The following is a 530,928-nucleotide window of genomic DNA, read 5'->3' as shown; positions in this document are numbered from 1 at the left end:
TTAACTGTGCAGTTTATTAGTTGTGTACTGTAATTGCTTTGCATTGAATAAAATATGAAATATCCATAAAATATGTCACAGTTGGGGGCCGTCAGTTTACTCAATGATAGAAAGATGTAGACTTAATTAACAAAATGTTTGGAACCACTGTGCTAAGTCACAGCTTTTATGAAAACCAGGCAATCGGTGCCCCAAAAACATCTTGAGGAAAATATCTAATGTTTGCTCCAATTTAAAATATCTGTATCCGCTCCACAGCTCTGAAAGTTTAATGCAAGGAAAAATGCATGATGTAGATGCTGCTGGCTACAGATTTTGTTGATATCGTTACATAAGCTGCCAAAAGCTGAGAAGAGCTGGGCTGAACAAAATGTCACAGAAGCTAAACTTAAATTAACGATTATAGTTGTGTGTTTGGATTCTGTTTTATAGCAGAGAATAATGGCAAAGACATCTTAAAAATTAAACAGTACTTTAAAAAAAAGCCTTAAAAACACTCTCTTGGGTGACTGTCCACTGTGTATCCAATGGCTTTAAACCCTACATGACATGTTAGAACGAACTCACATAGGAATAGAAAGCCATAAGACACAGCTGTGGTTTGATATGAAGAGAATAATGAAAAAAATAAGTGACTGATTTAGTCTGAGGGGCTGAAAGTTTGAAAACAAAAATGGGGGAAAAAAATCAGGGGCAAGCTGGTGAGAGCATTCAGGATTTAAAACTCACATCGGCATGAATAATTAACTAAAGAAACTGTAAGTATTCATCTGAGGCCCGGGAGAGTAAAATGAAACTGTCTTGTTAGTCTTTAGACGTAGAGAATTGTATTTTTCACAGCAAAAACTCAAATAAATTGACCCCTACCCGGTTGCTTGAATCTCACAGCAATAACCTGCAAGCTACTTAATACCTCAGGGGGGTTCATAGAATAATCTTTGATTAAAAATGCCGTTTTAAATCAATGTCTACAGGGAAAAGGTGCAATGTTAATCAAAAGGGGTTCTGTTTCTGAATTCAAGACAGATTACGTAAAGTATTTCTATATTCTGTAGCAACCCTCTGCTTGACTTCCACGAGCACAAAGGAGATCATTACCTCAGCATTTTGATTCAGCCACTAGGCCCAGAAAAGCCAAGCAGTTTTATTAATGACCAAAACATTTTTTGCAGACATTAAGTTCACATTTCCATGCAGTAGCTCTTGTGCCTCCTTAATCAAAGCCATGATGAGTCAAGCATCACTAACACACAGAAAAACTATTAATATACTTGATTGACTTCATATTAAATTCACACACACTCCAACAACTCCTAAACCTTAAAGAAGTCAGACAAAAATTGCAAATTTTCTTCACATTGACTGAAACGCCAGACTGTTTACCACGATTTTAAAGTGTCGTAAGTGTTTTTGGACTATTTTCAACCTCCTCAGTGAGTAGAGACTCAGCACTCAAGCTATGCGGGCCAAATCTGCTCACCCAGATGTCTGCTCAGAAAACAGTAGCCTTTATAAAAACAAAAAAAACCTCGTGGACAGAGAGGAAACGGGCTACTATTGAGGACAGAGGAGGCATTTGTTGACATTGTATCAAGTGCAACTCAGAGATATTTGAGGCACAGAGGGGCCAGGTATTTGTCAGTCAGTATTTCTTGTGCTTTTGCTGTCTCCAACTCAAACAACAAAAGCCCCATTGAGACAGCCTTCTTTTTTTTCCTCTGAACAAGCACACAAAGCTTCCTGTACTCGGCTGCAACTGTCCAGTACTGAGAACCACTTCTAGTCGTCTTCTTACGCACCTGTTTCAAGCTGCCCTGACATTTTAATGGAGTAAAAACACTTTGTTAGATAATCGTTTCTCATACATTACATTTATTCAATGATGTTGTAAATGTCCTAACTGTATCATAAGACTTCTAGCTTGATTCTAAAAAGAAAAATGGTGGAATATAACTAAGAACATTTACTCAAGTACCGTATTTCAGTACAAATTTGAAGTAGTGGTACTTAAGTATTTTCTTTTCATGTCACTTTATACTTTTATTCCACTACATTTCAAAGGGAATTGTTGTACTTTTAACTTCACTAAGTTCATGTGAACACTTGAGTAACATTACAGAAAATTAATTGCCAACTATTTCCGCAAACATTTCAGATTTCACATTTAGAATTTTGAGTTTTTTTTATAATTTCCATGATATTTTGGGTGTCCTTTTAATAATTGAGATTTTTGAGTGTTTTTTTCTTATTTTTCAGATTTTTTTTAGTTTTTCAGATATTTTTTCCTATTTAAAAAAAATATTAAATAATAATAATATAGGGGTTTGGGGTGTGTTTTTTTCTTTTTTCTTACAATTTTTAGTGTGGGGACTGTTTTTTTAAGACTTATTTTGCATTTGGTACTTTTACTTTAAATACTTTAATACTTAAACTTAAGATGAATTTCCAATGCAGGACTTTAACGTGTAACAAAGTATTCTTTACAGTGTGGTATTTGTACTTTTACTTTACTGAATACTACTACCTGTGAAAAAGAAACGCAATGAAGCCAACCATGATTTCGAGGTTGTCAGCCCAACCATTGGCCTCACATTTGCTCGATATTCACATGACCTCTGACAGAGAATATTACCCACATATTGAAGGGAAAGTGTTTACTCAATCAGCCTTTTCCAGGTTCAAAAAAGAACCACTGCCACTGAGCTCCAGGGAGCCGGTTCTCATGCATGTCTCAGCATAAATTAGTAAAGCCCCTGTGTCAGACTCTGTCCAGACAAGAAGGTGAATCTCAGCCACAGGGAGGATTAGCTTTAATCCCTAAACATCGTACATGGTCCCTCTATGCTGGGAGCCAATTCAGGGGAATCGTCAGTATCCAGATGTTTTCATTGGCTTAAATTTAATATATTTTAATACATTCCTCTGTTCTTTTGACACAAGAGTTTGAGCTAAGATGCAAAGCTCTAACAATATCCAACAATCTGACATTTAGACACTGGTCTTGAATATAAAGATAAAGGGGTGGCACCTGCTTTCTTTTCCTATGCAGCACTCATTTTTCATACATTAAAAACACACTTCCACCTTCCTTCCACTGGCAGAAAACACACTGAAACACTGCATACAACACATGAAATCCCCAGAGCATCAGTAAAAGCAGCTTCTTATCCTCTCTGTCCTTCTTGATGACAACAAATATCTTTTTTCCCTGGTACATTTTACACTTCTGAGAGTTAACATTGATGTGCATTTAGTGCCAGATGCATTCTTATGCTATAAATCTGACTCTTACCTCCTTCTTGTGCGTCCCTTCGCTGGAACGAGTATGGCATCCCCTCAGCCTAATACTGTATGGAGAGACAATGGGTAGTGGGGGGGAGGAGTTACTATGTGAGCAGGAGCGAGAGTGGGGAGACAGAGGGAGTAAAAGCAGAATGAAAACTGGGAGAGAGAGAGAGCGTGAGAGGGGAAAGGGGGCTCAGAAGGGAGATCACTCGCTCACAATACTCTCAAACCACGAATCTGACGAAACGTTACATGAATGGCAATTCTTGAACCCCCCCACCACCACCACTCCTCATCCTCCCTCCTCAGATGCAATGTCAGAGAAAACAGCAACCAGAAATCCCTCTTCACGTGGGAAATGTAAGGAAAAACAAGAGACTGTGAGAGAATGGGTCCTGGTTTTAAACAAGTCCCTTTCTTTGGCTTTCTCTGAATGAGTTCTTAAGATTCCAAGTTGGCAGCATGCCCATGGGTCCTGGATGGAAAAGGATAAAAGAGGGGCTGAGGTAGGGGGGCTGACTATTGTGTTTGTTCCCTTCCTTTCAGCCCTGGCACTCTGGTTGATCTTTGCAGCCAGTTGCTGAATATTCCAGTCACTTATCCCTCGGTTGTATACAGGAGCTCACTTTTTTAAAAAATCATTTTCATCTGGATTCATGTTTTCGCCCAACAAACTTTGTTTCTGTCATCCTGCATACACTGTGTGGGTGTAAGGCTTCAAACAGAAACCCAGGAGGAGTATAAAAATTTTAAAATGAGCGGCTGCTTTAAGTCAGCACTGATCTGAACATCCTGCTGTCTTTCCAGTCTTTGTTTGGGCCCCTTTCCCTCGTCTTTGTCCTCCTAACAGTCCATCACTGGTGGAGGGAGAATGCTGTTTTGCCTGGTGAATCTGGGATGAAGACAGCAGGTGCCGTTGCCCCTCTCTGAGCCACATTCACTTGCAGCTTTCTCCCCCCTCCATCCGTTTCCTCTACTAATACAACCCCCCTCCTCCCTCCATCTATGTCAGGAGGGGGAATAGACTGAGAGAATGAGCTACTGTATAATGAAGCACACCCTGAGAAAAGATACAGTTTGTTGAAGGTTTGAACAAGTGATGTGTTAATCACATCGTGCTGATTAGAATGGCCGATGAGCTCATGTGTAAAGGATTAATGCAACTGCATCTCTTGTCAGTCACCACTGTGCTTCTCACCGCTGCTTGTGCTGCATCAGTGCCGCAAGAGAAGCCCTGTTTTCACTCCTCCTCCTCCTCCTCCTCCTTCCCCTCAACCCCTTCCCTACCCTCTCTGTGTCTTGCTTTCCTTCAAATAGACACACTGGCTCGGTTCATTACTATTCACCAGGTTTCACTAAGACACGCATCATTGCTCCGCTCTCTACAACTGTGTCGAGGAGAGGCGGGGTGGGGGGGGAGTACAGGGGAGAAGGAGAAGAAGGGGGAAAGCAAGAGACATCTTATGATAGAAAAGAATAAATCACCATTGTGTTTTCTGTGTCTGGATGTGTGTACAAACATATATTATCAGACAGCTGCATGCATGAGTTGTTTTCTCTTCCGCCTCTGACAGGAGAGAAAAATCTTCAGGGGGGGAACAAAGCTGGTTCAGTCTTCGATACAGAAATCAGTTTTCTCCCTTTGTGGGGTTTTGAATTCATCATTTGCCTTTCATTAAATCCACTGAGGTCGTACACTCTATCATGGCATTCAAGTTATTATCTGTGCTGATATACTGACAAAGCATTTCATCCATGAAAATGGCCACGATGGTGGATTTCTTTTCCTGTGTTGGCTCTGAAGCTTTTGTACTGTAAAACTCTCTGTCACATCCATTTCAGAAAAAAACGAACTTCACTATGAAACTCATCCTTTGCCATGCTACTCTTGATTTAACTCTTTAGTCAGCTGTTCTCAATAGATCACAATGATTCCCTGAATTACAGCAAAATCATAAAGAAAGTTGTGGTATCGTCCAAATACAATCATACAAATGTGATTGTCTGGATGAGGTTGGCTCTGACAGTGGATGATGTCATCTACAAAAGCTGTGTGTGTGTGTGTGTGTGTGTGTGTGTGTGTGTGTGTGTGTGTGTGTGTGCGTGTGTGTGTGTGTGTGTGTGTGTGTGTGTGTGTGTGTGTAAAGCGGGGTACACACTACAAGATAATTGGGCTGATTTTGGGCCCGATCCCCCCCTCCCCACCAAAGTCAGTAAAGGCCCAATAATCTGATGGTTGTAAAGATTATCTCATCAGATCTTCCTGTGGTGTGAGTTGTGTTAAGAGTGATTTTGCCGTCCTCCACTCCAATTTAAAATGTAAATATTAAACATGTTCAATATTTACAATCAGAAATCCTGTTTTGTAAGGGAAACACAGAGGACAGCCAAGCACACACTCTGTTGATTGTCACGTGGAACAGAACGATGCCAATCAGGAAGCGAGCTGACTAAAGACAGAAGCACAACAAACAAGAGACATGACTGTGATAAACGCAAAACACAAAGTGAGATGGACCTCAGAAATAGTGGACCAAATTTTTGATTTGTGGCAGCAGCATGAGTGTTGGTACAACGTATCCTGCAGGAGTTGGGCAGAAATTGCTGCCGCAATGGATGTACTTTGTAGTGAATGTAGTAATCCTCTGAATGTCATATAAAGAACATTTAATGTAATGTTTAAATGCTTGGAAAGAAGCTAAATAATGAATTCACAGTTCAAATAGTCAACCAACTAAAAATAGCTAAATAGCTAAACGTAATGGTCAAAATAGCTTAACGTCCAGCTTCTGCCACAAGTACACATGCAAACTTGACCAAACTAGCCTAAACATTGGCAGTTTCATTATATGAAAAAGTACTGTAACAACATTAAATATAACTGTGAAGATTGTATGAAAAATCTTGTGAATGTGTTAATATTCAGTTAATGAACCTTTTAAATGGACACATTTGAAACCTTACCGGTGTTGATAAAGGGGTACACCTTAAAGAAAAGCTTTACAACCACTGTTAGGGTACAAAAGTCTCTACTCGGTAGTGGAGTTTGTTGTTTGTTGAACAACTTCCTGCTACTTAAGGTTTAGAGCAACAAATAAATCATCTCCGTGAGGATTTGTGAACACAGAAGATGCATTTCCTCTTTTCTGTCTCATATCAGCAGAGAAAATAATTGGATACTGAATGGGACATTGAAGATGTTCCATTTGTGCTCTCACAAAGGAGACTGAAGGGTTAGTCGAGTGGCAAAAAACTTCTCAGCAGGCATTTCTATAATCAATCTGAGTCCATTTTATAAACCAAATTACAAAGATGCACTTGCTCCACCATCTCACAAAGAATAGTGAATAGTTTACTTTGTATCTTATGTTATAAAACAAATATCTGTAGTTTCTTTATCATTGTTCAGACAAAGGAGGCTATGTGTGTTGGATAACTTTTGGAAATTGTGACCGGCATTCTTTCATTAGAAAATAAGGGAGAAAATAGGCAAATGAATTGTTAATAAAAATCACTATCAGTTGGAGAGTTAAAATAAACAATGTGAGCTGGTCTGAGCGGCACAAGATGAGTAATATATTCCAGGATTTGTTGTAACTGTCGAGACCACCCGACACCCTTAAATCCCACTGAGAGGATTTAATGTCAGCTTTGCTGCATCAAATCAACAGATTAGAACAATTTTCAAACCCAAATCTGCAGATTAGTACAATTAAGTATGAAATGCTGAGCCTTTAGAAGTGGGGTATTGTAGATTATTATCAATTACCAGTGTTTTTGTATTTGTGGAAGTTTAAGTTGATGCAAACACTCAGAAAGACAAGGGTCATGATGCAAAACACACAACAACAATATTGCTATTGTTGTTGCTAATAAACAATTCATGATAACACCAATAATAACCATCATTAACGACACTGAGCAGTGGAGTATAATTATCCAATATAACAGGGATCAACAGATACAGCATGGCTCCTTTCATACGGAGCGCAGAGTGGGGATTGGCTGACAGAGTCTATTATCTTCAGAGGGCTCCAGATGTAAACGGCCGCTGCGCTTTTAGGAATCCTGGGTGGAAACTCCTGATTGAAGTCTTTGGATAAGCATCAATGCGCCGCTGAACTTAAACTTCTATTAACATAATATTAAAGCTGGGACTGTTGGAGCGTAAGGCTTTGCTCTACACTACAACACTGAAATGACATCCTGAAAGACCTAATGTGCATCAAAATACGAGCAGCATTATTTGAAGTTTCATGATAACTCGAGTCCAATAAAAGATCTATACTACAAGGTCCTAGAAATTATATTTATATGCTAATGTGCAACAGGAATTAAGTTTTGTTATAAAATAAAACCTTTTTTTTAATTAATATAATTGAGAAATTCAGTCAAAAATCAGCTAAATGTTCACTGACAAGGTGTTTTATTAATTTTCCTTATAATATTTGCTCTTAAAAGACAATATCTGCTTGTAGCAACAAAAACACAATTGCACATTTGTTATGGCTACATATAGGTGCACACAGCACTTGGTTCTAACATAATAAAATGGACTCTCCCCATATTCACAGTAAACACAACCCCATTTGATCCCAGTAATTCCTCATGTTGATATCGGCCTGTATACAAGATCCCTTTCGAAAGTGCTGTCAATGTAAATGATGGGAGAGAAAATCCACAGTCCATAATCTGTGCAAAATGATCTGAAGCTAATATGAGGCCTCAGCACTTCAGTGTAAGTATAAAATATAAGTAGTATAGTATAAAATTCTCTTTTGTGCTACTATCCTCCACGGCAGCGCAGCACAGAAAAACTGTCCAGGGACACAGAAAGAGGAAATTTTGTAGGATATCCACTTGATTTTAATAAATTAGACTGCAAAGAGGCCTTAAATTAGCTTCAGATAACTTCAGGAGCTGTCCACATTAAAGCTGGGGTAGGCAGAAATTGAGAAACGAAAAGAAAAACAGACTCTAAAATTAATGCTCCTCCTGCAGCTCTGTCCTCTCTGTCCTTAACCCCTCCCATTGAAGACCACGGGCGTGTGCGTGCACTTCAAACAGTTTACCATACATTGATTTATTTAATCTTACTTCCTTGTATAGTTGCACGCAGCACATCAGCCCCACTCAGCCCCTCCTTGCTCCTCTCTCTCTCTGTCTCTCTCTTTGTTTATCAGACCACAAATGAAACAAAGATTAGCCAGCTAGTCATCTCACGGTCCCTCTGCCTTCCTTCATGTAGCTTTGGACTGCTTCTCCAGGAGGCAAGTGAGTGTCAGTGGCTCAAATTCAGCCTGTGCAGACCTCCAGCGCCGGGTGTCAGAACCGGCCGCCAGTGGCAGTGCTGGGTCCAATCTGTGTAACGCCAGCATCAAAAAGCTTGTTGACCCATCAGGGAGTCAGGGCTATCTGGTTGCTCGGAGCTGGGGTTTGTGCTGGCTGGATTTTGGTGGGTAAGGCTGCTGACCTCATGTCCATCTCCAGAGCCGCTGCCCGCTGTTCTCCCACTGAAGTGGTCTGTAGTGGCAAAGAGTGAGGTGGAGGACGCACTGATTCAAGGCTCCAGCTAATGTTACATAAATGTGAACATGAAGCCGCAGTCATGAGCCTTTGGTCAGTCAGCAGAATGCTAAACTACTTGCAACATTTCTCTCTATTTCTCTCAATTCTTCGCAGATATTGGAACGTATCATATTTAGTTTATTGTCTCTTTTTGGTGAGTCCTGCCACCTTGTTTGGGTTGCTTTTCAGTGTCAGCAGTTGCTAATGCTGCAATAGCAACTTTATCTGCAGGACTCTCCGCCACTGAAGGCTTTCGTTGAAGAAACGTACACACACATCTACTTATACACAGCCAATAGGAGGGCCCTCTCTCTAAAATGACCTGTCATTGGACAGAGAGATTTGGCCAATTTCTGAAAACAGAGCCAGGGTAATATGTTTTCTTTTAGTCCTCCTAAACTACAAATTTAGGTTTATCATTGGAGATTTGCCCAATGACACCAAAATAAAACTGCCTAACCCAGCTTTACTATCGGATTAATGATGCTAACAGTAAAAATAGGATGAATGATTACAAGAAACTGTTGAATGTAAATCCTTTATGGGCAGATCATGGTCTTGACTTTAAAACAGGCTTGACATGTAGTCAAAACCACAGTTTCCCATCAAAACATGACCAGCAAAATGAATTAGTAGTGGTGCAGTTCTGCACAATTTCAGTATATAGAAAACAGTGTTTAAGATGTTAATTAGTGCCAACAATTGAATCACTTTCATTCCTGTTTTAGCATTTTTGTTTTGGTTTCTTTTTTCTTTTAATATGCAAAGATTTAGCCTAGAGAATGCTCCCTAATGAGTTTTATAGAAATTACTTTGCATTAAAGTGACACTTCATTTTCTCTCTCTCTCTCTCAAACTTCTCTGCATAATCACACTTAGAGGACTTTTTAATCTACTCATGTACTAACTTTCACAAGTGCTTTGTGTCTTGACTGCTCTTCTAGCAGCCAGTTTGAAATTACGGAGCCTCGAAGAATAGCACTGTTTTGCCCTGCAGACATGTCTGTTTGCATACCACATATCCCTGGCTCTATTTTGGGCCTGAGGAGATGTGTAGGGGGTGCACTGCAGGGCGATTCCATCCAGGGCTACGAGGACTGACTGGAGAAGTGTGGATATGTGATAGATACACTTCTTATTGCTCCAAAAGGGAGCCTGTATCATGTCAACCTCAGCTAATCCCCTCACTTGTGTTAATGCATCCTAAATCTTGCATACCCGTCTGACTTGACAAGTAATGATACACAAACATATTACGACTTCCTCCATCTCATAGGCATTGCAATATTTATTTTGCTCTCTCACGTATAATTAAATATACACATCCACAGGCTTATGAAGAAATATACCTAGCTTTGGAGGTATTAGCATGTAATCCATGGCATTTACTCTTCTTTTATCATATATAGCAGCATGTGCTTTTCTCTGCAGGCTCACCGGATCCTTAAGAGACTCAATATAGATAAAGCAAATAGTAGCGATGGGAGAGGAGGGAAAGAGCAGAGAGAAAATCAGATTATGATTCCTGTCACATTGTCCTGGCACTGTCTCGGGCCTCTGATTGAGAGTTGGCTAAATGTCAGCCTATGGAGATGAGACAGAGCGGAGCAAGGCGATGCTGTTTTTGTCCACTTTAAACCCTGCAACTGATGTCTCGTCTCTTTATGTGGCTGCCATCAGCAACCATGTGTCAGGCTGAAAAAGGGATGCCGTGTTCAGGATGTGTTTGGGAGATAAGTATTATCCTTCTATAGAGGCAAACCTGATTGATTTTGCCTTGAACTGCAGATGAATGCAATACTTTGACACCATCTTGTGTTGAAACTGTGTAGAAAATGCACATCTCTTCTCAGAAATGTGTTTAGTGATTTTATGTCATTTGTTTGAGCTGTGCAGAGTTTTATATGTGTAGATTTTGAGTCAGTTCAAGGCTGTTTTACCATTCATCTGCTAAATAGGGTTTCTCTGTGCCTATACTGGTGAAACTTGAAGCCTCTGGTGCACGCACAGACTATGTTCACATGCATGAAATAATCCAGTTTTTGCCCATATCCTGTAAAAGATAATATTCCTATTAAGCTGTTTACATGGCTAATGAAAATGAATATTCCACTAATATTCTTGTTTACATGCAGCCGTGCATACTCCAAATAACGTGGTGTTATATATAGTCATTTATCTCGTCAAAATATGGAGAGATGGAACAGCCTCCCTCTTTCATTTCCTTAACCGGTCTCTTGAAAAAGGTCAGCTTTGCAGTATTTACAATACAATATTTGCAATATTTAAATGTAGGCTTTTCTTTTGGGCATGTATTATTGCCATCATCACTGCTGTTATGGCTCAACTGAAACCATAACAGAAAAAGAAAGCATATGCAGGAGTTAAACAAAATGAACAGACATTTAAAAGGTGTATTGTGTAAATTTCTTGGCAAAATGACAGTCTACTGCTATGTCCATACAAGCACAATTTACAGTCATCAGTCATAAATAAAGGCAACTTATAACTGACAGCAGAGCAAGAATACAGCTGGTCAAAATAAGGCTGCAATCTTCACATGTGTCATTTGAGTTTAGTTTACTTTATAGCACACATAGGTCAGATTTAGCAATGCCACAGCAAGAAAAAAGTCACATTACACCATTTGAAAATTTCCAATCTGTGCTGTCATTATTTATACAAAAGATATGTTTAGCAAACATTAGATGTTACTTACCAGTCTACAAGAAATGTTGCGAGTTCAGCATCTTTTTACTCTTCAAGAGCTGTCTCCAGCATTGGAAAGCCACACAGATATTTACTCTGGTTTTGTTTCTTCTTACATCGCTTCTTTTCTTTGCTGTAGAGCGTTGCTTCTTTCAGGGAGCTGATTGTGATGGAGATAATGATCGTTTTCCTGGAGCTTCTGCCATCGCTGTGCTTCTAAGAAACTAATTCACTGAGACTGTGACTTCTACCCTGTAACCATTGACTCCATGCTCCAGCCGACTCAACTTCTTCTTCCTCTCCTGCACACACTATAGGCTGCAATGACTCACTGTCGCCTCTCAGAACAGGATGTATTATTACAGAGGGGACGGCCCATCCCTGGCTGCTTTGCAGTGGTTATCTCTACAATACAGTGCAGAGGCATCTTTGACATAATGTCAAAGGTGTTCATTCTTCACGCGCTGTTGATAGAGTTAGTTAATTTTTTTCAATGTTTTAAACTAAAATTATGCCCAGATCTGACAAAATGCACCTTTAAAGTTTAATATTACGACTTTAAAGCTAACAAAAGTTGTTCACTGAAAAGCATATTGCCAGATAAACTAGAATAATACAAAAAGGAACTAAAAAGCAAAACAAAAGAGCTGCAAAAGCAACATGACGAGGTGCTAGGGAGAAGAAGTCTATCAAGAGAGGTTCACTGTGAGGCAGGCTTTAAAGGAACCTGGAGATAGTCACCAGTTGCCTCTATTTCTCCTTATTGAACCACCAACTCCACCAGTCAGGCACCAGGAACACTGAAAGTGCAAACACCAAACACAGCAACAAGGTAACAAGAACCAACAGTAAACAGGCAAGAGTCCATGTGTCAAACACTGCAGTGAAAACCCCAATTTAGACTCATATACGTGTCTACAGAATGCTCATAAAACCTGTACAATAATGGCATCATCCACATGTCTTAATCACAAATTAACATGCGTAATTTGGAATATCTGAAGAGAATATGCTATTACATGACCCCCATCAAATTCAGAATATAGTCATATTCTGAATAAAAGTGGAATATTATGTAAACGTAGTCAGTGAGAATAGTGAAATAGGAGACATCTTGTATCCCAAAATTCAGAATTAATAGCATTTACATAGTCACACAAAGATAATTCAGTTTCATTTTTATTTATAAAGTGTAACGGGGTGTGGTAGGACCCAATTGCAGCACAAGAGAGCAGGTGAGTAGCTGGAAATGAACTTTATTTAATCTTTTGGCAGGTTGAATGGAGCAAAGGTGAGTATAATCAGGTTGCAGGTAAGCAGGGGCAGTTATCAGTTCTGGGATGGAGCAGAGTTCATAGAGAGACTGGGGTGAGCTCACGTTCACAAGTGATAGTTCAGAGTTCGAGTGGGGAAATTGTGAACGTGGAGCGGACTGGCATGACACAATGACACATGGCTGCACAAGAAGAGAAAAAGAGAAGACACACACAAGACAAATAACACACACAATAGCACATAATATAAAGTCATACAAAGAAGACACAAGACAGACAATAAAACATAAAACTACAACAAAAAGCACATCACTTACAAAACAGAATAAAAAACTACACACAATAGCACATCACAAGGGAATGCTGAGTAGGAGCACGAAGGAGTGGATGTAATTTTAAGAATGTCATACAACGTTATGTAACTTTTTTTTGTGAAACAACACAGATTCTTACTCCAAGAGTATTTTTACATTGTTCTCAACATGTCTGGAGGGGATCTTTAAATGTAGACTGCTGTTCAGTGCTGCTTTAGGTATAAAAGTGTTAAATTAGTGGGTGAAATTTGCTCAAAAGAAATATAACAAAGAAATTCAGGTTAGGTTTTCTTTTATAAAATATGCAGCAGCTATAATCTTATTCGCCTGTTCACTTCCTCAAGTACACAGATTTTCAAAGATTTTTTTGTTCCTTAATTAGCCGACACATACAGTCCTGAATCTAACCCGTGTAAATAAGGTTAAATCAAAAACAGATGTCCTATTTCCGCAACTAGAAGCTGCTGTTGATTTTTAACACCGCTTTGCACACGTCTAAGATCACGTTAGTTGACAATTACCTGAAGTAGTCATCTTGTGTTGCTGTATCTCCAGAAGAGGAAGCGGATGTTAATGAGTGCCTTTTGTATAAACACACATATTTCTCAGGGTTTAGTACCTGACCAGCATCTCCGCCTTTCAGGACATGTTGGCAAATCAGTTACACAGTTAGCCTGGTAGGCTGTGGGATTATGGCATATCCTCTGATGTGAGGATAGACACAGCAACAGGAAAATGTGTCATATTGAGGAATTTATATCAGACAGCTAAGATATGCATCAGAGACAAGTGAACTTGCAAAACAGCTAATTGGGTCACTGCAGCAGCAAGATAACAACCAAGAAAATAACTTGTATTTAAGATCATTCATTGATTACTGAGAGTGTTTAATCCGACGTCTATAAATAAATAAAACACAAAGATCTGTGTCATAATTATGCAAATAGAAACAATATCAACTCTGAGAGTGTGCTGGATCTTCTATAAAAGGTTTAAATATGACTAAATTTATAGTTTTAACAATAAGCCTGTCCTGTGAATTCTTTAGTTCCCCCTGTTTCGACCTCGCCGGAGGCCCATATTTGGTCACAACCAGTGGAGCTTTGCTTCTCCCATGCAATCATTAAAGGGATTAGGCATTAAGTCCTTTCTTTTATTCATACCACTGAGGGCCAAATACAACACATATAGAATACAAATTTCTTAATCCGTATAACATTTTATTGCAAGAATCCCAAACATCTAAATCATGCTGTAGCCTTGAGATAGCAGGCTGATATCTGTTCTCAAATGGGGCAAGATAAACATTAAACATTTTAGTAAAATATCGCACACATATTGTCCATCCTCACGCGCCTTCCTGAACTTTACAATACCCCACAGACATAACTAAAAAGAGAAGATATTCAAGACAAAGAGGAAAAAAAGATAAAATTAGATAATTATTGAAACTTCACTCATCATTATCTTATGCTGTGTCCATACCGAGCAACACAACAGGCCGCAAGTCATTTTCACTGGAAGCTATGAAGCGCCGCACTGACGCCTGACACTTGTTGCTGCAGATCGGTGTGATGTGCTACAAACCAAAGCTGGCTCCAACTTTTTCCAGCACTTCCATGATGCAGGGAAGCGTCACCCAGTTGTATCTTTTTGTGTCTAGCATGTTTTATTTAGCTTTGTTAGCTGACACTATGCAAGTTTTATGTGCATTGTGGCGCACATAGGGCTGTGAAATCTGATTTTAATTTCATTGTATGTATGTATGAAATGGCCCAAAATGATCACTATAAACGTGTTGCCATACCAATTTTTTTTTAAATAATGCACGATTATTAGGATTTGCGGTTTCGGTTTGGGCCACAGATCTTGTATCAGGGGTTTCTGAACTAACTGGCCAAAAGAGCGGCAGGGCGGGTGCAGTATTGCGCGTCACTGTTGCTGTTTAAAAGCAAGTCTTGAAAATCCGACTGAGGCTGATTGGAATATCATTAGTATTGCAGGTATTTGTCCATAAACCAAAACATTGGACAAATTTGGATTGTAATGTGATGGTGGCACTAGATTGTTGACAGAATTTATTCAAGATTCATCCTCTGGGTACCGTGGATATCTGTACCAAATTCCATAGCAACCCAATCAAAAGTTTAAACAACACATCACAAAAAACAGAAATGTCAACCTCATGGTGTCAAGGATCACTAAAAGCAGAAGGATTCATCATCTGGGGACCATGAATGTACAAAACTTCATGGCCATCAATAGTTATAGGAATTTAAGTCTGGGCCAAAGTGTACATTGACCAATAGACCAGCATTACCATCCACAGAGGCACATTACTGCAGTATCTATAAAGAAAGAAAAAGAATAAGAAATGAGAAATACATGGGTACATATAATATCGAGCTCACTATATACTGTATATTGAGGGGTAATATATTGTACAAAAGTCCATGAAAAAAAGATTACTCAATACTGCATGAGAGGAAAGATGGAGTGAAGATGTGTTAGATAGATTTCACAGCAATGAATTATTAAATGATGTTGCAGTCACAGCTGAATAATTTATTTTGAATTCTAAATAGATAACAAAATACATTTGTTTCTATATCTTAATGAGATTTTACTGCACATTATGTAATTTTTAGCATCCAAGCTTATTGTGTAACAAGTGCCGCATGAATGTCCAGATATGAAAGAAAAAAAGACAACTTGTTCATGAGAAGCACTGTTCAGGAAACAGTGTTTCACTGTTTCCTGAATAATACATTTTCCACTGATGGGGCTGAAAGTGCCATGACATAAAAATGCACACTTTCTGGTAGCATTTCAACACACACTCTCTTTCATTGCTAATCATTTACACAATTCAAATGGTCATATTATTGTTGGAAGAATCTCCACTTCACCCATTAACTCAAGAGGACATCCTTTTCAGTTAGGCAATCTAAAGAGGAGGGCGCTAAATGCTTTAAAAGACATCAAAAAACTCATTATACCACAAAAAGCCTCAACACAACTTCACACAGCTGCTGTCACGCATTGAGATCGTACTACACCTGTCTTTACCGAGGTCAAGATGTTTGTAGATGAGCGGATCTGGACTCTGTTCAAAAGGAATGCCCATCACACACTGACCTACTGGAGCGTTTTCTTCAGCTTTGGACTCTGCATTGCGTTCCTCGGACCTACAATTTTGGACTTGCAATGTCAAACAAACTCAACACTTAGTCAGATTACCTGGGTGTTCTTTGCTCAGCAGTTCTGCTTGTTGATCGGCAGCTCTATCGGTGGTGTTTTCAAGAGGACGTAAGTATCATTCCCCAGGTGTTCAGTGTGCATGAATAATTCTGAAAACAATTTGCCGTCATTATAATGTCCCTTTTTCTTTTCTCAAAGGTTGTTCAGTGCCCTAGCTGCCTTATTTGTCTCTGCTCTCCTCATCTCTATAATATTTGCCATCATCCCTCTGTGCAATAATGTTCTCCTGCTTGCCATCGCCATGGCTGTGTCTGGGTTTGCAATGGGAATTATCGACACCATCGCCAACATCCAACTGGTGACCATCTATCAGAGGGACTCGGCTGTTTTCTTACAGGTACAAATACAATACAATACAAAAGTATTGACATGATAGTATTCAGTGAATTAAGCAGATTTAGATGCAATATTAAGTACAATTTTATCCACAAATGTGGCAGTTTGTTCAGTAGGGTCTTTTTCTCATGTTATGTGCCAAGTATATTAAAAAAAACAGTAATTAATGTCTCTGGCCTTTGTTTTCTGGGTTTTTACAGGCTCTTCATTTCTTTATCGGTTTCGGAGCCCTGGTGAGCCCACTGATTGCAGATCCTTTCCTCTCAGAGACGGGCTGTGGAAACCACACAGAGAACGGGACTGAGATCATGCATCATTTCAGGAACATGCTGAGAAACAGTCCGATTGCAGAGCACAACATAACTCAGAGCCTCCCGGCCCACGAGGGAGGGGAAGAAGAGGAGTCCATCGTGCACTATGCTTTCTGGATCATGGCGCTTATAAATGTAAGACACAGATGGATGGTAGTTAATATCCAGAAAAGGTGTAGGTGTAGAGCAACCAGGTGAAAACATAGTTTTGCCATGCACTGGTCAATTTTGAGATTTTGGTCTATTTTGCTTCCATAATAAGTCTTCTTTTAGACTAGTGGAAAGAAAACATCTAAAATACACATTTAAATGTTTATTTTGGTTAAGATTTCTGTTCTGGAAATGTTTGCAAAACATGCAGATTTAATTAGATAATACTTTATTTGTATACTTAAACCTACAATTTAAGAACACCTGCAATGCAAAATATATTTGTCTTTCTGTAAGTAATTGACTGAGGAAGTTCAATGGTGATGCTTATTAGTTAAAAATATTACCCAATTAACCCCAGGTTATACCCCTTTATCTGATACTTTGGTTGAAAATGAAAAAAGAAAATATGATTTTGCACCCTCAGCTGCCCGTGCCCATCGCAGTCCTGTTCTTGATGTATCGAGAGCAGCTGATCCCATGTTGCCCCAGCAGCACTCCTCGTCTTCTGGACAAAGATGAACTGGCAATGGAGAACCAGCAGGGGGCCGAGGGCCCGGACGAGGAGCAGAAGAACCATGAAGCTGGAGGTAAAGTAGGGATTTTTACACAGAACTCCTATTTAAATATGAATTATGCATACTTTCCTCTGGATTTTCAGTCGGTTTTTGATGAAATCATGTCTGATGATACAATCTGTCATGTGTGACCTTCTCTCTGTTACAGGTCATGGGGATATCTTTAGCTGCTGTCAGAATGATAACCTGCGCGGGCTGCCAGTATCCTTCTTTATGATTCATATCCTCGGCGGGATGGTGCTCTTCATGACCGATGGTATTGTGGTGAGTGAGGGGAGCAGATTATAAATAACAGGACGTGTTTATTACTTAACATGAAATTTTATGAATGCATACAGAACCTGCCTCACATAAACCTCAGAAAATAGAGCACATGAAAGAATCTGCCTTTTCCTTTCAGGGTGCATATGCCGGTTTTGTGTACACCTATGCTGTGGCACCTCCTATGTCACTGCCTCATAAAACAGCAGGTTACCTGGCCAGTATCTTTTGGGCCGCGATCACTGCTGGACGTCTATTATCGATTCCTCTCTCGTACCGTTTCCAGCCTGTGAGACTGCTGATGTTCAACCTGGTGAGGCCAATAAAACATTTTTCTTCATATTATAGATGTGACATGCATACTGACACTTAAACGAGCAGGGTGTAAGATTTAGGGGGATTTAGTGCCATCTAGTGTTGAGGATTGCTGGCTGCAATCAGCTGAAATTTCTCCCAGTTAAAATTTCATTGTTCATTGTTCAGGAGGTTTTTACGGGAGCCAATCTGCAGGGGTCCTCTCTCAAAACCCAAAAATTACTAGGTGATTGAAACCAGTAAAAACACCAATTAAAGCAGTTACATGCCACAAATCAGTGTTTCTCCCACGCTGTTTGTCCATTCTGGGATAATGTAGAAACATGGTGATCTCAGTGGACAAAGATCTGCTCCCTATGTAGATATAAACGGCTCATTTTAAGGTAACAAGAACATGCTGATTCTTATTGACAGGTGATTATACACTAAAGAAAACATACTAATCATATTCCATTTCTGTCAATATGTCCCCGTGAATCTGACACACTGGACCTATAAAGGTCAAACACCTAATCAATATACTCTCCTCTTTGTTTTTACAGGCAGGTGCTATTGTTACAGTCTTGATGCTGCTTATTTTCTACACCAGCAGCACTTTCCTGTTTGCCGGGACCTGTTTATGTGGGCTTTTCCTCAGCAGCGTATTCCCCTGCATGCTCGCCTATACTGAAGACATCCTTGATTATCAGGGTAAAGCAAAGTTGTCAAAGCACAATTATTATAACACAGCAATGAAATCAAAGCAGGCAGAGGAAATAAACTTTCTTGTTTTGCAGGATGTGCAACGTCAGTCCTGGTGACGAGTGCAGGGATGGGGGAGATGGTGATGCAGGTTCTGGTTGGCTCAGTAAGTCTGATGAGTATCTTCACTATTACAGAAAATGTGCAGAAGTAGAGAAATAGACTTATAATTGCAAAAAACCAAGCCCGCTGGAGATTTAGATTAGTGTTCAGTAGTTTAATGTTTCTGTCTCATCCCCAGATTATCCAGACTGAAGGCAGCTACAGCTTCCTGCTGTGCGGAATGATAATCGCCTGCATCGGTTTTATCCTCTTCATTGGTCTCCTGCTGTTCCATCGAATGCACAGAAATTACCTCACAGGTACAGTATAAGCCGGTACCTTCCGTGCTGCCGCCTAAGGTTTGTTTTCAATCATTTCGCACTTATCATCAACCACTCACACCCCTGTGACTCCCAACAGGAACATCCAAAAAGTCAGCCATGGTGGAGGAACCAGCGACAGAGCAGAATGGATCCACCAGAACAGAGCAGACAGAGGAGGTGGCTGAGAACAGCTGAGAGGAGCAGCAGCTGGGTTTTGTCCTTCAGTGGCTACCATAGTATTACAACAATCTATCATCAGAGGTGATAGATCAAAGAAGTTTTACCAAAGCCTAACGAACATTGTGCCGATATACTTTTCTTGTGCTGGAAATGACGCTGTTCTTGCGAAATAGATAATGTGCGACATGACATTGTTAAAGGTTAACGTTAAACTTTTAGATTGTTTTTTTTTATTTAAAATGTGAATTCGTTTGTTTGTTTTTTTTCAATTTTGCATCAGGGTTTGAAATTTACAAAACATGGATTTTGATTACTTATGTGATACTTTTGAAGGTCTAATGTGTAAGATGTAGTGACATCTAGTGGTGATGTTGCAGATTGCAACCAAGTGAAATTCTTTTGTGTGCAAGTGTGTACGCAAAATAATGGCAGAGCTCTGATCAGGCCCAAAATATCAGTTCCAACTTTTTCACAATTTCTGTCCAAGTCCGACCTGAGCCTGAACCACAGCAGCAGTTTTGAGATCCTTACCTGATTAAAAACCCCAATTTTTAGTGTAAAAAATATATTATATATTATATATTTTTTACCTTCAAGCATTTATTACAAGCTAAGAGCTGACACGTTCTCCTTCTCCCCTTACTTATTTTAATGTTTGTGCACAAGTTCAGCAGAGTGGGCTGCGCCCCTCGGTGCATATAATGTGCATGGCGGTCCGTGCCGAGTGCAGATGATGACGATTGCTTTTTGCTGCATGTTGCTTACATCTGTCCCACTGCTGGGAAGGCAAAAGCAAACACTGCCAACCAAGTCCCCCTGCAGCCTCTCTCTCTCTCTCTCTCATTTTCTCTCTCACGCATGCTTTCTCTCTCCCGCAGTTCTTCACCACACTATATTGCTCAGTTGTTCAGTCACTTGCAAGAGAACTGCCAGTTTTATGGAAAAAAAACACTTCAGATGAATAGGTGAAAATCTGAAATTACAGCCCAAACCCAGCAGGTCAGGTTAGGCTCAATCGAGCTTTGGCAGAGAATCAGAATATTAAACAATGGAGGCTGACTCAAAGACAGAAATGGCCCTAACTAGAGCCGTGTTTGATTTGTCCATCCTGGACAACTGTAGAAACAGCATGGTGATAATTATGGTGTTAATTAGGTTTTTTGTTTTGTTTTGTTTAATTATAATCATTTATTTTCATATTGTTTGTGTTTCTGAATGTCTGTTGACACATGCACATGAAATACTGTATAATATGTCTATTAAAACAAACAATTATACCGGTGCAGTGAATTTTGTTTTGATTGATGCAGAGACATTTCTGACACTCCATTTTTAAAACCAACACAAAACAAAGTGGAAACATACAACAAGCCTGTGACAATTCAAATGTTTATTTTCTTTGCTTTTCCAATTTAACTAGTCAAGAGGACAGCCTCAGGTTTTACATTGTTAAACATCCATCGTGGGAGCAAAGGACTTTGTACTCGGAGAAGTTGGCCCCTCGGAGCTGAGAAAAAATGTAAAACTGGGTCATCCAGCCTTTAAGCAGTTAACAGTCAATCTATAACTTCAGCTTTATGCCCAGTTGCAACAAGAACAGGAGGTGTCAAAGACCAGACCAGCAGCACAGTGCCCGAAGAAGGTGTTGCCATTGGCACAGTTGTAGTATTGGTTCTTGTCTGTTGGGCTGGGGTACATGCCATTAGCCTTTCCACTGCAGAAATTGCTGTCCATACCGCTGGTGCCGGAGTCCCCACCAGAGGATTTGCCGCCACTGCTGGAGCCTCCTCCAGAGCTGCCGCCAGAGCTGGCGGTCGTGCTCATTCCGACAATTGGAGGAAGGCGGGTGGCAGGAGGGGTGCAGGCTGAAAAAGATTAATAAACCCTTTGAAACCTGAACAAGAAATTACCCCAAAAAGTGCTCAAACAAAAAAAGAAGTCAATTTGCGGGACATAGCTTGTTGATTCTCACTGCATTTTTCCCCTGTTTTCAAAATACATCAAACCCATTTTCTCAAGAAGTTTAAATGGTTGCAAAAGGCATTTGACCGCAGCACAAGAAAATGGATGTTGATGTAGCTGTTAAGGGGTTAAGTATTTAATTTTTTTTTCTGAGAACACTGTGGATTTCAGGTTTAACACCAATGATAAAGGCTGAGAGTCTTACATGCTTGTTCCAGATTAAGGCCCTTTTTAAGAACATTAATCAGTGGGTATTTCCCCTGGTTGCAGAAAGTGCCCATGTAGTCATCCATGTCAATCGTCCAAACCATGGCACCACCAAAGTTGCTCTTAGTCAGCCAGTCAACCTGCAGACAACCAGAAGGGGGCGTTTCAGGTCAAAACATAGCAACTTCATCAGAGGACCTTGACACAATGTTTGCTGTTAACTGCAGCATAACCCCACAAATAATAAAATATTCAAATACATTTGCCTCTGTCACTTGTGCTGTAGCAAAGGGAGAACTTTCACATTTTATAATACTAAATCTAAGTCCTGACAGTTTATGGAGATTGGGAAACATTTTTAGCTCAGAGGTAAATCACAACAGCCAACAGATGGGCCTGTCAAACGGTAAAACAAGTATTCTGTGCAGTTCTGCTACCTTGATCTGGAAGCTCTTCATGTTGTCATAGCCCACCCACTGGTTTCCCTTGTAGGCATATGGCACATCCTGGGCCTGGTTCCAAACCTCAGTGGCTCCGTCTTTCAAAAAGCCGCAGATCTGTGATTTCACAAAGCATTGCATTAATGACAACCCAGGAGCTCGTTCACGTCTTCATCTGGAGTCTGCACTGCTAAGATAAACCAACCTGCTCTGTTATCAAGTTTACAGAAGAATATTAACTCACGCTGAACCACCATCAACATTCAGGCTTATTCTCTGTTAGTTTTTTATAATAATAAGAAGGCATACCTCAAAGTAAGCGAGCTCTCCAGCCTCTTGTGTGTACTTTCCCGGAGTTCCAGCACCAGCGACAGGTGCTCCGACACCGTGGTCAGCAGGGTTACGGAGAGTGAATGTGTTGCCGTATGTGGGGAAACCAACAATCAACTTCTCAGCTGGAGCTCCCTGGCTCTTCCAGTAGTTCATGGCGTAATCCTAAAACAAAACAGGTGGAATTTTATGTGGTTCAGGGGCAGGACAACTGTTGCCGAGGATTTAATGTCGTTGCAGCATAGAATAAGGGATGGAGCCAACGTGACATCACATGATTTTGAAGCGCTGAGTTTGGCATTTTAACTGTCACCATCTTGGCTTTTTGGAGCTAAAAGTGGCAACATTTGGACAAGACGGGGAGACAACGCTAACACTGGCTGCTAGCCTGATAAGCATTCAATTCAATTCAATTCAATTCAAGCAACTTTATTTGTCCCAAAGGACAATTAAATTTCAACAGTCTAAAGACCATACAGACATCCACAAATCAGCAGCAGACAGGAGCAAGGAGCACGCCAGAGACAACAAACAAACAATTACATAAATAAATCAGTATGTTGGTGTGGCCATGAGGGCCCAGCAAGTACACAGTTCAAATTTTAAAGAACAACAAAAAAATAAAGGAATAAAAAATAAAGCATGGTGCCTTCACAGCTATGGTTAACTGTAATAATGCTAAGACTAATTTTTGATAGCTAAAAACAGGCTTAGAACCATTTAAACAAAATGCGTTTACCAGAAAAACTGAATATCAGATTTTTTAGGGCTCATTTATGCTCAACTTTAGATATGCAGATGCAGATGGAGCCTTCGGTCCATACTTAAAGTGAATTTTGTGAGTATTTGTGCACATATTCTGAAAGAATGGGGACAAAATATAGCACCACCGCAGATTTTGGGGTCAATGTGGCGCAGTTTGAGTGAGATACGACAGCAGACAAAAAAAGACTGTGAAAATGACAGAAGGTAACGCATTAGAAATAACTACAGAGAAAATAATTTCTTATCCACTGTCCAATATTGTTGCAATGGTATTGAATTGTCAAAAGACAGTGCCTACCTGCCACTTAAAGTGGCGCTGTTGGAGCTAGCCTCAAGTGGCCATTAGAGGAACTGCAGTTTTTGGTACCTCCATTTTAGCTTAATTTTTCGGCCTCGGAGGTTGCAGTTTGAGTTTCAGATAAAGCTTGTAGACTGCAAGTGTATTCTGCACGTAAGATGAGTTTTGGTAACTCTGTGAGGATGTTCAAGTACTCACGATATTGAAGTAGATAAAACCACCCTGGTCCTCAGGGCCTCTGAACAGGGGACTGCACTCGCCGGTCATGGGGTCCCAAGAGCCATGGAAGTCATATGTCATGACGTTGATCATGTCCAGGCTCCTGAGTGTGGAAAACAAAAATGAAGGGTTTACCACAACACATTTACACAAGCTTATATTGATCATTTAGACTGAAAGAGTGATTCAGAGTCATTCTGTTCAACTGTGATCCGCTATGTTGCTGTGGATAAGACTGGACACAGCATAAATACTGCACAAGTGCTTACTGGCCAAGCTTGGGAATCTGATAAGCAGAATCAATGGTGTCCTTTCCAGCCGACACAGCAGCAGACATCAGAAGACGAGCCTTGTTGCTCTGCTTGGCCTCCTTCTCAAAGGCAGCTCTCATCTCCTGTTGAATGTCAACAGATATGAAATATTTAGCGCTAAATGAACTCCAGAATTCATAATCCATGATTTGTAATATGGTCAGGTTGTAATTTTTTTTTTTTTTTTTTTTGCTTTTATGTATGCGCAGGGCACAGTGGAAACCCCATGGGGATTTATTGTGGCCCAAAACATTTACGGCAAGCTTGAACAGTTATATTTGCTATCAGGTATAAAATGATTTAAACCATACTGTGAAAAAAAAAACAGAAATAGAGCAGACAAACAAACCTCCAGGAAAATAGAGTAGTACTGCTTATCCTGATAAGAGCCTCCTCTGTTGGCAGGATACTCCCAGTCAATGTCAAGCCCGTCAAACTCATACTTCCTCAGGAATGTAATGACTGAGTCGATGAAGGTCTGACGGTTGGCAGCGCTCAACACCATTTGTGAAAATCTAATGTGGGAAGAGAAAATAAATGGATTTAAACAGAAGATATCCACTATTTAGAGTGCCAAGACTGCAGATATCTGTAGATGATCTCACCCTGTAGAGCCAAAGTTCCATCCGCCAACAGACAGAAGAGTCTTCAGGTTTCCGTTCCTGCCAAAGAATCAGAAATTTCACACTGCAGTGACGACTAAAAACACTCTTGTTTTACTAACTGAACCTAATTAGTGAAACTAATTAAAAAGAAATATTTACAGAGAATATTTCTTTTTATTCAATACAGAGGAGTCTCCACTTAACTTAATTAAGGCTTGTTTCTACAAAATGTTTTGTTTCTTACGATCACTGTACTCCTTTTCATCTTTTTAAGGAAAAGGACAACAAGGCTGTTTGAAGAAAAATAAATTGCCTAAAACATGTTTATGCAGATTACATTCAATAGGACTGTTTTGAATCACAAAATGTCAACTGTACCAGTATACACATCAGATAATTAGTAATATAAAACCATGAAACCTGAGCGAGTTTGTTTGATTTCTTTAAAAAGAATATGGGGAGAAGGCCATGAGCGACTGTAAATGACAATGAACGACAAAAAAATGGCTCAAACTTAGCGAGAAATTGGTAAAAATTTGTTTTTTAGGTCAGTTTCTTGTCACCCATTACTAATGTCTTGCAATTTTTGTGACATTTCTTGCAAAGTCGGATATTGTCTTTTTTCTTCATGTTTCAGAAAATAAGTTATAGAAATTTACTCACGTTTGAAAGGGTTAAATAGCTTGTGACAGATGTCAGAAATATGTCAATTTGCGATCCCTTAACTTTATGTATGTATTTAAAACTAATATATATTTCAACAGCAAACTCCCAAAATTCGGTTATGCTTTTTAGTTTTTGGTGTGCTACTCAAAGACTTTCAGTGGCTCCACCTATGAAAAATTTCTGGGCGCGCCACTGGATCCTTTCAGGAACTCACTTGTTCTTCAGGGCGTTGAATTGACCGTAAAGCTCCACATCGTTCCACTCATAGGTGGCCAGTTTGTTGTTCTTGATGGTGGCAAAAGCATACAGAAGATGGGTACACAGGCATGGGTCGATGTCATTGGGCATGTAAATGGTGGGAGGTGGTCTGTACTGCGCCCAGTTTGTGAAGTAGCATGACAGGATGAAGGATGAGCCTTTGATTCAAAAGAAATGTATTATTTACGGATCAAACGAAAAGCAATTTTGGACCATGAAATGAAAATTAAGCATGCACACTGTATCTCATATTCATAGATTGCTTACCAAGCTGCGCGTGCAGCAGCAAGGCCAGAGCTGTAAAATTAAAAGTCACTTGTTATCTTTGAGCAAAAAGACATTAACTGGAAAAAGTGCCAGAAATGATTCTCTAAAAATTGATGCAATATACTGTATATCCAAATCCTGGAAATAGCAATTACCATGTGCACACACAAGTGAACTATGTTTCAGAATACATCAGCACTGACTTACCCGTTACAAACAGTACTTTGCCCATGACTACCTTGTACAAGGAGGTCATCTAACAGGTGCACTCACTTTTATATACTCCAAGTTTGCAGACTTATGGGACATCTGCCAAAAAGGTGTTTATTCGCAAAAGATTGTTTCAGAGAAGGTTATCAAATGTGCTCACGTAAGGAGTAATATGTGATTTCTTATCACACTTACAGGCATGTTCGCCACAGGGCCACTTTCTCCTTGTGTGAAGGACTCGTTTATCCAAAGCAGACATAATCCAAAGCAAATACGATGCAGAAAACGTGCCTCAGGCTTGTTTTAAAAGAATTTGTAACAAATGGACTTTTTTGGGATATAATATATTTTATCCATTAGGCTTGACCTGCTAAATATGCATTAAATCATCTCATATCAGAAAGTAAAACATTTAAATGCTTAAAGTGAATTATCTATGCATGCATGGAAAACAGAAGGAAAGACAGATGTTTGTTGATTTGACTAAAGTGCATGAATCTGTGATATCTTATCAAATATGCCTTTCATGTCACGCAGTGAATTTACTGTCTCTGCTCAGCGGTGACATAAGACATTAGAAGTCAACTCACAGAAACAAGGAGCCAAATTGCCTTTGAAAAACTGCTTAGACTGCAGATATGTGATGATAAATATGTTTGACAACTCCAATCATGCCAAAAAGAGGATCATTATGTCACAGAGGAATTTGCATCAAAATCAAAAGCATTCACGTAGTAAACTGAGATCTTATCTAATCATTTTGCCTACATTATAATGCAGCCTTCTTTATCTTCAATAATTCAGATAATATTTAAAGAAAGATATGCTGGTGTTAGTGGAAAACACCTTGACTGAGCCGAAGCCAGACATTTTTTCAGCTCAAGCCAATGTGCTTTTCATGGCATGTCTCAAAAATGAACTAAGACGTCACACAAATTGACATTCATTTATCCACTGATTTTCTTACTTAAAAGAGAAAAACAGTCCAATTTAAGTTTTAATCAAGGTCATTTCATCATGTCGGGAAAGTTTAAAAAACATTTTTTTACCCGCCTGAGGTGCAAATCAAAGACTAATCTGTCATGTCATGTACTTAAATTATACATCTGCTTAGTGACCTCATTAAATTACAGCCTTAATATTCACTAACTTATGAGTTCCATAACAAGTAGTCAAGGCTATTTAATATATATCTTTCTGTGCTATAACTATCCTAAGCATGTGTTTGATCCTTTTAAACTTTAGCAAATCGGTTTGATTTCTTTCAAAAACACGGGGGAAAAGCAACTTAAAAGATATGGCTCAGAAATGACCAAAAAAACCTAATTAATACGTAGAAAATTACCTAAAATTAAACACACATGAAAAAGACAAAAAAGTCCTATATTTATTTTATTTATTTATTTATTTATTTTCTGTAAGATCACTTTAAATGGAAAAAAAGAAAAATGACAAATATAGTTTTCTGGACTTTTTTCTTTTTTTTTTTGATAATTTTCTAATAATCCTCCCCTCTTTTTTAAAACTAATTTTTAGGTAATTATTGTAATTTGTGGGACATTGTCTGCCAAGTTGGTCAATGCCTTTCCCCCCATGTTTTAGAAAAAAATAAAACCAATTTTCTCAGGTTTTAAAGGGGTAAACAGCTTGTGAAAGATGTCTGAGCGTTACACAAGAGGGTTAATTGGTTAATAATGGGTAAATTTAAAAAACAATTTTGTGCCTACCGGTGTTGTAACCTTCATGCCACTTACTCAGCACCAGTGCATGTGTCACAATCACAGTTCTGTTTTTTCCTGTGTGGGTTGACCTTAAAGGGCATTAGCGTCATTTCAACTTCCTTGTAAAGTCAGAGAGAGAAGTTCACGCACTGTAACATAAAGTAATGTTTCAAAATATGGTGCATGAAGCTCGGTGTGATGCTGCCTAGAAAAGACATGTAAGTCCACCTACATGAGAACTGTGTTATAATCTCACACCTCTGCTGTCTAACATAATCAGCTCAGATTACACAATGATAATGTGTCTCGCCTTGTGATATTTCTTGTATAAATATTTTTCTACTACAATTGCTACGTCTACATATATACATGAGCAGCGGTGGAGGTGGCATTCAGATCCTTTGCTCAAGTAAAGTCAAACTTTATTTATAGGGCACATTTAAAACAACCGCAGCTGACCACAGTGCTTAACCGTCCTAAAATACAAAACGGAAAGATACAGAAACAAACAACAAAAGAAATATAGCAGAGAATAAACGCACAACAGTTTTTTCTTCTCTTCCTTATTTTTAGGTAGGTTTCTTGTTACTTTTTTCTGTTTGGTTTTGGGATAATCTATTATTTTGTTGCTCTGCAGTCTTTCAGATTTTAAGACAAACTACACTGACAACAGGATGAGGTGCAGACGGTGAAAAAGGGCGAAGAAACTCAGGGGAATAACGTGATGAGGCAGAGGAGCAGGCAGAGAGCCGATTGGATGGAAAACACAAGACATGACACATGAGGAGAAAACTGACAAAATAAAACAGGAAACAGACTGACCACAATGAATACATGAAACATAGAAAAAACAAACATAAAACCCTAAAACAAAGCCCAAAAGACAACAGTAAATATACTAAGTAACATTCAAACACTGCATTTGACTATTTTGGGCAATGCCAATTCAATGTCGACTAAAAGCATTTGAAAGTATTTTCGAGTTGTTATTATAAATACTATAACAGCAATTTATTGACTGTAACTGAGAAAAAGCAATCCATCAAGATCAAGATTATATTTTAAAAAATACCACGAGCCAAGGCAATATTAATCATAGAAAGTCAAGTCATGTCTGCACTGAACAGCACCACAGAAAAACAGCAAAGTCGCTGTGAATGTGATATGCACGAGATATCAGAGCCAATGGCAATAAATCTGAAGCATAATCTTTTATGATAATACACAGCATCATTTACATCATTATTAAACCATTAAAAATGTACATTGATGCAAAATGGCAAAGAATCAAATTAGTTGGATGAAACCCTGAGGAAAAAATCAGACTAATGCAATGGATGAGAAGCAATGGGGCAAAAGATGATATTGCTTTCACACAGATAGATAGATAAAGTGGGATCTGCTTTCTGAAGCAAAGAACAGGAAGACTGCTATAATGCATGATTGTGGAAAAATTGAAACCACTACAATTTTATTCGATTTTCATGTAGTCTCAATTAACTTCTCTTGAGAAAAGGAGATCCTGCACACTGCTCTTGCTCAACATCACAGTCTCCAAGAGTCAAAACAGTCTTGACAAAGGTCCAGACACATGGGCAGATTATGAGACAATGGGCCCCTGGGCACAGACATGCAAAGGGCCCCAAAACCTCTCTTACATATGAGCAAGACACACAGACTTGTTGTTTTGAATCTCTTTGTAGTTGTCAGCATCTAATTTTGTTTCTCTTTGTGGTAATTTGTTGTGTCCTTGTGGGTATTTTGTGTATCTTTGAGGTCGTTTTGTGTCTCCTAGGGGTATATTTATGTTTTATTTGGTGGTTTTGTGTCTTTCTGTGGTCATTTTGATGTCTTTTTGATCTACTTCTGTGTTTGTATTGGTCATTTTGTGTCTTTTTGTAGTTGTCAGCATCTTCTGGCATCTCTTGGGGGTATATTTGTGCCTTTCTTTTGGTCCTTTGGCTTATCCTTGTAATTCTTTTTTATCTCTTTGTTGTTTCTTTGCACCTCTGTGAAGTAATTCTGTGTCTCCTTGAGATGTACATGTGCCTTTTGTGGTTGTTGTGTTCCTCTTTGCAGTAGTTTTATGTCCTTTTGTATTTCCTTTGCATGTCTTTATTGTCATTTTGTGTCTTTTTAAGTATATTTGTGTCTTTTTTGGGTAATTTCATGTCTCTTTTTGTGGCCATTTTGAGTCCCTTTCTGATCAATATTTGTTAATTTGAGTGACACTTTCCAAGTGAAGGCCAGGGGCCCTTCACACTTTCGGTCCCAGTAGGCCAGTTCAGTAATTCATCCATGTTCAGAGAGACTAAATGTTAGAGGGGAAGGAAAATTGTGCATTTTCATCACAGAGGAAAGACGCACACCCACTCAGGGAGACCTTGTGCTCTTTCAGTTCCCCATGGACTGCGTCTGCCATCATGAAGGGCTGGCATGACCGGGTGTCTTTAAGGACAAGAAGGCCGTGCTGTCCTTCACCACTGGGTCTCATGAGTCTGTGTTCATTGTAAATGGCGTTAATGGAGACATGAACGTCACACTGTGGCCACTGCAGAGTCAAAACACTTGACAAAAGCCCAGAGGGACTGAAACGTAGTATGATCAATAAATTTTGATGCTGAGCAAGAGCAGTGTGCGGGCTCTCCTTTTCTAAAAACTCAAGTGATATTTTCTACCTGCATTTGAGATATAAGATGTGCACATAGAAATTACCTTCATCTTGCTAAAAAAAAACACAAAAGAAAAGAATAGCTCTCAAGATGATAGCTACTGAACATATTATGTCCTCTGACAGTCTGGTCTTTAGTGCCACCTGCTGTTGCAGTATTTAAAAAACAGCCTTAAACTCTACACATTTCACAGTATCCCACACAGATGGAAAAGATTCTCAAGAGAAACATTGCTGTGCTGTAGGATAACACAATAATGCCTGCACAAACAAGCCTACGCAAATAAACACTGCCAAAAACTCTTGAACCACCAGATTGCATAACTTTACCACATGGGAGAAATAAGAGGAAGCCTTCAAATATTGCACACTTTGCTTCTGCTTCACATTGTTTGTTGCATTCCCACAATGAGGACCTCAGGGATTTCTCTTACCTTCTTCAGTGGTAAAAGTAGCTTTTTAAAAATATTGTGGTTGTGTAAATGGAACTTGAAAATTATGATGAACTTATGTTTTTGTATTTTTCAGCTCCTGTTTTCTGTCTTTTCTGGCTAACAAAGCATGCAGTGGACTCTGCCCAGCTGTCAGCTCCAGATGTGGTAACAGGAGTATACGGAGGATCTGTGACAATCCGTTGTCAGTACAACCAACAGTTCAGAGAATATGAAAAGTACTGGTGCAAAGGACAGATATATGAGTGGTGTAAAGTAGTGGTGAGAACACCCAGGATGAAATATAGTGACCGAAGTTCCATTGAAGATGATAAAGAGGCAGGAGTCTTCACTGTGACTATGACCTCGCTCACAGAAAGTGATAAGGATATGTACTGGTGTGTCATCTCAAGACAGGGAAGGAACGTCTACACTGGCGTCAGGCTCCGACTCTCACACGCAGGTATACTTCAGCTCAGACACTTCATCAAATGTACCGCAATGTTTTTAGTAACTCAGAAAGACAGGTGCTCCTATAATTGAGTCAAACTTGTAGGTTAAACTCAACTGAAGTTGACAAAAATCTTATATATATATATATAAATATGTTCCTAAATGTACAGCTGGTTACTTTTATAAAAAATAACTGTCTGTCATATTTGCTGAAACCGTCACTATATCCTGACAGTAATGCATGAGAGAGATCATCCAGGAAAAATTACATTACTTCGCCTCCTTGCAGTGCTTCTTGGAGCATTTGCTAGAATCACCCCGGCTGAACGAAAAAAAAACAATCAGAGACAAGGAGTCTCTTGCCACTTTTACACGCTGTAGGGCTGAAGCAGAGTCCCCCTTTTATACCGCCCCTGCATTTTTACACAGAACCAAACGACGACAGCATCACTCTACTCCAGTGTGTGATTATACACTGCATCGTGGCATTCTGCAATCAAAAGAGGCACAACAAGCGTCCGCCTTTAGCGAGACAAACAATATGTGCATCGGCAGCGCTTTCTTAACAATAACAAACGCATAACATGCCAATGACAATGTTTGCTTTCTCTGTTTCTCTTTCGGCTGATCTCGGAAGGTAAGTCGCTCCCAAATCTCAATGTTTTCCCAGTTTGCAGACATTTACTGCAGCTGTTCTTCTTTGAATTAGCTGCTTTTTAAATCTCCCGCAGTGGATCGCACATGTAAATGTCCCATGTTTACACCTTTCCAGCTTTTTCGTTACGGCACTGTAACTACCTCTGTTTCCGGCTCAGAGGTGAGACCACTCCGCCCCCCTTTTCCGCGATTGGATGTGATATTTCCGCCTAGAACAGTCTGTGTAAATGTGGCTTCTAACACAGCTGTCAATCATTACAATCACCGCTTCTGAACTGCAGTCAAACTGTCAAACTAGGCAGCGCTGATCAAATATGTATCAAGAATCTGTTAATGCATTGCATATTTCTCGCCTAAAACGTTTTCAGAAACATATTTCAGCTGTAAAATGAGAACGTTTGGTCCTGCAGGTGCTTGGCTTTGGCTCAGCTATTTTCAAACTATCTCATTTTACAGCTAAACAGTACACTAAAATATTTCTCTGGGAACATTTGAAAATAGAAATAGGCAATGCAGAAACAGAATCTTTATTCATATTTAATCAGTGCTGCCTATTTTTACCGTTTGACCTTTGTTCACGAGCATTGATTAACCTTACAGCTGCATTAGAGATTCCTCGGCTCTGATTGGTTGTTTTCATTCAGCCGTGGTGTATTCTTGCAAATGGCATTAGAGCCAGTTAGAGGGACATGATTTTGATTTGTTCACGCACCACTGTCTGTATATCAACAGTTTCAAACTTGACAAAATAGGTCCCTTTTTTTCCCTGTTGGGATGTTTTGCAGCAGACAGAAAGTAAACATGGACCCAAGCTGCTGCCTCGCACTGCAACACCCATAGTAACAGTTTCACCCATATGACAAAAACCTTTGGGTTTTTTTAAGTTACCAACTGTAGTTTTAGATTGATACAGAGTTGATACAAAGACACGAATAACCCGTTTGTGGTCCGGTTTTTGGAATATCCCACTGGTGCATTTTAGCGTGTAAACACCATATTCTGTTTATGAGAAACCTGAATATGCTTGGTAGAATAATCTGAAAGAAACTGGGGTGTATACTGGAAATATGAATAACCACAATATCTCTGTGCTATATGGACATCATATACCTAAAAATGATCATCACCAAACTAATCCTCATGAACAGGTTTTATTTATGTCTATATAATTGCACTCATTGTTAACAAGAAGGCTTTTTGTAAACTTAAAAAAATAATAATAATAACATATATGAATTATTTCACTCATTATATTTCTAGGCAGGGTGTAAAACCCTTTGAAACATTATTTAGGCCAGAATGCCAATATATTCTAATAAAGTCTCACACAAAAGAAAGTCTTATTACTGTAGGACTGAGGGTATAACATTTTACACAAAACACTAAACTATTTTATGACTAATTAATTAATTAATTAATTGATTAATTTCATGTTCTCGTGAGGTGAAGGTGAGATGGCAGGCCAACACATCATATTTAGTTAAGGAGTATTGGGGCAATATAATGGTTCGTTGTGTATAAATGTAATTTCTAGGAGACAGGGTTAATCGGTCAGTAAATGTCATTTGTTGACTTTAAATGCAAAGTATTTTTCCCCACAGTAATGACAACTACTGCCACCACAACAGCCAATATACTGGAACAAGATGGAATAAGGTAAGAAGATGCCACAGGGACAGTTTACAGCAATTTCCATATTATAATTCAGTGAAATATTAATAAAATATTAACAACAATTCATATAATTGAATGCATAAACATGCACAATTATTTGCCAAGAACAAAAGTAATTCTAATCCCCAATCCTTTTTGTTTTTTCTTCTAACTAGTTGGTGGGCGACTCTACGTTGGATCCTCTTTATTTTTATGTTGTTTTGTTTGGTATCAACACACGTCATTGTTTGGAGGATAAATGCTATGAGGAAAATACAGCTGCAACAAGAATTTCAACATCAGAACTCAAACATCTACAACTGAAAGTCACAGATGAATTATAAACTCATTCATGCGCTGCAGCGACAAAACTATTCTTCCAGTTGAAGTTCTATCAGTGTGTGAATTAAACAAAGAACTAAACCAAGTGGAAAAAGTGGCTTTCAGACTCTTTTTTTTCTCCAGTATCTAAATGATTAAAACCTAATTAATTTCAGTGCCAGGGCCTAAGATAACTTTGGGCCCAACTTTTGAATATCCAATCATCTTAAAATTAGCACCTCTGGAGAACTGAGGCTCTTGGCTTCCCTCTAATTTATTTGCAGATTTTTTAAGGACCGTCATAGACGTTGATATTCGTTTTACTTTTAACCACCAGTTTCAGATTTAAATGTAGGCCCAACTCTTGTGAAATTGAAGTGCATGAAAGACAGAACGTGGACAAATAATAAAGTGGTGCCGTCCTGCTCTGTTATTGGATAATAAAAGAAAGGATCACAGAAGTAGATCAGAAGTCAGAGTGTTTCTCTCTTTATACAAGCTGATGATTTTTGTTTCTTGAGCATTTTAACATGGTATTCATTTCAGGGCTTTTGTACCATATTGTGTTCTACATGTTTTCATCTGTTTTGTAATTAACTCAGCTCAGTTACTGTAAATAATAAATATAGACGTGTGAATACAAAGAACATGTTTAATACTCAAATCTGTCAGTGTCTCTTATCAGTCTGGCAAATCTGCACTGATCAATCATATTTTCAGATAAATGGCTTTCTACCTGTAGATGCAGTATGGAAGAGATACCTCTGATTCAGGTGGGTGTGAGGGATTTAGGAGGTGATGTCATCACTTCTGCTGCAGGAATCTCTGGCATGAACTCGCGTCAAGACAGCCACCATAACCAAGGAAAGTTGCCTTTCAAAATAAAAGCACAAGTAGGAGACAAGTGAATACTCAGAAAGTGGGTGAAGAATTATTCAGATCTTGAGGTAAATGTAGCAAAACCACAGTGTAAAAACACATAAAATGGAAATATTTAAAGTACAAGAACCTTAGAATTACTACTTTAAAGTTTTCATCTATCTCTGGGCTACATGTCATATTAATGAAAATCTTTTTGTACTTCATACTGTTGCATGTCCCGTTGATGATATTTTGCATGTCTGCAAATAATTTGCACAGCTCTTTCATTTATTTCATATATATTGCATATATTTTAATAGTTTTTTCTTTTTTGTGTTCAATATATTTTGTCTCTTGATTTTTTAAATAGCCTACTTACTTTTATTGTTCATTTCACTTTCATGTAAAATGTTTATGTTATGCACCAACACTAAGAGCAAATGTCATGCAAGGGACTGTTTGTTATTTGCACTTCATTTTTTTTAATTCTTTACATTCTGAGATGCTGCTAATGTGATGTTAACGCAAGCACATGGTGGGATTACACTACAGGTGGTTATGTTTAGGCAACAGCCGCACATGGCAACGGACGCTGGGACGTCAACATACTCATGCTGGCATGGATTGTAAGGGTTAGGGGACTCTTGCTTGAAGGTCCACCGTAGGCACCCTTGTGCTCCTTATATTACATCGTTATCAGCAGCATTTCTACCTGACACCGTCCTGTTGTATGTGTATGAAACGCAACAGGTTCCATCCAGCCCATAGCCTGTATATAAATAAAAATGACCCTCCCGCTATGCTTAAATGGAAATAAAATATCTCGGTTGATGCCATCTTGCACTGGTGAAGTCATTCAGAGCCAAAGTCTGCAAGGCAGCGATATCCGCAGTGGGGGAGTTCCCACCAAAACACCCATCCAACCAATCACGAGCAGCTCCATTGGATGCGAGTGCATGGATTGGCAGTCATAGCTGTCAATCATAGCAGAAACTCCCCTTTTTGTAAAATTGAATCAATCATTAAAACCAAACTTATCATAAAAACAATCATTTGAACAAACATCAGTGTGTTGTAAACTACTCAGCGTCAGAAACCATCTTTGGAAAAAAATATTTGACATGTACTTTTAGTTTTTAGTTTTGACCTATGTTTAGGGCCACTGACATGTTGTCCATCTTTATATACAGTCTATGGTCGAGCCAGGTTCTCAAGGGACGCCAGCTGTGCATGTATTTTGCAGAAGCAGTAGGTGCAGTCTGGCCGTCCAGCAACACATAATAACACAACAACCAGTTCTGTCCGGCTGTAGTCTCACCTGACTATCCCGCGGCGTTTCATGCAGACACAAAAGGTGACTTTTGGCTTCTCTATCTTACGCCAAAAGCACTATGAAAGTGGCTGCACTTTATGACTTAAGAGTCAGAACAGGGTTGCCTACTATGATTAATAAAGTACAGTCCCTAAGTGCAATAACAAATGTCTTTATGCTCCACCAATGTGAATAAATTACACAAAAACAAGGTTACATACAGAGAAAAATACCTAATTTTGACATTTATGTCATTTTTATAGCTACTTTGGTACCTGTCTTGTATAATATAGCGTCAGATTTCGCAATGTCTGCTGATTGTCTTACTTTGAAGGAGATATCCGGTGTTACTGGTGCACTTTGACGGTCACTGGTGAAGTCTGGACTCCGCTTCTCACCGACTGGAACAAGTTGCTGATCGCTGGTGCCAACGCCCGGCGAAACAGACGGCTAACGTTAGCTAGCGGAGACACGGAGGGACATTGGTACGTAACACAAACATTTCCTCGCCACTCTGCCTGTAGTTAGATCACAAATACAACTTCGGTTATTGTTTTCATGCTTCGTTTTGTCAGCTGGGACTCAGACAGAGCGAGAAACCTGCGTTAGTTTACAAGCTAACGTTAGCCGGCCGGTTGCTAAGCTAGCTTACCACCTAGCATTGTTTAGCGATTGTTATCTTAGCTGGCTGACCCGATACACAAAGTAGTTTCACTATCGTTACACGCTTTTTAAAGAACACAATATCATATCGTGTGACTGACCCATTATCTTATTTACAAGTTTAACAGCAAGATAATAAAGCGATTAAATAAACGAGTAGCCAGCGCTAGCCTCCGCACAGTGTTGATGATGGGGTGTGACACTAGTTAATGTTGGGAAACACAGCCTTTCCCCCTTAATTAATCAAAGCTGTCAGTAGCAGCTGATAAGGATAGACACTTAAATAGCCTGCAATTATGTTAGGACCAGTGTTTATTTACATTTACAACATAATAAATATCCAAATGTGTTATCTTTCAGTTGCTAACGTGCCAGCAGAAAGCACAGAGATGCAGACTATCAAATGTGTGGTGGTGGGTGATGGAGCAGTGGGTAAAACCTGCCTTTTGATTTCATACACCACCAACAAATTCCCCTCTGAATATGTACCAACGGTGAGTAAGTTTGGGGTGTTTCACAGTCAGATGCATACTGTTGGAGAGACACATTTTGGTTGAGAAAACCCCCTCAAGTTGACACTAACATGCCTGTAATTCTTTCAAAACAGGTTTTCGACAACTATGCAGTAACTGTAATGATCGGGGGTGAACCATACACCCTTGGATTATTTGATACAGCAGGTAAGATTATTTTTGACTGATCGATATTGGTTTTTCAATATCAGTAGTTATACTGATCATTAGCACTTGATGAGACCATAACCAATATTTGGAACACATAAGCATTTACAATAGCAATTACAATATTTTTTGTCAATATTTAGAATTTGGAATATAACAAACTCCAACACAAAACTTTAGCTAACTGCCTTTAGCAAATGTTTAATTAAAATTTAATCTTTAAACATTATATATAGCAAGATTCCAGCAACTTTTTAAATAAAGTTCAGTGAAACATTGAATAGCAACAGCCTGCTGAGGTTTTTCAAAGTAAAAGTTCCTCCCATGATGACACTTTCATTGCATATATTACAGACTGCCTTCCCTAGAATGTGAAACGCACACTTTTTTTATTAATAAGATATATCGGCGATCATTAAAATAAAATGTTGATACACATAATAGGCAGAATGCCAATTAATTGCTCCGATAATCGGCCAGGCCCATAATCTGTCGACCCCTGTTTTTGACTATTTCTTTTTAATTGCATTCCTACCTGTCTGTTATAAGGTAAACTCATTTGTGGTGTGGTCTTTTTACAGGTCAGGAGGATTACGACAGATTACGACCACTAAGCTACCCACAGACAGATGTCTTCTTAGTCTGTTTCTCAGTTGTTTCACCTTCCTCGTTTGAGAATGTTAAAGAAAAGGTGAGTACACAGCGTTTATCGGAAAGCAGTGGAGTTGCTCACCCGCAAATCTGACAGCATCCTTTCCTTCCAACTAACTGATAATGAACTGCCCAGCTCACCACCAACATCGTTAAGCCCAATTCAGATCAAAGATTTGCGACAAGACGAGTTGAAACTTGCAACTACTTGCAGAGTGCCGGTCTGCAGTGTTCTAAAAACCTGCCAGTTCTCACCAATGTAACCAAAAGAGATGATTCATCATTTCTGTAGCAACAATTTTTGTGCTTCCGTTCTGATTTCCAGCTTTTAAAATAAAATAAGATTGAGGATAATAGTGAGATACTTGTTACAGCTGCATATCTAGTGGGCTGGTGATGAAACAGAAACAATATAAATAAAACACCATGCAGCACATACACCGAGCAGCAGCAGTGATCCTCCGTCCGACATCGGCACACTGTGAGGACAGAGACTGACAGCCGTGCCCATGGCCGCAGGGGTATAAAATGTGGCAGACTCGGGTTCAGTGGGGATGGAGGATGTTTGTCAGAAATTGACAGCAGCGAGACGCTGACACGCAGATAACGGACATGACCAGTGGATTTTGTTACAAGCAGGTTGGCTGTAGAAATAAGTGATGTGCCGTACATTTTAAAATCATTCGCTAGCAGTTTGAAAAGCTTAGTTGCAGGTGAAACCATAAGTTGAGCTAAGACCGACCGGTTTACAGAGCTGCAACTTTTCTCTGCAACGTTCTAAAACATTTGTGTCTTGTTACGAATCATTGGTCTGATCTGGGCTTTAGACTTTGATGGTCAAATTGAGGTTGTGACGTCAGGTGATCAAAATTCAGTGTCAGGTAAATGTTAAATGCCAGCGTCACTTTGATGTGAAATACTGACAACAGATGGAAGTTGATATTATATTGGTTTTAAGTTGTGTTGTCCAGTAACCAAAAATTATCATCTTGCAAGCGTCTCATACCAACATCAACCTGACGTAGCAGAACCACATTTAGTTGGAAGATATGGAGAACAAAAACCATCATCTGCAAAACTTCATAATGTCAACATTCACTCAACATGAAATTCTAGTGTTAAACATTTAAAATATCGCTAACCCAATTTTGTGTTTGTCTAGCGTAAGTGTTTAACTTCTTTCCGACATCATATTGACTGATACTATCAGGAATAAGGAATAATACAATAAAAAAGGACAAACAACTTTAAAAACAGCATGATTTTAAATAACTATATATATATATACCCATAAACATGCAAACTACTGAAGTAGGCTTTAGTGATGGTGTTAACTCTAAATGCAACACATTGTGCTGTTGAGTGTTTTTCCTCATCGCTGCCTCCATCATAAATCACTGGATGGCTTTTATTTTTTTACTGGAAATCACCCAGGATCCAATGATCACAGACAATGGTCTAATTAAAGTGTAAAGTAGGGGATGTTTCAAAAAGCCAGAGAGGAACATTGGCCAGATAAACAGGAAAACCATCGACTGTGGCCTTGTGATACTGATACCGTTTTTCAGACTAAGTGAATGTGATTCAGTCGTGCATGCTGATATGCAAACATTTTTGGAATATGTTTCCTGAGGCGGAAATATCTGGTTAACTGATCCTGTTTTGTTAATGACCCTCTAACAATAGGAAGTCTCTAATCAAAGGAAGTTTTGGTCATTATGGTTAGAAATTGCCTCATGGCGTTACAGCACACTCTTATTTGACAAACGTCTTCCGGTCTTGCATATACAAAGCATGTGGACCAGGAAAGAAACAAACAAAAAACAAAAAAACAATAACCCACATGAAGTGTTGACATTTAGTATTAAATATCTCTTGATTATCTCCATAAAGAGCTTTTTTCCCCTATTATCCCAGCCTTTCCTCAGATAGCTGGCTAATTTGTATGTTTAATATGTGCACTGCCGTCTCTGTCTTTGTATATCATTCATATTTGCAAAGTCAATTTTTATTTTGATCTTGCCAAAGCATCATGCAGTTCACAACAAAAGGGACAGAAGAAAGCAAAATAGAACTTACTATCTATAGCGTTGAGACAACATATTAGACTGAGTGGTTTAGAAACATATTCTGACCTTCTTGCTACAGTTTGAATCATGGAGACCTCTCAGGTCTTCTGGGACAGGTCTGCTTCATCTCCCCAGAGTCGAGACTAGTTTTTATGCACCACATATCTGCAAAAAACTCCCCAAAAACCACAGGTCTGCTGCAGCACTGTTTTTTTAAATCAAGCCTGAGATGTTTCTCTTTACTGCTGCCTTAGATTAAATCACATATTTATTAATTTCTTACACTGCACTGTGACTTTTATTTTTGTGTTTATTTTACGTTTTTATTTTTATTCTCAAGCTCTTTTAAGTTTTTAACTGCATAGGAATGTCTTCTGTATTATGTCCCAGTGCTTTTTATGTTTTATGTTGAATTGCCTTGTTGCTGAAATGTGCTACATAAATAAACTTGCCTTGCCTCGACAGATCCACTTTTCTTTTAGATTAATATACAGTCCAAAACGCCAGCCTTTATATTTTACTTCACCAAAAAAACCTCTAACTGCCTCTTCTCCATGTAACCTTATCCACAGATATCCGCTCCCCTCAACTGACTGCCATCAAATTTCAGAGAACAATTTTGCCATCACAAGCGACTTCATAGCGTTTTCTTGTGTAACAACAGATGTATCTGCCTTTTGTTGATGAGCGCTCTGTCGCTGTGTTTTTATTCCCCAGTGGGTTCCTGAAATAACTCACCACTGTCCCAAGACCCCGTTCCTGTTGGTAGGCACTCAGATCGACCTGCGTGATGACCCCTCCACAGTGGAGAAGCTAGCCAAGAACAAACAGAAGCCAATCACCCCCGAGACAGCAGAAAAGCTGGCTCGAGACCTTAAGGCAGTCAAATACGTCGAGTGCTCAGCCCTAACGCAGGTAAGACCTCCCATCAAACAACTCATAAACCCGGTGTGGCTAGCATGTGCTTCTAACAAGGGTGGAAACACTTGTCTTTTGCTAACAGCATTTGGCTTAAAACTCCATCTAACTCTGTGTTGTGTGCCTGTCTTTTCTCCTTCTTTTCCTCTTTCTGTAGCGGGGACTGAAGAACGTATTTGACGAGGCTATCCTCGCCGCTTTAGAGCCCCCTGAAACTCAAAGAAAGAGAAAATGCTGTTTGTTCTGATGTCTTCTTGCATCTTGCTTTGCCTCTCGATCGTCTGCTGCTTTCTCATTGTAAAGAGATGTCCGTCACTAAAATAACCACAATGCTCTTTTAAACTTTGTGCCCAATAACCCCCCCCCCCTCTGTTCATGCGTGCTTTCTTTTCAACTCAGCCTAATCACAGTTACCCATGCTGCCTGATATAACAAGAGTGCCAATCTTAAGTTCTTCTTTCTTTTGTCCGCACCTCGTGTGCAAGTCTGTGAAACTGGACGGGACTTTGTTTTTGTTATTTAAATTTTGTTATGATCTCAATATTGAGCTCTTCTGCATCAGTTGTACCCTACAAAGCATTTATGCCACACTCTGTCTTAGACAGCGGTAACCTTTTTTTCTACTGCAGCATCAAAATTTTCCACGAGCTTTTGTCTCTACGCAGACAACTTGATCATGAAGGAGTCTTGTATAATGTTATTTGAATAAAGGAAAATTTTGATCGCCCTGCTCCATTTCTACTCAGCCTTCTTTTGCAATTAGTTCCCTGAAGATGTTAATTTGTATTTGGAACACAGCCCTGTTTTGAATATTAATATTTTATTTCCACAGAAAGGATTAAAGAATGTGTTTGATGAGGCAATACTGGCTGCCCTGGAGCCTCCTGAACCTAAGAAAAGACGTAAATGCGTTCTGCTCTAAGTTTCGTCGCAGCCTTCTCTCCACACCAGTTTCCAAATCTAGGTTAGCAGTACTGAAGAGGTTTGTTGCACAAGCACATTCCAGCGTGAGTTGAGATATTATGAAATATTTGCATTCTGACTGACTTAACCTAAATACATATTCAATGTGTTGAACATGATTTTCAGAGTAACATTTGATGATGTTTGTGATGATGCGATGCCACTGAAATGTTCTCACGTGATGTGAACACTGAATACTTACAATACCATAGGTGACCTGTCAGGTTGTTCACATTATGTTCATGTTAATTTTGAAGTGATATTCTCAAAGAACTTGCTATGAAATGGTCTTTTAATAGAATTTCTGTTTTTTATGACTGTCCTGTAAAACACAACACAAGCTGATAAGGTTGAGTTAGTGAGCTGCTCCAATTATGTCTTAGTATATCTCACATCTTTTTTTTTTTTTAAACTTTCAAGTAATTCCATCAAAGTTGATTTATACGTTCAAAAATATAGTTCATTCAAACAGTTTGTTTAATTCTGACAGCGTGTGGTTGAGACCGCATTGTCATAGAACGTAAACATTTCCCAATAATTTAAGAATAATGCAAAGGGTTAATAAAAGTTGCTGCATTTTACCCCTTTTTACATAATTTCATGTTCAATGTCGACATAGCCTCCAGGTGAATCTGAGAAATATTTGACGTCTGACATTTCTAGGCTATGCTCCATCGTACCACAAGTTTGCCAAAAAAATAAGCTGATAAATTGACACGTGTCAAAGTAGAAATCTGCAGAAGCTGACAAAGAAATAGGAAACGTATGAAGTTTTAAATATGTTAGCACGCAAGATTGGAAGTCAAAAATAGCAACTATTAATTAACATGCAAGCAGATGGAGCACAACAGTCTCCCAGTCATTTACTTTTTTTGACAGATGTGCGTTAACAAGAAGGTGATGTGTGTCCTGAATGCTCCTCAAAAGTTGCAGGAGCTGAACTTTTGAGGAGCATTTCAGCCTATAACCCCGGGCTAATGAACCGTTTTGTAAACCGAACATACTCGCTGCTGAAGTCAGACAGTAACACATTGTGACAGTTCTTACAAAAATGCTATACATAGTTTGAAACCCTGTGAAGAATTTTTGAGTGACTGAACTAGCACTATTTGCATTTGTCTTTTACTATAACAGCGCCTGGATGATGGGCTTGAATTTGATCTGTAAATATAGTGAGTTTAACTCATAACTTATTGACTGAATACAATGTGTGCATTACTGATCCAGAGATTTAGAGGAGCCGAGGTGACGCTGAAAACAAGGAAGATGTTGAGAGTTTCTTGGACTCTTTGGTTTTTATTCAATTTGACATTAAAGTTGTACTGTATCTTGCTTGTGATAAAGCATCACAATAAACCAGTATTATGAATAAACCTAACTTCAAATACTAAATGTTGTCGTCTGACTTGATGGTTACATAGATTAAGAGTTACAAACTTGTATACATGTCACACAGATGTTTTTCATTATAAACTGTCAGTATCACAACGTACACATTAAAAGAGTAGTGCAAAGAATAGTTAACATTAAGGCTGGTTTGTCAGATAATAGTGCTGCAGTGTGAAAACGGCACATATGAACACAATCCCTTGTAATCTGAGGGATCAACTTTTGAAAAACTTCTCTTGCCATGTGGCCATCATTCTGCACTCACTGATGCCTTCATATAGCTTTGAGTTATCACTCCACCTTGCAATGATTTAATCTGAGAAATAGGGCTGGATATCATTGAAAGAATTATGATACCAGTTCCCTTAGAGTGATACTGATAACAATTGAGTACTTCATTTGATAGCTTTGTTTTCTCCATTTGACATCTATCAGGTGAATGAAAGCATTCAGTTGTGTAAAATGCCACCAGCTGCCACAGGATGCAGTGTAGCCATACCTTTTGAATGTTTTGGTGGCATCTTAGCAAACAAATCTGCCAACTGCGTCAAATTCACTGCACTGGACTTCACCGAACTGCTGACTGTATGGTTTTTAGCTGCTGCATTAAATTGAAAACACCTGTCATAACTGAGTGTAAGCAAAACCATTTTTTTTCTTTTAAATGTTTTAGTCCCCTCTCTAAATTTAGTTTTTTTTACCGGTCTGTCAATGCAGCGCAGGCAGAGCTCTCCATGAGAAAACTTTTAGACCCACCACAATAAAAAGTGTCACTTTCACTGCGTGATGTTGTTCTGATCCGTCCGTGCTCAGAGTTGGGACAAATTTTAATTATATTTTCTTTAAACTGTTTAAAAAAAAAAAGACCAATAAATCTACTTTGTACCTGCGCCCTTAATGAACGTTCCAGCTCCAAAAATAGAAAATCTATTTGGGGTGGCAGATGTTTTAATCGTGGTGGGTCGCCACAATTAAATCAATGCAATGCATAGGTATCAGCTACAGATACCCGGCCCTACTGAGACGCAAACTTATATCAGAGCTGGATACTTCATTCTGTTCTGCAGAGTTGCCCTGATACTGTATATGGCATCTTGTCCTAACAAAAAATATCCATGAGCAGTTTGTATACAAAAACACACAAAAAAACAACTGCAATCACAGTTTAGTGCACATTTTCAATAAAATTTGGAATGTTGTAAATCTACTGTTTTCTGAAACTGATTGTGATATATAGCTTTTAAATGTGAAAAACTGTACTGTGTTCTTGGGGACCAAACTCATGGATATATAATAAAACACCAGATCCAAAGATGGCTCCTTTTCAATCCAATGGAACTGCTCACTGGGCACATATATTAATAAATATTTTAGCTTCTCCCACTTGGCTTATAAACTTCACATTGTGATGAAGATTTTTAAGTAGCTTTTCTCAGCTCAAGGAAATATATCTATAATATCTAGATGGATCATAATTTCAAAAAAAGTGTCATAGTTCACTTTGCAGTTCAAGGTATTCTATTAACAGTTTTACAGATGCCCTCCTTTACATTTGTGGTCTATTTGGGGGATGCTTTTTGGGACATGGGGGGGGGGGTTTCACTGCAGTACTGTGAGTAGCCACTGGAAAAAACTCAATGCTGAACTGCGTTCCTGACCATATTGACTATTTGGTACTAAAAACAATTCACCTCACTGCAAAGACATGAGGCTCAGTGAGAATAGTGGATAAATAACCCAGCAGAGTAGCTGTGAGTACATCCAACCCGTTTTGGGGCCAGTTGCTGAATTAACCTACATATAAACATAACAAAGAATAAATATCCGCACAATGGGGTACTTCAGTGTTTTTACTCTCTCTACTCTCTACCCATCCAATGATGGGTTGTAATAATAATTATATTTAAAAGCTTAGTGTGTAGGATTAAGTGGCATCTATTGATGTGTTGCTGAACTGAAACTCATCCCTTGTACCATGTGTGTCGGGGAACTACGGAATCAACGCAAAAATGCAAATGGCCTTATCTAGAGCCAAAAACTGATTCGTCTGTTCTGGGCAATAAATACCCTGAACTCCTCCACACACTATATTTTTGTTGATTAGTTCATATGGTCTTTCGGGGTGCTTTTAATTTAAACTAAACTTTCATTATTTAGAATAGCATTTCAGTTTCACTCATGTTAAGAAAAATATTATACTTTTCAGTTCTGCTGTGCTTTACATCTCGTGACCCTTGGACAGTTTGTCTTCTCACGGTGAACATTTGGGAGTTCATTTGCAGCATTTCGAATATACCGTTTCATAATGTAAACATACACTATTCATAGATTTTTACCTTAAGAAACTTTCTTTTATCAAGTAAAATGACCAGCGTATATGGAGGAAAATAAGACATGGAGCAATTTTTTAAAAAAGAAGGTGCAATTCTGCAATCTCAGGCAGGCAGCAGGTATTAAATGAATCCCTCAGAGCTATGTTACCATCGCTGGACAAATCTCGACACTGCTGTCGGTAACACGAATCCCATACCATCCTGCCCAGAACTTTGTGTCTTTACCTCCGTGGGTAAAGCGGATGTATCTCACTCCTGGTCCGTAGTTCTGGAACACGTGGGTTATCTGAAATACACAAACCGGTAAGTTAAGAGTCATCATTAAAGCTTTGTGCGTCCTCTGGACTTCCCCGTATTAATTAACTCTTAATCATACCTGATTCCATTTCTGATCGTTCCACTGCTCAAAGTAAATAGTCTCAGGGGCAAACTTCTGGACGGGCATCTTTTTTTGATTCAGCAACTCTACGCAGATCTCATATTCGCTGCCACAATCCCATCGTGGTGCGAACCTGACACAACACAGACGCAAAAGCATGTGCATATAGATCAGGGGTCAGCGATTAGGTTCAACCAGTAGTCGTCCAGCTTTTTCAGTGCTGTTATTGTTGGGCCAAAAATAAAGCCTCATCAGAAACACATTCCTTTTTGTCTCCAATATGTTTTGTTTGTCTTTTAGAATTAGCTTATAAGTTACAGTTACAAATATTAGACGCTAAGTCTGCTGTTTGCCTATCACTGCACTTGTTGCACATTTGGTTTGATTTTATTTAAGCAAAGTTTTAAAATATGGAACTGGTTAAAGGTTTTAGATGCAATTTTGACGAATCTTTTTAGGACCACCACCAGCAAAATAACTGACTAACTATATCGTCTGTTTTTTCAGACTTCCCTTAATCAATACTCATTGAAACACAGAAGACCACCAGAGGGTCTCTCTCTTTGATCATCTACTTCCATCACTGCCATCGTCATCTACATTATTGTTATTTAAAAAACATCTGAACAGGACTCTAATTTGCAAAGACTCATACACATCATTGATTAATTTGGAAACCACCTCACTTTGTAAATATAAACTTTTTGACATTTGTTCATTTTTATCAACTTTGTATTACTGCTTAGTCATGAAATTGATGATGAAACTTTTTTTTCCTGTCTTTTCTATACATGTGTATGTGCAGATAAACAAACAGATAATAATGGAAAACAACAATAATCTGGATTGTTATTGTGAATGACTCAATTTGCCATCAATTTAAGAATTTATTAGAGTTTTGAAAGTATTTAATGTGTCATTTTCTCACCAATCGGATATTTTGATGTCTGGCTGGAAGTCATCCATAAACGATGGGTTGTAACCTTCCTCCTCCAAGTTAATCAGCTGCGACTTCCTGCACAAGCTGTAAGAAGAAAAAAAACAGATAGGGCTTTTGCTTTTATACAACAGAAATGTACCATATCATATATGTGTTCGGTATGACTGCTGGTGAATACTCACAAGTACGAAGTCACAAAGTTCTTCTGCACTGTCACATTTGGGTGTGGCTCCATCAGGTCTTCTACTTTCCATTTATCACCACCATTCTCCAAAATCTGCCAGTTCTTCATTTTATCTATAGAAACACGAGGGGGAGGGTTATGAGACCACTATTTTTGTAAATCTAAATTGTTGTTCAAAATAATCATTTTTATACCAATTAGTCATCCTATGCTACACTGATTTTGTGAAAAATACTTTTTCATGCATGCCTCCATAGAGAACAATGAATCCAAAATTTGAGAAAAATCTTCATGAATTACAATCATAGACGACCAAGTTTAACAGCAAAACTATATCAAAACATCTCTTCGACTTGTATGCTCAGTACTTTAAAAAAATGCATTTTTGCATAAAATTTTCTATTCGAAACACTTCAACATACGATTTATTTCTGCTTGTGCGCTCCATTGAGCAGAGTTCAAGCATACTACTCATAAGTGGAAGTGTTTTAAATAGTGAGGTGTGTGTGTTTGGAAAGTACTGAGCATACAACTGGATATATCAGACTTGGATTATACTGCACAAGTTGTGTGAGAGTTTCTACACTGATGTTTTGATAAGGTTTTGCTGTTGTTCAACATGGACCCAATTTTTACTTCAATTTATCACAAATTTTCTCCTTTTTCATATTCCATGGAGGCATGCCACAAAAGCTAAAATTTCTTTACAAATTCAGCATAACACGAGGTGAGTTACTGACATACAAATGGTCATTTTGTGGTTGAAATATTTCTCTAATATAAAAAAATAAGCACAACTGTGGATTCTTACGTTCTCCTCTTGGATTCTTGAGAAGATTTCTTCTCTTTGTGCAAAAGAAGTAAAACAATCTCCAGTCTTTGGGTATTTTGGAAGCATCGCTGAGGCGATATCCTTCTCTTCTACATCTCTCTTTCCACAGAGACTCGCTGTCAGCCACTTCCTTCCACTGATGACACACTGACCGACAAACGCGCACCACCTGATAGGGAGGAAGATTCAGGAAGATCTCCTCTAAGATCTCCAGAGGAACAGAGAAAAACTGAAAAGAAAACAGAGAGGACACAGATTAGGTCAAACTCTGGATAATCTGTTCAGTTTTCAAACTTTGTACCAATGCCGATTACTGTTGACATTATCACAGCTTTTAAAGTTACCTTTATGACTATTTTTCATTCAAAAGATGTTAAAAAAACATAAAGCTGATAAAAAAACATCCCATTCTGACTTTTAATACTGCTCAGTTTTGGGCTTTGTTTCGTTTTCATTTTCGAATTATGAGGGGTTTTTTTTTTTTTTTTAGGGACTTGAGAGGGGAGGGGGTGTTGCAAAACACGAGAGGCACTTCGAATAATTTTTAAGTTATGTTTTTTGATTTGGCTTAGAGGAGGGACATTCAATGTTAAATGGTCATATTTTCTTTTTTTAGTTTAACCCTACAACGTGCAAGTGGGTTTCAGAGGGATGCTTTCTAGAAAAATATCCAATATATATATTATCTTACCCTTCTGCTAAATTAAACCAAAATTAAAAGTCTAGCTTCATAAAGACACACGGCCACATCCAGCTAATGAAGTTGATCATTTTATAAGTTTATAAGCAAACAAACAAACAGTTGATGCCAGATTTTACAAACCGTTAAATTTTACTTTAGTGGTCAAAAAGTATAATGGTGGGGAAAGTATTTAGATCCTTTCCCTGAGTGAAAGTACTACTAACACTATGTGAAAATACTTTGTTACTATTAAAACAGCACTGAAAATGTTACTTTAAAAACAAGTGAGTAGCTATATATGGGAAAACGTACTTGGAAAGTAAAAGTAGCCGAAATATCTAAATAATAATAATAATAATAATAATAATAATAATAATAATAATAATAATAAGTAGAAGAAAAATAAGAAGAAGAAAGAAAAAGTCAACCACCACTGCAACTGCAAATTAGTCTAAACAAATGAGAAAATGACTCAAACATTTATTTAAGAAAATAGTTGCCAATTAATTCACAGTCAGTCTGCAAAGTAATAGACTAATGCTTTCAGCTGTACTATAAACTGCTGGATAGTTAAATGTATAAAAAAACACAACACTTTTAACTTGTGTTTTTTATGCAAAACAATTAATTTGTAAAGTACCTAGTTATGCTGTTAGATATATGGCATGAGGTAAAAAAAAATGTATTTTCCTGTGAAATGTATAAGCAGCATAAAAAACCTAGACTTAAGTAAAGTACAAAAACATCAAATTCATACTCAAGTAAAGCACGTAAGCAAATGCACTTATTTCCATTACATACCACTGGAAAAGCATAAAACAGAGCACCTAATGTGTGTGTGTAAAACGTTTAGCCTGCATGGTCTAAATTCAAAGTCTTACTTGTTCAAATTCCAGTTTGCAACAAGTAACAGTTTGTTGCAATCAAAGGTCACTCAAAATAGGCCACTTGTTGTGGCTGCAAGCTCTCTCAGCAGTCACATGGTGTTGAGAATAATGCAAAACTCTTACATTTTCCTGGGAAATCGATGATTCCTGTTTTGCAGCTTTAGACGAGCTTGAGGCTGAAGCAGAGCTGTGAGTTGCACCCATGGCTGCTCTCCTCTTCATGCCTGGGAAAGACCCACGACTTTACGACTTTACAGCCAAATAAACTCTGTCTCTAAACACCTGTCGACGGAGACACTCCTGTGTTTGAAGGTTTATATAGCCGCAATGTGACGTATGTGGACACAGTTATTTATATCCGACAACACCCAACACGAAAGTGCAGTTCGGGGTACACACTCTTGATAAACTATCAAATGAAAGTAGCTTCGATGTTTGTCATAGCCCTAAGTTTAGCAAATGACCCCAGAAAGGGTCTAAAATGACATGTACTTTCGGTTATACTTGTGTCACAGAAATCCCCAAGAAGACATGACTGATGGTATCCTATTCGCTGATAAAGGAGGCGCTCGGTTTTGGTTTCCGGGATACTCCAGCTGGAGGATAGATGAACAGTAGGAGGTAGCCGCTAAAAATAAAGCAGTAAAAAGCAGCTGGACTCAGTAGCTTTTAATATTAGAGAACGACAATTCACGTACTTTTTTCATGTACGCCAAACACAGAAAAACGGGAAGCGTCGGTTTTGTTGCTAACTCCGCCCGTCCCGGTATGTTTTGGTGTACGCCAGGTACAGTAAACAGTGAACTGTCTTGAGTCACTCCTGCCATGGATCATGTCCATGGATTCTGAGGAAGTCCTGCACGAAAACTTCCGGTGTGTGTCACCCATGTGGGCGGGCCAAGTGCACGGGCCCTGGGTAAACCCTTGAAAAATTTGGAGCGACATCAGTTTTCTTTGGCTGCTTTATGCAGTGATGCAATTTCTTTAAAATCATCGAAAAAGGCGATGAGCAACTTATATCCCACAAATTGCAAGAAATTAATAGATTCAGCACTTTTTTTTAAAAAGCTAGGGGAAATATATTTATAAATATCACAATTACATACCTAGAATTATTTACATAATTATTATGTTTGTTTCCTAAGTCTGATTTGCCCTGTTTATTTGTTTTTTATGATTTATTTTATTTTATTTGCTGTTGTTGTTTTGTTTGGGGGAAATTTCTTAGAAAAAATGAGCATATATTTTATAAAAATCATAATTACATATTTAAAATTATGTTACATAATTATTATGGGGGTCAAGTCTTGTTTGTCCTGTTTGTTGTTGCTGATTTTGTTGTGTTGTTGTTGATTTTTTAAACTAATTTTCAGGCAATTTTCTGGTACTTTTTATTTTTAATTTCTTGCCATTTTTGGAGGGTAACTTCTTCTTTTGTGGCTCATCACCTTCTTTAATTGTTTTTGAAAGAAATCATGCCAATATGCCTGGGTTTCCAATAGTTAAACCTGAACATCAACTAAAGCACAATAATAATAATAATAATAATAATAATAATAATAATAATAATAATAATATTAGTAACAACAACAACAATAATGTGGGGTTTCTATTAAACATGCATTTTTGAATGAATGGAAAATATTTTTGGGGTAGGGGATCTAACTGCTGGAATAAAAAACTATTACTTTACATTTGCATTACAATCTGTTATTTGTAAGTTACAGATTTAACTTCTAAGCTGAGCCAAATGTTTTCACCATAATCTCTCAAAACATGCAAAATAAGGTGTTGAGGATGACAGGATAATATTTAGGGAGCAAGGATGGTGTGAATCCACTTCGAATTTAGTGTTACAATTTACAAGAAATGAACGGAGGTTCATGCGGGGTTGAGCTGCACCTTAAAAACTGACCTTTGTATTCTTCTGTGGTGCTGTAGTCCTTCAGTAGCCCAGCAGAGAGTACCATTCCTAGTGAGTAAGCTAACATTTGTGCAGCTCTTACATATATTGCAAGTATGTGAGAATGTGTCAGTGCAGTGGTGTTGTATTATTTGGGTATGTTTGTACTTTTGTAATGACTCTGACAATTGCCTTCATTTGTGTTCAATCAAGCCCTGATTACTGAGGAGGTGCACCTGTAGAGTGACCCGCATAGTGGGTGACTCATCATGCATGCATTATTTGCACTGAAGGAAGTCCAACATGGACTCTCTGCACTCTATTCACTTTTACATGTTTTTTTTATTGTTTGTACAGCCCGAGTATGTGGATAGAAGCATTTGAAAATCCAAACTCCAGACTGAATCTGTTCTCTTGGGCTGCACCACAAATGCGTGGACACTCAATTGACAGTAACTGTCTTTGGAGTTATAGCACAGTTTTCTCTCTGTTGGGATGGTTGTTTTTTGATAGACGTGCGCTACAGTGGCATGTCCAGACTTTTTTTTCAGGTTGGCCCAAGTGGGGCACTGACTTATGCAGGAGTGGTATGAAATATGGGTGCTACTGTGGGAACGTGCGTCAGCATAACTTTAATTTACAATTTATGTCTCCTCTACCCATACCTACTTTAATTACTAACAATGTAGTGTCTTACATTCCTGTTTATGGTTGAGTTTAAATGATGAATAGACCTACCAATCAGATTGACACCACACAAAAGTAAAGTAACACTTCCTTACTTTATTACAGAAATTGTTCTTCCTAAAGTAAATAGTACAATAGCATGTTTAAAGTGCCAACACAATTAAAGTACAAAAATAAAATGAATAAGCCTGTGTGAACAAACAGTTTGATCAATTTATTTGAATGTAAAATAAGTCAAACCAGACACTACTCTTACACAATACTGCCTGTCAGGTTTAAGGCTGAATTGCACCTATAAACAATAATTCAGTCTACTCTTTAAACAGTTCAAGCTGGCTGGACAGATAGCCAGTCATAATGGGGTGGTACCTGGGATGGCCAATCAGATTTCAGGGGTGGGCCATGCCACCCCAGGCCACTCCCTGGATACGCCCCTGGTAAACTAATAAGTTTTAGGCAATGAAGGCCAACCAACACAAGCTATATTAGTTGCTTCACCCACAAAATGACCACTTGTATATCAGTCATGCAGTGTTTCCTTGAATTTGTGAAAAAAACCCAGTTTGATTTATTGATTAATCAGGGGAACACATTTAACAGAAAAAACTATATCAAATCATCCATTTACAAAGTTTCAGCCATTTTAATGCAATATAATCCAAGTCCCATTTACCCAGTCATTTGCTCAATACATCCCAAACACATTTTTTTTGTTGCAAAAAAAACCTTACTTTTTCAAACTGAAAGTGAAGTGAAAGTGGAACTTATCTATACTCCCTTCACAGACAAACACCAATACTTGTTCTATAGTGAAAATGCATGCTGTTGAGCAGTCTTAACCGGTGCATGCTCGGGCACCTTGCTCTTCTGTGCTTGAAACTGTGTAAATGTGGTCTTAACCTGTTCGGTACGTAAGTATTACACTGTGCATTGTACTTGTATGATCATGCATGGGACAAATAAACTTGAAACTTGAAATGCATGTGTAGGAAAATGCAGAATAAATTAGACTTGGACTATTATTGGATATGGAGAGTTGTAAACAAATGTTTTAATATAATTTTGCTGTTGCTGAATGTGGACCCCGACCAATCAGTAAATCAATATGTTTGGCATTTTCTGCACAGGCATGTGAGAAAAGCAAAGTTTTCTTCACAAGTTTATGGTAACACTGCATGAGTAATTGATATACAAATGGTCGTTTTGTTGGTGATGTATTCCTTTAACTGGAATCAAACAAGAAAACAAGTTGTCTTGGAATCTTTGATTTTTATTCATTAAAGTTGTATTTCCTTTTTGACATAACAAAAACAATGATCAAGCATTATGTTAAATTCTAACTCTAACTTCAAACAGGCTACAGTATAATGACTGACTTGTTCACATAAATAAAGTTGTAAAAATACCGTAGCCCATACATTTTCAAAGCAGACACAGGACTGATCAACACAAAATAAAGGATTTTAACAAAGTACAACAGAACAGCTGTTCATTAAACCTGTCACATTACTGAGCAGGGCAAGGCAGCAGTGCAAAGAGGAAAAATCCACAAAAAGACCATTAAAACAGTAAAAAGAAACAATAAAACGAAAGCAAAGCAAAAAGCAAACAAACTTGAAAACACACAGAAGGTTGACATGCCAAAAAACAGTGCTGCACTGTTAAACTTTCATAAAGAGGAATCCCTTTATAAACAGCCTGACAGAGTGTGAAACTTCTTTGACACTGACAACTTCCACTGTACAGAATAGGCATTTCAGTAGCCAAGTTACTGCACTTCATTGTTACACTGATGCCTTCATACGACCTGCAATAACCTTTCAGTAAAGATGACCGAGAGGCAAACAACATCAGAGGCAAAGCTGCCTCAATGCACTGTCACTAACACTGAATACTGCCCTAACTAATTTCATGACCAGCTGTCATGCAATGTTACTAAAAGATACATAACCAAATAATTTCAGCTTAAATGTAAATGCAAACATATTGGTATGAAGCTCTCTTGAGAAGTGGATATACCCTTTAATACTCAATGCAATTCTTGTAGCACCAAGTGTGAGATCCTTTTTCCACCAAAATTAGCGCGTGTACCCAAGTTTTTAAACACTAGTAACAGTGGCGTGTTGAGACTTTTTTTTTACTCGGGTGGCCTAAGTGGGGCACTTACTTATAGAGGTGGTATGAAGTATGAGCCCTGCAGCAGGCACACGCGTCGGCATAGCTTTATACTGCCATTTTTGTCTCCACTACCTGTAACTACTTTAACAAACAAAACAGTGTCTTACATTCCTGTTTCTAGTTGAGTTTAAGACCAAATTGCATCTATAAACAAAAAAATTCATTGTACTCATCAAACAGTTCAAACTGACTGGGCAGATAGTCAGTCACAATAAGGTGGGGTAGCCAATAAGATTTCAGGGATTCAAGATTTCCGTGCCACCCCAGGCAACTTCCTAGACACAGCCCTGATGGGTAACCCATCTTTCCTATTACCAGTAGACAAGAGCTGTTGACATGGGTCTGCAGCAGAGGAGTGTGCCTTTCTCTCTCTTTCTCTGTGTGTGTGTGTGTTCTTTTTTTTTTTGGTGTGTCACAAAACAGGTTAGTCAACAGTGGAAAGCTGCATGGTGGCATGTGAAAACTTCACGGTGGTTACTTCTTTTTATAAATCTCTACCTTATTTAGTTTCTCTTTCAAAGTCGGTGCAGACTAATTTGGATGTTTGAGCACTGCTTGGGCGGAGTCGGACCGTATTTTGCGGTGGTGCATCTTTGCATCTCGCTGTAAGGGTGCTGAAATTAGCACATTCACTAGGGATTTTTATTCAGTTAATGCCGATTGAAGCTTGAGCCGATACATACTTGTGACTATACTGCAGGGTCATTTGATTCGGGTGTGAATGCCAATTATAACCTTTCCCACTGCATTAAAAAGACAGTGTTTTGTGCAGTTGGAAAGGGGCTTTAGTGTGCTCTGCTACTGTAAATGTGCATCATGTATTATGCAGATCAAGTATGTGCCGGAAAAATACGAAGAACTACAGCCATACACACCTCGACCTTTGAGTGACCTCATATATAAGCACAGAGTCAGACGTTTTTAATATATAAAGCTACATTGTTCTCATTAAACTCGTATAAAGTGTCACATAAATTAGGGATTACCGTATGCTGGTTTATTAGCCGAACATAAAAGAGACACTTTGCTTGCTGTGAACTCTTTTTACAGGAATTTCCACCACAGAGACATATTCTTTGTACATGTTAAATAACTGCAGATTGTATAAGGCAAATACAACTTAAAAGTGCAATTGAAGGCAAAGGCAGGAAGCAGGCACTAGATGAATCCCGATGTGTCCATGGCTGGACATATCTCTACACAGCTGTCAGTGAGGCGGATTCCATACCATCCTGCCCAGAACTGTGTGTCCTTACCTCCGTGGGTAAAACGGATGTATCTCACTCCTGGTCCATAGTTCTGGAATACATGGGTCATCTGAAAAATAAAAATAAGCTTTGTTTCTCCTCTAAACTTCATTATATTAATAAATAACTCGTACTCGTACTCATACCTGATTCCACTTCTCTTCGCTCCACTGCTGAAAGTAAACAGTCTCAGGCGCAAACGTCTGCACAGGCTTCTTCCTTTGATTCAACAACTCTACGCAGATCACGTATTTACTGCCACAATCTGTTCTTGGGGAATACCTGGAATAATACACAAAGACACACATATAAAGTACACACTGCCGTCAAATTTTTAACAATTTTTTTTAGTCATGCAGAGTGGAATTCAATTGTTAATACCATTTAAATCAATAATTTTGCAAACAGTTATTAAAAAAAAAACTCAGAGAAGTTAAAGTCACTTTAGTGGTTTATTAACCCTTTGAAACCTGAGCAAATTGGTTTCGTTTAAATTTGGGGAGAAGGCAATGAGCAGGTTAACAAGATATGGCCTAAAAATTAGTAAGAAATTAGTAAAAAGTTACCAGAAAATAAATAAAAAAAAGAAAAGTTAAAAAACAAACAAGAAATTAATTTGAAAACAAATAAAAGAAATTGAAAAAAAGTGTCTTTTTGGTTACATAATTTAAATATTTCAGAACTTTTTTTTTTTTTTTACAATTTTCTCTATTCTTTTTAAATAATTCTCTAAAATCTCTAATTTAATATTTTTTTTGTTCATTTTCTTTAAACCCCTTACTAAATTCTTGCAGATGGTAGGACAAATCCCGCCAGTTATTATGTTTTTCAGTTTTGCCATGTGAAGCAGTTTAGGCTGCAGGTTTTTTTGAAAGGTGCTATATGAATAAAGTTGAGTTGAGGTGAGTTCAGCCTTTTTTTGTCTTTACAGATTTCTACCCCTGCTTTGATTCTGTGTGTTCAATTTTCTGAATGATAACTTTCATTTTATCAGCATCAATAAATGAGAGTACTAATTGTGTGTTTTCCTTACCAGTCAGATATTCTGATATCCGGCTGGAAGTGATCCATAAATGATGGATTGTAACCTTCTTTCTCCAAATCGATCAGTTGCGACTTCCTGCACATGCTGAACAAAAAAAAACATATTTTAGCTGCTACATATGCATGAATGCAATAGTTTTTCTGCATGTACCCAGGTGAACACTCACCTGAAAGAGGTCACAAAGTTCTTCTGGACCGTCTCGTCTGGATGTGGTACTCTTAAATCATGTACAGCCCATGCATTACCACCATTCTCCAAAATTTGCCATCCGCTCAGGTTTTCTGTAAAAGCAAAAAGGATGGTGAGAAATCATGTTGTCGTGCTAATTTTCACTTTTTAAAAAATGGAATTGTTGTATGAAGTTCGCTCTGTGGCCTCTTACGTTCTCCTCTTGGATTTTTGAGAAGATTTCTTCTCTTTGTGCACAAGAAGTAAAATAACCTCCAGTCTTTGGGTATTTTGGAAGCATCGCGGAGGCGATATCCTTCTCTTCTACATCTCTCTTTCCACAGAGACTCACTGTCAGCCACTTCTTTCCACTGAAGGCACACTAACCGACAAACACGAACCACATGATGGGGAGGAAGATTCAGGAAGATCTCCTCAAGGATCTCCAGAGGAACGAGGAATATCTTAAAAAAAAAAACCCAAAAGGACTCAGATAAGATCAAACTCCCTAAATCTGTTCAGTTTTCCTGAAAAGACTTTGGAGCAATGCCCCCGGATGCTTACATAATAATTTCATCTACAAGCCTATCCTTTCTGCTACTGAATAGGCACAAAATTTAACAAAAACACAAAGGGTAGGCAAAATTTTTTTTAAAAGTTTTAAAAAGTTAATGAAAAAACATACGTTTCAAAGCTGATTTTATTGCTGTTGGGGGTATTTATGCATTTCTTTTTGTTGAAAGTCAGTTTCTCCGCCATTGGAAGTTACCTGCTCGGGCACACCCGCCTTAAGTCTCTCATTCACATGCCTTAGGGGCGAGTAGATCCGGGTATTTTATACATAGAAAAATAGCTTTTTTGCTTCATGCGCCTGTAGAGTGGTGAAGAAATGAGTCCTAAAACACGGAAGTCGTTAGCCTCTTAGCACCCCCTCGTCTAAAAGTCTATCGGTTTTTTGAATGGGTATTCGGTAAAATGTCTTAAATAAGGTCTGTGGTTAACACAGGCTAAAGATATTGAGACGTTTTGTTCTGCAACATAAAATACGTCCACTTAAACCCGATGTTATGTATTATTAATGTTATTTATTATTATTTTTGAAGATCGCGGGCGCGCAAGGAATCTTGGGAAATGGAAGGCCGCAAAGGATAGTAGCGATGTTGCCTCCAAAAAGATGGAAAAGAAGGCCGCATTTGTGGGCTCCATAAGAAGGAGCCTTCGAATTGTGACCAAATTGAACGGTCTTCACACAGCTCTGTGATGTCATCGGCCTTCGAATGCAGCCTCCGAAGGATGCAGACCCTGAATTGGGACACAGCTATTGGAATTAATGAGGCCCCGCCCCCAAGACTGTATCCAGGCTTTCTTTAATACATCCATGGTCACACCCCAGCCACCTCCTTCCTCAAATAAATAAAGAACAGTCCCTTACACAAAAGTCTTATAGCACAGCCAAAAAAGCAGCTTTTGCGTTCAGTATTTCACTATAATGTTATTTCACTTTAATGTAAATGTTAGACTAAAATTGTAATTCACAGACACACAGGCTTCACTTCTAATCATGTGCAACATTTTTATATGTTGTTTTAAGAGTGGAGAATTGAACTCTTACCTTTAGAGGTGAAACTGTATCTACAGTCGGTGGCCGCTTCGGACGTTGACTTCGACTTTTATTCATAGTTTTCGTCTTTAAGGCTGGAGAGCTTTGCCACAGCTGTACGTATTTCAACCTTTAATTTAGGCCTGCCCTGTGCTGTTACTGCTTTATCTTATTTTCGCAAACGTCACACGACACGGAAGTGCAGTCCGGGACACCCGATAAAGTGACACGAAAACTGCAGAGAGGATTGTTGTTAGTCAACACTTGAGAAAATATCTCATTTTTGTCTCGTTGGAGAAAAAGCATTTTCGTCTTCGGTTACATATTCTTCCTTCTGTCAGTTTCTCAAGGATGCGCTCGTTCTTCACTCCGACGTAAGATGCGTGGGCGGAGATAACCACCAAAACAAAGCAAGAGTTGATCACGTGCGATCACAAGCGGATATTTAAAAAACTTCAGATGCATTTACTCAGTGATCTGTCTGCAACCTAAAGCCTAAAGAGGGCCATATATATATATATATATATATATATATTTATAGTATTTTTGTTAACAGTGGGGCTGATGAAGAAATTGTCAACCTGGATTTGCTTTTAAAAGAAGAGTCAAACATTGTTAAAATGTTTGGTATCAAGAAACATTTGGTCAGTGTGTCAGTCGTTTTGCAGGATCCACTTGTTATGATTCTTAAAGAGGCAAGGCTGCATTTTCACACACAGTAAAACAATCTTTGGTCTCGTAGTTTCAGTTAATCCTCCCATTTTCTGCCACACAAACTTGCAAAGTGACAGGATGTGAGAATTATGAACATTTCACACAGATGAGAAAAATAAGATTTATGATATTATGAATCTTTTCAAAACTACACCGAATTACATTAGAGGCTGTGCTGTTTCACCTTTGACGCTGGTGGATATTTATTTTTATCACCTTGCTGTTGGTACTCCACCACATTCATATAATTCACACATTTCAGTAGTTCTCTTTCCCAGAGTGCTTTCCCGATTTTAACGTGAAACTGCTTTATACAATATTTTTACCAGGAAGAGACCCCTGCGGAGAATTCAGCTCCCGGTTTAAAACCTGAGCAATGAACACTGAAGGAATTCTAACCGGGAGAAGTTTTAGCTGGTTGCAATCAGCAATCTTCACCCCTAGATGCCACTAAATCCTACACAGTGCTCTTTTAAACCCAAACAATCAAAACATTTCAATTTGCAGGCAATACAAAAAAAAAAAACACAACTTGTTTTTTTTGGAAAAAGTACCAAAATGGTTAAATATGAGAGAGACTGATTTTTAATAATATGGCAAATAAACAGAGGTGCATTCGTCGATTTCCATCACATAGGCACTGCAGTTTGTGTACAATACAGTACATAGAACTCAATCATAAATTACAAGCCATACCAAAAATAAATGGATACCAGGGAGGACATGAGATGGTAGCCATTGATTTCAGTGTCACGTTAGAATTTCAAGCAGGCCACAACTACGTCCATGGATCCTGAATTATGATCAATCCAGTCTGTGATGCTTTTACTCCGCTCTGCATATTTAAATGGATACAAAGACAAAAACGTAAATGCATGATTTCTGAGTGACAGGGACTTCGATCCGTGTCGTATCTAAAACAGGTTTATCCGTCTTCTGTCAAACAGCTTAGAGACGAGTCTTTTTTGGTCAGCGGAGGAGCCTCTATGTGTCTGCATCAATCCTGTGAGCTGAAAACAAGAACAAAGAAGTCAGAAACAACGCTGCTGGCAGGCACATGAAGGTGGCAGATAATATAGCTCTGTGGATTTTTAAGAGACATTGTCTGAGTAAAGATAAAATATTCTGAGATATGTTGCATCACACACATCTACAAAGGCTTCGGGTTCAAGTAAATTCCCCCTGCTGTCAGTAAGATCTGAAACAGTGGCGGGTTAGACAGTTCAAGCGAGTATGTGATCTGCCAAATCATTCAACCTGCGCTGAAGTAGCTAAATATTACATTAAAAGGGGGCAAAACTGTGACATAGTCTCCATACCTGAGAGTCAGTGTGCTGTGTAGCTACACGGGACTTACATTGCTTTGGTATCCTGAGTGGTTCGGTGTCTCCTGACAGGACTTGATGCATGACTCCGCGGAACTGATACAGCACCTTCAGGCTCTTCTCCTCCCCCACACAGGGGTCATAGAAACCTGGGAGTCCAGACTGGAGGAACAACACAAGGTCATGCAGCAGCCGCAGCACACTGAATCAGCAAACGGCGAGTAGTCGAGGACATCAGTTTGAAACACTAGTACGCTTTTAAAGGTATACTACGCAGGAACTGCCGGTTACTGTTTGTAAACAGTATCGGCAAGGAAAGGTTGTTTTCTTAATTTTCATTTTGATTTATTTTGTAAAAAAGGAAATAGAGATATTATACAAAAGCAGACAGACAAAAAAGTCATGTTTTTTATGAAAAACATGACATGGCAAAAAAAAAAGGTTAAGCACATGATGACTTAGTTTACACATTCAAAAAGGAGTGAGAAGTACAAACTTTTTTAAATCCACCCCTTCTCCAGAAGTCACTGAATTTTAATTAACCAGCTTCCTTATTCATTTAAACCTATACTTTAATTAATGAAACACATATGCATAAACCCACATACCTAAAATCAAATATCTGCAAATGTAATTATTTACAGAAAAAAGGGGAAGATAAACTAGGAAAAAATAAATATTAAGTAAAATAAACAGTAACCCCTGTAAACACCCGGTGACTGTCAGACCCGCTCTTCATCCCTGTACCTCATGAAAATCATGTTTTTATACATTATTATAAATTGGTTTATGTTTGGACATTGTTTTAGCTCCATTTTAAAACTGTCCCATAGTTTTAACTCCACAGATTGATAAACAACAGCATTTCCTGGTGGTACCAGCACTGTATGTTTTGAATTTATTTTTTTTTTAAAGTGCTGGGGTTATTCCTTAGCCCCTCCAAAAGAGGTCTGCTTAATTCATAAAACAATAATTAATGTTTGTTTATTGTTTAACCCCTGGCCTCCTGTCATTTTCAAGTTGTTAAAAAGTTGAGTGTCCCTGAGTGAGGGTGTCTACTATTTTTTGTATTACTTAAGAAGTGAGAAACATATGGCCCCAATGGAAAATATCCCACAGAATATACATTTATTTCCCTTCTATTGAGGTCTATTATTTTTCTATTTTTAAGGTACGAAAACAGCTGACAAATTTTGATTTTTGGGCGATCTATGCCTTTAAGTAGTAGCTTGGCTAATGCTAAAATAAGAAGAAAACAATAAAATATAGGCACAGGGAGAGTCTATATACAGCCACACACATTTAGTGGGTCATAAAAATGATTGAGAGGGATTACCTTTGTCTATTTAGTGTTTTTTTAGGGGAAAAAAGCACTTTGTTACTGAACTTACCTTTGTGGCCTCAGTGAGGATGAGTTTAGAGTCTTTGACCAGACACTGCAGTGGCACCGTAACATCAATGACCTTTGCCCTCTCGTGTTTTCGGCTGTTGTCTGTCACAAACTTGCCATACCAGGCGTTTAGGATGATGAGACCTGGTTTAATAAAGCAGCATCAAGGACAGTGTGACTCAACTAGAAAAATGAATGTATGAATGTGTTACTTAATGTGCTTTAAAAAGCTTTAAATTGCCACAGTTTGATGTAGGAGTAAAGTTCAGAAACTCAAGGATGATTTGAGGATTTGAGAATGAATTGAAGTTAAAAATCCAACATAAATCCCCACTTTTACTACAGAATAATCGGAATCTCACATGGCGGCAAATTTTAGCCTCATATTTAATTACAGAACCAGTGTCATTTTTGAGACTTGTTTGCTAAAATTATTTTTGCAACACAAAAGACAGCACAATTAATTTTAATTGCAAGCTGCATAAACAATAACATAACCATTTCATAGAGTGTAGTCCATTGAATAATGAAGAGGAGCTGTGTGTCTGTCATTTTACACACACACACACACACACACACACACAACCTGCTATTAACTGTTACTTTACAAGTGCAAAGTCTAAGGGGGCCTCTGATGATACTAAAATTAAAGCCACCTCTACAGTGACAGGTGTCATAAGCCAATTATCACTTGCAAAACTCCCCAAGGTGAAAATTATACTGTCTGCTGAGAGCTTTTTTTGTTAGTGTACTTATCAAAAGCAAACTAAAAAGTAGCAATTATCACGGGTCGAAATGGAGGCAGGAGGGTCATTAAAAAACCCACTGAACTATTTTGCCTTTATTAACAAATTTAACCCTGTTTTAAAAGCTATCCCTCTCTCTTAAAGTCACACTAGATACTATCAGTGACAACTAAGTACTTCCCCTCATAGTATAATGAAAAGGCCAACACCCTACAGGTGTTTAGTCCCCTTACATTTCAGTGAAGATGACAAAAAGCATGCATTTTGTTTTAATTTAGATTTTTTTGACCAGTGAACTGTCACAGAAATGTTTTAAGCAGTCAGTTATTTACTAAAAGTGAACTAGTCTTGTTCCACATAGTTAAAACGAGCACTGTATCTCAGTCGGGATGTGCAATATGTTATTTTATCAATATCATGATATGAGACTATATGAGACACCTCTCAGAATTAGGATTTTTTTTTCATATTTGCCAACCCTGAAACCTCAAAAAAATAAAAATAGGGAGGATCTTGCAGCCTTAGTTGGGGTGTCGGGGTCCTCTCCTAGAAAACTTGAGTCTGAAAAACTTTGTTTCATGCATTCTGGTGACTTTTTAAATATGAAAATTACAAAATAATAGGTACATGCAAAGCATTTTATGTTAAATACATTTCATTTGGTTTAGCTTTAGCTAGATAGCTGCAGATAAGTGGGGCATGATAAGGTAACCGTACATTTTCATACCACTGTAGACGGTTTTGCGGTATACTTCAGCAATCCTACCGCATAGTACCCGAAACAGGTTGCAAAAATGAGAAGGGAAAAAAGGTGTAAAAATCTTTCTTAAATCGGAAGAAATACGGGAGAATTGTAACTCCAGAGGAAACCAGGAGAGGGCAATAAAAAACGGGAGTCTCACGGGGAAAATAGGAGGATTGGCAAATATGCAGCAATGTAATTTTCCAAACTTATCAGACTGTTCTAACTGCTCTGCTATTTGCCTTTACCCACCTAGTCTTTTTCTCCACATTTGTCATTGTGGAAAGATTTTGTAAGCACCTACAGTCAACACTGTAATATTGTTGCAATATCAATATAGAGGTATTTGGTAAAAAATATTGCGATATTTGATATGATCCACATTGCCCAGCCCTACTTTGAAGTCAGCTTGGCATCAACATATTTCACCTTAAACATACATAAGACAGTTCAGAATGTAAGAGAATCACACAGTTTTACATTCTGCTTAAAAAACATTATTCCCAGGATAAGCTCATCTCTTAAATATTACTGATCTTACCCAATCTAGACTCCTCCGTTTCAATAATCCTGCGCACAGACTCCTGCATGAGCAAGACCTTTAGAGATGAAAAAGGCACACAGAGGAGGGGAAGGAGACAAACAATGAGATTTCACATCATGTGGATTATACTAATGAATCTCACTAAGACTTTGCATCTTATCTAATCCCATCTCAGCCCCTTCGTCTGACTGCCGTCGTAATATTTCACGACAGTCACCTACAATACCTGCATCTCTTATAACCCTGAACCACAATGTAAGATTGCTACCACGGCCACATGTAAGCCTGTAAAACACTCACAGCAGCCTCCGCCTCCTGTTTCTTCCTGGCTATATTCGAGGCCGAGCTCTCCCGCTGCTTCTCCAAGTCTCTGGTGAGTTGAAGGATAAATGGAGGAATGAAATGAGCCCATAAAATCTGGCCGTAATAATACATGCGGTGCTACTTCCAATAACATTTCTTGCATGAAACAACCGACTTAAAAGTGAGGGTTTCTTACTGTTCCTTCTGGGCCCGCACGTAGGGCCGAATAATAAGCTGCTGGATGGCGAGGTAGAAAACCAGTGGTCCAACTGTGGCGTAAAATACAGCACTTGGCAGGAGTTGGTCGGTCAGGTGAATAGGGAAGAAATATGTCTGGCTGGCTCTGTTTAGTCTGCAGAAAGAGAGCTGGTTCATTATTTATATAAGTGGCCACTAACAGGCTGCTGAATTGGTTAGTCCACGTAATATTTGTGTGAATTTCTGTCTGAAAATGGGAGAAAACAAGGTATGCTCTCAGACACATACAGATATATGCCTAAAAATATGTCTACGTGAGTGAGAACAGTGACAATTGCATGCCGACTGTTCCTCAGACGTTACAGAATTGGCCCCAAAAAATGTTCTCAGATGTACGCTATATATGCTCAATCTTTTAAACTCATATCCCCAAACCAGCTAGCGTCTCAATGGGTCCAATCCTGCATTTACATCCTCAAAGATGCACCCCGAGCCCAAAACTCATTGGACTGCTTGGCATGATGTCACGTCTTGATTCCTATGGGTGCCATGGCAACAGCGCTGTGAGGAAACCCCTCTGGAACCATCATTAAACAGGAAACCGGAGCAAAGAGGTGCGCTTACTTGATCTTGAGGGAGACACCTTGGGGCACTCCCACGCTGACTGTGGCCCCCAGGACACTGTGTCGACTGATCTTCCTCTCGGCACCGTACTCCACCACAGTCCCAAAGAAACCTGATCTGTAGCATTAAGACAAAGTCACTATCTCTCTCTCCACCTGCAGTCAAAGTTTGCTTGGATTTGAGCTGTCAGTTGCACAGAAACTACTGTGTGTGATCGTGTGGTTATAATTCAACGCTCTTCTGGGAAACCTCGGGTCCTGGTTTTCATGAGGATGCCTGCTGATACACACTTCTCATCCAAACACCACTGCAGACCAAGTACTTCCCATCATGGTAATTAAGACACCACAAGTACAATTTTAAGACTATAATGACTTTTTTTTTTAATTATGAAATTAAATTTAAGACTTTTTATGGATTTTATAAGGACCTCACCTCCACATGAATGCCAGAACCAAAGGGTTCCCAAATGAACATTGCATTGTGATGAGATAATCAATGTTGTTTACTTCACCTGTCAGTGTATTTGATGTTGTGGCTGACTGATGTTTATTTCAATGGATATAAATTTGAGTTACTATACAAACAGACTGACACTAAACAAATCTAACTATGACCTACAACAGAGGGTTTTAATATGAATTTATGATGACATCCTCCAAATAACACATATTGCACCCTGACGACTTACTTTACTGAGCCCTTAATCTTCGTCTGGTCATCATCCTGGAACTTGTACTGGTAGCTCATCATCATAAACGTGTGAGGAATGCCGAGCTGCGGAGACAAAAAGAAAATGATCATTTTGGCACGACGCTGACAAGCGACCGTTGATTTAATGACGTCTTGGCTAACATTAAAATTATGTGTAACCGCTGGCTGCTGACCTGCACTGCGAAGGTGAAATGGCTGCTCTTGGTGTCCCTGACGATGCTGGTGTTCATAGAGGACTGGGTGCCCCAGCGCCACTGCAGATAGCCCATAGTGTTCTTGTCTAAGTGGCGGGCCAGCACTGTGGTGACGCCGGGACGCACGCCTCGAGACGAAAACTGGAGTCCACACTGAGCGGTCATAAAGCTGAGGCAAAAAAAAAAAAAGAATCATCAAATTGTTCTAATGTAGTAAATAAAATTGTTTTATTCTCTCTTGGATTTTAAGTACATACAATCGTGGCGTCAAGTTTCGGAATATCTTCATTCCTAAGAGAGGTCCATGAGTGTCTCCAGCACCGAGCTCTACCTGCATACACACACATCAGATCACGTTTCACATCCTAAAATGTCCCACCGTGTTGTACCACACAGTGAGAGAAAGGAACTGTGCCATTTATAGAATACATTACAAAATGTGTGTGTGTGTGTGTGTGTGTGTGTGTGTGTGTGTGGTGGTCAGTAGGAAAGCACATACCTCTCCCCACCCCTTGGCTGAGGTGACTCTTCTCAAGGCCAAGTTAATGGTGCCACCCCCATTTCCATTGTGGGTTGACAAGGAGCCAGACAAAATGGCTGTGTCTTTTGTGGTAAGAGGAGCCTGCAGGAGAGCACACAAAACGATACGTACTTTAATAAGACGTGGCTCCAAAATCTTTCATAACAACTCTTACAAATTTTTTTTAAAAAAGGGTGCAGGATTTAGAAGCATCTAGCGGCGGACTGCAGATTGCAACCAGCTAAAACTTCCACCGGTAAGAATTCCTTCATTGTTCATTGTTCAGGAGGTTTTTACCGGGAGCCGAATTATCAGCAGAGGTCTCTTCCTCTTCAAAACAAACGAACCAGGTGATTAAAACAAGTAAAAACACTGAATGAAGCGGTTTCATGTTACAAATGAGTGTTTCTCCAATGTTGTTTGGCACTGTGAAAAAGGCCCGCTAGTCCAGCACCTGCTAATGTGTGCTCACCTTTTTTCTCAGATACGTTTTTTTACCATGAGCCGAATTATCCACAGAGGTCTCATCTTCTCCAAAACAAGCGGACAGTGTGATTAAAACAAGTAAAAACAGTGAATAAAGCTGTTTCATGTTACAAATCAGTGTTTTTCCAATGCTGTTCAGCTCGTCATGAAGGGGCTGCTTACTTCAGTGCCCGATGCAAAAACATGCATGGCCCTATTAGAGCCTTGTTTGGCTGTTTTTGGGTACTGCAGTAACATGGCTGTGCAACATGGTGGACTCCAGAGACGAGGACCCGCTCCCTATGTAGTTATAAATAACTACTACAAATAATTATATATATATATATATATGTTTTGTTTTTTTTTTCTGCCGATATATCCCCCTAAATCCTACACACCGCACCTGTGATTGCATTTGCAACTGTTTCTATTTGAACACGCTGTATTAAATGCCACCTAAAAACATATGAAGAATCTGGAGCAACCCTTTACCTCTATAGATTGTGATATGTGCATCTTGTTGATTTCCACATGTGGAACTCCCCCTCCGGCCAGATCCTCATAGTCCTCCTCATACTGGTCAAACAGGTCCGTGGCATCAATACCCACACTGATCATTCCCTGCAAATGACAGGATTAATAGTGTTTTAATGTACGATGTATCTAATATGCACAAAATGTCTTGTGACTCTTTAGGTTAGAGTCAATTCAATGTGAGGCTTGCTATCTTCCCCTGAACATACCTTTGGGTTGGTCCTTTGCTGAAGCCTCCTCTCCTCTCGCTCCTTCTGAAGGCGCTCATACTCCTCTCGGATCTCGGCAGGGGTCCTTTTTCTTTCCACCACCTGGAGAAAGAAGATATGATTTGAATGCAGAGCAAACGGTGGATCGGCTGCTTCACAGGCTGCAGATAAAGACAGTAGAGGGAATTTCACCAGTATTTCACACCCCTATATGTTCTTTATGTGACAATATTTTTATTCGTCATATTTTGTACCGTCAAGCGTCTACAGTTTCAATAAACACAGATAAAGCAAAAAAAAGAAGTATTTAAAGCAGGTTAAAAGCGGCTTGGTCAAACAGGACATAAATGTGGTCAGAATGCAGACTTACTGCCACAAGACTGCAAAACATCATGCTTATATAAAGTATGGTCGATACTTGAAGATGAAGTGTAAATTCTTCCATAAGTAAGTTATTCCCAAGGCGATACTCTAAAGGTTGAATGACATGAAAGGAAAAAGGTATGCTGGTCATTTCTTTTGATACTCTGCTCTTTATGTTTCCGTTGAGACACTGCAGATACAATTTTATTACTACAATTTTCAAAAACATAATGGTTATCAAGTTTAAATCAACATGGTCCAAAATCAGATGGTGAAAATATATATTTAGCTGAAAGCTGATATTTTGAATTTCTGTCTAAAAAACATCAACCTTCCTAAATTAAGAAATACACTGATTTTTTTAAAATTATCTGCAGGATTGTTATTTAACATTTGTTAACATGCTTGAAAGCAAAAGTGAATTTCTGTCTAAAAAACATCAACCTTCCTAAATTAAGAAATACACTGATTTTTTAAATGATCTGCAGGATTGTTATTTAACATTTGTTAACATGCTTGAAAGCAAAAGTGAAAGTAAAAGCGCACCTCAGATTCACTCTTTTTTGGCATTTTTGCTTCACTATATTTGTTTTTTTGCTGCTGTGTGTCTCTTGGCTGCCTGCTACTTATGGTTGGGCACCTGGTTGCTAACTTAGTACTCCTTTGATAAGTGAACTAAGCCTGGCTCAAGAGAAAAATGCGAAGAAAGCATATCTTTTTTTTTGTAAATCTTGCTTCAACTAAAAAAGCAGCAAATGCAAACACACCACACAGATGACGACAAGAGAGCCGAAAATGTTTGCTGGGGTTGAAAAAAGTAGTATGGTGTACTGAGGAATAGTTGCAGATGTGTTTTTTACATTTTATTTTGATAAGACTCTGGCACTGCAGGCTCACACTGGTCTGCACCTCACTGTGTGTGCATTAAAAATAACTTATGCAAGCCAAATTTTTCTAAGATTTCCATCTTTCACATGGTACTTGGCTATGTTTGCACTTGGCTAGCAGTACACATATGACATTAATAGTGAATTTCAATATGCAATATTTTTGAAAAATGCATGAGGTAAGCCTGAGAATGGTGGTTTTGATATTCAGGATTTTCACTGAGCTGCTCCCACCAGGACTTAACTCTCCTGATAATATTACTCCTCAGAGGTGCGTCATTGTACATTTTTGGGTTTAATAAATAATGAACTGTCAATCATCTCAACAGCTATTGTTTCTAACTGCATGTGGAACTACTGGCCACTGTGGCCACTATTGGACTTACCTCCCATCCTTCAACATCGAGCCCTCTCTTGCCATAGATGTCATAGATAGCTCGTGCCTGTGGATCACTAAGCACTAGAAAGACAGAGATTAACAGGAATAATGTTAACTATCAGAACAGTTACTTTATATTTCTAAATACTGTAATGTACATCACAACATCAGCCTTGCGTTCAGCTGAGAAGGGAGTCGACTAAAGCTTATCTTACCTTCATAAGCTTCATGTACGAGGTTAAAAAGCTGTTCTGCTTGACGCTTTAGTTCAGGGTCCCGGTGTTTGTCTGGGTGATACAGCATGCATAATCGCCTGTATGCCGCCTTCAGCTCATCCTGTGTTGCCTGAAGCACACCATTGAGAATGGAGAAAATGTGAAAGAGAAAACTTGATCGACAACAAACTAAACAAACAAAAGACAAGAAGTTGCTACAGTAGAACTCTCCAACTTCAAACTTAATTCACTGATCATCCAACAGTTATTTGATCTTCATTAAGTCATGCATGCCTGCTGTCACGCCGTGACAGATGTGAGTGACCTGTGACAGAACAGTGCAGACAGAAACTTGCTGCTTGATGTTACGAGAAAGACTACAGTGTAAAAGGTCATGCGCTAATGATCATAGTTATCATAGTGATCATAGTTTGTATTCACATTATATAATCCTGCCCAACAAGTTTCATTTTTCTAATCACTGACTCATTTTTTGTTTATCTGTTTTACTGCACAACATACAACGGGATCGGTTCAACATCTTCTAAATTATTCTTGAATGACAGCATGTTATGCAAATCTTTTGGTCTTAATTCAGACATGCTCAATGCAATATAATCCTGAAAGGGGATTGGGGTGCTAGTGCGGATTAAAATTAAAACAATAAACAAGGGCTTTTAGTAATTATGCAGCACAGAAATGCAACCAATTGCCCAATGGTCTTAATGGGACTGGATGAAATGGAGAAAATCAAATATTACAAAACTTGAGACCAAATACCTTGATATCGATTTGAAACATCATCAAAGGGTTAAATGGTAATTTCACAAAATATTTAGACAATCAGATTTTTGATGAATTGTCATCAGTAATGTGAATATAATGACTAAGTGGGTAAATAATCACACAGTTTGAACAGTCTGGAAAGTTCAGAAAATAAATGTCTTTTCTGTAAAACAGGAAAAGACACTTACAATATCCAAGAATCTAAAACGACATCTAGTCTCAGATCATGATATAACAATAATATCTTTTTTATGTATAATTATCTTTATTTAATTTCATGTTTTCCACCATGAAGTTTCAGTAACAATCTCTTTCTAACAAAAACAAATATATGTTACTTTGATGTATTAGATAGTATGCAACATGCTATCCTAGGATGGTACTGGACTAACATGAAAACATCAGTACCATCAAATACATGATAAAATAATGTACTATCAACTATTGCCCGGCCCTAGGTCTTATTTGCCCCAACCACTGCAGTTTTTAAATCAAAACAGAAAACCTTGATATTCTTAAGCACTTAGTGTTTTGTTTTTTAAAACCCAAGTTCTTCTTCCTAGTATTTTAAATCATTTAAATTAATTTTGCTTATTCTTGCACTGTTTTCCCCGCCTATCATTCTCTCTTTTAATTGTATAGTTTTAACTTTTAATTGTTCTTTTATATTATGTTGTTTTTAACTTTTCTGTGCAGCATCTTGAGCCTACCTCTGTGTATGAAATGTGCTTTATAAATAAAACTGCCTCTCTTTGCCTCAAATTCCACTTTCCTACACTCGCCCACATGGAAATATACAAATATATTAATTTTAAAATGCCCAAAGAACCAATCTTCATAGTTGCTGCTGATTTTAATCAAGATGTAGCAGGATCAAGGACAAATGTAATTTCGTTTTTTAAACTTTGCTTTAAAAAAATGACTAATAAATCTACCTTCTATATTTATTCGCTCTGGAACAGCATGACCCTGTGTAACAAGTTATTTTTGTCTTCTCTGCTTTACAAACAACACTTACCAAGAATGAAACCGTCTAACCTTCAAACATTAGAGAAAATATTTATAATTTAATCTGATTTACTGTAAGTGTTTCATGATGCAACCCCTAAAGTAAAGTTGTAGCATGAGCTAACTTAGTTAGCACTGTCAACAGTCCAGGAGACGATTAACTGAAAACAACTGTCAGTTTGTTAACATTGGCTGCCAGATTATCGCAAAAACACGCGCTTCTCTATCTTACATTATCAGCTGACAACTCCCGTAGATTAAGTATTAACCCCACAACCTGTTGTGTGTTTTGTAAAGTACCCAGCCGAGGAGTCACAGCACTGAAACCAATGTCGAGGGTCACAAGCTAGCCACCTAGCTAACGTTACATGTGATTCTGCGAGTAACGGTTAAATATCGGCCGCTGAGAGCAAACAGACTGACTCCTACAAACACCCGCACACACGTCTACTCAGATCACAACTGCAGACTGTACCTCTCTTCTGACATTCAGCAGCGAATAATAATCATCATTTAGGATCTCATCATCGTCCAAGGCAGACGCCATGTTTACACCCGGTCATCTCTTCTTCGTGTCGTTAACGTCACTCAGAGACGTCACCGCGCGCTCTTGCGCCCACTAGTGTTTGGGCTGAATAACGATGCAACAGCTTTTTTAGATTTGCGTTTGAAATTATACATAATTATATGACATATTATTAATTATACATTGTATATTATTGATTGTGTTATTATCAATCATATATCATTACATGACAGTAATACTGGAGTTAATACTGGAGTCTTGTTTTTCTGTTTGTTTTTTTATGGTTTATTTATGGCAAATGTATTAACATACTTTTTATTCTGTCCTTGTGGTAACTTCATTTTGTGTTCTTACATTGTTACTTTGGTGTGTATATTTTGATTTTGTATTTTTGTTCCATGTTGTCTGTGCCTTTTGTTGCTGCCTGTCTTGGCCAGGACATTTTTTTGCTCCAGAGGTTTTACTGGCTAAATAAAAAATAATAAAAAAAACAAACCATAAAAGAATATCCAACAGGAAATTAAAGAAACATAACAACATAAAGATCAAAATATACAATACTGAATAATAATAACTGGTACACAAATGTAATTTGTTGTGAAACAGTTTAACTGCTTACCAAACTATTATTAATTATTATTAATTTAATTAAATTAAACTATTACATCTCAGATTTGGTCACGTTGTTCCCTGACGAATGTGTCCGCTGCACATTATGTGTCCAAGGACTGCTGGAAATTTAAAAATCCAATGAGAATTTCAGGTTTCACATTTTCTGACTATGATAAATGGCATAATTTTGGTGATTTTTAAGTAAGAAATGATGTCCAAAAATGTTTTGTTCAAAAGTTTGCAGCAAAATTAATACAAAACACAACCACTTAAATGCCACTTTATGCCACTCCCCTGAGCCAAAAAAACAAAAACAAAACTATAAGCCCCTCCCCAGTGCGTAAAAAATAATTTGACATGCCTCCCCCTTATTGCCCCCCACCCCACCCCACCCTCCCTCGTAAATAACAAACAGTCCCTTATCATTACTGTTATTTTTGAAAATTACAATAGAGCTTTGTCGCCTTATTATTCTATTAGTAAAACCACTCCTTTAACTATAGCGTTAAAGTTTCACTGCAATAGGCCAACAGTTCATATTGAAAAAGGTGCATATATGCTTGGCTCTAAACGGATAATATCTGCATCCTATCCACCTAGGAACAATTATGGCAAAGGGTGAGAAAATCACTTCACTGCACTGGCTCTTTCATTAGTTCATTATTACTTTCTATGCAATAACAACAAGCTGGTGACTGTATGGGCGCAGAGGCAGCAGGCAGCAGAGGAGCTGTCCTTTCAGCACCACCACCTCAAACTATACACTGCATTTCAGCACCGACGGCCACCAGCCTGTTAATGCGGGACGAAGGCTGTCTTTAAGTGCTGTAGTTGATGCTAGTGCCAAAAGCACGGTCTATTAAGCACAATGATCTGTAATTAGATTGCCTGTAGCCATTTAACCTAGCCATACTATTGTCAAGCCTATGTAACTGCGCCATAATGATGGAAGTTGAAAACCTTGACAGCATAGAAAACAGAATTAAATTCTCAGCAGTCGTTTTCAAATCTTTGCATCACACTGCACCCCCGGTAGTCTACCTAACAGATCTGTTTGGATGAACTCCACCAGCAGCCCTTATAATGTTTTGATCTCCTTGTAATCCTCCCAGTAAGCCATCAGTCTGGTGTCTGAAATCAGCTGGACACATCTACAAGGGAACAAACTAGCCCACAGGCTTTAAAATGTAAACTGACATCTGGACACTTGATTGATACTGTTTGATATGTCTGTAATGTTTTACTGTTTGTTTTTAATAGGCTATTTGCATGGGCGGATTATGAGAGACTGGGCCCCAGAGCACAGATATGCAAAAAGCCCCACCCCCTCTCTCACACAGTGGTGGTGGATTTGCATCTTTTTTGTTGTTTTGTGTCTCATAGTCATTTTGTGTCAATCTGGAGTAATTTTGTGGTTTTCTTTGGTTGTTTTGTTTGTCTTTGTTGTCACTTTGGGTCATCCTGTAGTTGCTTAGCCCCCTTTTTGTAACAGTTTTGTGTCTCTTAAAGATCATTTTGTGTCTTTTTTTTGGTTATTTTTGGCTCCTTTAGTTATTTTGTTTCTCTTTGCAGTTCCTTTGCATTGTTTTGTGTTTCTTTGTGGTCATTTTGTTTCTCCTCGTGGTTGTTTTGCGCATTTTTGTAGCAGTATTGCATCTCATTGGAGCAATTTTATGTCTCTTTAAGGTAATTTTGTGTCTTTTATGGTCGTTGTATGTCTCTTAGAGGGGATTTTGTGTCAATTCTAGTCATTTTGTGTCTCTTTGGAGTCATTTTTTGTCTCCCTGTGATTGATTTTTCCCCTGTTGTGGCTGTTTTGTGTCTCTTTGTGGTAATTTTGCATCTTTTTGTCACTTTTTGAGCCCCTTGGCCTGAGTCTAGTAAGCATGTTCAGTAATCTATCCATCGCTATATGTATCTAGGATCCCCTGGGAACCATATTTTATATTGACTTGATTAAATACAAGAAATCTAACCTTAAAAATTTAAAAAATACCTCCAAAAAGTAATGCTTTTTTTGCTTAGTAGGTTGATTACCTAATGACAATTTTATCTCTGCAGATCTTTTTCCTCTACTCAGTTGTGTTAAACCGGTAAAATCTCTATCATCAGTTTAGATCAATGGATTTAGAGCTATGTTTTTAAAAAAAAATAAAAATAAAAAATAGCCTTATATAAACTAACTGAGTTTTTGGTCACTCAGAAATGACATTGTTTATTCAGTGTAAAATAACTTTATCGGGAGAACCCAAAGAAAAACATGTAATATTCACAATCTGATTAATTTTAATTAAAACATGTAGCCTCACCTACTGAGAATTAACTTCTTTCTTTTTAATATGAAAACGCGTCACCATCTTTTAACAAAAGCGTCATGCCAGAACCTGCAGCGCCTCTGAGCTGTTTTAAATTCACTGTGGAGGAAAAAAAATACACGGCTGCTGGTGTCAAGGTGAGGGGAGATGTGTTTTTCATCCCGGAGCCTCTCTGTCAGTCACCGCCTCACAGCCAATGGTAAGTTCGCCTCGGTCGGACCGACTCGCCGCTTGCTCCTCCAGTCCCTCCTCGTGCTGTCCTCGCCGTGCACGCGCGTGGTACCCACGGTCGTGAGGAGGAGGAGGATGTTGCGCGTGAAGGGGAAATGGCTGCCGAAAACAAGCCGGAAGGTAAGAGAAATATAATGGGATTAATTTACTAGTATGACCGCTGTGTGATTTTAGAACAGTTGCAACTCCGCGCGGAGATGACACACGCGCGAGGACAAGTGGAGAAATTTTCGGTAGAAAACGGCTCCGCTGGTTTTTTCCTCCGAAGAGGCAGCTAAAACGTGGAGACATCACCTAGCCAGCTAATATTAGCTTGCATTCTAGCCAGCTACTATTCCCATCGTAGCCCACATTTAAAGCACGCCACGGGGACAAATAGTCAGCGTGGTAAAAAGTAACGCGTTTAACCTTTATTTCGCTCTTCATTCTTGTCAAAAGACGAGCAATTCAAGTTGTTAACAACAAGGCTAAGTTAATGACAACATGTCATTGGCATCGACTAACTTCTTCCCTTATTACCCAGCTTTAAAAAGCGGCTTGGTTGTGTTAGTTTATCTGCCAGCACGGCTCTCTCCTGCAACCGATATTTGCAGCTTGCTTTAAAGACACTGTGATAAAAATGTGGACGATTCTTTTAACGTGTATTAGTCTAGTTTTTCATTATTATTATGATTATTTTCTGGTCTTTTCTGGCCGTTCAGTCCCCCCTTGAAGCGCGAGGATATTCTTTGCCATAATAGTGCTCGCGCGACTCAGAAGTGATGCATTTCTTTTAAACGAGCGGATATTATGTTTTCCAAAATGCCAATTATAGCCCACTACTTGGCCTATATTTGCTTTGAGACACGGGCATCAAAACGTTGTAATGCCCGCTCCGCTTGCTTTCGCACTTGAAATGAAATGCCATCACACCAGAGGAAACAGGGAGGATGGAGAGTAGGGTTTCCAGCAGCACTGCTCATTACACTACTTTACACATAGGACAGAAATGATGACTTTTTCCTCTCAGCTTATTCCATACGGCTCACTAACTTAAAATTAAACGCACTAGACTTACTCATTTGGTGTTTAGAGGGGGTATTTTACAGCAAAACATATGCATAGGAGATCTGTTGGCATTCAGAGAGGCCCATGGATTTTTTGGGTGAGTAATTCAGCAACATATATTTGAAAATATATAAAAAAAATCAATGTTAAACAGAGTAGTTTTTATCCAGATGTTATCTTTCTACTGTTGAAAGCATTTGACTCATACTTATATGAGCTATGTATTTACAAGAGCTGACATGGATGATAAAAACACAAAACAACTTATGGAATATAATTCATAGAATCTCATAAGAAATACTTGTTAATCATATATATAGTCATATGCATGTTTAATAATGTTCCTGTGTATGTTAATTTGTATGTTATTATGTCATACTTTTAACTGTTTAACTTTCTGATGAGCAAAATATTTATGTTAGGTCATTAATACAGTATTTTCTTGCTTTTGTTCCCACATTTTTTGTGTTTTTTTGCATTTATTGATTCATATTTAGCCTTTGAGTGGAGCAAAAGAGTCACTCCAGACTTTAAAATTGGCTGCATAATATGAAAAAGAGAAAAAAACTTACATATATCATTAGGTGCAGCTGTTTCTGAGCTGCTCATAACGTATTGTTGCAAGCTTCGGGAAAATTTGAATAGACCTCCGTCAGAGTTTGGTGTCAGTAACCTCAAACATGAATTCTGTTTGATGTAGAATTACTTTAATGTTTCAAACGAGAGTAAACAAATTGCCTCTGTCCATATGAGGGGAAACGATAAAAGACTGGGAACTCGGTTGTTTGGATGTCAGTGTGCCAACCACTAAGCAGAGTCCCACCAGGGGGTGGTATTGAGCTACAAAAGCACACTCACCATATGAGTGTCTGTGGCTATGACAAAAAATAAAGACATCTGGTTTTATGATAGTAATGACTTCACTGTGGTGTATAGTCCTAATGCATTCATCTACATAGCTGAAGTTAACAATTAGGCTGCAGTTGTTAATCTCGATGCCTCTCCAACACGGGGAGCTCTTACTGAAAACCCTGACTTGAAAGTCCCATTGCTGAGCAGGTTAAGTTATTTTCAGTGCTCCTGTGAGGCCGGTCAGTGGAAAAAGGAGGAGGAGGAGGAGCGAGGGGAGCATAGAAAGAGAGAGAGAGAGAGCTTCATACCCACGTAATGTCGTCTCATGCAAACCTGGCCCTTTAACATAAAGCTGTCATGCTGAACTCCTGCGTGCAGTTTTTCTTAGTTGTGGCTGTTCATTAACACTGAACATGCTTTTTCAACGTGCATCACTGTTTTGTTACATGACACGTCCCTGGATGTCAGGTAGCTACCGAGAGAGCTGAACCGTGTTTCCTTAACCTTTTGTCCTTGTGGCATGCAGGCAGTGCTGATCTCTCTTCGTTGTTTGGCAGGTCTTATGATGGCCCATAACAACTGAGGGTTACATCTTGTGTTAAACCCAGAGGCCATAACCCAGTCTCACTCAGTAATGTAATGTTTACATCCTGGGGTATTTCTCTCCAGCCTAACTGATTGTCAGGGCCCTTGGGGGTGTTTTTTTCCCTCTTCACACTCATAAAAAGCACTATGGGTCCGTTACTTTAAGTACAAGGCCTGGAGGACACTGAAAAGACAAGCTTGATACGTCTTACACTGAGACTGCTCTGGATAAAGCTACAGCCGATGGTTTTATGAATTGACTAGAGCACATAGTCATAAAAATATTGCTGTTCAAGAGCCAAATTTGAGGAAATGAAACGAGTGCTTTATAAACACAAGCTTTTGTGGAGCTGGGATTCGTCATAAAAAAGGAAACTCCTTGAGTGCTTTTAAAGGAATACTTCATCCACAAATGACCACTTGTGTATCAATTAGTCATGTGGTGTTACCTTGAATTTGTGAGGAAGTCTTTCTTGTTTGCCTCTCCTGCACACAGCTAACATTGATTTATTGACTGATGTTTAACAACAGCAAAACTATATTAAAATTCACTTTACAAATTCACAAACAACTTGTGCAGTGTAATCCAAGTCTCATTCATCCAGTTATATGCTCAGTGCTTTCCAAACACATGAATTTTCACTAAAACCTTACTATTTAATACTGAAATGGAAGTGAAATGCTTTCTTGACAGCCAGACTCCAGTGCTAAATTATTATTATTTTTAAGCAAAAATGCATGTCTTAGGGATACACTGAACATACGACTGGATAAATGAGACTCAGATTATATAGCATTAGTAGTGTGGGAGTTTATAAAAGCATTTATATGGTCTGTATTGTTAAATGTGGACCCCAGTCACATAATAAATCAACCTGTTTGCAGTTTTCCATGGAGGAATACAAGAAAAACAAAGTTTTCTTCACATATTCAACATAAGGCAGCATGACTGACTGATTTACAAATGGTCACTTTTTTGGTGAAGTCCTCCTTTAACCTCTGAAGTTTGACATTTTTTCTCAACTCTAGCACGACAGTGTTGCATATTTACATTAATTTGAAATTTCCTAAATACAAGGCCAGTTATGGGATAATTTACTGACACAAACAACTCACACAGGTGTGTTAAAAAAAACTCATCCAAGGGTAATTCAGTTGGAACTTTTGTGACAGCAGAAACAATCGGCAACGGTTTGCTTTCTAAAATAAGCCCAGTGAATCAGGCCTGTAGCCTCAGCTGTGCTGGAAGTAATATTTCTCTTTTATTTTCGAGCGGGTGCAGTTTAAAAAGTTTCATGATGTTATCATTTCACTCAAAGTTCAGGGTGAAGCAGCAGCAAAACATCAAGTAAGCACGCAGTCAGCCATTAACTTACAAAAGTGCTTGTGCAGCAATGGTATAAATATTTCTCTGCTGTTTTGTAAAGAAGGATGAATTTAACCTCCCCGTGATGTCGGACGACTTGCTCTCCTAGTTTTGTGTTGAATCAGGCGCTACGTTTTTTTTTTTCCTTTTTCCTGCAGCCTTTTAATTGAATCAGTGAGGTGAGGATGGATGGGACGCAGGTCCGGTCTGTGGTTGCTGAGATGTATCATTCGTAATGCCTGCCTGTAATAGACCTTTACTGACTGCTTTGCACGGCCTCCACTGATTGATTGTATTGATTCATCCAGTTTACTACTGATACAATAGGGAGTGTTATTGACCCGTATCAAACCAGGCCAGAGCTACAGTGACCTTTATTACTGGACGTTTTTTTTCTTACAAAGGTGCAAAAATATTCAGTCAATGGAGAACTTCACTGTTTTAAATGACAATTCACTGTGATTTATTATCAATATTATTATTATTACAAGCATCATATTTTGCCCAACAGCTCTTGTATGATTTAAATGTATTTCAATACACTGTGTAGCTTCTGTTTTTGCTTGCATGGGGAGTTTGCTCAGTTATCACAGGCTGGGAGAATGCTTCTTTTCCTCGATTTTCTCTACTTTTCTCTTTGCCTCCTGAAGGACTGAAGAAAGTTCGTAATCCGGATCGAATGTACAGATCAGCAGTGTGTTATGCTGGCCATGGTCCACCTAAGAGTATCAGTGATGACACAGAGACGAACAGTAAGAGTCAGTTATTAATACTGCATTGCTGCTCCAAGAGGCCACTAGCAGGCCAATCTATTATTCATTCATTGATTCATTTATTTACTTCTTGATTTCATCCGTTTCCCCCCATGCCCCCCCTCCTCCTTCTTTTATTCTCCTCCAACACAACACCTCCTCCGGCTGCTCTGTTGATTGAAGTGTCTGCTTTACGGGATCACGCTGTCAATAGCTGAAGTGTTGTCGTTAACTAAGAGTGATTGTTTCAGGTTGAGGCCAGGGGATCAGGACCTGAGCAGACCCTCGGAGAGAAAGCTTACACTTTGAGCCATCAATTATGGCCCTGCACTTGCCTTTTCTCTGCTTTTCTCGAACCTGCGTTTGAAGGGGGTGAAAAATCAACCCCCAGTTAATAGCAGGACTTTAAAATCTTGCGAAATTAAACAGTGTTTGACAAAAATATTTATACATGGCTGTCTATGATATTTTTTCTCCCCTTCAAATGGATTAGTCTTTGCCTTTGCCTCGCTCTCATTACATTTGTGCTCTATGAGAACTGTAGACTAGGGGCAAAGAACAAAGACAACACAACATCACAGCTGAGGTTTAAAAACCAGCTTCTGTGGGAATTGCTTCAGTGCACTTACAAGTCTGTGTACAAGTGCTATTTTTTCCGTCACACACACACACAAAAAAAAATCAGTCAGAAATATAGGCCAAACTCTTGATTTTATTTGTGGGTGATTTGCGCTTCATTCCTCTTTAGAAAATATGTCTGAATTTTCGCCTCTGTCTTTGCCCATTGAAAAAACTGTCCTCTGTAGTGCAGATTGTTTCTCAGCAGAAAGAGGCCCCTTCATTGTTAATAAATACACCAGTCTCTTCGCTGCTGGAAGACTCTGTTGATCTAGACTAGAGACTGGGTAATTAAGTGTGCTCATGTATTGTCATTTCTAAATAGAGAGTCTGAAATCACCCCCAACCCCTTGTTAGACTCCACACTCGATATCTGTCACTGGCAGAGCTCTGCTGCACCAAATCTTTTTGGGTATTAAAAAAAAAAAAAGAGAAAAAAAAAAGAAGCAGAATGTTTTGCGAGATTTAATGGCAGGGGACTGTGCGTGCAGATCTATGAAACAGGGATGCAGACTGTAACAGGGACATTGTTGATAGACTTTTGCGTTACCCCCTCATGTGTGACAGCTGTGACTGACAATACGTTTTGCCGCTCTTGCTATTTTCCCTCGTGTTATTGCGTGGTATTACAGTATCCTGTACCCATGTCAGACACCCTGTTTAATGCGTTCAGCCTGAGGGTTTTTTTCTGCCTCGCCAGGACACTCTGTAGCAGAATACAGCCGCTCAAACAGGCAGGTAAACCATTGATCTGAGTAATCGTCTGAGTAATTGTGGGAGTAGTTATGATACAGAAAGAAGGGCTTTGTTTGTGTGCATGTGTAAGCAAGAGGGAGAAAGTGGAAGAGAACAAGAGCAGGAAAGAGAGAGCGGGAGTGAGAGAGAGAGAGAGAGAGACCTCACCTCTGCTCTCCTTGAGATGGGATTTTTATGGATGGGTGAGCTTGGTGAGGGCTGAGAACACATAAAGAGTCATTTTCAGTTTGTTGCAGGCAGTTAACCGTGTGTGCATGTTTGTTGAACTTCCAGTAATAGGCCTAAGCTTTCTTTTTTTTTCAGCTGTTTGACTTTTTGACAATCTTTCCTTATTACACTGTACTAGTATAATCACATGGAGCCAAAGTGCTTTCTAGGTGTTGTCTGAATGATAGTGATGTTGTGCTAACACGTCCAGACGGACAGTGGCAACTGATTTCTATTGCAGAGATATGTAAAACTGTCAAACTTGTGAGTTTCTGTTGTGATTTTCTGCAGTAACTGCAACGGTTGAAAATATATAGTTAAAGACAGTGGTCCAACCTACGTGATGTTTCTGCTGTACATATTTTATGTACTGTGTTGCTTTGCTAGCGTCTTTGTTAAACCAAATCTACCAGTCCAGAACCTTTATTTTGTCTTGACTCTTTAATTCTTGCTTGATTTGATTGAGGTGTGTGGTAGGAAAATAGGGCAGAAATAGGCATATTCATGTTTAAAATTAAGGGCAGGATTTGATAAGTATTAACTTCCTTCTACTCCCCTTTGGACATTAAATACTTATATTAACTGAATATGTCTGATAGGTATTCTGGTGTTGTTTTTTGCTTTGCTTATATATTTTATTTTTATCCTCCCATCTTATTTAGCATGTTTGAAATAAAGATCTGAAATCTAAAGCAGTGTACTGCTGTGGATGGTGGCCACAACAAAATATATTCTAGCCACCTAAAAGCTCAATATGACTTTAAGTATATGCTATAGTTGAAATATTTTCTCTGCTTTATTGAACACAATTGTGGCAACAGTAGATAAGCAACTCCTGTGTTCTGCAAAGTAAAATTTCTGGTGGCTATGAGATAACGGCTTCAGTTCCCTGTGCTTAAAATATTCTAAATATAGCATACATCTAAACTGATATTGACTGTTTTAGGTGGCTAAAAATGGACCAACTGAGGCAGCTTTTGCTCAGTTCTGTTAAGTTTTATCCACATGACACGAAGACTTTCTATCTGGAAGTTATTGTAAACTAACTGTGTGATACGTTTTATAGCCATTGAGAGAATCATCTAACTGTAAACAATGAATTCTGCTACTCTGCATACTGTGTAGTCATACTACAACTGCATAGGAAATAGTGTCCACTAAGATTTAGTGCAATTCAGATCTCTCACTGGCAGTCTTGCACATTTTTATCTTTCATGCTGGGAGGAAAGAAAACACCTTTTGCGTTTTTTACAACAGCTGTTGTGTGTTGCAGGTCAAATACTTATTCTAGATGCTATAGCTAGAAGCAATGCAATGCTCTTTTTGTTGTAGTTTTGTTGTAACATAGCAACACTATAGTGAAGTTCAGTAAGACTTTTTTTTTAGCTTGTGGGCGGTTAGTAATTTCACTGTATGTAAGAGTGTTATCGAACAGGCTATAGGGCAAATGATAAAGATAATTGGTTTCCCAGTCCTACACTAACACATGGCTATTTTAAGTCTACATACTCCTCTCCACATTGCCATCAAGAGCCATCAGGCTGTGGGGAGACCTGCCCCTGGACTATGGGCCAATCATTATTACTGCCAGGGAAATCTGACACTGCCTGAGTTATCCTGTGTTGTAGTAAAGCTCAGCTCTGAATCTCCCACAAGTAGTAGGCTGTAGACTTCGGCCTAATCAAGTGCTCTCTTCACTAGTGGCCAAGTACCACCAGCCTTCATTGTACAGACAGTATAAAATGGAGGATATAGAAATTCAAGGTCTGTGCAAATTATTTTGCAAAGTCTTGTGATGTTTCAAGCCTCTGAAATGAGTGATTAGGCCTATCATGTAAAATAGAAATATGACAAAATGTAAAATCATTCAGTGCAAAAGGGTTTTGTTTTGTTTTACCTATGTTCAAAGCTAAATTAAGTAAAAGCATATTAATGATTAAAGGACCTATTATGTATTTTGTGTCTTATTCATGGTGTTACAAGGATGCCCGTGTTAAACGTGGCAAAAGATTATAAAGTAAACGTATGTAGAAGTTATCCCTGTGCGCAAAAACCGTCCTACTGTTCTGAACACTTTGTTTCCAAAATTTTTTCTGCCCTGGCTGTGGTATGACTTCATAGTGTGCTGAATGTATTTATATGGTCATCTGCTCCAGGCACACTACTGCAAGTGTTTACATTACATAGTCTACACTGCTACCTGTAGCTACATACTAATATTGGGGAAACATGTAATCATTGTAGAGTTTGGATCATATTCCTGCTGGAACATGTCTGGTTATGTTTAGAAGCATTTACTGGTGATTTTTCGTGGTAGAAAGTGATGTTATTCTGTGTTACAGTCATTCAGCAGATGCAAGTACATTGATAACGTATATTCGTCACCCACTAATGTTAAGGAAACATTTAATCTTTGTTGCTGAAGTGCTGAACATGTTCTCACCCCAACTTATCAAATACTGCTGCTTTGTCAGTGGACCTACACATCAAAATTTGATGCGCCATGTACCGCCTCTGGTTTGATTTGGACGTTTTGGGACGACATGTCAAGTTATGTTATATGCATTGTCTTTTTAAATTACACTTCCATTTTCACAGGAAATGTACAGTTTCTGTTCATTTATATGCACAGTCTTTTTCAAAATAAACTTACAATGTAGGTAAACCTACAGGTTTATTTCCAACAAAAACACGTGGTTAGATTAAGAAAAAAAACATCAAAATTCACAGAGGAAGTGTATAGTGGGCTCCCACGTGAAAAAAATTGTTTGTTTGACCCATCTGCCACCACTCCTGCCCCCAATTTTCAGACCTTCTTACGTTGTATTATGTTAATTGCTGATCTCAGTGCATCTGTATCTGACGGCAACAGTGGTGGTATTTGGATAGCCACCTGCTTCCTCTAAAATTGATGTGCCCGGCACATATTATACCACTGTGAAAGGGGCCTCTTTGCACCGAGGTATGACACCAATATTTCTGACTAAACAACAGTATTTGATAAGTTGGGGGTGAGAACAAGCTACAATTTCTTCCTGATTTTGGATCATATTCCTGCCGGAACATGTCTTGTATTGGCAATTTTTTACGATTTAAAGTTTTGCTATACTATGTTACAGTCATTCCCAGCTGTAATTATGTTACAGAGATGCTAAGATTTGGAAGACCTGAAAAAATAAGACCGAGGTAGAGCAGAGTGGGCTTTTTCAGGACAGGCACTAAACGTGGCATTTCAGACAGCCCTGTGAATGCGGGTGTTTCAGCACAGACAGTATGAGGAAAGTAAATGGTTTATAATGTTATATAATAATGTTTTTTGACCTTTAATGCATGTAAATATGTTCTAGTAGAAACCTTAAATATAAGTATGACCCTGAAAATAAGCCTAATAGGTCCCCTTTAATCACTTTTTTAATGCTTGCTTTAAAATTTTAAGTGAGCCTGGGAGTCGTGACGTTTGGCTGCAAATGATTAGTGACGAATTTTGGGGCTTAGCTGAATCACAGGAATGTGTCCTAATCTGAAGGCTGCAGGGGTAATATCCCATTACTGCAAATGCCATCGCAATAGTCTCCTGCAGGTTAAACCCCCCTCCTTTACCTTACCTCCTTCTTCTTTCACGCCTCACGACCGGATTGATCGACAGCATGATTTTAATTGACAGCATGTCATCAGTTGGCCACTGCACCTTGGCTGACTGAGTTCATCTCTGCTTCACATTTGACCACATTCTTTTTTATCTTTGTCTAGTTTTTTTCCCCCGTTCATCCGCCAACATCTTGTAACTGCTCTCACCATGTTAACCTGTCACTGCACCTTTGCCTTTGGTGTGAGCTTTAAGTCCACTCTGTCATGGGCTGGTTTGACATCTTGCCTTCTATAGATCTGGTTATTATACTTCATAAATGTCACATCCCACACACCCCAGATGTGGACTGGTTAAGAGTAGATACTTGTCACATTTCTTGCCGTATCCATGCATTTCACTGACTATATTTTCCACATCCCTTTTAAAGAAACTGCATGCTGTTGAAACTGTCTTTCAAATCCCCTGCCAGTGATGCAAGTACTGTACAATGATTTAAATAAGTGATGTTATACTGTTTTTGTGCCTCTCACTGTGACTGCATAAGTGCGAGTGTTATTCTGTCCGGATTAAGTGATCAAAATATCCATGGCTTCTTCAAAAGTAAAGCTTTTGGAACAAACATTGTTAGTTGCATGGGGTGTAACAGACGAGAGTGCACCACCAGGTTAAACACTGCAGCTTATTTTATCTTTTAAAGGACTCGATGTTGGCAAATAAACGGAGTTCCCGTCAGTAAAAATATAGTCACCATCGTGGGAAATGTGCAAAACAGACAATTACTTAAAGAGATGGACTCAGGGTAGGATTTTGATGCACGACTCCCTCCTTTGTTGAAAGGTTTACTATTTAATTTCTGACCATTTTTTTTTGTTATCTACAAACAGTATCATTCAGCACCAATGATGACTTGTTGCTTGGCTACAGTTTTTGTGCAGCAGATGAAGGGAGTATGTTTTTGTTTCTGGTATTTTGAAATTTCTCACCCCCGTTGATGAAATATGGCTGAGCTAAGTTCATTTGGCTGACTGGGCTAATTTTGGAGCTAAACTCTTAGGGGCATTTTTGGTCCAGCCCAGTGGATGGCTGTCATCCAACCTAATGATAACAGACATTGCCATAGGCCTAATTCAGTTTTCACAGCACTTCTTACTGGACAGAGATGAGAGCCAAATGTTTATCCACAGGACCGCTCGTTTTCCACCTCGCTCGTGTTTCAGGTAAAAGAGCCGATAGTTTTACACTGTTCTCCATGTCCTTAAACCATATTAGCCACTGAACTGTTGTGGAAAAATGTTTGCATTCAAACTGTTACTATATGCACCGCCAGCAGCGATTTGTTGAGTGATCTATAGCCAAAACATTAGCTTGCAATTTCTCCACAATGTGGGCACAGATTAAAAAGAAAAACTGTCACTCCCAGAGCGCTCTGAGACAGAGACGGAAGAGAGAGGGTTTTGCGTTCAGGGCTCGGATATTGATTAAAGATTTGTTTTTGTCAGCCTTTCCAGTCTCATGACCCTCGCTCTCGTCTCTAGGGTGGGGCTGGAGCAAGCTAGCATGACAGATACCCTCAAATTTGGCCCAAGTGTTTGCTTAGCAGCCAGGATCAGTGATAATCCAAACATCAGCACACAGAAATATATATATCTTTATACCCATTCGACAGAGGGGGATGTGAATTATGGAGGGGCACAGGCTGTCTCTCTGTTCGGCACACAAATGGCCAGTGATGGCAACATGAAAGCTGCAGACCTGTAGTGTTGAACAGAGCTCCTCTCTTTGTTTAGCTTTTTGTATGTGAGCTCGATCATCAAGATCTAGAATGTAATTGGCTCCAGTGTGCCAGCTCAGCTCAGCACATCCTCTCATGTAACAAGCTCTGGTATCAGCCTGTCTTGCACTTTACTGTTTTACAACCAAATAGAAGTTTTCTGTGTATCCCTTTCTTGGCTAATGTACAGGCAGTCATTAAGCCTGCTGTTTGGACTCCAAAATAAATATTAAACCTTACGTTGGGAGTCCACAAGAAAATGCAAAGAGTTCCTTTCAGGCTTTGATCAACTCCTGGATAAGAAAAAAAAGATACTTTTACATTTTCAAAGCCAAATTTCTGCGGGTAATTTGTTGTTTATGCACTGATCAAATCAGACAATTTGATTAGGAAGAGCTCGTCTATATTCTGTCTTCCAAATCTGGCATCCACGCTATTCCCTTGTCGGTTGTTTTCAGCTGATGCACAAACTACAGTATATGTGGATTTTCATGCCACAGCGGACAGATCTTTAATTAGTAAGCAATACTTTGTTGGAACGCACACTGTTCCTCCTTCACATCTGTGGAAATGCCCGGTGGAGGGAACGGTAGACATGCAGCAGCTGAAATACTATTAGAGTAGATAAATAGCAGCTGAAAGAACAAAACCGTTTAGAGTTATGAGAGCGTAATGCTGTAGAAAAAGAAACCTCAGCATTCAACAACAGTTATGTCGAGCTCACCTTTGTGTGCTTCGGGAACCCGGAAAGAAACGTTTTCGTGTAACAACAAGCTCCCTCTCAAGTTAGACAAGGACTTCCAGATTAGAGAAGGCCAACACTAAACATCTGAGTGCCACATCTAAAACACATGGTTTATTTAACAGCACAAAGCGTACTGCACAGTTTGAAACATGACAGTAGTTTGCCTGTTCTTCAAACACATACAGTCATCCATATCTGAGATGGATAAAAGCTGTGCGGCCCTCTGTATAATCTAATGTTAATGTACTATAGGCTGTTAAAAGGCCTCTATCGTATACAGACCGTATATGAGTCGATAGGCTGGAAAGCTTCCTAATTCTTTGCTTTTTTCCCATACATTGTTCAGTGTTAATTTAGCAGCGTAAATTAACATCCACACCAGCCTGTCTTGAATAAATAATGATTAAAAATACCTAAAAAAAATGCAAACACTAAGTGCTTTGTCTATTTCTCTGCATGCTGCAAACACCAGGGAAGCATCTCAGTATAGTTAATTGGGATATTACATAGCATGGGTATATTGTTAAAATGCAGATATCTTGATAAATATTTTATGACTTAGATTAGTAGATATATAATATTATTATATTAAATACTTGGTTGCAAAGCTCTTGCACTCAGTGACTGTCTGAAATTCATGATCCATAGACATCAACAGACACTTGGCGTGTTCCCTGGTGACGCTCTGCCAGGCCTGTGCTGCAGCCATATTCCTTTCTTGCTTGTTTTGGGGCCTTTTTTGCCTTCAGTCTGGTCTTGAGGAAGTGAAACACATGCTCAGTTGGATTGGATTGAGGTCAGGTGACTTCACTTGGCCAAAAACATGCCACAGTTTGGCCATAAAACATTGTGGTTGCCTTGTCTGTATGATTAGTCAGTGTCCTGCAGCACTGTCTTATAAATGGGAGACTATGAATATAGTAAAAGTCTATTGCAGTCACTGTTGTTCACCTAAAAAGCGTAATTCGCAAACTTTTTCCTTCAGGGACCGCTTTTCTGTCATTGAGTAAACTGATGGCCCCTGACATGACATATTTTATGGCTATTTCATATCATATTCAATGCATAACCACTGATAAACTGTACAATTAACCCAAATGGCAAACACAATAACTTCAGCAGGTTTGTGTGTGTGTGTTGTGTTGTGTTTTTATATGAATCTCTGACTGTCTGTTTTAATAATCATACATATTTAATAGGCTTTTTTTCGTCAAATTCTGTGTTTCTTTTCTTTTTGCCTTTATTTGAGATGACAGTTTAAGCGTGAAAGGGGGAGAAAGAGGGCATGACATGCAGCAAAGGGCCAAGGTTGGAACTGAATCTGCGGCCGCTGTCCTGCATGGACATAGCAGTTGTACATGGGGTGCCCGTTGTACCAGCTGAGTTACTGGGTGCCCCATACATCCGTTTTTCTTTCTAATGCAGGATGAGACTGTTTAGTAGAGAGTGAGGGCCCTATAGCTTGTGTTCAGATTGCCCTTATCCTATAAGATTTCTTTTTAAGTTAATATCTTAAATAATAATCTGTCGTAAAAAATTGCTAAAATGTTTTATTACAATTTGCTTGGCTTTTTGCCTTGTAAAGGTATTTAAAGGTATTTTATGTGTTGTATTATTGTATTTACTAAATCGCTTTTAGAAACACATTTAAAAAACACATCCATGTTACTTCCCGGGCTCCATATACTTAATAAATGTTTTAAAAGTTTTCTTACACCCATTAAATAAATTTAAAAAAATCCTTACAAGCCTCTGTGAAGCTTTGGCGACCCCTATTAGGGGTCGAGGACCCCAGGTTGGGAACCAGTGCACTAGACTACTATCCAATTGAAAGTCAACAGATCCTATGTGCTGGAGAAAGTATTCTGACAACAGTAATATGTATATTTTATATATCTAACATTAATTAAATTTGTAAATAAAAATGTAAAATGTGTGCTACAGGTAGGGCGTTTTAAAGTGTGCGGGGGGCGGAGGGAGACACTTGAGGCGGCGTAGGGTGAGGAGGACAGGTGCAGGTCGGTGCTCTCAAAACAGCAGCAACTTACTACAGGACTTCAGGACTTCATTATAATACATCCATGATTTTGACCCGTTGATTTAACCTGCTTATCATCACCGTCAACCGAGTTGCAACAGTGGATGAGACACGCGGCTGCATGGGGACAGTAAAGGTATTTCACAGCAATTATCGTCCCATTTTGCCGCGGTTTGTTAAAAAATTGTATCGTAACTCCAACTCCAAATTAAACACGGACATGACATGGATATATGTAGATTTAATTCGCGAATTACACTTACCGAGGATGTCAGTATCCATCAAACAATCGCCGATATTACATTAAAAACGCTCCCCCAATCTTCAGAACTTCCTTGAGAATTATCACGTTTTTCAGTTTTCTTCAGTTTTAAAGCAATTTAACAGTATTTACGTGTACGTCCATGTTAAAATTGCAAACAGAAACTACTTTTAGTTAATTCGGCATATTTTTAATGGTGCGAATGTCCCAAAATGTACTAAAATAGGGTAAAAAAAAAAAAGCTAAAGTTGCAAAGTTTTAGGTAGCAGCTGATACGCTAATTTTTCCATGTAAACGCCATTTTTCCTGCTCCCCCAAAGCATGAATGGAATTGTAGTTTTTAAAGTTAGAGCATGATAACGGTGAAAACTCTTGTGTTAGCTTGTCCGCAGAACAAATATACAATATGAAAGTATTTGAATGGTCGTGGTATACTTTTGGCCTCATCCTCATACACCCTGGAGCCTTTTGACATGCCTGCATGCAGACAGTGCAGGACTGTGAGGCCGAAAGCGCCTAACCCATGACCATGGATGCATCATACATCCATACAGTTACTATTATACATGGTCACATTCAATTAATTTTATATTGATTTTTTTCCATGACATAAACAGTTTCAGTGGCTAAGAAAAAAAAATGTAGCATTAAATTACAGTTACTAATCAACACCTTGGTGATTATCAAGAGGTTATGTCTGAGTAGACTATATATTTTTTCCCGGAAAAATACTTAAATGTGGAAAATAATTACTGCAACTAATTCTGTTGCTTTGCATTGTTTCGCTATGCAGGAATGCCTTCTTTTGGCATAGCCTATTTTTAGATCTTTTTCAGCTTTATTGCCCAGTATAAGGTATTTGTTAAAAAGTAATCAATTCTAATTAATTACATTATCATGATTAAGTAATTAAAATAGTAACACACCGTATCACACTTTGGCAGGGTAACTAGTAATCTGTAACCTAATACATTTGAAAAGTAACCTTCCCAACACTGCTTTAGTGTGTTAATGTTATACGATGCATAATATAAGCAGCTATAAGATATACTTTAGAATATATAGTTTTATATATTTTTTTTAAATAAACCTTAACAACAAATTATCCAGAATGTGTCCAGTCTGAATGATGCTTTTACTTGATTCTTTCACATGAGTGCCTTAGTTGTGTCTTTTCACATTAATATGTTTAGCGCACGTTAGTAGGCCTAATCAATCCATGTAAGGTTAAGCGATTAGAAGAAACCCAGTTAACACTGTGTTAGTCTTGCAGGGTTTACATAGCTTGCTCTGTTAATGGGGTGTGGGGGATTGTTAGCTGACAAAAAGCTGACAAGACTGGCATTTCAAAGTAAAATGCATGTTGCACTTTTGTCACCTTTTCATGTGCACGGACGGCATACTGAGCTGGGATGTGTTTTGAATACTTCATGGGTTCGCGGCGGAGAGGGTTGTAGCAAAGCTTTGCACAAAAACATGTTGAACAATTACTGGTGTGATTACTATAAAGGCTGTGAAATTACTAAAAACGAGTGAGAGACTTGATTGAATTTGTCTAGATCCTCTACGCTGTATATTCTCATCCCAAATATTTTAGCCTGTTGGCAGATTGAGCAGACATATCCTCCGTCATTAGATTTCTTTTTTTTCTCCATTTTTTATTTTTATTGAGGCTAATTAAAAGTAACATAACAATAAATGTGCCAATGTATGTATCCAAGTAATAAAGGAAAAAAAAGAGGATAACAAAATAAAGAGAGCAGAAAGAAAATGAAACAATCTAACCAAACAAAAATCAAGAATTCAAGCACACCAACATCTGGCTCATTTGGAGTGAAAAGTACACGTACATACAACAGAATTTAACAAAACCAGCCTTTAGTCTTGCAGGGCCTGTAAATTCATAAAATAAGACAGAAAAGGTTGCCATTTGTGGATGACCTTGTCCATGTATCTTCTTTTTGTGTATTTAATTTTCTCAAGTTTGAGAAAAAAAACAGTCTCTGTGGCTGAGAGAGTTGTTACAATGCTTTGCACAAAACGTGTTGAGCAATGACCGGTGTGATTATTGTAAGGTTGTGAAATGATTAAAAACAAGTGAAAGACTTAATGGAATTTGTACAGATCCTCCATGCCGTATTTTCTCATCCCAAACATCTTAGCCTGCTGGCAGATTGTGCAGCCATATCCTCCTACGGTAGATTTCTATCTCACGTCTCTCTCTGAGAAAATCCTCAACATACTTGAGACATATTCCAACTCAGCTCTGTCTCAATGGTGTCATAGGAGGGTGTGCCAGGGAGCAGCACTGAATCCTGAATAATCTGTGCAGAGAGAGACTTGCCATATGTATCCGCTGCTACTGCGGTCTGCCGGTTGCAAAGAGCAAATCTTCAGAGCACATTTTGTCGGATGGGCGACGGCCAAGACTTTGTACTGACCTGTGCTGTATCTGAGCGTGGATCCGGTGAGATTTTGTATTTGTGAGTGGGCTCTCGTATTGAAGGCCCTTGTTCTCCTTGAGCCTTTTAGCAAACGATAACAGATATGTGGCACTGCTTTAAAGCTCCAGCCTCTTGTTTATTTCAAGTCGATGATGCGTCTACACATAAAAACTTCCTTTTTTCTTTGGTACCTCTCTGATCACTCAGTTGCAGCGTGTTTTCCAGTTCTGATGGTGAAACCGCTCTGGTGGTACCTCAGAGCAGATGCTGTATGTGATTCTTAATTGGGCGAAGCGAATGATTACAGATACCTGTGCAGCTCGTATAAAACACAGTCTACATGCAGAATTATAGGTACAGATGGAGGTGGCAAATACTACAGATCTTCTTCTGTGTTCCTTCGGGAGCGATGATGTTCCACCTTATGCATTACACTCAGCGGCTCCAAGCCAGCGCCATCTCTGTGGACCTACTGTGTTCATTTCCATTGAATTTTCCATATGGGGGTTTCTGGGCAGGAGCACTCAGTTCTTGATGTGATGTGCAGCAAGCAACATCCTCTTGTTGTATCCTTATAATCAAGTTCACTGCTGGATTATTTGTACATGCTTCAAAGTGGTATTTTGCTTCGGTTGAACTTTTTTTTTTTCCTTCACAGTCAACTTACTGATATCAGCTACCCCTGGGATCCATAGTCAGCACTCATATTCAGGCTTTTCTCTGTCTCTCCCTTTACTTGCCCATTCCCCAGTATCCTTATCCACAGTTCTATAAATATGAAAAAAATGTTGTTTTCTAGTTGTAATGCATTTTCAAGTAAAATTGCATTGCAAATATATGCAGTACTTTTGCGATACCTTTCGTGCAAGTAGTTACATTCAATCCACACACATTAAAACTCAGTAATACTCTAGATTCTCTTGCACATGCTTGAACATAACCTTGATTAAGTAACTACAACCAAAATTTGCAGTTTTACAGTTTTTAAATGCATTAGACGTGTGGTATTAGATGCTCACAATCTGTGTGAGGGGAGGGACAGGAATAACCTAAACTCTAGTAGCAATGAGACACAAGAACAGCTTATATTATTGGCTTGCTGTGCTTTATACTCATGGTGAAATATTTGCTCGATGACACAGTCTTACATTAATCGATCCACCTTTTGAAATGAATCGTACACTTTTTCCATGCAGATTTTTGCGATGTTGATGCATCTGATTTTTATTTATGTGTACTAGTTTTGTATTAACTTTAAAACTCTTCCTCTGTCATTTCACTTTAATTGACAATCACTGGTCTTTTTTTTTGCACTTAAACTCATTGCTAATGATAAGATCCTTGCTTAGTATAGCCTCCTTTTTAATGTAAGTTCCAAAAACCATCGCCATGTTAGCCTATATCTCATTTTCTAATAATGAAAAAGCACCCCAAGACCATAATGGGATTTTTCATGATGTTATAAATTCAACATGTTTTTTGTCTCCCCAAACAAATATAATTTGTTCACATTTCAGCCATCTGCATATTTGAGCAGGAAGAAAGCAAGGGAATGAGATGAACATTTGAATGCATCCATGCATGAGGGCGTCTTTAAACCTTACTGTTTTATAATGGTTGTGAACCAGTTGTGAAATGTAAATTATAAATTGAACGACATACATTATGATGTAAGCGTTGGGCATGGTAATTGTAATTATTTCCCTGAATAATATACTACACTGTGGCGTGCAGCACACAGATTCCCATACCAAATCCCCATACGCTTTAAAATCACTCAAGGGTGTTTATTGTGTCTAAATAATGAATAGACACAGCCTTTACAAGTTGACAGTGAAAAATTTCTGGTGAGCTCCCTTGATAGAATGCATTTCACAGTAAAATAATTTAGCAGAGCACAAAATAAAATGTATGCAATACTCCCTTCTTAAATTAATTTCCTAATTCAGCTGGGGATAGTTATTTTACAGTCAGCATTTTGCTGCAGAGAGACTGATAGACTGATAAAGAGGGAGATGAGCAAGTCAGGAAGGTATAGAGGCTGTGCTAAATATTGTGCTTTGTCGTTGCTCTTGTTCTAGATGAACATGGACATTTGAAAATATACCTGCCCAAGAAGCTGCTTGAATGTCTACCAAAATGCACTTCGCTGCCAAAGGAGAGACACCGGTGGAACACTAATGAGGTAAGGCCACTGCTTCTCAACATTTTCTACCCAATCCATCCCTTTGCAGAGGTACCTTTCTGTTAAGGATGTTCCTAACGATTTATTTCCCTCATGTTTAAATTGAAGTTTAAACTTTTCCTTGTCAACAAGTCTAAAACAAACGAAAACATTCAAAATTGAGCACAATTTCATCTATAAACACTGTCCGAAAAATATTCTGTATATTATAAGAGACATTTGAAATTTTTAATCACATTCTTTGGTAGACAGATTGTATTTAAATGCTGCTGACCTGTGTGTCACTTTGCAACATGCATCATAAACATTGCACATTATCGTACAAAACGTGACAAAAACTCACTGCGGGTTGGTGAGGCAAACAAAGTCATATGGCTTTAGGGCTGTGATGATTATTTTCATTACGGATAAATTGTTTAGTCTATTAAATGTCAAAAAATTGTGAAAAAATGCTCATCACCATTTCCCAGAGGCCATAGTGACGCCTTTAATTTGCTTCTTTTGTTCAACCAACAGTCGAAAAGCCAAAGACTCTTCATTTGACATTATAAATGACAAAGAAAAGCAGCAAATTCTCACATTTAAGAAGCAAATGTTTGAAAAATTACTGAAATGATGAATTGATTATCGAAATAGCCGATGAATCGATTATTAAAATAGTTGGTAATTCATTTTCTCTCCATCGACTTATTGAATAATCAACTAATCAGTGCAGCTCTATTTGGGTTTGCCATGTTTGGCTAGCTCCACCAGCCTTCTCTCCTTACAGGTTAATGTCTGCATGCTTGTGCTGAATGTGATATCACAACAACTTTCTGTCAGTTTTGTAGCAAATTTTAAATACTGCCAACCACGCTGGTTTTATGAGATGTCTTCTTTGTCCCATTTTCCACCTCATTAGTGGCAGGGCAGGCAAACAGGCCAATGTTTTTATTTTTAAATTTTTAAATCCAGCGTTGTTAAAATTAATAGTTAAAGGATGCTCATATTTTATTAAGCAAAGGAAGACACTCTATTCCAGTGCAGATTATGCCAATTTGTAATTAACATGTGTACATTGGTAAAACAATAATAATATTTAACAATAAGACTAGCAAGGGTAACATTGTTTTATTAACTAGAAGACTAATAGAGCATATCCCGACTTTTCATAAGATACATTGTTCTCTTCAGGCCTTTTTCAGATAGATTTGTAAGTCATGTTAGCTCTCTTCAAAACAAGACAAAATTACATAACCTGATTCACCAAAATATCACTGAAAAAAACCCTTTTCCTTAACTGCTCACATAGGTTAAAAAAACCCTTTTTGCTTCACCTGTACGGAAGATTTTTACAGTAATATTTTTAATAACTGTATTTCTCATTATATTTTACATGTATTATTCACTACACTTAAAGTGCAACTTTCTGCAACAAACATTTCTGAGCCCTTCAGCTATACAATTATTTAAGTGAAAACTAGTTAAGTTAATGTTTTGACTGCATCACATTTTTTATCCCAACATAAGGAATTCATGGCCACTGAGTTTTACATGGATGACCTTTAATCATGATACAGTACGTTCTTCGGTTGAATACAGCAATAAACCTCCCTCTATCTTCATGTTTGAACAAAGACAGTTGTAAAATGTCTTTCTCATCTTGCAGTTTATGTTTACTATGGATTTGTCAATGCTCTCTCTACAAGGAAACCCTGTCGGGCATGTATCGAAGGTTAAAGTCAATTGCATGTTTAGTCTTATTCACAAACCTTCACTGTTGCTGTATTTAGCAACAGCATTACGAAGGGGGCTCTTGATGTGAACGTAAACAGTGTTTAACATTGGTGCTGTGAAAGCTCAAGGTGTCTCGCATTTCACATTTGCATCACATTAGGGAAGATAACACACCACTTTAAATTTTCTCTCTTGAAAATCAAATCCGAAAACATTTTGCTTTTGTAAAAAGATGTCACAGATGCCCTTTGCCATCATTTCCCTTTTTCTTTTCCTAAAGGCCTAAAGGACATTTTGAATTATTTATTTTAGCACCTACTCATTTACTCAATAGAGATGTTGTCTTGTTTGATGTTTCTAGTGTTACACATGTTCAAAAATATGTTTTATATGCAAATGTAGAGTCCCCTGGAAAAATGAACTACAGAATTAGTTTCTGCTGTCTAAATTTTAAGCTGGTACAGTCATGTGGTAGACACACAGTTTCTCTGCAATTTTCCGAATGCAAAAAAATGTAACACTTATACCCAAAAATACCCAAAAGAGTCATCATGATCCATATATACACATGACCACTGACTTTCTTTTGGATTAATTTACTGCCTACACCAACATATATGTAAAAGAAGTACTTCCAAGGAGGGTAAGCAATGTACTGCTTTGGACAGGGGCAGCGACAAAATGTATTTTATCCACCTAAAAAAATCAGTATCAATTTAAGTGTATGCTACATTTAGAATGTTTTCACAGCTTTACTTTGCCGTCAGACAGAAATTTCAGACTGAATTGAAGCCGTGATATTGCTCCCTTCAAAGCTACCAGACTCTATTGAGAAAAACAGTTATTTAACATTGCTTAACACAGGAGCCGCTGGTCTACAGCTGCTTCTCTTAGTTATTTTGTTTGTATTTTTGTGTGACTTTGGCATTTAAAAGGTTAGTTTGGATTCACCAAAGTCACACAATAACACAAACTAACTGACTGAGCAAAGCAGCAGTAGGCAGCAACAACAGAGCCTAGATGGGGAACTAAAGCTGTTAACTTCTTTCCCATTGGAAAGGGCTGTCTGCGGCAAGGTACAAAATTCTCAATACAGTGTGCAGTTAAACTGTTGTTGACCTTTAATTTTAGGTGGCTAAAATACATTTTGCTGCTGCTCAGGGCTGCAAGTCACGATTATTTTCATTTCTGAAAAACCTGCCCAATATATTCAAGATTAATCAGTTAATTCTTCAGTCTGTAAAATGTCAAAATAATAGTGAAAAATGCATTCCCATAACCCAAAGAGACATCTTCAATTTGCTTTTTTTTGTCCAACCAACAGTCGAAAAAAGCAAAGACTCATCTTTTACAATGAGAAATGACAAAGAAATGCAGCTAAGTCATTCTCACATTCAAGAAGCTGGAACCTGCAAGTGTTGCTTGAAAAATGACTGAATCAATCATCACAATATTTTCGATTGACTAATAGATTAATTATCAATTTGTACGGCTGTACTGCTGCTCCTGGTCATAGCAGTACATCGCTCAGCTTCTGTGGTGGTACTCGTGCCTGTGTCTTCAGACTGGGGGCTTGCCAACCGACATCTACTGCATGTAATACACTGACTGCGGATAAGTACCTCATACAACCCCACTTCAAAAGATCCAAACGATCCCTCTAAGTCTTAAACATAATACTGTATTTCCCTCGCAGGGACTTACTGTATGTTGCTTCATTTGCCTCAGAGCTCATTTGCCAACCTGCTCTTTTTCTCCGGGGACAGGTTGATGAGTTCATCTCTTTTGTTTCCACTGATGATAGATAGGAAAACTGGTTGTTCTTTTCCAAGAATAACTGGTAGTAATTAGCCCTAAATACACACCATGACAAATCTTAAAACCAATATGCAAAAATCAACCATCCATGCTTTTGATTAACACATTGTGACCATATAAATATAGTCATCTGCAGTGATGAAAGTTAATTGACTGAAAAACAACCAGATGATAAGGCACCAGACAGGCTCGTTTCTAAGGAACAGGATACTAAAAAAGACAATCTGTCATTGACATACAGTTAAATATTATCTTACACTGACTTCTTGTAGCCAATATATTTTAGAAAATAGATGAAGGGATCCATTTATCTGTGGTAAAGATGAGGATCTGTGGAAGCAGACAAAATTACAGTGGTGATTACAACAGCAAGAAATACACATATTTTTACACTGTACATCAATTACAGTCTCCATCCAAGTCTCCATCTGTCATATCTGTGCTCGTAGCCGGGCCCCTGTTATGAAAAAAATGTATAACGCTTGTGTGTTTCTAATTGGCTGATGTTGTAACTTGTTTGCCCTGTCTGACCTGCATTGTGCTGCTAGCAGTCTAAATTAATTAACATGACTTTGAAATTGATCTCAAAATGTAAGTCTAAGCATTTGCTGGGGATAAAGGCTGTCGGCTACAGTTGTTAGCATGTCTTGTCATTTATTACCAAATTTAATCATAACAGACATATTTCAGCAGTAGCACCACATTGTTGTATTACTGGGCTGCAGATTCTGCTGCAGATGTTTGGTGGGCTGATAGAATTAGTGAGAAATAAAAAAGGTTGCTGTGGTGTTTTGGTATGCATTGCCAATAGTGTTTTCCAGGGTTGAAGAGAGCAAGGCGACCTTTCCTAAAATCAAGGGCGTTTCTTTTTTGTGCAGACCATGCAAATCAGAGTGTTTGTGCCTCATTGGTAGCAGACAGGCAGGAAGGGAGGGATCAGAGAGGCTCTTGTCGGTGCAATTGTGTGACTCTTAGTGAAAGTGACACCTCATCAATTCTGTGCATATTTCTGGCACCAGCTCAGCATGCTTAATGCACTAATTTCCCACTTTTTACTTTTAAGGAATCTCAGTCGTCTGGTAGGTTAAAGCTGCTAATGTTCATCTGATATTATGTATTTTTTCCATACAGTCTGGCTTCTTTGTGTTTGAAAACTATTGTTGGTGTGATGGGCTTTCAGGTTTCAATATTGACTCTAAAGCAGATGCATCAGACATCTATTTTTATATGCATAAAGACACATCAAATGTATTAAGCTGTAATTGGTTTCTGTTGCATTTAAAGCTTTGGTTAACAGAAATATGGAAAAGGCAAAACAAACAAAAAGAAAAATGCAGTTTAAATAATACGTCCTCCTTCTGCAGCTCTCCCATCTCTGCCCCAAGCCCCTCCCACCAGATGACCATGGGCATATGCACGTGCTGCAAACAGTAAACCAACATTTCCCATACAGTGATTTATTTGACCTTATATCATTGTAGAGTTGCACGCAGCTCATTTACTCAGCCCTGCTCTCTCTCTTTGTCTATCAGACCGCAAATGAGAAAAAACTAGCTATTTAGCCATGCCTTGGTCTCTCCTTCTCAATCCCTGCTGCTGTGGACTGCTTTCTCTGGGAGGAGAGCAGGCAGCATCTTGGGTGACAGACCTTCCATTAGAAGACATATTGACGAGAACTCGGCCAGTGCAGACCCCCAAGTGCTATTTGTCTCCGAGGCAATCTGCAGCACCAGGTCTAACCTGTGTAACAGCAGCAACAGAAAGTTTGCTGCTCCTGTGGGGAGTTGAGGGGTAGTTTGGGGTTGTGTGCTGGGATGTGCCCTGGCTGGATTCATCTTGCTGCGGCTGCTGGTTTGGGGTCTGTCTCTGCTGCCCACATTGCAGCGTGGTAGTTGGCATGGAGTGAGGCTGAAGACATACTGTGATTTGAGGCTCTTGCTAAAACTCCTTTACCACCAAAATTCGCAATTGCACACAGGTTTTTCAAGCATTGGTAATCTCGCTAAAAATAGGCTAAAGACTGCTTTCCCATCGCCAGTAGAGTAGAGCTGTGTACACGGCACTGTAGCACATCAGTGTGCCTTTTGTGTGTGTGTGTTTTTGTTTAGGTGTGTTCATGCAATGTCATGGACTGATTGGAGAAAAGTTCAACAGTAGAAAGCAGCATGGTAAAAGATCTGTGAAAACTTCACCGTGGTTACTTCTCTTTATATGTCTCTTTAGTCTCTCTTTCAAACTTGGTGCAGATGTATTTGGATTTATGTTTGAGCGCTGCTTAGGAGGACATGGACGGTAATTAGTGGCAGTGTCACTGCATCTCACAGATTAAGGAGCTGAAATTATCGTGTTCACCCTGGCCTTGTGTTCCCATTAATGCTGATAGGAGCTGGAGGTGATAAATACCTGTGACTACTGCAGTCATTTGACCCTGTTGTGAATGCCGATTGTACACTTTTTCACGGCATTTAAAGCCTCGGGAATGAGGCATAATATTAACTACATATACATGGACTTGAAGCCGCAGACGTGAGCCTTTAGCTCTTGTTAACAGGAGGCTAAACTGTTAGCAACAGTTCTCTCCATCTCTGAAATGCATTGCCGATATTGACTGCATCTGCGTTTGTAGTACAGCCAGGAGGAACACACTCTCTTTGAAATGGCATGTAACTGGCGTTAGTCTTCCGTCACGCCCCAGCATTTCTAATGTCTGAAAACAAAGCCAAGAGAATGTGCAGAACTCTAATTATCTATCAGTCCATCTCTACTTCAATATGCTCAAAGTTTATTTATGCCCAAGCCAACATTTAATTTCCCACCCGGCATTTAGTGTAATAAAGGTGTCTATTTCTCCTTTCCTTGCTGCCCACTTTTTGCAGTTTTACATTATTTGCACCTTGTTCAAATCTGCGATAATTCAGATTCAGTTCCATTCAAAAAGAGGTACACACTTCATTTTACTTCTGGTGGAAATGACTCGGGATACAACTTGCTGCTTGGAAACTTTAATCTGGAAGGAGAGTGAGTGGGGGCTGTGGTGTTGCTGGTGAAGTGAAGTGAAGCTAATGCAGAACTATTCATTTCTATCTCATTCTCATGATTCCCCTGTGTAGTTTCATGAGAAGAAGGTGTGCAGGAATACATTTCAAGCATTTACTGGAAAATTAGATAAACCAATCGAATCAAAATTCAGGGGAGGGGATGAGAGTTTAGAGGGTTGAATGGTACTCTCGTCATTGAATCATGAGCAGCGTGGAAGGTACGGATATGCTATCAGCCTTCAAATTATCAATGGGAGAGACGTACCTGGCAGTGCTTGAGAATTTACTGAGACAAAAAAACAAGGAATTATTGAAAGACAAAAGGAGATCATGATTGGAATAAAAATGTGTGGACATTATCTGACATGTCTTTCTCATATGTTAAAGTAAGTTGCAATATAGAGATACTTCCTCAGAGTCTGTATTTACCTTGTTTGTGTCACCGATCTTTCAGCTATTGATGTCTCTGTGTCTCTCAGGTGAGACACACAGGAACAAATCCTCACAGAATTCCTCTCAGGTCTGCAGCCGAGTGCTATTGTCTGCTCGGTGCTCTGGCACGATGACCTCTATTTTGCTAGACATTTCGGTTGAGATTAGAATCTTTCTAAAGAAGGACATCTCACACAGGGACGGTTTTAGGCTTATATCCCTTTCAAGATCAAACACAGTCAGCCTGATGTTTGGTTACGTTGGCATGAAGGTCGCACGACTTGAGACGTGCTGGAGAATTGCCGTTTTACTAGTGTTATTCTCAGGGTGGACTTTTCGTTCTTTGGTTCACTTTGGAGCTCCTATTCTGCTCTATGTGTTATTATGGGAGTCAAAGCAAGTGTATCATCATTTGGGAAAGTACCAGTCAAAGAAAGGAGTTGATTTTATTTAGGCTTGACTTTTCTGCTATTGAGTTTGAGTTTGCCCCTTAACTGTGTACTTCTGTAGCAGCTCTTATGGGCATAGAGTCTGAGTGACAGCGTTTATGACTTGCTACTAGAGTCCCGAGGACAAGAGCGAGCCATATTTTCTCTGCCGCAACAAGCTGGATTAGACGCCTCGGTGTTAGCCTCCTTGCAGACATAAACCTTACCGACTTTTAACAAGTGGCTCAAATGTGTGACATTATAAAGCATTGACAAACAGAGAAAATTTGCCAATTCTGGAGAGGCGACTATTCCTAGTCACTCATTCTTAAAAAGCAGAGGCAGAGAGGGGTACAGCATGAAGCCTTGGTTGAGGGAGGACACTGGGCCTAAGCTGGTGTGACACCCTCAGCCTTTAATGAACGGCACAACGCTCTGAGTACTGTGAGCTCCCGCTTGGCTTAGAGGGGACTGCTTCTGAACTGGTGCTGAACCAAAACAGACAAGAGAGCATCAGCTCAGGCCTCCACCGGCCTGCTACACATTTAATGCCCCTGTCGTCAAGAATAATCCTCTCCGCCTCACGCCACCGCCAGCAGCAGCACAGCATGGTGCCTACATGCAATATGCCACTGCTCAGGACAGAGCAGGAGCACCAGTGGAAACATGCAGTGGACTCACCGGGCAGCGGCTTTAACAGGCAGGAAAGCAATGATCAAAAACCACAACAAATGAAATTAAGGGCGAGATCGGATAAACCTGAGAGACTGTAACACTGTAAGATAGGTGCTATATTGACAAGCACAATAGGATGCAGTGTGGTGCAGTCTTTCACTCCTTATCTCTGACTAAAACGTAATTTGTGTTAACCTGCTCCATGCCACTGTGTTATCTTGGATCCTGCTGTCAACGATTTGATGCAACAACACACACTTTAGAATACAATTATGGAGGGGAAATTAATGTTTTTTGTAATCATTCATCTGTTCTTTGAAAACAGTAATGGCTCTTTTTCAGTGTTTCTTTTTTTTCAAACTAAAATTTTTTAAAATGAAACTATGAAAGGATAATATGGAAATTTTCCCACCAAAATGGTCATTCTTGACTATTTATGAAGTTTTAGTTCACCATGGGATCTCTTGACTTTAATGTCGCAGCTTTCTGCTCTTCTCAGTCCTGCAGTATATCTGAACTGAACAAGTTTTAGTTTGTGACCAAAACAAAGCTTCGCTTTTGACTTTGTTGAACTTGTTGCATTTTTAATACTTGTTCATTGTTCGTCCCCTTTTACACTGTCACATGCAAATGGTCAGTAGTATCATGTGACTTTGCATTTTTATGCCTCTGTGTTGGCAATAGCCATGGCAGGAGGCATTATGTTTTCACGTTGTCTGTCTGCCCTGTTTTTATGAACACAATATCTCAAGCAGCCCATGAGGGAATTTCTTCAAATTTGGCACAAATATCCACTTTGACTCAAGGATGAACTAATTAGATGTTGGTGGTCAAAGGTCGAGGTCACTGTCACGGTCACCTTACATTGGTGTCATTCCCCCGTCATTAGGAAGACCTAGAGGGATTTTACTTAAATTTGGCACAAGCATCCACTTGGACTCAAAAATGAACTGATATATTCTGGTGGCTAAGGTCACTGTGTCCTCACAAAACATGTTGTTTGGCCAAATATGTAGCTTACCCTCAGCAACATCTATATATGAGGCATTGCAAGCTGTTAACAGCAACCTTACTTGTTTGTGGAGACATACAACCATGATGTAGTATTTCTAGTTTTAAATGTGAGTCCTTTGGGCCACATGTTTCTAGTTTTACTTACCTTTCTCCTTTGAGCATGTCTTCTCCAACTGTGTCTGGCAACAGAATTTTGAAATTGGTTAGTGGAAGTGGTAGGCACTGCGCCCCCCCCACCCCCAAGTCTGATTACACCGATTAATGATACAAGTCCAGCTGGTTAATAGGAAATCAAAGCTAAACAGCAAATTGCTGCTCTGATTAATCACTGCAGAGTGAATGTATGCTGCCGTCTGAATCAGACGCATCCTGATGCAACTAATCCTGTTATTAATGTAATAACTAGATGACAGTCTAAACAGTCATCTCACTCATTAAATGCATGTTATTTGCTGCTCACCTGAAGATTAGCCAGCCTAATATTATACCTCATAAATATATAATAATTTATTCTGGCACTAGTTTAGGTGCACCTTATTTCAGGCAAGGCAGGGCACCTCCATCACTAAAAAACACTTTGGGAAAACCCTGTGCAACCTCTTCCATTTGATGTGTGTGTTATTAGATAGAGAGACCTCAAGTTGTTGTGCCTGCATTTATTCATAGCACACTGTTCAACACCAGCTCAGCCATTACAAACAAAACAAATTAGATTTTGTGTGGAGTGTACAGCGGGCCTAAGACTTTGGCTCGAAACTCCCCGTCAAAAAGCTGGAGCATCCCTTTTGGAATATGCTGACCTCATTAAAACACTGTCTGGATAAAAAACTTTCTTCTATGGATTAGAAGGACTAGCATTGGAGAAGTCTGACTACCTTGGTCAAATTGCCAGATATTTGACTCTATGTTGGCAGTTCTGATCCATTTCTGTCATTATGCTTCCAATCGTGAACTGTCAGAGTTGTTTTTATGGACGTCAGTGCTCGGAGAATTCACCTAATCGAACACAAGGTCATGCTTGATTAAATGTTTATCTTCATTTGAGCTCCTTGCCATGCATGGTTTTCTCTGTGGAGAGTAATTAAAATGACTCCCACCAATTGCAAATGTTTACAGAAATGTTCATTAGCTTCTCTGGGGCAATCAGTGGAAATTAAAGGTCATGTTTGTCCATCTATCTGTTTGTTTGTTTATCTGTTTGCTTTTTGTTGTTGTTGCTGTTCTTTTTCATATTCAGGGTTAGATGCACACCATGTTTCTTTCAGTAACAGGTACCGAGAACACGTCAATGAATAGAGTAGGAGCAGCAGGGTATCCTGTGGGGATCTTTTTAACCAAGGTTCAGATTTTATTTATATCAGCTCTTCATTGAACTACTCAGTTGAGGTTTCGATGGCAAAATGCCTGCACAATTTATTCAGGCTGCTCAGCGAGCACAGTTATTCAGCCGCAGTGACAACTTTTCACTATTTCTTTTCAAAGTGTTTTTAATAGCAACACCCTGGCTAATTTATGTCCATGTGTTCAGTCTGTGCGGAGTGATCATATACTTCCATCTTACTGTAGTTTCCACTCAATTACAGTTTACTAGATATATATTTTTTTCATCATTTGGCTGGTGGAAGTAGAAGACAGGAAGATAAGGAATTGGTAGAGTTTCTTTGGATGGCTGACTTCATAGTAACTTCCTGTGAGCTTGATAGCTTTACTGATTGCTAGTGTTGTAGCTTACTGTGAAGTGTCAATTGTGAGGCTACGGTGTAGTCAGGCAGTTGTAATAGGAACCTACCAGTCAGGTCATTGAGGGGGTCCCGCATGCTACAGGGACCCTTTGCTTTTTCCTCTGGATGTGCACATCAAGGCAGGGGTCCTCTGAAGACAGGGGTATCCACTCAAAATTGCATGACCTCTATTGTAGCAGATACAGGTCACTCTGTCTCCTGTGGGAAGCCTCTAAATTGAACCCAGCTTGTGTCTTCGATTTCTTTCCAGCTCCCTCTTCCTCTGGTCACCCTCCTCTACTCTTATCTTCTGTCTCTTTCCCTTCTCCCTCATGTGTTCACTGAGCTGCAAAGCCATTCAGGTACAGACGGAAAGATTTCTACCTTTTCTCTGTGAATTGCTGGGTCAGGATTTTTCTGTGCGGAACCTTTTTGTAATGGAGTTTAACTTTATTTACTAGATAAAAGGAAAATGAGTTCTGCGTTTGATGTGTGCGTCTATGCTTCAATAAACTGTTATATTGTTCCATATACAGTAGATGTTCGTATGAGTGAATACCTCTGTTCTGCCAGCCATGAGTGGGATTGAATGGCAGGAGTCTGCATTATCATATTCACTTTTGTGATTCACTCTGTAATTCAAGTAGCTTCTTGGAACTTTTAAAAGCATATTTGCAAGCTGATATATTTTTTTTAATCAATCTTTTTGCACTTTATAGTGTGTTTTTCAACTGAGAGTGCTGAGCAGCTAAACACCTCTGAGGTCTTCAGCAGGTGAAGAGCTTGTCCATAATTAACACTTTTTTTGTGGGACAGTTGACCTCATTCACCAACCGTTCTTAAGAAAATATCGTTTTATAAAAAAAAAAATTCAGTTTAAAGTTTTCAATTTTATATATTTTTTTTCAGTTTTATACTAGTATAGAATTTAAATTACAATTGTATTTTTTAATTTATAATATTTTTCTGTTCATTATTTCACAAAAGCAATATAGTCTTTAGTTTAATTTTTTCACAAAAGCAGTCTGCTCTTTTAAAATAAACACTACATTAACACTTCAGTTCACATCCTATATGTTTATTAAATAATTGGAACCATGCCTTCGAATAATTTGTGATGATTGTTTGGAAATATCACTGGCATTTCCGACAGGTTAGACAAAACGTGAAGAAGCAGCATTCCAGCTAAGTTATTGCTAACATACAAAACTATTGTGTCAAATAGTGCACCCTCCACTTTCTCTCTTTTTGAAACACACACACACACACACACACACACACACACACACACACACACACACACACACACACACACACAGTCCTGACAATCGTGCAGCTTAATGCATTCATTTCATGGTTTGTGGATCAGGAAGTTGATGAATGTGTTTTTTTTTAGCATCATATACATCTTTTTCTATTATTTCACACCTAGGCTACAAAGTATGACAGCTCATTTGACGTTAAATTTCTTCAGAAGCACCTTCACTTTAAAACAGAAGATTATTCTCTACGTCTTGAGTCCAGTGCTCCACCCTCTTCAGACTTTCGTTTAGCCTCCCTTAACTTAATTCTATCAACTTTCTCTTCTTCAGTTTCCGTGTATGCACACGGCCCTGCTGTCTCATGCCCTTTTTTGGGGATTGCTGAGGTGTTTACCATTGCTAATTAGGATTAACTGACATGTGCTTTCAATTTAAGAGGGCAATGAGCTTCATAATTATAAGAACACATTTGCAAACAATTCTGAGGTTTCAGAACATTTCATGGATCTGACAGACTTTTCTCAGGACCTTTCTAAAGAACAAATTAAACAAATACTTAGATATAGGTGAATGAGCCCCAGTGTTATTTGACTTTCTCTAATTTAGAGAAGATGCTTTAGTGGCATTCACGTTATAAACGTTAATCATGGAAAGTGTCTCTTCTTCTCTTTGGAATTTAGGGAATCTGCCTGCGCCTGCTGCACTCACAACTTTGTTCATTCTTCAAATAACTTTCCTAAATTTCTCAGATAATATGATATTCAGTAAAGGCCTTTATTGTATAAAAAGAATATAATTTGTCTGATTTTTTTTTTTAACTTTTTATCTCAAGCAGCAATTAACAGATACGAAATTAGCAACAAGCAGCCCCTAACCATTTAAATCGAGAAGGAATTACAGGAAATTGGCCAAAATGGAAACAAAAAGAAAACCAAATTGGAGCTTGGAGGGAAATCTGCTGCTCACAGAGGAGGTACATCAGAGAAAACGTATAATAAAAGAGAAATTTAGTGCCACATTGACAAGAGTAGACAAGAAAAGATGCATGGAAAGAGATTGCAAACAAAATTAATGCCAGCTTTACTCTTGTCGTTTGTACCCTGTGGAATACAAAAAAAAGTGGTTTAACATTCTGTCAGAAGTGTGTCAGGAGATTGCGGCATACAAGAAGGCCGCTGCTGCAACTGGTAAGCTATAAAATTACTCTATTCTGAATTATGCATATTACTTTGGATAACGTATTGTTCATGACCAGCGCTATATTGTTCAGCGAGTGTGCTTAATGCTTTGGGACCGCCGCCTGTACAATCAAGTTTTTCAGGCTGACATCACATCTTAGAAAAACGATGTTAGAGAAGAGAAAGACACAGTTTGATGCTCTGCAGTGTATTTTAGGTAAAGTAGCCTTTGTAGGGAATAAAGTTTTATGTTCCTACACCAGACTGTGAGGAGGCAACATTATGGATAATGTTAAGTGACGTACAGACACAATAGATTGCACAGTGTAGTGGGAATGGTTATGTCTTTGCAATAGAAATATACAGGTGAGTGACTGCACTTACAGCACGTCCCCTGACTGATCTACTAATCACTTCACATCCAAGTTTTCAAACCCGGCCCATTTAGAGGCAATCTGCTAATTGTTTAGACTGACTAAATGCCTCTCCACTTGAATTCATTTTTTCATGAAACCTAATGAGTGTCATATTGTATGTTTGCATAATAATTTTTGAAATGCAAATGGGATTCAGGATGTAAACACTGGTCTCTGATGTAAAAGTACTAGCTCATGTTATATTGACCTCATGTGGATGTAAAGAAAATAAATGTGTATGAGCATTTTGACAGCTTTTTTAGAAAAAGAGAATTAAGAGTCAGTTAATTTAAAACAAGAATTTAATAGTAAACACTACTGGTGTCACAGTTTTGACTCTATATTAAAAAAATAGATAAAACTGAGCTTCCAGTTACAGTCCAACAAAATCTAAAGAAAACAACACTTAATAGACTTTGTTTACCTTCAGCTGCACTTTTTGAGACACCATGGCTGCTGTCAAAGTCAGAAATTATGGAGAAACAACAGAACTACAGAAAAACAGAAAAACTACAGTTTGTAGGCCATGCTAGTGAAGTGAAAGTACCCTTCTAGCATCTAAAGACTCTTTTAGTCCCCAAGTGACTGGAGAAATAAATTACTGTTATCCCATTTTACATTAATTATTTAAATTTGATCATATGGCCTTTGTGTGGTAAATTCCCCCCAAAATATGACAGTTATATCACACATGAATGACCTGCTCCGATTTTGCTTTTTAAAAATTTGAACACTTAAATGGCAGTTTTTGGGGTACAAAGCAGAGGATCTACTGATCTTTACGTATCAAGACTTGGTAGTATAATACTGTGTTCACACTATGGACAACAGTGCAACAGCACAGCTATACCAGCTATCGAGAAGCTGCTGTTGAAGTATTGCTCAAACACTCATTAATATTATTCAATCATTACAGGCTTGTGTGTGTCTGCCAATTGCAACAAAACACCTCGACTGAACATCTGTTGCATCCCCTTGTGCACTGCAATGCACAGAAGATATAGCATCAGCTCAGCTAAATAACACTGAATCAGCCTAACTTCGTTTGGTATCGCGTCACATCTGTCGGCAGCGGCAAGTGTTGTTATCAGTTTGTAGCTTCGTGTCACCGACATCCGCTGAAAAATGACTTGTAGCCTGTTGCTGTCACTCATAGTGTGAAAACTGAGTCGAATTGTGACCTTTTAAAATTGAAAGTCAAATTGAATTGTGGATTAGAAGAATCGTGACACCACGACTAAACACTCTCAACACCTCCAACAATCTTTATGAGCTTGCATTATAAGGTTATAATAGGTTGTGTTGTATTTATTTCAAGGCTGTTGATTTGCTTGTATTATACTGTACTGCATGATGTCCCTGGCTTTTTGTCCCCTGTGGTTACTGACCGGATTGGATATACATTTTAAGCACACCACATCCCCTCTAAGTAGTTGTGATGGAGTACATCCATCTTAACAAATACCATCTTGGATGAACTCCTCTTGGAAATCTCCAATAAAAAATTGTTCCTTTACTGGGCTGAGCTCGGGCTGAGTTCATATTCGGGATGCCTGCCCTTTCGGTTATATTTTTGTTGTCCATTTTTAGATGTTCTAAGTTGTTTCGTAACGCTTCATGTAGCTCAGTATTTGTTCGGCTCTACTGCTTGTCCCATTTTGTATTTCACCAAGGTTAAACAACAGTGCCGGCCGGCAGAAGAACACCATGTATCTTTTTATTTTTGTTGAGAGAGTGAAAGCAGGGAGAGAGGCTACTTCAAGGATTCCTCAGAGGAAAGAGGATCTTTTTTTAGTAGTATCAAAGGAGCACATCATTTCCACACTACAACATGTTAGGATGGAGTTGAGTTCGGAAGATACTCCATCTGGCACCGGATGGAAGAGGCTGCCCTGACTCAGAGTGGATGTCTCTCAGACGTTCTCCAGGAAATCCCTTTGACTGTTCTTTGGACTCAGTAGGAGGCCGAGCGTTTGGGTAATCACTGAAGGCCACATGGGTTCTTCTTCTGATTCACGGCATCCTTCCTGCTTACCCCACTCACTTTCTTTGGTCCATCTCTCTCTATCTCCGTCTCTCTCTTGCTGTCTCTCTTGTTGTGTGTTGGTCTTTGATCTCTAAAGGTCCTTGAGAATGAGGAGCCAGCAACAACAGCAGGCTGGGATTCTCTGTGGGCCTGTTTGGATCCCAGCCCATCATGCCCTTTTCTATCTGATGGACAGCTCCAGGCATGGCAGTGCCTCTATAGCCCTGCTGCATTAGGCCTTCATCTGATTAAACCCTCTTTCATTGTCAAAGGCGGGGAACTAGAACTAGGGCTATCATTGACCTTGTTTGTAAGCAGCAGAGAGGGGCTTAAAATGCAAGCGTTTTGTTGCATTTAATCATCCTTTAATGTTTTTAATAATCTTTTTTTTTTTTGCTAAACTAAAGAGGCTGTTAAGATGCAGCTCTTCCCAGTTTTGGGGAAAACTGTGTTTAATGAAAGCCGCATGCTGTCCGTCTTATATTTTTTTATTTTTAGGTCTGTTACTGCATGTATTAAAGCGTTTATGAAATTTGCAGACGAGGAACCTGAGCATTTGGCAGGTTGACATGACTGTGGATGCACAGCTGACTGAGCTGTCATTTTCTTTCATATAAAACCTGGCTCTTACATCTAGAAGCAGGGGTGACTAAATAACAAGGTGTTTGCATCAGAGATTCTTCAAGTAAGAAGTCAAGTCTTATTCCCAGAAATTTCACTGCAGATTGAACATTTTCTAACTAATATACTGCAATAACCAAAATTTGATTATTTTAAAGCACAATTATAATAGAATGAAATACAAAATACCAACCTTAAAAATTACTTAATACTTAAACATACATTTGCTCATGCAGACCTACAAATACAAACTATGGACTATGGTTAGAGTATATATTTTACATTGTTTTGTTAATCCAGTATAGGTCGCCCTAACCTTTAGGGTTGTATTTCAGTAAGCATCAAAGGTTATTCCCCTCAAGTTCATTGTTTTTTTCTTATCAAAGCTGCCCATTCAGGCAGCTCGTAGGATCCTGGTCCAGCAGGATTCAGACGTCCTTTTGGTTGGATGTCCTTGGGCCCTTTGTTCATCTGGGCAGTATGTGAAGTCCCTTTTCTCTTCGAGATGTTTACACATCAATAAAACCGGCTGAATTTGAAAAATAAAGCTGACAAGGACATAATGATCCATCCCACAGGTCCCAGATCCACGACTGAGCAAGTTCTTAAAAACCTTTTTAGCACGGATAAAGTTGCAGAATAAGGAAGCTCTCAGTAGGTTTATCTTCTAACGGCTGTTTAAAGTGATAGGTCATGCTGTTATTTTTCAACGATCCTTACTTCTCTGAAGGCGCTCGTAGAACAAAAATGACACAAGCCACATTGTGCTCTTCTTCTGTTTTGCTCAATAGTAGTCGCCTGAATGTGTGAAAGTTAGCTTCTTTGCAGAAGTCTCTCAAATCCTGCAAAGAAATTATTTCCACAATAAGCTTATAGCTAATAAAAGTTGAGGACAAAACAGTTTCGAGCAGAGCATTATACTAAACTCAGAAGAAAGTGGACACTGAAATGATGAGTGACAGCACATTGAGGTGTTTATTTTATTGCTCAGCTCTCTCCTTTGATTATATTCTGTACTGGTGCATTTTTCTATCTTTTGAGTGAGTGAGATGTGCAGCTTTTATTTGAAAAATATCTCTGCCAGGCAAGTGTTATGGAGTTGCTGCAGGGGAGCGGATTGTGAGCTACTCGGTAGCAGGTACTACAAAGAGGAGCACTAGTACAAATTGTAGTACAGTATATGGTTTCTGCTGCCACTTGTGCTACGCTGAGAGCAAAATGGAATCAGAAACAGCATTAAAAAGATGACATAAACCTTCCAATTGATATGAAAGAGCTTTTAATTAAAGAATTACATCGACATGATTTTTACGTTAAATATTTCCAGTGCAGTAACTCAAGATATGCAGCTTGTTTAATCCCCTATATTTCAGAGCTTGTAAAGCACTGAACCTGAAACTTATTTGAATGAATGTACATTACAGATAGCCAATGTGTCTGACACAGCACTCTGATTCCCATGTGCTTAGCTGTGGCTTTTAGTACCTTCTCTGACCAGTGACATTAGTTTTAGCAGTCTTTTTCATCTTTTATCTTTACGCTTTATACTGTAGGATTTCCTTTGGTGTAATTGAATGTCCTATTTCCATGCACAGTTTGTGAATCAGTATAGCTGTAGCTTTATTTAGTAATGTTTGGGAGGTTGGTGTTTGTAGGCCTGTCACGATATTACGTGATCGACTATGATACACGGACATGACCTTGATATTGCCCGTTGTGTTTACATACGAATATTGCCATCAACATTTTAGCCAACATGATGCCAGAATAAACAGCAGGGTTTTCCCAACCATTGTAAGACTTGGGCGCAGCTATTCTCCCTTCTTTTTCTCCCTACTTCTGCAAATTGGACGAAAAATAAACCAACACCTCAAAGATGACACAGTGTAACAAAGTTTTCCTGAGGTTTCACTGAGTTTTACAATAGCAAACTGGTTTTGTTTTGTTGGCCAGATTTTTGTAATTTTGTTAAGTCTAAATGGAGTAATTTTGTGCTACTTTCATAAAGGCACTATAATTTATACATCGATCTTGTGTATATTAACACTGATTAATTAGGGATGCACTATAATATCAGCATGCCATCGGAATCGACCAACATGCTTTATTTTGCACAATTAAAAAATATTGTTTACATTGAAAATCATTGTAATTCATGTCCCCATCTGCTGATGGGCCATCATGATAAGAGGCTAGATGATCACTAAAATGAAATGGGGGCAAAAAAGTGGATGTATCAATACCTGTGTTGGTTATTGGCCAAATGAAGTGTTATATATGGGCATTTCGGATAAAGTAAAAAAAGTACATTAAAAATCCATCGAAAATCCAGTATCGTGCATTGCTATGGTTAGTTACTTTTTTTAAATTAAGGTAAATATTCTTTTTTGAATATTGTTAAGAATTAAAAGCTCTTTAAGAGGGTGCATTATTGTGCTATTTATCATTATATTAGTGGCATAAAATGGTCTCAAAATGACAAACACATTGTGTATTGCCATTACTTCTGTGATAATATATGGTTGATCAAAGGTAGCTATCATAGTTGTTTGACTCCGTCATGCTGGTCAGTGTGATTTTTGTTACAAGAGAGCAGCGTTTACTCTCCAGCTTGGACCTAAAAGGTTGAGGTGTCAACACAGTGTCTTTTGAGAGTCCATAAATACCTGTCCTCCTCCCCTCCACATTCCTCCACTCCCCTAAAGCCTGTCCTTTAGCAGAACCTTGAAGCACCATTGAAATTCTGCACTGCCTTTTGAAATCTCTGTTGATGAGGCAACATGGACCCACAGTGGCTCTGCTGTTCCCCCACTGCAGGATATTTTTCAAAGTCATGTTTATATACTATAAGTAGAAAGGAGTGAAAGTGCTTTGATGGTATCTAACAATAAAAATGCTTAGAAATCTCCTCTGGACTGGAGGCATGAATGTTTCAGCTGGGCTGTGTTTCTCCCACAACGTTCACTTCCTCAATAGGACACACTGGTTTTCTGTGCATTTCACGTGGGATCTCTTGGGTTATATTGTATGTAAGCAATGATGTGGGACACACTGACACAAAAAATGCGAATTGCAAGTTTAGAATAGTTAAGTAGGGCTGTTGCATTAAAGGAATTTTCTCTGTGGTGAGTAAGGGCAGCTCAACAGCGTGATTTACAGTATTTTACATTTTTTGCAAATTTCTTCATTTATCCTGATTTTAGTGCTTGTAATTACACTTAATTCGTTGACTACTACATTGTTGCTTTATAAATACTAAGAGGGGCGCAGAGATTTTTCAGCTGAGATGCTTTGTAGAAGTAAGAATGTCGGCACTAGTTAGAGTATTTGCTCTGGACGAAGGGAAAGGCTGAGGCATCTATAGGGTGAGAGGACAAACCCACCCTGGTCTGTGTGGGTTCAGTATTAATTTCTTTATGTTATTGTTGTGTAGCAGTGCTACTTTTCTGGCCCTCGGTTGGAGATCCCTCAGTCGACGACCCCTCAGTCGACTGTATTTGCTAAAAGACAAGAAGTTTTTTTTTTTTTTTTTTTCCGTTAGTCAGTAAGTTGTGCACTGTGCTTCTGGGGACGTTTTAGTTTTCTGGATTTTGCTGCAGAGTAGGAACAGAGGAGGAGTAACTTTGCACTGTAAGGCTCTGAGTATTACAGTACAACATTATGCTCTCTCTTCTGCTAAGAAATGGTGAATTTGAAGTTCACAGTACCTTAACATGACAGAGTATCTGGCTTTTGTTTGATATCTAGTGTCGTTAAAAAAATGTTATTTTACATTTGCGACCTGTTGTTGAGCCATTGGCTTGTTTACTATATTACATAAATGCCACTGTGACACTGAAGGTCCTGCTAAGCCTGTTCAAGCTTTTAACATTTATATGAAAAAAAAAAAACAACAACTGGAATTGAAATGGCCAAATCTGATTCAACTGTCATAATTCTGAGTCGGGTACAGCCCTTGACTGGATGAGAAGTGACAGTGACGAACGGCTGCAGCGTCTTACCCACAGTTGAATATTTTTCAACTCTCTGTGACTACAAAAGCAAATGTGCAATGTTTAGCACAGGATAGATGCTCAGTGCTTCATCACGCAGCTGGCATTTGTAACAGAGTTTAAATACACAGTCCATCCAAGAAAAACATGAACATAGTGGTTTTGGTGGTTGCTTGGCCATCCCCTGCTGTTGGGTTGTTAATAGCGCGGTGTTGCAATATTGCAGTTATCGTGACAGCCCTATGGTAAAGCACACAAAAGATATATTCAAGCAATCTTGTCTTGAATGCAGAATGATTTTATGTAACTATTTTGTAGTGCGATTTAGGCTCCACTAGAGAAAAATGAATGGATGGGCGCACAGCTTGTGGTCATTGCCAGAATATTTTTCACTTGCCTGTTGTATTATACTGAATACATTTGTTTTATATTCAAACACATTTTCATCACTTCAGTATTTTAGTGAAACACATTTTTTCCTTTGCCACAAATTGGTGCTATTCAAATTGGAAGACAGTTTTCTCTGCTGGTTGACTGAGGAGTGATTGATGTTTATGTTTGTGTTTCCTTGTGGTGATATTTCCGATGTTTTAAACACATATTTCCAAACGGCAAAAATATCTTCAAATGCAAATCTGAGCTTTATTTTTTTTATTTAAATTGTTTTTTAAAGCCTGTACTTTGCTGCTATCTTTGAGAGATGGTTGTGCTTTACCATAAAGTCAGGCGCACACACATCTTCATTAAATCCAGGTTGATAAACCATTAATCCATTCAAGCACTGTTCTATTTCCATTTATTCTTGTCCGCCCACACAATGCAGGACATAAAGAGAGAAAACTCCCTCCTGAGTATTTCCTGACTGAAAACAATCTCATCGTATGGCTCTGATGTCTGATAATAAAGGGTGTGTTTTCTTCCGTGGACACGACTCTGTTTCTTTCCGTGTCCAGTCACTTCTGTGACCTTTAAGAAGACCATCTACTGTATTGAGTTTCCAAGTATCGCGTATAGTATGTGAATTGATCATAAGAGGAAGAGATATGTTCCAGTAAAACTTTCCACAGTGTGTGTGTCTGTGTGTGTTAAGCTGTGCCTCTATTGCCATTCATGTAGTGTTGGGGTTAGGTCAATATTATATTAGCACCGCCATCGCATTTTCCACAACGCCATGAATAATGTAGGAGTTAGATATCCCTTCATATAAATACAGCCCATTATCGCTCTGTATCCTTGGTAGACGTAAGACAGTTCATAGTTTCTTCCAACAGATTTGATTAACCTTATTGCATGGTATCGCCAAATGGTGGCCTAAAGTTGTTGCCACAAGAGATAGGCCCCTTTCAGTGGGGAAATAGACCTTATAGTGACCTTGTTGGAGACAATCAATGGCCTTTATCTCCCCCAATGCATAATAAATCCTACCAAAGAGTTGGTCCACACATCCCTGTAATGTATTGACCTGCACCGCCAACATTTATCAACTGGACTCGCTGGCTAAATAATTTAGCTTTTGAGCTTAGACCGTACTTAGTCAGTGGCGCCCGGACCAAGTTTGGCCTGTCAAGCTAGATTGATTTGCTCCACAGAAAGAAAAGAATAGGGGGGAATGGAACTTTATTAACCCTATCAAGCAGAGAAACTGGACTTCAACTTTTCATATCTACTTTCTACACACAAAACAGGCACAGAGACACATGCAACAACATAACAAAACAGCCTGCACACACAGGCCCCATTTAAAGGAAAACTGTGTAAGATTTAGGGGGTTTTAGTGCCAGCCAGTGGTGACGATTGCAGTGGTGACGATTGCAGAACCAGCTGAAACTTCTCTCGGTTAGAATTCCTTTAGCATTCATTGTTCAGGAGGTTATAATTGGGAGCTGAGTTATCCACAGAGGTCTCTTCCTCTACAAATCAGACAGACAAGGTGAAAAAAAACAAAACATTGAATAAAGCAGTTTCACATTACAAATCAGTGTTTCTCAGACACTGCTCAGCATGTCAGAGACGGCCTGCTAGCTCAGCAACTGCTAATGTATGCTCTCCTTTTTTCTTTTGTAACTCAACACAGGGTTCTTCATGGAAACAGTCATGGAAAACCTGGAAAACCTGTAATGAGACTGTAACAAGTTCCCACTTAATCACTATGTAATGTAGCTCTTATATGCGTCCATGTGTGACACTTCATTTACCATCACATATGTTTCTTGATTGTCATTCCGTGTTTCGTCTTTCTCTCTCATACCTTCATTTATGATAGCTACATGAAATTATGTTTAAGTAGAGTTTGAATTTGATTCTTAAAAAAAAATTCAGGCAATTGGGTTAAGAAAAAAATGTTTTCATTGAAAAGTGATGGAAAAGTTTTGAAATTTTGTCCATGAAAATGTTGAGGAACCCAGTTAAGATCCAGATGTGGAGGAAACTTTTGCGGGGAGTTGGTCTCTTTTTCCTAGAAACAAATGAACCAGGTGCTTTAAACCGGTAAAAACACAGAACGGTTTCATGTTAAAAAAATTGTGACGCTCTCGTCATGGAGGGGCTGCTAACTACTGACGCCGACGCAAAAATGCAAATGGCCCTATCGAGAGTAGTCAGGCTACTGTAGGAAATATGGTGATGCAACATGGTGAACTCTGTGGATAAGGACGAGGACCTGCTTCCTTTTTAGAAATAAATTGTTTATTTCAAGGTAATGAAAACACAACTATTCTTTGTTTTAGGTGACTGAAGAAAGAAAGCATACTTATTATATTACATCCAGTTTCTGCCAATTCATCCTCCTAAATCCTACACACTGGACCTTTAATTGGAGAGGTCAAACTGCAAGGTCGGTCTCTTACCCTGTTTGTGGTCCGACTCTGCCATACAGACGTTACAACCAATATAACACCTGTGCAGTCTCTGGTTAGAAAACTTGAACCAGCTTGTACCCAGGATCAAATCTTTCATCTTCTGGGTCCTGATTGGCCTTTTCTTATCTCAAAACCAAACTTCCTCCTCTCAGACAGACACAATATATCCTACTCTGCTTGAAGATAAGGAAAGCCTCTCAGACAGCAGTTTGTCCTATATTAGACTGATTTTCTAAACTGTACATTTATGTTTGTCCTGCTCAGTTCTTTACCGTTGTTTTGCCACAGGGCCCGCAGTCCCAGCCTCTTGAATCAACATAAGAGCTTAAACCACTGTTGTCGGCAGAGGAAAATTGCTTTCATTTACAAAAGCAAACTATAGATTTTTTGCTAAGACTGTTAGTGGCAGGTACAACACCCGAAAGCTTGCTTTAGATCTCAAATCAGAGTAATTGAATAGAAAAAAAACAACATTATAATCTCTTTCGGTGTCTGACAGTTTTTAGAAAAGCTGAATTTCTTTTGATGGTATGAGTAATACTTAAAGTTAGCCCTGCAGTCATTCATTTGTCAGAACTCCCAGATGAATTTATGAATTAGACATGCCTTTAACAAAAGAAAAAAGAGCATCAAATTCTCAGATAATAATAACTCTAAAACTTTGTATTCTGAGTTGTAAATTGGAGGACAACAGCAAGTTTTAAATGCATATTTTTCATTTCTCCCCGTATTATTTCTCAGCTTCTTCTCCCTCTCTTTTCTCACTTCTGTTTTGCTCAGACTCAGCTCCCTCCTCTTGGATATTTGCCCTCTGTATTAATAAGAAATTGATGTTGCCGATGACTTTTAGTAAAGCAACACCAGATTACCATACTCAGCATGAATACTAAACAAGAGGACGGGACGTGCTCAGGCTCTGGCTGAACCTTGATCCAAAATCTCCCTTTAACCAAATCATATTCCCCCAAGATGAAAGAAGGAATTGTTCTGATAGGCTGATCAAAGCTGTGTATCGCTGTACTATAAAGGAACACCTGGAAACCTAATGGAGAATTCTGTTGTAGCAGCGAGGGCACTGGGCGATACATAATGTATTTGTACATAATGTTTATGTAAACATCTGCTCGGGGGTGTTTTAACTTATTTATTTGATTTACTTCGCTCTCCCTGCTGGTGCGGCTGATGATGTGCTGATCTTAATGGCCAAATCCCAGGGACGTGAAGTTTCCTGGTGTCCTTGGCTTTCTGAACGCTTGTTACAATAAACATGCGGCATTCGGCAGGGTGGGGCTGGATAAGCCGCATTACTCATGGTCTGGGGCGCTCAAACGGCCCCAGATCGCCTCCTTACTAAAAACTTACTTTTTGAATTAATTGTTTACAGGATTATTGAAGGGAAATTTAATAATTTGCATTTACTAATTTAGTACTTACTTACCTATTCCTTTTTCCTCTTTTTTACCTCCCCTTCAGGCGTAGATAAATATGTATTTTAAAAAGCAGTGTAATAAATGACCCTACCATCATTACTATTCTTAAAGGGTAACTTTGGTATTTTTCAACCTGGGCCATAATATCCCATGTTTTTGTGCTACTAATGGAGAAAACATTTTTTAAAATTGGTCCAGTATTGAGAGAGACAGCTGCAGCCAGCAGTGTCCAAACAAGCTGTGGATGTACCCTTAAGGGGCAATTGTGCACCGTCAATTTAAGTCTTCTAAAAGTGATTAATTTTGCCACCAACGTGCTCAGATTCTTACTACAATTAATTGACAAGATTATGGAAAGGCCATTTATTGTCTCCCTGCAGAGATGGACCTTTTTTTAAAGAGTCAGATCGTTTTTGTCAAACCCACCAAACCCCATTTAAATAAACCGTAATTTTAAAATGTATAGAGAAGGCATATTTTCAAATCTAACTGGGTGAATTAAGGGTTTATTTTAACCAAACCAGAGTTAGTGATCGTTTGAACCAAGTTTGCAAGATTGAAGTGAAGATCCTTTTTGCCACACACTCCAGACTCCTTTTAAATAAAAAGTAATTTCATCATCGTAAAAGACAAATTAGAAACTACAGAAACAAATAAATCTCCCCAAAAACATCTTGGTTTGTCTTTCCACTGTTCAAACAATCACTTATTCTACTTTGGTAAAAAAAAAAAACCTTAATGCACCCAGTTAAATGTGAAAATATGCTGTCTCTGTACATGCCAAAATAACTGTTTATCTAAATAAAGTCTGGTGAGTTTGGCCATGGCAATTTTGGGGCTGTTTCTGGTTAAACAAAAGTGATGTTATCCTTTAACAAAAAGGTCTATCTCTGCATGGATCTGTCTCATAATGTTGTCAAACACTTTTTATAATCTGAGCCTGTCAGTGGGAAAAGAAAGCACTTTTAGTGGACGTTTGTTAGCAGAGTTTCAAAAATTGTTGTCTCCATTTGTCACTCAGACTCAAAGGCATGGGAAAATAGAGTCCAAGTTAAAAAATGCTGAAGTTACCCTGTAATACTTAGGCTCTAACTGTTTAGTGAGTCCAGTCAGCTTTTCACACTTAAATATATATCTTTTTTTTTTTACTTTAAATACAGTATCATTTTTGTACATTATTTAAAAATACATATTTTGGCCCTCTGCATTCAGAGATCACAGATAGCTAATCTAACTTAATAATGTTGAAACTAAAGACTTGCTTACTGTAATTAATCACAACCAGAACAGTCATCCAAATTAAGCCCAAATCCATTATGAATATTTGGACATTTCGTATCATAATGCTTTCACAGATATGTCTGAAATTATGTGATTTAAACTGAAGGGTGGCCAAAAACCCCTGCATAAACATAATTCTTTCTGCACTACGGCTTCAGTGTTTCTCAAGATTGCATCACCATGTATAAGCCAATAATCACAAGTATGCTGATGGAAGCTTAAGATATCAGACTGTGGCAAAAGCTAATGTCTGTATTAGATCGAAAAGAAAAAAAAAACACTGACATTTTAATACAGATTGTCTTGGTGCTGTGCAATAAGGCATCAAATAAGGGATGTATATTGTCACTGCATAATGAACTACATCGAGCTTCAGCTAGTGGACTCCCAAACCTGTTAGCACAACATGCTATCTGCTGCCAGTGTGCTGACATGATGGCTTTTCCAGTGAGTGAGCAGGGCTTCCAATAGTGTCTGGGCTGGAATGGGCTCCTGGTGTGGAAAGGAGGGGAGAGCGAGGCTCTATAAATACCCCTGTCACGCTTATATCAAATCAGCCCTGCACACTAAAGGGCTGGCGTGAGTGTTCAGGGTGTTTTTCACACACGTCTTCAGAGGTCCGGGGGGTCTGAAAAGGTCAGTGTCACGCTCAATAGCACATTCATATGAGTAGGTTTGTGCATTGATGTTTATCGTGATGGGTGTCGCAGATAAAAAGTATCATTAGAATTAATTATCCAGGGGGTTATGGGATAAGGCTGTGAAATTGCTGCATCCAATCGCTGTTACATTTATCATACTCCACATGGCTGTGTGGATGCTAGATGAATGACTGATTAAGACATTAACCAAACAAGCATTATTAGCATATATTGCAATCAAAACATTGCCACTGAAATCCTCTGTTCTTCTCTCCTGGAGATAAATAGCATGATGCTGTTTGACGTCCAAGACATCCACAAATTAGAGTTGATATTAAAGCCTACACAACATGCTCGTTTTTTTCCTGTTTTACTTTAATGATAGTTTTAAATCATACTCCCTCCTACAAGTCCTCCTAATTAAGTGACAAAATGAAGACGCATATAAGCGTTTTCTGGACTGATGCCACTATTGATAAAACATTGTTTGTCAGTGCCTTCCTAAACCGTGGTTATAAATCACTGTTAGAAAAAATGAATCTGTTTTATGATCTGACAAACGGTATTGTTAAGATTTGTATAGGTTTGGATTATAATTAAAGTTCCCCCTCCAGACACATTTTGAAGTAAATTACTTATAATAATATTTTGTATAACATGGTTTCCCACGTAATAGTTAAAAAAAAAAACTCTGAAAAAGGGCCAGAAGAAGATTTTCTCCTGTTCTCTCCAGCCCCATCTCACCACTGGTTTTGCTTTCCGCTTCTTCCAGTGCTGCTTACTCTAGGTTGACCAGTGAAAGAGCAGTGAGCATCAAGATGGCTAGCATTAGTGTTTCGCTTCAGTCAGACCCAGATAGTCAGTTGTGTACCAAAATAGGCAACTAGCAGACATATCAGAATGGCTAATGTAGTTGGCAGTTTGTTTCTTTTGTTTTTTAGCTTGTGAGTTTGTAACTGGCAGTCGCTGACACAACATTAGTAGTTATGAACACAACAATATTTGCTCCAGTGCCATAGTTTGTTCACACAGGTACAGTTTAAATCCAAAAACGGCCTAATTTGAGTGTGGCCTTTGGCGTGTTGCAGCCGTTAGATGCTACAGCAAAGTGAGATCAAACTAACAGGTTGTGACAGTTTAGATTTCAGCAGAGAATTGTGGTCAGAGATTTCCTGCAGCCAATCAGTAAACAGACTCCTGTGCTGTGTTGAACTATGTAAAAAGGGTTTCTTACCGCCTGAAACCCAAGAACAGGCCTCCCTGCCAACAAGAAAGCTGCTGCTTCATGTGTTTGCCTTTAGATTGTTTATAGAGCATTTGTAACCAGCTGCATAGGTTAAGTGAGTAGTTCAAGTTCAACTAAATCATCCTGAGAATATGTAGCATATCGTCACATATACTCAAAACGTAAACATCTATAGACAAAGTAAAACAGTTGAATTGTTGAGTGTCAACTAATAAGCTGTTAAAATGCTTCAAATACTCTATAAATTATTTTTTGGTGGACCAATCAAATAAAGTTAGATCCTTCCTGATACTAGACAACTGTTGGATTTTGGATTAGTGACGTACCGATTCTAGCTTGCCCAGCGATATTGAATCTGAGATTTTACGAAGGTTCACAAATTTTCGTAGAGGAATGTAAAAACAGCTGTTTGCACAAACTTTGAACAAACACAAGTCATTATCGTCAAGGTCGAACATTTTAGGGGACATAAACATAAGAAAAACACATTTTTAGTGGAGGGGGAATTTAATATTCTGACACATTTGAGTCAGTCATGGTTACAGTAATTTTAATGTTTGGGAACCAAGTGAAGAGGAACCGACATTGACTATTGGTAGGAAAAGGGACAAGAACAGCGATTTCTAGCATAAACGTCTAATGTTTTGTGGTCCCATCCATCCACCCTGGCCTCCTCCATCTGCAGACTTTGTGGCTCTTTAACAAGATCACATTGCTGCCTTTCTCTGCTCCTTATGGACAAGAATCCTGCTTCTGCCAGAATGCTTTGTCATTTATATATTGTTTTTGGGGATTTCCTGAAACAAGCGACACTGTTGTTTTTCTTGGAAGGACAGTGTCTTTTCTAGAAATCCTCAAGACTGCCTTTAATGAGCGCCGTTAATGTTAGCATTGTTACATCCTGATTTGTTTACTAGTTGTTTTCCAAAAATGTCTCCCTTAAGGCGTCGGTGTTGGGAAACCCTTGATTTAAAAGGCAAACACGGCTGCCTGATGCCACCGCCACAGCTGCTTGTGCCGATGATGATGAAGTTTCCAGGGAACGGATGATAATCCTGACACTGCATCCTCCCTAAGTCAGTGAGCCATGCAGTATAGATATGGATATGTCGCCGGCAGATTGGGAGGTAGATTTCCCATCTACACCTCCTGTGGTGGCTGGTGCCTCGGGGGTGCAGCTATGTAAATAATGAATGCCTGTGGGTGTGAAACATGCACAGATAACCTTCAAGTCAGGCCTGGATCAGTGCCTTCACATTAGCTGATAGGATTAAGGTTAAAATCTACAGAAACCTCTCCATAAGAAAACACAAATCTAGCCCCAGCAAATAGCAGGTTACATGGGTACGTAGTGTTCGGCTGATAAGGACAGTTAGAGGTAATCATGGGGGACTGGTAATAGTTCGGCAATCTGATGATGGGAATGACAGAGCTATATGCCTCTGCCTTTCTGCAGCTAAAATCCAAATTGAGCAGCTTGCCTATACTTTTAGATTCATTTCGCTGAACTAAATTCAACCTCGACTTTTCTGACAAAATGTAAAACTCATGAGCTATCTTCAATGATGACTGATAAGTCATGGCATACTTGTGAAAGGAGCAACCTGTGTATTCAGATAGCTGCTTGACTCCTCACAAAACATCAATCCACAAGCTTGGAAAACACCACACAACCTGTGTCTTACTGCCAGTTCCTTGTCTCTGTTTTCTGATATGGCAAACACAGTCTCAGCGAGATCCTCCTGTGTCTGGGCTCTGTTGAGAGAAAAAACTCATTGAGCATATGTTGGCATCCATAAGAGAGAGGAAAATACGTAGGGAACAAAACTAGTTCTCTCTGTTGTCCCATCTGTCTGCAGAGGACTTTGTGCACCCAACGGCGGCCTGCTAGTTTCTCTTTCACAAGTCAGCTCTCGCTGTGCAACAAAAGATGCCCCACAATTCTCTCATCTCCGTCACGACGCCCTGCTCACATTCACTTCAGGTAAAGTGACATCACAGATTTGGAGGCTTGAGGGAAGAGTGCTAATAGCAGACGGGATGAATAAATCTTGGAGAGTGAAATCCACCGTGAATGACCCTCCAATTACAATAAGGCCGTGTTGTTTGGCTCTGATGAACGCTCAGAAGTTGTTAGATGGAAGTAATGAATCTGGAAATTAGTGTCCTTGCTCCTTCTTATTTAGCGGTGTGAGAGAATTACACCTGGAGTAATAAGTCATTCATCTGGAGTAATTAGCATAAACAGCTGTAACACAATGACCTCCTATTCATCAAAGATATTGGAAGCTGAATGTTTTATAACGTGTGTCTACCTGTCCGTCTGTCTCACTCCCAACTCGTCAAATACCAACACTTGGGCAGTGGCCCCCTCTGCGTCAGGGTGCCACGGGATGCACTGGTCGACAACATTTTTAAAATATCAAAGTAACTTCTGTAGTATAGGTGATAAAATCTGCTTGCGGTGTGCAGGAGGGGAGGATTTTGGGTTAAACAAACTCCTGACTTTCACCCAGGGCACTGCTGTTCGTGTTTTGTGTGAAACCAAAAGTCTGTCAAGTTATTCTAATAACTATGTAGTGTGCTACTATTAGGGATGCACAATATCTAATTTTTTGCTGATATCCAATATGTCAATATATAATAACTCCTTTGGCAGATAATTGATGCTAATATCTACTTTTCCCCACCTAATTTTAGTGTTTATCAAGTCTCCTCTGTAGTGGAATTAATGTCATATTAGGCATATTCTTATTGTGATGGCCCACCGGCAGATGGACACATAAAATACAATGCTTTTCAATGTATCTGATATTCATTCATTGTGCAAATGAAGAAATAATCATCAACATAGAGATGATATTTTGTACATGTTCACTTTGTCAGTAAAAAAGAAATATATTGGTTTATACTATCGGCAGAAATCAGCATATTGACAGATTCCGATATTTCATTTTAAAGCCAACATCTGTTAATACCGATGACATGCTGATATTATCGGGCATCCTGCGCTAGTATGTGTAGCATGCTAGACTAGTTAGGTATTTTATGTCACCTGACAAAATACATTACATTAGTAACAACAGTGCTTTTGTTGCCTACACCTAAGAAAGTAATCCTAAAAATGAAAGTTTTATGTATATTCTAACTAACGAACTTTATTTTGAGAAGAGAATATCTGCAGCGGAAATTTTACATTTTCTGTAAAAGTGAAAGTTAATTTTGAAAAGACAATGCATGTAACAAGCATAAATTTATTCGCTGTGCCTGAGCGTCTAAAACTGACATTGTAGTGGAGCTTTGATTGGACGCTAAAAATATCCGGCCATACTTTAGCCAGTACAGTTTCTGTGTAAGCCCGACCCAAACCAGAGCAGCAGATATGGGCCTGAGCCCAATTAACAACTAAAATTCTTCTACAAAAATATCTGTTTATATTTGTATTAAAACATTTATATAAGTTAAGGGCTGACATGTTTCCTGACACCACTCCTTTTTCTCTATGTTCTAATATTTCAATAATAAGTGGACGGCTTTGTGTCTTGTGCATATCGGGTTCGGCAGAACAGGCTGCACTCCTCCGTCCTCATGTCCGTTCATGATGATGTGGTGTGCAGATGATTATGAACGCTCTCTGCTGCATGTTTCACCCATTTCTCCCACCACTGGAGAGGCAGAGGCAAACACTGCCAATCACTCTCTCTCTCTCTCTTTTCCCCTTGATTCAGTCCAATGCAACTTCTGCCGTTGACTCACGAGAATTGCCAGTTTCATTTACAAAAAAAAAGAAAAAAGAAAGACACAGGTAAATTGGCAAGAACCAAACCTGATTCAAGCCCGGAGGAATATTGAAAACTTCCAGCCTGGTTCGACACAAACCCGGCAGCTCGGGTTGGGCCCAATCGGGCAGGAAATCAAAGTTCTGAGCTGCAGGGAGACCTAGAGCACAAGAGATTGACAAATAGGGCCACTGACCAAGCATCTGTATTTGAAGAGTTAGGAGTGAGAATGTGTTGCATCAGTAGTACTATACATCTAACACAACACATTGCATTGCATGTTGAATTGGCATTGCCTGAAGGTCAGGAACTGATGATGTCCATCTGTCTTTGATTCTTATCCCCCCAGCGCAATGTTTATGGTCTGAGCTGGCGTGAGGAAATAGAGGGTGAGTGAAAGAGAGACTGCAGGAGAGAGATGAGGGGTCTGGGCGTCATTGTTAAGCCGAGCTCCAGGCCGGTCCTGAAGGACAGTTAAACCTAAAGTCCAAACCGAGCTCAGAGAGAGAGGGGTGGAAGTTAATCCCTCATCCTGAGGCAGGTGTATCACAAAGGCTAAACATATACATGGGAAGACCGAGCAGGGGAGAAAGTTGGGATAATTGAAGTCTGCTAAGAAATGAACATGTGCACCCTTAGGGTGAGTCAGCTCTGCTTTGTGGTATTACTTCTTAATGTTATCAAGGTAAAAGAGATGGAGGTTTCATTGCACAACCTTTTTAACATTGTTTATTGCTACCCAGCTTGGGAATTTAAGAGAGGATTGAGGTGGAAGGCTGCAGCACTAGTGAATGAACTAGCTTAGCTCCATGTTTACATTTTTGTAAAGCTGCTTGAGTCAGGAATGAGGAATAGCTCTGCCTTATGCCACGGGCGCTACGTGTTCGCCTATCAATCGCAATAAACTTTCAGTTTAATATTTGTCGAATGAGAGAGTTTATCGATCAACATTGTCGGCTCCCATGTCTATTGATAAAAAAAAGGCATGGCAACAATGCAAGGCTTTCGCTGACCCAGGGAGAGGGAGGATGGGTGATCATTTTCTGTTCCACTAGCCTTAATCATTCATGACACCGCCCGTTGTCTCTACAAGGTGTCTTTGTCTTTGACTGTCCTGATTCCCCTCAGCAGCAAAACAGCCAAAGTCAAATTGAATCCAGAAAGAGGGGATTTTAAACGGAAAGATAAGGGGGCAGATATGCCTTAATCATCATTTGCTCTTGATTAGAAAATCAATGGCCTTTGATGCCAGAGTGCATGTCTGCCTTTGGAGTTAAGAGTGTGACAATGACAATGTGGACTGGAAAATTGGCCTTTTAAACAGCTACCTTCTCTTTGTTGTTTGGAGCCCCATTCTTTAATGCAGTGAAAAGTCTCCTCTATCACATAATGTCTGCCTGTCAAAGAAATTACTTTTTCTCTCGCTCCTGTGTGAAACTTTGTTAAAGAAATCCTTCGAAGCTTAGAAAGCACAGGGAATTTCTTAGTTTGTAGAGCTGACTTTCACAGTATTTTCTTGATTTATGTAACAGATGAGAAATAAAGTTGTCACTCAATTCTCCGTGGCAGTTTTGAGATATGCCAAAGAGAGAAAATCTTTGATGCCTTCCCAGGTTTACCTGTCAAAAAGGTTTAAAGACAGTGTGTCCCAAGTTATAGTACAGCTAGAATGTTGCAGTCAAAAAAATCTATGAATGCATCACAGTTTTTGCACCATGTTGATATAAAAAAAAATACAGTACCTCAAGAGTTAACTTACTATTGCTGTATATTTCAAAATGCCTTCTGGCATTCAAAGCAGTCAGGTTTGCTTACTTACCTTTATAGCTTCCTTGAAAATGAATGTTTGTACCTCTGAAACAGCTTGTAAAGAAGTTGAGCAAACATGCTACACAATGAATAGAATAGAATATGCTGTATGCTTTCCTTCAGCCTACAGTGTATCATATGTACATTTCATGCTTCCTTTAACTGCAACAAGAGATGGGGAAGCCTCACTCTCTCCCCCATCATTAATATGCAGTGGATGATGATTTTAAACTCGGCTTACCGGGCATCTTTCCTGTCCTCTCTAGTCTTTGCCTTTGTGCCATGCTGTTGTACTTGCTGTGTTTTTACCAGCTCTGCATATCGATCCTGCTTTATCACCACCGGCTCCCTTTGCAATAAGCCTGCAGGAATATGGATGAGGTCTGGTTGGCAAGGGATGCACTGCTGATTAATATGCTGTGCATGAGGATATGATGAAAATTCACATTTTATATGTGTTCTATGAACACTGATCTCTGTGTAGAGAACATCTGTAATGGTAGATGAGGGATGTTCTGTGAAACGGTGATAAAAGGAGCTTGTGGAAATGCTGAAATACTAGTTGCATTTACGAGCGGCTCGTCCTTGCCCGTCACGTGCGCTAGTGTACATAATATATTGATTGGGGTTCAAATAGAGGAGTGACAGCTTCTAATCAGTGTTAAGGTATTAGCTGTTGCTATCTGTGAATGTAATGTCAGAATTCAGAGACTGATCCGTCCCTCCCAGAGCTGACATGTGCGCACATCTCCCTGAGATTACCTGGTTGACTCCATTATGGGATAACACTCTGGTAAAGAGGAGGAATTAACTGCATGGTCTCATTTTACACTTTGTACAGATAAAGAGTGGTTGTTTTGACATTTCATAGTATTGAAAGACTAAATAATTATCACAATACAAAAACAATATAATTGGTTGAAATTAGACAACCTGTTTGTATTATTTTACTGTAATAATTTTATGACATGCTGAGGCTCTGTGAGTTAGTAAAGAAGAGAATGGATAAAAAAGACCATGGATGCAATTAGGGTTGCAACAGTATGACATTTCCAAGGAATGATAACTGCTTCAAAAAATACTGATAATATATAATACGAGTGAAAACAGAAGGTTTTTTTTTAATTGAATTAACATTTTGTTACTATAATTGAAACTTAATACTATATTTAAAAATGAAAAATAGCACAAATAAAAGTGAGATTCTCCATCCAGCTGCCCTTTATCTAAAATGCTGCAGATAAGTAAATGTACACCTGATGATTAGTTTTTATACCATGATATACTTTGAAACTTGAATACAGCTGCAGTGCTAGGTGTTAAAATTATGTGGAAGTTTTTAGCAGAGAGAAATGGGAGGGAAGAGAACTGCAAATTAAAGTTAGGTGAATGTTTAGAATAAGTGTGTGTTGATTGGACCTCTCACTGTCCAGCCAGCATACCCAGCTTTGTTGTCGCTGATAGTCCTGCAATATAAGAATGTATGGACTGGACATCTTCTGACTTTGGTTTCTTTAAGCCTTTGAAACTTTGGTTTTTGGCATTTGTCTTGATTTCTTTCAAAATGAGCAATGAAAGAAAGAAATGATGCAAAAATTGGCAAAAAAAATTAGTAAAACATACAAAAACAATATCTACAAATGTGCTGAAACCCCCCCAAAAAAGTTTTAAAAACATGTATTTCTGTAACATAAGATATTTAAATATGATAATTCTAAATATAGTTATTCCCTAGCCTTTTTTTCCATAGATATTTTTTTAAAATAATTTTCTAAATCTGCTAATTTCTTGGAATTTGTGGAATATTTCTTACCATTGCTCATTGCCTTTTTCTCCATATTTTGTAAAGAAATAACACCAATTAACCCTTAACTAACCCTAACCCTAATAAGAAAAGTGATGTCGCTCCAGGTTTCAAAGGGTTAAGTGTAATGTTAATGTGTCATTCATTGAGTTAGTGCATAGTAGAGCTGCAAAAAAAAGATCTAAAACACAGGAAAAAGCCATTTTTGTCACCCATATATGTTTTTTTGTTGCATGTCCCCATTTGATATCAAAATAACACCTCACATTTATTGTAATCCTGATATGTTTTGGTTCTTTGAACTTGCCAACGTGGTAAGGGAGAGGTGTAGTAAAGGGGTGTAGTGAATTTAACAACTATTCTGTTGCTACTTTGATGTCAGAAATTAAAGGTATTCAGGGGCACGGGGATAAAAAGACTTGCTCACCACCACAGAGCTCTGGATTAGAGCACCACATGCAAGCACAATTAGCAGTGTTTGCAGGTGCAATCACGTCTTTGTTGTCGCATTAGTGACTCCTACTGGTTGAGCTGTGTGGATTGGGTTCGGATCTTGGGTAGATAGATGGGATAAACCTCCAAATGTGTAATTCCTGCCCTCCTTGATGGGGGTAAAGAAGTATTGGCGGGGGCTTTATCTGCATCCTCCCCAGGCCAACAGTGGACGGTGTAACAGTGACAGGGAGCACAGCGAAAGTGCAAGTGGCCATTAAATAAATGTTTAACAAAATAAATTGATTTACCCAGATTATTCTTTGCAGCTGCTGATCAGTCCGTCTTTGGATTTCCTTCAGCTGGGTTAAAATTAGAGTTGAAATGGTTATTTACCTAATCAATGATCTGAAAATTAGTCAGTTACCATTGATCAGTTACTATTTTGATAATGTATGAAAAAAAGTTTAAAGTCATGTTTCAGGCAAAATGCCAAACATTCTGTGATTGAAATGGTGATGAAATAATGATTAGTTAGAAGTTTAGATAAAATGAACCATTTCTTAAATGTTTGCCTAATTCCCCTTGCACTAACAAGTTCACATTCCATAAAAAAAAAATCTAAGACCAAACCCTGAAACACCTTCATCACGACTGCATATTAAAAAAGAAGCCAGAGAACATGTTTAAAGCTGATATTTCTCTGAGCGGTGCAGGTAAATGCTTTAGCAGTTCTGCCCTTGACTTGCTTCAGTTGGCTTTGCACTGAATAAAAGCATCATTTGAAGAGAATTACGTAGCCATAACAACCATCTCAGGTACAGTGTATTGTGTCAGCCGCAGTTGTTGAAAGTGAAGTAGTGGCTTATTCCTCCTGGGGAATAGCCGCATCAATCAAACGGTGGTGATATGTCTTTCATTTTTACCCATAATGGCCCTGTTTCCTGTTGTGCCTTCCAGATCAGATTAGTGATTGAACACTAAAGAACAGTGGACCACCTTCATGTAAGCCACTCAGGCACTTAGACCGCTAAAGTCACCTCAATACCTGCTCACAGTGTAACGTGAACCATAAAGAAACAGGCCGTTACTGTGTTATGCAGGGCATTACTTGCCACAGTGGTTTTTCCCTTTTCTGAAAGTCAGTAGTATTCTGACATAATAGTTCTTCCTATGTGATGAAAAAAGGACAACAACCAGCAATTTAAACTTACAGTATATAATTTTCTGCCACTGGGGGAAAATCAAAACAATAACAAAAGACAAGCAATGCTGTCATTCAAGCTAATCTCGGGCCATACTGCCTGTGTGATGGCTACCTTGCCCCCTTTCCTCGGCTGACACAGGTCTTTTTTCAAGGAATGACAATAGGCACTCAGTGTTGAATACCCAAATTAGGAGTTTATGCATTTTAATTTAGATTGAAAAAATTCTTTTTAGATGAAGATGTCACAGAATGATGCAAATTGCAGCCTAACTCACAGTAATGTTGTGGTATGTTATATAAATATAATACTTTTTTCAATAGTATGTAAACGTGTGCAAAATAGAGTGTAAATACACAGATGGATAAATTCAAAAAGGATGGCATGATTTTGCGACAGCCAAACCTACACAAATGAGACAAAAAGAAACTGTGTAATTCTCATTCACAAAAGGAGAGATGCACACAAACTGCACTGCCAAGCAAACAGCATCATGGTGCTCCTGTGCTATCTGCACATATTTAAGTCAAGTCAATTTTATTTATAAAGCCTGATATCAAAAATCACAATTTTCCTCAGGGGGCTTTCCAGCACACGACATCCCTCTGTCCTTGGACCCTCACAGTGAATAAGGAACCCCCTCCCCCCAAAAAAACCCTTTAACAGGGGGGAAAAATAGATAATATGCAAGCATTTGACACAAAATTGGCCCCTTTCTATGGAAATGAGCCTCACTGCAAAAACAGTCCTATTCACAAAGATCAGCGGTGATAGCCACACATAGTTACAATGAATTATTAGCATCCTCAGAGAGTTGGTGGCAACTGAAACGCATTTATACATGCAGCAGACTGGGACATTAAATCACAAATGTGGTTTCTCTCTGTCGTGTTTAAATTCTTTGGCTGAAGTTTTGAGCAATAGGTCTGCACCTCATAGTTCAGGAACTGTATGTAGTGGTCTGAAAATGTTTGTTTTCTTCATTTCTGCCATTTTTCTGCCTTCGGTGTCCTTGGTGCAAAGGCAACATTTATACTTTGCCATATGGATAATTGCAATTGGAAGCAGAAAAAGGACTGATTTTACTCAGCTGAGAAACTTCATGGGCATATTTGTACTTTAATATCATGAGAGGAAGATCTTTTGTGAATCAGACCTTTAGACGGGCAGATAGCGGTAGTTTGTGAGACTCACAACTCATGGTCATATCAGTTTTGGGTTGGAAAATGTGGTCATTGCATGCATTTTGTTTCAAAGCAATAAAAAATGATGCAAAGTTTAGCCTGAATTGACTTCTGTTTGACATTGGCCTGCTGGTAGACAGACTTACTCCGAGAGAGAACTCTGCATTTAAGTCATGCAAGCCACCGCCGTATTGGATTCCACAGTTGAAATTAAACAGCAGTTGCATCATGCACTCTGTGTGTTTCCGAGCCCTCCTTGGCTCTTGTGTTTAATATGAGTACTTCTGTGACCAGAGATAAGGCCGTTATGGCCATGACAAGGCCTTGTCTTGCTCTGCCATGATGCTTCTATTGCTCCTAGTGGCTGTTTGCTCCCAGGGCCAAAAACAATATGCTATAAATTGCGCTACGGCCTCTTCAGGTTGATATGCTGCCTGCGAACGTGATGTGATTGGGTATCGATTCACACCGCAACGCTAAAATTGCCTGCCTCATGGCCCCAGACACCAATAGTGACAGCTTCAGTACAGGACAGGAGGAGTGCCATGGCATGGGTCTGTGTCTGGGAGAGGATACCTTCTCTCTGCTTTCTGATCTGCACCCTATCCTCCTCCTTAGAGAGGAAGGGATTATAGCTTAAAAGGACAGAGCCCCCCTGCTGTGCTGCATGAAGGTATCACAGCTACATATACGGCAATCTAACATGCCTTAGAAGCCAGGCTGCCCATTTTGTTGGCATTTTGCAATCCCATTACAAAAAAAAGGAAGAAAAAAAAACATGTAAACATCTCCTTTCATTAAAATGCCAGTGATATTTGGACATGGACAGTTTTTTAATCTGTTCAAGTTTTAACATTTGCAACGCTGAACAAAGATGGGTTGAATTTTGCTTTTCAGTAGAAAGTAGTGGTGACACAGCACTGTCAATCTGCATTCAGTATGATTAAAACATGCCTCGGATCCTGTTGGAAGATGAATAATGCAAGAGAAATTGCTTGTGTAATGAATAAATGGCAAATAATCCCACCACAATTAACTCTCCTGCATACAGTATGCAAACCAGTCATGCTCGTTCTCCTAGGACAAGGTGTCCAGCCGAGGTAAAACCAAAGTAGCCTTGTACTGATGCATACGCACCCTTGCAGTTATAGATGAATTGAACATGTCCTTGTGCAATATTCAGGCCAGCCATTAGGAATTATGGGCAAGGGGACAAAATTTACCAAATTAGGCCCCTCATCCACAGCTACTCCAACACCACCAGCACTAGCCTTAGCTCTACTACCATCACTGGCAATTTCAAATAAGCTCTTGGCCATTAGACTTCTGGTTACAGAGATGGAGTCTCTAACTACCATTTCCAAATTCAGTTTCCATCCCATTGAGGCCATACTCTGTTTTGCATATATGTAACCAATATGATTACAAAGCACAAAAAGGTCAAGCCAGTCATTTCAAAACACAGAATAATAATATCTTTCAGATAAGGTTAAATTCCTCCTTTTACATTAAAACAGAACAGGGAGAAAGAAAATGAATGAATTAAACATTGATTGAAGAAATTACTGCAAGGCATTAAATAATAAGATCAAATCACGAGTGAACAAAAAAAGCTACTCTTCATCCATCACCATTTCCAAATCCAGTGTCTGTGATGTGTTAATTTATGTAATTCCAAGACTGTTTATCAACCCCAATATAAAGAATATTCAAATGCACCCTTTGGAAAAATGGCAATGCCACCTTTTTCCTCGCCAAAATTTAGCCTTACTTTGGAGCCATATTTGGCCCCTTCCTTGATACTATAATACTGGGTGGTTTTCTAGTGTCACAAGACACAAGTATTTCACTACCTGCTATAGTGAAATTTATTTTGCCTAGCTTTTCACCTTTGCCACAGTAGCATCTGTCTATTATACACGTTGTGGTCCAAACCCTAACCCAGCATTTTGGTGGGGTGGGGTACTGGGTTCCCACGCATCCTTAAAATGTCTTAAAAGGCATCGAATTGATTAATCTAAATAGAATCTTAATCTGGGAGAAACAGCAATTCAGTCCTGTCTATGTCTTGTGTATATATGTACAATTAATAATATCTCTAACTTTGATAAGGCCTTAATTGGTATAAAATTTCTCAAATCAATCTCTGGAATTAAAAAATGGTTATTTAACCAAGATCAGTGACTCATAGATAGTAACTTTTTTATTATTTTTAATTCAACTTACATTTAATTTTAATTGGCAAAAATCTTAAAAATCCCTAAATCTAACTCACTTTAAGCTGTAGGTCAGATGACAAGGTAAAATTTGTTTTTATTATTATATTTAATAAATTATTATTTAAGCCATTATTCACCATTTAGTGCATACATATAACCAAATACAAAATCAACAAAGCAATAATATTGGATTGGATATTGGAAAAAAGTAAGAAAGTAACAATAATGAACATAAAGATACTTAAAAAAAAATAAAATACAAACAAAAAGACTGAATACAAACAAACAATTAAAGCATCGATTACTTGAGTTTAGTTGCATTTCATGTAAGAGTTTGCAGGGTGAGTTTGGTTTAGTGCTATTAATTCTTCCTGCTCATGCCTATCCACATACACTTTTTTAAAAAAAATACCCTTTTTCTCTTTTCTTTTCCTGCTTTCTGCTTTTGGTTTGGTTTTTAACTGTAACAAATTCACTAATCATGTAACTTGCATTGTCAGTAAATACATTGTAGTATTTGATGCAGTTTAAGGGTCAACCATTGACCTTTGCATGGGTCTTCCTCTGCCTTGGGCCAGGGTCATCTGTGGCCTTTGACCTCCCTTACGTCAGAGCTAGATATGCTATGCTTTTTTAATAGGAGGCATCATATTTTAAGATTTACTACTTTGGAGGTATCACATGAGTAAAAACATATTGAATTTTGTAATTAAGAATGTAAAATGAACTTGGGAGTGAACATAGAAAGCACTAGAAATATCCTGCTGCCAGATATAAGTCTTTTTTAAAATGTTGATTTAATTTATATAATGACTGACAGTAAACCAACATTCTCCAAAATGTCTTAGAGGAGATAAATGAAACTCATTATTGGCATCTCTGTACTAGTAACCACCCGTCTTATCAACCTGCTGCATTGGTAACAAACGTGGCTCATTACTGGCATTCCTACTGGCTCTTCTTAGTTGGCGTCTACCAATAATAGACCATTTAAAGAAATGGCTTTGTGTGGTATACTGCTCAGAGAACAGTAATTTATTTTTCCAGTCTCTTTTCAGACATTGAGTGGAGTGTGTGGCCTGTGATTTTCACTGTAATAGGCTACATTTATTATAATGAATCCTGATATCACCTACGAACTGTCAAAGCACACTTAAGGCTAAAACCCTGTGAAAAGCATTAGAGGACACAACAGCTTCAACCAGCTGCAAGCTATTTGGATAGGCTCACTTATGATAATATCTACATCGAACACAATCATTAACCTCCTGGATTGAGGGAATTGCTTCCTTTCATAATGAGACTTTACCTCGGCGGAGTCAGAAAAAAAATGTCACAAAAACATGTGCAACCCATTTTTATCACAGGTTAATAGAGCTTACATGTTTTATGTCAAAGTTTGCACAAATGGTCCAAATGCATTTACGATGAAACAGATAATTTTTAATTGTCTAAGATATTCAAATCTAAAAATAACTAATTTTAATTGCTTTATTGTGTCTTTCAAATTCAAACTGTGCAGTGCATCCCTCTCCTTTGGCTCTGTGGGTGTTAATGTCCAAAGCTGAGGCAGTTTTCCTCACACACAGCAGAACAAAGCGTGATTTAGGGAAGAGGGAGGGCGGCTGTAGTTGATATATGTGTGTTTTGCTTCATAGGTGAGAAGAATGATGAATGGATGAAGTCCACAGCCACTGTAATGGTACCCTTGTGTACCATGGCAGAGGGAAAAGAGGAAGGGTGTACTTGAGAGAATAAAAGTCAGCCTCTTCAATCAGGACTACCTAAAAGAATTCTTGACAATATATCCTTGTTGTGCTTTCATGATAAGCCTTATGCTGGAGGATGGGGGTGTGGGAGTATGAGAACAGAGGGTTGGAGGGTGTCGGGGGGGCATCAAATGAGGTGTAAGTAAGGGATTTTTCGATTGAAGAACTGAGGAAATAAAAATCTGTTTACCTGACCACAAATGCCTTAAAGTAGGCTGAAAGTCACAGAGGAGTTTGGTTTCTATTCCACGTCAAGACTCTGTTAATAGAGGAAGCCTTTGAAACGCAACAACATGGGTGCTTTCAAATTCTTTCACATGCTACCGCTGGTGACATGCAGGCTGTGGGTATTAACAACCTGTACAACAAACATTACCCTGTGGTTTCGTTTTTGAGTGTGTGCATGTGAACGTGTGCGTATGTGTGTGTTTCCAAGCCTTTTTGTCTGTCTGTGTGTTTGCAGTTGTCCTGTCAGGTCATTTGTTGCTGGAGCTATTAATTCCCCCCAGTCCTCTGCTCCTGTTGTGCTCTCATTTGCTGATATACTTGGTCTGTCATTAGTCTATATGCCTACTCTGCATGTTGGGAGAGAAATATTGACATTGTCAAAGCGGCGCTCATCGCTTCTGAACATAAGCCCTGCTTTTACATATCAGGTGTCAAATGCAAAGGGTAAATTCATCAACACATTCACACCTTAGTGATGTGGCAATCGTACTCCCCTTGGACACCGATTGGGAGAAGAGGCACTTAGAGGGAGAGAGCAGAGTGAGCAGCAAGACGCTGGAGCTGACCCAGCCATTTTGATGCATATGTTGCACAGAAATATTGACCAGCTCTTTAGTCTGTGACTCCCTCAGGACTGGGTAATTGTCTGTCTGTGTTTCTATTGTTTAAACTAACTGCATTTTGGCAGTCTTCCTCCTCAAATCAACGATGGAAACACTGACTGAAGAAAGTGGTATCCATGCTGATCAGATCAGATCAATATCTCTTCATTTCATTCTGAAGTTCAACATTATATTGTTCTTGAAACAAATTAAGATTTAATCTTATTCCTCTGAATTTAGAGGTCCAATGTCTTGGAATTAGGGGGATATATTAGTAGAAATGGAATATAATATAATAAGTATGTTTTTGTATGTGAATAATCACGTAGTAGTCTTCTTTGTGTTTTAGAATGAGCCGTGTATATCTACACAGGGAGCCAGTCCTTGTCTACAGAGATTGCCATACTGTACCACCATGTTTCTATAGTAGCAGAGTGGAAAAACTAAACACTTGCTGTAGATAAGGCCATTTACTTTTTTTTTTTTTTTGCATCAGCCACTGCAGTTAGTAGCCCCTCTGAGACGAGCTGAACAGCGTCACAAAAAACACATGAATCAATGTGAAACTTAGTCAGTGTTTTTACTGGTTGAAATGATGGGGTGTGTTTGTTTTGGAGAGGAAGAAACCTCTGTGGATAATTTGGCTCCCGGTAAAAACCTTTTTAACATCTGGATCTAAGTTATCAGAGAATAAAGGTGAGCACACATTAGCAGGCGATTGGCTAGCAACCCGTCTCCAACTTGCTGGATAAAACACTGATTTGTGACATGAAACTGCTTTATTCAGTGTTTTTATTGGTTGTAATCACCTGGCCTATTTGTTTTGGAGAGGAAGAGACCTCTGCGGATAATTCAGCTTCTGATAAAACCTCCTGAACAATGAACACTGAAGGAATTCGAACCGGGAGTTCACGCTTCGCACTTGGGAGAAGTTTCAGCTAGTTTCAATCTGCAATCCTCACCACTAGATGCCACTAAATCCTATAAACTGCTCCTTTAAGCAGAAAAAAAGAGTGTGCATTTTTCCAAATCTTAATTTTGTATTAGAATTAGCTTTAAAAGGATAGTCAGACATTTTGAGAAGTAAGCTAATTAGCTTTCCTCCTGCAGGTTAGATGAGAAAATCAATGTCAGTCTTATATCTATACCTTAAATATCAAGCTACAAGCTGGAGACAGTTAGCTTACCTCCGTATAAAGACTGCAAGCATTTAAAAGTCAACAAAAAACCAAAGTGAAGAAACAATTTAAGGTTTTAAGGGGGGGCTGTGTGTGTGGATACTTCTTGTCGGTGTGCAGTGACTGAGAACGCTGAGCTGAGGACATTGTGTGAGAACACTGTGCAGAGCAGCCTACAGCTTGAGACTGCCTCAAACTGTTATTTTTCTGTGTAGAGAGGAGCCCTTTCTCTGTATATGTTCATTTTTATTGCAGTACTGCTGATGTTGCAAACTGATGTGCAAAGGATGCAATTAACACCACCTATAGACAGCACTATTCTGCAAATCAACTTCACATTGATAATGTTCGTGCACCGAATAAAGCTCACCAAGCAGGCACACACTTAGCAAAACACAAAAAAAGTCATCGATGTGTTTATGATCTCAATGGAAATTACTTTATAAATAGGCACTATAATATCTGCCGTTAGATGCTTTGCAAAGCAGAGAGCAGTTTGTTGATATGTAATCAGCATTTTACAGAACAAAAGGAAGTGGGAAATGCTGTTTTGCACAGTGACTAAAATTAGATGTTCTTATGATTTGTTTATTCTCAAGTGGGTGAGCAATGTGCAGATAGAGTATGGAAAAATAGTTAGCACAAATATTGTTTATGTGACAAACTAATTCAGAAAACAAACACAATGAGTCGGGTGCACTGAGACAATAATCTAAAAAGAATTAAACCTCCATAGTGTTAACAATAGTCCAGATTAGTTTAATGTAAATAGGTATTTTTAACTACAGTGGCTGCAGCAATACCTCTTGCACAACAATCAGTCGCACCAGAACAATCCAATTATAATCTGAATATAACTGGAACATTGTTGGGGACAAGACAGGCACAAGAGACCACTGTGCAAACTCACACTTTTATTTACCCAAACTTAAATGTCCATGGGAAACAAACCACTTTACATTGTGTAAGCCTACTTTGAGAGGAGAAAAGCAATATATTAATACAGCTACTTTTAGCTTCATATAGAACTAAGGTCCAAAGCAGAAATTGAGCCGTAGTTATGCACGCTGAGCATACCTACACAAACACACAAAGGGGAAAACGGTTACGCCTGTCTGGCACACTTTTTTCTTTATTTTCTTTCTCCTTTTTTCTAAAGGGATGCCATGTCAGGACACATGTAATCAGACAAGATGGAAACTGTAAGGCAGCCATGAAAATGTTAACTCACAACTAATGATAAATAAATGTGTCACAGTTTGATTAACAGATGACTGTGAAAGCTGACACCACCTAATAGGATGATTTATGAGGCTCAATACAACTTATCCACTTATGAAAGTATCTGAGTGCTTTAAAAATAGTCTTTTCGTAAATGCTGTGTAGGCAGTAAAAACAAGTACTTATAAAATTGGTGCTATACATGACTAGAGAAAAGAAACTGTGGCATTTGCTTTAGCTCAGGAGGTAGAACCCACAACTACCAGAATGCACTGCACTGAAGTGGACCAATAAAAGCCCTCATTGAATGATGATATTATGTGACCTTGTCTATTTTGATATAGGGAACAATATGGCTGCTGGCTGGTAACAAATAATCTCAAAATACATTTACAGTTTTTACACTACAGGAAACAGCATGGCGCCTACTTCCTTTACACACATTCTCATATTACAGCCAAACAATGCACAAAAATATGTTTCTGTAAAATTTTCAGACAGAAATAGGCAATACAGTAAAAGAGTCTTGGTTTTTATTTGATTGGGGCTGCCTGATAGGGATGTAACGATACATAAGTCTGGATTAATATATAGATTCAATGATCAACAATCCAATAATATTGATGGAAAAAATATTGGTGCTGTTAAATATTCCTAAATATTTTACAGTGCTATCGGCATAGCACCAGGCTGATTGTGCTAAGCGTCCAAGAAAAAGAAAATGAGGAGATCTACTGATATGGTCTTTTGTCGATTGCAGGCTCCTGAGTTTAATCAAATTGAATTGTATCGTGGCAGACTTAGAATATCAGTAAATATTGTATTGTTGTCCAAAGAATCAATATAACATTGTACTGTGATGAAACCTCTCATTTTTTCAAGGAAAAACACGTAGTACCTAGTTTTACATTTTGATTTGAGTTAGAGAGAGCGATAGGGGAGGGTCTCTGTCTTGATCTACTTCTGCACTCTGTGTTGGTGGTGGTGGGCACATTGCAAATGCGGAAGTACAATCTGTGGTTCGAACAACAACCCTAGAGCCAGCAAAAATTTGAACTTAGAGATGAACAAGGAGATCTGGGCGCTGGTAAGATTGGGGGACATGTAGCACATTTCATTTACACAAACTGCCAAGTATCCCTTAAGAGACATGTCACAGGGCCTTCATATATGCTATGGCCAATTTCCAACACTGTTGTGTTTTAATTTTTTATCGCCGATGTTGACACTGCTGCAAAATGCCACATAAATTTTGCTATATTGAGTGTATCTTAATAAGCGTGCATGCTGTTGGCCTGTATGGGGTTCATGTTTTTTTTTCTTCAACCCATACAGGTATTAAAACCTGTTCTGAAAGCAGACATTTTCAATTTGCAGATGCAAAATATTGCAATGCTGATCTTTTGATGACTTGCATCTAATTTGGAATTAGCATATCCCAGTGAAGTGTACTGTAATTTGTCTTTGATGATTGGTTCGTCTGTAATAGATGGGGGGATTGCCTGAGCTCCCCACTGCCCTCTCTCCCCCCCCCCTCGCTCTCTCTCTCTCTCTCTCCCTCCCTCTCTCTCTCTCTCTCTCTCTCTCTCTCCCTCTCTCTCTCTCTCCCCCCCCTCTCTTCTTCCCTCTGCTGGAGAGGCACACAGAATCTTTGAAATGTGCTTTGACCATCAGAGCAGTGAGAAAGCACTAATATTTTACTGACCTGAAATGAAAGGGATTAGGTGCAAAAACCTTTTGCAAAAGGCTATCTCGATTTACAGGTGATGTTTTGTTTGTTTCTTCTTTTTTTTTTTCCCTCGTCCTTTTAAAAAAAGAGGAGACTTGGATATAATCAAAAGACGTTTTCCGAAGCGTAAAGCTTTGGGCTTTGAAGCTTTTCAAATGTTTTGTTGGGAGAGGCGAGACGGTGGAACAGCATGTCTGCATTCAGAGCATCCATGAATCCCTGTCATCAGCCTCCTTCCATCTCCCTTCCCCTCACTTTTGCAAAAATCTGGCATTTACCACAGAGCAGATACAAATGCTAGATAATGAATGAGTAGAAGACAGAGAAAGGAGAAATAGGACTGTTTCAATTTCACAGCCAAGAGCCACATAGATTGCTTTTGTTTTATTGTGGGTATAGGTGGCATGAGAACTTTGCAATTATTTGCACAATTAGTTGTAATTATGGTATACGCATTTATCTTGTGCGCCCAAGACGTTCCAGTGTGCCTTCTGCAGGAGAGAATAGAAAGAATTAATATAAATAGTTTCCTCCAGAAAGTGCTGCTTGTTTGGTTGACGGCAATTAGCAGCTAATACCTGTGAGATCTCCCGTCTGCTCAAACCCGTGCTGTTTTCTGTTCCACAATGATCAGACAATTAATGATGGGTGGAGAACACTGGCAGGACTACGGTTTACGCTCGGCGCTGTCACAGTGGTAGGCTATACCGTACGGCTGTTGTTGTTGTTTTCTGGTTGAGTGTTTCCATGCCGTTGTGACACGTAGATTATGATGAGGTTACATTTGCTCTGCGTGCTTTATCTTAGGTGGTGGAACTAATCACACACAGATGCAGGAGCCTTCCGAAGTGTCTCCCCCAACCCTTGGGCTTCTTTCTATATTTCACAGCACTGCAGAAGAATCTCAAAAAAATGCATTTATTTGAGAGTTTGTGCATGATCTTCTTGAAGACACTAATAAAAACCTTGGGTTGTTTTGAAAGGTACTTCCCTCTTTGTTTCAATGCTGATATGTTGCCTCGGGGCCTAATGTGTACTGAGTGTTGTCTTACATCTAATGGTGTTTGGATTTCATGCTCAGGCTGTGTCGAGGGCCGGGCAACATGTTTCTTTGTAAAACCCCTTTTTATATTGTGTGGTATATTTGCTGATAAATGTGACATCTGGCCCCTTAGATGCTCCTCAGTGGGTTTTTAGGTTTAGGTTTTAATAGTTGAGAAGTACAGTTTCTTGCGCTTCAATTAAAAAATGAGTCATCAGCCCATTATGCTGAAGATGAGATGATGTTTTAGGAGGTGTTTTATTGGGCTCTGCTGTAAAATTTTGTGTTATCACATCTTTTGCATGCTGGCATTTAACTGGGCATGGACAATATAGTCCTTTCAAAATGTCAGGACCTGGATTGCCTTTGTATCCTCCAGTGAAAAACAGCATACATGCAGTGGCACCGTCCTTGTGATAGCACATGGACTCCATGTGCTGAGAGAGGAAAAATTGTAGAAATAATTTTAGATTTTGTACAAGCACAAAACCCCAGAGCATAACATTTGAATAATATCTGAAATCTTTTATTTAGTGCATTTCTTATCCACTTCACACAAACAATATCAAATGAATAAAAGTGAAGCATTTAATAATACTTTCTGCATCAACTGCACAGCCATTTGTGTAGTTTTTCTTTATTTGGCAAAGAGTAATGCCTTTGTTGTCTTCGGTGTGCTGGAGCCTCACACACTGTTTTCCAGGCTACTATAGGATTCTGTTTTTTCCAGTTGAACAAAAAAAAAAAAAGAAAAAGAAAATCAAACACACTCTTTGTCTTACTAGTGTCTACACTGTGTGTAAGCTTTGCTTTGTGTGTAAGTGTAGGAGTAGGGGGCGGGCATGAAAGCATGAAAACATAAAGCGTGAGTGATGTGTTAGCATTGCATTGTTGTCTTGCTTAGTCTACCTAATTTTGCTGAGAGGTTTTGAAATGAGCAAACACTTAATTTATGGCTGCAACGCCGTTATAGGATGATAAAAAGATGCCTTCTATTGTTTTAAAGGGCTGGAATATGTGTGTCTGTGATTCACTAAACCCTGAAATAGCCCACCGCCACTTAAGGAAACCGAGCTCCTCTGGTTTGTGCGCTGCTGTGAATCAGTGCTTACTACAGCATTGTGTCACATTAATGTTTGAGTGCTACATATTGTCAAGTAGATGTGGGACTTAAACAGCACTTATGGCAAAGTGTACTTACATCAACTCCTTGTTTATTTCTTCCAGAGACATCCATGCAGACGCCATAATGGTTTCCGTGTTTATATTGAACTTGACCTCTGACCCCTGACCTCCTGCATAAGCTTGGTAATCATTTCATTTTTTATTTGATGCATTATGATTGATTTGACCCTTTTTGCCATTCTCTATCATAACCACTGCCATCCTCTCTCGCAACTGTCTCTTTATTCTTCCCTTTTTTTGTTATAATTGTTTTTATAACTGTTGCATTTTCTTAATTTATTTGTGTCCGAGGTTATTTCACACTTGTCTCTCTCTGTGCTCTGTTACTTCCGCTGTCCTTGAGCTATTAGCGTTACACAAATAAATTGTCAATTGCTAACATCTTTTAATTTCTTTTTCATACTCTCTCATTTCTTTTCATCATCTTTATATGATAAACCATCCAAGCATATTTTCATTGATTTCTTTTTTTTTCTATCTATTACCAAGGATTACAGCTCCCTATTTCATACATTGTGTACTGCAGTAAGTCTCTGTCACTACCTCTCTCTTCCTCTTTCTTTCTTCCTTCGTGTGTGTGTAGGCGGAGGTAATGTTTGAAAGTGACAACACAAGGAAACTAAAGACAGAGGGAGGAAATATGGCACAGCATTGCATTGCAGTATTACATCCCTTGTGTGCATTATGCTATTATTTCCTGAAATATCAACCCAACGCCCACCTGGCAGACAATACTCACAGAGAGGCATCATCCATTTTTTTTTTTGCCAGATTTATTCCAAAATTCCAGGTCCTGGTAGGCATTTAGCAGCAGCGATAGGCCAATGAGCCCATGGAGTGGCAGGGCCAGGGCTAGACGTTAGGAGAGCTGGCAGCAGGAGGGAGAAGGAAGTCACAAGGTTGCAACCCAGAGCAGTAGACTTGCTTGTCTCAGCAGAGTAAACATCACCCCTCGTCTGCACACAGTAATGACTAACAGAGGAGGACGTGCACAGAAACACTATCAGGACTACTGCCTTGTCCTGCCAGACCCCACACATGCCATTCCTATCATCTCCCAGCCTTTGCATTCCTTAAAAACAAGCAGAGAGTTATCACCCTGTACAACGTTGCAGGCACAGGGATTATTAAAGGTGCTGCACTTTGTGTTACCTATGCCCTTGATTGTTTAAAGGGAAGCTCCTTTTTTTTTTTCAACCTGGACCCTATTTTCTCATGTTTTTGTGTCTGAATGACAAATGAGAACAGCATTTTTTTTAAAGAAGTGTCCGACAAAGAAATAAGATGTTTTTTAAAATGCTAATTAAAAAATTTACAGGAAATAAAACTTTATGACTTTTTTTAACCTTTCGTTTGATCAAGTCTGTTTGTTATTGTGTGAAGTCTCACGAGTTGTTGAAGAAGGACAATAACAGACAAACTGGATCAAGTGAATGCTAAAGAAAAACATTTTATTTATTTGTCATACGCATATGTGAACAATCTGGCCCTGTCACTGGCAAACACAAGCACTTTTAGTCGACACATTTACAGTGTGCTTTTGCAGTTGTGCACCCTCAGTGTACATCCATTAAAAGTGCCTGTGTTTGTCACTGACAGGCTCGAATAAATCAAAAAACACGACCAATTTCAAATAATGTTGTACCAATTAGTCACTTGGTGTCCGTTTCAGACCTGACCTGTTTTGTCCAATTTAGCCGAATCCTTGAGTGCTTCATCAGATGGTGCGGAACAAACAACCGAACTGTGGTTTACCTGAAAATGTGGGTAGCAATTTGCTTCCGTGTGTACTTGAGTTCAGTTCACTTTAGATGAGAATGTGATCTGCCAAAATTTGGAAAGCAAACCAAAATACAGTCCTAATCCATAACTTATTATGACTATACCTGGCTTGTCGTCTGTACAGTCAGGACAACACATCATAATCTTTCTCATTAGGGTCCGCCTCCTCCTTTAGTGCCATCTCACTCTTCTCATTCCACCAATAAAATGCTCGACAGCTCTCTGTCTTGTCAGCAGCTCATACTGTTCGCCTTCTTCTAAAATGCTTGATTGATAGAAACACTAAAGCAAAAGTGGAAATCCCAAGACCATATATTTGGTCTTGCTCCATTATTTCTGAGACCAGGAAGTGTCAGCAAGTTTCAGTGGGATATGCTGCCCAAAAGACAAGCAAATGTTTCAACCGCATGGCATTTGTTTACAGTGTTTGGTAAACTTCGTAAATTGGAGTGCGACACTAACCAAATTTATTGAACAATGCGACAATGTTGCAACTTCACCCTCCAATCGCTCCAAACTTCTGGTATGACAGCGCCCTGAGACACACAAAAAATGAGAAAAATAGGGTCCAGATAAAATTGTAACCAAGTTTGCCTTTAAGGTAACGTGCTTCAAGCTCTGAGGGCCACCTTCCTTTATTCGAAAACAAGATGGATAACTAGAGCTTTTTTTTGCGCAGTAGACGTCATTAGGGTTTATTTTTAATGAGATACAGATCCATATACAGATGTACTGACCATTATGCACACCAACTTATCAGACTCCAATCAGGAGCAGTGGAAATGCAGCATAACAACGGGAAATTATGAGTGATTGGGAGCATCTTGAGATCTGACCCCCAGTTGTTTGACTGATTTCCTTTTAATTGGTTGTCGTCTCCCACTTGACACCATCAAAGCTTCACGCTGGAGGTGAGGCAGATGAAATGGTTCTATAATACCATGAGTGTGATAAGATACACAGCCGTAGAAACATTTTGAAATGTGATTGCAATCACAAACCAGATTATTGTCCAAACGTTAATGAAGAAGTACTGAAGATGCAGTGGAAATTGCACAATAGCTTTGTGTGTTTACATCCAAAGTTTCAGCCAAAACAGGCCTTTCTGAATATTTATTATTCACATGTGCCAAGGTTACACCTAAAGAGGGCTGCACATCTATCTATCTATCTATCTATCTATCTATCTATCTTCAACAATGAACACTCCGCAAAACACTGTGGTAATACTTGAAAGAGTATCCGTTAGTGTCACACTACTAGAATTTCTACCTTTAATACATTAACTTAAAAAAGTATCGTCATGACTGTTTACAGTAACACTTTATAATAACAATCATTCATAAATGCTTAATTGATTTTATTTTTACTTCTGACCAACAATGAAATGATAATTAATATTAATATTCACAAAATATTATTAATTTTATAATTAGTTGTTTACTACTTATAAGTATTTTATTTAGCAACAATAAACTGTAAAATAACAAAAATGATAGCATTGCTATTATCATTTCATTGTTTTGGCAAAATACTGTTAAAATCAATATTTCTGACAATAGTAGTATCAGTAGAAAACTGCACTTTAAAATGTAACTACCATACTTTTTTTAAAAAAAAATGGTGTCTTTGTGTTTGGCACAATATTCAATTTGTTCCTTCAATTATTATTATTTTTTTTATTTAACTAGCAATTTATTGTATTTTAGCTGAATACTAAAAGCAATAGAAAGGCAAAACCTAGCACATTTTAATATCTGTTTATGTACTGCAAGTCATATTTAGTTAATGCGATATTCAACAATGTTACCGCATATCATATGTTTTCCTCATATCATGCAGCCCTACACCCAAATGTAGTAAATGTTTGGCACATGTGAAACAAACCAGAATGACAAAGAGCACTTAAAATGTCAGTAATTAATTTATGGACCTGAGCGTATGGTTACATCTTTATTTGTCTTCTCTGATACTCATAACATATTCAGCACCTCTTTTAGTGGTTGTGGTGCAAATTTTACTATATCAGAACCATCTGCTATCTTAATGTTAACTTCAGCTTCAACTCCAACTTTATTGTGCCCAAAGGGAAATTTGTCTTAGAATGCACACAAACACAAGATGCATAAAACATAATAAAATACATAAAACATATGACATCAATATGTAGAGCATATGCTTAAAACCTTCCACCTAACAAAGTTGTTGCTATTTCATTATTAAAAGAACAGATGAGCCGGCCGGTCAGAGATACGCAGAACAAAACACCAGCAGCAATAACAAAAATCAGCTCCTACAAGTACACCACTATGATCAGATCAAATTCATATGACAACAGTTCAGCTGCTTGTAAAGCCTGAACTAAAGACTGATGCTCCACCCTTAGTAGCATCCATCTAAGGTGCTTCCAATTAAAAGCTCTCTTTGCAGTTCTGCACATAGTGGAATTCACAAACACAGACAAATTTCTCATGGGTTGCATTTTATTTATCCAGCAGATTTTACTGCAGAAACATTTGTTATACCCTGCTTAACAAAAGCATCTTGTACTTTTTCTTGTAGTGAGGGCACAGTTGCTCCTGGAGTAGGGTGTTTGTTTAGTCGAGACATTAAGAGAGCCTTAAAATGTGTCTAAGAGAATTATTGTAATCTACAGACCTGCGGGCAAAAGTCCCAGTTGTTTGCAGCTCAGGGGCGAATCAAAGCAAAAAGCCCTCTATGACAGTGATTCTCAGCTTATGGCCTGCGGGCCAAATCTGGCCCCTGATAGGGTGCCAGGTGGCCCCAAAGCAAAAAAACCTCTTTGACAGTGAGTATCAGCTTATGGCCTGCGGGCCAAATTTGGCCCCCCAACCTTTTTCTAATTCACTAAAAGAAAAGAAAATAAATTTGATTCACGCTGGGAATTGTTTTTGTACTTTTAGTTTATATAAAGAGCCAGAGTACGTAAAACAGTATCAAAATAGAGCTTGTTTATCAAAAAAAGTGCCAGTGGAGGAATGCACCCCCTGACAGACGTCCTAACTAAACCCCTAAAGTCCTAAAATCCCAGAAACATCCTGAAGTCCTAGAAATGTCCTAAACTTCTATAAATATCCTTATATTCTAGAAATGTCCCAAAATCCTATAATTGTCCTAAAATCCGAGCGATCTCAAGAAATGTCTTATGTGGTAAAAGCCCAGCAACGTCCTCAAATCCTATAAATGCCTTAAAATCCGAGAAACATCCTTAAATCCAAGAAATGTCCTTAAATACGCAAAATTTCCTAAAATCCGATCGTTTAAGTGTCCTTAAATCTTTGAAATGTCCTAAAATCTGAAAAAAGTCCTAAAATCTGAAAAAAGTCCTAAAATCTGAAAAAAGTCCTAAAATCTTTGAAACATCCTGTAATCCTAGAAACAAGTATGGAGTTGCTGCGACTGGCCCCTGGCCTCCAGTCATTTTGTAAAAGTGGCCCCCAAGCAAAGCGCGTTGAGCATCCCTGCTCTATGACAAAGCATGCAGCTTGCCACTCATGAGCGCAGGATTCATCCTCCGGCCATATGAAAGGTAGTGACTGGAAAAGGTTGGGGACATAGTTGTAATACAAAGAGCGAAACGGCCCTGAAATTTACATGGCGAGGAGAAGCCGATGCTCCCCGAGAATCCGTGAAGACAAGTGTTTGCTATGCCTGGTGATGTGCGAGACAGAGCGAGCAGAAGATTATTGTTAGCATACTGAGAAAAGATCATGAATTCCAATGATTCCCCAAAGCGCAGGCAGAAGATTTACTGAGACTATGCCTTTACCCCCGCTATCTGTGTATGTCACCGCAGAGGGCTGTCAGCGCAGATGATTTTAGGTCGAGGGGAGTTGATGGTGTCCCCCTGTGCACTGATTCAACATCTGATAATGAGGAAGAAATGCTATTTCAGTTAAAACCACAAGCCATGTTTGAGGAGGAAAATAGCAGACAGCCAAGCCCGGCACACTAAGCAACAAGCTAAAGAAAAAAAAAAAAAAAAAAGATGACGGTGAAAAATTTCCTTTCGAGCCTGTTTAATATGTGTTAAGGCGTAGCTTGTGAGACCTCTCAGCTCCAGTAATTTCAGCACATCAAAGACATGCCTCCTCCCCAAGCTGGTGTAGTCTTAAGAAGGGCTCATCATATCCAATCACACATTCACCCAAGGATCTTGTGAGGAATACCTCCAACCCTGTAATTTTGTTCATTAAAACCAGACTAATATGGGCTGGTCAACACTGCAACTGAGCGCTGTGCTGTGACAGCGATTGCAGCTGGTAGTCCTTGTCCCTCGGTGACCTGTTTTGTTAACTCCACCGCTGTATTTCACTGCCTGATTAGATGTCACTCAATTAAAAGCACATTTCTGCGGGGAGAGCGGCCTCCCTAGTTGCCATGGATGCCGTGCGAAAGGTAGCAGAGCTGCGTAATGTGTGTCCCAGAGCACCATAATGAAATATCCACGCTGCTACAGCAGAAATACACAGACAACCCAAACTTTCACACCCAATCAATGAGAGCTGTGTGGCTGACTTTTTTTTTTTTTTCACGTTGAAAAATTAAAAAGGATGTGCCTAGTAAGTCACAGAGGACTCACACATTTTATAGTCAGCTATGAGAAGCACTAGGATTAATAGACCTCTCCTAATATGCCTCGCATTGGTGGTCCCTGAACACCCTGATCAGGTAAGGCCCAGCGAAGCAAAGATCATTTATAAGTGGTTCATTATTTTACCTTCAGATTCCTCTGTCTGGCATTGATTTAATAAACACTGATGTATCTCCTTGTAGAAGAGAGGTGCCATTTTTCATTTTCCAGATTTGCTATCTTTGTTATCCCCGCTATCTGTCGAGCTCTGGCATTTTTCGGCACCTCCCCAATCTCGGCTGTGTACGGGAAGCGCCGTGGCAAAAAATAGTGCAGTTCCTCTATGGCAGATATTCCTTTTAATGTTTACTGAAAGAATCCCTTAAAAGAAAATATTTTCTTTTATCTGTCTGACTCCTACGCGTCCAGATATGGCTTTGTAAATGAACAGTTGGTTTAATAAAGTTCCGCCAAAGTGCTCTGATTATCCATGAAAGGATTCAACAACGTGTGACATCAACAGTGAGGTACAATAATTAATGATCTATCAGCGTGTTCTGATGATTAATGTATTTGTTTTTGCAGTTTGATGGACCCATAAACTGTGTGAAACACACAATGAGCTCTGCCATCGTGTATTCCCTGTGGTGAATAGAAGCAACAGCGCCGAGGAACACTATAAAAAGCACACAGAAGGGATGAAAAGAAAAGGGAAAAACAGCCTCTTTATTATTAAGGTTAACTGTCAGTAAAGGCTCATGCTCCCGCCATATCGTTTTTGTGACTGAGATGCTTGTTGAGCTTGTTGTATTTTCCTTTTCAAAGGATCCTCCTGTGAAGTGTTAAAAGCAGTTTGTGGTCAGATTAGGTGTGTATGGCCGCCACATCAAATCAAGATGAAAATGAAATGGAATGATCAATTTGCCCTGCATTAATCCCTCCTCTCCGGCTGCATCCTATCGATTTTCTTGTTCGGCTTCCTTGATAACAAGAATCATTTAAAGGTCACATTTTGATGTCTGTCAAAAAGAAAACATTCTTAATGCACTGTGAGTGGCCTTTGAGGCTTACGGTTGTCAGAAAGCGCAGACTGAATCTTGGCACCTCAGACAGATTAAACAGCACTAAATGGCCTAAGATGTTTGAAGTTTGCAAGGCAGATACCACCCTGACTGAACTATTAAAATCCTTTAAGAAAGATAATTCTTACAAATAACCCTTCTCTCTTCAAATTATATGGGTTTCCCTTTAAGGTAATAATTATGATGTATACCAAGATTATTCCCATCCAAGCATACATTTTTAATTTATCAGAGGACTGCAGACTTTGCAAAAACTCACTGGTGATGCATTTGCTTAAAATAGCTTGCTGCATGCTATCCTGATGGACATACGAAAATATTGCTAATGAGTGCCAGGCCCGCGTCGAGAGGCGCATTTTTTGCTCACAAGACACCAATATCCAGCCTCACTTTGATCTCAGGCGCCACAGATAGATGTTGTTTTCCTTTCTCTGTTGTGAATGTCAGTGTTAGTGCTCGGTGGTACACATATGCTACTGTATGAATACAATAACTGTTCAGAGATCAGCAGCTCCCCTGGTTTTCACAAACATCCAGTGCTGACCTTTACTTGCTCCAGCTCCAGGATATAGAGCCGTGCATCATGGGCCACTGCCTCAGGCACTTAGGATTCTGGGAGGGAGATGTCTTCAGGGAGATTCTGATCAAACGGAGAGCGTGCACAGTTATCAAAGCATCTGCACTTCTGTTTGTTCAGTTTTGTATAAAAGCCAACAATTATAGTCAATTCTGTCACACAATCTTTATTCAGTGTGAAAGTACTTTTGTCAGTGTGCAATAAAACCGAGACATGTTGGATCAGAGAGCGAAATACTGGTATAGCATGCTTAGAATGTGTTTCACTCTAAAGGGACAGTTCACTCAAAATCAAAAACGCTTTTTTTTTTTCTCTAAGCTGTAGTGCTGTTTATTAGTCTAGATTTTTTTTGGTGTGAGTTGCTGAGTGTTGGAGATCCAGCTGAAGAGATGTCTTTTTTCTCTGCAATATAATGAAACTAGCTGGCACTCGGCTTGTGGAACTCAAAGCATCAAAAAATACATTTGAAAAAGTCAACAGCAATGTCTCTTTCTAGAAATCATGATACTCAAGATGCTTTTTTGTGAACAGTTAGGAACCATTTTACTTTTACCGAACTACACCTGCCAGCTGTTGTAATCGCACAGAAGGAAGCGTGCATCTACTACTCGCTCACCTCGCACCACTGAGGTAGCTAACATTACAGCTCAGCCGAGGGGGACGCCCTTAATGTTTACATCTCACACCGGGTCACGATTTCTGGAAAGAGACATTGATGTTGAAAAAAAAATGTGTTTGTTTGTTTATTGTTTTTTTGCGCTTTAAGCACCACAATCAAGTCATCTATTTCCATTATATTTGAAAGAAGACAGACATTTCTACAGACAGTATTTCCAACACTCTGCAGCTCACAAAACAATTTAGGTTGATAAATAGCAATAAAGGTAAAATAAAAAATATGTATTTTATATTTTGGGGTGAACTGTCCCTTTAAACAGCTGCAACATTAAATGCTCCAGTATTTCTATTCAGTCTTTAAAATGTGTGAAACGTATGCCCCTAATGTCTTAAGACTATGTGGGTGGGACCAACGTTTTTCTTTCGCAGTTTTGTACAGAGGATTAAGCAGCATTAGAAAATTAATACAATACATATTAGCAGGTTGTGGAGGAATACATTTTTAGCAGGTGGATGTAGTGCAGGCTTCAGTAACGGCCAATCACATCAGCTCCTCTCATCTCCATTAAAATCAGCAGACAGTTTAATGGGCGGGGAGGAGCGTCCTGGCTGGCTCCTCTGAGGAGAAACGCTCCTTCTCTGGAGGTGCAGAGTCTCTGTAGCAAAATATGAACATAATAGAACCCCAAACATGCGTTCAAGGGCAGACAATGTCACAGTTATCCAATTTGCATGAAAATTCCTGCTGTGGCAAACGACTTAATGTTATTTTAGAATATGATAATGTGTACAAATAATTCAATAAAATACTGTTTTTATGGGACTATTTTTGGAGAAACCAAACAAACCTCCAGTGATTTTACTGTATGAAAAAAAGAAAAAAGGGTGTGTGGAGAAGCAAAGTACGTCCTGAAAATATTTTGCTATATCCTTGTGTTGGATCAAACAATTTTATAAATCAATTTGGGCTCCAAATAGCAATTGTTTTCGTTATTGATTAATCTGCCAATTATTATATTGATTAATGGATTAATCTTTTGCTCTTTGAAATGTCATTTAATAGGGCAAAATGCCTGCAACAGTTTTCCACAGCCTGAGGTAATATCTTCAGATGTCTTTTTTTTTGTTACAAAAATGTCCAAATCAAAGGATTTTCATTTTACAAGGATCTAAAACAAATAAAATCCTCAATTAGGAGAAGCTGCATCAGAGGATGTTTGGCATTTTCACCAGAAAAAAAAGTCTTTATAAAGAGGAGAAGTCTTCCCTTCTGGTGTCCTCCATCGTTTAGTAAAAAATATGTCCAGTAGTTAGTTGCGAGAAACAAATAATTTTTTGATCTGGTTTGAATTATGCCATGAATTAAAAAAATATAATGTTTGACGATTCAAGTATCGTCATACAACAGTTTTTATGAAATCCTACGAATTTGCAGCCAACGAATGATGTTACATGCTCAACATAAAATTACACATATACAATTAAGTTTCAAAGTTTCAGTGGTTATTGGGTTTCTAAAAAGAAATATGATAAAGTATATAAATTGCAACGTTTTATGACCAAACCTCCAACTAACCTTTGAGGACTGCAGTCTTCTTTATTCTTTACTCCTGTCAGTGCGTTGGTCACATGACCGCAGCCATCCCACATATGTGGATTACACACTAATCACTGGTTTATGATTACAAAGGACATGAGCAAATGTTGGTGCATTACCTTTTGTCTGAAAACATATGAAGAGCGAAGAGAACAGCCTGCCCACTGTAAAATATATATTTTGAATCCTAGAAACTCACAGTTTTTTGTAGCTTTGCCATAGTATTCTGTAGTTTTTTGTGAAACTGCTGAGTGAACCACATTGTCGCCACACCAGCTACCTAGCTCGGTAATTTAGCTATGTTCTACACACAAATGTGAACACATCTTCACTGATTTGTTGTACCCTATGACTCCTGGTCTTTTTACCAACCAAAGAATAACACACCCATTGCTCATCCTTGTACAAAACTCACAGAGTCTTTGCTATAGCAAGAGAAATGACATCACCGACCGGGCCTCTAATTAGCTATTTTCACTGCTACACTTCAACAGTTTTACAAGAAATCGCGACTCTCCTGACTTGCAAAATTAATTTTTAATTTGACAGATATCATATGTGTAATACATGGCACAATTCAGAGGGAATCAAAATGTATTGGTCTCTCCTCATTGGCTATAGTAAATATGTTTTCCAAAATAAAGTGGCATTGTTGTCCTAAGGAACGGGAGGGATTTTGCCCATCTATACTTTATAATGTTATTGATTATCAAAATAGTTGGCAAAGGATTTGCCAATCAGTTAATCACTTAATTGGTTTAGCTTTAAATTAATTGTGCAGTGCAGAGTTTCTCCCAGTACTGACTCTGCCTTAATTTCATTAAACGTTGTATTTGTTGAGCATTTGCTCAATGAAAATATTACATCAAAATGAAAGAGGCGCAGCACAACTCACTTTAAAGTGTTTACATGATACTGGGGAGGTGCACCTCTGCCAAATAAAGCCACAGAAATTGCTGTCTGCACTTAAGTTTGTGATAAGACCCGGTGAACGAGCAAGCCCAGTTTCATGCTCTGATGTTATGAGGAAGAAAATATGTTTCTCCTGTGCAAGAGGGGAAATGATTTATTTTCTTACAGTTTAAGGAAAAACCAGCAGTATAATGGCGGTTTATGAATACTTGATGAGTGCCCCTCGTTTAGTTGTGTGTGTTTTTGCTCCGCTACCTGTCTGAGCCCATACTGCTTGTTGTAGTGGGGGCCCCCAAATAGATGGTGAGGAGAGCTGACTGAGTTTAGGAGAAGAAGAGCAGCGAGCCCTTCCACTCACTGTGCCTGGGTCAATATAAAACCTCATTACTGGGGTGTCATAGAAAATTTGTGCACTTTCTGCTCCATCTAGCAGCAATTTTGCTGGATAAGCACTGCTCTCGTTTGGCCCGTTTTAAGCATTTTCACTAAAGAAAGGCTTGCAAACAGGAAGCCATCGCTTCCCCACAGGGGCCCTGGCAGCCCAAATCCCCCCAGCGCTGCCTCTGCTCTTATACATGCGCTGCGTTGTGTTTGTGTGTATGCGGTGTGTGCCTATGTGCATGCATAGACGCTCATTTTATGAGTCTTTATCATGTTCTATAGTTTGCGCAGGCTACATCTGTGAATGTCTGCAGAGCTTATTAAGCACTGAGCGTGACAGGCACCACATTTCTATCTTTCTTGCCTATACATGTTGATAGCCGAGAATGAAGACGTGGGAAGGTTTCCAACATACAGATACTAGTTTGTCATAATTAATCTCCATGTAAGCTAGTATTATGCTTGTTATTAGGGATGTGCAAGCTCTTAACTCAACAGCTTGATTTTTCTCTGTCATTTTTCTTACCCTTTTTCAGCTGAAATATACATTTTACTCACTGTGCCTCTCGCCTCCTCCCCTGATGTCAAAAAGAACACCTCGGAGGGAAAAAACAGTTTCTTTTCTATCCATCGGGTGGCTGATGGGCACGTCGGCAAGCTATTCACATGATGTTAGAACGTTTTTTTTCCCCCTCTTCATCCGTGCAAAATAGAATTTTATGAAAGCAAACAGAATGACATGTTTATAAATATGTATGTCTGCCTTCTGGACAAGCTTCTCAGCCAGTGCCACGTTTGGCCCCATCGCTTCATGGTGCAACCTTGTAATTTCATAGAGTGGGGGAGAGAAAAAGAATCAAAGGGAAATCATAAAGGATAGAAGTGCCGTTTGGCCATCCTGTAAAGTGTTTTTTTTGTGTGCAGTAGCAGAGACAGGCTGAACAGAATGTACACAACAAAGATCCTGAATAAAACATGATCAGATAAAAGCCAAACATGCAGAAAATACCGGAAAGGTCAGAAAGAACCCTAGCCATAATTATGGATGGAGAATTTGCCAGGAATGCACTAATTAAACCACAGACAAATCTCCAGTCTCGACCTCCCCCTTGTCCCTGCAGCTCCACCATAAGCCCGCATATTAATCATCGGGGAGGGGAGCGGAAACTTGGCTTGCTGGTGCCGCTGTACTAACAGAGAGTACTTTTAAAACACACGTTCATACAACCCACATTATAAGTGAGAACAAACAAGCAGGAGGAAGATCCAGATTGGATTAAGGAGTGAAAAGTTGGACGGAGCTGAAGGTTGAGTAGCTTCCTGCTGGAAAAAGAACTGGTACCAATCAGAGTCTCTAATTGAAGTGGAGTGGGAGGCCCTTTTTTAACACATGGCCCTCTTGGCTCTGAGTAAAGAAAACAAAGGCGTCGGAGGTGGGCTGCGTGTCGTTGGCAGTATCTCAGGCAGCACCACACAGGTTAAAGTTAAGGCTGGATCACGCTGCTTCCCACCTGCAGAGTGCCCTGTAAGTGTGTGTGTGCATCTGTGTGTGTGCAGGACTGACTGTATCATGCTGCTCACCTCCAGTGGCGTGTCTGTAGGTGTCTTTCTTGTTAGTGCCGGATGGCTGGTGATGATCTGAGTGATCCCCTCTCTACTTTGAGTTTACAAAAGTGTACTGCCTGTGGGGAGAAAACAGAAAAGCAGCATTTAAATACCTTAAAATGTACCTAAAATAATTTGATCAACACATTTCACAAGCTATATTTACACCTGTTATAAAGAATGAAACACCATATCTTTTAATGTTATCAATTCCTTTGTTGCAACGCTGTAAAACACAACACGTTTTAGTCTGTCTCTGCTGCTCCTTACAGTCTGGTATCCGGGAGAATGTTCTACAGTTCCCCAGGATCCAGATGGCTAACTGTACACGACCTCCAGCGCTGAATGATAAATGGCAAAAAAGCACATTTCATCCATCGCCCAGCTTACCTCTCGGCTGCACACTGATATTCCTGCTGAAAGTGTGGTGAAAAGCACAGTTGGATGTATGGATGCTGGCTGCACTGGAAATGATTTGATATAGAATTATCCTGTTCAACAGCTACTCTGCTTAGAAGCTACCGTTGCTTTTGGTGTTCACAGACGGAGGTTCAAGTCTGAAAACCTACCAGCTGATCGTACAGAATGCTGTCCATGAAGATAAGCAGTTCCTGTAATAGGCTTCAGCTGCTTTTACATGCCTTAAGATTGACGACAGCCATGGCTGGAGGCTTTATGTTTTTGGGTTGTCTGTTGGTGCATCTCATTCGCCTGAATGTGAATGGCTTGAGGGAATTTCTTTAAATTTGGCACATATGTCCACTTGGACTCAGGGAAGAACTGGTTAGACTTTGGTGGTCAAAGATCAAGGTTAATCATTTTTATATACTCTAATCAAGTAATCACTTGAGTTTAGTTGGAATTAGCTCTGCTGCATGTGTGTGACAGAGAGTGTGATGGAGAAAAGGAAGAGATGGTGGAAGGTGGACTATTACAATCAATGTTTCTGTAAGTTATTAATAGGGATGACTGATAATATTGGCAGCTGATAGGTCTCGGCTGATATTGGCTTTAAAATGAAATATCAGAATCAGCCAACATGCTGATTGTTGCAGATATGACAACATTTTTATTTTTTATTTTTTTAATTAACAAAGTGAACATATACAAAACATCAACCCTAAGTTGAAGTGTTTTGCTTATTTTGCACAATAACTGAATGTTGGATACATTGAAAAGCATTGCATTTTTTGTCTCTATCCACTGGTGGGTCATCATGGTAAGAGTATGCAGAATATGATCCACTACAGAAGAGACTTGATGATAAAAAAAAGTGTATATATATCAATGTACTACAGTCACTACATTAGACAGCTGCAGATAACTGTCCACAATTCATCTCACCTGTTCCATTTCCTGGTCAGACTGATAATTTAATGTTTGAAGCAGGAGTCGACGACTGCGCTAAGGTCACTGGTTTCATTCGTGTCTGACACTTGCCACCACCTTTAAATTTCCTCCAACATTTTAGCAGTGAAAAACAAAACAAAATTCTAAGCATTTAAATAATATTATGAATTTCTATTACCATGGCAAAGATTAAAGTTTCAAAGCATTCAGGTCAGCAGTAACACTAGACAAAATTTCACACAAATGTCTAATTAGATAAAATTATGAAGTGATGACATTTCCTATCCAAAAGGTCAACTTCACTGTGACATCATGATGTTCTGCAGAAACACGTTTCTGGCCGTTATTCAACGCCATAACTTGGGAACAGAAGGGAGACATTTGGTCGGATACTGAATTGGCGAAACTAATCTCTGGTGCCCATCTTCAAACTGTGCTGATTGTATAGATCTTCTGTGCTGCCGGGTTAAAGAAGTGTGGGATTAGTATTTTTAGCCTCTTTGCAGCAGAGGCATCTATATTTAAAGCATTTCCGACTGTAATGGGTAAAGTTTGTGTTCTATCTTGTACCTCTGGTCGTCCACCACAAACTTGCTGGTTTTGCTGATATTGAGCTTTGGGTGATTGTTGTTGCACCGTGTGATGACGGTCTCTATCAGTACTTTGAACTGTGCATTGTAAAGCTATTTCTATAGAGTATACAGCATGTTTCTCACTGCAAATTATTCACTGGAATCACAGGTTATATTAGGACTGCAAAATAAATTGATTTTTTTCATGGTCATAGCAATGTCAATATGCACGATAAATGCATTGTAAAAGACTGCAATATTGCACTTTGAATATAGTATCAAAGTATTAAACTACATTCTGTCTATAGACCCTAATAGTGCAAAATGCCAGAGAGGAACTGGTATCTAAAAAGACAGAGCGACATGGCACAAGCTCAAATTGTGCAAGTCTGAGTCATGAACTGATTTTTCTAATCTTGTTAGGAAACAGTGATAAAACAGGGATAAGTTCAATTTAGCCCCCCCAAAAAAAAACTTTTTTATTAATTTCCGTCAAAGTTTTCAATAAATACTGTTTATTATAAAAGTTTGGACAGACATTTATGTAAACTGCAACTTTGACACGTTGGAAGATGCATACAACCACAAAGCAGTAATTCTTGTTTTGTCCTTTTGGTGTAAAAGAAAAAAATGCAAAATTATCAAATGTAAGGAACTCCATTCTGGTTTAAAGTCATAAGGTGCTGAGGGAGGAACAGGTGTGTTCCCCCAACAAATCAGTGCCATAAGCATTGTTCAAGGAATTTACAGTGTTAATTGTGTGTTATACCGCACCCTGTGGGGCGCCCTATAAAAGCAAGCCATCCAGTGAATTAGCTTGTACATATTACAACACAGTCTGAATGCAGTATCTGAGGCTCGGGCTGTGTTTTGTTGTTGTGTTCTGTTGTGTTGGACTCTCCAATGGCCTGTTCTGGGAGTGGAGCCCTGGGGCTCACTGAGCCACATAACCGCCCCTGTCAAAGGAGGCCTGCTGGCTGGCTGGAGCAGCCATAGAGAGTATGTGGCCTTCACAGTTAATCATAACGCCGACTCACTCTTGCCTGATTGTATTGGCGGCTCCAGGGATCTGCCATAATTGGATCCTTGTAAGTGGGATGGAGGAGCTAAACAACCAGATTGCTGTTTGTTTATACCTTTTCATATATTAGTAACGTGCCGAGAATTCTCAAGCAGTCTGGGACTTGTCTCACTGCTTGCCGCTCTAATTAGTAATTCATTCTTAACATATGCCTCAATTGTGGCCCTATCCAGCTATTTGTGATTAACTCCGCTTTAATTAGAGTTGTTCATGCAGACTTTGGCTCTGCATGGACGTGTAGTGGGCACTTGAAAACCGCTTGTACGCTGCGTGGGTTCATGCGACAAAAAGGTGCCCTTGATGGATAGGCAACTTTCTTAGCTTGGGCTGAGAATTTAAAACATTTTGAAATAAAAGAAATAAAATGAATGTACTATTCTTAAAGAAATAAACCAGCAAATAAACCAAGCAGTTAATAAATAAGATGAGTTAATTAAAGGTGAAATACGTACATTTCTTGGCAGCAACAAGCTGTCTAAAGCAATGTGGCAGAGCTGTTGTGGAAGGCTGTGAACGCCTGCTGTTTATGTGAATCAACCAATGCAAAGCATGGCAAATGTGACAGCAAGCGAAGTGTGATAGAACTGAGCGTATGCTTGATTTCGATGCATGAAAATACAAACGTGGTGTGAAATCGACGCTTCCAGTCCACTGGCTCTGTCTAGAAATGAATGATTTATTAACTAAAACATTACAGATCCCAGTTTTAACTGGTTTCAAATATCAAAGCACTTCATATCAATGTGCGATACATTGTGTAATTCGCTGTGAGTCCTTGACAGACATAGAAAGACACACACTGGGCTTCATCTAACAATTTCTCACCTCTATAATACTTGTCACCACCCAGCGCTTTGACAACCTAACTTAATCAACTAGGATTACATATTTCTTTTATCAGTTCCTTTGCGGTAATTAACTTACACATTTGTCAGACAGCCCACGTGTCACCTTGGGGAGCATGTCTCTTGTGTTTTTACACTGTAAAAATCTGACAAGTTGATCTTACTTAAAATAATCTTGGAAACCAATTGCTTTGAAATAGGAAGGTAAATATTACTTAATTTATCTTTACTTTATATCTGACTGTTAACTTACAATGTCGCTTTATTTACTTAATTTTGTGAAGTTGTTTCAACTGAAAAACGACAAGTTAAATGAAATTGTTCTTTCCAAGTGTTGACTTCACTTAAGTAAACCAAGATAGACTGACTAAAAGGGATAGGTTGAGATTTTTGAAGTGGGGATGTACGATACTTACGTAGGTGGTGTATTACATACAGTCGATGGTGGTCAGTGCACTCCTGATTTGCAGAAACAGACGCACCCCACAGCTCAGCATTACCCTGCTGCAGAGGGGTTGATTTCAAAACATGTTTAAGCCACTTTAAAAACGGCCTACCTCAAAAATATAATATCAGTCTAAGTGGACGCTGTATTGAGAGTGTTTTCAATGTGAAGCCTTGTTTCAGTCGGATCTCGTAACAGCCACTAACAGCACTTTCTGATCCAAACAGCTGACCAGCGGCAGCTGAGAAATGTCGTGCCAAAGATAAAGGCTGTGTGACTGTGAGGTAATGCAGTGAAAAAAACTCAACTCAAATATAGCGTCAACTTAGACTGATATTGATTTTTTTAGGTAGGCCATTTTTAAAGTGGCTAAAATACATTTTGATATTAACTCCTGTGGGGTATGTACCCCTTCTGTTTCTACAAATTGGGAGCGTGCCAGCCGCAAGGTACTGTATGTAATAGACTGACTATACATAAGTATCTCATACATCCCCCAAGCTCTGTTTTGTTCACATGTTTAGAAAGATACTAATATGAATGACTAGTTCCAGCAGAATACAGATGTATAGCAAAATAAACTTGGTTTACTGAAAATGCTAAAACTCAGAGAGATTGTTTAAACTTTTCATTTTTAAGCTGCAACAACTTCACAAAATTGAGTAAATATAACTACATTTATTTTGTAAATTTAACAATTAGATATAAAAGTTAACACAAAAAAAGACTTAAAGTTGACTTTCGATACGTCTCAAATTGCAAACTGCCTCTCTGATATATAGAAGCTGAAACTTTGCAAAATGAATCAAAAGGTTCCCACATTGGAGCTTTCCAATACTGAAAGCCAATAATTAAAAGGCGACAGCTTTGCAGATTAACTGCAGAATGGAGTTTGTGGGGAAACTCATGCAGGGAAGGGGGCATTTAGTCACATGGCCCCGAGTTCCCCCACAGATAAAGCTCATTTTCTCTAGCAGTGGGGTAGAAAGAGTGGAGAACACAGCCCATTTGGTTTTGGCCTCACATGGGGCCCACAGGGGTAGCCAGCATTTTATTTAAGGTCACCAGGAATAAATGGGATTCAGGCTGTGTCTGGCAGGTTGCAGTGGACAGGGCCCAGGCTGGGGCCTTCCACCCCTGCTGCCCCCAGGCGCCCTCTCCATCTCCTCTCGCAGGAGAGAGCAGGTCTTTTCCTGCCTTCCATTTCACTGTCTGGAGCCCTGGCTAAATACCTCACAACTCTCCTACTTCCAATACCGGCACTGTGTCAAAGGGTAATAGCATGTTAAAATCCCCCTCAGGTTGTTCAAAAGGGCGAGTGCAGGAAAAAAAAGGATCCCAATAGAAAAGCTCTTAATTCCGTTTAGCTCAATAATGAGAAACAAAGGGAGGGAGGGACGTGGGGAGGGCCGGCATTGTTGGGTCTGCGGCGTGTAACACATGAAACACAGGCACCCCACGGTAGACCACATCAGATGATCCTCTGTTGGGTGACACTCGGCTTGAGCCACTCTGTCATAAAGCCCACAATACGCTTTCAGGGGAATGAGTGGCCATCACAGTTTAAGGGCTTTTCTCTCAGGTGGAGGCAACAAAAAGCTACAGAGATGGATCTGGCTGCCAGTCAAGCTTTGTATCAGTGACTGTGCTTTTGAGGAAATATGAGAGGCTGGACTGCTGTCCCATCACAGCGTGATTCAGAATGAGAGGGATTGGAGCTCACGCTGAAGCCAAGCTGCTCTGCAGAGCTGTGAATATGTGAGTGGGCCATGTATTGTGGTGAGGATGGCAGAGAGGAGGGGGAGAGGAAGCCCCCGTTTTGCTCTACCTTCAGACTGAGACATACTGTTCAAGTGCTAAACGGGGGACTAGCTGCATCTCTCATATCTGTCAAGCGCTCTGCCTAATCACTTCTCACCATTTCCAACTTGTTATCTCCTAATGTCTTATAAATGTCTTAAATGTGTGAAAAGGAGAAAAAAAGCGCTTAGTGTGCATTGCAGTAGCGTACACACCACTGAGGTAATTGATACTGTGCTGTCTCAGTGTAGCAGATCCCATGCAAGCTGTTTCAGGGCAGCAAAGATGTTCAAACTAGGAAACCCAGAGATAAATACTGATAGGAAATCCTTGTATAAATAGTTTTTATTTTATTAAATATTACATTCCAGTGCCTACTTGAACATTCAATTCAGGCCGCTCTTGATGCACAGGCACAATACCAGAGACATAGAGTGTTGCCACTGACATGGCCTTATTCTTTTCATTATAATGCTGATAAAAAATGCTGAAAAACTTTGTGCAGGAGTGGTGGAGCTGTCTAACTGACTTTATTTAAAAGAAACAACTGAATTGAAAGGCTTGTAAGTATACTTTTTGACTACATTCAGATCTATACAGATATTAATGCCCCCAAGAACTGTTGACGAAGAAGGCCTCACGTTGCCTGTGTCTCAGCCAAAAAGTTGGATTTAACAAAAAGGTGACAGCCAACGACCAACTAGCTCCTCACCAGCAGGCAGCAGTAGTCTGGATTCGTCATTCAAAAAGGGATATTCAAGAAGTGAGTTAGACAGCTAGCACATTACCAGCACAACCTGATGCTGAAAGAACAAAGGATATTTACAGTGCACTAGCCAACAATAACACAAACAATTGAGAGCACAATGGCTAGAGGAATAATATTACCTCATAAAAAGTTTGTTTCAATCTCACGCGCTCTTTACTCTAGTCGTTTTTTTTGCATTACTCATCAGGAGGGTTTCCATTAACCCTCAAACTGTGCAAACTGAAACTGCGAATATAAAATATGCCAAATGGAAACATGTCAATTTTGAAAAAACTCCCATTTATTGCAAAAAAAAAGTTTTTAAGCTCACATGAGGTGGTATTTCAGGTGATTTAAAAAAGCCATATTTTGCAATGCTGCATTGGAAAGACTTTTTTTGCTTTTACAGGTCACATGATGCTATGGCAGTAAGAACTGGCTCCCTCTGGCATTGCATCACATAACAAGTTTAGCGGACCACCTTAAAGTTTTAAATCCGCAATTCCTCTGTGGAATCGTGGACTATCACCTCCCAAAAATCCCTCACATGTGGCCACTCCCACGTTTAAGGGGCTTGTCTTTCCATTATCGCTCACGTGACACACCTATGTCGCCTTCGATTGGAAATAATGATGGCTAGTGCGTTGGCTGCGATAGAAATAAACCTGCTAATGTTTTGAACATCCATCGCTATGCCACTTGGACTGTTATGTCCATAGGAAAAGCCTCATATCTTCACTCAATGGAAATACAATCTTACAATTGTGTTTTATCGACATTTTGAAAATATGCGCAAATCTGTAATGTAAACCTGCCTATTTACGATTCTATTTTCGTGCAATGAGATGAATTGCCAGTCAAAGTGATTTCTTTCACTGTCAGACTTTGCAAGCTCCACGCACTCTGCTGCTGAAAGAACATGCTAAATCAGCATCGAAACAGCGGACAAAGGCCGATTAATGCCAATGGGGTGGAACATACCACATTTTTAATGATAATGATTTTTGATCATCTAGATCATAGAATACCTGGGCCTATAACTCACAGAAAACTTGATTATCAGGATCATTCCAACATTGTGAAGCAAAAATGGATGCGAAAACTCTTAAACGGGACTTCAACAGTCATAGCCATTATTTAATTTCAAATCCAATGCGCTCCAGTACAGAACCAAAACAATGAAATGCCCCAATGCTTATAGACTGCACTGTAAACTGAAAATACATTTGTACAACTTAACAATGGCCTGAAAATGATCCATAGTATTGAAAATGTTTGTCCTTTCACAAACTCCCATATGAAGAGCTGCTATAGTGCCGCTACACCTGATCTTAGAACTCGAGCGTCTTTTGAAAGTGAAAATAATTGTTTTCTTGTACCATCCCAGTCGAGCCCATGAACAGCCACTTCTGGGAAGCAATTACTGACAGTCTAAATGCCCCTTCATGGGTAATACTTACAGGCTCTGTACATCAAAGGTGACAAGTAGAGTATTGTACAACGCCTCGAAGGTCTTAACACAATCTTTGATACCTTTTGTGCACAATACAGTGTGAGGAAAGTATTGCCACTGTAGGTTGCGGCATTGTGCATTAGGCGTTTATTTTCATTACATATGATAATTTATTCCAATGATATTCCATCAAAAATGATAGAAAACAAAGAAAAGCAACATTGTGTCTCATCTGAGAAGATGTAACAAGATAATGTTTGGCATTTTCCCCTCTATTCTCCCTTGAAAAATGACTGAAACAATTAATCGTTTAATCCTCTAATGTGTGCATACACTGTATTGTGGTATCTTTTTCTTACCCTGCCCACACCACAATCCAAAAATATTCAACCTCTGTTTTTTTTTTAATCCCAAACATATGCATGGAAATTAGGTAGGAATGTGATTATGCAGATTGAGAGAGGAGCCATGGGTACCAAATGTCAGATGTCAGGTATGCATTTTCAGACCCTTGTGGGATGGAGATGATTATCATGGTAATTATTCAGCATTTGAACAATCCGTTTTCTGTGCGCAACACTGGGAAGCACATCTGCCCAGGGACCTGATGTTGGTGTTTGTCTGCCACCACAAACACGAGTGTGTTAGTCAGAGATATAGGAGGAGACAGGGAGGCGAGGCAGGGTGAAGTGATGGAGAGAGTGCGATGTCTGCATTTCAACCGAGATGCACTTCGGTCGAGGGAAAGAGTGGCTGTTCCTTGTGCCCAATTCCCTCTCCTTTCTCTTAGCTCCTCTCCTTGGCTCCTTTTAGCATGAAAGAGATTGGGGCTGGAAGTGGAGCAGATATCAGTCATCTTTATCTCCCAGCTGAGGGAGGTGCTGGCTGCGGCCCGGGCTTTCCTCTCTTTATGGTTTCCACCCCTCTTTTTGTTTTCCCACCACGTTCTATGCATCCTTTTATGCACTCTGTATATTCTGAGGCCAGCTTTGTGGTTTAATATGCATGATAAATTTTATTCCAGTGTTCATACCCATTATCCGTCGCACCGAACACCCCACTCCTCCCCTGACTCTGCTCTCCTGACAGGGAAATGCCACGCTATGGATGGCCAGCAGGAGAGCGAGAAGGCCTCCTCCATCTCGGTAGTCATTAACCCTGTGACTGGAGAGTGACCCTAAAACCTACATACACACACACCTCATGCTCATCATAATCCTTTGTCGTCACTCTTTGATGTCCCTTTCAGTCCTGATGTACTCTGCTGAGCACACAGACATGGCTCAGTTCCCTCATGGCTGCCTACTCACACAACACACTTCACACAACACTCTTGTACTCCACACAGACACCCATTAACTGCCAAGGACGCTGGTTATCTCTGTTGAGAATAGATTTTTAACTCTTTTTGTAAAGTGATTTATCATGCAGCACTTAAGCTCATGAAGTTTTGTGCTTGAGAAGCTCATAAAGTAGCGTACTTAATGGTTACTTAACACACATCTGTTTAATATTTTCTGCTGATACTTTTTGCGTACACGCTCATCTTCACATAAATGCCAGTTGCTGTTTAAAGTCTTCCTTGCTGCGCCACTTGACTTGTTCTGATGCTTAGGGGGGAGCTTTGGCCTGAAAACTCAGTGTTCCACATCTGTGGCACGGGGACCTTGACCTACAGGTCTCCTAATAGAAGGCAGACAGAAGGAGGAGGAGGAGATGAGGAGGACAACAGGAACAGACAGCCTAAAAGGGGGTTGAGTGAGTACACCGAGACAGGCTGAACGCCTATTGGCTCCACATGCATTTTGTGCCAAGTACTGGCTGAAAGATAGAGAAACTTCCAGCATGAATTGTTAACTAGGGTCGACCCAGTACAAGTCGAGCATGTAAACAGTCAAACTGGCCTTCTAACAAGCTTGACTCTTAATTTACATTCTTCCCCATTCCCTGTGGCTTCCATTATACATGAAACCCCTTATGAAAAAGTCATAAATGCAAGAATGTATCCAGGAAAAAAGGGAAACAGATTAATTACAGACAATCTGGTATCTGCTGTAGTTAGATACTGTGCCACCAGGGGCTCCGTGTTTATCCTGGTCGTAGGCTACAGTATAGGCCTACAATGTTATGCTATATTGTTTTATACTGTAGCTGCAGCCAGTTCTCACAATAAATTGTTGCACAGAAATAAGCATGGAGATAATGTAAACTTATCACAAACATAACATTTCTGCACTGTTTTTAGAGTGCCACTTTATGTTCACTGAGTATTTTACTTAAAGGGGAAGTGTGCCGATTTTACACATCAAAGTTTGTTTACAGGTCTTGGGGAGTACAACTGCATATCTGAAAATAAAGCCTTTCTGTGGCTCTGGAGAGAGCTGCCTGAAATCTAATAATTCTGATAAAATTTCATTTGGGGCAGAGGAAGTTTGAAAATGAAGATCAGGGGGTGCGGAGTTAGAAAGAAGTGAGTTTAACAGACCTCTTCAGCTGTCTGCTCATCTCTGCTTGAGGCTGTAGTGGCTCAAGGCTATAATAGCCACTACTAGCATAAATCTCCAACTGAAATGTTGGCGTATGTGCGTTGCATTGTGGATAATGTAGGCACTCGATTGTGAGAAGTGAGAAGAGTACATGGAGAGAAAACTATTAACTATACTATTAACTGAATAGTTGTTTTCAGAAAGTTGCGGGGACTTCATCAGAGGAATTGCTTTTTTCCTCTTTGCAGTTGCACCGCCAATAGCCGTCGATCAGCATACCTTTATCAACGTACACTTAAAGACAATAAGTGGGGGAATACCTACTCTGAAACAGAAATTAAAAACGTCCCTCTAAATGGTATTCTAAGATCCATGATCGTTTCTAGTTCTTGCTGTGCGAATACAAAAAAAGAGGAGCTCTTCAAACAATGAAAAAGTTTCTCCAGTCCCATAATGCCTATTATCTCTGGACAAAGACGACATTTGAGTACGCCGTTCTTGGGCTTCAGAAAACACTGATTGATGATTTTCATAATTTTCTGACATTTCATAGAGCAAAAACCTAAACAATGAGTTGAAAAAATAATAAATGGATTAATCAACAGCAAAAAGAATTGTTAGTTGCAGCCCTATTCTAATTGATCAGTTGTCATACCTAAAAAACAAAACAAAAAACAAAACACTGCCCATCAGGAGTGTCCCACCAGACCATCAGCTTTGTCAAAAAATGCATTCAGCTGAGTCTCTTGGCAGGAAACGTAGGATTGTCTGGCAACGAGTTGGTCTGGATCAACTTTTACCACAGCATCTGGCAACGTAAGCACACATTTCATCTTGAACACCTTGTCACCTCCAAAATGCAGCATTGTGGTAATTATATGGTTAACATCACACAATGAGATGGAGGAGAAAAGAAGAAAAAACTTTCCAGAGTTTTTAAAACCCTGTCTCGAAACAGTGTGAACCACAATGCGGACTTTTTGGCATTTGATAAACCTTCAAAGTGGTCCGGTTCATTTTTCATCCTCCCAACAGTACCTGTAGCAACCCGCCCACACTAACACATTCTTAATTCTGTTTTTCTGAACCTGGTGTAAGTGTGGTACATCAGTGGTTGTCCCTCTTTCTTCAGTTTGAAATTCCCTGTCCTGGTTAGTGAGATGGCTATAATGGTAATGGTAATACTGATAGTAATAACAGTAAAATGAGATTTCAGCAGAGTGCTTTTGGACATGACAAAGGGTTCAGTCTTCACTGCCCCGTACTGAATGTTTCTGAAAGTCTCGGGTGTCGTTTTACTCTTACGGGTAATTTTTCCACCATATCACAAAATGATAGACATTGAAAGAGACAGAAGCACTATTTTTAATATTGAGACATGTTCTGATGAGAATTAAAAGTAAGAGACAGACTGCATTATGGTGCCTGCAGTTTTTGGGTGATTTCTGTCTTGCTGACTCTGCATCCAGAGAGTAAAAGCCTGTTTCTAATATATTAACTTTGAGGGGCTTTGCATCGAGTTATTTTCTTGACAGACACATTTCATTTCTGCCGCTTCCCCGTGCTTTATCTAATTTCTTTTGTTGTGGCGTAAACATGGAATTTTTGTGAAAATTCAATTACCGAGGCCTGTGGAGATTCTGCAAACAAAGACGTATCGGTTTGTGTATCTCCCTCTCCCTCGCCCTTAAAAGTGGATCGCCAGTGGAGTTTTCTAATTTATTCAAGCAAAACGTTGCTACCTCTGTTAATCATGCAGAGTGGGCTGAAAGGCCCAGATCAGCGCAGACTGGCACAGCCTGAAACACACAGGCCTTATTTATTGAGGTTTGTGTTTTTGTATTCTGAGGTTGTGTAATGCATTCAAATGAGGGTGCAACAAGCCAAAGTCACAGCAAGTTTGCCGAGGGAGTACGTCAAGCGTTGTGGCGCTGCTTTTTTTTATTCCTGTCTCCTTGACTCTTCGCTGCTCACCCTGCCATCAATAGATCTCATTCAGCTGAGGCTTTTCTTTCGGTCTGCGTTGCATCGAGGCAACGTCTGCGTCTTGACGGAGGAGAGGGGACGGCTTGTCAAGGTCAGAGCTGTGCACTAATTAGCGATCACCGCTGAACTGCTGGGTTGACTCCTGTGCCCTTCACCCCTGAGGCCTGTGGCATTATGTGTGTGTTGTGTTTTCTATCATGTTTGCCTCTGCCCTTTGTCTTCTGCAGAGGCCAGCCATCTGAGACTGCCTATACAATGCATTCCTCCTCTATCACGCCCCAGACTTGACTCAGATGGGGCAGTCATATGTGACAAGCCGACAGAGAGAAAAGAGAGGGAGATAGCGGGATAGGGGGGTGGAGGTGGCAGCCAGCATTAGCATCCCACTGGGCTTTGTGTGCTTGTTATAGCATGAGATCACACAGACAGGAGAGGGCGAAAAGAGAGGAGAAGGTGAAAGAGGGAATGAGAGAGTGATGGCCATCGGAGGCAGCGAGAATCCAATTGATACCAACACAAACAAGAGGGTTCGCTGAATAATGACGGCAACAGAGAGCGCGATGGCAAAAGTTCAGCCATATCTTAAGGGGTAATTTTAGGCCTTTCGCTTGGGAACAGCAATTTCCTCCAGCTCTGTCTCTGAGCGATATTACTGTGGAATCATTAGACTAATTCATCATCCTTGACTTCTTCGTGTTTTTCTGCTGCACTAGTGGGAAAAAATGGTTGTTCTAATTGCGAGCCATAGAATTCAGATGTAAGCTTGGAGTCCTTCTCATTTCTTTCTCCCCAACTCTGCTCAGAACACTTGCAGAATTAGTCGTGATCAGTTGTTGCCGGATAATACGCGGCCTGTGACATCTGCTGGATTGTCAAATTAGTGTTTGTGTCACACAATATGTTGAAGTATTTCCCTGTATATCACTGTTTCATTACGAGGTATTGAGTACTTACTGTATATGGCCCGTACAGCACATTACAATAAGTGCTTTGTACTACATAGTAACAGTCGCCTAGAGATATTGATCCAATTTGGCATGAACATCATGCTTGGCAGGAATTTTTTTGCTGTATCATATTTTGCTTTTTTGTAATCCCTCCCACATAGACTGGCTTTGTTGTTATTAAATGTGGCTGATATGTATTCCATCTCGGTAACGCTTTGCTAGGAGCGGTGAAGGAGATATGTTAACAAGTCTGTTCTCTAAGCAGCATCCATATGGATGCCTCTGCCCTGCTCCAGTCACTGTAGTGGCAACTCACAGACCGATGAAACACATGCATGCCGCTTGCCTCCATTAATTTTTGTTTATTATGTATTTATGCTCTAAGCCCGAGATTTGCTGTGATCAAATGCATCTGTTTCGGTATGGATCAGTGGATAACTTTGGCACACCACCACCTCCATCACATCCTGCTCTCCATCCATACCTCGCCTCTGTTTCTGCTTTGCTAACTCTCCCCTTTTTTGCCCTCTCTAGCCTCTCTCTCATCTTTTCCTTTTTCTCCTCCTTTATTTTTTTTTTTACTTTTTAGCCTCTAGTGCATTTGAGTCTGCATACTGTATGAATCACCAGTCTTTCTCTGAAAATAAGATCAGTTCACTAAATGGTCAAAGGGCATTTTCAGCTTTATTAGCCAAATCCAGGGACTTAAATGAGGAGGTCTTGTAAGGGACATAGCACAGCCTTCTCTCCTACTGTTTTAAATTACTTATGTGTGAATAGCTTGTATTTGTATCTAGGAATCCCCTCTCCTTTTTATTTCAAATTAGCTTAATGAGTGCAGTATGTGTGCTATACAAACGGAATTAAAATGCCCATCATAATCATGAGAATCTCAATTATTTGTGGTTAAATTTTTACTCATAAACATGACAATTTAACATGTTTGACTTTGAAACAGATGACATTCAGATGACAAATCGTTTCTCCTTAAATGGACAGTCACGCGCCATGATTTCTCTAATTTGTTCCTAATTTCCGAGCAAACATTATTAGAACATTTTCTCATCTTCAGCCAGAATTTCTTCACACTCATGTCTTTCTAACATGTCTCCTTCCACCAGAAAGAAATAGCCCATTCACAACACTGTTTGAATTCATGGCTTTTACTGTATTTCAAAATAGAGCAACAGCTGTTAACTAGTACATCAGTAACAAACAAATATGTCCTGAGCGGTTGCTGTCTGCCGACTGCATCTGAGATTCAGTCTAGCATGAAAATCCCATCAGCTTCTTGGCCCGCTGTAAGAGAGGCATTTTTTACTCATTATGTCCTAATGCCATCTCTTCAATACTCTCAGTGCATTCTGGTAAAAGAAAGGTATGCCCTCTCAGCACTTCCTCTGTGACATGCTGGCCCACAGTGGACAATTGCAGGTGCTTTTAGTGAGACTTGGTAATGAGCAGGTTGTAGACATGTAACCCCGACTGAATAACCAATGAGTGCTAAAATGACAAGCAGTTTCACAGTGATGGAGACATGTAGCTATATCTTTATAATGTGGATAGTCACTGACTGAGCGGCAAGATGTCCAGATCACCCTGTCTCATAGAAATCACATTTATATACAACTAATTTCAGCAAATACAATTTAAGGGAAATTACATTTTCGATTAGCATAATGAGGAAATGTTGCCGATTAAACTGATACTTTGCCAATTTTTGACTAGCTTTGTATGACAACATTATGGAAGTAAGTGTAAATGAACTGTGGTAGACTTCCCTCCATTTTACCAGCACCCAGCTCTCCCCACTTGTCTCCAAACTACTGTCGCATTTCTGTATTCCTGCCACTAAAGACGCAAAGAGCAGAAGTGGATAGAGAGAGAGAGACCTGTTCTTCTCTTTGTCTCTCTCTTACTGCACAGACGTTTTCTCACCTACAATGTTTTCAGAAACATATTCCAACTTAATGCTTATCTTCAATTCAACATTGTTTGTTGCCAGCTGGCAACCCTTATTGGTACCTGTGGAAAGATGTCCACATATGCATTACGTCATCCACCAGCAGGAATATTTATTGGTCCGGTGCTGCGCAGTGCATTTTGGTAGTTGTAGGTTTTCTACCTCTTGAACAAAAGCAAATGCCACGGCCCTTTAGCTGTTTTCTCTGGTCATGTTGCACCAATTTCAAAAGTATTTGCATCTTTCTACTGCATTGACAGCCCAATTTCTTTTTCCTTTTTCTCTATTAATAATTTTTGATTAATTTTTAAATTAATAAAAGAAAAATCAGACCGCCCATATCTTGCCAAATTACAAAAGAATAAGAATGTACATGGGTTACATCAACCTACATATGGATCATATCATATACATTATTGTTTGCATTAGTCGTGTTAAAGGAAGATTCACCAGTCTTTGACTTATGAGGGACAAGGTGATGTAATAGATCAACAAGATCACTGGAAAGATAATTAAGAAGGGGTTGCCATATATTAAAGAATATGTTGTTGTTACCTTTTAAAATAGCGCTGAAATGTTCAATAGGAAAAACCTCAAATGTTTTTCTGTGCCATTGTCTAATTGAGGGAGGCTTCTTCTGAATCCACTGAAACAGAATCCATCGCCTTGCTGGAAGCAGAAATTTGACAACCCAGTTTTATGAAAAGCACATCTTTTGAGCAGTGAAACTTCTTTACTGCAAATATACTGACACTGAACGTATCAGCAAAGTGTTCATTGAAAACATATTTCTGTTGTTTTCTGCCAAAATTGGCAATACTGCAACACAGTATCTACTCATAGTGACCATGGCATTCGTTTTTATTTACCTTTTCCATTTATGTTTAACCAAACTCATGATCTTTCCCCAAACTCAACCGAAGTGCTTTTGCTGCCTAAACCTAAAAGAGTTTGGACGCCAGCTCAGTTCTGCTGTCAAAGTCCTACACTTTGTACACCCCCCCAACCTCCTCAACTTCCTCCTACTGAAGCCTATGCAGTACATACATGTAGTTTTTGAAAGAAATGTTTCTGAACACAATCTAGGCAGCAATTACATTACCACAACAACTTCATTAAAAAAGCAGTTCAGTTACATACAAATGCAATTTCTGGGAGACGGGGTTGTCCGGATGCCTGCTATAGTATGAATGGTATATGTTTTGCATAAAAGGTTATGCAGAACATATACCATGAGGAATTCTCTTACGCTTCCTAAGCCTTTTTTATTTACTTAAGAAAACCCCAAAGAGTACAAGATAATCATTTTACTGCTATTTATTATCAAGAGTCATTTTATTTCTCATTATGAACAAAAAGTGCTAATTCAGAATATTGTGTATTGTTGCTGTAAATTAGAATAAACCCTAGAAACATGCAATAAAGATACATCATCTCAGCTCGGATGTGGTCTAGGAAGAAAAGATAAAGTTTGTGCCTGCTTAGGGAAGCAGCAACTTAACCAGCCTCTTTTAGTACAGTCAGCGATTGCGAGGTGCTTGAGCTCCACATTGCATTTTTAATCTCTTTGTTAGGTGAGGATGAAGTGCGGATCACTTCTGCCCTGCTCATTATTTCAAACAGTTGCTTTAAGGTCTTTTTGGTGGGTTTAGACAGTGTGCTATCTGTAGAGCATACTGTGGTAATTTTATGATATTGTTTGGATGGAATTAAAAATTTGTTTGTCAGGGTAAATAATGAGACCTTTTAGTAAGCAGTGGCTTTTTTTAGTATGCTCCTATAATGTGAAGCTTTTAGAGGCGGTTTAGCGATGTGAAAATGAACTTTTAATCAAAAAGACTTGTAAGGCATACCGCTGTGCAGCCACTACCCTAAACTCTCCATAATCATCTCTCTGGAGGCTCCACTACATAGCAAGCATTTGCTTTATTCTGGGAGCGTATGACATCATTAATTGACTTTAGATACTGAATACAATGGTTGAAAAATTGAACCCTGGTAGATGACATTTGTTTTAAATGGATGACGACTGGCCGGCCTGCTGTTTTAACAGCCTCGCAGGCTTTGGGGCAGGTGGAGGAAGAAAGCTCTTATCCGTCTTCATCATAATATCAAGGTCATGGATGGGTAGCTGAGCTAATCTCCTTCTTCTCATATCTCTTACGGAGCAAAAGAGCTGGCAGGCCTCGCCGTGTATTAAGCCCTCTCCAGCCAAAGACAGAATACGATGTCTGCTTCACACAAGGAAATATGATAAACTACACTGAAACGAAATTCAAGAATGCGGAGGTCCCGTGTATTCGTAAGTGATGTACTGTACACATCCGCACGGAGACACCAGCTGCTAAATCAAATGGGAGATAATCTATGCATATTCAAATTCGGTGCCAAACTATATAATCTTCGGCATCTGCTTCATTATGCATAGAATACACCATTTCGAGCACATATTTCCATCTAAACACCATATCCCTGTGAGTGTACACGACGATTAAATATTGTACCAGCTAATATCCGGGGCATGATCAAAGCACAATGTGTGTGTGTGAGCTTAATAATGATAGACCCGTGTTGACAGATGAGATGGAGCTCTGAAGCACTGTATCTGAAAGAGAGTTTGCTCCTTCTCTGCCACAAATAGATTTGCCCCGCACGAGGTTTTATCCCCATTGTTCATTAGACTTCTGAAGGAATAATTAACAAGGCTTTAAAACACAGCTTTTATGGATCACCTGCTGTCCCCCCAATATCATTTTTGTGATTGCGCAGCAGAATACAGCGAGAAGCATTGATGCTAACGTCTGGCACCCAAATGCCTTGCAGGATCAGTAACTCTCCAATTAAAGCAATATCTCTCAGTCTTTCGCCTGGCACCAGAGCACTGAGCTCGCCACAGGACTCGTCCGTATACTAACACCAAACTTCTTTATAATAGGACCGTGGCCCCAAGATAAGAATAAACTGCCTAAATGCACTAATGCAACGTGCAGATATATTGTGTTTTATGGGGCTGAACTGTATTGTATAGTGGTAAGCCAAGAGCACGGCAGAATAATGGGAGGCAAGGACATTGTTCATTTAAAAGTAAGAAAAGGGAAACAAGAATATTCTTTCATTTTAAAGTTACAGATTAGGCTAAGGACATTACGCCTTATCACAGGCTGGAGCTGTAGAGAGCACCGTCTCCTTTCAGCAGCGCCCCTTTTTTTACGTGAATCACAGTGCCTTCTCAAAATGCACAAATATATTTGTCATGTCCGGGTCCGCCAAATCACGAGGTAAATATTATCATCCAACAAGCAAACAAACAGTCTTTTGTGTGGTAGATAAAGGTGAAGCGTGTGGTGAGGTTAATGGGAGCAGGCTATTAGCATTGTCACTCAGTCTGCCAGGTCTGACAGTGCAGCTCAGTCTGAGGGCCTCTCCTCCCCTCGTCCACCTGCTTATCACCCAGATAAATTAACTCCGGCAGACAGGAGAGGCAGGTGGAGCAGGAAGGGTGGGGGTGCAGATCCTCACCTATCACAAGACAGGAACACCAGGCACAGATCATTGCTCTGTTGACTCTAGTTAATAGCGTGGGGCCACAGTGTGTGTCAGATTTTTGGGGGTCCGTGAGATTGACGTGCGGGGCAGGAGAGTAAACACTTGATAATTAAACACAACCGCGTGTTTGTCAGAGGTGATGACAATGCTCACAGACGCTCCCTCGCCTCTTCTCACTCAATTCTTCCAACTTAGTGTGAAGCAACAATTCACCCTACGAGATTTTCTCCAACCTTAACGACAAAATACGTCATCTGCCTCCTCAAAATTCTCACGAGTGTTTTCTGATCCCGTCGTCAGGACAGCATTGTTTGTCAGTGCCCAGATATCTGTTGGAAATATTACTCATTGTACCTTTTTTTGTCACCTGAGGTTAAGGGGGGATCATGGACATGTTAAAAAAAAAACCAAGTTGACAGTCGGTAGGAGACAGGATGCAAATAACAGCCTCTGATGTCAGCCGTCCGCCGCCTTCACCATCTCCCTCTGGGGTTTTCTGGCATTATAACATCATCACCTTGCCTCCTCGGAGACGACAGTCATTTTTTGCTCAGCCACAAAGAGGTCGCTTAAAGGGACAGTTCACCCCAAAATCTAAAATAGATATTTTTCCTCTTACCTGTAGAGCTATTTATAGTTTGTTTTGGTGCCAGCTGCCAAGTGTTTGAGGTATCAGCTGTAGAAATGTCTGCCTTTTCTCAAATATAATAACGCTAAATGTAACTTGGTTTGTGGTGCTCAAAGTAATATTAGCGAGCTCAGGGGTGCTAGAGGAGCTAGCAGTAGATGCACATTTAAATACTTTTGGCAGGTATAGTTTAGTATAAAGAAAATAGTTCCTACATAAAACTACTCAGAAAAAGGTGTGTGGATTATCTAGAGTAATCGAGTCATGATTTCTGGAAAGAGACATCACTGGTGAGTTTTTCCAGAGGCGCCATTGAATGCCACTATATTGTAGAGAAGGCAGACATCTCTACGGCCGATATCTCCAACACTCAGCAGCTCACAGCGTATCTGGACTAATGAAGAGCACTACAGGTAATATGAAAATTATATATTTTTGATTTTGGATGAACTATCGCCTTTAACATGGGTTATTTAAAGAAAGGCATTTTATGGAAATGTGCTCATTTGCTTTCTTGAGAGGTGGAAAGAATGGCACCATGCTCATGTCTGTACTGTAAACATTAAGCTACCACCAGCAGCTGGTTAGCTTAGCTTAACACAAGACTAGAAACAGGGAAACAGTCACTGTCCAAAGGTAAAAAAATCTGCAAATCAGAACCTGTGAAGCTTAAAATATGTGTAAAAATGACACATTGTGGTTTTACAGATGGTTACAGTATTTGTTGGACTCTCTCTTTGACTTGCTGCATCTGACCAAGAAATAGTCAAACAAATAATGTCCCGTTACATAACAACATTTTCTTTCTAGCTTGTTTTTTTGTAGGGACTGAGCAAACAAGATATGACATGTCAAACTGTGAGCTTTAGAGTTACTGGTAGGTGGATTTTATCACCTTTGGATGGAGCCAACTTTGCAGTTTTCTCCTGTTGGCTGCTGGTGGAAGCTTAATATTTACCGTACAGACATGAAAGTAGTATCAATCCTGTCATCTTACTCTGAGCAGGAAAGTATATTTCACAAATATTTTCATTCATGTGTTTAAACAAACAACCAAATCGTTTGCTTTCTAGTGAAGACAGTCTCAAGAGTTCTCCCGTCTGACAGGGCATGAGAGAGACATGCTTTTTAGATTGTGAAGTCTTTGCTACAAACATGGATTGTTGACTCAAGACTTCAGTGAGACTTCAAGATGAGACTGTGTCAATTGGAAAGCATTCACTTGGCTTTATTGGGCCCGCTTTGCCTTGTGGGTGCTCTCTGTTTAATTGAACACTCATTAGAGACTACACTGTTATACCCCCACAGTTTATAGTGACATTCCCCCAAATGTAACGTAATTAGGTTTAGGCAAAATGGTGGGCTGAATGGATCCAGATCTGTTCTATAACTGCATGCAGTTTGCGCTCTCGCTGGCTGGTCATAAAAGAAATCATTTTGGGAAAAGTGTGTGACACTGGCTGGCACCCAGAGCATATGACTGGAACAGGAAGATTACAGGCGCGGCTAAAAGGGAACAGTAATTGAATTCCAGAGATCCTGACGCACATTACACCAGACCAAGAGACAAGAGAAAGCTTTTTTGCTCGATGGGGGAAACTGGAGGGTAGAGAGAGGTGAGTCCTCTCACTACACAACCCCTCCCCCTGTTAGTGCCACTCAGCAGTGCTGGAGCCATTGCTGTGTTAACAGTTTCTGTTCTCACGGGACGGGAGAGCCCTAACTGTCGCCCACCTCCAGTTGGCTGAGACCGGTGAAACCACTCCACTGTGTCTACTTTATATTGGTGGTTAGACGACACAGCGCTGCCAAGAATTGTCTTTTCTGCTGCTGAACATTTAATAGAACCAAACTATCCATGAAAGACAAGCGAGGAACCTTTATCAAACTACTTGCAGATCTGATAGAAGGAAAATCCATCACGACATCCGAGGGTAGCAATTTGTCGTGCACAAGTAACAGCTGGAAAGTGCTATAACGATCAACATATGGAGTCAACAAAGCAAACTATTTCGCCTTGAAACTGATCATATAGACGTCAAAATGCAGTGACAGGGGAGGCAATGAAACTGACCATTTTTGAACAAATGTAAAATGTGAGACATGCTGCTGCATAGACGGAGAACATCCCTATTCCGCCTCTACAAAAACATTGCACTGCAGCACATTTCCATCTAAAAAAACACTTTCTGCTAGTTTGTTTTTGTTTTCTCCCTTTTTATTCAAATGACTCCCACACTTCTTGAAAAATGTTCAACCTCCCGAACCCAGAAAGAGTTTGAAGCGCAGACTGAGTAGTTAATGAAATATGAGTAAACAGAGGACTTAAAATATATTGCATATGGATATCCTATATTCTCACTGCTCCAATATTTTTTTTTAAATTCTTGAAATTGGACTATCATCCACTTTGCCGCAACTGAAATCCTCAACACTTTTATTGTCTTAATGATTCAAGTCATACCAGAAAATGCCCAGCAAAGCTATAATGTTTAAACAGCTCAAAACAAAGTGCAGAGCAGTTATACATTAGCCAGCTTATCAGATAGTTATGCATCACATCAGCGTTTGCGCTTCTGCTTTTGTTTACAACAACAAAGAAACACCACGGAGATTTAGTTGAAATAGAACATCAGCATGCATAAAAAAGAGTTCAGGAGACATCAAACACGCTTGGCGTCACAGTCATGACAAATGCTCTAAATGTAGATATTACAAAAAGAAATATTTCAAGCACCTTACTTCAGCTAAATCTAAATGATGGAAGGCACGAACCATTTTGCAATTCCAAACTTCTTGTGTAATAAGCGCAGCAAAATGAAAGAAAAGAAAAGTCAGGAGGAGAGATTTAAAACGGATACAGCAACAGTGGAGAGGAGGGGAGATTGAACCTGTCAGTGGAGGCTCTTGCTGGATCTCACTGGTACCCTGGGTCTCATTTAGCCCTCAACTGATACCGCTGCAGCCCTGTTAATTGGCCGAGGCCAAAGAAATCACGTTAAAAACAAACCGCGTTGCATTTGATAGACCAAGACAAAAACTTAGATCAATATAGAGGAATGGGAGGCAGATAAACGGACCAAAAAGTGATAATTTGGTCGGTAAATGGTGCTATCAAACCGCTGACCTACTAATTTAGCAGCTCACAACAGCACAGCCACCTTCCGTCTTGCAGCATAAGTGAAGATGACTATCTGGCGCCGGGGAAAAAAGTTCCCCTGCCCTCTTTCTAAAGTTTTCTAAGAGTGAGGAAGCACACGGTGTGGATATTGAGGTGGGTGAGTGTGGTGGAGGTTGCGGGGTGCTTGAACTCTCTGTGGTGCAGGCAGTAACCGTCTTTACATTCAAGAGGGAGAAGATCAAAGAGCGTACGTTTAAAGGGGAGGAGGGGCGGTTTTAGAGTCTCTCCTCTGTTTGGGAGGCATCCAGGTATCTGCGGTGTGTATTGATGTGGAGCACCGTCGCGAGACACACTTTCCCATCCTTATTTCCTCTTGTCCTGTTGAAGCTAAACGGGCTGTGCTTCAAAAACACTGCTTTATCAAAGACACCACTTAAATTGTCTCTCCCTTTTTTTCCTTTCTGTGCAGCTCCTCTGTTCTTCTGATAAATATTATGTGTCTTTCTGGCTGAAGCGCTGTAGAGGAGCCTTCAGAGAGTGACTGGTTAGAAGTAATCCCAGAGAGAGGTCGAAAAAGGAAAGATGCTGGTTAGCATTTCTTCAGAGATGCGGCGCAGAATCGTGAACTGAAGTCAGATGCTATTTCAGCATGCATTGTGTGCTTTTCCCACAGTGTTTCTTTGTCTGACCCACACCGTCTAATAAGACACAAGAGGAGGTTCTTTCAAGCTGCTCTACAAATGACTTTGCTCCACAGTTCCACCTGTGTCCTCCTCTGGCCCACAAAATAATCAAATCGAGAAGCGGGTTGTCATTCAGACCAACAGATTGTGTGAACTAGAAAGAGGCCTGTGGGTGGGTGGGTGGGGGGGCAGCTCTCTCTAGAAACTGTAAAAATCTCTATGATCATTTGCAAATACGACACATTTCAATAAACTTGGACACTCTTTATTGGGCCAATTAAACTGCTACGCGCTCCCTGCAATATGATGCCTGACATTGATGTTTAATCGCAAATCTTCTTTTACTAGATATCGCTCTCCATATTTATTGTCTTGTCACTGTAATTATTGCACCTGTTCTGTGAAAAATCCAAACCCTAATGCCAATGCACGGCCCCACAGGAGCCCCTGTTAAAAACCTGCAGTCATGGGGATTAGTGTCTGTATTCTATACAGATTGGCGCAGTGTCAAAAGAAAAGAAACCCAAACTAGAGCAGGGGTAAATAGGGTCTGGCAGAGATTATAACAGTGGATATAATAAGGCTGGTTTCCACTCTAATTGTGACACCAAGCCAAAGCTTTGCAATTACGGTGCAACGAGCAGCACTCTAAGTCCACACACCAGCGGGAGGATCAGAAATCCTCAACAACTTTAAGCTATAGTATCAGATTATGTCACTATTAATTAGGCGCTGTATGAGAACAACCCTGTGCTGCGTCCCTCTCCTCCCCACATGTAGCCAAGCAGGCAAGTAAACTTAGATCAATAATTACACAAGGACTGTCCTAGCTCCTCCGCAGTTCTGTCACCAAATTTCACACTAATTGGCCACACCAGCTGAGAAACCCTGAAACAGACTTTTATTGAGTCGGGGTATGACTATGCATAGTCTAAAGGGACACTTGCATTACCTAAAGTGGCTACCTTTGAAGCTAAAGGCACCCGTGCATCGATACGGATGCAAGTTGAGTGCAAACTGTAGCGTCCATTTCAAACAGGCTGCGTATTAGGCATGCAAGCATAGTAAGCATTGATCTGTTCATGCATTCATACACAGCCGAGCACAATTATGGGATATATTCCCCAACTAACCAACCATGTGTGTTCTCAGTCAGCCATAGTTGTTCAGCAGCAGTAGTAGTAGTAGTGGTGTATGTAAGTACTGTCACACAGCTGTAATGTCTACGTCTATGTCCTCATTTGCCTCTTGATGCTGGCTGGTGTTATCCTGCCTATTGATTGAAGAGAGTAAGAGGCCCAGGAGTCCTCTGGTTTGATCTGTGTTACATCCTTTCCTTAATTCTCCTCTGTGAGTTTAATACTGAACACACAGGTCCCTCCTGACAAAAGCCTGATCGAGTGAAATGTTGAGCTATCGAAACGAAAGAGGTGAGAAACAACAACACCTTGAAACAAAGGGGCCGCTGAGACAGAGACGCAAAGGCTCATGTCTTTCAACTGTCGTGGATTTAGTTGAGATTGCCATCCCTGCTCTGACTAACCCTGGCATCAAACGACACGATGTGCACAGAGGAGTTACAAGAGGGGATGCACTGATAGTGAAATTCTGGGCCAATACGATGTTTAAAATGTAACTTTGACTGATGTTAATGTTTTGTTGTTGTTGTTGTTGTTGTTGTTATTTATTCCCTCTTTTGCACTATGGAAACAAACAATGTCTTTGCATGAGCACAAATTCAATCATATACATTTTAAAAAAAAAAAAAAACCCTGAATATAATCTTCTTTTACATGAAAAACATCTTTCTAAAACTTCTTTAATTCCTCCTTCAAAAAACTGGACTAATTTCAAATTTCTAAATTTTATAAGAATTGAACACATTATGGGGACGTTATAGCTTACCTTACCTTAATAGAGCATGAACGCTTCAAAATGTAACTCAACAGTTAATGTTAACCAGCTCTTCTGCAGATTTCATGAATTTGTTGTTCACTATGTAGCATTATCAGGGGAAAAGTAGGGTGTGCTGATAGTGAGTTTACTGCGTCCTTTTGTCTCAAAGGTGTATCTGGAAAGTGTCTGTGGGTCCTAAACTTGGTTTTTAATGTCCCTGAGATGCCGTCAGTCCTTTTAGTCTGTGCAAAATGAATGCGACACAATGGAAAAACATCAGCCTCTGCCATCGCTGAACCTCATCTTACTTGTCCAGGGCTGCCCACACACATATTTATTTGTGGTGGACCGCCACAATTCAATTTTTTTATGTTTTGGAGCTGGACTGTTCAGTAGTAGTGCTGTTGAATTCGACTCTATCGGAGCGGAGAGTGTACTCTGGAGCAGCAAACGTCAGGCGCATTAAAAGTGAAACAAAACCGTTCATTCTGCTGGGTCTAAAAGTTCACAATCGATCACAGCAGTTGCTCCTCTCAGCCACTGATCTGGTCTGATCTGCTCTAAATAGATCAACGGATGAATTATCCACCCCGCGAGTCACAAATTGCTGCTGAGATAAAAAAAAAACAAAAAAAAAAACTTATGAAGCAAAAACCTCAGAATTTAGAGAGGGGACACAGGATGATACTAAGGGACACCTGCATTTAAAAGAAGAAAAAAAACAACGCAAAAGTTTGTTGCCATCCCCCAGTCGTCAATAACCACTACACGTACACTGTAATTCTTTGGAAAAACTGTTGCAAACTAGCCAGTGGCAGGAGAATATGGCGATACCAATGTTCTGCCGATAAATCAGTGCATACCCAGTTACTAGGGGTAGTGTTTATAATTTCTTAATGTTATGGATGTGTACTCTCTGTGTTTCTTTTGTGTTTGTGGGCGCATATATTGTACTGGTGCATTGCTGTCTGAGAAACTTCTTAACATAACAGCCTTTCTTTGATTGGCACAGTTGCCTGTTTAGAGATGGTTGGGGGGGCAGACAGTCAGACAGCCAGCCGTCACATGAAAGTTTGCTTTCTATTGCTGACAGGTCCGTTTTTTTGGTGTGTTTTTCAAGCAGGTCTCACCCAGGTAAACGAAGAGATCAAAAGCAGGGGCTTGAGGTAGCATCGCCCTGTCTGTGATATATAAGGCCTCCTGTCCTTAGATCTTGGGCATTTCTTCTGCACCCTTCCCCTTTCCATATCACCGATGGAATTTTAATGATAAGCTCTCTAAGACTGAATTGTTATCTTAAATGCACCACGCCACAGCCATCTCATACCCGTATCACACGCTCCTCACCATAAAATCCCAGAGAGCTGAATGCCTGCATCCCTCCTGAAATGTTTCCATTTGGACAGCTATCTTTTTTGACAGTTGCATACTCTGCGAACATTTGTTTGCAGGCCAGTTTTTGATTAGTGGCAGCACTGACGCCTGTAATACTGTGGGGAAAAAAATCAGCTCTGGATCTGGTGCTAAGTGTTTTTTTAAGGTTGGGTGAAGTGCTGTAAAAAGCACCATCTTCTCCCCGAGGGGACACACCCACTCAGGAAGGGTGAGAGAGAGAGAAAGTGCCTGTGTGATGGTCAGAGAAGCAGACATCTCTGGTGCTGAAATTGAATCTGGTCCCAAGTTTGTAGTGGAAAAGCCAAAGTGACAGAATAGTAGATAATAGGTTTGCTGTAACGTCACGCCTGAGTGTATGTCCACACTTGGGCATTTCTGGAACAATCCAGCTTCTGACGTCCTTATGACAGCCCTCTTCCCATTTCTTTTGCCGTTACACGGCTGTGCAGCCACAGCCCATTTTACTTCAACACTTTTCACATGCTCCATGGATTGCTCTGTTGCCTATTACTTTGAGTGCTGAGCTATCAAAAAAATGCCTGATTTGTTATTGATAAAGTAATGTTAAAACGGTCATAAAAATGAAACAAAGCCCATTTGTGGGTTTGCCCAGTTGGATACAGTGCCTGGCTTTTTTTTTATTCTCTTGTTGCATTGTTTTATTGTTGTAAAGCCCATGTAATCCTCTGCACTTAAGAAGATAAGTGAACTGTGAAAATAAAGAATTATTTAGGAACTATTATATTGTAATTCCATGGCATTGCCACAATGGTTTAGTGTGCAGCACCGGCCCAAGACAAAGAGAAGAAAAGTTTTTATTTTTTCTTTGAGCCCCAATTCCTGTTTTCATCATCTCTTCAGCCTCGTCTCTCCATCACTCTATCTCCCTCGCTCTCCTTTCCTCTTTTTTTCCTCTGACGGTGACCTTGAAGGTATCCCTCCTGTGTTTGTTGAGACACACAGAACTCTCTGTTTCTTTTTTCTCCCCTGTTCCCTTCCTCTGTTTTCATTAGTGGGCTCAGTCAGCCTGCCTAGGGACAGCCCGGTGCTGTGCTCACGTTACAGGCCTATTGACTTCGGAAGAGAGAGGAAATACTGTGGACATGATTCACCATGCATGAACCTCATGATACCAGTTTTATCTGCACCTTCTTTTCAATGGAGAGGGGAGCAGATAAACCACACGGCATTTTTATCTCCCTCACTTCAGGCATGTCAGTAATCAGATACACAGACAAGGCTAATTAATATTTGGAGATATACTGCCATGCAGTCACACACTGACACTCTTAAAAAAATGACCTGGGGTTGACAAAGTGCACACTCTTAAAACCTTTCTGAAGATGCTTGGCTTTTGTGGCGCTATTGTTCCTTATTATTGTGTTTTGCAATACTACCCGAAATTTCGACGTGGTAATTATTTTCAAGGCGATAATCAATTCAGCTTTTCAATGTTGAAAAATTGCCACAATTCAAAAGGTGATAAAAAAAGGAAAATATTATTTTGTGCTAATTGATTTTTGTTTCATTCATTATGCATGCTGAATTCTCAGACTGATGACAAAGCCTGTGGATGGAAGCGGAGCTGGGTGCTCAAGCCTCACTAACTTCTATGGACTAATCTGGCACCATATTGGGCATTAACCTTCAATAACCTTTGTATATAAATTGTGAGCACTTTAAATCAGGTTGTTGTATCCTGGAGTTATGCTTCTGCATATTCTTATGAGCTCTGAAAGCAGTGATGAAGGCATTGGCAGGAAGTAATAGCCCTCAGAGGTGGATGGGTGTTTTATCATACTTACACCCCAGTAATTAACCAGGACTGCCCTGGAATACACTGTCTGTTCTCCCATCTTCTCCTTTTATTCCTCTCCTCTAATACTTAAGGGTGGGGTTGAGGGTTGTCTCCGTTCGTATCTGCAGCTGTACAATCCAAGCTTTGAACTGTGCCACTGTGGCGTTATGATAATCAAAAGCGGAATACATTTTGAAGAACTTTTTAATGCAGCAGCACACTGTGCTCTATATATACATACGCAGTTTTTGACCCAGTGTTTCTGGAAGGAGTTGGGGATGAATTTTGTGGTGCGCTTAGCAGCTCACATTCCAGTGATGATGCACCTGATAGGTTGGCAGCCATGCAGCAATCAGTTAAATGACAGACAGACAGGCTCAGAGCACAGCTGCACAGTGCAGTCTAAGCCAATTGTGTGACAATCAGAGGCTGCTATTTTAGGTTTCCCTCCCCCTACAGAGAACAGATTTCACTGAATCAGTTGGCCCTCGGGCATCATAATTATGCAAAAAGCTCAGCAGAGAAAAGTTGTTTGTTCCACTATTGTTTTGACTTTCTTTCTTATCGCTTAATCATCTGAGGAAAGTGGTTGTGGTAATATATAGAGAGGTGCGAGCTTCTGTTGACTATAAACATTGGGCTTGAAAGCAATCTGAAAGTTAGATTAGAAATACATCTATATGTACTGAATTGGAGGCATGCAAATGACTGAGTTTTTGCAATTCAAATCCATTTTTTAAAAATCAAACAAAGCTTCTTTTTTGAAATGTGTGAACCTAGATTTTTGAAATACTCCAAAACTGGACTCGTCCTCTACACAGGCTTGTCACAACAACTACTTTTGTTGAATGATATATTGTCCCAAAAATAATTGTGCTAAATGATATTATTGTCATAATGAAACCATTTTATTCTGCTGATTTGATAATATGATAGCATAATAATAAAGGAGCACCCTTTCAAACAGCAATTCACTTTTGATTTTTAAATATTTAAACATTGAAATTGGAATATGAAAAAAAGATTTAAAAATTAAAAAGTGAATGAACATCTGTTACTAAACAAAAAAGTGTGTTGACCTGTACAGGTGGAGCTTTTAATTACTCAGTTTGAGACTAATATAAGATTTGGTCAACAAAAATCAAAACCAAATGATTCCTCTTGCTACTAAAAGACCGGCTCCCTGGGATAGACAGCCTGGAGGCTGGCCCATTTGTTGGTGGATTTACGATTTAAGGAGTGGAGAATGAAATTGTTGGAGGGTAAAACTGTAGACTTTTTGACTCATTACCAGAGGTTGGCAAGCTGTACGTCTTTCACTTTAAAAGTGCAGCTGTGGGCTACTGCTAAGCTACACTGTGTCATCTTTGAGGTGTTGTTTTGTTTTTCCTCTGATTGTGCGGCAGAGGGGGGGTGGGGCACGTTTGTATAAAGAGAACTGGATACAGTTTTGGAGGTGGGCCCCGTTCATTCCTATGAAAGTTGGGCGTTGACGTTTGGCCACTATGTCATATCGACTTCAAGCCCTCAACTTCCTGGGGTGGAGAAAAAAAGGGAGAATCACTGCGTCTAAGTCTTATAATGATCTGGAAACCCCTGCTGTTGATTCTCGCATCATTTTGGCAAAAATATTGATGACATTCTTGACCCTTTCATGCATGCATTAAATAACAAAGTATATATTTTTAATATTCATTTTTATTTTTAAACATGTAAAAATCATGCCCATTTTTCTACGCAGTATATGCTATTTTGGAGGAGTTACATGTTTGTCCACTGCGGTGGACACCATACACCCACAATATAGAAAGTGATTCAGTGGAACTCAGTATAGTTCCAAAATGTATATGTTTTGAAATTTATGAAAAGCAAATGGTATTAAATAAAAGAAAGATGTATTTTTGAGACCTATGTTGAGTTTAATTGAATCCCTTTTGATAGCGTTGATGCATGGTGTCCGCTGCAGTGGACAGATACAATACAACCTTATGTGCATACCATCCACTGGAGTGGACTAATGTATGTTCAGTCCTAGAAATGCTTTTTATCCTGTTTTTCTCTTCTTTAGATTTCGTTTTTTGCCTGTCTGGTTGTCTGAGAATGAAAGGACTCGACCGGTTGTCTGAGGCACTTTGTGCATCTTCTCTTCCCCACACCATTTTTAATTTATGATGCAATATCTCAAAATTACAATGAGATACAAAGATAATCATCAAACTGAAATATAGACAGTGTTTTGGGGGTCCAACACCTGGTTATGTTTGGTCATGGTACTACAACTTCAGTGGTTCAGAATGGCTTTCAAATATCTGTCGGCTGTGTTAGACACCATGCACGAAAGGGTTAATGATCAAGGTCACGTGCATATACTGTATATCGACAATAAATTGAAAATGTAATTTTTATGACAGGCCTATCTCATGCACGTGTAAAAGTGAATAATATATGAACTGTGCTCCAAAATACAAGGCCGATTGCTGCAGCAACATTCTGGGATTGTTTAATAAGACATAACATACAGCTGGAGTGATATCGCTCACCTGTAGCTCATACTCAGGCGTCAGTTTGAAGGGCAGCTCGGCTTAAGGTCTGCCCACTTGAAAGGGACCCGTGAGAGGAAAGGGCACAGGCTGCCACTCTTTTGACCGGCTCTCCCCTGTGGTGAAAAACAGTGCTGAAACAATTACAGGCCACTGTGAGGTCTCTCACACGGCAATGTCTGGAAATGTTAGACACACATAAACACACAGGCTCTCACAGTGAAGCCAAAGTTATTAAAACTAATTAACTTGAATTAACATTTAAAAAACTTCTAGGTGCCCTTTAGAGATTTAGGTTGACTGCTGTAAGTAACACAAATCCATCCAGACCTCCAGGACGTGTGTGTTAAGCCTCTGGTCAGTCTATCAATGCAAAGTGAGAAAAGCTGTTTTCACTCCCCTGTGCTGCACTCCCCCTCCAGCTGCACGGAGCACTACAAGTCGCACCCATGAAGGTGGAAGACTTATGTGTTAATCCTGAAGCCCCCACCTAAGCCCCTGTAATAAAGCACGCTCTCAATCAGGACCTGTCCCCTCCCTCCAGGCAAGGCAGCTTAGGCCTCTGCAATCACTAGCTGGTGAGCCGCAGGAAAGCTAATGAGCCCCTCGTCTAGACGTCCAGCACCTGCATTCATAGCTGTTCTACTGGGAGCTCTCAGGGGTGTAGGCAGACTGCAGGTGGAGATGATGGAGGTCTGTGAAAGGCCAGCAGCGAGCCCCACCAGGGGGATCATCTGGTGACCAGCAGCTTGCAGTCTGAATACATAGTAGTCAAACACACTGCCGCCATGGCCCCGGCGGACAACTTGAACCCGCAGCTAACCTGAAGCAGAGCACTCACTCAAAGGGAAGGCTTGTGGACTTCAGTGTAAATTAATTAATGATGTCTAATTTCATGCAAAGGTCCAGTTGTTAAGCTTACGCTCTCTTTACAAAGTGTGTGTGGACAGTTTTCCTGCTCCCAGTGGACGACTGTTGAGCAAAATGCAGATAGGCTCTTTGTAAATGTTAAAGAGCACAATGCAGATGTTCTATTTAGAGTTTGTGCATCTGTTGTGCCTGCGGAGAATTGGGCATGTGCGTACACTTAGAGTGGGTCATGCGATACCTTGACTTTTTCCTCGATTCCATCTGGATGAGGAGATTCACTTTTCTTTTGTACATTTCATGTATTTATGAATATATACCTGCCTATGCCTATAGTATATACCTGTTAATACAGCAGAAAGACATTGAAAAAATCATCATCATTTATCACCTTCATATTTGTTTTATACAAGAATGTCATCTTCCACGTAATTAGCTTTTCAAACTTTAATGGGTTTTACAGCAGTGGTTTTAAAGGGGCAGTTCACCTTAAAATTAAAATGATATATTTTTCCTCTTATCTATAGTGCTATTTACTAATATAGAGTTTGGTTGTGTTGTTGGGGATGTTGTTCCTAGAGATGTCTGCCTTTTCTTGAATATAATGGAATTAGATGACACTCAGCTGGTGGTGCTCAAAGCACCAAAAAAAAAACAAAAAAACCCAAAAACTGAAAAACTCAACAGCAATATATCTTTCCAGAAATCATGACCCAATTACTCAAGATAATCCACAGAACTTGTACAAGCAGTTTCATGTAGGAACACTTTTTTGAAGGACTCTGCTGCCTTCAAAAGTACCTAAACCATGATTATGGATGAATCATGGATGAATCATGGATGAATCATGTATTCATACGGTTACTATTATACATGATGGCATTCAAATACTTTCATATTTATTTATTTTCCATGGCAGGTAGAAAGAAAATAGTTTCGAAATGTTCAAACTGCTCACAACAATATCTGTGGATTATCTTGAGTAACTGGATCATGATTTCAGAATTGCTGTTGAGTTTTTCAGATGTACTTTTTTGGCACTTTGAGCACCACAAACTGAGTGCCATCCAGTTAAATTATAATGGAGAGGAGGCAGATATCTCTGGGACCGATATTGCCAACACTTTGGCAGCTCACACCAAAACAATCTAAACCAATTAATAACACTACAGGTGAGAGAAAAAAGATGGTTTTCTGAGTTTTGCATGAACTGTCCCTTTAAGGAATGAGCAAACTATCCAAAATAGTTCAGATGAATTGCAGAACCAGAGCTTAGTTACAAGTAACCAAATTTCGGTCATGGATAACAGGACCTCATTTATGTCGGCCATAATTGTCCAGGCTCCAATTATAATCTCAACACAGGAACAAATCCACTCTGATTGAGGGACCAACTAAAAAGAGCAGCGAGCTGGTGTCCTGGATGTTTTCAGAATCCTGTTCAGGAGAGTAGAGCACTTGTGTAAGTGTTTGTTATTCAGGTTTAATTATGTCCACGGGGCCTGAGAGTGTAGGCCAATCTACACAGCGCCTCTTTAGCCCGAGCCACAGTGGACTGGCTTGATGTCTTCCTCTTCTTTCCTCTGCACTGAATGAGCAATTAAAGGTCATATCAATTAGAGCATGTTGTGGTCTCCAGACTCATTTTGAAACAGCTTGCTCCTGTAGCACTGTCAAGAAGGAATAAGTATACAAATGTAAAGCTTGGCCTTCCTCGGTTATTTTTTAAATATTTTGAAATCTCTGCTCCAACATTGAGAGTTAAAGTGGTAATGAGCTGCTTGGCTTTGAACTCACAGGCCACAAAGTATATACACTGGGCACAGTATACTACAGTATATGTATGGACCAACACATTATCAATGAACCACACCAAAAATAAAGCATGACAGAAATAATCAGTTATCAGCCTAAAATCTCAATCTCTAACTACAGCATTGACACTCTGGCTAGCAAGTAATTTATTCTATATTTGTGTTAATGTGTATGCCACCGTTTGAGGCCTAGTTTTCAGTTAAACCAGAGACCATTGATAAACTGACACGGCTCACTTTAGATTTATTTCCTGTATCTGTGTCACATGGCTTTTGCCTATAGATGTATAATAATACCTAGATACTGGATGCCAATATGGTGCCTATTCATTCTTATGAAACTGCTCGCCTGGCGCATACCCTGCAAATGTTTCTATTTTTGTGTTCTTTACATGGTATGCAGCCCACTGAATTTGTGCAGCAGTATTTCTTCCGCTGACGAGTTCCGGCTCAGCCCATAGACTTTACATTGTGATGATATCACAGATTTTTTGATCGCTTTTCTCTGCTCGAGGATAGTTTTACAAATATAAAACCTCCATGGATCAAAAATTCATTATAGATAGAGTCATAAATTTTGTTTAAAGTTCGGAATTACCTGTCAAAAGTTTCAAGGATGTCTCTTTACTTTTGGTGTCCTATGAGGAAAACGCTTTTTGGGTCGTAAAGGATTATTTTCACTGCAGTATCACAAGTGGCCACTGTGAAAGATTGGAAGCAAGACTATTCATTCTAACCGAAAAAGTGAACATGAATACATATTATGACCAATTCTTTCACCCCATCTTCACCAAAATAAATACTGTACCCAGTTTACATTTACATTTTGACACTAAAATGGTATTTTTCAGAAAGACAAATCAGGAGTAAATTAACTTTATTCAAGACCCGTCCCTGTCTCAGCAACACACTCGCAAGATCTGTCCAAACAGAATCTCTTGTCTCTGTTGATGCTCAATTTTAGGTTCGGTTTCAGTGCAGTGCAGAGGACATCGCTTTCCAACCAGATAAACAGACATTTAAATAGAGTTTTACTTGTTACCGTGACTTAAAAGTGTACCCCTTTAAAAAAGGACAGGTAGCCGACGACCATGGGAGATTGTTGTTTGCATAATTCTGTATATGTTGATCTAAATTAAAAACCATATAACTACAGCATTCATTCTTTTTGTAGAAAAAGTTAAGGCTTCTGTCTTTCGTGTTATTACATTGGGTGCTTGCAGTGTGTGGTGCAAACCATCACAAAAAAACACAAAAAAACATACTGAGGCACCAGAGGAATGAGTGGTAAATTTATCACAACACCTTTGCACTCTGTTCTTAAAAATAAGCATATCTCAAAAGCTAAATAATCTACATTGTTCAAATAACTTATGGAGTGTTAACATGTATTTTTTTTATGGTTCTAAATTTAAAAGTCTTTTGGGTCCGCATGTTTTGTGCTTTCATTTGGTAAAATCTGACTAAAAAACATGTCTGATTTTTGTATTTTTTATTAAACAATTTAAATACTTTTAGCAATTATTTTAGCTTTAGACTTATGTAACCTTTTAGGTTAAGTTCTACAGATTTGTGGGAAATTAAGCATTTGAAGATACACCAAGAAATGACATAACAATAAGCAAAAATACCAATGCCTTACCATTTCTGTTGCAGAGTTCAAAAGGTTAAACAGAAATAAAAATTGCATTTTGTTTGCTTAGTAATAATGTCATTTGTATTACTTAACTGTTTTTGGATCAAGAAAAGAGAACACTATTAGACTGATATGATCTTGTACTTAGCGGATATCAGATATTAATCCAGCAGATATAAACTAATGGCAAAATAAGGACCAAACATTAAATTAATGCAGTGCTGCAATGTTTTGAGTTTGCTGTTATGAATCCACACAACATTGACATCACCTCTAAAAGAGGTGGAATTTAGAGTATCTTTTCTTAAACCAAGCAGTGCATGAACTGTATTACAGTGAACATGAAACTATGTTTGAGCTGCACTTTGCATTCACTCAGTGGTCATGTATATTACAACCTCGGTACAAGAAACAAAGCAAAAATCTATTTAGTCTAAATATGTAAGGTCTATATTTTCATCTCCCTCTTATTGGTGTGCAAACAATCATTCACACGGTGCCAAATGAGAGACGGCGAATTGTTTTCATTGATGATCCATGAATCCTAATGAAGAAGCATGCACAAAGAGACATATTGCAAAAAGGTAATTCGTGCCGTTGCCATAGTGAACCCCCCCTCTTTGTGTACTCCAAGATTATATATGTTTGTTTGCAAGTGGAACTACTGACGGAGGTTCCTTGGCAGTCATGCAGCGAGGATGTGTGGTGGGGAGGGGATTCCTGAAGTATGATTAGATGAATTTTAATTCATTCATTTATTCATGAAATTCAATGGGTCTCCTGTCTTCTAAGAGACAGCGCACCAAATGCCCTTGCTAGTTTCATCATCACTCTTTGTATTATTTGTAAAGAAGAAATAAATTGTTTCCATCTCGCACAAATAAGAAAAGGAGGAACCAAAGAAAGCAATATTACAGCGCAGCGCAAACATGATCATGGTGAGACAAGTGGTTTTGCATCAGTAGCCCACATTAATGGTGTGACACAGTTTTTAGTTTGTTTTTGTTGATAGCAGGCTGTTTGTGTTGATGACAGGTGGTGTTGCGTCTGCGGACCCATTTCACATGGAATGTAAAAATCTCGGCTGTAATGTGAATGTGGCGGTGAATTGTGGGCAGCTATAGAGGGTCTCATGTAGGGATAAGCGGTGAACTGGTGTGAGCGGGAAATGAATAAATCACAAGGTGCCCTAACATATACACGGGCATTATTTTAAACATCCACAAGGAAAGTTATTTGGGACAGCTAGCTCGGCAGTGGTGATTATTATAATCAGACCAGACCACAACCCTCCACCAACCGTCACCCACAGGCCATTGGACTCTTCCAGTCTCTATGAGGACACTTAGTGCAGCATATTCTATCCAGCAGATAGAGCCATAAATAGTCCTTCATTACAGTAAATGGCAGTTTTGGGAATGTGGGCACAGTTATTTTTATTTTATTAAATTTCATTTTAGTTTGCAGTGGTTTTTCACTCCCATGCTGGAGAAAAGTGCTGTACAGCCCTTCTGATTTATACTCCGAATATGACTAAGAGTGTAGTCGTGGGAAGTGCATGCATATATCAGTATGTGTCAGTGGTGTCATACAGTAAATTGGGTGGCTTGATCCAGCCTGCCTCAGTGTGATCCTGACAGTGTCCTTGGGCAGGTAAAACCAAGGTCAACACAGAAGTTACTTTATTAAGAGATATTTTACATAAACAGTATGAAGGCATCTGATGAATGAATGTGGGAGTCTAAAAACCAATGACCTGTTGTTCTCTCCAGATCTGATTTTGCCAAAACGGACATGTTGCAACAATCTCTCACTCATCTTCTCATGCAACAGCTAGAAAATTACAAAAAAAAGTAATAGAAGAAAAAATCATTCATAGGCCGGCTCGAAGGCATACTTTGTCGACTTTCAACCAGCTTTGTATCACAACAATGTGGGTAGTATGTGTAAATGAACTTTGTTAAACTTTCTCAAAGTTTCTACAAAATTTGCTGGGTCTTAGGCTGTTGCTTAAACTACAGATTGTAACTTCGCATTTTTCTATGCCCACCACCATGGACACACAGTCTCTCTCTCTCTAAAATCAAACTCAGATCAAATGGTAAAACTGTTCAAAAATATACCAAGATCCTGTCACTGTATGTCCCATTTCTTGCCTAAAATGTCCTCGGAAACATATTTTAGTGCACTGTTTAGCTGGACTTCAAAAATGGTGAATTGTGAATAACAAGTAGGCACCACATTGTTTCATGTATTGTAGAACTGGAGGCTGAAAATACTAAATTTAAATAATAAAACTATGCAGAGATGAACTGTTATGAACCAAGATTCTGTTACTGCATTGCCAATTTCTGGTCTAAAATGAGAGTGTTTGTCACCAGCCGGCTGTATTATTATATCCTGTGTCAAAATGGATAAGCATACATTATGTTCAATTATGTTTATTGGCCCGGTGTGGCACAGTGCATGTTGGTAGTTGTAGGTTTTTTTACTTCCTTTTCCTCTGTTTTCTCTGGTCATATAGTACCAATTTCCAGTGTGTATGGTCTTTCTGTTACATAGACAGCCCAGTTTAATGAAAAGAGCATCTTTCACGCAGTGAAATACCTCTTAAAGTCAAAATGTTTTTTCTTTAAATTCCTTTAAAAATATTTAATTAAAGTGAATTCTTCATTTTGTATAATCATATGCATGCATGTCACATATTGCCTCATTGAAGATATGCTACACAAAGCTTACTTACTAATGATTTCCTTCTTTCTTTTCATGTCTGTGGATCCTCCTGTGCCATCACTGTCATCAACAGGTAAGCACAATTTTTTTTTTCCTCCTCTGATATATCTACTGTTACACACAGATGATAAAATACTCCGGGCACCTGAAATGGTCAGATAATTTTCCTGTCAAACTCCCCTTTGCCTCCCTTGACCAATCATATTTGATGTTTACCACTGAGTGCCTGAGTGCGGGTGGGGTCCCCTGCTGTCTAAACAAGCCCCCACCCCCCGACTGTGAAGCCCTTTTTCCTGAGCGCTGTAGTGGAGAGAAAAGGGCAAGAGAGCAGCGCTCAGGCGAAACAATAGCACCGTGAGGAGATGTCAGGCCCTGGGAGCTGTGAGGTGGATGATGATATGAGCCCGCTGGTGTTGTTGTTTCTCACTCTGCTGAATGCTAACACATGGCCCCCCGTGGCTGGGCGTCGACCCACTGTGTGGTCAGGACCCCGGTGGTAGCGGCGGGAGGGGGTGGACTAGGATGTAATGAGCCCAGTCTGTACTGCTGGGCCATGGTCTGTTGGAGCAGGTTTTGTGTGCATGTGTGTGCGTTATGCATGTGTGTTTTTAGTATGCCACCACGGATGCCGGGCCCTCCTTCTGTGATCCCTGTTGGTGGATATCAAAGGCCTGTTGTAGTGCGACTCCACCCGTCTGCAACCGCCTGCTGCTCGCGTCCGACACTGTCCATTAAACTTGTGGCTTGATTTCACGGCCATGGGCTCACTCCAAAATATTGAAACTGACATTTCGCCTATAGCCGAACAATTTAGCCTGTTCTATTTTTAAACGCACTTAATGTCAAATTCAAGTAAACAATATAACAAAGAAATCCTAAAAAATATTAACTAACTGAATTATCAGTCTTGTAACTGCCACTTTCATCGCAGTTGCTTGCAGCTTTTTTTGTCATTCTGTTTGCTTTTATTTTGAAGCAGGAGACATTTTCAGATAAACCTGGGTGTTAAAGCAAAGCGATCTTAAATAAATGACCCGTACGCTTATATGAGCTATAAAATCTTCACACCAGAAATATTATTTTTGAAATCATTCAGTCTGAATGTCTGCCCATGTCTACCACATTGCATCATGGGTGAGTAAATATAAATTAGGGTGTTGGTAATCCCATTTGAAAGTTTATTTTACTGAGATGAGGTGATATAACAGAGGAGGGTCTTCATCCTGTCGTCTCCGTGTGCAGTCAGTTTTTTCTCAGTTTCATTCTTTTTTAAGTGAGCCTGGAGGACAGCCTGCTGGCAGGCAGGGATGCAGAGAGGTTTTTCTTTAGCAGTACATGAGTGAGGGAGACAGATGGAGCATGCCAGACAGTGGTTTGTGGATTTATCCAGATTTATGATGGGAGGAAGCGAGGCTGGATGTGAACGGGGGTGGGGGAGAGAGTTGGGAGGAAGGGAGGCGACGGGTGGCACGAGGGCCAGCTTTCAGTGCCGGATTCTGAAAGCCTGGGAGCCTCTGGATGAGGGGAGGGGGGTCCCAACACAGTGTTGTTTGAATTGATTGTGTTTTATTTTAGCACACCGCTCTGTGTGTTACTGTTATGTTGTCTACTGAGGAGAGTGTCCTTGCCTTCACATTGAACTCTATTACATCCCTCCCAGGACTCTGAGCTGTCTCTCACATCGCTTGATTGGCATCTGCTTAGACTTCGCTACCACAAAGGCATCTTGTTTTATTCCCCACTAATTTGGCTTCACGGCTCTCTCCACTAATATTAACAATACAAGATTGTTAACGCTCCCTCCCTTTGTCATGTCATTTAAAGAGCTGAAAATCATGAATAACATCAAAACAATTGCCAGAGTGTGATACCCATCACTGTTTATCAAGATAACAGTACAATAAAAACAGGAAAAATGGATGTAGTCACAAAGAAGAAAACTGCTGTACGAATTGATCAAGAGATAAAAGATGACGATAACTTATCATAGCAGATGTTTGCTTTCATAGGAAATATCCCTTTGATAATCTACTTTTTATTCCACGTAGCGTTGATGTTTACAAAGCTTCAAGGTTGTTAACTCCTCCTCGGGGGAGAGGAAAACATAACAGCCATTCTGGGATGCAGGATGAAAGAAAATAGAGATGTTCTTCCTTTTTTCACCACATTGAAAAGGTTGAACACATTCTTTGTAAAGGCACTCTATTATGCTATGCTGTCACAACATCTCACAGGTTAATATAGTAGTCTATTTGGGGGAAAGAATGAAATCCAATTTAAAGAATATGGGGAGGGGGGGCATAAAAAAGCAAAACCATGTTCCTTGCCCCTAAAAGTTTACCCCATTTCTCATCGAAGCGGCTGCAGTTTTCGAAAAGGCAACTTGGATGACACATAACTGTGGCGTGTACATACAGGATTTTTATCCGCGTTCACAAACAATTCCTGCTCTCATGAGTGGACCAGTGGGTTTCTGACAAATGATACCTTTCATCCTTCATCCATTGGTTGAGAATACATGGGGTTTGTTGGATCGGTAAGAATAAATCAATTTTCAAACAGCTAAAAAACATTGGGCAAGGCTCTCTCTCTCTCTCTAAGCCTGCCATTATTCCACTTGCTTGCGTTCTCCGCTATCTAGGGTAACCCTTCTCTGTCTGGTATCCCTGCTTATAGCCAATCACAGAGAGGCCTCTGTTTGAGTAAACCAAGGTATAATGGAGCGTCTCCCTGTAGAGGAGTCACATACCAGTGGTTTCCATTCATTTCATTTGTAAACGTCAGGGGGGGGGTGGCCCTCTCAGAAGGCCTTGAATGAAAAAAGCATTTGAGAGAGAAAGGAAAAGAAAAATGCCTCGCAGCAAACAATGGAAAGGGTCACAGTCAAAAAAGATATAGCAGGAAGGTATAATAAAGAAACAGATGAATCCAGTGCACTACACAGAAAAGGAAAGCCAAAGGTTTTAGAGAAAAGCTAAGTAAGAAGAGTTTGATTCACTTTTGTTGGTTTGGGAAACAGAGCCTTTAACTGCGCAGCAGAGATCTGAGGAGTTTCAGATTTCTCCAGAGACGCTCAGACTGGCCGTTTAGGGGCTGATCTCAGCTCAGCAGGGAGCCAGAACAGCCCATAAGGCCTTACAATTAGAGCCCACGGCAGCAGCACTAAAGTATACAGTAGCTGGATGAAGGTCAAAGTCAAGGACATGATTTTGGGACTGAATTTTTGTGATAGTGAGTGTCTCCTGTAAGCACTTTTAGCTGTCATGGATCATATTTACCATCTTCCCACCAAAATTAGCGCTTGTATGCAAGTTTTTTAAACTCAAGAAAACCCATCAAATATAGGTGATAGAGTCCTTTGTCATTGCTAGTAGGGCAGAGCCGTATACATTGTGCAGTAGACAAGTGTTTTTTTTTTTCTTGGTGTGTTACATTAGACATCCAAAACAGACTGGGAAACAGGTTGGTAAACTGTAGAAAGTGCATGGTGGCCAGTGAAAATAATACAGTGGTTACTTCTTTTTATATCTCTTACTTCTAAGATTTCTCTCTCAAACTTGGTCTTGGTTACTCTTGCTCTGATCTAGTTATTATGTCCACTGTTCCAGCAATCATCAGCTCCGATTTGATCTAAATAAATTCTTAATTCACCAAGTTAGATGTACCTGTTGCTGGCTGACGGCTGTTTACAGACTTGTAACTTCATCCTCCACCACAAGGTGTCATGGTGTCTTTAGGCTCAGCTGCCTGCCAGTAGAGGCCAGAAACTGAGCTCTGGTGGTGCGTGCTTTGCACTACATACAATGAGTTTAATAGAAAGAGGAGCGCCTGTATTCATGACGGGATTAAAAAACATATCTTTGGGATTTCGAAATAGCCTGGTATACAGTAATACAGTGATACCACCCATGTCTAATGAAAATGGGTGGTATTTTGTGCCAGTGTGTCATTGCATCGTGCTGGCAAAGGGGCAACATTGTGCTTGAGGTGTCATTTTCCATCACTGTCTATCAAAACTGATGGGAGCTGAAGATGATAAATACCCATGACTACTGCAGACTCTATTGTCCCGGGAGTGGTTGCCGATTTCCACCTTTCCCATTAAATACAAAAGTCAAGTGTTAGTGGACCTTAGTGGCGTTTGTTCAGTGGTAAAAGGACTATAGAGAGAAAGGAGTCTGCATTCTGTATACCCTAAGCAATGCATGACCCCGGTAACAGAGTGCATTTTGGGATAGGATGTGATGCAGACCTGTGGGAGCTGGCAGTACTCCGGATGCTTTACTTTGTCAACATCTTGATTAATATACCGACTCCTCATTCTACAGTCGCTGTATGGACCGAACCATCAGGGACAGCGTATGCGGCACACCGATGAAAGAGAGAGAGAGAAAACAAATCACCTCATTCTTTATTATAACATGGCGTACCCCCAGAGTATAGCGGCTAAATAAATTAACCAGCAAATAAATAAATGACACTCATCAGTGCCTGAAGAGGGGAGAAAAAGATGAAGGTGCAAATGTGAAGATTAGAGAGTTCCTCGTTTAGTTTACATCAAAAGATTTGTGCAGCGTAGTCTCCCTCTACTTTTTTTTTCCTCTCTCACTTGACTCACTCCTTTTGATTCCATTCGTGCAATGCAATTATGACAATCGCAGTCTGGAGGATTGGCAAACAAGAGACCATCGAAAAACTGTGGAATGGAAAAACAAAGACGCTTGATGAGAGAAAGGGGATCTTAATTACAAATCTGCATGAGGATAGTTAGATCCTAACAGCCTTAGGTAGGAATATCAAAAAAGGTGATAAAACAAAGCCCGTTTGAAACTTCCACCACCATCCATTCTTGTAACGCGAGCAGAAAGTTTTTATAGGGCCTACTTGTATCGTTACAGCTCTGTCTCTGTGAGAAAACAGCTGGAGCGGCACACTGCTTGATGAGCAGTGCTGCTGGTGAGAGGAGCTTTTACTGTCAAAGCCCCCTCTGTCACAGCACCTCCCTGTGGCCTCTGCCGTCACCAACAGCCCGGCAGCCTGAGCAATGGCTGGAGATGGTTCCCTGGGTAAGGATTATTCTATCAAAGTCACACCTCACGCAGTACTTTACGCCGTTACTCTTAATTTCCCTCCTTCATAGACGACGAGGCTCGAACTGAATTTTCCTCCACTTCCTCCTCTCTCTCGTTCTCCCACTCCTCTGCCCTCACAGGCAGATTGGCTTTCTTCATCTCGCCTCCTTCACAACGCAGGCCGTTTTCAATTCTCCTCGTTCTCCTTCAAAAGCGCCCCTCCTCTGCCTTTCTGTCTGTTTCTTACACCCCCCATCCTCCCTCCACCCCTTGCCTGTCTCTCTGGGGAGTTTGGAAGGGAGAAGAGGGCAGCCATAAAAGATAAAGATGAAAGCGAACAGAGAGAAACAAACAGGCAAACAAATAAAACCCCTAAGTAAAGTAGCTTTTTCCATCTCAGTCGCGGCGGGGAAGACGCTGACAGGGAAACTCTGCTGACATGGGTGGGAATCAAAGCTAGTTACGGGAGGGGGGGTCGTATGTGTGTGTGTGTGGACCCATTAGAAGACTAACCACCTAGATTCAGTGCGGATGAATCATTACCAAGAGACCAGGGTTAAAGAAAGTGTTAATTTCCATATTGTGCACGTACGGTTTCAAAAGACTAATATGTCTTGGGTGAATGCATAGATGTGTACTTCTATGATGTGTTTTATCGCCTGTCTCTGGCTTCCTCCGAGCCCATTAGTGTATGATGGTGTCTAGTAGTGTGTGCATGTTGCTTCAGTCGGAGGGACTCTGTAGGATCTAATGAGGCTAGGCTCCCAGCCATCTCAGCAGCCCAGCCTTACTTACCGGAGAGGGCTGGATGAGCACGGGGCCAGGGCAGGGAGGTAATTAGGCAGGGAGTGGTGGTCAATGACGGGCCGCCCCGCACCCCGGGCCTCCAGCCTCCAGCTGCTTTGTGCGCTGTGCGGCCCGCACAAAAGGGCTGATGAGGAGGCAGGCTGACCTTCAGGCCTGGCACACGCTTCCAAGGGTGTCTACAAAAAGAAAAAAACCTGCTGAGCCATTGGAGGTTCAGCTTCTTTCCTCGTACACATCCCATACACACCTCTGCAGCACATCTAACTCCTAAACTTTCAAAATCTCCCAACCCCGAAGCTGCTCGGGGAGAATTTGTGGACTGAAGAGTGAATACAAATCAGGCATCACCATTTGGCCTCAGCCGCCGGGAAAGTTTTCCCGAGCCCTTCTTTCTTTTTTTTTTTTGTTCCTGTTTTTTAAAACTTCCATTTGCTCAAGCTATCCTCTGCTTTCTCTCCACACAACAGGCCACGTTAGCAAATGGCTACGTCAACATCCTGTCCCTGACTGTGTGTAAAGTCCAATACTATGCAGACAGAGAGTAATCACCGCGTGGAGGGGCAAAAGATTTATTGCACTGTTGTTTGTATTGTTGTTGCTTAAAAGTAAATTCTCATGCGCAATCGCAGAATGAATCATTTGATCTTTAGCATCAAAGAAGTCGTCGTTGGCCGTGGCTGTGACATTGGACAATTTATTCCCTCTCAGGCCGTAAAGCTGGCCATGGGCGGACAAGTGTCTCTCTTAGATGGGCCACATAAAGGCACAGGACCCAATAAAAGGAATGTCACAGGAAGTGCACTGAATGTCATTAATAATAAATCACAATTGTCAGAAACTGACCTGGCAGCGAGGATGGACGTAGTGGAAAGCCTCGGTGTGGAGGGAGAGCACCTCTATTTATGTCAATCACAGCCTCGAATCTGGCCTTTTATTACTACGAGAAGCAATTAACCTTTCAGAAAACAGTGTCACTCAAGCACAGACAAAAGAGCATTTTGGAGATGTTCAACAAGTCTGGAGACAAATGACTTTGATGAGGTTGGTGTTAATGGTGAACCTGCAAAAATGAGACTAAAGTTCACTTCTTTTTAACAGTGCTCTGCAAATATCCTTCCTTCACAATCCACATCAGTCACAGTGGCTCCTCCTGTCTTGAAACTCCCCATTTTTTATGCCTCTGTGCCAGTGACAGCTGTGGCCGGAGGCATTATGTTTTCGGGTTGTCTGTTGGTTTGTCTGTCCATTCCATTCTCGTAAACACAATACCTCAGAGAAGGCCTTGAGGATTTTTTTTTTCAAATTTGGCACAAAGGTCCACTTCGACTTAAAGATGAACTGATTAGATTTTGGTGTGCAATGGTTAAAGGTCAAGATCACTGTGAACTATCCGACAATATCTTGATTTAATTTCTTTGGCACAGATGTCCACTTGGATTCAACAATGAAATGATTGGACACCTTGAGGAAATTTCTTCAAATTTAGGCACAAACATTGCCTTGGACTCAAGGATGAACTGATTCGATTTGGGGGGTGAAAGGTCAAGGTCAATGTGACCATGTTTTTGGCCTTGACTCAATAATTCATATAGTAATTATGTTAAAAATATCGCACAAATGTCTAATAGGATAAAAATGATGAAGTGATGACATTTTATATCCAAAAAAGTCAAAGGTCAACTTCCCTTTGACGTCATATGACATCAACGTCATAGCTCAGTTACTGAGATAATCTTGGGTGCCCACCTTGAAACTGTGCTGATTCTATCTAGTGAACAGTATGATGGTTTTTGGTGGGCGGGGCTTAGCTGGAGGAAAAAAATTCTTAACAGACGTAAGCTGGCACAATGTTTTACGTGTTGTTGGCTTGTTTTCGACAATGGAGGAAGATGATATAAGTCTTTCTAAATATGCCAGGTCACTCAGTCTCCGGGACAGTGAGTGTTACTTAAATAAGTTAACACTGACCAGCAGGACCAGACTTGCTCTCACGGATGATGATGATTTGACAGATGATTTGAGCCAAATTGGATATTGTTGATTGGCACAATGAATGAATGACTTTATTTTGAAGTAAAACCTATATATCTATACCCCTTTCTCAATTTTTTTCATCTAACTCATATATTATTTCAACAAATTCTTAAATTTAATTACAATTAGTATAGTCTAACACCAGAACAACGCAACAAGACAGCATTTTAAGACTTTTTTACAGCCTACATCCCCTGTAGTGGCGATTTGTGCTTCCCATGGATGTATTAAAAAATGGTGTCCTTTTTTTTGCCTCCAGTGTATACTGTGACGTCATCGTGACGTCGGCCCTTTAAAGAGTCTATAGATCTCTTCAGCTGCTGTGTTAAGATGTGTGTGAAGCATCCATGTTTGAGGACATGAAGCTTCTTTGCAGCAACATCAATATTTGATACTATCATGGCTTCATATGAGTCTCGCCAGATTTGGATGTAAACCTGAACTGCAACTTGACTAGTTTGTGATGGCATATAACCGCAATGCTGTTTACATAGTTTTACATGGTTCGAAATCTTATGTAGTTGAAAAGTTTTGACTGTTTGTTTGCAGTGGGAAATAACAGAATGATGTAGATGATGGTTAATAATTTTGGATGCATGGGATGTGTTCAATGATGCATGACCTTGGCTCAGCGCTAGTAGAGCGGCAAATGGTATCTTAGCTCAGCAGGTGCTCAACTTTCACCTTTTTTTTTTATTTTTTTTTTTTTTTAGAAGGCAGTGTGATCCTGTGACGCTAAAATTGAAACAATAAACAGTTTGTAACGGGTATAGTGAGAATAACATTTATGTGCACAACACAAACCAGGACACATAGGGACATGCAAATAGACACACATACAGTGTACACACTCGGTGCAATTTGCTAACAAAACTGTACATCTTTGTCACCAAACAGCTGGGCCCAGATGAAGTTGCGCTATTACACAGCTCATGTAAATAGATTTAAAACTAGGCTGGGCGGAGCAGCGGGAGGGACGACTCAGAGGAGCAGGCAGTCGGTGTGTTTCCATCCAACTGAATGTAATTCATGTTTGCCGGCGAGGTCAGTGTGGAGGAATGTTTTTGGTTCTATGTGTCTTAATTGGAAAGCTTCCGGACCCTGGGGTTAGCACACCTGCTCCTCTATCTGTGGCTGCAGTGGGAGTCTCCTTTCCAAAAATCCAAAATGAGCCTAAAGGGTATGAAAGTGTGTGTATGAGTTTGTGTGTGTGTGTGTGTGTGTGTGTGTGTGTGTGTGAGAGAGAGAGAGAGAGAGAGAGAGAAGGAGAGGAGAAATTGAGAAATAAGCCTGAGTATGTGTGTGTGTCTCTCCACACACACATTCTAAACATCCAACGCACTGCAAGCAATTTGGGTGAGATGGTTGTGTTTGGCTGTGGATCAAAAGATAAGAAAAGGTCCCGCACGCTGTCTGAAGCTCACATCTAGAACGTTCTATGAGCAAAAAGACAACATTTCAATCCCACAAGTATTTTCCTCAGCTCTGCAAAACAGATGATTAACTTCCCCGTACATACCAGAGGTCACTTTATTAGTAAGCAGCAACAGATCACAGCTGCATTCGTACAATAATACAGTATATCCAAAATAAAAAAGAACTCTTTAATGAAAAGCCCTTCAGCAGTAATTGGACCAAAGTAGGACAAGTGTAAAAAAAAGGTAAGTGGCCATTAAATATATAAAAGTATGACTCTGCCTGGTTATCTAGATGTTTCTTTAAACAGAAGTAGGTTTTATCTGAATTTGTAGGTTGTCATGAAACCATTTGTCTGAGCTATGAAGAACATCATCATAGTGAATAAATTAGCAATAACCTTAGATATTTCTAGCATATTCCGAACAATGATGGTGTTGTAGTCATTACAGTACCACTTGTAAAACTACAATAAAACTCTCCTTTTTCTATGAATGTTGTCACATAGCATGTTATAAGTATATATATATATATATATATATATATATATATATATATATATATATATATTTATGTGTGTGTGTGTGTGTGTGTGTGTGTGTGTGTGTTTCTCATATATTTATGTCCCCCAAAACGAATGACCTTCACCATACTGACTTGTATCTGGGAGAGGTGTGATGTCTTTGTACTTCTCTAAAATCTGAGCGTGCACCAAGCAAACCACATCAGGTACGTCACTAATACAAAAACCAGTCGCTGTCTAATACAGGAAACACATATCGACCGGGGAAACAGACTTCGACACAACACCAGCAAAGAAACCTGAAACCTCCAGTACGCCCTGTGCTGGAGGTTTCAGGACTTGTCAGTACAGGGAGTGAGTTAGCATTTGAAAAGTGAAAGTTTTGACATGATGAGGTTTTTGGATGCAAACTGGACCCTGGAGCTTCCCACTACAACCCCCTCCCCCCTTATAGCCAACACATTCTCAGACCTCGTCACATGGTGCCGCTCTGTCAGGACCTTCCACATCTACCTATGACGTTTTAGGTATTCTATTGCGTCAGCTGTTTACGCTCCGGGACACCGTCACAGTGATGTCAACAAATGCACATAGTGGGATGACGCAGCCCGTTACTGTGATGGCACACCATGCAGAAAGCAGCATGATCCTTACGTTTACACAACAGTGCGGACCATCGCGATGGCTAGATTAGGCAACAAAGTTACAAACAGTTAGGTAAGCAAAACAGACATATGGTAAAAAAATAGATAAAAGATGCAAAGTACACCTGCCATTCTGATACGTCTGCTAGACGGCGATTTTGATGTTGTTCTCTCTAATGCTAACACTAGCCAGCTTTATGCACACTGCTTTTTTACCAATCAGCCTAGTATGAGCACCACTAGCAAAAGTGAAGAGAAGATGTACTTCCAGCCCGTTTTTGTTAGCAATTATTTTGGGAAAACCATGTCAGGCAAAATAATGGTATTATTACAAGTATTTCAGAAGAGGAACTTTGACAATTACTATCACCATTTGGTGTGAGCTTATTTTGAGGCCTAGACTATGGTAGTTTACATGTCTTCTTCTTTTCAAAAGCAAATTCTTTGCGGTGTAGTAAGAATATTCTGAACTGGTTTCATCACACGGATTGTCGCAGCGCTGCATGTTTATGTTCCTCCTTAAAATAATTTTAGAGCTGAAACTCCTGCTTCAACAGCAACTTGAAGTTCAGACCGGAGAGAGTAGGCTCAGTTCCTGTATATGTGGGTGATGCCCGATGACAGGATGATGACTACCACTCCTCAAGAAAGAGATACTGTAAATTAACTTTTGTTTCTGACAGGTTTGATCCTTTTCTTCTTAAAAGGGTTTACCTTTGAGTCAATTGTACAAACTGAGAAGAATCTGCCACCATACAAAGAATTTTAAGGGAAAGGCAGATGGTATAAAAACCAGACTTTCACAACAAGGCTATCCTAAGCAATGGAAAGAGGACGCTTTTGAGCAAGCCCTGAATACAGTCAAAGGTAGTCGGATCTCCTATTGAAAAATACACAATATATACAATATTTTCAGGGACTTTTTTCTTTTTTAAATATAAAAAAAAATCAAACTCAAATGATTAAATCAGTCTTTAAAAACCTCACATGGAATGGATAGAGAAAGCCTTTGAGCAAGCTCAGAATAACTTAAAGGCTTAAATAATATAGTTGGATTTACTGATGAAAAATACAAAAAAAAATACACAACATTTTCATTGTTATTTTTCATCAAACTCTAAAATAAGTAAATCAATTTCTTTTAAAAATGCTGGCATATCTTATATTGTTATCCTTAGTTAACATTTGTTTTAAAACATTTCCCTCTCATACACTAAAAAAAAACCCTTGGAGATTATTTGGTTAATGCAGATTTTAAACAGATACATCTCTTACACTGTGATGGGTGTTTGTTTTGAATTCTTTAATTCCTGTATCAGCTATTGGAGGAGCTAATCTCTTTACTTCAGCTTTGTACAAGACAGTTTCTTTTCTTATCTTCTGTCCTGGGAGTGGCTTTTCATATGCACCTGTCCCTCCAGACTTTTAGAGTGCAGGACAAATTTTAAATGTTAATCTTCTGCAGATGGGTGCAAAAGTAATTGTCAAGTCTTTTTTTTTTCTGCTCTGACCCCGGCTTTGGGAAACACTGGATGCATTTATAGTTTGTTTTTTTTGCCGTGCTATAGCGCAGGACCAACATGCCCTGATGCGTTAGCTGTTCCCTGCAGGTTTATGGATGTTTTGGCCCCGCAGTCACCACTCCCTTAAAGAGGCTCTACTCTGAGAGATTAAGACTGCCAAACCTTCACCTCTCCCTCTCCTTTTAGAGTAATTACGCAATTCGGCCTCTCTGAGCGAAGACAGGGGGAAAAGGCACTCAAATTCATTGAATGCTAATTCAAGCAGGAAATTCAAAGGGGGATCTACATATTTTCACATTATGCGCACAAGGACAGGGTGATGTAAAATAATAGCCAAATATTGTAAAGCAAGATATTGTTTAGGTCCCACAAAGGCTTCTCCCCAACAGTGCAAATAGGGAATGTCTTTGAGGTGAGGGGGAGACATCATGTCACAGGGCCTAGTTTTATTCCATCGTATTTATTATAGATGAGAAAGAAGAAAAAAGTGTTGCGCTGCCTGGCTGAGCCCTGGCAAATATTTTGGCATCTGGATGCTTAATATTTCAGGAGATAAGATGATGGAGGCTAGGTAGATGATGGACACCACGCAGAGTGCCACTGGTATTTGTGTCTGCTTGTTATATATAGCCTGATTTACTCCTTGTTCTATGCCATGGGCTTGTCATAAGACAATCCTCTACTCCTTTTTGAGATGCATAGAGGGGCAGAGAAAGCTAGTGGGCTGACTGAGGCAATTAGGTCTATTATTAGTACGACAGTGGAAGGATTGATGCGCACAATAGTCAGTGTGTAAGCAGAAAGCCTGGCTACGTGAAGGAAATTCTAATGGTGAGAATTTCCTAGATTATATGGGCCTTCATTAACATTTTCACACATGGCTGCCTAACAAATGAGAAAAGAGCCCTGGCATACCAGCAGATTTATCACGTGCACACAACAGACCAGCTAGCTCCTTCTTTCCCTCTATGGTGCAGAACACACTCTGCACCGCTCTCACAGCAACATTAGCCATGGGCACTTTGTGTGTCTTTTGCTTTTGAATAATGGGGCAGCCGCCACTATGATACTGTTCCGTGCTACATTATATATAAAGGTACACACTGTATACCTGGCCATCACTTCTGTGGTATGCTCCCCAGATATGGCTTGTTAATGATGAGGGCCTGTGCTGTCACTGCTGTCTGTCAGATTTTCCCAAATGAAGAGAACAGCCTCTCCAACACAGTATTCTGGACATGTTCCTAAATTCTCTATTCCCTGCTTTAATTTGGCATGAATTGTCCCTGTTAAGAACTGATACACAGGCAGGCCTCATGCCTGCAGGGCAGGCCCACTTGAATTAACTGTGTTGCACACTTTACATTCTCTGCTCCCTGACATCTTGAGAAATGTTCCCTGGGATCTTTTTTTCCCACAGAGAAGTTCATTAGAATGACAAATAGCATCCTGCCATAAAGTGGAAAACATCAACACGGCACAACAGAAACTGCGATCTGAGGGAAGTGACATGCAGGGAGGGAAATGAATTAGACTCCATTTGATTCTATGTGATATCAGTAGCCACGGCTCTACAACCCTGTCGGTTTGAAGATTCTGCTGACTCACTCCTGTTTTTTCTTTGTCGTTCTGCTCACTCCATGGGTTGGAGTTGGGGAGCTTTGTGTTCCTTCAAGTTGGCGAGCCCATGGGGCTTTTTCCTTTAGCTTGGAACTAACATATTTGATTTAACTGATCGGCCGGATGATATTGAGAGGTTCTATTTGAAGAGTTGAGCCCGGCTCTCTCAGAGTGGTCTAATCTCCTCAATCTTGCAGTAGGTGCCATGTCAGCAGCAGCTCAGGTTGGAGGTAGAGTAGAGAGGTCAAAGTCGTTCTCTCCACTCAGCTTGTTTGGAGGATCGTTGTATCAACGACCTGTTGCCACAAAAAAAAAAAAAAGCCAGCAGCTCAGAGAGCTCTTCTCCTCTTCATCCTCTTCATGGTCGCCCTGGCTGTCTGCCAGCCCAGCCCTCCGTATCAATAATGAACGTTTTAAAGAACAGCTTAGGCAAGTGCAAGCCTACCTAATGTCCTTAAGACAAAAGGAGATATTGCCATGGACAGGGGGGCTAGAAATCAATTTCCCATTTGCCGCTTTAATTTCAGCGAGATGGGTGGAGAGATTAGGGCCGAAGGCACCTGTAAGCCCCCTCACTGATGAGCTTTACCTGGGCCTGCTGCACTGGCTGCTCTGACCCCCTGGCTAATTAAAGTTCTCAAATTGATCCACAAACAACGTGATACAGATCTGTCCTTTACCACCCTCAGCAACACGTCTCATTGTGGAAACTGCCCCATAATGGCCTCATAAAACAACAGTTGTGGTTGTTTCCTGACATCTATGCTGCCATCCATTAGATTGCCTCAGTTTTGATTATGGTGATGGTCACTTTAGTGGTTAATTGGATAACACAGCCAATAGTGATGCTTGTATCTTAAGGGATTTGTGTATCTGTGTTTCTGTGGACAAATGATTTTTTCTGTTTGTCACCTTTATTCTTCAGGATAGACATATTTAATGCCAAGTGTGACTGACAGAAACAGATTTTTTTCCTAATCATTCTCAGAAATGTATGGAAAAGTCCAAAATAGTACACTGGGATTTATGTATGAAAATGATAGATATATCAACAGCTTGCAGATATTTACATGTTTATGATACAACATATTTTGCAAGCCTAATAGGGTCCCAAAGAGTATTGTGTATGAGCATTCTTAAGAGTGTGTTCATTAAAGGTGCTCATATTTTTGGTAAACAGTGGACAGAACATATCAGTTTGCAATCTGTGAACTTGAACTTAAAAACCGTTCAGTGATAAGTAGATTCGCTGCACACAAGAAGGCTTCATTTGAAACATTTCAAATGATGCGTATGACCCTTGGCTGCATCAGCAAACCTGATGAAGCTAAGTATCATTCACTCGACACGTTTTACACCCAGCACCTGGCATCACAACACCTGCATAGTGCTAATGGCACTTCAGACAATGCGGTAACCTGTACGGCTGTAGCCAATTCAGTGGGTACTTCAAGGACTTTTGTCAACAAATCAGCACAGATTCCAATGGAAACCCTTTTTCCTCCACAACACTTTCTGCAAATTGTGCCTGCCAGGTCTGACAAAATGAATCCGAATGTCAGCCAAATTGGCAACAAATTTAAAACAACATATCAAGTCAAAGCATCCAACTAATCTTGGGAAAAATTTGCGAGTGAATGATGATCACAACAGTTTTTATTATTTATTTTTTTTTTAAATGGAAGACATGAATGTTCTTTTTTCAGGACGGAGAACTTAGCTCCAAAATCAAATTGTGAACTATGAATGTGAGCTAGCTCATTTTCGTTCACGACACTGCAGATCTTAAACGGGGACTATGCCGATTTTCATCAAGTCATTCTTATAATCTAAAACTGTCTGAAATATATATTAGTAAAAATGAGTAACTCTGTCCCAAATCCAAGAACTAGAGTGTTAAAACTCAAATTTGTGATGTCATCAAGAATAAAGCCAGGATCTGCTCCATCGACAGTGACTTGGGAAAGAGAGAGAGAGAGAGAGAGAGAGAGAGAGAGAGAGAGAGAGAGAGAGAGAGAGAGAGAGAGAGAGAGAGCGAGTAGCTCATGTTCCTGAATATTGATTGAACTTTCTCAGGTCATGAAAATAACATTAAAATTGTTAATTTAGTTGGTGTCTCCCTTTAAACCTGCAATAACATATTTTTGGGCCACTTTGGGGCAGCAAAAACAAGTTTTGAGCACAGCATTGAGATTTCACCTATGAATGACACATTGAACTTACAGTGACTTATTTACACATCCAGCAGTTACAGAGCAACATTACAGTTCATTTGGTAAGTCCAATATTCAGTCTCTTTCAGCTCTATTATTTTGTCTCGACCAACTCCCAAGGGAAATATCTGTCTCTTTAGCTGCTAAACACTCCACTATGATCATTAACTAGTTTCTAACAGCGTCTGTTTGTTGCATGGTGCTGAGCAGGTAGTGTACAGTGGGTTTTAAGAGCTTTTTGCTGCTGAAAATAGCAGCGTGCTGTGGCTGAAAGTTGCTTTTATTTACTTTTTTTATTTACTTTCATGCTCTCTTTAGACTCTGCATTGGTTGTTACTACAATAGGAACTAATATTTCTGGGGTCCACACAAAAGACAAGTAAAGGCACTTAGAAAAAAAGATATTCTCAAAGAAATTTGAGGAAGAAAGAAAGTGAAGGTGGTGAGAGTGAATGAAAACTCTGATTCTGACTGGTGATAATAATATTTATTTAGAATTATTTATAATCCTCTTTTCAAGATTATATGTCAATTACTTGTATTTTTAATTGTATTTAATTATTTATTATTATTTTTTATTATTTGATTTAGTTTTCTTATGCACATACATTGCAGAAGTCTGGCTCAAGGACACTCCAACATGAGGAAAAGAGGAGCTCAGGCATCAAACCACCAAACTTAAGATTTATGACGAACCCGCCCTACCAACTAAGCCACAGTCTCCCCTCACACTTTGCAAAACTTGAAAAAATGTAGAAGTGTTTGACGAGTAAACTGAATTTTCATTTAAAGGTGCAACTCAGTCTTAGAGGCAGTAATGTGTGCTTGTAGTGTCTAGCCTGACTTAATTTAAATACAAATAAATTGATACAGCTGTTAAACAGTTCACACAAGCTTATTTATTTCAATTTTGTTTTGCACTTTATTTTTGCTGTTGTACTATTTACTTCTTGAGGAACGATTTCTTTAAAAGATATCTTTAAACTACAGAAGCTTAATTTTACATTTGTGTGGTGTCTCTTTGTTGTGTCGTGATTGGCAGGTCTATTTGTCCTTTAAACTCAACTATAAACTGGAATGTAAGACAGGTATGGGTAGAGGAGACAAAAATGATAAACTTAAGCTATGCCGACGTGTGCAGCGCTCGCACTTACTGCCGTGATAACTGCATAAGTCAGTGCTCCATCTTGGCCACCCCAGTAAAAAAAAACTGTGGACACGCCACTGCTCAACTTATGTCATAGGCACTGAAAACAAGGTTGCTCTCCAGGTGCTTTTGGTGTCACACAGTTGTCCCTTTCCTTTGTCCCTGTCAGTGTTTTGGCCGCTGCACCCTGTCCTTCTCTCCACAGGGTATAAGGCCCCTCTGAGGCAGCTGTGCTGAGGTAGCATCACGCTTCATGTCACACTACTAGAGTTTAAAAGTCCTCCACACATTGGTGGGCTTACGATGCTGTAGCCTGTTTCTGCTCCTGCATTTCAGAGGTAAATCATGAATGTAGCACAACTCCGAGAGCAATATGTTGTTTTTTTCCCCGCAGATGTGGGTAGAAGTAACACAAAAGTTAACGTGCGCTGAACTTGGTCTAGTTTCTTAGCCAGTAAAATTACATAATGTCCTGTCTTAGTAGTCATGTGCTGTGCTTAGAGGAGTTATTTTTAGCAACCTGCATGTTGCCCTTCCCTCTCGTACAATGGTTGTCGACTCCATTGTGGTGAATTTTTAACAAGGGCCTTTTCCTAAGCCCCTCAGAGGAGTTAATTAAAGTGATAGAGGCTAGAGCTGATGAGCCACACCACCCTGACCTTGAGGCTCTGCTTTCCCCACCTCCCCACAATTATACCTGCATAATCAGGACACGCATGCACACACACACACTCATGTATATACTCACACATACACATGATTGAGACCGTCGCCCGACCAGATTTTCACGGCCACATTCCCACCGGTCCCAGAGCCAGTGAATCACCATGGAGCGGCAACAGTCTTACCATTCACAGAGACATTATCGCAAAGGGTTGGCTACATTGTTTTGTAGAAATGATTTTTTTTTTTTTATTTTCCAGCCCGATAAACGCAGCGGTGCTCTGTGTTTGTGTATGGGATTTTTCTGTTCTGTTTGTGTCTCTTTTTGTGTCTTGCTTTTCTTCTGTCTCACCTTTCCCCTCTTTTCTCTACCTCCCTCTGTGTCGCTGTGTCTCACTGTCTCCAGTCTGGCCTCTGTGCAAAACAGGAGATGACTTGGTATTTGGTGATGTGGTGCATGCAAATGATCTCTCTGTCAAGGCTGCTTATTCTAATATGACAGCGTAGTGAGTTATCTGGTCCGCTCTATATTGGCAACCAGATCTGCAGCTGCCAGCTAGAGGGTAGAGGAGCTCAAATGTTGGTGTGTGTGTGTGTATGTGTGTCTGTGTCATCAAGCTAGACAGTCCGAGACAGAGAATAGATGAAGACATGCAAGCGAGAGAAGCCAGCCAAGACAGGCATCATATAAGCAAGAGATGGGAAGATGGCTATAAGCGGGAGAGAGAGAGAGCGTCTTCCCGGCACTGTCCCCTCCTCTTCTACAAGCCTCCCCACCCGTCCTACTCCTCCAGTGTTAGTGCTGTTTAGTAGAGCTGTCTCTTTCAAGAACGCCATCGAGACATGAATAAAGAGAAAATGAGGAAAAAAATGTTTTGGCGAGAATGGGATGTCACAGCAGATAAGCATCACGAGCTGCTCCATATTTATTATGTGCAACAATTTGACTAACCAGAGAATTTAGATTAATAACATTGGGCCCCGGGAAGTAATTTCCTTTTTGCGAAAGTGATTTACATGGCGCATCGCTAAGAGAACAGCTCTCGCAGGCCTTTTTGTTGTGTCAGCTAAAAATAATGACATTTAAAGTACCAACCAAGGTTAATAGGCTTCCTCTATGGCTATGAACTTTTTGTGCCTGCCCCTCCCTTTGTTCTCCCCACGAATCGACCCACTGCTTTTATAGTTTCAACATTCACACCGGCAGTAAACCGCCTACCTCCTCATTTCCATCGCCTCCCTCGGACACCTTTTTGCCCAAACCCACCCCTCATGCAGAGAGACGTTCCTTTCAATTGGGAGGGAGTTACTATTTCCGTGCTGTTGCAGCTTAGCTTTGCAATGGAAATTGGGAAGATTTTTGGACCATTACCTGAGATATTGGTGTAATCACCATGCCATGGTCCAGTTGAGCAAGTAATTACACATTCTCTGGGAATGAAACCCTCGAAAGTAAATGTTTCTATAGGCAGCTGCCAACACAGTTTATTTAAACAACACCTTTTTATGGTGAAGCACAACTTTGCCAGAGGAGCGGTGGAGTTTTTTTTTTGTTATTTTTTTAATGTGAGAGCTTTGCTGTTCCTCACCAAGGCTCTCTGGCCTTTTTCTGAGTCAGCAAAGCAGCCTCAAAGAATCGTATACAGTACCGGTGGAAGCACTGGCATTACGCTGTGTACTGTGGCTGCAACTCCTACATCACTTTAGGCTGTGTTTGTGGTTTGGATGGGGTAGTGGGCGGTTAGGTGCTGGGGGGCTGCTAAACCTCTCCATCTCCGGCGGTAAAGCTGCTGCTCGGGCCAGACCGGTCCACGCCCGCCCCCCTCTCATATTTTGGATAGATCTATTTTTGATGTTTGGTTCCTCCCCATGTCGGGCAGGTGTTTTTAATGAGGTGCGCCCAGCATCCCAGGCAGTCTGCGGGAGGGTAGAGTTATTGATAAATCATTAACGTTGGTGGAGGAGGTGTGGAGGAGTTGTAGCTAGCGCTCCTCCGGAGAGCTGTCTTACTGCTGAATATTTCATCGGCACACAGATGTGCTGCTGTCTGTGTAACTGCTCATGGCTCCTCAGCTCTTTGCCATTACGTAGCAGTGCATAGTAATCCCCACACCTCATCCACCAGACAAATCAAAAACAGGTTTGATGAAAGAACTGCTGCACCCACGATGTCCCAGCAGCCACCTCTGCTACGCTCAGAACCCCTCCCACACTTGCTAAAGTGTATGTTAAGAAGGGCAGCTGCCTACAACACATGCCCCTCGGTAGGCAGAGACAGCAAACAAATCTGTGTCATAACAGAAAGAGGCGTATTGTGAGTTTTACCCAACCGTGGCGATGCGGCACTTCTAATGCTGCAATTCCATTAGACTTATCTCCAGTGGGGGAGACAGAGAAACGACTGCTGAGTCAGACCAGAAGGGGCCAGGGATTACTTATTCCCCATGTCATCTGTACAGAAGCGTGTAGTTCATGTGCTGTCCTTATCCCCTGCTTCCGTCTCTCCAGTGCTTACTCTCCTGTGATGCCATCCTCAGTGCACCCATTTGTCTCGACTGTGTTACACTGCCACCTCCTGTCTGGGAGCCCCGGGGTGCCAGCAGGCATGGCCAAAGTGCGGGCAGCTTACAAGGAACGTGGGAGGAAGAAATATGAAAGAGGGAGGAGTAGGATTGATAGAAAAAGAGAGAGAGAGGGGAAACGGGGAGGAATACAGGGGGAAAGATAGAGAGAGAGAGTGAAAGAGATCTCAGAGCTCACCCAGCCCTGATCAAAGAGCCGTCTCCCTAATCCTCCAGATTCAGCAGTCAGCCTGTCTCTGAGCATTTCCAGTTGCCGACAAAAAGGAAAGGAAAAACACTTGCGGCTAAACTGCCCTGAAGTGGTGCTATTTTTACTTTTTCAGAAAAGGCAAAAAGTGAGACCCCCTGCTGGGGGTATGCACAAGGACCAGGCAAATTTAGAAGAACAAAGCGCAGAGGAGGAGGAAGACGGATATATTCTTATAAAGCCATCACACAGGAGAACCAAAACAGCCTCTGTGGACAGCCATAAGTTTAATCTAAAGTCTATGTTTGTAAACAATATGTGGCGGTTTCCAGTGTAGCCAAGATTTCTGTCTGGAGGTAAAATGTAATGGATGGTATCTGTGGAAGATTACATAACTCTGAAAAGTTTCCACTGTAACAAAATCATATGCCACTTTTTACAGTCGATAACTCAAACCACGCTGCTAACCCTGTTTAAATAGATTTGTGATTTTGGTTCAGGTAATTCACTGGAGAGAACAGCTTACTTATGCCCCAAGGTTCAGTCCAAGGTCCAGTATTTTTCTCCATCTTCATGTTTCTACATGGTGATACTTTCTGGAAATATGGCGTTTAGTTTTATTGCACTGCCAGTGTGATTTTTACTTTTAAGCTCTGCTAAACTATAGATATTAATTGCTGGAAGACCAAAACACACTGTGGGTGCTTACGTTTGGCTTCAACGGCTTTATCACTGTATTAACCAGGTCCCACTTGTCAAAAATCTGTTTTTGTAGCTTCTGTATGTTTCAAATAGGTGAAGTAATTTATAGAGCTGCTATGATTAATTGATTAGTCACTCAAAAATGGGTCAATCACCAACTATTTTATTGGTTTCAATCATTTTTCTTACTGCTTGTAGCTATTTTAATTGTGATAATGTGGAATAATTCATTGTGAAATAAGTGGCAGATTGATCATTAATGAAAGTAATTATTATTTTCAGTCCTATTACTCTGATACTAACATGAAATAATAGCTAAATAAGATGGAAGGTAACCTTTTGTGTTGCAGATTGTTTTATAGATGTTCTGTCCATGCAGGAATGGCACTTGCGTGTGCATTACAGGATAAATAACAACTACAACTAAAGCAAAACATGTTTTGGTAGCTATTGTGGAGGTTTGCTTGAATTGTGATTTTAACATGGCGTCATTAATGTTAGATAATTAGTTAAATATTTATGTGGTATAAAGTTATTGTGCTGCAGTTTCTCTTATAGCAGTGTTAACTTTACTGGCCATTCTTGGTTGACTTGCGAAGCAGTTTTTAACACTGAATGCAGAATCTGTGGCAGCAGAACAACAGTTTGATTTTAGATGTGTTCTGGTCTTGGTTTGTAGCTCGAGTAGCATTGACCAGTCACATTTTAGCAGGTGTTGGTACAAGTTGTAATGATTAATTGACTGGTTGTCAACTGTTAAATTTAATAATCAATTAATCCAATTGAGTAAACATTAAGAAAAAAAAGTTGGAATTCTCTGAATTCAGTTTTGTAAGTGTAAAAAGTTTCTGATTTCTTTTTTCTCCTCTATGACAGTAAACTGAATGTGTTTAGGTTGTGGACAAAACAACACATTTGAGGATCTTGACAATTTTAACATCTTTTTATTGACCAAACAACTCATTGATTAATCGATCGAACAATGAATATAATCATTAGTTGCAGCCCTAGTGTTGAAGAGATGTACAGTGTATGAAGCAAAAGAGGTGTAACGCTTTGGCTGAAATGCAGTTTCATCACTTATCAATTTAGCTTTTTATTAGCTTTTTCTAATTTATCTGTATTCATATGCAGATACCTGTTGTTAGAGATTAGCCACATGTTGTCTGGACCTGTCTCAAGTTGCTAATCGAAGTATAAACAATGAGTGGTGCACGGAAGAGGGAGTCTTGGCATAGATATCCACTGCCTACACGGGATACTCAGAAATATTAGCTGTTGCCCCTAGAGACTTTATCGTCATCAGACGATAGCCAATGGGTTTCAATTTTGGTTTTGAACAGACTGCAAATGTTAAATCTAATTTGCTGTAGTTACAATACTTCTGTGTAACTCGTAAATCCAGTGGAAATCAATTTCATATGACCCCTTTTTGCCCCAAACATGCTGTTCTGCAAGGTATCATATCAGCCTCCCAAAGCGTGTGAATGAGAAGCCTCGAGGCCGCTGTAACAACGCAGGAGACGATTGTCAGGCCCATATGCATGAAGCAGAATTATAATGGCAAAGAGTTAATGGAAAAAAGACGAGGGCAGGATGAATGCATTCTCAGATGGAGATGGAAAAAATAGGGACAGGGTGAAAAGAAAATAATGAATGAATTGTGGAAAGGTGCAAGGAAAAGAGCGAAGAATGGGCTGAACGGGAGGCTGTAAATCAAAGGAGGGAGTCAGGATGGAGGGAGAGAGGTGAGGTCAGTCAGATGGAGAAAGAGAGGAAGGAGAGCTGGCCAGCAGCACAAGAGGAGGAGGAGGAGGATAAAAATGTGTGGTGAGGTAATGGCAGTGATGAATAGCCCTTGGCTGATCAGTAGAAGCCAGGTTGGTGTTTGAAGATTAGATTTTAATACAGCGCTTTGACTTCACTCTGCTTGCAAAATAATCACAGGGAAAAAAGCAAATTAGGAATTATTTCATACAACACAAACTGATTATGCCAGTTTGCCCTTGACGAGGAGCGCCTGCATAGCCTGCCATGTTTAGGTTGCTCTGGCCTATGTTATAGTGGAAAGTGAGTCAATAATTCAAAAGAATGTAACAGCAAGGAGACAGTATTTATGAATATTACTCATAGCAAACGTAGCTTGAAGCTGTTTGCCAGGTTTGTGTGTCCTAGCATTTTTCCTGAATTATCAAGTACTGAACAGAAATGCAGAACAGATTGGTAGCCGCAGTTTTGATATTGATTTTTCAGATTTTTTGTGTAGTTTGTGTTTACAGGCTTTGGTTTGTCTCTGTCTAGAGGATTGGTCACTAAGAAGTAGGAGCCATTAAGTGACTTGTCACCATGGCTTAAAGCTAGAGGCTGCTGCATGTGTGACACTGGGCTGTAATTATTTTAATGAGATCCTCATTTTTGTCCACTTTATAACTCTGGGTAACACTTAATATTAAGGTACAAAAATTCACCATTTAGTAGTTGTTTATGAGTTTGCATATAAGCAGACTTTTGGCTTCATATTAGTCATTATAAAGCACTTACTTACTGATGCCGTATTCTGCATCACCATATTTTATAGCTACTACTATAAAACTATTTTCATGCAGTAACCTCCTTATTACTGCCTAATGATAGTAAGTGAGGAATTTTGGAGGAGGGACTAATACTAAGACCAACCGTCACATCTTACATGTACAAGAGCTGAACAGCAATAACAATGGAGGGGAAATATGTTAATATTATGCACATATATTAATATATGTTTCCTCTCATGAACCCACATAAACCGGCGGGTCTGTCCTCTCTCCCCACATGTGCCACCCTTTCCTTCTTTCAGAGTAGGTACTACGCCTCGCGCCGACATTTTCACTTCCGTGAACATGACACGAGACAACCGAAGTGTCTCAGCCATAAAAATTTCTCTTTCTTTTTCTTAAGGAGCATCTGGTGTTTAAGCCAAAAACCATTTTGGTGGAAACCAAGGCTTAAAGTTATTTGGACACTATTGACACTTGTAGTTATGTATTTTGTTCCATGAGAGAGACCATATTAACAAATATTTTATTAAGGGAGAATAGCTATTCTTGTTGTACTACACCCACATAAGGGCCATTCTTAGCATGGCATAGTTCACAGCACAGTTCATGCACAATGACTTTCTACCTGCTATCAATAAGCAGTAATTAGTATGGTATTGAGGAAAAACTCTCAATTAATGGTCTGGCAGTTATAGAAAATGGTCACACCGAATATGGCATTAATAAGTGCTCTATAATGATAAATAAAGCATCAATATGCTACTAGACACACATGCTAATGAGCAACTAGTTAATGTTGAATATGTGTATCTTAATACACAGATGTGTATTGCCTTTGTCTGTCATTTCACTTTCATCTGGCTGTTTCTGCTGACATGCTTGAGCTGGAAATGTACTGAAGTATTGATCGAGAAGCTTGATAATTGAAGATATGTGAAAAGGCTCGGGTAGAGGAGGTACACTTTAGTGTGTGTGTGCTGAAGTGTGTATGTGTGTGTGTGTTTGTGTGTGAACAATACTGGCCATAAGCAGAGAAGATTCAGTTTGTCTTGCCAACCATTCTGGTGGCCGGTGGGGGGACTAAAATAGTACTCTGTCTGTTGCCAAGGTTACAACATTGACAACATGACGCGGCCATTCATTCTCAATACTGTATCTCCCTGGCCTTCTGTGAGAAAGTGGCTGCTAATCTTAGCCCTCAATCTACCCGCCTGTCAATGTGAAGAGGGAAACAGCCGAGGTATGGGATGAAGGGAGTTGGGTCAGCTCCGTCCCCTCGCATCGTGCCCCGTTCCACTCATCAACGGCCCCCGCCCCCCCCATCCTCCGCCGCCACCTCACAGCTTCTCTCCAGGCGGTGCGTGTTCTCTCAGCTTGCAGATAAAAGCCGTTGGTGGCGTGTGATGGGTGAAAATCAGAGCTGTTTCTATGCAAACCCATGTGTCACTTTTCCTTTTCGCAGGTACGGTGGCTTGAGGAGGAGAGAAGGGTTGAATGGCAACCGGATGGTAGTCACAATAAAACTGTAATTGAAAGATATGTTATCGTGACTATTTCAAGCTGCAGAAAGTGGTATCAAAGAGACATTCCCGCTTAAAAAAAAGAGAAGAAAGGGAACCTCTTTTAATTAAAAAACAGTGCTCAAAGGGGCGACCAAAAGTTGAAACTGGAGGCATGTTTGGCATGAATAAGTTGCCCCTCTCCTTTGTGTGGTGACACTGACAAATAGAGCCCCGCGTGTGAAAAGGAGACTTATCTTTGATGGGTAATGAATTCAAAGTCATGGAGATGAACGTGCTCTTTGAGGTTCAGAGGGCTTTAGCTGAAGTCATATTATCTCACTCCGACAAATGGAAGCAGCGCTGTCACATGGCGCCATCCCAAAGACTTGATTCGTCAAAAGGAGAGAGTGTGATGTCTCTCTAGGCGCAGCTGTGCCGCCGTCGCTTCTGAGGTATTGTTATTGTGATAGCAGTACATTAGTACACGCTGGTCAGCCGAAGCTCGCTTTCACTATGGTCAAGTTGTGTAATAGCCTGTGTAGCACACATAGCAGTCCCGGATAGACAGAGAATTGATTTTTGCGGTGCACACACACATCGCTAAAGCAAAGCTACAGTACAGTGGGTGTGCTGCTCTGATGTTGTTCCAAGTCAACAGTTGCCCTAGCTGAGGACACCTGCAGGCTACCAGTGGCCAGACACATGGATATTTAACCAGTTCTTTGTGCTGAACCTTTGTGTTTTTATGACAGACACAGTTTTCAAGATGTGCACAAACCCATTTCTGCTCAATTGCTCCCAGCGGCGGCTCCAAATAGATTTAGCAATGATACTGTGAGAGGGGAGATAGGGAGCAGGAGAGAGAGAGGAGAGAGAGACCTAGAGAACAATGAAAAAGGCAGGGAGGGAGAGTGGAAAAGAAGAAGGAAAAATAGTCTGAAAATGAGCCAGAATGGGATTTTTTCAGTTCAGTTAAGAACGGCTTTGAATGTATTTGAATCACAGACTTGATCTGCCACCAGCCTATTTTTATTAGCTGCTTGACAGTGCAGCATAGTGTTGGGATTACAACCAGCGCCTGTGTTATTCAGGGTTCCTCACAGCTAAATTTGTATTTGAGCATTCCTAGCACGCCTCTGCTTCCTCCTTGCACACACTTTAATGCCTTTCCAGTTTCCCTTTTTGTTTTCAAACTACACAATTTTACTGTCGCGGGTCACATATTAGGAAACAAACATGGTAGCAATTAGAAATGCTTATCTTGTTCCCTTTCTTCTCCTCATTTTTAACGAGTGATTCCTCATCCTAATATCTTGAGAGAATGGAGCAGATATTCAAATGAGCTCCTTTATTATGGGCAATATTAAAGCTAGGCTTTGACGTTGTTCAAATTCTTAATTGAAAAGAAATGTATCGTATCCTCCTGAGTGGTGTAAATCATATCCCTCCTCCATCCCCTGTGCGCTAGTTTATGTTATCTGTGGCTAATTCATGCCACACTTAATTTGGCCTTGATTGTAAATGTCCGGGGTGAGATGAGAGTCTTGTCGCTATTGTGCCTGTGCCTGAGTCGTACATGGTCTCGCAGGATTAGATGATTTTGAATTTTGACTGCGGTTTCTCAAATGAGCATCTCTCTCATCGGATGAAAACCTCTTTATCGCCGTGACAGTTGTACCCATCTGCCTATTTTCCCTCCGAGTAGAATCAGAGACAAGGGGTTTAGTGTTTACACCCTGAGTGAGACCTAAATATTTTACACGAAGGCAGAGATGTCTCCCCTCTGCCATTGCTGTTGACAGAAGTTGCTTTGAGCAATTTTCTTTTAAGCATCCTTCATTACTGGCAAACATGGTGAACACATGCGGTGGATTTGTCATAATTAAACCAGGGCTTGGCTTGGACTTGGAGAAAGATGCAATAAAGACGACAGTTTATTTAGGATAAACTCCCCAGCTCCTAGGAGCTTCACAGGGGAAACCTCCACACTCTAAATCTAGTTGCACGAACATATGAAGGGATAAAGTGGCTCTATTAAATTTGTTGACTCCAAAGATCCTCTCTGAAGCTGCAGCGTATTGCATTTGTTGGCTCTTCCATCCCTGCTAGCCTTCTCCACGGCTTCTAGGATTGAATCAGACAGTGCCCAGATCCTCACCATTGCATGGGATGAACACTATTGAATTGCTTGGCTTGTAGATCCACAATTCTAACTTCTTTAGACTATATTGAATTTACCATCCTGGGCAATCAATAATACTAAGTTTTGCAGGCAGTATTGAACTCTATCCTCACACATCTACTCTGTGGTTGGTTTCTCCCCAATTGCTTTGGAATCTGCAGGCTGTCATGCACAAAAGAACTGATTCTGAGTTGGCTTTTTAAAACAAGGTTCATAAAGCCATGGGAATTGGGCAGATGGGGCCACATAGTAAAACAAAAGGAGTGTTCAGCAGCCTAGCATCTAGTCAGATAAAATGTGAGCAGGATCATGTTCAGGGTTGAGGCGAGGAGGAAAGGTGCAGGGATCATTTTCTTTAAAGGTCCAATGTGTTGGATTTAGGGGGATATATATTGACAGAAATGGAATAAAGAAGTTGTAACTATGATTTCATAATCTGCTGAAACTAAGAATTGTTGTGTTTTCGTTACCTTAGAATAGGGATCATGCTTCACAGTTAATCGATGAAATGCTGAGAATATTTTTGATCAGATATGTATGGCGGTCTTTAGGTTAATTTTGCTGCTCTTTGGTTCACCCCAATGCACACCAACTGAATCTAGTGGGAGCTATAGCAGCTGACAGCATTTGGAAAGCACTGCTAATAATGACATCCTGACCCAACAGCATCACTGTGAAAGCATTATGCCCACCTTTGGTCTCCCTGATAAATAAGCGGCTCAATTTTCAAGCCCAACCCCCCTTTAGTATTGTTAAATATTTTATCACTGTTAGCCTTGTTAGCACCGTTAGCAGTGTCAGCATGGCGAGTGGTGCTAACATAGCTAACAGTGCTACAGGAGGTTTGCAGCTCAAAATGAAGCCACTTACTCAGCAGGCCTACCTGGAGGGAGAAAGGAGCAGTCATCACCGATTGAGCATCACCACTGGCTAATTCAAGTATTGCAGAGCGGCCAAGGCTAACATTGGCTAACCAGAGGACATTTCTAACAAAAAAACATTAAAATTGTACCTCGATAGCACTTTGAAAAGCAGCTCTAAAGCTCATAGAGTTGATAGTTCTGGGCTAAAAGGAAAAGCCTTTTATCTTTCATGTTATTTTGCATTGTTTTTCCTCTTGAAAACTGGTGTCAGGCTATTGAAAACAAAATTAACTGAAACTGATGTCCCTACCTTACAATGAGCCATTTATCCATACACAGAGTAGGTCCTTTACCATGGTGTGTGCCATGTTGTTTCTGCAGTAGTCCAGAATGGACAAACCAAGCACTGGTTATAAACAGCGCCATTTGCATTCTGCATCTGCCACTGCTTTTTCTTACACTCTTGGCATGTAGGAGAAGTTTCAGTTTGTTACAATCTGCACCCTCGCCACTAGATGCCACTAAATCCTACACACTAAACCTGTAAGGTCTGTCGCAGATACAGAAAAACATGAGCAAATGAGCTTCTGTGTCTGTTTCATATGTTGAATTACTCATTTAATTTTGGTAATCCAAATGGTTTCTGGTGTCTAATGAGACACTGTCCAGAGGATTAGTCTGTCCTCTGAAAGCCCGTCCATGATAGCAGTGGGCCTAGAGGGCAACGGCATAGCTGTGCATTGCTGTGGCATTCAGTGCATTGCGATTCACCATTGGCCCCCTGGGTAATGAAAGGCCTAATAAATGAATCCATCAGAGTGTCTGTGTGTTGCTCTCTGTGTGTATCTGGGATGCAGTCAGGCCCAGACGTGCCCAGTCTCCGGGCACACAGAGGAAAGGGATGCCATTGCTGGCAGGCCTGATGAATGGGTGGCACGCCGCGCCATGACAAAGACGAATGTGACAGCCCCCGTCCCGCAAAAGGGGGGCGGCGCTCAACCACCAAGGGGAGATCATGTGACGCTGACCACCTCCCCTTCCTAGTTACATCCCCTACTGGCTGAGCCCAAGGTGGTGGAAGAACCAGAGAGGAGCAGGAGAAGATGAATATCAGATCATCCTGTTGAGTGACTGCCACCTCATATTCCTGCCATCTAACACCACATACAGGCATGAAATCAACCGAGGGGGCCAAACTATACAGTATATTTATCGTCTGTGAAGTAAATGATGGGAAATTACAAACGCTTCTTTAAACTGAGAGCAGTATTTAATAAAAGGGCTCGACAAAATAACAGGCTTAAACAAACACAAAGGAATTCATCAATAGATCTTCTTCGACCAGAATTGATGCGGTAATCTGCGCGAGATGGTAAATAGTGGAGGGCCTGAAGCTGTATTTGGTTTTCAACAGTATTAGAGGTGGGAGGAAATTAAAGACTGCGGATCAATAGCAATATTTGCTTTATATTACTCAGGTGTCCTTTGATTGTCTGCATGAGTGAGCGACTGGAGTCTGATTTTGGTGACTGTCTCTATCAGATAACGACATACTATGGTCTATTAGGCAGATTACTTACACTTAAGATGGAGATGCTCTTGTACTTGTCCAAGTGCCTATCAGTAATCACTCCTGCTACAGGGCAGCTTATTATCATCAATGTGGAGAGGGTTCTTTCTGCAAATCACTCAATTTTAATTTTAATGATTAAGATAATGGGGTGTGCACAGGTACGACTGTAGATAGTTTGTGACTCGAATGTATCAGGCCAGGCTGGAATTATGTTGCGGTGCAACTCAAGAAAACCTTCTTGACCTCACTTCCAAACTCCTCAATAGAAAGAGTCATCTTCTCTGTGGCGAGGAGGGGAGGTGGGGGTCGGTTAACTATCCCCTCTAAGATAGGCCTTCGGTGAGAGGGAGAGAAGCACTGAGGGGTAAGTCAATGGGAAACTGAGATGATTAAGAGGCTTTCACTGTTAACAGAAAAGCGAGGATTGGTTTCTATTGCACCGTCTTCTTTTCATGGCCTGGTCTAGTGGACAGGCTGGTGCTGTAGTCTGAACAGAGCCAAGACTTGCCTATTAATAGACTATTGAGTGCTATTGATCCTTGGCTCGTGTGACACATAAGATACAATGAGCCATAGATCCCAGTAAAGAGCCATGTCTTTCTTTTCACTTTACCACAATTGCATATGATTATAGCAGTCTGAAGATCAGTCAGAGAGGCCTATCTCTGTGTAACGATGACCCGAAGTGCGATGGTACCCTGAGTAAAAGCCGACTGCAATTTGGAAACTTTTGTCATAAACACAAAAGCTCTTGAACAAAATGGCCACAATGGAGACTTAGCTTTTGCCTAGCTTGAATACTGCCCCTCCATAATTTGATGGATGGGTTTTTTTTACCCAAGCATGGATATGTTTCAAAAAGTGAAGATGCTTTCTCTTTGCATCCAAGGTGAGAATAACTCCAAAAAGCTGCTATACAATTACGGATAAATTAGAGGGATAATGACGAGAGGGAATGGTGGTTATATCAATAACCTCTCTAATGGTCAATTCCAGAATGCTGTCTGCTGTGTGCTAGATTTAGTGTAATGGATAAGGTGCCTGTTTAGCAGAGGCTTACTTGTCGCCAAACGAGGGAACAAACCTCAAATAGCCAAATTAAAAACTGAATAATAGATGAGCGATGCCAGGATGAGAGAGAGGAGAGGAGACAGCTGTAATTTCTACTCTTGGAAAAAAAAGAAAGCCTTGGCATGTAATTGTCGAGAATTTATAAGGGCACAGGAGAGAAATGGAGACAAGGAGGCGATACACATCCCACTGCGAGAATCACCTTTACTGAAAGACACTTAATGCTGATGGTTATAACAGGTGAAAGTCTACAAAATCTTCAAAACATTGTAAATGCTGCTGTTATTAAGGTTGACTGCCTGTCTGTGTGAAAGAGTGCCTCTCTTCCTTGGGGTTTTATCCTCTTTGGAGAAAACAGCAGCGGCAGTCCTAAAATGATAAGAAGTTCTGAATTATGTTGGAATGACAGAGAGGAAGTTTATTTTGGCAACGGATTGCGTCAGAACCTTACTGAATGTTTAACAAGAGGTGCACAGTGTGTAGTCCATGGGGCATCATTCTCAATCTGCATATGAGAAGGATGTTTGAGGAACGTCTGTCTGCGAGACATGTTAAGCTCCACCACCCACCTCCCAGAAGGCTGGGCATGATATGACGAAAGCTTTAACCTCTGTCATATGTGTTCAAAGACACTCCCATTATCTGAAACCTATGGGATTGTTTGCAGGAGGGCTAAATCTGCCACAATATGTATCAACTGTGTGAGTGATACAAACACGTTTCTAATAGATATAAAAATAGACGCATCTGTGTCTGCACAAAAGAACAACTAGTTTACTAACAATAGCATTATGGGTAATGAGGGTGAAATTGGTTCACACAGAATATTATAAGCCCCAGTTATTGTCATCTGGAGGAGCCGACTCCTGCAGACTTGCTAATAACAGGAGTCTGACTCATTCTGTGTTTTAAGCTTGCTGGGTTTCCACTGGGCCTGCTCTTTTTTTTTTTTCTCAGCACCTGTGAGAGAAAAAAAAAGGACTTCCCTGCTTGGCGGCTGGTGATGCAATCTGATATGAGTGGGGGCTGTGTGATCACAGAATAGCCTCTCTGGTGAAGAGGTGAAGCTATTACTGCATCATTGAGTGCAGGTCATTTGCCATAGCCACCTGGCCCTCTGATCGCTGCTTGGAACAACGGGCTGTAGTCTCTGGTCTGTCCTCTCCCCCTCTTTTATCCTGCGTGCAAAGAAGTCCATCTTAACAGGCATAAGATGTGAAAGTAGATGATAAAACAAGGCAATACACTGAGGTCTACACACTTAAGATGTGCGATTGTAGCAGTGATTGGCTTTGTGCAATCTTTGTTTTTACTGGATGGATTTAGTTAGAAATGACAGGAAATGAGAGAAAGAGATGACACGTTGGTTTCAAACCAGAGACATTGCGGTTAATGGTCAGTGTCTTAAAACCCCTTAGCAATAAGGGATGCCAGAAGTAGTGAGTTTCTGTGGTGAAGGTGAAGCTCCTGCTTCTGGATTAAAAGTGGTGCACTGTAGTACAAACACCACAGTTTTGATACTATTATTTTGATTTGTTTTTCTATTCAATCTAATTTGGCTATGCTTTGATGCTAACAGTAATGCGTGATGTTGTCACCAAAATGCAAATGAACCTATGACATCGTTCAGCTGGACTACAGCAGGGTAAGGTCCACGACTGAGTGGATGTTGCCACTTCCTGTTCAACTTAAAAGCCCTGTAGCGTTTTGTACAACATCCAGCCATATATACTAGGTTTTGACCTAGTTTTGAAGTGAGTCAGTCAGGTGTTTAATTGTTTAGTCCACCTTTAGTCCACTGTGCTGTGTAGAACCATCACTATTCTTCAGGCAGCTTCTACATGGTTCTTTCAGGCATGCACCAGCATCTACTCTACTCAACGTTTTGCACGTTGTTTACATTGAAGACCATGGAGGGAAAAGAGATTGCGTGTACCATCTGATTGATGTTGTTATGTGTACACTATCCTCCATAGCATGTTAACATCGTGTCATGCCAAATGGGGCACTCTCATCAAAGTTTCAGTGCTGTTTGTTGAGCCTGTGAGGAGAGGTTTGTAATGGAGAGAGTTTGAGGAAGAATCTCGACAGCATGTTGGTGAAGAAGGCCTGCTGGCTTGCCAGCTCACACACACAGATGGACGGTGTGTCAAGGGAATCTCACACACACTGATCAGAGGCTCCCCTCCCGTCCCGCGGTGGGAGGAAATGGGACTGAACGAGAGGAGGAAGAGCGGGAGAAGGAGTTAATCACCGCACTAATGCTGCACTTCATCATCGTTTCCTGAGCCCGCCTGCTCACCCTCACTGCCTGCACTTGACTGTCTACACAGCGCCCCCTGCTCCCAGTTTTAGCTACGACACTGTTTACTAACCCATGATGAGCTTATCACTCAGTCAGACTAACTGGAACTCACGTAGCGTTACATGTTTATGGAGGAGCTGCGCAAAGCACCATATGAAAGTTGTTGATCCTTGAAGGTGATTCAAGTGGCCAACGTAAGAGAGAGGATTTGGGCTGACCTTGGCTGTCGTGCATCAGATATGTATGCAGGGCAAAGTGCTTTTTGTGCTTTTTCATGCATGCCTATTTGACACTGGTCCTTTGAGAAGGACTATTTATTTTTGCAAAGGCCCACATGTGGTGTGCTGACCCTGTGCTAGGTTTGCACACAGCTTGTGTGACACGTGTGTGTGTGTGCTAGTATATTTTATTGCGTGTGTACTTAGTTCTTAGTGTGCATAAGTGCATGTAGAATTCATGCCGTGCACAGAGATGGATCTGAGGCCGGTGGTGAAGGTGAGTGAGTTTAAGCAGGCTCCTCCCTCGGGCTCTTGTTCCACAGACAGTTACAAACAGGATCTTAGGAAGTGCTGTGCTGTGCTGCCGTGCATGGCCAACCGTCAGCCTGGCCTCAAAAATATGAGTCCATGTGCGACGCACATAACTCACAGCCTTGCTGCCACACCCGCCCCACTGCCCTGGCAGGCACTCCCTCAGACCATAACAGCCACCACAGCCTTTTAAACCCATTTCAGTCTTCTGGATTAAATACTGTGAGGTGCCATTCATGCTCAGGCTAGTGTACAAACCCTGTCTCTCTCTCTCTCTGACAAATGCACCTGCTCATACATAGTGTACCCCTGTTGAGATCTTTGTGCAATGCATGCAGAGCTAATGCCAGCTTTATGGATTTTATGTTACATTTGAATAGCTGAAATGTTTGCTCATACCTTCACAATTTGTGAAAAATAGCTATTGGCAAAAATGAACTGACATGGGGTCTTTACACAAGGTTGTTGGCACACTTGTAAGCCCCATCACTTCTGGATATTCTTACGATATCTCATATGGACTCAGCTGAAAATGTTCCCCATGTTGTTTTCTTGTTTTCCATGCACATCAGGTTACTGGTATTGTCCCTTGTGCTAATTCAGGGCATCGAGTACGTGCAAAAGGGTAACAGTCTGCTTTTATAATTGCACCTCAAGTGCCCTATAAGCTACAAAGGAACAAAGAGTGTCTTTTAAGATGGGATCAAACAGTCAGGCGTTAGCGTGGCTGCAGCGTGATACGGTGTGGTGATGTGTGTGTGTGTGTGTGTGTGTGTGTGTGTGTGTGTGACTGTGAGTGATAGAGTGACAGCCACATGACAGGGCTGAGCTGTGATCACAGCTCTGTTGAGGAGACACCGATGGCAGTGCTTGGCTGGATGCCCATCAGTTTGTCTATCTGTCTGCCTCTCCGGTCATACTGTAGGTGCACATACACATAAGACACACCGAAACGTACCTGGCTCAGTGCTTAATGGGTGCCTGTCTGTCATACACATACGCCCGCACGCACACAGTCAACAAACTGGTGGTGGAGACGCCACGGTGCAGTGATTTCAGCTTTGGTTCCACATCACCTCCTACTAATGGTGGTAATTAATTGATGAATGAGGTCAAATCGGAGATATCCATGCACGTCTCAATTCGGATACAACCCCATCTCATCCCTGCGCTCACCTCTCTGCCACCCCCCAAGTTGTTTTCTTAATGCGCAGTGCACCACATTCCCTCTGTGCTCATCTGCATAAGACCTTGGGATGAATGTTAACGATGTTTAATTAGACAAGACGTGGGATGGATGAGTGGGTGGAGGCAGCGAGGCCAGGGTGGTGCTGCCCCCCGCTGGGGGAGAGAACACACAAAACACACACATAGAGACCTGTGAACATTCACACACACACACACACACACACACACACAAACACACACAAACACATACACACTTGATGAACAATGAATGACCATTAAAAGGCCAAAAGCTACAGCTGAGCATGGCCTTACGTGTGATTGGTACGCTCTGACTTGGTGCTGTTAGCTCCCCATTCCATATTTCACCAACATCAAGGGCATGGACCCCTCATTGTTAATGCAATATAAATGAGCCATTTTTAAATGCGATAAATTTGTAGGATATTATGTAGTGATTATTAACTGCCCTTGATTGTAAATTTAATTAACCAAACATTTATTTCTCACAAGCTTTCTGTCTGGAATCAGCTATTTTCTTGTGAAATTAATTGGGCCAAAGTGAGAGCATTCAACATTTTATGAAATTAAATTCATCCTCCTGGCTCAAGCCCTTGACTGTATTTTAGGCAGTCTTTAGAGTGTTGTGTTACCAATATGAAAATACTGGTTGAATGGATTGACTACAGCACTGGCTGACCAAGTGGGGACAGGGGGGGCCATGGCCACCCATATATAATCACTGCCCCCTTCCCTGAAAATAATAGACCAATATTACTGTCTGTAAGAGGATGTGGTGTGGTTATTTTTGAAACTAGCACAGAAAATCGAATCATCTCAACTCCCAAAATATCAAGTGCTGATTGGTCAGTCAACTTTTATGTGGACGCGCTTAATATCCTCCTGTGTCTGTTGTCGACACTCCAGGATGTAGTGTCAATTTAAGTCTGCTACAGGCATTGTGTCTTTTCAAATACAATCATGTTTTCACAAGGAGTGTACAGTTTCTGCTTGTTGCATGCATACAGTCGTGTGCATGGTTTGGTTTAGGCAACAGAAGCACATGATTAGGTTTAGAAAACAAATCCTGGTGTGGCTCAACATTAACATGTCCGGGGTTTGTTGGATCTATCCAAGGGTCCCTTGAACTCTCAAGACGAGATATCTGAATGAAAATGGGTTCTATGGGTACCCAGGACTCTTCCAAAAAGATCCTCCTTACAACTAATGTACTCCAAATTAAATTTGTAAATTTTAAGAAAAAGGACAAACAGCCTATTTGAAAAACATTGAATTGCCCAACATATTCTGACATTTAGCAAATTAAAACAGGATTGTTGTGGAACTCAAAATGTTAACTGTACCGGTATTAGTCTATGCACATCTGATAATTTGTAACATTAATTGTAAAATAAGAAATTAAGGTATATCAGTATGTGATTCCTTAACTCCCCACACTGACATAGTTTTCACACAGCAGTTCAGTCGTGGCTTTTGGTTTTGGTGTGCCACCCCAACGTTTCTTGGTCCCACCTGGCCACCCCGATGAATATTTTTTAGGGCACAACAGTGATCTCAATCAGCATTTATACTTCTCGTTGTTACTTTCTGTTCTAATTTAACTCCATCTTAATGCATTTTCTGGTCCGCAATTGGTTGACTGAACATTGTGACTGGGATCAATGCTAGGTGAGTGCACTGCGCTCCGTGCCCGAAGCCAGCATGCTGCCTCTACATGCTTATCTTAGACATTGAGACAACTTTCTCGTCCCAGCCCGCTCTGTATAAACATTTCCACTACACTGATCTGTGAAAAAACATCAGGCGGCAGCTTACTGTAGTGTAATCCAGTAAATGATCGGCATGTTGTTTCGACAGTGCAGCCATTGCAGAGATAAGGGGATGCAGATGTTTTCTCGCTAGCTGTTCCCAGATGAGGTGTCATTATCCGGGCTCGGTCTCAGACCTGCTGTTTTCAGCCCATCTCCTCAACTGGGTGACTGACTGTGGACCGGATGCAAAGACACACTCAAATGTGCACTTTGTGTCTATTGCTTGCTGCCGTCTCCTCCAGGCTCGGGCTTATCTTGTGGTCACGGCCAGACAGAGACACCTGCGAATGCTGTGGATTAGCAGGCTGCCTGGGGTAAGGCGTTTAATGCAGTGCCCCAAGGATCCCCGGGCTGAAGGCAGGCTGAGTTGTGAGGCTGAAGCAAGCTCAACGGAGGCATCTCAGGGCCTAGATTGAGATCAATGACTCCTCAAAGCTGCCATATAAAACATTCAATGAAAGAGTCATTTGAGAGACACGGGTAAACAGGCTTTGATTACAATAGAGAAAAGGGGGGAGTGTGTTTGTTCTCTTAAAAGTCTTGCTGAAACAACAACAAGGCTGCTTGTTCTCTCTTTGTGTTGGAGATGCCATGTTGAATCTCCACTCTTAATTAATTTGGTGAGCACAGAGAGGGAGCGTTTGTCACCCCTGCTCTCGCCTGTTAGTGCTATTTGTCTCCGGGTGACCTTTGATTTCACACTGCATTGGTTTTCTCCCGTTATGGACAAGAGGCGGTTTTTGCTGACAACAGAGGAAACCTTATCTTTTAAATAAGTAATTCCTCAACTGCTCAGTGAGTTCACCAGCAGCAAAATATTGGGATTGCTGAAAAGGCAGGCACAGAGGCACACTGGGGAAAAGATCTCCTCTCTCTATATGCTACACCACCTTCGCCTGACTCTCATTAAAAATTCCACAACACAGTGTTTGAACAAGGCTCTCTACACAACAGTATATTCTATCATACAATGCTGCTTTTGTTTGTCGACATGATAAACTTGTAAATGTTTTTCCTTTCTATTTTTGCCTCCCTATATAGAAGTTCTAGGCTTAAAGGGATACTTTGCAGATTTTCAACCAGCTTTGTGGGTAGTATGTGTAGATCAACCGTGGTAGACTTACCTCCATATAACCAGTGGCAAGTTATCTCTTCTCCCTCCACAGCATTACGACATTTGGAGGAGTTTCGCTGACCCTTGGGGCGGTTGCTCGAACTACAGACTGTACTTCCGCTTTTTCGTATTGCCCGCCTCCAGCCACCGTCTCAAAGAGTATACATCTGATTGAGAAAAGTACCCTCCCCTCTCTGTGTCTCTCAAAAATCATATCAAATGGTAAAACTAGGCAGTTCTGATCAAATACAAACCAAGACTACTAGCTGCACTGCCTATTTCTCGCTTAAAATGTTTTCAGAAACATATTTTAATGCCCCATTCTGCCATAATGGTAAGAGTTTGTGAACAGGAAGTGGGTGCTGCATTGCTTCCTGTTCAGTGAAAAATGGGTGAAAAATGGAGATCAAACACTAAAACTAAGCAGCACTGATCAAATGTAAACCAAAATTATGTTACTGAGTTGTCTGTTTCTCACCCCAAATGTTTTCAGAAACATGTTTTAGCTCACTGTTTAACTCTAATACAATGCATAGTTTCACACAGAGGAGTCCACATTGAGTCACCCACCAGCAGATGCAAAGCATTATTGTAGTTGTAGATTTCCTACCTCTTTGGCCATGTAGCACCAATGTGAAAAGTATTTGAGTCTTTCTACTGCAGAGACGGACTAGTTTTTTGGTCAGGGCCTTCTTTATATTGGTGAAATACTTTAAAAAAACAGGGTTCACATTGCATGCATTGTTTGTCAGTTCTTTAGAGGCTCTGTGGTTAAGAGGTCTCTATGTGAGTCTACATGGACAGCTCTTGCTTTGGCATCTGTTCTGTATGTGACTTAGGAGGCACAGAGGGGGCAGGTTTATCGTTGTATTGTAGAGGGGGTTTAGGCAGTGACACAATAGCACCAGCCAGGCCTCCTTGGCAACAGCTGGGGCCCAGAGCTTTAGGTTTTTGGGAAGGGAGCATTGATTGGGGTGATGGCTGGAGTGACTGAGAGGTGGGGCGGATGAGGGAATTGCAAGGGGGATGGATGTGTTGGCACCTGGCTCTGTGGGTTCTGGCTGGATGCTGGAGCACTCTCCAGTAACACTGATGCATCGGCATGAATTATATTATGTCTTGGCAGCTGCTTACTCCCAGATTCATCTTAGCAGTCATTGGGTTATTTATTTATTTGTTTCCACAATTTGTCAAAAGAGTTCCTGTGTAAAGTGAAAAAAACCAAAACCTAACAAGATTAAAAAATGAGACAGATTTAAAGTATTTTACCAAATGGGTATTTGTGCAGGTAAAAGCATTATGACAGCTCACAAAGGTGCAGCAGCTGATGGAGTGCTTTGTTTCTGCCCAAACGTCACTGGGTGAAGAAAAAATGGTACACTGAAAAATCTGACAATTTGATGTGCCTTATAATACCTTGGAAACTGATTGCATAGAAAAAGGAAAGTGCATATAACTATTGATCTCAATTTATGTTTTCTTTATATGTAATTGTTAAGTTTACTTTACGTTTAGTTGTATTTACTTTTATTTAAATGACCCTGTTCTTAGCAACCTCAGTAAACCAGGTTAGTCTGGCTTAACTTGAACATCACAAAAAGATTTTTGCCAATGAAGAATATCTGCGAGTTCTGGTTTCTTAACATATTTAAGAATATACGTTATTGACTAGTTTGCAACCAGCAGAATGCAGATATATTGTATACTTGGCTCAATGAAGTTGTTAAATTTTAGAAAGTTTGATTTAATTAAACTTGTCACTTTTAAGTTGCAACAACTTCACAAAATTAAGTAGATATAAGTAAAAAATTAAGTAAACTTTACAATTAGATATAAAGTAAACATAAATTAGGGTTAATAGTTATATTTACTTACATTACTCAAATCAACGTGTTATATATGTTCATATGTGTATATACTTTCTTATTTATTTATTTTCTCTCTAGTTCAATTAGTTGTGATTGAATTATGTTTCTATGCGTTGACTTGTACACAGCACACCATTGTTTTTTTTTTAATTTGGGGTTTTATCCTGAATATATAGCCATATGTATCATTTACTTGATGTACACGTTTATCTATTTTCGTTTATTTTGATTTATTCAAAGTCAAAATGTGAATGGATTTCAACATACATAATGTTTATGTGACTGCAAAACTGAATGGATGAGCTATGTAAATCTAATTTCTGTTATGGCACTTCCATATGAATTGCTGCATCTGAATTTATAAAAAAAAAAAAAAATGGTCACAAAAAAAAGTAAAATCAACTTGCCAGATTTTACAGTGTGTGGCAAAGACAGTTGTCTCAGAGCATCTCTTGAACACCTGCCTGGAAAGCCACCGGGATAACACCTCATTCAATGGGTGCCTGTGAGCTGTAGCAGCTCAGGGCTTTTTGGAGATAGAAGTGATGCCTTGGGCCTTTTGTTCAACTCTGACATGGCTGTTCGGACACCTTTGTTCTGGAAGGAGAGGCCCATTCACAGCGTGCCCGGGGAACAAATTGAATCTGGTTGACAATTAATAGCCGTGCGGCATGTTTAATTAAGAGCATGTAGCCAGCGAGCGACGTGAGGGAGATAAACAGAGGAGAGCTGCACAGAGCCAGACTGGGCTCACAAAGGAGCAGGCCATTGGAGCGTCTGGCTGATCGATTCCCCACCGTCTGCAGAGAGCAGCCTTCACAAAGAGCAGCCTGCGCCTCCCCTCTCAACGGGCCAAACTTTTAGAGGGGAGAGATGTGAGACTGATAATGCACACAAGGCAGATGGGAGTATGCAGATAGAGGCAGAAAAGTTGAGGAAAAGTTAGCTCAGTAGGGGGAAAAAAGTGCAAGTGAAACCTATACAGCTGCACGGACGCACTTCAGTAGCTCTGGTTTGGTGAAAATGACCTTGAACATGATGATTATTGGTGTTGAGTGGTCATTGACTGTAGCTCATGTGGATGGTTAGTGTTACATAGATGTCTGGTGTTGGGGTCTGCTGTTGGGAGACTAAAACATGCATGCCGGCAAGCGGGTTTGACTCTCGGTGCCTGTGACCTTCACAGTCCCACATTCCCGTTATTGTAACATGAACACAAAGCGGCAGAGAGCCAGCAGAGAGAGAGAGAGAGAGAGAGAGAGAGAGAGAGAGAGAGAGAGAGCACTTGACAGCTTGTCTGATAGCCCAAACAATACCAGCCATGGCCAGGCGGTGCTCTGGACACACACATGCACTCACACCCACTTCAATTAAAGAGAGCCCTCCTCCAGAACTAACAATCACATCAGTCAGTGTGATGGCAGGAGCTGAGAGGAGATAAAATGAGAGCAGTTCATGTGAGGATTTGACTGATACTGTATGTGCGCCGGCATTTAGAGTCCGTGTTTGTATGTGTGTTCTGCCCGGACACGTGTGTGCTGACAGGCATACAGAGAGATGACAGGAACAGAAAAGGGAGTTGCATGTAAGAATTAAAAGTGTGTGTGTGTGCGTGTGTGTGTGTGTGTGTGTGGTGTTCAGACTGTGTACAGGAAGTAGCAATAGAGGATAAAAGCATGAGTCTGACAGACAAAAGGGTGATCCTTTCATGCTGACGAGTAGTTGGGGAGAAAAAAGAGTTTCTGCCGGCTAATTGGCCTGAGCTGGAGATCTGGCCATCCCTTTGGTGAATTTTCAGGCTTGTCTTGTCTTCATGTCTTTTCTCCACGTCTCTAGAGCAGAGTGTGTCGCCCTCTGCGGATGGACAGGACAGTGTGGGCTCAATATTTCATCCTGTTTCTCTCTCCGACATGCACTGTAGTCGATTAAAGACATAACATTTTGCCCTTTAACACATAATCTGCCTCTTCTTCAATCTGTTTCTTTGCCTCTCTCTCTCTCCTCCACCTCCTCCTCCTCCTCCTCCTCCTCTTCCCTCTGCCTTGCCTCGTCTCTTCCTGCCTTTTACATGGTGAGCGGGCTTCTTTTTGTGTGTCACAATTTGTTCTCCTGTCAGAACACTCTGCATTTTCTATCGCTATAGCCGCATATTGAAAACAGGCTGAACCAAAACACTATAAACTTTACATAACCCCACATATTCTCAGCACAGCATGCTACTTATGCAAGCACACACACGCGCATATTTGCACCACATGCTCATGAGGCGCACGTGCATGACGGCGTGAGCATAGACGGCTGCAATTTTCTAGGAAGACCTCTAGGTGGTTCTGGGGTGTGTCTCGGATTGAAAGTTAGAAATTGGTTTCATGCAAGGGTGCCCCAGTCATTTGGCTGCACTGAATAGGGGAATTCAGGGGATAATGCAGGCATTAATTGATTCTGGAGCCTGAAATAAATAGGCTTTCAGACTCACATGAGACAGAACTCTGCTCATTTGTGCCGTTCGAGGAAGACGGGGGAGCCTCTTCTCCCCGTTCTCTTTTGGATGGGTCCAGCAGGAGCCTTAAAATGAAGGTTGACATCAGTTGATTGATATGAAGTGAATGGTGACCTTCTAGATTCATCTGTCACTTCATTTATGCATAATACCATCGCTCCTTGACTTTTGGGAGAATTTTGGTGATATTTGAGGATATAGTGCTTAGATTCTTACAATGTCTCCACAGAGAAATCACACCTCAATTATATTTAGATGACATTTAATGCCCTCTCAGTGGATTTTCACCGCAATATCTTTCTAACACAAAGCATAAGAAAGCAACAAATGTAGCATTTATGTCTACAGTCTATATCAAATTGTGAAATTACATTTGGAGTCAAACAGACCTGGCGGCTGTTGGGGGCACAATATGAAATGGCACTTTCAATATCTGCTGTCTACCAAAACAAGAGCATCTGTCAAATAGAAGACATACTGTAAAGAATTAGAGAGAAAAGAGAACCACCTCCTCTTTTAAGTTTTACTGCACCTGCAGTTTTTTCCCCATCTTTTGGTGGACAGAAGTTGGGTTTTGAGGGGGAGAAAAGTTCACCAGCAGAGTGGGGTAACAGCCTGGAGTCTCGGCAGTGGGGCTGGGGTAAGGTCAGCGTCATGGAGGCTCCGCCACTCTCCGTTCTCCTTGGTTGGGCTGTCAGCAGGGGGGAACAGACATCCTGCTGCATAGATGATGAAGAGGACGTGCAGCGTGGACGCCAGAGGTCAGACAGCCACGGGGCGCCAGGAAGTGAACCTGGCCGCTTCCCGCCGTGCACCTCAATGCATCCGCGTGCGTGCACGTCCACACTTTTATTTGCCCTGTTTACTAATGTAGTGCTCCATGTTTCCGCCGAGCCTCCAACACATCTTAAAGTCTTGCCAGAAGTTAGAGCCCGAGGGAAGGAGAGATAGAAGAAGAGAGAGGTGTAAAAGAATCATTACACAAGAAGACACATCTCTCAAGGGTACAGCAGTAGGCGGTCCCATATGGGCTTTAGATCAGCAGGCACATACACATCCATGGCAACAACCACAGGGTCACAATGCTGCCTAATTATGGCTGACAAAGATGGATGTATTTCATCTCAGTCAACTTTATGTCCAATTCTCATTCAGTGTGTCCCCAACACACCACATGCTCTAGAACATTCCCACATAAACCTTTCTTGCGAGTCCTCCAGGTTTTTCATGCTCGGTTGTACACCAATCTCACCGCGTTCCTCCCTCTCTCATCTTTTCTGTCTTTGCTGCTGCTTCTCTGCTATCTCTCCTGTTCTCTCCTAACATAGACACTCGTAAATTACCATACAAATGCATAGAAATCCAGGACGTGCAGGCACAGGTCTGTTGTTACAGTGTGGGAGGCAGCGGCTGACCATTGTAGTCCTTCAAGGCCAAATAATTACATCCTCTCAACGAACATCCAAGACAGCAGCCATGGCACCAAAGCCCAAACAATCCTGCTTCATGCCAGCTCCCTCTTCCTGGTCTCTCTCTCTTTCTGTCTGCCCTGTTTTTCTTCAGCATACGGCTGCAGCTTCTCATCCCCAGGCAGAAGGTACAGGGACAGAAATAGAGTAATCTGCCTCCTCACACAATAGAAAAAACAATAACAATGAGACTATTGAGGTGATTTTGTAGGTATCTATATTAGATGTAAGATAGTTAAATCATATATTTACTTTTTAATGTCTCTGCGTTGGTGATAGCCATGGCTGGAAGCATTAGGTTTTCGGATTGTCCATCCGTTCATCCCATCCTCGTGCCCTCAAGAACACCTTGAGGGTACCTATTCAAATGTTGCACAAACATAACTGTGACTCAACAATGAACTGATTAGTTTGGTGGTCAAAGGTCAAGGTCAGTGTGAACTTGCCTGTCTCATTCTTGTGAATGAGATATCTCAAAAACACAGTGAGGGAATTTCGGCAAATTTGGCACAAACGTTCACTTGAGTTAAATGAGCTGATTAGATTTTGGTGGTCAAAGATCAAGGTCACTGTGACCTTGTATCTGTCTCATACGCTTAAGAACAGCTTGAGGGAATTTCTTCATTGTTGTATAGATCTTCTCTGCTGCTGTGGGTAAAATGTGCATGAAGCATCCATGTTTTCATAGACATGGATGTAAACTTGAAGTACGACTTGACTGGTTTGTGGAGACATACAACATTTTATCACAATAATGTACAGTTTATTAGCAGAATTCATTTCTGAGGTCTTCATTAGACCCACTAGTGGGGCTCCACTGTAGCTGGCCCAGCAGAGCAGTGGGAATCAAAACAGGGAAAGAATAGATAATATCTTCTCTATGATTATGATATGAGTTACATTATAACTGCTTATTTTGTAAATTATGTCTTTGGTGAATTGGTCTTACAATTTAGGAATATTAATTAATATGTATTTATTTCTCTCTCAGAGTCTCCCCATGTCCCTCAAAAAGCATGACTTCTTTTTTAGCCAGTGGTTAATGCAGTTAATTGATAAAACTACTGTAGCTAATCCTAATTAAGTAACTTTTTCTTCTGCTGCTGTAGTGCTGCTGTCTTTCTCTAATTGGAGTTGTAGTATTGTGCCTGGTTCTCGATTTTAATTGTTTTTCCAATTGACTATTTCTTAAAGCTGACAAACTTTAAGATTCATAGAATAGGCCTGCTGCACTTGACAAGCTGGCTGCTTAATTGGTTGCTGAACACTTGTTCTTTCTTTACAATACACAGATGTGTGACACATGTTGAGCCACACAAACCCACTAAAATAGCTGCAATGCACTATGGCATAGATTCAACACCTCTGAAAACAACATTGTAGGGATGAAACACAATTCCTCCAAAAAGATATTCCTTAATTTGGAGTTTTAGAGATTGTGATGGAGAGCGCTGACTAAAATCTCAAATTCAGAAGGTGTTCAGTTTGGTTAAACATTTGCAGGCCTTTTCCCCATGCATAAAATGATATTTATAAAGGAATAATGTGCGGTGAGAAGATGCGCATCTCACAAAGACTTATTTATAATTGATGATTTTCAACATTTTTTTTACTACTTTTGAGCCATCATCTCCCTGTTAATGATTTTTTTTCAATCCTGACTTTTGTTTTTAAAGCAAGTTTCAACATGAATGCTATACAAGTGAATCATGGATCATCCTTCTTACATTTAATCATAATAATGGTTGAGATTTTACCACAATGATGGTTTTCAGAAACATGATGAATTAGTGGTAAGGACGCTACAAATTTCCACAGCCGTGCATAATGAAAGCTGCTCACTTGGACATCCTCCTGATGCAACGCAGTCGGTGAAACTGCACTTCTTTGCCGTATTTCTCATTGACGAGTGATGAATGGTGGAGGGGGCACAAGTATTGATGTGTATATTTAAGGGGATTTGTACTTCCATTCATGGAGCACTGTAGGTGTGGAAATTAGGCTTGTGCACATGGTTCCAAAATGAGTGAGATTTATAAAACAGAAACATGCGTATGTGCATCTCTATAAATCTGATGAAAAGAATACATATGCACATATCTGTCTCTGTGCATACACAGTTATTGTCATAAATTTACACAGAGCTTTATGCATCTGGCCCGTGGGGACTATGCCGGCTGCACAACATGATTTAAGTGATTTTTATACTCATCAAACCATTCAGTGACCTCTTGTGCCTTATATGGAAACATTTGCATCCATACTGATTTCACCTTTGACTTGTCACCCCTATAGAAATCCAGTTGTCTTGTGTGTGTGTGTGTGTGTGTGTGTGTGTGTGTGTGTGTGTGTGTGTGTGTGTGTGTGTGAGAACATGAACTTGCACAAGAGCTCTGTTGTATGCACAGCAATAATTTTTCATATTGTTGCATTGATAAATTAAACTTAGTGGGTATGGCCCATTGTTGAAATTCCACCCCATCTGGAGCAAGACCCCTCCTTTGCCACTGTTCTCCCTTATTGCTAAGTCTTCTGTTTGTATAAAAGTGTATAGAAGTGATATAGTAAACAAAAAGGAGAGTGCTGGCGGAGCAGCTGCTGTGGGTAACATTGATTGTGGGAGCAGGGAGGCGTGCAGCGTCGAGGCGCGTGAGGAGGCTCCCCAAGAGAATGCCTCCCTTTTTCAGAACAGTCTTATGACCAGCATGCCAAGCAGAAATGTGAAGACAGGCATTGACCAACTACTGGAAAACATCTAAGCTATCCAGGATCAATGTGAGATTGATCCCAGAACTATGTATAATGTAGGGCAGTGGATGGCTCGTCTCGCTCTCCTCACCTCCTGTATGGAAACAGACGGCCAAACTAAAGGAGCTGAGGAGGTACAGAGCGAGCTAGATAGGAGAGCAAAATATCTCAAGGTGTGTTTTAAACATGTGATAAGGCCTTTGTGTTGAAGGTGAGCATGTGTGCGGAGCAATGTGGTGCATTTCTGGTTTGTTCGGCCGTGATGCTGCACTTTCTGTTTTTGAATCGATCAGCTGCCAAAACACACGTTGGTTTGTGCTGTCTGATAAAGTAGAGAAGAACAACTCTGTTGCTGCTTCACAGTGGAGCAACTGAGTGGACACAGTGTGACTTCCACCCCTCCCTTTATGCACGGGCCATCCCTGGGAAGCCCATGCAGGTCCTAATGAGCAGTATGCTGGAGAGGGCATCTTTTTAACCCCAGCACAGGGACTCATAGAACAGCCTCACTCCTCTTCAACAGATGCCAAGTGCAGCTGTCAACAGCTCCAGACTCTATTGTTGCTTACTTTCACTTTCTCAACTCTCTCACTCTCCTATGTCTCTGTTTCGGTCTCACCCGTCTGCCTCTTCCTCTGTCCGGACAGATAGTAGATCCACTGCATCCTATTATGAGCTGTGCTCAGACAATCTTAAAGGCTAGCCAGAGGTTACAGCTTGCTAAAATAGATTCACTCTACCTCACTACTTTCCCCCAGCTTAAAAGAGTAATATGGCCATATGAGATTACATAGATACAGTGTGTGATACATTATTGCTAGTGCATTAAGAATTCATGAAGTATAAACAAAAAAAAAAGGCCCAAAATGATTCAGCAAAGGCGCTTTTGCTTGCAGAATCGAACCGAAGCGCTCTTTTTTAATCACCATACCTTCACGCTTCTCCTGTTTTAAATGCATTTATCATTGTCATGGGAAAAAAAACTTTAAACTTTGTTCCTCCTCTCTCCTTTTTGATTATCCTCTCCCCTTTTCAGTAACTCTCCCACCCATCCCTTTCTTCAGTGCCAGTCTCTATCTTTTCTGTGTCTAATTGCATTTGAATTTTTTCTGGTGTAATCTCGTGATAGCCTGGAGTTTCAGCAAACCCTGCCACCTCCCCCAACCCCCCCCTCAAATCCCCGCCAGTCCATTTGTGCCTGGCTCTGGGCAGGTTGGTTTCCTGGGCTGCCCTGGAGGAAATATCAGATGACCTGGCACTCACACAGCAAAACCCAGGTCATCAGGGAGGGCTCCTCTCACCGTATCCATCCCTCGGCACCCCTCTCATCCACTTCCTGCTTTCAAGTGCAGGGCAAGGTCAAAGCTTTGAGGATGCATTCCCCAGACTTCACCACGAGGCAGGCTGGAGGCGCTGTACACTCCTCTCCTTCCAGACTCCATCTATTCTTTCTCATCTTCCTGCTCTCTCATATTCATTTCATTAGCTCGAGCTTTTACTGCAATCAATACTGTTGCTAAACTTAGTTTTTCTAATACAGCTATTCATCAAGTGCCTTTTCATTAGTGTCACTAGAGCACCAGTGTAACTGGAATAATACTGTAATGGACAAACATAATTGTTGAATCCTTTTTTGGGGTGATGAAGACTGGTTTTAAACGGTTGAGCTCACAGAGAATGAGTCCATGTTTTTATATAATGAATCGAGTAAATTTCGGGTTTTAAAAACTGGGATTCACAGACAATGATGTAACTGTGTATTTTAATGTAGGGGTGGCACAGAAGGGAATGTGCTCTGGGGGTTTTGTCTTCTCAGCTCTGCTCTGTTCCTACCTCTCGTTTTCTGTCAACTCAAATGCGCTGCGGATGCAGAAGGAGAGGAGAGACATTATGGATGGTGTTTAGAGACAGGTGTCTGATGCGTCCTGAGATAATGCCAAAAGACTCCTATCTCTCCTTCTAATGGAACAGCGACAGTTGTTTCAAGTGATCAGGTCTGTCATCCAAATGCTAGAGCGTCGGTCCTCTCAACGCCTCTCTTTTCTCCCATAAATCAAAGTTGCGAGCGAGAGAGGGAATCAGAGGGAACGGCAAAACAATCTAGCCTCGGGTCATCCCGGGACAGTGAATCCACTGCAGAATATCTCCATCAAACACCGGCTTCACGTTTGACTGACTTTTGTGCCATAAGAAAGGGTGAGGGCTCTAATGAAATCCATCTGATCAGGTCTAAAAACAGTTGCTCCTGAAAATTGTCATTATAACTAACTCAGAGACAATCAAAATATAGGATGAGTCAAATGGTGTTTATTTTCCAAGAGTTTACCGCTCCTGCTCCCTCATCTGCCTTCCTTGGTGCAAAGAAGTGAAATGGAATGAATATGTTAGTGTCATCTCCAATTTCAAATAGGTAGACATTTCAAAAGCTGATTCTCTCTGGAGAAAATATTGTACCTCTAGAGTGAAAATATCATCTGAAAGGCGAGACAGTAAAAGCCAGTCATCTCAAAATGAAAATTTTCTTATGGTGGCTTTCCTTTTCACCTCAGCGGTTATGGGAAAGGGAGGGGGAAAAAAATGAGAGTGAGTGAGAGTCAGATTGGAGAAGGTGTGCAGAGGCTATGAGAAAAGAGAGTGGGGAGACACACTGATGAGTACAGGAGTGACACCTCCTGAAGAGCATGTTAATAACGTGCCAGGCCCAGGCAGGTAACCAGTAATCAGGCCCTCTGATTTCAACACGGAAGACAGAAACACTAACACTCTCGCCTCTCCATCTCCATCAGCCCCTGAAACTGCTAGACTGCTCCGTCATGTTCCGGGGCGGCCCCCTGTGCTAACAGTGTGTCGCAGCTTTTACAGAGACAAAAGAAACAAATGAGATGGCTGGGTTACAACAAACAGCTCCGGGTTGTTCTTTCCCCTGGAAAATGAAAGGCCCCCTTTTTTCGCAACCACCGTGTCAATTAGAGGAGGTATTGCTCATACTCACTCTCTGGTTCACTGGTAGCTCGCGCTGATTGTTATTTATTTAGATCAGGCTTGGAAAGGAGTTTGCCTCAATTTGTGCAGAATACAGATCTTACCGGTACAGTGTATTTCAGCTGCACCTGGAGATAAAACCCTAGCTAAGATCGTGTCAGCGGGGAGGCTGAGGCATAAAGGAAGGAAGTACAAACAGCCTTCCACGAGCAGGATTCTGACCTCGGAGGTAGAGTTGCTGTGTGTACAGAGGGCCTCTTCTGAATATTTCCCCAGCGACGGAGAGCAGGCCAGAGGCACTGAGGTCAGCAGATAGAGTCCAGAGCCCATTGACAGCTGCTGGTTTGACTTTGATGCACCATCAGTGTTCAGCACACCGCTTGCCCGCTTCCCCCCTCTCACACTAACCCGCAAGCGTGTTTGTTCAACCTTAACGCACGCTAGCCTCTCATTATGCCGCCCATGCAAACTTTGTCTCTTTGCAGCTGTTTAATGGCTGCACGTCTGTTTTTGTTTGTTTCCTCACCATAAGATTATTGCACCTTTATGGTTGGTCGGGGGGTTGGAATAATCCCTGGCATCTGTTCAGAGAGGGAGGGGTGCGCAAAGAGCCAGAGGTAGAGGCTCACTCCTTTTTTTTTTTTTTTTTAAATACGAGACCATGCGGCCCCCTATTTCATCCCCTGCCACCGAGGCTGGGGCTGTGGTTGGTTTTTAAAGACAAGAGTGATGGAAGGGGCGATGTGCTAACAGGCACAGAGGTCACTGAAGGAGCTTCCCGCTGCCGTTTATCCCTCCCAAAATGAGCACAGAATAGCAGGGATTAATCTAATCACTGCCGTGTTAGTCTAATTTACTTACAAATGTATGCAGAGAAGTAACTTTATCGTGACCCTAGTAGTGAAGCCTTATTTTTTCTTTGCCTGTGAACATTGTAATTGTTGTTGGCACTGCTAACATTACACTTTCTGTACAGGACAAGATTTTGTGCTCTTTTCATCAACAAGGTTGTAGCTATTGTTAGACTTTTCATCGCGTTATTGTTTTTTTTTTCTGTCATACAGCCGAAGTTATAAAGGAGAAGAGCAGCCCTGAGCTGCTCTTGACAGCCTCATCCTCCTTCCTATCTTTTTCTCAATTCAAGACTCCATCTTGTCATGGCTTTACTGCCTCCGGTCATTATGGCAGGAGAACAGGAAGTTAATCAACGCAGCATTATCTACCAGCCTGCACCTGGAGGCAAGGGTGCCAGTCACGCTACCGCCCCCACTCTGTCGGGACCCCCGCCAGCCTGGGAACCCCTCACACCGCAGCGCCCTGCAGCGTCCCTGTGGGCTATCGCCAACATGCTGTGTGTCTGTGCCAGGTCACACTTGTGACACAGCCTTGACGAGCCAATGGGAGCCTTCTTGCATAGTTTAGAGTGTGTGTGCATGCAGAAAGAAAAGGAAGGAAGGCACCGTTTTTGTGATCGCTTTGTGCTGTCTCACATTTTTTCTTGCTGCAGAGCAGTGATACTCAATTTACGGCCTGCGTGCCAAACCTGGCCCCCTCAGCCAGTTTTTAATTCATAATAGAAATAAAATGATTCACACTGAGAATTGCTCTCTTATTTTTAGTATACATAAAGTGTCAGAGTGCATAAAACATCATCAACATCCTGGGGCTTGTTTATCAAAAAAAGTGCCAGTGGAGGATCCTCCGCACCCCCCAACAGAGGTCCTACTATCTGTGAAATGTCCTAAACTCCTAGAAACATCATAAAATCCTATAGAAACATCCTAAAACCCTTGAAACATCCAACAATTGAGAAATGTCTTAAAAACCGAGAAACATCCTAGAAATGTCCTTAAATCCTAGAAACGTCCTAAAAACCCTTAAACATGTACTGCGACTGGCCCCTTGTCCCCAGTCATTTTGCGAAAGTGGCCCCCAAGCAAAGCAAGTTAAGTATCTCTGCTGTACAGAAAGCTGTTTTAGGGGACGTTATTGCCCCACGTGGACAGGCAAAGTTACAACATAAAACCCCAGAGGAGGATTTTTTTTTCCAGATCAGACAAAACAATATTTGAACAACATATTCCCACTTAAAGGTTTGTTGACACTCCGACATGAGGGGAGATGCACATCCTTAGAAAAGATGATATTTTTGTGGAAGGTGGCAGCAGGTCCGTCCTTGTGTCTCGCTCTCTCTAACAGTCTGAGAAGCTGACAAATGTTCTTGCTGAAGAGTGAATTGCCAGCTGTCGCTAGTAATCATTAGGTTGTCCACCAGCATCCAAAGTGCTTTTATTTCTGCCCATTAGTTTGGTGAGAAAATGGCCGGGTATGGTCTGGCGTGTTCCCCCTTACACTCCGACTGATGCAGTAGGCAGGGCTAGCATGGGAAACATGAAAGTGTTTGAAGTATCTCTATTTATACCAGTGGCAGTTTGGGCTTTTTTACTTCAGTGTCTATAGCATCTCTTTGTACACAACTGACTCCAAAGGATCGACAGCCTTTTCTGAAGTAGCAGTACACACACATGTCAATATTGTGAGACTGGCGTGTAATTATTATTCAAAGGTTAAAGAGTGGATTGATCCATAGAGGAGTGTCAAGGGCAGATCAAAGGGATTTGGGGGAGGATCGGACCAAAAATGTTAAAAGCCGCTCACTCTCAAACACAGAGACATCAATCTTCCTAAGAGCACCTTGATGTCCTCGGAGGAGAACTTGATCAAAGCTTTCGTAACAAAGATGGTCTCCGAAGATGATCTGACCTCAGCTGCATTCCACTTCTGTCTTTCACTTTACTTTTACCAGCCTCCATTTACCTGCCTGAGCTCCCCGGTGCTGCCCCTGTTTCCGTCTTTCCCCATGTTTGTGCTGCTGGTTAGACTGTCTGAATATCAATGAAGCAGTCTCACCGATGTATTACAAACACAAGAGAACAGTGATTAAAGATGACATATCTAAGCCTCACTCTCTTCCTCTCTCCTCTCTTCTCTTTTTCACAGGAGATCGCAGCTTACTTGATAACATTTGAAAAGCATGAAGAATGGCTAACGACATCCCCTAAAACAAGGTAAGACAATTACACTTCTGCCCTCTTTTAAAACATAAGATTCATAGCCTTAAAAGTATTACATTCAGGGAGCTAAAAAAATTTCCATTTTTAGTTTTACATAATTTTCTCTTCAAGACCATTTCCCTTATGCACAGCTTGCAACCTCCTTCAAGTTCAGTGCAGGATGTTTAATATTACAGGCTGCTGATGGCTGTTCGGAAAAGTTTTGCAGATAAATTATAGAATATTAATATCGACTAATAATTGCCTTTTAGCAAACCAATTAACATAACATGCACTGGTGCAGTATCTACTTTGAATGGTATGTTAATGTGTTCCTATCTGTCTGCACATTCACCACTCCACTAATAACACCGTCGAACCTGGAGGTGTTTGTCTGGGGTCAGACGTTAACACCCACATGTGGAACAAAATGCCAAGAGCTACTGTTATATTTGAAATAGAATAAGGGTGCCAGCAATGCAGTTAATTTATTTTGTTAATGTATGCAGATACATATAGGGCCAATTTGCAAATGAAGAGCACATTCGCTGTGGCTTTTCAGCAAACACGGGAAATGTAATGTCAGCAAACGGATGGGGTTTGTGGCTGTGATGTAATTATATAATCTGTGTCGTATCATAATTAATAATGCATGCAGCTTTGTAATAACATTTCTCTACATTTGACACAAGTGGACAGCTCTTTGTTTGAATAGCTTTGGATAATCTCATCGTCAAGGACAGCTCTGGGATTGACACCCTCGGCCCTCTTTTGCACTGCCTCGAATTTTACTTTTCACCATTACAGCAAATGCAGGCACAATGTCCCCCTTTGCTAAAGTTTACATTTTAATGCATTCGGAATCAGCTCAATATATTAAACCTTTCTTTCTACTTTTTCTGCAAGCTGAACTGGCTATGCTGGCATTATTAGCAGTCCTCATCCATGTGTAAATGGACCCTGGGCTCACTGACATAGAACCCATTCCTCACATCCCTCTCCCCACCCCTCCTCTCTTCCGCTGCCTCGGAGGGACATTGATAATAGTTCTGCATAAAGACACTGCCAATTAGAATACGTTCTCTGGTGTAATTATGGAGCACAGGCCAAAAGAGCACTGAGCTCACCTGTTTTTTTTTTTTTTCTTATATCAAGAATGTCCTCTTCTCTCAAACTCACCAAAAATGAAACCAATGTTAGGCATATTTCATGTGGCCTGCATAGTTAGTATTAGACTCATTTTCATTACTGAACATTCTGGTTCTGTTATCTTTGTGTAGTGTGGTAACTTACATTGCTGCTGGAAAGATGGTCTTTGTATAAAACTGGGCTCCCTGTGCAGAATACAGACAAAAATACTTGTAAAATTGGTGCCACATGACCGGAGAAAACGGAGAAAAAGGACTGTGGCATTTGCTTTGGCATATCTGTTACAAAACCTACAAATACCAGAATGCACTGCACTGCACCAGACCAATAAATGCTCTCGCTGGGTGACATAATGCAAGCTTGTCCATTTTGAGACAGTTATGGGGCTGATCTGTCTTGACAGCATAATGCGAGCTAGTCTGTTTTGACACCATAATGGAGCTAGTCTGTTTTGACACAGTTATGCGAGCTTGTCCGTTTTGATACAGTGATCATTGTATTGGCTGGTAAAAAACTATATCAATTTATAGTTAAACAGTAAGCTTGATTTCTGTATTTTCAGCTTCCATTTTACAATACAGGAAATGGTATGGTGTCCACTTCTTGTTGACAAATTTGCATATTACTGCAAAATAGCGCACTAAAATATGTATCTAAAGACATTGTAGGGTTAAAATAGGGGATACAATAACAGACTCTTGCTTCATACTTGATAAACACTTCCTAGTTTAATTGTATGATGAAAGATCTGTCTGCGTTTGAGAGAGACAGAGAGGCAGGTCTCTCTTGATCCCCATATACTCGTTTATCCCTTTTCCACCGACATGGAACTGGTTCAATTACAGTTCCCCCACTTAATTTTGAACCATTCAGAGCATTTTGACCAAAAACAAATAGGTTCTGAACCTGATAAGTCGTTTTTTATCTGGAACAAAATAGCAGGTATTCCTTGACCTGAAGTGCAAACCATGACAACATCAGTGGGCATGTCATATTCTAAGGGGTAGAAAGAGGGAATGGAGAAGGCAAGTGAGAAATCATCTAACGAAACGAGCATGCAGCAGTCTTGTCAGTAGTTGGGTCATGCTTGTTTTTTGTGTATAAACAAATATTTGTAGTAACAGAACAAAAGTTTGCAGGTAATCGATGTTATCCACAATTTTGCTACTATTGTTTACATCCGTTGTGCATTGTGTAGCACCTTCTGTTGATGACACATCCTTGATTACAGTAGGTCCATGCAAACCTGGTGAAAACATGGGCTGGTTTTCTAGATTACACCAAGAAACCAGAAACAACAGACAGAAACCAGTCCAAATACCAGAGTTAATTTGGTGAAAAGGGGTTTTTTTTGTCAGGGTTGTGAGCAGACAAAAATGTGGAAGTTCAGTCTGTAGTTAAAGGAAAACCCCGTGAGCCAGTGAAAATCCTTGAGCTGAGACATGAGCACGGAGATCTGGGCGCTGGTAAGATGTAGGGAAGTGAACCGCAGTTCATTTACACATATTACCCACATTGTTTTGATACAAAGCCGGTTGGAAATCGGCAAAGTATTCCTTGAAGATAAAAATATTAAAGGGTTTAGTTTTTTTTTTTAAATACAGAGAGACTGTGAAGGGTGTTTTACAAATGTCAGAGCACTGGCATCCTCCAGCACAAGACTGCCTAAAAGTGACACTTGTGTGAGATGTGAGAGACTTTTGATCCAGTGACTTTCTAGTCAAATGGTCCTCAGGATGCTCGTGGTCACAGTCTGTCACTGCTGGCTGTCTGTTGTGGTCTCAGCTGCCAGTGTGCTCAGGGATTTCAACCCCATGTCATGTCTCAGTGCAGGTGCTGATATCTCAGCAAATGTGTCACCAGGGAGCAGCCCCTTGTGCGCACCTGCAGTTCACCTGACAACACAACAACACATCACATGTTTCAGAGGAGCCGTCGACACAGGGCGAGATGTGTGTGTTTACTGTATGTGTGTGTTTCTAGACAAGAGAGGCAGGAAGAGAGGTTGTGTAGTGTTTGTGTTTTCCCAGATGTCAGTGAAAGGGTACGGCGTAGTGATGGATGTTGGGGCCAGGAGAGGTTGGGGGAATGAAAGGGTGCCGTATATATGTGTGATTGATGGGAGATGATTGATGGCCCGCCTCTATATGAAAAGCTTTCTGCTCAAGGTCACGGGTGAAAGGTCAAACTCAGGACACCTGTGGTTAAGTGCTGCCTTATCATTTGTCATCACACATCTATTGGGCGAATGTGGGTGGGTGTGTGTGCATCTGATTGTGCTGTCTGTATGTCTGCGTGTGGGTTGACCCCTGTGGGGAATAGGCTAAGTAGGCTAATTCTCCCCCTGCCAGCGCCTGCAGACAGGGTCAGCGGGGCATGATGGGAGGCAGAGATAAGCAGCAGGGTCATACACGGAGAGGCACCGCACTGCATGGCTGCACCGCATGCGTGTAACAACTCTGACACATGCAGGTCGTAAACATGGGAGTGGGCCGCAGCCAGGGCTCAAGAAGCTGACGCTAGCTGTTTGACCAAGGTGACACGCGATGCAGGACATGCCCTGAATAGAGATGGCATCCTGTCAACACCAGGATGATGTGATGAAGTGGACCAATTACATACATGCACAGATGTGTTTTACTATGCACGTCAGCCAGGCCGGTACAGTAACAGTGCAGCCAGTGCTGTCTTTTGTTTGGGTCTGTTTCTGTTTGTTTATCATTTTAAAATCTGAGGCGTGCCAGGGGAGAGCGGGGGAATGCTGAGTGATTGATGTGCCTAGCTCTAGTAATACACATTCCCTTTCAGATAGGAAGTGCAACAGTGCTTAAAATCAATACCAGTGTTCTCCCACTGACTGCTTGAACACCACTACAGCTAATTCAGGCCGCACCTGTCAGAGCCGGGGAAATCTTTCCCTACTTGGGCCTTACACTTTAATTTACACCCACAGCCTCGCTGGCTTCCATTTCCATTAAAGGGAGAGCCTGGCATTATGGCTTTAATGAAGGCCGCGGCCAGGCTGTGATTTAAGATGGCCGTTACCCCGCACCTTTACTCTGCAGGAGGGAACACACTTAAAGGGACAATTAGGATTTTTCCTCTCCTACATCGCTCCAGATAGCCATACTCATTCTTTCCATTTGCCTTTTTAAAGATGTGTCCATGATACTTCAGCTGATGTGGGAGGAGAATAAAAACAGAGGGAAGGGCATGGAAGCATTGTGCTTCCCAGTCTAGACAATAACGTTTGATTTGACCTCATCATAGTCGCTACATTGTGCTCCTGTTGAGAGCAGGCATTGTTGTCCATCATAAATGACACAAATGTCTCCTCGAGGGGCTTTTTCAGAGGTGTTTGTATGCTGACAGATGGAGAAACTATTGACTAGAGGGTGTCACAGATTGGTCAGCCCAAAGAGGTAATGGACACCTGTGTGTCGTATAGAGATGGCTCGTTATTTCTGAGCATCCACTAAATGGCACACGGTTTCGTGAGTGGAGCCGTCGCACACATTAGTGTTTCTTTTCTCTGCTGTTTGTTTTATAGGACTGGTTAACAGCAACCCATCTCAAAACACAACAGAGAGAGTGCTTCTACGCCTGTCACCCAGATCGCTCTGTCTCTGTCTCTGTGTGTGTTTATTTTTGTAATCTCCCGTCTTGCATAAAATGCAAACATACAGCAGACTTGTTATATCTGCTGGAGAGTTAAAGCTGTGGGCTATGTCATCCCTTTGCTTTTTATTTCAAGTTTGGAGCACACAAAATTTACACATGTGCTTACATGACCAGAACACACACACATTGTATATTGAAACTATCACACAATAAGCACCAGTCCTTGGAGGGCCCCGCAATGACACTGAACCTAGCCGCCCCCACGTCCCAGCGCAATAGCCCTCTCTCCTCCCACATTCACATCCACAGCAGCAGCAGCAGCAGCACTCCAAAATGAAACCGAGTCCCTTTAGACAGCTTCCAAAGACAATGCTTTTATTAAAACCTACAGCAGCGGCGCCACCCCAGAGGCGCGGGCACACCAACAACAGAGTCGAGCAGAACTGAGAGGCAGCCTGAAATCTACTAATGACTGTTTGTTTGCTATTGTGTATGGTGTTTGCTATTGTGTATGTGGCCTGTGAATTTGTGCAGTTTTGTGTGTGTGTGTGTGTGTACATGAGAAATAGATGGAGGGGATTGTGTTTTCGCATGTGTATACATACATAAATGTACTCTTGCGTACGCGTGACTGCGCATTTGAAAAGCGCATTGTGGGTGAACATATGCAGGCATTTATGAATGTATTGAGATGGCATGTGTGTGCATAATTACCAGTGAAACAGTGCAGATGTGTTTTGAATTCGAAATAGAGGCGCTTGTGTATACGATGTGTGTGTTTTCTCTTAGAGAGGTAGTATCTGGGTGAGTCTGCCACTGTGAATAAGACCTCCCTAGGCCTATGTGTAAACTCTGTTTCTGTCACCTAGTCTGGCACATGGTGTGAGGAAGTGCAGGGCTTTCTGTGTGTGTGTATGTGTGTTCGTATAAGTGGGGGTCGGGGCTGATGTGTAGGATGTGCCTGAGAAGGGCGTCTGATAGTGTTTGGTCCTAATGCTTTGTGGCACTCGTTGGCTGGCAGAGTTTCAGAGGAGAGTGGAAAAGGACAGGAACAGCAGGAGAGAGAGAGAGGGAGAGAGAGAGAGAGAGAGAGTGGGGGGGCACAAAGACAGAGGCACACAAACAGAAACAAAGGCATGCAAGATAAAGAGGTATCAGATAAGAACACATTGAAATGAAGACAGTGGGACATATGGCAGTGAATCAAGCTAGAGTTATGAAAAAAGCCAACATGTCAAGTAAATGTGAAGAGACTTTTTGGCGAGGTGAACTAGTGTGATCTCCATCTCTTCCCTCCGCTTGTCCTTCTTCTTCATGAGTAAAAGTTTAGTTTGTTGCATAGTGACACCTCTCCCTTGGCTGCCTCATCCTGTCGGGCCCTGGAGGACACTGTCCCACACTGCCTCCACCCAGTCAACAGCCCTGACAAGGACAGCCATGCCCACCTGGGGCCTCGCCGGGCTGGGTGAAATAAAGCCCACCGGGGAGAGCAGAGAGGACAGCAGTGAGGTGAACCTGGGGAGCATGAGGTAAGAGAGAAAGAAAGAGATAAAATGAAAAATAGCCATCGAAGGAGGGGTGAATATGATGGAGCGAGAGCAGTTTAGAAAATGGAAACATGTCGATAAGAGAAGCGAACGGACGAGATGGAGATGGGAGGAGTAGTGATGGATGGGGGTGAGGAGAAGAAGAGGTGGGGGGGGATTTACGCAAACAGACGAAAGAACGGGAGAGAGATGGAATAGAGGGGGATTGAGCTGACATAGGGCAAGGGAGAGAAAAAAGAGAAAAATAGAGTGGGTAAACAGCAGATAGAGATGGAGGGAGGTGAGCAATGGATTCAACTGACAGATAGAGAAAAGTCCTGTGGTTTTGGGGCATGGGAGGGAGAATGCAAACGGTCAATAGATTACAGCTAGTGCTGGGCCGAGTGCCTGGGCCTCAGACTCCAAGCCAACTTAATAGTGCCTCTTGTTTGTCTGTCCTCTAAAGTAATGCCCAAGCCGAGCCCAGGGAAGCAGCCTGAGCCTGAGGCTAGTGGAAATGGACAGGGGACTAGATATATGTTAGTTCTCATCCCAGCTGCTGTATATTACCCTGGCCAGCTTGCCCACCGGAGACTATTCAATAGAACATAGAACATCATCTAGCTTTATCGCCTTTATTCCCCCTACACTCACCAGGACTGCTGCTGAAGGCCAGGAAGGGCAGGACCAGCTCGAAGAATTAATCCTTTTTATTATGTGTCCTTTTTTTGTATGGTAATATACATTAAAGTGTAGGGCATGTTTTTACCGGTGCGACTGTGTAGGTTTTAAAGGTCTAGTGAGGTGATTCAGTGGTATCTAACAGAGAAACTGTAGAACTAATACTCAGGGTTCCCCACACATTCATTTATTTGTGGCTGCTCACTACAATAACCACTTCTGAGGGCATGTATTGTTTATAGTTTTGAAGCTGGACTGTTCATTAGTACCACTTTTATAATATGTGCACTGTTCGGTTATTCATTGAAGCACACTGTCGGAATGCAGAGCATACTCTGCTCAAAGATGGAGCAGCACAATGCGTTCACTCACCTCTGCAGCTGCTGCTTCTCTCAACTAGTGATACTATCTGATCTGATAAACTCCAATCAGATCAAATGATAAATCATCCAGCCTGCGACTTCTGTGGACCATCTGTGGCCAGGGTCCCAGCTGATCCTTACAATGTCTTAAAAGGCATTGAATTAATCAGTCTAAAAATAAGTCCTTAATTAGTCTTAAAATGTCTTAAATTATTTTATCATAAGTCTTCAAAGTGCTGAGACATAAAGGTATGATTTTCTATTTTTTTTTCACAATGTTGCATTTTTAAATCTAAAAAAATAGTAGGAAACTTAAAAAAAAGAAAAATTCATATAATCCTACTTGCATTGCTGTCATTCAAAAGCCATTTAAATTTCATTCTACGTGGCATTGAAAAAATATTAAAAAGTCTTACACTCCACCTGCTGTAAGCTGTAGGAGCCCTGTCTGTGGCAAAAGAAGAAAAGAACACATGAAGATTTCCACCTGTGCTGCATTTATGGACCCACAAAAACCTCAGAATTTAGAGATTGGACACAGAATGATGTAATGAATTGAGTTAAAAAGCAACACAATAAAACAAAAAAGCTACCCAGCAGCTGGGCAGCTTTTTGTTTTGTTTGTTTGTTTGAGCCTTGAGCCTTAGAGATAGGGTAAGGAGCTCAGACATCCCGAGGGAGCTCAGAGTAGAGCCGCTGCTCATTCGTCCCGAAAGGGGCCAGTTTGAGGTGGTGGTATCTGATCAGGATGGCATCTCATCAGGATGCCGCCTGGGCACCTCCTGTTAGAGTTGTTCCGGGCATGCCCGACTGGTAGGAAGCCCTGGGGCAGACCCAAAATACGCTGCAGGGATTATATATCGCGTCTGGCCTGGAAACACCTTGGGATCCCCAAGAGGGAGCTGGAAAGTGTTGCTGGGGAAAGGGATGTCTGGAGTGCTTTGCTTGGCCTGCTGTCCCTGTGACCTGGCCCCGGATAGGAGAATGAAAATGGACAGATGGAAAAACCGTGAAAAAGTTTTCTGACACTCCTCCTCCCCACGCCATAAGCTAACGTAACACATAGATTTTAATTCTGTGGAACACAATGTAAAACTTTGACGGTAATTATTTGCCTACATAGAGCCAGTGTTTGGATCGTCTGTTCTGGGCTGCTGTATTAACAACATGGTGGACTCCATAGGAGAGGACCCGCTCCATATGTAGATGTAAACAGCTCATTAAAAGGCAGCAAACACACATCAATCATCACTTTCAGGTCATTATAAACTCATATTTTATATTATATTCTACTAAAAGATGCCTCTAAATCCTACTGTACACACTGGACCCTTAAACAGAGCACAGAAGTAAAGGATACTTTGTTCTGTGATGTTAAGGTTATACAACTTATGTATTGCTCAGCACACATAGAAAAAGCAGTGTGAAAAACAAGCAGGCCTTGCCTCGCTTGGTATGCCAATATGGAGGAGGAGGTGGTGGGGAGTAAGGAGTGCAGCCAGTGGCTGGCCACAGGAGAGAGGGGATAAATAAATAGAGGAGGAAGTTGATGTCAAGCAGGTGTTCAAGGAGAAAGTGTCAGCCAAGCGGGCCGAGATGGGGAGAAGTGCTGCCTCTGCAGCCTGATAATAAAGACTTAATTCAATTAGCGCTTCTGCACCGGTGAGCAGCGTGCAGGCTGGCTGTCATGGAGCGGGCCATAGACACAGCAGAGCACACCCTCAGCAACCTAGACACAGAGACGACCAGCCCTACACCGACCCAGCACTTCACTATGCTCTCTCTCTCCCTCACACACACACACACACACACACACACACACACACACAAAGTTATCGTATTATTCACACCTGAGTCACTGAGCAGTCCAGACACTAAACCCTGCCTACACATCTCTCCTACACACACACTGACACTCTCAACACACAGACACACTGCCTCATTTCTCACCCTCATCCCTCCCTACAAACTTAACTCTCCTCAGCTGCTCTCCCTTCACCTCCTTGATTTTCTATTTTCAAACCCCCCTCTGCTCTCCACCCCCTCTTGTACCGTCCTCCTCCACCTCGTCACTCTGCCCTGTTGGTGCTGAGTGGCCGTATGTTGGCCAGAACTGCGAGGATTGTGACTGCGAGTCCCTATTTTCAGCCCGTCACGCCCTGGTGCCCAGTTGGGTGCTGTCCTGTGGGCATATGGTGTAGCGGATCCCAGATCTCTTTAGGAAGCTCTGGGGGGCATTTTAGTCAAAAAAAAGCATCTCGTCCCCCGCACCTCCCCATGCCATACCCTTGAATCTGCTCTACAACTCTGGGATCTGGGTGTGGTCCAAGAACGCCTCTTCCGGACTGGTCACTTCACAGCCTCGTGGGTGGCACAGTAGCACCAGGGAGTGATGAGCGACGCACAGTTAGGTCTTAAAAGCTCCCACACGTACAGGAAGGTGGAGGATAGGGGGAAGGAAGAACAGGAAGTGGCAGAGGAACAAGAGGAGGAGGAGGAGGAGGCGGAAGAGAAAGGACAGGACACGCGGCATCAGTGATACCGTTTGCTGTTATGTAAAGAGAAGGAGAAAATAGGTCCTGGATGGCTGCCAGAGAGCTGGGTGAATCACCAGCAAAGAACAGGCACGACATGGGTGCGCACAAACACACACAAACACACACACTGGCACACATTCTGTCCCATTTCTTCGCCCCAGCTGAGCTTCACAGTACAGGAAGTACAGCGGATGATGAGTTGCCACGTGGCAGCGTTCAGTGAGTAAAAACGGCAAATGGCAGGACTGACCCCTTGCACCTCTTCATTATTTAGAGACCAAGAGAGAAAAGCAGCCTGGCTCGCTACGTGCTTTCTACACCGAGAGCTGCTTTGTGTTTATTTACTTGACCTTTGCTCATAACCCATCTGGCTGCCCTGAAAAGTTTGCTTGCATCCCTGCCTTTATGTCTTTCTTGCTTATTTCATTTTCATGCCTTCGTGCTAGCGATAGCAGTGGCCAGAGGCAATATGTTTTTGGGTTGTCCATTCGTCTGTCCCATTATTGTGAAGGCAGTATCTCAAGAACGTCTTGAGGGAATTTCTTCACATTTAGCACAAACATTAACTTGGACTCAAGGATGAACTGGTTAAATTTTGGTGGTCAGAAGTCAAAGTAAATGTGACCTTGTCTGTCTTATTCTTGTGAATGCCATATCTCAAGAACACCTTGAAGGAATTTTTTCATATTTGGCATGAACGTGCAATGGTATGAGATTTTCAAGGTGCAATAACCATCTCAGAAAATATTGCAGTGCCAAGTTATCACAGAATTATTATTATAAGTCAGAATGACCCTTAAAAGGAAAAAAAACAAACAAACTGAAAAATGTTTCATCACTATAATTAAGACTGGAAACATTTTTTAATGGAAGTATGTGTAAAAAGTCTCTCTGTCTAGTTCCATTTTTTTCAATACCATAGATAAGCAGATGTGCACAGTATAACTGTCAACTTTAATATGGCAGTATACCTTAAAACACTGTATTGCTGCAAGCCTAACTTTCACTTCGACTAAAGCATGAACTGATTGGGTCTTGGCGGTGAAAGGTCAAGGTCACTGTGACCTTGCATCTGCCCAAATCTTGTGAACTCAAACTCAAGAACACTGTGCGGGAATTTCTCCAAATTTTAGACAAACGTCCACTTAGTCTTAACAATGAACTGATTTGACTTTGGTGGTTGAAGGTCAAAGGTTCAGATCATTGTGACAGCGCGAAACATGATTTTGACCATAAGTTAAGAATTTGTAAATTCAAATTTCAAACAAATATCTAATGGGATAAAATAATGAGAAGGTCAAAGGTCAACTTGTCTGTGATAATTTTCTGCAAAAACACTTTTCTGACAATTATTCAGCGTCATATTTTAGGAACAAAAGGGGAGACATTTGTTCATAGTCTGAGTTGGTGACACTAATCTTGAGTGCTCACGTTGAGACCGTGCTGATTGTAGAGATCCCCTGTGTTTGGGGACAATGTGCGTGAAGCGTCCATGTTTTCACAGAAATGGATGTAAGTGCAACTTTACTAATGCAAGGAAGCGTACAACCAGATGGCTTTAATTCTAGTTGTTTGCAGAAAGTAGCTGCTCCCTAAAGGGCACCGGCTCACTGGGCATGAAACACTCAGGGTATATCTTACCTGTCTTATTCTGGAAGATATTTAGCCTGTTGATTCTGATGAGACGTCTTTATTACTGTAGATAAATTTGTATTAGATAGACAATCCAACCCTCTACACCTCTGCCCACTCCGTCAGTCTGTACTTCACCCCAGGCAAAGACCCTTACTACCTTAACTGCTTCATTAAAGATGGGAGAGGATGGAGTGGGTGGAATATGGAGGATAGCCATGTATTAATTTTGCATCAGTGAATTAATCAATTCAAATATAAGTCAATTGATAAATTATTCAGATCTTTTTTTTGTCGCATTTGAGTGGAGCACGCGGAAAGAAAGGTGAGAAGCGTCTCAGATTGGATAATTAATATTCATAACTTTTTTAAAATGAAGAAAGAAAAATAGCTATCAGTTCAATATCAAGTTTTTTTTTTTTTAACGCTGGTATAATTAAAAGTGTTTGAGAGAGACAATTCCCGCGATGGTACAATTCCCTACAACTAAAAGCAAAGGGTTTGATTTCTCCTCCTTGTCTCCTTCAACTCATTCTCACAGCTACCACCATCCAAATCTTGCAGCTTTTTTTGATATCGCTGCTTGACTGATAGGACTCTGAAAGAGATGAATGAATAAGAAGATGATGAATCTCCCTCATCCACATCATGAGCAAAGATAATTAACAAGCCGGTGCAAGATGCGTGCCCTCCACCTGCAACCCGCCCCCGCCTCGCTGTGAAGTCTACTATTTGTTTACTGTATTTTCAATTTTTCATCATTTTTCAGGGCAGTCCTTCATCTTTATTTTTTTTCTGTTTGCTAGAGGGTGGTGCTCAGGAGAGTTATGGAGACAGGTCAGCCAAGATTTAAAGTAGTCCTGTGTCTGACCCAAAGGAAAGCGCTGGTGGATACATTAACATGATAGCGATATGATTATGTCGGAATGGACATGAAGGGTTTCAATTATTTACAGGTGATGTGCCCGTTGAATTGGCAATGAAGTGGCTCGTAAATTACCCCCTCTGTCTAATCAAGCCTCCAGCAGAATAATGGAGCAAGTGCTGCCAAGGAGGAAGCTCTCTCTCTTTCTTTCATTCTTTCTCCCTTCAGTGTTTTGGGTGGGGAGTGGGGGCTGGCTACTTTCACAGTGGGATGATGACACTCCCCAAATGACATTGGTTGAAAGGCAAGAAATGTGCCAGTGAGCGCAGGTTTAAAACCTCTCCACTTCATCACTGCTCAGTGCTTTACTGCGCTTTATGTCACCAGACAATGATACAGTGACAGCCAAGCATCAAAATGTGCAGCACCAGCACCTAATGTGCACCTTGGTTTCGTGCCTGAAAGAGAGGAGAGTATGAGACAGACATATAGACACATTGAGAGAGAGAGAGAGAGAGAGAGAGGGAGAGAGCCAGACAGGAAAATAGAGGGCTGCTGTAAAGGTTGGCATGGCTTCGCTCCAATGCAGCCTTCCAGTAGCAACACTGTTCAGACAAAACACAGCCATCCGCCAGTCGCTGGCTCCTTTCTAGCATCTTCTTCTGAGGCCTGTGGTGTGGGACCCTGCTCAGTTAACTGATGGCCTCTTTGATTAAAAGAAATCAAATGCCAAAGAGTTTAATAGCCTGTTTTAATGTTCTCCTGTGAGTGTGTGTGATTTCTTGCATATACTGATATAAAGACCTGACACGATTAATGCAACCTACCAGCTCTAACCACTAAGGAGAATAGCCCACCAGTAGGTACCAGCCACCTGCTTTCTCTGATTTTAATGGAGACCAGCATGTTTACTTCAGTGTTGTGTGAGTTGATTTCTACCCCGACTCATTGTAAGCCTGTACCAAGTGCTTCAAAACATTTACATTCTTAATCAATATTTGAATGCTGCACAGGTTTATTTATTTATTTTTTTGCATGTCTATTCATTCTGTTTAAAAAAGGGCATTTTTTTGAGCAGTTGGAGATAAATACTAGGCTACAATAATATTTATAGCATCATACTATTTGTAGAATTAAATGAATTGCCATATTAAGTCATTGTGAAACACACTTCACTCAAACTCCACTAAAACAAACAGACCAACAAACAATGAAAAACTAGCCAAAAACGTCTTGGTTTGGGTTAAAGTTCCATAGTTGGGGTTGCGTTGTTCGAATAATCACACACTCTTGTTTGGTTGAAACAAACCCTAATTCATAAAGTAAGATTTGCAAATATGCTGGCACTATGACAAAAAATTTGCCAAACCTCTCTAAATGAAAAAAAGCAAAAAAAAAAAAAAAAATCAACTATTGATGTCCTCAGCCAATCTGCGATAGCCATATATTTGTCCAGTCGCCAAAATGTATTAGATTCCCGTGGTGGCTGTGTAGGATTGTTTCAGACTTGTGTGATCCAAGCACATCCAATACCGCCAGAGCATTGTAAACTCCAAAATTCTGAAGTTTTTATAAAAAGATAGATTTAATCATTTCAGTAAAAAAATAAACAAAAGCAAAAATAAAAAAACCCAACTGTTTTCTCCTGCTTGTCGCACATAAAAGAAGGCATGCACCTGTATCAATGGGGCGGTCAAGCAGCCATATGACATCACAATGAATTCCATTATTTCATTAAATTATTTAAAGAATTTTTTTTAACAAAGCAAACTAGTTCATCATCAGATAATAATTTTATTCAAATTGATCAATTTAGGTGCAACTCTTGACAATTAAGTGCAGTGTTGAGTGCAAGTGACAAAATTCTACATATTGCATTATAAATATGCATTGTGAATGCCCTTTAACGGTTGAAACCTTGCTATGCGATTGAAATTTGCTCTTGGCTGATCCTGGTAGCAGGAACCTGCTTTCATCACCAACAGAGCCCCCTGTCACCGCCCCCTCACTAACCAACTACACTGTGTGTGGGAGGGCAGGAAGGTGCAGTGGATCGAGAGGCGGCATGACTGGATGTGTCTTAGCCCCCCTCCTAGCATTGTCCATTTCTGAGCCTTTTTTTCGCGTTCCAGGGATGAGGCTCTCAAGCCGGGGGAGTTAAGTTACTCTATTAGGGTAAATATGTGTTGTCATAAAACATGACGATGGACTATTTGGTGCTTCATTGGAAAACCTCTATCAAAGCTGTGAATGTAAAAAAAACCAACCGACATTCAGTCCAGCCCAACCTATTATAACAATCACACGGAGATTCTCATCTGTGTTGGGTAATTGTATATTAAACCTATTTTAAGGAAACAAAGACAGGGATTCGCCTTCCCCTCCCACCACCATCACAATCCATAATCACCTTAGGCGGTTTACAGTAGAAAGAGGAGAGGGAGAGAAAAGAGAGCTAAAAATGACAGGAAGATGGAAAGGCAAAGGGGAAGTGAGATAAAAGTGAAATGTAATGGAGAGAGAGTACCACCTACCGTTGTGGTGTCCTCTGGCAGAGAGAATCATTTTTAGGAGGAAGACAGGGTGGTCTGTTCTCAGCCAGAGCCTCAGCTCTCCGTGTCTCTCTCTCTCTTTCCCCGAAGAAGTGAATCTGGGGTGACTGCACCCACAATTAGGGCATGAAAGGATTAGTGGCGAGTGGGAAGGTGGTTGGGGGCTGTTTTTTGTTTGTGTGCTTACTATTCCCCGCTATGAATTGTGGCTGTGGATCTGCACTTTTTTTTTTCAATCCCCATGTTTTCAAAAATAGAAACATCACAAACAACATAACAAGCTAATGTGCAAGAGGGCAAAAGAAAGAGTCCAATGTGTGCTGTGCTGCTCTCTAACTTTTCCTGTCACCACATAACACATCCTGGGAGCCTGTTTACTCTCCTGTTCCCTTCCTAATGCCTTTACAGACGCCAAATCCCCAGCAAGCGCCCCCCCCCCCCCCAAAATGTCTGCACATCCCCCATCTTTGCATCTATTTCAATTGCATTTCATTTTCTTACAGACAAACAGCGCTCACAGGGGGAGACTAAGCATTAGGGTTATTATGAGTTTAAAGCACTTAAAAGCTTTTGGCCGTCCTGACACCAGGAGATGCAAGGGTCCACAGGAGCAGGGAGGCATCACGCTCCAGTTTTTTAGAGAGCACCAAGTCCCAGATGTGTGTGCCTGAGTGTTTATAAGTGTGTATGTGTAGGTTTGTGTTATGTATGCACATATATAAATGCATGCACCGATTGGCTTCTCTCCAGGAGCCTAGTGTCAGGCCTGTAGCACTCCTCTGTGTGGCTTGTGGCAGACTGTATTAGCTCACTGCTCCGGAACAGTCAGATTCTGTATCATGGCATCTTAGGCTGACTCTTTAGAGCTCTCTCCCTGAGGTCACACATGGAATTTAAGAGCTTTTCTGAGGCAAAGAGGTGTGACTCGCCCTGAGACTCCCCTCTCGCTCTTTCTCTGCATCTGTGTCTCTTCTTCTGTCTCTCTCCCTTACTTATTTCTCCTCACTTTATTTCCCCCTGCTACACTCAAGAGTCATGGGGCGCACACTCAGCGGTAAACCAATTTCATTTAGTATGTTTTCACATTTTTATCCAATCATGGCATGCTCAGAGGTTTCAAAAGCCACATGACGCTTTTATTGGGGCCTAATTAAGGATCTCTGATTTAATCCATGTAATTTAATAGAGATCAGTCATGGGTGTGAGGCTCTTGCTTTGTGCATAGGGAAGTGACGTTGATGCATTGCAACCCCTCTGCTGCAGCAGGTCAGGGTTAGGGATAGTATGAATGTATGGTGTCCACACTCCACCTGTTGGGCAACAAGGGTACAGAGGCTGAATGAAGGGTTTTGTTTGATTTAAACCCCTGTTACATGCCTGTTTAAGGTGGGAATATCATGCCGTTATTCTGCCTTGTCTTTTTGGTTTCTATAAGGTGCAAATGCAGAATGGGGGGGGCAGAGTGGTCTCACTTTTAAACTGCCACATAAGGTTTTTAGCAGCACAGAAAAGGTGTCTGTATGAACAGGACAGGACAATGGGCAGGACCGGCGTGACATTTTGACAGTGTGTTATGTATGTGACCCACTGTGGGAGATTTGAAAAGCAACTAAAGGCTGTTAGCGGATAACTCAGAAAAGAAGACCAGCTGCCATAAATGTCTTACCCTCCAAGTAGAAGAGAGATCAGTCAGCCCGTTCTCATTCTGAAGTTGTCAAATATGGCTGCTGTTGCAATGATTTCGGCATAAGATCCCGATTGCCAAAAGCCACCTTTAGCAGCTGTATGATACGTCACCCGATGAGAAAGCAGCCAATATGATAAGCTGCAAGAGGGCTGGACAGCACCTGCCACAGCAGCATGATACGAGGATGGGTGGCGTCAGTTGAGAACACCACTGGATGGAACCTGTCACATTTGCATTTTCAGCTGCTGGACGGCATCAGGTTGAAACGCTGCCCATAATATGAGGAGCACAAAGGTCCCTATAGGGTAGGTGGGAGCCATGGTAACCCAACAAATAAATGCAGGAGTCTGGTGAGTGTGAGGTTTATTTTTTTCTACACCTAACCATGTGATTTTTTTTGCCTAATCCGAAGCATGTGCTTTTGTTGACATTTCGGTGTTGGTTGTGGCATCCCAGAATGTCGACTGCAGACGCAGAAGGATACAGAGAGGTAATATGTAGACGCGGAAGATGAGAACATGTTGGATATACCGCTTGTAAAGAGATGGTATATTATTGTTCACACTAGAGATTGACACTGTTGCGTTACATGTCACACCTCTTTCCATTCTGCAATGCTGGTATGCTGTCTATAATCACACACTGGAGTGGAATGATACTCCCGTCGTTTGATTGTGTGTAAAAACGCAAAAGAGGCCTAAAGAAGGGAGTTTGTTGCGGCCCTATAGCGCAATCTCTGTGTAAAAAGGCGCTCTACACTTTTCTCACATGCACGCTTGTTTATAACTGACAGCCAAAGCTTGCGAATGCAGGCACTCAGGTGGTTTCAGTGCCACCAGCAGATCAGTCAGCACATGAAGCCATCCGCTCTGTAATTGCCTCTTGGCTTGCTCATTGTTCCCATTCATTTGCCTCTCCGCATACAAAAAGTGGCTGAAGTACTTCCAATTGTTATTTTTTGTTTTTCAGAGGTGTGTCTACATCATTGAATGATTGGCGCCGGCTGCCTCATTACAATTGTTCACAATTACAGTCAACCCTCGAGACTCTCTGATAAGTTTTCGCTAAGTCTTGGATTGTGATAATTTCAGTCGCTCTCGCAGGAGGATTGAAACGCAATGCTGAGCAGCATTTTTCTAAGCCTTCCAGTGAACGACTTGAATGCGAGAGAAAAAGAGAAAGAGAGAGAGAGAGTGAGCGTGAGAAGGAGAGAGAAAGAAAGAGAGAGAGGGAGAGAGAAAGAACTGCCTGGCATTGTTCTGTCCCTTTCAGTAGCCCTTCACAGCCCTCCAGCCAGCCAGTGTTGTGACGCAGTTGTTGAGCAGAGAGAAAGCAGAGGAGCTGAGAACAGCCCGGGTCGACTGGGGTGAGGAATCGCGTGCTGGGAGGTGTCTAGACGGTCAGGGATAACAGGCCAGACAGAGAGAGGGAAGGAGACTGGCAGAGGAGTCTGGGCCAGAGGGAGGCCATGTCGAGGGCACGGCCGGATGGGCACCTTATCTGAAATCACGTCTAGTCGCTGTGGACTTCAGCTTCTGGACACAAACGGCAGTGACAGTTGACAGGAAGAGCGGCCAGCCACTTCCTGGCCCAGCACAACATCACTCAGTCCGTGACATCTCTCTCTGTTTTCACCCTGACTGTCTGCTACATGACTCCATGTTGTGACGCATGTTAAAATGCATAACTATACCGGCCAAGCAGCAAGTTCTAATTGTTCTTTGTATGTGCAAGAATTGTTTCATAACACCAGTGTCTGTGGCAGTCATCCTCGATATGCGCTCTCTCAGAGACTGCCTGTCTGGCTCTGTCATGCTAAACTACATGGCTTTCTTCTGTAAAGTCACAAATTCATGCGATCTTGACTTTTATACTTGGTAGGAGTTTTTTTCTTCCTTTTTCTAGCTGATCTGTGGCAGATGAGGCAAAGTGTGATGACTAATGTCTCCTATGTGTAGGACTCGGGCTCATCTCACTACTGCTCATTATGCCTGAGCCCTACGACAGTTTGGAGGGCGTCGGAGGCATTGCCACGTTGGCCATATGCTTTCCGCGGCTTCTATCTGTCAGAATGTCAGGACGTGGCGGGGGTGCGCTTTTCTGCACCAACAGAGGAGTGGAGCGCAGCACTACAGGAGGGCCTCATTACCTACACACCCTGCAAGAGAGACTCAGGGACGGGCGAGCAGGCATACTGAGCGTTGTGTTTAGAAGCAGAGGGTGAGCCGTTTAAAAGGCACTCAACCCAACCCAGGCGCCCCTCCCTCCCTGTTGCTCCATTATCACAGCAGAAAATGTGACACAGGATTTTTAGAAGTAAATGCTTTACCAAATTAACAAAGTAATTAAGGCAAACAAATTGATTCCCTCGACAGTTTTTAATTGAACTTTTGCTTTTGTGTCTCCATCTGGCCGATCCTCTCTCACCCACAAGCCCACACGTCACCTCTTTATCCGGATTGCCGCCAGGGAACTTATGTTGCGGCCCACACTCTCTTATGGTGAGATGAAGCAAAGCCAAGATTGACATTTATTCTTCTTCTGGCATTTGAGGATATGTCACAGTGCTTGCATTTTGGGTAACAAGTGACTCTGAATGTGTGGATTTCAAATGTGTTTATGATTACGAGGGAGTGTTTGCACAAGTCTAAACGCCCAACGTGTTTTCTCTTTTTCAGGCTGTGCATAAATCATTCGGCTCTTAGTAAAGGTCCACAGAGCACAGTGATCCTAGTTGTGAATGGTAATTCACAATAGAAAGTGGTACGGTCCCTCACAATTCTCAGCCCTCCATCACCATTGATCCATTAAATTTATATTGGGAGCCTGCTTTCACATGGTCAGGGCAAAAATCAAACTTTTGCCCTTGACAATCTGTAATCTATACTGTCTGAATTAGGATGCATTAGTGATCTGGTCCCTTCTCACTCAGGTAGTTGAAATGCTCAGTGGAGGGAGGCTCCATTAGAAATCAGGGGGAACTTTAAAAGAGATTTTCTTTATGACTTTTCAAGGGAGACATTATTGTTCAAAAAGTTATCTCAGCTGGGGGAAAGTCACTTCTCAGTTGACTAATGACTATCAAAGCAGCTCATCTAAATCTCCACTTTATTTTCAAGGTATTTTGCACTGCGTTTCTGTGAAATTGCTCTAGCCTTTTGAATGGGTTTATTTTCAATACGTATTCATGTAGAAAATGTCTATTTAAGATGGAGGAAATGCTGTATTCCACATAGACAAGATAGTTGGATGGTCATAAATACCTCAGTATTAATATATTTTTGCATCCGGCAGCAATATTCTGTTATAATAACGTCATTATGGACCATGAGTGTGTCTAAAATATTCATGCTGTTAACATTGTCGTATAATCACGGAGGGTAAAATGGTGAAATCTTGATATTTTGTACCATTTATAAATAGAAGTCTGAAGCCTGATACAAGCTCGCTGCTCATCTGTATAATCACATCCATGGAAGGACTTTGTGCGACAATAATATGACTTATCACAGTGTTTAATGACACAGCTGTGACAAACTTTTCAACTATTGTCAGATTGAAAGCTATAATTCAGTATACACTCACTTCTGGAGAAGACCGTCGGTTTTGGAGGGATCAGGTTGGGTTAGAGAGGGTGCGGCTCATTGCAGCACCACACAACACAATCCCACGTCCCCTAATTAAATCGCCCAGTCCCATGTAGCGTGGAAGCTAGCGGCTCGGCAGATGTAGCGCCATGTTAAACTTTATGTTGCTTGAAAATGGCTTCCGCTCCAAGTGCATTTGAGACAGAGATGGTTTGACTGTAAAATGATGTGTTTTATGGCACCGTTATCGGGGCGATATTCCTTAAAGATGCAGCGCTGCACGCTGTGGCATTCTCCGTCTGCAGGAGGGAGCAAATTGATATGAACAGATCAACAGAGCTTTGCCCTTCTGGACGTCCTTGGCACCATACTTGGCCCTGAAATTGATTTCTCTCCATATCTCCTATGCCAAAAAACTCTCATTCAGAGATTTTATACTCCCACTGCTGACACATTTTGTTCAGGTTTGGAGAGGATGTACTGTTGGAATGTCATTCATTTCCTCCCACATTTCTTTCCGCACTTTTAAAGTAACCTAATAATAATGCAGTGTATTGTATAGTGGTATTTGTCAGTCTTGTGTATGTACACCGACATGCATGTGTGAGAGCACTCTGAGTATGAATTGCCAGGAGCAGAGAGATTGCTTTTGATTTAATGGCTAATGCGCTTGACTTTGTGTGTATTCCACTGTAGTGGTGTGTCCTTCCCCTGCTGCTGCTGTAGCGGGTAAAGTCTGAGTCCAACATTATTTCACACATACACGCACTTACACACACAAACACACATATCGTGCCTTGGCTATGCTCCATTAGGTGGGCTGTGTCTTAAACAGGAGGCTGACGTCACCGCTTGGCGAGGGAATATAGGACGGGCTGTGTGGATGTGTTTGTGTGCATCTCTTTTTGTGTGTCTCTGGTCTCTGTTTTATTCTCAATGTCCTTATTGTCTCTCCCATGGGACCCCCCCTTGCACACACCCTCTCCTCTGTATTTGTGGCCTGCTGAATTCTATTGATCAGCCTGTGAAAGCTTGAGCGCCTGAAGAGGAGGACACAGAGAGAGAGTATGAGAAAGAGAGGGTGGAGAGGGGCATTTGTGTGTCCACATGTGTTTTTCAGTATGTGTGTGTGTTTGTTTTTGGGTGTGATTTGTGGTCGAATAAAAATAGGAATAAGTGTCTGGCTCCACATCCCTTTCAAGTATGAACTTTAGATCTTGCATTTATTAGGCCCATTAGTGTTCCACTAGTATACTAGGCTTGCCACAGTAGTTGTTGTAACCTAAAATATGCAGTGTCTGGGCATACATTGATTTAACACAGATTGCTTTCCTCACCCACCTCCCCCTACCATTGTTTTGTTTGTTTTTAAATTGAAATAAAATCAATTTGGATGATTTTCCCGTGTCAGGGACCTAGTTCAAATCAAATACATCATCAAAAACCATCAAATAAATACATTATAATTTGCAAAAAATGCAAAATTTGCATAAAAATGTCTTAAATCAATATTTTAAAAGTCTTAAAAATTCTGAGACATGGGAAAAAGGCACTGACACTGCATTGTAAAATCTCAAAATGACTTGTTCCATCATTTTCTTTTTTAAGTCTTCGTACAGCAGCAGATCAGAATAGCAGGAGTCAGATTTCACTTATCAAGAGAGTAGTTTTATCAGTGATTTAGGTAAAGACATTCAAGCAAGAATACACTTATATGCTGACGACACTCATTTATACGCATACTGCCTCCACAGTTTAGGCACTGCAAGAGTTTCAGGCTGCAGACTTCAGTCACTGAAAACTGCTCTGCTGAGTTTAAATTTTGTTTTTGAAATGGTCAGACTGCTTCATTGAAAGGGTGCCCTTGCACAGTTTCTTGGATATTTGGATTGATGTCAATTTTTTATTTAATGCATATTGCTTACCTAGTTATAAAGCTCAAAGTGAAAATTGGCTTTCATGTTAGAAATAAATCTTGCTTTACTTTTAATGCCAAGAAAAAAACTTTTGGAGGCTACTTTTCTGTCTGTGTTTGAATATGGTGACATATATGCATTCAGCCCCCTCCATTTTACGGAGCCTTGAGTCAGTGTATCATGCATCTCTGCATTTTATTCCAAATGCAAAGTCCCTTACTTATCACCGCATTCTTTGCACAATCCCATTTACTATTGCTATTTTTATTTTTATTTTTATCCCTACCCCTCATTTTCAAGTGCCCCATTGCCCCTGTAGGAACAGAGTTACAACAGATTGTGCTTGAAATGCAAATTTTCTTTTCCTAGGATGGTGAAGGCTTTTCCCCTCGTACTTTCCCTCTGACTGCTTAGTACTTGTTACCTTTGTTGGGTGGATTAGTTAGTTTAAGGCAAGAGGAGTGAGGTGGGTTAGGGTTAAGGTAAGAGTGTCAGCGAGAGCCGATCAAAGGCAGAGTAGGACGGGTTGGACATCACTGACAACTCGCAGAAAACAGAATTGTGATATATTGTGTACAAAGGTAAACTTGCAGTTTACCTTTGTACCCTTCTCTGTCTCCTCTGTTGCTTTTTAAATGAATCCTGGGTTTTTAAAGATCAGGGGAAGGCTGTGTTTTGCTACTGTGCACCTTGGGCATGGAATAATCTGAAAAAGATCAAAAATGTGAAACTCCAATATCCATATGAAAGTAAGGGAATCATTAGATGGAGGCATGTGGTTGTTTTTCTTGACAAGTCTGTGTTAAATAGTTGCTCTTCTGATTTATTGTGGATTTTTGTTATATGTTGTGATTATGTATGTCTGTTCTCTCTTACGAAAGATATTTTTGATCTCAACGGGACATACTGGCAAAATAAAGTTAAAAACAACAGACAGACAAAACAATGCTGGAGGAGTTGGTGTCAAAGTGAAAAGCATATGCCCTTATTTGGCAATATTTTGGATTTAAACCCAATGCTAGTAGGGAGCCTGATAACCTTAATGAGGCAATCTGTAAACTTTGTCTGATGAAGGTGGCAGCATCTGGAGGTAACACCTCGACACGCACACCTTCAAGGGCACCACAAGAATGAGTCTGCCAACATAAGCCCTGTGGTGAGAATAAGGTAATAACGCTAAATATCAAAATAAGCTCTCTACAGATATTGAGCGTCATTGACAAATATTTTTTCTTGTAAAATGTCTAGTCGGTAACACCAGTGTTGTCACGACTTTATTAGGCGGTGGGAAAATCTCTGCACTGTAGCATCCCAAACGGATACTTAAGCTTGTGTGTCCTGCCTCTGTGTGTTGCTCTTTTTACAGAAGCCGTGAATGAAGATTTACAGCCAGGCCATAACACGTTAAGACCTATTTCGTAAACTTTCCAGTTAACTATCAGGTTGTAACAAAGGCACACAGCGCACAAGCACAGGAAACTGAAGAAACTGCAGGCAAAAGGTCACATACGTCATTGTTGTTGCAGATGGTAAACTACAGTGGAATTTCATAATTTTGCAATTTTGCTGTGTGTGGCTTTTTAAAGATCGAGAAACTGGCAGAAGTGTAAATTTGAGCAGTTGGCATGTTTGTGCACAGGGAGGTGTGAATGGAGGTTGCCTCCCACAGAGACAGACTGCTACTGTTCAGACCCTCCCTCAGGGCCACACCACCGTCAACTAAGCTTCTAGTAACACAGCACAATACAATGTTGGTACTATCAACATGGTTGGATCGGTTGTTGTTGCCGTGGGAGGTTGGAATTCCTCCCATAGAATCAATGGTCTTTCTGCTGAAATCTGGCTAAACTCCTAAACCTTGAGGATATTTTTTTTCTTTTCCATAAATGGTAGAATAAAAATACAGAAACGCCGGCATGAAGAAGCTGGAAATTGTGTTGTCTGGATGTGTTGTGATGACTCAATAAGCTTTAATTTATTTTTGTTTCAACCCCGCTACATATACTTCTAAGGAAACTGTCTATGGAGAATCGTATATATATTTATTGTATTATATTGGCCACATACTGGCTCTGAAGAGCCGGGGCGCTTTTTCTGGCATTGTTTCAGACCACTCACCTCGTAGAGGGCAAGGTCAACGCTAATCACTGCTTACATAATGAATTTGCATGATCATATGGGCCTTCCATCTTAATGACTCTAGTGGAAAATGCCATCTCATACTTTGCTTCAGAATATCCCATCAATGCACAAATGGCATCCTCGGTGGTGATTAAGGAAGCCTTGACACATGGCTAATGTTGTTATCACGCTGTTCAAACCACTGGGTGACCATTTGTTCCCTGTTGATAGGGACATTGACATCCTGGAAGGCATTGTTCCAATCAAGAACGAGATGCATTATGAGATAAAGGCAATTGCTTAAAATTAATATGTTATCAGCATAGATTTTCCCCGGCTGACGAAGGGAGTTTGGAACGTGACTCATGGCAGAAAGTTCACTTCAAGTCAGCACTGATCTGCTTTTCATGTTGATGCTGCGATCATGCCCTGTGCATATGACACGCAGGGTTTCTTGTTTATTCTGTATACTTTCCCTCAGGCTTTTTTGAAGGCCAAACAAGGGCGTAGGTTTTGTTTTAACATTGGGGGGCGACACATGAAACAGGGTGTTTCGGGATTCTCCCCCAGGAAATTTTAGGTGTCAAATATGGCTGCATGATATTTATTATGTTGTTTTCTTGGATATTTACTGCAGTTTGAAAAAATACATGAATTCTCCCCAAATGACTCAGACAGCTCTATTTGGAAATCATTTTAGCATTATTGGTGTGATTTTTTTTTAGGTGAGTGCATTTGCATAGGAAATGAAAATAATAATAAGATGAAAAATGACCTTATACTCTTAAGAGTTTAGGAGTAGGAGGAGGAGGGTTAGCTAGTGAGCTCTCCATGGCTCCATCTTACATGTAATTTTAACAATGTATTCTTATCTTAAAATAAGTACTTTTCTACACATATACACACTCAGGGAAATCTCACTGCCTTTGACTAATGCTGCCAGACTACGTCACATCCACATGTCACTTTTGTTAAAATGAGGAGGCTTGACCGGTAACATTAGTCATGAAAAATAAGAACTGTGTGAGTTTTCCTTTGGTATCAAACAGCAAAAAGTTTCAGCATGATGTCTTTGAGTTAATTTGCAGTACTTGGCATTGCATGTCTTGCAGTGTGACTATTTTGCGTGCGTATATGCCAGCGTCGATGTTGAAACAATATATTGCGCAGCCCTAGCGTCAAATGCATAACTTCCTGGAATTTATGGTGGAAATATCTTTAAACTAATTAAAAATAAAAGTCGTCTGCATATTTAGTATTTTTATTTAGGGGGACAAATGCACATATTCTGAATATCAAGGGGGATGTGTCCCCTGAGTCCCCCCTGAAATCTCCGGCTGTGACGCCACTTATTGTTTTCTGTCTCCTTTCTACTGTAAGCTCTAACAAATGGCGAATGAGGCACAAAACAAAGAGGTCTTTGAAGAACAAAGTGAACCTGCCACATACAACGACCGACTGGAGACGAATCCCATCGCAAAGATTGCATGCTTTCAAGACAGGGGAGGGAAAAGCATCCCTAACAACAAAATGATATAAATTACCACTGTTATGGTCTATACGGTTCAATTTAATGTGCTTGTAATGATAAATTATTTTGGTTATGAATCTAAAGTGGACCTGAGTGCAGTCGGAGCAGCAGGACTGTTAGAACAATTGCAGCTGTCTCCCAGGGCTGTGGCCATTAGTCAATAAATTAGAAAGTAATTAGTTTCTGCTTCTGTGGCTCTATTTGAAGCGCTTCACACAGGTGTAATGAAAATTTATTGGAGCTGTTGATCCGGAGGAGAAAAGAAAAGTAGAGGATTTGTAGCGTGTGATTGTAATGCAGGATTTCCATCTTCCTCTCCCCGTTTTTTTTTTTTTTTGCTCGCAGCGACAGGTAAAGTTAGCCATGATGACCAGCATAGTGAGATTTGGCTTCGATGTTCAGAGCTTTGTCAACAGGCCAGTTAGCTAGCAGCAATGAATATTTCATGTGTGGATAGAGGAGTTCCTTTTTAGAATATTTTGAATTCCTGACTTCAAATGGTTTAACTTTAACACTAATGACAAGACTTTCGCAGAGAGGAGCTAAATGAAGATGACCAAAATCTGCACACAGGCTGCTGTCTCATTTGAAATCATAAATGTGGCTCCACTAAAGAGGAAACTTACGGGTGAAATATTCACATACAGCATCACATGAAGAAGAATAGCATACATATAAATTCAGAGAGGTCATGTTTTCTTTACTGTAATTTAACATCTATTGTGCCCACACAAGCTTATGAGGAAGACAGTTAGCTCCCTGGACTGTCTGTTTCATTCGGATTCGGTGTGCTTTTTGGCCAGCGGGCATCTTATCACCCTTTGTTCTTCATACAGCGCATGCATTTTTTTTTCTCAGTGTCATTTAACACACAGTGTGTCTTCTCCCTCCTAAATAAAAAAGAGGGAGAACATCAGACTTCAGCCATCAGGTTTACCTAATTGAACAGCTTCACATTTCTCTTTCATGCCATTGTGTGCGGATCAAGGCAGTCACGCGACGCTTTCTGTTGGCAGACAACATCAAGGCTATTTGTTTTGTCTGGTGGAATGTAAGGTCAACAGGAGAGGAAGAGAACAGAAATTGGAAAGCGCTCGCACAACTGTGATGTCAATGAACGGCATGAAAGACAGACAGCGAGAGAGAGCCGCGGCGGCAGCATATGGGTAAAAAGAAAAATTAGAGGTGAAAGAGAGATGAGGCGGAGAGAGGAGGCAGCGGGGAGATGAAGAAACAAGCGCAGGCGTGAAGTTGTGAGGGAGAGGGAGAGCTGAGAGGACGAGGAGTGGAACAGAGACAGGATGGACGGACGGATGAGGACAATGAGGCAGATCGGTCCCAGCCCAGGCTATGGCCAATTAGAATAAAATTAGCTGGACCTTGGCAAAGGCTAGGGCGCACAGTAGGGCATGAAGAGAGGGGAGGGGAGGCAGGGGGGGAGGGGCAAAGGGGGAGAATATCCCGGTGATTAAAACCAAATGATTAGTGGTGTGCAAGGCAGAGGGCTAGAGAGCTGGGGTCACCTGAGCCTGCAGGGAGAGAGAAGGTCTAATAGTAATGAGACCAACCTTCCCGCTCCTCGTCGTCACCCTCCTCCTTTCACCCCCTCACCACCCCTTACCTTCCTTCCCTCTTGTTCAGACTCCATTTTTCTCCTCTAACCATTTTTCCTCCATCTCCCACTGCTCTTTATTTACACATTCTCCCTTTTTTTCTGTCTGTCAGTGTGCCTTTTCCCTGTCTGCGCCTCCTGCCTTCCTGTGGTAAACCCTATTACTATCTATTACTGTCTCTTGCCTTTGGCCAGAGCGCGCACTAATGCTATTGTTGTGGGAGACGGTTTAGCTTTTTGTGATAAGCAAAGATATATGAGAGTAGTTTGTTTATCTTTTTTAATCAGGAGTGTAGATCTGCAAATATATGGTAATAGATGGATTGAGCTGCAACAAAAACTCAGCACAATACTGGCATCTGTTGCAGACTCCCTGTGCGCCGCTGCCTGAGTTTTCCTAATGAAGCTAGAATTTGGTCAGAGTGCTCTTTCCTGTCTAATACAAACAATCATCTGTGATATAGAGGATTTTAGGATTGCAAGGATTTTCTACACTGGTGTTTTCACAGAGACAGGAGGCCAGGTAACAGTCATAGTTGTAGCAATCCCCAGAAATGTGTGTCTTTTCTCCAGCTGGGTTTTGAGTTTCCTCATGAGTAAAGTTGCTGTAACACACGGTGCCTGTTTAGACCTGGTGTTTGCATGCGTTTTGGGGGTCTGAGCAGCCGAGACACGTCGCCGTTCACACCGGTGCCTAACATGCGTCTACAGCTGACCACTTGTGTTCAGATTTCATCACTGCTTCATGCACAGTTATTACATCTAAACTTTTGTGATCTGCTCTGAAGCATGCTTGCTACTCACATTAGCAGGTGTGCAGAACATTAGTGCACTGTCAACAAAACAAGCACTATGTCCTGCACTGATGACTTAGTCCTTGTTGAAGACGCATCAGGACAGTGTTAGTGTATACGCTATGAAAGATATGTGGTCAAGTGGTTTAAGAGATCAGATTAAAATGCGTCTTGGGGGCCGTTTACACCCATATTTACGACTATTCAGTTGTAATCAGATCACCTGAGACACATGTTAATACCAGCTCAAAACAGAGACATATAGCTCTGGTCTTGCAGGCATCCTGTTGCCTGGGTCAAGGTTTTTAAATAACCACAGATACCTCATCACATTTGATTATTTTCTTCTTTTATTTGGAAATTTCATACAAACACAAACTGCCTCACATATGACATCACTTAGTCTTACAAATTTTTGCAGCTTCACTCTTCTTCACCATGTCTGCGCAAATCACGTACTTTGCAAGGCAGCTTAATATGTTAGATCAGGAAATCATGCGAGACACCAGCCTGATATTCCACATAGCCTTATTCAAATAGTTTTAGCAGTAGAAACAAGGAATAGCCATTGCTTATGCTGGTACTAATGGGGATCCAAAAAATAAAGAAAGGAACAGTATTACTAAATCTCTACTAATGGACACATTTCAACCGGTGCAAAGTATATACTCTCATGTTGTCCAACACTAGTCCATATATATTTTTTTGTGTGTATGGCAGTGCATGATCGTGCATGTGTGAGTGTAAGTGTGTGTATCTATTTATCAATAATGAGGATGGCCCTTAGGCATGTTTAATGGCCAGAGGCATGCTAATGGCCAGAAACAGCATCACTGATGCGTTTACTCTTAAGGCATCAAAGCACAGCTCTCTGCTTCTTCCAACACCCTCTTAAGGACCTTATTTACCAAACTCCTCCTCCTCCTCCTCCATCGCCTAACTGCAGGCTCACCAGATCCAATGATGGGCCACCTGTTGGAACCCTCCAAACAACATATTTAAAACCATAACAACCAAAACATGTATTCAACCAAATATGGCTTTTTGTTTTATTTTAAATACCTCACCAATCCTCTTTTCACATGTTATATCTTACCTCATCTTGTTTTTCATTTTTATGCATCTGCATCAGCAATGGCTGGAGGCATTATGTATTCCAGATGTCTGTCTGTCCCACCCCGTGAATGCAGTATTTCAACAGTACCTTGAGTAAATATCTTTAAATTTGGCAGAAAGGTCCACTTCTCAGTGACCTTGTGTCCATCTCATTTTAAAGAGCACAATATCTCAAGAAGGCTTTAAGGGAGTTTTCTCAAATTTGGCGCAAACATCCACTTGGACTCAACAATGAACTGATCAGAATTTGGTGGTCAAAGGTCACTTTGACCTCACAAGACATGTTTTGGCCATAACTCAAGAAGTGCCATGCTGATTATGACAGAATTTCACACAAATGTCTAAACGTAAATGTTCATAAAACAATAAAGTGATGACAATTTATATCCAAAAGGTCAAAGGTCAGCTTCACTGTGGCATCATAATGTTGTTGAAAAACACTTCTGGCCATTACTCATTGCCATATCTCAGGAACAGAAGGGGAGACATTTGGTGGGATACTGAATTGGTGACACTAATCTTGGGTGTCCACCAAAGTCTTCACTACATAAATTATATCAGTCTGGACAGACATGGATGTAAACTGCAATTTGACTGGTTGGAAGAGTCATGATTTTGTGTGTTTTAATCATTTATTTGTCTCTGTTTCCCTATTATATGAAACAATTTCTTTACCATTCTGGTAAAAGCTCTTTCCTGACTCATCTTGACTTCATGTCTTACTCATCTCTGTACAACTGAGAAAAGATTTGAAAAAAGGACGCCTCACCCACCTGGAGGAGCAGCAGAGCACTTATTCACTTTCTCCTTGTGATCTTTGCCACAAATAGGTAGAGATATCACCGTGTCTTTTTCCAGGGAGGCAGCCAGGGTAACACCAATATGCTCTGAATCAACAGACAATCATGCAGAACATTCAGACAGCGCTGAATGCCTGAGAGGACAGACATCCAGCTCGTAGATGCTTCTCCAAGCCCCAACCTGCCTTAATTACAAACCTTTGCGAGCTTCCCTAAATTAGATTTGCCTTACTGAGGGCACACTATTTTCTGGCAAGTCAGTATTTTTCTTGCAAGACACTTTCTGCAAGTGCAAAGACCGGATGTTTCTCTTTATCTCAAGTGTTCCTCCCCCTCTCAAATACCCTTCTTTTTTACTCTTTCCATCCATTCCTCCATCAGACTTTCTGTCTGTGTCAGTCTCAGTTTATTTTGCCACTTTTTCGTAGCAGAGCGAAACTTCCTGTGCAGAAATGTACAGTACAGTAGGCCTGTCAGCCCTGGAGGACTGGTGGAGATCAGAAGACATGTCAGAAGTCTGGTGGGTCTTCTCCACACAGACCCCACTCCGTTATGTGGTTCGAGCCCGTAGAGAAAGTGCAAACACAGCCCTCGGTCCAGGCCACAGGTCTGCAGCCATGGGATTCAGGGATGGGCTGCAGTCAGACAGACAGCCCTGAATAAAGAGATCTATCCACAGGGTGGATTGGTTGGCGAGAGGATGTAATTCTGTGTGTGTTCCACTCCACAATGGCAAGAAACAGAGGCAGCTGCATGCACAGAGGGAGAGAAAGAGAGAGAGAAAGAAGTGACAAATAGACAGCGCACTATATGTGACCATTGTTTGAGTTGCCAAATTGCTCTGTTGTTGGCCAGCGATTATCTGTGCTACAGAACACCATGATGAGTTTTCAGTTTGGAGAACATCGGAGGGGAGGAAAAAGGGAGCAAATAAAGGCCTTCCCTGTTGGCTACCTGTGATGACTTGGCCAAGCCAGGAGACTTATAGCACAGTCTGACACACAAGGCGGCCGGTATCACTTTAAAACAAGAAAAGGAGAAACAGAGTAAAATTGCCACCGTCTGCTGCAGAGCCCTCAGTATATTGTACTCTATCACAGTCAGCAGTAGAAGAAGTATTTAGTACCTTTACTTATATGAAAGTACTAATACCACCCTGTGAAAATACTCTATTACAAGTAAAAGTCCTTCATTAAAAATGTTACATAAGTTACAATAAGTAAGTATAATCAGGGACATGTACTGAAAATGTCAGAAGTAAAAGTACTCAATGCAAAAAAAATCTAAAATACAGAAAACAGCACACCAAAAAAACATAAAATTATAAGACGAAATAGAAAAAACACTCAAAAAACTCAAAATTCATAAAAAACAAGAATAAAAAAGTCACCAAAACCTCAAAATTTATTCTAAAAAAAGAAAGAAAAAATCACCCAAATAAATGTTTGTCAAAATACTTGTCATTTAATTTTCTGTCAATCTGCTAATTGATTAACGAACTAATTATTTCAGTTGTACTTGCTTAAACTGTTTTGTCATTTATTTCTAACAACATATCATAATGTATAAACTCTTCCTATGTTTTTTTATGTAAAAATCTTTTTTGTTATGTAACTAAAGCTGTCACATTAATATAATGAAGTCAGAAGTACAATATTTCCCTCTGAAATGTTGTGTGTAAGTATAAAGTGAAATGAAAACAAAATGCAAAGGTAAAGTAAAAATACCTCAGATTTGTACATGAGTACAGTACTTGTGTAAATGTACAGTAAATTCCAGCACTGATCGCTGTGCCCCAGAATGGCCCCTGGTTGGAGATGACAGTGGTAATTTCAGCCGGCCGTAGGGACAGTGGACAGGAGGCCTGGTCAACTGGACGACAGCGAGGGTCAAAGGGTCCCCTGGGGAGGAGGTATCCCAAAGGGGGTGGGCAGATGGGGTCTGGAATGAGAGCGTTCACAGACAGGTGGATGGCTGTCACCCTCATTTCGCCACCGCCAGCAAGCAGGTGGCCTCTCTCCCTCCTCCTCTTCCCCTCAAGGGTCACCTTCACATGGCACTGCTTCCCCCTGGGTCCCATCCCATCATATATACACTGTATGCACACACACTCGTACACACAAATGGTTCTCATACTGCACGACTCTCAGTCAACCCCTGCACCTGGGGACTGGGCGCGTAAACACTCGCTCTCAAGGTTGAACCCAGGTGTTTCATTTCCATTAAGGCCCCTCATCACATTCACAGCCTCCTCCCTCTGACTTTGGTCATAACACAGACGGAATAGTCATTAAATTTCAGATTACCTTCTCTTTGCCTTTGTAGATGTTGAGATGCACAGGGTCTATTTTAGATGTCTGTCTATGAAATAATTATCTCCCAACTCTCTGCCCCCGACATCTTCAAAAGAGGATGTTCCATTGATGATATTTGCCCTACATCATAGCTTTGCTCTTGCCGCGACTCTAAAACCCAATATAGCGTAATTAAACTAACAAAGTGACATCAATAAAGACAGAAGTGCTCTGTAATTACAGTCTGTGCTAGGACATCATAAGCAGGCAGTGTCATCACCCTAACGAAGGAAATAAATCGATGGCAGACAGACAAAGCCCGCTTTACGATCCCCTTCTCCTCTGACACACAAAGCCAACCATAAACACGAGTAAGGCGAGAGTTTAATGGCAATCTTAAAGTTGCAGAGGCCACTAGCTTGTCTTTACTGCTCCTGCCCAGCAATACAATGGGTGCCTTGACACTTTCACCACTCCCTTCCTCTCCTTCATTAGTTGTGTTTCTCTCTGTTTCTCCCTTCAGCCTGCCTTTCTCCCTTCTTCTCCCCTCCTATATGGTGTCTGGTCTCCTCACCCTCTGGAGACACATGAGTGGCAGGCCTCCCCCCGTAATAACTGTGTATTCCAATTCTGACACGGTTGCACAAAAAACAGACACACACGAATAGACACTCAAACGCACACACAAAAATAATATGTTGCAGATTTCGAGATTGGCATTCCCACGTTACCTCCTTCCTGCAGAGCGCCATGTGGACGGCAAGGCTAAATGTCAGGGAAAGATATTTAATTCCACATGCACGCACACACATGCATTCACTCAAAAAGCCAACACAGCCAAGACACCCCACGCTGATAATGTGTGGAGTGTGAGGCTAAATGTCAAGGGATGATGTAAATTCGCATGATTGCTTCTAGAAGTAGTTCATCACAATGCCAACGCCGGCCACAGCAGTGTCTCATTGTCCTCCAAGAATTCCGCCAAGCGAGACAGTGGAGCTTCAACAGGAGCAACAGACCATGTTTGTGTTTGTGGTAGGGTTGCTACGGTCATGAAAAATCTGGAGAAGTCATGGAATTTGAAAAATAGCAATTGCTAGGCCTGGATTTTTTTTTTGATAACTATATGTTACCTGAAAGTTTTGGAAAAGTCTGTATAATTACACATGATGTGTTCAAGGATCATCAGGAAATACAAAATCAAATGATAACTTCTGTTTTTACAGTTTCGGGCTGTGACGAATGATGTAATATTTGGTGATGTTTAAAAAAATACATGTTTTCTTTAAAAATCGCCAACAATATTTAAAGAAAAGAAATTTCCAAAATGTTTTCTTTACAAATTGCTGAAAATGTTTCTTTTAAAAGGCCTTTAAAAAAAATGTTTTTAAAGAAAAAAAAATAAAACATGCTCACAGGTTTGGAAGACATGTTTTTTTTTCTTTAAAAATCTCCAAAACATTTTAAAGATACAAAAACAAATGCCCAAAAGAAAACATGCCCTCTTAAACCATGGGCATAGATTATTTTTTTTGAAAATAATACATATATAAAAATATAGTAATAAAAAAGAACAGATAAGGAGTATTGATGGTCTTGTCAGAGAACGTCTGGTCTTTAAAGTTTGCCTCTGAGTCATGGAAAAGTCATGAAAAGGTCATGGAAAGGTACTGATAAAAATCTCTATGAAACATGTTGTGGGCGGTGATGGCTGGGGGTCCTTTTAATATATAAAACCCACTGTCTCTCCTAACCACGTGCTTTATCAGGGCTGACCCACTTTCCTGAGAGACACATAGTATAAATTCACAGAGGAAAAACATTTAGTAGATATTTTCCCACACTGTCTGTGTTATACTTCACAGCTTCCTGCTGAGATTAACTCTGGTTACATCCCAGCCTGTCGCATGCTAACACGAGGGAGTATATAGACTTACATCAGAAATAGGGATGTGTGTCATGTTTTAGTTTTGCATAACATTCCTCACACATTCAACACGGTCTCAAGGCGACAGCGGCGGATCTCCCTCCCCCCTACACATCCTTCGATCAAAGAAAACCCTGCGGAATATGATATTTGAAAGAAACATGAGCAACTGATGACTGTAAAGTTGTGTATACTACTGTACTAACTGTACGTACCACATTGATTTCATTCAGGTCTGCCTTTGCCAGGCCCTATATGCGGCACAGAGCCAGAAGCAAACTCTTTGCCATGCTGTGGCTGTTGCCTTGACTCCCCCCCTCTTCCATTTCTCACAGCCTGCTTGCTGAGGTGACTGATGAGCAGACTCACTGGTGTGTCAAATATGGGGGAAATAGTCAATCAGCTAGGCCGGTGTGGCAGGCCTGCGTGCTGCTGTAGTTTGGAAATGCTGCTGCAGGAAGTGTGTAAAAGTCATGCTCTGTGCCAGACTGAGGATAAACATTTTATGGTTTTGGAATGGGTGGGGGGGTTACACCTTTTTTCGTCTCTGGAAGGCATGGCTAGATGCTCATTGCATCTGTGTTTAGTCCACCCCAAGCTGTGTGGGATTTATTACGCTATGCCTACTATCATGCCAGCCGAGTGTGTCTCTGACTGTATATTTATGTGTGCGTGTGCTGTGTGTCTGAGTATGTTTTTTAAGAAACCAAAGGAGCAAGGGAGGAAAGAGAGAATTTGTGTGTGTGCGGATCATTTATGGAGGAGAGAGCGTTGATGTGATTTAGTGTGTGGGAGCTCAATGGGCCACTGAACTTGGAAAATGAAAAGGCAGAGGTGGCCATGATTAGAGGTGTGCCTTGCTGACTACTTTATGAGTGTATTCAGATGTGTGTGTACATGTAGATGGCTGTGGAAGTCTGTAGCCGGACGCCGGTAGATAAACACAGCGGGACACACACAGTCTATCATCTTCATTGTCTGAGTAAAGCCCGACCACGTTTTTGTGTATGACCAGGAGAAGCAGGGTTGACTTATCCACTGCTTCGCTCAGTCACGCTGTGTGTCGGTGTGTGTGTGTATGTGTGTGAGGTCCTGGCCCCAGCTGATGCATCAGAGACGGAGCAGAGTGATCTCAGACATGTGCCAGGGGCCAAGGTCAAGGGTCATCATATACAAACATACCCAGAGAAATTGAGTGTGAGGGAGCGTCGGGGCCTGTGGGACCACTTGACTAACACTCTCACCCATAACATCATATACCACCACAGCCCTCTCACTTTCATCTCTCCTTTCAGTCAATCTCACCATACATTTCTTTTCTTTTACTCCAGTTTGCCTCCATTCTGGGAATAAAAACAGAACTTCACTCAGAAAACAAAACATATCAAAAATGTATATGATTTCATAGTAGTGTCATTATAATAAGTAAAATGTTAAGCATTCACTTTGGGAAAAAACTCATTTATTATGTAACATTTTATATACATTAATCTTTTTTTAATTGCCAAAGGGTAAACAGGATTGCAACGTAATTAAAAAACTAACACTTTCTCTGACTTTCTTGGTTGCCAGTATCAGCCTGTGGATGGATATCTATGTAAAGAACTAAAGAAAAATTTTCACAAAAATGTGATGTTTGCACACATTCCCAAGTGTCCTGCCTTTCTTCAGTCCTGCTACAGCACAACAGTGTGCAACATTAGCTCACAGCAGCTAAGAAATGGAGTCAGCTAACAACAAACAAAAAAATCTGCTCTTATTTTTCAAAATTAATTAGATAAGAATCTTGTTAATTAAAAAAGAATAGATTCTGCCCTCGTTTTAATTGAAAAATGTAAATTTCTGCTCTTTTTTTAAATTAATGAGATAAGAATCTGGTCTCATAAATGAGAGCTGTAATTTTGTTTCCCTCCTTATTCTGAGATAGTGATCTTGATCATTCAGAAGAAAACATGGCTAAATTTCCTGAAATTAATAATTTTGTTAATTTAGAAAAAATAGGGCTACAGTATTGTAGCAGCAGTAGACAAGCACAAAAGCCAAGATGCCAGGGCTCATGAAAGAATGAAAAACATTTTCGACTGATATATTTAAAACATCAAAGTTAAACATCCATGTTTGGTTTTTATGGTCTCTTTATTGGTCTCTTTGTTTTGACTTACAGACATGATAAAAGTATTTTAACCACACGCTCCACTTGCTGTATTGTCTGTGACAAATAATGTCAACTTCAGAAACGGCTATGCTTTGTGTTCAGCAGAGTTCAGCACCATCCACCTCAGTCACGCACTTACATGAGGATTATTTATTTATTAGCCTATGCCTGGATGCGCATCCTTCCATCCGTCGCCAAGAGAACTGCAACCTATCTGTTCACCGTTCTGTTTTATTGTCAATGGCCAAAACTTGAACTGTGCCGAATATCCACAACTTCTACAGAAAGAGCACGGCCTTCTTTTAATTGCCAATAAGAAAACAGAGCTAGCCATCATGTTTTTTTGTTCATCTTTTTTTCTTTACTTTGTTTAACTAGGGTGCAGTAAATTCACTGAGCCCGGCTGCTATTTTCCATGATGCCCTGCTCCACACTGACACAGTTGCACACATTCACAGTTGAAAGCTTCCCAATGCAACCACAGTCTGATCTTTTGGCCAGCTGAGCAGCTTTAATCTGTTTTGTAGAGAATTGGATCACACTGATTGCCCCACACACTGCTCTGCTGCAGCAGTCCAAAGGCTAGTCAAAGCTCAGCTTGATGATCAATAAATTAACTGATTGCAGAGCAGCCACTGCATTTTATGAAAATATTTCCATTGAACATTGCTTTTAATTGCCAGCAACTGAACAGGAGTGACCAGCATGTGTTTTCATTTGATTTAGCTGTTGCCGGAAAGTAATGCCATCGCACTGACATTCTCATTGACACACAGTATATCACCACTAACCCTTTCAATGCTATGACTCCAAGATTTTAACTACAGGCACTTTTACTCTTTTCAACCAAAGTGTTTCTAATTATGTTGTTTCTTTCTTGTGGATAATGCTCATTAATCAACAATAGATGGCGGTCAAATGTTGAAAACAAATCTAAAAACAGAAGTCCAATTATTCAGTTAAACCCTCTGAAATCTAAGCAAATTAGCCTGATTTCTTCCAAAAACATGGGAAGAATGCAATGAAAAAAAGAAATCACCCCTAAATTAGCAAGAAAATAGTAAAAAGTGCAATAAAATTAGTTAAAAAAACAAACATAAATAAATAAAAAACACAAAACAAAGAAAAAGAAAATCAAAAAAGAAAACAAGGCAACAAAGACTTGGAAAAAGTGCTTTAAAATTATTATAATTCTATAACATAATGTTAAGTATATAACTATGATACTTTACCTAATAAATTCCCAGCTTTTTAAAAATAATTTGCTAAATCTACTATTTTTTTGCAATCTGTAGAAGACTTTTCTTACCAAGATTCTTATTGCCTTTTCCCCATATTTTTTTTTAAATCTCACCATCTTTTTCTTAGGTTTCAAAGGTTTAAATACATCTGTAAGCAACACAAGAAAAGTGATACTGCTCCATGTTTCAAAGGGGTTAAAGAGATAATCTTTTTTGTTTAACCACTGAATTTTCTGGGAAACAGGACTTTGTTTTTTTACTCGTCTACACCTGTCATTTTCCCTTTTATCTCATATCAAGACCATACACGACGCAGTAGGCTCTGTTGACGCTCTGTACTCAACATTCTGGCACAGGTTGTGTTTACGGAGGCGAATCACAGTGTGTCAGTGTTTGTGTAAAATCCCCACACCACACACAGGGATCAGAGAAGAAAACGAACGCTATGCCGTGAACTTCATCCCAGAATCCAATCCGAGCATTACTGCGGAGGTGGCTTGGACTCCAATATGTTTAGCGCTACCTCGAGACCGTATCATCTCTGCAATGCGAGCAATGCCTGAAATTCGATTTGATCTGCATGGCCACCATCACTTGACCATGGCTGATGTCCGTCCTTCTCCCCCTCGCTCTCTATCTGTGCCTGAGCTGCCGCTGAGCCCTGGGCTCCAATTAATCCCATGATGCCTGGCTGTGGTTGGTATGGCGACCAGACAGGGCACAGAGAGAGCTGTGATTCCCAGGTGAAAGGTGGGATAGACTTTCTGATTCGCTCCAGCACACAGATAGAGTTACAGCTCAATTTCAACCTCTCGCCCTCACTGGTCTATCCTCATGACTAAAATAGGACCAAGAAACGGGAGAAGGGAGAGGAAGAAAAGCTTCTTCTCTTTTTTCTCTGTTTTCCTGTCTGTCTCTTTCCTCTTTCTCACTCCTTTTTTTTATTACTCCCTCTTTTCAACCCCCCTCCCATCGCTGTGCTGATGTTTTTTTTTGTGACGGAAGGGACTCTGAGATGTGCTTTATAGCTTGGTCAGCTTGTAAAGCGGCACTTCTAACTCCGTCTCACTTTAAAAAGTGGAGTTTTTTTGACCTCGCTGGCTCTTTATCCGTCCTCTTTTCACTTGTTCCCACTGCTTGTGCTTTGTTCTTTTACCTTTTTTGTGGACAAGGCAGGATTTGTGAATTAATCATAAGTGGTTCAATAGCTGGCCTTAGCTGTGCTCCGTCACTGGGGGGGATCAATAGGGGAAGGTCAATGGCACTGTGGTGCTCTGGAGGAGAGACAAGGAGGGCCATGTTTAGGTGATCCATAAGCTCGGTCTGGCATGAGCCATGATGGGGAGGAGAGCCCGTCCTTGCCCATCCTGTCTCTGTCCTGGACTGTGGAGATACGGGCAATAGCCCTCACTAAAGGTGGGCACCAATGTCCTCTTGTCTTCCACAAATCCAGTAGCGCGTTCAAAACCTTTTCCAGCCCGTTTTAATTCCAAACTTATCAAATAACGCCGCAATGTCAGTGCTTTTGGCGTAAATGCTTAATGCCAAAAGCTACCTTTTATGCGCACATGCAAAAGCCGCTGGACGACGTCAGCTGAGAACAGTGCTGGACAGGAACTGTTGTAGTGTTGTTGTACACCAGTGGGTACCTGCCGCAATCACCCAATATGCACATGGATGGCATCACTTGAGAATGGAATCGTACCAATATACTTCGATTTGTTATTTTACTTAATTAATATATTATATTACTTATTATTCAGTGTGCTTTTGAGTTAACTTGCCTGGTTCTCCCTTTACTTAAAAAGATAAATACACAGCTTTATGTTGAAGTAGTGCATTGATTTCAGGGAAACAATACCTTTAGTGGAAACAAGCCTTGTCAGGTTTAGGGGAAACTTGTGGATACAAATAGAACCCATTTTTATTCAGATATCTTGTGGCGAGTGTTCAAGGGACAACTTTAAAAATGGCCATGTCAGTTGTTCTCTTGCCAAAATTTGGAACTTTATTAAGGTTGTTTCCTGACAAGCAATGCCACCATGGTTGGTACAAACAGATACCTTATATTGTCTAATTTCAAGAAATACCTCTACCTTTGTGCTTGCCTAAAAAATAACTGCCACAGCCTCTTAAAGAAGTTTTGTAATGAATGCTAAAGAAAGATGCTTTTTTTGCTACTTTTGAAGTTGGTGCTACATGGCCAGAGAAAACAGAGGAAGGGACTGAAGCCTTTACTTTTGGTCAAGAGGTAAAAAAAAAACCTTACAACTACCAGAATGCACTGCACTCTAATGAGGCAATAATCACTCCTGCTGGTAGGTGACATAATGTGAACTCGTTCGTTTGACACAATGGCTGCTAACTGATAACAAACAATCTCATATTATAGTAAAACAGTAAGCTGAAACATGTTTCTGAGGACATTTGAGGCGAGAAATAGGCAACACAGGAAAAGACTCTTTGTTTGCATTTGTTCAGCGCTGCTTGGTTTTATTGTTTGATCTCAGTATTTTCAGCCTCTGGTGCCCACTTCCTGTTCACAAACTCTCATTAATACAGCAAAACAGGGCACTAAAATATGTTTCTGAAAATATGACAGGCAAGAAAGTAACATAATCTTGGTTTATATTCAGTCAGCACTGCCTAGTTTTACTGTTTGATTAGAGTAAAACTCCAATGAATGACACATTTTGCGTCATGCGGCAGAGTTTCGCTGGGGGGAGTCTGGGATATCTGGGCACTGGTTAGACTGAGGGAATTTTACCACAGTTTATTTTCACACACTCTACCCACATTTTTATGATACAAAGCTGGTTGAAATTCTGCAAAGTATCAATTTATTGATAAGTAATATCAACGTACATTTTCTCAGTGCGCCATTGCCCATATCATTTGAGGATGATGCCCCACTTTGAGTAGTGGTAATGAGATGGGATAGATATTTTACACTGATTAGCAATAATAATAATATTATATAGCTGTTCCTTTTTATAGCACAGCTATATAACATTATCTGGTAAGCTAAAATGAACCTTTTTGGACCAATAATAATAATAATATGCAAATTCATATAAACCTTTGCCAGCACAGACAGGCTCAAGGTCTCAGTGTTTTGCAGTTCGTCATCCAGCTTTGAGATATATGTTTTGATCCTCTGTCTTTTACTTTTTACCTTGACCTATCCTTACTTTTTATTTCCAAACCAGCTTTTGCACTTTTATCCTAAATACTTTCAGTGACACAAGTCCATGTTACTTGATGAGTTTGGCATTAATAGAAATCCAGTAAAGAGGAATAAAAATCTTTGATCCTCTGCTCTGAATTGTGCTCTTGAAAAGTACATGACCACATCATTAACTTGGTGGCTGAATTCTCCTGCTCCTCGTTTTAATAGAAAGCAAGGTTGTTGTTACTAATAATGAAAACCTGACCTTTTCCTGCTGCACTCGAGTTCGACTCGGATTTAATTGCATTAGTATTTCTTGCCACAGAGGAACGTAAGCTCCTAAAACAGCAACTCTACCCCATGACATAAAATAAGGCTGTGCGCAATTCCCTGCTGCCCATGCATTATTGAAAGTACAAAAGCATCCGCTTTACAAAGTGTCATAATAAGGCAGTGCTACAGGACTTAAGTCTACACATGCCCGATGCACACAGCATGTAGTTGTCAGCAGGAGCCGGGGCAATAGAGAAGCTCGTTCTGATGGCACCTTTTATTTACAACGCACTGAGACACACCGCGGATGATTTGTGAAGATTAGCGGAGAGGATGCGAGGTATGAATCATCGTCTCTGTAGTCGCTATTTCCAAGTAAGCATATGCATACTGACTAAAGGCTGAAAATAGCATTCACCACAAATATGATGTGGAAGCCTTTTGAGCAAGCAGTTGAAAGTCATCAACATTTCAACCCAGTTAAACACATTATATCCGCTCACACACACACACACACACACACACAGGACGACAGTGTGCATTTCAAGTGAATAAGAAATGTCTTCACAGCCAAAACCTTACAAGCACCGAAATTCAAATTCCATGTCACCTAAGCTGTACATCAAAGCTGCACATTAGCCCCTTTGCTGCTATGTATGTGTGTGTGTGTGTGTGTGTGTGTGTGTGTGTGTGTGTGTGTTGACACAGAGAATGGAGCGTTGTAACCAGTGTATGACATGGCTATTTGTAAATAACGTCCCAACCTCATCCACTGGCAGGAGCTGAGAGCTTTAAGTCTGAGTAGTGACGGCAGCCTCCCTGAAATGTGCATGAAACCGGCTTAGCGCTATCAGCGCAGCATCACCGCCAGTCACCAGCCTCCCTCTCATTCTGCTGGGCTGCTGTGGACCAGATAAGAGCAACACCACCATCAAACCCCCCCTCCCCTACTGCTTCCATCCGCCTTATGTTGTCTCCCAACACCCTCCCACACCAATTCACCCTTATCCTCTTCACAAGGTCTTATAGGGACAGAGCGACTGACGTGTAGCTACGACCGTAATTTATATTCTTTGTAAATTGTCTGTGATTTTTTCATTGAGATAAGTGCGGGGGGAACATCTGTTTTGTGCTGGAGGGCAGCGGGCCGGGGCCTGAGTTCTGTGGCAGTCATCGGCAGTATAGATAGAGAGAAAGAGGGGAGGCACACGATCTGTCTCCCTACCCTGAATTACAACTCCAGGGGCCCCGCTACCCTCTCATCATTACCGTTGTATTTAGTCGAACACATTTGGTAAACAAACATTGCGCTCCATCTGTACAGCCTTGGAGATATCATATTTGGAAAACTTCTTGATTCATCTCAATCTAATTCTCTTAGTCGATGTGACCGTTTTCGCTCCTTAATTCTGTTTAAAGACGACCATTTACCAGACAGCCCAGAGTAGAGAGAAAAAAGATTAACATGTAATGGAGAAAAAGGGATGATGCGATGTGATTTAAATGTTGCATAACTTGTTCCAGCTGACTGACCCACCACCCCCTTAATTACCATATATAATTAAGCATTCATGGTTGAAGGCTGAGGCCACTCAGGACTCGAGGAGTAAGATCTGTGGGCTTCGCAGTGACCAGGCGGCGAGGCCTCATTGGCAGTCAAAGAGGTGCGCGACCTGCGGCGTCTCGACATACGAACACTAGCGGGGGAGTTGGAGGGTTCAGAGCAGCGCAGACAATGAATCTCAATCCTGAGGCCGTGGCAGATTTACATTTAAAGTAGTTTTAGAGAACGCCCCACTTCCTGATGCATTCTTTGGCAGGGGCTGAAGGGAGCGGCTTATCTGCGAGTCATCAATTGCACGTGATGCGTCCAGATAGAAGCTCCCAACGCGGCGCCGGCACCTTTCTGCTCACACATCCGGCTCAAAGATGATGTGCCATCTAATAGAGCACCGTTGCTTGAAGTCTAATTACATTACATGTGGAAACACCTCTGCTCAGTGTCGACAGCTCCTTATATGTGCGTGTCTGTGTGTGTGTGTTGCACGCACACATGTGTTTTAACACATGTGACCTATGTTTTACCTGTGATTGACAGAAGCGGTAATGACCAGCATCAGCGTGTTATTGATGTTCTGTCACTCGTCTTGCTATTAATGTTATCCCTAGATGGAGCAGCAGGGTTTCCACAAACTTGGTGTGTATGTGTACATGTGCCTGTGTGTGAGTGCTCAGGGGCGTATTTGTGCCTCATATTTATACTTAATAGGGTTGGTGTGTGACGCCGAATGTATGTGTGTGTAGATGTGTTTGGATGAGTAGTAGGTGTGAGTGCAGTTGTTGACACAGTGAGGTAAAGGCTGTGATGGCTGAAGGCTCTGATGGGTAATTGAGAACAGCAGGTGTCGCCTCCCTCCCGAGCCACTTCAGGCCCCAACCAGCTCACCCTCCGATCTTCAAAGCCTCTCCGGCCCAGCTCTCCTCTCCTCTCCTCTCCTCTCCTCTCCTCTCCTCTCCTCTCCTGTCCTCTCCTCAGATACACAAACAACCACAAGGACACACAAAATGACTACCAGTAAACACAAAATCACAAAATAAATTGCACAAAATTACCTAAAAGACATCCAAATGACTACAAAGAAACACAAAACAACTACAAAAGACATAGAATAACCTCAAAGAGACACAAAATATCCTCAGAGAAACATAAAACCGTAAAAAGATGCAAAGTGAGTACAAAGATACATAAATCAACCACAAGCAGACACAAAATGACTATAAAGGGACACAAAATGTCCAAAAAAATGACACAATATTAACACAGAGACACAAAATTACCTAACTAATACAAAAAAGTACTTCAGTGGTACACAAAATAACCTCAAAGAGACACAAAACAATAAAAAAAAAGATGCATAATGGCTACAAAGATACACAAATCAACCACAAGCAGACACAAAATGACTACCAAGGGACACAAAATTACCTACATAATAGACATTTACTGCAATGATACAGAAAATTAGCTCAAACAGACCCAAATGACTACAAAAACACACAAAGCCACCACAGGTCGACACTAAATAACCCCACAGAGACGCAAAACAAACATAAGGAAACATAAAATAACCTAGGAGAGACACAAAACCAGAAAAAAGGTGCATAATGACTGCAAAGATACATAAATCAACAAGTAGACACAAAATGATCACAAAGGGACCCAAAATGACCAAAGAAATGACACAATATTACCATAGAGACACAAAATTACCTCAATGGTACACAAAATAACCTCACAGAGACGTAAAACAAACACAAAAAGACACAAAACCACAAAAAAGATGCATAACAATTACAAAGATACACAAAAAATCACTAAGAGACACAAAATGACACAAAAGTCTGTATGCGTCCCTTATGTATGAGTGGTGGTGGGTCCCTTTGCATGTCTGTGCCCAGGGGCCCTCTCCTCTCCTCTCTTCTCCTCTCCTCCTCTTTACTACTTTACTCTCCTCCTCCTGGCTACACTGCCAGTTGCGCTTTCTGGTGAGAAAAACAGCATGTATGGTATTAATCAAACCCAGGGCTTCATGGGGAATAGGAGGGGGGCTCGAGCCCAGTTATTACTGCTACACCGGTTCACCAAGACTGAAATATTTCATTCTCTCTAATCCTTTTGACAAGAGTAAACTTGATACAGTTGAGTGGTTCTAAGTACGGTAATACAATAATTTCATGTATTATAAGTAATATGTTGAGGACGTGCTGTTATTTCTTGGAGTTGTTTTGTTTTGCTGTTTTATGAATAGCTAATAGTTGCCACAAGTAAGTCAAGATTTATAAAAAAAAAAGACAGTTACAACTTTACTTCAAGCCTGTTTTGGTGATTAGAAATCACAACCAAATCGAGTGCCTAAAGGTAATAAATAAATTAACAGATCAAGAAACTAGTTAGCATGTAAACAAATGGAAGCATACAAGGATAGATACATTAACAATAAATACATAATGATGACAAGAACAATAATAAAAAAAATAAAAAGGGGGGGTACATCATTGATGAAGTCCATTTCTCAGCAGCTATCTCTTTGTGAAGAATCAATTAGGTCCCAAAAAAGAGAAAAAATTAAAGTAATCAAAAAAATATCATGGGAAAAGTGAAAAAAAAAATTAAGTTTTACTTGTGACTTTTTATTTTGTATACAAACAAACAAAGATATTAAAATTATAGAGTTCCTTCCCCAATGGCCATATTTCACAGGCATTAATTGCTGGTACCAAACAAAACTATGTACATTGCAGAACAAGAGGGAGAAATGTGAGTGTTGCAATTATGCACAGGTTTCTCACATAAAGCCTTATCTTTGGGGTTTTACAAAGTCAGTCCATCTCGTCCAAATATTGGTCATTTAAAAGTTTTCACAGAACAGTTAAGGATTTTAGGATGATTCACTGGAGCTGTGGGTTCTCCCCACTGATCGCTGTAGGAACAGGAGAATCTCAAACACAGATAGCGCAGATTTGTCGCTCTCTGTCTGTCTCTTTCAGCTGCTTCCCCGTCTCTCTGTTAGTGCCTATCGGCCATTAGACAGTGAGCCTGTGAGCGCCGCTCTGCCGCTTGTTACCAATGCCGAACACGTCACCAACCTCATAAACCCCCCACCCTCCCCTGACTTTTTCAAATGAACAAATCTGATTGAGCGAATGCCATTACCTGGGTAAATGAATGATTCCTAAAGGACTGGACAAGGCCTAACACCACCCTGAGGGTAAAGCTTATTATCGCTGCAAACTCCAAAGAGGAGAGAGGCGGCTGTGGAGCTTGTGTGCACTTTGTCAGAGGGCCTGTATTTCCATATTAATCTGCCACATTTAGGCATCTGAGACAGAGAGCCTCCTGTCACGCTTCTTTGATAACAGAGCAGTTAGCTTTTTCCCCTCATGTATAAATATGTATAATTCTGATAAGATTAATTGAAACGCCTAAGTATACAGTAGTAGGAGATGAGTGGGAGGGAGGGAGAGGGAGACAGCGGAAGGAAGACACATTATGTTGCCAAAGCATGCATTTTAGCCTGGCCTCTGCCTCAGACCTACTCCGGGTGCCCAGGCTCTCTCCTCCGGGTCCAAAGTGCCTTGAATTGAAAATAGCATCTACCTAACAGTCCCTCAAAAATAGCTGAGCGAATACATTTTTGCGCAGAGCCGATAAATACGGCGTGGAGCCTCTGACACCGAAGCCTCACCCCAATTTCCAGTGCTCTGGAGGAGATCAGATAGCCCTGTGTCATTTGATTTTCTGCCTTATCTCATCTGCGCCCATCTTTTTGTCTCAAGCTGAGCTACATTTTAAGAAGCACACACTCCTTGTATCTTTTTGAAGGACAAAACCCCAGAACGATATTGAAACAAATAATAGGATCGCACTGTTAGAAAGAGGGCCATTCTGCTGTTTGATTGATACCAAGTGCTGATGTAGGCATGTCAAATGAGTGTCCTTCAAGCGACATTTGGGATGCAAATCTGTATGTTGCAGCAAAAGTTCTCAGCTCATGAGTGCCGTTTATGACGGCGCCTCCACGCTGGTAGACATTACGGATGCTGTAAACTAGAACACAATTTATACTTTGTGTGTATCCCACACAGCCATTGAGCAGTTCCACTTTTCAAACTGACCAATAAAAATGTCTGTTTAATAGTTGTTTTCTGCAAAGTATGCTGAGTGCTAAACAAGAGAGGGCAGTGAGTGAGGAGGAAACAGCAGGAGAGAGGGAGGTGTGGGAGAGTGGAGGTGAGGGATCCTGAGACAGATGAAACGAGCAGCTGAGAGAGAAAGCACACTGTAAAATCTGCCAAGTTGATTTTACTTTTATGAATCAAAGAAACCATTTGCCTTGAAAAATGTAAACTAAAAATAATAAAAATAATTGCATATTTAACAACAATAATAATAATAAATATAATTATTCATCTAAATTTATGTTTACTTTATATCTTATTATTAGGTTTAAATAAAATGTAGTTATTGACTTAATATTGTAAAGGTGTTGCAACTTAAAAATGACTAGTTTATTTGAATCAATCTGTCTGAGCTATATATCTGTATTCTGCTAGTTGCAAACTAGTCGATCATATTTGTTTATTCTACAACGTGTAAAGAAAAAAGGAACTCATCATTGGCTAAAACCTCTTTGTCATCATCAAGTGATCAGATTACCTTGGTTTACTTTTGTGACCAAGTTTTTGTTGTTTCTTCTGTTGTTTGGTTTACTAAAGCTGCTAACACTACTACAACACACTACTGCTAAATGTTGAGTAAAGTTAACAATTAGATGTAAATTAAGAATAAATTAATATTGACAGTTATATTTACTTTCTTTTTTTCAAGGCAATCAGTTTCCATGATTATTTTAGGTAAGATCAACTTGTCAGATTTTACAGTGCAGATGAGGAGTCGGGGTGAGGGAGGAGACAAAGACGGTCCCCAGTGCACAGCTTGAGTCGACTTGACGGCGAGAAGAGAGAGGAAGGGAGGAGGAAAGGGAAGAAGGGAGATCAGTCAGGAGTGAGCACGTCAGTGTGTGAGTGGCGTCTCTCATTAGAAGGTGCTGTCAGGGGCCACAGAGGGGGGACTGCAGGGACCCCACCTCCCCCCCCTCTCTCCTCCCTCTCCACCGGCCCCTGAGATCCGGCCGGGAAAATGATTGATGAGTGATACCAAGATAAACACACGCCCTGGCCCCCAAAGGCAGCCCTGCAAAATGATGCATGCAGCGTTATAAATAAACCAAGTGGAAATAAAAAAAAACTTTACAATAAACAACAAAACAATGCAAAACAACTTATTTTGAACATTGTTTGAGACGAATCAGCCCCGCTTTTGTTCTTTGCTTTGATGAGAGTTTTTTGAGATTTTTGTTTGTAGTCCTACACTATAAAATCTGACAAGTTGATCTTACTTAAAATAATCTCAGAAACTGATTGCTTTGAGAAAGGAAAGTAAATCTTAATTTATTTTTACTTTACATCCAAGTGTTAAATTTACTTGAAATTTAGCTGTAATTACTTTATTTTGTTAAGTTGTTGCAACTTAAAAATGACAAGTGTAATTGCCTTGCTCTTTTGTCTTTGCGACTTGGCAGAATACAGATACTATCTAGCATATTATACCTGGTTTACCAGAGTTGCTTAACAGTAGGAAGATTGATTTAGCTAAAGTTGCCATTTATAAGTTGCAACAACTTCACAAAATTAAGTGAATATAACTAAATTTAAAGCAAACTTAACAATCAGATATAAAGTAAATGGAAATTAATAGTTATATTTGCTCACATTTTTCAAGGCAGTCGAGTTCCAAGATTTTTTTGAAGTAAAATCAACAGGTCAGATTTTACAGTGTTTGTGTCTGCGTGAGCCTATATGCATGTGAGCAGTGAGCACAAAGCTAACAAGGCTCACCAGCTGACTGGATGGTTAAGCCCCCCTCAACAGTTACACTGCTTCCTCAGCAGCTTGGGCAGGCGGCTTTCCCACTCATTCACTGTGAGGCCCCAAACACTGAGGCAAACCTGTTCTCATTTGGGAGAGCTCCAAATCATAGCAGCTGTGTGTATGTGTGTGTGTGTGTGTGTGTGTGTGTGTGTGTGTGTGTGTGTGTGTTGGATAAGTGCGTGGGAAACGGATGTGCAGTGTGGCATATGCATGGATTCGTACCGATGATGCATAGCCACTCCACAACACACACAAATACAAATATAGCCCACACAAAACTATGCTCACTAATTGTCGAGTAAGTCATAAATGTTTTATGCTACACTTTCTGTTAATGTTTAACGCTGAGCGCCAAATGCCTCTGTTACAAATCGAAGTGGAAAGGCAGATTATCATCAAATAGTTACATTATATCATTATGAGCCTACAGGCTGTGGTCTGGTGGAGGGAGAATGAATTATGAATGGAGTGTGAGGGAGGATCTTCGCTTCCCCCCAGGGACTTCCAACACCACAACTCATTTAAGTTGGATGAATGAGCGATAAGAAACGAAGCCCCCCCCTCGCCACACACCCCCCATGCTGCTTGCCTTACACACTGCCCTTCATGTAATTTACTCCGCGAGAAGGAGTGTCATTTTAGCGGCTCGCAGCACACACACTTCTCATTGGGAAGAAATGTATGCTGAAGGGTGCTTTGTTCATTGTCAAACTGTGCATACCAATGCTGAAAAACACCATAAAGAAGTCTTGTCATCTAAGTCACTGGTGCATTTTCTGCCTGGCGCAGACTCGTGTCGGGCCTCTTTGTACATCTCTAAAATGAGTCCCCGAGCTGTGCTGTAGCTTTGCCTAAAAATTCTTCTCATCTCATCTCATCTTTTTTTGCTCTCCCTCTCTCTCTGTCCCGTCTCCACGGATCCAGGCCGCAGAATGGGTCGATGATATTGTACAATAGGAAGAAGGTGAAGTACAGAAAGGATGGCTACTGCTGGAAGAAGAGGAAAGACGGGAAGACCACACGGGAGGATCACATGAAGTTGAAAGTGCAGGGAGTCGAGGTGAGTGCGCTTACAAGATTTTGGATTTAGAGAGAGTGAAACAGGCGGGTGGGGGTGTGGATTGGCGAGAGCCAGCCTTCACCCTGACACAGACAAACACAGGTCTACAGTGAGCTCTCCCTTGGCTGTAATGGAGACAGTCACATGCTGCAGTCGGCCCGTGTCTCCAAGGAGTCTTACCAAGAAACAATGCGGCACAACAATAGTTTTCCCTGGGAAGCCAGTGGAGTGGAACCGATTGTTTGTACCTTATTAAGGCTCTGGATGTTGCCTTTGCTCCAGAGAGCCTACATTAATCTTGCTGGCTCAAAGCAGTACTGTGGAGCTAGCATTCCCTCACCTCACTCCATGTCACTCCCCATACCAGCCGCTGCCATAAAAGGCCCAGATGTATCTGTCCTTGGCTCAGCCAGGTTCAATCTTGCTCCACCTGAGGTGGTGGCAGTGCAGTGTGTTGGCACCCCCGGCTGATTTATCAGCAGTCCCACATATGAGACCAGGCAAGTTTCTGCCCCAGACTCCTTCACTTCCTTTGCTTTCAGTATCTAAAGTTTGTGTTCTGGTCTCTTTCACATGTTTAGCCACAAGCACAGATGCCAGAAGCACAGGAGTTGAGATAGAGTAGAGTTAGAGATGTGAGATTTCAGTCTCCCGTTCGTGTGTGTGTGTGTGTGTGTGTGTGTGTGTGTGCGTGTGTGCACGCGCACGTGTACCTATACACACACAAACACACGATTCACGTACACATAGCCACACACCTCAGGGAGTGGTGCTGTGAGTCTGTGTCACACAGTGTGACAAAGACAAAGCTCAGGCATTCTCCCAACAGGGGCTCTGCTCTCTGTTTGTACTCCTCCAGATATTTGTCACTCCAAGAAAATGGCCTCTTCCTTCGCCTTTGCCAGCTCAGTGTCATCTCTGGTCCTGCAGTGGTCTGATAACCTGTTGGGACTACGTACATCCATCCTTTTGGACTGTTACATATTTTTCCAGTTTCTGACAGTGCTGGATTTACTGGAGGTTTAGTCAGCCACCTTGCATTAATAAGGCTGTATTAACAAAGTGAACACAGACTATGTACAGTAATGTTTAGCATACTTTGTCAATACATGTAAAACCTGTACTGACAGGCGCTCTGCCCTTTGTGGTCTGGTGTCCTACATAAAGGGCAGAACTGGCACTTCTTAGTGGCAGTCGACTTTGTTCTATGTTAACAGCAAAACAGAAGTACAGGATCTATATATCTCAAACTACTACAATGTATTTTTTGGTTTTCTTCAACAGAATAGGGTCATACTTGCCAGTTTTACTTGTGTTTTGGGGTGAGTTTACCTTTACTGACAGCTCTTTCAGGTTATCACACTAATGTGTAACATACACTACAAAACTTCAAGAGACCGCTCACATCTAAAGACACTGCAAAGGTTTAGTCAAACACTTTTTACAAAGACTGGAGATCATGCAGGGTCACTAATTGCAAAACTACAACCATACTCCTTTTAAGATTATTACCCCTGCTCCTGGTGGAAAATATTATTTCAAACTTTACTGTACTTTACAAGCTTTACAATTTGAATTTTGTTGCCTCAACTTCCTACCAGTGTGGTGAACTGCCACACCGTTTCAAAATTAAGATTTCTTAGTTAAAGAAATGCTACAGATCCACGTTGAATCAAACACTGACTCTTTTTTCACGAGAACTGAAACTTGTTCATGTTGGTTTGTTGCTTCTGGTTTGGTGCTGGAGACAGCACAACTATTGGTTGACAATTTTCACATGATTGAACTTTACTATTTGCAAGAGCCGGGACTAAAAACACCGTCATATTAAACATGTTTGATTTTATTGTAACATCATGACGAGAGAGTGGCTTGGATTAAGATTTATGACAGTTTACACCAAATAATCAAGATGAGGAGAGCGTGCACCAACTGAGGCGAAACTCTCATGATTGCATGATGACATTGGAAATTGTCTGCAACAGCAAAATCTCTTGAAAAGTTGTTTGTTGTAAGTTGTAAGGCAAAGATTGCCTGTGTGGTTGACGCTTTGGCCAGCTTCGGTTCTACCCAGGTTCTAGCCTCCATTGCATATTTGTGAATTTCTGGCATTCAAAGAAATATGGCATCATGACTGACCTCTTAAGTTCTGTCCTCAAAGTGCCCCTCGAAGGAAAACCCTGGGACAGTAGTGGTACGATATGGTAGAAGTATTCACTGGCTCTTTTCTGGTAGACATGGCTTGTACAGTTAAAATCTTAGTTTCTTTCCAAAACTAGTCTTAAAGCATGCATTAACAATATAAAAAAGCATTTATCTAAAGCAGAAGAAGCTAGAAAGTTGTAACAGATCAGTTGAAAATGTCCCCACATCTACCTTACTCCTGCTGTCTGCTATATCATCGCGGCCCACTTCAGCACACGTAGAAGCACGCCCCCCAACAGAATACTGTACTGTATTTCACTGTCCTATTTCCCAGCATCAATGCCAGTCAGTGCTCCTTAAAAAGGCGGCCGTTTTTCTTCCGAAAAACTCTCAACTGGAACATCACAGCCACTGTATCTTAGGTACCTCTCTTGTCCAGTGATAGCGCATGTTCTTCTGCGCTCTTGTAGCTGTCACAATGGAAACATAGTGTTACAGTGTAAAAATATCCAGACCTCTGTGACCAACAGTCTCAGCTTTATAAAAAAATATTGAAAAAAGGCATTTCCTGGCAAGCCATAGCTGAGTAGATTCACTCTAAAGGTGAGGAATCACGCAGAATAAAACAGAAAAGACTCCTGAATCTAGGGCAGTACTGTAGATTTACTTTATGTGCTAGATATTGTGCTATATATATTCTGTGTGGTCCTGTTGACTGGCCACGGCATGTCAGATATGTGTACCATAATGTTGCACCATAATGCTGCACTGTGGTGGCAGTGTGGTTTGAATATTGGCCAGAGTGAAACAGGAGCAACATGTGCTGGAAACAGAATGGGCCCTTGAGTGTTTGAAGAATGAGCTTTTTCTTTACATCCCAGTCGACACTTGACAAGAACACTGACTAACGACTGGTGACTATTACAGTATTTAATGTCCATCAGTAGCAATAAGCAGTCAGAGGCTGAGATGCAGTTGTCACATCACTAAACCTGTTTTGCACAGTATGCAGCAACACAAGATAAAGAATGAACTACAGTGTAATCATGAGTCGAACACATGAAGACTGATGGCTGTTCACTGAGTGTAACTCTCCAGCCTGTGATTTTGCTCAGTAGGCTCCAATATGTTGTAACCATTCTAATTTACCAGAGCTAATTGCTGTGTGAGCAGCAGTGCAAGGTGTGAAGGTGAGCTTAGAGTAAAGAGAGAGAGAGAGAGGGAGCACAGGTAGATATTGGGACCATAGCTACTGCTTAATCACATACTGTACATGGAAATACAGTGCACACGTTGTGGTGAGGAAATAAGATGATGAGACTGCACATTCTCATGTCAAATCATCATGTTCCTGCCTTGCAGTGGACCTCCGTGTCTATACACAATGCTCTAGGTATCCTTCTGCATCTGCTATTGACATTTCAGTATGCCGCTGCCGTGATGTCATCACAAGCGGATTGCACTGCACGTGGTTATGTTTAGGCAACAAAAGCACATGGCAACCAATGGTGGAACGTCAATACATGCTGGAACGGATGGTTAGGTTTAGGCAAAGGGGCACATGGTAATGTGTAGAAAAATACATCACATTCAGATGGGAAGCGAACTCCCAGGATTTGTTGGCTTCATCACTGTCTCTTCCACCCTCCCTATAGGGACCTTCGTGCTCCTTATATTTCCTCATTATCGCATGACACACAGTTCAGTGTGGCCTCGTTCTTCACTGACATCGACCGTCTGCGTATCATGCTGCTGCGGTGCGTGCCGTCCGGCTTTCCGGCAGCATATTATAACACTACAAATGGTTCGGTTCGGCTGTGTTTTCAGCTGACAGCGTCCAGCAGCATATCATATGGATGCAAAAGGTGGCTATTTGTGTTGGGATCTTATGCTGAGAGTACTGCAAAAGCGCCGCTGATGGGGCGCCCATTCGATCATGTGGTAGAGTGGGCGTCCCATGTACAGAGGCTGAGTCATTGCTGCAGCAGCCCAGGGTTTGCTTCAGGTCATCCCCTCTCTTTCCCCCTTTTACACTTAAGATGTCCCATCATAATAAAGGCAAAAACACAAAAAATCTTTTAAAAGGGGAGATGAGAACTTCGTAATGAGAGTGGGCTGGATGAGATCATGTTGTGTTTTCCTGTACACATCTACATCTTGCAGCTTTGCAAAGCCTGAGTCATGTCCTCTAAACACCTCACCCTTCAAGACTGACAGAGAGAGGCGATCCATCACTGCTGTAACCAGCCTGTGATGGGAACCATGACCCGTCATGCACAGTCATGTTTACTCTAAGCACATACAAATGACTTGACCTTCTCTACTGAAAGTATGAGACCTCAGGAGAGGATAAAGAGCTATCTATTTCTGCTTACTACTCTATTTAGAAGAAGAGGAGAAGGATCCATTTAAATACATAATTCATACCACACCTTCACAAGGCAGAAGACAAAGAGTTGACATAACTTGAGCATAACCTCAGTTGTTTTACAGGGGAGTCTTTACATCACTCACGCTGCGCTCTAGCCGCTCTGATTCCCCAGCCGCCCAGTGCTTAATAGAGGTTCTGTGGTTATTACATGGGCCAGGCTTAGTGCGCAGAGAGGACAAGTGTTGTGGGTGGTTCAGGCTAGTGATGTTCAGTGGCTCCGGCAAAAGAAAGGCTGCGAGTCCGGGAGCGAGGGGCCTTCTGGGGCCTGCGAGAGGCAGCCTAGCGTAGCAGGAGTAGATGTCAGTGTGTGCTGCTGTCCTGTCTGCTCCGCAGTGCTGGCTCAGCAGCCCGTGTAAACCCAGGCTCTACTCCCTTTCTCCCTCCCTCTCTCTACCTTTTACTCTCTTTGAGTGTCTTTCTCTCCTCCACCCTCTCTCCCTCTCTGTCTTTCATTTCCCTGTCTTTTAATTCTTTTACTAGATTTTTCATTGTCCTGCCCTACACCCACCTCTCTTTCTTCTAACTGCCCTTTCTCTCCTCCTTCCACTACCCTCCAAGTCCACAGTCCAGACGGACAGAACCTTGAGTTGGGTGGTAATGCTCCCTGTTCCCTAAAATTGGAGCGCGGGGCATGTTGCGGCATTAGCGCTTAACAGGCCGTGAAATAGCAGCCTGCCTTCCTGACGTCTCCCCCATCACTCCAGGTGAGTTGGCCAGACGGCTGGATAAATGAGCAAGCAGCACCCCTAGCAACCAGCATGCATTTGGGGCACCTGAGGAGAGATGTCCATCAGTGATTATCTCACCACACCCTGCTCTTACCAAGCTCTCACCAGCTCCTGGCCAAACTTCCGTGGGGATCCCCGCAGCCGCTCTAATGAGGACGTCCAGCGGCTGTCTATCAGCCAGGATCCTCTGTTACACCATGTTTTGATTGGCTTTATTCTCACAGAGTGATGTCATCCTAATTCAGGCTGTAGGTCTCAAAGTGTGCATATAGCTCTAGCATCCCCTGGCTTCTTGCAGTGAAATAGCAGAGACCTCAAACACATGAGCTTTGACAAACTCCATCTGATCTCCGTTCTCGTTGAGCTCCTACCCCAATGCTAGCGCCTCTTCTTATCTGATTAGCTGTTAATGTCGGCTTAACCCCTCCCCCATCTCCTCCACCCCTTCTCTCCTTTCTCCCCATTATTCCTAAGCTTTAATAAACTCCCTAAAATGCAGATCGATTTTCTCTTAAGTGAAGGTGGCAGTGCCTCTGACTTATTTCATTACCACAGGCTAATTATACCGATTGAAATGAGCTTCTCCTCTTAAGGTGTGCTGTGCTGCTCTGCGCCCCCACGCTCCCCAGACTTTAATGCCAATACAGTTCTTCACCACTTCCCTAACTCCCGTTCCCGCTTTGGCTCCACCCCGCCATCCCCTTCACCCAACCCTCTCACCCTCCGCCACCTAAATAATCAGCTGGTGCGTCCTTAGCCCCCGTAACTTGTCATTTCATGTTGGATCCACCCTAATGTGTGATTTCAACTGTGCAACTGTGCAATGAAGGAAGGTAATGGAGCATGCTGGTGGCTCAATCGCCTCTGTTCATTGATAATAATGAAGACAAATGTCAAAACATTAGTTGCTAATGTTGTAATGGAGTGGATGCTAGTGGATGTGCGCTGGATGCTACACTGCATTGGCTTTCAATATCACATGACCTTCAACATTTAGCTCTTTTTACCTGTCTAGCCCTTCATTTTGCTGCAAATCAAACATTGATGGTTTTTGGTCCATCCAAGCACATTTATATCTGAATTCAAACAACTCTCTTGAGGCTTCATTCTTGACTTTTTTTTGTCTGCTAGTTAAAACATAACGGAAAAAAATAACATCCCATTATTTCGTGGCTGCCTCTGAGGGTTGCATTAGTGAGTTAAAGTCATACTGGCTTCATATCTGTGAAATAGAGTTGCTTATGTGTTTTCAGTAGCAGTGGTAGCACTGATTTACAGATGCAGCAGCTGATATCAGCAGATTGCGAGGCCAGATGTGAGAGGGCACCGAGCAAACCACTGTTTCTGCGAGGAGGTGACACTGTACGTGCTCTCCCTCCTGCCCCTGCTCCAAGTCAACTGTGAAATTAAGATCAGATTACTGATACAGGCATCGCCCAAAGAAAAAAAGTTTGTATTTTCCATTTTTATTCAAACTTAAAGGCTGTCTTTTAGACAACAGTCAGCTGCCTGCTCTGTAAAGACAGTAAATCGATTACTGTTTCCATTGTCTTCTCCCTTCTCCTGGAGCCTGCTTTGTTATTCACTATTTTTTCTCTTTGCTTTGGAGCTCACACAGCTATAGCTCTTCCTTTTTGAATTACCACATTGATTACTATGTGTGATATTTCAAAGAATGGTTACCATGGTTATGACTCCTAACCTTCTAACATACAAAAGTGAAATAGTCAATGAATGGGTGCACTGGCACAGGAAGTGTGTTGTTTCTTTTTTTTCTCCCGTTATGCTAATACTAAGTAAACATAAACATTGCAGAGAGAATCAGGGCTCAAAACACCACTTACATGTGCAGGGTAGTGCACGTAAAATTTGAGCTGTGCATGTGATTCTCAGGTCTACATGCATCAGTACATGTAACTTGCTGCCAAAACACGCATCCAATGTGACACCTTTCACACGCTGTCATGTCACAGTTTATGCACACCGCATGTTCCTTTTCTCATGTAGGGTAAAACACATTCATGACAGATAGCAGAGCAAAAAGATGACAATGACAGTGCACAGACAGACAAAGAAAAGCACAGTGTACCAACATAACAGTGTACCTGTGTAAACACTGCACATTGCGGTAAAGTTAGTTTTCAGTTGTTTATTTGACGGAAATTCAACCCCTTTCACCTGCTTCATGCTGGTTAGATCACCTCTCAGTCCTCAGTTTAACTGCTGGGTGCTGACTTTAGGATCATCAATTTATTACTATTTAAAAAAACACAAAAAACAACTAAATTCTTCTCATATTACATAGATTTTTTGTTGTTTTTTTGATTATAGAAAATAATGGCAGTTTTTTCAATAATGTGTCCAAGTGACTCAAATGTAAACTCAAATAATTTTTCACCAAAATGCATCCCTACGTAGGACACACTTCCTCATATGATAATACTAATAATAATAATAATAATGCATTTTATTTATGGGACGCTTTTCATGCTACTTAGAGACACTCAACGTAAGTTAAAATTATCATAAAAAGAGAATTTGAGAATCTTGTGCTTTTTCTATTTTTTAAAAATAGTTCTATGAAAAAAAGTCATGAGAAGTTGGTAATTGAGGTCAATATTCAGTCCATAATATTAACGTATTAATTAATAAAGTGCAGAAAAAGAATTGATCAGATATACCAAGTAGTGCAGGAAAAAAATGTTGCAGGTAAAAAAAAAAAAAGATTATTAAAACACTAGTACATGCACACAGAAAAAATGAAGCCCTTGAGAATAGAAAATGCTTCACAGTATAATAATGAACAAATCACAGTGTACACAAATGAAATTATTACCAAGGCTTTTATTAGAAAATGCAGCATTTAGCTTTAGATGTTGCCATGCACAGGATGTAGGTGATGAGCCAGATATCCATTTTAGTTATTGTGTGATTTTTTTTCATCCTGCACAGTAGATTAAAGCAGTAATCCTCTCCGCAGCATAATGGCTTAATGGGGGTTGTTATGTTGTTATTAGCGACTGAACCAAAGCCTTCCCACATGAACGCCTTACCCCCAGCATTGGGAGCGTCCACTTTACCCATGGTTTTCCTTTAAGACTACAGTAATTAGTTTTCCTCTCTTACTTCTTACAATTGCCGAATCACTCAGCAGCAGTTAAGCCCTCAGTCTGCCTTTCATGCTGACCCCGCTATCACCGTTTCAATCCAGCAGCCGGATTTGAGGGACTAATTTTGGAAAAGGGAGGGAATGCAAAAGGGTGCCTGTCAGAAAGCTGTGCATTATCGACAGCTTCTTTTATTTAATTTACCACTTGTTGCCACATGTTACTGTGTAGTCATGCTGAGACAACTCCACAGGGGTCCTTTTCTTTATTGTGAAGGGTTAGGAGGAAATGTCCTCAAGAAAACGGCCTGAGAAATATTTTGATTTGTCACAAAGCTTGAGGAATTTGACTTCCATTTAAAGACCAGCTCCCCACTGCAGCTCCTTTCTCGGTTCCAGTGAAAAAGGGGGAACTGTCCGGCAGCTGCACTCTCCTCCTTCATTGCAGCTGTGGTAAAAACCAATTCAGGAGAATAATGGAGCTCAGAAAAAAAGCGGGAGTGGAGATGACTGGAAGCCATATGGCTGTTTTCATTCTTTGGGGACACTTGCCCCAAAATCATTTGAGACCGAAACAGGGATGCTTCCCAGTGCTTCGCCTGTCACTCATTATCCTCATACTGTTGGTGCACCAAATCAAGTGAATTTGCCAGCGTTTGATATGTGTAACCCCCATGGGAGCAGCAGAGCAGAACCAGCTCCAGATATGCAAAGAAGGGGCAAGAGGTTTGCAGAGAGGGTGAAGAAAACAGAGCACTGCAGGCAGCGAGCAGGCTTTGCATGACTCTGTGTTTTGCTCTTAGTGTGCGAATTCTCCTTTTGTTTGGTCTCGTGAGCGAAACACAGATCCCCGGGCAACACGGTGCTGGGGTTTTATGCAAATGAGCAACTTTCACCAAGACTTCTCCCTTCTGCCATCTCTCAGATCCAGGCCAGAAGAGTCTTTAGAGATTCATACTGCTCACAAAAACACCACCACCAAGTGATACAGCATGCAGTGTAATGTACCGAACGGCCCACCCTGATCTATACCTGAAAACATTGCTGAATTCAGTTGATTCGCTTGAATTTTAAAGGTGGGAGTTGAAAGGAAAGTGGGTTTCAACTCACCTCCCTTATGTCAGGGTGCAAGTTCTTTGCAGAATCTCTGTTTAATGATCTACAACCAGCTTTTGGCTGGTTCACACATTTTCTGTCTACAGGCCAAGACCAAAGGGTCAGCTGAGGTCTGAGTATTGAGTAGAATCAAAGAGCGGTTTTCTATTCCTGAAAACCTGTAAAATGCATTATATAGATTGCTTGAAATGCCTCGGATAGCTCTTCAGGATATGCCTTTTTACTGAATCTGCGAGTTTCCCCCTTTCTCCCCATCTGTCTTTATCTTGTTCCTTTTCCTCTCTCTCTCTTTCTCTCTCTTTCCTACCTCCATCTGCTTCTCCTCTTTGAAAAAATGCAGCTTACTCCAATACTCTGCGTTAATATGAGGCCATTCCTGTAGCAGAAGCAGGGCCCTATGTCAAGAGCAGCAGTTTTCTTCGGATGCTTTAGGGCCTTGGCAGAACCATCTCTTCTTTCCCCCTGCTGGCTCTGGAACACTTGGTTCTTTTAATATCCTTCAGATAGGGAGCGCTGCACCGGTGTTTAGGATACTACTATACACGGAGGGGCAAGGGCTTTGAGGAGGAATCATCCGGTGACATTATCTCCTCTTTCCTCAAAAAGGCAGTACAGCTGGCCCCACAATTCTGCTGCAGCTTTTCTGCCTCATCTGCAAAAATATTTGTGTATTGACGTTTGCAGGGAGATGAATTTGTTATACTCGAGCGTCATCGGCTACCTTTATCTTTTTTTTTTCTTTTTTTTTTGCTCGGCTATTTACTCTGCCGGCTCCTCTGCACATGGCCTATGTATTATTAACACAGCAACACTGAGGTTTAGATGTAATTTGCTGCTGTGTTACATTTAATAGCTGCAAAATCAAAACGTAGCATTGCTCCAACATTCACTCTTCAAAGGAGGTATAATGAGTGGAGCTGCAAAGTTCAAAGAGAATGGTTAAGTGTTTGTATAGAATTATACACGGGGAGCAACTGTGCTTTCCTCAGAGTGATATTGAAAGGTTTGATATTTTACATGAAAGGGTGCTAAAGAGGAGTTTAACACAGGAAACAGATTTAACCCTTCTGCTTTGGGCAATAGAGGAAATACCAACACAGATAAAAGTCCCCTCCTTAAGTTTTGTACTGTTTTCGGGTTGTCGATCCATCCATACGGCTTATTTTTGTGAACACAATTCCTCAACAGCACTTGAGGGAATTTCTTCAACTTTCGCAAAAACGTTTACTAATAAACAATGAGCTGATTAGATTTTGGTGGTCATAGGTCAAAGGTCAGGATCATTGTGACCTCATCAGATGGATTCTTGTGAACACGATATTTCAAGAACATCTTGAAGGAATTTCCTCAAATTTGGCACATACATTTGAGTGGACTCAAGGATGAGCTGGTTAGATTTTGTTGGTCAAAGGTCAAGGTCATGCTGACCCTGCATTTGTCTCATTCTTGTGAAAGCAATATCTCAAGAACACCTTTCAAGAATAAACTGATTAGAATCTGGTATTCAAAGGTCAAAGGACAAATTCAGGTTTTTGGCCATAACTCAAGAACCCTCAAGAACCACCTTGAAACGGTGATGGTTGTATAGGTATAGTGTGTGAAGCATCTATGTTTTTTTACAGACATGGATGCAAACTGTAAGTGCAACTTGACTACTGCACTGAGGCATACAACCATGTGGCGGTATGTCTAGTTTTTCATAACTTTGTGTTTCCCTGTCTTCTATTTCTCTCCTTTCCATAATTTCTATTTGTTTTGCTTTCCACATCTCTATGATTCCATTCCTGGCTGTTACATCAGTTTTAACCTTGTTCTTTTCAAAAAAATTTGAATAGATGTTTGCCCCTGTGTCCTGTGCGCCACATGCGTCTTTGTCAGTTCTTCAGTTGCAATGCTGTTTCATTGTCTGATTGTTTGTTGTTGTTTTGATATGCATTTTTCCGTTGATAGTGCCCAAAATGAAAGGCAACAACAGACATTTGTGGTTTTCTATTGCGCATTTAAATGTGGAAAGAGAATGAGTCATTTGTTTAAGCCCAAGGGGGTGCTAAGCTTGTTCTGGTTTGTGTGTCGACACCGGTCCCCCGTCACTAAATAATGATGCATGCATGTAGAAAGATGCACTGATAACCCATGCACACAAACACAATTTATTCCATCTATGTTTGGTTTCGCTGAGAGAATCTCGGGGGAAAAAAATCTTGTTATCGTATATATGTGTGCCACATACAGTATACGAGTGAATTTTCACACTGAACATACACATGAGCCGACGTAGTAAAACCCCAATTCATAAATGGAGTCTGTTATTGCTAGAAAATTACGTTTAAAGATACCCCCAAAAATCTCCAATGTGATAGATGAAAATGGGAGAGATAAAAATGAATCAAAAAGACTGTGGACTGTGGAAAATAAAAGACTGATGAAAAGGAGAGGAGGGAGCAAGAGAGGCTTAGAAGGTGGATGGATGGTGAGGGAGGGAGGGAGGGAGGGAGGGAGAGGCGAGTGTTGAGCGGAGAGGAGAGAGAAAGCCGGAATGAACGATATATAGCCCCTGGCAAACAGAAAACAATTGTTACACTGCCTCCCATAACCCACTTCAACCTTAAACAGCAGATTTTTTTCACTCAATTAATTTCTACACATTGGAGCAGGGGCCTTGGCTGAAGCTGGGCTTTTATGTGCTCCTGCTGCAAGGCCTATACACATCTCTGTCTCTCTCTCTCTCTCTCTCTGTCTGTAGCTTTCTTTTTTTGTCATGAGAAAATGAACATTCTGCATTTGAATGGACTGGAACACTTTGAGAGATGAAGCCTGAATAAACAGGGAAATATTATATGTTGTAAAAATAGCACACATTGAAACGGTTGATGAAAACTGTCTTTTGATTCTCCAGCAGGACAAGAAGAGCCTTCGACCTAATCAGTATTATCTGAGGCAGCCTCATTCGAACCTTGAAATATGATTTTAAGTCCCAGTGAAATGGAAGCTGAAGTGTCTTTGGCTCCTGTGCTGTGACGTATTTCCCAGTGAGACTGAATATTTGATCAGTGTAAGATTTTAAGACGGATTTAAATCAAATACTTTGCATTTTATTGGACTGCTAAAAGTGGGCAGGCTTAGAGTTTAGCGAGCACTGTTATGATAGATCAGGAGGAGGAGGAGCTAGAGGTGAATAAATGAATGAATTTGACCTCAGTCTCATTATTTTGGAAATGAAGACAAAGGTTTAATCGTTAAAAAAGTGGGCGTGTCACAACCGTGAGAGCCAGACAAAGTCCACTTAAAATGCCTCGCACATAATCTGGTGCTGTCACAGATACCGCTTTCCTCAAGGGAATAAATTGTCGCTTATGGACCGCAACCAGCGTATTTTTCAAGTAGGCACAGCTGGCGTGACCTTCCTACCAGCTATGTACTCGCTCACCATCAGCCCTCGTTGCTTCTTGATCTAGCAGCGGAAACCCTGAGGAAAATGCTAATTTAGCTTTCAGCTAGCTGTGAAGTGTAAAGGTGCGTCAGTTAAGGTAGAGTTAGGGCAGGTTTGCATCTCCTTACTTATAAGGCTGCAGCTATACATGTCTCATATTTTGAAGTAACAAAGGAACTGTTGTTGTTGTCAGCTAACTAGGTCTGTGCATCTAAAAGTTGCTGATGGTTCATGGGTGGACGATGTAGTATTATTGGTTGAAACCGGTTGGTACGAGTAAGCGCGCGTCGTATTTTGTTTGATAGGAAAAACACGACTGCATTTCGATATATGTATATGAAAAACAATATATTTCTTTTTTACAATTCTTTTTGCACATATTGTTAAATAGGTGCACAAAATTTGGGGTGAAAGGGTTAAACAGGCATTTTTTATCTTGACTTTTAAAGCACAATTGTATTGTACATGTATATATTATACATGTATTCATGTATATACGTAGCTCTTCAGTGATTTTCATCGAAAGCAAAAAGATCAAGACAGTCAACTCTGAATGTTTACTTGAAAGTGTATATATTTGTGGTTTGCTTTTGTGGAATGGACTGGAGGAAGAAATCAAACAAAGTGGGCAGAGAGTTGATTTATGGTTGTGGATTAATAGGTTGGAATAGAAAAGCGGTATGACTAGCATTTTTCTTCTTCATACTTTTGGACATGAAATGTAAAATTTGTGTCGCTTATTGAAAATCTGTTTTATATGTTCATTACTATTTTTGTTTGTGTTTTTCTAATGTGCATAGCATTTTATTGATTATTATTATTATTATTATTATTATTATTTAAAATGTTTGAAATAAAGTATATTATAAATAAATCAGTTTAATAAAATCTTGTAAGACAGAGCGAGATTTTCATACAATGAACTAATAAAAATAATGATAAAAATAATGATAGTAATGATCCCACACAGGAGCATACAGGGCCATACTATATGGACAGCAGGTTGATTTGCCGGAGGGCCGAGAGAGGGAGAGCAGGCAGAGACAGATGGACAGATAGATAGGGGAGGGCATGACTGAGCTGTGTCTGTGTGTGGTGAGTGAGGGCCAGTCGGAACAACATGAATCATGGCTCCAGTTAAGAGAGGAGGAGATCAGATCAATAACAGCCCAGAGGAGGGAGAGGAGCGAGAGAGAGAGAAAGAGGATGAAGGGAGGACACAGGAGGTGTTCATCACTGGACCACCCCGACTCCCAGCATGCTCACTTTTGTTCCTTTCTCAGGCTGTACAGTTAAGCCGAGCGCTGGTTAATTTTTCTTGCTGAAAACTGATAGATACGCGTAGACAATGTGCTAATGTGCAAGTATGAGTTATTGATTATTCAAATGAAGCCATGTAGCAGCTATTCCTGGTCATCCTTTGCGAGGAAATGTAAGGATACTCTTGTGCTCATTTCACTTCAGCAGAGCGTTGACCTACACTTAATCTAATGAGACACTCTTAAAGCACACTTCAAAATGTTGTAGTCAAATTTTGAGTGTGCAGTTTTATCAGTTGAAAGGAAAGCACTAAACGATTAATTCATCTCGCTTTGCTCTTGAAGCCAGTCTTGAGGAGCTTGTTTGATTGTGCTTGGGCAAATTTAGCTGCTTGTGTGTGTAAAAAGTGTGTGTTTTTGTCCAGTGCAGTGGGGGTGCAAAAGCTCAGCAGTGGTCATTTCTCATTAAGTGACCAGTGTGCCTTGGGAAAGGCCTGTTTTTACAGACTGTGTGTGTGTGTGTGTGTGTGTGTGTGTGTGTGTGTATGTGTGCCGGGAGCAGCTACAGAGGTAGTGCCAGTGTTGGAGTGGCTGTCGGGGTGTTTAAGCATGCCACGCACACAAGTGTAAGATGGCCATGCTCTCCTCTCCACCATTGTACTGTGGAACAGGCAAGCAATTTTTCTCATCCCTCCTTTTTTATATAATTTGGTCGATAAAGGTGAAGGACGTTTCATCGCTATTTCTCCCTCCCGTCTCCCTCCTCCTCTGCTCTGTCTCAGAGTGAAATCCCGAGATAAAGCTCGGCGGCGCTCCATGTTTAATGGAGCTTAATCCCACAGATTTGAGATACGGAGCTGTGAGGTAATTCCCTCATGCCCATCTTCACTAACACAGAATGGTCATGTGACCAACTAATTCTGCCCCTTCGCTGGATACAGACAGACAGGTAGACAATAAAAAGAACAACTCTGCCAAGGACAAATGTGTTTGCTTTTTTAGACAATTTGTCAGGAAAATGGTTTTTCTCAGGATCACAAAATGCTCACCATCTCATCTACTGTTCTTTTCTGCCATACTTTCCCTTCAAGTGAGCCTCAGTAAAAATGTGCGCTCATGTTTGCTTTGGCTGGTCACTCAACCTCCCTCTTGATGGGGGGATTTATAAATTAATCTGCAACACTGAGATGAATATGAGCCAAAGCGCAAGTTTGGAGAGTCATAACTGAAAGCTTAGTGTCCGCAGACAGGACTCCAGCCACAGCATCATGTCGGGACACTTGGTGAGAGTTAAGAGGGGTTGGCTGGCTTGAGACTATTTTGGAGAAGCCATGTGCTGGGAAGTATTATACCCACCAACAATCCTCCTTAAGTGATGAGCTGACACTAAGCAATTTACTATTCACCCTGCCAGTGAAAATATTTTCAATCCGAGTGCATAAAGCTCCCATGGCAGGCAATACGCCGAGCCTTCTTCTTCCATCTGACACTTTTTGTTTCAGAATAGCCACTGTGTGGTTCAATTTACCCCAAGACATGCTTGTCAGGCCCGTTTGACATGAGCTGCGTTGTCAGTGTGTAAAACAGTCCACATGGGTGATTGCAGAGCAGCGCTTGTTGTTTGTGGTAGTCAGTGGGGTTTGAGAGAAATGTTTCCATATATGGCTGTTTTTAACATACGCTAAAAAGGGTGTCTAAGGCAAAAAGGAAACATGCAGCTGCACTCATTTAATCACTATTAGTATGAAGACTCTGTGCACACAAGAAACTATTTGTTTTAACTCAAATAAGTTAGAATCTGGACTGCCTTAAAATTTTAAGTTGACGGAATTTGCAAAGACAAGTGGAATCATTACAAAATTACCTCAATTTGTCTTCTCAAATTCGGTCAACTTAAAATTTAAAGGCAGCCCGGACACTACCTTTTTGAGTTTAAACAAATATTCCTTTAACAGTGTGAGGGCATGATAATGTGGGATTTTTCGCCTGTCTGTCCCATTGTTGTGAACACAATATCTCCAGAACACCTTGAGGGAATTTCTTCAGATTTTGCACAGACACAGTAACTTGGACTAAATAATGAATTGATTTGATTTTGATTTTGAGAGGTCAAAGGTCAAGGTCACTGTGACCTTGCATCCCTCTCTTTCTCGTGAATGTTATATCCCATATGCACCTTGAATGAATTTCTTTAAATTTGGTACAAACATCCATTCTGAGACAAGGATTAACTGATAAGAGTTTGGTGGTAATAGATAAAAGGTCAAAGTCACTGTGACGTCTTAAACGTGTTTTTTTTGCCATTACTCAAGAATTTGTATCCTAATTTTAACAGAATTCCACACAGATGTCTAATAGGATGAAGTGATGACATTATATAACCAAAACATTAAAAGGTCAGCTTCACTGTGACATTATAATGATCTGCTAAAACCACTTTTCTGGCCATTATTCAGCGTGATAACGCAGAAACAGAAGGGTAGACATTTGGTCAGACACTGAAGAGGTGGCAGTAATCTTTGGTGTCTACCTTGACATTGTGCTGATTGTTTAGATCTTCTGCACTGCCAGGGGGAAGATGTGTGTGAAGCATCTATGTTTTCATAGACGTGGATGTAAACTGGAAAGACAGCTTGACTCTTTGGTGGAGGCATACAGCCACAAAGTGGTGATTCTAGTCGTTCCTTCTGTCCGTTACACCCTTAATGTTCTCCTATCTTCTCCTGCGTGTTCTGCTCCTTTCTTTGTTGCCTCTCAGGTATAGGACACCTAATTGTCACGGGAGTGGAGGCACACCGCAGAGTGAAAAACCACAGAATCACTGTATAGTTATTGTCCAAAACAAAAACAGCAGGCCCGAGCATTCAGGGAAAAGCCACATACACACACAGACATCAGGATGTCAGTGTACTGGGGCAGAAGCTGAATGTTCGAAGCTGTGTTTGTGGTTGTTTATGTGTGTGAGTGTATGTTTTTGGCAGGTGAGGGGGCACATCGTCCTTTATAGCTGCACTCTCGCTGGCACTGTCACTTCAAGGTCTCAATCGCTTGCCATTCCGGGCCCAACCACTGCCAACGCAGCCCATCCACCTCTGCCAAGGTCCTCTTCATCCCTCTGCTACTGCTCTACTCTCTCCTCCTTTGCATAATTACCCAGGTAATTGTGGAGTAATTGACTGCATCACCTGCTCCTAGGAAGCTCTGGCATTGTTTAATAAACAGCTGGAATGTGCGCCACATGTTGTTGGAGAGCGAGAGGAGGAACATATTGGGGCAGAGGGGGAGGGCTGGAGATTTGAAAAGAGTTGGGTGGCGACGTCTGAAAAAGGAGGCGTTGGGAATGTACATGCTAATTTCCCAAACAAAGACGCACAGATATCACATTCTCCAGGCGAGTCCTGAACTTGTTATGCAAGGTGAACATATTATTGCCCATGGAAAGATTAGCAAGGAAGAGGGTAATGAGAGTGGGAGATGGATAGATTTAGAGACACAGGGAAGAGAAGAGGCAACAGAAAGTGAGTGAGAGAAAGTTTTAGGCATGAGAGAATGAGATGGATAGATGGAAGGGAGGGGGGGGGCGAAAGAGGAGAGAGGGGTGAAGCGAGCCTCTCAGGGCTAATGACATTAAGGAGGTCTGATGAATCGACACCCGCTGAGTGTTATTGACGTCCCCTGAGCCTGCCCAGGCAGAGCCAGCCTCCCAGCCCGGGTATTGGCTAGCCCCGCTCCTCAATTAGACTGCCTGATTAGATTCCCTCGGTTGTGCCCTCTCATGGGGTGAGCAGGGTGGCATGATGGATGTGATGGGCAGGATTATCAGAGGGGGGTGTCACCCGTGCCCCGCCTGGGGGGGCACCAGACGATGGGTTTGACCAGTCGTCGCAGGGGCGTGTAGGCGGAGGGCAGGGGGCGCGGCGCGAGTCTCTTATTGAGGCTGTCAATCATTGCCGCTTACAAGATAGAGGCTGTGTCTCGGCACAGAGATGCACAGGAGTAATTACTATTCCATCTCACTTGGCATCTAGATATATGAGGCTGTTCACAACCACTGACCTCACGTGGCAACCCTTCACCAGCTTTGAAATTGTTCGAAAATGCTCAATTTACATATCCTGTCCTTCATTCACTAATCCTTTGAAGCAGGACTCAAAATGTGACTTAGATGCAGCAGATTCTGTGGTTCTCCTGCGGATCCTTAAAAAGTCTTAAAAGGCATTGAATTCATTAATCTAAAAATAAGGCCTTAATTAGCATTTAAATGTCTGATATCAATCTTTCGAAAGTCTTAAAATGCTACATTGGAAGAAGGATTTTTATGACTCTTTTGTTTCTGACATTGCATTGAAAAAGCTCAAAATAATGGCTAACTAAAAAAAAAACCATTTTCAAATGCCTCCTGCATTAATATCACCAAAAAGTCATGTTTTATGTTCCAATAATTATTTGAAAAATAGCTTAAAATTACCCCTAATTGTATATGATTTTGGTATATGGTTGTTTGTTTTTGGTCAGTATTGGCTACTATGAAATTGGTCTTAAATGTCAATTCAAGTGTCCCCGAAGATCTTAAATCCCACTTCCCTTAAGTTGTAGGAACCCTGTGTGTTAGTCATTGAACAAAGTACTAAAGTCCAGCATAGTGCAAAAGTCTTAGGACACTTTAAACTTTGTTATTTTAGCCTGGTTATAATGATCATTCATTTTTATTTCTTAGTAGTCTCATTGCTAAAATACTACCAGAACATACTGTAAAGGAAATGTGTGTACAGTGTTAAAAATGCAAATATTTCAGACTAAAACAACTTCAAAAGGCTGAAGTTTCAAGTATTTAGTGTGAACACCCTTTCCACTTAGCATGTCTTGAACTCTCTTTAGCAGACAATTGAGATTTACAGTACTAATCTTTTTGTGAATTTACACCAAGTTGCATTCAAGACATGTCCAAAGCTAAACAATGATTATTTGAGCTACCTTTTGTTATGATTGTACAATTCCATGTTTCACACTGAATACTGACTTCAGTCTGAAGAAGCCATTTTGTTCTGACTGTTTTGAGATATATATATATATATATATATATATATATATCCTTATTACAACTTCGCTAAAAAAAACCAAATCTATGGCTTAAGACTTTTACACAGTACTTTAAATGTGTAAAAAAAAAATCTTCAGAGTTAAGTTTTGTATCATCTGTGTTCCTACATCAGTCCCTGATGTTGAAGAGTTTGGGTAGGATGTGTCCTTAACCCTATTCTCTCCGCTCTCTGGTAGTGACAGTTTCTCACAACCATTCATCAACATCTTGGCTCTTGTGGTGCAAAAAATGGGGCAAGTCAGGTAAGTGTCCCAATTCAGCAGTTTTGAAAGGCAGTAACTAATGATATCTCAGGAACGGGGGCTGCTGCTGTTTTCCCTGAGAACTTTCCTTCCTGTTCCATTGTGTGTTTGTGTGGCTGGATAGCTAGCTAATGGCCTGTCTCTGATGAATTAGGGGGTCTGACACCCTGCAAACACACTCTCCCAAGGTCAGCCCACAGATTACCATATTCGGGGGCTTTAACAATCTAACACAGCCTCAAGTCAGTCGGATGACAATTGAGTCGAGCATACAAGAAGATAAGGGAGTTGGAGGATGGGTTGGAGGGGGGGAGGTTGGCTCCAAAGGAAGAAATTGCTTTTAAAGTGGAGAAAACCTGCAGTGATCTCTGCCGCTGATGTCCCCAACAGTAGCTGTGATGCCAAGTGTCCATTTGTGCATCCCTCTCAGTTAGGGCGCAGTTGTTCGCTCGACAATGTTATCCCTTTTCTTTATTGAAAGCTGGTATTCAAGCCTCCAGTTCGTGTTAAAGAGTCCTCTTACACACAGGAAAAGTGCTTAGTGATTGTGCTCTGCTGAAGCACGTCCATATTTCTTCACAATAGCGTCAAGTTGTTTTCAAATACAGCGTGGTATAATGTTCCATTATGCAGCGTAACATATTGCATAATGCATTAGACTGATTTATAACCAGCTGTGGTCAATGTGTCAGGTGGACGCTGTCACAAAGAGGGAGATAAAATCAGTGATGGAAGAAGTATTCAGTTCACTTACCAGAGTAAAAGTATTAATACCACCCTGTGAGAATACTTACAAGTAAAAGTCCTGCATTTAAATTGTTACTGAAGTAAAAGTAGGTATTATCAGAAAAATATACTTAAGTATTAAAAGTATCCAATGCAGAAAAATCCTAGAAAAAAACTCAAAATCATAAAAACAGAAAAAACCCTCAGAATTCTTTTTTTAAAAAGAAAGACAGAAAAAAAACATTAAAATTCAACTAAAAAACTCAAAACAAAATAAAAACCCCAGAAAAAAACTCAAAATTATTAAAAAAAAATAGAACAAGACTTCAGTGTTTATCAAAATAGTTATTGAATATATTTTCTGTGAATCAGCTGATTGATTAATTGATTTATCGTTGTAGCTGTACTTGTATAAATTGATTGGTAATATAATTAATAACAAAGCATCATTTTTTATAAATGCTTGATATTTTAATGCAAAACTTTTAATTTGTAAAGTAACTAAAGCTGTAAAAGTAAAAAAGTATAAAATAGCTTGAAAAGAAAATACTCAAGTAAAGTACAAGTACCTTAAATTCATACTTAAGTACAGTACTTGAGTAAATGTACTCAGTTGCATTCCACCACTGGATAAAATAATCAGAGTTTACCAAATATATGCGCAAACATTGAATCACATAACCAAAAATACAGGCATGCAAACACACACGCATGCATGCTCACGGAAGCAAATTGTGACACATAAGGACATACACACATCCACCCACACACTTGCCATATGTGTCTGCAGGGAGCTGGCTAAAATGTCAGGCTATGTGCATGGCTGCCTCCTGTCGACGCCTCTCTTCTTATTTCACAGCAGCACCTGGTGGTGACAAAGAGCACAGGAGAGAGACTCCCCAGGAGAGGAGAGGAAAGGAGAGAGGAGTCCACCTATTCCCCAGACAACAGACCCTCCCTGTCCCATCATGTTCGACTTGCCTGTCAATCCAACTCAGGGCTGCTTAATTTTACTCTGCATTGACAATGTTCAAGCCCCTGCCAAAGTTTGAGGGATTTTAGACATAGCACCAAAGCCAAGGAGCATAATGAATGAAAAGCCCCTTCCCAAATTGATTTCAAACTAAATCAAACCCTGGTATTCAATTATCTGCCAGAGCTGCCACTGAGGAACTTTAAAGTTGTATAGGCAGAGTAAGAGTGAAAAAAAAAGAAAGAGGTGCAGGGGGGAGAGAGTGAAGAGAGGGGAAGAGGACGGTCGGAGCAGAATGCAAATGACTCCATCCCTGTGTGGTGTCAGAACAGGTGGCCCAGTGGTAGCGCTGGGGCTGATGAATGAGCTGTTGAAGTGGAGCCCATTGCTACCTCTAGCTAGTGGCAGCTCCAATTCTGCCTAGTTAAGCATTTGGCCTCCTCTGCCAGGAAGGCTTAATTGAAGAAATCATCACAGGGACCGGGACAGATCTGGTGTTACTGGGACCAAATTGTCTGTCTGCCTAACCAGACTGTAACATCATAATAGTGTGATACTATCCATCCACTAATCACAAGAAAAGTGTTTCATTACGGGATGCTAGAGCAGGCCCAAAAACCTTTTAATTATGTTGCACCCAGTGTGAATCGCCTCAATTCCATCATAACTTGAAGCATAATACTGCTAGATTTTTTCCCCAGTCGACATTAATGGGATAGTTTGAATTTTTCTTGAAGTGGGATGTATTAGTTACTTATCCATAGTCAGTGTGTTACATACAGTAGATGTCAGTCGGCATGCTCTCAGTTTGGAGAAGCAGGCTGGAGTCCGACAAGGAAGATGAGCAGTGCACTGCTGCGGATTGGGGTCAGCAACAAAATGTGTTTTAGGTGTCTTCAAAAATCTGTATAAGTTAAAGTGTACACTGTATTTTATTTTGACCGCTTTTCCTTTCGGTCAGACAGCCTGATCCCGAGGGGAAAGCTGAATGTTCTCCGTTCCCCATCTTTACTCTCGTCAGATCTTTGCTCTGTGTTGCTTGAAAATAATAATTCTGTAAAATCATTTAAAATATATAATTCATACAATTGTAGTTATAACTTTTTTGGACATTTTTCCCAAGCTTTTTTTCTCTCTAACTTTTTTTTGCAGTTTGCTTTTCGCCTTTTACTCCGTGTTTTTAAAAGAAATCAAACCAATCTGCTCAGGGTGTGAAAGTTTAAATACTTGTGGAGGCATCTGAACGCAGCACAAGAAGTGCTGCATTGAGTGATTGAGATTTTTTATTGAAAATCACTGTCTGACATTGAGGTAAAGCAGCAAAAATATTCTTAATAAAATGTATACTTAAACTGATATTGATGTTTTTTACATTGGACATTTTTGAGGTAGCTTAAATATGTGTTGTTGCTGAATCCTCCACAGCAGTACATCGCTTAGCTTCCCTGTCCAGCCTGCTTCTCCAAACTAGTACCTCAAACAACCTCACTTCAAAAAAATCTGAAGTATCCTTTTAAAATCATAACCTAACAATACATTTTCTACTCATTCATGATCTGCTCACTTTCGCTTACTGGCTCCCACAGCTGTTGAAAAAATCCATTAAAAACAGCTCACAGAGACACACTGCAGCTTTGTAATACATCATGTCAAACAGCACATGTATTGTCGGCTTTCCAAACATGCTTTTATCACTCGGGTAATTACTGTTTTAGTGTCATTTAATACAGTATTACACCTGCACGGGGAAGAAAAAATGTCCTGTTCTTCAGTGACATTTGTTTCATCTTCTATAATACAGTCGAACACAGCTGCTTGGACATTATTCACACCAGACAAGCAGACCACGAGGCGGGGAGCAGAGGGAACACACCCCGATTGGTTTATCTTAGCAGAGACCGGCGACTTTTTTATTGTATCAGAGAGTGAGGGTAATTATTGGTAAATTACAAAAACCTGTCCTGTCAGCGATATCAAGCAGAAACCAATCAAGTCATTGACACCGCAATTGCGTTGCAAAAAAACAAGTAGCCTTTGGCCCCCTGCCGCACCTGCGCACAGTGTATCGAATGTTTGGCCTGACTAATGAACGACTGAATGCAATTATAACGTACTATCTCTGAAATTAGGCCTGCCATGGTGTTAATTACATAATTACTGAAGATGTCAGCGCTATGCGGGAGGGTGGAGTGTCAGCGGAGAGAGGCGAGCACACAGGGAGGGAAGTTGCTTTTCTTTCAGGGATGAACTATAGACGCTTCTTTGATTCATGATGCCGGCTTTGTGGAAAATATCGCCTTTGCCGAGTTAATTTTGAAAAGGCCAGCATATTTGGGCAGAGACAATCAGCCTGACCTTTCTGAGAACAACCCCAGTTTTCACTCCTTCACCTCTTTTTTTATTATTTCTTTTTTCCCCTTTTCTTTCTTTCTTCTGTCTTTCTTTCTCTCTTCCCTCTGTACATGCACGTCCTTGACAGCGCTGTCTGCTAATAGAGACCGCCATTGTTTATTGACGCATCCTACTGATGAAGCGGCCTTCCCGGTTCTGTTGGAATATTTGTACAAATTTATTGGAGGCCGCCTCTATTAGACGCAGGCCCTTTGCTGGGAAAGTATGCTTCTAGTGCGGACTGACAATTGTATTCTCCTGCTTGTGTACTTCACTAATCAAGGCGACGCAGATGACTTTGCCGTTGTTCTGTGTGCGGTTATATCATGCAGATGATTGGAATATCAATTCATTCCACACTTGCAGCCTCATGGCTAATTTGCAATGGCTGTATATCAAATGTGTCATGAGAATGGGGAGCCATACTTCCCTTACAGAGAATATGGAACAGCATTTGTCATTTGCCTTTCAATGTGCACCTCTCCCTGGTGCCATTTGGTATGGAAAGTGAGGCAGGGCGTGTGTGTGTGTGTGCATGTATGTGTGTGTGTGAGAGAGAGAAAAAGAGTGAAGGAGAAAGAAAGAGTGGAAGTCAATGTATTTATGTTGAGTGTGTTTGAGCGTGTATGTCACTAGGAACTGGGGCTGCAGACGGATAGGGTGTGACGGGGCCAGGCCGTCCCAAACGAGATGCAGATGAGGAGCTATGCTGAATAATCATGTACCATCACCGCTCCTCCACAGACAGGGAGGCGTCTCAATCACAGCTGTTTCAGGCCAGACACAACCCCACCACAACCGCCCTTCCTACTCCTCCACCCCCCACCTCTCTCCCCCGTCCACCTGTCCCGTGTCAGTACCGCCAGCCGAGCAAACTCTGACGAGACTTTTCCAGGAACTGAAAATAGTTTACCTCCTCCCTGTTCGCTGTTATACCTCCACCCGCTGCCTCCTGCCTCGGTAGTCTGCTGTTTTCACAGGAAATTAGCCAGACGTCCCCCGAGGTGGATCTCGTGCATAGCAAGATATCTGCCTGTCAAGGTGTTGTACGGCTTCTGCATTCATTTGCTGCTCACTGTCTCGCTCACTCCCCCCCGTTTCCTCACCATCTGACCCCTGCAACTGCACCCTCAAAGTGAGTTTACAGCCCCTGTCTGATCCACAGGATGTGAGTCGTGTTGCTTTTTTTATCCAAAACAAGTAGTCCTTTCACACCTTGGACTTCTGTAAGTATTTTCATTGAGATTATCTGTAAGATATTAGCTCAATCAGTTATTTCCCCTTCATGTTGTGACTTCTCTGAAAACAATGCATACACGCAAATCTGAGCTTAACCCCTTAAAACATAGAGCGACAACACTTTCCTTGTGCTGCTTTTGGAAGTATTTCAACATATGAACCCTAAGCTAATTGGTGTGATTTCTTTCAAACACATGGGGAGAAAAAGGCAATGAGCACTTTGGTAATAAATGTTTCACATATCTATATATACAGTATTTTTTTTAAAAAAAGCTGGGGAAAAACTATATATACTTTTATACTTTTTTTTTTTTTTTTTTTTTTTACAAATTCTAGGTAATATATTGTACTTTTTACTATTTTTTTGCTTCTTTTGTTGTGGCTCATTTTTTTGAAAGAAATCAAGCCAATTTGCACAGGCTTCAAAGGGTTAAACTATGCATATAAGTGTTGTACACACAAATGCTGACTTTATCACTGTTTTCTTACCTGAATTTGTTAGTACTCAGTAAACAACTTTAAAACAATCTCAGAATATGCATACACACGGTGAAGACGTGGCTCTCTCAAAAAAATGTCCATAAACACTTTTAACTAAATGTATAGCGTGTTAAATGTCCAGTCTGTAGGATTTAGGAACATCTAATAGATAGAAATGGTATATAACCATGTTTTCATTGGTTTCTCCTAAAACTAAGAATCATTGTGTTTCCGTTGCCATAGAATGAGCTGTTTATATCCACATACAGAGCAGGTCCTCTTCCACAGACTCTGCCATGTAGACAGTAGCCCAAAATGCACAAAACAAACATTAGCTCTAAATAAGACCATTTACTTTTCATGTAGGTCACCATAGTTCTACACGCTTGGCACATGGAGGAAGTTTCAGTTCTGAAACCTCAGTATTAGATACCACTAAACTCTATAAACCACATCGTTAAAACCACATTGATTAAAAAAAGGCTTTAATCAAAAACCATTAATTTACTAATGAATTTGCCAATTTGATCAAAACTGACGTCCTTTAATTCCAATCAGTTACTATCATAATTAAAATATTCACCTTTAAAAACTGATTGTCCCAGTCGGTTTACAGTGGAGTATTTGAGAATGTGCATATTGAATGTAACAGTTTTGATATTCATTGTTGTTATTGACTTGGCCTTTAATTCTGCTACACCCACCAATTTGTAGTGCCATGAAATTGCGCATATGTAGCCAATGTTAATTGGTAGCCTATTAACAGGAAGGCAGGGTAAAATTAAAATTCTGATTTACCTCCAAGCAGTTAAAATGACACATCTAGCCATGCTGGAAGATATTGCAGTCTGTGCCTTCAGGAGAGAACACCACCTCAGAGACACACAGAACATGTTCAAAGAGAGTGATTAATGGCTTATCAGCTGTTTCTGATTGCCAAGACAATAATAGATGCTCACCGATGGCCTGACACTGGTGTGTCCATGCCTTAATGGGTGCGTAGAAACACCTTAGTCACTGTGTTCATGCTACACCTCTAAGGAAATGTACAATATCCATTTTTTCCCCCATTATAGGGTTTTTTTGGGTGAGTTTTTCCTTAGTCGATGTGAGGGTCTAAGGACAGAGGAATGTCGTTCGCTGGAAAGCCCTCTGAGGCAAACTGTGATTTATGATAACGTGCTTTACAAATAAAATTGACTTGACTTGAATTGAATGACGATTTTCCTATTTAAAGAAATGGGGGCATGACACTATGCAAATAGCAATTAACAGGCAAACACCTGTAAATTTCTAAGCATTCTGATTCACTACCAACATGCAGCGGTAATAACAAAATAAGTTGGTGCTCATGTGTCGTGATTCCGAAAGTAATTTTGCGTGCAAGCTTTTTTGCGCGCAAAGTAAGACCATTTTTACGCATATATGAGATACCCATCGAGATATTTCTAAGATACCAGCTCAGTAAGTCGTTTGCCCCTCACATTGTTCTTGTCACTCTAAACAGTTTGTCGGTGTTGTCCTCTACAATATTAGGGTGCTACATTTAATCCCCACCTATATTTTGAGTGTTATGCTCTAACCCTTGCCATGCAGGTACCGACATCACTCTCCAGAGAAATAATTGCTCTGCCTTAAGCTGGTCCAGCCCAGTGCCTGGCCTCACCATGGGTATCAGAACTTAACTACTCTTTGACCTGAGGCACTGTATTTATCACACCCTGTTTTATGACCCCCATAAAACAGTCCCTTGATGAATTTGATAGCCTTATGAAAACATTTCCATCTAGACGGGCTTTAAAGGTTTCAGAGGGACAGACCTGTACAGTAACTTTCTCCATCACGGCATTCTGCCCGCGGCCAGCCTGTAAACTAGTCGCAGCACTTCTTTCAAATTTTTGTGCACTCGTCGAAGAACAGTGAACGACTGTGAAGCTGAGCTTTGACTAATCAAAAGATTTCTTTAAGTTTAGTGATGTTGTTTTGCTTCCACAAACCACTTCTTTCCTGCAACTCTTTCTTGGACTGTTGTTGTGCCCATTTTTCCAGAGTGGTTGTAGGTGACCTCTTCTATCATCACTTCAGGCTTTTAAGGACAGTTGTGTTCAAGTAATGGAGTAAGTCATTGAAATGGGTCAGATAGTGGCCCATATTTGCCCCTCTACATGAGAACAGAAGGTGGACGTCAGTCACACCAGGGGAGCCCAGGGAGAAGCGGCACCTCTCGGGATCTGTCCCCAGTAAAGAATCGCTGAAACAGGGAATTCAGTGGCCCAAGACTTCTGCAACACAAAGGACTGTCCTCCTGCTCTGGCACTCAGGGGACGCAGTCAGCAAAGTGCCTCTTACAGCCAAAGACCAGAGCATTGGCTTCATTGTGTGTCTTTTGTGCTCGGAGAGGCTCTGCCCCGCTTTCGCTTTTTTTTTTTTTTTTTTTGTTCAACTCATGCAGACACTTGAGAGGTGCCAATGAAGGATGGTACCCATTTGCGGATGTCTGACACAGCATCTTACAATTGCCCGTTAAAGGTGCTTGATTGGCTTAAAAGAAAAAAAAAAGTCTGTTGTGTCATTTTGGTGCGGTGGACAAAGGACTCTTAGGCAAAATGACCAAGTTGGGCCGGTGACACTGAGGCTTTTAAGAAGTAATGATCTGGAGTTTACAGCGATGTCTGCCTATTTGTTGTCTAACTGGAGAGTGTTTTCTGTAGCAGATAATGCAGCACCCTAACAGGATGGATATTACGGCTGCTGTATCATGTGGTTTAGTGGCGGACAGGTAGATCACACAGCCGGGATAAATAAGCCCTCTTTGCAGCACTACACCTCCTCAGTTCAAGGATACAGGCTACCATCACTAATCCACTGAATGAGTGCATTGACCACTCAGCCTCGCTCTTCAATGCATTTACTCCACATTGTCAGACGAAAGAGACATCCACATGAGAGGAGAGGTGCACTCACACTGATACATGTACAACATGCGATCCAACGTACAATACATGTGCGACAGGACACTTTGAAGCCTGGCTGCCAGAGCGAAGTGGGGGGAAGAAAAGGCGGCATTGGAGTCTCTCGTGAGCTTACACCTCCTTATACTGTTGGTTGGCCCATGAAATATTAACAGTGGCTGCCTCCCTTCTGAATAAGCCAATAGAGTAGTAAAGGGTAAGGTCTGCCTCACACGGTGTTTAATGCATGCCCCTTAGGGCCTCAGCTTGGTCTAAAAAATAGGGCCTTTTCTCTTGCTCTTACTTTCACTCTGGTCTCCTTTCTTTCTTTTGTTTTGACTTCATTTTCCCCTTTTTTTCTGTCTCTCTGGCTGGCTTTTTCAATTTTTATGCCGTCAGTCTGTCCGTCGGGCACATTCTTGTAAACACAATATCTTACGAATGTTTAGATGAAATTTCTTCAGATGTGACACAAATACTGACTTGAAATCTATGATGAGCTGATTGGATTGGTGGTAATAGGTCAAAGTTCAAGGTCTTTGTGGCCTCATCTGTGTCGTTTTTGTAAACACAATATCTCATGAAAACCTCGAGGGATTTTTTTCTTCTTCAAATTTGGCACATACGTTCGCTTGAATTGAAGGATGAACTTATTTGATTTTGGTGGCCAAAGGTCAGGGTGAAGGTCACTGTGACCTTGTCAGTGTCATTCTTGTGAACGTGACATCTCAGGTACATCTTGAAGGAATTTATTTAAATTTGGCACAAACATTCAAGTGGACTAAAGGATGTACTGATTAGATTTTGGTGTTTAAAGGTCAAGGTCACATTGATCTTGCATTCATCTTATTCTTGTGACTGCAATATATCACAAACACCTTGACACAAACATTCATTTTGACTCAGAGATTAGGTGATAAAATTTTGGTGTTCAAAGCTAAAGGTCACTGTGGCCTTGCATCCGTCTCATTTTGGTGAACGCAATATCTGAAGCTGGTCTTGAGGAAGTTTCTCCAAATTTGGCACAAATATCCACTTGGACTCAAGAATTAACTGATTAGAATTTGATAGTTGTAGTTCAAAGGTCAAGACCAACTTGACCGATGCACTGAGGCACACAACCGCATGGCGGTATATCGACTTTTATTTGGCCTCATGTCTCAATCTTTCAAGCTTTTCTTGCCTTATCTGCTGGAACAAGAAAGACAGAAAAAAGTGTAGGAGAGAGCAAAAACAAGAGGAGAAAGACGGTGAGTGGCGGGATTCAGTGGGCTTATCAGATGGCCGGTGCACCGGCTCCTCCGCCTCAGCCTGTTGTCTGTCCTCTAGCAGTGTTTTTTACCATGTGCCGAGAGGAAATGGTTGTTCTATGGCGATCTCTGTTTTATGAGGCATGCAGGTGCTTTCCTCATCTGTTCATTGCTTTTCACACAGTCTTTCCCTCCCACGGCAGAACAGCAGACCGCCCTTTAAAAGGTGACTATAAGAAAAACAACAGAAAGCTTGAATAAATTAAACAGATGCTCAGATATCCTCTTTTTAATTGTGGGTTTTAGGTAGTCGTACAGTTTGTGATATACCTCAGATGCGGTTTTCAAAGCCACCGCGTTGCTCAAAAGGACACAGAAATGTATATCGATCCTTTCTCAAGTGTATTACACTACGATTAGAAAGACGGTGACAATAACGCAGGTGCTTCCCCTGTTTCCATTCAACCCACATGAATTTGCACACCAGTTATTTCTTAATCCGCCGCCATCTGGCTGTAGATGATTGAGCGCCTTTCCACGGCGTCTTGCAGTACGTTCACTCGTACCACAGACTACAAAAAAACCCATTCCAATTTAATTAAACTGAAAGAATATCATTAGGGTTCATAATGATGATTAATGTCTAAATAATAATAACATTTATGAAGTATTAGGGTATTAGAGTTCTCGTTGGATGTGAAATTATTCTTTCTGTTCAGGTACAGGACATTGTTATAACAAATAGCAGCCCTCATTACTCATATCATTGGCTCCTTGGTTAGAGATTCAGACAGATCGAGAATCCATTTTATCTCCAAGTTTACTCTCCACTGGATTCTTTCTTCTCCGTAAACTATAGAACATTTCGGCCATCCACTCAGCCCTGAAAGCCGCTGACAGCAAATTCTTTGTAGTTTTCTTCCTGTTGACTTATTTTCTTACTTTCCTCCCCCTGTGTTAAAACAAATGGCAACTGCAGGAAGCAAAGAGGAGGGAAAAAAGAGCTGAAAAGTTGACATTTAGCTTAAATGGAGGTGGAATGGGCCGCAGGGATGCAGCTGTAACGATGCAGGGGAGACAAGGGCTTCTTCTCTTCTTCCCGTCCCGCTAAAACAAGATTTATGACCTCACGAATACCATCATATTTTAGCAGCTGATGTACACTGTGGGTGGTTTATCTGGGATTGAGGGCTTTGCTGTTGAGCCCATCACTGTGGGGCTTCGATGACTTACGGTGGCAACATGCAACAAGAGGTAACAAAAAGGAGACTGTGTTATTGGTCTGTCATATCTCTTATAAGTCAACCACATGCCACATTTTTTCCCCGCATAAGCATTTCTATGCAAATGTCCTGTTTTTTTTCTCCCAAATAGTTAAAATGAAGGGTGGAGGATGAACGAACAAAATAACAATTTAAAAGTCAACTTCTCTGTTAAATTCCTCCTCACATATTTCCATTTTTTTTCTGGAGGAGCGTGGGGAGTCATGGAGCATTGAATGAGATATCTTATATTATTCATCTATGCCCCCTGCTTTGCGTGTCATTGCCATACCCTCTTGCTCTTCCCTCACTACTTTCCTCTGGCAGTGTAATTGACAGACCTCAGCAGTTAAGACCTCCAACAGCTCTTTCTTCATTTGGAGACACTTTGTCGGTTTTAATCAGGGTTTTAATTGGCAGGCTGGCAGTGGGTGAGTGGCACCAGGGGCTGGGGCATAGAGGCGACACTGACTTTCCCGAGATACCATTCGCGCTTGTTCCCTCTTTTCTCTCCCTCCCCTTCCTTTTGTCTTTTCTTTTCTTCTTTCTGTCCCTCCCTCCTCTCTGCTCCAGCTCATATTTACTCACAGATCCTCAAATATTAAGTCATAAATCAATATGTTTATCCCTCTACTCTGTGTTTTCATTCTATATCTTTGTTTTATCTGTTAACCCAAAAGCACACTGTTACACGTAGATTAAAAGAGTGTGCTGATGGCATTTCTGATATCCCAGACATGGAATAATCCAAACCATAACACATTCTCTTTATCACGAGCTGTGAGGGCGTGTATATGTGACTGTGGGCTCTTCTGTATTGTGTTCGAACTGCTTTGTGTGGCTGATTTTTTTGAGTCCTATATGGCAGCTAGTGCGATGGGCCAGTATGTGCCGTGCTCCTGCCAGTGTTGCTGAATCTAGGACACCAGGACTCTTGTCTGTGATTCTCCCTCCTGCTGAGGTGTTAGTAATGCCAGGGGACAAGCTAGAGCGGATTGAAAAAGAGCGAAAAATAGGTAGTGGGAGGTAGAGGGAGATAGAGAGAAGTATAGATAGGCTGAAGAAAGAGAATATGTCCCAGAATTCTTTGTTGGAGTCCTTTGTTGACAGCCGAGGCCCTGCTTTTGAACCTGGCACGGCAAAGCCTTGAATTGTCTGTCATTTTGATGACATGACAGTTATTGTCAGTGTTGCCCGCGCTAAAGCCTCTCTGCTATAACTGTATCTTGCTGTGTATAGACTTTGTGTGTTTGTGCATCTGTGTCGAAGTACTGGCTGGAAAAAAAAGCCCTCCCTATAATCAACAAGCATCCTGTGTATTTGCCAGGCCAATTAAGAGTCATTCATTTGCTAATGAAGGCCCTGTCGAGGTCTAAACTGCTCCTAGGGGCATGCAGACATGCAGTCAGCACACACGCAGCCCTCAGCAAAGCTCAGCGCCACCAACGTAGTCATCAGTCTGTGCCCGCTGCTGCGCGCGCGTCTTGCATTGCCCACTCAGCACATCTCACCAGCAGCCCCTAAACACTAAAAAGTATAATTGAATTCATTATTTCCTGTTTTATGACTTGTTCCGCTGTGGTTTTAATTTGTCCTGTAAAAGATGAGGCAGGCAGGCAGTTCTTCTGCCTTGAATTCCCTCCAGTTCCCCTCTCCCAGGCTCCCTTGTTCTTCCACCGTGCTCGGGATTTTATGAGGCGGGGGTCTCCTGTGTCGTGGGAGCCGTCTCTACCGCTAATCAACTCCTCAAGGTTGCTACCTCCGTGCCATGCAGGAGGAGGTAGAGACGGGCTGCCAAATCGCGCTGCCTAGCTACCTCTTTAATGGGCTAACTGCTTGACCTTCACGATGACTCCATCCTAACTCCGCTCTGAAGAGATGGCCCATCTGTGTATTGATTTAGTCATGAGAATATAATCTGAAAACCTTTCTGTCAATATTTCCTCCCTGCCGTCAGCTTCCTGGGGCGAGATGATGTTCAGCACAAGTGCAAGGTTATCAACAGCATCTTTGTGTTCATTGGAGACATACTGTATTTTTTTGTGATAAGAAGCCTTTATTTTAGACTTCCGAAGACACAGACTTGGCAGAGGCGTTGTGCAGTCAGTGCCTCCAGGCTCTTCACTTTGGCCCCAATGACTGAAGATGACTACTCGGCTGCCAGCAACGGCAGCCTTACCTGATCCCCTGGCTCCACAGACTTTCTACATCTTCCCCTCCCCTTTTATCTCCCTCCCACCATCCTTTTCTACCTTATTTTCTTGTGTCAATACATCACTTCATTCATCATTTGTTCCTTTGGAGTAAGCTCAAGGTTTCTGCTGGGTGGGTTGGAAAAAGGCCTTTGTTGGAGGGCTGACCCCGTGAGCTCACGCCACGCCACGTCACGTCACGCTGTTATCAAAGAGCAGAAAAGAGCTCTGTGCTAACATTTTCTGCAGCCTTGATGATTCAGTGACTGGCAGCAAATATGACTTTGCATGACCTTGAGTCTCATAACAAGATCTCTCCTTATTCCTCAGTCATTGTCACAGATGTCCTCACCAGGGATGTGAATTACAGCTTTTGTCAGTCTGATTTCTTTGCTTTGCAAAATCATTACTTATTTTTAAAGCTTTGTTTGGCCTCAGTTTGCTTCTATCATGGGGGTGGACATCGGTACCGAGCTATCCACAGGCGAATTTGTGTTTTAACATCGTTGGGATGTAACAGTTTAATTTCATGGTGTCAACATAGAATTGGAATCAGATCATAAAGCATTATGGCACTTATACAGAGAGGAACAGCGCTGTAAATCGGCAGAGTGCACTTCTGGCTCAGATGGAGTCAAATCTATTGTGCGTTTTTAGTACATATGTGTTAAGCGGATGGGGTGAGCGTCAGCGATGACGATAATGACAATAACAGGCAATGTACCATGTATTCATCTGTTTGTTTTAAGAACTCAATTTGGCAGGAGTGCCGCGGTGAGACGTTTTCCGAAATGCATGAGGAATGCCGCATGAGCAAAAGAACAAGAAAAGATCTTGCATCTTATGCAATTTGGGAATGTAGGCCACCTGGTTGGTATAGGGGTAAATGTAGGTCTTCCTTTGTTCCTGCTGCGTGTGTGGGTCGAGCTCTGATGATGTCATGTGCAGTTGTTTCTATAGCGGGATCCACCGTGGGCGGCGGAGCCTGGCACAGAGGTACAGGGGGGATTTGGTAAGTGCCGTGATTTCGCTGAGATCCTGCAAAACCCTAAATACAGACTGAGATAAGCGTTGTGTCAGAATGCAAAGTGACAAAAATCTACATAGAAAAACATTCAGGGAAGAAGTAAAAATGGTGGCCTACTGCTGCAATAAACAGAGAGCACCTCATTGCATCACTGAGCAAAATGTGATGGTGGTGTTTAGTTTTTAAACCAGAGCTGCACTTGATGACACCACCTTGTAGTTTAAGTGTGGGGTTAATACATTGTGTGACATGTAAGCACTGTCAGCACCTGCCTTTAGGTCCTTAGTACTGTCGGACAGACTGTATTAAGAGACAGTAAAATGAAAAAAATAAGACAAGCTGTATGCAATGTGCATCTGAGTAGCTCGGGGAGGAGGGAGGTGTTTTGAACACATGCCTGGCACGTACGACTCAGCCGAGCAAAAGAGCTTTGTATCCTCCTCACCAGGGGAAATAAAGAGAAGGTGAGACAAAAAAACTTTTCCATTGCTCCAGGCTACTGTTACCTGGCAGCCGCCAAGGAATTTAAAATATCATTCTGCAGCTGCATATATTCTAGATCTCTGTGAGAGACACGCACTCTCCTCGCAGAAACGCTCTCACACATACACACACGGCATGTCAAACCTTTAGGAATACACTACAGAGGGGAGAGAGAGAGGGAGACACCCACCAGGCCTCAGGCAGCAAGAGGTGGTGGCTTTTGTTTTTTGGACATTGTTTCTGTCTATGTCTAAAAAATGATGATGTTAGTTTCTCACTGTCACCGAGGCTGCCGTTTTGACTCCCAGCCATTTGCATAGGCAGCGTTATTCCACCAGGAAATATGGGGCAGTTTTAAGAAAACTCCACTTTGGAGAGGCGGGCGGAGGAAAGGCGGGTGGAGGAGAGTAAGTGATAGTGATGGACGGTGTGATATAAATAGAAGTGGTGATGGCAGGATAATGCATGGCTCTTTCTGCCGGGCCGAGGTTCAGGCCTGTCAGTGAGACGAGGAAGAAGGGAGGAGAGGGAGAGAGAGGAAGGGGGAGAACAGGGGAAAAAAAGAGGTCTGGGTGTCTTTTCCAGGTCACTGTGGCCTCCTAGAGGGGCAGGAAGAACCCTTGATTAATTATGATCATTATTATCATCATCTTGGCCAGGGGCATTAATCACAGCCATGTCAGAGCGAGGACCGGACAGGGGGCAGGGGGAGAGCGGGAGAGCAGGAGGGGGAAGCGAGGCCATATAGTGGACATGAGATTGTTGGCATGTTAGACACACCCCTATCCCTGTGCCCCTCGCATGTGTCAGTGCTCAACATCCATATGTCCACTGTCAGCCTAGCATCTATCAAAGACGTGCCTGTTGTCAATCCGGTCAGCTCCCACTGCTCCGAAACAAACTGACTAAACGTGCGGTGATCAATGATGGCTCTTTACTTGAACTACATGCCAATAAAGCCAGCCAAGTATGAATTGACTGCAGCTAACTTGACAGCCAGTCGGCTATCCGGCAGAAAACATTGTTTGTCAGGACATCCGTCTTTAAACTGTAATGAGCGGTTATGACAAGTTGTGTTAGCGTCTCAAATCGGCGTGGGGGTCAGGCACTGTCCTCACAAATCATTTCCAAATACTCACACAGGCTTAGATACTCCTCCTGTAAAGATGCTTACCTCCGCATTGATCATTTTTAAGGAAAGGCCATAAACAGATTTATATATTGTGGGCTTGTGGCCATCTCCTATTTCAAGTTTTAGTTTGACGTTTGGTCTTCTTTTTTTAGGCCTCTGTTTTTCACAATAAGATAAATAGTATAGCACCCACTTCCTGTTCACAAATTCTTGGATAACAGCAAAACGGTGCTAGAAAAATATGTTTCTGGAGACACATAGTGATTAAAAGGCAATACGGTTTAAATCTTGGTTTATGTTTGATTAGCACTGCCTGGTTTTACAGTTTGGTCTGAGTTTGAGAGTGAGACCAAAAGAGAGAGAAAGAGAATGGGTGGCTCTCTCTCAGTCCACTTTTATATTTTGTGTGTCAGTGGTGGCGACAGGCATTTAAAATTAGGAAATACAATCTGTGGTGCCCAAGAGCCAGCAAAAATCTTCCAGATGACGCAAACGGCAAAGTATCCCTTCAAATATCTTTGTGTGTCACTTTGTATGAGTGTTTTGAAAGGTACTGAAAGTTACTTTATAAAGAAAAATATTATGATGTAAAAGAACAATTTGCTTACATGTTGCCCTTTCATCATCTTTTGCTTTTTCCTTTTTACTCTCAATTTTCTTCAAGTGACTTTTTCCCCGCCGCCTATTTTTCACCTTCACATCTCCCACATCCTCTCTGTGTGTTACACATAATGATGGACAGCTCCACGCAGCCATGACAACCGAGAGCCAGGATGTGTGCGTTGCCAGCCAGCCGGCGATGCTGGGCACTCCACTCTGTCGAGACGTCTCTCTGACTTTTATGAATACATGTACACAGCTCAGAGCGGCGGTGGATTTGTCTTTATAAGTCTGGGTGACACGTCCGCAGCGGCCCCACTTCATTTATTCCACTTGCGTAGATTAAGGCTGGCATTACAAGTAAGGTCACACCATGCATCAATGTTACCTCGACACCACAGCGCTGCTGAGCGTGCTCAGGCGTTGCTATTACTCCGCCCCAGCTTCTCCGCAGGAAATTTCCATCAATTTCTTGTTTTTGCATCTTCCTCTTTCCCCCAATTTCCCCAATCCTCGGCCTCCACTCATTCTTCCCCGTCACTGTGTGTTGCTGTGAGGCTGGGACAGGTGTAAACACTGCTCCAGGAATGGCTCAGAGCCTCACACTGTGTCAGAACAGGTGTGCTTCTGGACAGGAGGTGTGAGGCAGGTGTTAGATGAAGCCTCGGCTCACGAGTGTAACTGTCAAAATGTCTGTGTTCCCCCTTCTGTGATGACATGTTAATCCCTAACACTTGGTCTCCACTGGGGGCTCCTACACCAGTCAGCCTGATAATAAACAGAAAGTCCAGGAACATCCTTTACTGACACCTCAAAAGTAATTAGATTTTTAGCTACTCCATCCTAATGTGCACCCGAAACTCTCTTCCTGAGACATTTAATTTCATGTCAAATTTTCGGCCTCAGACAAAACCTCTTAAAGCTGGAGTTGGTAACTTTTAGAAAAATAACTTTTTGTCATATATGCTGAAACTGTCACTTTATCCACACAGCATGTACATGAGACTGATTATCTGTGAAAAATATCATGCTCTTCTGCCTCTCTTATGGCTTATAACTGCAACACTGCATGTGAACGAATCAACCAGCCAGAGCAGAGGAGTGTCTGACGCAGCTGTCAAACTAGGCAGCGCTGATCAAATATAAATGTAGATTCTGATACTGCCTTGCCTATTTCTCTCCTCAGGTGTTTAAATGAACATATTTTAGTGCACTGTTTAGCTGTAAAACCAAAACATTTGTGACCTTTTTGCCATGTTCATAATCAAGCCAAATACTAAACACTGCCCAGCAGCCGGGTTACATTTTTTCTCATTTAACAGCTAAACAGTGCACTAAAATATGTTTTTGAAAATATTTTAGGCAAGAAATAGGCAATGCAGTAACAGAATCTTGATTCAAATATGATCAGTGTTGCCTTGTTTGACTGCTCATGAACAGTGATTGACATTGACAACTTTTAGTCATTTAAAGGTCCCCACCATGTTTCTTTTCATAAACCTAACCTCTGTAACTTTATGTTCATTTCATAACTTTACATTTAGAATACGGCATTATTGCTGGGGCACTAATTCGTAGGATATCATACAAACTATTGTGTGAGGATATGTTGACATGAATAACATCAGCGTCAGGGACTCCTCAGCTCTGATGGGTTGTTTGAGTGCGCCGTGGTAGATTTGTAGCAAATGCCCAGTGGTGGATGAAATACCTGAAAGCCATACTTGAGTAAAATTACAGATATCTTTCCTGAAAATGACTTTGGTAGAAGTTAAAGTCACCTACTAGAATATCAGAGAAAAAGTCTAAAGGTGTCTGATATTCACTGTACTTAAGTATACAAAGTAATTTTATGGTAATAAATGTACTTAAGTAAGTATTGAAAATAAAAGTACAAGTAAATGCTGCTAATAGAAATGTAAGTGGACAGAATTCTGAAAATGATTCTGTGTAATAAATAATACTCATGTATTCATCATGTGTTCATTAAGTACTGTAATGAAGTATTATTACACCACTGCAAATGCCATCACAAGCATGAGGGGAGGAGGGAAAAATAATTTTTCATAGATGATCTGAATATTGTGACAGTTCAGCAGATATAACAAAAAAGTAATTTTTATAAAAGTAACTTTAATGTTACTATACCTGCATGATGATGTTATGCCGGTTATCTCAGGCTAAAAACGCATCCCTGCTTAGGCTTCTCGTGAGAGGAGAAGTTTGACTTTGTAAATGCAGCTCTGTGGTGGTCAGTGGACTGAGGTCCTCTTAACCTTAACCTGGCCTCTTTTAGCACAGGGACTCGGGGACAGCATCAGGGACGGTCATTTGTCCTTGCAGGTCTGGGTCCTTGTGAGGCAGAGAAGAGCTCTTAGCTGTGTTGGTATTTATATCAGCGTGCTCCTTGTCTGTCCAGGACTTTACACGGCCTCCCTCAGCCTCTTAAGTAGGGAATATCTCCTTGAAAAATAAACTTGACAAAGGAGAGTGTGACAGTCTTCAGGGCTACTCTTCTCTGCCTGTTTTCAGCGTTGTCTTGACTGTGGGTAAAATATAAAAGTCGGTGGGGAAAAAAAGTTGTTTGAAGTGGCATGGCAGTTTGATGTGTGTTTTCTGCTGTTTACTATATCTGGTGTTGATTTGTGGTTAGATTTTCTGGCATATTGTATGTATGTCAGCTGCCAGCGTCTCAGTCGTCTGCCTGTTGTCTTGTATGAGTCTCCATCACAAGCCTGAGGTTGTATTTTTTTCACAGGCTGTTGGGAGGATTTATTCGTCTTTTACTACATCACTGAAACAGACTCGTAACTCATGAATGAACTCCATTCCACTCCAACGCCCTGGCTTGCTGCGCTTCAAGCTCCATCCTTAGCATCTTATAGCCGTCAATCAGGCTAATCTGCTCCCGCTCACGTTGCCGCAAAAGGCTTTGGCTTTTCTCATTGACATCAAAGAATGGCAGACCTGCCTTCTAACCGTACTACCCAGCGCTGAGCCGTCCGGACGACATCTGCTCAATCTAACACCAGCCCCGAATAAGGGTCAGAAACAAGAGCAGGAATTCACACGTAGAATTGGATGAAGAGGTCAAAAAAAAAAGGCTTGATGTGATTTAGTGTTGTTTTTTGTTGGCATTGTATAAACAGTAACTGATATTTTGTTATCATCGTTCAATAAAATAGATCTCATACGCAGCACCTCCGTTTTGGCGTGGTTCAAAATATTTTTTCATTATTATGGTTGAGTTGGTTTTGAATGTTCACAAAGAATGATTGCTTCATATTTTACAGGCTCTATTGATTGTGTTGTCACCCAGCATTTTCTCTCTCTAGTCACTCAGGTGATAAGATTTCTCCATCGCCGGCCTTTTGTGCTGTGATGGCAGGGAGTCCATAGGAAGTAAGGGCCATCACTGTCACCCCCGGTGTATCTAAAAATGACACATGGATGGCTGCATCATGTAAAGGTGACATTTGAAGTGACATAGACATGTTGCATTACCTATGCAATGTTTGCAGCATCGGGGTGACCTCCCCTGCTCTCATCCCAGCTTTTATCCTGCCTGCCTCACCTTTGCCAAACGCCAGAGCTGTTTGTCATGGATGATTTGGTAATAAAATGAGAAAGGTGTTGAGTCAGCGACAGAAGTCTCCGTTCCACCTGGCCCTCTGTCATCCCTTTCCCCTTTTCACACACACACACACACACACACACACACACACACACAAGTGAATTCTCTCAAAATCTTATGCACGAGCCAACAGTCTATGCGTGCGTCTTTATCTCTTTCCTACAAAATTGCACACAGGCATCACAATGCAAAGCTATTGTAAGCCCAATATGCTGTATGATTTCTTACCCTCTCCTTCTTTCCTCCTTTTTCTTTTTCCTAACCTACCTGATACCCGATGTTTCATCTTCCCTCGCGTAAACTTGGCCCCAAAGACATTTTGTGGTGCTGATTACAGCATACATAAATTTGCTGTTGAACACTTTTACACACCCAAGTTACGTTGTAGTACATGCTACACATTGTTCTGGCATCTCTCCCAACTGCAGAAATATCAAAATATTGATATAAAAAAGTCATTGTACAGTATAGCTCTCTCCATTTATCAGTGCTGGAAGAATTATCCAGATGCTTTACTTACTTAGTAAAAGTATTAGTACTACCTTAGTAATACTCTGTTACAAGTAAAAGTCTTGCATTGAAAATAGTACTAGTTAAAGAATATAAGTATAATCAAGAAAATGTATTTTAGGAATTAAAAGTAATTAATACTCAATGCAGAAAGATTACCTAAAAGACTCAAAATTAATTAAAAAATAATAATAATCCCCCCACAAAAAGAAAACCCACCCCAAATTAAAAACTACAAGAAAAAGAGGGAAAAACATTACAAACAACCCCTGAATATAAAGAATTATTTAAAAAAAAAACACCCCCATAACCCATAAGAAAAAGACTTAAATGTTTATAAAAATAGTTGGCAAATAACTTTCTGTGAATCAACTGAAAAATTAACTAATCATTGCAGCTGTACTTGTTTAAACTGTAATTTAATTTATATCAAATCTTCACATGTTTTGTTTTATTTTTTCATTGCAATAACTAATAAGTAATTAATTAATTTGTAAAGTAACTTAAGATATTAGATAGATATAGTGAAGTAAAAAGTTCAAAGTATCATGAAAAGAAAATACTCAAGTTAAGTACAACAACTTGAATTTAGTATATAAGTTAAGTACTTGAGTAAATTTACTAAGTTACCTTACACCACTGGCATTTTTCATAACTCACTTGATTCAGTTGGATCAAATGACTCAGCAAGCCAAATAATTGGTCTAATGAAGTGCAAAAAGGAGTCTGTCAAAGTCCTTTTTCTGTACCAGATACACATTAGTTCACCCTACTGTAGCTACCATTACTGACTGACTGAGAGGAGAGTATGGAAATGGAGAACACGAGCTTGATGGGCTCTCGGGAGCCTCGGCTGACACGAAAGGGCTGCTCGACGGTGTTCTGCCGACTTGAATACTTATGACGGTGAAATTTCATTGCGCATGAATAGTTTGAGTGATACAGTTACTATGCATGAACTTTGTGCGAAGTGCAGGCAGCATGTGCCGCTTCCTAGATGACAGGCTTTCGGAGATTTAAAACCGCAATAAGAGGTACTTCTGAGTGATGCGATATCAATCTCGTGTCATTCAAAAACAGGTTTTTTGTTTCATCGTGGTGGTGGTGGTGGGGGGGTTATGCAAAGCGGTGACCTAACGTTGTTTTGGCTGCAGCAGAATATTGAGTGCTTTATGATAATACATGGCACCAATGTAGTGGTTGAGGATCATACATTATGCAGACTTTATGATTTTAAACATTGTAGTGGGACACTCTGTGGACCTCTGTTCCTCACACACACATGCAAGTAGGCACGCATGCATACAAAATCACACTAACTTACATCACACTTACTCGACCATCCTGCTGTCTCACCTAAGCAGTGCTGATTTTATCCAAGTGCACAGAGCAAGTAAACAAGAGTTACCAGGCAGCGGCTCCTCAGATGAATATTGTATACACCTAGTCTGGCTAAGTGTTGTTGTTTATGTCGGGGACAGTGTTTATGGTGCTTGGTGGGCCTCTTAGTGCAGTTAAGTTTCTACAGCATCCCACTATGGCCATCAATTTCAGTACAAGATAGTCTAGGTTTGTGTTTTTTCTCCCCCCTCCTTCCTCTCCTCTCCTCCCGCTCTCTTCTTCTCCTCCCTTCTTCCGTGCTCGGCTGGTGTTGCCTGCCTTCTCCCTCGTCTCCGCTTGCCCATCTCACCTTCCTTCCTTCCAGATGGCGCATTTCACAACCTGCTAGGCACGATCAATCAAGCCCAGATGCAGACTGGGCTATTAAGGTCAGTAATGATCGGCCTTTGAGCGTTATGGGCCCGGCTCCTGTTGTAAAGCCATGCATCAAACTCTGTTCCAGCACTCAGCTCGCCTGCCCTTAACAAGCCAGCTTAAAATATCGGCCGGAGGATACAAAATGAAAAGGGTACAACCTTATCTCTCCAAAGACAGGCCGCTGTAGCCCCAAGGTGTAATAAAACTACAGAACTTGGCCGTCGCCTGGAGTCATCTCTTTTATAAGCAATATCTTTCAAAGATCAGCTAAGCGGTGGGCTATGGGTGCTGGGTTGAGATGTAATGCATCACACCATATTCCCCTGCACAGGAAAAACCTCTGCTCACTATTCATGCCTTTCCGTGGGAGCCAGGTTCTTCCATCCTTGCCTCACACCGCACATGGGATTTGGATGTAATTGTGTGAGAAGCTCAGAGTATGACAGGGGATTTTAGAGGGTCCTGAACCCTGCACCCTCAGGGTACCACGACCAGGTTCACATGCATGAAGAAGAGCTGATCAGAATCACACACAAGGGAGGGAGACACCTAGAGGTCCTGGAGGACAGCTACTCCTTCAGCACGGGGCTGGGTCATCAGGCTGTCATCTACCAGTTGCTTTAAATCCTCTTTATTGAATTATCTTCCCATCAATGTTGTATTTACACCTGAAAAAAGCCAAGTTGGGAGACTTTCAGTCCAAGTAATGATTTGATTTGGATCCATGGAGTGCCAAGAGGAAGCGAAAACAACTGAAACTGCAGCCAGGGAGATGGAGGGTTGTGGGAAATGTGTGCTCATTGGATGATGGATGCTCACATTATTTATTTGGTCGCAGAGACAAAGCGCAGCACGTCAAACCACACCCACCGAAGGGTCATGCCACAGTATGCAGCCAAGGGCTGAAACACTAACAAAATGCCTAAAATAGCTTAAAACATTAAATTTATCATGTCAAAGGATTAATTTAGCAACCCTTGTCTACCACAGTGGAAAAGGTAAATTGACAAACTCAACATTGTTGATCCTTCTAAGTGTTCCCTTTCGTTACCTTGCTTATCTTGGAGAAATGATCCCACTGAATGGCCAGAATACTTTAATATTTACAAGAATTTGCTCAAATCACCGGGTAAGATCATCATTACCTAACAAAGATCAAAACCAGGCCTTGAATCGCCTAGTTAGCTCAACTTTTAACATTTGTGTCTGACCAAATCCAAGCTAATGTAACTACTTTAATAATAATCAAGGCACATACTCTCATCTTGTGAAAGGTACATAGCCAATGTAATATCCACTTTCATCTTAAAGGTTAAGTTATTGTATCCAGCTGCTTATAAAAACTAGTTCTGAGTGCTTTTCCCTGTTGGTGCATCCCATCATACATCAGCTTTTAGGCGTTGTTTTTGTTGTTTCCTAACAAACGTAAGGAGGCCCCCTTACACAATACAAAGTCAATGAAAGCGGTGAATTGCCCTGCAATCCATTGAAACAGGACGTTGATAATTCCGACAGTGCTATTAACAAAGAGAAATTGCATATAAAATAAGTCAACTGTCTTGCTCAGCTTTGGTTAATCAAATAATGTACAAGAGCCCAAAATTGTGTTAACAGGTGTCAAGCAAAAAAGTGCGAACCACAAAAGCCAGTCACATAAAGTTAAAGTACAAAACAACGTAATATCAATAGAAATGGCAGCTACAATGTTGTTACAGCACATTTTACACACAAACACTACGTACATTTCATTTTGCTGTATTCACTGTGTGTGCCCACCATGTTGGATAATGTTCTGGGTTTTTATGTCAACAAGCTCTTGCTTGATGGATCTTGCTGGAATCTCCGACTTGGACTTCAAGCATGAATGTTCTGAGTACAATGGGTTGCGGCTTATTTTTCAGCCGCATGTACTCTGACAGTTCAAGGTGGGAATTTGATGCCCTTATGCCACCTCACCCTGCGGTATGTGTCGTCCAATCGTTGAAAGGGGGCACAGAATGGTCCCGCCTCTAAGCAGGGAACAGGAGTAGTAACAGCACCGTAAAAAATCTGTGTAAAGAGAACGCCGGAAAGACTTAACCATAGGCGGCAGCGGTGTAAAGTTTTGACGATGTGTTTGTGTGTGTAAAAAGTAGCTCTTAGCATAGTGGCTAATTCAACAAAGAAAACAGCGGCTGTTTCTTTGCAGAGACCCCATGTGCGCAGAGGAGATTATAAATCTTACCTGGCTTATGCTGTAGGCTGCAATGGCTGTCCAGAATTTCATAATGGCATACATTGCATATTTAGATACCAAACAGGGTTATTATCGAATGAGGTCTCTTCAGTGGCCACGCAGAACGCGCTGACCACTATCTCATATGCCAAAGATAAGTCACTGATGCAAAAGCCATTTAGATCTAAAGTAAAGATGGAGCTTAATTAATGCATGAATAGAAGCAGGACATTCAGAAAGAAAGATGCGGCTTTTACCTGGAGTTCATCATTAGCCGTTTAACATAAAAGCAGATCCTGGCTCCTCCCCGTGCGTTCGATGCTCTCTCTGTACAGTAGCTGTGGTTTACTTATTCCATCCATCTGTCTGTACAGGTAATTACAGTTTTTGAGCATGGTTTAGAGTGGAATTTCATTTCCCTTTCAGCTTTGCATAACCCATTTTCACAGGAACTGGAACAAAAACAAAGACTGGCTCAGACTCTTTGACTGCGCCAACCAAAATCTGCTTTTTGTTCCGAGCAAAGGAAGGGCCTTATAAAGAGCCATAATATTCTGGACTAAAGCAACTGTCACCCCAGCCTGGCGCTGTGTGTTTTGATTACTCTTTGTGTGTGAGAGCGCTGCATGTGTTGCCAGCATGTGTGGAACATGATGTCTTTCCCCGTGTATCTGTGGACGGGGCGTCTGGGTGTTCTGTGGTTGGCTGATGATGCCACGCAGACCTGTCCCTGGTTGGCCAGTGGCCTTGATGTCACCCCAACCGACGGCGCACGCACCAACAGCCTGGGAAGTCCAGGTCAGCCCAGCCAGTCAGTCTGGAACCTTTGCACAGGCCCATAAAACACAGAAGCACAGAGCAGAAAATTGAAAGCATCACGGAGGTGCCATGCCTGTGCTGGGGAGGAAGATAAAAGTCTTTGGCCAGGGTTGGAAGCATCTTAGCTGGAGATGCATGCTGGGGGCTGTAGGATTTAATAACCTAAGACCAGGGGTTGTGGGGCTGCAAGCACACAGTGGCAGAGCACAGTAATAGTTTACAGTTGTATGACAGTAAACTGCAAACCCCCATGATTAATAATATAGCTGCAAGGCATGACATGGTAGCAATGTCCTCTGTATCTGTTTTACTATTCTATGTATTATAGATCGACTTGGCGAACTGTGTCTTGTCATTCACTGTCTTAGATATGAGACTAGTTGTCATGTTATGGCCTGTCATGAGCCTGTCTCCCAGGATCAAATAATGCTTGCCCAGAGAGACACGGGGTGTATGTAGTGCTGTGTGTGTGACATTTGGATGAAGTCATCACAGCTCCTGTTTGATCACCACAGCCCCTTTGTGGACGTCACTGTGACTAAAGCTGTCATGGAGGCAGAGGCAACATGATTTATCCTTAGAGCCACTCCTTCCTGCCACCTTTGGCATTCTGTTATAACATCACGAGGCAATAAGCTGATGGATTTTCTCCAATTTGGTCTAAGCCCTGTTCCTCTTTCTTCCTTCTTTCCTTCCTTCCTTCCCCTGCAAATTATTCTTTTCCACACTGTGCTGTCCACCACTCTCCTCCCTGCCACATACCTGTCTTACCCATGCCTGTTATTCTTCCATTTTTAACTGCTTGTACTCGTAAAGCCGCTGTGGGTTTTATCAGCGGAATAAAAGCCGAATGTTGGCCATTCCTTCAACTCGCAGCCTGACAAATGAGTTGTGACCTTGAGTAATATTTGCCCATTATTCAGAAAGCACCCGAGCAGATATTAAAAATAGCCCTCATTTCACAAGCTACACTGGAAGAGGTGGTGGAGGTGGAGGTTGGTTGTTATCAGAGGTGTGTAGAGGTGTATATAGTATGCATATACATATGTTTTGTTCCTCCTTCTTTCTTAGAAATGTGCTGTATATTGGTGGCAATGAGTTGAGATAAAGATAGAGAGGATTAAGTGTATTATGACTCAATAAAATGATTCACCGCAGGTATGAGTAACTAATAGCACATTTTATATTGCTTTCATACAGTTTACATTCACCATCAACCATGTTTACATGAACTTGTACCACTATAGCCACATAGTCTCACTATTTGATGTGAGGAATTATACTGCTCAGAGCTGATCTCTGCCATATGACAAAATAGGAAGTCACAGCAGGAACCAGTTTTTATTTTTGATTCAGTTTATGTCTCTACACAAAACATTAATTTTAGTAATATTTTAGTCGTCAAATTTTGAAAGTTTTAGCCTAGTTTAAGTTGATGAAACTTAGTTAAGTATCATCAAGCATCACATTTTGAAGTAATTAAAGGGATATTTTAGTAATTTACTTTTGCAAATCCATAAACAGGGTTCCTGTGGATCTTTAAAAGTTCTCAGGAATTCATTTATTAAAAAAGAAACAAATCTTAATTAGTATTAAAACTCTTAAATCAATCTTTCAAATGTCTTCAAAATGCTATGATATGAGACTTAGGAATTTATCATTTTATTATGATTTAAATAAATAAGAAAAATCACAATATATATATATATATATATATATATATATATATATATATACATGTGTATATATATATATGTATATATATGTGTGTGTGTGTGTATATATATATATATATATATATATATATATATATATATAATTTATTTTTTCTAATTTTATTGTGATGTTTAAATCTTAAACTATTTTCCAACATCTATTTAAAAAAATGTTTTTCCCCAAATCCGTCTCACATTAATGTCATACAGATCAGGATTGGGGGGGATAACAACAATACTCCTATTTTGTTTCTGGCTGGGATGTTCAGAGGATCCCCTGTCTGCTAGCTAGCTGTCACTGTACCCTGAGCGACATGGGAAAGTGCAAATTCAATAAAAATGTAACCAAGATTTTGATGTATGACTGAAACCGATACAAGCAACACAAACAAGGCTTTGTGTATTTAATGCAAAAAGTTTTTCAAACTGGGCACAATGGGAATCATGGCATTGGTGTCCCACTTGCAAAGTGAGAAACACAAAATCACCAAGAAAACTTACCATTAAATCAGACTTTAAAAGTCTTAAATCCAATTTGCCTTTAGCTGTAGGAACCCTGATAAACTTTTAAGTCTTAAACCTAAACAGAGATAAGGGTTCAGGTTTATTTTCTTCGACTTTAGCCACTGAAGATATATTCTGTACAACAGTTTTCAGAGGCTCAGTGGTACATCTAATAAGTAAACTAATGTCAATTTGCAAAATTAGTGGAATGCCATTTTAATTAATTCCTCAGATTTGCACTGCTATCTAAAATCTCTACAGTCACAATTTAATTCAGACCCATAATCCAAAGAAGTAAAACACCCAAATAGTTTTGTCTCAAGATAGAATCACAACAGCACCCAAAAATGTTTTAATAATACAATGATATTCAGCAAGGTGAATGATGGTGTATGAAAAGTCAAACAAACACATTTATCTTTAAAGCTGCTAATTGCTATTTTTACACAAACACTGTTTTAAATAACCGTGTGAAAACAATGTAAAAGAGGTCACTCATAGAGATGAACTTGCAGATAATTACCACCTGAATCTGCAGCTCCATTTTGCTTCAAAACTCTCTGAATCTTTATATTTTCAGCTCATTGTTAAGTGGTTCAGCCAACGACTTTAATGTTTTGGTTCACTCTCACCGCTCTCATAGCGCTGTTTTTGTCCACATCAGACAGCTGTCTTCAAAAACCTCACTGGAGACTACCTGTTTAGCAACAACAGCACACAGACACAGTTAGCAATTAGCTGGTGAAAGTCAAAATTCAGGAAACCTGTATAGATCTGAAATTTGCCTTTTAGCATAGAGAATTAGAATTAAATAAGTAAAAAAATAAAACTTTAAAAATATGTGAAAAAATTATGTTCAAATATATGCATCATTTGTTAAATATAAATGCAACAGTAAAGTTTTAAGAGTAGTAAAAATTAATAAAAATATTAGTTGAAAAGAATTTTGCATGTTTGAATTATTGCAGCACGCTGGAAAAGTTATTAAATTTGCAAATAGTAATTTCCAAGCCTGGAAAAAAGTTTTGGGAAACAAAATTTACCCTGAAAGTTTTGGAAAAGTCATAGAATTTTGTTTCAGAAACCTGTTTAAGATAACGCCTGACGTGTTCAAGGACCATCGGAAATTTGGAAGTCTAACAGTAATTTTTGGTCATAAAAAAAAAAAAAAAATTAGCCCTCTAAATTCAGGGGCCAGTGGGTTTGGACGGCATGTTTTCTTTAAAAATCTACAGTATTAATAAATACAAAATATAAATACACAGTACAGCCATTAAAGTAGTCTGCCCCCACATTAATTCCAAAATAAAAATATAGGTCCCTCCACAGTGCTGGGAAAAATGATTCGACAAACAGTTCCTAAGTTATATATAAACATTAAGTTCTAATCCTGTTCTGAATTCATTATTTTTCTAAGTAATATATATTTTAAAGTGGAAAGTGAGAAGTTTTCAACTTTTCAGTTCTATTTCAATTCTAGCGTTTCCAAGTGATATTATTATTGATGATACAGTTGCAAAGACTAGCTGGATCGCTTTCTGTTTTCCTGAGAGCTTCGCAGCTATCCACAGACGAGTGATCGACACTAAACAACATCATCACACACAAAACTGAAGACAGAAGAAAATACATGTTCACTGAAGATGTAAAATTATGTTTTAATTTTTTAAAGATCTATTTATATATATATATATATATATATATATTTTTTATATTCAAGAAACCAAGTTTTTGTAACCTAGCATTACTTGATTTTTACCATTGCTATGGACTCTGATCGTCACGGATCACCTACGTTCAGTTGCTTTGAAAAATAACTCAGCCAAAATATAGGTTGAAATTGCAGGGTAGGGTCTTATGCAAGATGGTTGCAAGATTTTTGCAATGTAGTAGCATTTCACCTAACTTTGCCAACGCCCATGGCATATATTATAATATTTACTCATATAATGTGACGCTCACATCATATTCCCAACATAACTGTTACAGTAATGACACAAACAGACTGACCAATAAGTCAATCAATCCACTACCACTGTGGACCATAATGACAACCGCAAAGTCACTCGCTCACTGCAGAATTACTCCTTTGCTGCGGATAGCTAGTGCTGGATCTGGGAGAACAAAAAGCACAGTTCTTTTTCTGTTTTGTTGTGCGATTGTTGGTGCACTTCCTTCCTTAGGTGCTGTAAATCGAACTTTCATTTTTCCTGGGAGACCTGGGCGAAGGCAGAATTGCATATTGAAAGCCAGACGAAAGCAAACCACTTCTACTGCAGTTTTTTTTTAATTGTTCTATAGCTATTACATTGTGCAATCAACATTAAATCCAGAATTAAATGTTTAAACAAAAAAGTTATCTCTGGAGGCTTTAAAAAAATCTATTATACAGTAATGAAAATGAACCGATAAGGAGTACTGATGATTGTTTCAGAGAATGTGTGGTCTTTAAAATTTGCCTCAAAGTCAATGAAAAGTCATGAAAATTCATTGGAAAAGTGAATATGAACCCTGACACTTGTTGTAATGTAGTGGAGTATTTAACAGCTAAAGAGACAGATATTTGATTAGGACAAAACGCAGAACTAAATGCATTTCTAAGGTGACTGCAGTCGCAATCTTGTCACTTTAATTACATAATATTCTCATGAGTCAAGAAACTAAGGGTGCTGGCTTTGTTTACCTGGTAATAATTCTATCTGTCATACTAGTGTTTTTATTTATTAGCAAAAAAATGACTGCAGCTTTTCAGTTTTGTTTCCAAAGGAACATTTCATGTAGCTATTGTGTTGTATTTTCACTGCGGAAACATTGTTATTGCACATCACATTTTTTGTGCAAGTTTTCCCTGACGAAATTAACACTGGCACAAACGTCTGGCAGTCAGCTTGATCCAGCTTGGACTCACCCACAGTAACTGTGGATCCAGCTCTGGGCTTACTCTGAGAGCCTCTGACAGTATCACGGTGTCCAAAACCCTTATGCAACCCCCCTCCTCCCCTATCCTTTCCTCCCGTCCTCCCATTCTGTCCCCTCTGCCCTTCAGCCCACAGAGGGCCGTTTAGCTTCCCAGGGGCCGGAGCATGACCGCATGGCCACTCTGCTGAAAGGCATGATGGGTAATAAGTGGAAATGGCAGTGATCCGGCTCACGGCTCTCACTGCTCCCGCTCCTTCAGCTCACAAATGCCAGTGGATGAAGATGGATCCATCCCTGGTTTGACCCCAGTCAGGGCTTTCGCCGTCACACCCTGTCTGTCCCTCTCCTTATCTCTCACTCCGGCTCGCTCGCTCTGACCCCAAAACACCACCTTGCTCTCTCTCGCTCTCTCGCCCTGCACCCTTACTTATCTCCCTCTTATCACGTATCCTCTCTTGTCCTCTCCTTTCACTTTTCCTTTACAGTTCCACATACCACTGTCACTAAGTCTCCTCCCTCTCATTTTCATCCCTATTATATTTTTTTGGTCACTCCTTCCCTCATTTCCCGTGGCTTATTACCTGCTATACCTCCGCTGCCCTCTTTGTGCATTCACTCCCTCCGTCTCCTGTTTTCTTTTTTACCAATGCAGCCACAGTTTCCTCTCGCTCTCCCTCACCCATGCTTTTTCTCTTTTCCTTTTTCAGTTACTTTTATTCTATAACCCTCCTCACCCCTTTCCCGCTCCCTGACCCACTCTCTCCCTCTCTCCCCCTCTCTCTCTGAACTGGGTGTGCATGCAGCTCCTGAGTGGCAAGGTGACATTGTGTGTCATATCAGCATTCCACGGCAGTCCCCTTTCTCTCCAGAGAGTAATTATTTCTTTCAGAGTGAAAGGTTCAATTTGCTATAAAAGAACAAGAGCCTCAGGTATAGAGGGAGTGAGGGTGGGAGCGTGAGGAGGGGAAGGAAGGAGAATGGAAGTGATAGGGTGGTGGAAGGAGAGAGAGAGCGAGGGAGAAAAGTGGGGGAGAATGGGGACAAAGGCTGGGAATGGAAAAGAATGAAAGGGTGGGACTGGGAAGCAAAGAGAAAGGGGAAGGGGGGGGGTTGCAAGTGAGGGAGGACAAGTCAAAACGTTCCCTCTGTGTACTGGACACACTGTTCTCAGAGGAGAGATTGTGTCTGTGTGTGTGGTTGGGGAAAGTTAGTGAGGTGCTGGAGGTGCTCGGTGACGTCATAGCCCCCTTGTCTTCCTCTCTGGCCCAGGATTACATCACCTCGCTGGGCCACCTGAGCTCACACACAGAGAGACACAGAGGCCAGAGAGCACAAGTAGAGTCCAGAAACACAAATTGCAACCCAGTTGGCAGAATAAATGTAGGTATTGTGCGTTTCTGCAGGGATACATTAAAACTAAGGATGTAGCAGTCCACCAGTATTGATGATAACTGTGATATTTAAGAAAATGAAATATTGATATCATGTTCATTATACATATATGATAATAATAATCCAGAGCCTCTTAAATCGTTTCTTTCCGTTCTTGCGTTGTCTTCCTCTTCACAGGGTTCCCACAAGATGCTGTTTAGTTACACTCAGTCGGGTGGAAGCAGCTGTCTGTCTGCTAAGCTTAGTGGTGCTATGTAGCACAAAATGAAACAAAGGAAGAAGACAGCTGAGATAAAACAGTCAAGCGTTAGTGCTGAACTGACCTGGTGATCATGATGCTGGAGGTCAAAATGCATAAACGGAGTGCGCACTGTCTGGCGCACAGTTCTTTCCACTGCGTGTCCTGTGTTTTACTGAACATCCGACATGCAGCAGCGGTTTTTCGTTTCAGCGCCACAGCATCTGAACAGTAAAATGTTCAGCGGTGGAAAGTGACTCTTCAGACTTCTACATAAGACTTAGTTTTAGTCTCAGTTTTAGTCAGATTTAAGATGGACTTATTTTTAAATATGTCGACTGTCTTTTATCCCGCTGCTCTCCTTTTCATCAGGGCGGATTTAATGATTCTGGGGGCCTGGGCCCCAGCCTAACTGCTTTGCTTTGATTTCACCCATTTTCTACGTGGGAATGATGACGGGCTGTTAGCAGCTGTAAAAGAAGTTATGCTGTTCTCTTCACCCTTAATTTAAGTAATGTGCGAAGTGATGAAGAGTTGAAGGAAATTTGTTTTAAATTGCATTTAAACACAGGACACACCACAGGATGACAGGCTTCGATCCAACTTGGCAGTCAGAGAGGAAATACTCTTCCTGGCTCTACAAGACTGTACTTGGTAAATTAATTAGTTAAATAATTAATTGCAAATACGTTGTCTAAATCCTGTATGACAGATGATATCTACAGGTGTTGTCATTCAGGTTGTGATCACAGGCTGCAGCCTATGATCATGTATAAACTACAGGTGTTTCCAACAGATTGTAGCCCATGCAAAAACCTGTAATAGTAACATCACAGTACTGTGTGTGTCTGTGTGTGTGTGTGTGTGTGTGAAGTGGACGGGTGCCGTGCCTGCATACGCTCAGGTTCAGGCAAGGTCGCAAAACAATTATTAGACTGTCTATAAACTAAATGTTTGTTTAACAAGAAATAAACACATACAAAGTTGTCCAAATTATAATTCAAACACAAGTCAAATTGCATTGACATCTATCTGCAGGATTTTTGTCTTTCTATCCCCCCAAATAAGGATGGGGTCTTGATGTTTTGTGAAATACTCATATGTGCTCCTCTGGTCTGTTGGCGCTGGCAGTTTGGTCTACAGATGTGTGGGAAGTGTGTGTATAATAAGGTATGGCTGTATGGAAATTGGGTAAAATATTATGGGAAAGTTTTATACATTCATTGGTAAATAAGGTGAGGGAACCCTGTCTCTAATGCCATGTGGTTGTCTTTTCATTATCCACACAGTGTAATTGCTCTGTTTGTACAGTTATGGTTGCAGACTTTCTCTTCAACTCTTAAACTCCCTGTGCTTGTATTTTGAGCGTAATTCATTTGAGAAATAAAGAGACAAAACAGTAAACAAAGTTAATGAAGAATTCGACTAACAGCATTATTATGATTTCAAATTTTTTCATAGATGGCAGCGGCCGTATCCGGGACATTTTGATTTCACTGTTTTATAGATGGGGGAAGTGGAGACGTGTTGTCCATCTTTACATACAGTTGATGGTCTTGAACAGGGATCTGCAGCTTGGCAGGTGTCTTCCCTACGTGTCATGCCATCCACCATTCCCTCCACTGTCCAAGTCAGCTTGCACATATGATACATATAACATATACATATACAACACATAATTTACAAAGTAGGGTTTCCATTGTTTGCAGAAATGTGAAATGCCAACATTTTCTGCTTGGGATAGGGCTGGAAACTACGCAGTGGCTGAAAGCACGGACTGCAGATATTTGGGCCTTGTTGCTGCCTCCTGGACTTGTATATTTTTATTCCTCTGTGCTGGTATTTTCAGCCCTGTTCAGTTTTGAGCATTTGCACTGGAGTGCCCCTTAAGGATGCATTTAGGGGGTGTGGGTGCGTGCACTGAGGTATTTGTAGGTAAGCTGTCTCATTTCCATCCCATGTATATTCCCTTTCCACTTCTCCACACCCCCCCACACGCTCTCTGCCGCTCCCTCTATCTCGCCCCGCCGGTGAATCCTGCTTCCCACAGTCACCTGCTGTAAATTGTTCCAGTCTCTCTGGTGCAGGAGTGTTTTTTCACCCCAGTGTCTTCCTGTTGGAGTGTCTCTCACCACTGGGATTAAGGAGCCTCTCCAGACAGGCTGAGGCGCTTATTTAAAGCAGCAGGCTTGTCACCAGGACTATTTTAAGTGGGAGCTTGAAAGCAATTGCTGCCGCGTTCCAGCACGATGTTGGCTATGAGTTATTATGCACTGCTTCAGTGGCGAGGAGCGGTGGAACCGAAAAAGGCTTACCCTGTTGCTTTCTGACTGGAGCCCGTAGATGAATAGACGAATGAGGGAATGGAGGATGGGTGAAGAAGACTTAACCACAAGTGTTGCCATTTGTTTGCCTTTGTAATATAGCCCCTAGCAGATTTCTATTATAATTTAATGACTATCCCTTCCAGACAGTATCTGTCAAGCCACTTGCCTTGGGGACAATAAGCGGCATTCAAAATTGGTTCACTGATCATTTAATTTCATGAATGTTTAAAGAGAATTGCACTGATTGGTCATAAGTACCATGCCTCAAGCCAGTAACCTCTATATCATATCCTAAAAAGTGTCTGTAATACGTTTCATTCCGCTCATATTGAATACCGTCTCCTCGCCACCAAATGAAATCCACAGACTTTCCTCTGAGGTGTGCACCCAGCTTTGCCTGCTGAATATTTGGAGTCAGTCCCATCAACAGAAGCAGCAGAGAATCTTTCTGGGCGAAAGAGCCGCTGGATGCAGCTGGGTTTTGCTCTGTTGACTGAAGCGATTTTAATGTTTTATTGATTTTTTGATTTATTTTTTCTCTGCTCCAGCCTCCATATACACACTCTCACTCTATCTTCGTCATGAGGAACAGCCAAACAGACAAACCCGCCCCCCTCTCAGCGGGCTTTGGTCCCGGTCCCTGTGTATCCACATCCGGCCGTGCCAGAACAAGGGAGCAGAACAAGAGTGCTAATGATGATAGTTGGAGGTGTTTGATTTTGACTCACCTCCAGCTTTACTGAATGATCAATGGTTTTCCCCAACATTAGAACAGGTTTCCAAAACAGACCTACCCTCAACACATAGTAGGACTGTGCAATATATCAGTATTGTACTGATATCGTAATATGAGACTACAGCTGTTCTCATTCCCAGGATGTCAAAAACTGACACTTTGTCACGTCCTTTGGTGTATGATCCCAACGCTGGAACCCCCCCTTAGTATCTTTATGAGACGCACCAGGCCTTCAGCTATAATGTAAAATCATCTGTAGTGATAAATGATACTCAACTACAATATAGAGTAAGAAAGTCCTATCCCCATCCCATTTCTACCACTAGGAAGGATGGGGATGGGGACACAAACAGCATCCTCCTGGCTGAAACACATACTTTCAGCCAGGAGTATGCTGTTTGTGTCCCTTGTGGAACCAAAAGTTAGTGCTGTTTTAATCTGATGTTATGTAATTTGCATCCATTTGTGGCATACTTATGTCACTCGCGAGACATACACTTAGATACATACACAAAGAGTATTGTTAACCAGCATAAAATAATTACATTAATCGGTAACACATAAATGATTAAGTTATCAAGTTCTGTTAACACAACTGATTGGAAATCGAGTTGAGAAAACATTAATTATGTGTTACCAGTTGTAGTCAGTATTTTAAGATGGTTAACAATTATCTTTTTTCTGTGTTTTTATGACAGCTTATGTACTTATTTCAACACAAAATATTATGGGTTTTTTTTTTTTTCAAAACCGTACCAGTAGTTTTGCTGCCTAAATCTTAGTGCAACCATGAAAGACCCAGGAGACAACTGTTAATCACATACAGATGTTAAAGGCAGCATTGCATTCAGACGTTTGCCATACGTATCACATGCAAATGGTGTGGAAAAGTGTCAGTATTTGACGACCTGTAATGAAAACATGTTGAAAGTAAATATTGATTTAGATAATTAAATTTTGGTTTTAAAGGCTACAATGCCATAAAGTGATGACATTTTTCTGAACTTATCAGATTGTTCTAGCTGTTCTATTATCTGCCCTTACCCACCTACTCTTCATATCCTCGGCCCTTGGCTGCATGTCGCCCCCTCTCTCTCTCCCCCTTTCACACTTGTGCTGTCCTATCAATTAAAGGCAAATATGCCCAAAAAAATCTTAAAAATATATATATATATTGGGATATTTGATTTTTTTCATATCGCTCAGCTCTACTCGGTGGCTTTTTTAATCTCCCTTCTGCATGCAAATCAAAAAGTAGAATCAGCAAGACCAACAAAACAACACAAAGATACAAAACAATATACAGTAAAAGACAGAATGACAGAGAAGGGAGTTAAAACTAATTTTCACACCCCTTCCCAGATGTGTCTGTTAAAGCAGGAGAGAGAAAAGAGGAGAGAGAGGAGGGTAACGAGTGGAGGGCAGGAACAGAAAGAGTATTTACAAGGGAGCTAAAGCAGCATCAGACGCCACTGGATGCAGGCTGTTGTTCTTCTCCCACAGGCATTAGAGCAAACCACACCACTCCATCTCTCATACACGCATGCATCAACATCTCCAAGGTTGCATAAATCAAACCTCTCTTGCTACTGAACCAGCATATCCTGCCCACCACGAACAATTACCACCCCACCCCTTACTCAGATAACAAAGCATCCTATCTTAATAAGCATCCCACCATGGGGAGCTAATGGTCTCGCCGCTCCTTTTAATTTTATTCATACCTAACTATGAGATATTAATAATGAATGCAGAGTAAACAACAGTTTAAGATGCCGGCCACGCCATTGTGGACTAATTGGCTCATTAAATGTAACATTAGGTGGGAGAGGGGCCCTTGATTGGGAGCTGTAGGCCCCAGTCAATGCTAACACTCAGAGATCATTGATCTTTACCCAGCCTGCACTGCTCTGATTAAAGAGCAATAAAGATGGGGCTGGTTCCCCTCGGCTTCATAACGCCGCCACGATTCCCTTAAAGTGCCTCAGACGCTGCCCAAACGCAGACTGATATTTTCTCTGTCCTGATCGCTCCCCGCCATGTGTGCCAGGGTGAAGCTGGCACAATAGGACTACCCAGACGCAGCTGTGTCCACGGCCCCCCAGTGTAGCAGAGGTGCTAAATGGTCTGAGGAGGAGATCGATGAGAAAGGGACTGGCCGCGTCCATCAGATCCTAAGCACCCAGCATTTCACCTCACTGCCCAGGTCTTGACGTGACTAATGTGCGCGATTGTTTTTGTGTGAGGCTCCTGTTGCTGTAGGGGTCTCTAAAGTGCCTCTGGCCGGTGCTTTGGTTCCCCTTTAAAAATTCAAGAAGCCCAAAATAAATAGGGGAGAGGATCCCAGAAACCAGCCCTACACCTCTCTGCCAGGCTGTTGTAGTTCGGTGCTGCTGAATTTGGATCTGGCAAACAGCCATTATTCTTCTCTGTATTGCATTGCACAGATGTTTATATAGCATGTGCTTTAAACATTCATCGAGCTCCCAGTGTGCGCTTGAAGAGGTCACATATTCCAGTAAACAAAGCCGACATTCCCTCTGTGTGCATGACTCTTACACCTTTCCAGGGTGACCTGCTGGTGATGGGGATTAGGGGACAGAGTTGCTCCTAGCAGCCCAGTGGCATCTGGCCTGAGCAGGCCAGCAGCCCAGTTGACTGCCTCTCCTGACCAGCTATAGAGGGGAGTTTTATAGCAGCGCTCTGGCCTGGGCATTGACTCCAGGTCTAATAAACATCCAATATGTTATCCCACCCTCGCACAACAAGCAGAGATGATACTCTGTAAAAACACAACAAGCCCTCAGATTGGCCTGCAATAAAAGCCTTTTTACACACTATGTGAACCTGTAAAGGCCTTACATGGTACGGGAAAACAGACCCTAACCAGTTGTATTGGAATTGAAGGTGTTACTGGCAAGATAGACCAACACGTTCTCCCAAGTCATCACATATTCCTGCTTTGCAGGTGGCTTTTGATGATAGGATCTTATGCCAAAAGCAGTGGCACAGCAGCGCTGTTTGACAACTTCATAAGAAGGGCTGGTTACACCAGTTTTCCACCAAAATTAATGCGTGCACGCAGGTTTTTGAACACAGGATTACCTGCTACAAATAGGCTTTTATACTGCTTTCGCATTGCCAGTAGAGCACAGTTGTGTACACGGCTCTGCAGCAGACAAGTATGCCTGTGTGTGTGTGTGTGTGTGTGTGTGTGTGTGTGTGTGTGTTTGTATTTGAGTGTGTGGGGTTTTTTTGGGGTGTCATGTCTGATGTCACCAACAGACCAGCAAACAGATTAACAGTAGAAAGCGGCATGGATGCAGGCCTGTGACTTTATGGTGATTACTTTTCTTTATACATTTCTCGCTTTTTCAGTGTGTCTTTCAAACATGATGCAGACTAATTTGGATTGATCTTTGAGTGCTGCTAAGGTGAAGATGGACAGTATTTAGTGGCGGAGCATCGTTGCACATCGCTAGTTAAGGGGCTTAAATTAGCGCGTTCACCCATGTGTTTTGTTTCCATCAGTGCTGATCAGAGTCGGAGGCGATAACCACCCATGACTGAGTCATTTGACCCAGGTGTTAATGCAGATTGTACACTTTCCCATTGCATTAAAAAGCCAGATGTTAGTGGGTGTTAGCAGGTTTTTTGTGCAGTGGCGAAGAGGTTCTGTCGACAGTGTTACTATTTCAAACAGATTTAAGTGACTGCTAAATTGTATTATTACCAAGCTTATAATACAGGTCATACAAAAGGGCAGGATATTCTTGCACGTAGAATAAAATAAAGAAAGCAGCAGTGAAAAGACCATTTTCATGTATGAAATTTATTTTCTCTCTACAACACAAGGTCAATATGCTATTATGTTAAACATAATGATTCATACAGGGCTTTCATCTGCCTGGTGGTGATGAAAAATGTGCTGTAAATAACTGAAAGGCAACCATATCTGGTTTAAGAAAAGACTGTGTTGTATGTCTCCTATCATTGTTGATGCTGTTTAAAATGTGATTTACTGATCGTGGTATTTCACTTGTGAAAGGCCACGACTTTACATGCATCATGTTGATGTTTCTTTCAACTCGACTACACTGAGGGTATCTTTTTTGAACGTAGGAAGTAGTTTTTCCCTCAGGGATTAGATTGATATTATTTCCCTGTTGCCTTGGATGTTCATTTTGATAAATATGCTAAAAGCCCAGCACTTGAAAATAAACATCTTTCCTTTTTTAAATGGCTAATCCCTTTGACTTGCCGCTGCCACGTCCGTGTTCACACCCAACAGCCATTACAATGAGCTGAGTATGTGGAGCAGCATAGCAAGAAATCAAACCATGATAACGAGAGCCTGGAGCCTGGTTCAAGGCATGGGCTGATATCTTCCGTGCACAGCCCTCCTCCTTCCCATCTTTCTTCTGCACCCTCATCTGCCTCTCTTCCCGCTTGGAGCATGCCTGTGCTGCACCCTTGCTTTGCCCTCCGCTGCCCCACCTTCCTGATCTCATCTGGAGACGGAGCAGGTGCTGTGGAGAGATAGAGGCTGGCTGAGAAAGGCATCTTCACCCAGGCTAATGACGCCTGCTCCTTTCTCAGCTCACTATGCTCAAACTGTTTCTCTGCAGCAGCCGGGCTGAAGCCAGATGAGAGCAGGAAACATCACAGAAGTCGAGGCAGACTGGAGATGGTCTCCTGCAGATGAGGAGGAGATTGTTTGGAGTGTTTGCACTCATATAACAAGATACTCATCCTCACATCCACCAACGTGCACACATGGAGATGTAGATGTGCATGCGTGTGTCTTCTCTCAGAACAGTCATATCTCCCAACTCATCAAGTTTCAGAATTGCCAACAAAGGCTTCTGTCTCCTGTCACACACACCTTAGCTTTCTCGATATATATGTACAGTATATACTGTGTTGGGAGGGTTACTTTTGAAATGTTATGGGTTTCAGTTCAGTATTTTCCCTGTTGAAACTTTAATAAGAAATGCAACTATTTGTGGTCGACTCAAATTTGTCTCAACGGCTTTCCTGATCCATGTTATATACAAAAAGCCAAAAGAAGGCATTTTGGTACAGTAAAAAAGATGCAGAGCAATAGAATATGTGTTATATTCTACTACAGTAGGGTCAGCCTGAATGCTTTGAGCTGTGAAGCTTGGATCATTGTCATGGTAACGTCATCAAAATCAGTATTCGAATGCTCCAGTTTTTCTACATACAGCATATATGCATATGAAAACCTCAAAAAGCCCATTAACCAAGAAATAGTTGTCCACTGTGTGTGTATATATATATATATATATATATATATATATATATATATATATATATATATGTATAGTTCTATAACTACATACAGTATCACCTGCACTTTTTTCAGGTTTTTGTTTAAAGTTTTATCTTTCTCATTCTCTCCCTATCTTGGACCTTAATGGACACACAACATGCACACTGTACCACACTGTACTGTGGAAAGGCAGCATTTTCCGTTGACCTCTGTGTCGCCAGACTGTGATATTCAGCCAAGGTCAGCAGTCATCAGCAGGGAGCCTGGGGAGAGAGAGGCGGTTGAAAAGTTCAAACAGCATGCACATAAACACACACACATGCACATGCACTTACATACACAAAATACAGCGTGGAAGATAATGGGCTGCGCTGTGATACAGGGACGCCACAGGTCAGAGTGACTGTCAAAGAACACACCCTGTGACTCATACTCTTGATAAGTGAGCTGCACATACACACTCATAAAAAGACAAAATCCAATATGAAATGTAATATGATTTGGAGGTAGTTCTGTATTGAAATATATACACTGAAACTATGAATGTGAAATATTTAAATTACTCAGCTTGCTGTGTGCATCAGTTTTTTACAAGGCTGATTTAAAGTAACTTTGCATACTTCTCTCCAATATTGTGAACACACACATACAGATACACACATCCCCACACAGAGACAAAAGGGGATGGCGGGATTAACGGATCAGTTCCCAATTTCCCCCAGCCGCCCAGAAGTAATCAGATCATCTTGCACCTGACGTGAGGCCTGAATTCCATTAGGCTTTATTAGCAGTAATTATCCCCTGCTTCCACCCCATGCTGTTCCCTCACTCCATATCCTCTATTTTTCCTCCGGATCCTGACATTGCCCTCTCCTTCCTCCATCCTCTTCACTCTTGCCCCATTTTTGCCAGTTGTTCTCCACTCACGCACAGTTTCATTTCACCCCTAACTCGCCTGGATGGCTCATCCGTCGTAATTCTTCTCTTTTAGGCCACATGTAAACTTACGTATTCCCGCTGAAGGTCACTCCAACTCCACACTTGCAGCACACACAAATACACATTTTGCTTTTTACTCTTAGTGGACCTAAGGATAAAAAGGTCACTTCAGTCGCTCTCATAGCGCCGAAGGATGCATCAGGCAATCGCCTTGTCTTCTTTTCTTTTTTTTTAAACACTTGTTTCTTTTTGCAGCGGGGCCCGGAGATGAGATGGACAATTGTGGGCTCTTTCAAATAGTGTTTCTCACTCAAGCAGGAAGGAGCATGAGGACTACAGAAAAGGCAAAATCCTCCTGGGAGCAGCTTTTTACTCCCAGTTTGTGTTCATTTGTCCCCCCGCTCCCCTCGGCTGCCTTTGGGAGCGAGTCAGCACTTGTTTTATTGGCCGTTACTGTGTGTCAGGGAGCAAATCGGTTTTTACTCACAGGTGCGAGTGGAGGACAAGTGTGAGTGTTCCATTACTTTTTGTATCAGGTTGGAATTATCTGGGTGCAAACGGGTTTGTCCATGTCGCTACGTGTTGGCGCAGGACTGAATCGAGGGTGTGTGCATTTGTTAAAAAGCAATGTTTTTATATTTACTTGTTTGTACACGAGGAAACGAGTAAACGTGTATATATGAGGTGTAGCAAAGTAGATGATGGAGCTGATTCCCTCTGTGCTGTTTATTATCACATTTTGTGTAATTATATAATTACTGCTAATCACCCACCTGAGGTGGCAGTGCTCTGCGGCAACACACTATTACAGAACAAACACAGCGACCTCAGCACATCTCACACTCATTAACACACTCCTCCCTCCCTCATTCTCTCTCCCACTCTCTCCCTCTCTACATATCTCTCTCTTGCTCCCTTTCTCTACGCTCATTATCTCTTGTCTTTATTTACATGCATGAAAACACACATGCACGCACATGCTTTTGCACACTCTCTAATGTAATGAGGATCCCAATCAACCGTAATGAGATGAATAGCATTGCATCGGCAGATAGGGGAAATTTATAGAGAGAAAATCTTTCCCAGCAGGTATGTTTCTGATGTGAAACGGAAACAAGAAGAAAGCATCTCCAAATCACATCTGATGTTCCATCCTTTCGACAGGCAGTTGAGAGAATGGGGTAATAGTGTAGCATTGCCATATACTGCACATTAGTTAACTGAATGTGCCAGTCTCCAAATGAGAGAGAATCTGGTGGGGTGGGGGCTATTCACAGGCAAGAGACAAATCTCGCATTTCAGACTCCATTTCAAAGAACATGAAATTCAATATACCACACCAATCTAGCGCACACTGTCATTGCTTATGCCAGTAATAGCAATCACAGATATTGTATTCACTCCCCTCAGCCTCCCGGTGTCAATTTATGTTTATGTTTGCCAGTAAATATATTAAATGTCATTTAAGCCTTTTCAAGAAGTTGATTGTTTTGCTTTTGTTTTGTGCCGTCTGGTTCTTGCTGTTTGTCATCCTGCAGATCTTGACACAGGCTTTTATTAATCTGCAAGCTGAATGGCAACTCTCACTGGCGCTCCCCAACGCCCCACTGTCATCTGCTTGTGTAAATCTCCCCACTAAATTAAATTTTACCCTCAGCAACGCGCGCAAATTGAAAACACACATTGACAAATCTAGGTATTGTATTTACCCCGGTCAGTTGGAAATTGAGTGACATTTGAGTCATGCATTAGTGCGGACACCCTCTGGACTGTAATAGCCACCCCTCTTCCCTCTCTTGTTTTTTCGAGATATGTGAAAAGAATCCAGCGGTAAAGGGAAAGGAATTCTGGAGATGAGGAGATCATCCACACACACTGACAGACACACAGAAACAAACTGTGTGCTGCAGCAGCTAGGCGCCCACTGAGAGGCATTATGCTGGCTGACAGTGCGACAGGATGGCACAGAGAGACCCCCAAACATTTCGCCCACATAATGAGACAGGGCAGGAGCTTTGGGGACTCTTGAGGAAGCGGGGTGGGAGGAGCCATCGCAACATGTCAGTCCTTATGTAGCCCACAGAGGATGTGCTGGACCCCTCTGTCACCAAGTGTATGTGAAGGATGGCAGCTGCAGACAGAAGCTGACATGCACAGCTCAACTGGCTCATATCTGGCAGGCAGAATGAATTTATCACAAGGCAGACACAGACAACCATGTTCATCAGATGGAAAGGGAACTTTAATTTAGTCTGCATGTGCCTATAGTGTGTGATAAGAGAGCATCTCTCAGCTCTCCCTGACAGATAACAACCTGCATTAGACTTAAAGAAGACTTGAGACACAGACTCAAGTTTGCACAGACTTTTTTTTCCCATCTCTTCCAAGATTCCCCTTTACGAACTCTGTAGCACTGCAATTCTACCCACTCTAAAAATGCAGCGGCAGCATTTTACGGGGCCTCGCTGAAGCCTATTACTGTACAGCACAACTAGTGCTGGAGGCCTGTTTGTAGGTACTGTATACACAGATGTATGACCATCTTCATTCTCATCAAGTATCACTGAGAGATACACCTTGTTTTAGCTAATGGGTTATAGCAATTGCTCTCAAACTGTGGCATCTTTAGCGTAAGTTTTAGCTCTAGGAGGAGGCTGTCTCCATTACTGTCATCATCAGCGAGTCATCTAAAACTCTGGCTGCAGTGTTCATCATGAAATCAGCAGCTGGGTAAATGTTAATCTAAGAGACTAAAGCCCCCTGTCTCTCTTTCGGTATCTATTATGCTTTGGCAATATGTAGTATGCCAAACCCTCCTGAAATTTCATCGGGGTATATGGCTACTTACTTTCAGCTTTTCAGACTAATAAATACAAAATAGAAACCCACAAAATGTTAAGAAAAGAAATATTTTCACATGGATTTTCATTATTAAACAGTGAAATACTACTGTACACATTTTGAATTCAACTTTTTCTCAGTCGAGAAATACTGGCAAGGCTTATTTGCCTCGTTAACTCATCATAAAATAAACCCCATTTAAACCTGACAAACAAAATAAAACTCACCTAGGCATGCTTGATATTGGATTTTTTGCCGATACCCAATATGCCAATAACCAATACCTATAATGATATATTGATTTTTATCCTAAACCTACTTTTGGTGATCATCAAGCCTCTTATGTAGTGGAATAACATCATATTATGCATACTCTTATTATGATGGCCCACTGGCAGATGGAGACATGAAATAAAATGCTTTTCAGTGTATTTAATAATCATTCATTGTGCAAAATAAGAAAAATACTTTTTGGCCGATATCTGATATATAATTTGAATGATAACGTGCTGATGGTATCATGCATCCCTAAATATACCCAAACTATCCTGGTTACTCTTGCTAGTAATCTAGTTAGTAAGTCCACTGTTCCCAAAGTCACCAGCTCCAGTTTGATCGAAATAAATCCTGAATTCACGAAGTTAGATGTAAAAAAAACATGCCGTTGCTGGCCGCCGCTTGTTAACAGTCCTGTATCTTATCCCTCCACCACTAGTTTAAAGACAGGTGACTGAGCTCTGGGGGTGTGTGCTGTGCACCACTACTTAATGAGTTTAATAGAAAGAGGAGTGCCTGTATTTATGACAGTATTTAAATCATACCTTCAGGTTTTCTTAACACCCTGATATACCGTAATACTGTGATACCGCCCAAGCTCTATCTTTTCCTGACTCTGCCTTGCCAACCTTTACATCTCGCTCCAGTGTCTGTGCCCCCTTTAGAGAATCAAGAAGAGGTATGCAGACAGAGATGAGGGGGACACCAGCCCAAATCTCATTTAGGCAGGGGGAGGCCAGGGAGCCACTAGGAACCTCCACTCCGTTACACCTAAGGGGCCCCTGCTATGGAAGCAGGATATTCAGCTTTGCATGCAAATGTCTGCCGGGAGCCGTTTGCCTGCCACCTAACACAGGGGCGCAGGAACACTGGCGCCTCATTAACATGAAGGGCATTTGAACTCTGCTCTGCAAACGTGTTAAAAGACTGTGATTTTCTCCCCGAGCGTTGTATCCATCACATGTGCTCTGGCGCCTGGGAGCATAGAGATGACATTCCATGACATTTCATGCGATCCATGTGTCATAAAGCTGACATAAAGGTTGACGTACAGCTTACTTGACGATGGATTGGCTGTCATAAACATTGATGACACTACATAACAAATGACGCTAAATTTTCATGGCACTGTCGTGACATTGAACAATGTCGTCTCTGCAATCGAATGCGGAGCTCATTTTCAGAGCTGACCTAAATCTTTGTAATGTCAATTCGACCAACATGTTATGATTGAATGACTCCGTGATCGCACGCTATTTGTCATACTGAAGTCATTATATGGCGTAAATATCATAATCAAATTGTTATTTGTGAAGCCCGTTATCCGGGTCTGAGGAAATCTCTCAGTGTCTTCGGGATCCAATTCCTTCGCATAACTTGTGTTTGCTCAGGTGTGTGTTTGTGCATATGTGCAGGCCAGAAACTCAGGGCGAGCCAAGGAGATCGGTAGATTGGTCCTCATCCGTATGCACGGCCAGGTCTCCTCTAGAACTCTTTTGTTTTTAATGATAACTGGTCTCATGCATTGTTTACTAAGATGACAGGTCTATTTTCTTCTGATTTATAGCACTGTGGCATTCAAGGAGATACTGTACTTATTACTTTAAATGCAGTATGCAAAAACAAGTCAAAGAGACAGGCAGAAAGGGGGGAGGAGGGAGGCGTGTGGACATAAATTAAGGGTCATTGTTCCCCTTCTGCTTCAGACAGAGCAGCTGTTTGTTGAGGTCTAGACAGAGAGCTGAGAGCCGATCACCTTAGGAGGTCACTGCTGCTCTCAGCCGTGCTCACTTGGCTGCCAGGACTTTACAGTGGAGGTGTTGGCATTGTCAGATTATCCTGTCAACTACATCTTTATTTTTTGGTTTGTGTATTTGGGCAAGTGGCCGGGCTTCCTCTCTGGATCCCTATATATACACAGTCAGGGGGGAACTCCCTCTGGTGGTTGAACACCAGTGTCACACACCTAACTGTGGTGATAAAACACCACGCCAACTAACCCTTCCCTTCCTCGATTCTACTAGGCAGAAAACTGAAAACAGATTTATTTGTTTTGGACCAACTCAAGTATTATGGAGAAGGTGGTGGCGAAGAGAGAGGTAAAGAGGAAGTGAGAGAAGGAGGTGTGGTGTCATTGTTTTGACGGATTTAGTTACAGTAGCACAGAGATCAATTATTCAGCAGAGGCATGCATGGTCGCAGGATTAATGGCGCATGCAACAGATAAATCAACCATCGGTCTCGAACCTCTCTGGGAGTTGGGAAACAGTACAAGACAAACATAGAAACGTGCGTGACGTTGGCATTTCATATCCATCCTTTACCATTAGTAACCTTGAGATTTCAAGAGAGAATGGGGACGGAGAGCACATCCAGCCACAAATAACCGTCCAGATTTGGGGATATAATGTCAAAAAATGAGCACATTATATCATCTTGAATGCCGATTTTGCTTCCGAAGGACAGAAGTATCTCTCTGTCCTCAGACTGGGGAAGGATATGAAAAAGGAGGGCTGTAGTTGCTGTTGAGAGATTGAAACGATGCTATATATTACAACCTCTGGAGACCTGTCGGCACTCCAACTTACTACCCCCCCCCGCCACCTCTGTGTCTGTCTCCGTCTCTCTCTCTTCCTCTCTCTCTCCTTCTCACTTTGACTTTGCTCTGGGTCCTTTTTTTTTCTGCTTTACTGTTACATTTCTCATCACACCCCCTTTGTGTATTCATACAGTGCATATACCCATGTTCTTGTCTGTCTGGCTGTACCTGCATTTGTATGTATGTGTGTGTGTGCATCTCTCTGCCTGATTGAATTTGCTACATTCAGGGCCTCCCCCCTCCCTCCCTCCTCCATCCTTGTCTGTTTTGGCTGCCAGGTTGAACCTGTCTGGTACTTCAGGTACGTTTTAGACCATGTATCTGTGTGTGCCTGTAATTCCCTTCCTCTATTTGTCTGCCTCCTTTATCTGTCTGTCTCCTTTATCTGTCTGCTCCCTAGCTGCTGCCCCGGCCCAAAACAGCCCTCGTGGCCTTCCCTCTCCTACAGTTGAAATCACATACCCTGGTCAGGCTCCCATCTTCAAACACCAAGCTTTGCCCAGCCGGAATGTCAAATCATTTCAGTCTCAGTCCCGTTTTCTTTTTTTTTTTTTTATCCTTGTGTTTGTTTCCTTGGGCCTCTCATTTTCAATGTCTCTCGCTTACTATTTCTTTATATCTGTGTGCATCTCTTTTTTATGCACATATGTTCACCTTATTTCAGGGAAGACTATGCAGGAATGTTGGTACTGTTTGTAAACACAGCATTCAAACTTGCCCCCTTCTCTCTACACTGCTTTTACGTACAGTGTAAGTTACTGTTGTAGGAACGTTACATTTCTTGTCAGAACCGACCAGTCAAACAGAAAACAGGCCAACTCCGTGTCACTCTTCATCCCCATCCTTTGAAAGAGAAAGCTAACCCCGGATTCACTCTCGTGTTAGAATGAGCTCTGTCAGCTTGGCGTTTTGCCTCGCTTTATTTGCCTTCATTTCCCCTGTGTGCATGATTTTTCCCAGCTTCCTCTTGGATTCATGTGCTCCTTTAGGAGCATAGACCTGTGTCACTACTTTATTATAAAGCCTCGACTTCACCTGCTTGTGGGCCCAAAAACATCTCAACACAGCAAAATATACAGAAAATGAGAAAAAATGGGCAGAGTGCAGAGTCTCTGCTGATAAATACACCACTTCCAGTGGGTCACGAGTTCACTGGCTGAGACAGTTTGACCGAACCACATAAACGTTTTGCAAATTCAAAAAACACAAGTGCAATACCAGAAAACACAAGTGCAAAAGCTACAGCATGAATGCAAAACCCACAAGAGAAGTGAGTCAACAAGTGTTGACAATGAAAAAAACTTAAAATTTTTTTCTATGTTGTTCAGTCTCTTTCATATTCATGTACTTTGCCCAAGTATCCATCATAATAGTCGACCAGTTTCATGGTCAGCATCTGTTGGTGCTAACTTCCGTTGTAGCTTTTGAAATTGTGTTTGAAAGTTTTTAATTCGTGTTTCATCTTTTTGCATTTGTGTTTTCTGCTAATGCACTTGTTTTTTTCATATGCAGTTTGTTTGAACCGTCTCGGCCCCTGTGCATGATGATTGAAAGGCATCACTTTTGTATGAGTCTACAGATCATTTTATTTGGAAATTCTGCATGGTTTACCTATCATGTGTTTTTGCTGTTTATCTCTCCTCTCAGTGGTTATCTTCATATGTAGCACTGGTGCACCACTGTGTCCAGAAGTGTTTCTGTGAAGCCAAGGCTAACCTTCTCCTTCCAGATTAGACTAGTCACAATTAATTAAGAGTGGAGGGAGTATGGAGGACTTTTGCCCATATCAAAGCAGCAACAGGACACACAGAGACATTTTGCATATGAGCGATGGTGGAGGAGGGCATAAGGGAGGGAGGAACTGGGGGGAAGGCATTGAGGCAGCCATGGTGGAAGTGGGAGGATCAAAGCAGAGGATGGTGGCAGAGTGCTGTCCCCTGCTGTGCAGTTCAGATAAAGACAGGTTAGCGCCACAGGTCTCCTCAGTGAGAGGGAGCCAGGCACAAGGCCAGGGGGAGATGCATGAACAAGCCAGCTTACAAACATCTCATAATAACTCAGGCAGAAGAAGCCCTCTGAATTAAAGTGTCACTTTTCATTTGCTTTCCTTTCCCTCTTTTTGGCTCACTGGCTGATTTTTCCCTCTCTCTCTCTCCCTGTCTCTCTCTTCCCTTCTTTCTCCCTCTCTCTTGTCTGCCTACCCCACCCCCATAACCAGCCGGCCCCCCTTCCTTCTCCTCATCACAATCCGAACATAACATGGACTCCCTCAGTTGCCTTCCCCACTGTCTTCATCACAGGGCTGCCTGGGGGCTCTCAGGCTCCTCCATCTGCCTGCTGTGTGTCTGTGGCTCTCCCTGTCTTTCTTTGCTTGTCTCTCTGTCTGTTTGTGGCAATCCCCGTCTCTCCAAATCTGTCTATTGTGAGCTTGGCTTTGTGTCTGTCTGCAGGGCTCTCCGTCTCCCTACACATGTACAGTCAGAAGTATGATGGGTTGGCAAAGTAAAAGTTTTTTGGCTATTATACTCGTCTGAAGTGGAATATGGAGAGATTAATATTCCACGAAGGACACATTGTCTTGGGTGAAACCATGGAAACAACAAACAACATATAAAGTTAGCTTGGCACTCTGGCAACATTTTGTCAATACTGTATGTGCCTCACTGAGGTTCCTATCAGACAGAGCACTTTTAGCAGCCTGGGTCGACTTTTTGTAATTGTTTTAGACTTAAGTGAAGCCTTTTGCTTGCTGCTGGTGTGTTGTTCAGCACTTTGTTTTTTTTTTCGCTCTGCAGAGCAGGATTTGGTGCCTTCCACCTGCCAATTTCTCATGCAGATGTTTATTCACTGCATAAGGTAACTAGCTGCTAACTATCTTAAGAAATGAAAGGTACAGATCTTTGAATTTTATTTACAGCAAAATAACAGCAGGGCTAAGGATAAGTGATCATGAACTGTGAAAATAATGGACATAGCCTACACTTTACCGATTTGTTGGACTCCTGTGGGGATCATGGATCCAAAACCAGAGCTGAATACAGCATTGGAGGCAGGACCCAGTTAATTCCCATGAAAGGTGCTCAGTAGCACATGAGAAATCATTCAGCTAGTGTGTATAAAATTACCCAGATGATCAACACCTCTTTCCCATTGTTGGGGCCATAGAGCAGGCGCACGAGGGACACACCAGCTGAGCTGTTCTGCTAACTTGAATTGGGATAGAATTATTAAATTGTTTTGTACTTTTACACTTTCCATGTGTTAATGAAACAAATTGATCAAATTCTGGTAGTAAAAGAAGTCATTTGGTGTTTCTGTTGATTGATGTTCATCTCTTTAACAATGTTATGTTTACGGGGGAAGGTCTTTTTGGGCCCAATGGCATCACGTGATGGACTTAAAAGCTGTAATTTCACTGTTTGGCCACTACAAAAATTGGCTTTGAAGCTTGGCGTACTTCCTGGGGGCCTGGTTTTAAAGGCTCAAGTTTGACATTTTGGCCATCACCATCTTGTTTTTTTTGGAGCCAGAACTGACCATTTTTGGATGAGAGTGTGGCGCTGTGGCAGAGCAAGGGGTTGATCTGACTCATAAACTGTGGTGATACTCAACAGACAGCCTGTCACTTAAAGTGGTACTACAGTTGTCGTAAACAGGGAGTAAATTAGCTACAGAGACAAAAATGTGTTTTTGTACCAGGCTGTAAACGTGTTTGTTTCTGCTTTAAAGTTGGCTGTTTTAACATAGGGATACGTATGGATTGACTCGCTTATGGAGCCAGCCTCAAGTGGCTGTTAAAGGAACTGCAAGTTTTGCACGTTGCCTTGGTTTCATTATTTTTTGCATATGGATATGCAAGCAACATTTTCAACATAAAAGCCAGTGCAGTTCCCCTCAGGTTTTGCAGTCTGCAAAATCGCTCTCTCCGATCGAGCCCCAAGTCCATTTGGTTCTCTGTGTAGCTGACGACTCTAGAACACTTGTGTTCAGTGTGATGCTGCTGACCTTTTGTAAACCCTAATAGGCTCAAACTCAAGGGTATGAGTATATCAACAGAAAAATGGCTCCACAACCAGGCACATAACTATTATTGTTTTAAATGCATTTGGTTTACATGCTGTTGAAGTTGCAGCTCTGCACAGGGGATGTGACACAGGAGGCAGATACAGTCTGGGTGAGCGTGCTGCTCCTTCTATAGTACTTCCATGATCTATGTAATTTCTGTCATTGTTCTCAATCCTATTAATCCCGCCACTGAGCTGGGCTGTCCGAATTGAGTGTGCTGCCAGGGCTGAGGAGGGGCGAGCAGAGTGGGGACAGAAGTAAACTTGCACAGAAGCTGATGAAGGTTGTTGCTATGCTCTGAAGTGGAGCACCATCTTCCCCGCAGTGTTGGGAGTGGATGGGGGCAGCTATCAGTCCTTAATTGGGCACTGTGGGCCATAATGAAGAGATTCCAGAGTATGGAGAAATAGAATGAGAGAAAGATAGAGAGCACTGCGGAAGGCCAAAGAGTGGGGTGAACCTAGCGTGCTTTAATGCAATGCGTAATGGCAGGTGTCGCTCTGCCTAATTTCACGCCTCCGTGAGCGAATGTGCACCCAGACGATCGCCACTTCCAAGTCCCCTCTCTCTCTATTTCAGTCCGTCTGCATTAACGTATAGTCGGTTGCGGCGATGTGTTTGTCCTTCTGCAGGACTGTGTGATTTGGCCGTGGACTTTGGTTCCCCTGAAACCTGGAAGTGCACGCCTGTAAGCTCCATGACGGGCTAAATGTGCAGCATAAGCACTAAATAGAGGCACAGGGACACTTAAGGAAACACAAGGGCCCACCTCTTCCATCTGTCACATCCAGGCCATGCGATGAGGAATGAGGAATGCTTATTCTTTTGCTTCTGTCAGTAATCCGGCCTGCTGGACTCGAGGCCAGCAGTGGGTAGAGACGACATGAGGGTAATGGGTCAACCAAAGCGTGTGTGTGTGTGTGTTTGTACGTCACACAGAGGGACTTTCAGAGTTTGACACGGGGGCATCCCGTGGCAGCAGAGACGGAAACGAGTTCTGATCCGCGATGCCCTGCCCAGCCTCTTGTGTGACCCCTCTGTTGCTCCACAAACCTCTCCTCCCATCCTCACCCTCTTACCCTTCCTCACCCTCCTTCTCTCCTTCTCGCTCGTCCTTTACCCTCCTCTCCCCTCATCACTGTTCTCCCCTCCTCACCCTTTCCTCGCCCCTCCTTCCTGTAGTCTGTGTTTGTGTTGGGAAGATTAAGCTGCTCTGACAAAGCTGTGTTTACAAATATGCAGGCAGAGAAACAGGCCAAGCGACGCTGAATAGGAATAGAATACAAATTGCTTTTTTATCTCTCTTAGGGCCAGGGCGAGAGAAAATGTGTTTGCGATTGTTGCTCCTCCGCCTGTGAAGGATAAAGCCTCAGTACTGGGTTTGGGCTCCCTGTTAGCATTCATTCTATCCTCTCCTCTCTCTGTCTCTCTCTCTGTGTCTCTCTGTCCTCCCACTCCCTTTCTTCCCCCCATGCTCTTTCTCCTCTTTGTCTGCTCCACACTCTCTGTCTCTTTCTCCCCGGCGGGAATTTTTTTTCCTGCTGTTTTCTTGGTAATCATATCTCCTCTCCTCTCCTCTCTTCCTCCCTCCCTAACTCTCTCATGTCTCCCTGATGTGTGCTCCTCTCTCCTCTATATGTGCACCACTCCGTCTCCCATCACCTCGTTCCCTCAATAATTTTCTCCATTCCTCTTCCCCTTCATGTTTCCATACAAGCTGAATATCTCTCTCCGTTGCTCACTCTCTCTCTCTCCCTCCATCCACGCTTTTTTCCCCACTCTCCTCCGCTCAGTAGGACTTGTCATGATTTACAGTCTCTCTCAGCTCTTCCTTGCTCACACCGGAGATATTGGAAATTTGGAGTGCCTATAGATCACGGCAGGGGGAGAAGCCGTGAGCCTCCGCTAATCAGCCCTAACAGAACTGTGGAGCATTACAAATCTGAGCTCTCTCTTACAATTAGGCAGCATGTCTGCCTGGCATAACCCACGGCAGGGAGGCTGAGCCTGTGATGTCATCTTCAGCAGGTCTCCGCCGTGTCAGTGTGTGTGTGTGTGTGTGTGTGCGTATGTGTGTGTTTTAGGGGGGAAACAGTGGGTTGGTTGGTTTGCTCTCATTAATGCAGAGGACGTGCTCCCCTTCTCCACACAGTGGCACTTTTATCCTTACCTCAGCTAACACAAGGGAAGGTTAATGGCCGGTCATACAGACTCAAACAATGCCATCTATGTTTATTAAGCAGCAGCAGCAGCAGTCTCACCATGTGATGCTTTTATTAATTATTTATTTTCAAATACGGGACATGCCTTGAGGGCCGGATAGGAGCCAGGCTTTTGAGGACAATGTCAAGAAAAATAACTTTTTCTTTGGGCTTTTTTTCCCCTCCCGGCCTAGTACATACTGCAGTTTCATCTGTACCTGTGACAAGGGCTGGGTATCAGTGCTCAATATTTTTAACGCTGTTGAAGTATTGCTAAAAGTACTTGTTAATGTAGTTATGTCATCACGGGCTTGTGTGTGTCTGTCTAATACAGATATTAATACAAATATTTACACATAATAATAACATGTACCTTGTTATTGTGATTGGTCACATGACTGTTCACATGCGTATTTAATATGGTGTCTGGCAATGTAAATCTAGTCTTATGAAGAGCGGTTGTGCGCCAAACGTCACTTTGGTGCAATAAATAAGTAATAACTGGAGCCCTGCACTGTACAAGCCATTTTTTTGCCTTTTTTCTTTTCACTTATTTTTGGTTCAGCACCTGCTCCAAGTTTGTTTTGGATATATGTGCATACTTTTGCTTATGTCTGCCACATACCACCTCGACTGAACAACATCTAAAGTTTGTATTCGGTCCATGCTTGTGATCAGTGTCTGAGCCCCATTTTGACATCACATTTTGGGACCCACTGTATCCCTGTCTGCACATAAACCTAGCATAGTGTCAGCTCAAGACCATTCTGATTCCTCAACATCTGCACAGTTTGCACAAGACACAGACAGCAGCAGCTAACATCCTAGTTGTTCACTTGTGACAACAAACTCACAAAATGACCAAAATGGTTCAGTTCTGGGATTATTAACAGGGTAAACCTAATAACCTAAAAATGTCAAATTATTCTTTTAACTTTGAATGAATCATTGTACAAGCTGTAATTAGCACCATTGAATATGTGCTGCATTACAGAGACCTGGTTCGTGATGCAGACTTTTTTGCACAAAATGTTACAGGCATTACAGTAGTCAACTCCAAAATCAGAATTTAAAGACCCCACAAGAAAAACTTCAACACCCCATACATCTGGGGAAAAGACTGCCCAGTTCCTTGCCTAATGTCAGTGGCCTGCTTTGGCGTACCAATGAGATAAACTCATTAATAACTGTTGGGTAGCTTTAACCGTGTGAATGTTACAGTTAGCCCTGTCACTGTGTATGTGCAGCCTGCTGGACTCTCCCAACTGCCCCCCCTGTGTGGAGCTCACACCTCTGCAACAGCAGCTACAACCCATACAGTCTGTTGAGAGAAGTGTGTTTGACGCAATCTTATTCACATTATGGGCATAAATAAAGTACCCTTTTGGTATCATTTTAAGAGTACTGGTAATGGTACTGCTATCGTCAGCGATACAAAGCCCGGCCTGTATCTCTCTTCCTCCATCCCTGTTTCCATCCTAGAAACAGATGAATTCATATCAGTCTTCCTTGTTGATATCCCTTTGGCCATTGTCCAACACATGCATTTGGGTTTGACTAAGCACGATGGAGACTCCAGCTACGGGAAAGTCTTCTTAGACTCAGCTGTTTCTCTCCCACTTAAAATGACAGCTAAAACCTGACCTCTGACCTTTTGTCTTAAAACGGTGGCACACTAACCTGATTGCTGTATCCATTACTCCATCTTTAATGGAATGAAGTGCCTGTCGTGGTTGATAGCCCCGGGGCTCGTAATGCAAACAGATGCTCATTACTCTTTTTACAGCTAGGCATTTTTTTACATGTCTATTATAGACAGGCAATCTCGAGGTCGGCTCAAAGGTTAGCTGATAAGGAAGCAGTGTCCTCAGATAATGACTGGTTTCCATTTTACCTTTACACATATACTTAACATCCATTTGTAACCTGTCGTCCCCCACATTAGGATAATTTGCTGATCTCCTCACATGGACTTTTAACCAAAGCTATTTTGCTTTATCAAGATGCAGCGACTCAAAACACAAATTTGCCAGACAGCCTATTAGCATTTCAAAAACAAAGGCTTGACTTGAGCTAATTTAATCTGTAGCACATCTCCAAAGTGAGGCCATTTTCTTACGTGTTGAGCAAAGTCAGTCGAGGAGAAGAGAAAGATAAGGAAAAAAATGAAAGCCCGAGTGAGGGAAATTGGAAGGAGAACATTTGCTACCATAGCTGTTTAGGCCTCGGCTCATAGTGTGGGTACTATAGAAACACAGTTTGACTTTTGAGAAGCTGACAGAAGCGCTGCAAGGTTTCCTGAGCTTTTCTTTGTTGACAGGCGTCAGTGTTTTCACTGCTGTTGTAGGCTGAGGTCAAGGCAAGGCCTCTGCTGGCTCTTTGTGAAGTATAAAAAACAGCCTGATATATTCACTCGTCCAACAGCTTCACCTCTTCTTTCTGTTAAGGTTTTTGACTGGCTTGTTACTTTTGTGAATAGGTCGTTAATCAGTGCTGCATTCAGAGCAAATGTAGCTACAAAAAAACAGATTATTGGTTGAGTCACGTTTGTCTAATGGATTTTTAAATTTATTTCATGTTATTTGATGTATTCTTGTGTATGTATACTCTAAATCCATAACTCACAGGATGCTGTTAACTTAAGTATTAGAGGATGCATTAGTATCTGATAGCTAGGCAGTCTGAGTTATTGTTGCAGACACTGATAATTAAGTCTTTAAAGAGGACCTATTATGCTCACTTTTAAATGCATTTTGGGTTTCTCGTTTAACAGGTTTATAGGCTTTAATGTTCAAAAAACACTGTACAAAAAAAACCCTTCAATGTCAGAGGCTTGAATCATTGTTTTAGGCCCTCTTGCTTTTGTTGATATCTAGTGTCATTGAAAAATGTTGCATTTACAACTCGTCATTAGCACCATCAGCTTATTTACAATACAACATGGTTCCCTCTGTCACACTGAATGTCCCACAGAGGACCGTTCAAACTAAAAAAGCTTTGTAGGGAAAACAAAACAGATTGTCGAATACTCATATTGAACAGCCAGATCTAATTCAACTGGCGTAATTCTGAATTGGGGAAAGCCTCAGTATTTTCTTCATACTGTCTGTACTGGAACACCTGTATACACCTTGTGTCTGATATGCTTAGTAAAACTATCCCTATCCCTATCCCTATCCCTATCCCTTCTAGCCCTCCTCCTGAAAAGGCCTAGTCTGCTCTTGGTCAACATTTTTGGGTCGTATATATCTGCTTTGTCTTGGCATCTCTGTATTATCATTGCAACAGGGGGCAGGAGTTATCGAGTGTTGCTGCACTTTCTACCTTAAAAAAATCCCCAATAAATCCTTCTGAACCAAAATCTTCACAGCCAGTCATAATATAACTCAGGCAACCAAGACTGCATTTTTCCTTGACATTAGTATCTAGCTACATGTAGCAGTGTACTTGCAGCTGACGAATAACTGAAACAGAGTATATTCAACACACGCACACACACACACACGAAATAAGGAAAAGCACATTAGATCTATTTAAAGTCTATACATTAACATTTATGGCCTACATTCATCTTTTCACTATTTATAGCTTGTGATGTCAAGGAATCGATAAACTCAAGTCAAAAGTATGACGTAAGAGAAAACTGCATCCATAAATAAACACACAGGTACTGATGCATTTTTCTCTGACTGTCATATGTGTGCTTGTGTTTGTCTTGTGCACGTCCAGTCACACGCAGGTAAAATTGATTTTCTATTTCTGCAGGTGTATGGCATTATGTTTACTTGCAGGTGTGATTTGGCACACTGCTGTGGGTAGCTGTGTTTGTGCTTTTGTGTATCAGTGTGCGTGTATGGGTGTATGGTGGCATGCCGTAGGCCCCATGCCACCCTTCCATCCCATTAGCTGAGCCCAACCCCTGCCGGTGTCTGCTTTAACCTTGGCCAGCGGGCTGGAGGAGAGGGAGAGTAATTCTAACCTTAAAAACCTGCTGATTAAAGCTAGTTTGGTGGAATTCGATTCCACTTAATGCCTTTGGCCGTGAGCCCAGCTGGCTAGCATTAGCATCAACAGACACCGTGTCTTCAGTCAGGGAGACAGACGTGCATGGGCATGTGCATGAGCTTCCTCTGGCACGTGCTAAAGCGCGGCTGTAAACCCCACATCCCCTCGTCTGTCTCTCTGTCTCTATTCTTCTTCTCTGTCCTCTGTCTCTCATTCCACTCTTGTCTCTCCCCTCTGCCCAGTATACAACTCGTACACCCAACTTCATCACCACACTTCTCCCTGAAATGTCTTTTCTCTCTCAGGGCTTTTGGTGTGGCAAGTGGTCAGGGGTTTCTCTCTAACTGCCTCAGCCCTGTTATTGTTTTCCTCTTGAACTTGATGTATAGCTGTGTTTACGAGTCCAGCGTGGCTAATTAATTCTCGTCTTCAGGGCCTGTTTATCAACTGTTTGTGTTTATTTTACAATGAGCATGCTATTTTTAGAGCTGGTCATTTCCATAACACATGCGTTTTTCCAGAGCATCATTTGTTTTGCTTTGTTGAGGAATTTAGGTTTGTTTTTCTTTCTTTTTTTCCCTTCAGCTCGGGTGCAGCCTGCCAATTCATTTTGTAGCCTGCTCAGTTTTGACTGATTTAGAGGCTGCAGCTGGTCCGATGGAGAGGACCGGGGAGATAAATCTAAGCCTCTTTTGATTTATTATGTATAATGTCTCATCAACCGTTGCTTAAGTCTTCAGATGCACTGAAGAATTATACTGTTACAACTTTACAAGTAGTGGCTTATTTAAAGGGGTATAAAGAAGGAGCAGAATCTTAATAGAGAAAGCATTCGCTGGCATAAAAGCCACAGTCATTGTGCCAGCAACATACAGGAGCTGTGCATTTTTCTCTGAATCCAAAATGCAAGAGAGATACTGTATATTATGAGCATTCTGGGCAGAGTGCCACTGTAGCAGACACTACAGATAATTTGATTCCCGCTGAACGATTGGGAGAGAGCGGAGCGGAGCGGCTGACTGTAAAGACAGCAGGTGAAATGCAGAGCATTACGGTATCAGTTGAAAATGAGCTCATCCTCCAAACTGGAAGTGGCACTTTTCAGCCGTAAGTCATCTAATCACGTCTGTATAGAGCCAGAAATCGTTGGTTGATCAATAGTCATCATGGATGCTGTCAATGGCCAGAGTAGCTTGAATCTTGCATGGTCCATGAATCTCTATTGAGTATGGATTTTGCACTCCCTCCACGGATGGGGTTTGATAGTACCGCCTGATTGGCTGCTGCGTGAGCTCTATTTATGCTGCTGTGCCCCAGGCTGAATCACCTGCCCCAGGCATCCATGTGAACAGACATATGCAAAAACACAAACACACAGAAGTACACACACAGTAAATGATACATTCCCTCTAATGAAGCAGTGAGCCAGAAGTGACTTTACCAGGTGGAAGTCCATGTCAACAACTGTATGATAGTGCGAAGCAAGTCACTCAATACAGCCGGAGCTGAAAAATTTATATGAGATCCGACTATGGATTATTCATACCCAGAGTGATGATACGTGAGAACAAATGTTGGCTGAGGAAACATCAGAGGACACACAGATTGAGTCAATGGTAAAACTATACTTGAAAGAGTTGGCTGAAAGTATGGGATGATAGATGGAAACTGGGAGCAGGACATGGCAGTGGCGCCTCCAAAGGGGGTAAGGGGGGCCATGGACCCTTAAATAATAACTGTCCTTAAAACAGTAATATTTTACTATTTGATATTAATGTTTTTAAGAGGCTGTGGTGCAGTCATTTTAAAGTTTGCGCAAAGGTAATGATATCTGGGGCGCCCAGTGGCTCAGTTGTCGGGGCGTGCACACCATGTATAGAGGCTGTGTCTTCACGGCGGGAACTGTGGGTTCGATTCTGGCCTCAGCCCTTTGCTGCATGTCATCCCCACCCCCCATCCATTGTCATCCATTGGCAGCAACCAAGTCGGCTTAGGGATCCTTTGAAATCTCACATTAAGATATCTAAAATAAAATAGGTTCAATGGGTACACAAGAGTCTCCCCTAAACTTGAGAAGTTCCTGTTCCCAGTAAATGTTTTGTGCTGAATACTTTGTCCTTACTGGATGTGAGTGAGTGTCAGCAGCTAAATCAGTCTGATTGCATTGTTTTCTGTTAGGCTGCCCAAGCTGCTCACAAGCAGAGCAAAGTGACACAGCAATATGAATAGCCCAACACATTTATAAATAGATCCATAACACAAAGCAGGATTAGTGTGAAACTCAAAATGTCAAGTGAACCAATATTAGTCTATACACATCAGATAATTAGTAATATTAACTGTAAAATAAGAAAACCAAAGTGTGCGATTCCATAACTGTCCAAATTGACATAGTTTTCAACAAGCCAATATATCTCAACAGCATAAAATAATTCCTGAAATTCAGTCATGGCTTATAGTTTTGGTGTGCCACCTCAAGATTTTCAGTGGCTCCATCGTAATAAAGACATCTTATGAAAATGCCTGGCATGTAATCCATGCATGCACCGTATTGCTGTGTGTAAGCAAGCGTGTGTATGTGTGTCGACCTGACAGACAACAGACAGACGAATGTGTGGCAGCCTCTGACAGTAAGACGTTTGCATCACGGCAGGAAAACAGCAAATTGCCAACATAAATAAGGTGCCACGCTCTGATTAGGACTGTCTTCACACATCATTATGGTCTAATGAGAGTTTCCCCCTCTCTCTCAGTCTCACTGTGACTGCGTGTCTGCTTGCCAGTTTTGCCACTGCAGACTTTGCATTTTGCTAACCCATCTCTAGCTGTGCCTGACACCTGTCAGCCATGATGGATGAATGGAAGTGAGGTGTCGCCAGGACAACAGGCAGGCCAGGGGCAGCGGTGGCCTCCGGAGGCAGGACAGGTAACCGGTGGTGGCCCTGCCTTTATATCTGAAGGCTTTATTTAGGCCGAACTGTTTATCACCATGCTGTCTGGCCTGCTTGCCCTGTGTGAACCGTGATCCTGCTCCGCTCAGGACTGCTTTAACACCCCGAGGGGGGGGCGTGTTCAGGCCAGGCTATAATACCCTCTCATCGGGCCGAGCTGGAGTTTCATCGCCTTGGCCGCTTGCTTGAGTGACAACACCAAATGAATTTGCTGCATCAGTGTCTGACTTTGGAGGACACACGTCGCTGTAACTCTTTTTTCCTGCTGTCTGCAGTGACAGCGCATGAATACATTATGGACATGCTGCTTGTGAATACCTCTAAAAAAAACGGTTGTGTATTATTGTTCTATTGTGTCTCATTTGCACCTTCAACAGTAAACCAATAACACATTCACACGCCTCTGAATGTGTGTTCTTAGGCGCACCTATGTATTTATTTCACTGTTTTCAGCATGTCAGCATGCAAAAGCTCTTCAAAATTACACACTGGAAAACTGCACTTTTAATGAGAGGATATGTGTGTATGTGTGTATAATTATGGTTTAATTGCTTGCCCTGTGATGTGCTGTCATCTGTCACAGCCCAAAGACAGCAAATAATGGTTCTGCTGCCGTCACTTTGTCACCCAGACGCTCAGCATGCAGAGAGCAGCAGAAACACCAGTAACTGATATGCGTCTTGAATTACTGATAAGCGTTCGAGTATGATGAGCTTTGTGTATGTGGGCGTGCTTGTGCTCTCAAAAGTATCTTGGCCAGCCTTTCTATCTCCGTCTATTGTGTGTGTGTGTGTGTGTGTGTCTGTGCAGAAGGGTGTGTGCAAGAGTGTAACAATCTGTGCTTCTTTGAATATTGCTGTGTTTAGGAGTGGGTGTAGTTTTTTTGCTTAAGAACTCATTGTCTAATTCTGTTTGTGTGCGAGTGGGCGGGAGTGTGATGGGAGGGTGAGGGTGCACCCAAGCTTACGTGTGTGTGCGAAACGTGTTTGATTCCTACTGTATATCGGTACTGACAGGTGCAACAGTTGTGTTATGCTTTAAGCTGCTTGTTTGTCTGGCACGCTGCTTTGTGTGGTTGAGAAATGGAGTAAACAGAGGGAGAGGAAAGCAGCCTGGGGGCTAATTTATTCACTCCCCAGTCGCCCGAGTCGCAGAGGCCTGTTGCACTGGCCCACCTGTCAATCCTGAGGAGCATGCCATAGCCTCATCCAACTGCACACAGTCACCACAGCCCACTCTCAGTGGGCCAAGCGCTTTAGGCAAGACCGTATTAACCATGATATATCAATAAACTCTCTGTAATCAGAATTAACAAGACAACAAGCTTATTTAGCACACAAGCAGCATAAAAAAGTCTGCAATTTTCTGTGTGCATTGAATGCAGAGCTGTATCAGAATTTAAATGTAAAGTCAAATACCGAACAGACAGAATGGTAGCATTTCTGTTTGTAAGCACCTTTCATTGAAGTATTGCAACACATGACTGAAGTGAAACGCGTAAACAGTTTAATGCCTTACAGGCCAATGCAGCCTATTGCATCACGACCGCCTAATCCCTGAAAAGAGCACAAAGTACAGTTTATGACATAAATACTTACAAAACTGCACAGGAGAAATGTGGGAGCTGCTAGCAAGTGTAGTTGACTGTAGTAATGTGATGTTCAATGCACTGTGGGAGTGGGAGGAAGCGTCTGTCCGTTGCCAGCGTGGAGTAATGGATGGCAGAGCTATGGGAGTGGGAGGAGGCATACATCCTATTTCAGACAGCTGTAATGGATGAGAGTACACTGAAAAAAATAAGAGCGAGAGGAAGTCTGCATGCCTTCACTATCTCAAAGTCTCACACGCAGAGTTCGGTGGTATTGAAACCGGTTCACAATAGATGTGAGTGGAACAATGGAACACCTGGTGGAAGAGTCAAAGCTGATGTGACTTTTGTTGTTTGTGAATTTGGTCATAGGCGGTGGCAGACGTGCAGTGGCACCAATATTGCCAACGCCTCCAGACACAAAAAAAAGAAAACCATTTTTCTATTTAAAAAATTGAAAATGAGGAAAAATTATCCAAAGATCTCCTGCTGATAGGCGGTCTGAAGTAGGGGCACCACCTGTAGTCCGTCTAGTTCATCAGTGAATGATCATCACAGTCAGAACATGCTAGAGATTAATGAGTACAGTGTGGTGGAGAGTCTTTTGAAAGCATTAGAGAAAGAAAGTGAGTCATAAGAGGAGCCTTTTTTTAACAGAGATTGCTCCTTAGGGCTGCTATGAAGTCCCATTTTTATGTTGGCATTATGCCGCTTCACTGTGTGATTTTAGACAGCATACCAGCATCATGGAAGCAATCCCCCCCCCAAAAGAAAAAAAAAATGGGTGTGACATGTAACACAACGTTAGCCTCTAATGTGACATATAACTTATGCATCTACAGCGCTTTCTATTTATTTTCTAATATTGTTTTTATTGGTGTTTAACAAATAACCTGTACCCAACAAAACAAATACCCACCTAACTCTATTAAACAATTAAACAAACAGACAATCATTACACAGTACACCTGATTCAGGACAAGTACACCTACATTAATAATGGCATTGCAACTAAGACTAATACAGAGTTGTTATCTGTTTTCTAGGCCTGGTCATCCCAGTCCTTTATGACCTTCAAGATATCAAAATAATTTAAAAAGGGTCCCCAAACCTTAGGATTTATTTTATTTTAACCAACTTTAAGTGAAACAGTTAATCTTTCAGCCACCTAGCATTGCAACAGTGTCTTCATGAGGCCGCATCGTCAGCTCTTTCCAAACAATAACAACAACATAACATGGCAGTAGCAATCATATACTGTCCCTTTTTTATGGTGGCTGATCTCGTCTTCGCTTGGAGGGTAAGGAGCCTTTGAACCTCATTGTTTTCCAGAATTGCGGTCATTTTTGGTTGCTGTTCTTTTTCTTTGAATTAGCTGCTAACTTAGCTTTTTTAATCTCCTGGCAGTGGGTCCCACACATAACACATGGTCAATATGTCAGACCAATCACAGCCGTGGTCCCATCCTGTCGACTGTCCCTCACACACAGACGTTGATTTGCCACTGTTACAACCTCCGCTGTTGGCTTAAAGGCAAGACAACTCTGTCCCCCAATTCTATGATTGTACCTGTGAGGTGGAGTAATAGCGTGATATTACAGCCTTAAACAGGCAGTGTTATGGGGCTACAGTAAGAAAATGAAAATGCAACAGTAATCTGGGGCCTAGTACAAAAAAAGAAAAGTGGAAATTTGCAGTATTTAATGTTTATTTATTATGGTTTGTTAGCGAAGTATATAAATATAAAAGATGATAATAATATGTTTTTGTGTGGTGGGGAGGCCAGGGGAAACTTGTCTAGGATGCCAAATGAGCAAATTTCAGCACTGGTCATAGGATGTTTGTATGTGCGAATGTGTTGGACACATATGGCAAAAAAACACACGTGTTTGTGCATCTGTGTGATGTGTTTGTTTTTTAGCGATGTAATGTGTCTCTCACCATGTGCCCAGTCTGTGTGGCTGTGCTGTGCTACTCTGCAATAATTAATCAGACGGTTTGATGTTTGCAAATGAGTGTTTATACAGACTGACTTCCTCTGCAGGCCCTGCTCTTTTTAACTAGGTTTTAGTTAAACAAGACGAGCACATAACACATCTCAAGGCACCGATTTATCACACAGTCCTCCAAGCAATGTAGCCCAACGCCCCCGTGCTCCCTCGTCCCTTCCCCCACTCCTGCCCTCTTCCCTACTGCCTACCCGTTCACATCTACAGTGCCCGAGGAAACCCGCCTCAACTTATCGAACACACGGCTTCTGAATAATGAAGCTGTGTCATGTCTGTGCATGCACACGCCCTCACTAACAGTGCATGTATCACCCCAGCTGTGATATCCCCTGATTTCTAAACAAAGAGTTATACCAAAGTGGATTGGAGCTCAACCCTCCCCGACCTGCTTGTTTGATTTATTCCTGTAAGAGCCAAGCTCCCTGTCTTAAGTGCAATCCACCCTACCGTCACCTTTCACAAATATCGCACAAAATCACAGCCTATTTCCTCGCGAGTGAGGGTTGGGGGTTTGTTGCTGCTGTAAACAAGCAAAAGGCAGGCTAGCCATCCCTCTGGGTCACCTGGGAGCTTGGGTCTCCCAGAGAAGGATTGAAGGAGGAGAGAGGACGGGGAGGAGGATAAGTGCTGCCTCGCGCCTGTTCCTCGCTGCACGGTGCTTCGTTGCCTCTGCTGCTGGCTGGTGAAAAATGTCTCCTGGCCCCTCTGCCAGATACTGGGAGGCGTTATCAGCCCTTCCTAGCTCTCTCCGCGGTAACGAGCCCCCAGGCACAGTATTATCTGTTTACGATAAGGATATTAATAACACTGTGCTTTAGTTATGTTGCCGGGGTGCCCTGCAGGGTGATGGGGGGGGTGGAGGAGGGAGCACCTGAATCATTCTGTCAGGGGATCTCTCTAAGCAGGACAGGGTGAGAGTGGAAGAGAGGGAAGGAAAAGGAAGGAAGGAGTCATGCGGTGATGCCGGGACATTGCTGACCGGTCAACCCCATCCACTTCCAGGTCTTTATTTTCAAAGAACAATAGCTTGACCATCTGCCAGAGGGTCCATGTGGGAGTTACCGTAAGGAGGGAAGAGGTCAGGGGTGCAAAGGTCACAGCTGTCATGGTCAGCAAAGTGGTCAGCCCATTTTACTTACTGTAGTGCCGAGATTTTTAACTTGCTTTGTTTGGGGGCCAATTTTGCAAAGTGACAGGAGGCCAGGGGCCAGTAGCAGCAGCCCTATTTGTTTCTTGTATTTTAGGACATTTCTGGGATTACAGGACATCCCTCGATTGTTAGGAAATTTCTAAAATTTTTACGGGCATAGCTAGGACCTCTGTCGGGCGGTGCGCGGGATCCTCCACTGGGACTTCTTTTGACAAACAAGTTCTATTTTGATGCTGTTTTATGCACTCTGGCACCTTATGTATACTAAAAGAACAAAAACAATTCCTAATGTGAATCATTTTATTTTTATTGCAAATTAGAAAAGGGTTGGGGGGCCACCCTATTGGGGGCCAGATTTGGCCTGAGGGCCATAAATTGAGTATCACTGCTGTAGAGTAATGTCTGCTCTTTCTCTCATCTGTCTCCCTTCCTTCCAGTGTCTGTACGGCTGCTACGTCCACTCCTCCATCATCCCCACCTTCCACCGTAGGTGCTACTGGCTGCTCCAGGTAAGAACTTGTGTCCTCCTCTACAGTTCACCACACTTTAGTTTCACCCTCAAACTCTCCCAGCCTATCCACAAGAACTTGAATGAGTTGCATGATATCAGTTTCCATTTAACTGAAGCATTTTCCTTTGACAGCCGGCAGGCAGACATCAACCTCTCCCCTCCACTCCGCCACCTCCCTCCCTCCTCCTCCCTTTCTCTCTTCTCTTTTCTCTCCCCAGCCTCCATTTCCCCTTATCTTTCCCAGTCATTCACTTTTCTGATGGCATTGCCCATACACGCCGTCCAGCACGAGGGCGGTATCTCAGTCTGCTAAAAGCTTTGCCATCTCCCCTGTCTAACAGCTGCAGTGATGGGCAGTAAAAGCGTGATGGAAGACATTCCCCGTACAGTATAGTGTGCTTACAGTGGGTCGTCAAGTCCGCGGGCTGAGAGTGGTTGTAAATAGTAGTCCTTTGATCACCTCCCCAAAACATCTCATCATTCTCGTTTAGCATGGCAGCCATTATTGTTGGAAGGTGCCTGATACGTACAACCATTCACACACACAATTTTAAGGGAGCATAAAGCACACATGCAGAGAATAAAGGAGTGTGGAGCCGCCGCTATGTTTGTCCATATATCCGTCTATCTATCTGTCTGTAGTTACTCTTGTTGAAAAAAGCACGCAGAAAATGCATCTTTGGTATATATACACTTTGCCGCCAGTTCAATTACTCTAAGCTGTATTTTCTGAACACAAGAATTGTCGAGTCACAACATCCCTGCTGTACTGAACAGACCCAGAAGACAAATTCATCTGTGGTCTAACCAACCCGCCTCACTGTGTCTGTTAGCAAGAGAGCAGAGCAGACCGGTTGGGAAAGACAAAAGAGAAGAACTGGCCTGAACAATGCTTAAATACTAATCAAAATAATTAGAGTGTTCCCACAGCAAACAAAAGCTTTCAAACAACAACTGTTTATTTCTCTCTTTCTCTGTCTGTTGGCTTTGTGCGTGTCACAGGCAGTCATAACAACACGAGCAGACAAAAGCACGTCTCTTACTGTCTCTTCTGAGTTCAATCAGCGAGCGAGGCAACTCAGGTTATTTTCACATAAATATATTTTTCAAATGATTAGAGGTACCATGTATTATTAAAATAATGAAAGCAAGGAAAACAATGAAATAAGGGTATGTGGAATATATCATCTTGATGCTGGAAATAACACAAGACACAGTGTGATATGTTTAGACTTTGGGAATGATCAGAGGAAGCTCTTGTACTGTTTGTGAGGCTGTGTATTATCTTTAATCTGCTTTCATTTGCAGACTGTCAGGGAAATCTTGTGTTGACTTTCCGGAGTCATTTTGTGGTGGTAATAGGAGCTCCCTCTAAGCATAGGTTCACATTTTCTTTACTTCTATCTTAATACAATACTGGTATTCCCATATGTGCATTGAAATACTGGCACCTGTAATCACCACTCCTGTCAATAAAGGCCAAAAAAGATCCCATTCTTAAATACCATTTCAATGTAAATGATGGTGAACAAATTCTTTATTTTATACTAAAGTGCATTCCAAACCTCAGTCAGTCACATTTTTAACTTCTAAAATTGTAGTCTTTCTTGTATTAAAATTCTCTTAGGTCATATTGAAGACTGTACATTTGGAGAATACCCACTTGATTTGACCAGTGGTAGATAGCAACTGCACTTAAAGGGATATTTCAGGATTTTTATAGCAGGATTGTATGAGGTACTAATCCATAGTCAGTGTATTACATTCAGTAGATGTCTGACGGCTGAATCCCAGTTTGGAGAAGCAGGCTGCAGTCTGACACAGAAGCTAAGCAATGTACTGCTGTGGAGGAGTCAGCAAAAAAACGTATTTTAACCACCTAGAAAAAGTCCTACCTTCAGACAGCCCATTTTGTCAGGGAAGCCTTTAACGGCTTCAGTTCCCCACTCTATTGACAAAAATAATAATTTTAGAAATTAAAACTAATGGTTCCCAATTTTGTGATATCTCACAAGAGCAAACCTGCTGTGCAGATGTAAGTGTGTGGGAATCTTCTCCACTAGTTTGGACTCTTTGATGTTTGCAGCACCTTGCCAAAATTAAGCTGGGTGGCACTGTGGTTGTTCTGCATGATCTTACAAGGTCTGCCTGACCTAATGAGTATAATGGCACTTAACTACCTAATTTAATATAAAGTAGCTGAAGTGTTTAAGTTAAAATGCTGCTTAAACACTGATGAATTTGTATTCATTTATAATCTTAAAGTATATTTATAATCCACTGTGTAATATGCAGTGATGTGCCAGTAAGGGGCCATTTTTCTGCAGCAATTTTACTTTTTAAACTGAATGTACATTTTGAAAATGATGTTCTTGTACTTTTGCTTGAGCAAGATTTCAGATGTGGGAGTTTTACTTGAAATAGAGTATTTTTGCATCGTTGTATTGTTACTTTTACTTTAGCTTCAGTTGAATTTATAAAAATGAGCTATTGCACAGTAGGAATGTTTTGATCTGTCTTCACTTACATTGGAATTGCATCATTGAAAGATCTTTATGGCCAGTATGGAGAGGAAGACCATTTGCAGCAATTGACAAGTTTTCAGCATATAGGCACATGGGTATAGTTTTGAAAAAGACTTTTTGAAGCCGAAAACCTTTTCTTTAAGTTGAATTCAAGCCTAAAGGAGCACTACTCAGGAATGAAAGCATGCATATAAACAGAAGGGGATTAATGCAGAGAGCTGAGGTCAATCGGGGTCACTCACTTTTTACAGCCCTCGTTTTCACCATCTCTCTCTGCCAGTTTCAGCCTACACACACGTAAACAACCATCAAACTTTTAGGAGTTCACTGACTCAACTTTTTTTCTTTTACTGCAGAATATCAGCAACTGGGTTAGTGAATCCCTGGCCCTCAACTCTCCTTCTCTCACACTGTTCAGTAGATCTTATATGACTCACAGGGCCCTGGTGTGTAGCTAACTCATTCACTTATTTAAAAAAAACCCAAAAAGACAAAAAAAACGGATCTTCTGGCGCGCAACCGAAAACATTTATTTACAACCAAGCATTTTCTGTGACACTGAGAATTCCTAGAACCGCAGATTTACATCTCTTTTCGGGCAGTTTATTGCCAACCATCTGTGCTGACAGGAAACCACAGTCACAATGACACCAGAGGTAAAAGATTAGATCACTTCAGTCCATATCTCTGCAGATGCAGATAGACCTTCAGCACCTCTGTCTCTTCAAGCCACTTTCAGCCAGACAACTGACAGTCAGCCCCAGTCAAAACGGTCTCTCTCCATCTCTTTTTTCCACCTTTCTCCAGTCTCTGAACCCTCTGTCCCTGACTCCCTGTGTACCATTTGCTGTGTCCATATGAGATTTGCAGGCAGTAGTCTGTCAACAGCAGAGCAGCAAGGAGACTGGAGCTCCCAGAGCGGCAACAGGGAAAGGTCACCAGTGAGTGAAAAATGTAAATATTCAGCCATCCAGCGGCCACAGTCACGGAGAGACAGGGATGAAAATAACTCCTATTACACAGCACCGACAGGGAGAGAACACAGAGGACAGAGAGGGTAGAGACAGACTGTGAATGAGAGAGCGAGTGAGATGGACACAACTTTTTAAAAGTTAGGCTAAAAAAAAACACAGGAGGGAGAGCTGGAGAGAAAGATAGATTTAAAGATTTGAAGGAAAAAGAAACAGCAGAATAGAAAAGGAGAAAGGGGACAGTGTGTATGTGTGTGTATTTTTGGATATGTGTGCGCAAGAAAGACAGACGGAGTTAGGTTGGTGAAAGGTGTTTTAGGGAGGGGGGTTTTAGCCTGTGGGTGTGTGCCTCTTTATCCACTCTTTATCCACTCTTTATTGAGTCAAAGCCTGGGTAATGAGACAGGGGACGGGAATGAAGACCTGCGAGGGGGGTCCTCCCTCACTCCATTCATTTTCTTTTGTTCTTTTCACCTCTCACTCTCAATCTGCTCATCCCCACCACACTACCTCCACCTCTCTATGGCATTAGACCACTTTAAAATGTCTGGCCCATCCCCGCAAATGGCTGAGACTGAAGAAAAGTACCACCGCAGTTATCTGGGGTTGCAAACAATGAATCCAAATTGCTGCTGAGACAGAGAGCTGCCCAGAGCGGACTGTGTGGTTTGTCACTCAGAAAAAGTTCCTATTTCAAAGGATTTGGTATTTAAAAGAAAGTAGGGCTCTGTGTCATACCATGGTACATTTTTCACTGCTACTAACAAAAACCACACAGATCCCCATGTCATCACAATCACAACAGTAAGTTTTGACCCTTTAAATACAGCCAGTTGCAGCTAAAGTGTGCATAACCACATACTTAAAAACATAGAGGAGACCAGGGACAGTAACACATTTTGGCAATTTTCCAAACAAATCAAAAAACATTTACATCATAATAGCCAGTTTTTACTTCAACATATTAAAATGGTTTTAGGGAATGTGTACAGGTTGCAAAATTGATTTGAATACAGTCACTCCACTGTCATACATATTATTTTAAAGTATACATAACTAGTCATTCAAATTCTATAAATGAAAAAAGATAATTAATCATTCAAGTTACTGTGACTATTAATGTCTTTTTCAAAATAATGTTGACCTATTTATTCCCCACTGATAGTCATGGCCAGAGGCATTTTGTTTTTGCATTGTCCATACATTTGTCCCATTCCCTTGATTGCTTGGATAACGTGGACTCAGTGACAAACTGATTAGATTCTGGTGGTCAAAGGACAAAAGTCAAGGTCACTGTGACCTTGACTGTTTCATTGTTTTGTGAACACGATATCTCAACAACACCTTAAAGTGATTTCTTCAAATTTGGCACAAACATCCACTTGGACTCAATAATGAAATGATTCAAATTTGGTGGTTCAAGGTTCAAGGTTACTGTGACTTTTTGTCCGTGCATTATCGTGAATGTGTGTTATCTCAAGAATGCATTGGGGAAATTGCCTAAAATTTGGCACAAACGTCCACTTGGGCTCAAGATTGAAGTGATTAGAAATAGAAGTTTAAGTTCAAAGGTCACTGTGACCTCCCAAAACATGTTTTTGGCCATAACCCAAGAATTCATGCTCAGATTATGTTAAAATTTTATACACATGTCTAATAGGCTAAAATATTAATGTGATGACATTTTATATCCAAAAGGTCAAAGGTCAACTTCACTGTGAAACCATAATGTTCTTGTCTCACCATAATTCATCAGACAGGGGAGATATTTGGTCAGATGCTGAATTGGTGACACTCATCTTGGGTACAGACCTTCAAACTGTGCTGATTGTGTAGATCTTCTGTGTCACCAGGCTGACGATGTGTGTGACACATCCATGTTTTAGAATTTGTAGCCTCTTCATAGCAACATCCATATTTGAATCATTGTCAAATAACTGTCAGGGCTACATATGAGTCTGAACCGACATGGATGTTAGCTGTTACTGCAACTTGACCGGTTTGCGGAAACCCACAGCCCAAGGCTGTAATTCTTGTTTAAATATAAATGCAAGTATTTGGTTTGGGGACAGATGTAACAAGCGTTCAAGCCATTTTACCAGCGATGTTTTCACCTCATGTCAACCAGCCTGGCTGCTAGTTTGACATGTTAATCATGTATTCTTAGCTCACAGTACACTGATTCTGCTTGTTTGGATTCCTAGACTTTTTAGGACAGTACAACAAAACACACCTGATAGAGACTTTAAGGTTTTACCTAAAAAAAACCAAAAACAAATGTAACCAAAAATACAGGTTCTGGAAGCTCCAATGGTGGCTCCTCGAATCACAACTCTCCCTGGTCTCCCCTACCTCTACACATCTTTCTATCCATCCATAAGCTGTCATGACACGCAGACAGACACACACTCACTGACACCGCGGATCTCTCCCATCCCGGTGGCACTGATTGATTCCATTGCTCCGTGTCCCCTTCTCTTGTTTAGTGCTAATCGAATGTAATTCCCTGCCTGCGCCTCTCCATCAAATCAGACAGTGGAGTTTGCGCTGGCCGACGGGGGCACAGAGGTGGGGATAATTATGATATTAATACGGAGGGGGTCTGAGGGGAAACTTCATTTGTCCTGCCGCCTGCCACGAACACAGAGAGGGGTCAATAGCCTTTCCCGCTTTTCCTACTTTAAAGAGGAGGAGAGAGGCATGAGATAATGAAATGACTCGTAAGGCAGGAGGGAATGCTGACGACCTTGTTTCTTCACAGCTATCACTTTCTCCCTCTTACCTTCCTCCTCTTAGGCCACTGTGCTCTAGTCTCTGTCTCACATGAATACATTATTAATATCGCCATTCACTGCAGTTACATTTTTCTTATTACATTAGTCCTTCAGATTATAATGACTTTGGAACCACTTGAATTAGTGTTATGTAGGAAAATGAGTTGTCACTGTTGTCCCTGTGATCATTCCAGCACTATTAGAGAGTATTTCAACTATTTTAATTTATGAAATAATTCAAAGGTTACTTAATTTGACAGGCGCAGTGATAACTCTGTGATTTAAGGGAACCTTGAGCAGTGGAGGCTCTGTGGTGCTGTCCATGGTGCTGAAACGCACTCCGTTCTAACCTCTCTAACTGTTCACCACATCAGAGTCCTTTTTTTTTTGGCTGATTTATCAAAAACCACCCAGCCCCTTTGAACTCCCATGCTTTTTACCTCTCATAACAAGCTCACCAATCTCCAAAGATCAATACACCTGGCCGACGCTGTCAGCAGATCATGTGCAGGGTCCAACACTCATCGCGCCTCACGCCACCACATCACCGGTCGGGGCCAGAGGCCTCTCGAACTAATTGAATGGGAAAAGTTGAGTAGCTCCTTTGCTGCAGTGATCCGTCACAGGTCGGTGTGCAAGCAGGATACAGTAGCTCCAGACCCAGAGCCACATGCCTGCAGGCTAAAGGCAGACAGATGGATTCTTCATATCTACCAGAGTCCTCTATTCATTCGGATCAGTTTAGTTGCCTCTGTGTTGAGCGATGGGAGACAGGTGCCGGATTCAGAGTGGCTCAGGTGATGTGTGATGACGGAGCAGAGCTGTCAGGTCCAGATTCACATCAGATATGTCCAGACTATGCAAGGCTACATAATGAATATTTCACTGAGATAAATCATGGATGAGCCTGGGCACCGTTCTGTTGATTTCACTGAGAGGGTAGAGAGGCAGGGAAACCTGGCGAGGTTTTGACTGGCTGTCTACAACCTCGGGGCAAATGGAGGCAGTAGAAATATAATTGCCTTTAGCTATGCAGGCTGTTGTTTGTATCAAGTGGAAATGCACCTCTACAGAGTATGAGATTAGATTTATAGCATATGAATTTGACTCCACCACCTGACATTACTGTTCAACTCAAAACCTGAACAGTGGACTGGCAGGAGAACGGGTGGCAGTATATGGAATATGAGTGTGTGTCTGTATCTGTCAGGGTGTGCACATGCTTCCCTGTGTGTGTGTGTTAGGCTTCTGTTTCTGCGCTATGGTAGGAGACCATGATGCTCTCAGCAGCATGCTGCTTCTGGCAGGCCCCCACTCTCTCTGCCATGAGGAGAACAGCTGCTTCACGAGCATGTCGGGGTGTGAGCCATGTCCCCGTGGCTCCCCTCATCTCCTTCGCTTCTCCTCCTCCTTGTGTGCAGTCACACAGAAACACTGCATCTGACATTAACCCACTCATTCCTCTTTACTTATAAACAAATATGTCCCACCCTCTGCTATCACTTCTAGTTTTCTGAGCACCTCTGTTTCCTCTCAGGGAGACAACATGGAGCTAGTTTTGAGTTGGTCTCTGCCCAAAACAGTGACACTGGGGCGTCTGACCTCTAAACAAATTGAAGGTTATTCTGGTGCTTAATTAATGGCCCCTGCTGGAGCGCTCTCTCCCCACATGAAGAAAACGAGAGAGAAGTTGAGCGAAACCCCAGAGGCGCGCAGAACCTCCTCTCCTCCTGGCAGACTGATCTGTTTCTCAGTGCCTGCGACCTTTTCTCTAGGCCCGTCGCCTAGCCCACCAGCACGGCCAATTATCACAAATCCCCCGCCGCATTTGTCTTGCCATTTTCACTCTGCGGCCAAAGAGGCGTGCATGGCCATAGACTCATGCAGCCTCCTAACCAGCCTCAGCCCAGACGGGGAAACAGAGGCCCACAACAGGTATGTGGTGCTTAAATAATTCAGTTACCCTGAAAGGTTAAGCCTCTGCCAGTAAGATGAATTGACATTCATCTTGCTCCAGAGTCACACGCCCCGTTTTTGAGAAGGAGCAGCCATCAAAATGTTTACATTTTGTGGCTTCCAAGAATGTTATTGACACCCATATTTTGCATGATATTCTACAAATCCTGCTGTCTTTCTACTGGCTGGCTCCAAAGAGCACAGAGGACTGGTTAAAGGACTTTTCAAGCAATTTCACTGTCAAAGACAAATGAAAGACAAATAAAATCATGAGTTGTACCTCACCTGGTGCATGCTCCTGTAATCTTGATTGTCAGTTGAAAGGGGGTCAAAAATACTTAATCCGAGTCTTCAGTTAATCTTTTTTTCATCTTGCCCTTACAACAGTTTCAAAAACTTTAAAAATTATTGCAACTTTTTAGTCTTAGCTCATTCAAATAGTTGAGGATAGCTGCGCCATTCATCATCTCTAGCACCAAACAAGAAGCAGCAAAGCAAGTAGACGATAAACACAAAGGGGATTTCGGGGAAGAGCAATAACATGAACAAGTCACAGTTCTCTTGGACTGTGGAAAAGTGGTGGAGTTGTGGCATGAACAAGAGTCTGCGTTTAATTCGGCATATATGTGATCCACCAACTGGCATTTATTTTAGTGAGAAATCTTCATTTTGAAACATTCAGCTCTCATTACCACAGCCTCCTCCCACTTAAATGTGCAACTAACCAACTGAGGCTGACTGTTGAGGCGACAAAATTTAAAATATAAAGTTTTAACCCAACTGCATTTTTTTAATGGATTATATTGATGCCGATTTGACTGTCGAAATAAGACGCCTTTTGTTTTTTTGTTCTGGAGTTATGTATTTTTCAAACATGTAAAGAAATGCTTAAATGTCATTTTTCTTGGCATAATATTTTCCAGGAGCAGGATGACAAATAATCTCAAAATGAATCTCATTGTAATCTTGCAAATAGTGATCCTGCAAGATCCCCATTCTTTGCAAAATGTCATAGGTCCTGTTCACACCTGGTATTAACATGCGTTTTGGATGATCCGATCGTCATGGTCGGGGACACATTTGATCACATATCTTTTGTATTTTAAACTCTAAGGCTGTCCTTATGCATCTCTGACAACAACTACGTCATCAGTGCAGGACGTGGTGGTTGTTTTGGTGACATCCATCATTTTGCCCGATGGAAGGCAAATAGCAATATCTCCAGCTGTACTGACACAACCACTAACATGAGTAGCAAGCTTGCAAGAGAACTAAACAGTGTGGACGTAATAACTGTGCGCAGGGCATTAATGAAATCTGAACACAGGCTGGAGGTGGATAATGAACACAGGTGTGAACAGTGATGAGTCTTGGCTGTCCAATCACCTAATACTTGGTCTAAACAGGCTCATTGTGCCATCTTTAGATGTGAGAGTGTGCCAGAGTTTAGTCTTTAAAAAGTCTGTAGGCATAACTACAGCAGGAATCAAATGTCTGAGTCCCTTGCTGATAATGCAAGCATCGAGATTAAAATAGTTCTGCCACTGTAAGCTTGTTGAAGAGCCTTGCGACAAACCTCGATCCTGATTTGATATCACCCTCGTTGTACTCGATGAGCTTTCTCTCTTCAAGTCTTTTGCTGCCTCATATGAGTCCCTGTGAATCACCAGCCGGGCTTATTTGTGTTTACATCCTGCCTGTGCGTGTTATAAAGCAGAGGAGATCAATGGCTCCACACTAAGTCTGCTCTGTGCTGTGCCAATCTCTGTGTTCCCCACTTATGTCAAGCCACAGATCTACCCGTGTCACTACGCCGGCTCAGGCATGATGGCAGAAGTGTGCGCGCATCTCCCAGCCTCCCAGAGAACACTGGTCACAGCTAATGACCAGAACTGTCCGATTTGTCCTGCCCTGATTACTCCTCTGAGCCCCAATTAGCCGTGGATGAGGGCTGACATCCCGACACGATCGCTTGGATGTGTCATAGAGGGAAAGATGAGACAGCGAAGGGAAGGATGGAGGTAAGAGGGAAGACAGGGAAAGTGTGCGCCGAAGACTGAGGAGAGGAGCAAAGGGGAGCCATGGTAATATAAGGCCAGAGTCATTCACTCTGCATTCAGTCTGATATCGATCTCAATTCCCCTTTAACCAGCCACTGCTCATCAACATACACACCAACAGCTCTGATTGCAATTTCTATAATTGCCAATTTTCATTGTGAAAATCTGTCTATTTGAGGGCGTTAGCTGCATCTGGTCGGAGACGGGCTGATTTCTCTGCGGGTTAGGGATGAAGAGACTAAGGACTGTTTGTGGAAAAGATATAAGATAAAGATAAAGTATTGGGCCAATGTGGTTGAATCAATTCATTAGATGAATGCGAAGAGTGAGGATCTGGGAGCCTCAAAGGTATTTTATTATGGATAAAAACAATGCCATTCGTTTCCCTAATTGTCAATAACAATCTCTGTTATGAACATTGTTTTCATCTGTGTGCCTTCGCTCCATATCCCCTTCTTTTATTCGTTTCTGCTTTTTGTTCTGCTCTGACCCCCACCCCTCATTCCAGCGCTCTATCTGTCTTTATTTCTCTCTGCCACTGTCTCCCCAGGATTGCTGAGCTTTCTCCCCTCTGCAAGTTTTGAGAGAAAATCTCTTTTTTTTTTTTTTTTTGGCTCTTGCTCTCATTCTCTCTCAGTAGGGGGCAGTGGAAAAGTAACTACAAGGGCACATAAAGCCTTCAGAGTCAAACCAGACTTCTTTTAGTCTTTTTTGATCTGGATAGATGTCATATTGAACACACATGCGCACACACCCTTCAGTGGGATGGCTCAGCTCCTATCTGTGTCTGCTCCCCCATCTTAACACTCGCCCACACAAACCTGAGAAGACACAAGGATTGAGAAGAGGAGGGAGAGAGAAAGCAAAATGTAGAAGGCTAGGAGAGGAGGAAACAAGAGGTGGGAGGGGCGGAGGTGCTTGGAGAATGGGGGATTAGAGTTGGAAGATTAGAGGTAGAAGATGATATCATTTGGTAGAGATGAGCGGGAGCAAACGAGCAGTGCAAATCACCCGACGTTAACGAGCTGCCTCATAAATTACTGCAGCCGAGTGTACGCTTGAAGCTGGATCTGGATAGGGCTGCGTAGTGCAAGGGAGGCATAACGCTTGTCTTAATATTATTTACTGCCCCCTCCCAATTTATATGGCTTGTCTCCCATAGCCCAATATTGGCCTCCTGTGGCAGCATCAGAGGATGTTTCCTTATAAATAGTGGGAGGTTTTAGTCTGCCTGAGTGCCCCCTGTGTGGCCCATCCTAACCCTCATGCACTTTGCAAAGGAGAGACTCCCCTCCTTTTTTGGATCCCATCAGGGGAGAGCTACAAAACATAACATAAGAGAAGCTGGCTTCCCCAGTGCCCCCGTTAGATAACTCATATTTGACAGCCTCTTCCTCATCTCCATGAAGTGTTTATTTACCTCCTAATACACAACCTGTAGCAAAACACAAACAGTGAGTTATTAAAAGGGATAGTTCACATTTTTTGAAGTGGGTTTGTATGAGTATTTATAGACAGTATATTATATAGTGTTTTGTGAAGCAGGCAAGAGTCTGCTATGAAAGTCCGCTCTTTGAAACCTGAGCAAATTGGCATGATTTCTTCAAAAACAAACAAAAAAAAAAACACCTGAAAATTAGCAAAAAGAAAAAAGGCAGAGATATTGAGCCCTTGTTCTTGCAATCAGGAGCGCGCTGACCACCAGCAACTGTATGTAATACACTGACTAAACACAAGTATTTCATACAACCCCAGTTCAAAAATCCTGAACTATCCCATTCATTTCAGAGAGTGATTTCCAATTAGAAAATGAAGCCACTGTAGCACACTCTTCAAAGCCAGACTCCATTGAGAAAAGCAGCGATTTAACATCACTGAACACAGGAGCTGCTTGACTACTGCTGCCTTGAGAAGCCATTTTGTTTATGTGTGACTTTGGTGTTTAAAAGGGTAGTTCAGATTCATCAAAGTCCACATTAGCAAAAAAAAAAACTAACTCACTAATTGAAGCAATGATAGACAGCAGCTCCTGTGTACAGTGAGCTAAAACTATTGTTTTTGTCAGTGGAGTTTAGTGGTTTTGGCAAAAGCATAGATGGAGAACTGAAACTGTCAACAGCTGACATTGACTTTTTTATAGTTGGGACTCTTAGGTGGATGAAATACGTTTTGTTGCCACGCCCATCCAAGCGATACTCTGCTTTGTTTACGTGTCTAATTCCCGCCTGCTTCTCCAAACTGGGGGCGTGCTGACTGACAACTACACTAAATAATGCACTGACTATGGATAAGTACCTCAAACAACCCCACTTCAAAAAATCTGAACTATCCCTTTAACCATATAAAAGTGTTGCTTTTCAGTGAAATGTGACTTTTTTTCTTGTGTGTGCCAAAATTCCTTAAACCACTTAGACAAATCCAGCAGGGATTACAGCAATTCAGTTGAAATGAACGTGTTTATAAACCTGCATGTTTCCGGCTGTTCTCCAGGGGACGCAGCCCGAGAGAGGCAGAGCCAGGGTGGGATGTGGATGGCGGAGAGTTGGCATCTCTCTTTTTCGTGTGCTCTTAAGGCGTGAGGGAGGTAGAAGGAGGGGTGGAATATACATTTCTATTTTAGCCAGGAGCCCAGCAGCGGGAGAATGACTTTCATTGGTTGGAGTCTAAATATTACATGACTTCCTGATGGCAGTGTGCTGTCTGAGGCGCTGTCTGGCCTGGTATTAACCTGTCCGGATAAATCAGCCGTTTACCCAACTCTGTTCTTCTATCCAAAGCACCGTTTCCTCCCTTCTTACCTCATTTTTCTTTTTTTTCCTCCCTGAAACCCTCCAGCTTCACCTGTTTCTCATGCAACATTTCAGCCTCTGGACTGCTTGCTAAGGCAACTTTGTGTGTGTGTACAGTGTGAGTTACTCTGTGGTCCTCTGCCAAGGCCCCTAACGTCATATGCAGCCTGGCAGGTGACAAATAGTTTTTTAATTGCTTGCACCAGGAAAATCATTAGTCTCTTCCCTTTCCTTGGTGGGACCAGGCAGGACGTGTGCGCAATAATAATAGCCTCAGTCCCGTTTCCCGCTTCCCGCCTGCTATTTTTAGAGCAGGTATTTTAAGGGCCCTCTGTGTATGCTATGTGTGTAAATGTATATGTGTGTACGTGCATGTGTGTGTGAGTCCACAGTAAGGGTGGGCTAAATGGTCCGGGGGTGCTTTTCCTTACTTGTGACGGAGGAGAGAGTGTGTTTGTCAACCCTGTTCCTGCCTCATGAGAGTTTTTCTCATTGCTATTGCTATTCCCCAGCCCCTGGGAGCGTGCTGTTTGTCTGTGTGTGTGTGTGTGTGTGTGTTATTTTGTGTACGTGTACCCCTGTGTCTGGCAGGCTCTGGCCTAGGCCATTGTGCTCTAGTGCATTACTGTAGCAATCCACCGACACAGCGGCCAGCCAGATGAAGCCGTCCAGTTTATGGAGCAACCTGCAAACTCCAGCTGCTTTTGGTTGGGATTGTGCTTAGTGGTGAGATATAGTATTGATTTTCTCTCCTCGGTGCCCTTGCCATCCCTGCGTAGATATGCACCAGTGCTCAGCATCCATTCACTGAGAAAGGGGAGAGAGTGGCTGTGGCGGAGGTGTGGGGGGGGCAGAGGATGATGTTTATGTGACGATACTGACCCCATTCGTTCGCACGGAAAAGGCGTGGAACGTGAGGGCGGCTAGACGGCAGAGGGGAATTGAGTTTGCGAGGCTCAGATTGCAAGATGAACCCTGAATTTGATTTCTGTGTTATACAAGCATTTGTTATTATATATCTGGGCGTCTGAGGGTGTCTGTGTGTCTGCATTCTTGTATGGGCCTATTATGTGTGGGTTTGTGAGTGTGTGCAGGGGTGTGTGTGTGTGTGTGTGTGTGTGTGTGTGTGTGTGTATACGTGTGTGTTAGCAAGCAATTTGGATCTGTGTGCTGCTGATGTTTGCTTGCTTTTTTTTCCCTTTTTTTGCCCTTGGTGTGAGTCCCAGTGGGGAGCCATGTTCAGCACTGTTCCAAAGCCATTCAGATCTCCCTCTCCCTCCACTCGCTGCCCCCTCCCACACCACCCGACCTCCTTTCCTTTAACAACATGGTAAAATCAAATACATGGACAGTCATTATTTGAAACATTTTTTGCCGAACCCCCCTAGCCGCACTGCAGCGGTTAATGTAAGCGCCTCATTACGCAAAGTATTTCATACATAAATGATATAACTTAAAAATCTTATTAAGTATTGTGTGAAAAATATTAGTGTGTGACCTTTCTGCAAATTTGAAATCTGGCGCTCATAAAATGTTTAAGCGGTAAAAACTGAATTGAACCTTCTGGACTGTCAGTGTTAATGATACCTTTAGGTGTATAGTACATCAAACATCACAGTATCGGTAACTACACACACACACACACACACACACACACAGCTTCTCCAAACTGTTAAACTCTGTGGTTAGTCTTCAACAGAAAAATATAATGCAATCAGAATCCACAATACTCTGCCCAGCGTCCCCTCAACTAACACAGGATTTAATTGTTTGTGTATAATTTGTCATGACTAAGACAAGAGCTAACTGAACAACAAAAGGTGAACTCCCATGTTTTTTAACTTGGACCCTATTTTCCAATGATTTGTGTCTAAGTCACACGTGGAAATATTTTTTTTTTAAATTGGTCCAGTACTGAGAGAGAAAGAGATGCAGCTGGTGGTGGCAAAACGAGTTGCAATGTAACCACTTGGGGCAGATGTACCCACTAAAAGTGATTGTTCAGGCTCAGATTGTTATTGTGAGTGTCTAACAACATTAGGGAAAGGACCTTAAAGAGACATTTAATCAGATTTTTTCATACCTTCTGCTTGTTCCAGTCTGTTTTAGGTCCAAGTCTCACCAAAGGCAAAGTCTCATTCTGAAATGTCACAAGAGGTTGCAGGAAGAAAACATGGAAACATGAGCGAGAGTTGGAGAGGGGAGTGCTGGTTATAGTTTGTTGTGTTTGAGTACAGAAAGTGTATCTTAGTCTTGTCTACAGGACTTTCAGCAACATGGCTTTAATATTTAGCTAATTTCGACAATGTGGAAAAAGTTCACAAGATTTCACAGTGAGACTTCTCCTTTCGCGACACAAAAGAAACAGGAACAAGCAAAAGGTACAGAAAATGTTGTGTCCTTCCTCTGACCTTTTCTGTAATGTTGCCAGAGACCCATAATACCAATCTGAGGCTGTAAGTGGCAAAAACAGGCACTTTGAAGATTTCAGTGTGTAGCATTTGGGTGTGTATACTGACAGAAATTCTTTAGTGTATAATCACCTGAAAACAAGAATTGCTGTGTTTTCGTGACTTTAGAATGAGCCATTTTATACTCACATAAGAAGAGGGTCCTCTTCCATGGAGATTGCCATGTTGCACAGCCGTGTTTTTACAATGACCCATAAGTGACAAGACAAACACTGGCTGTAGATAGAGCCGTTTGTGTTTTGACGTCAGCCCCTGTAGCAGCCCTTCCACTAAGCAGTACTGGAAAAACACTGATTTTTGAACATGAAACTGCTTTAAGTCACCAGGTCTGTGGATAATTCAGCTCCTTGTAAGGACTTCCTGAGAGTCTGGATCAGAAATAGGTGTTAGTTATCAGAGAAAAAAGGTGAGCACACATTAGCAGGTGCTGGGCTAGCAGCCCGTCTGTGATGCCACAAACCGATTGATTAAATTGAAAGGTGCACCTGCTCCGAGTGGTTACATTGCACCTGTTTCACTACTACCAAAGTATTCAACACTGGATCACTTTCAAAAAATTGTCACTTAGAAACAACATGATGGGAAAATAGTCCAAGTTTAAAAAAATACAGAAGTTTCCCCTTAAATGTGTGTCCTTTGGGTTGATATCGACTATCCTAACGTACACCCACATTTGGTCAACAACTGATTTACCCTACAAGGATTGCAAAAGTATTTCACTGTGTTCAACTAAAAATATATTGCTCAATTTTTAAACCTGGCATGACCAAATTCATAATTTGCAGCTTTTACCATTAAGTAATCAAAGTGAAAGTGACTAGTCCATAAAGAGATTATAAAAACCTCTCTCCTATCACAGCTCATCATACACTGTTGAACGGTGGCCCACAAGAGAAGTGTCACAAATTTAGGAGGTTTGCTAGCCAAACAGCTGAAGGCCACTACTCTGTATATGTATATGTATGTGTGTGTTTGTTTTTGTGTGTGTGTATAATCAGGCTGTGTTATCCAAGCCAAGCAGCCCTACCCTGGCAGTGCTGAGGCTGGGGAGACCCCGTCTCTTTCCAGATTCATCTCTCCAGCTTTGTTTGACTAAGTAGTGCCATGGTGTTGGTGTTGGAGAGGGCTGGAGTGGCAACAGCAGCAGCAGTGCAGTGTATGCGTGGGTTGCCTGAGCCAGTGGGGCTTGGCACAGAGAGGCAGCATATGTTCGTGGCCAGCTTTCTTCCTCCTCTCCCATCTTTCTCTCTCTCTTCTCCTGTTTCTCTCTCACTAGCTCACTCTTGATAACCCTCATCTTCTCACGTTTTCTCTCCAATTCTTTTGGCATTGCGTGTCCTGGTATCACCTGTGGGAGACGTAGTATGGAGATCAAAAGGCAGTGGGAATCCCAGTGTCCCCCAAGGCCCACCGTATCTCACTAATGCCACATCCCCATCTTCTAACAGAGACACTCACATTCACTCCTCTTTGTCATTTTGTCACCTGGCAGACGATCAGAGAATATTCGGTGCAGCAGGTAATAAGTTGTGGCTGTGAGGGGGCTCTCTGCTTCATTTTTTGATGCCTTTCCAAGGGTTGGTCACCAGCACCTTGGCCTCTCTGTGCCCTACATAAACACTGGCTGTTATCCAAGCATGTCAGAACCAACCAGTTCTGAATAGTACTGACTAACTGGTAGATATGGACCAGGGGTGGAGTAAGTATGCAGTTTCTTTACTTTAGTAAAAGAACTATTTTTTTACTTATATATATGTTACTTATATGTGTTTTTTAAACTGTTGTTTTTTTAATGTTATATTTAAAACAAATGTTTAGAAAATAATTGCCAAAATATCCAATTCAGAAAAAAAAATGAAAACTCAACAATATTCACAAAATTAAAAAAAAAATGTAAACATTGTCTACTTAAATGTCTCTTAATATATTTGTACTCAAGTACTCAATTCAGAAAAAATCTATAAAGACCTCAAAACTCGAAACTATTTTAAAAAAAAAACAAAGAAGACTTAAATGTTTATTAAATAATTGTTCCCCGTGCAGAAAAATGGAAAAAACAAAACAAAAAAAACAACCCTTTGCTGCATGTCATCCCCTCTCTTCCCCCTTTCACACAATAAGCCGTCCTATCAAGTAAAGGCTAAAAGCCTAAAAAAAAAATTTAAAAAAGAAAGTAAAAGAAAATAGTTGCCAATTAATTTTCTGTCAATCAGCTAATGATTAATTGACTAATCATTTCAGCTGTACTTGTATAAACTGTACTTGTGTAATTGGGTAGCTTAATTTATAACAAAAAGCATCACATTTAATTCCCTATCCTTTTGTTTTTATGCAAAAATTTCAATTTTTAAAGTAACTAAAGCGTTCAGTTAAATGTAGTGAAGTAAAACGCACAGTATTTCCCTCCGAGATGTAGTGGAGTAAAAGTATAAACTGTGAAAAGAAATGACTCAGCTAAAGAACAAGTACCTGACATTTGTACTTGAGTAGTACTTGAGTAAATGTCCTTAGTTACATTCCAGCACTGATATGGACCACCATCCTGCTGCCTAGCAAAGGGTTAACTGTGTCCCAGATAGCCCCAACCAGCTGTTTCAGCCTTTCACACCTTCTCTCCTGCTGCCTCCTCTCCTCCCTGCCTCTTGGACCAGTAAATGAACACTCATTTGCAAGTTAGATAAATCCTTTGAATGTATTATTGATGCAAACAAATTAGCCTGTAGGCCCCAGACAATACCTAATGGAGCCTTGGCTTATGGGTGAGGTAGTTTCCAGCGAGGGCACTGTCGGTGTTCCAGGATTGATGCCTGCTCTTCTGCCCCGTAATTATTTCTCCTACAAATTATTCAGCTGTTCTGATGCAGTTTGGGGGTTTAAAGCAGTGCTACTTATTGCTGCCTATATGATTCCAGGCCTCAACCCAAGCCACATTCATTAGTTTATTAAAGGGAAAAAAAGACACAGGCAATTAGATAACTGGGATAAAGCCACCGAAATGAGGGGATGTGTTATTATTCAAGTTTATGCATGCTGCTCATAATTCACTGGGGTTTATGTTGGTGTTGCTTTTTCAAGGATATTCTCTTATCTTGTTGTACACAGACACATGCTCACATTTTAACAGCCTTGTATAAGCCTGTTCACGTATTTACAGAGACTCAAACCGACTCCCTTTCGCAAATATGCATCGAAACACTGGCAGAATGCATGTTGCACACACATGCAAAAGTGTGGACACATATGGACACATACACGCACAGAGAGGACACACAAGTTTGTGTAATTTATGCTCGCTGGCAGTAGCGTGGTAGAGGCAGAGGTTGTAACACCATGAGAAGAAAAAGTGCGAGAGGAGATGAGAGAAAGAGAGGACTACCATACTGTCCTCTGTGATTAGGACCCAGTATTGATCAGAGGAGGGAGGGGAAGGCAGGCTGAGAGGGGGAGGGAAAGAACAGGCCCCGGGGCTCGGGGCCCAACTCTCTGGTGGCCTCTGCTCTGTTCCTCTCCTGCAAGCTGGCCAGGGCCGTCGGGGGATACATCAAAGGGTCTCATCCTTCCACCCGTCCCATATGCACACACACAAATACACATATTAATGCATGCACGCAGATTCCTCTGGCCTTTGAAAAAGGCTCCATTTGATGACATCATTTCCCCTTTTGTTTCAGAGTTCGATATCGTAAATCAAAGCTGATATGTTATCACCAGGGTGTTAAAAAGAGCTAGAGCTAACAATACTCCCATGAAGTTTTGATGGTGTGCTACTAAGTGGCACTTTCTTAACATGTTTTCACATTAAAACTTCTTTTATAGAACGTTCCTTTGTCTCCTGACTCAGACCTATAAAACTGCATGTAGTCAAACCATAGACTGTATATAAAGACGGACATGGAGTCTCCACTTTTTGCCAGTGCTGCCATAATCATTCAGTGACATTGACTGTATACAATAATGGATGTAGCCACTGTAACGTCACCCATTAGTATATGGACCCCCAATGGTTAGTGTGATAATGCTAAATTTTGTTTGCAGAAAAGAAGCTTAAAACCATCAAAACAAATGTACTTACAAGAAAATCTCATTATCCCCTTTTTATAGCATCAAATATCCAATTAAAACTAAAGTTATTAGAAAAATAATCACTAGAACCTAAGCATGATAAGAATTACCTAAAATGACACCGTATTTGAAAAACATTCATTTGATGTGTATTTTAATCTTTTATTTTGGTCGATGTCCCTGTCGGTAACAGTATATATATATATATATATATATATATATATATATATATATATATATATATATATATATATATATATATATATATATATATATATATATATATATATATATATATATATTTGGCATACTATATTTTTGGCAAGTTATGATGGCTTCCATCGTTATATGCAGCCATTGAGTCAAACCTATAAATTTTGAATATCAGCCAGCAACTAGTCTGAATATACCTAATGTTTTTTGATAGCATCATTAGGTGAGCCCTGCCTTTCAAACACACCACAGAACAAAGATAGTGTCAGTAGTCGAGAGCTGCAAGTCTCAAGCATGGCAGCAATCAGGCAAACGGATCAAACACAGTCACACTCACACACGCGCGCGCACGGCATCAATCAGCTGGTCATGATGGTGTGTCCATATTCTCTCTCCCAGCATGCAGTGTGTGTAGAGGGGGTACTCATTACTATGTGCTCTCTCAGGGCCAGACCTGTGTTAATGCATTTTCTCCTCCTTTCCCCTCTCTGCTCCCTATGCCAGCTTTTCAGCTGACTCTGGGCTTTGGCAATCTTATTTGCCTTTCAATCCAGATCAATCTCCATCTTATCTACAGCTCCTGAATCATAAACATTTCATAGGCTCAACCTTGACACTGACAGACATGAGGTGGTGCGGGTTTGGTGTGAAGTGCCGGTGGAGGCTAGTTGATCCTGGACTTCACTCAGACTGAAAAAAAAGTGTTGGAAACATCACCCTGCTGATCTCTGGTGTGCACAAACGCCCCATCCTGCACAGCTGTCTCAGCAAGAGACGCACACATGCGTTTGCTGCGTGTATCCGTGTGCATGTGCGCTCACATGCACATTTATATAAAGTCTGGTTTTCTATGTGCATGATGTATTATTCATAAGAAGAAGCATTCATCTCAGTGAGACACCTCAAACAATTTGGAGACGTGGTGTGCTTAACGGCTTAATGTAGTTGCTGCAATTTGGCTCTCCTCTGGCTGATTAACACCGGCACTCCAGTCCTCACTGTGCTTTGCCTCACGAAGGATTAGGTGTTATAAGAAACATGGCTTCCCAGGGAGTTGATGAATATTTCCCCAAATTTACCTGTCATTTTTCTGATTTGAACATCTTTCAGAATAAGCACTCCTATTCAATTTCTGTCTCGCTATTTAGTCATTATCAGAGGGAGCTCAGAAGAGGTGAACACTAACCCCTCGTATGCAAAGCAAGGATGACCTTGGATTCGGGCTGGGCAATATGTTAATATTATAAAACAGTGGTTCCCAACCGGTGGGTCACGGTCCAAAAGTGTGTAGCATGTCCATTCTAAGATTGTAAACAAAAAAAAAAAAAAGCACTTAATTTTGATATATAGTGGATTTTACTCAATTTTTGAGTTTTTAAGGCTGCGTTAAAGTATAATAATATAATTTTCTGAATATACCAGAATGTTGTAGCCGTTCTATTATTTGCTTTTACCCACTTAATCATTATATCCACATTACTGATTAATCGGGACAAAGGTGCATTTCTAATGCTACTATAATGTCTATATCAAATAAACTAAACTAAACTTAATGACCCAAGCAAGAAATTAGTAAAAGTTAGAAGAAAATTAGAAATAGGAAAAACAAAACAAAAATAACCAAGGAAATTGCCCAAACATAATTTCGTATATCTAATTATATATATATATATAATTATAGTAACTGTAAATATAGTTTTCTGGACTTTTCAAGCATTTTGATAATTTTAAATAATTTTCTTTTTTTTCTTTTTCAGATTAGTATTCTTGTCACCTTTGACTGTTTTTTTGTTTTTCTTTTCCAAATAATCAACCACTTTGCCCAGGTTTCAAAGGTTAAAATGCTTGTGGAAGTCATGTTAATTCAGCACAAGAAAACTGATGTTTATCCAGGTTTCAAAGGGTTAAATGGAGGATACTGACTTTCCTTTTTCCCTTTGTCTCCGCTTTTCTCTTTTTGTCCCCACCTACATTTGCACAACAGCAGGTCAAACTTTTACTCTGTGTGTGTGTGTGTGTGTGTATGTGTGTGTGTGTGTGTGTATGTGTGTGTGTGTGTGTGTGTGTGAGTGCTGCCAACAGTAGAGCAGTCAGCAAAGTGCCACCTCAGCACCTGTGCTTTAATGATTAATACCATATTGATGGTCTCAATTAATTTCCTATTACACCACCAGAAGGCTGCGGTCGCTCTGTCTCTGTCATGGCCCTGCGCTTGTTTTGGGAAGCCTCTTTGTGGCAGCTGCTGGATGGAGATAGTATGCCTCTCACTACCTCACACACACAATTTTACAGACAGATGTACCAAACATGCACACACACAATCACGCAGTATCTTCTGGAAACACACATGCACACTATTACACGCCGCTTTGCTCCTCGCATTTCACACGCTTGCACACAGATAAACAAATGTAACTCTGTCGTTTTGTTGAATCTTTTTAAAGGGGACTCGCTGTGTTTTAGCTACGATGTTTTGCAATGATCAAAAAACTCTTCAGAGGCCCGGAGATTCTTTGTACGGCACTCTGCGGCAATTTTACAAACCACTACTCTCACCTGATTGTGTGCCTTTGGTACAGCTCAGCCCCCTGTGTTTTGCATTCAAACCTGGCGCAATGTGCAGTTTTAGGCTGTTTTTCTAAAGCCTATGCTTTTCTTCTTGCATAATCCCCTCCCCTGCAATGCTGCTACATATTTGTAACAGTGTGTAAGATTTATTCCCGCGATGATCTCTCTCAGAGCTGTGATTTGATAACCATGACCTTAACTGTCTGTGGACCTGCTCTGTGGATCAACTCACAGTCAACACTGCCCCTGTAGAGAGGCTGGGGAAATGCTTGTGTTTGTGGATCTGATTGGCAGGCTTCTGATGGTGCCTTTTCTCTTTCTCTCTTCATTACCTTTTCATATCCCCCATTCACGACTTCTTATCTCCGACCACTCCGTACTTCACCCCATAAACCCCTCTATCTCCCTCTAATATACACTGTTAATCTCAACCTCATTCTTTCATTCTGTCTCGCACACAACCACACACACACTGTCTTTATTTTTCATTTTTCATGTGGACCCAATACACACCATTGGTTGCTAGGAAACCATTTGAGCATTTTTTTTCCCAGGGGCAGACGTTTGATTACCCATTTGTATGGTGTGTGTGTGTGTAGAGGCCAGTGTGTGTGTCTCCAGAGAGAGGTCTTGCCAAGCTGAGCTCTGGGGCTGCTCCAGTATCCAGCCCAGTAATAATAATGAGCCCCTCACCATGCTTGACAGAGCACACAGGCTCAGCAGTCCTGTGGCCGTTGCTGTTGTCATTGTGTGTAAGTCTCTCGATGCATACAGTGCGAGTACATGTCTACATATATGTGCATTTATGCTCCACTAGTTTGTGCTTCACCGGGTCTGTTTTCCTGCTACAACCTCAACAGTTGTTGTTGTTGATGCCGACAACCCCGCGTTATCTATTGTTGTTCAGCGGGCCATTGCAGGTGCAGATAGTGGCCAGGTTGGACTGTCTTGCTGCTGGACACACATCAGTCCTCCCTGTGACTCCCTGTTTAGAAATGCACCAGCACATCTCCCCTGGCTGCTCCTGTGAAGTCCTGATTCGCTCACAGACACGAGCAGAGGCACATAAATAGCACGCCTTGTCGACTGGCACGGGGAGAAAGACGACGCGCACAAACAAATCAGACTCAGCGCTGATATGAAAGGGAGCGAGAGCAGAAGAGAGAGGGGAGTAGAGAGAGATGGCATTAGCCGTGTTTTCCTCCTCCAAATGAATTGCACTATGCCCTAGGAGGAAGAGATGAAAATGAAAGAGTGGGGAAGACTTGGAGAAAGCCAGAGGTTGAGAGGTTATTTTGAGGCGGAAACAAAGGAATAGAGGCATGAAGGGGGAGCACACGGTTAAATCCTCCCAGTGTCGGGGAGAGCTCAGTAACTTCCTCTCCCTCCTTTTATTCCAGTGTGACTTGTGTCACCTGGATGGCCACTGAATATTAGGATCAGTGCCATGGGCTGAGCCAAGGCCATTATGGCAGGCGGATGGGATCCTGATGGCCCTTTCTCAGCTCGCCCCTGGGCAGCGTGGCCTCTCACTTGGGACCACCACAACTAATGGAGAGGCTAGTGTGCTCTGAAAGGGCCTTAGGAAGAATAAGTAGGCTGTAAACTGTGAGTTGAGTTGTGGCAGCTAAAGGGGCTTCAATGCCTCACTGCCCGGCTTACCGCTTGACTTACTGCCTGCCTGCTTGGCATCCACAATGCTCCTCCATATTCAGGCTCTGAATGCTGGCCTTTTGCACTTTTATTGTAATGCATGCAGATGCTTGGCACAGCAACAAACACACTCCACCTTTTACTGTGGTGCACTGCACAAATAATAAAAAAAATCAAAGCAGGGAGGAGCCACACACTAAAACACAGAGCACTCTCTTGCACTCACAGACATGTAGAAATGCACTCACATATCTGCACAATTACACACACAAGTGCACAAAGCACGTGCACACACACTCACATCAGCATGGACTCGCATTCCCCCCACCCAGAGTGAAGCAGTTCTGCCCCTCTAAGCTGAGTTATTTAAAGCCCCGCTCTCAACTCCATCGGAGTGATTATGTGCTACTGAATTAAACATCACAGGCCTCAGCCCCTGGCTTCCTCCGAAACACGCTCAAACATGCTGGCCTCTTCCTGTTCCTCAAAAGTTCCAAGTTCTGCCTTTCATATCTCACAGCCCGTGCACTAGGTAGTGGAGGTAAAGAGGTGGAGCATGAATCTTCCCCTAAATCAGGACCTCCTGCTGTGCTGTGCTCCGCCATCCCACTCACAGACCTTGGATGGAGGCAATCGAGGCAATTCACATTAAGAAACCCTCTGTAAACTGGCTCTTACCCTTGGATTGGTACCCACCCCGGGCATCGTTTTAGCCTGGCACTCAGGCAGCGTTGTAGTTGGTGGAGAGCCGGGTGCAGTAGAGGGTGAACTGTAGCAGTTAAGTTGAGCATTGACTCCAGACACCCCAATTAGGGTGTCTGTATTCTAAACTGGGAACATTTATATGAGTTTGTCATAGAAGACCCAGAGAGAGAGAGGGGGGAGGAGACCAGTTCATATAGGGGATTGCTCAGCTACCTAGACAGGAGCTCCAGGCTGTTTGCTGCCTTTTTTGGGTTGGTTTGACGTAGCTGTTTTGTTTACCTCGGTGTGTGCGTTTGTATGTGTGTGTTCATGTGTGTGTTTCTGTGCATCTGCACGAGGCAAGGCACCAACCAGCCACCCCCATATTCCAAAACACACCCGTCGGCAGTGAGCGATAAAGGTTCCAAACAAAAGAAGAAGTCTTGTGCCTTGTGGAGGTGAACTTACAGCACTACAGAGGCAGTTGACCTTGAAATGAGCAGCGGCGTTTGGGGACAGGCGGGGGAGGTCGGTGTTTAAGAGTGCAACCTCAGTGCCAGAGGCCAGGAGGCTGCCTAATGACTGGCACCCCATGTCATCCATCACTATGCCACTGCCAGGGCAGCTGCCCCCGCATAGGCGAGAGAGCAGGGCCTTAATAACCCCTCAGACACGTTCAGCGGGCCACTGCACACGACATGAAATACGTACATTATAACTGCAATTCTATATTTAATATTTTACATGAGCTGTTTTTGTTTTATATCAGGGCTGTCAGCGTTAACACATTAATAGCAATTAACATGATTAAGGTCCGTAATCGGTTAAGGTACGGTTAATTTTTTGCCTAATCACCAGCTAACATTCCTGTCCTTAAGAGGCTGTGCCGGGCTGAGTAGAGTAAAGTGAGAGTTATGATACTGGCATCATATGAAACAAGAAGACTTAAGATATTCGGTGGTACCATGTCATGCTAGCTCCTTAGTAAGAAGGCAGAATAACGTTCCAAAGTTAGGCAAAATTTTGTCAATAGAAACAGTACCGTCATTTCACAAGAGTCCCTTAACCTCTGACCTCAACATATCTGAATGAAAATGGGTTCTGTTGGTACCCATGAGTCTCCCCTTTACAGACATGCCCACTTAATGCTGGTCCCATGCAGTTTTTTTTGCTGTCATGTGACAAGACAATCTTGTAAGAATAGCATTACATTGTCAACATGGACTTCATGACTGTTTTTTAATGCAAAATAATGGAATTGAAAACGTGATTAAAAAAAAGAATAGTACAATTAATCGCGATTAACTTTGAAATTCTGTGATTATTTTTGCAATTTTAAAAATTAATCATATGACAGCCCTAATTATAACTATAATACTACATTTAATATTTTATTAGGAGCTGCTTTTGTTTTATATGCTTCGCAGAAGAAACGCCACAAGACAGATAACTCAGGTAAAGCTCAATCACTATTTCAAAAATCTAGGTGAAATTTCCCTTACACTATAATAATAATTTCCATAATTAAATATTTAAAATTATGTTAAAAACGTTTTGCCCCCAGTTATATTTCTGATTTCCTTGTTCCTTACTCGACTTCTTGACCACTCCGATCCTCAAATCTTGGCCTTTTTTCCATCCCCTGCTCCAACTGCAAAACAAATGGTGATCGTGCATTTGCTGTTTTAGCCCTCTGGAACAATCTCCCCCTGTCCATCAGATTTTCTGAGTCCTTGGACTGTTTTAAGCAGCTACTGAAAACCCACCTTAATAGAGCAACTCCATGTGTGATGCTTTTGTTTGTTTGTTTTAGTCTTGTCTGTCACTCATTGTGCTGCGTTCTATATTGTAATTTATTGGAACTTGATTAACTAATTCACTCATTTATTTTAAAGGTGTGTACGTGTGTGTGTGCGTGTGTGTGAAGCGATTTGTAACTGTGTGTATTAAAAAGTGCTATATAAGCTTTACTTACCCAATTCCTAATACACACACAGGTGTTGCTTGTGCTGCACAGACATATGCAAAGATTCACAGCACAAACTAATACGCATTGCAAGCACAGACGGAATGAATATGCAGTCAAAATAGCAGATCCACTCAGACTCACACTCACAGCTCATTGCACTCATTCAGCATGCATACTGATGTACGTGCGCCGAGCAACATACAGAAATCTGCCTCCAGACGCTCATTCACACGCTATTTATAATTTAATGTAGGCAGACGCAAATACATAAAGCCACAGATACATCTACAAACACACCAACACATGCGACTCCCCTCTGTATTTACGCCTTGATGCTGAATGTTTGTGACAAAACAATCGACTGTTTCTGCTTTCATGATATTTTGTATTGAAATGGATATCCCTGTAGCATACTAGTTCAATTCTCCCATGAAGGACTGTCTGATTCCTCCTTTGCTTATTTTTCCTTCCTCAGAGTAAAATTGGGTGAGAAGGAGGGGGGGGTTTCCATACCTGAGCCCCTGTCTGCTCCACTCTTTCCTTCACCATGACAAGCTTTGAAGCCCCCATTCCTGGGTGTGGGTTATTTTATCAGAGAGGAACAAGGTTTTCCTCCTGCACTCCCGGGCTCATCCACGTCGCATGAAGCATCCCCTCTCAATTAAGATCCTTTCATGTTAATGGTGTTCTTATCGCTCCTGTGCACTGGTTGTGAAAGCGAGGCCTACTATGGTGGAGTACAACCATGGAGCAGAGCTGCCTGGCTGACAATATAAGAGCTGTTACTCTCATTCTTCTTTCTGTCCCCGACTTTCCATGTATCTCTCTCTCAAACTCTCTGACTCTTAATGAGCTGCGGTGGGCTGTTGAAGTAGCGGCTACACAGAGGTGTCCCAGGGAGAGTGGCAGAGCTGTGGAAAGGGTCACAGAGACTTAACGAGACAGCGAACACATTACTTGACCACTAATACCGGATTCCATCAACAGATGTGCTTTGTACTCAAGTCCCAGTTAGTTATATCTTAGCCGCACTGCATACACATCCGCTACCACACATTCGGCACAAAGTAGAAGGTCATTGTATCTGTCTTCACCGACATCTAACTCAGTCTGTGTCTTCAGCTCCATTAGCGAATCTCTCTCCTTCTCCCCCTCCTTGTCTTTTGGAGCATAACAGGGTGTATGACTTCAGGACGAGGTAGGCAGTCACTGAGAGATCGTAGGAGCACTGGCTGCCTCTAAGTGCGTGGGTGCCAGAGAAACCTGTTGCCTGGCTACAACAGCACCTTTATCCTTCGGTTGCGATGGCGATGTCCTGCATATGTGTGCAAGTGTTGGCACACCAACTTTTTCAACGTGTGCCTGTGTATTAGGCTGCTTGCACGACTGTGTGTTCTTTTAAACGTGCATGTATGCCTTTGTATGCTGATGTGTTTGTGAGACCGAGAAGTGATGAAAGGAGGAGTAGGAAGGCGCTCCACCACCCACTCAGCAGGCCTTCCGCCCCCATGGCTGACTCCCCAAGACTCCGCTAGTAATTAGCTCAACATCTATCCATCTGTTCTAGGGAGGCGCAGTAAACATTAACACAACACAGCAACATCAAAATGCTGGCTGGAGACATGCTAGATTTTACATATGCATGATGTGTTCATGCTTTAAGAGGCCTTAACGTGGGAAATGGTTGGCACGCATGCTTGCAGATATGGCCATCGTGCTGACATTTATGCATTTATAGGCTCATATACAAACACAGTGGTGGATATCATGTAAACTATTGAAGTCCACAGCAGTGGTGGAATGTAGCAAAGTACATTTACTCAAGTACTACAGTTAAGTTTGAATTTGAGGCACTTGTACTTTACTTTAGTGCTGCTTTATACTTTTACTCCACTACATTTCAGAGAGTAATGTTGTACTTGTTACTTCACTACATTTATCTGACAGCTTTAGTTACTTTACAAATTAAGAGTTTTGCATAAAAAAAACATTAGAAGAGAAGATCTGATGTTTGTTATCAATTAAATCACCAAATAGTTAAACAAGTACAGCTTCAACAATTAGTTGATTGATCAATCAGTCAATTCACAGAAAATGATTTGCCTGTTTACTGTTTTGATAAACATCATTTATTTTTTTCTTCTCTTTTAATTATTGTGAGTTTTGGGGGTGTTTTTTGTATTTTCTAAATAGTTTGTGAGTTGTCAGTTATTTTTTTAACGCAGCTTTTTGGGTGTGTTCTTTTGTTTTCTTTTTTTGGAAGATTGTTCTGCATTGGATACTTTTACTTTTCATACTTTAAGTACATTTTCCTGATCATTCAGACTTACTTTTACTTTCAACCATCATTTAGTTCCATTTTCAATGCAGGATTTTTACTAGTAACAGAGTATTTGCACAGGGTGGTATTAGTACTTTTACTTAAGTAAAGGAATTGAATACTTCACCCAACACTGTAAACTCAGATACAGACAGCTTCACATCCTCACCCGCATGCTCACCACAGGCTCCTGCTGCTGTATCCCAGTCTCATTCCTTCCACTGCGGAAGTGAAGCTGGAAAGCTGCCCTGAGACCCGCATGGGGAGTGAAAACACAACCAAAAGACTACATTACACAATGAATCAATAAGTTAATGAGATCTCATTTTCTCTAGAAAATCCAGACAAAAAGATCCCCCTCAGCCCGTTTTTCCCCCCGCCTCGACTCCAGGAGAACCAACTCCTGATATTACACTGTGGTAAAAAAGAAAGCAGCCAGCAGGAAACTAAATTAAATTACCATCCTGATAGATTTATGTGATGCTTTACATTTTCATTGTGTTGTTTTCCTCTCAGAGTGGAGGTGGGCCCTGAGTTGGGAGAGAACTGTTAGAGGTGTTGTAAAGTAAGAAGAAGAGGGAGAATCGAAACAAGATTGGGGGGAAAGAGAGCGACAGACAGATAGCAGATTTCTAACAGCAAAGCACAGCGACACAGATTACTTGTGTTTGGGTGAGCTCTAAGGCTGGCACATGGTCTCTTCCTTTGTGTTGTGTGTGTGTATGTGTGTGTGTGTGTGTGTGCGTGTGTGTGTGTGTGTGTGTGTGTGTGTGCACGTGCATGTGTGGCTATGTGTGAAAAGGTAGGAAACAGCTGCGACTGTGGGTGTTGGAAAGATGAGATTGCACAGATTCACATATATGATTGTGTAAAGCTAACCCTTGTTGTCTTGTGAGTATATATAGTAAATTTACCTGTATGTAGTGCCTGTTACAGTATGTGAATAAGTTAAGTCAGATTTAAACTGGACATTTAAAATATATGTAAACATGTTAGTCCGTCTAAAATCGTTGGACAAACACGTCTAGATAATGCGGTTTGGGGTTGATTTACTCTTTCATATAGATGCTTCAGGCAGACCTGAACTGGCCTAAGCATTCTGCACATGCTCCATGATCCCCGTGCCGGGCTTTGACTCGAAAGTTGAATAACATAATTTTGTAGAAGAAAGCCAGAAAAAACAAAAGAAGAATACGGGAAGAAAACAAAACAATACAAAAGCAGCAAGTAAAGTGTAGAGTTCATACAAAATGTGAAGTGTTGAAAAGGTATTCATGTTGTAACCATTCGACATGCAGCCAATTCATCAAACAGTTTATACAAGTAATGCTTTAACAAGTAGTTAATTAATCAATCAGTTCATTCATTTTCAGTTTTGCTTATAGTTTTGAGTTTTTTCAAAAATTTTTCTCAGTTTTTTTGGTAATTTATCGGGTGCTTTTTTTAAAAAAAAAAAAAAAAAGTGTGGGTGTTTTTTTCTATTTTTTTATAACCAAGATTTTTTCAATGTCTTGGTTGCTATGTGACGTAATAGGCCAACCAGAAGAAAGTCCAATAGCAACTAGCTGAAAGGGGACATATCACCACCAACTATGGCAGTTGGACATACACCTCGGTGCTTGTAGTCATAGTCCAGTTAAATGGCCAAATCGAGCTATAAATTTAGATGGATGTAGCTATCCATGTAAATGTTTAGTGTGTCTGTGTCCACTCCCATACATCCACATATGGTTGATCAGACCTGAATGAAGCTTTCAGCGTTACACGCTCTCATTACAAGTAAAGATTGAGGGCATCTCTGAGCTATTGACACAGCTGGTGATGCCATCTGGGAGCATCGCACACCACCCTGTGCCATCTCCATCCAAACAGGGCAGCAGTCGTCACCTGGTGTCCATACCAATGACAGGGGACAAGGAAAGCAGTGAGATAACATGCTGCAGTGTCCGGCTCCAGCTCCTGGTGGAGGTGCTGGAGGGAGGTCATCTGTCCTCCTGAGACTCCTTTACATATGATTTCTTCTGCTACTGGAGCTGTTGAGATGGTGGATTTTTTTTTTTATTTCAAAGAACTGATTGTTTCTTTGGATCTGTTTGCCCCCAACCACACCCCTGTCTGATGAAAGGGGAGAGGGAGAGAGAGGGTTGCAGTTGTAGATTAATGGCTCACACTGAGAGGGAGCACAGACCTACAGTAGCAGCACCCTGATTTATTTGCCACTTAGTACTGATGAAGCTTCAAACTGCAGTCACACACGCATGTTGTCACGGGCATTTTTCTCCATCAAGGTCTTTGTTTGTTTGTCAATTCTTGCTTCTTTTTTTAGCTGCAAGTGCATGCATGTATGAATGGTTTTGTGTGTCATGTGTTTCTTCCATATTCTTTTATAGCTCCATAAATTACATATGGTATGGACGTTTTGGAAAATACATGCAGAACAATCACAAATCTGATTTTTATGCTGCAGAAGGGAGCTGTAAGAATTGTAAACAGAGCTGATTATCATGAACCAACCAATGAATTATTTATGCCCTCAAATTTAGAGATTTGGTGGACTATAAAACTGCACAATTAATTTATAAAGTAAAACACAAAGATGCCTCCAGACTGTATCCAAAAATCATTCCACTAGAGTGAGTCACTATGAACTTAGAGAGGAATTTTTATGTTTACAAACCAAAGATGTTTAACAGTTTAAAGGAGCGGTGTGTGAGATTTAAGGGGATATAGTGACATCTAGTGGTGATGTTCACTGATTGCAACAAGCTGAAATTTCTCCCAGTTAGATTTCCTTCAGTGTTCATTGCTGAGGACTTTATCTTAAGCCAAGTCATCCACAGAGGTTTCTACCTCTCCAAAACATAGATGATTAAAACCTTTAAAAGCACTGAATAAAGCAGTTTATTGTTACTAATCCGTGTTTTTCTGATGTCGTTTGACATGTCAGAACGGGGCCACTAGCCCAGCACCTATTAAATGTGTGCTCACCTTATTTCTGATCCAGATGTTCAGGAGGTTTTTACGGGGAGCTGAATTATCCACAGAGGTCTCCTTCTCTCCAAAACTAACAGACCAGGTGATTTAAAATGGTAAACACACTGAATAAAACAGTTTCACTTTTCAAATTAGTGTTTCTCACATGCTGTTTGGCACGTTGGAGACGGGCTGTTAGCCCAGCATCTGCTAATGTGTGCACGCCTTTTTCTCTGATAACTTAAGATCCAGACATTCAGGATGTTTTTACCAGGAGCCAAATTATCCTCAGAGGTCCCATCCTCTCCAAAACTAACAGACCCGATGATTTAAACTGTTAAAAATACTAAATAAAGCAGTTTAACATTTAAAAAATTGTGTTTTTCCAACGCTCTTATCATGGAGGGGCTGCTAATTACGGTGGCCGACATGTAATTGCGAGTGATCTTGTCTGGACCCAATGTTTGGATTGTCCTTTCTCTGCTACTCTTGAAACATGGCAGTTCAATATGGCGATCTCCATGGCTGAGGACCCATTCCCTATGTAAATAAAAACTGTTCATTGTAGAGTAATAAAAATGCAAAGATCCTTATTTTAAGTTGATTATACACTAAAGAAAACAAACTTATTGTATTATATTTCATTCCTGATAATACATCCCTCTAAATCCCACACACTGGGACCTTTTTTAAAAAAAAAACAACAATTAATTCAAAAGGGTAGGTGGACTAAACTAAGGCTTCAGCCTACACCTTCTTGGTCAGCAAAACTTGCTTTGGTTTGTCATTGCTTATTGTTTTTATTTTTTTTTCTTGTGTGTATTTGAGTTGTTTAAGTTAGAAAATGGCAGAAATAGACTAAACTACACTAAAAAATACTGATATCTGCTTGTATTTGCTGATATCACAATCAGTGCAACTGTTTTGTGTATCCTGAGCGTCAGTGTTGGGATATTGTACTGTATTTCTGTGTTCACTCTGTGTGGGTTTAGTGACAGCCCGATGTTTATAATAAATTGGAAGCGATAAGGACTGAAACGGGAACATTCCTTGTCTGACTCTTTGCCATGCTCTGTAATCAAAGCTTTTCATGATTACAGAAGCGAATTGATGTTATTCACACCAGCACAACATTCCTTTAAACGCCACCTATTATTCATAAGCTGTCAATTTGGGGAATTTGCCGAGGTAACCCAGTAACAATTTGCAGGCGGCAAATTGTTGAGTTTTGACTTGGTAAATACAGGCAGAGTTAATTGAGGGCATCAACTCACCATGTGGGAGGACTTGACAAAATGCCATAAGTGTGTTACATGAGCATACATTATAATTATCACACATATGCACACACAAATACGCACGTAAATGGCACACACTGGCAGACACATCCAGGCGCACACACGTTTGGCGATACAGATAGTCACATAATGAGTGAGATTATTGCAGATTTCTGATCCCAGATTTGTTCTGCTCTCTGGTTGTGCTATGAATTGTCCGTTTACTCTTCTGTTCTTGGGCTGTGTGTGTGTGTGTGTGTGTGTGTGTGTGTGTGTGTGTGTGTGTGTGTGTGTGTGTGTGTGTGTGTGTGTGTGTGTGTGTGTGTGTGTGTGTGTGTGTGAGAGGGTTATCATCCAGTGTTTCTAGTTCAGCAACGTTTTACTTTTCACCAACCAGCTGGCTTGTTCCACACTGAAGCCCCCATAGCTCATCCGCAGCATCTATCTGTCACTACTTCTCTTTGCATTTATATCTTCAAGTAATCATGCTCTTAGACAGTAGAGCTGCAACGATTTATTGATTAGTTGTCAACTATTAAAGTAATTGCCAGTTAATTTGAAAATGGATTGCTTAGATTCCAGCTTTTTAAATGTGAATATTTCATGTTTTTTTTCTCCTAGATTAACTGAATATTTTAGGATTATTACAGTGACCCTGAGAGAACACAACATTTTAGAAAACAAAATAATTTTTCAGAAAACACAACCACAGTTCCGAAAAACACAGCAACATTTTAGAAAACACTCACAAAATACAACTGCAACTCAGAAAAATACAACTACATTTGAGAAAACAAGATAATATTTCAGAAAACACAATCACATTTTAGAAAAACACAGTAATGTTTAAGAAAACACATTTCACAAAACAAGACATTTATCAGAAAACATGCGACAGAAAACTGAGTTCACAATACACTACAATGTAAGTATGTTTTCTGAAATGTTGTGTTTTCTGAAATGTTGTAGTGCTTTATAAAATCTATCTGTGTTTTGTGAAATGTTATTGTGTTTTGCTAATGTTGTTTTTTGTGAAATATTGTGTCTCTGAAATGTTGCTGTGTTGACCCTCTGGGCCACCGTAAGTCTTGGACAAAGACATTTGAGGATGTCATCTTGGCCTTTGGGGCATTGTCTTTTTTTTCACCATTTTCTAACATTTTATGGACCAAACAATTAATAGATTAATTGAGAAAATAATCTACAGATTAATCGACAATGACAATAATCATTAGTTAGTCATTAGTCTAACCTCCCCCTCCGTCTCTTTCTCTCTTTCTCCACAGAACCCTGATATCGTGCTCGTCCACTATTTGAATGTCCCAGCTATTGAGGATTGTGGGAAACCATGCGGTCCGATCCTCTGCTCCATCAATACAGACAAGAAGGAGTGGGCCAAGTGGACAAAGGAGGAGCTGATCGGCCAGCTAAAGCCCATGTGTGAGTATCTGAAAAATCCCATCAAGTATGATGCATTCGTCAGTTCTTGTCAACACAACTTATCGTCATAACTTTTAATATGAAGTTGCTGCCGCCTCTAAATAGGCCTTAATAGTTTTTGTGTGACTACATGCATGGGAAGACTAAACATAGTGGTGGTTGTTGTTTTTGTGTGAGGATGTAATGTCAGGTCCTATTTGCTGATAGCTGGTACACTAAGTGCCCTCAGCACCTCAGTCAGAGAGCATCTTCGGCCAGTGTTCCCACACTCTGTTATATGAGTGTGTGCGCTTCCCGGAGCCGTCTGCTAGTTATGTGTCAAAGGTCAACTCTTCCCCTAGACCTCTGGCACCACTCTGGCCGGGCTGAGAGTGCGCCTCCTCTCTGGCCCAGGAAGGAAGTCAAGGCAGAGGAGGGCAGCAAGCTGGTTATTGATTCATGTTAGTGCGTGGGAGCAAGAATGTCTGACTCACCAGAAAACCCCCCGCCACCTCTTCTCCACCTCTCTCCCCCTTCAATGAATTGATCCCTGTTGTTATCAGCTTTACTAATGCTCTGCGAGGTGCACTATGCCGTTTTTATGAGTCTCCAGAACTGCCCAAAGATTGAGGCAATGTTTTGGAAAAAGTCTGGGTTTTGTCTGATGATGATAATAGCCAAATGGGGACCTTGTGGGGGCATTGGAAATCTTTCAGACAGCTGTTAAGATCCCTTTAACAACCACACTGTGATTCGGGTGTGTCTGCGAAGGGGCCGGCAGGGCTGTGACTGATATTCCGATGGCCAATTATTGGCGATGTGGCCAGGTAGAGAGGAACGTGTCAGCAGCTTTACAAGCGCACACGCATGCTGGCTGCATACTGACAAGGCAGCCTGGACCATCATCGCTGAGGTCTCGGTTATATTGTTATCCTCCTCACTGCTCCACTCGCTGTCACTTTTAGGACATATTTTAACATAAGCCTTACCTCAGGACAGCCACTGAACAACAACGGCCTACTGTATTCATTAGATCTGTGGCTTAATGTTAAAACCAAGCACCATTTGCAGTAATGCGTAAAGTCATTAACTTTGGGAGTTGTTGGGACAAAGAGGGTGAGTGTGAGATGCCTTCTAGCTGCCAGGCTACATGAGGGGGCTACATAAAGAGCAAGAAAAAAACCCTCTCCTGCTTTCTGTCTTTGCTTTCTATCTTTCTTCTCCTCTCTATCCCTCTCCTCTCTCAGCCAGCATGTCAACACAAGACCAGCCATGGAGCAACATTGCCATCTAGTGCTTTTGTGAGATAGCAACCTCCCATCCCAGTGTAGGAAGAGTTGAGTCGATGAAGTCATGCCGTATTATCCATGCATTATTTAATCCTAAATTATAGATTAGCTCTTAACATACTGTGCATTTTTCCCAGACTGACCTATATCTTGGGAATCTTAGAAAATCAAGCTTGCATCTATTAGGAGATATGAACAGTAATGTTATAATATGTGTATATGTGTACATATATATGTACACACACACACACACACACACATATATAAATACATATAGCACTGTGCAAATGTCTTAGGCCACCTTAAACTTTGTTACTTGAGCAAGATTATAATACATATTTATTTTTCAGTATATATATAGTATTGCATTGGAAGTATGTATACAGTATACAACTCTTTTGCGCAGACAATATGAAATTTACAATACTTATCTTCTGGTATACCAGAAGATTATTTAAGATAAGATATTTAAATATGGTCTAGACTTTTGTGCAGCACTGTATACATAGCTGAACTTCCTCAATTCCTCAAAGGTTGTGTAGATAAACAAGGAGGACACATTTTCTCTTTATCAGGAATGTGCAAAACCATCAAACTTTGCAGTTTGAGAATTGCTAGATTGCAGGAGTGTACCATACAGTATCTTTGATACTGGGTCATATGTGTGTGGCTACAGGTTAGGGGGTTGTTCATTTATTATGATGATGGCTCCTATTTCATGAGCTGATTTTTGTCAGTGCGCGAACCCTTAGTTTAATGTCAAATAGTTATTTTTCCAGTGCGTTGTCAACTTTTTGCAATATAATTGCCCTCTTCCGTCTTCCCTTTTGTTATTCTCTTCACGATATTTCAGTGCGCAAACCATTTGACACCTCTAATGATACAAAAAAAACAACAAAGGAAAAATGTGGATTTCATGGATCAGTTGAGCTTATTCTGTCTCCCCACGACAAAAACACACACGCTCGTGCTAGGAAAAACTTTCACATGCACAGACGCTCGCGCACGGCAGTTCAAATATAAGCCCTGTGAAACATGGCCTTGTCTGACCTCATCCTCCTTAACGCCCTGCGGTGTTTGATGAGAAAGAGAAGGAGCAAGGCGAGTGGAGAGGGGGGTAAAGAGAGTGGCATCACTACTCAGTCACGCTACAGTTCTATAGACAAGGCAGCCAGCTTGATTCACTCTTTGGGTCTAATGCTATAAACACGCAGCGCTCTCCCCAGCTATGCCCCCAGCCTGCTGACAGATAGCGCATGAGCGGCTTTAACAAACACTCAGACAGACAGAGGGCCTGTCTCCAGGCTAGACAGACAGGGCCAGAGAAGAACACACCAAGACAGACGCGGCTGGCCATCATGTGAACTATTGTACTCACTGCAGTGGTGGAATGCAACTAAGTACATTTACTCAAGTATTGCACTTTTACCAGCACTTTACCAGAGTGTTTGCATTTTTTATGCTACTTTACACCTTTATTCCATTAAATTTCATATGGAAATGTACTTTTGATTCACTACATTTATCTGACAGCTTTAGTTACTTTACAAATTAAGAGTTTTTCATAAAAAGATGAGAGTAGTTTATAAAGTATGATGTTTGTTACAAATTAAATCACCAAACAGTTTATACAAGTACTGCTTTAACAAGTAAATAATTAATCAGTAAGTTGATTGACAGAAAATTAAGTCTTTTGCTATATATACATATATATATATATATATATATATATATATATATATATATATAATTCTGATTTGAAGTTTTGGATGTTTTTTCTATTCTCTCATTATTTTCATTTTTTTCTTTTTTAAATAATTGTGAGTTTTGGGTTGTTTTTTTATTTAATTTTTTTTTTGTAATTTTGAGTTTTTGGGTGTTTTTTCTTTTTATTTTTTTTTAAATAATCTAGTAGTTTAGGGGAGATTGTCTTTTTTTTTTAATTATAAATACTTATGTAAGTGTCAGAGTATTTTCACAAGGTGATGCTAGTACTTCCATGTGAGTAACAAAACTGAATACTTTGTCCGCCTCTGACTGTCCCATATAGTGCGCGGTGGTGCAGAGGCAACCAGATGTCCTACAGATCAACTGTGTTTGTCATTAGGGCTGTGTGATGCTGCTCATGACAGGATGCAGTCATCAGGATGATGATGTGACCGGGTTGTTGTTTGGTGCCTCTGCTGTTGCTGCCACCGGGATTAAACCTTGTGGCACTGCTCCTGTCATGTCTGCTTTGGAACATAACCCTCAGTGAGAAGAGCAGACAGGCAGACACGGTGGCAACTGTAACGTCAACAACCCCAGAGCCTCCGGGGGTGACGCCCGTCTCAGTAAGGAGGGCTGAGGCAATTCTGGCATGAGGGATCATCAGGGTGGAGGGGAGACGAGATTGTTTGGACAAATCGGGACGGCACTACATGGTGGACGTAAGCTGTTGCATTAGGCTCTCACTCTTGCTCTGTCACCCTGCCTGAGTCAGATCAGCAAAACGGATGCTCTTCTGTCTTCCCTACTGGCTTTGCCACAGACGGGGATTCATGACAGCGTTTTTAGTATTCCTGTGGCCCTATCATCTCTGTGTCAGTACTGCTACCATCATCTCATTTGTACTGTTTGCATTACACACTGTCAGGAGGTGAACTCAAGCTACACCGTCTAATGGGATCTCCAGACAGACACAATTATTTGTGCAGTAATTACAGTGACATTAGATGAAACTTTCCTGTCACATTTGGTGTCCAATCTCCTTTCTTTTCCAGCTCACTCACTCCAGATTAATGGCTGAACAAATCTGAATTTATAGCAGATCAAAAATGAATCCTGTTTATGTTTCTATAACCTGCCACAGAGAGTTGTCTGCTGAGCGTGTGATCTCAGCCTGATCACAGCAGCTCTACTGACATCTGCTGGTGACCAGCCTGTAATCTGCCAACGCATCTTTCAAGCTTTCAAGTCAGATCCCTATCACAGTCATCCAATCATGTCTCCCAGCTTTTTTCCCCTTCGCCTTAACTAGCTCTGTCTTTAATCTGCATTACCCTCACCATCGTACGCTCTTTCCATCTCCTTTTATCTCATATGCAAACAGACATGCACTAAGCAAATCCTCGCTGTTTTCTAAACCTGACTCTCTTTATATATCTCTCTCTTGCATATTTAACCAAAGGAGGTACTGAAGTGAAAGGAGTTTGAATTAAAGCAGGCTTGATTTTGTTTGATAGTCTAAATATGCTTCACTTCTGAAATATTACCTTTTTTCTCGCTTGAGAGCCTGAGTGCTGCAGCACTCAGCGGTGTCTTCTACCACCTTACCGCCACTAAAACCACTATCTGTCTCATCAAAAGTGGTGGCTGGTTAGCAAGTGGAGCGATGAAAAGTATTAGGAGTTGCTAGCGAGGTGTGACTGAGGCAGGGAGTGGAGCTTTACGGGAGAAAGCTCCTCTTTTTTTCCTGCGGTGCAGCAGCACATCCAGCAGCAGCTAGGTGACGTTCCTCCCCAGAGGCTTTCCCTGTCAGAACAGAGTCATAGGTCGGGGGGAGGGTGGAGGGTGGAGGGATTGAGCTCGCTGTCACCTTCATCAGCACTCACAGAGGGGAGGCCACACAGTGGCAACACACACTGACTCCTGGGAGGGAAAAAGGCACAAAAGAGAATAAGCCGAGCAGTGCAGAAGATACACAGGTTTTACAGAGAGGCGAGGCTAGATAGAAGCAACTGTACAATTCTGGAATAAGGAAACAGGACACATGGGGAAAAGGTCAATACAGGGGCAGAGCCGTTTGGTGGCTTGTGGCTTCTTATCCCTTTGAAACCTAAGCAAATTGGCTTGATTTCTGTCAAAGACACGGGAAGAAGGCAACAAGCAACTGACCCAAAAATAAGAAAGCAAGAAAACAAGAAATTAGTGAAAATTACAAGAAAATTACCTGAAAAAAATAAAGGAAATGAAAGGAAAGGAAATTACTTTAAAGATGCGAGAAAAAGAATCTGTGACATGATTTTCAATATATAATTATAATAATTATAGACACAGTTTAATAGACATTTTTCCTAGCTTATGTTCAATAGTTCAAAATCTACCAATTTCTTTTTTTCTTTTTCTTTTCAATGAGATTGTTATTTGGGCTTTTTTCCCTTCATTAGATAGGACAGAAATAGCATGAAAGGGGGAGAGAACATTGATGATATGCAATAAAGAGACATAGACTGGAATCGAACCCACTGCCGTTGTGGCAAGGATATTGCCTTTGTGCCCACTCTACCAGGTGAGCAACTGGGCACTTCAAAAAAACTACCAATTTCCTGCATTTGTGTGACGTTTCCAGCCAGGTTGCTCATTGCCTTTTCCCGGCATGTTTTTTAAAAGAAATCAAACCTTTACAGGTTTAAAGGTTTAAATACTTGTGAAAGGCTTCTGAGTGTAGCACATGACAAGTGATGTTGATCCAGGTTTCAAGGGGTTAAAAGCCCCAAATCTATACTATTCCCCCTAAAGAAATCTATAATGATAATTGAGTAAATGTTCTTTTGTTGGCCTGTTATTCAATTTAGAGTATTGAAGACCACATTTACTTGGCATTGCTGCTGATACTTGATTTGCAATTAGAGCAGTTCAGATTATCATGGATATAAATGTGGTAAAAAAGTAACGCCTGCACATTTACTCTATGCCACACAAGTTTAATAGAGACATCATCTCTGTTAAACTTTTGTGGCATGAAGTAAGTGTGCAGGCGTTACTTTTTTCCTCATGTATGCTGTTTTTTATTGGCCTTGCACCCACATGATGTGCGCATAATTATTCTCTCTCAACGTGGATTTAAATGCAGATTCGTCAGCTAAACATTCATTCTGTGAACTCTCCTCCAGCATAGTAAAACAAAAATAGGTGTCAAGATTACTAATGCTGTTGATACCAAATCCCTACCCTACTTATGTTATGTAACTTGTAAAAAAAAATCACATTAGACAAGTTTGCCTCTTCTTGGGTGGTAGGAGTGAAATTTAGTCATCCTCAATATTCGTTGTGTTATGATGATAGTTTGAGAACGATTAGATACTCAATAGGATGTAGGCTCTGTAGGATGATTTTTTCCTCAGTGACGATCATGTTTCTGCCAGAGATGTTTGCAAGTCCTGACACCATTGTTTTTCCTTTCCAACTGCTGAACTTGTGTTTTGGCAGATACTGAGTACCGATACCGATATCCGATACCATTGCATTGAAAAAAAAAAACAGCTTCATACTATTAACCCCGTATGGATATGAAATGATTGCTATGAGTGTTGTATGGCATGGCTTAGGTTAAAGCCCTTGTAAAACATGAATACATACAGGGCATTAATATTATCTAAATGAACTGCCAGTCAGAAAATATAATAATGGTGGCCTTTTCGGTGTAAAGTTATTGCTATAGTGCTGACATTTTGCTAACGTTATATATTATAATAGTTGGCAGTGGCTGCACAGTGCAAGTTGTTGTGCATGCTTCTGTTTTAGAGCAGAAAATAAGAATTTATTTTCAGAGGAAACTGTTGTTTTATCCCATCGTGAAACTACTTTAACCCTTTGAAACTTTGTTTTTATTTCTTTTAAAAAAAACATGGGAAGAAGGCAACACGGGACTTAAAAAGACATGGCTCAAAAATTAGAAAAAAAATGGTATAAAATAAGTTACAAGGAAATTACCTGAAAAAAGCAAAAACAAACAAGAAGATGACTCAAGAGAAAGTGCTGAAAAGAAATATGTATTTATCTTGTATATTACATATAAAAACTTATTTTAGGCAACTTTTATTTCCCCTTTCACTAATTCGTGGGAAATTTTTTGCCAAGTTGATCATTGCCTTTTTTCTCATGTTTTTGAAAGAAATTAAAAATCTGCTCAGGATTCAAAAGGTCAAATAGCTTGTGAAAGGCATCTGAAGAACAAGAAAACTGATGTTTATTTGGGTTATTTTTTAAAAAATGCAGTGACGGATTGGTGCATAGACTTGTGCACCCTCTGATACTTGATCCAGCATTTTAGGCAATATCTGAGGCATTTTCAGTGCTGGTACTGGTACTCGAACAACTCTAACTTTTAGGCATTCTGTTTTCTCAGATGGTTTGAAAAATAGTGTATAAAGCTGCTGTTAATGGGAAAATAATCTTCCCAGGGGAGCATGCCCCAACGACCGCCAGAGGTTGGGCTGAGCCCTGATCGTTTACAATATCTGGCTCTGTCCCTGATTCAGTTTGAATGGAAATAAATGATACAAAACTGCAGGTAGAACCCATAGACTGTATGTAGAGATGGACAATGTGTCTCAACTTACCCTCACTGTACAAAAATGAAGCCAAAATGTCCCAGATGTGGCCGCTCCTGTCTTGCTCTGGAGCCAGGGTCTGTGCAGTAGCAATCTTTGTGGCAACAAGTTGTCGCAGTCTGACCAATCACAAGCAGCGCCTCTGAATGCTAGCACACTGAGTGGCCCAGCTGTCAATCATGTCATCAGCTCTCATCAGAAAATCACTTATCAGAAAATCTTTCCAGAAAAGCACTTGAAAATTCATCAGTGTGATTAAAAACTACCTTAAGTGACAGCCATCATCTCTGGGTAAAATTTATTTGACTTTGAGTATTTTGAGATTTTAGTTTGGCCCATGTTTTATCTGCTAACAAGGAGTGGGTAAGTTTATGACCTATACTGCAGCCAGCCACCATGAGGAATGGAGACATTTTGGCTTCACTTTTGAGAAACTGTCATCTTGTCCATCTTTTTATAAAGTCTATGGTAACGTCACTCAAACTCTATTAATGAAACTAAGACACCATTTTACCCGAGGCCAGTCAGTGAGTTGTTTGTTTTGCTTCAGGAAAAAAAAATCTCTTTTGCACCATGGTGACTTTGACATTTTAGAGAGGTGACCAGTGAGCGGCACGGATTATACTGGCAGATAGACAGGGAGGCCAGAGGGTGGGGCGGGGGGTTGGCGTGGCTGGTGGTCTGTTGGGCTGGCTGACATCTCTGTCTCCTCCTTTCTCCCGGCAGTTCATGGCATCAAGTGGACTTGCAGCAACGGGAACAGCAGCTCTGGCTTCTCAGTGGAGCAGCTAGTGCAACAGATTCTGGACAGCCACCAAACTAAGCCACCTCCCCGGACTCACAACTGCCTCTGCACGGGCACCCTGGGTAAGGGCTAGTGGGAGGGAGGGCTGGAAAATTCAGCAGGAGAAACAAAAAGGCCATAAAGATACTGTTTGTTATATGGTAGATCAGAGAAGGTGGCTGAGGTCTTTTATTGGGAGGCGATTTATAGTGAAATTGACTTTCAGGGTTATTGGCTTATTATTTTTGTTTGCCGATAACTGTGTCAGGGCCATATCTGAAAGAGCCCAGCTGTTCCCCGAATGTTATGCTAATCAAATGTTTTCAGCTGTGTAATTTCACTATAGGCTGTCACTCAGGAATGTAGAGCTGTGGTTTACTAATTTCTGAAACAAATTACTCTGGATAACCCCCAGTTGCTTTTTTATTTCTGATGACTTAAGGTGACAAATCATGCAAAACTTCCAATACGTTTTACTCACTGTATGCTAAAAAAGAAAGGCTTTTTCAAACTGATTTATACAAGAAAAGATCACCCATCTTTGTTTCTGCTTGTATTGCCCAATTCTTGAGGAATGCTTCACAGATATTTCTCCCCCAAATGACGTAAATTACGTCATTTGGTGTTCTTTTTTGGAAGATTTTTCTGTATTGGGTACTTTTACTTTTCGTACTTCAGGCACATTCCTTGATTATAATTACTTACCTTCACTTAACTGCCATTTTCAGTGCATGACTTTTACCTTTATTTTCACAAAGTGGTGTTAGTACTTTTACTTAAGTCAATGAACTGAATATTTCATCCACCACTGATCAAATGGTAAAACTAGGCAATGTTGCTCAAATATAAACCAAGACTATGTTATTGCACTGCCTTTTTCTTGTCTAAAATGTTTTTTTAAATGTATTTTAATGCCTGGTTTTGTCTGTAGAGTTGAGAGTTTGTGAACAGGAAGTGGGCACCATACTGCTTCCTGTGCAGTGAAAACAGAGATTTACTAAATTAACAGTAGAACTAAGCAGCGCTGATCAAATATAAGCCAAGTTTCTGTTACTGAGTTGTCTATTTATTGGCTTAAACATTTTCAAAAACATTTTTAGCTCACCGTTTAACTGTAATATGAGATCCACTATTGTTTTTAACCCACCAGTGAGTGCAAAGCATTCTGGTAGTTGTAGGTTTTCTACCTCTTGAACAAAAGCGTTCTTTTTTCTGTTTTCTGTGGTTATGTAGCACCAGTTTGAAAAGTATTTGCGTCTTTCTGCTGCAGAGATGGCCGACTGTCTTTTAATACATGGGAATCAATAGTACATTTTTTCCTCTTTCTGTACCCTTTCACCCATCCAAAACTCCAACCTCCTCTTCTTTGTTTGTCCTCATACAGGTGCAGGGAGCAGCGTGCACCACAAATGCAACAGCGCCAAACACCGCATCATCTCCCCCAAGGTGGACCCCCGCTCAGGTGGCTACAGTAGCGCTCACTCCGAGGTACAAAACAACGATGTGTCAGAGGGGAAGACCGAGCACAGCGCCCACGGTGGAGGCAAAAACTCGGGCGGAGGAGGCGGAGGAGGCAGCGCCAGGGAGAAACGCAACGGCAAAGTCCACAAGCCTGTCCTGCTGCACCAGAACAGCACAGAGGTGTCATCCACAAACCAGGTGGAGGTCCCTGACACCACGCAGAACTCCCCCGTGTCCATCAGCAGCGGCCTCAACAGCGATCCAGATATGGCTGACAGCCCCGTGGTGACGGGGATGAGCCACGTGGCCTCTGTCATGTCTGGCCTGTCTCAGAGTGTCTTCATGTCAGAGGTCACTGGAGATCCCGTCTACAGCATGTCTCCAACTGGGGGTCCCAACACTCACCTGATGGGTGCAGATGCCACTTCACAGGGCTTGGTGCTGTCCGATCGTCACAAATTTGCCTTCCCCAGTGGAGGAGTAGGGGAGCCTGGGTCTACCGCGGCAGGAGACAGCCTGTCCATGCTGTCTACAGCTGGGGTGTCAGAGGAACTGGTGCTCTCCAGCAGTCTGGATGCTGGAAGCATCAAGATCCCAGAAACCAATATGAACTTTGACCCTGACTGCTTCCTGAACAACCCCAAACAGGGCCAGACTTACGGAGGCAGCGCAATGAAGACAGAGGGCAACTCTTCCTCCACCTCCTCCTCCTCCGGCGGCAGCAGCTGCACCAACGGGAGTCTGCAGCGTTCCCCCACCATGTCAGACAACGGCTACACCTTCAGCTCAGCTTTGGTGAAGAACATCAAGACAGAAGACACATCGTTTGAGCAGCAGCTGGCCAAGGAGAGTGGCTACCAGGTGGGGCCAGTGGTAAACTGTGGCAGCGGGGTGTCTGTGTCGTCTGGTGCTGCTTCAGGCCAGGGAAGCCTCACTCTGACCCCAGCAGGCTCCCTGCTTCCCTCCGGTGGGGGTCTGAGTCCCAGCACCACACTGGAGCAGATGGATTTCAGCGCTATCGATGCCAAGCAGGACTACACTTCCAGCGCTACCACAGTGAGCTATGCCCAGGCCATGTCCAGTCCTCACATGCAACACCAGAATCGTTCGCCCAGCTTCTTCCTCCAGGATTCCTCTCAGACCGGCCAGGCTCAGCAGGGGAGACCCAGCCTGAGCCAGAAAACACATTTGATGGAGCACAACTCACATGACTCTGGAGCTTATATGGGGCTGCAAGTGGTGAAGACGGACTCCCCCGGCAGCAACGGCCACCTCCACCATCACCACCAGGCTCACCAGAACCAGCACAGGGCCAACTGCAACGGAGGCTCGCCCACAGAGGGGCCCAATCAGGCCGGCTCTCTCCAGCTGCTGCAGTACCAGGGGAGCTTTCCCGGACTGGGCACGGAGCATGAGGAGGTGGTGGGTCTAGAACAACCAGGCAGTGTAAGTTCAGCTCAGGCTGGAGCTACTGAGAATGGAGCTGAGAATCTACTCAAGCCAGGAGACCACATTCAGGCCTGTGGGGCAGGAAACGGAGAGGGCGCGGAGCACTACTTGCAACAGGCCTCAGATGGTGGTGCAGGAGCGACAGGAGGTGCAGGAGAAGCGGTAGCGATTCATAACGGCAGCACCAACAGTGACGGCAGCAACCGCTCTCAGCAGCAGCAGCAGCTGCAGCCTCTCCTGCAGGGCACCAGTATGGTCCAGGGACTCTACAACGCTGTGGGAACCCACCAGGGCCTCGGTGGAGCGGCCAGTAATGGAGGAGCAGGAGGGACAGGCATGGAGATAAGTCTGGATCACTTTGACATCTCTTTCGGTAACCAGTTTTCTGACCTCATCAATGACTTCATCTCAGTGGACGGCAGTGGAACCACCATGTCAGCCGGAGGGGCCCTATATGCACACCAGCTAGTCACATCCCACAGCTCTGATAGTCAGAACACAGCCAGTGGGGCCCCCCAGCAAGGCCAGGAAGATGGAGGGGCCAGGAGCTCTGGCTACAGCCCCTCGGAGCTCTGCCTTCAGCCGTGCTGCAGCCCGCAGTCTCTGAGCGGAGGCGCTGGAGCAGCAGGAAACACAGCAGAGGCGGGCTCGCTGTCCTACATGAATGTAGCAGAGGTGGTTTCTGCAGCTGTTGCCCAGGGGGCTCTGGGGATGCTTCAGGCCACAGGGCGGCTCTTCATGGTCACTGATTACTCCCCTGAGTGGTCCTACCCCGAGGTGAGTCACAAAATGCTTTATTTTTTCACAGTCACTGTTTTGTTTTGTTTTGTGTTTTTTAGCCATCATTTCTTTTTGCGATGACATTTTATGTACCTGTCAGTGCTGTGATGCTGGGTCACCTCACTCCACTTAACAGATTTTAAATCTCCATTCTGTATTCAGTCAGTCAATCATATTTTATTTATATAGCACCTTTCAAACCAATCAAATGCAATTCAAAGTGCTTTACAGTTTGATTGAAGAAACAAACACAACACCAATGTATGAAATAAGCAAAAATGGATCTTAATAATAATGGATCTTTAAAAAAAAGTATAAACCGTAAAATTGTGATAGCAAGACACTACATTAAAGCCAAACTAAACATAACAGGTTTTTAGTTTATGTTTAAAAGTGTCAATATTTTCAGCTCCTCTCAGATCCTCTGGCAGGCTGGTCCAATGTTTTGGAGCATAATGGCTAAAAGCCGAATCACCAAATGTTTTAATTGTACACTGTGGCACAGCTTAAAAAGAAGCGTCGGAGGATCTGAGGAGCCTTCTTGATTCATAAACCTTAAGCATTTTTGACTAGAGCAGTACAACAGGTTTTAAATGGGTTAAGTTTATTATGTGAACTACCAGTTTTTAAATAAAACAAACACGAAAGACTGAGTTGATGAAAAAAAGACAAAAAAAGATGAATTCATAACTAAACTGCCCTCTAGATTCACGAGATTTTTCAGTGTTTTAACCCTTTGAAATTGGAACAGATTGTCTTGATTTCTTGGAAAAACATGGGAAGAAAGCAATGAGTAACTTTAGAAGAAATTACCCAAATATTAGCAAGAAAGTAGTTAAAAGAAATTGATTAATTAAAAAAATTACCCTAAAATTAGCACATGAAATCCTTCCCGAAACAATTTTCCCTAGCTTTTTTAGAAAATAATTTTCTAAATCTGCTCATTTCTTGCAATTGGTGAAACAGTTCTTACCAAGCTGCTCATTGCCTTTTCCAATATTTTTAAAAGAAATCAAGTCAAGTTGTGTAAAGTTGTGTCGGCCAGCGCTCGCTGCATCGCAGCTGAGAGGCCGCCATCAGGTGGAGCGCAGAGTGAAAGACTCTGTTATCCGCACAAGACAAAGCAACAGAGGTGCAAAAACAAAACAAAGTTGTGCAGGTGAGATTAAGAAACTCTTTGGGGCTTATAAGGAATCAGGAAAAAGGAATTAACAGTTCATTTTTAACAAGAAATTCATGTTTTGTTTTAGTTTCTTCAATCAAGAACTCTTTAAACTAAAATTTCATTGTGTATATTAATTTTTAGATACATGGCAAAGTGATAAGACCCATGGCAAAATGCAATTTTTACTCAAATGTAAGCCAAAATATACACAGAAGTTAAAAAACCCCAAAACAAAACCCAACGATTTTCATGCCCTACTGATCAGAGGCATAAAAACAATCGGACAGGAAAAACCCGACCCTCCTGCATACAGGGATTAAATAATCCCTCATTTGATTATCAGTCACTCACACCTGCTCAAAAAGGCGTTTCTTCATAGTTTGTACTTTGCCTCTGAAACAGCGGCTGCTGTGTTCAGTTTCAATTCATGTCATATGTACTAGGCCGTATATTCCACTGGGGATAGAGAGACACGTACCCCTCACATTTCAAATGCTATTTTGAGACTGCCTGTACTGTAAAGCATCGAAATGTTACATTCTGTTGTATGCACAAAAAGTGCCACAAATGCAGTGCAATGTTTTGGTTTTAGATCTTCATCAGACAAAAAATATATATGTTAACCGTATTTGAAAAATATACCAGCAGTCACAGGGAGCTAGTAGGGTAAGGTTATAAATATAATAGCATGCTGTTCTGTTAAAAAATTGCATTCAGCATCAGCTAAATCTTTAAATATAAATGTAACATAAATCAGGTGAGAGATGTTATGCAAGCAGACAAGAGTGGCTGCTGCGTTCCAGATGAAGTTTGATATCTTAAACTTTTCTACTGGAAAATTTTACCCAAAATCTTAAAATATTGTGCACCAAAGTTCTATTTACCATCATTCTCTGCTTATGTAAAGCACAGTCTAGTCAGTATTACGTTATCAGCAGTAATACCCTGATCCAACCACAGGAGGGCAGCACAGTTTCTTTATGTCAGTGTTGGTGGAGATTTTTAGTTGTAGTGAAGGGATGTTGGTTGTCCACATGATGGCAGCAGAGAGCAGTGACAGTTGTTTTCTGGTCATTGGTGTCAGTTTTATCTTTGCACGCTAGATGTCAGGATATCAACGAATAATGTAAGATACTTTAACTTAGCAGTTGTGTTATGAGTTTGTTTCATATTGACTGTTTGTGGTACAGTGTGGTTCAGGAGATAAAACAGCTGGTCCTTTAATCACAAGGTTGGCAGTTTGATTCCTGACTCTTCCTGCCCACATTTCCACAAGTGTTAGTGAGCAAGACACTGAACCCGAAGTTACAGGTGGCAGGCCCGCACCCTGCATGACAGCTCTGCCAGTACCAGTGTATAAACTCATGTGTGAATAGGCGAATGAGAGACAAACTTTGAAGCCTTTCATCATCTTCATCTGCTGATTTATCATTCTGTGGATGCAACATTTACTTGCACATTGGCTTGACTTTAATCGTGTCCCTGTCACAGGAAACGCTTCAGAACTAATCCCTCAGTTTATATTACTCAGACATTCGTATTGCACTATTTATTACATCTGAACTATTTATTATATTTGCACTATTTATCCTGTTTGCACAATAATCATTCATGGTATAATAGAAATAATCACTCACTTCCTATTTATACATGGGTAACCCTAACCCTAACCCTAACTGTAATTGTATTACTTTTATTTAGCGCTTACCTACTTTTTATACTTTTTCAATTCTTTTGTTTGTGTACTTGTATGTTTACACTGGAGGTCTGGGATAAACGTGTTTCAGTCCCGCCTATGTGCTGTACATATGGCAGAATTGACATTAGGTTAACTTTGACTTTGTCTGGAAAGGCAAAAAGGTCCAAATAACTGCAGTCCATTAACCATTTTACCCATGTGTCCTGTGTTTCAGGGCGGAGTTAAGGTGCTGATCACTGGGCCCTGGCAAGAGGCCAGCTCGAACTACAGCTGCCTGTTTGACCAGATCTCAGTCCCAGCATCTCTCATCCAGCCGGGGGTGCTGCGCTGCTACTGCCCAGGTAAGACGGGAAAGTGCTGCCACACGCATCAAAGAAGAGATGGGACGTTTTCACATTATGCATGAACCATCAGAGGAGCTTACTCTGCGGCTGGCATTTCAGTGTTAGGTCTTTCAGCTGTAGGCCAGTTCTATAAAAAATACATTCGCATTTCTTTTGTGTGTTCTATGTTTGGAGGATTGGGAGGGTCAAGATGCTTAGGTTTGGGTTTATTAATAAAACATATTTTAGCTATCACATATATCATCTAGCTTTCATGTATTTGTTTGAAGTAATGGCCTGCAGGGTTGACAATATGCAATATATTTCCCACATGAAACTATTCACAACACTCAGCAACTCATGCCAAAGCAATCTAAACTGATAAATAACCCTACAGGTAAGGGGGAGATTGATTTTGGAATGAACCCTTAACCCTTTGAAACCTGGATAGATATCACTTTTCTTGTGCTGCTTTCAGATGACTTTTGCAGGTATTCAAACCTTTGAAACCTGAATTAATTAATTAATGTCTTTCAAAAACACAGGGGAAAAGGCAAATGGCAATCTTCCGAGACATTTTCCACAAATTTCAATAGATTAGTAAAAAGTGACTAGAAAATTAGTTTTTTGTCCATAAAACTATATTTATAATTATTATAATTATATTTTTATGTTACAGAAAAAATATATACTTTTTTTTTCATTTTCAGCAATTTTTGGATCATTTTCTTTTTGATTTTTTGGTGTGTGCTTATTTTCAGGTAATTTTACTAAGTTCTTGCTAATATTTGAGCCATGTTTTGTCAAGTTGCTCATTGCCTTTCCCCCATGTTTTTAAAAGAAATCAAGTCAGATTTTAAAGGCCTAAAGCCTAATGCGGCATCATTTGAGTTGTTGTAACAACGTTTATATATATTTTAATATAGTCATGTGATTTAAGCTCTAAATTATATTTTTGGTTTACGCTGACAGTAGTCATGTGTGGAAAATTGAATAGGTCACCACTGTATGTATGACAACATAATAATGACATTGTGAACTGAATTGTCGTTATCTTCTCCAGCTCATGACACAGGTCTGGTGACGCTGCAGGTGGCGGTCAGTAACCAGATCATCTCCAACTCTGTGGTGTTTGAATACAAGGCCCGCGCTCTTCCTTCACTGCCATCATCTCAGCACGACTGGCTCTCGCTGGATGGTAGGTCTCAGTTTTTACGTTAACGTTACTCCCGTGCCCTGACTCTTTCTATCTGTCCTCCCTCATTTTATCTTCTAAGTTTTCTTTACTAATTACTTTATGTAACTCCTAATTCTTCTATCTGGCTCTCCGAATATCCCGTGGCCTTATTGATTTTGTTAATTTTGATTAATGATCCGCTGGACCATCATGCATTATAAATCCTCTCTCTGGCTTTGCTTTTAACCAATTTGTCACAGCTTACACATTCACTTGCATTAGCTTTCTCTGGAGGCAAACCAAGTCTGCAGCATATTGTTAAATGCTCAGGAGACTACACAAACAGAATTGTGACCTTACATTTTTTCATCCATGCACTTAGCAAAAACATGGTATATATGTAATGCCATTAAATAGGCAGTTTAACTCACACATTGTTCACTGTTGTCGTTAAACGTTTGTGCTACACAGAGATACAGTTTTGGTTGAATTTTGGTTAATGTTGTTACATTGCATATATCAGCAGTCCAGAATACTATGTTGACATTGTACATTTAGGCAAACTACAGATATGGTACATTTGTATTTTTTATACGTAACATATCAACATTTCCAAAGTGACGTAGTTCTGATTACATGACTGTTAGCGGAGTGTGCGAGGGGGTGGTGGAAGACGTGAGATATAGTCAAGACAGCTGCCAAGCAGTGACATTCCCTGCTGTGTTTGTGGTCATTTTTTTAAAGCAATTTTCCATTTCCAGCTGTGTTTTTGGTGACAAAACTGGGTATTTTTAATGAGAGGTCAGGACATTTCCAGTTGTGTTTTAGGTGACAAAAACTGGGTATTTTTAACAAGAGGTCAGTATGTTTCCAGCTGTGTTTATTCTGGGGTTTTTTTTAATGAGAGGTTGGGACATTTCCAGCGAGAAGATAATGAGTTGAATATAAAATTGTGTTTTTCTTGTTATAAAACATACTGATTCTTTGGTCCTTGACCAAACATGCTGAAGGTCATGGAAGAAATCTTGATTTGGCTGCTTCTACACAGTATGTGTAGAGATTGTGTGAGTAAATATTAGTAAGAGTCTTATTATCAGAGTTGTGGGAAAGCGCCTATTGTTGGTAGCAGTGCTGGACGATAGTTCAAAATTTTCAATTAGGAACTTTTATTTGAACTGTATTGATGGTACATGACCATACCATGTTGCTGTTTTGCAAAACGATGCTGTCCAAATCAATGGACTGGAGCAAATTACACTCAAAGGTCCAGTGTGTAGAATTTAGAATTTATTTATAATGACCTGAAAATAGAATTTTCATTACCTGAAATGAGCAGTTTATATCCACAATTGAAGCGGGCCCTTTTCCTCAGAGTCTCTCATGTTTCTCATGTCTACAGTGGCCCAGAATGGACAAATCAAACTCTGGCTAGGGGCACTCACATTTTGTGTTAGCCATTGTAGTTCTTCTACATGCCCGGCAAACAGGAGAATATTTTCAATTCTGCAACCTCACCGATAAATGCCACTAAACTCCACACATTGGAGCTTTAAATACTAGCTAAATTAATAAAATGTTTTTTCTTACACCTAGAAAGAGTGCAAATGTCCATTGCAATGACTGAATCACTTATTATTAGTATTATTAGTAGTGGTAGTAGTATTAGACTATAAAAATGTGACTCTGCCTACTAGAGCTTATATTTTAAGTATGTCTGAAAAATACTTGCTTACTTACTAATGTAGTATTATTGATTTCAATCACAGCACTCATCCCCACTTGGTATTACCCAAGAGAAACTGATTTGAGAGTTTATTTTTATTGTGTCAGAATGTGTTGAATGACACATTTTCACTCTCACTGTGCAGTCTGTTGTTCCGAGATGTGCAAATTAAGCGCCACGTGTCATATTTAAAGCTTCATTTTAAGGTCAGTTTGGTGAGAGACATCGTCTCATCCTACATATGTCACAATCAGCCAGTGGGAAATCTATTGTGTTAACATCAGTGCAAATGCTTGGACACATTTGGACATTGAAAGTTTTTATGAATTTTTGAAAATTAAAATTGTTTTATGTGATCCCCTTACAGTAACAAAGCTTTTGTAGCTCAGCACTGTGGAGGTCTTCTACATACAACAATAGATGCTGCAGGGTTGGCAGATTTCCATTGTGTTCAAATTCAAATGAAGTCCATGAGTCAGACGACCTACTGTAGGCATGTTCACCAGAATGTAATGAGCATGTAAGTCATTGTCTGTTTGTGTGTGTTTGTTTTTGTGTGTGTGTGCATGCGTGCGTGTGTGTGTGCGCTGCCGGGGAAGCATTGCTGCAGTGCTCGAGCATTGACAGGATAAAGTAGGGCACGGCGAAGCACAGGCTCACAGGACAGCTGCATTGCAGACGGCCCTTGAGGGAGTGGGAGTGAGTAATCGAGAGCTGGCGGCTTCCATACACGGCAGTACCAGTGGATCCCTCCGCCATTCATACCCTACTGCCTCACTGGCCCATTCACAGAACCAGTTAAGGAGGAGCTGACTGTCTCAGGGAAAACACAGCCCACCCTATTACCTTACTTATATTAACCCCTTGCCTGCTATCTCTCACTATTTGGTTTCATGGCAATGTGTGGTCTCCTTTTGGAGGATGACAGTGATCACCAAAGATTATTAGGATTTTTATCTGTGGTGTTTGGTGGGGTTTCATTTAATTTTTCTCAGTTGCATTCAGCTGTGTGGAAAGTTAATGCACAAAGATGCATGTGTAGTGTCAAAACAGCACAAAATGAGTTAATAATAACACAACACTGAGAATATGTGATACTTTGACCCTTTAAAGCCTGGATTGACATCATTTTTTTTGTGCTGCGTTCAGATGCCTTTCACAAGTATTTAGACCTTTGAATCCTTAGTACATTTGTTTTATTTATTTCAAAAACATGGGGAAAGGGCTATTGGCAATATGGCATTAAATGGGCTGCAAATTAAAAAAAAATATAAAAATGTGACAAAAAATGATATAATAAAACTAAATATAACTAAAAACTAAAAGGGAGATAAATTGTGAGAAAATTATCAAATAACCAGAAGAGATATCAAGAAAACTATATTTATGGTTATTAAAATTATAGGCTGTGTTTAAATTAGGTTTCAGAATTTTTTTTTTTCATTTTTTTTAATATTTATTATTTTATTTTAGCACTTATTTCAGGTTATTTTCTTTTTCTGTTATTTTACTTTTTGTTGCTAATTTTCAGCTAATTTTCCTGCAACCTTTTTCTTTATACATTTCTTGCTCATTCTGTATTCCTGTGTATAGGAATGATGTAACATTCTGATGTGGCACCAGGTGAGTTCCTGTGTGTACCTGTGAGTGACAGAGAGAGAAGAGTGTTGTGTGCAAAAGGAAAGGACTGTTTTGTTGAAATATTAATATGTCAGTCACTGATGAACTGTCACTAAATTGCTGCTCCTTTGGAGCCCATCAGTGGCTTAGGGCAAAAGCATGTGTGACCAGCAGCTTCAGGACCACCACACTGTGGACAGCAACTCTGGTGCAGAGCGCACTTTAACCCTTTGAAACCTTGATCACCAGTTTTCTTGTTGTGCGTTCAGATGCCTCCTGCAAGCATTTAAACCTTTAAAATGCCAGCAAACTGGTATGAATTATTTATTAACGTAGAAAAATATGCATAGAAAAAATGCAATGACCAACTTCACAAAAAATGTTACAAATTGCAAGAAATTAGTAAAAGGTGACAATAAAATTACCTAAAAATTCGTTTGGTTTTTTTTTTTAAAAAAAAAAAAAAAAGAGGAGATTGATAGAAAATCAAAAAAAGGAAAAAAAAAAATTTGGAATTATAAAGACTTTCGATTTAAAATGGTCACAGAAAACATGTATTCTGCTCATTTTCAGCACTTCATTTTCAGGATTTTTTAAATTTATTTATTTATTTTCTTTTTTTTTAACCGTGTCTTATTAAATTGTTTGTGGCCTTTCCCCCATGTTTGTGAAATAAATCAAACCAATCTGATCACGTTTCAAAGGGTTAAACTCCAATATGGATTAAAAAAAAAAGAAGTTTTTCTTCGGAAAGTAAATGCCTGGTTGCCCCTCATAATCAAAGATAAATTCAATTTCCACGGTGATATCTAGACCAAAACTTATTTCAGAAGTAGGGCAGGATGCAATCACTTGGGCACGTGCAGTCGATAACAGTCTTGGGGCACAACAGAAGAAGCAAAAAGCGCTGCACATAAATGATGACAGCCAGCCATTTAGTCCCCCACTTCCAAAATGTGACCAGATAATGTGACTGTACACTCTCACGCGACTTAACCCCTTCGACCAGTCACTTGATTAACCACAGGCTGCTGACATGACGTGCGATATTTTGTCTGCAGCGGAGTGCTGTGCAGCTTTGTGAGTTTGTGGAAGACTCACTGTGCTATGATGTGCTAATGGCACAGCTGCCTGCCTGCCTTGATTTGTCATAATGCAGAGTGGGGGAAGGGGCGCTTTTCTCTGCAGCACTGCAGGTACGGAGCCATGGGCAGGACAGAAAAAGCTGTCGGAGCTGCAGAGCGCTCATCGTCCAGCACCAATAAGTCCCTGAGCTCAGATCCCACGACCCCGAGCCGGGAGAGGTTCGCTGCATGGGAACTGCCAAATTATACAGCCCCGCATAGCTGCATACTGCCTGTTAGTGTTGAAGGGAGCGTGTTGACACTCTGAGCCCAAACTACACCGGCGTGACAGACCGTGCACACACAATGCAGGAGCGGAGGAGTGGGCGTGTTTGGGTAAACATGGTAAACTACCGCAAACAGAGCAAGATTTAGTGTCAGACGGCGGCTACAGCTGGGAGAGTCCAGTCGCGGTTTACCGGACTTTTTCTCCGGTGGGGGAGACACTCCGTGCGGTGCATTGACAACCACGCGCGTCGAGCAGAGCATTCGATTAGAAATGCTTATAACAACACGCCAAATAAGCCACAATAATGACACGATAAGGGGCGAGCTTTCGGGAGCAGGCTCGAGGAAGAGGCGGCGAGCGAAAATTAGGGCGTCTGTTTACCGGCGGCACGTGCGCACAACGTCTCCTAGCAGCGGTATTTGTCATTTTACTGCAGGCTGGGATAGCAGCGACTACTAGAAACACAAGGAAAGTGTGTATGTGTGTGAGGTGAAACAAGTGAAGAGGAGGAGGGGGCTATTAGAGGAAGAAGAGTAGTGAGCGCTCTCTCTCTCTCTCTCTCTCTCTCTCTCTCTCCCTCCTCACGTCGCTCTCTTCCCTCACTTTGTTCTATTGTTGACGAGTGCTCTGTTGAGATTGAGATTCAGTCTACACCAAGGATATATATATATATTTTTTATTGTTTCTCCGTGTAACACCATGCACGAGCCTGACCGTCAGGCTGTTGGGGGCAAAACTGCAATTTGAGTGAATTGCAGCTTTTGCTTGGACTTCTTTGGGTCAGGATGCCTGTGAATGACACCTGCGTTTCCTAAAAGACAAAAGAGGCAGTATTTTTTTTGGCTTTGGGGTGGACTCTACCAATGGAAAATAAGATAGAAGGTTAGAAGTGTTTAGTTCAACCCTATGGCTGTAGTGCTGTGCTGTGTTGTGTTTGTGTTTGTGTCCGGGCTGGTTTTTTTTTTTCATATTCTGTGCCTTTTCTCGTGCAGAAGAAGAAGTTACACGTTTCCTCGCATGCTGAGTTGTTGTGTCTTCATGTGGTCCAGCTGTGTCTGTGCTGTAGCGGAGTTTTGGAAGAAATGCTGTGTTTTAGCCACATGCTTTCTTCAAGTGTTTCATGTGACTCTGCCTCATTGCAGAGCACCGGAGAGTTGACGTTGATAGTAGCCAACTCCTGACTCACGACTAGTGCTTGGACATTTTAAAAGACTCCTCGTGGTGCCTCAAAAGAGACAAAAAAACATTATTTTCTTTCCTGGAATTGTGAACAGCTTGGGAAGTTATGCCCTCGTGCGCCTTTTTTCCTCTCGTCTTGGTACTTTTGGCAAAGCGTGCGTCTTTAAGTTGACTCTTTGTCGACAGTTTGAGTCTTTTTGGTTTGTTAAACTACTCTATTGTCGCCGTGTCTCGGGCTCGTGTCCTGAAATCACCAGCTGCAAGTGCTGTTTCACGTGTTGTTCAAAGTGTGCTAGTTGCTATAGCGCATTAGAGGGTTGTCGCATCCCTGAGTGCTGCTCAGGTTATCGGGGCCAGCGAGTCGTCGGTAAAACGTTTTACAGGTCAGATTGCATTCAAGGCTGATATTATCAACAACAAGGAGTAATTAAACAGTTAGAATAGGGAGAAATAAAAATCCCACGTTGCTACTGTAGTCCATCGTGAGTGCTGCCGCCGAGCGTTTCAGCACCACAGATCTGCGAACAGCGACTCCACTTTTCACCCCGGTTACACTTCAAACTTTGCTTTGCTTGAGCGCTTTGCAAACTATTTAAAGTGAGAGATTTGCAGATATACATCTATACCTGTTGTTTCTCTGTGAAGTTTTGAGTTTTTCTATAATCAGTGCATAAATCCAGATGCATGGCCCATATTGCTGCATAGTAAAATTACTGTTAAATATAAAATTCAATAGACCAAAGTTGCAAAGTCTTGTACAATCTATTTTCAAGCAGTTAGATCTATAACCACAGCGCTTCCCTGTGTTTTTCATGGGTCTAATGCATATGCATTTATTGTAGTAATACCAAGTAAGGCTATTTTGTGGCCACTTTAATGCAATGTGCTTTACTTAGTACAACTGGCAGCAGTGGGATCAGTCTGTGTCTTTGTGTAACTGCACAAAACCATCTATCAGTTGCACTAGTTGTTAGCAGTATAGTAGCATTCGTAGTTGTGTGCTTGTTGCAGAAGCATTAGTAGCAATTTTAATATTGATACTGTCACTTTAGCAGGAGTTTTGTCCCCTTGTGCTATAGAAACCCAGATAAAATAAAAAAACACAATGAAATATATATATATATATATATATATATATATATATATATATATATATATATATATATATTAGGGGCATGAACGTGTATGTGTATGACCACAATGTCAGCTGTATGCACTGCATTTTTCATGAGGGAATTAACGTGCAAGCTGTGAAAACGGATTGACATACATAAAGATTGACTGATATTTAAGACTGTCTGTCTATCCATCTATCTATCTATCTATCTATCTATCTATCTCCATAAAAAACAGCAGTATTATAAGTTGATGTAATTAGCAGTAACTGTGTCACTGTCATTGCTGTGGTAATAACAGAAGCAATAGCAGTAGTAGTAGTACTAGTAACAGCAGCAGTGACGTGGGAACGCTTACACCTAAAGGTGATGGATCACCCCAGACAAGAGGTTTTAAAGAGATAGGTGCATTTAAAAAGAAACAGTCATTTGGAGAGAGCACATCGTGTCTGACTTCTGCTGTTGACTCCTACTATTGTTTTTTCTCACAGTGATGCTACTTTATTTATTAACCCTATAGTTCATCCATCTATTTAAGTCAGAGATATAGTGAGTAGCCATATAACAGTGACATCTATTGCAGTATAAGAGTCATGCAGTGACTTCTGTGTTAAGAAGTGTGTTGTATCACGTGTATGTGGCAAGGCTGTCAATAAGGTGCAATTAAAGCCTGTGGTGAGCTTTAAATCTATAATTTGTGGTTTGCATTAGATTACATGATCAAAATCTGCTCATGTTGTGATTTCATATATGCATTATTATGAAATAACCACCTCTGTGCTAACAACCTACTGTCTGCCCATAAAGCACAAGGGGATTGTTTATTTTTCTGTATATTTAAATAAGTGTACAGTATATTAATACGTATAATTAAGGCTTCTATTATATTGTAAGTTGGTTTTTTTTTAGTGGGTCAGTCTACTAATGTGCTTATTAAATTGAGGTTCATGCTGTGCAGCTGTATCCCTCTGAGTTGTCATAAAACCAAATTAAAATAGAAAGGATAATATACATGGTCTCAAACCAGGCATACATTATATCACACTCAAGGTAAAATGGCTCAGGTCTCTATCTCTGTTCACTCTCCTGTCCGTCCTCACTTCTAAATTACAATTTTACTACAGTCCAGTACAGATAGGATTCCAGTACGTGCCAAAAGACTGAAATGTGATTCTGAGTACAGTGTTGAAAAAGAATTAAAGGAAAAGGGAGGACAGGCTGTGAATCTTATGAATGCATTAAGCCTAACTGTGTTGTCTTACTATTAATGGAAAGCTTTGGAGATGTCCTGTCCCTTGGGTTGTCATGTTTTTTGTCAGATTGATTCATCTTTGATATATTTCTCCACTCATCTTTCATTTGCACTCCTGCCTGCAGCTGATGTGTCAAGCACTATAGAGCTGTTTATGGAAATGCGGACCTAATGATATGTACTTGTTACTGTATTAATTGTCAATCTATAAAAAAAATCAAACCAGACTACTTTCTAAGACAAAAGGCCAATACTGTGTTACTATATTAGAGTGATTGTGGATGACAGTAAATCCCTGTGGTGTGCACTCTTGGCATTTTACCTTCAATATGACACAATGTATCTATTCAGCGTTCAGGCTGCACTCATATTGACCTATATAGTTGGACAAATGCCAGTAGGTTAAGAGCTGCTGCACCTTAGTGGCAGAACAGAAAAGTCTCGTTCAAGCGTTGTGACCTTTGTTTGCGGTCATTAAATGGCGATATGGTTGTGAATAAATTTTCTGTGGAAACAGTGGTGAGACAGATTGTCTGAGAGGACATAATGTCTCTTAATATTGCATTATTTCCCACCTGTTGCTGTTGTATTTGTTGTGAAGAGTTCCAGTGATGCGGGCGTCTGACTGGCTTAAATGGTGTTTTTTTGCTATTATGGATGCCGTGGTTGCAACTTGTCAGTCAAAAAGTTAGCCCCGGCCACAGCATACCCCTACTTTGTCCTCTATTTTAGTCAAAATGGGGCAGTAATTCACAAAATGAACATTGTGTCGTATTGTAAAAGACGATAAAGTAGCGAATACATGCATAAATTCCTTTCATGTTTGCTGAGGTCATGCAGCAGGGGAGATGTAGAATCATTTTCTCATTGACTTACACGGTAAACAAAAGTGTTTTGGAAACCAGTGGAGTTGCCCCCTGCTGGCTAGGAGAAAGAACGCAGGTTTAAGGCGCTTCCGCATCGACTTCACTTCTCAGACCTCAAAGCTACATTCATTATTTTAGACAGTCTGTGGTTTTTAGGCATGAAGTCTAGTTGACATCAGCTGACTGCTGTGTGTGAAGGATTTCTGTCGTTGTGTAGCTATAAGAAGCTTTAAGAACATTCGCACATTGACAAAATGATTTGGACTTAAACCACAGGGCATACAAAACATGTCTTTTAGAAATTGTGTTTATATATGTTGATAAACTGTTTTCATAATTATGTTGTCGTGGCAATGTAATCGTTGCCCAGATTATGTTTAGACACAATGTTTCTTTTATATAATATAGCACATTACATTTATGTATTATAGAGGCTTTGGAAGGAGATCGATGCGGAGGATGGCAGGTGTACAAAGTGCAGGACTTTGACACCAGAATGTTGTTTGCAACAAAAGCACTTAGGGTAAAGTTAGGGAAATGTCGTGTTTTGCATTAAATGTTAATTTAAAAAAAGTAATAAAATAATAATAATCCTGTCATCAACATGAGTGGATACTATATTGCAAGATCACCTATTTTGGGTGGATTATACATTGATCTGAACATTTTGGTGATATATTCAGTAACAACATTTAGTAGCAACATTTCCCCATTATGTTAATAGAAAACATAATATGCTCGGCACTATGTTTCCCTCCAAATGTGTTGTTTCTACTTAGTTTTATTCAAACCAAGCAGCAACCTCCGGGGCTGAAAAATGAAGCCAACTCAGAAGTGTCAAAAACTGTTGTTCATCAAACAGACACTTGAGGCTGGCTCCAAAACAGAGTCAATCCACTTTGTTAAAATGCCCAACTTTACAGCAGAAATAAACATGTTTACAGCCTGGTACACAAAACAGTTTTGATCTATTTAGCTAATTTTAACATCCATGACAACTATAGGGTGTGAATTTTTATATAACTCAACCTTTTACATTTTATTGAGGCTTACAGTTGTGTCTTCAGCTTCCCAGACAGAGCCAGCCCTTGTTCCTCCACAGCTCCAGTCTTTAACCTAAACATGGTCACTTCTGACTCCAAAAAAACAAGAACGACCAAAATGCCAAAGTAGAGGCTTCAGAAGGGGAGCCTGAAAACCAGTGGGTGATGCCACAGAAGCTACGTCCATTATTTTACACAGTCTATGCTCCTGTCCGGGGAAAGGTCATGATTTCTATTGGATATTAATTAAAAAGGTAATTGAAAAATAATGCTGTAGTCACTACAAGTTCATATTGTTTTGCAAGATTGCCTAATATGGAATGGAAAACACCTAAAAAACATTTTTTTTTCTGATACGTTTAGTATTAACATTTTTTGCAACTTGTCAGATATATTAAATAGCAACATTTTCTCAATATGCTAAAAGGAAACGTATTTTGTTCTGCATTATGTTTCCATCAAATCGTATTTGCTGTTACAAATTAGTTGCTTGTAAACATAATGTCCTAGAGACTGGGATAAACATCAACAATCGCCAAACAGAGAGAAAACTGCAAACATATTTTACAGCACTGATATGGCAAAAATCAAAATCAAATCTGTCAGAATCTGTAGCACAGGCTGTATAAAAATGGACATAGCTACTGTATCATCACCCATTCGTTAGTGTACTACCGTTTTGAAGCCTCGAGTTCGGTATTTTGGCCGTTGCCGTGTTGTTTTTTTAAAGCCAGAAGTGATCATATTTTGGCATGATGTTAGAGCTGGCTCACAGACAGCCTGTCAATAAAGAGGCCCCGCCCTTAAATATGCATACTTTGGCCCTTAATAAAATGCAAACGGGTGAGTTATGGAAAAAAAGAAAAAAGAAAAATCACCCCTCATACAGTTGTCATGTCTTTGAAATTAGCTAAATATACCAGAAACATTTTTTGTACCAGGCTGTAACCACGATTATTTCTGCTGTTAAGATGGGCATTTTAATATGGGTGTATATGGAGATTTGCTCTGTTTTGGAGCCAGCCTCAAGCGGCAAATCAATGAACTGCAGTGTTTGGCACTTCCACAATGGCTTAATTTTTCAACCCCAAAGGTTGCCACTCGGATCTGTAGTGGTCATCGTACTCTGTGTACATGTTCGTCTAAGTGATCCAGTTTCCTACAGCAGTCCAAAGACATACGGGCTAGATGAATCGGAAGCTATCATAAATTATATGTAGGTGTGAATGCAAACTAATTTGTCTGTTTGTTTGTGTTAGTCTGCATTGGATGGATAGATTGACGATCTGTCAATGTGTACCCTGCCTCTCGCCCGCCCCCTGCGACCCTGAGCAGGATGAGCCAAATAGCAGATGGATGGATAGATAGCATCCTCAAATAGATTTGATGCCACAATAACAGATTGAACAAAATAAAGATGTCTCTATCCCATGCAATATTACGCGTTGAACAGTTTAAATCTGCTGTTTTCTCTCTGCTAACAATAATAAAAGAAAGAATAATAGGTGGAACAAAACCACAGCCAGTCATTACACTGTGTCACAGTAAAGTCAGCCTTTGATCAACAGACAGCCATGTGTTCCAGCTGCGAGGGCTGCTGCCAGATGGCCTGGCCCCTTCCCCTGCACGGTCACAAATACCAGCCCCTGTCACTCAGCTCACACAGAGACCCAGAGGGAGGCTGGCCTCCGGTCTCTCCGCTGGGTTATGTGTGAGGAGTTGACTGGCTGCAGAGCGATAATGAGGTCTAGCACTAAACTTGATTGGCACGAACACAACCAGAGGTTCAGAAGTGAGGATTAAAGATGTCCTCCCACACTCTCCCTCAGAAGTTCAGCATATGAATAACCCAACCCCTGTCATCTCATCTCACTTCACCCTTGTCCTTTCTTTACCTGTAATCTCCCCTGCTGTCTTCCTCCTCCCTGTTCTCACTCCCACCGCGCTCCTCAATAAACAGCCCTGTCCTTCCTTCCGCTATCCGTCTGTATATCAGCCTGTCTCATGAGGAGCTGCCGCCATGTCCCAGAGATGAGACAGATCGCATGGGGCAGGGCTGTGATGTTAAAACCCAATGCACGGGTCACCTGCTCTCTGCGTCTCTCAGAGGACGTTAGTGTCCTTTGAGAGAGGCTAATAAGAGGCAACAGCAGAGCCACAGAGAAGAGGGACTATTTATTCATGCAGAAAGAAAACTTGTGCTATGTATTTGATTCAGAAGTGACCAGTGGTGGAAGATGTATTCAGTTCTTTTACTTAAATAGAAGTACTAACACCAAACTGTGAATATGCTCTGTTACTAGTTAAAGTCCTGCATTTAAAAAGTTACATAAGTAACAGTAAGAAAGTATTATCAGGAAACAAGCATCTTAAGTATTGAAATAAAAAGTACCAAATGCAGAGAAATAAAAAAATAAAGAAAGAAAAAAGAAAAATACCCCAAACCTCAAAATTAGGCAACAGAGAAAACACCCTGAAAATAAAAAACAGTGAAAAAAAAATCAAAATAGACAAAAAAACAATAACCCAAACTCTAAATTATAAGAAATAGAAAAAGGTGGGAAAAAATACCCCCCAAAACCTAAAAAAATTTAAAAAATAGAATGAAAATAATAATAATAGAAAGTGACTTAAATGTATATCAAAATAGTTGTTGACAACAGTTAGATGATGGTTAATCAACTACTCATTTCAGCTGTACTTGTATGTGTTTACTGTAACTGTTTGGTATTTTAATGTGTAACAAAACCACATATTTTATTGACTCTTGTCGGTTTTTATGCAACTATCTTAATTTGTAAAGTAACTAAAGCTTTTAGATAAATGGAGTCATGTAAAAAGTACAATATTTCCCTTTGAAATGTAGTGGAATGAAAGTATAAAGTGGCATGAACACACACAAGTGAAGTACACAATTACCTCAAATTTGTACTAAAGTACAGCGCTTGAGTAAATATACTTAGTTACATTCTCCCACTGGAAGTGACTTCAATCAAATATTCAATCATTTACTTGCCACATAGAATTGGAAAGGTACAACTGTAGTGAAATGGGATCCCATCAGCTCCTTTAACTTGTGCACTTTAATTTAGACTTTTTTGTCCTCTTACATTGTTGGCTGCTTTATAATTGACCATGTGTCTGGATAGGTGTGCGCCTTTCCCCATGGAGCCAAGCTTCTTAATCTGTACGACAGGACCAGGTCACGCACCAGTGTCTGGAGGGTCCCACGCTGACAACACTAGTAATTTATTCTAATGAGCGTCGCTCCTAAAGCAAGCGACGAAATTACTCATTTGGGTTATCGGTCGCGAAAGTCCAAGACCTCTTGTTGGAGAGTATTATGCTGATGTTTTTTCACGTTCTAGTTCCCTCTTTAGCCGAGGCAGCTGTCACTCTATTAAAAGACCTGAAGTGTGGGATTTTCCGGTTCTCTCCAGGCTTTCGTCCAGGAGGTGAGAGGTTTTCCTCTCACTTCTAAGTGGAGACAAGTTGGGTCATCATTTAGCAGTATATTCACTTAATTTCATGAAAAAAATCCTTCATTCACTCAGCTTTCCTCATTAAAGTAGATAACACTTCACAGTATCACCGACAGCAGAGATGAGTTCAGGTAGCTAGAGGTGTGAGAAAATTGATGGAGCATGAAAATCAGAGTAGTTTTTGAGTTACTAGGTGCCCACAGTCATGAAAATAATTTTAATACAATTTCACAATAATATTTTCCAGGCCTGGAAAAGTCATCAAACTAGTGAAAATCATTGAAAGTTTTGGAAAGATCATAGAAATTTGTTGTGTATAATAATGTAAATTACATTAATGTAATATTACAGTGAATTTATTTTCTGTGGCTGATGATGTAATGTAGCTTTAATGTGCGTCGTGTGTGGCAACATTTTGGTCATCTTTTTGTTTATTTGTTCATTATGTACGTTTCTTTATTTTCTCACCAGGCATGTCAAATAATTTTTAAGCACTTTTGGCTCAGGGGAGGGCAATACAACTTTAAATGACTGTATTTTGTATTTATTTAACTGCAGATTTTTAAGGAAAACTTGTGGGCCTATGGGTTTGGAAGGCATGTTTTCTTTTTAAAAAGTTGGCTTTTTTTCTTCTTTTAAAAATTATTTTGTTTTGTTTTGTTTTGGGGGTTCTTTGCCATTTTTTCCTTTGAAGTTGTTGGCAGTTTTCTTTTTAGAAAACATTAAAATTGTTGAGGTTTTTTCTTTTAATTTAAAAAAATAAAATTAAAAGAAAACACACATTTAAATGTATAGGTTTTTTTTCTTTTTTAAATTAAAATTTATTTTTAAAGAAAGCCACTTGTTTGGAAGACATGTTTTCTTCAAAAACTTCTTTTAATATTTATTTATTAATTTTTGGTCATTGAAAAGTCATGGAAAAGTTTTTAATTTTTTCCATGAAAATGTGTGGAAACCCTGGATTTAGAAATGTGAAGTTCTCTCTCCTCTTGTATTTTTTATGATGAATTTGGACAGGAAAAGTTAGCAATGGTCCAAGCCCTGCAGGGGAATACATCACCAAAAGCAAGATGAAGATGTAGAATAAATCTCCACAAACAATCTGCAGAAACTAAGCTTTGCTTTGGAAGGAATATTTGTATCACGACAGCTGTAAGTTTACACCTCGCTTGCCAAATCAACTTTCATTCAAGTGTTCTCAACATAATGAGTGGTGGTCTGCCTCATTTTGGCACCTGACTGCTGTTTTTAAAATAGCATGTCACAGTCTGCCCTAAATGTGCGCGAGTGACCACGTCTGCTGCCACACACTGTCACAAGGGAGTAAACTGGGAGAGTGGGAGAGCGTCGAACAACGTCACCGTGTTGTTCCAGTTCTGTTTGGCTGCTCACCTTCCACGTCTCCTCCCTCTCCTCCTCCTACTCGTCTCTACCCCCATCCTCCCTCTGCAGTGGACGTGCATCGCATTTGGAGCAGCAGGCAGCAGGTGGAGATGACATCATCTGCACTGCAGCACACTGCAGCACTGGGTCTGAACAAAGACATGTCAGCCTACCGCTAACTATCCCCCCGCTCCCTCTCTCTCCATCTCCATCTCTCTGTCTACGTCTCTTCCCCCTGTGTGTGTCAGCCAGAGGGAGAGAGAGAGCACAGCCTTATACAAGTCAGGCTGTGGTGCTGTGACCTATCTCAACCCCTCTGACTCCCCTCCTGACACGAGCGCTCAGTCTTCAAGAGCCTCTTAAATCTTTGCCTCACCTGCCTCCACAGTCAACATGTGGAGAGGTGAAGATGGACAGAAGAAGCAAACGTTCTGAGCGTTTTTCCTGCCTGATAGGAGTGACTGGCTGATCTGACAGCATGTCGGCAGTCAGCATACATGCGGATCGAAGGCAGAGACCTTACTGTTGTCCTCCGAGTGCATTACTCACAGTGCAGCATGTTGTCACTGAGAACCCTAATTTACTCGCCGGTGACATTATGTTTTTCTGTCCAATGATGGCAGTTACTTGACCTCTTTTACAGTGGCTTATAGGAGTTCTGACTGTGGCATTACCTCCCCATGGAGCCCTGAGCCGTGACTGCCAAGATACCGTAAAGCGCAAATGTCACCAGGTCGTGCTGCGAAGGCTCCCCACTTAGAGTCATTAGGTCCCTGCCTACGGCGTCAACACTGAGAAAAGACAGTAGGCCAAGTACACAAAAGCACAGCAAAGAAGATTTATAGACTCTTTTTTTTTCATTGTTTGCCTTTCTCTCTCCATTTTTTTTTTTTTTTGCTGGAGTCCTTCCCCTCCCCTTCATCAATAAGCCAATAGCACACAGGCAGACCATACACACACAGCCATGTTCCTGTCGCCTAGTTACCGCTCGGCAGCAGGTTGCCACAGAAACGGCCTCATAGTGGCTAAATGGGGAATGCTAATGCAGTCTTCTATACTCCCTGCTGCAGTGGGCTCTCTGTGCCCATCCCATCCCACTGTCTGTACACAGCATACTTTGTGTGTGTGTGTGTGTGTGTGTGTGTGTGCGTGTGTGTGTGTGTGTGTGTGTGTGTGTGTGTGTGTGTGTGTGTGTGCGTGCGTGCACATATGTATACACTCACAAGTGTTTGTTTGCAGGTGAGTGTTTGTGGAGTGGTCTAGTGTGTTTTAATGTTACATAAACTTATTGCAACAGGTTTCGATTGCAGTGTTTTTAAGTTTTTTAAAATGCATTTCGTGTAGCGATCAAAACCTGCCCATCGATGTTAAAGGGATAGTTAAGATTTTTTTAAGTGGGGTTGTACGAGGTACTTATCCATAGACAGTATATTGCAAAAAGTAGATGTCAGTTGGCACGCCCCCAGTTTGGAGAAGCAGCCTGGAGTCAGACATGAAAGCATAGCAAAGTACTGCTGTGAACACATTTTAGCCAGCTACAAAAGTCACATCTAAAATAATCAATATCAGTTAAAGTGTAAACTATACTGAGAGTATTTTCATTGTTAATGTTAGACAGTGATTTTAAGGGGGAATATGAAGCCGTTGCAGAGAACCCTGGAAATCAGTTAGCTTTTCCGCACCTCCGGTTCCCTTGACAGGGAAAAAGTCAGTGGGTTTTTTTTTTAATGGGTTTTTGGTTAGAAGCTATAAAATAAAGTCTGTGGTTAACACAAGCTTATGAGACTTTCAGGTTTTGTTCTACAACATAAATTACATTGGTAGATACCCCTCTGTGAACTTTGAAGCTTTTATGTGTCTTAAAAGAGACGGTCCCTATACAAGAGGCATCACACTGAACTGCACCAAACACAGCTTAACAGCCTCGTAGCTGTGGTAATGTGACCTTAGTGTAGTTTGTTTTAGTCTAGCATTAGCTTTTTACTTCTGGCACACAATAACTCAAACTAACTAACTAACTGATCAAGGCAGCAGTAGACCAGCAGCTCCCAAGTTCAGCGAGTTAAAATGACTGTTTTTCTCAGTGGAGTTTTGTGGTCATCAATAGATTGGGAACTGAAGACATGAACAGCTTCACTGTCAGTCTGACATGAAGGTAAAAGTGGTGAAAATACACTTAATATAGTGTACAATAAAACTGATATTGATTTTTTCTTTTGGGGGGGGGTGGACTTCTTTAAGGTAGCTAAAATTTGTTTTATTGGTGATCCCCATCCACGGCAGACTCAGAGTCAGACTCTAGACTAGAGTCAGACTTTAGCCTGCTTCTCCGAACTGGATGTGTGTTGGCTGACATCCACTGTATGTAAACACTGACTCTAGATAAGTACTTCATACAACCCCACTTCCAAAAAACTCTCCCTTTAAAGTCTGCTTAATTTTTCAGTTTTACCATGTTTTCTTGTGTATGTGTTTCTCTAATTAAAATATAGTCTTGAGAAGTCACTTCCTCTGGCCTCTCCTCACTTAGGTCTTGAATTATGCAGTGTGTTCTGTATTTCTGACAAACCTGAGCAGAGAAAACCCGCAACAACTCCACTGACTGACACACGGCGCAAAGCAGTAGTAGCTTCCTAAGCCTTGTAAACAAGTCTTGTACACCTCCATCCATCTTGATGTATGGAAAGGCTGCGTGTTCAAGGACTCTGGACAGGTGCGAGTTGTGATTGATTCTGTACTGTCAGCCTCTTGGTCCTCCTGCCATAGGGGCTCGTGGAACGGGGGCAGGCTGGGACTCCTTGGCCATAATGGGGTGTACTTAATCAGTTGGAGAGGGCCTTCAGCTGTACACCCCCCCGAGCATGTCTGAAGCCCTTTGTGAAAGGGCGGACACATTTAACATGCTCCCACTCATTGGCCAATCGTTCAGCCTGTATTAGTCTGCCGGGGCTGAGTGGTGCAGGAGAGATGGCGGCAGGAGTTTAGCGATGGCAGCCATTAGCGGATGATTGATGGGCTTTAAAGGTTATTTTAGTAAAGCCAATGTTTTGATGAAGTTAATGATTGATGCTATTGTTTTCACTCACATTTTGGGGAGATTAATAATGATTACAAGGGGGTTTTATGTTAAAGCTGAAAGTAGGATATTAACTTTGCAGTATCTCAGAAACAGGCTAATGCATTTGAGCTTAAATGGTTGATTATCTCATGATGTTAAGCCCCAAGTCACTGCGACAGTCTGCTCAGAGCAACATATTTGGTGCAGCTTGCTGTGCATACTGTGTGATCATTTGTCTTGTCAGGACACAGGCTTGTTTGTGCTGCTAACAGCAAAGACAGCCATTTGTTGTTGTTTAAAAAAAAGAAAAAAGATTCTGCACACTGGATGCTACTTGTGTGTGCTGACGTGTTCTTCTTCTGTTCTCCCACTGTTTGCCTAGATAACCAGTTCAGAATGTCTATCCTGGAGCGCTTGGAGCAGATGGAGAGGAGGATGGCGGAGATGGCCAGCCACCAGCAGTCGAGCAGTGCAGGGAGTGGCGGAGCTGGGGGAGGAACAGGGGAGGGGGAGGAGGTGGAGGGGGAGGAGGCGGAGGAGGGGGAGGCAACAACAGCCAGTCACAGGTAAGAAAAAAGCCACATCACACGACTCATACTGTATGTTGTGCATAAGTGTCAGAAGCACATTGTGTTCTGTTATTATTGATTGACAGAGTGACTCTCAGGGTCAATACGGGCTTGAAGAACCTGGAAAAGTCATGAATTTTCAATTAGCAATTTCCAGGCCTGGAAAAGTTGTGGAAAACTAAATATACCCTGAAAGGTTTAGAAAATAATTTTTGCTTTACAAACCTGCGTAATAACTCTTAGACAGTCAGAAAATTTGAAAATCCAACGATAATTTCTGTTATTACAGTTTTTGGCAGTGATAAATGATAGCATTTTTGGTAATTTTTGTTTAAGAAAAACAGATCCAATTTTTTTCTGGAAAATTCAACAAAATTTTCAAATGAAACAAAAAATGCCAAAAATGAAGGGGAAAAAGCCTTTTAAAAAAATTATAAATAGATTTTAAAGAAAAACAATGGCCCAAATTTTTAAAGAAAATCTCGAAGGCAAGTTTTTCAAAATTGTCAGTAAAATAAATAACAAAATACAGCCATTGAAATTTATATCCCCCTCCCCGAAGCCAAATTAAAAACCATAAGTCCCTCCATAACCATAAGTTCTTAAAAAAATATTTGACATGCCTCCCCCATTTTGAATTACCCCTCCCCTCGCATAAATAACAAACAGTTCCTAAGTTGTATTTAAATATTTAGTTCTAAATCTTGTTCAGATTTTTTTTTTAAAAATTAAACAATATACATTTTTAAAAAGTTATTATATGAAAAAAACAGAACAGATAAGGAGTACCAATGGTCATTTTGGAGAATTTATAGTCTGCAAAATTTGCACCAAAGTCATGGAAAAGTCATTGAAATGTATTACTGAAAATGTGTATGAACCATGTACTGTATGGCTGCTTATAACATAACTGATTTAGTTGTTAAAGAGGCATATACAATGACAAATAACGGCATGCTCTGTTGTGCATGTAAGTGTGTATCTGGTCAGACGCAGGCCAGCAGCTCCTTCGAGAGTCGTGTCGTCGTGGTTTGTGAGAAGATGATGAGCAGAGCTTGCTGGGCCAAGTCCAAACATTTAATCCACTCCAAGACCTTCAGAGGCATGACACTCCTTCACCTGGCTGCAGGCCAGGGCTACGCCACCCTCATCCAGACACTCATCAAGTGGCGGTGAGAACAAAATACTTGACATGCTGCATAATGGCGCCTTGGTTTGTAATTGGTGCTCACCACACTAAAAAGCTAATTGTTTTCTGTCTTCTGTGCAGCACTAAACATGCTGATAGTATTGATTTGGAGTTAGAAGTGGACCCTCTCAATGTCGATCACTTCTCCTGCACGCCTCTGGTAAGAGAAGAACTTTTAGTCAGTGTAGATTGATGCTTTCTATGTAATGAAACTGACAAACTCTGCTTCCTCCATCCAGATGTGGGCATGTGCACTGGGTCACCTGGAAGCAGCAGTGGTCCTGTATAAATGGGACAGACGTGCCCTAGCTATCCCGGATTCTCTGGGCCGCTTACCTCTCTCCATCGCCCGATCTCGTGGTCATACGAAACTGGCTGAATGTTTGGAGCAGCTACAAAGAGAAGAGCAGCAGCCGCCGGCCCCTCTACCACCCACAACTCGCATGTCTTTCTCCCCAGCCCCTGACACCCCCACCACAGACAGCTGGATGGTCAGCTGGGCAAACAACAGTGTCGTCGCACCCAGTGGCAAGAAAGGGGGTCCTGCCACCACGACAACGACATCCAGCACCACAAGCCTCAATCCAGGCCAGTACTGTTCTCTTTTTGCCTGTCTCTTATATTAAACTTGGAGGAAAACTCATTAACTCTTTGAAACCTGGAGGGACATCACTCTGGAGACTTTTCTGATGCTGCTTTCAGATGCCTTTCAAAAGTATTTAAACCTCTGAACCTTGAGCAATTTGGTGCAAATTTTTGAAAAAACATGGGGAAAAGGAATTGATCAACTTATTAAGAAATGCAAGAAATTAGTAGATTTAGAAGATTATTTTTTTAAAAAGCAAGGTAAAAATGTCTTGGTAAGAAAAGACAAAAGCTAGGGAAAAAGTAGATTTATAGCTAGGTCTCATAATTACACATTTAAAAATATTTTACAGAATTATTGGAATTCTTAAGCACTTTTTCCATTTCATTTCCCTTTCTCAAATCTTTAATTTAATTTATTTTTTATTGTTATTTAATTAGTTTTGCTAATTTTTAAGTCATTTTTTGTATGTTCGACTAATTTCTCGCTAATTTTTGGGCCATTTCTTCTTTTGTTGCTCATTGCCTTCTTTCCATGTTTTTAAAAAAAATCAAATCAGTTTGGTTTCAAGGGGTTTAGATGATGCCCTTAAGTTGTTGTTTGTGTATTGTGTGGCTAATTATCACATATTGTATTTATTTTGCAGACTTGAGAAGGCCCAGGTCAGAGCCCTCCAACTACTACAGTGAGGGCCAAAGGGACCTCCCGCTAGCTAAAAAACACAAACCCAACCCAGAGCTGTTTCAGACTCGGCCTGACAAGGCCATGTCTGTTCCTCTGAGCCTGGAGCAGCAACAGCTCCACAAGCTGTCCTCTAGCCCCAAGAGCTTGTCCTCAGAGGGCCTGAGCTCAGACAAGAGCCTGTCTACAGGAGGCAGCACGGGGACAACCAGATGGACCTCCAGAGAGAGTTTCTCCAGCAGCGGCGGCCTAGGGAGGAAGGCGCTGGGGGTCAGTGGAAGCAGCAGCCTGGGGAAGGAGAAACTGGTCAGCCGGTTACGTCAGCGGGAACAGCTCGGCATGCTGGTGATGGCTGACAGAGAAATGGCTGATGCAGAACTACTGTCCTATCGGGAAGATCTGGAGAACCAGGACTGTCTCACACAGATGGATGACCTGCAGGTGAGAGTAAACAACTGTGTACGCAGTCAGCTAAATTTGGAGAACTTGGCACTAGTTCAGCCAAACGTTTGAAATAATTTGGGCCAAAAATAATTTGCTGTTGATTTATATGCCTGCATCACAAATATAGCATTACAAAATACGTGCCTTCTTGCAGCAGAGAAGACAACTCAATGCATGGGAACAGAAAATAAAGGGGAAATAAGTTTTAATTGATCTCCTCCTTTTTGGCCCCAATGAGCAGAGTGCATTTAAGCAGCCTGGGCGGCTTTTTGTAACTGTTTTCAATAAGAGAGAAATGTTTTGCTAGCTGCTTTTGCATGCTGAGTGCTGCTCTATGCACGTCATGTTTTTTTGCAGGAGGGCCCCATAGACCTGCTAACACCTAGACAGCTTTAGTGTTCTTCCCGCTGGCTCAGCCTGCGAGTTCCCGCTCAGTTCATAGACTTTACATTCTAATGAAGTCGTAGGTTTTTAAATTGTTTTACTGGCCTCCAGGAAAGTTTTTCAAATATTAAACCACCATTCCTCAAAAATTCAGAATAGCAAGAGTCATAATTGAGCTTGTTTGCAGTTTGAGGTGTTCCATCCACAGTTTTACAGATGTGTCTTTGCAGGCCTTCTGAAGTGCCAATGACAGAAAGTGGTAGCATACATGGTTTGTGTTAAACTAATGTTAGCGCTCTTGTGCTGCCGCCTGGGGAAAGACATGTCATGACATATGTGGACAAACTGTATCCTCAAACTGTCCCCAAACTCATGTTAAGGGTCTGGTCTATAATGAGAAGACCAAGAACAGATGATGCACATAACATGCCAAAACTTTAAAGAAAGACACACACTCCGACACGCACACACACACACACACACACACACACACACACACACACACACACACACACACTCACACACACAGACATACACATACCTGCATAACGTTTTGCCACATCCCCTTTCATAACTCATGAACTAGTTGCTGTAAGGAGGTATCAGTGGACCAGTGACAAGTGTTTGTGAGGTTGTGCATGTGTGGATGCATGAACAGCACTTGTTAAAATGTTGTTTTTTTGTAAAATTTGTTAAAAAATGAAAATTAGAAGCTGTACAGAAGCACATATATTATAGTTCTTACAGGAGGCTGCAATATGGGTATTTAGTGCACTGGAAAGTGGCGCGCAAATGAATTACATTGTCACTAGTGAAGAAAGCACAGCAAGATGGGATTTAAATTGGTGATAACCATCCGTACCATGCCACCTCTTTTATGTCCGCCTTCTGCATTGGGTAGGCGGCATGCACCAAGCCAACCTGGCACTCTGTCGATGACCATCACTGCATAATAAACTCTCTCTATTGATCCGCTTCCATAGCCAAGGGATTCTTCCAGCCATCCATCTCAGTCTAACTACTCCTCCAACAGATGAAGTGCTGGATTAGGAATTTCAGCCTCTAACAGTATAGCTCTCATCATTATTCCACTCCATTATCATTAAAGCTAACATGTCTGTCACATGGCCAAATAGTTAAATCTACATGTCTCGATCATGTACAGTCACTCAACCAGTGATAAACACTGACAATCATCTTTGTGTGTCCCAATAAAACAGGCAAACATGATGACTCTGGCAGAGCACATCATTGAAGCAACGCCAGAGAGAATCAAAAGGGAGAACTTCAGCGCGGCGGACTCTGTGCCCTTAGACACGTCAGGGGTCAGCAACACCATGAACTGGCTCGCCAACTACCTGGGAGATGTGGAACAGCTGCCGAGCATCATACACCTACGGTAAGCAGCGCCGTGAGGCAGGGAATAGCAGATATGCATATTGCATAGCCAGTGTGTGGGTGTGTGTACAGTATGCGTGTCCTCCCCACTGCTGAGTTATTCATCTTTTTTTCTCTGCTTTGTTACATCCAGGTATTGTCCAAAAAGGGTGCTAATGTGTCGGAGTACAATGAGCAGACACATTAATTCATGCATCACATAATGTACAAGTGCAGATTTTAAAGTCAGAGTGAAACTGCATTTTGTTGTACAGTATATCCTGTTGAAACTGGATATTTGTATTTTCCATAACGCCACAATATATCATTCGAAAGTTTAAACCAGCACGATGTCAGTTTGCAAAGAGAGGCTGTTTCATTTAATGGAGGGGGCCGTGGCTCAGGGTTGTTATTATCTGTGACAGTGGTATTTTTTGGAAATTTAATTTACACCCACTACAGTTTTCAGCAAAGTTTGCAGGCAGTCAAAGAAATAAACTAAAAATAAACACTTTCTATTATTGGTTGTTCAGGGGTGAAAGTAGATTGAAGTTCTTGCCGGTACTACTGCCTCAACCTTCATAGCTTCATATTGTTCACTTTTCGCCCCCAGCTTCATGCATCACTGAACACACACATTCAATTATTATTTTTTTACCTCAGTATGGTTTAGAAAGAAATCAGAAACACTTGAATGTTTTATTTAAATGGTGCAACGGCCACCAAATAATTTGTGAATGTGACAAAACTTTCAAAATCAGAATTTTAACATTTCATTTTGCTTTAAATTAGAAGAAACTGACAAGTAATTTCATCAACAACAGTTGAACAGTTTACAGCTCTCTGTCTTTGCATTTTCAGAAGATTAAGCACAAACAGTTTTCTAAGATATTAAAGTTCCCCCAAATTATGCAAAAGCACATTTTTTTCAAACAAAATATTGGAGGATAACCAAATCATTGAAGCGTGAACGAATTTGGGCAACACTAAACTTTTAAGAGAGTGAGTTTATAGAACATTTTTGTTGCATATGTTTTCTGTGTGTTTTTTGCAAAAAGAGAAGAGGGGTATTAGTCCCTCTCAGAGGCTTTTATTATAAAAATAGTTAAATTTAGGTTAGTGGAAATTGTATCTCTACTGTATCTCAGTAAGGTTGAATAAACTTGAACTTGCCTTACTATGGTTGAAAAGAGGCATTATTTTTGTTTTAACAACATTTTGCCCCATTAATTATGTGGGTTTCGTTGATCTGAAAAGTTTGAATCTGTAAATAATAATGTAAAATAATTTTCTCTCCAACTTCACCAAACCAGTTTAAGCAGGCAGCTGGTGTCCCCTCTTGAGTGCTGCTTACCGGCGCTGAATCTTTCTGTGGTACAAAGAAGCAGAACGTATTGGCCGACATTTCACCCCTGCAGTTGTTAAACTGCTTTATGTAGCATAGAAATTTGGCACACTGTGCAAAAAGACATTGATTCTTACATCCACCACTGCTATACAAAGTAACAAAGTAAAAAAAGCTTGCATAAGTTAGATATAAAAAAATATCACAAGCATAAGTGTTAGGTAGACAGGTGTAGTGTAGGCTTGCATGTTTAATATCTGCTGCATTCCTACATGAAACATACATATGTATGATAAGATTTATTTTTGTGAAGTTTTATTTTATTTAGTAGATAACTTTATTCTGTTGTCTGATTAATTTAGATAAATATGTTAATTTTATTAATGCTAAATTCATACGTTATATTCTTTAAGTTGCTCCTGCTTTAAGTTCAAATAAACATAGTATCAGAATAAAGAGAGGGTCTGAAATAAAGTGAAATTTTCTGTCATGTTTTTTCTTCAGATCTCTGTATAATGAACCCCTGACCCCATCATCCAACCCCAGCCTCAGTCCTGGGGGGTCCCCACTGAGAGAGGGGCCCCTGGAGAGGTCCACACTTCCGTCCCCAGCTGACTGGAGTGAGTTCATCAACGCCTCCAACAGCAAGGTGGAGCGAGACCTGGCCCAGCTGACTCTGTCCGATCCAGAGCAGAGAGAGCTGTACGAGGCCGCCCGCCTAGTCCAAACTGCCTTCCGCAAGTACAAGGTACAGGCCAGGTGCTCGGGTGCCGTATGCTGTGTGTACTGCAGCCCGCAGTGACGGGGCTGTGCTGTTAGAACTGGTGTTATTATTAGATGGTTTTGGCTTTCAGAGGGTTCTTGAAGTGCAAACTTTTATTTGGTTCCAGGCTACGGAGCTTTGATATTTGCAGTAAAGTTCAGGGTTGTGATGCGGTTCATTAGTATCTCTCATCTGGGGATGTACTGTTTCTTATCGTGCTTAATATTATTCACATTTTTCTGTCTCTACCTCTGTCTTATTCTCTAATCCTCTGCTCATACACACAACATAAACAGAAATATATCCAAGTGTGTCCCTGTGGTTTCAGCATGGGAAGGTGCCTTGAGCAGAGCATGGCCTTGCTTAGAGGAACGACTGCACTGTCCCCCGTATCCCCGCTCCAATTAGACACAATTAAGCTTATGTTCTCCTCTCTCTCTCTCTATGCCTCCCTCTCTTAGTTAGGTGTATGGAGCCTGCTACTGCCTGTTTATAACTAGCTCTCCACACACCAGTCCTTCCCCGCTGCCCGATCCCATTCCTCAACTCGCTACCCACCCACCCCAGCTACTTTTAATGAGTTTTCACAAACTGTTCGCTGTCGTTTACAGTCATCTGGTATGCCTGTGTACCGGCTGACACTGAGGTGGACCTCTGGCTCTGTCGCTCAACTGTTCACCCTCCTCCTCCCCTCTGCTCACATGGGGGGGGCAGTTCACCAGGGGGTGGACTCGTGCCGGGGTGGCACTCACATGCCAGCCACCAGGAGACCTCACAGAGCCACCGATGTCCTTTGTGGCAAATGCAGGTTCAACTGTGACCTCTGACCTCTCCTACTCTACTCTCCAACAGGGGCGGCCGCTCCGAGAGCAACAGGAAGTAGCTGCTGCTGTTATTCAACGTTGCTACAAGAAATACAAACAGGTAGGCACCACCAAAGTGCAAAAGTGGTCTTGACATGGTCACAGCTAATACGTGCTTTTGTTCAAAGACAGACATCTTTAGTTTTTCAGTGTTTTTTGAGTTTTTGAGAATATGAGCACGTTAGTGCATCATTCACAATCTTTCCTTTTTTTCTGTCTGCAAGCTTACATGGATAGCCTTGAAGGTAAAACTTTTTCACTACCAGCAGCTGAATTTATTGCCAAAGTTCAGGTCCTGTTCTTCCACTGCAGCGTGAACCCCATTGCAGTATTCCCACACACACAGGAGAGCCTGACACATTGTTTTGTTCTCGTTGGCAGTATGCACTTTATAAGAAGATGACGCAGGCCGCCATCCTTATCCAGAGTAAATTCCGCAGCTACCACGAACAGAAGAAGTTTCAGCAGAGCAGGAGGGCTGCCGTGCTCATTCAGCAATACTACCGCAGCTACAAGGAGTTTGGCAGGCTGAAGCCCCACCACCGCGGGGCTGCTGCTGCCCTGGTGCAGCACAAACTGAGGTAGACACTCAGCGACATACTGTAGGCCAAATACTGGACTGAACTAATCCTGCAAAGTACATTACGATAATGAAGAGACCAATGTGTCATACTCTGAAATGATGTGCGATAGTTACATTTATGGAGTTTTTCAAGGATAACTAGATTCCTTAAGTCATTTCTGGATACACACATTAACAGAAGCATTTTAAAGATTGCAGAAGAGTCAGCTTTATGTTAGGATTTTTCTGCTTATTAATTCTATTGTGTTTTGGAATAGTGGAATACTATTACTGGAATTTGTCAGTTCAATACAGTATGTTAAAAAACATTAATATTCAGTACTATTTTCAATACTATGTGGAAAAATTTACATTGAGGGCATGCAATTTATTTATTTATTTATTTATTTTTAATAAATATAACAAGACTATAACAGGACAGGGATAACTTTTTAAGGGATAACAGCAGAATGACTTAGTTAACATTACAAGCGTAGTTCAGATCTCTTGTACTGGGGTTGTTTGAGGTACATACCCATAGTCAGTGTATTATATACAGCTGATGTATATCGACACGTCCAGAGTTTGGAGACGCTGCAAGACGGACATGGAAGCTAAGTGATATACTGCTGTGGACAGGGCAGCAGCTAAATGTTTTTTAATGTCTCACCTTAAAAGTAGAAAACACTTTAAGTGTATGGTATATTTAGAATATTTTCACCACGTTAATTTTCTGTCAGGGGGAGGCCGTTAGCGGCATTAGCTCCACATATATGCTTTTGTCAAAGCCTCCAGATTCCATGTGAATAAACAGAAATTTAATATCACAAAACACAGGAGTAACTGACCTACTGCCTCGATAACTTTGTGATATTGTGTGACTTTTGTGAATCGGAACTGACCCTTTTAAATGCAAAAGTAACACAAATACAAAACCTAACTGATGGAGGCAATGGTGGAGGGGCAATTATTGTTTTTCTCAATGGAGTCTGGCTTTCAAGAGAAGTATGTTGCAGCTTCAGTTCGCCGTCAGACGGTGATTTCTGAAGGTAATGCAGTGAAAATATTCCATATATAACATAATCTAAGACTGATACTGATTTTGAGTTCACCCCATTTTAAAAGTTCAGAGCAGGAAAACATGATGTATCAATACCATTTCAAAAATTTCAAATAAAATATTGATATTTTTACAATATTTTGGAATGTTACATTTTCACAGAGAGATAAAAGTTGACCAAATTATATATCTAACAACAGAGATGTCTTCAACTGTTGCTCAGCAGACAGTAAAGCACTTTTCTCACTCTGGTTTTTAACAGAGGTAGTCTGCTCACAAAGAGGCAGGACCAGGCTGCCAGGAAGATCATGAGGTTCCTACGTCGCTGCCGCCACAGGTAGACCCCAACACCGACTCACACACATACTAACATACTCGCTGACACATAAAACTTAACATTCAGATTTACTGCACGGGTTGCTTCATGGTCTAAAAGAATAAAATCCCATTGAGCTAATCAGTAAGACACAGTAGAAACTACCACTAGTTTCATGATCTCGATCTCTCTTGTCTTCCTCTCACCTATTCTTTTTACTGGGTGTTATGTGTTTGATTTATTTTTGATGGACAAATTGGGTGGTTAGAAATGTCTCCAACACCTAAGCTCCACCCCCCTCCCCCTCACTGTATTTGGCCCCCACCTGTCCTCGCCCCCTCCCTCACAGTGCCTACTGTGTGCTAATAGCTGTCTGGTATTGTTTTGCTGTTTATGCCAAGCCCCTTGATGGACCATAGACTGTTCAAGCGGGTGAGTGTAGCCTCAGCAACTCAGTTCGTGCCTCTTTCTCTCTCTTTCTCTTTTTCTCTCTGTTACTCTGTATGCTTTTTTCTTCCTCTTATCTCCCTCTCTGTCTCTCACTCTTTATTAATACAATTATCTCCTCCTGAGGTCTCGGCCTTTGCATTCTCTCCCTCCTTCCCTCACTCTCATTTTCTCCTTTTGCTCTCTCTCTCTCCCATCCCTCCACCCACCCTACCTCCTTCTCCATCACTGTTGCTTGATGCCTGCTTGCATGAAGGCTGCCAACTGGAGCCACAGGTGGACTGAGAAGCTCAGATTAAGAGCAGAACCTATCTCGAACTAACAAAATGCTTATGAATGACAATATCACTGCAACACTTAACAGGCACTTCTCTGACTCTCTTTATCTCTGTCTTTCTCTCCTTGGGAATTACTTTTTGTTCGTATTTTTTTTTTTTTTTTTTAAGTTTTGTGTGGTTATGCAGATAGCCAGTTTGAGAAAACGAGAAGCTTTTTTGGATCATGTTTTACTCTGCTGCATGTCGAGTGGTGACAACTATGGGCCTTGCTCTTCTACCTTTAGGCATGCTGTGGGCCTGCTGTTTCTCAAGTAGTTGTCTGTCTGTCTGACTGGCTGTGTGTCCTGTTTCTAGCCACTCGACAGACCGAGAGGGGGATTTTACCCCCAAATTTCCATTTACAAAAACTGTGCTAAATCTGTTGAATGTCCTATGACCACTGGGTTAAAACAAAAGAAATACATTTAAAGATTACAGTGCAAAAGGATGCACATGAATGGGAAAAACTCATGAAGCACATCTAAAAGTTTAAGCATTTCTCACAAATCTTTAACCTCCTTGCTGTTGACATTTATATTTCATGTTTTTTTTCCATACCTACTTTATGCTTTACAAAAATAGGGCACCATGCTTTTAGAGCAGGTCAAATTATTGATGTAACCACCTCTTATGGAAGGCTCGTCTGCTGTGCTGTGATATAGGTTAGGAAGCTGCGATAGCATATGGGTCACAGAACGAAAACAAACAATAAGTCCCTCCGCCCGTTGGGACTAAACCACACAGCTTTAATGGATTCATACCTCCAGGGAGTCCTCCAGCTCAGCATGAGAGGATGCAGCAAACACTGCATCAAACCATGCATCTCCGCAGTCTGCCTCTCCTTGACACATGATAAATGTTGCAGTAGTCACCTTCTGCTAAGAATAACAATAGGGCTAAATCCATTACATGACAGCAGTCGATGTGTTAAAATCAATTGTTGGGGTAAAGAGTTCTCTGTAGTCGACAGGCTGACCGCGTTTTGCTCGTACACTTGAGACATGTGTCTCTTCCATGAACCCACAGCAGCTTCTGATGGTGTTCTTTTGTGAGCTGCCAGACAAGGCATTTATGAAGAAATTATCACTTGCTTTTCTTCTCTACACAAATGGAGGATTTCCTATCGGCCTTCAACCATTTGTTTGTAAATACTTCTTAGGGCTTTTCCACTGGCACTTTTGGTAGCACCCAGCCAAACCACACTGCGCTTATTTGCGTTCCCATTATCACGTTAAACATGTCGAGCCGTGCCACGTGGTGCCTGAGATGAAAAATCTCAGAATTCAGGCCAAAAGCACAACCAACTGCCTCCAAGGAGTTAGCAGTGACACCTCGCTGAGTGCAGCCAACCTCTGCGACCCCTCTTCTCCCCATCACGCATGCACGTTCCTGCGTTCCTGTTTATACAGTCACATATCTGCTTTTTAACTTTTTCATCCTGCTTTTAGCCATATAGGAGTTGTGTTAACTTACTGCTGATGAAAACCCAATGACTTTTATTGTGAAAAATTTGTAGGACATAAAATATGTTTTTCAATTAATTAGCAGCTATTCTTCAATAATAACAAGTCTACTAATTCTGCAGGAAGGAAGAGCAAAAGCAGAAACAGCCAGAATGCGATGTTAGATGAATAGCTGCAGACTAGAGGATTATAGGTTCTTCTTTGCTGAAGGTGTGAGCAGGCAATCAAAAAAATGTGCAGATCTACAGATGAATTAATGTAAAGGATGGAGACGTCAATAAGTGAGAAGAAGAGAAGAGGATAAGAAGATAAAAGCAGTTCATAACAATACATAGAAAACCAAGACAAGTCAGGCATTTAGAGGAGCTTATTTAGGAATATTATAGATGATAGTAATATTAACACTGAATCCCAGAGACACCAGACTAACTGTAGTTATGAATGTAATTATGCACTAGAACGTTATTTCAGTACTTATTACGGACATGCATGTATGCATATCTTTCTTAACATCACAGTAAAATAAGATGTTTCCGCTGTGTGAAGGGATAAGACTCAGTCTATCGATAATTAATTGTGCGGTGATGCATGGTCAGTGTTTTCGGGCGCGTGCAGGAGCTGACACACACTCTGCATGACTGGGAGGTAATAGTCAAAAATCGAGCTGGTGCGAGCAGGCGCGAGATTAGGAAAACAGTCCTGTACTGGGGTCTACTGCATACAGTAAGCTCTTACTGCACCTCTGCAAACAGCTCCAACAGGTAAATAGGGAAATTTTGCTGTGAATCAGCCTGCTGCTTTTAAATGTCATCGACTCAGTTAAATACACACCTTGAAGTGGGTAGCCCTGTTCCAATGGAGACGCATATCTCTGCCATGTTGGGCTGACAATGCCGAGTCAAGCCAAGCCAGTACATGTATGGAAAAATGCCATTAATCTTTAATATTGCTCCTGTCAGGTGCAAACCTCCTATCTCTTGTGCTTTTTTTTTCAGGAATTAAATAAAAACGCTATGTTTTTAAAAAGGGTCAAATGGAGATCAGTCACAAGCTTTTTAAAAATACGTTTCATTGGTTGAGAAATGGTAAAACCAACTGATAGATGTAGAGGGCGACCAATACAATCAATTTATGAAAAACAATGAAAAAAAGTGCAATGTGGAGATATGAGGTTTGCGCCTGACAACGGCGATATATGAAGGTGAGCGCTACGTCAGAAACAGTTAGTGCAATGATTTGTGCTTTTTTTTAATCACTTACCAAATAGATTTAGTCTAGAAAAACAACTCTTCATCACATTCCCATCTCTATTTACAATAATCAAAGAGGTAGTCTCTTCATGCTGCGAGGCGCCAGCTGCATACTGAGGAGCAAAATGTGTTTCAGAGTGCCAAGTGTCATTTTGAAATGAGTAATATTAACTTGAATAATAACTGTAATTATAGTAATTATGATATCATTACCATATTGTGCTGGGACACTTCAAAATCAAATGCATTTCATGGCAAGATTTCTTGTATTTACTGTGTCACAGAAGTGCATTTATTCCAAATGTAATAGATTAATATGGTAATGATTCTGTAATTGTGCTATAATTATCCCCTTTTGTTCGTTCCAAAGTGTAAGTTCAATCCTGACCAACGTTTTCTTTCGCAGGCCAGTCGCAGCTCCTGATGATCTGGGCTGATGTGATGTTCTGATGCTGAACAGTGTGATGCTGTCAGGCCTGTGTGCGTCTTGATAAGCTTGTTGCTCGAAACTCAAGTCATGGATGTTGCATTCATGGACACTTGTTTGTCTCTGTGTTCCAGGGTGAAAGAATTGAAAAGGGCCAGGGAACATGAGACCCCTCAGAAGAGCCCCCTCGCGATGTGACATCACTCTCCTGACTCCTCTTTTTCTTTTTTGTTTGTACCCGAGACATTTTACAAGAGAAATGGAAGAAAAAAAAAACATCAATGCAAGCACTGCAATTATTATTACTACTGCGGTGTTACTGGTTCAACTATTACATGTACAACGGCATTTTTTCACATATCTATTCTTTCCACTGACTTGATTTCGGTCGGAGAGTGGCAACTTCTACGGGATTATAAACTAAAAGGGTCGGGGGGCGGGGGGTTGCAGAACATTTGCTTCATGGCATTTTTTGCACTTTTTCATGGATTGCTTTGTCTTTTTTGAATACGGAGAGGTTTCGGACGGTGAAGGAAGCAGGACATGCCTGAGGAGGTCACGAGGACCTCGAGAGACGTGAATTCAAAGGCTGCTGCAGAAGATCTCAGAGGATAGGGAGACCATGCAGAAACACTCTGGACTCTAATTGTATTTCATAGTTTTTTAAGTGACCAATCAATTCATTTTGAAGAAGGATTTTTTTTAAACCAAATATATTGGTCACCCACATGCCCACTTTTATCCACTGCTGTAGATGATATTCAATTTAGCTCAATGATTCCAGCTGTCCCACTGTGCTCTACCCCACCAGTCTGCCCACACGGGTGGAACTACAAATGAATGTAGTCCGGGGGTTCAACCATGCAGATGCAGATGGGGGATAAAATATTCCTGTTTTTGCCATTTCTTAAAAGAAAAACCCTATGCTTTATCGTATATATTGTCACTTTATTACTTGAATTTGTTCCATACTGTCCAATGTATTTGTTCCATCATGTCCAATGTATTGGTGATCTGTATCTTCAGACTCTATGTTGTTTAATCCTACCAAGAAAAAATGCATGACTTCTTGGCGAGAAAAGTCTTTGCTTGTGTGCTTATGGTCTAGTCTTTCAGCCTCTGATTTCTTTTTTGTTTCCATCCTCTCCCCCCCATAAGTTCGATCATCTCGGTAATGAAGCTATCCCCGTATTGTCCTGTTTCTATATTCATTTCTTTCATTTTTGCTTTATGCTCCTCTGAAACCTAACGAGAAAAGAACTTGCCTATTTTGTGTTGAAACGGTTATGGTCATGCAGGTTATTACTTGTTCTTTTTAAACGAACTTCAGAGCCTGTGAAGGCTTTTGAGGGGAAGATCACATACATTGCCTTGACGTCTTAGAGATTCTTTGAGGGGTCCCTAAGCTTGTCCCAAAATAGGGGTTTGACAAATCCATATTTTTGACAATTGAGCGATTTCTGTATATAAGGAAGGCTGAAAGTACGTAGGAAAAAAAAAACATTTACCCAAAGGGGATTGTATTTTAGAAATATATTATTTTATTCATTAAAAATGGGTCAAAAACAGGTACGAGACAAAAACAGAATATTTGTATAGTTTTGTTTGAATGCCTAAGAAGTATGGTTGTATTGTTTGTAAATAGTGTAAATAACTGGGATAAAAATGAGCTATGTGCATGAAAAGTATGAACAGAGTCAAAAAGGGAAAAAAAACAACAAAAGCAGTAGTGGCTATGCTCTGTAAAATTAAAACTATTTCACTATTAGAGTATTTTATTTTATTTTGATTGTTCTTGAGAAGAACATTTTGCTAAAGCATGATATTATTGCAATATAAAAAAGTTAAAAAAAAACTGTATTTAGAGTTAGGAGAAGTCTGCAAAATTATCTTAAAACAAGTATGGTTATGTTTACATTTTTTTTATTATTATTTTTGTTTTGGGCTACCAAGAATCTTTTGCCAATGGTGCCAAGGTATGTGAATGCTATATAGCTTAAGAAGAGAATTAAGTTAATTTTTGCAGAACAGATAATCATACAGTGAAACACACACTAGCACTGAAGACCATACGATCACAGGTGGTCGAGGATCACTATAACATAAGGTACACAGTCTGCAGAGGGAATCATATTAAAGCAGAAAGCATTTAAGTCTCTCATGTCTCCACCACTCCCACAGATAACTGAAGCATTTGACCATCACTGAATAGCATAGTTTTGAGTTTTTATTTTTGTTGTCATTGCAAATGGAATGTGTTCCTGAAGCCTGATCTTAAAGACTGGCAGCCTTGCCCATGGTGTTAATTCACCTCTTTAAAGTTGTTGCAGCAAATATTGATTTATCAATTCTTGGCTGATCCCTGGAATAAACTTTTGAGCATTTTGAATATGTTTTAATTAAACAAAAACACCATGATTAAGGCTGCCACGGTCTGAATTGACCTTGCATGCCATGTCAACAAGAACAAAGAAAATATATCTGGTTGAAAAACATGTGTAGCATAACTGTTCATGAGTGAATTTCTTTGTCAAGCAGCTGAAAATGTTTGCAAAACCGACAGTCAAAGGTGCTAAACCGATTCTATTCAGAACGACAGCACTAAAAGTTGCCTCGATGCAGGGTCAATGAGCCAAAATGACTGTAACTAATGTGTAAAACAGGTGCCATTTGTAATTAAGAGGCATAAGATGTGTCTTGTACATTGGATTATATATATATTTATAAAGCAGTTTTGACTGGAACAATCTGACAGATGAGCTGCTGGTTTAGAGGTGCCTGTTGGTTGCTGCCTAATTCACTATAAAAAAAATATAAACTATTTGTTTGAACTTAAAAAGTAAATGTCTGGTCTGCTTTCGGTTTTTAAATTAACTAAATCTCTAAAGACAAAATTACACTAAAATCTGACAAGTTGATTTTACTTAAAAAATCGAGGAAACAAATAGCACTGAAAAATGTAAGTAGATATACCCATAGGTCTTATTTTATGTTTACTTTATATGTAATTGTTAGGTTTACTTAAAATGTAGTTCCATGTACTTACTTTTTTGAAGTTGTTACAACTTAAAAATAACAAGTTTAATTATATCAATCTTTCTAAGTTTCAGCAACTTTAGTAAATCAAATTTCTCAAACATGATAAGAAAACAGAACTTACATATCTCCCAACTTCATCATTGACAAAATCCTCTTTGCATTGATCAAGTTAAGTCAGACTAACTTGGTTTTCTGAAGTTGCTAACACTTAAAAAAAAAAACAGGGTAATTTCACTTGTCATTTTTAAGTTGCAACAACTTCTCAAAATTAAGTAAATACTGCTAAACTTCAAGTAAACTTTGACATAAAGTCAATATAAATCAAGATTAATAGATATATGTACTTTACTTTTTTCAAGGCAATCAGATTCCAAGATTATTTTAAGTAAGCTCAACTTGTCAGATTTTACAGTGTACCTTAACTTCTCTTTCCAAATTCAGTCAACTTAAATTTTTAAGGAAGCCTGGACAAAAACTTTTTAAAGTTTAAACAAATAGTTTATTTTTTACAGTGTATAATATATTCCTACCAGGACTACCAGAGAGTGTATTCTGTATCAAAGTAATGACATTTGATTATTCAGCCAAGTGCCACTGAAAAACTTTTGTTTTTTTAAACTGTTGTCATGTTTGTTAGATTATTATTGGGCTGAGAGTATTTCTTAGATTTCTTTTTTCACCTGACTGATTGTTGTTTTAGTTTTGTTTTTTTCCATGCACCTGATATGTAAACTTTTATTTCCCGAGTGTTTATGTAGAAAGTGCCTATTCATATCCTGATCACACAAACCCAGTATCAGAATGCATCCAATGTACCTGAGGTTGAGAGAATGTGAGACGACATGGTCACCCACACACAGTGCTGTATCCTCTACATGAACACACATCAATCACCGTCACCTTATGCTCACCAAAGCGACAATATGATATTCCCAGTTCACTCCAGTTATCAGCACAGCACTCCAGCTTGTCAACATGCTAAGCTTTGTTTTGATTTTTATGCCTTTTTTTCTTTTTCTTTAATGGGACAGCTTGTTAAAATCACACTTAGAAATGCCACTACTGGGGTTTGTTGCCTTGCATTCATCCTCCCGGTCTGTGGTTAGAATGCATAGCCAATGCAATGTCATGGCAAAAAAGGAGAAGGATTTATTATGCTTGCATGGGTAAAATAGTTAAACTGGGTGACAGAACTGCACCTAAAGCATGCTTATTTTCCTAGAATCGGTAGTCAGATAGACTTGTTAAAAGACTTACTGTTCTGTAAAACGATGAACGTTGGTTTGACGTGTCACAGAACTCCGAAAGACAGAGGGCATGTGACTGCAGGGCTGACGGGAAACCCTACAAAATGAGCCAATGATCAATACTCAGTAGCTACTGACGTTTTCACAGCAAAGCATGAGGACAGGATTGGGGTTTTTTATTTAGACCGAGCTCTACCTTTTTAGACTTTTTTTCTTCTGTTTTCTTTTTAATTTAAATTATTTTAAGATTTGATCAGTGTGCTCCCAACAAATAGGACAAAATGGTTGGAGACCATTGTGACAGTATGTATAGTAACTTAAGTGACACACGGTACACACAGACACATGCACAAGACACAGCACACGCAGACATGTCAAGGTGTCATTTGTACACTGAGCAGCGTTGCTCTTCTCCAGGCTGAGGGACTGGTTCACCTCCCTTCTGTATTTTACTCAGGGTGCCAAAATGGGGAGGAGGAAACAGAGCACGACACGTGATTCACGGCAGAAGATGAAATTGAAAAATCTAGTAAAGACAGACAGGTTCAGTGCTACCGAGGTCTTAAAATGACTGAAATCCACTTCCTCTTAGTAACGTTGCAGACATCAGTGGAGCCCTGGAATAAAGTCCTGTTATATATAGCTCATTTCGATAAATGATTTGACTTTCTGTCATAGAAATCTGTCGAATCATAATATAATTCTGGCCGGTTCTTTAGGCCTTTAATTTATCTAAGTGACAAAGCGTTAGAGGGTATTTAAGATTAAGAGTGTAGTTATATGAAAAGTTCACCTGCAAATCTTGTTTTTACTGCCATTTATGAATGGGATGACAGGTTAGCTGATAGGCACTCTTCACACACAGTATTATCGAGTTCAGGACGTTCTGTGAATTGACCTGGGAATCTGCCTTTCCTCCTCTTCTTTTTCCCCCAAAGCACCCAAACCAGGGAAAGGTAGGCACATCAGGACAACAGAACAGAAACAGTTTGACAACATATTCCACTTGTGGACACAGAGCAATAAAGAACTATTTTGTGGAGACCTATAGACCTAGTGAAGTTTAAAAATGATTGGACACATGTAGTCGACTTACTCTTATGCAAATGCCAGTATTGCAAGACAAGCATTCAGTAGTTTATGGACAGCAATTATATGGCACCCTTTACCGAACTGCACGTTTTCATCAATTCCAAAAACCGAGAAGAAAAAATAAAGGCCCTGCTTTGATAGAAAGTCACGGGTCCTCGACACTTTGCATGTGAACTAGTGTTAGATCTATTTTCCTCTCCTCTATAGCTGTCTTTCTCTCTGTCTTTCCCTGTTATGTGACCCAATTTTTCTTCGCTCCCGACCCCCCCAACCTCTTGAAAAGTTTCATCTCCTCTCGGTTCTCCTAATGTGTTTTGCTTTCCTCCTTTTTCTTCCCCTTCTCTTGTTTGTAAGTTTTATTTTTGTAATTGTGCATGTACAAGCGTCACTGACTCGATGGATATGTTAAAAAAAAAAGAGATTTCAGCTGCTGAAGCCATGCAAAACGTTTTGAATTGCCCTTAAAATATGGAAGATGTTTTCTGAATGCTTTATATTCTTTCTGCTGTAAAATAATAAAAAAAGGAAAAAATGAAGAAAACTCGAGAACGGTTTGCTCTGTCTTTTTGTTTCTTCTTTTACTTTTAAGAAAGGGATAGTGGTTTGTTCTGCTGCAAATGTTTCACCTTTTTATCAAGAAAAGGCATTAAGCTTCGTATTTACAATATAGTTTTTATTTCCGTTCAACATACAGGGCTGTATAACCTTTAATTTCAACATTTAAAAGACATCTGGTCATACATCAGACAACATAAACATCTTAAAATCCCCAACCAACTTGCCGCAATCATACCTATGGCATTGTTCTTTTTTTTGCGAACAAATATTGACAGTACTTATGTATGTGGGTGTGTATGAGTGTGTTCATGCATCTGGGCTTGCATACGCACACAGTGTATGCATGCATGTTGGTTCTTATTTTGTCCTCTTGTGAGTGCAAGATAGGGATTTTTGTTTTAGTGCAGGCCCTGTCTCTTGTGTGTAGCATTGATGCCCATTGACGTTTTTTTAGACGCAGTACTTCCAGAAACACTCAGTATTCCCTGATCTCTTCCTGAACTGCTTCCGGATGCCCAGCATGTGGCTGAAAGGATTTAGGAGACTTTGTTTCTCCAGCAGGACCTGAAAGACAGGATAAAGTAGTCATGGTAAACATTGTATTTACAGTACTTTTCTTTGCTGTTGTAGTGATAACATTTGTAGAGAACTCACATCTCTTTTCATCCCTCTGGGGAGCAGGCCTGTTGTTCTGACACCTAAAAGAAAATAAAAATGTGTTTTAGCCATGTGTCTGTGCATGTTGGGTAGTGTTAGACTAAGGGTTAAAGAGTGGGAAGAATGAGGGGATGTTATTGCACCTCCGTCAACAACTACAAATGACCAACTGCTGGTACTGCCTGGTTCTTAGGGGTGAGAATCACCAAAGGCCTCCCAATGCCATAATACCACGGCAGTTATGATACAGCATTATTGCATTTTTAAATGTTTTGTGAGATGCTGAGTATTGCAATTTATTGTCATTTATTACCTTTCATAAAGTTTTCAGTCTGTGTCACTTCAGTCATTTTTCTTGCAGCAACATGTATCCAGTGGATTAAAAAAAAACCCAACTGATTTTAGTATTCTAGTAAGCTACCATTTTTTTTTGTATAAATATTTTATATAATAAAAAATCAATATTCACCACAGGCCCTCCAAAACGATATTATCACAACACTTACGATATAGTATTGATGCAGTTTGTGTTGTTTTGTGATGCAGAGTGTTACAACAACACATATTGCAATGTATTGCAATTCATTAACTTTTTCAACTGAAAACTATGGAAAAACTTTGTCAGTGTGGTGCACTCAAAATGTGTGAACACTTTTGTATTTTTGGTATTATTATTTATCAATATTGATATTGTTTAAGCTGTTGTTTTTGCTGTTTGCAGAACCAAAGTGATTTCTTCCGCACTTCATGTGAAGTTCAGCAGGAAACAGAAGAGCGGAACTAATGAGCCGAGGTGTGTTGCCCCCAGGTTCCTTACCAGGTGGGCAGAGTTGCAAAGTTCGTGTCTTCTTTCCTCTGAACTGTTCACCTGTATTTTTCAGGTCAGTACACTGTGAAAACCAAAAATGGTACCTCTTAAAGCTGCATTAAATGCAGAGCGCGTGTTGTGAGTTTTGTTGACGGACTTAAGTGTTTTCTAACGAGTTTGAAAAGCGCGAGAAGGAAGAGTTACCCGCGCAAACGACCGCGCGCGGCCTGATTTGCACACAGTGTGAAGGTGTCTGTGGGGTTTCACTCCGTTAACATGACTGTGTACATTTTAAAGCACTAAATTTAGAGCTGGGGTCCGGAACACTTGACATTCCCCAGGTAGCATGTTTAATGTTGTTTATTTTTTTTTTTGGTAAGAGCGTAAAAGGTGGTTTAAAGGACCAGTACGTTGTTTTATGCAGCCTAGTGAATTAATGCTAATGCAATGTGATATTAACCACTGACACAGTACTGATGCTGAAAAGATGCACTTAGACAGCTATTAATGTTCATTTGGTTTTAAGAGAAGGATCATGCTAATGAACCTAATTAATACAACACAGTGACTGTGAATTAAGCGATGGACGTTTAAACAAAAAGACACTCATGCACAAGGGACAGTTTTGCACATCTGTTTCATTGGTTTTGTAATGGGATTTTCCATTTCTCATCATCATCTCTCTCTCTTTAATATATCACAATGAGTAGCACTCTCCATTGATCATATTGTTAGTGTCCTGTGACGAACCACTGTGTGTTGATCTTTTGGTGTAAATCCTTGTTCTCTCTGTGCTGTGTATGATTACGTATGTAGAAATGCATGGTTCTTGTCTTCATCCCTCTGAACTGTTCACCTGTATTTGTCAGGAACTGAGAGGCATCGAACCAAAATCATTTGTTATAATGGTACCAACCTTTGAGACCCATAACATCATCTTTTTTTATTGGATAAGATAAACTTTCCAGTCTATCATAATTTTTATTGCAACAAAATGTATAGAAGACAGAAAAAGCAGCTGATTCTGTTGATCCAGTAGGCTACCAAAAGTTTAAGTCGTTCTAGCAATATTATTAATTTATATAATGAAAAATCGATACTTCGGATCTGTGTATCGATACAATGTTTCCATGCTGAGTATTGAGATACTACACTGAATTGTTTCCAGTGGTGCTTCTCTGTATCCAACCATAACAAACTATGCATCCTCTGATCAATTTGAATTTGTAGTGTAATGTTGCCGCAAAAGAGAAAGTGGGTGATTTTCTTTGGATGAGGTGAATGTCTGCACTGAGAATGAGTTGGTGTATCTTTGTGTGTTTCTTACCATCTCTGTTAAACTCCCCAGATATCAGCGATGAATATCTAAGCCCGTCCTGAGGAGGGAAGGTTTGCTCCGAGAGAGACAGATCATCCAGGGCGCCGACTCCTCTGTCCTCCACTGATACTGAGGGTGACCCAACAACCGCACCACGTTGGTAAGACACAGTTAACAGCTATAGACTCACACTGTACATTTTCCATTTATATAGCTTATTTGTGAAGCTGATGCTAAATGGTGAACTCAGAGTTTCATTTTTGTCATGATATTGTCCAGAAATTAGTGATGACTTTTAAAAAAACAGTAGATATTCTCTGATGTCAGAGAAATCCTCCGTCAGTGGTCGATGGATGTGAACTCTGGCAGAACAATCACTTTTCAGCACTGCAACTTTACATCACATCACATTTGCTGAAACTTTCACCTCATAGCACTAAATGAGACAGACAGTCTGTGAAAACATCATTCTCGTCTGCCTACTCTTTTGCCTTGTAGCACTTCTAATGGCCTGCACGAAAAACAACCAATCAGAGCCGAGAGATCTAACGCAGCTTTCAAACACTGTTGATGAACCGTGGTCAAACGAGGCGGTGCTGGTCACATATGAATCAAGTTTCTGTTCAGATGTTTTTAGAAACTTATTTTAGTGTACTGTTTAACTGTAAGGTAAGAAAGTTGGTCCGGCTGGTTTCAGCTCAGCGGTTTTCAACAAGGAATTGCTGAAGGATAATGGTAGAGAAGAAGGTAAAAACATGTATTTATATATAAATACACATATCTAAATGATATTTATGTCATATATCGAAAGAACGTTCAGTTTCCTGAACAGTGGAGCAGAAGCCTCGTTAGAGTTCGAGAAAGTCACCAATTTCAAAATCCATTCTGCAGCAAATTGAGTTTATGAACACTGAAAGGGTATGTTTTTGCCCCTAAAAATATTAATAAATAGGGATAAATCATGGAATGATATAAAGTTAATAAACAAGCAACATTTACAAGACTTTGTAGTTTGCTTATAATCCCCAGTGACTTCACAATTTTGTTACGGATAAAATTAATATGTTTTTTCCTATTAAATTCTTTATTAACTACAAATGCCAAAAAAACCCAGACTTGAGAAATGTGTTTTCCATCTACTGACACTCTTAACATAATCCCTATCACACGTCAAACCACTTGGCACAAATATAATAAATGTAAACATTTCATGAGAGCGTATTTAGTTGAAACCATCTTGTCATATTTATTCATCTGTGATATTTAGGGTTTAAGTCAGTGTATGACAGTATCATCGGCAAAAACAAAAAGAACCAAAAAAAGAGCACGAGTACCATTTCCAACTGTAGCTTAACCCTTTCAAACATGAGCGAATTGGTTTGATTTCTTGCAAAAATGTGGAGAAAAGGTGATGTGCAACATAAAAATACATAGCCCAAAAATTGTTAAAAATGTTTTAAAAAAATGCAAGAAAATTACCTGAAAATAAGCAAAAACAAACAAAGTAACAACAACAAAACATAAAGAAAAAAATAACTCCAAGAAGTGCTAAAACCCGATTTGTTTTTCCTGTAACCTAATTTTTATTATTTAAATATAACAATAGTTAATAATAGTTTTCTGGACATTTTACTTAGTTTAGGTACCTAGTTACAACTTTCGGGTCTTTTTCTTCACATTTTTACTAATTTCCTGTGATTTGTGGAACATTTCTTGCTAAGTTGCTCATTGCCTTAACTCCCATGTTTTCAAAAGAATCCAAACCAAACGGGTCTCTATCCAGGATTCAAAATCTTCATCTTCACAAACTATGTTTTGATACTAAAAACGCTCATCAAGGTGCTGACCTAGTGAATTTCTTTGAATACCAGCTTTATGGAGACATAACTGTCCACTCACCAGGTCCTGGATAAGGCATCTCGGCAGATTCTGTGATGGGGTGAGCCAGCAGGGGGCCAGAGGCCACGAGCAGGAAGGCCCAGGACAGGAGATGGTTAACCTTCATATCTACAGGATGCTGCTGAAGGAGGTGTCTCTGATTCGCACGGTGGTCCTCAGGTGAGAAGGAGACTTGTTCATGCTCTGTTGATCCCAACTGGGTTATATACTTCCAGCTGTAGCCTACGCCCCCCCTCCCCCATGCCACGCAGCAGACACGCACTTTTGCTGGCCACAACAGCCATCAGCAATATCCGAAATCCCCACCTTTCTAACTGTGATAAATCAACAAGCCGTCACAGGTGAATTATAGGCTCAATAAAAAGACGAGTGCTGTGGCCCATGCTTCAAGGGCACAGTCATGTTTTACCAGCTCTTCAGCTTGATTGACTGTTTTACTGACTTTGTAAATGCGATCGAAGCAGGTGTTTCAGATGTCACTGTCGACAACGTCCCGCAGGGGAGCAGGTGGAGAAACTGGGCAGCCAAATGACTAATGTTTTTATGCTACCAGCTCATTAAACTCTTGGGCCATTTAAATCCTCTTGACTCAAAGCCCACAGAAAAACTCCACAGTCAGAGCTGCATACAAAGCAGTAAGAATTCCCTAATAAAACGGCATAATTACTTTCACAGAGGTTCAGTGGAAATGCTAAAATGTTCGGAGCCTCGCAGCCCATAAGCCATCTGACATTTTAAGTCAATTTAAGACAGCCGAGAGTTTTCCACGGGTCACTGAATCAGATTGATTCATGCACATTATTTGGAGGCCTTGTTCTTGTAAGATGTTAAATTTGCGCTTTCACTTCTTCGTAGTCATGCTATAAAACTTTATTAGTGCATGCAGCATAGACGGACAGAGTCAGAAGCCTTTGATATCAGTGGAGATAGGGGGACAAGCAGAGACAGCTACAGCAGTCACATTTGCACCTCTGTATATAATTTGTATATTTATAAGACGCGTGACGTCAGTGTTCAGTCTCTTGTATGATAATGAGGGTCGACGAAGCGACAGTGACATTTAATTTTATAGCCAGAAGGCCAGACACTCCATTAGGTGTTGCTTTATATCATAAAAAGCTATTAAGATTTATATTCCGTATTAGTCAAGGCCCTGCTGCCAGTCCGAGCTTATTCCGGCCTCTAAAATAAATGTTGTTTCCCCCATGCTTGTAGTTTATCTTGCTATATGGGATCCTTTTTTGCAGTTTTATGAGGAATCTAGAATTTCTTCCAGGGGCAGCGGTTTTGTAACAAACATGGTTACATATTAAACTTGAGATTCATACGATGTAATGTGGATCAGTGTGAACAGAGCAAAGTGAAATTAACCCTGAATACATTTTAAGAGCAGCTTCAACTCATCAGAAAAATCTTTAAAAGCAACACCTATTATCATCACAATTTTAACCATTCACAGTGTGGATTTATCTGTTACGAGCTCTGATGGAAACACTCGAAATTGTATAACAGATTCCTTCATAACGTTACTAAAAGGAAATCTTAGTATAAGTTGTAATATGTCAAATAAAGTCCTGTTTCAAAATGTTAAATATGAATGTGAACAGATATTGCAGTAAAATACGCTTGGTTAGTATATCTAGGTTACATTGTGATAAGTAGTCCCCTTCAGAGTTTAGAGAAGTGCTGCATTTATGGAATACTTCACCAACAAACTACCATTTTCACTCATGCTGTTTTACCTTGAATTTGTGCATAAAACTTTGTTTTTCTTGCATGCCTCCGATGAGCAAAGAATCCAAAAATGGCAAACGTTTTTGATTAACTGAAGTCACTGGGGAAGTTAATATGGAGCTAAATCAAGGCCAAAAGGTCCTGATTTAAAAAAGGTTTTTTTTTTTTTTTTCAAATTAACAAAACTTTAAGGCGGTAGACGTTAGACTTGTTATTTCTTTTGTCAATGAATCAAAACCAGAACGTTGCAAAGCACACTGTTTTACAAACGTTAAAAAGCCTTTATAAATGAGCTTGCCCTGATGAAGACTGTATGAGGAAACGCGTAGGTGTTGGGCCATTTTTGTCCTTGAATCCAAAGAGCATCTGTTTTTGTAACCATGTGGAGTAGCACTCCTCAGCCAAACTTTTTTAATAACAAAACTTTTAGACTGAATTTAGCTCCATAGAAGCAACAACAGCAAAACTATATCTGAACGTCTGTTTGTGAATCTCTCACTACTCCTGCAGTGTGACCGAAGTGTCAAGTTTCCAGTCGTGTTCCTCGTGCTTCCCAAACATGTTGGATCATCTTGTCATCAGCCCTCTCTAGGTCACAAGGAATTAGTAGATTTATAAAGTTATTTAAAAAAAAACCAACCAAAAACCACAGAAAATCTAGTTAAAATGATCATAATCACATATTAAAGTTTATTTTACTATATTGTTATTGTATTTATGTCCTTTTTTCAGATCTATTTCTTCTTGTTATTATTATTATTATAAACTTTTTTCCTTCTTTTCTGTTTTCTCCTTTTTTGCAAATTTTCAGGTAATTTTTTTCTATTTATTTATGCGACAAATTGTGTCATTTCTACTGAAGTTGCTCATTATCTTCTCTTTTTTTAAAGAACTCGCTCAGGTTTTAAAGGAGTTAAAAAACGTAATGTATTTTGTGTTCCAAGAGTATCATTTGATAGTGTTTTTTTTATACAACTTGTAACAGTGAAATATAATAGCTCCATGAATGAAATTATAATTTGCTTCACCGGTGAAATATTCCCACAGGCACATCAGACATGATTCAGATGTTACAATATTCACAGACCTTTGATTTCAAAAGAACACAACGCAGTTACTAGTAAAAATATCTGATTTACTGACAGGCTAAAACTGCTGAAAGTCAAACACAAACATCAGACAAAACAACAGTAATAATCAGAGCTATGTGGCCTGGCAGGTTTTTACTGCTCGTTGACATTATTTGACCTCGTGGATATGTGACTGACATATGTACAGCCAGCAGAGGGCAACCTCACGTCTAGAAATCCATACTGACCATGCAGCGAACCACATCTACATATTTTCAGTAAATTAGCCTCCAGTGTAATCTCTTCACTACGCCCTGAGGAGAAAAATATCTTCATAGAAAGTCTTTTTTGTTCCTCCCTCAGTTTATCAGTCTTCAAAGAATCTCAGTTTGACTGAAGTGCAAATTGAATGTCACAAAACCCACAGCCTTCAAAAGCTAAAATAGCCAATACATTCTCATCATCACTGACATTTACAAGACATTTCTTTTTTAAAAGCCCCGTTTCATACTCCTCAGAAATGAGTCTTTTGATAATATTTTTTGACACAGGAGCACATAGGGTTCCTGCCCGTATGAGTAAATCAGTAAGTTCCAGCTCCATCCAGCTGCACACTGGAGAAAATATTAGTAATGGCTGTTATTTTTCACAAATCAAACCAGATACATGTTTTTCTAGAACTTTAAGGGACTGTTTGTTATTATTTAAGGGAAAAGCATTTAAATTTAAATCATTGGTTTTTAAAAAAAAACCTATTTTACAGTCAGTTGTTAGAGAAGATGCCACTTATATGCATATTTGAGGGCATGTTTTCTTTAAAAATCCAGCCACCTGCAGTGATGTGTCACTTATTTATGACCAAGGATTTGGGCCATATTTTAAAAAAAAAATTACAAATTAAAGTCATAATATTCTGAGGATAAAGACATAATTTTGAGAATGTAAAGTAATATTAAGAGAAAATAGTCGTAATATTTTGATGAAAAAAAAACTCATTTTACGAGAAAAAAGTTGTAATTTAACAGGAATAAAGTCATATTTTAACGAGAAAGGGGATATTATATTACAAAAAATATACATATATAAACATTGAATTACGACTTTTTTAAAATAAAATATGACGAATTGACCAATCCCCCCCCCCCCAAAAAAAAAAAAAAAATCCTTAATGGGGCCCTAAAACTATGGCAGAGTTTTAGGGCCAAATTAAGGATTTTTTAAAATTTATTTATGTTATTTTTGAGACTTCGAGAATAAAGTTGTAATACCATGAGAGTTATGCTGCAGTTTCACAAGAAAAAAAGTGTAACTTTGAATGAAAAAAAAAGAAAAAAAGTCGTGGAAATGAAAACATTGCACAAAAACTAAAAAAAAAAAAAAAAAAAAAAAGCCAAAAGCACAGCCAGCCTACAGCCTACTTTTTGTTCTCGTATAATTACGATTATTTTCCGTTTATTCTCGTAATATTACGAGTTAATTCTTGTAATATTTTGAGTTTATTCTTGAAATATTTCGAGTTTATACTCATTCGTAAAACTATCACTTAATTCTCTTTGTTTAATTTAATTATAACTTTAGTCTCGACATTTTTTAACATGGCCCTAATCGTCCTCTGTAATAAAACAAAGCCTACTGCTGTGTTGTTGTCTAACAATATAAACACTAAACTTTCTCTGTAAACCGCTGAACCCATAACCTTTTTGGCCTTAGCTGGCTGATCTTTTTGCGGATTACTAGCCTCATGCGATTTTCTACAATGATCTGAAAAAGTGCCCTTTCCTTTTTCCGCTGACAAAAAAAACACGAATTGTCCCGTTTATTGGCCGACGTCGTGACTCGTGTGGGATATCTCCGAGCTCGGAGGAGCACCTGAAGGCAGCAGCAGGTCGCCGCCCCCTCTGCTGCCGAACAGGAGCTGTGAAGAAGCAGCCGGGCCGCAGCGACAGACTGTGGGCTAAGTTTGTCCGCCCTGGCTTTCCATCACGAGTCCACGGGGGCTTTGTTTCATTGATGAACAACGAGCGTCGGTTTAAAATTCACACCAAAAGTAGAGGCGTTAGAAACGGTCAAGCACGTCCGTGACATTTCGGATAATTTGTGCAGAGAGACAGAGAGGAGAAGAGAGGAAGAGAGCGGCGGAGCGGATAAAAGTTGACACTTGGCTGTCATGTTTGGTACTTGTTGAATAGGCTTTGTGTACATACACAACACTGGAGCCTGTGTGGGCAGCGTGCTGGGAACAGGTAGGCAATAAAACACGGACTCTTTCAATGTTTCTCTGGTTATTCTTTTACTTTGCTCGACAAACAAGTGACCTACTGCAATGCAGAGAGTGTTTTACCTTTCAGGCTTTACTGTAAACAACAGCAATGTTAGTGCTAGCTTGGTTGTTGTCAGGGTAACTCTCGTTTGTGCATTTTTTTTTTTAGTAATTAGTTAACCTTTTTTGCTCATACAACATTGGAGATCCTGATCATATCAGATTGATTTATTTCAAAACCATGCACAGAAGACAGTGAGCAAAAAAGAAGAAAGCACTCAAAAACTAGTTAACAAAACAACAAAAAAAACCCAAAACAAACAAACTAGAAAATTACCTGAAAACTAGTTTAAAAAAAAAGTTTAAAAGAAAAATCAAAGAAAACAAGACATGGAAAAAATTGTTTAAAAGTCATAGTAATCCTGTAAAATAATTTAAAATATTGAATTTTGATTTTTCCCCCCCTAGCCTGTTTCCTTTTTCACCCTTAGACATTTTCTCTATCTTGAAAAAAAATCTACTAATTTGTAGCTCTGTGGTTTTTTGTCCTGCTGGTTTGTACGTAATCTTCAAAGGTCCCATAATGTAAAAAGTATGATTTCCATGTCTTATTTTATATAAAACAGATATAGGGACTTTTTGATAATTGTCTGAAAAGTCTCAAATCGCTTGTTCCACAGAGAAATGCATGCAAACAAGCTTTAAGGATCTCTTTGAATTTGTGATGCCACGACTATAGGCGACAATATAAAAAGTAGTGTCCATCTTCATAAAGTATACCCTGCTATTTGCACTGACACTTCCTGCTTCTCATGTAAACGGAACAAAGAAACTGTTACACATCTCTTTTTGAATGTGAGCATATATATAATATGGGGCCTTTACGTCTCTTTTCATTTAGCTAGATAATAACTTCAAAATTCTCTCTTTGCTGTCAGGGGTCTTCTTTATCACCATGAGGCTGTGACAGAACAAGGACAATGATGGCAGAGCTGGAAATTGACCAGTCCAACCTTCCACGTGTCCAAGAAGGTAAGGACGTGCTCTCAGACGTACCCAACTTTCCGCATCTACTGACTATTTAAACCATATGGGAAAAAGTGTGTGCAGGATGTAGTGTTGACTATCCTGGATAGACGTTGTTTTTGTTTAGCCCCTCCACTCCTCAGGGAGGTCAGAGGTCAGGGTCAGCTACTGAACTGCAGACATGGAGCCAACAGGGACCAAGTATTTGATTCATGGACAGCGAATATAAAGGACAGACTTGTCTAGCCGTCTGCTTTTAAGAGAGAATGAGACAGCTGACAATTTTCTATCGTCGCTTTTTTCCCTCATGAATAACTGGCCTTGGCACCAAACTGCAGCTTTTCTTCAGACCCTGTGTGTCTGTGACATATGTTTTGACTATTTGCAGAAGACACGGGTTCAGGCATACAGCTGTGCTGTATGCACAGAGCAAGGAATGAGATGGCTGTTTGGGAGATGTTACATCTGAGGGAGAAAGTGCTATCATCCAACATGAAGACTTGTACTGTAACATAAGTGAGGTTTAACTTTTTTAAAGATGAAACAGTTTGACTTGCAAGAGTCTCTTATGCAGGAAATATACCGCCCCAAACCGAATTGGGAAACATGGTAATGTAAATTTATTTTTAAAGTCACTTTGATGTACAGACCCAAACAGAGCAATCATTATTGCTCATGATGAAGTGTCTGTCCAGCATGTGAAGACACTCAGAAACTGAGAAATAACAAGTTGTAGTGAAGTTTAAACAAAGAGAACGAAGGATGCGTGATGATATAGGCACATCATCGTATGGGCGGATTACTGCTTTGTAATAATGAAATATCAGCATTGTCATCAGCCTGAAATGAACATTTCTGCAGACATGACACGTGGCATAATGACAGTTTAATTGTGAGACTTAATAAGTTAAAATAGCTCAAATTTTTCCTGGTTTTGGTTATTGTTAGGATTGTCTTAAAGAGAGCATTATACAAGCCTGTTAAAGTGGGATGCATTTTAAAGTTTTGTTTATAATGTGTTATATAAGAATAAATATGCTATGTTTTACTTGTATCCAAGGTTAAAGTAGTAGTAGGGGATGTTCTCTGCAGTTAGGTGGAAAACAAATGTTCATATATCGGCATGTTGTTGGAAATACTGTATCTTGGAAAAACCATCTGCAAAATGCCAACGGTCAAAAAACAAAGTGAAATGTTTTGTTTTGGGTTTTTTGGAAACATTCACACTCGCTGCAACAGAGTTCGTCAATCTTATACTAATGTAGCTCTTATGAACTAAATCAGCTGTATTGACTTGCATGTAAGTATTACAACGTTCCCAGGTAAGGAATGTCTAAGCTGTGGCCTGGGTGTTGAGCGTTGACTCAGTCTTTGGCATGTCCATACTAATGAATGAGCTCGAAATAGGTCTGCATGTCTTTTTATCAAGGGAGATAATTCAGCACTCTGCTCTTGTTTCCGCACACAAAGGGCACAGTGTGCCGCTTTGCATTTTTATGCTTTATCGAGCAGGAGCCAGTGCGCAAACAACACCAGTAATCACAGCAGTAAACTGCTCATTGAGACAGTTGTGGCATGTGAAGCAGGTGTCTGATCAGTATCATTTTTTCCGCTCATCATCTGCTTTTACCATACTTATTTGTCACATTGTGCTGATGTCCCCCTCTGTGTGGCATTGTGGTTGTTTATGTTTCAATTTCCTTAAGAGCTGTAGTTCCCCCGTGTCCCACTTCTCTGTCACTTTCCTCCTCATCTGACAGACTCAGCCAAGTCAACTTTCTTTGTTTTCGCTGCCCCCGTTATCAGTTCCTGTTTAGTCCCTCCCCGGGCTGCTCCTGATATAGCCTGATGTGCAGAGGGAATGCAGCTCCCACAGGAATTCCCCCACCTCCCCCCCGTTCCTAATTTCACTCTCACCAACTGACCCAGAGTCCCATTACCCCCCTCACCTCTCTTTGTTCTCCACTGGTCCAGTACATGAAGCTGGCTGGCCCACTTCACCTAGTTTATAGCACAGCACAGAGAGCTGCAGGATGAACACACACTTAGTGGTGAAATTTAGTGCGAAAAGCAGCGAGTAGAGAACAGAACAGACCAGTGAGGAGGAGAGAGAGACGGAGAGAGGGAGACAGCGCGTGGGTGGTTGGTGGGGGATTTTGGCTGAAAATAGAACCCTTGTCATTTTCTCCTTTCGCCGGTTTCTTTGTTTGGCAGGCACTTGCCACTGCTGCTATCCAAGTGGCTGCGAAGATGAAAGAGAAATATCTGTGTTTGTGTTTCATCGGCTGCTCCCTCGAGCTGGATGCCTGAGATAATCTGCATAATTTTGTGTGCAGATTATCTGTGATTGTCTGACAGTTCTCTAATGTTGATGGAAGCTCCACTAACAGATAAAGAGCATGCATTCACCTACTGGATTCAGTAACATCAGCAAAAAAATAGCTATACATATATTTGTAATGTGGAATATTTGTGAGACAAGAGGCATTAAAAGAGGAAATAATTTACTTTGTTTTGAATGTTTGGGCTTTGAGGTCAAACGGGTCGCGGTTTCCTGCTTTATTACATCCCTTTCTCCCACAGTCTTACTGCAGAGACAGTCTGCCCACACTGTTGGGAAACCAGTACAGTGGGTGGCTGCTAATATTCAGAAATCTTATCTACTGTTTCTTAGACAATCTATGGAGCCGCTAAAGCAACATGTAGGAGGAAAAAAAACATAAATGGTGGGGGGAAAATTGATGGTGAAAAAAAATGATGGTGGAAAATGAGAGTAGAGGGTGAGAAAAAACAATGTTGATGGAAAAAAAATATATATAGTGAAAAATTGGTGATGGGAAAAAAAAATTGATGGTGAAAAAAAAATTCTCTTGAGAAAATGTTAAGGGTAAACCAGAAACAAATTTTCACCACAAATCTTTTTTCACCCTCTAACCCCCCACCACACACACACACACACACACACACACACACACACACACACACACACACCATCAATCTACTTTGACCATTTATTTTTTCCATCATCAAAAAAAAATCTTTCACCATCTAATTCTTTTTCCCACCATCTAGCTTTTTTTCTCCCCCATATCCCTTTAGGGGCTCTGTACAATTTTACCTTTTAGTGGATCTTAGCGTCTGGTGTTCAAATGCAACAGCCAGTTTCTGTTGTCTGCCGGATCTTTGATTTTCTATCCTCTTAGGACACTGAGACGGCCTAACAGGTACCTTTCAGTACACTTATTAAGAAGCTTACAGCGCAAGATTTTGAAAACACGGAGCCTGGACTCGCACTGTGTCTCCATGTGCACACCCTGTCAGTCAAAACCTGTTTAGCAGTCATAATAACACGCTCTCCTTGTCCCTCCCCTGGAAGGGTAATGTGACCGAAGTTTAAAGGAGTTTGGAAAAACAAGTTAACCCACAATTCAGACACACCCACACACACACACACACACACTTGTGTGCGCACACACAGACAAGACTGTCATTCGCCTCCATTTTTCCCTTCCTTTCTTTCGTTACGCTTTCTGAGTTGTGCTTAAGCGTAAACTCATGTTTTGAGCTGTCAATTTGTCCTGTCGGATTAAAACCAAGCCTTGGACTTAATCCCTCCTCATTGACAGACTGGACACATAAGGGCAGAGGGGAGATCCATTTAGCGGATAGTCTCTTAAGCTCCTCGACAGGTGTAAGTGGTAATGCATGTCTGTCGTGGTATGGGTTAACTCGCAGTGTAGACTTATGTGGTCATTTATGGTGTAAACAGACCCTTTTGGTGGCTTAGTGCTGTCTGGGTGAATTCTGTGAACTTTGACTGTGGGGCCCCTGAAGACTGAAACATACCCAGAGCCTTATTCTCAGCAAGAGCATAGTTTTTTTTAAGGATTTGGAGCATGGAGTTTGACTAAGTTTTACCGCAAGAATGTTTCAGAAGCTTGGTATTTTTCAGACTTCCCTATTTACAGAACTGGACAAAGAGGAGACATCCTCAGTTTCACTTGTTATATCCACTCAGATGCAGTTCTGTAAATGTTGAAATAAGGGCAGCACAACATGCCAAAAAAGCTATGATTTTGACGGTGCAATATGAGTGGCGATTTTAGTGGGAATTGTAATTTTTGCATTCATTTTCAGTAAAAAATAACAAAAAAGGATGATAATGTGATTTTTCTGGGGTCTGTACAAAACAGCCAGGTCCCCATATACATCTGGAGTATGATTTGTAGGTGGGGGCATCTCTGTAGCACCACAATGCTTTATTTACAATGGTATCTTGTGACACATTTTACCTAAAAATTGCAGCTCCTACGATTTGGATATTGCACTTAGACATATTGCAATTTCCATAATATTTCAAATAATTTCGCAGCCCTGGTTGAAAGTGAACATTGCATTTTTGGAGCAGGTTCTCAGTTCTGGTAAAGTGCAGAAATAATAAAAGAGTATAGGACTCTGTGCATTTAGAAAAGTACAAATATGAACACTATAGACACTATAAACACTATAAATATGAACAAAATAGGTCAATAGCAAATGTGTCTTTGAAGAGAAAATAACACATACCAAGTTGCCTTTGAAATCACAAACTGAGCATGACGGCAAACACAGAGAAGCAGTCTTAAAGTCTGGGATGGGTCAACTGCTTGATGTCTCGTGTGTTTTCAATTAGCCACACACAGATGTTCACAGCTGTACACTGTAGACTCGATGCCACTCTTAAAATGAATCTTGAGGCCTCACGTTCGTTCTCGTCGTCCATGACAACATCCAGCGAATCTTCAGCTAGTGAGTAAACTTTCAGAGTGTTTGCTTGTCTTCTGTTCATGCAATTCTTTGTTTTAAATGTGTACTTCTTCTGAGAAAGGGATCGAAATAGCACAATTGAATGCTTAAAGGAACAATGTGTAAGATTTAGGGGGATTTAGTGGCATCTAACAGAGAGGAAGAACGCAGATTGCAACCAGCTGAAACTTCTCCTGGTTAGAAGTCTCTCATTGTTCAGGAGGTTTTTAGTGGGAGCTGAATTATCCACAGAGATCTCTACCTCTTCAAAACAAACAGACCAGGTGATTAAAACTGGTTATAACACTGACAAAAGCAGCTTCATGGTGCAAATCGATGTTTCTCATATGCTGTTTGGCTGTTGAAGACAGGTCATTGGCCCAGCCCCTGCTAATGTGTGCTCACATTTTTTCTCTGATAACTTAAGATCCAAACATTTCGGAGGTTTTTACAGGGAGCGAAATTATCCACAGAGGTCTCCTCCTCTCCAAAACAAACAGGCATGATGATTTAAACTGGTAAAAATGCTTCATGCAAAAAAAAAAAAATCCTTGTAAAAAAAAATGCTAATTTCTCCACTGCGCAAGGGGCTGCAAACTATGGCGTTATATGCAAAAACTTATCTAGAGCCAGTGTTTGCTTTGTCTATTCTACACTATGGTAGAAACACATGACAATCTCTGTGAACACGGACCGACTTCATATTGAGATATGAACTGCTCATTCTAAGTTACCAAAACCATGACAGTTCTTATTTTAAGGTGATGATACATTAAAGAAAACGTGTATATTTAATTACATTTCTAATAATATATTCCCCATGAAAATCTCAGCTTGGACATCTCCCTTACAGTAACAGGTTTACTTGCACAGTATTCCAGATATATAATCCAGTGGATCATATTTGCACATCAGCTGTTACAGGAGTATAAAATATATACAGGCTCTCTATAACAGGGTTAAGAGCTTAAGCAAATTATTGCAAATAACATGTGGCATTTATGTGTGTCAACTCAGCTCATAAACTGAATACTTGAGTATCCTAAGCATTAAGGGCACGGATGTAAACATATAGCCGTTGTCTTCACAGAAGTGCCCAGCCTGCTCCTACACACTCAGTGGAGGGATTAACAGTAGGACAGGTGTTTTTAATTGGCCCTGCGTCTGGCTCCGGCTGCAGGCTGCTTCCCTCTGCAGTGAGCTAAATCTCCTCCTAAACCGCTGTCTTCTGTCCTTTGGAAAGCACCGTTGTATGAGTAGACGGCCCCTTCGAGGTTCCCTGATGAATATCTGAGAGATAGCGGAGCAGTTTTGTGTGGTCACACTGAGCTGCGTGTCTGCAAAGAAAGAGGAAGTGAAGAAAACAGCTGGGCCGCAGTGCTGCTGACTGTCTGTGTTTATTTTCTCCCGAGTAACTTTCTGAGTTTGTTTGACAGACTTTAAACCCCCTTGGGCTTCTGCACATAGAGGCTATCGTGGCTCATTAAGGACTACTGTAAACACTTGGCATGCCTAAAGATGAGAATAACAGTCTACAGATGCTGACGCTATTAGGACCAACGTTCAGATCAAAGTGTAACGCAAAACTGTGGGTATTTACAAGCTTATGATCGAGTCTTAAAATGTATTCAGGTCCAAACAGCAGTTAACTGTCTCTCTCGCTGACTGTCCCTTTGTTTGACTTCAAACGTTTGCTTCACATAGTTGTTTAACCCATGGAAACCTGGATCGACACCATTTTTCTTGTGCTGCGTTCACTTGCCTTTACAAGTATTTAAACCTTCAAAATCGGAGCAAATCGGTTTGCTTTTTTTTGAGAACATTGGAAAAGAGGCAATGGGCAACTTGACAAGAACTATTCCACAAATTACATGAAATTTCTGTATTTGAAAAATTACTTTTTAAAAAAGCTTGGGAAAATAGCCCCTAACTGTATTCATAATTATCATGATTATACATTTATTTATTTTTTTTACATTACTATTTTTTTCTATGTACTTTTATAAGTATTTGTTCTTGTGTGTGTGTGTGTGTGTTTAAAGTTCTTTGTTTTGGTTTTTGTTTTTCAAAATTGTTAATGTAATTTTCTTGTACTTACTACTACGACTACTGCTATTTTTATAATTGTTAAATTTATTATTATTGAGCTCATCTTGGGGCATTTCTTTTTATGTTGCTAAATGTCTTTTCCCCATGTTTTTGAAAGAAATCAAAACAATTTGTTCAGATTGCAAAGGGTTAAATTCTTGTATCTACATATATAAAGTCCCCATAAAGCTCTTTGTTAGCTTTCTGACAAAGCAGGACAAGGCTAGAGAGCATTAATGACATGAAACTGATATATTTTATGGCCGTATCAAGCAGCAGGTGGCCAGACTATACGCTCGTTGGATAGGGACGGCTCCCTCTGAGAACCAGACAGAGCTGGTGTACAATAAGCTCTAAGCGAAAGCCTCAGGATTTACAGCAACCTTACAGATTTCACTCAACATACTTTTCAGCCATCTGCAGCGGCTCCCCAGTGTAAATGGTTGCTCGTAGTCATTCTAAAACTTTGCATCTTCATTTGGTAGTCATAGAGAGTGCAAACAACAAAACATGCAGCCTAAGATCTTTTAAAACACATTTTTACAGATGAGATCTTTCGTACTGATGTATACATAAATTGTGCATACACTCTGAGACACACACACACACACACACACACACACACACACACACACAAACAGAGCAAATCACATTATTGCTTTTTCAGAATGAGTTAGTCCTGTTGCTCTGCCGCTTCTAAACCCAATAACTTTGGGAGGACAGCTATATTTGTGACCACTCGGGTGTTGCTGTGGCACCCTGTAATGATGGGGATTTTATGAGAGCCTTTTTATATATTTAACAGGGAATTCATGCCAGAGTGGTGGATTTTTTTTCTTTTTTCTAAAGTTTTAAGGGACACTCCTCCGCCTTTGTCTGTAGAATAAACAGCCATCATAGCACACAGCACTTACAACCTATTGTTTCCCTTTAGACGGCGTGTTTCACCAAAAGTGCCACAATATTGTCTCTTTTCAGCTCTTGTTTTGGATGGAGCACAGGACCATTCAAGATTGTTTTTCTGTTGTTTTAGTGATCCTCAAGCTGAGAGAACTGCTCACTTTATCAACACCCATAGTCCCCCTCCATTCATGTTTGAACACTTTTTGGGTGATAGTGAAGTGTTGCTGTCTTCTGTTGTTTCAGTGTGCCAGTGTTTTGCTGTGCTGGAGGATGGAGTGTTAGCACACAACCTGCAGGAACAGGAGAGTAAGTACAAAGTCAAGTTACCATGTAAAAGTGGCACAACTGTACACTACAAACATGAAGTAAATTGTATAATGTGGTCTGTCTCAGCCAATCACCACTTTCTGTGTTCAGCTTTATCTTTTTATTTTGGAATTTAAGAAGGAATTTAGCTAAGGATCATACTTTGAAGCTATTACTGCAAATTTCTGATTTGGGATATATTATTGTATTTTAATATCTTACTAAGGCAGACACAGATAGTTACATTGAACTTCTTGTTTCTTTTTGAACTTCTTTTTGGGTAGCTTTTGGCTTTAGCAGTCATTGTGGTTTGTCTTTGCAGCTTTGTATGGACATGTAATTTGGTTTCTGTTTGTAGAAATACTCAGAACTGACATGCCTCAAACCATGTTTAAGTTAAGCAAAGCATCTCAAAAATCAACAGATTTAGACGAGAAGTAATACAGGAATTATTTCTTTTTTTTCTCTACCATACATTAATACTGTCTTATCGGCTGCATAATTCTCTCTGCCTTGTCTCCATAGTCGAGCAATTCTATACCACCAACATCCAGAAGAACCAGCTGGTGCAGAATGACATCCGTGTAGCCAAAAGACTGCAGGATGAGGAGGAAGAGGAGCATGCCCAGCAGAGCACCCTCTTCAGACAGGCTTCCAGACAACTGTAGGTGACCCCTGCTCCCTTAAACACTCTGGCTGTGTTTCCATAAACATATTTTACGCTCATTTTCAAGTATTGAACTAAATAACATGCGTGGAAATGGCAACATTAAAAAAAAAGTTGGCAAAAACATTTTGAGGTTTGCTTGAGGAGGTTTTGGCTTTATTAAAAAAGAGATGATGTGCTTAATTGGAAATGGAAATGTAAGTTGCCAAATTCATTTTGACAGGACAAATATTTAACTCACATGACTGATTACCTCTTTCTACTGTCTGCATCTTATATTGCATTAATTTGTCTAAATCATAGACAGCGTGAAACAAGGCCACTACCAGCATGAAAGAACAATTAAAATTTGCCCAATTGAAATAAATTCCTGAAGACTTATCTTTGTTTCTTAAATAGGTGAGATAGCCAAGGTGACATGTTTTGTTTTAGGTTCTCTGCCTCTACTTCTTCTACCCTGTTTACTGGCAGATTACAGCCATGCTAAAGGCAAAGCCTACAATGTGATTTTCTAAAAAACTGTGCTTGTGTAAGCCAGTTGCATCTGCTCCAAACCAGTTGATGAAAATGCGTGCAAATTCCCATTTATTTTTTGCAACATTTCAAAATTTGGTTTAAGTTTGCCTTACAGTTTAATGCAAACTACACTATTGAGATATAACAGCATGCCGTCATCATTTCCTGTATGTACCCCGACCCTACTGTAGATGTATATTCTTATTATTAAGTGTAAGAGGTCCTTCTCTTTCTTGGCTGGTTTATAGAGAGGAGGAAGACTTTGAGTATGCCCGCGTAATTCAGGAGGAGATCCAGCGCTGTGCTGAGGAGGCCCAAAGGAGGGAGCAGGAAGATGAGGTGAGCAAAACCATATGAAATCTTATTCAATTATGTCTGCAGCGAGTTTACATTTCTCAAAATAATGCATCAAGCATCTAGCAACTAGTGCTGCCCCTTAAAAGTTGAAGATTGGAATCATCATTCAGAGACCCCTCGGTCCTATGAGGTTACCTCAAGTTGAGCAGTCGTTTTATTTTGTTATTACTTTTTCTGTCAGTCAGTGTGCAGTGTACTTCGAGGGCAATTTTGGTCCTCAAATTTATCTGAAGAGTGAGCTCGCTGCACTTTCTTGCTTTTTTGGTACAAGCAGCTGCCTGGTAGAAGACAGGCTTTGCCCTGTCAGGCTCTGAGATCACTTTATCTTCTGCCTTCTGCTTGAACAATGGTGAATTAAGAGCTCACAGCAACTAAATATGATACACCCTCTATTTATTTAAAATCAGCGTGGCAAATATTATTGCAATGTTTACAATCCCTTGTCTGTGTAGTTAGCACGCATTAGCTTGGAGGGCTAACTTGGCTTGTTTCCTATATTTTTCGTGAATGTCACTGTCAGCCGCTAAAACCCTGCTCACTCTCAAATTCTCTTAAAGAAAAAATATTTTCACTTGCGTGGACCTTGAGTCTGTTTGTGTTCTAGTGTATTGTAAAGTAATTTGATTTAGACAGGGCCAGTGCGCAATAAAACATTAAACTTATATAAAACAAGGAGAGATGCATTGTTCCAGGTATTAACACAGTTGCTATTTTCCACCCATAGTCCCTGGGCTGGTAGGTGGAACAATTCAGTCCATCAAATTTTTAACAAAACATACAAACTATATTCTACAGCTTTACTTTAACATCATTCAGCTTTTAAAGTGTGAGTTAATGCACCAGTTAGATTTAAACAGATGTTTTGAACTTTAAATGCTCAAACCAGTATAATTCAGTGAAAAGAGTCCAAAGGATAGTCCTGATGTCACAAGAATCTGCACCCACTCGTCAATTATCTACCTACCACCCACCTCCGTATGATAAATCTTTTCAATTTGGAGATCTGCAGCCATCAGTGTCTGCATAAAACTCATTATCTCTCAGTCAGTGAGCTGCCACACACAGGCTGCTGTTCTTTATTTGAGCTTTTTAAGATGAATAGACCTCGTGCTTCCACGCTCACCTCTCTTTGCCCACAAGATATAATTTAATCACTCAAATTACTAATCAACCTGTGCATGAATACTACAAACTCAATATGCATTTGATCCACTTTTACAGTGCACAACAATTGACCAGAAGCTACTTTTGTAAGGTTCAGAAGGGGCGGGTAAAACGGCTAACAGCTGCCATAATAGCTCTACTTTGCATCTGTTGTCAGAATTAGTTTCATTTAACAGTCAAAACATTATCTACTAATCATTCAGTTCAACAGATGGGCTTGAATTTATGCCAACATGCATTGACCCAAATGCAGAGAAGCTCCTTGGACAGGTCAACTCATCGGACCATTACAGAGTTAACACATAAGATAAAAAAGCATGCCCTTAGATCACCTGACTCGCATGTTTTAAAACTGTTGGAGGAAACTCAGACGGAGCGGTGAGCGTCATTTCAGTCCATTGTGAGATATGATTGCCGGAAAACAAATCTTTATTTTGGCAACAGCAAAACAATATTGTGGAAGATATAGACATTCCCCTTGGATGACTGATGCAGACAACTTTATATGGAATACATTGAAAATCAGTGTTCCTTTAGCAGTCACTCATTTTGTCATTTTTGAATTAAAACCCTTGTGGTGTTAAGCTTAGCCTGAAACCAAAAGTTGTTCTGGCTAGTAAGAAGACACAAACGTGACAGAGTTTGTAAAGAGAAATATTTTGAGGGATTTGCTTCTGAAAGAGGAACAAATCCTTTCCTGTGGGTGTTAAGTTTCTGTCAGTAACCAGAGCAGAGCGAGACGCTGTACTGAATGGACAAATTCAGCAGTGATAAAACAGAAAGTTGGGCAAAATGAATACTTAAAGTGATACTCCACCCCTGCTATATCATTTTAAGTATCAAACACTAACCCACTGTTAGCCTGAAAGTTAAAAAATAGACATTCATTAGAAAAATAACCCCCTTGACATGAAATATCTTGTTTTTAAGTGAGTCCTTAAGACAAGTATACATAAAATACAGTACATGAAGCAAAACAACACAAATAACCCCCCCCCCTACACACACACACACACACACACACACAGACACAGACAAAAGCTTTCACAAAGTTGGCTGTAAAAAGTTGACTTCTTCGCACACAAAGTGGCTGTGGTCGGCTTGAACTCATGTCAGTTAATTAATTACAGAAGCAAGTTTTATCAAAGCACTCGTTTAAAACTTTTCACGGCACTATCTAGTTTGAGACACAATAGACTGTGTTTCTGGATAATGCTGTAATGGATTGTGTGACTCAGGAAATGTTGAAGCCTGTAGGAGTCGGTGCACAAAGCAGAAAATAGCTGCTTGTGAAGGTAGGTTAATGATTCGTTGCATCTCAAACTGCAGTACTGTGTGCAGACATAATCAGGAGGACAACCATGGCAATTCGCTCAAACTTTAAATAGCACCGGCGTTATCCGTAAACTTCAGCACATTCAGCACAGGGACTCGCAGGCTCACGTGGCACTCGGGACATACTTGTTTATCATTTAATTATCTCCCTGTTACCAGCAGGTCGGGGAGTATCATATGGTTCACTTTGCTCTCTCTTAGGACTAACTGAATCCATAATGAATGGCGGTTGCAGCAAAGTGCTGCCCTGGGCCTCTGCTGTATCCACTGTGCCGTAAGAGCACCGTATGAGCAAAGTCAGCTGTTAAACAGAGACGACCTGTCAGCTAGCCATCTGGATGATGGCTCAAGCAGTTTCTGTGGTGGTTGATTCCAGACATGGAGCATCAACCTCTTCATACAGAGCACACTCATGTGAGCACATTTAGCTTAAAGGATGCGCACACTCGACATGTGTAAAACCTCAACTGTGAAGCTTGAGGAAGAGGCAGGTGAAGTAAAAACATTGTTTAAAGTCTGATGTTTAATCAGGAGAATGACTCACTCTTAACTTTGTTACTCTTTCCATGAAGTAGTTTAACATTGTTACTGGATTTCCAAACAAGTTTGTCCAAACACTGCAGCTCAATTTAAAGTCGTTTTTTTCTGTTTTAGTTGAATGTCATCCTGATTTAAATTATGTGGTTCTGTACATGTTTTTTCAGTCTCTGTGTCTTAATTTTTTTTGGACAGCATTTGGAAATCTCAGTTTTTCGCACTTGTGTCTAAAAGAATTAATTATTGAAATCCATGGTGCCCACAGTCATGACATTCCTGTAAAAGTTTTGAAATTAGGAAAAATGAAAATGAACTGGGATTAACAGAATGTTTTGAGGAAGTTTTGAATATACATTGTTTTGGTTACGGTTTAAAATGTTGTTCTGAAACTCCCCAAACATGTCTAATATAATGCAAAATATGATTTATAACTAATTAACTAAGTGCAAACATCCATGGTCCTCTCAGGGTAAATTTTTAACATTTTTTTTGTTGTTGTTGTTTTTTTTTAATTAATTTATTCTACTGTGATTTTAAATATTCATATAAATTTAATGAGTAAAAAATATAAACACAACGCTTCTGTTTTTGCTTTCATTTTTCATAAGTTGATTTTTTTTAAACACACAAAAGACTTGTTTCTGTCAAATTTTGAATACAAATTTGTTAAAATCTGTGCTAGTGAGTATCATTACGACCCAGGTGTACTCTTGCATGGTCACAACAAGTGCCACTTTCAAATTTGGGGACCAGAATACAAGAGAAGAAAGTCTTGTGTGCATAAAAAAGTCTTAGATCTTTCTACTTGTGAAATATGGTAGCAAAAGCAAAAATGTTGCATTAATATTTTTGTTCAGTGAAGATAATACAGGGATTATTGACATTAATGTTTTCCATTTTTTTCAAGTCTGCATTCGTTGAACAGCACAAGATCTCTCCAAAAGTTTTTTCAATACAAAAACAATTCGTCTTGCACCCCAAATATGACTGAGCAACCAGATGGTTCCCATCAATCACCTCTCTGTTGTTCTAATGTTCACGCAGAAGTCCAACCCCTCAAGAAACGTCTTTATGTTTATGTAGCACACTTGTGCATTTCTGGACATCGGCTGCTTTATAAAAAACTAATCTGACTCCCGACCAATAGAAATGAAGCATTGAGCTGTGTAAGAAGTAGAGCATTGTGGGGGGAAAAAGCCAACTCTGCCACGAAACTCCCCAGCTGGTCCAGTGGATTGGTCTGCGTCACAAGGCCACGCCAGCATAATATTTTCCTTCACCCAGCAGTTTCCTTTTTAGAGACGGCTGCCTTGGAAGGGCTCATAAAAGCTCCTTGTTTGGAGGATGTGAGGTCAGAGACTGTGGGGTTCATTCATCATTATTAAAGGGTTTGGGTGGAGTTAAATGTAAAAAGCCTTACTTACCTGCTCGGTTAGAAGTCATGTTAGGTTATGCAGCAAATGCTACGAGAATACATCTATTCCTGTGTGGATGTGGTAATTTCTTTTATGAGTGTTGATGTTCGGATCAAATGATGAACTATTAACACTCCCGTTGGCTTACCTGGCTTAATGACTGGATGATCAGAGGTGTTGATTAAATATTTGCCTCCCTGTAGATTGTGTCTTTAATTAAGCAACAGAAGGCTGTGCAGTTTTAAATGCCAGATCCCTGTGGCACTCCACACCTAACCTGCCATGGAAAGCTGCTAATTGTCTGCTGATGCTGGCAAAGTGGCTGACACACAACGCCCTGATTGCAAAGCAAAAGGAGCTGCGTTTGCTTTTAGTTTTGATTTATGTTGCAAATGCAGCCTGCAGAGAGATATTTCGTAGAATTCACGGGCAAGAATCTGCTGATTTGTCGGAAACATTATTATTTCTGGCCTTTCTAAGAAAAGCAACACAGATACGTGGTGGGGGGGTTCTCCTTCAGAGGGCAGTCAAGTGTAGCAGCTCTGGTTAAGAGCAGGCATTCCCCACTGACAAGGTGTTACTTCAAGTGAAACAGTCCTGTTGTCCTGCATCTGTTGGAGGTTTTCTGGTCCAGAGTTTAGGCAGAAGGGGATTAAAAGTTTGCTCGTCTCTCACGTAGTCTCCATTGAGTCAGCCACAGCTCTGCTTGAAATAAGTAGTTTGGCCACCTAGAGCGAAGATGTCAGATTACCTCACAGTGACGCTTCATCACCCAACATGGCTCCGCACTGCCTTCTCTGTACACATGCCAGATGTAGAACAGATTAGATTCTCTTCTTGATTTAAACTCCAAACAGGTACTGAGAGTTTAGTCCATGTCGCTATCATGTTGTAACTTGAACGCTGAGATTAAATGAAAGGAATCTTGAGTAATTGAAGGCAAAAAGCGGTGTGAGGTTAGACAGATGAAGCAGTATTCACAGTATAAGAGCAGGTTTTTATATGTTTTGGAAAGAGGATAACAAAGTAAAACCGTTCTCATGGTGAATGAAATCTGTCATTAACCAAAAGTTTCCTAAATATTTTGTTTAGGGGTAGGCTTGCCTTTTTTTTGCACAGACTGTGTTATGCTGCCATCTGCTGATTTAAAATAGCACAGCATAAATGGCACTGCAAGGCAGCTTTATTTGTTTAACATATTTCATAAAACAGGGCAATTCAAAGTGTTTTACAGAGCAATAAAATCTGAAAAATATTAAAGGATAGAGACTTACAATAAAATCAGCACTAAATTATTTACATTTGTCTTTAAATCACTCAAAAGTAGCAAAAGTGCAGACAAGAGGTGCAAAGACTAAAAGATTATTTAAAATGATTTAAGATCGAGTTTGAAAATGAGTTTGCACTCATTACTGGATGGAGTAGGCTGTTTAAAATAGGAACATTTTTAGTTTTGACTTAAAAGGGGTCAGAGTGTGTGGGGGGGGGGCGCTAACATCATCTGGGACATTGCAGTTAGGGGTCCTAGAAAGCTGATATGTCACAAGCATGTCAGAGATTTATTTGGGTGCTGAGCCACAGATTGATTTATACACAAGCAGCAAGACTTTGAAATCAGTTCTCTAAATGATGTGTGACAGAACATTTTCACTCTCATGCCAACTCACGGTTGCACACCAGTGTGATAACCTGACTGCTTTCAGCAAGTGGGACATTTCGGCATTTTTTGAATGCTTTTTTTGAGAAATGATTGGCTTTGCTGTGATAACTAAATCCAGTTTTGAAATAAAGGTGATTACCTTATTTTGGGCAGATGACACAGGAGCAAGGGATTGTAAAAGATTCAGTCAAATATAGTTGGGAATTCTTCTCTAAGGTAAAAAGGACAGACATGTATCTACTGTATGTTATGTTTAATTATTTGAAAGACCAGCTCAGTTTCTCTGTAATCTGCATTTAGATGAAATTTCAAATGGGTTACTCAAATGGTTTTATAATGCAAAATAGCAATCAGCTTGTCTGTGTCTCCACAGGAAATAGCCAAACGAATGCAGGAAGAGGAGATGCAAAGAATCACAAGGAGAAGCAGAGGGCAGGACGGCCACAGTGAAGGTATAGTTTATGTTTTGCCATTTTGTTTAATTTTATTATATATAGCCAATAAAGTAAAAGTCAGCAATTCTTAACTACTGCCAAATTGATTTTAAAGAAATTGGTTGATTTTTACATTTGCTACTAAAAGCATGATATACTGTGTGTGAATTTGCTGAGATTGGAAGAATTACTCTAACTGTGCTTTGCTCCCAAGCTACAGCCTATGACTGTTTTATTGAAGTCTTTCTTCACTTTTATTGCAACAACAGCTTGAACAAAACATAACCTGCGTAGAGAGAGAGTGCTCCAGGGATGACATTTTTCTGGGGCCAAACTGGAAGTAAAAAAAAAAAAGAAGAAGCCAATGGGATTTTTCTGTTGGATTTTGAATTATTGGGGAAAATAATGTCTGCGCCAAACACAACTTTACATTCACACGTTTTGCTCAGCAAGATTCTCCTTTTCTACCATAACCCTTACAAGTTAACACTACTTTTATGGTTTTTGAAGCCTAAATGCACTCGCCAGAAGTAAAACGCTAATGCGAAGCTATAAACAAAGTACATTACGGTCACATGACTTCAACATCGCCACCACTGTGAGGCTGTAAAGCTGTGTTCAGCGTGATGACACTTTCGTGACATATTTTAGGTCATAGAACAAAACATGAAAATCTCATATGCTTCTGTTAACAGCAGACTTCATTTCAGGCATCTAACCACAAACCCATTCAAATCAACTATTGACTATGAGATGAGAGAACCGGGAGGGCAAACATGCTAAATATTTTCTGGGCTCTAGGACTCATTCCTGCAGCACTCTTTTGCACTGTACTGTCACCTCCATAATGTGTTGTGTTCTGAGTAGGTAACATGCATGAACCATGTGTCTGTAATATTGTCTTGCACATGAATGTTTATCTGTATTCCAGTCTGTAAAGTTTTTTGAATGTCTATTTGTGTCGAACATTTACATAAGTTGCGTAACATGGGCTCGCTACCTTTTATACAGTGTGTTGCCTCATGATTAACTGCACATCTTCAATAGTACCCGCAAACAGCTTCACCCATCCTCCCTGCTTTTGTGTTTGCATGTTTGGCATTACTAAAGGCAGCGCCAGCGACCCTGCACTGCCACCCCCTCACCAGCACACATGCAGCAACCGTCACCAAGCGGAGAAGCAGTACTCGTCTACCTCCACCAGGTGGCAATGTTCTACTTCTGACAACCACTCAGACTTAACTGGGCCTCGGGCTGACTCTCCCAGGGGGGCAGCGGCTCAGAAAAACACAACTTCATGGTCAAATCAAGGACACAGAGATTCCATAAGGGAAATCAGGAGCGAATTTAGAGAGCGTTTGAGCGAGGATTCAGAGGACTCGGACACAGTTTTCTCTGAACAGCTCTCTGTCTGGTCCCAGAGACTGAATGAAAGACATAACACGGCACCTCCACGGCGGCAGGTGTCTTTACATTCGCCGCAAGAGAGAAACTACAGAAGTCTTTGCTCTCGCAGCAGCTTCACAGATGAGCACAGCGGCTTGGAGGAGGAGAGAGAAGAGTGGAATGAGAACTATTATGAAAATGGTGACCGAGAGAAGAGGAGGCCTAGAATTTGGGATCAGGAAAGGAACCATAGAGAGGAGTATGAGCACAGGAGCAGAAATCAGGAAAAAGACTTAAGGTTAGCTGAGGTAAGAGAAAGGCGAGTTAGTCGCAGTGAATCCGTCAGGTTACATGACAGGAGTAGACAAGGCAAAAGAGACCTAGCGAGGACCTGGAGCTATAAGGACGGTCCTGATAAACATGTCCGTTTTCAGGAGAACAGCAGGAGCTCTAACAGGCAGCAGGGTGACTCCAGCGGTGTGTGGGAGATGCTGGGCCAGATCCTCAGAGAGAGGGGCGTGCCTGTGAGGTTTGGCAGCAACGGGGCGCCACTACAAATAAGGCCTCAAAGTAGAGACAGCCAGGTGCTTCATGGGAGTGAGGTCTCCTGCAGCGACTCCCAACCACATCAGAGAGTCTTCCAGAGAGCCGCCACCACCAGGCACAGTTTCCATGGAGATATCAGGGAGAGGAGGAGATCGTCATACCAAGAGAACAGTGGGAGAGATCACAGAGAGGACCGGCACCGTAGTAACACTGAGCATGATGGAAACGGTTACGAGATTAGTAGTAGAGACTCGTATCTGGCTAACAGAGAGATGGGAGGCAGTGGAAGGTGGAAGGAGCACAGATATGACGAGAGGGAGAGAATTGCAAATAACTGCAGGGTCAAGAGGACAACTAGTGAACACAGGCGCTGGCACGGTACCATAGAAGAAAGGTTAAGCTCAGAGGAGGAGCAGGAGGTGGAGAGGCGAGTAGAGCGACCCCGTCGAAGAGCTCCACAGCGTAGCCAAAGCTTCTGCAGCAGCGGGGCTTCGACAAGGGTTGGGTCACGGCACATGGCAGCAGGTAACACCCAGAACTGCAGCCAGATCTGCAGAGGGAAAGCTTCCAAAGCTGTGTTCCCTACCTCTGTGTGCCTCTCATCTTCCCTCAATCATCATCTAATTGGGACAAATTTGGGCTTTACTGGTGACTTTGGGTGTCTTACTGAAGTGGGACATTTCCCTGCTCGAATCTATAATTCCACTAGTCCTGAAATAATCAACGTGTGCTCTTTATTCTCGTCTTCATTCTTAAAGCTTGATGTAGTAGGGGAATAAATATGATGGAGCCCCTTTCAAAACCCAGCAGCGTGCCCTTACATGCTGCTTCCTCTTATCTCTCAGTGTGATTGAAATGTCCTCAGTTCCTGTACCTCCCAGCATCTGTTTCAGTACACTTGAATGATTAATCAGCAATTTTTCATGTTTTCCGCCTCTAAATTCTTGTGTATTCTCACATCAATTCCTTTGGATTTGACACTGTCATGCTTCACCCGTAGGAGCGTCATTGCAACAGACACCAGACGAGGCAAGCCTGGACCTGGGGGATCTGCAGCAGGTCCTGGAGGATGAAGAACTGGCTCACAAGCTGCAGGAGGAAGAGGAAAAGCTGTTGAGGAGGGTAAGGGATTCAAGATTTCATCACGAGCCGCTTTGAGAGTCAAGGAGGAAGCTTGTTTGATCAGTTTCTGTTTTTAGTAATTTTTCTAACTTTACTTTTTTTAAAACTTTTTTTGGCAGAACTCCCACCCCTCTCCCTGTACTTCTTACCCGGCGGGAGACTTCAGAGTAGCACAAGTGGCACAGGATGAGGTGCAATAAATTGACATGTCATCGATAGACATGTATCTTATGTTTAATATCCGACTGTGTAATGATTGTTGTTGTTGTTTATTTACATTAGGAAATTGCACGCTTTATGCAGAAGCAGGAAATGAAGGCAAAGCGAAGATCTCGTGAGTTAGAAGGGCCGGCGTCGTGGCGCGAGCACAGAGCGATGATCAATCATCACGACAGAAGAGCTGCAAGAGACAGACCGGTGAGTTCGTTGTAGATGTTGAAAGTCATTGTCGTGCATGCTTTTGCCTTTAACACTTTTGTAACAGTGACTTAACTGTACAATAATTAGTGCAATAATTACAGCAGTAGTGTGCTCCTCCTCCTCTCTCCTAATTTATTCTTACGGACACCACTCATGCATGTATTTTTAACATATTCTGTTGCATGTATACATTTCCTATTTTTAATTTTGTTTATGAATATAGTTTGTTGTATATTGTGGCATAATGCACACATTTGTATATTTTAAAACCTTTACATGGTAGTTCTGTACATTGTAGTGATATATTTATGTTTTATATACTTGTGTGAGTAATTCATATTAGATGCTTCTTACTTTCATACTTCCTATTTTTACGTTCTATAATTAGTGTAAATGCTTCTGCAACAACTAATACTACTCCTGCTACTGCAATTAGAAATAATACTATATTAGATGTATTGCTATTTTTTATACTTTCATTACTATGACTACTACTACTAGTGCTATTAATACTACAAGTAGTACTTCTCCTGTACTTTTTTTGGTCAACTGCTACTTCCGCTTACTTTCATCTACAGAAACCATCCAAATGTCAAAGTGTTAGGTTCTTGAAGGACATTTATGCCTCTTTTTCTACATTTTATGCCTAAAAATATTGAACATATATTACTTTAACCTTCACAGTTAACATCAACTTCTTCCTGTGACACACTTCCAGTTCAACTCGTAGCTTCTTTAATTTTAAGCAAGTTCAGCTTTCATTTCTGCCAGTTTTTCAGGTATTTCTGGCAAATTGTAATATATTTCTGCATTTTCAGCCATGGTTTTAAACTGATTTCAGCTTTAAGCATCCACAGGCATGTTCCACAGGAACATGCCTGTGGATGCTTTTCTAGTTCTCTATGTTTTACATCTGAGTGACAGTTACACATCATCACAATTTTCCCCTGGAAATTAGAGAAGTATGTCTGATTCTGCTTTATTGTTTGACACTGCAGTCCTTGCTATAATCTGTTTAGTATTGGTGTTGTAGTTTTTTTTTTTAAAAACGAGTTACTTATATGTCCACTGCCGTAGGTCCAACGAGAGAGGCTTGACTCAGAGGGCCTTCCGTCCCCCACTGAGGACTGCTCCCCAGAGAATCAGCCACCCAGTCCCCTCTCCACTATACCGTACATTTCTCTTCATGAATACACATGAAACTGATGAATGTCTGTTTTGTAACCATGTATATTTCACCTTCTTTATATGCTGACTTACAACTGCTGCATTTACAGACAAGCCCAGCATATCCGAAACATTGCAGAGGAGCTCGACCCGACTTTCCAGGCCAGGAGGCAAAGCACAGAGAGCCTCAGACTGGGACAAACAGGTACTGGAAATATGACAAACTGCACTTCAAAAAAAAAACCCTGAACAATGGGTGAGCACTCACATGTGAATTTCCCAACTGCAAGACTGATAAAGGATTATTTTATCTTATCTTATCTTACATCCTTTTTCCTTCCATATAGGTCCAACTTGTCAGTCACTGCCCATGCCGCAGTCTGGCTTACATGACCTCCTTGAGGAGCCTACTTTCATCCCACCTACAAAACGGCAGGTGGACAAATCAGCTCGCACTAAACCCAAAGAGAAGAAAGAAAATTGCAAGCAGCAATAATTTTCAACAGATTGTGCTGCTGGAGTGCATATTTTACTTTATATTTTATAACACTAAATATCAGCTCAGCTACAGAGTTCTGATTACTTTAAGGTTGAAGCCAGCCACCCCGACTAGCACTTTAGACCAGTTGAACAAAAAGAAAGAATTGAGAGAAGTGACATTTTACAATATTTCTTGATTAAGTGAATAATGACAACACTTTGGGCTCAGGCCTTTATAATTTCCAAAGGGAAAATTTTGGGTTATTGAAGTATTATTTGAATCCTTCAGTGTTATGAGTGTTTAATTTAAAACAATATAGTTTTTTTTATTTTATCTGTAACTTCTATTTGTTTTATAGTGAATATCCATCCATTATCTACAACTGCCTCTTGTTTTGTTATTTGCTCTTTAGTGGCAATGGCATGGTGCAGTTTTGGGTTTTCTCCCCCAGTTGGCAGCTGTTAATGTGGCCAATCAGAGAGAAAATCCAAACCAGCTGGTGCTTTCCAACCCAGAATCCTCTTACTGTGAGGTGACAGTGCTAAACACTGTACCACAAAAAAACATTGAAATTCCCAAATGATGAAACCAGAAGTTACTGTGATAACACTGGAGTGACATTGTTTTAGGACAAGCAGCTAAAGATCCGCTTTCGGAGTGTCCGCCAACTTTCTTTTCCAAGCAGGTCAGCAGGACTCCAACCATGTTTACAATGGTACAGTGACGATCAGATGAACTTATTTAACCCTTGTAAGTGGAAATCCCATTTTTAAAACATATTATAACTATCATCAAGTCATATGAAATCATTTTGGTTTGTCTGGATGTAACTTTATCTTTTGGGGACAGTATATGGGATAAAGTTATAGCTTAAAGATCCACTTACTAGCTTTTTGGAGGTTTCAACTGTTTCTTATGGTCATTCACAACAGAAACGAAAGATCATATTTGAACTCAGATAGCGGTTGGATATCCCCTCATCACATCACGACTAAATTTACACGCAGGTCATGTGAGGTAATCTGAGCCGGCTCCATTCACTGAGTGCAGACTGAGAGATGCAGTTGAAAAGCTTGTAAGTGGACCTTTGGTACATATCCAACTCATGTTTTGTATATTTTGCCAGGTGGATTATAATCAGTCCAGAGACAGTTATGATGCCAGTTAACATCATTATACAGAATTCTCACTTTGACAAAACGTTTGATTTTTATGCACATATATCCAGTCATTGATCTCCGTTTTTGTTTTCTTTGTATGTTCATATTACTCTCGCGTTTAAAACACTCATTTTGTTTTGTTTTTTTGTTTTATACAAATGAAACATGCCACTGCTTTAGTGGACCACTATGAATGCAATTGTTGTGTATGAAAGTGCAACAAATAAAATTAAAAAAAGCCAATTTTATTACGTGTCTTAAAAGTTAAAAAAGTACAAAACAGAATACATACTACCGTGTAAAGCATAACATTTTAAACACATTTTAGAGTACTTAGTAAGATACCAGGCATTCATATTTAAAAAAAAAAAAAAAACAAAACAGTCCAAAAAAATGCATAAAATAATAAGATAACAGTTGACATGTAAAGTGCTACAGTTCCAATGAAAATGTTACTGTATGACATCAACTGTGATGTGGTAACTCTTGTCAGGGCAACGCTCTTGAACTTTGTGGTCTTCCACCAGACATCCTTGCGCTCGACTTATGACTCATACATACTCACTGATACATTACGTGAGGTGTGGGCTAACATTTTAACCCCAAGCCCACACATCACATTTCTCAAATGTTCCATTTCAAAGATACACCCCTGTTCAGAAAAGACATACATTTGGTATAAAAAAAAGTTCCACTTGGTCTGATCTTTAGCTGCCCACTCCATTGTACAAGAAGATAAGCAAAAGCAATATGTGTTACAGGACTGACTTGGGGGGAGTTTCCACATGACCCTCAAGTCTCATTTTGACATCTCGTGTGCTTCATGTAAGTGTTTGTCATATTTGTATGAAGATTTCCCGCATGACACATACAGAAGGTATTTCAAAGATCTATGTGCAGAACATGACTAATTGTATTATCTGGCATTTAATCAGAACAAATATTACACGTGATTCTCACTGTGCTGCCAAACTCTTAGTCAAGAGGCATGTCTGAGCTTGTTTAAGTGCGGTTAAAACCTTTCACCTGCTAAAATCATAAATTAGCTATACACACTGTAGATTCCCTGGTGCTTTAACATATTGTAGGATTACCTTTTTACAAAAATGGAAACTCCCTTCTCTGGACTTTTTGACAAAATGAAGCAACTGTAGGAAAGTCCATATATTTCCTGGTAATGTTAAGTAGCGTGGAAGAGGCTATGCTTTTTTTCACATGATAGATTTGTTTACAAAAGCACACAGAACTATTCATCTGTGTTCTAAAGACATATTAACCCTTCGAAACATGAGCAACTTAACAAGAAATGGCCCAAAAATTAGCTAGAAATAAGAAGTTACAAGAAAATAACTTTAAAAAATAAGCAAATTTAAAAAGACCAAAAAGAGACAAAATAATGATCTTTAAAGTGGAAAAATTGAACAATGTTTGATTCTTCTGTAATATAATTGTAATATGTAATTCTACGAATTATAATTTTTTTCCCACCTTTTTTTATTCAAGTCATTCTCTTGTCACCGTTTGTTTGTGTGTGTGTGTGTGTGTGTGTGTATGTGTGCAATTTGTGGGCCATTTTCTGTTAAGTGTCTGAACGCAGCACAGAAAAACTGATGTCCAGATTTTAAAGGCTTAAATAATAATCCAAAAGAGACAAAATGTAACACACTATTCCCTGATCATGTTATTGCCACAAAAATTAGGACTTGCAGAGCAGTGCTCTAGTTTGGCTCGCTGAAGTTTACAAATTCAGCAGTAAAGAGTACGAGGCTGGTCACCGACGCATAGAGAAAACAGTCTATTTTGGGAGGCGTATGTGGGCTGTACACTTTCTGCTGTCAGACTTTCGCACACCCAGCTGAACGCCCACCTGTACTGGTCGCACTCGGCACCACTCGGCAGCCCTGGTATTCAAATATCAGAGTAGTGAAACTAGTTCACTCATTCAAATGCTACAGTATCATGTTACTTTTTTTAAAAAAGTTGTATTGGGTAGCTTTAATGGTGAGGTATGTTGTGTAACTATTATCCAGAAATTCAAAACTTCCTAAGCTAACTGAAGACTACTGTATCTTTTACTCTTGACTGTAAGGGAAAAAACACAGCCTCACTGTCTGCCGTCATTTACATGATTAATAGACAACTGTAAGTCCTCTTTGTTTTTTCCCCCTCTCAGAATTCCCCTTCCTCGCCCGTGTACACCTATCATCACCATAATTATATCCTGCTGTAATGGTGAAGCAGAAATGTTACCTATAACCTGACCCATCAAGCTATTCATAGTAGCTATTGTTAACCTGATAAAAGGAAAAGAGGGTGGATAAAAGTTAAGTAAACAGTGCTGGTTTTTTTCCCACTTAGACCCAAATAAAATGGCCTAACAAATACACCCTCCAAACGTCTGGCTCAGTATTGCAAAAACAGAGAGCTTCTTCTTCAGGATATCCTGTTTCCTTTCACATGATTCAACAAAGAAAACTTCATTGTGACAGTGTAGCCCGGTTTCATTCATGCAATGAGCTGCTCTGAAGAGTCCTTGGAGTCCAGCGACTCTGAGCTACTGCCCTGCTCTTGCTGGGCTTCATGAAAGCTGCACTCAATTGCGATTAATGTCCTTGGGTCATCTAAAGAAGAGAAAATTGACAAATTTGATTTTTTTTTCACTTTATTTTTGATTTGCTTCATAAAAAATGCTGTATAATAACTTTCATGCATGCATATTCACGATCATTTCTTGATAATATGTGATGATGTGCAGTAGAAATTACCTGTGGGGGTTCTGATAATTGGTGTCTTGGTGACTGGCATTTTTTCGTTTGACTTTGTTTTCTTGATTTTCTTGCCCACAATCATGGCGATGGTGATGGTAATGAAAAAGGTTATCAGACCGACGATGGTGAACACAGAGACCCATGGCCATTCCTCTTTTGTGGGAGCTGACACAAAAAAACAAGAAATTATTGCAGGTTGTAAATAAAATTAATTGTTAAAGCAAAATGTATTAAAGGAATAGAATCACATCCTACCAATTATGCTGCTAACTGAAGCATTACACTTAATGTCAGTAAAAGCATCACCCTTGGCCACAATTTGTTGATCTGGATTGGGACACCTTCATGAAAAAATAAAGTTTTAAAAAATGTGTTAGTCAGTACATTAACAAAGCATAGCTACAATGGCAGGTGCTGTTTTTAGAGCAGGGTAATGTCTTACTTTGTACTCCAGGGTTGACAGGTCTGGTGACTTTGGTCATTGAAGGTTCCCTCTGGACATGGTCTGCAAGAACCTGTGCAGAAAATCATTGACTTAGCATCCCTGTAATTCAAATGTGTATGTGCCAAAATCATGAGCTTATTTTTCTACTTTTCTTACCATCCTCTGTAGGTTCGTGACCTTTGTCACACTTTTTAACACAGAAGGAGCAGCTGCCATCACCACAGGTGAGTCCGTCTTTACAACCGCACTTGGTGTCAGATGTGGCCGTGCACGCTTTCAAAAACACTTGAGCCCCTGCACACATGAAGATATGAAGGGAGTATTTTAAGATCCTCATTTTTTTTCAGTTTGGAGTAGGCTACCAAAGAAATGCCCTTAACAGTTTTATAACCAGGAGGAACATACCAACACACTGTGTACACCTGGTGCACCTGTAGTTTTTAGGGTTCACTGTGAATGTCCCAGGTTCACAAGGCGTACAAAGATCCTTCGGACTCGGGCCACATTGTTTGACCAGGCGGTTTCCTACAAATGAAAAAAAAAAAAATGTTTGTCATGTTCAACACAGGGTTACATAACAAAATGTTAAGTTGTGGCAACACACACATAGAAGTTAAGTATAGTATGCACACACAGTATGCACATTTTGAAATTAGCATAGAATTTGACTAAGATTGTCACCGAAAGTCATACTTAAGTTTAGTTAGATTAACTGACATCGTTTCAGTAATTAGAGCCTAATATGACTTTCCCACCTAAAGCTTTAAAAACTGGAATGCAGCACATGCAAACTCACTTCAGCCTACAGTTATATAACAATACTCTAAACTCTAATGACATGTTAAGTTTATAACCACAGCTCCAAATTAATTGATTTATCTGTCACATCATCCACTTCTTTTTCTCTTTGTTGTGGTATTAGCTGAAAAACCACTGAAACTATATTTGGTTACAAACAACCACCAGAGAGGAACTCTCAGAGGCTGGAATATAAGTATTTTCACATCCACAGACAAAAGCACCAATAAGTTTTTCTGCTTTTATTAGATACTACATAGAATTCCTGATTTTTGAGTTTTGGGAAATAACAGTGACGTTAATATATTTATATGACAACCGAGTTTATGTAAGTGAGAAGGAGTTAAATTAAGACAAGCTTTGCTTTTATTTTGATACTTGTTTTATTACTTATATTAAAACCCTCTATAACAGTAGCAAATTCTGGATATGAATTATACATACAGTATAATGACATGTGGAGCCTTTATAGAAATAAAAAAAAGAAAAGACAAGAAAGAAAGAAAAGCTCTCCTGAACTACCAGTACATTTCATCTATTCAATATCATTGAGTTGTGATGCTCATTATCACTTTTATGTCTTACCAGGATGACAGGCATCACAGCAAACATTGTCTCCTTTTGGTCTCCATGACTTGCAGCCTCTGTTAGTCTCCCCGACACTGCACAAACATCCTTGCAGGAGCAGAGAGAGACCCATCACCCAGAGTATCACAGCCATACTGTTTCCAGCTCTCCAGTCTTTTGGGTAAGGATGCCACAGCCACTTTGGGAAAAACGTGAGGTAATCCAACTGAAGAAATATCCCAGATACCTAATTTGTGACTATTGTGACTTTTTAAAAGGCACTTATTGGATCTCTAATTCTGTAGCTTTAGTCTAAAATATGTGAGCACTGTTTTGAAGCTACAGCCAATTAGTTAAGTTATGATATGAGGTAGAGTAATATCATTTGACGAAATCTATCTGTGCTGCTGTGACCGCAGTGCTCTCAAGCACATAACTCACCCTGCAGCCAGCTGAGCCTGCTTTCATACTGGGTTTTTTTCTACAGGGGGCGTGTCCTAAAGCTCTTGAGTATGAATGACGAATGAATTTAAAATACCTACAACCCCCCCACCCCCATACACGTTTCACTTTGTCTTGTATTTATATTTTTATATATAATCAATATATATATATACACACACACACAATCAATCGTTTCACATTTATCAAGTCATTTTAAATTTGTTTAAAATGCTTGAACAACCCCTACAAATGACAAACTGTAACATGTTCATATTTCATTTTGATCATTTTATAAAGATTACTTGAGCATATTCACAGTGGTTGTGATGAAGATATGAGATGTGTAGGCTTGGCTGCTATAAAAAGAGAGAGAGAAAAGAGAAAAAGGAAAAAAAGAACAAACATCTACTACTGCTGAAGTCACGTAAGGTGAAATTCTTAATCGTGTTCTGTCAAGATAAAAACTTGTTTCTAGGAGATTAGAAAGAAATAAAGAAAACTGTTCTATTCCACTAACTTAATGCTTTGTGCTGCCTGCAAACAGCCGTGCCTGAAACGACTGGGGGGTTTTGTATATTCGTGTTGTTAATTGTGTTACTATAAGAGGCAGTTCTGTTTTGGTCATTTAAATGATGAGTAACCACACAAAGTCATAAAGTCTCTTGGAGTTCATAGTAAATATGATGCAGGATTTGGTCATGAATCCCACTGACACGTTCAGTTCTCCTTACACTATCTGACTAATCCTGGCCAAAAGGATAAAACCTTGGATGACAGATTTTCGATGATAAGGCACTTATTTGTGGTGACATTTTTAAGTGAGTAATGTGAGTAGCTACAGTGTTGTTAAAGTCAAGTTTCAACATACACTTTGTATAATATCTGTAGTATGCAGAAATTTACAGGATTTAATCTGGCAATAGGGTTGTGATTGACAAAAAATTATTCATAAGTTCAGTAAATATTCATCCCCGTTGTAGTGTTACATTCTTATGTGAGTGTATGATTAGTAAATGTATTGTTTGATTCTGAAACATGGCTGTATGTTGTTGTTATAGCTTTTCTGAGGCTATGCGCTGAAGTAAATGAATTTTGTTTTATGAAAAGTAAATGCTCAATCTTAGTAAGTGGTACAATTATGTAAAAATGTGTAGTTGAAAGTTGAAAATATCTTTATTATACGGAAAACATCCATCTATTACAATAACCTTTTTGGGTTATAACAGGTCTAATACTAATCTGTTTTTCTTTTTCTGTAGTGGCAGCAGAACCCTTTCATACATCTCTATGGCATACTATTTTATTACTTTTTTTGTGATATTTTTATGAAATGTTATGCACAATGGAAATTTGTACGATGTTTTAATGACATACCTCACTATGACAATTTGTAAAAAATTAGAATGGAATACGATAGCCAAATATAATATTTCATGGAACACTGTATAATTTTTTATGGCATGTTATACTCTGACATATTTTAAGACATTTTTATGCATACTATGACATTCTTTTATGAAAACTAAACTATGGTCATTTTTTGACACTGTAATGGCACACTATTCAATGACACTTTTTTTCTGACATACTATACTTAAGCAATTATCACACACGAGGGAGAGATGTTACACTGTATATCATCATGGCTCTGATTCGGTCGTAGAAGATAATCACAGCTGTGATGATATACAGTACAACATCACGACTTTGAGTGTGATATTGCTTTTATATGAGTGTCATTTACAAGTTAACAGTAATAAGTGCCAACAGATCATAATTTGTCTTTTTAATTTATAATTTGTTTGGCTCCGCCGTCACAAATAGTTATGCAACCTCTGGAAGTGACAGTTGTTGCCTGGCAACAAATAAACATTTTCCTGCACACTCATTTGCTAATCTGTTGAAGCTCCATGTTATGGGCAGACCAGCTACTTTGTACCATGAACATTTACCTGACATTTTATGACATACTATACTATGACATTTTTGACATTTTGATGGCAAACTATACGATGGCACTTTCAATATTTTTTTTTTTATGACATACTAAAGTGTGATGAATTTTATGACATTTTGATTGCATTCTGTTCAATGATACTTCTTTGTTAGTTTTGTTTTGGCATATCATACAGTGACATTTTTAGGACATTTATATGACATCTTTGACACGTTTGACAGTCCATAGCACAAAATGTAGCAAAAAAGTCCAAAAATCCCGTGATATGTCATATCGAAAAACAAGACAAAATATGGAAAACAATAGTATGTCGAAAAATGTCAAAATTTGACATATCCCAAAAACAGTAGAAAACTGCATTAATTAGCGTTCTGAACATGCCAAAGCATAGAATGTTGCAAAAATGGCCAAAAACAACCTAAAATGGCACATGAATAAAATCACCAAAAATACAATAGTATATTATGTCAAAAATTGTCAAAATCTAGCATATCCCTAAAGAATGCTGAAAACTGCATAAAATAAGAATGTTGCAAAAATGGCCAAAAACATCATAATTGTACATATAGAAAAAAATTGCAAGTCTATAGTAAGGCAAAACTATCAAAATTTGACATATCTTAAAAACAGCTGAAAACAGCTGGGAAGAGATTAAAATACCCTGCCAAGACACACCATACCAGAGAAATTTGCAGAAAATGGCAAAAACATCAGAATTTGGCATGTCGAAAAAATGACCAAAAATCCAAGACTATAGTAAGGCAAAAATGTCGAAATTTGACATATCCCAAAAACAGCTAAAATCAGCTGGAAACAGCTTAAAATGTCCTGCCAAGACACGCCATACCAGATAAATTTGCAATGAAGGCCAAAAACGTCATAATTTGGCATGTTGAAAAAATGACCAAAAATCCAAGACTATAGTAAGGCAAAAATGTCAAAATTTGACATTTCCCAAAAACAGCTGAAAACAGCTGGAAACAGCTTAGAATACCCTGCCAAGACACGCCATACCAGAGAAATTTGCAGAAAATGTCAAAAACGTAATAATTTGGCATGTCGAAAAAATGACCAAAAATCCAAGACTATAGTAAGGCAAAAATGTCAAAATTTGACATATCCCAAAAACAGCTGAAAACAGCTGGAAACAGCTTAGAATACCCTGCCAAGACACGCCATGCCACAGAAATTTGCAGAAAATGTCAAAAACATCAGAATTTTGCATGTCGAAAAAATGACCAGAAATCCAAGACTATAGTAAGGCAAAAATGTCAAAATTTGACATTTCCCAAAAACAGCTGAAAACAGCTGGAAACAGTTTAAAATACCCTGCCAAGACACACCATACCAGAGAAATTTGCAGAAACCTGCAAAAACGTCATAATTTGGCATGTTGAAAAAATGACCAAAAATCCAAGACTATAGTAAGGCAAAAATGTCAAAAAATGACATATCCCAAAAACAGCTGAAAAAAGTAAGGCAAAAAATGTTGTGTCTTCTTTTTTTCTTAGAGTCTCTCACCAGATTCTCAGATGAAAGAAAAGGCAAACACCCGGGTATGTTAGACAAAGGTTAAAACTGCTCAAGTCAGGCTTTATTCAAATATAGAAATGTCAATAGCTTAAATCAAATGCAACAGTTAATTCATTCTCTTTTACAGGAGTTGCAAGAACTGTTTGACATAGAGTGTAGGCAATAAAAGGCAATAGAATCTATTGTTCCTGTTTCATCTAGAGGTCCATTGCATTTTTTCTCGCTCCACTGTCCGTCTGTCCTCATTTGCTGGCCTTGGGATGGTGTGTTGAAGTAGAAACTGCCTCCTCCTGCTTGGGGTGTCATGTTTGGTTTGAAGCCTCCTCCTGCTGTGGGGAAGTTTCCATAAGTATCTCAAAAACATCGGAAAACAGCTAGAAACCGATTAGAATAGCCTGCCAAAACACGCCATACCAGAAAACTTTATATGAAGGGCCAAAAAACTCATAATTTGGCATGCTGAAAAAATGACCAAAGCTCCAAGACTATAGTAAGGCAAAGATGTCAAAATTTAACATATCCTAAAAACAGCTGAAAACAGCTGGAAACAGCTTAAAATACCCTGCCAAGACACACCATACTAGAGAAATTTGCAGAAAATAGCAACAAAATCATAATTTGGCATATCGAAAAAATGACCAAAATTCCAAGACTATATAGTAAGGCAAAAATGTCAAAAATTGACATTTCCCAAAAACAGCTTGAAAACAGCTGGAAACAGCTTAGAATACTCTGCCAAGACACGCCATACCAGAGAAAGTTGCAGAAAATGGCAAAAACGACATAATTTGGCATGTCGAAAAAATGACCAAAAATCCAAGACTATAGTAAGGCAAAAACTGTCAAAATTTGACATATCCCAAAAACAGCTGAAAACCGCTGGAAACAGGTTAGAATACCCTGCCAAGACACGCCATACCAGAGAAATTTGCAGAAAATGGCAAAAACATCAGAATTTGGCATGTCTAAAAAATGACCAGAAATCCAAGACTATAGTAAGGCAAAAATGTCAAAAATTGACATATCTCAAAAACATCGGAAAACAGCTAGAAAACGATTAGAATAGCCTGCCAAAACACGCCATACCAGAAAACTTTACATGAAGGGCCAAAAACATCAGAATTTGGCATGCTGAAAAAATGACCAAAAATCCAAGACTATAGTAAGGCAAAAAGGTAAAAATTTGACATATCCCGAAAACAGCTGAAAACAGTGCGAAATAGCTTAGAATACCCCGCCAAGATACGCCATAACCGAGAAATTTGCAGAAAATGGGTAAAACCTAATAATTTGGCATGTCGAAAAAATGACCAAAATTCCAAGGCTATAGTAAGGCAAAAATGGCAAAAAATGACATATCCCAAAAACAGCTGAAGACAGCTGGAAACAGCTTAGAATATCCTGCCAAGACACGCCATACCAGAGAAATTTGCAGAAAATGGCAAAAACGACATCATTTGGCATGTCGAAAAAATGACCAAAAATCCAAGACTATAGTAAGGCAAAAATGTCAAAAAATGACATATCCCAAAAACAGCTGAAAACAGCTGGAAACAGCTTAGAATACCCTGCCAAGACACGCCATAACGGAGAAAGTTGCAGAAAATGGCAAAAACATAATAATTTGGCATGTCGAAAAAATGACCAAAAATCCAAGACAAAAGTAAGGCAAAAATGGCAAAATTTGACATTTCCCAAAAACAGCTGAAAACAGCTAGAAATAGCTTAGAATACCCTGCCAAGACATGCTATACCAGAGAAATTTGCAGAAAATGGCAAAAACATCAGAATTTGGCATGTCGAAAAAATGACCAAAAATCCAAGACTATAGTAAGGCAAAAATGGCAAAAAATGACATTTCCCAAAAACAGCTGAAAACAGCTGGAAACAGGTTAGAATACCCTGCCAAGACACGCCATACCAGAGAAATTTGCAGAAAATGGCAAAAACATAATAATTTGGCATGTCGAAAAAATGACCAAAAATCCAAGACTATAGTAAGGCAAAAATGTCAAAAAATGACATTTCCTAAAAATAGCTCAAAAAAACAGCTGGAAATAGCTTAGAATACCCTGCCAAGACACGCCATACCAGAGAAATTTGCAGAAAATGGCAAAAACATAATAATTTGGCATGTCGAAAAAATGACCAAAAATCCAAGACTATAGTAAGGCAAAAATGTCAAAAGTTGACATTTCCCAAAAACAGCTGAAAACAGCTAGAAATAGCTTAGAATACCCTGCCAAGACATGCTATACCAGAGAAATTTGCAGAAAATGGCAAAAACATAATAATTTGGCATGTCGAAAAAATGACCAAAAATCCAAGACTATAGTAAGGCAAAAATGGCAAAAAATGACATTTCCCAAAAACAGCTGAAAACAGCTGGAAACAGCTTAGAATACCCTGCCAAGACATGCCATACCAGCGAAATTTGCAGAAAATGGCAAAAACATAATAATTTGGCATGTCGAAAAAATGACCAAAAATCCAAGACTATAGTAAGGCAAAAATGGCAAAAATTGACATATCCCAAAATAGCTCAAAAAACAGCTGGAAATAGCTTAGAATACCCTGCCAAGACACGCCATACCAGAGAAATTTGCAGAAAATGGCAAAACATAATAATTTGGCATGTCGAAAAATGACCAAAAATCCAAGACTATAGTAAGGCAAAAATGTCAAAATTTGACATTTCCCAAAAACAGCTGAAAACAGCTAGAAATAGCTTAGAATACCCTGCCAAGACCAGCTATAACAGAGAAATTTTCAGAAAAAGGCAAAACATCAGAATTTGGCATGTCGAAAAAATGACCAAAAATCCAAGACTATAGTAAGGCAAAAATGTCAAAATTTGACATTTCCTAAAAATAGCTGAAAACAGCTGGAAATAGCTTAGAATACCCTGCCAAGACATGCTATACCAGAGAAATTTGCAGAAAATGGCAAAAACATAATAATTTGGCATGTCGAAAAAATGACCAAAAATCCAAGACTATAGTAAGGCAAAAATGTCAAAAAAATGAAACTTCCCAAAAACAGCTGAAAATAGCTGGAAATAGCTTAGAAAACCCTGCCAAGACACGCCATACCAGAGAAAGTTGCAGAAAATGGCAAAAACATAATAATTTGGCATGTCTAAAAAATGACCAGAAATCCAAGACTATAGTAAGGCAAAATGTCAAAATTTGACATTTCCTAAAAACAGCTGAAAACAGCTGGAAATAGCTAAGAATACCCTGCCAAGACATGCTATACCAGAGAAATTTGCAGAAAATGGCAAAAACATAATAATTTGGCATGTCGAAAAAATGACCAAAAATCCAAGACTATAGTAAGGCAAAAATGGCAAAATTTGACATTTCCTAAAAATAGCTGAAAACAGCTGGAAATAGCTTAGAATACCCTGCCAAGACATGCTATACCAGAGAAAGTTGCAGAAAATGGCAAAAACATAATAATTTGGCATGTCGAAAAAATGACCAAAAATCCAAGACTATAGTAAGGCAAAAATGTCAAAAAATGACATTTCCTAAAAACAGCTGAAAACAGCTGGAAATAGCTTAGAATACCCTGCCAAGACACGCCATACCAGAGAAAGTTGCAGAAAATGGCAAAAACATAATAATTTGGCATGTCGAAAAAATGACCAAAAATCCAAGACTATAGTAAGGCAAAATGGCAAAATTTGACATTTCCCAAAAACAGCTGAAAATAGCTGGAAACAGCTTAGAATACCCTTCCAAGACACGCCATACTAGAGAAATTTGCAGAAAATGGCAAAAACGTCATAATTTGGCATGTCGAAAAAATGACCAAAATTCCAAGGCTATAGTAAGGCAAAAATGTAAAAAAATGACATTTCCCAAAAACAGCTGAAAACAGCTGGAAATAGCTTAGAATACCCTGCCAAGACACGCCATAACAGAGAAATTTGCAGAAAATGGCAAAAACATAATAATTTGGCATGTCGAAAAAATGACCAAAAATCCAAGACTATAGTAAGGCAAAAATGTCAAAAAATGACATTTCCTAAAAATAGCTCAAAAAAACAGCTGGAAATAGCTTAGAAAACCCTGCCAAGACACGCCATACCAGAGAAATTTGCAGAAAATGGCAAAAACATAATAATTTGGCATGTCGAAAAAATGACCAAAAATCCAAGACTATAGTAAGGCAAAAATGTCAAAATATGACATTTCCCAAAACAGCTGAAAACAGCTAGAAATAGCTTAGAATACCCTGCCAAGACATGCTATACCAGAGAAATTTGCAGAAAATGGCAAAACATCATAATTTGGCATGTCGAAAAAATGACCAAAAATCCAAGACTATAGTAAGGCAAAATGTCAAAATTTGACATTTCCTAAAAATAGCTGAAAACAGCTGAAATAGCTTAGAATACCCTGCCAAGACATGCTATACCAGAGAAATTTGCAGAAAATGGCAAAAACATAATAATTTGGCATGTCGAAAAAATGACCAAAAATCCAAGACTATAGTAAGGCAAAAATGTCAAAAAATGACATTTCCTAAAAATAGCTGAAAACAGCTGGAAATAGCTTAGAAAACCCTGCCAAGACACGCCATACCAGAGAAAGTTGCAGAAAATGGCAAAAACATAATAATTTGGCATGTCTAAAAAATGACCAGAAATCCAAGACTATAGTAAGGCAAAAATGTCAAAATTTGACATTTCCTAAAAATAGCTGAAAACAGCTGGAAATAGCTTAGAATACCCTGCCAAGACATGCTATACCAGAGAAATTTGCAGAAAATGGCAAAAACATAATAATTTGGCATGTCGAAAAAATGACCAAAAATCCAAGACTATAGTAAGGCAAAAATGTCAAAATTTGACATTTCCCAAAAACAGCTGAAAACAGCTGGAAACAGCTTAGAATACCCTGCCAAGACATGCTATACCAGAGAAAGTTGCAGAAAATGGCAAAAACATAATAATTTGGCATGTCGAAAAATGACCAAAAATCCAAGACTATAGTAAGGCAAAAATGTCAAAAAATGACATTTCCTAAAAATAGCTGAAAACAGCTGGAAATAGCTTAGAATACCCTGCCAAGACACGCCATACCAGAGAAAGTTGCAGAAAATGGCAAAAACATAATATTTTGGCATGTCGAAAAAATGACCAAAAATCCAAGACTATAGTAAGGCAAAAATGGCAAAAAAATGACATTTCCCAAAAACAGCTGAAAATAGCTGGAAACAGCTTAGAATACCCTTCCAAGACACGCCATACTAGAGAAATTTGCAGAAAATGGCAAAAACATAATAATTTGGCATGTTGAAAAAATGACCAAAAATCCAAGACTATAGTAAGGCAAAAATGTCAAAATTTGACATTTCCCAAAAACAGCTGAAAACAGCTGGAAACAGGTTAGAATACCCTGCCAAGACACGCCATACCAGAGAAATTTGCAGAAAATGGCAAAAACATAATAATTTGGCATGTCGAAAAAATGACCAAAAATCCAAGACTATAGTAAGGCAAAAATGGCAAAATTTGACATTTCCCAAAAACAGCTGAAAACAGCTAGAAATAGCTTAGAATACCCTGCCAAGACATGCTATACCAGAGAAATTTGCAGAAAATGGCAAAAACATAATAATTTGGCATGTCGAAAAAATGACCAAAAATCCAAGACTATAGTAAGGCAAAAATGTCAAAAGTTGACATTTCCCAAAAACAGCTGAAAACAGCTAGAAATAGCTTAGAATACCCTGCCAAGACATGCTATACCAGAGAAATTTGCAGAAAATGGCAAAAACATCAGAATTTGGCATGTCGAAAAAATGACCAAAAATCCAAGACTATAGTAAGGCAAAATGTCAAAATTTGACATTTCCTAAAAATAGCTGAAAACAGCTGGAAATAGCTTAGAATACCCTGCCAAGACATGCTATACCAGAGAAATTTGCAGAAAATGGCAAAAACATAATAATTTGGCATGTCGAAAAAATGACCAAAAATCCAAGACTATAGTAAGGCAAAATGTCAAAAAAATGACATTTCCCAAAAACAGCTGAAAACAGCTGGAAATAGCTTAGAATACCCTGCCAAGACACGCCATACCAGAGAAAGTTGCAGAAAATGGCAAAAACATAATAATTTGGCATGTCTAAAAAATGACCAGAAATCCAAGACTATAGTAAGGCAAAAATGTCAAAATTTGACATTTCCTAAAAATAGCTGAAAACAGCTGGAAATAGCTTAGAATACCCTGCCAAGACATGCTATACCAGAGAAATTTGCAGAAAATGGCAAAAACATAATAATTTGGCATGTCGAAAAAATGACCAAAAATCCAAGACTATAGTAAGGCAAAAATGGCAAAATTTGACATTTCCTAAAATAGCTGAAAACAGCTGGAAATAGCTTAGAATACCCTGCCAAGACATGCTATACCAGAGAAAGTTGCAGAAAATGGCAAAAACATAATAATTTGGCATGTCGAAAAAATGACCAAAAATCCAAGACTATAGTAAGGCAAAAATGGCAAAAAATGACATTTCCTAAAAACAGCTGAAAACAGCTGGAAATAGCTTAGAATACCCTGCCAAGACACGCCATACCAGAGAAAGTTGCAGAAAATGGCAAAAACATAATATTTTGGCATGTCGAAAAAATGACCAAAAATCCAAGACTATAGTAAGGCAAAAATGGCAAAAAATGACATTTCCCAAAAACAGCTGAAAATAGCTGGAAACAGCTTAGAATACCCTTCCAAGACACGCCATACTAGAGAAATTTGCAGAAAATGGCAAAAACATCAGAATTTGGCATGTCGAAAAAATGACCAAAAATCCAAGACTATAGTAAGGCAAAAATGTCAAAAAATGACATTTCCCAAAAACAGCTGAAAACAGCTGGAAATAGCTTAGAAAACCCTGCCAAGACACGCCATACCAGAGAAATTTGCAGAAAATGGCAAAAACATAATAATTTGGCATGTCGAAAAAATGACCAAAAATCCAAGACTATAGTAAGGCAAAAATGGCAAAAAATGACATTTCCTAAAACAGCTCAAAAAAACAGCTGGAAATAGCTTAGAATACCCTGCCAAGACACGCCATACCAGAGAAATTTGCAGAAAATGGCAAAAACGCCATAATTTGGCATGTCGAAAAAATGACCAAAAATCCAAGACTATAGTAAGGCAAAAATGTCAAAATTTGACATTTCCCAAAAACAGCTGAAAACAGCTAGAAATAGCTTAGAATACCCTGCCAAGACATGCTATACCAGAGAAATTTGCAGAAAATGGCAAAAACATCAGAATTTGGCATGTCGAAAAAATGACCAAAAATCCAAGACTATAGTAAGGCAAAAATGTCAAAATTTGACATTTCCTAAAAATAGCTGAAAACAGCTGGAAATAGCTTAGAATACCCTGCCAAGACATGCCATACCAAAGAAATTTGCAGAAAATGGCAAAAACATAATAATTTGGCATGTCGAAAAAATGACCAAAAATCCAAGACTATAGTAAGGCAAAAATGTCAAAAAATGACATTTCCTAAAAATAGCTGAAAACAGCTGGAAATAGCTTAGAAAACCCTGCCAAGACACGCCATACCAGAGAAAGTTGCAGAAAATGGCAAAAACATAATAATTTGGCATGTCTAAAAAATGACCAAAAATCCAAGACTATAGTAAGGCAAAATGTCAAAATTTGACATTTCCTAAAAACAGCTGAAAACAGCTGGAAATAGCTTAGAATACCCCGACAAGACATGGTATACCAGAGAAATTTGCAGAAAATGGCAAAAACATAATAATTTGGCATGTCGAAAAATGACCAAAAATCCAAGACTATAGTAAGGCAAAAATGTCAAAATTTGACATTTCCTAAAAATAGCTGAAAACAGCTGGAAATAGCTTAGAATACCCTGCCAAGACATGCTATACCAGAGAAAGTTGCAGAAAATGGCAAAAACATAATAATTTGGCATGTCGAAAAAATGACCAAAAATCCAAGACTATAGTAAGGCAAAATGTCAAAAATGACATTTCCAAAAACAGCTGAAAACAGCTGGAAATAGCTTAGAATACCCTGCCAAGACACGCCATACCAGAGAAAGTTGCAGAAAATGGCAAAAACATAATAATTTGGCATGTCGAAAAAATGACCAAAAATCCAAGACTATAGTAAGGCAAAAATGGCAAAAAATGACATTTCCCAAAAACAGCTGAAAATAGCTGGAAACAGCTTAGAATACCCTTCCAAGACACGCCATACTAGAGAAATTTGCAGAAAATGGCAAAAACATAATAATTTGGCATGTTGAAAAATGACCAAAAATCCAAGACTATAGTAAGGCAAAAATGTCAAAATTTGACATTTCCCAAAAACAGCTGAAAATAGCTGGAAACAGCTTAGAATACCCTGCCAAGACACGCCATACCAGAGAAATTTGCAGAAAATGGCAAAAACGCCATAATTTGGCATGTCGAAAAAATGACCAAAAATCCAAGACTATAGTAAGGCAAAAATGGCAAAATTTGACATTTCCCAAAAACAGCTGAAAACAGCTGGAAACAGCTTAGAATACCCTGCCAAGACATGCCATACCAAAGAAATTTGCAGAAAATGGCAAAAACATAATAATTTGGCATGTCGAAAAAATGACCAAAAATCCAAGACTATAGTAAGGCTCAAATGAAAAAACAGCTGAAACAGAATAATTTCCAATCAAAACAAAAATGAACAGCTGCATGAAAATGACCATCCAAGACTATAGTAAGGCAAAATAGACCCCAAAAACAGCTGAAAACAGCTAAACCACAAGACACGCCATACCAGAGAAAGTTGCAGAAAATGGCAAAAACATAATAATTTGGCATGTCAAAAAATGACCAAAATCCAAGACTATAGTAAGGCAAAATGTCAAAAATGACATTTCCAAAAACAGCTGAAAACAGCTGGAAACAGCTTAGAATACCCTTCCAAGACACGCCATACCAGAGAAATTTGCAGAAAATGGCAAAACATAATAATTTGGCATGTCAAAAAATGACCAAAAATCCAAGACTATAGTAAGGCAAAAATGTCAAAATTTGACATTTCCCAAAAACAGCTGAAAACAGCTGGAAACAGCTTAGAATACCCTGCCAAGACACGCCATACCAAAGAAATTTGCAGAAAATGGCAAAAACATAATAATTTGGCATGTCGAAAAAATGACCAAAAATCCAAGACTATAGTAAGGCAAAAATGTCAAAATTTGACATTTCCCAAAAACAGCTGAAAACAGCTGGAAACAGCTTAGAATACCCTGCCAAGACACGCCATACCAAAGAAATTTGCAGAAAATGGCAAAAACATAATAATTTGGCATGTCGAAAAAATGACCAAAAATCCAAGACTATAGTAAGGCAAAAATGTCAAAAAATGACATTTCCTAAAAATAGCTGAAAACAGCTGGAAATAGCTTAGAAAACCCTGCCAAGACACGCCATACCAGAGAAAGTTGCAGAAAATGGCAAAAACATAATAATTTGGCATGTCTAAAAAATGACCAGAAATCCAAGACTATAGTAAGGCAAAAATGTCAAAATTTGACATTTCCTAAAAATAGCTGAAAACAGCTGGAAATAGCTTAGAATACCCTGCCAAGACACGCCATACCAGAGAAATTTGCAGAAAATGGCAAAAACATAATAATTTGGCATGTCGAAAAAATGACCAAAAATCCAAGACTATAGTAAGGCAAAAATGTCAAAATTTGACATTTCCTAAAAATAGCTGAAAACAGCTGGAAATAGCTTAGAATACCCTGCCAAGACATGCTATACCAGAGAAATTTGCAGAAAATGGCAAAAACATAATAATTTGGCATGTCGAAAAAATGACCAAAAATCCAAGACTATAGTAAGGCAAAATTGGCAAAAAATGACATTTCCTAAAAACAGCTGAAAACAGCTGGAAATAGCTTAGAATACCCTGCCAAGACACGCCATACCAGAGAAAGTTGCAGAAAATGGCAAAACATAATATTTTGGCATGTCAAAAAATGACCAAAAATCCAAGACTATAGTAAGGCAAAAATGGCAAAAATGACATTTCCCAAAACAGCTGAAAATAGCTGGAAACAGCTTAGAATACCCTGCCAAGACACGCCATACCAGAGAAATTTGCAGAAAATGGCAAAAACATAATAATTTGGCATGTCGAAAAAATGACCAAAAATCCAAGACTATAGTAAGGCAAAAATGTCAAAATTTGACATTTCCCAAAAACAGCTGAAAACAGCTGGAAACAGCTTAGAATACCCTGCCAAGACACGCCATACCAGAGAAATTTGCAGAAAATGGCAAAAACATAATAATTTGGCATGTCGAAAAAATGACCAAAAATCCAAGACTATAGTAAGGCAAAAATGTCAAAATTTGACATTTCCCAAAAACAGCTGAAAACAGCTAGAAATAGCTTAGAATACCCTGCCAAGACATGCTATACCAGAGAAATTTGCAGAAAATGGCAAAAACATAATAATTTGGCATGTCGAAAAAATGACCAAAAATCCAAGACTATAGTAAGGCAAAAATGTCAAAAAATGACATTTCCTAAAAATAGCTGAAAACAGCTGGAAATAGCTTAGAATACCCTGCCAAGACATGCTATACCAGAGAAAGTTGCAGAAAATGGCAAAAACATAATAATTTGGCATGTCGAAAAAATGACCAAAAATCCAAGACTATAGTAAGGCAAAAATGTCAAAAAATGACATTTCCTAAAAATAGCTGAAAACAGCTGGAAATAGCTTAGAATACCCTGCCAAGACACGCCATACCAGAGAAAGTTGCAGAAAATGGCAAAAACATAATATTTTGGCATGTCGAAAAAATGACCAAAAATCCAAGACTATAGTAAGGCAAAAATGGCAAAAAATGACATTTCCCAAAAACAGCTGAAAATAGCTGGAAACAGCTTAGAATACCCTTCCAAGACACGCCATACTAGAGAAATTTGCAGAAAATGGCAAAAACATAATAATTTGGCATGTTGAAAAAATGACCAAAAATCCAAGACTATAGTAAGGCAAAAATGTCAAAATTTGACATTTCCCAAAAACAGCTGAAAACAGCTGGAAACAGCTTAGAATACCCTGCCAAGACACGCCATACCAGAGAAATTTGCAGAAAATGGCAAAAACATAATAATTTGGCATGTCGAAAAAATGACCAAAAATCCAAGACTATAGTAAGGCAAAAATGGCAAAATTTGACATTTCCCAAAAACAGCTGAAAACAGCTAGAAATAGCTTAGAATACCCTGCCCAGACATGCCATACCAGAGAAATTTGCAGAAAATGGCAAAAACATAATAATTTGGCATGTCGAAAAAATGACCAAAAATCCAAGACTATAGTAAGGCAAAAATGTCAAAATTTGACATTTCCTAAAAATAGCTGAAAACAGCTGGAAATAGCTTAGAATACCCTGCCAAGACATGCTATACCAGAGAAAGTTGCAGAAAATGGCAAAAACATAATAATTTGGCATGTCGAAAAAATGACCAAAAATCCAAGACTATAGTAAGGCAAAAATGTCAAAAAATGACATTTCCTAAAAATAGCTGAAAACAGCTGGAAATAGCTTAGAATACCCTGCCAAGACACGCCATACCAGAGAAAGTTGCAGAAAATGGCAAAAACATAATATTTTGGCATGTCGAAAAAATGACCAAAAATCCAAGACTATAGTAAGGCAAAAATGGCAAAAAATGACATTTCCCAAAAACAGCTGAAAATAGCTGGAAACAGCTTAGAATACCCTTCCAAGACACGCCATACTAGAGAAATTTGCAGAAAATGGCAAAAACGTCATAATTTGGCATGTCGAAAAAATGACCAAAAATCCAAGACTATAGTAAGGCAAAAATGTCAAAATTTGACATTTCCCAAAAACAGCTGAAAACAGCTGGAAACAGGTTAGAATACCCTGCCAAGACACGCCATACCAGAGAAATTTGCAGAAAATGGCAAAAACATAATAATTTGGCATGTCGAAAAAATGACCAAAAATCCAAGACTATAGTAAGGCAAAAATGGCAAAATTTGACATTTCCCAAAAACAGCTGAAAACAGCTAGAAATAGCTTAGAATACCCTGCCAAGACATGCTATACCAGAGAAATTTGCAGAAAATGGCAAAAACATAATAATTTGGCATGTCGAAAAAATGACCAAAAATCCAAGACTATAGTAAGGCAAAAATGTCAAAATTTGACATTTCCTAAAAATAGCTGAAAACAGCTGGAAATAGCTTAGAATACACTGCCAAGACATGCTATACCAGAGAAATTTGCAGAAAATGGCAAAAACATAATAATTTGGCATGTCGAAAAAATGACCAAAAATCCAAGACTATAGTAAGGCAAAAATGGCAAAAAATGACATTTCCCAAAAACAGCTGAAAACAGCTGGAAACAGCTTAGAATACCCTTCCAAGACACGCTATACCAGAGAAATTTGCAGAAAATGGCAAAAACATCAGAATTTGGCATGTCGAAAAAATGACCAAAAATCCAAGACTATAGTAAGGCAAAAATGTCAAAAAATGACATTTCCTAAAAATAGCTGAAAACAGCTGGAAATAGCTTAGAAAACCCTGCCAAGACACGCCATACCAGAGAAAGTTGCAGAAAATGGCAAAAACATAATAATTTGGCATGTGGAAAAAAAATGACCAAAAATCCAAGACTATAGTAAGGCAAAAATGGCAAAAATGACATTTCCTAAAAATAGCTGAAAACAGCTGGAAATAGCTTAGAATACCCTGCCAAGACATGCTATACCAGAGAAATTTGCAGAAAATGGCAAAATCATAATAATTTGGCATGTCGAAAAAATGACCAAAAATCCAAGACTATAGTAAGGCAAAATGTCAAAAATGACATTTCCTAAAAATAGCTGAAAACAGCTGGAAATAGCTTAGAATACCCTGCCAAGACACGCCATACCAGAGAAATTTGCAGAAAATGGCAAAAACATAATAATTTGGCATGTCGAAAAAATGACCAAAAATCCAAGACTATAGTAAGGCAAAAATGGCAAAATTTGACATTTCCCAAAAACAGCTGAAAACAGCTAGAAATAGCTTAGAATACCCTGCCAAGACATGCTATACCAGAGAAATTTGCAGAAAATGGCAAAAACATAATAATTTGGCATGTCGAAAAAATGACCAAAAATCCAAGACTATAGTAAGGCAAAAATGTCAAAATTTGACATTTCCTAAAAATAGCTGAAAACAGCTGGAAATAGCTTAGAATACCCTGCCAAGACATGCTATACCAGAGAAATTTGCAGAAAATGGCAAAAACATAATAATTTGGCATGTCGAAAAAATGACCAAAAATCCAAGACTATAGTAAGGCAAAAATGGCAAAAAATGACATTTCCTAAAAACAGCTGAAAACAGCTGGAAACAGCTTAGAATACCCTTCCAAGACACGCTATACCAGAGAAATTTGCAGAAAATGGCAAAAACATCAGAATTTGGCATGTCGAAAAAATGACCAAAAATCCAAGACTATAGTAAGGCAAAAATGTCAAAAAATGACATTTCCTAAAAATAGCTGAAAACAGCTGGAAATAGCTTAGAAAACCCTGCCAAGACACGCCATACCAGAGAAATTTGCAGAAAATGGCAAAAACATAATAATTTGGCATGTCGAAAAAATGACCAAAAATCCAAGACTATAGTAAGGCAAAAATGTCAAAAAATGACATTTCCTAAAAATAGCTGAAAACAGCTGGAAATAGCTTAGAATACCCTGCCAAGACATGCTATACCAGAGAAATTTGCAGAAAATGGCAAAATCATAATAATTTGGCATGTCGAAAAAATGACCAAAAATCCAAGACTATAGTAAGGCAAAAATGTCAAAAAATGACATTTCCTAAAAATAGCTGAAAACAGCTGGAAATAGCTTAGAATACCCTGCCAAGACACGCCATACCAGAGAAATTTGCAGAAAATGGCAAAAACATAATAATTTGGCATGTCGAAAAAATGACCAAAAATCCAAGACTATAGTAAGGCAAAAATGTCAAAATTTGACATTTCCCAAAAACAGCTGAAAACAGCTAGAAATAGCTTAGAATACCCTGCCAAGACATGCTATACCAGAGAAATTTGCAGAAAATGGCAAAAACATCAGAATTTGGCATGTCGAAAAAATGACCAAAAATCCAAGACTATAGTAAGGCAAAAATGTCAAAATTTGACATTTCCTAAAAATAGCTGAAAACAGCTGGAAATAGCTTAGAATACCCTGCCAAGACACACCATACCAGAGAAATTTGCAGAAAATGGCAAAAACATAATAATTTGGCATGTCGAAAAAATGACCAAAAATCCAAGACTATAGTAAGGCAAAAATGTCAAAAAATGACATTTCCCAAAAACAGCTGAAAACAGCTGGAAACAGGTTAGAATACCCTGCCAAGACACACCATACCAGAGAAAGTTGCAGAAAATGGCAAAAACATAATAATTTGGCATGTCGAAAAAATGACCAAAAATCCAAGACTATAGTAAGGCAAAAATGTCAAAATTTGACATTTCCTAAAAATAGCTGAAAACAGCTGGAAATAGCTTAGAATACCCTGCCAAGACATGCTATACCAGAGAAAGTTGCAGAAAATGGCAAAAACATAATAATTTGGCATGTCGAAAAAATGACCAAAAATCCAAGACTATAGTAAGGCAAAAATGTCAAAAAATGACATTTCCCAAAAACAGCTGAAAACAGCTGGAAACAGCTTAGAATACCCTGCCAAGACACGCCATACCAGAGAAATTTGCAGAAAATGGCAAAAACATAATAATTTGGCATGTCGAAAAAATGACCAAAAATCCAAGACTATAGTAAGGCAAAAATGGCAAAAAATGACATTTCCCAAAAACAGCTGAAAACAGCTGGAAATAGCTTAGAATACCGTGTCAAGACACGCCATAACGGAGAAATTTGCAGAAAATGGCAAAAACATAATAATTTGGCATGTCGAAAAAATGACCAAAAATCCAAGACTATAGTAAGGCAAAAATGTCAAAAAATGACATTTCCTAAAAATAGCTGAAAACAGCTGGAAATAGCTTAGAATACCCTGCCAAGACACGCCATACCAGAGAAAGTTGCAGAAAATGGCAAAAACATAATAATTTGGCATGTCGAAAAAATGACCAAAAATCCAAGACTATAGTAAGGCAAAAATGGCAAAAAATGATATTTCCCAAAAACAGCTGAAAATAGCTGGAAACAGCTTAGAATACCCTGCCAAGACACGCCATACTAGAGAAATTTGCAGAAAATGGCAAAAACATCATAATTTGGCATGTCGAAAAAATGACCAAAAATCCAAGACTATAGTAAGGCAAAAATGTCAAAATTTGACATTTCCCAAAAACAGCTGAAAACAGCTGGAAACAGCTTAGAATACCCTGCCAAGACACGCCATACCAAAGAAATTTGCAGAAAATGGCAAAAACATAATAATTTGGCATGTCGAAAAAATGACCAAAAATCCAAGACTATAGTAAGGCAAAAATGGCAAAATTTGACATTTCCCAAAAACAGCTGAAAACAGCTAGAAATAGCTTAGAATACCCTGCCAAGACATGCTATACCAGAGAAATTTGCAGAAAATGGCAAAAACATAATAATTTGGCATGTCGAAAAAATGACCAAAAATCCAAGACTATAGTAAGGCAAAAATGGCAAAAAATGACATTTCCCAAAAACAGCTGAAAACAGCTGGAAACAGCTTAGAATACCCTGCCAAGACACGCCATACCAGAGAAATTTGCAGAAAATGGCAAAAACATCAGAATTTGGCATGTCCAAAAAATGACCAAAAATCCAAGACTATAGTAAGGCAAAAATGTCAAAAAATGAAACTTCCCAAAAACAGCTGAAAACAGCTGGAAACAGCTTAGAATACCCTGCCAAGACATGCCATACCAAAGAAATTTGCAGAAAATGGCAAAAACATAATAATTTGGCATGTCGAAAAAATGACCAAAAATCCAAGACTATAGTAAGGCAAAAATGTCAAAATTTGACATTTCCTAAAAATAGCTGAAAACAGCTGGAAATAGCTTAGAATACCCTGCCAAGACACGCCATACCAGAGAAAGTTGCAGAAAATGGCAAAAACATAATAATTTGGCATGTCGAAAAAATGACCAAAAATCCAAGACTATAGTAAGGCAAAAATGGCAAAAAATGACATTTCCCAAAAACAGCTGAAAATAGCTGGAAACAGCTTAGAATACCCTTCCAAGACACGCCATACTAGAGAAATTTGCAGAAAATGGCAAAAACGTCATAATTTGGCATGTCGAAAAAATGACCAAAAATCCAAGACTATAGTAAGGCAAAAATGTCAAAATTTGACATTTCCCAAAAACAGCTGAAAACAGCTGGAAACAGCTTAGAATACCCTGCCAAGACACGCCATACCAGAGAAATTTGCAGAAAATGGCAAAAACATAATAATTTGGCATGTCGAAAAAATGACCAAAAATCCAAGACTATAGTAAGGCAAAAATGGCAAAAAATGACATTTCCCAAAATCAGCTGAAAACAGCTGGAAATAGCTTAGAATACCCTGCCAAGACACGCCATAACGGAGAAATTTGCAGAAAATGGCAAATACATAATAATTTGGCATGTCGAAAAAATGACCAAAAATCCAAGACTATAGTAAGGCAAAAATGTCAAAAAATGACATTTCCTAAAAATAGCTGAAAACAGCTGGAAATAGCTTAGAATACCCTGCCAAGACACGCCATACCAGAGAAAGTTGCAGAAAATGGCAAAAACATAATAATTTGGCATGTCGAAAAAATGACCAAAAATCCAAGACTATAGTAAGGCAAAAATGGCAAAAAATGACATTTCCCAAAAACAGCTGAAAAAAGCTGGAAACAGCTTAGAATACCCTTCCAAGACACGCCATACTAGAGAAATTTGCAGAAAATGGCAAAAACATAATAATTTGGCATGTCGAAAAAATGACCAAAAATCCAAGACTATAGTAAGGCAAAAATGTCAAAATTTGACATTTCCCAAAAACAGCTGAAAACAGCTGGAAACAGGTTAGAATACCCTGCCAAGACACGCCATACCAGAGAAATTTGCAGAAAATGGCAAAAACATAATAATTTGGCATGTCGAAAAAATGACCAAAAATCCAAGACTATAGTAAGGCAAAAATGTCAAAATTTGACATTTCCCAAAAACAGCTGAAAACAACTGGAAATAGCTTAGAATACCCTGCCAAGACACGGCA

General features: G+C 40.6%; 11 protein-coding genes and 1 long non-coding RNA gene across 17 annotated transcripts; 6 read left to right on the top strand and 6 right to left on the bottom strand.

Annotated features, from left to right (window-relative positions):
- Positions 1–16,138: 16,138 nt before the first annotated feature.
- On the top strand, positions 16,139–20,925 carry slc60a1b (solute carrier family 60 member 1b). Its single transcript, XM_042492101.2, has 10 exons — positions 16,139–16,459; positions 16,550–16,748; positions 16,948–17,193; positions 17,636–17,798; positions 17,935–18,050; positions 18,187–18,360; positions 18,905–19,052; positions 19,139–19,209; positions 19,345–19,465; positions 19,566–20,925. Exons 1-10 carry the CDS (start codon positions 16,230–16,232, stop codon positions 19,661–19,663), a joined length of 1,566 nt encoding a protein of 521 aa, XP_042348035.2. The 5' UTR covers positions 16,139–16,229; the 3' UTR covers positions 19,664–20,925.
- Positions 20,926–21,020: 95 nt separating this feature from the next.
- LOC121946630 (acidic mammalian chitinase-like) lies at positions 21,021–36,733 on the bottom strand. 2 transcript variants are annotated; one of them, XM_042491287.2, is made up of 12 exons: positions 36,594–36,733; positions 34,856–34,966; positions 25,977–26,006; positions 25,666–25,867; positions 24,786–24,842; positions 24,530–24,695; positions 24,139–24,263; positions 23,849–23,972; positions 22,567–22,752; positions 22,255–22,374; positions 21,816–21,957; positions 21,021–21,513 (listed from the first exon to the last, which is right to left on the bottom strand). In XM_042491287.2, exons 4-12 carry the CDS (start codon positions 25,797–25,799, stop codon positions 21,224–21,226), a joined length of 1,344 nt encoding a protein of 447 aa, XP_042347221.2. In that variant the 5' UTR covers positions 25,800–25,867; positions 25,977–26,006; positions 34,856–34,966; positions 36,594–36,733; the 3' UTR covers positions 21,021–21,223. The 2 variants fall into 2 exon arrangements, with proteins under 2 accessions (XP_042347221.2, XP_087938055.1); XM_088081929.1 differs by lacking the exons at positions 34,856–34,966; positions 36,594–36,733 and adding an exon at positions 26,184–26,308.
- LOC121946632 (CMRF35-like molecule 1) lies at positions 30,972–34,740 on the top strand. The gene is made up of 4 exons (XM_042491295.2): positions 30,972–31,023; positions 31,107–31,472; positions 33,721–33,775; positions 33,949–34,740. The coding sequence occupies exons 1-4, from the start codon at positions 30,987–30,989 to the stop codon at positions 34,094–34,096; spliced, it is 606 nt and encodes a 201-aa protein (XP_042347229.2). The 5' UTR covers positions 30,972–30,986; the 3' UTR covers positions 34,097–34,740.
- On the top strand, positions 36,611–43,602 carry LOC121946633 (cell division control protein 42 homolog). 2 transcript variants are annotated; one of them, XM_042491296.2, is made up of 6 exons: positions 36,611–36,751; positions 37,290–37,423; positions 37,537–37,609; positions 38,191–38,300; positions 41,047–41,244; positions 42,080–43,602. In XM_042491296.2, exons 2-6 carry the CDS (start codon positions 37,319–37,321, stop codon positions 42,167–42,169), a joined length of 576 nt encoding a protein of 191 aa, XP_042347230.1. In that variant the 5' UTR covers positions 36,611–36,751; positions 37,290–37,318; the 3' UTR covers positions 42,170–43,602. The 2 variants fall into 2 exon arrangements, with proteins under 2 accessions (XP_042347230.1, XP_042347231.1); XM_042491297.2 differs by lacking the exon at positions 42,080–43,602 and adding an exon at positions 41,405–41,978.
- On the bottom strand, positions 43,476–51,905 carry LOC121946631 (F-box only protein 6-like). 3 transcript variants are annotated; one of them, XM_042491291.2, is made up of 7 exons: positions 51,752–51,905; positions 49,960–50,060; positions 48,247–48,496; positions 47,434–47,548; positions 47,240–47,335; positions 46,309–46,444; positions 43,476–46,218 (listed from the first exon to the last, which is right to left on the bottom strand). In XM_042491291.2, exons 1-7 carry the CDS (start codon positions 51,825–51,827, stop codon positions 46,072–46,074), a joined length of 921 nt encoding a protein of 306 aa, XP_042347225.2. In that variant the 5' UTR covers positions 51,828–51,905; the 3' UTR covers positions 43,476–46,071. The 3 variants fall into 3 exon arrangements, with proteins under 3 accessions (XP_042347225.2, XP_087938057.1, XP_087938056.1); XM_088081931.1 differs by having other exon boundaries at positions 49,960–50,118; positions 51,752–51,903; XM_088081930.1 differs by lacking the exon at positions 51,752–51,905 and adding an exon at positions 50,535–50,664.
- A 1,770-nt stretch (positions 51,906–53,675) lies between these two features.
- LOC121946964 (F-box only protein 6-like) lies at positions 53,676–59,051 on the bottom strand. The gene is made up of 6 exons (XM_042491813.2): positions 58,677–59,051; positions 57,279–57,528; positions 57,063–57,177; positions 56,885–56,980; positions 55,998–56,133; positions 53,676–55,921 (listed from the first exon to the last, which is right to left on the bottom strand). Exons 1-6 carry the CDS (start codon positions 58,740–58,742, stop codon positions 55,763–55,765), a joined length of 822 nt encoding a protein of 273 aa, XP_042347747.2. The 5' UTR covers positions 58,743–59,051; the 3' UTR covers positions 53,676–55,762.
- An 896-nt stretch (positions 59,052–59,947) lies between these two features.
- Positions 59,948–72,133, bottom strand: dnajc11a (DnaJ (Hsp40) homolog, subfamily C, member 11a). Its single transcript, XM_042491707.2, has 16 exons — positions 72,000–72,133; positions 69,731–69,860; positions 69,523–69,596; positions 67,887–67,988; positions 67,636–67,764; positions 66,658–66,780; positions 66,416–66,489; positions 66,138–66,327; positions 65,942–66,027; positions 65,251–65,367; positions 64,625–64,780; positions 64,426–64,495; positions 64,123–64,180; positions 62,095–62,237; positions 60,736–60,865; positions 59,948–60,388 (listed from the first exon to the last, which is right to left on the bottom strand). Exons 1-16 carry the CDS (start codon positions 72,069–72,071, stop codon positions 60,363–60,365), a joined length of 1,680 nt encoding a protein of 559 aa, XP_042347641.1. The 5' UTR covers positions 72,072–72,133; the 3' UTR covers positions 59,948–60,362.
- A 3,040-nt stretch (positions 72,134–75,173) lies between these two features.
- On the top strand, positions 75,174–471,668 carry camta1a (calmodulin binding transcription activator 1a). Its single transcript, XM_042492229.2, is given in 26 exon segments — positions 75,174–75,208; positions 75,210–75,328; positions 79,709–79,810; positions 94,322–94,425; positions 247,480–247,547; positions 297,096–297,231; positions 382,620–382,691; positions 417,245–417,398; positions 425,707–425,847; positions 427,149–429,451; positions 432,533–432,659; positions 433,705–433,839; positions 452,275–452,391; positions 452,394–452,458; positions 453,437–453,633; positions 453,732–453,810; positions 453,890–454,238; positions 454,883–455,358; positions 456,966–457,144; positions 458,972–459,215; positions 460,083–460,154; positions 460,318–460,338; positions 460,475–460,674; positions 461,978–462,052; positions 462,433–462,463; positions 466,070–471,668. Coding segments are annotated over 26 exon segments (5,634 nt in total). The 3' UTR covers positions 466,103–471,668.
- A 339-nt stretch (positions 471,669–472,007) lies between these two features.
- On the bottom strand, positions 472,008–478,628 carry LOC121946522 (prepro-urotensin II-beta-like). The gene is made up of 5 exons (XM_042491121.2): positions 478,586–478,628; positions 476,554–476,820; positions 474,664–474,783; positions 472,526–472,569; positions 472,008–472,435 (listed from the first exon to the last, which is right to left on the bottom strand). The coding sequence occupies exons 1-5, from the start codon at positions 478,626–478,628 to the stop codon at positions 472,322–472,324; spliced, it is 588 nt and encodes a 195-aa protein (XP_042347055.2). The 3' UTR covers positions 472,008–472,321.
- On the top strand, positions 476,573–505,335 carry ccdc187 (coiled-coil domain containing 187). 2 transcript variants are annotated; one of them, XM_088081928.1, is made up of 13 exons: positions 476,573–476,712; positions 482,556–482,649; positions 490,663–490,725; positions 491,251–491,389; positions 492,157–492,247; positions 498,750–498,828; positions 499,921–501,267; positions 501,743–501,864; positions 501,984–502,055; positions 502,147–502,281; positions 503,362–503,456; positions 503,562–503,656; positions 503,799–505,335. In XM_088081928.1, exons 2-13 carry the CDS (start codon positions 482,598–482,600, stop codon positions 503,945–503,947), a joined length of 2,439 nt encoding a protein of 812 aa, XP_087938054.1. In that variant the 5' UTR covers positions 476,573–476,712; positions 482,556–482,597; the 3' UTR covers positions 503,948–505,335. The 2 variants fall into 2 exon arrangements, with proteins under 2 accessions (XP_087938054.1, XP_042347175.2); XM_042491241.2 differs by lacking the exon at positions 476,573–476,712 and adding an exon at positions 481,235–481,600.
- Positions 505,317–509,824, bottom strand: tnfrsf9a (tumor necrosis factor receptor superfamily, member 9a). Its single transcript, XM_042491243.2, has 7 exons — positions 509,689–509,824; positions 508,711–508,830; positions 508,462–508,599; positions 508,303–508,375; positions 508,116–508,201; positions 507,858–508,025; positions 505,317–507,713 (listed from the first exon to the last, which is right to left on the bottom strand). The coding sequence occupies exons 1-7, from the start codon at positions 509,822–509,824 to the stop codon at positions 507,598–507,600; spliced, it is 837 nt and encodes a 278-aa protein (XP_042347177.2). The 3' UTR covers positions 505,317–507,597.
- LOC148188682 (uncharacterized) lies at positions 508,399–512,106 on the top strand. Its single transcript, XR_015777435.1, has 3 exons — positions 508,399–508,529; positions 509,692–509,851; positions 511,374–512,106. It is a non-coding gene; the product is annotated as an uncharacterized LOC148188682 (long non-coding RNA).
- Positions 512,107–530,928: the final 18,822 nt, after the last annotated feature.

The sequence above is a fragment of the Plectropomus leopardus genome, chromosome 9 (genome assembly GCF_026936395.1).
Source record: "Plectropomus leopardus strain MGB_pleo_1.0 chromosome 9, ASM2693639v1, whole genome shotgun sequence".
NCBI classification, from domain to species: Eukaryota; Metazoa; Chordata; class Actinopteri; order Perciformes; family Serranidae; genus Plectropomus; species Plectropomus leopardus.
Note: the sequence above shows the minus strand (reverse complement) of the source record. Positions and strands in the feature narration are given on the sequence as shown.

Bases quoted from the DNA above. Each gene is read 5' to 3' on its own strand.
- slc60a1b (XM_042492101.2), top strand. From the start codon at position 16,230: ATGTTTGTAGATGAGCGGATCTGGACTCTGTTCAAAAGGAATGCCCAT. The intron at 17,799-17,934 runs GTAAAGTAGGGA...TCTCTGTTACAG, and splicing joins GAAGAACCATGAAGCTGGAG to GTCATGGGGATATCTTTAGC. The intron at 18,051-18,186 runs GTGAGTGAGGGG...TTTTCCTTTCAG, and splicing joins TCATGACCGATGGTATTGTG to GGTGCATATGCCGGTTTTGT.
- LOC121946630 (XM_088081929.1), bottom strand. From the start codon at position 26,232: ATGACCTCCTTGTACAAGGTAGTCATGGGCAAAGTACTGTTTGTAACG. The intron at 24,843-25,665 runs GTGAGTTCCTGA...ATTCTTTGGCAG, and splicing joins TTCAACGCCCTGAAGAACAA to GAACGGAAACCTGAAGACTC. The intron at 21,958-22,254 runs GTAGCAGAACTG...GGTTGTCTGCAG, and splicing joins TGAAGAGCTTCCAGATCAAG to GTTGACTGGCTGACTAAGAG.
- LOC121946632 (XM_042491295.2), top strand. From the start codon at position 30,987: ATGAGGACCTCAGGGATTTCTCTTACCTTCTTCAGTG. The intron at 31,473-33,720 runs GTATACTTCAGC...TTTTCCCCACAG, and splicing joins GCTCCGACTCTCACACGCAG to TAATGACAACTACTGCCACC. The intron at 33,776-33,948 runs GTAAGAAGATGC...TCTTCTAACTAG, and splicing joins CTGGAACAAGATGGAATAAG to TTGGTGGGCGACTCTACGTT.
- LOC121946633 (XM_042491296.2), top strand. From the start codon at position 37,319: ATGCAGACTATCAAATGTGTGGTGGTGGGTGATGGAGCAGTGGGTAAA. The intron at 37,424-37,536 runs GTGAGTAAGTTT...CTTTCAAAACAG, and splicing joins CCTCTGAATATGTACCAACG to GTTTTCGACAACTATGCAGT. The intron at 41,245-42,079 runs GTAAGACCTCCC...TTATTTCCACAG, and splicing joins AGTGCTCAGCCCTAACGCAG to AAAGGATTAAAGAATGTGTT.
- LOC121946631 (XM_042491291.2), bottom strand. From the start codon at position 51,827: ATGTTAGCTTACTCACTAGGAATGGTACTCTCTGCTGGGCTACTGAAG. The intron at 50,061-51,751 runs GTCAGTTTTTAA...GGTCTTTCCCAG, and splicing joins CACCACAGAAGAATACAAAG to GCATGAAGAGGAGAGCAGCC. The intron at 46,219-46,308 runs GTATGATTAAGA...TGTGTATTTCAG, and splicing joins ACGATCAGAAATGGAATCAG to ATAACCCACGTGTTCCAGAA.
- LOC121946964 (XM_042491813.2), bottom strand. From the start codon at position 58,742: ATGAATAAAAGTCGAAGTCAACGTCCGAAGCGGCCACCGACTGTAGAT. The intron at 57,178-57,278 runs GTAAGAGGCCAC...TTGCTTTTACAG, and splicing joins CAAAAATCCAAGAGGAGAAC to AAAACCTGAGCGGATGGCAA. The intron at 55,922-55,997 runs GTATGAGTACGA...TTTATTTTTCAG, and splicing joins GCGAAGAGAAGTGGAATCAG to ATGACCCATGTATTCCAGAA.
- dnajc11a (XM_042491707.2), bottom strand. From the start codon at position 72,071: ATGGCGTCTGCCTTGGACGATGATGAGATCCTAAATGATGATTATTAT. The intron at 69,861-71,999 runs GTACAGTCTGCA...GGTGTGCTTCAG, and splicing joins TGCTGAATGTCAGAAGAGAG to GCAACACAGGATGAGCTGAA. The intron at 69,597-69,730 runs GTAAGATAAGCT...CTGTCTTTCTAG, and splicing joins CGTACATGAAGCTTATGAAG to TGCTTAGTGATCCACAGGCA.
- LOC121946522 (XM_042491121.2), bottom strand. From the start codon at position 478,628: ATGGCCCAACACCTACGCGTTTCCTCATACAGTCTTCATCAGG. The intron at 472,570-474,663 runs GTAAGAAACACA...ATTTTCTTTTAG, and splicing joins TGGGGAGTTTAACAGAGATG to GTGTCAGAACAACAGGCCTG. The intron at 472,436-472,525 runs GTGAGTTCTCTA...CCTGTCTTTCAG, and splicing joins CCAGAGGGATGAAAAGAGAT to GTCCTGCTGGAGAAACAAAG.
- ccdc187 (XM_088081928.1), top strand. From the start codon at position 482,598: ATGATGGCAGAGCTGGAAATTGACCAGTCCAACCTTCCACGTGTCCAA. The intron at 482,650-490,662 runs GTAAGGACGTGC...CTGTTGTTTCAG, and splicing joins CCTTCCACGTGTCCAAGAAG to TGTGCCAGTGTTTTGCTGTG. The intron at 492,248-498,749 runs GTGAGCAAAACC...GTGTCTCCACAG, and splicing joins GGAGGGAGCAGGAAGATGAG to GAAATAGCCAAACGAATGCA.
- tnfrsf9a (XM_042491243.2), bottom strand. From the start codon at position 509,824: ATGGCTGTGATACTCTGGGTGATGGGTCTCTCTCTGCTCCTGCAAGGA. The intron at 508,202-508,302 runs GTAAGACATTAC...TTTTTCATGAAG, and splicing joins TGTCAACCCTGGAGTACAAA to GTGTCCCAATCCAGATCAAC. The intron at 508,026-508,115 runs GTAGGATGTGAT...TTTTTGTGTCAG, and splicing joins TTCAGTTAGCAGCATAATTG to CTCCCACAAAAGAGGAATGG.